At 36.9% G+C, this 576,716-nt stretch overlaps 1 protein-coding gene and 1 long non-coding RNA gene across 3 annotated transcripts; one reads left to right on the forward strand and one right to left on the reverse strand.

The window, feature by feature from the left end:
• Positions 1-4,513: 4,513 nt before the first annotated feature.
• On the reverse strand, positions 4,514-411,549 carry DOK6 (docking protein 6). Of its 2 annotated transcripts, XM_044774853.2 has the most exons (8): positions 411,000-411,549; positions 280,744-280,851; positions 251,334-251,448; positions 181,633-181,752; positions 160,323-160,512; positions 104,985-105,123; positions 90,865-90,982; positions 4,514-11,681 (listed from the first exon to the last, which is right to left on the reverse strand). In XM_044774853.2, the coding sequence occupies exons 1-8, from the start codon at positions 411,063-411,065 to the stop codon at positions 11,542-11,544; spliced, it is 996 nt and encodes a 331-aa protein (XP_044630788.1). In that variant the 5' UTR covers positions 411,066-411,549; the 3' UTR covers positions 4,514-11,541. The 2 variants fall into 2 exon arrangements, with proteins under 2 accessions (XP_044630788.1, XP_044630793.1); XM_044774858.2 differs by lacking the exons at positions 280,744-280,851; positions 411,000-411,549 and adding an exon at positions 182,453-182,637 and having other exon boundaries at positions 251,334-251,419.
• On the forward strand, positions 195,393-199,430 carry LOC139045758 (uncharacterized). The gene is made up of 3 exons (XR_011504845.1): positions 195,393-195,744; positions 196,002-196,142; positions 198,771-199,430. It is a non-coding gene; the product is annotated as an uncharacterized lncRNA (long non-coding RNA).
• Positions 411,550-576,716: the final 165,167 nt, after the last annotated feature.

Here is a 576,716-nt window from a genome sequence, read left to right on the forward strand (position 1 = left end):
AAGAGGTGTATGTCTACACCTGGGAACTGAACCCAGGCTGCTCAAGTGGAGTGCGCAGAACTTAACATTAGGCCACTGGCACTGGCCCCACCATGTATTTTTAATACATATGTTTTTGTTGTCTTGGTTGCTGACCTGTCTCTTTGTCTTGTCCTTGTGATGCTTTACTATGGTGGCCTGACACAGGACTCTGATCTGTCTGAGTTTCTCTGCTCCATGGCCCATTTTCAGGAACCAGTGATCCACCTGACAAAATATTTACGGTATATGAAAATTGGGCACAAATATACAGAATACAATCTGAAGATCAGTATGTGATCACACTGGGTTTCCCCGACTATGCTCAGATCAATGTCAGGCCTCAGAAAATTTTTACTCCAAAAAGAAGCAAAGATAGTAAAGAGACATTCCATCTCAAGCCACAAGAAGACAGTGATGGCTCAAGTCTACTCAGTCAGCAAGAACTAGGGAAGAGGAAGTGTCAGTAACACTCTCTTATCAGAGAACTCAGTCTGAGGCACCAGATTTAATGATTTTTTGGGGGGGATTCTGCTAAAATGCAATGAAATATGAGTTACAGGAAAGTGTTTCTCTGGTCACACATATTCAATATTAATTTATTTTAATGTTTACTTGCACAAAAGGTAAATGAGAATTAGAAGAATCCATAGGTGAAGGAGCCCAAGGAAGTAACAGCACGATCAAGAAAACTGTGTGTGTAATAAATATTGGGCTTCTACAGAAGAAAACACATGATGGAAAGAAAGATAAACAAAAATAAGAGGCGACTTGAGAAAGCAAGTCTACACATCCTGTGGCCCATTACACAATGCTTGTTAGTGGAATGCTTTTATGAATGTGTGAAAGAGAGACCCAAGTCAGAGCTGCCCACAGTTTCTTCACTATGTTATGGCCATAAACCAAAATACTGCAAAGCTTTTATAAATAGATCATTTAACAACTTCTTCTCAAGCTCTACCCTCTTTTTCTTTACACGTTAGTGGAAGTAGTGTTGAAGCTGAACATGTCTATTAATTGAGACTAGAAACAAACAAACAACACACTGCTGCCCAAGACCTGTTGCCCTCTCTTCCAGGTCAGGAAAAAGCATTAAAAATAACCACCAGTTATTATTGTAAGAATCATGCCATTTAAGCTTCAGGGAGAAGACAGTGTCTAGATAGGAACAAAAAAAAGACAAATGTGATCTCTTTTATTCAAGAGTCATCAGCAATGACCTGAGCTATTTGAGAGATGATAATGTTCTGTATATTAAAAATAATGCTCCAAACAACACTCATAAACCCAACTGAAACATGCAGTTAAATATAGCATATAAATGTCATTGTTTAAAATATCAAACACCATGATATGACACCTCTTTGGGGGTATAGTGTCTCTTAGATACCTATACATTTTACATCTCTATTGAAGAGCTGAGAAGGACACTTGTCACATAAGGGATGGAATTACATTTTGTTCAAGAATGTAGTAAACATTTTGCACTATAAGCAATGTTGATTTTACCTGATATATCTGATGTCACCCCAAGTCAGTGTAAGTTGTGCACAATGTTCATGGTAGCAGTGGGCATTCTTTCCCATCTAATGCCTCGTCGTCCTATTTACAGATTCTAAATTTACAATGATTCGTTTCAGTTGCATTTCTTTGTCAGAGCTCTCAGTGGTCCATGCAATTCAGAATTTAGAATGCGATACCCTCTCATTATTGAGAAAGAGGCTCAGATGCGGTGTGGAAGGAGGGCTAAGGGAGGGGACCTGAGTAGAATATTAGCAACAAATTCCATGCAGTGTTTTCCCTGCATCTTATACTGCTGAGAGCGAGGTGACTGTAGTTAGAGTGAGGGAAGTGGGTTGTTCCTAAATAGTGGCTTTAATATTGATTTTTTTTAATATCAAGCTCTAGTTGTACATTTACCTTTCTGAAATATAATTGTTAAAAACTATAAACTCCAAAAACAGAAGACTACCTAAAACATATTTTAAAATAGATATTGGAACAAGAAAGGGATTTGCTAAATCAAGGGACATTGGCTGAATAGCACTAGACCGAACACACCTGCTTCGTTTTGTGATTTGAAATGCACCCTTCTTTCCTAAATGGTGAGCTCCTTAAAGGAGAGACCAAATCTTACTCACTTTTGAATTCCCAGCTCTTAGAAGATTCAATTAACGGTTTTTAAATTGAATTTTGAAATAGTATTTTTTTCCTTTAGGCTATTTTATAGGTAAAATTTGCAAATATTCAGAAGAGCATAAGGTAGAACAGACCTCTCTAGTTCACACACACAGAAGGTGAGGGTGAGTGCATATTTGTCTTATGTGCAAGTTTGTGTCAACAGAGGAACAGGGGCTTTTAGAATAAGAAGTTTTTAAAAAAAGTATACAATTCAAATAGCAAGAGACAATTTTGGAGTTATATTAGACTATGCTGTGTAATAGTTTCCTGTGACTGAAAAAAGCAGGGTCTAACCATTCAGAAAGCGAGAGCATGAGAATGAAGAGGGAGTGGCAGGGACGGAAATTCAGACGCAGCTTTGAGAAAGGGACTCAGGAAGCAGAGGAGGATGGCATCCCTGGCCTTCTCTTCCTCCCTTAAATCTAGGCCTCTCATGTCTGCTCCTATGGAAAGCAACGCACCTGCTTGCTGTCAGAGCTCCCTCCCCACATTGACGTGTATCAAAAGGAATTAAAAGAGGCAACAACCGGGAGCCGGGAGCTATTGCATGCCCTGTCTCATGTTTTGTAGGTAGTAAGCACTCTATAAGTGTTTAGTGATTGGCTGGTCTTTGAGATCATATAAATCAGCAGCCTGATTTCTTAAAACACCCAGATATTAGGATAATTCATATTTTCATGAAAGTTTAGATATTCTATCCAGTTCTTGCTCAAACATTTATTTTAATAGTTCTCCATATAGATATCAAAATTATGTAAATTTGTCTAATATATTTCTTGACTAACTTGGAATTTAGAATAGCAGTTTTGCCATTTTGGGGAGTTAATTGGTTTTGTTTCTGTACATTATAAAAACAGATTAATTGCTATTGGGCTGTGCCCTGTGACATGAACATGTTAAATATCTTCTTTGATGTCAGCTCTAAACTTATACAAACTTTACACTCTTCCTAAAGACACTTTCTCCAGGAAATGTAGTCCCCATGATTTTAATAGTGACAAAATGGGAAAGAAAAATCTATCGTTTATGTTACCATTTGTTATGAAAGTGGTACAAAGAATTCTTATCCAGAATAAGCTGTATTTCATTCAGCATTTAGAAAGAATGGGTTTTTCTTCATTATTGCCACTCCTGAGCATTTTTTAAACTTCTACTGGCTGCATAGAACTGAAAACTCTCATGCATTTTTCATTGCTTAGTTCAAATTCCTGGTTTTGGCCAGCCCTGCCCGTAGGACATTTTAGCACTGTTGACCACTGAATCCAGGCTCCCTCACCCACTGGGAGTTCTCTGATATCATGGAAGATTCACAGTCTCTTTAAAGGCATGGCTCTAAAAGGCTCCAAATTAACCCAATAAACCAACCAGAAATGCCCAGCTAATATTTTAAAATTGTCAGAAACAGATTCTGTAAGCTTATTTCCAGACAGATCTAAATTCAGGTGACAAAGGCCTCTATATGATGGGATGGGAAATAATAAAGGAAGTCATTGATAGCTAGAGCAGACATGATGGCATGTGTTTCACTTTCGATGTTAAATATTTGCCTATCAAATGTTCATTTTCAGTAATTTTCTTTGGTTATTAGAGGGTGAGTATGGTGTTGGAGGAAAAGCTGTTTTCTAGCTGTGTGACACTGTGAAAGCCACTTAAAAACCCTGGATGTCACTTCACTAGAAAAAAGAGTGTTGAACTCCAGTGTCATTTTCAACATTAATATACTATGATTCCACCAAACCAGAGTCAATCCAATAAAAATTGTATTCTAACACAGGGTTAGGAAAACACTGGAAATGCATAATAAATTGTCAGTAAAATTACATTTAATAAAGGGCCTTCTTTTACTTTATTGGGAAAATAGCAAGCCAATGAGTAAGGAATAAGAGACATTTTAAAGGTTAGTAGAATAGGATTGTCAGAATTCTGTTTAATTACATAGTTACAGGTCATCACAGGATAACAAAAATGTAAGGAAATCATATAATATTACAGTGCTAACAATATTAAATAACTCGTGGGCAAAAACCATCATTTTAGATGTTCAAAATCTCAATCATGCAAAGTTGTGGTGTAAAGTGGCATTTTTGAGCTGCTTTGCGTTTTTTTAAGTGATAGAGGAAATTTTAATATTGCACAACTAGAAATTAACCTCCTTGCAGCAATATCACTTGTAAATTTCTTAGATTACAAGTAAAACATTAACAACAATAGTTTAGTACTGAGATGTAGAAACTACGAATTCAGAAAAACATCATTCTTGAGGTATTTCGTGTATTTTTACCAAGGGGAAAAATCACACAGACAGATTTAAAAATAATTTAATTTCCTAATTTTATTATTGCCTCATTATTATAATATTTTCTGTTCGGTCAGAAATTCACATTTAGGTTCCAGGGACAGTTATCCCTTTGCATTCCATTCCAAAAGGTGGCTCAACTAGTATTTAAGTACAGATGTCCCCAAACTATTATTTATCTGGAATAGATTGTGATTAAAAATAAAATATGTCAACTCATTTATTTTCTAATAGAAGCAAATTTGTAATGGGTATTTTATTTCTGAACAAGGGCCTAGTGTCCAAAGTTATTTTTATCAAAGTGATCATAAACATTATATTTAATCAACAAATGACATCCCTTTATAATGTACAGTATAAGATTTCACAAAGTATATATAAGTTAATTTAAAAGAATTTACAGAAAGCAAACATATAACACATAATTTAATATATTTTGAAGATTCATTGGGATAAGGACTTTACAAGATGGGATAATTCTGTGTGGCCCTAAGAAAATGATAACTATAACATATAAACTAGGTCAAAAGTCAAAAATGTGTGTGTGTGTGTGTGTGCACGCGTGTGTTAGGGTTTGTGTGGAGAGGGTACGAGGGAGCCTCTGCAGGTCCTGGGAGGTCTCTTGTCCTCTGTAGTAAAGATGATGCTGGTGCTCATGCTCATTCTTTGAATAGAGTAGACTGATTGGTTGCTGTGATTTATATATTGCCTGCTATAGCTAAAATAATAGAAACTGTCAACACTGGAAAGAATCTCTATTCTCTATTTCAGGTCTTCACAAAAATTTGGAGCTCCATTCCCCCTACTCCACCCATTGATATATATATATATATACTTTTGATAAGAATAAGCATTGTTCCTTGAATTATGCAATAGATATGCAAATATGAATGTGAGTAATCAAATTATTTCATATTGACCTACATCATGTTAATTTTTGATTCATATTTAGTATCAAGATACTCCTATCATTTTATTCTTTATTTTCCTTGACTTTCAGCCCATCTGTCAAATAGCTAATGAGACTGGAACACCATAAAACCCTCTCATGATGTTTTTGAGTGAAATCCTGTAGTGACTTTTAAAAAAAATTTAAATCATCTCAATCTTTTTCTTTTCCTGAATTTGGGCTTTTAAAGTTTGGATTTCTGAAAGTAAGCACCTCTTATGAGGCTGTGGGTCTCTTGAGTGAATTAAGATAGCAATAAGAATCCAACATAAACACAATTACCATTTTAGGGTAGATACCCTGCTCCATTCGATGCACAATTCTGTGTCTACAAAAAGGGTTGATTTTATGCTCTATTTAAGTCTAAAATCATCCTAAAACCAGGGAACAGGTTGAGGAAGTTAAGTGTATTAACTACTAAAACTAGCCCAAAATAACTCTTAGAAAATTTAAATCCATTCATTCTTCTTAAAACCAGAATATGCAATATGGACTAGGGTAGCAGGCATAGAAGATGAGGTAAAAGAAAAACTTATTAAACAGAATTATTAGAAGGAAGTTGATGTTTCTATCACAATTGCATTTTTCCTCTCTTTTAACTGTTTACAAGATATTAAAATCTCAAACTAGGGAAAAGTGTATGAAAATCACAAGTAAAATGTAGTTTTCTGTTATTTCGTAATTTTAAATTATTTCTTATTTATATAAACTTCAGTTAATTTAAATAATTGACTTGATGTGTAAGATATTTTAATGCAAAAAAACTCATTCCCCATATTTCAATTGAAAATGGAAGCTTTGTGAAGTTCACATGAAAAAATGTAGTCCTGATGTTGTTCATGATCTAACGAAGTTGTGACAAACGCCATAAGTGATTAAACAAAGTGCTACAGAATCCCCCAAATAATAATCTCAATTACAATATGGTGAATTATGGAATACAAAACACGTACACCTATTTATTTATTTATTTTTAGTTTGACTATCACTTTAGGATAAATATGTCTGAATTTCCAACAAAGAACTGGATGACAATGTAAGAGTAATAAAACTTATCCCAATCATTCATGACCTACAACAAGTCTAAAGAATTGACCCACGAAGCCTCTCTATTTATACGTTGGTGATGAGTCCAGGAAGAGTAGGAGACTCTGAAAAACATGGGAAACACTGAAATGCTCAAGAGCCTATTTACTCACAGGCCATGTGGCATTCTCAACTCCCACTACACCTCACTGGGAGACCAGATGAGCCAAGGAAACATCCCTGAACCAGGAGCCTGGAACTAGGCCAAACTATTCCTAACCATTTCTTTGCCTTTGAATAAACTACAGCATCCATGGGTTTTGGTTTTCTCCTGGGTGGAACATAAAGTGGGACCTTTATCCTACATGACCTTTAAGATTGCATCCAGAGCTAGCAAGCATTCTTCCTATCTAAAAAATGTGCCCAACATCTCATAACACTTCCACAAGAGTCTATAAACTATCTAATGCCTTATCTACTTGTCACAACTGTAGAAATGATACAACAAAGATTCACATTCTAGAATAAGAAAGTAGAGATTTGTGGTAGTTTCAGGGAGAAAAAGGTGGATTACTCTTTCAAATACATTTCTAGAGAATGCACATATGGGGCTGTTGATCTCTTCTGACATATTTAGCCTCCAGCCAGTTTCACTGATAACATATCTTCATGTTGAAACTCACATGAGGTTGACCATACAAAAATGATCCTCATGTTACTGGAGAGGGGATTTTGTTACAGATTGTTTTGTATTCAGTAATTTTCACTAAATCCAGGAATTCATACTTGTTGGTTATGTGTTGTTATGTGTTGTCTTTCTGTGGTAACTTCAAAACATGATACAACTGATGTCTTCTTTCAATTGCATACCTAGCACTAAGTGAAACTCCATGGGAAATTGCACTCCATAAATTTCACAGGCTAGAAATTCATTTGGGTGGCATACGACCTATTATTATAATTTTAATGAATAGCTAGTAGCAAATTTTTATCTATTTTGAGGTCAAGTTCAGGGGATTACAAAGTATCAATAATGATTGGTAAAGTAATTTGAAATTGCAAGATATTGATAGACATTGCTAATGAAATTGGAGAAAAATGGGTAATTTTCACTTTGAGCAGTTTGTAGTATAATATTTATTATAAAACATGAAGTGTTAAAGGCTTAAAGCTTGGCCTCATTGAATATATATAGTCTGTTTATTGTGCTGTAGTATAATAATCAAAACTGGACTATAATTTTTTATAAGAATATTATTTGTTTAGCTAGTTTTCACTGTAGCATTATTGGTCGATTTTAGTAAGTGGCTCCAATAATCTAGGCAGTAAGGTACTCATGCTTTTTTACAAAGTTCTCTGAGATACGGGCCAAAGAATGAGGGGTGGACATCAGTTTTTATGATTTTTTAAAAATATTTATGTTAAAGATACCACATGCAATAAATTGGATTTGTAGAAACTAATAATAGTGTAAAATTGTTAGTCTACTGTTTCTATATTGGACAGAAAGTGTAAGTGGTTGGCCATATTACAGGTGGCAAAGGTTTCTCGAACATAAAATTGCCCAATGAAGACAGAGAAAAATTGTACAAGATACTAGGACTGGTACTCTAGTTACCATTTGGTGAAAATGTGAGGTTTACTTTTAATAAATATGTTTCACTTTATATCACATGCTTTATCAAACAGCATCTTTCCTAATACATAAGTAAATATATACTTCTTATTTCATTAAGTTCAAATTGTGGCAGTGGTCAGAACCTATTGACTCATAAATATTTGCAACCTGCATAAATAAATTAGTTGTGAGTGTCTATTATTCATTCAATTAATAAGCGAAAGACGTGTTTTCTTTTTTCCTCCACCAGAATAGTAAACTATTGGTCAAAGTTACTTTGTACTTTTCTGCATTTTAAATATAATATTATGTGTTGGTCATGTATATAGCAGCTAATATCATCAGAAGAAAAGATTGGGGACATAAGATATAAATGCCCTCATATAATGGATCTGTGAAATGTGTACATCCTCCAAGCTTCTCTGTCCTCAGAACAGCCTCTATTATTTGTGTTGAGCTCCTTCATCATTGCTCTCTTCCAAACCAATATGGAAACTGTGACCATCTTCATTCACCTGTCTAAAAATCGGGATGGAACCCCAACTGAGTCACTTTCAGAAGGAGCCAAAAGATGTCTTTGGTTCACAGCAATCCCTCCCTCACAATGAAAAAGTCACCTGTATATTAAAGTATAAAAATTTCTGAAGGGAGAAAAATGACTTGCAAAGTGTAGAGGCATCTTCAGTCAAAAACCTACGCGCTCCCGTGAGTTGAATACATGTCCATGACCACTCTAATTGCTCTCCTGGAAGGAATTTTATGACGTTCCAGGAGACTGGTACAGTAACTTTTTGTCTTTGGTTTTTGTAGAAGATATGTCTGCTTGTCATTTTTATTACAATACGTGCTGCCTATGTCAAGTTTATTAGGTTAATATAAATTCTCCTATTTGTTCATTTAGCAATTTGAGTTAACTACAATTTTAACTATAGTTGGAGGAGTATGCTGGAATAAATCTTCAAAATGTACCATTAGATATTTTATAGCATCATTCTCATTGTGATGAGCTTGGGCCAAAGACTTGGGAAGGAAATTACTCTCTCACACACTCCTTTTATGACATCATTTTCAGAATGAACTGGCCCAAGGTTATGCCTGATTTCTGGTATCCCCTCAGTTATGCCCACTGGTAATGATCACAAGCAAATGGTGTTCTCGAAGCAACTTCATGCAGGGATTGTGTCTCCCACCAAATAGACACAAGAGCACACTCATCTAATTAGCAGAATCCCCCCTGGACTCGCTGTCTGTGCTTCTGGCACGTTAAAAAAGCTGAGAAATGAACCAGGACCCTTGAGGACTTTTCCCCATAAGTCCCTTGTAGAAACTTGTGGTCTCTAAGCAACAGCTCGACTGAGTGAGACAGGAGAGGCTTGCTCTGAATGCTGCATCACTAGGAGCTGTGCTCAAATGGTCTCAGCTGGGAGTTGCTCTGGTGTGTTTTACTAACGGCATTTCAAAAGCAAATGCCATGCACTAAAGTGATTCAGAGGTGTTTAACCCTGAAAACCGGGATTTCAGGGAGGGCTGTATCATTGCCAGGAACCAGTCATCTGCTCTTCCGCAGTGTCAGCAAAATTCACAGTGCAGAGAGTTTGAGTAATTTTCTTTTTATCCCTGAAAGCCTAGGATAATTATTTTTCACAGCCACATTAACTCTTATGATTAGCATCTTGATGGGGTTTTCACACTTATCTGAGATTCAGAGAGTCTAGGTAGTTGCTATAAGTGCAAATTTATCAAGGAGGGATCTAGAACCATTTTTATTCAGTAGTTGTTCTCTGAAATGAATTGTCAATCTGCATTCAAGCTATGGATAGGGATGAAAAAAATACTTATCACAGATCAGCAAAACTGGTACCTTTTCAACAGACTATCTTTGATAGTATAAAAAATTTTGCTATTAAAATAAGTCAGGCTTTCATCTTACATGACTTGGCTCACTGGTCTTGAAATCACCATGGAGTAGTTGATGGCTATCCATCTTAGGCATGTGACATCAGATAACTCAGGCAGAATAATCTTTATTTTTACTCAAGTGAACTCCAAAATTAAGGACAGAAATATCTTTGTTGAGCGAAATTAGCCAAACTTCCTCAGTTCACATGGAAATCACCACTTCCCTTTAAACCTTGTAGGTTTGTCATTAATGTCAGAGATGAAAAAAAATTATATTTGATCCATTTTGTTTTATAATCCCTGCCAACTCATGTCCAGTAAAAGGAAGGTAAAGCCCAGCAAATTCTGGTTACACAGTAAACAAGCCCCTGATGACTTTCTGAGAACAGCATCCACGAAATCTTAAATAATTGATATCTACAATCCTGTGCCTATTGTTCTTCTCCTGACTGCAAAATAGCTGAGTTGTTTTTAAATGTATTTTTATCTCTTTCTTAAACAGGTTCTCATTTAGAGTTCACTTTTTCTCTAGGTTAAATGGAAGCTGATCGGTGATAACACCCAATCTTCCCCGCGTAGCTCAGAGGGATGGCCAAAGGGAGAAACGTTGGGACAACAAGGGATACTAATCAGAAAGACAGCACGGTGACATGACGTGTATGACACTAGACCAGTTCCTTTGCTTCCAAAGCATTCCCTCCTTTCACATTTTCACTTGCACTTGTCATAGGAGCAGACTGGACTACATAAATACTGTTACTAATAAGAAGCCTTTTTTTACAGCACTATTTTAAAAATAGCTATTCAACATAACAATCTTAATTGTAATGCACCAAATGACAGTTTTCAACAATTTAAGTGAGCATATCCTGTCACCCTCAGCACACATTTGATATATACTTGTTGGATATAGATGGATATGGCAATATCCATATCTATATTTGTCTACAGACACACACACATACACACACACACACATACACACACACAGTAGAGCTACAAGGCCCTGCTTAATAGTGTGTTCTAAATGTTGTGTTCCCTTAATTGTCACTGGGCTTATTTATATGGAGAGTTATGATGTCATTTATAGAGTTTACTGGCTTTGTCCCTGTCAAAACCTTCCAAGCCACGTAGCTTGTGGTGGGTCAGCATTATGTCCAAGGACATACCTCCTGTCATCAGATGGGAGAGCTGAGCCGTGAGGGCAGGGTACCACCCACCACCCAGGTTCAACCCAGTATAGGCAACTTCTTTCAGTGCCCAGGCTTCTGCCACTGTCAGACCCAAAGAATTTTATTTAAATAACTGTTCATACGATTTGGATTCTATTTTTGTAAAACACAGATTCCCCCCAGAAATTCAATAAATAAAGGACTTAGCCACAGAATCAAGGGAGCAGAACTCCAGTTTTTAACCTTCCACTGGGATCGGGGCTTGAGCCAACCCATTTCAATTTTTTACTGCAAGTGGTCTTCCAGGAGGCAGAGGGTGCAATGACCCTACAAGCAGGTCCGGGACAGACAGTCTCTCTGATCAGCAGTGGCTCTCTGTGTGTCATTGAATGAGGCTGGAGCTGTAGCTGAATCCATAGCTGCTCGACCGAGATAAGGACTGCTGTGTCTCTTCGTTCTGCTCTGAGGTGTAGCTGGGAAAGGTCTGTGCGCGCGACATCTTTGATGAACCAAACCCGTGACCTAGAGGGAGAGAAAGGAAGGAGAGCTGTACTAGCAAACAGATTCAGAAAAGCAAAAGGATATATTAAACCAACCAATAAGCCAACAAACAGAGCAGAAGCCCTCAAATCCTCAATGTTGAGATCTGGGTAAGTAGGTAAAAATGGAGAAACTTGGTCCTTGTTCCTTGATGAGTTACGAATGTTGTATTCAGGGCTTCATATTTTCCTCACATGTTTCATCAAAAATTACGGATGCCAGAGAGCTAGGTAAATTTTCCAGGGATCTCAAACTTCATCCTTCAACTTTTGGAACAAAAGCAGAAAAAGCTTTTGCAAAAAACCACTGGTTTTAATAGAGAGCCTATAAACTGCTTTCTTTTCCTTTATGCTCACTTTCAGCATACAAAAGCAAATTACACACTTTCTTAAAACCTTTTTGAGCAGGTAAACTACACTTTATCCTAGCAAGTAACCATCAATTATGAGGAAAAAGTTTTCGCAAAGATAGCATTCAAAGCCCTCACTTATCCTAGCAGGTTTGTGACTAACTGAACCCACTTCATGATATGGTTAATGGTAACGAAAAACTTTTATGGTTACTGAAACGGCCTAAAAGTCGAAACTCACGTGAAATATATTCAATGAAAATTTTATCTATGTTTTTTGTAGTTCAGAAGGACCCCTGCAATGAGAAATTTCTCTAATACTCAAAACAGAAAAGTGATTACTGGAAAACTTGTCAGAATGCTAACACTGTATGGAGAAAGTATGCACTCTAAGGCTTGGGACAAACTTTCCAGGGGTCTCTCCATCTGTTTTCTTAATCAGTAATTAATTATTCTTCATACTTGAGAGTTTTGATAAGTATCTAGTGGATGAGTTTTGTGGAGAGAGCAGTAAAATAGATTTGGTGTGCTGTGCCCTTTCAGAGTGTATATTTTACCCAAAGGAAGAGAGGTACTTAGTTTGATTTGTAATGTTTCAGGTCTCTGTGGCGAGGAACCCAGGGAAGACAATCTGTTAACACAGAAACATCGAGCATCCCGTCAGGCTCCTCAGGTGGTACTGTCCTTTGCAAGGTCATGCACTTTAAGCCAGTTTCATTGTCAGATGTGTTCGATGACTCGGAAAATATCCTTGCAGTGTCTGAAGCTTGGGATCCAGGAAGGCAATGCAAATGAATTGGCTAATAAAAAGCTAATTAAACTGGTAGAACCTCTTCATGTTAAAAAATTGTGAGAGCAAAATCTTGCTTTCTAGATAAAAATAATTTTAGATTCACTGTGTGTTTGATTCTCTTATTGATTAACATGCTCTCATGTTGATCCACACAAGCAGATGAAGGGACGAGAGATGTGGGCATTTCTTCCTCTCACCCTGCGGCTGCTCCTGTGGTTCTGCTGCCCAGCTTCCTTGTGAGCTTCCAGACCTTTCTGCTCCCTTCCCTCCCTCTCCCAGGGTCCCCTAACCACATTTCCTCTCTTTGCCCCTTCAGGCCTGCGGGTGGTAACGCTTCCTGCTGTTGCTCATCCTTCACAATTCCTTGATGTTTCCCTAACTTTACCCACAGCTCTTTCAATAGTCTCTTTGTTAAATTCTCTTAAACATCTCAGCTGAGTATGTCTTCTCTTTCTTGTAGGACTGTGAAGCTGCAATGAGGAAAAATGAAGCTGGGAATAGGCAGAAGAGTGGAGAAGTTAGAGGGGAGGTTAAGGGGACGTTGAGGTGGAACTTAGAGCTGAAACTCCAGATATACATAGTGCTTCTGCTACTTACTAGTCACAATGTTGCCTCCTTCTCTTACCATTGACTCACTGGATGATAGTTCACAGTTCCTGTAAGTGGAGACACTGGCATTCATGAGCATAAACCAGCTGGAAATTCTAATATTAAGACCATGTTCCTGGCCTTGGTTTTATCTTGTTATTTAAAAAAATTTTTAGACCTATCTGAAAGAGACCATGGGCACACCCTTAATTCTCAGTACTTGGGGGCTAAAAGCTAAAGCTTAAGTTATGAATTCAGAATAGCCTTTGCCTTTGCCCACACAGTTTTTTACCCCAGAATCTTGGGTGTAAAAATTCAGTAATGCAAGTAATATTTGCCAGACATCTGCTAAAACAGTTTAAGACTCCACAGGGAAGACAGGTAATGGCAGTACGGTCCCTGACTTTGCAGGGTTCATAAGCTGCTTCGGGAATGATCAGACAAGGACAGACAATTATAAACACCAGAGCTGTACAGGATCAGAACAGGATAGCAATGGAGCTTAGAAGAGCTTTGTTATAGAACTGTGTATGTCAGTTCAACAATCACAAATAACTTCTCTCTGGTGTGTGCAAACACCGCCACCACCATGGACTTCTGAAACAGACAGACTTGAGCTCAAAGTCCAGTTCTGCCATCCCTTCTTGTGCCTCATTTTCCTGCATGGAGAGAACACACTTTCCCCAAGGTGTTTTGAGGATTAAACAAAACAACATATAGGAAGGAAGATACCTAGGATGGTAGGTACCCAATAGATGTTAGTTTTCTCCCTTCTTTCTACACTATATTTGTTGTTAGTGCCATTGAGCTGATTCTGACTCCTAGCGACCCTGTGGACAGCAGAGCAGAACCCTGCCTGGTGTTTTTGCACCATCCTTACCCCTTCTAGTACTGTATCAGACAATGCTCTGCTGCCATTTACAGGGTTTTCATGGCTAATTTTTTCAGAAGTGGGTGGCCAGCTCATTCTTATTCCATGCTGAATGGGACCATATTCTCATCGGTCTTCTTGTTCAATATCTATACTTTCCCCACCATCTCAGTGTGCTGTCCCTCATTATGACAGATTTTGAATATTATTCTCTTTCAAGGTCAACATTGTTTTCTTCATCTCCTCTATGAACAATTTCTAGTGTAATTGGAAATTATGATTTATTTTACCTCAATCATTTCTTTACAGACAATTCACAAATGATGCTATTTAATATTTATCACAAACATAACATGCCTCAATCAAAATTGTACATATGAAGGCTTAACGAATGCTGTTTGATTTTGGGAACGAATATGAACACAAAAGAGAGAGATAATTAAGCATTTTCTCAACATTCATTTGAATGATGCCCTTAGGCACTGTTGATGAAAACAAAACAAAACAGAAATCAACTTTGTGGCTTAAATTAAAAACTTACTGGAAAGAACCTGTTCACTCCACTAAACACAGACCCTATTAAATGCTTCCTAACTTTCCCTCCAGCTCACCCACTAAAGACAAGTAGGACTAATATGTACCTTGGGGATGTGGGGGATATTATAATTTAAAAGCAACAAATTTGTTAACTATTAGTCTATCTTAATCTATCTTTTGAATTTTGGTTTCTACTTCATTGTAAATTCATGTTTATTTGAGTAAAAAGTAACATTTTCTACCCACATTTTCAGGTAACATTGACAATCTGGGAAAAAACATCTCTATATCCCTGGCAGTTTGAAGTATACTCTGAAATGACGCTTCATAGCATCCTCCTGTGCCCTTCTACCATGGTATGGATACAAGCCCCAGACTGAGAAACATACTTCCATTCCATAAAGAAGGAAATATATTGGATATAAAGAAATTTAAAACACTTGCTTTATTCTAAATTCTAAAATTATGACTTGTCCAAATTCCAGAAACTTAAAAGTACCACATGACAAGAAAGGCGACATCACTCTAGCCATAAAGAGAAATCTTCTCTGCTGCATCATAAAAGATTCAAACCAGTAATAAACTAGAAGGAACACAGTGCCATAGAAAATAACAACCAAATTGGAGCGCAAGACCAGAGATTCACATCACATTTAGAAGAAAAAAATGGAAAATGACAGCACTGTATAAATAGCCTGTTCTTCCTGAGGAATTAAGAAGTACGTTGCGGCCAGTAGTTACCACTGCTCATTCCTTTTCTGCTGGCCTCTAGGTTTCTATACTTACTAACACTGATTGCTTACTTTACATAAAATAAAAAGGAAATTGCTTTTTAGGAAATCAGAAGGATCCCAAAGCATAAAACTGGTGGTTATTAATGGGTAGGAAGCAATGGCCTCGTAAAGCTACTTGATTTGAATTTATGTGTTTTATTAGTTTATTACAATCTGGGGGAGAGGAAGGAGTGTTGTCCCTTTAAATAATAAAACAAACAGAAAGAAACCAAAGCAGAAAAAACCTCCAAATAAGACAGTTGCCTCATGAGAAGGGAGCAGAGCAGAGTAAGGGCATTGATAACAATCGGGCCTAGACAGACACAGAGGAGATGCTGTCCTCCTTCAACAAGGGGTTTCTAGCCACTAGGAAGGAAAAGGAGAGGGCAGATGGCAGCTCAGGCCTGGACGCTGGAGGAGGGAATGGAAGAATGACTTGTGGTGCAAAGCAGAGGTCTGTAAGGCCTCTCACTGCAGTGAATTGGGGGCCAGAAGGCTTTTATGGGGTGTTTAATGCTTATCCTGCAGCTGGGTAGAAGTCCACACAAGACTAGAGGTAGACGCGAACCAGGGCTGCCTACAGTGTCTTAGTAACAACCTACCATGTAGTAGTTACGCTTAGAAATGCCAAGGACTCATTGTCAGCATCTCTTCTGTTAGCTGTATTTGAATTTCACTCAATTCATTTTGCCTCCAGTTCAAACCCCAGGTTTGATCTTTGTGCTCTCCAGGGGGGTACTTCTGAAATTCATGTGGAGATTCCAGAATTCCAGAAGCTTCATGACCCTTGAACAGATTTGCTGGGGTTATCAAGGCTCAGGTTCCACACATTTGAGCCAATGAGGAATAAAGGTCATGGGTTTCAAGCCATAAAGAAAGGGATTTGGAGAAGCCATAATGTATTAATCCCTATTCAGTGGGCACATATTTCACGCAGACCCTATGCTAAGTCCTTTAGAAATATTATTTTTAAAAATCTTCATATCAATTCTATAAGGTGAGATTGCATATCCTCATTTTACATGTGAAAAAAACCAAAAGGGAAGCCTCTAGGTGTTTAACGACTTGCCGCACCGACAAGTGGTAGAGGCTCAGATCTGGGTCTGCTGGAAGCTGAAGCCAAAGTACGGCCCTTAACATTTGCTTCACTGCCTCACAGAATTCTTGTTCTTTTTTTCCATTTGGTATCTTATTGTCTTGTTTTATTTTACTCTTTATTTAGACACACAGGTTTTACTGTTTTTATTATTTTTCTTACCTTTTATTTTTTTTTTAAAAATTGAGGTATAATACGGAATGATTGACAAATATAATTGTATATATTTAAAGTTTACAACTCTGATGTACATACACCTTGTGGAAAGACTACCAAGATCAAGATAATTAACATATCCATCACCTTACATAGTTAATTCTTTTTTTATTTGTGAGAATGTTTAAGATTTACTCTCAGCAACTTTCAAGTACACACTACTGTGTGATTAACTATAGTCACCATGCTGTACATGAGACCCTCAGAATGTAGCCTTCGTTTAACTGAAGATATATGCACTCCAACCTACATCACCCTAATCCTCCTGCTCCAGCCCCTGGCAACCACCACTTCTCTCTTCCCTCACAGAGCTGTGTGGTTTGAATTCTAGCTCCACCCCTTACTGCTGGGTGACATCTGTAACGTTATTTTATGTTTTGTCTCTCAGGTTTCTCAAGTGTATAATGGCAATCATAATAGCTTCCACCAGCAGAATCATGTACTAAATGAGCTAACCCATAATCACCTAGTCTAATAGTGTATTGTACTAGTGTTAGAATAATACAATATTAACACTAAGAGCAGGGGTACTATATTGTGGTATGCACACACACACACACACACACACCTCATTAGCTCATTTAATCTTTGCAACATCTTGCTACTGAGGTAGAAATAAAGTGTTTGCAATAGTGCCTGGCATTGATCCTTTGTCACCTGTTTTTGTCCTCTCTGAAATTTTCTGAACTTCTTTTTCTTCCTAGTGTTGTGAGCTTCATGATGGTGTGTCTTGGTGTGGTATTTCTTCAAAGCTTGAGTTTTTTTCAATCAAGGAAACAAGATGTCTCAATTCTAGGAAATATTTCTGAATTACTATTATAATTTTTGTTAATTATTTCCCTTCCACCATTTTCTCTGCTCTCTCTCTCCCACCTCTGATCTCCTTTTCTAGATCATCTGTTGTCATATGTTCAAGTGCTGTACTCATCTTTATTTTCCAATCTTTTCTATTTTCACTCTCTTTTTTACTGCTTTACTTTGTGGAAGATTTGAGATTTGGTTAACTTTATCTTCCAAGCTTACTAAGTTTAAAAAAAATTCTGCTCTAATTTTAATTTGAAAAAGCTTTTCTTCTCCCTTTTCCATTCCTTCCCTTGCTCTCCCTTCTTTAATATGCATTCATACATTTGTTGTTAGTAATAAAGGCGTCTTCACCCCCCATATTATGGACTTTTTGCTTACTTCATAAGTGGATATCTAAATATTCTTTACTCAGATCTTTAAAAATTACAAATTTTTGAAGGGGAAAAATGCACATTATTTAATTTTATGTACCCAGCCTACAGTTATAAAATGACTGGTGGTTTAGCAACAACACCTGACACTGAAACATATCAGACTTAATATAGTTTCTAATACCCAAATTTGCCTCAAAGATAGTTTAATTGGATTCATACAGAATTACATTTTTAATACTTGTGTCATAAATTGTCTAGAAGAAAAATAGTCATATCTATTATTCTGGTTGATGTAACATTCATTTATTCCTGTTGCTTGCATTTAATTTCTCTTGTATTCTAATTACCTACTAGGACATTAATTTTCTACAACTGTGGTCTCTTTGCAAAACTTAGCTGAACTCTTCACTGTTAGCAGAATTTATTTGAATAATTGTGAAGTGTATAAGCAATCTGTGGCAGCCAATAAGATGCTAATGTTAAAATGGGATAATCTAAGTTGAAAGATAATATGAGGAGAATAGAAAACACGAAATGAAAGTTCATTACTGTTGATCAGCAAGAGGAATTGGAAAATATTATATGATGAAAACTTCAGATATTTAGTTTTTGGACTATAAATATTTCATTACCTTTTTCACAGGTTCAGTTATACAATTTTGAATGTACTGTTAATAAAGACAAAATTATATATTGACATATTTTTGTTTCCATTTTCAACATAATATTTGTAGGTAGTTTTAGCAAGCAAGGAACTATTTAAGATCACGAAGGAGAGTGCTCTAGTTCAAGTAGAGCTCTCCAGAACTATAATCTGAGGTATTTTAACGAATTTACTGGAAAGTCACATTAATCTCCTACAAATCAATAACAAGAATACATATCAGTGGATTGTCCCTAAGATGCTATCTTAAGGAGAAAGTGGATGAAAATTTTATTTGCTATAATTCTTTTCTAAAAAATGTAAACTAATGCAAAGAAACTCTTCTCCATGAGAATGGGACTTCACTACTTAATATATACTTAGAGATTCGAGATATAACAGAAATATCATAGAAAAAATATTGAATGTTGCATAAGTTTACACAGGAGGAAGTTTGCAAAAAGCTTAGACTAAATATGAGGACCATTAGTGAAATTGTTTAAAATGTACTATCAGGTTTTTCTAGAATGTAGCACAGCTTTATTCTGCGATAGACACAAGGTTGACCTTGCATTTAGTCTGAGGACTTCTGAAACGAGTGTGAGGATATATGTCAAAAAATTTACTTAGCACTCTACAAGATCTGATTTTTCATCTCATTCTCAGTATAAGGTTGCCTAGAACTTTTCCTTCCATTAACTGATTAGGTTGATTTTTCAGAGATCCAGGAAACATTCCGATAATCACAAACAAAATTTTGTCTCCCTATAATTGTAAACATTTCCTTTGTTAGTATAAGATCACAATGCCCACGTGGTCATGGCTTTCAAACTCTTTATATTTCACCACTATGAATTAGGCCCTTGTGATGCCAATCATGAAATATAAAAATCCAAATGGCGCATGGTAGCAGGTGAGACTGAGAGATGGAGCGGGTACGCATCCTGGAGACTTTGCTGTACTCTGCTAGGCAGGGTGGGTATTTTTTTCTAATGGGTGACAGGAAGCTTCTGAATGATTTGAAAAAGGTGAGTGATTGAATCAGATTTTTGGGTCAAAGGCTCATTCTAAGGGAATATACAGCAGCTCTTCTCAATCCTTTTTCCACCATAATACATCTGATGGGTAAAATTTAGCCTCAGATAGAACAAATTCTCATGGAAGGCTACTGCAAAGACACAAAGAAGCCTCGGGTATTATTTGCATTTCCTGGGGTTTATTTATAATTCTTCCTCATTGTTTCCAACCAATCAGTATTCCTCCAGGTCCAATAGGAGAATTGAAAACTGCTGGTACCAATCTAGATAAGAACGAGGCCAGAACAGTTGGGTGTGGTGGAGAGTAGAGGACGTTCAATCTCACTGAGAAAGATTGACATGTATTTCTTAATATAATTGAATTCCACATTCTAAGTTCTGAGTTATATAGTCAATAAACTATGCAGCAATTTCAGAACCTGGAAAGCTGAAAGCTAGACAATTTTCTGATTAGCAGCACTTCCTAGAGAGTAAGTATTGCAATGTGTCTGTATTAGTATTGTAAACGTTTAGAAAAATAGAGAATAAGGGATCTGAGATTCATGAAAATGGAAAATGTATAGGACAAAGGAGAGATTCTGTTGACATTTCTTATGTTTTATGAGAAACTGCTGCAAAAAAACCCCCAAATTACCTCTCTAGGCAGGTTGAGAAACCCTTACGAAGCAGCATATTATCATTGTATCCAGCAGGCAGCAATAAAAGTCATCATCTTAACCCCTTGTTAGTTTTTAATTTTTAATTAATTTTATTTTACTCATTGTATAGGAAATTAAAATATATTTTCATCAATTATTTTTCATATTAAGTACTAATGTCACAAGGCTAAAAAACATCTGTTTAGAAGAATTGCCATTTTCCAACATCATGTTAGCTGTACTGATTTTACTGAGAACAGGCAGGACAAGGAAGGGATGGAGAGCACAGACTCTCAGGCCAGTCCTAGCACTCAACAGATGTCTTTAGGCCAGATATAATCATACATCAAGAAGCAGAGTGTCTGGCTAATGATAATACTGGTCGTTAAAATTTATTGAGCACTAACAATGTACCAGTTTTACTTATGCTGATTTTTAATCCACCTGCAAGCCCTAAAGGATCTGTGCTCTTTCTTTCACTCTTGGGTACACAGATGCTCATGCTGGAACCCAAGGTGCCTGGCTCAAGACTCTTTGCTGACCTCGGAGGGTTAACTTTACCCCACAGCACAATGCTAAAGGAAAAGAGCATGATTTTGCAAATAAAAACACATTTTAGGGGCAAGGGTGCAAGCAGGTCTCATAATTTTTCTTTTTTTAATTCCACACAGTTATGTTGATTTTCAAAGGAGCACACGATAATCTGAATTATTTGTATTTCATATTACTTGACCATGAGAATATAGATATTCACTACTTATCTTTTCCCAAAGGTCTATATCTCTTTATATGTCTTCAATTGCATAACTGTGAAAGTCAGAAACATTAGTTTTTATCATTTACTTTTTTTTATTTAACAATCACTTAATAGAATAGGATGCTAAATCTTAGAAAGTTATGATTGATAACCCCTCCAGATTGTTCCTGGATTATGTCCATGACAATGAGTTGGCTACTGTTACTAAATTCACTCTATGTTCACTACCGCTGTAGAACATAAGAATATTTTAATGCAAACCATTTATGTTTAAATAATTGATAAGATTGACAATGTAAATTAGTAAGTCACATAAAAATTAAATTTTTCTAAATCTTAACTAAGTCAAAGGCAGAAAAGATTCACGTTTACTTGAATCTTTATGCCTCTTTGCCTGCATATAATTCTATAAAATTAAAAAATAATTCAGATACTGGGAAATTTGGCTAGATCCTTGGGAGAAAAATATTAGTTTATATTATTATCTACACTATATATGAAAATAAATTACAGAAACCTTGAAAATTAAGTGAAAAAACAAGTATTAAAAAACACTAGAAAGAAACTCAGGAAAATAGTTTGAATTGGGAGATTTTTCTAAGTATGAAAGTAGTCATATTAAAATAAACGGTCATTTGTCATTTTTTGATATCAAATCTAAAAGAATCAAATCCTGAATTTAACTCTAAAACTTGACAGCATTCAGTTCTATGGAGCCTCAATTTTAATATGATTCTGCCAAGAAAGTGTGGTACTGATTATTTTTATTAGCTACCATTTATATTAGTTGACACTTCAGCCTGGATTGATTTTAGGGGTCATGGTGTGCTATTGGGTGGGGTTGAAGTCATCAGAAAACTATTTTTGTTAAAAATTTTAAAGGAAATTTTATTTTTACTTAAGACAGGTCTGCCCAATGTGAGTACATTTTCCATTTGCTTTGGCTGGAGTTATATATACATATATATTGCGTGGATATATATATATATACACACATACACTGTGGATATATATGTGTGTGTATATAGATGTTCAAGTTGGTAGCACTATCATCTAATGATTGCAACTTTTGATTTCAGTCATATATGTTTGACTTAAGAGGTCATTTTTTTTTTTTTTTTTTTTTGTAGACAGCTCATTGCAAACATAAAGCCAATGAAACGATAATGAAAGAACGTCTTCGTGGAGAAGGGTGTAGCAACCAAGACAAAGAACAGGCATCTTGCAGGAGCTCGCAATGTGTGGTTATAGAAGGAAGGGACCAGGAGGACTCTGATGAGAGAAAGGAGAGCACTTTTGCTTCACCATTAATTCCTACCTCTTCTTTTTATTTTCCTTTTTTCCTCTTTTTTTTTTTTCTCTCTTTCATAGCACTTTTCAAACAGATCGAGGCAAACCAACTGTTGGCTCCAAAGATGAAAAGGATTTGTTTTGCCATTATTATATTTTCAAGTTTCTGTATTCTTGTTTCTTTATTATATTTTGAAGGATATGTATAAGTTTTAAGAAAATTAAGCTGAGTTGTAAGTCACTATGAGTAGCCCGCATCAGTGGGTTTAGAGTCAGACAGGTTTAGTTCGAATGCAGACTCTGTCACTTTCTAGCTGTGTGCGCCATGTCAAGTTCCTTAGCCACTCCAAACTTCAGTTTTGTCTCCTATAAAATGAACTCAGGACACGTAGCATGTGAGCATTTAATGAGATGGTGTATTTGAAGTGTTCATCACAGGATATTCGATGGAGCAGAAACCCAATAAATAGGGTACTAGTATTCCCCGTCTATGGGCCTATGAATCTGGTACCAGTATTATATGAATTTGGCCCTATCAAATAGGCCCACCTATTTTCTTCAATCAGGAGGGAATTAGAAATGTAATTCTTCGAAAGAAAATTAAAGAAAGGAGTTTGGATGCCTAAGAAATGTATTCCTCCCAGTTGTGAAATAAATGCCTGGTAGACCAGAGATGGGACCTTGAGTTTTGTTGATACTGCCTGACTTACAGACTTCCATGACTTAAGACTTGAGTGGAGGTATAATATAGAAAATTTAAATGGTTTCAACAGGTTTAGGAACAAGACTGAGCTGGCAAAATACTATAACTTTTAGAAATTTTTAAGAGAACCTGTATGGGGAACATAGGAAAGTGTTAAAGAAATTAATTCAGGCTATGATAGACTTGAGTTTGAGTCCTGACTCTCTAACTTAAGTCTTCAGTTCTTCTTTATCTGTGAAATGAGAAAAATACTAGTAACTACTCTAGAGTTACGAAGATCAAGAGAGATAATGTAACTAAACCAATGGATGGAGAGTAAATCCCAATATACTCTATTAATATCTCCAATTTGCTTACCTTTTATGTGAGATGCATTTTAGGATAGTTTAATTTACTAAACAACTAGGTTCTGATAAATTGAAGAGATAAATTTTTTCCAAAAACGGAGGGGGTAAAGGTGAGTTGCTTTGGGGTTCTTGGTTGGGCAAGACCTATGGCTGGAAATCTGAAAGCAGCAATGTTCTCTATCCCTTATAGACAAAGAATAGGAGGCCTTTAAAATGAAGAAAACCTTTGTGCCTCTCCAACCTGGCATTCATTGATCAAATAGGAGGGCACGACCAGGAAACAAAAACTTGTCTGTCACCAAGAAGCAGTATTTCACAACTGAACCCTTCATTCTTCCCTAGCCAACTTCCCTTCCTCCTGCGCTATTTCGGTGAATGACACCTATCAATCTAACAGCCCATATTAAAGAACTGGAAGCCATTCTGGTCTCTGTCCTTTTCCATCATCCCTCCGGCCATCAATTATAGAGTCCTGTAGGTTCTACTTCCTAAATACCTCTTGAATCTATTTATTTTCTTCATGCTCACCAACTCTACCTTGAATTTCTCGCCAGGTTTACGGCTATAGCCACCCAACTGGTCTTCCTGACGACTCTGTCCACCTTCCTCTAATCTGTTTTTTGCCAAAGTAATGAACATCCGGTGATCTCTCTCCTCCACATCTGTTTAGGATAAATGAAAACTCCCTAGCATGTACTTAAGGTTCTCAGTGGTGGTGACAGGCACATGATATTGGGGTTCCTTACTTAGCTCTCATGTGCAAAATCCATCAGTTCCACACCTCTCCGGTAAAAGTCTATGTAAAAATATCGTTTTTGCTTACAAACACAGTTTCGACAAATCCTCCAGGGCTTCCTTTTGACCAGGTTGTTGCCTTTAAACTGCGTCGCATTTATATATATATGTATAAATATATTGGAACTTACCCTAAGGTCTCTTTATGATTTGAATTGTACTTACTTCTCCAGCTTCATCTTTTTCCAGTCTCTATTTCACACCCTCTGCTCTAGCAGCCCCTTTCTAAACTATACACAGTTTCCCAAGGAAGCAGGCTCTCTGAACCATGGCACAGGCTTTGTCCTCTACCCGGAATGTCCAGCCTCACACCCATTTGTATGCAACTCTTACCAGGCTAATTCTTATTTCTTATTTAAGCATTCATCTAGGAAACCTTACACGTTCCTCCCCACCATCCCATGCAGCCTGAGTTAGGAGCCACTCCACTGTGCTTTTCTTAGTACCACCTGCACACCACTATCTCTTCTCTTAACTCTTTATCTTTGTGTCTCCTCTTTGAGCTTATTTACCTTTGTGTCTTTGGAGCCTTGTAAAATGCCGGACTCACAGCAGGCACCCAATAAATATTAATGAATAAAACTATGAAAAATGCATGCAACAGCTCACTCCTCTGTGGACAGATAGAGTTGAACATAGAGAGAAGTACAGATATCTCCGAGGTTGCCTTGCACATCTTTGATGGTCAATAATTATGTATTGAATCAGAATAATTTAATTATGTGGCCAAGTCTGGCTAATGGGGAAATGAGAATCCTTTTTAAAATGAAAATTTAAATAATAATATAGAACTAAATGTGCTTGTCAAATGTATGCTATAGGTATAAGTATGAGAATAAGGAAATGATTATTTTTAGCTTCATTATAATACATTGACCCCTCAAAATGTACCGATTTAAAAGGTTTTTTAAATCTAAACAGGTGTGGGTGTAGTGAGAAAATGAAGAAAGAAGACCCATGCAATGAAAGTTTGTTGGTAGACAATCCTCTGTGAGACTCTTGCATCTTTGCATGTTTTGTGAGCAGAGGCACTGATGACCTTTGTTCTGGATTACCTTTCCAAGGATATTCGTAGAGCAAACAGCTTTGGAAAATGGAGACAGTGTCTCCTTCTGGGGCAAAGGGAGAATTCGTTTATGTCTAACTGCACTAAAGATGATGCTTCCTTTTTGGACAAAGTTCAGGCTGGATTATAGCCCATTATAATACATTGGGGTTCCCTAAACTTATGGTTCTTCTCCTGTAACACAACCTACTTGAGGTGTAGGTGTCACCTGACCCTCTTTTCATCTCTCTGGGGGAATTGGGACTCAGGAAACCAACATAAATGCTGATACTCTGGCTAATGCTATTGCCATAATAAAATGCCCTTAGTCTCTGACCCAGGAGTCTCATCTCTTCTGCCAGCATCTGTGAAACTGTGGCAGGTTGACTTGCTAGATTGCACATAAAGTAAAATCTCCCACCCTTCACAATTCTTGACAATGTTGATAAATAGTGATATTTAATGATTCCCATGCTAAAGGCAGTGACTTCAGTGAAATATTTCCTTATCTAAAATACACACCATAAAATACACATCATGTCTTAATAATTTATATGATAGTGACCAACAGAAATTGTTTCACAGAAAGAAATGAATAACTCCATGATATATGAGAAAGAAAGATGAATATGGAAAATGTTGTTTTTACTGGAGAATAGAAAATTAGTTAAGTGGCCCTCTTACTACTCAGATTCATAGTATTGAAATAATTCTTAATCAAGATTAATTTCCAGTAAAGGCAGCCCAGTCATCTGAGAAGAATTGTCCAAATTATTTCTTATAAGGCATATAGATTTTTGTTGCTTCTATTGTTTTGATGGGGAAAGGCTTTTCTTCAGACGATGTTTTTTTAACAATAGCATGCTGTCAACATAAAGATGGAATGGGAAAAAAATCAGAGAGCTCATTTGATTTTCACAGGGAAGAAAGAAACATTTATTTTAGGACAAACACAAAGCAGAGAAAATGAATGATTCCTGTGGTTTTAGAATGGAGCTTTTATCCTGTTAGAGCTTTTGTTAGAAACAGTGAATCATGTTTTAATTCTGAATATGGAAAATTGTTCTCAAAGATTTGCTGCCCCTTAAAATTGCTCTAAGAGACTATTGCTACATCACAATAGGGTACTTTAAAGATAGAAAATAAAGAGATTACAGGGGAAACAGCTTACAAGCTGTGATGGTTAACATTCAGGGGATGGTTCACTGTGAATATCTCTCTTATCAGAGTTCTTTTGTTATGATAGTTTCTTTTTGTCTCTCACGACAGACAGTTGAACTGAACAGAGAAGATGCAGTCACCGTGTATTTTAGAATATCCTGTTACAGGCTGTTAGAACATATGATGGAAAGCAGAGAAATGTGGCCCACACAGGAAGGGTGGTGCAGGGGTTTTGAGAAGCAAGTTGAGAATCAGACATGCTCTGTCTTATTAATGACTTTCAATTGCCTCACGATTCCAGACCATTTTAACCACGGTGTGTCATTTTCACAGGATGGTTGACACAGGATTCTATTGACAAAAATATGATAATGTAATAAATGAATTGTCAATGATTATGTTATTCTGATATTTACAAACTTTTAATGATTCAGCTTTTTAGTTTAACAATAGGTTCTGGTGATGTTTACATACTGCATCTGTATGTTTAAATTTAGAATTTAGCACAACTTTAAATCTCTGAATGGAAAGTGATTAAAAAAACCCTAAATTTAAGGTTAAACATCCCTCCTACTCTTCATTATCTATGCTAATCTATGCACCCTGTGGAGCTAATCCACGCACAGAGGCAGCTCGATTCTTGCTTGGTGTGCACTGAAGTGTGTATTATTGGCTCCAATTTTACCCATGGTGCCTGGCAGCCCGCTGTGGGGCTAGGGGTGAGGGGTGGAGGGAAAGCTGGCAGGCTGGGATGGTCTTTCCAAGTGTAAACCTGGCGACGCTGCAGCCCCAGTTACTCAAGCAAACACTAATCTAGGTGTTGCTCTGAGATATTTGTAGGTGTGATTAAAATTCATAAATAGGGAGAGTATCTAGATAATTTGGGAGGGCCTCATTCAATCATTCAATCTTAAACGGTGCTTAAGAGCACCGCTAAGGATTTCCTGGTGAAGAAGTTTCTGCCTGTGGATAGCAGTATCTGGTCCTGTCCTAGAGACCCAGGCTGCTCTTCTGGATGGACTGGCCTGTGGATTTTGGACTTGCCTAATGAGCCCCACAGTCACATAAGCCAATTCCTTGCAACGTGTCTTAATGTATATCTCCTACTGGCTCTGGTTCTCTGCTTGAGCCCTGACTGATACACAGGACTATCACTGCTAACAAACTTACCCATCTCAGACCACATCCCTTCCATTTCTCTCTTGCTTGAGATGTTCCAGGATACACTTGAACTTCATTGAAAATGGCTCTGCAAACTGTAGTGATCCTGGGAAAGCCACAGCTACAAAAATGGTCAGTTTATAGGCTGGGATTGCTGCATATAGTGGTGGAATCTCAAGATCCAGGAGGTTTCGAGGTCTTCACAATTCATGGGTTCTCAACTTGAAGGGTGGTCTTCAGTAGGTATTTGCAGGGGAGGAGTGTGTATGGTGTGTGTGTGATTTTGGATCCCAAAGACTCTTTCTGAGTTCTCAGTTCTCTAAAAAAGCTCCAAACCGCAGAAGTCTGATTTTGGCAGGCTTCCTTACCTTAAATATGTCTTTGCTTTAGTCTGGATTTAGAATTCGTAACTGAGGTAAGAGTACCTAGCGAGTTTCCCCAAGATGCTGATGTTGGCCCTGGACTGTTGGCAGGATGCTTGTGCTGCATCTTGCATGGGACAGTTAGGATCCTGGACTGAACTCAACTGTTACAGGACTGCTGTGGACTGAATTGTGCCCCCAAATTCCTTTGTTGAAACCCTAACCCTCAGTGTGAGTGATCGGGAGATAAGGCTTTTAGCATGTAATTAAGGTTAAATGAGGTTGTAAGGGTGAGGTCCAAAACAGATAGATTGATGGCTTTATAAGAAGAGAAAGAGAGAGGTCTCTCTCTCTCTCTCCATACACACTGAGGAAAGGTGATGTGAGCACACAACGAGAAGGCAGCTGTTTGCAAGCCCCAAAGAGAGCTCTCACCAAAACCCGATCATGCTGACACCCTGACCTCGGACTTCCAGCCTCCAGAATTGTGAAAAAAGAAATCTCTCTTTTTAAGCCACTCCATCTACGGTCTTTTGTTACTCCAGCCTGAGCTGGCTATGACAGGACCGACTGGTAAATTTTGGAGCTAATGATTTTAGGGCCAAAGACCCTTAAGGACCATTTTTATTATTGTCTTTCTTCTTAATTAAGAAGAAAAATGAAACTTTTTCACTATATAAAGATGGATCACATCTGAAATGATCAACAGTACCGGTCATCAATGAAGAGTCGGTTCAAGACACAAACGGTCACTGAATGGGTACTCGAGTTGTATAAGGTGTTTCATGAAAGAGTAAGAAAGAAATAGATGAACTGGGCTTTATACTCGAAGAACTAAAACCTACCATGCAAGAATAGCTAAATGTAACACCCTTAAAAGTATAATTTGCACATCCTTTGGTCTTTCTTGAAGCTGAGTCTACTTACTACCTCATGGACCAAAAGGCCATGTGTTGAGCATTTTGCTCTCCTCTGTGAATAAGGCACTGAAGGCAGAAGGTTTTCCCTTTGGGGGTGTCTTCAGGCTCCTACTGGTGTAACTTTTGCTGAGACCATCCTGCAGTTCTTGTGACGAACTCTGCTGTGGCTCTGGCCTCCTCTTCTCCTACCACGTCCTATTTGCCTAGCATTCAACAGTCAGGAAGAGTTCCAATACCTGCAGCTCCGAAGTTGACCTCCTCCAAAGCTGACGAGTTCTCAGATAGAGTACAGGGTTTGCATGTAGACTGATCCGGGTTTAAATCTTCTTTGACTTTAATTGGAAGTCATTTTAAGGCCCCAGGTTTTGCATTTTTCAAATGGGGTAATGACATCTACCTCATGGCTTCGGCTAAGTTGACAGTATTTTAAAAAGGGTAACCCATGTGAACTTCTTGGCATGACACTTACTCCTGTACATGTTCCATACACATTAGTTGTTTATGTCTATTACCATGGAGGAAGATACCCCAAAGTAACAAATCTACAAGCTTTCTGGTCACAAAACATAACCCATTCACTGCAAATCTGCTTTAAGGCTGTGTAGTTAATCCACAAATTTGCTTGTGGGGAATGCGTCTATTTATAATGACATGGGTAGTCACAACTTTCATTATGCACAGTTCCTATTTTTTGGAGAAGGAACACATTGCACAGGTGATATAAAAGGGTCAATTCTATTTGCAAAGAGACCTGTATGAGCAGCTGCTGTCATTTCAGTGTCCAGTACATCAGATTTGGAAAGGGGCCTAGCAATGCCATCAGCCTTTCGTGTCTGGAATTTGATTCTTCAACGATTTAAGTTAGGAGCAGTAGGATCGGGGAGGGTCTGCTAATGGATTAAGGAACTTTTTTATGTTTTAATAAATATCACTACATGGGGGATTAAGATGTTTGATCTCTTTCTAAAACTGGTATTAATATCAATATATTCGGCTTTACTCCTTTTCTTAAATCATAGTGTTTTATCTTTGGACGACATAATCATTTCCATAGAAACTAAAATTTTTCATAAATCCTAGAGGACATAAAAATGTAGGACAAAAAATACAATTGGATAAGTTTACAACTGTAAAGATTTTACATGCGAATATATTTAATCAATGAAACAGAAAATGAGACCAAAACAAAGAATTTTAACCAAATACTGAAAAACCTTGAATTACATATATATGTATGTATAAATCTATTTATCTAGATAGAAAGATATGATTGAACCCTATGAAATTGCAGTTTGTAGGTCATAAACAGTAAAATATCAGAAATTTCAGAGTGTAATCTAATAGAATAAAGAAAAATGTGATTATTATAGACGTTCCTCAGTGTCCCTGGGGGATTGGTTCCAGGGCCCCCGTGGACGCTCAAGTTCCTTAGTCGGCCCTCACTATCCCCGGGTTCCGTATCCTCCCATTCAAGCACCAGCAGATCATAAACCCGCGGGTACAGAGGCGGACTATATAAGGTTTTCCGTAAGCTGTCACTTCGTTTGCTTTTATTTAAATGATTTATTCCCGCAACCATATTGTTATGCCAAAGCACGACCTTAATATAAGAAGAGTTGCAGCACTAATCATATTAACACTGCAGATGTGTCAGACCTTATTCGCAGCCCTAGTTAATCGCATCAATGCTAATTTTAGCACTTATCTCTATCCTCTTACTGTTTTTTTAATTTAAAATTTTTTCTTTGATGGGTTTCAAATTACAGATGGAATGCATGTTTGTTGCAACGCGTGAAACAATACGGATAAAGGCGGAGCTCGTCTTCTTTCCTTGTCCCACTTTCCTTCGGTCCCACGCTAAGGTATGCCTATATCTCTACGTAGCTTCCTTTAGCGGCATCGTCTCTTACGTCTCTTACCTGATGACATGTGGCCTCCCTCGCTCCTTCGCTTGTGTTTTTATTTTCTGTAACCCCTGCCTCGCTTTCCCAGGTGCAGTGACTCCCGGGATTTCCACAGAGCACATGCCTGCTCCGGGCATAGTAAAGGCCACACAGCGGGCCAGCTCATTTCCCCCTTTCATTCTCATGGGTGTCGGACTTGACTGCAGTGATTTCAGAAGAGTTACTAGAGAAGAGGAATGAAAACCTCCCTCCGCCCCGTTTCACCTCTTTTCTCTATGTGGCCACTCTGTGAGTTGCATTCCACCTGAAGGGAATTCTGCTTCCTTTACCACAGGGCCACTGTTTGTCCCCTCCCCCACCCGCTGGTTCAGGGATAATATATTCTTAAAAATACACACTTTCGTTGCTGTTGTTGTTGAACTACATCTTCCTGATCAGGAATGTCGAATCTAGCCTACATCTTTCACTTCTCTTTCTGGTTGGTACTTGTTTCTGATTGCCTCCCCCTGTATTTTTATCAACTTTTTTATTTTTACTGCTTTTCTCAAGGTCACCAAGCTCTAGGACATGGTCAATCCCTTCCTTTCTCCCTTGGGGTCCCTCCCATCCCTCCTCTGGCTGCCAGACTTCTCCCCCAGCACCTGCTACCCTGGCCCTCTTCAGTGGTGGCTCCTCCCTCCTGGGTTACAACCCCTTGGCTGAAGGTCACACGTTTGATCAAAGCAGTGATACGTTTATATATTGCTTTCAGGCTTCACAATATTTTCACAGGTGATTACTTCATTTAACTTTGAAAACAGCATTGAGAAATAACAGGGTAGGTATTGTCTCCACTTAGCACTTGGAGTGACAACCTGGAGGAGCTGGCATGACTTTGCTGGGATTGTTTAGGTCCAAGTGAGGTCTAAAACCCCGATTGCCTAATTCCTGGTTGTGTGTTTGCTCCTTTCGCATCACACTGTAGGCATCCTTTGTGTTCTGCTTTGTGGCTTCTAGAACATCAGAAGTCTAACAACAAAGCTTTTTTTAAGTCCACCCTTCTACCATTTTACCTCCAAGATGAAGTCCAACTCTGCCATTAAAAAAGATGAAATCTTCTCTTGAAGTCCTTTAATTTCCACTTAAAGAAAATGCCCATCAAGGTTTCCAGAGGACCTTTTTTTTTTTTAATCCCTTTTAATATGTTTTGGCTTTGTCATAAACTATAATTCTATTTGGACTTCCCTGAAATCATTTTCTACTGTACTGAGAAGTATAGAAATGTCAGTGAAGCTCCCAGATGCCAACGAAGCACTGCAGGCTGAAGATCCAGCCTTCTCACAGCCTTTCATTAGTCATTATTTCTAACATCCAACCAGGACTTCAGTTCAACCTGAAACCCCACGGTAGCAGCTTTTAATTACTTACATTTATATTATTCCCTTATTATGGTCCCTCCACATTGCCACCTAAAACAATGGTTGATATGACAACCATGAACTTTGAAACTTCCCAAGTCACTTAATGTCTCCCTGGCTTCCGTTTCACCTGTGAGATAAAGAAGAGCCCTTGGTACAGGTCCAAGTGTTGAAGTCTAGACTTGAACTAGAATCGTGGTCTTGACACTGTCTGTATTGTCAGATGACTCTACCTTATCCTCTTGATCAAGTCAAATGTCCCTTCCTCTATGTTATCTTGGCATTTAACAATTTCTTTCTTTACATGTCTTTGCAAGACCAAGAATGTATGGATGCCCTGACCTAGGATTATTCATGCTTTTTATTCAAACTGGGATAGTGTTGGAGTTCAACAACGTGGCCCCTCCAGAGGCGGGTGCTGGTAAGGAGTCGTCCATCAAAGACCATCTTGTCTTTGCCTTCAGATCCTTGGGAGCTGACAGCAGCCAGCTTGATGTCAATGTCTCGATCCAACGTTGCCGTTGGCAACTGTCTGATCTAGGGTGTTTGACCATTCTTCAATCCTGCATGGTATTTTGTTCTTAAAGCTTTCTCAATAATATGGTAAATGTGATAAAATATATCATCACAAAAAAGGGTCTTCGATGGAGGGCATACAGTACAGTATCATCACTACATTCCCTATTAGTTGGGGCACACTTATTTGGTGAAAAAAATGTGCAAGGCGAGAAAAAATATTTTGTAGTTGAATTGAGTTACCCAAGGTAAAAGTTGTGAGGGAAAGTATATAACTTTGAACAACAAACACAAAATTACTTTCACAGAGAGGGCCTCTCCAGCCCCTCTTTCTAAGATTGCAGGCTCTGTAACTTTCTTTCTCTTTACTCTGCTTTATTTTTCTTATTAGCATTATCACCCTTTGACATCTATAATCTATAGGACATGTATATTTCTTCCACTTGCCTCCTCTTCTAGAAAGTATGCTTCATGAAGACAGAAACTTTGTATATAACACTGGGAACTTTGTATATCACATTGGAGATGTTCAATAAATATTTATTTTATCTTTGTGAATGGCAGTAGGATATTCTTAGGGAAGTCAGAAGATCTGAGGTTCCTTCTGACTTCACTGTCCAGTAATTGTGTTTTCTTGTCATTCACAAAATTGGGCAAAATCAGGCGGAGTTGCCTGGAATTTAGGCATTCATCGGAATCACTGAAATGGTTTGCTAAACACAGACTCCTGGGCCCCACCCCTCCAATTTTCTGATTCTGCAGGTCTGCGGTGGCCTGAGAACTTGCATTTGTAACAAGTTCCTTGGTGATGATCCTGCTAATTTGGGGACCACAGTGTAAGAACCACTGGCCTATATAATTTCTAAATTCCCTTAAGTTTTAAGCATTGTGTTTGGGAGTAACAGACAGTGGTCACTGTTGGTAAACTGCCAATATAACTACATAGCTTTGGCACTGTTGATAATGAGCAACTAAGATGGAATATGCTCATAATAAACCCACAGCACCTCCTGCCCAGGTCTGCCTAAAGCTTGATGTGGATGCAATATTGGTTCTATTTTCCATTTGAATATATAATGAACTTGAGTGGCTAGTGTTTACATTTTAGAAATTTGTAGAGACATAAAAGCCAATTTGCATGCAATCTGATTCCTGAATGAGCTTGTCACTTAACATAATAATGTTGTATAATGACTTGCCTAGTGCTGTGTGCCTCCAGTTACCTAGCCTGCCTTGTAAAATATTGATCCTTAAGGTTGATGATAATGAGACTACAGAGATGGATGAACGAGATTTAGACTGTAATTCTGGATCTCAGAAAATTAAACCAAAAAGGAATTTATTTGGGTTGTATAGCTCGTTTCTAGTCATGGCAGCAACTGCAAAATTTATGTTTATGTTCTATTATTCTGCTAGGTTCATGGGTTCTGAAGGAAATAATCCTATTTTCCTGCTTAATAAATACAGGGTAAGCTCATTAATTACACTGAGATTAATGTGGCATTTAGTACAGACATTAAAAAGTGTATTGCATTGAGTATTTGACCTTTTACATTATTAAAAGTCGGAATGGGCTAAAATTTAACATACAGCACAAATCCAAAAATAGAATTAGCACGCTCCTGAAAAGTTTTATATTTTACTCAGCTACCTCCAGTAAAAATTTATAGGCAGCAAAACCATATAAGAAAACATAAATAAAGCTAATTTTCTAAACTGTGTACCTACCATTAAAAACATTATTTATTCTACTAATTATAGTAGAATAAGTAATTCTCTTTGGCTGGGGTTTTACTCTGTTAGAGGACTAGAAAGAGCCCAGATAAGAAAGACATTTAAATGAGTATAATACAAATTTCAGTTTAAAACTTAGAAATACACCCAGGAAATCTTGAAGGAAAAGTCAACAGTAAAGCACACAACCTATTTTTTCTTTTTAGTATACACACACACACACACACACACACAAACACACACACACATACACACAACATAAACTTAGTTTCAGAAACTAAATAATTAATAATTAAGGGAAATAATATTCCTTCCCTTAGTAATAAAATGAGAAAGTTGTTTGAAAAGACAGACACAATTCAGATTACTTTTCTTAATAGTTTATTCATAAATTTGTACCCTAAGAAGTTTCAGTTAAGCCTGAAAACCTTTAGTCAAGCCTTCAAGAGACTGTGTATTTGCTTGTGAATTGACAGCTCTCAAACATTATCGTATACCTGCTTTATACTAGATCAGGATCAATTTACGAGAAGATCTGTTTGGAAATAGTATGGCTTATTTGGCTTTTTTCCCTTTGTTTCCCCACATGTGTATGAGAGGTCTCTTAACAGTGTGATGGTTTTATTGGATATTGAATGAAGACTACTGAACTGTAGAAAGAGGTTTAATCAAAATTATGGCACCATCCATTCTGCATGTGGTTATGTGGATTTAAAAATGGCGACATCTATTTTATTTTATTTTGGATTATTTCATCAATATTCTTATCTCTTGGATCATTACTTCTCATTGCTTGCTTCTTTCATGAAAACTTCTCAATGGCCTGTCCTCCCATTTCCATCCTCCATAAAAGGACAGAACAGGTGACATAAAGCCACCTGTATAAGTGGTCATGAACTTTTGTCCTCTGAGATGAAAACACTTTCTTCGGTGGTGAATTTAATGTCTCACCAGGATGTAGGTCTCCATTAGATTATAAACCACAAGTGCAGGGACTGTGTCTCTTTATGTGCTGTACCAGTTCTGACTTATTGATAGCACTTAATCATAATAATCATTACACGAGTGGGTTTCAAACCTCTCCACCCAAAGCCTCCCTTCGGGCAGCGAAAGGATATTAAAGGGAGCTTGCTCTGAAGCGCTTCCACAGTGCAAGGACTCCGCTTACTTTCTAAGCAGAGATTTATTTTGACCCTTCCCCTGTTGCTAAACTTCTCCATTCTTTATTTTTATCCAACCTTGCACATACTTCCTTTGGTAGATACTCTCACCAAAGTCAAAGTCAGAGAAAATCTATGATTCACACACAACACCAATACCAATTGGTGGTCTGTGTTAATATTTGAGACGACAGAGCAAGCATATATGTGAATATGAAAAATCTTGGCTTAAGATTTCCTGAGGAAGCTTAAGGAGTAGTTTGGCTTCCAGTCATAAAATAAATAAGTCCTGGAGACGTAGTACAGCGTGGTGACTGTAGTTAACAATACTGTATCGTATATTGGAAAGTTGCTAAGAGAGTAGATCTTAAAAGCTCTCATCACACACAAAAATTGGTGTTTAATATAAAAACAAACAAACAAAAAAACACAAACAGGAAACAATTTAAATGTTTGACAATGGGAGTTGGTTATATCAATTATGCTACAGACATACTGCCTAGAATATTATACAGCCATTATAAATGATGCTATACAAGGACATTCATGATGTGGGAGAATGCCCATGACATACTGCTGAGGAAAGGATGTTAAAAAAGGTAGTATTAAAGCGATGATTCATTGAGTAAAGAAATCAAACTAAAAACTAAGTAAAAGGGCTGGACATATCTTTATACCTAAATACTAACACAATTATCTCTGGGAGATGGATTTAAAAATTTTATTTTATGCTCATTTCTCATTTTATTCTTAGTGCTCTTTTCTTTTTCCAAATTTTCTTCAGTGGTCATATATTATTTTAATCAGAAGTATATGCACTTTAAGACAAATTTAAAATAGTAAGTGGCTTAAATAAATATTCTTGGAGAATTTATAATTTTCTAGTTATATAGTCCTAAAATATGCCAGATTTAGTTTATCGCCTAGACAACTGCCCATTTGCCCTTTTGTCCTGGTGATAGGAACCCAGGATGGAAATCTTTTGGTCTCAGGGAAGTTAGGATTCTCCCTCAGCCAAGGAGATAATGATTAGTAAGCTCATCATCGAAACTCCCTTCTTCTTTGCCAGTTTACTTACTTTCCCAGAATCCCTTGCAGACAAGGATGCCCATATGTTAAAATTATGGCCCATGAAATAGAAGAAGTCTGTATGGAAATTCTGGAAAGATTTCCTTGACTGATTAAAAAATTAATAAGCCTCACAACAGAAAAACTTTATGTGTCTTCCTCCTGCTCCGTATCTTGAAAGTGAATGTGATGCTTGGAGCTAAAACAGTCATCTTCTAAGCATGAATTACGAGCATGAAGATGGAAAGGAAATGTGCTCAGGACAGGAGAACAGAGGCACAGAAAGACCCTGGATCCCCAGGGACATCACTGAGCACCTAACCCAACAAGAGCAGCCAACTGATTAGGCTTTTTTATATGGTAAAAAAAGAAACTCCTATTGCTGTAAGTTACTGTCAGTTGGCTTTTAATTTACTTGCTGCAAAAAATATTCCTAATTATTAAATGAGGTCCACCAGCAAAATTAGATGATGAGATTGTAACTATCATTTTTTTAATACTATAAGAGCCCCCCTTATAAATGATGTTTGAAAGTGTGTTGAAAAGAGAGAATATTTTAAACAATGTATTTATTACAAAGCAGTTTGGAGTAGGTTCTGTTTCCCAATAATGGTTTCTAAAATGTTTCCCTTGAGATCAAGTAAACTTGGGCCTCACCTAGTTTTGCAAGGAGACAGAGGACAGGAAGTGGCTTCCAGCCATCCTTTGGAACCTGGTGCCAGGAGAAGCTGAATCACTACTGCTGTGGTCCAGCGAGCCTCAGTGGGCCAGGCTGGCCCCACGTGGGCACTGTCTACTTGAGGGCTCCGCTCGGCCCCCGCGCTACTTCTCCCCAGCTCGGACTGCCAATAAAATGCATACTACAAATGTCCATTGGGAAGAAATGAAAGAGAAAACTTAAGTGGACTTTCTTAAACTATGGATAAATATTTGTCTTTGATAGTTTCTTGACAATTAAAAAAATTCCCAACTATGTAGTACTTACAAAGCCATTGAACAAGAGTCCAGAATTCTCTAGCCCAGAGGTGACCCTCAGTGTGCAGTGTTCTCTATGGCTTAGGCCATCATGTAATGAAAGATTCAACAGTCAAGGAGTCAGAGATGAGGGAATAATTCTGGGAACTTCCATGTCTAGCTGGAGGGCTGTATTGGTTTCCCACTGCTGCTGTAACAAATGACCACAAACTTAGTGGCTTAAACAGCACAAATTGTCCCCGTGCAGTTCTGGAGGCCAGACTCGGAAATGAATGTCACTGGACGCTGGTCAGCAGGGTCGTGCTCCCTCCGGGGTCTCTAGGGGAGAATCAGTCTCTTTGCCCTTTCTTGCTCCTAGAGGCCGTCCTCATTCTTTGGCTCACGTCGCCTTTCCTCCCTCTGCGTCCTTAGTCACATCGTCTACTTCCTCTTCTGTAGCCAGATCCCCTTTGCCTCCCTCTTAGAACTACACTTGTGATTGCACTTAGGACCCATCTGGATAGTCCAGGATGGCCTCGCCATCTCAAGATCTTAACTTAATCACACCTGCAAAGTCCCTTTTGCCATGGAAGGTAACAGATTGGGGATCAGGATGTGACGCAGACGTCTTTGGGGAACCATTATTCAGCCTCCCACAATAGCCTTAAACGATTAAGTAAAAATAATATTGATACTAATGGAATCCATATTGCGTTCCATGCACTATTCTAAGGGCCTGAACACAGGGAAAAAAGTGAATACTTAGAAGTAAAAATATCAACTCACTCAATATTTGTATCCTTATGTAAGTACCATAATTATTCTCATTTGACAGATGACAGTAACAAAGTACAGAGAAGTCAAATAACTCACTGGAGATCACAATGCTTGTAAGCGGCAGAGCAATTATTTGATCCTAAGCCGAAACCCCTACTGTTCATCTCTGCGCCATGGGCCACACTGACCTTTTGGGGCTGCAGGTTCACGGATTGACGGGAGGGTATAGAGAACTGGGTGCCCTCTACATTTCAAGTTCTAATATATGGGGTTCTTTTGAACCCAAGGAGGTAACTATATTTTGCCCAATGAGAAAAATACCACAGGTATGTTTGTTGTGTCAACAAAATCATGAAAACAAACATTTCAAAAGTCATTTATCATGTTCTTTGGAAAGAGTATATTATACAAAAAGTCACTCATTTCTTGAAGGACAAACTTCATCAGGATATTAGTAACAAGATTTCTAAACTGGCCAGAATATCTGAACTGTTCAGAGACTGATTCCAGGAGGCCAGACCCATGATCATGAGCTGCTGTACAAAAGATGCCTGGTGTGTTTCAGAGGCCATTTTCATAAATAAAGTTTAAAAAGTTAGCATTCTGAAACTGCTATGGAACCAAAATAAAAAGAGTCAGGAGAAGAGAAAATATTCACATGTACTGTTTTTTTTTTTTCAAAATTACCAATTCTAACAAAATAAAGTAACAAAGCTTTTTGTGTTAAAGCAAGTCTATTAAGACATGTTTTCAGATAAAGTACATTGGATAAATCATGTTTAATACTAGCACTTAATATCTTTCCCAGAAACATAATGGGTAATTTCTGAAGAATAAGTGATTTCTGAAAAGAGGAACTAAACAGAGGCAAAACAAATGTAGAAATGATTGAACTTTTTCATTATAAGCAATTTGAAAATATAATGGGGATGAGCAGAAACTAATTGTAACATAGAATATATTTTTAAAATTCCATTTAATGAGAAGCCATTGGTAAGTAGGGTACCTAAAGAAAAATGTTAAAATACTCCGAAATTAGGAAAATTCATAGATTAGTGGCCTTAGATTTCATTTACTGTTTCAATGCAATAGAAAAAGGAAGCCAAATTGAACGACTCCAATTTTTATGTTTTTAGAGTGCATCCAGAAATAAAGAATAACTAAAAAAGTAAAAATAACTTCATAAAGATAAGCTGAACTGCAAATGTTTCTTTCCTGCTGATTTCAATTTGTTGCCTTAGAATCATATATGCTGAGAACCAACTCTCACCCCTTGAAAGACAGCTATTATAATTACCTTTAATTGCTTCTACATTAACGTCAAATGGCTCGGAGAATCAGGTTGTGCAGTTAAGTCTGGAGGGTTTCTCAGCAAATGACGTCTGAGAGGGAACCACTGAGGTGTGAGGTAAGTGCAATAGAAAGCTTGGTCGTGAAGGCCACCAGAGAAATGACTGACTGTCAGTATCGAACCACAGCTCAGATTTATGATGCTGTATCTTCCAATGACTGGAGCAGACTGATTACTCTAGACGTTGATTCTGCATGATAAAACCATCACATTTCAATCCCCTGGCGAAAACATGTTGTTAAAGCAGCTTCATTTACAGAGCTTGCTGGTTGGTTAGGGGCACCTCAGGATTTCAGATCCTCGTCAAGAAGATATTGGGGGGCCGGCCCAGTGGCCCAGCAGTTAAGTGCGCACATTCCACTTCGGTGGCCGGGAATTTGCCGGTTCAGATCCTGGGTGTGGACATGTCACCACTTGGCAAGCCATGCTGTGGCAGGCGTCCCACATATAAAGTGGAGGAAGCTGGGCACGGATGTTAGCTCAGGGCCAGTCTTCCTCAGCAAAAAGAGGAGGATTGGCGGCAGGTGTTAGCTCAGGGCTAATCTTCCTCGAAAAAAAAAAAAGAAGAAGATATTGGAGATATTCAAGTAGTGCCAAAGAGGTATATGTATCTTTCTTTTTATATGGAAGTTGATGGAGAAACTCTTCATACTTTTTTTTACTTTTTTCCAGAATGGAGAATTTCAGTGATTTCAGAATGATAAGTGCTTTTCAAAGTCCATTCCTTGCCTTTTGGGTCACGGGCAAGTCAGAGTTAATGGCTTCATTTATTTACAAGATGAAGTTAAGTGTTCCCGGATTCAAAATATTTCATCTCCTTTCTCAGCTAGTTTCAGCATATTGCTGCTGACAACAAACTTCTTAAAAAAACAAGAACTTCCAGTTTGGTGGTATCTTAATGGCTTTTGGAAAGACAAGTTAAAAGTGTTTAAAACGTCAAGTGAAGAAGTTTTTATTTTTGGCTCACGACTCCAATTTCTTGCTTGCAGGTGAGTATATTAGTAATAATAGTAATAATTAGTAATAATGGTAGAAAAATGAGCATAGCACTGATTATAGGTCTGTGCACTTGGATGCATGATTTTTATAATCACACGAAATTCTGTTTACAAGCCAGTGATTTGCTAAAAGCATTTTTAGTTCTCTTTGCACATCAGGAAACAGAGACAGTGCGGTAGCTAAGTTTTCTGCCCATGATTGCGTAGCTAGTACTCCAGCAGAGCCTGTGGCCTCAGAACCCATGCTGTCTCCCCTCTGCCTACGAAGAATGGCAGCAGGAATGAGTTGAAGCTAGGTAACATACATAAAGTGAAAATGCCTGTCTCTCTAACCTGAAAACTTAGAAACAGCAGTAAGCAGAAAATCTCTTTCTAAATTTTATAATATTAATAATAATATCAATATCACGATATTGTCAATATAAAAATAACATGATACTATTGTTTTAATTTATGTAAGTGATTTCAAAAGTATAGGAAGCAGAAAACAAAATGTTCCCTTTCTCCTCAAATCTGGTAAGACTAACTTATGGCATTTTAGAAAACCTAAATTTTCAGAGATTGAAAATATATTCTAACCTGCAAATGCTATATAATTAATATTGCTAATTTTTTTATTAAGACTTTTTTTAAGAGAAGTTTTAGTTTCACAGCAAAATTGAGGGGAAAGTATAGAGATTTCCCATATACGCCCCACCCTACATATACGTAGCCTCCCCCATTATCAACATAGCCCACCAGCGGGTTACATTTGTTACAATAGATTAACCTTCATTGACACATTATTATCAGCCAGTCCGTAGTTTACTTATGGTTCACTCTTGGTGTTGTACATTCTATGGGTTTGGACAAATGTATAAAGATATATGCATCATTATAGTGTCATACGGAGTAGTTTTACTGCATGAAAAATCCTCCTTGCAGGGAGGGCCATGGGGCCACGTGGTTAAAGTTCCATCTGCTCTACTTCGGTGGTCCAGGTTCGCAGGTTCAGATCCTGGGCGTGGACCTACTCCACTCATCAGCCGTGTGGTGCAGGCCCACATACAAAGTAGAGGAAGATTGGCACAGATGTTAGCTCAGGGCAATTCTTCCTCTCACATGCACACAAAAATCCTCCTTGTTCTGCCTATTTATTCCTCCCTCCCTGCTGGCAACCACTGATCTGTTTACTGTCTCCATAGTTTTGCCTTTTCCAGAATGTCATATAGTTGGAACCATAAGCAAGAGGTCTTTTCAGACTGGCTTCTTTCATTTAGTAATATGCATTTGAGGTTCTTCCATCTATTTTTACGTCTTGATAGCTCATTTCTTTTTTAGCATTGAATAATATTCCATTGTCTGGATATACCATAGTTTATTTATTCTTTTACTAACTGAAGGAGATCTTGGTTGTTTTCAAGTTTTGGCAATTATGAATAAGGCTGCTATAAACATCTATGTGCAGGTTTTTGTGTGGACATAAATTTTCAGCTCCTTTTGGTATATACCAAGGAGCATGATGGCTGGATTGTACGCTGAGTATGTTTAGTTTTGTAAGAAAGTGTAAAACTGCCTTCCAAAGTAGCTGTGCCATTTTGCATTCCCACCAGCAATAAAATGAGAGCTCCTGTTGCTCTGCATTCCCACCAGCATTTGCTGTTGTCAGTGTTCTAGATTTTGGCCATTCTAACAGGTGAGTTGTAGTATCTCATTTGTTCTTTTAATGCATTTCCCTCATGACATACGATATGGAGCATCTTTTCACATGCTTATTTGCCATCTGTATATCTTCCTTGGTGAGGTGTTTGTTAAAATCTTTGGCCAATTTTTCAATGGATTCTTTGTTTTCTTACAGTTGAGTTTTAAGAGTTATTTTTATATTTTAGATAATAGTCCTTTATAGATGTGTCTTTTGGAAATATTTTCTTCCAGTCTGTGGCTTGTCTTCTCATTCTCTTGACATTGCCTTTCAGAGAGAGGAAGTTTTTAATTTTCACAAAATCCAGCTTATCAATTATTTCCTTAATGGATCGCGGCTTTGGTGTTGTACATAAAACTCACTGCCACATCCAAGGCCACCTAGGTTCTCTCCTGTGTTATCTTCTAGGAGCTGCACAGTGTTGTGTTTTGCATTTAGGTCTGTGTTCCATTTTGAGTTAATTTTTTTTTTTTTTAAGATTGGCACCTGAGCTAACATCTGTTGCCAATCTTCTTCTTTTTTGTGTGTTTTTTCCTTCTTCTTCTCTCCAAAGCCCCCCAGTACATAGTTGTATATTCTAGTTGTAGGTCCTTCTAGTTGTAGGTTGTGCTATGTGGGATGCCACCTCAGCATGGCTTGATGAGAGGTGGCATGTCCGTGCCCAGGATCCAAACTGGCGAAACCCTGGACTGCTGAAGCAGAGTGTGTGAACTTAACCACGGGACTGGCCCCACTTTGAGTGAGTGTTTGTGAAGGGTGTAAGGTCTGTGTCTAGATTCATATATACATATATATTTTTTTCTTGCATGTGGATGTCCAGTTGTTCCAGCACCATTTGTTGAAAAGACTATCCTTGCTCCACTGTGTTGCCTTTATTCCCTTGTCAAGGTTCAGCTGACTATTTATACAGGGCTATTTCTAGGCTCTCTATTCTAGTCCATTCATCTATTTGTCTGTTCTTTTGCCAATACCAAACTGTCTTGATTACTATAGCTGTATAGTAAGTCTTGAATTTGGAGAATGTTGCTTTTCCATCTTGTTCTTTTTCTTCAATATTGTGTTATCAATTCTAGGTCTTTGCCTCTCCATATAAACTTTAGGATCAGTTCATTGATATTTACAAAATAACTTGCTGGCATTTTGATTGGGATTGCATTGAATCTATACATCAAGTTGGGAAGTGATAGCATCTTGACAATATTGAGTCTTCTTATGTATGAACATGGTCTATTTTTACATTTATTTAGTTTGTTGATTTCATTTATCAGAGTTTTGATTTCATTTATCAGAGTTTTGTAGTTTCCTCATACAGATCTTGTACATATTTTGTTAGATTTACACTTAAGTATTTCATATTTTTGGATGCTAATGTAAGCGCTATAGGGTTTTTAATTTCAAATTCCACTTGTTCGTTGCTAGTATACAGGAATGTGATTGACTTTTCTATATTAACTTGTATCCTGCAACCTTGCTGTAATTGCTTATTAATTCCAAGACGTTTTCTTTTTGTCAATTATTTTGAATTTTCTACAGATGATCATGTCATCTGTGAACAAAGACAGTTTTTATTTCTTCCTTCCCAATCTGTATGTCTTTTATTTCCTTTTCCGGTCTTATTGCATTAGCTAGTACTGCCAATATGATGTTGAAATGAAGCAGTGAGAGGAGACACTTTGTCTTGTACCTCATCTTAGTGGTGAAGCTTTTAGTGTCTCACTATTAAGTGTGATATTTGTTGTAGGTTTTTTGTAGATATTCTTTATCAAGTTGAACAAATCCCCCTCTAGTCTTGGTTTACTGAAAGTTTTTATCATACATGGGTATTGGATTTTGTCAAATGCTTTTTCTGTATCTATTGATATAATCATGTGATTTTTATTTTTTAGCCTGTTGATGTGATGGATTACACTAATTGATTTTTGAATGTTGAACCAGCCTTACATACTTAGGATAAATTTCTCTTGGTCAAATATAGCTAATTTTTAAAAGTATTTTTAACCATTTTATCTTAAAATAAAACATTGATACAGAAAACCACACAAAACATAAATATAGTTTAGTGAATTATTATAAAGAGAACACCATTATAACCATCATCGAGGTTAAGTAACATAAATTTGTCTTCCCATCCCAAACCCCTCAATTTGTCCATTCTAATCACAGTCTTCTCTCTCCCTCCAAAATAACCACTCCCCTGCATTTTATGGTAATCACTTCCTTGTATTTCTCTTAGTGTGCATCCCTAAACACTGTAGTTTATTCTTATCTATTTTAAAAAACTATATATCTTGTATGTCTTGTTCAATCTACAAGTTCTCTATAACTTTACAATTTATCTGTTAAAGATGCTGGAGTGACTGACCTGTAGGTTTGAGTTGTCCACAGACTGGATTCACTGTTGTACTTTCATGGTGCAGGTCAATATATTCTGCTCCCCTCTTTATTTGCTGAAAATTAGCAGGTGGATATAGTGACTTGATCAGATTCTGTTTTGAGCCCTTTGTCAAGGCATAGGTAGTTCTGGGTTTTTTTAATCAGGGGCACATAATGTCTGGTTTTCAATCCTTTTCTTTTATGTTAACAACTGCTAATGACAAAATGCATTAATTCATTCATGTTAGAAATTTTAAGTTTTATTTTCATCTTTTATCTTTTCATTTATTACCTCAAATACATTTATAAGGACATGCTTCCTCTCATATACTGTTTGGTTTCCTAGTGGCACAGTTCACATAGAAAAATCAGCATAATTGATTTGCTTCATTTTTAAGGTAATAAATTATTCCTGTCATCTTCTGAAAGTGACCAATTTGTTTTTTATTATAATCATAAACTTCTTGACTTAATGTATTTTATGCATTTCAATTCCCTGTAAACTTATCCTTATTATATCTCAAATTGACCAATCTTCAGCCAGTGGGAGCTTCTTCAATTGGTCCTTTGAAATGATCTTAATAATTTTTGATAGTTTCCTTGCCATTTGCTGTGTCAAGATTTCCAGGCTCATATTGTACCTAGCTGGCATTTGCTATGTTTTAAAAAATATCTCTGATTTCTTTTAATGAAAAATGAAATAAAAAGTCAGTACAGGGGCTGGGCTGGTGGCGTAGAGGTTATGTTCACACACTCTAGTTCAGCAGCCTGGAGTTCGCCAGTTCGGATCCTGGGCACGGACGTACACACCACTCATCAAGCCATGCTGAGGTGGCATCCCACATAGAAGAACTAGAAGGATGTACAACTAAGACATACCATTATGTACTGGGGGGAAAATGTCAAAAAAGTCAGTACAAATGGATATATCATCTATCTACCTATTTTAAAGAAAAATTCATTATAACTTCGTACAGATATTTCCAACTCAAATTTTGGACTCAAACCTTCTCTATATTTAATATCTGTCTCCTTTTCTCCATACTATGAATTTACGTTCTCAAGGACACAGGGTATGATAGGATTAGAACATCCCATAATTATTCATTATCCTACCTCACACATAATAACAATACTAATGCCAGCACCACTAATTTTGGTTAATGAAACTAGATATAAAAATTTATTGCATATTCTATCCTTATTTTCACCCATTAAAAATGTTTGTACTGTATTTACATCATCAAATCATGCTGCTATTATATACTAAATTTCCACCTTTTAACTCTCAGTTAGTTGTTTTTCTACAAGTAAGTAAGTATACTTTTGGTACTCACAATCAGTCATTATGTTATTGTCTTTCTGGTCATTTTGGTTGTCTAAATTTTATCCTTTAGTGGGTTCCTTAGTAAGGGCTTATAGGAACAATATTCCCTGAGTTTTTTTCATGTTGTCTGTGCCATTTATAATTGAATGTCAATTTTTCTGGGTATCAAAAAACTTGCCTTATAATATATTACTTTGAGTATCTTAAAAATGTTAATTCATTTTCTTCTGGAATAAAATGTTATTATCTAAAAGTCAAACAATCTATATTTTCTACACTTACAAGTCACATGTGTTTTTTTGCCTTGATGTATAAAGGACTTTTTTTCCTTTTTCTTTAAAGTTTAGTAATTTTAATAGAATACAGTGTTTTGGGTTGATTTCTCTTTATTATTTCAAAGTTTACTGCAAACAATAAATCAAAGAAAAAATGCATTTTTAATGTTTCAAAATATTTATTTCAATTTTTGAAGTCTTTCTATAAATTATTTTTCCTATTTCCTTCCAATGGTTACCTTTTCTAAGGATCCTATTATCCATATGCTGAATTTGCTTTGACTGTCTTCAATAGTTGACACTTTCTCTCATGTTCTTTATCTCTTTATTTCATTTTGGTTTTAATTTTTTCCTCCTTTTTTTTCCGCATTATCTGATTCATTTAGTTTCTCTTGTGTTCTGTTAGTTTTCAGTTTTAAAATTACTTATTCTTTTATTCCTAATTCTCTAGTTCTGTCACCTAATTTGTAAGTTTTCCTAATTCCAATTTAAGTTGCTCCTTCCAATCTTGCATTATGTTATTAATCTCACCTTGAACCAGAGGATTATAATTTTGCTTTTTTAATGGTAGTTTTTATGGGCTTTAGCCTTGGTACTTTTCTATTGCTTATTTTTGCGTTAATTTAGTTTTCTGAAGCTTTATAAGGAGGCTGGTTTAAATAGCTTCTTAACTCTAGAGATCACTCGTGTCATTTCTATGTAGGGTCAGAATGTGTGGTGGTTTGATTTCTAAGGTTTCTTGGCTCCAGCATTTTTCCTATTCGCCATTCCTTTACATCCAAAAGATGTTTTCTGGTCATTTCCAACAAAATGTCCTACAGGAAGGCAACATTCTTATAAGCTCCATCAAAACATGGTTCCATCAAATATATAAATATTTACCAGTATTATTTAAAAGTACAAAGGAAATTAATGTTCACTGAATGGCTATCTAGAGGTTGCCTCTGTTTCTGTGTAGTTTATTGGTTACTAACGATTGGGCAGCGGTTGTGCTCAACCACCTCAAGCCAATGAGGATTCTGTTCTTTCCCGATAAATATGAGTATGAGTAGGGAAGCACATTTAGAGTTCAGGCTGTTTTCAAGTTTGGATTTTACATTCGACGGGCTCTTTTCTGTCTCTTCTGCTTGTGGGTGGCGCTCAGAGTCAGCCAAGAGTGTGTGGATAGCTCGGGCCCTCTCCGGTCTTGCTGGGCAAATGCCCAGCCTCAGCCAGGAAAATGACTGCCTCATCCATGATTACACCCATCTCAGGCTAGTAGAACCACTGACTCTACCCACTTGCTCCCTACTGAGATGTCATGTCCAACAACGACATTGCAGGCCTTTGGTGTCCATTGCTCTGAATTGACTGGACCTCCTTCACCCATAACAGAGAAGCTGTTGGTCCTCATGGCCTGCTTGCCCTGGCAGAACCTCCACATCAACCAACTTGGCAGATAGGGCCAAATGGGAGCAGCACCAGGACAGGATGTCACGGATTCCCACTGTTCTTACACAAAGTGCAGCAGCATGTCAACATAAATGCTTCTCAGATTGTTGTATACCTTCGTCTATTTCCACAGTGCTTAAATGGTGTTGTTTTCCCCTCTCAAATTTATACAGAATTATAGTTTCTTTTTGTGGTAGAAGATTTGCTGCATGCCTCACTCAGCCATAGCTATGACTTATCAATTAATTTTTGACTAAGATGCCAAGTCAATTCAACAGGGAAAATGAAGATTTTTTAAAAAACAAATTGTGCTGGAATGACTTAGTATCTATATAGATAAAAAAAATGAGCCTCTATCCCTATTTCACTCCATATGGAAAAATCAATTTGAGGTGGATCCAAGACTTAGATGCAAAACTGAGACCCATAGAGCCTCCAGAAGAAAACACAGGAGACTATCTTTGTGTCCCGAGGTAAGCAACTTTTTCTCGGAGGGGGCGTACTAAAACACAAGCCATAAAAGAAAAAAATAGGAAATTGGAATTTTTCAAAATTAAAAATTTCTGCTCCTTCAAAGACTCCATTAAGAAAGTATAGAGGCAAACCACAGTAAGAGAAGGAATGTACAACACATATTTGACAAACAACTTGTGTCAAGAAAATATAACAACAAAAATAACAAGACCTAAAACCCAATTTTGTTTTTGAGGAAGATTAGCCCTGAGCTAACATCTGCTGCCAATCCTCGTCCTCTTTTTGCTGAGGAAGGCTGGCCCTGAACTAACATCCGTGCCATCTTCCTCTACTTTATATGTGGGACACCTGCCACAGCATGGCTTGATAAGTGGTCTGTAGGTCTGCACCCAGGACCCAAACCAGTCAACCCTGGGCCACTGAAGCAGAATTTGTGAACTTAACCATTGTGCCACTGGCTGGCCCCCAAAAACTCAATTTTGAAAAGAACAACTGGCTTGTTCAGAGACGTGGAAAATAAGATACACAATGGCCAATGAGCACGTGGAAAGACGTGCAGCATTATTATTCATTATGTCAATGCAAACGCAGAACAAACTGAGACAGAACAACACACCTACTGGAATCACTAAAAGTCCTGGAATACAAACGTTGGCCAGGATGTGAAACAACTGGAAGTATATTCCCATTTGAATGACTAAAACTGAAAAGACTGACAATATCAAATGTTGAAGAAGTAACCAGAACTTTCCTACATTGTTGGTGAGAATGTAAAATAACAAAGTTTGGGAGCTTCCTGCAAAGTTATACACACATTCAACTTATTACCTTGTGATTCCCCTTCAATTATTTACCCAAGAGAAATGAAAACATACGTCCAAAAAAAGACATATAAAATTGTTTTTAGCAGCCTTACTCATGGTAATGAAAACTAGGAAAAACCCACGTTATGATCAATAACAGAGAAGATTAACAAATTGCGGTATATTTATAGAATTGAATACTATTTAACGTTATGGAACAATATTTAACAGAAAGAAACAAAGTTCTAAAGAACACGACAAAATAAATAAACCTCAAAAGTCTGTTGAGCGAAGGAAGTCAGACACAAAATAATAGACAATGTCTGATTGCAGTTGTAGACGTCAAGGAACCAGTTAAAGAGACTCTATGGTGATAGAGACCAGGAAGTGGTTGTTCGGGGGCGGTGGAATTTCACTGGAAAGATACAAAAGTGAACTTTATGAGGTGATGGAAACGTTCTATATCTTGTAGGTGGTGGTTATATGAGTATAATTTCAAATCTCAAAGATCTGAACTTATGATCTCTGCATTGTATTGTACATAAATTATAACAATAAAAAATAAACTGCATGGGAAAACAGACAAAAATAAATAAATGAATCAAGTTGGCTTATTATGAGTCTATATAAAACTTCAGAGTATTAACTGTGATGAAAATCTGAATCAAGAATCATCATATTTAAAGAGAAGAATTGTATGGAAGCAACAATCATATTTTTACAGTTCACTATTGCCTGCTTTAATAAATATTTGATGAAAGAATGAACAAAAAGAAGAAATCAATATAAGCCAGTGATAGGTACTGTGGGGAAGTAAAAAGATACTCCACCCTAACCACTAGAGAGAATAAACTCTATGTAATCCTATTTGTAATACAAACTAGAAAATACTAAGTGTCATATAAGGAAATAAAGAAATGTTATGCTAGTTCAAAAAAGAAAGAAATTACATCCAGCTGGGGGAAGCAGTAGTAGAGAAAGTCTTTAGTAGAAGAAGCAGAAGATAACCTATTTATAGAAATTTATATTAACAATTACTTGTATCAGGTTTACTCATTCTAATATTTTTAAAAATTAGTATATTAAAAAACTTGAGCTATTTTTTCCCTAACACTAACAAAATAAGATTGTTCCCTCTTTTTTTGTTTACATTTAGCTTTAATTTAAAAGGGTATTTTTTAAAGGTTAATGTCATTTCAAGATGTTAACATGTTGAGGCAACATTCTGACAACTTTTTAGGTTTCCTGAATGCAAGTAAAAAAGATACTTTCAAGAGATAACTCAGTAAATGAGACATGAATTATATAGCATGTGGTAAACAGTTTTCAGACAAAAGGAACAAAAACATAAAAGAAAGCGAAAGTAAAGCTAGCAATGATACATACTTTCCTGGTTGTCTGTTTTATTTTGTTCACATTCAATATGAATTCAGAGGGTAGGTATTGAATTCATATTGTGAATTCAGTGATGGCGGCATTTCATTCCCATAAAGAGGATACAACTCTTTTCTCAAAGAATCTTAGAAGAATTATACCAGAGCCATGCCAACAAATAATTAATTTTTAAATCATTTGTCTTCTTTCTTTCAATTGGTGAAAAGATCTGTCGCCTGGGGTAGGGTTTGTGCAGGTGTAAATCATTGTTTTCTATTTCTTTTCTAATAACTACAGGTAATTATGTCTATCAGGAGGTAAATTAAGAATTGGAAATAATAGATTAATCTCTATGAAATTACTGAACCAACAGGTGCAATTTCTGGAACGAGTAATCACCATAGCCCAGCCGAATTAGGTTATCAAACAAGAGCTGTTTTCAAGAATTTTACTCAAAAAAAAAAATTCACAAACTCATGATGCTTTTTTTTTGTGTGTGTGTGTGAGGAAGACTGGCCCTGGGCTAACATCTGTACCAGTCTCCCTCTATTTCACGTGGGATGCTGCCACAGTGTGGCTTGATGAGCGGTGCTAGGTCTGAGCCAGGGATCCGAACCTGTGAACCCTGGGCACCGAAGCAGAACATGCAGACGTAACCACTACGCCACTGGGCTGGCCTCTCATGATCCTTTTAATCTAAACTATACTCTGCTCAGGACATCACCCTCAGGAGGAGTTATGTAATATCAAATAGCTTCGATATTCTAGGTTACTCAAACACAAGCCTATGAGAATGACAAGCCATTGCTTCCCAGAGTCTGGTAGCTGGCCTGACAGTATGGGGTCTGGCTGTGACTTCCTTTTCTGGAATCGTTTTTTTTTTTAAAGATTGGGACCTGAGCTAACACCTGTTGCCAATCTTTTTCTTTTCTTCTTCCTCTTCTCCTCCCCAAAGCCCCCCAGTACCTAGCTGTATATTCTAGTTGTAGGTCCCTTTGGTTGTCCTATGTGGGGTGCTGCCTCAGCATGGCTTGATGAGCAGTGCCACATCCATACCCAGGATCTCAACTGGTGAAACCTTGGGCCGCCGAAGTGGTGTGCGCGAACTTATCCACTCAGCCATGGGCCGGCCCCTCTGGAATAGTTTTTAGTCCCTAATTTGACATGTACTTTCTAAATTCATTCATGATAGGGAATTTCACAAGTTGCCAGTGACTTCAATCTTTCTATACTTTATTTCAGGAGCATGAATGGTCTCTTTTGAAATAGATTTGTGCCATATATGGTACATAACATACTCTACTTTTAAGGATAGGTGTGTTAATGTCTGCCGGACCCTCCCAGACTGACAAAGTTCTGTCAAAGATGGTGCAGTCTTATGTTCTTAGAAGGCTGGTATACAGGTGAAAACCAATAGACAGAAATTATTGTCGTTTCTGCCAGGTTCACGTGTTAGACTTACACATAGTAAAAGAAAGTAATTAGAACTGAGGGTAAGGGCAAGGAGGGCACTCGGCGAATATCATCAGAGATTCACAGCAATAATTTTTCATTATGGGGAATGGCAGAATTTGGGATTAGAGAAACTGTGAAGGTGGATCCCTAACACTCCTACAAAGCAAGCCAAGCTCACTTGCGCATTCCCAGGACCTTCCTCTGGAATTCTTCTCATGCCTCCCAATATACTGCTACTAGGCTCACCGCGAAGTGACAGCCATCACTGGGATCCATCTCTGCCTAATCCAGTAATTGGAGCTCTGGCCAGAGCCAGCCTTCCCTGCACTATCCACTGCCCAATAATTGCGGTGACATTTCATTTCTCTCTTCTCTGAAAGGAACACGGAGGCAGAAAGCTCATTCTTCTAGAAAGCGCCCCAGGCTCTTCATTATAGGATGATTGTGGTTCACAGTTCAGCGGCTGGCCCTTTTCCTCGGTGGTCAAGGCTGGCTTTCCACAGTTTGATTACTCAGAGGAAAAAGAAGCCTGGGCATAGACGTAGAGCTGTTTTTCTCTTCTTTCCCACTTGTGAGGTGGTGGTTAAATGCAGATAAGTCTTCTCATTAAAGATCTTTACTTTGAGTGCAACAAGACATTCTATTTATCCTGCCTGCCAAAGGGTGGAATTCCCAAACACGCTGTTGTTCTGTGAATCCGTTTGTATAATGAATGCACCTCATTATACAGAAACCTGGCACTTTGCCTAGCACACAATTGGAGCTCAGTAAACATTCGTTAAGTGAACACAAACATTAGAGAATTGGACCCCTGTTCTCATAGTAAGCAATGTTGTTTTAAGACTTTTGTCTTTATTTCTGCTTTCTCTGGCAATCAGGTCATGATCTCTTTCACTGTGTCACTATTAAGTTTTGCAAAGTGTTTGCACACACTGTTCCATAGCTCAGAATAAATAAATTCTTAGCTCTATAGAAATACCCTCACATCCTTCACCACATGTTTTAAAAGACTGAAGGATTTCTACAGCCATTGTAAAAGATATCCTGAATGAGCTAAATTGAAGGGCTAAGCATTTTAAGCTTAAATGACCCTGGCTATCACCTAGTATGTATTGTACCAGAGAACTTTACAGTCCAGAGAGGGTAATCAACTTGTCCAATGTTGCATAAGAAGTTAAGGACAGAACTGGAATGAAAACCCAAGTTTCCTGACACCGAGAATAATGCACTTCACATTGTTTCTGTCAATAGGATATGATGAATGTAGTGATGAAGAGCAAAACATTACTCAAGTTATTTGGCATATTTATTGTGAAATCCCAGAGGTAAAATCTCAGCTTGTAAAGTATGACATGTTGTGACTAATTCTATTGCCAATAATCCTAAACCAAAGTGCTCTTTCATTTAAAGAAGTGGTAACATTGGATTTTAGAGCTGAAATACAATAATGATGAGAAAAAGCATATTTTGGGGGATTTGAAAATAGGCATTCATTTTCCATATAAGGCATACCTATGATAGGGAGATAGTACTTATCCCAGAACACCAGAAAAATAGATATTTTTGCAGAAACCAAGCTGAAACATATTTGGATATTTTATAGAACTGCTTACCATTGAATAGTCCTGGCCACCTTTGGTAGGCTAGACATGAAGTTAGGACCCCATTGATATGAAAAGTGGGCAGGATCCATGTGACATGAGACTAATAACAGTCTCTTATTTGTTTTAATAGACCATACTAATTTTCAATGGAGACCATTATTTCTTGTTTTTTCTGTAATTTGCATCATTTTTGATTGTTTCCCGAAAGATTGCTTACTAAAATGGCCAAGGACAACAAAACCCGGATGAGCATGTAACACGTAATTACAAGGCTCAGCGGATTGAGCGTTCTTATTCTCAATGGGTGGGATTCTCCTGCGTACCAGGATCCGCTTCATGAAAGCAATGCAACACCAACAACCAAGATCTAACTACCTTCCACATTGATTTTCTATAGGAATATAAGACATTCTTACATAGACTGTGCTTTAACCAGTTAGCACAATCAATTATAGACACTTTCTAGATTTTATAATGTGGTTCTCCAAAACAGAGTAAATTTTTAAATTGCAGAGGTGCCTGGTGCTTCTTCAGCTGGATTAGGAGATATCCTCTCCTTTGACGGTATCCCTGATCACAATAATAGAGGACTTGGGCTCTAACCTGTTCTCTGTTCAACTCCCAAGGCATTGACCATGTTACTCTGCTGTAGTAGCAAAGGGAAGTCAGCGGTGCCTTTTCGATAGTACGCACATGAAGTTACAGGGGACGAGAAGTGTCTGCCTCTTAGAAATAGTCAGTCTCTCCTAAGACTTATCTTGCAGCCTCTCCTGATGTGCTCACACGTCGTGTATGGACCTTAATGGTAGAACATCTGCTGGATATTCAGGTTAAGAAGAAAAAGTGTTTAAAAATTTATTCTGAACATTACATTCGAATAGTACCAGCTGAAATCTTAGTGGTTAGCCATGGCTAGATTTGTAAAAAACTAGGTTTAATATATTTAATCTGGTTGAACGTGACTAGTAAATTGATACAAATTTTGTCAAAAGAAGTATTTCAAAGTATGTTTGTATAAAGTTTTCTTAAAATGTTATTTTTGCCAACTCTGACAATCCATGATAATGAATGAATGATAATGAATGACAACCCATGTGCTCAGCTGCTTACTGCTATCGCTACCACAATACAAAACAGGTGCGCAGTTAAACTTTCAGTTATGAAAGAGTAAGTTTGGGGTATCTGATGTACAGCATGGTGATTGCAGTTAAGAACACCGTATTATATACTTGAGAGTTGCTAAGAGAGTAGATCTTAAACGTTCTCACCACAAAGAGAAAGGCGATTACGTGAGGCGGTGAAGGTGTTAGCTAATGCTACAGGGGTAATCGTTTCTCAACAGAAAAATGTATCCATTCAACACACACACCTTAACTTAATGTTATAGCTCAATAAAATTGTTTTAATAAAATTAATACATGAAAACATGTACAATTAAAATTGGTGGTATCTTATCTTGTGTTGGGTTATTACAAGATATAGGGATAAGAATTTAGTCTTTGTTTTTGATTCTAGTTATGTTATACACACACACATCCGACCAAATATAATGGTCACACATCCACTCTGTTTGTTCTTTAATTTTAATTTTTTTTTGGAGGAAGATTAGCCCTGAGCTAACATCTGTCACCAATTCTCCTCTTTCTGCTGAGGAAGACTGGACCTGAGCTAACATCCATGCCTATCTTCTTCTATTTTATACGTGGGATGCCTGTCACAGCATGGCTTGACAAGCGGTGCACTGGTCTGCACCCAGGATCCCAACCGGTGAACCCCAGCTGTCAAAGTGGAACGTGTGAAATTAACTGCTGCCACCGGGCTGGCCCCACATCCGCTCTGTTTAGAGTGTAAGTGTTTTGTGAAAATTCGGGGAGCTGTACCACTGTAATGTAAGCATTTTTACTATGGAAAGGACAAAATGAAACAAAAGAAAACTATGCATCCTATAAGATAGATAGTTTACTCGTAAGACCAGATTTCATATATACATATACATCTGCATATACACACGTATATATGTATATGTAAATACTATGTATTATTTATTTGACAGATATTTAATAATTTACATATAGCCAATGGATAAGTACTAATTACTCTAGTGAAAGAAGGAATTCAGAATTAGAGGGGTGAAAGTTGTGCTGCTTTCACTTTTCACAATTGTCATATACACTTGGATTTTTATGATCATGTTTGTAAACCAAATATATGGTCTTCGTTTTTATTTGACAGAATTTTTTTAAAAAAAGAGCAAAACTATCTTTAAAGAATTGCAATAAATGTCTGTACTTTCACATTTTAGGAAATGTTTATTGGGAATGCCATCCTTGTTGGAGTCAGTCGAAGTGACGCACTCTATTGTATTATAATGAGTCACATTATTTCTGTACTTCAGTTCTCCAAAGGAAAACATTTCCATTATTTCCTGAGACAGCCTTGCTAAAAGTGAAAACACAGGGAAGCAGAACCAAAGTTTTATGTTCCTCATTTACAAATTGGAACATCTTACAGAAGTGTGTGAGAGCTATTTCTGGTCAAGTTGCCTGCCTTCATTACCTGGTAGTCATTCTGTTACTGACGTGGGTACGTTTAAGAGGCATTATGGTCACAAATTACACCTTCCGACTGCACTACTGCAGATGGTTTCATGCCAACCACTTTTGCCAGAGTTCCAAATGATCAGTTAGGGCCCCTTGGATAGCTTTACTCACTGTTTAAGTGCCAAGTTTAAATGGATCATATGTTTAACATTACTTTAATGTTGGAATCTCCACCTACTTTTTAATTTTTATTTGTTACATAATGGTGGAAATTTCCCTTTTACCCTTCTATTCCTCTACACAATGCAAATGGAACTGAGCCCTCTAATTTCCTCTCATTATCAGAAGCCCATTTGTGCTCATAAGTTGGGACTATACTCTGCAGGCATCAGTCATTACTCTGTGGTTCTGAGCTATTCAACTGTTTGAGTGGGTGGGAGAAGGGCTTAGGAGATTTCTAGATTCCTGCTGATATCGGCACACACACTAGTAGTGTGTGGTTCTGCTACCATTTGGGGTATTTAACTTCTTTGTGAAGAGGATGTCAGGGCACTCAGCTCAACCCAGGAGAGACATGATTACCCTCAGTTATTCTGAGAGCTTGCTAGCACTTTGGAGTGGAAAAAATTGAAGTGCTAGACAAAATACAGTTTTTTTGAGACTTGAGGGTTCTGAGTTTAACCCATGTTCCTCTAGTGGTTCCAGGAGGTCTATGCTACTGGAGCACTTCAAAATATCTTAGAGGTGCCCGGCAACTTAGCAGTTTCTTCAGAAATACTCTTACAGGTGTTAAGCATTCGTTAACGCATTAATAAACTAGAACAAGGGTATGGCTACCCTCAGAAGTAAGTTTAGTCTTAAGGCTGAATGTATTTAGTCTAAAATGCACATGGATAGAGGATAGATGAGAATAGTGATTAATTATAACTTTTTAAGATAAGACAAAAGATATTTGGCTCTTTTGTTGGGCTGATTTGGGTTTTCCCTTCGACCCTGTAGGGACACATATTCCCTCACTTCTACTCACATGGCCCCTTGATGCATCAACGTTTGAAAGGAGGGACTGTATCATTAGGACCACTCTTCAGTTGGAGGTTGTTTGGTGGTGTACCCCAGATTTCCACTTCTGGCTATGAATGGAGGAACTAGGAATGGGTGGGATTACTTTTTGATTATAAACAACTAAAAAACTGGACACAATACATAAAACAATTGATTTTGGACAAGAGGTGCAAGACTATTGAGGCAAGCACAAGAGTTTGACCCTGGATATCAGTAGAATCTATGAGGTGGCCCCCATGTCTTCCTCTTTACGTATTGACTCCACTTTCTCTCATATTGCCAGAGAAGCAGACCCAGGGAAATCATATGAATGGAGGCCTACATCTAATCTGTCTAAATATTTAAATGTTATAAATAAATCCAATACATCATAAAAGGAAAGATGCTTTATCCTCCTATTTCCACAAATATACATCATGACAAAAGAAAAGTCTATTAACCTGGGTGCTGGTTACACATGTATTTTCAGCTTGAGAAAATTCATCAAGTTGTACATTAGGATCTACACAGTTTTCTAATTAGGTTGAACCATATGAAATTGCTTTTGGGCTACAAAAGTGGTGATCACATCGTTCAACCTTATATACATATAGGTAAGGTTTTTGTGTGACTTAACATCTTCAAATTATTAAAGTTTACTGAATTTAATGATGGGAATCATCCCAAGTATCTTTTTTGATCACAATAGAATGGAATTAATATCAATAATGTACGGTAATTAGGAAAATTTACAAATGTGGAAATTAAACAACACACTCTTGGACAACATTGGGCTAAAGAAGAAGCTGGAAAGGATTATAAAATATCCTGAGAAAATAAAAACACAGCAAAGCAACAGTGCAGCAAAAGCAGTACTAAGAGGAAAGTTCACAGGAATAAATACTAACGCTACGAAAAAAAAGAGCTCAAATAAATAACCTAACTTCACACCTCAAGGAACTAGGAAAGAAGAACAAACTAAGCCCAAAATTAGCAGAAGGAAAGAAATAACAATTAGAGTAGAAATAAATGAAATAGAAAAACAAGAGAAAAAATGATGAAACTAAGAATTGGGTTTTTGAAGAGATAAACAAAAAAGACAAACCTTAGCTAAACTTGGTTAAAAAAAAAAAAAAAAAAAAAAAAAGATCAGCTACAGAAAACACATTGGTGGTTACCAAAAGGGAAGGAGGGAGTGGTGGCGGGGAGGGCAAAAGGGTTAAAGGTGACGGATGGGAACTAGATGGTGGTGAACATGCTGCGGTCTATACACAAGGTGAAATATAATGATGTACACTGAAACTTATATCATGTTATAAATCCAGGTTTACATATACCTCAATAAAAAAAAAGAAGATTCAAATAAATAAAGTCAGAAATGAAAGAGGAGACATTACAAGTAGTGTCACAGAATTAAAAAAGATCATAATGGATTATTATGAAGAATTATATGACAAATTGGACAACTTAGATGAAATGGATAAATTCATATAAAGATACAACCCAGTGTTTATGGAAAACCTCAGTGTTCTCATCCTATGTAGGAGAAAACCCAGTTCTTCCCTACTTTGTTTCTCTCATTTGTGTCTCCTTTACTTTCACATTACTACTACTTCACTTCTCACACGTCTGGTCACCAAATGTGTGGCGGTTACTCCCCACACCAAGCAATTCTCTGTGACACCAGCTGGGCATCCTACAATTTGACTCAATTCTGACGCTATCTACCTGGAGAGAGCATCAGATATCATGGGTAAAGGGCTGAGTTCCACAAGACTGCTTCTCCCCCGACTGCCACCACTTCAAATCCCAGTCACAAGCCCAGGTTATCACTTGTACTTCTGACCAATTGGTTATAGATTGGAGGTTCCAACAGTCCCCTCGCTGGGGTCAATTAATTTGCTAGAGTGGCTCACAGAACTCAGGGAAACACTACATTTACAAGTTTATTAAAGGATATAGTAAAGTATACAGATGAACACCCAGATGAAGAGATACACAGGGCAAGGTCTGGGAGGGTCCTAAGCATAGGAGCTTCTATCTCTGTGAAGTTGGGGTGTGTCTCCCTCCTGGTGTGGATGTGTTTGCCAGCCCAGAAGCTCTATGAAACCCATACTATTGGAATTTTATGGAGGTCTCCTTATGTAGGCATGATCAATTATCGGCTCCATTTCCAGCCCCTCTCCCCTCTCTGGAACATGTGGAGTGAGGCTGAAAATTTCAAAGTTCTAATCTTGGCTGCTCTTTCTGGTGACCAGCCTCAATCCAGGAACCATTCAGGAATCCACCCAAAGTCACCTCAATGGAACAAAAGATGCTCCTAATGCTCTTATAACTTAGGAATTGACAATGGTTTTAGAAGCCCTGTGTCAGGGATGGGGTCAAAGACGAGTATTAGAACAAGTGATGCTCCTAGTATTCTTATCACTTAGGAAATTACAAAGGTCTCAGGAGCTCTGTGTCAGTAGCTGGGGGCAGAGACCAATAAATATATTCTCTATTATCTCATCAAGATTTCACCACCAAGACTTAACCAAGAAGAAATGGAAAGCATGAACAGCCCCATAATAGTCAAGGAGATTGAATCAGTAATCAAAAATGTCCCAAGAAAGAAAAGTGCAGGATCAGATGGCTTCACAGGTGAATTCTACCAAATGTTTAAAGACGAATTAATACCAATCCTTTCTAAAGTCTTGCAAAAATTAGAAGAGGGAACACTTCTTAACTCATTTTATGAAGCTGGTTTCACTCTGATACCAAAACTGGACAAAGACACCACAAGAAAAAGAAAACTATAGGCTAATATCCCTGATAAACATAGATGCAACAGTCCTCTACAAAATATTAGCAAACTGAATTCAATAGCATATTAAAAGAATCATTCACCATGACCAAGTTGGATTCATCCCTGGGATTCAAGGATGGTTCAACATATGCAAATCAATCACACTACCTCAACAGAATGAAGGATAAAAATCACATGGTCATCTCAATAGATGCGTAAAAAGCATTTGACAAAATACAATACTCTTTCATAATAAAAACTCAACAAACTAGATACTGAAGGAACTTACGTCAAAACAATAAGGATCACATATGAAAAACCCACAGCTATCATACTTAATGGTGAAAAATTGAAATCTTTTTCTCTAAGATCAGGAACAAGGAAGGATGTCCATTCTTGCCACATGTATTCAACACAGTACTGGAAGTCATAGCCAGAGAGATTAGACAAGAAAAAGAAATAAGGGATCCAAATCAGAAAGGGAGAAGCAAAATTATCTCTGTTTGCAAATGACATGATCCTATATGTAGAAAACCCTAGAGAGTCTACAAAAAACTGTTAGAACTAATAAACGAATTCAGTAAACTTACAGGATACAAAATCTACATACAAAAGTCAGTAGCATTTCTTTGCACCAACATGAAATATCTGAAATGGAAGTCAAGAAAACAATTCTATTTATAATAGTCTCAAAAATAATAAAATTCCTAATGACAGTTTTTACAAAAATATAAAAAACAATCCTAAAATCCATATGGAACCACAAGAGACCCTGAATAACTAAAGCAATTTTGAGCAAGAAGAACAAAACTGGAAGTATCACACTTCCTGATTTCAAAGAAGTTACAAAGCTAGAGTAATCAAAACAGTATGATATTGGCATAAAAACAGACACACACCAATGGAGCAAAATAGAGAGCCCAGATATAAACCCACACATTTATTATAAACTGATCTTTGACAAAGGTGCCAAGAATACACAATGTGGAAAGATAGCCTCTTCAATAAACGATGTTGGGAAAACCAGATACCATATTGCAAAAGAATGAAATTGAACCCTTCTCTTACATCATACAAAAAATCAACTTGAGGGGCTGGCCCCGTGGCCGAGTGGTTAAGTTCGCGCACTCTGCAGCAGGCGGCCCAGTGTTTCGTTAGTTCGAATCCTGGGCGCGGACATGGCACTGCTCATCAGACCACGCTGAGGCAGCGTCCCACATGCCACAACTAGAAGAATCCACAACGAAGAATACACAACTATGTACCGGGGGGCTTTGGGGAGAAAAAGGAAAAAATAAAATCTTTAAAAAAAAAAAAATCAACTTGAAATGGATTAAAGACTTAAATGTAAGATTTGAAATCATAAAACTCCTTGAAAAAAACATAGGGAAAATGCTGCCTCACATTGGCCTTGGCAATGATCTCTTGGATGTGACACAAAACACAGGTAACAAGGGGCTGGCCCCGTGGCCGAGTGGTTAAGTTTGCGTGCTCCACTGCGGGCGGCCCAGTGTTTCGTTGGTTCGAATCCTGGGCGCGGACATGGCACTGCTCATCAAACCATGCTGAGGCAGCATCCCACATGCCACAACTAGAAGGACCCACAATGAAGAATATACAGCTATGTACCAGGGGGCTTTGGGGAGAAAAAGGAAAAAAATAAAATCTTTAAAAAAAAAAAAAAAACACAGGTGACAAACGCAAAAATAGACAAATGGGACTATATGCAACCAAAATGCTTCTGCACAGCAAAGGACACAATCAATGGAGTGAAATGGTGGCCTACGGAATGGGAGAAAATATTCTCAAATTACATATCTGATAAAGGGTTAATATACAAAATATTAAAATATTAGAGTTATACTACTTACTCTATAGCAAAAGAAAAAAAAATAACCTGATTAAAAAATAGAGAAAAGACCTGAATAGACATTTCTCCAAAGAAGATATTCAAATGGCTAACAGGTGTTTGTGCTCACTATCATAACCATCAGTGAAATGCAAAGCAAGACCACAAAGAGATATCACCTCACCTGTTAGGATGGCTATTATTATAGAAATAAAAGGTACGAAGTGTTTGCAAAGATGTAGAGAAAAGTGAACTCTTGTACACTGTTAGTGGGAATGTAAATTGGTACAACCACTATGGAAAAAAGTATGGGCATTTCTCAAAAAATTAACAGTAGACTACCATATGATCCAGCAATCCCACTTCTGAGTATATACTCAATAGAATTGAAATTAGTATCTCAAAGATGTATCTGCACTCCCATGTTCATTGCAGCATTCTTCACAATAACAGGGACTTGAAAAAACTTAGATGTTCATCAACAGATGAAAGGATAAAGAATATGTGGTATATACATATAATAGAATATTATTAATCCTTAAAAAAGATGGAAATCCTGCTATTTGCTATAACATGGATGATCTTAAAAGTTGTTACATTAAGTAAAATAAGCCAGACACAGGAGACTACATACTACATGATCAACTTTATATCAAGAATATAAAATGGTCAAATTCATAGTAACAGAGTAGAATGGTGGTTACCGTGGGCTGGTGGGAGGGGAATCGGGAGGCATTAACCAAAGGCTACATAGTTTCACTTGTGCAAGATGAATAAGCCCTAGAGATCTACCTTGCAGCACAGTGAATACAGTTAATAATTCTGAACTGTATAATTTAAAAGTGGGTAGATCTTATGCAAATATTCTTCTTAAAAAAAAGAGGGAGGGAGGAAACTTGTAGAGTAGCAATAGTTAAGTTTAGGGCATTTTATGTGGTGACAGTTTCATATGTGTATACTTTTCTTTAAATTCACCACATTGTATAGCTTTTTTGTATGTCCACCATATCTCAATTAAAAAATTAATTTTAAAAAGAAAAAGTACAATTAAATTATAGTTTATGCCAATTCATCTGTAGTCATATTAGATATAGATAGCCTCCAATATACATAAAACTTCGGTTCATTCTCAGAGGATTTTATTCTTCACATTTAAAGGAGAAAGAATTCATAAAGTTAATTTTTATGTGACCGTTTATTTTTTAGTGCAAATACTTAAAATTTGAATTGACTAAAATATGTCATACCTGCATTTAAAATTTTGCATTCTGGAATAATTTTTGTGATCACCACAGATACAAAAACAGTTAAAACATTTTAAAGGATACACAAATAATTCAATTTACTAAAAAATGTTTCTATTCCCATTTGCAAAGGAAATCATGGAACTAAAAGAATTAACTTCCAAATTCTATTTTACTATCCTGAAGATATTTTAATTTGCATTTAGAGTAGCTGAGTATATAGGACTTAATTTGAGGGTTTAACTCTGAGAAAGGATTACCCTTCTAACAGAAAGAACAAGAAGAACATTTTAATCATGTTTGCTTAACATTCATATTAAAAACTGTATACCAAGCCTCTTTCCATAAAGTATATGAGGTAACTTATGGCATTAATCACAAGGAATGAAGCAACAGAGAAATGAATAATGTCAGGAATAAGGAAAGAGAGACCAGAAATATGGCAATAATGTGCATTATAATAAAAAAAAAGGCTGTTACTGAGTTTTTAATTTGGCAACTGAGCAACAGGAGAATTCTCGAGGTTGCTAGATTTGCATACCCATGCACTAATGGCAAATCTATTCACTAAAAGAAGAGTCCCAGTAACTTATACAACCTAGGGTAAAAAAAAAAAGAAAATCTGTCTTAATGGCTTGACTTTTCAATATTTTTACTTGAATATCCTTTTCTTTGTTAAATCATAGTGTGCTTTGCTGAAGAACGAGCATTACTGAAAGTGTTATTAATTAATAAACAGAAGCCAGCCATACTCATACAGTCTACGAAAGAATTATAGTTGACTGGGCACAACAGTATCAACAGAATTTCAAATATAAAAGTACTTTTCTTGTTCCAAAATGCATAATGGCAAACTTGCATCTTGGAATTAAGTTCCAGATTTGAGGAATGAAATAATAAGACAACATACACATCGTCTTTTTAGTTTCCAGCTCCAAACACGTAACCTTATATCCTTTAGAATGTCGACAAAATATTGCTGATGTCGGGCTGTCTTACACACATAAAACTTCTGGGAAATGGAAGCACTTGCTGAGTGACATACCCTAGATGACAGCAACAATGGGAAAAGCAAGTCCCCAAAGCCTGTCATTTGCCATCCCCTCAAAAGGACATTGCATGTACTTTAATTATAATGCCTAAGATGAGATCATGTCTTTTGGTTTAAAGCTTGCCTTAGTGTTCACAGAACCAGGTTTTAAATTGCATTTTCAGCACCAGCATTGTTGATCAACAGTCTCGATGACTTTGGGATTTATAATTGTACAAAAGAAACAGTAAAGTCAATTCTACCTGCATATCTTTAAAGTCAATGATCCATGACCAAGAAAATGGAAATTGATGAATCTCCCATTAACTTTTTAAAACCTGATGTGAAAAATCTTATTTAAAGGCAAAATCATCTATTTTATGGAAATAGATCTTTTTTCCCCTATGAGATAACTATGTTGCCATATTTGATACATGTTCAGGAATATCTTTTGAGTCCAATTACATTCACGAAAGTTTTTTTTGCCCAGGAACAAACTGTAGTCCAATATAAAATGATGATTGATAGACACTTCCACTTAATCTTATGCAATTGTGTAGAAATTAATCTCAATATTACCTGCATAATAAGCTACAAGTACATCATGATATTTCACATTAAGTTAATAAAACAAAGTATGCTCTTCTGGCATTGCAGTGTTATGATAAGTATCTATTTACATATAAAAAACCCCATAAAAATGCACAATGTTTTGGCTAGGGCAAAGCTAACTATCGCAATCAAAGATAAGTCCATCTTTCATGTTTAAGAATCATTCTTACTTCATAATATGCTCACATATATTTAAGTCATTTTTTTATATCAAAAGCTAACTGGTAATCTGTTATATTGGCAATGATATTAATGAAAGGATAGAAACAGTTTTTGATATCACTTCCTGAACATTTGATATTTTAAACATAAATTTAGAAACATAACTGCACTAAAGTTTTATGCTCTTTGAAATAGTAAATAGTATTAACTGAAATAGCAATTTTAAAGGAAAATTTACCATAGCCCTTCACATTTTTCAAATAAATGTACAAATAAATCAAGTGCTTAAATACAAATCATTGTGTATTGGTTTGGCTGCTTTTGATTGGAAATAAACATAAACACAAACTGAAAGTGACTTAAAAATAAAGAAATGTCTTGATAAATGTCTCGAGAAAGTCCAGAGACCAAGTAGAATTCAAGGTTGACTGGTCAGTTGATCTGGCTGCTCAAGAACGTCATCAGCACATGGTTTGCTGTAGAGCAGTGTTGACCAACAAACACTCTATATAAACCATACACGTAATGTTAAACTTACTAGTAGCCACATTAAAAATGTAAGAAGGAAGCGGTGGAATTACTTTTGATAACATATTTTAACCCTATGTATCCAAAACATTATCAGTTCAATGAGTAATCAATATAAAAGTTATTAATGAGATATTATACATTTTTTATAGTAAGTCTTCAAATCCCATGTGTTCATCATACTTACAGTACATCTCAATTTGGACTAGTCACATCTGAAGTGTAACGACGTGTAGCTAGTGGCTACTGCAGTGGACAGCACAGCTCTAGTGTCAGCTCTAGGGTAGCCTGGCCATTCTTTTGGCAGTAGGATGGTTGCCAGGCACAGTAGAAGCTATCTGCTTTCTCAATCAAGAATGTAGGTGAGAGGAAATGGTTCTGAGCAAACGTCTGAGATGCAGGTTTATTACATTGTCTGAGTCTTATGTCTATCCCTGAATCAATTACTGATCAAACAAATACATATGCCAATTAGGTAAGCCCACCAGTGTGGACACTCCTGGAACTGGGGTGCTGTCCATTTCTCCTAAAGTACATGGGCTACATGGCACATAGGTAGCTAGTAAAATGAGCATCTTGGAACCTATAAGAAGGGGGAAAGTGCTGGGTCACACTCAGGAGACAATAGGGGGAATGAATAGAAACCTTTATTTTAAATCATTTATGACCTATTTTGATATGCTTTTTAAAAAAGGAAAGGAATGATTTAGCAAGTGATGTCAGTATCATGGCAGAGTGAGCTCTTCCCGTGGACTCTCCCCTCTAAAACACAACCAAAGGACATTCATACACCAACAGAGGACATAAACACAACACAAAAGACATCTGAGAGACCCACACAGCTATAAGTCAGAAGGTGGTGGTGGGGCTGGATCCTCTGGAGGAAGTGGAAGCTCATCTGCAGGAGCTCCACTGAGATAGAGGGCCCATAGCTGGGGGAGGGTTGTAGCTGAGGAGAGGCGCCCCGTCCCACTCAGCACTCCAGCCCCACAATCACCCGGAGTACAGTGCACAGAGAGAGGGGCTGGATGGAGCAGGTGCGCAGGTGAGGAGAGGTGCCCTGTCCTCACCTGGTGCTCCAGCCCCATGATCACCCAGAGCATGGTGCAGAGAGAAAGGGGCCAGCTGGGGAAGGTGCACAGCTGAGGAGAGTTGCCCCATCTCTGCTTGGCACTCCAGCCCCAGGATCACCCAGATCATGGTGTGGAGAGAGAAGCAGCAGCTGGTGGCACCTGGTGAGTGTCCAGAGCACCATGTGGAGAGAGAATCAGCAGTTTGGAGAGGCACAGAGATGTAAGAAAATGTCCCTTCCCCCACCTGGCACTCCAGTCGTGAAACCTCCCAGAGCTGTGCAAAGAGAAAGAAGCAGAGGATGGGGGAAGCACAGGTGAAGGAGAGCACTCCTCCCCCTGCCCAGTGCTCCAGATCTGCCTTTGGCCAGAGCATCACACAGTGAGAAAAGCAGTCAGTGGCCAGAGCTGGGGAGCCCCTGATCATGCTGGGCCCAGAATACAAAGCACCTGATCCCCACCTAGGGGAGGCATGTGGCAGTGGTGACCAGATAATAACACCATGAGAAGGCAAAAATCCACACCATCAAGCAGTATGAGTAAAATATATTAAATTTCCAGACCAGAAGAAAAGTGACAAGTATCCAGAAACCAACCCTGAAAACACAGAAATCTGTAACCTAAAGGACAAAGATTTCAAAATAGCTATCATAAAAAAATTCAACGAGTTACAAGAAAACACAGAAAGAGAAATTAACGGATTCAGGAGCTTCTTCACAAAAGAGATTGAAACTATAAAGAAGAACCAATCAGAATTGTTCAAGATGACAAACACAATGGATGAAATAAAGAAAAATCTGGACTCCCTAAACAACAAAACTGACAATACGGAAGACCGAAATCGCAATTTAGAAGACAATACTATAGAAATGCTTCAGAGGAAGGAGAAGAGAGAACTAAGACCAAAAAGAAATGAGGAAGCTCTCAGAGAAATATCTGAGTTAATTAGGTTTGCAACATAAGGACTATAGGTATTACAGAGGGGGAAGAGAAGGAGAATGGAGCAGAAAACTTGTTCAAAGAAACAATAGTGGAGAATTTCTGAAACCTGGGGAAGGAGATGGAAATCCATGTGAAAAAGGCTACCACTCCCAACTATGTCAATGTAGAAAGATCTACTGCAAGGTATACAGTAGTAAAGCTGGCAAAAGTCAATGACAAAGAAAAAATGTTATAGGCAGCAAGGCAGAAGAAAATATCTTACACAGGAACCCCTATCAGGCTTTCAGTAGACTTCTCAGCAGAAACCTTACAGGCTAGGAGAGAGTGGAATGATATATTGAAAATCCTTAAAGACAAAAATTTTCAGCCAAGAATACTCTATACAGTGAAAATCTCCTTCAGATATGACAGAGAAATAAAAACTTTCCCAGATAAATAAAAGCTAAGGGAGTTTATCGGCACATGACCACCCCCCCCCCCCACAAAAAAAAAAAAATCCTCAAGAAGGCCCTCATACCTGAAAGGAAACAAGAAAAAGACAGGAAAGGGGATAGAAAGCCCTGAGCAAGAAGATAAACAGGTAGGCAATAATCCGAAAACGGCAGCTGTCTATCAGATCAGGTTGGTAAACACTTATACATCAAGGACAAAGAAAAGCAAAACACCAAAATAACAATTATCTCATCATTTTAAGCACAAAATCACAACACAAGATGGAATAAGATATGACAAAAATAACTTAGAAGGGGAAGAGGAAAGGGATGGAATCAGTATAGCCTAAGGAAATAAGAGGCAATCAGAAAATGGACTAGCTCATCTACAAGACTTTTTATATGAACCTAATGGTAAACACTAACCAAATAATTAGAACAGAGACATATACAATAACTAAGGAGAAAATGAAGAAAACCAACATAGAAAATCACCTAATCAAACCAGCAGTCCAAAATACGTGGGATGAGAAACAAAGGAAATGCAGAAAAACCAGAAAACATTCAATAAGATGGCATCATTAAGCCCTCATATGTCAACAATTGCTCTAAATGTAAATGGATTGAATTCTCCAATCAAAAGACACAGAGTGGCAGGATTGATTAAAGAGTGGGCCCAACAATATGCTGCCTCCAGGAAATACCTCTCAGCTCTAAAGACAACCATAGGCTCAGAGTGAAGGGATGGAAGACAATACTCGAGGCTAATGGCAAACAAAAGAAAGCAGGTGTTGCCATACTTATATTAGATAAAGTAGAATTCAAGATAAAACAGGTAAAGACATACATAGAGGGGCAGTAGATAATGATAAAAAGGACTCTCCACCAAAAAGACATAACACTTGTAAACATATATGCACCCAAGACAAGACCACCAGAGTACATAAAGCAACTATTAACAAACTTAAAAGGAGATATTACCAACAACATGTTAATAGTAGGGAACCTCAACACTCCACTTACATCAATGGGTAGATGATCCAGACAAAAAGTCAACAAGGAGATAGTGGAATTAAATGCAAAACTAGACCAGATGGACTTAATAGATATATAGAGAGTACTTCACCCAAAAACAGCAGAATATACATTCTTCTCAAGTGCCCATGGCACATTCTCAAGGATACACCATATATTGGGAAACAAGACAAACTTCAATAAATTTAAGAAGAGTGAAATCACATCTACCATCTTTTCCAACCATAATGCTAAGAAACTAGAAAACAACCACAATAAAAATGCTGGGAAGGGAACAAAAATGTGGAGACTAAACAAAATGCTACTGAACAATCAATGGGTTGTTGAATAAATAAAGGGAGAAATCAAAAAATATTTGGAGACAAATGAGAATGAAAACACACCATACAAACTCATATGGGATGCAGCAAAAGCTATTCTAAGAGGGCAATTTACAGGCCCACTGTAACAAACAAGAAAAAGCTCAAGTAAACAATCTTAACCTGCATGTAACAGAAATAGAAAAAGAACAAACAAAGCCCAAACTCAGCAGAAGGAAGGAAATAATAAAAATTAGAGCAGAAAAAATGAAATTGAAACAAAAGACTGTAGAAAGGATAAATGAAATAAGGAGCTGGTTCTTTGAGAAGATAAAATTGACAAACCCTTAGCTAGACTCACTAAGAAAAAAAGAGAGAAGTCTCAAATAAATAAAATTAGAAATGAAACAGGAGAAATTACAATGAATACCACAGAAATACAAAAGATAATAAGAGAATATTACAAAAAACTATATGCCAACAAACTGGACAATCTAGAAGGAATGATTAATTTCTTAGATGCTTACAACCTTGCAAAATGGAGTCAAGAAGAAATAGAGAATCTAAATAGACCAATCACAAGTAAAGGGATTGAAACAGCAATCAAAAACCTTGCCAAAAATAAAAGTCCAGGACCAGATGGTTTCTCTGGAGAATTCTATCAAAAATTCAAAGAAAATTTATTACCTATTCTTCTCAAATTATTCCAAAAAATTGAGGAAGATGGAAATATTCCTAACACATTCTCTGAGGCTAAAATCACCCTGATACCAAAGCCAGATAAGGACATCACAAAGTAGAAATTTACAGGCCAATATCACTGATGAACATAGATGCAGAAATCCTCAACAAAATATTGGCAAACTGAGTACAGCAATACATTAAAAAGGTCATACACCACGATCAAGTGGGATTCATACCAGGGACACAGGGATGGTTCAACATCTGCAAATCAATTGATGTGATACACCACATTAACAAAAAGAGGAAGAAAAACTCATGATAATCTCCATAGATGCAGAGAAAGTATTTGATAAGATCCAACATCCGTTCATGATTAAAACTCTCAATAAAATGGGTATAGAAGAAAAGTACCTCAAAATGATAAAGGCCATATATGACAAACCCACAGCCAACATAATACTCAATGGGGAAAAACTGAGAGCCATCCCTCTGAGAACAGGAAGAAGACAAGGGTGCCAACTCTCACCACTCTTATTCAACCTGGTACTAGAGGTTTTGGCCAGAGCATTTAGACAAGAAAAAGAAATAAAAGGAATCCAAATAGGCAATGAAGAAGTGAAACTCTTGCTGTTTGCAGATGACATGATTTTATATATAGAAAACCCTAAAGAATCCATTGGAAAACTATTAGAAATAATTAACAACTATGGCAAAGTTGCAGGGTACATAGTCAACTTACAAAAATCAGTAGCATTTCTATATTCTAACAATGAACTAACAGAATGGAACTCAAGAATACAATCCCATTTACAATCGCAACACAAAGAATAAAATATCTAGGAATAAATTTAACCAAGGAGGTGAAAGACCTATGCAAGGAAAACTATAAGACATTACTGAAAGAAATCGATAATGACATAAAGAAATGGAAAGATATTCCATGCACATGGATTAGAGGAATAAATAAAGTTAAAATGTCCATACTACCTAAAGCAATCTACAGATTCAATGCAATCCCAACCATAATCCCAATGACATTCTTCACAGAAAGAGAACAAACAATCTTAAAATTCACATGAGGCAACAAAAGACCCCAAATAGCCAAAGCAATCCTAAGAAACAAGAATGAAGCTGGTGGCATTGCAATCCCTGACTTCATAATATATTACAAAGCTATAGTAATCAAAACAGCACAGTACTGGTACAAGAACAGGTACACAGGTGAATGGAACAGAACTGAAAGCCCAGAAATAAAACCACACATCCATGGACAGCTAATCTTTGACAAAGGAGCCAAGAACATATAATGGAGAAAGGAAAGCCTCTTCAATAAATGGTGCTGGGAAAACTGGACAGCCACATCCAAAAGAAAGAAAGTAGTCAACTATCTTTCCCCGTACACAAAAATAGATTCAAAATGGACCAAAGACTTGAAGATAAGGCCTGAAAACATAAAACTTCTAGAAGAAAATATAAGCAGTACATTCTTAAGACATATCACAGTACACTTTTAAGACATCAGACTTAAAAGGATCTTTTTGAGTACCATGTCTACTCAGACATGGGAAAAAAAAGAAAAAATACACAACTGTGACTTCATCAGACTAAAGAGCTTCTGGAAGGCAACAGAGACTAAGATCAAAATGAAAAAATAACCCAACAAATGGGAGAAAATATTTGCAAATCATATATACGGTAAAGAGTTAATCTCCGTAATATATAAAGAACTCACATAAATGAACTACAAAAAAACCCCCAACAACACAATCAAAACATGGCCAGAAGATATGAACAGACATTTTTCAAAAGAAGATGTACAGATGGCCAACAGGCACATGAAAAGATGCTCAACATCACTAATCATCAGGGAAATGCAAATCAAAACTACACTTAGATATCATCTCATGCCTGTTAGAATGGCTACAATCACCACGACAAAAAACAAGTGTTGGAGAGGTTGCAGAGAAAAGGGAAACCTCATCCATGGCTGGTGGGAATGCAAACTGGTGCAGCCACTGTGGAAAACAGTATGGAGATTTCTCAAAAAATTAAAAATAGAAATACCATACGACCCAGCTATCCCATTACTGGGTATTTATCCAAAGAACTTGAAATCAAGAATACAAAGAAACTTATGCACCCCTATGTTCATTGCAGCATTACTCACAATAGCCAAGATGTGGAAGCAACCCAAGTGCCCAGTGACAGATGATTGGATAAAGATGATGTGGTATATAAATTCAATGGAATACTACTCAGCCATAAAAATGACAAAAATCATCCCATTTGCAACCACATGCATGGACCTTGACGACATGATGTTAAGTGAAATAAGCCAGACAAAGACAAACACTGTATGATTTCACGCATATGTGGAATATAAACAAACTTAGGGACAAAAAGAACAATTTAGTGGTTACCAGGGGGAAGAGGAATGGAGGATGGGCACAAGGGGTGAAGCGGTGCACTTAAATGGTGTATGACAAATATTAATGCACAACTATAATTTCACAATGTTATCTGCTATTATGACCCCAATAAAAAAACAATAAATAAATGGGAAAAAAGAAAGGAATGATTTAATGAAACACAATGCTCTTTCTTCCTCGTACACCTAGCTGCTAAGATAGTTTCTTCAGGAAGATGCAAGAAGCTTTAGAAAATCTTGACACACATGAAATTTCTGGATAGCTCTATATTTTAAAAATTCCCTAGCCACTGACAGAAAAAGAGGAGCTCACTTCTTCAGAATGTTCACTCTTTCTGCAGTCTCTGTCTATGTTTATTCTCTCTATAATATTTCCACTCTTTTCATAATTAAAATGCTTTGTTAACTGTGGGTGATAATAGAACTCCTATATTATTCTTTCTGATTTCTTATTTGTCCAAAGTTAATTACATATCACAAATGTGAATAATGGACTGCCCAATTCTGGAAAGAACTCTTTTTCTTTAATAAAATCTTTCTCTTTCATTAGAAAATATGTAATTTTAGTTGTTTATAACATAAAGTTTTCTTTCAAAGGTAAATACCATGTCAAGGCAGTAATTTGGATGAAAAGGTCATATTTACTTTGATAAGTTTTCTTTTGACAGAGGAGACTTCACAATTTCAGAAATTTACCTTCCAAACTATTTTATTTGTATAAATTAAGTGACATAATGATTCCAATCACATTTATCTGCAAAATTCAATTAAAATAATTATATGAAACCTCATGTAATATCGTGTTAAGTATACTTTTTAGCGTAGCTTCACCACCTGTAACAGAGACATTTATTTGTAGAATATAAAAATATCTATTCAGTTACAGTGGTAATAGAGTATTTTTCATAAATTTTACAAATTATAGTTTCACCTTCTCTGCAAAATCGTATGTTTAGGTGATTAATAAATCATAACATCACTAACTTTTATTCCTAATAACATACAACATATCTATGGTTAATGTTGATAATAAAACTAGAGCTAGTTTATTTCGAGCCCTGGATAATTTTGCACGTAAAAGTATCCTGTGAACAGACAGTGAATGATGGTTTACATAACCAAGGGTATATTTTCTTCAAGAAATCTAGGAAATGTCACAGGAGAAAACATGAAACAGTCAAGCTTACCAACTAAAAGCTCTCTGTACTTTCTACTTCTTTTGGAAAAAAACTTTTATTTTCATAGCATTAAAGAAAAAATTCTCTTATTTAAGAGTGCAAATCACTTAAGTCATGGAAAATGATCCTCTGACATCCTCCCCTGAACACTCTGAAGAGGACAAGTAGATAATCGGTTGGAATTTGGAACCTATTTTCAAAGTATTTTCTCTAGATAGCTGGAAGCGTTTGCAGGTATTGCAAAGACATAAGGTACACCACAATATTTCCAACAAACAGCCATCTGTCACTTAGTGAAGAGAGAAATCAATGGAGACCTCACTAGGCTAAAGTAAGCAATTCCATAGCTACTAAATGTGGCTCTACAGTTGACAGCCCATAAATAACCACATCTTTGTATCCACTGAAAAACAAGCAGACCAGGAACCCAGAACTTTCCCCACCCTGCACACTTCTGGAAATCTAAAACATGATCACATGGTTTTCACTTAAAATCTCAGCTCTATTTTATAATTTGCCCCTACTGTGGATTCAATTGTATAATAAATAAACTCTCATACATAGCAGAAGATATTGATGTTTAACATTCTATGCTGTATGGAAAGAGAGATTGTGTCTGCCAAAACTTCTTCTATATTACTGAAACATAATCTCAATTCCTAATTATAATTTCAGAGTTAAATATCTTCTGAAATTATAATATATATTATATATGCCTTATAGGTTCCTTGTTTTCTTCAAAGGTGAAGGTGGGTCCACAGTTTCATGTCTTATTATTTATACAATTATACAATCATTTATACAATTCAGATTAAAATAAGATATTTTGTTTTTCCAGTCATAGCACAATAAACAGGATGCCATCATTGGATTCAGATTATTTTTCAAAAAGTAAGAAAATATGAAAAATATGTCAAATCTAGATTTAAAAGACAGAAAAGGTGATTCCAGATTTAAAGGACATTGCAGGAGTTGCAGGTCCACTAATATCATTTGCCAAGAAGAAAATCAATGAAGAGCTCACTAAACATGAAATCAAATGAGCTATGGTGCAGTGATAGATTAAACACACACACACACACACACACACACACAGAACATGTCCTATTGCTAAATCAACTTTCACTTTTGAGCACTGATATATTTATTTTTACTTTACAAATCAGAGACCAAAAAACTTGGGATGCATCTTCTCTCCATGGCACAATTTCTAGACAAGGCAAGACAATTACAAGAATTTAATAAATGGCAGCATAACAACACTAAAATTTCTTGCCAGAAAAACACTAATTTTTGCATGGATAATATCAGTTCTATAAACCTTTGTAAGGCACTATGCTAGGTAGGCACTGGAGAAGGTGAAGATATTTTCTACCTTGACAAGCTAGTGAGCAGGTAGGGATCTATACGGTAGGGAGAAAAATAACATTAATTCACTTTTATCTGGACCTTGAAGTACTTGTATCAAAACCACAAGCAGATATGGAGAAAAGACATTGGGAGGAAGCAAAAGTATAAAAAGAGGGTAAAAATGAGAAAGTCCATCCCCATTTGGGAGAGGTACATCCATCAAATGAGATTTATTGAGGGAGAAATATTGAAACGACAGATGAGACCAAAATATCATAACTATTATTCAAGAAAAGTCTGGGCAAGTTTCAACATCCATTTATGATAAAAACTCTCAATAACGTGGGTATAGAAGGAAAGTACCTCAACATAATAAAGGCCATATATGGCAAACCCACAGCCAACATCATACTCAACCAAGAAAAACTAAAAGCTATTCCTCTAAGAAGGGGAACAAGATAAGGATGCCCACTGTCACCACTCTTATTCAACATAGTGTTGGAAACCCTAGCCAGAGCAAATAAGAAAGAAAAAAACCAAAAGGGATCCAAACTGGAAAGGAAGAAGTAAAACTCTCACTGTTTGTGGACAACTTGATTTTATATATAGAAAACCCTAAAGGATCCACCAAAACAAACCTATTTCTAAATAATAAATAATAAACAAATACAGTAACGTTGCAGTGTATAAAATCAATATACAAAAATTAGTGTATTTCTATACACTAACAACAAACTAGCAGAAAGAGAAAGCAAGAATACCATTCTCTTTACAGTTGCAACAAGAAGAATAAAATACCTAGGAATAAATTGAACCAAGGAGGTGAAAGACCTATACACTGAAAACTATAAGACATTATTGAAAGAAATTGAAGAAGACATAAAGAAATGGAAAGATATTCCATGCTCATGGATTGAAAGAATAAACATAGTTAACATGTCCATACTACCCAAAGCAATCTACAGATTCAATGCAATCCCAATGGCATTTTTCATGAAAATAAACAAAAATTCCTAAAATTTATAAGGAACAACAAAAGACCCTGAATAGCCAAAGCAATCCTGAGAAAAAAGAACAAGGCTGGAGGTATCACACTCCCTGAATTCAACATATACTACAAAGCTATGTAACCAAAACAGCAAGGTACTGGCAGAAAAACAGACACACAGCTCAATGGAACAGAACTGAGAACCCAGAAATAAACCCACACATCTACGGACAGCTAATTTTCTTTTTTTTTAATGTATAACATAAATATTTTATTTTAGTTAAAAATATGAAAATACACATACATTTGTTAATCTTTTGATGTGTAGCCAAGGCCACTTTTTGAGCATGCTATAGTTATTTAAACTATATAATGACAATAACAAATGCAGTAACAAATTTGAGACCAATAGTATTGACTTTTGATAACCGCTTGAGCTGAGGTTCATGGGCATACTGGAAAGTAGCTGACTAGCCTTGAGCATTGAACATAACTCAGATATCATTCAGTTGATTTTATATAGGAGACTAGAGACAGAAATTAATCCAGAGAATCAGCAAAGGAAAGTCATTTTAAGAGAGTTTCTTAGTTATTAATTATATTATTATTAATCCTGATTATTGCTAATATGGAGAATAAAACATGAAGAAATATATACCTTGGGCCATAATTAACAATGTTATTATTTCTGTGGCATATTCCTGCCTTTTATAATTTTAGAAAGTTTTGGGAAGATCCACTATCCAGACTATTAGCTTATCCTCATCTGCGTGGTTTACTTAGGTTCATGTTTAATAAATCTCCTAAGAAATGTTTTGTAACATCACAATAAGTTTACTCATCATAAGGTTTACTCATCATATATAAATTTACTAGCATCTTATATAAAACATATAACATTTAAATTTTTAAAAACAAATTAAAATATGCATATGACTTTAAAAATTAAATAGCACAGAAAGGCTAACAAGAACACAAAGCCATTCCATATGGATAGCTAGTTTTCAACAAGGGAGCCAAGAACATACAATGGAGAAAGGAAAGTCTCTTCAATAAATGGTGTTGGGAAAACTGGACAGCAACATGCAAAAGAGTGAAAGTAGACCATTATCTTGCACCATGCACAAAAATTAACTCAAAATAGATTAAAGACTTGAGTGTAAGACTTGAAACCATAAAACTCCTAGAAGGGAAAACATAGGCAGTACACTCTTCAGCATTGGTCTCAGCAGTATGTTTATGAATATGATGTCTCCTCAGGCAAGGGAAACAAAAGTAAAAATAAAAAATGGGACTACTTCTGCACAGCAAAGGAAACCATCAACAAAACAAAAAGACAACCTAACAATTGGGAGAAAAACCAACTGGGATTTGCAAACCATATAGCTGATAAGGGTTAATATCCAAAATATATAAAGAACTCTTACAACTCAACAACAAACAAATAAAAAAATGATCAAAAAACAGGCAGAGGATATGAATAGACACCTTTCCAAAAAAAGATATATAGATGGCCAAAAGGCAGATGAAAAGATGCTCAACATCGCTAATTGTAAGGGAAATGCAAATCAAAACCACAATGAGATATCACCTCACACCCGTCAGGATGGTTCTAATTAAAAAGACAAGAAATAACAAGTGTTGGAGAGGATGTGATGAGAAGGAAATTCTCATACACTGCTGATGAGAATGCAGACTGGTACAGCCACTGTGGAAAACAGTATTGAGATTCCTCAAAAAATTAAGAATAGAACCACCATATAATCCAGCTATTTCACTGCTGGGTATTTATCCAAAGAACCCAAAAACACTAATTCAAAAGGATATTTTCATCCCTATGTTCATTGCAGCATTATTCACAATAGCCAAGAGATTGAAGCAACCTAAGTGCCCATCAACAAATGAACGGATAAAGAAGATGTGGTATATACACAGTGGAATACTACTCAGCCATAAAAATAAGTGAAATCTTGCCATTTGTGACAATATGGATGGACCTTAAGGGTATTATGCCAAGTGAAATAAGTCACATGGAGAAAGACAAATACTATATGATTTCACTCATATGTGGAAGCTAAACAAACACATAGGGAGAACAGATTGACAGTTAACAGAGGGAAAGAGGGCAGGGTGACAGTGAACAGGGCAAAGGGACACGTGTACAGTGACGGACGGAAACTTTTGGTGGTGAACACGATGCAGTCTGCACAAAAGTCGAAATATAATGATGTATAAACCTGAAGTTTATATAATGTTATAAACCAATGTGACCTCAATGAAAAAAGTCTAGAGATTGTTTTGAAAGCAGGGAGCATCTAGTGCTTTTTTTCTTTTGAATTTTATATTTTAAAATTGCTTTTTTAATTACAAATGATCGATGATTTTTGTAAAACATTCAAATAGAGCAGAAATGAGCCAGTAAGATTCTTCTATCTACTCTGCTCTCCCCAGTTCCACTCACCTGAAGATGGGATTCGAAGTTGCCCATCTAAAACAAAGGAAACCAACAAATGAGGAAACCATAACAATAATGGCAGCACTGTGCTGTATCCCCAAGGGGAAACCGTCACAGTTCTTTAGGCTGCTTCTTCTGATATTTCCCTCCATAATCCTAAATAAATACTTTTTTAAAAACGCTGGTATTTGTTGATTTTTCATTTTTGGACATCACAGATTTTCTTCCTAACACGGAATATGAAGATTTGGCTTTCTTAAGCATCCCCTCCCTTCCTCAATACACGCTTCCCCGCTATTCACTCTCTCAGAACGCTTATTTACGTTTTGAAAGCAGTATTTGATGTTTGCATTAGTGTCGCCGATCCAATGATTATTTACGTCAGCCAGGTGATTTACAGTGACTTCATGTCTGTTCTTCTCAAACCTCTGACGTGGAATTCATTCCCTTGTTTGTGAGTTTGCTTATTGCGATGGTTTTATTATGCTTTCTGCACTGTCTCTGTTTCTTCCACACTCCTTTTTTGAAGTCTATTTCCTAAGACTTCTGTTTTTTATTTCATGTTTTCTTCAAATATCCGGTGATTGCCAACTAGTTAACTCATATACATCTCAACCCATCTTGGCATCCACTTCTCAGAGGACCTGAGCTAAGAACCAGGTCTTCCTTTATGTCAGCCAAGAATTTTACATATACCTTGTCTTTATTTTCTATTTCAGGAAGACCTGCCTGTTTTATTTCTGTATTTGGCATATATAAATGTAGAACAATAAATGTTGATTGGAAAAAATAAATCAATCAATTCCACTTCTAGAAATGTTTTTGTACTCAAAGATTATATGCATACGTGTTTATTGAAGCATTGTTTATAATAGCAAAAAGCAGAGGACAATGTACATGCTGAACAAGACAGCAATGATTACATAAATTAGGGTCTTCAATGGAATATTATGCAGCCCTTAAATGTCAAGTAATTAGACTTTCTTTTCAGTATAACACAACTTAAAAACATAAATGACTTCATATAAAGTATTATATTAATTTTTTAAATATATATGCAAATTTTATCTCAATATCTATTTTTATCTCTATGTCCAAAACTTAACAATATATGGTAGCATTAGTGGTGATTTTTACCTTATTATCCACACATTTCTTCATGTCTTGAGTTTTTTTCAATGAGGGTGTATTCATTTTGCAATTAAAATTTTTGAATAATATCAGTTAAATTTCAAGTATTTATTCTTCGGAATTTTGGCAGGTTTTTAGAAATAATACTACCTTAAGTTAAAAAAATCACTTTTCAATGGAAGATACAAAAATTGTTTATTTAGGAGAAATAAAGCTTGATTAAGAAGACATGTAGAGGCTGGCCCACTGGTGTAGGGGTTACGTTTGTGTGCTCTGCTTTGGCAGCCCACGGTTCGTGGGTTCAGATCCTGGGGGCAGACATACACACCTCTCATCAAGCCATCCTGTGGCGATGACCCACATACAAAAAATAGAGGAAGATTGGCACTGACATTAGCTCAGCCACAATCTTCCTCAAGCAAAAAGAGGAAGATTGGCACAGATGTTAGCTCAGGGCCAATCTTCCTCACAAAAAAAAAGGAAGAAGAAGACATCTACATTTTTGTAATGGAAGCCATATGAATTAACACAACAGGGCAGCTCTACATGTCAGCATTAATGCTTAAAGAAAAGAGAAAAAGGACCAGCCAGCCCTGGTTGCCTAGTGGTTAAGTTTGGCATGCTTCACTTTGGTGGCCTGGGTTTGGCTCCCGGGTACAGACCTATACCACTTGTCTGTCAGTGGTGATTCTGTGGTGCCACTCACATACAAAAAGAGGAAGATTGGTGACAGATGTTATCTCAGGGCGAATCTTCCTCAATAAAAAAAAAGAAAAAAGAAAAGAGAAGAAAATATTCAGTGGGGAGGAAAGTGCATGAAATAAAAGGGATTTGCTACTGGGAAAGTGATGTTGAAATCTCCAAAATAAGACACTTGTAAAGAAACTGGAACTGAGGGAGACACATTGAACTTAGTCAGAAAGCTTGAAAAGTAATAATGAAAAGTAGTAGCACCTCTCAAGAGTTAAACAACTAATTTACATATACAATGTGCTTTAAATTGTTCCACAAAAGGAGCAAAGCTGTTAGATGAAATTTTTAAAAGCAATGCCCACGCCATATAGAACCTGGCTTTGAATACTGTAGATTTTCCACAAATTGCTAAAATGGTGTCCATCAGGGTTGTCTCATATAGAGCATATTTGAGAATAGCTACAGCCTTCTTTTTACAGGAATAATTCTTGAAACCTTGATTTTGGTTCAAAGAGAATGTATCCGGGCAGAAGGGTGGAGTTTATGAATGTTTTATTCCTTTTGCTTTAAACTCTCACCCTGGGGCAGTTACACTAACTTCCCTATCCTGGCAGCAATCTAGCTAGAAAATTAAAACCCTGTGGGTTGATAATCCTACCCTTGGTCTTTAGGCAAGTTATTTTTGCATTTGAGATTCCTTATTTGTAAAATGGGACGATAATAGTACCTCCCTCAGGCAGTGGTTGGGAAGATCAAATATCACAACATGGTGTGAAGTGCTCAATAGTTATGAGCGAAGTTGGCAATGATACCACCTTTTCTCCATCCATCAACACTGCAGCCATCACAATCCCATCCATCAACACTCATCCATCACAATCTACCTTCTCAGGAGTTTGTGCAGTTGATAAGAGATTCTATTTGCCATATTGCTTAGCATAATATCTTGTGCATAGTATATTGTGCAATAAAATACACCTCTCCTTCCTATAAGAATTTTCAAACACGTTACACTTCTTCAGCTGCTCTGCAGACCATGCATTTCTCTGTTGGCACCAGGTAGTGGTCCACTCCTACCATTTTATTGGCTGGGGAGGTTACATGTGGTTAAACAAAATCGGTGACTGTTAAATTACTCATCTAGGACGAAATCTCTGATATCCTGACTCTTGGTGTCTCATTGCCTCAAGGGATGGATTCAGTGCCGAGACCCAGGAAACAGGTACTAAATTCTGAAATGAATAGAATATTCTGATTTTCATTTTTATATACTTTGATTTATTTCATGTGCTCCTAAAGAAAGTGAAACATTAATGTAGAGACATGCTTGAATAATAAAACTGACCACACTCTATAATTTGCTTCATTTGTTTTTTGGAAAAAAATGTGAGTTTTTTTGTGTGAGAATTTAAGAACATTGCTAAATTTTACTAACAAAAACTTAGATAACTTTGTTTTTTTAAAAAAATCAGGAATCATAAATTATGCTCAAAAGTTTCAACGAATCAGGATGTGCTTATTAAAGTTATAGATACAAGCACAGGATGTTTCTAAGCTAACATCTTTTTTTGAGCACATACAGAATTCTAAAATGGATATGCCAGGGCGATAGACAACGGCTATTCCTCAAATGTACACCAGAGAGGCAAGTTCCCAAATTTATTTGGAAGAATGGGATTTTCTGATGAATGAAAGAATAAGAAGCACAATTTGTGTCATAGAGTTGTGTTGTCAGTAAGAAAATTTTGTTCTAATATCACATCTTTTATCTTTGTACATATACGTAAAAGACATATGTCACCAAGTTTGGCGTTGAACTTCTTTTTTGTATTATGAATATTAAAACAAAAACAAAATGAAGGTTTTAAATCCCTACCAAACCAATCTAATATAGCATGACAACCCAAAACTTCTAAGAGCATGCCCAAACTATACTATTCTTTCTGCGTTAAATACAGGCATTAACACTTACGCACATGGCTTCAATTCTTAATATGTTTCCCTTACATAAACTTTTATAACCATGCTCCTAAGTTTTAAAATATTGGATGTTTCAAGTTTGAAGCAGCAAGCTTTCAATTAGCATCTAGTATTTAGAGGGCAGTGGGGTAAGGTGCTGGAACTGCATTGACGACCACATCCAGCTTAAATCTACATCAACTCTGCAGTTTATTCCCTGGCGGGTAGAATTTTAGCAATGCTAATTTCCGGATGTTCCTCATCTTTTCGTATTCTCCAATCACCATCAAGTCTCCAGACGCCATGTTCTCTGTTTGGCAGATAAAGCAAAATAAAGGGGAAAATGTGCAAAATACAATTATTAAGCCTATGACTAGGGATAGGGAACATTTAGTTGAAGGGCCAGGGATAGAGATGAGGTTAAAAAAACAGAAGGGGAAACAGAGGTCAGGGAGAAAAATATAACTGAACATTTGTTTCCCTCAAGGTTCTTCTAGGTCATTCACAGCTTGTGAAGCATAGCCTAATAGGTACATTTTTGAGGGCAGTGTCATATGTTGCCACAGCAATGATCTAAATGGTTCTGTGTGCACACGTGCGTGCACCTACATATATATACATGACAAAGACAGCTGAGCTTCTACCCTAGTTGTGTTAACCTTTCCCTGAACTAATATTATGGACCACATCTATTTCCTACTGAGTAAAATGGACTGTATATTTTTTCCTTAAAAGTTTGATTCATATAGAACTTAATATGTTACGTATGATATTTTAGGAGGAAGCTTGATGGAGAAAAAGCAAGCATAAAGACCAGGTTTCAGGTTGAAATTTCAACTTCAGGTTTGAATTAAAGAGTGAAGAAATTTATGTTAATAAGACCATGGGTAGATTATACCAATTCAATATAACATTTGGAAACTCTGAGTCTTTTATCTTTTAGTAACTACTTGGTACACATCTGGTAAACAATGATTAAATGACTGATTTGTTACATGCCACACTGTGAATTACCTTCAGATTTTGCATTATGCTATGTCAGGAGAACTTCATTAATCTAAATCTTGCCTTTCACCTCTGGTCCAGCCAGTAGAATGCATCCCATAAGAGAATAAATTTAGTAATAACTGGCTCAAGTGAAGCTACTCTATGGTAGGAGAGAGGCTGATGCCGAGTAGAGAAGAAAGTTCTTCGACAGCCTTCTTAGCAGTCAGGGTGAGCTGATCAGTGAGCATCCATCTTGGGTGGGAGGTTGGGGTAAGGGAGTGGGGTGGGGTGAGGGAATCTCCTCTGCGCTGAGCTGAACACAGTCCCTCCAGGAGTTTTGTAACTCCCTGGTCTGAAAAACAGGGTCCAGTTTCCCTTGGGCTACCTGGATAGAGCGATGTAAGGCTTGGGAGAAAGCGTTCATCTGTTCAAAGGGCAATGTCTTGTTTACATTCACACATGGGAAAAGAAAAAATAACTGAAGACTTGAGCCTGACTTTTTTTTCTTCTGTTGGCACCCGGGGTGGGCCACTCCAAAATATCCCACCATAGCATATTGATTATTTTAAACTAAAGTTACTTGAGAAGCACAAAGGGCTTTCTGACTCTCCTGTCTCTGTTCTCCTGAAAGCAGGAAATCTCTCTCCCATATTACAGGTGCTCTCCCTGCATCCTTCTCACCAGAGCTGGGGATTCAGGCCCGAGAAGCTGCGTAAATAAACGTTGTTAATTTCCTACCTCAGCCTAAACCCTGTTTAAATTTCTCACTAAATACGTACCCCAAACCTAAGTTTCGTTGTCCTGTCACTTCTTCACAATTTCTTGTTTCTTTGTGTTTAAGATAGATATACTGCCTACTTTGTTCCCTCTCGAGCATCATTTCTTTATGGTCTCCAATACGTATGTATTAAACTGGGTTTTTCTCCTGTTAATCTGGTCTTGTGTCAATTTTACTATCAATCCAGCCACAAGAACACAAGAAGGGAAGAAAGGGGATTTTCCTCCACCCTGACACGTGCACGAAAAACTTAGAGTTAGATTTAGTTTTTCTGGAACTTTAGAAACTAGCAACCATTTATTAAAGCTAGATTTTTGATGAAGTTCTCAGAACAAAGCAAAATTCCTCATGCAGAGCAGAAACTTCATAATAATATTTTAAAGTAAATACTAAAATAAGTTGGAGTAGGATAGCATACTTCCTTTTGTCAGAGAAAGAAATTCCTTAGTGGAAATTTAATTTACTTCAGTCTATTGACGATGGCTAATAATTATCGAATGTTCATACCTTATGGGGATAATCTCGTTTAAGCGCTCTGAGAGGTACTATTACCCTCATTTTAGAGATGAAGAAAATGAGGCTTCGAAAGGACAAGTAAATTGCCCAAAGTCAAACAACTCAGCCGTGATAAAGTTAATATTAAAACTCAGGTTTATTGAACTCCAAAACTCAAGATTTTAACTTCTACAGATAGTGCCTTTTCACAGACTGAGCCCCCAAATTTGGCTGAGCCATGGAGATAACAAAAATCATTCAAAGTTGCTACCTCACAAGCTAGTGGAAGAAGCAAGTTTATAAACAAGCACATGGATAGATTAAAGTTATACATGAAAGTCTGGGAGCATGGAAGAGGGAGTGACTAATTATGACTGCAGAAGATGAAGAATGTTTCACAGCGAGACTATTCTGAGCATTTTTATGGTGTCTATTTTGAGGAGCAATGGATTCATTTATCTCTAAAAGCTGATATCCAGGGAGGCACTTGCTGCCTTCGACCTGCCCTCCTTAAGGTGAGGCTCCGCAGTAAATGTTCATAAAGAAGGTTTAATAGACAGAAGACATCGATTCTAAAAAATGGCTCCTGTTTGGAAGGGCTGTTGCTAAATCGCCCTCAGCAGGCTTGGCCTCATGGAGAACGTGTGATGGATTTGGCTGCTGCCGGCTGCCGGGACCAAGGCACCTGACAGCCTATGGATGGAACGCTGGGAAGATGGGAGCTCGAACATATGCGGGTTCCTTTTTACTTATGGTGCAATTTTCTGGTTTTTTTTTTTTTTTTTACTTGCTACAGGAGGCTTTTATTAACTTTGCAATTTGGGAAACATCATATAATGAAAATTTAAACAGAAGATCTCAATGGAAGCAATTTACGAACAATGCAAACTTGAAGCTGAATGGGCAGTAAAGAAGGACAGAGGGTCACAGTTGAGTCAAGAGTAAGTAAATCCTTTGATTTACCTCCATAATCTATGTTAGAACTCTATTTACTGTTTCCTGAAGGTTATCTGTGATTCTAATCGCCTGTTTGCATCCCGTCCTTCTGAGAAATTGGAGCCACAGACGCCCTTTCTGTGAACATAAACTGCCTTCTGTGTAATCAGGTACGCTGCTGTGCTGACACCGGAGGTCTGTAGCTTAATAACACACGTACAGAGCACGGACGGAGGTAGACAATTCAGACCTGACATTTGGATAGTAATCAGTGTTAATGAAAGCAGAACTCCAGAAACTACCACCTTTACAAACAGCACCCCCAATCATCCTTGATTCAAAGAGTGAAGTTGTTCAAGCTATTCAAAAATAAGTCACAGTATAGCCCATATAATTTTGTGTAAAAATAAGTAATTAAACATATCAGGGGAAGTTTAAGGATAGCACACAGTCCCGAAGCCTGCTCAGGGTGACCATTTTCAGCTCACATTCTCGGCTCGCCTTTTCATCAGGATAGCTTGCAGCAGAACTCTTCCAGAGGGAAAGTGGCAGGTAGAGAGAGACAGCAGTCCAGCTATTAGATTAAGGGGACGCATCTACAGCATCTCACAGCGCTCCCTGCGCTTACCACAGTAAAGACCAGCAGTAGCAAGTGCCCGTGTTGAGTAAAATTGATCCCAAAGCAAGAAGCAGACAAGCCAGCCAAGACATGAGCATGAGCAAGCAGAAGGAGATGGGCTTCCCAGGAGAGGCTGCAAGTCCACCCAGACATGACTCCTTTTGCAACACTAGTTGAGAATTTTTCCCAGGGAGGAGCCGTGCAGCAATGCCATCCCTTCCGTATATCCTATATAAGGCATTTTCTAATTCAACAAAGGCTTAGTGAGTGCCTGCAGGGAGCCTCGTACCATCAATGGTTTTGCGAAAAAAGAGACAACAGCCCAAAATGGAGTCACTTGTGCTAAGCCCACAATCACCAAACTAAGACTTAGTTGTCTAACTTAATTACAGTTTTAACCTTCTCCAGCAGTGGAATCTTAAACCAGTCAGTCTGGAATTACCTCATCAGCACTAGTGAGGTAATCTGCCTGAGAGACCCCTGCCATCCCACAAAGGAAGGTGACCTTGTCACCCACCATCCACTCTTTACTAGTAACTTCCTTGTCCCACCTTTTTCTGCCTATAAGGTTTTTCATTTTGCACAGCTCTTTGGAGCTCCTTTCTATTGGACGGGATGCTGCCCGAGTCATGAATCATTGCGCAAAGTCAGTAAGATTTTAAAAATTTACTCAATTGAATTTTGTTTTTTAACAGTTTTTACTAGTTAGATTTGTCATCTTCAATAAGTGCTTTATTCATCTTCACAAATCCTGACTTAAAGACCCTGCTATGCAGTCTGTCACATAAATATGTAGAATGGTGAATATGAGCCAAGGTGAGAGTCTTAAAATCACAGAAACACTGACCTCCGTACGGCATTTCTTTCTTTCTCTTTCTTTTTGTTCTCCTCCCTCCTCCTCTTTCCTTTTGTTTTATGAGTGTTCCTCATGCTCGCAACACATTTTCTGCTGAAGGCCGTAGCATTCAAATCACAATGCTACCATTATTTTTAAAAAAACGTATTTTTTAAGCATTTGCTTTTGAGTCAAGAGTTCAAAATGATGTTTCCTTTCCTCTAAAGGTTTAGGTTTCCCTAAGTCTAGAGAAAACATCTCTAGAATGTGTTGTGGCATGAACACTTCTGACAAATGCAGAAGTTAGAGAAATATAAATAGAAAACTACCTCCTAATACAAATCAATCATCTTTATTATCCGGCAAAACTCGAGAAAAGAACAAGCATTTACCACTTTTGCAAGGACAGGTGACAAAACTAGCCCACCGCGAGCCTTTCAGGGGTAGAGATTTAAAGAGCAGCCGCCTAGGACTTAGCTAATGTGTACTTGTTAAGCTCATTATTCTGTTTCTCAGTCTTTTGACTACAGAGAGCGAGAGTACACCAGGGACACCCTAAGAACACACTTCCTGAGCACGTTCTGTGAGTAGTATGGAGACATTTGGCAGATTATATGGCACTTCTTTTCCAAACATTAAAGTAAAAAGCCGGACATCAGGATCGACATGTGGGTCTTTCAGAGGGTATCTTGCTTCTATAGTGATAGAACAGATGACAGAAATGAAGACAATAAAACCCAGCCAAGTGCAGTTTTAAGGGTGACAGGCAATCGAAGTCCAAGGTAAGTCTTAATGGAGAATGGATTTGTTTTCACACCGTGATTTTTTTTGTCAGTTCTAGTACATGTGCTGCTTATTAATGAATCCCAATCTATTCAACTATAAATATATAAAACTTTTTCCCCCTTTACCTTCTGAATGAAAGCCTGCTGACTTTAATTCATATTGATCTCAGCTTCACAGTTAAAATGTAAAAAATGGGATGAAAAACTTCTAAAGACGTATTTTTATTCCTCAGTGCTTCCTGCGGTTCACTTGATGACATAACACCCGCCACTGCCAGACGGCCCCTCTGTCTCTGGAAGATCAATGAGGATCGTTGCCTGACTAAGTCTCCCCTTTGTAAAGAAGAGGTGATGCCACTTCAAGGAGCACAAGCGAGAGTGAGACGCAGAATAACCACACTTTGACACGCATTTAGTGAAAAAAAAGGTAAATGTGCATGAAGGGCTGCTGAGGTTCAGTGTTTCTGTTTTTCTTTCTTTCTTGTTTCAGCAGCTGGATTCTGCCCTGATTCCATTGGGGCGTAATCTGGGAAGGTTGCACCCCAATAAAAAACATGGTCAAAAGGCTCTTGTCTGCTTATCTTGGCTGCCTCAACAGAACAAGAGAATAAAATATACCACTAACAACTTTATATCAAATCCTATTTATCTATATGTTATCTACCTATGATCTATCTATCAATCTAGATATTTATCTCTCTCTATATATGATATAACCATAAAACAACAAATATATAAAATGGTAAAAAGTATTGCTCTAAAAAGCGTATAATCAAAAATAAACCCATGGTATGGGGCCGGCTTGGTGGTGTAGTGGTTAAATTCACACGCTCCGCTTTGGTGGCCCAGGGTTTGTTGGTTCAGATCCTGGGTGTGGATTTACACACCACTCATCAAGCCACGCTGTGGCTGCATCCCATATACAAAACAGAGGAAGACTGGCACAGACGTTAGCTCAGGGACGATCTTCCTCAAGCAAAAAGAGGAGGATTGGCAACAGATGTTAGCTCAGGGCTGATCTTCCTCACCAAAAAATTAATAAATAAATAAAAAATAAACCACTGTATAGTGACATGTAATTTACATCGATGACATTCTATATTTATTTGACTTGAGTAATTACCCTAGTTAATGCATATTTTTATTCCACAAAAACAACAACAAGCAATCAAAGAAGAATGTGATAATGAGACAATGTAAGCAAATTTTTCATTATCATTGATAAGGCATTTCAAGCCCTTAATTCTGCTGGAAATTAATCTTAGTGAGATAAATCCTAGAGTATTCTAGTCAGTTATTGATTCTATTCTGTTATGTAAATCAACATTGTCCTCCAATAAGTCTCTGCAATATTTGAAGAAATTTCAATGTATTGTTTTTTTTCCTTTTTTTCTGTTTTTGGTGAGGAAGATTGGCTCTGAGCTAACATCTGTTGCCAATCTTCCTTTTTTTGCTTGAGGAATATTGTTGCTGAGCTAACATCTGTGCCAATCTTCCTCCATTTTTTGTTTGTGGGACACTGTCTCAGTATGGCTTGATGAGCAATGTGTAGGTCCATGCCCAGGATCCGAACCTGAGAACCCTGGGCTGCCAAAATGGAGCACATGAACTTAACCACTATGCCACCACACTGGCCCCCATTCTGGTATTTTTTGCTAGATGCATATGAAATTATTTCTGAAGATGTGTATCTGTCTAAATCTCAGCCCTCCCTTCAAAGAAAATTTCCCAAAACTACCAAGAAAACAACAGTCTTTTATTTGGTGGAATTACAGACCAAACCCTTGTAAAAACCCAAAGTTACCATTATGTCGCTTCCAAACTACTTCCAACTTATTTATATTAACATCTCACTTTCTTTTTGCTTCGAAATTTGATCATTTTTATTTTCTCATTCAAATATTTCATAGGTTTAGTATTCTTCTAGCAAATACCAATATTTACATATATATGTTTATGTTTAAATAAAAATAGCCTTATATCAAAAGCATATGTTCTAACTATTTATAGTGACAGGAACAAGCAAGATTAGTTTTACAAGGTCATGACTCCACCAATTTTACTGTGTGGCTACCAGCATTTATGGAGGGAAGCAAAGAATGAGAAGTACGTCTCTCCTCTTTCTGATTTGTGAAATCGTCAAACTACTCCCACTTCCACTTCTTCATCCTCTAATTTTCATCTGAGCAAAGATTTTCTCATCCAAATAAATAATACAAAAAGATAATAACTGCCTGTTACATACAGGTAGTCAAGTTGGCCATCGAGGGTCCATTTAAAATATAAAATGCAATTACCTTCAATAAGTGACTGAAATTGTTCTGACTGCTCGTCCTTGCAGAATGTATCTTTAGTCATTAACTCCCACTGATCAAATTCCATTAGTGGACGTTTGAAACCATGGCAAGGAAATATTGCTTTAAAAATACGCTATTTCAGTTTGCTTGTAACAGAAAATTTTGTCACTGTGGTTGAAACATTTAGGGATGTTAATATGAGTAAAAGCCAAAGCATGAAAGGAAAAAATATCCTGAGTCTTAACTATGCTGAAGGTCACAATGGTCACCGGTTAACAATGAGTGCATATTACATTCAAACCTATGGTGCTCAAAAATTGTTTGTTGGATGAGTGTTTTCAGCTGTGTTTTGTTAGCCTTATTTTTCCTAGTCCTTGCTTCTTCCACTCGTGGTCAGCTGTTAGTCAATTGTTTGTGGCCAAATATTTTATCTAAAAAAATGTGATTTTTAATTTTAGGACAAAAGGGCAGGACAGGAATAGAACGGTCAAAGCTGGGGTGTCTGATGGGGTCAAACACTTGCTGTCTATTAATTAATTCATCTGGCAAGCCACGTCCATGCTGCTTAATCAACCATTTTCACTATTAGGAAAAACACAGAAGCAAAGTATTCACACTTGTCTCCTTCTGGTCAAAGCTTTGGCTAAACCTTAAAACTTCTGTGAGTAGGTTTATGTAGCATTTTATTAGAGTCTGAAGTCAGCCTCCGGAATAGATATTCAATCGTATTGTGGAAAAAAGATGCTAAGAAAGAAAACCTTTGTAAAACAGCATAAAACAGACCCTGGTATTAGCTACTTTTAGCTTCAGATAACGTGCTTTGTATAGTGTTTTAATAAAGTTCTTGTGCCAAATCAGGTCCTCAGCCCTCGGTGATTTTTGGAATAATTTTTACCCTGAGTCTATGAAATGATAGCCTTAGAAATGTCACTGTAAATCTCAGAGCTCCCAGTGTGGCCAGTGACAGCTGATAAATGGAAATGGAAGAAAAGGAAGCAACGCAAACACAAAGAAATTTGCAAGACTCCTGTGCACCTGCAGGAAGTTAATGGCAGCCCTGCTTTATTATTTAAAGTTACTTGCCTTGCAAACTGTAGATTTCTCCCACGCTGTTCTGACGAGTGATGTGGTGCCAGTATGCACTACGAGGAAGAGAGATTGATTTGGATAATGTCATCGGTTCAGTCAAGCTTGTCTGAAGCTAAAAGAAAAAGAGAATGTGTCTTAGGCTTTATTTAAAATACTACACTGAAATCTGTTCTTCTAAAAGTTGAGGGTTAAATGTGGGTGGCATATGATAGAATCTGTAATAGATACTTGTATAATCTGCTGTTTAAGGACAACGTTTTTTAAAAAAGTAAAATCATGACTCAAAAACCTATGAAGTGAAAAATTGTAAACAATTTAATCTCACTCATTAATTAAGAAGGGAACAAAAAGATGGTTCACTGATTCCAAGGAGAATTCAGAGGGCTTACAGCCAACCAGGGATGCTGGTGAACAGCCAGAGCAATAATCAATTGTATTTCACCAGACAAGTTTATTTGCATTTCTTTGAACAAGGATTATCTGCATTACTATTAGCTTCCTACAATTTATCGATTGTAAGATAATTCAAAAAATGGAGGTGTAAGCCTCTTCCCAAACAGATACCCCAGAATGGCGCCAAACACAGGATACTGTTTCTTTTTTCCCCATTTCAGTGTCTTATGATTTTTCCTGACACCTGCTCCCACCCTTACCCAATGGCTCCTTTCTCGAATAGATCTTTTTCCTTGCTCCTCTGACAGGATCTTGTACATATCAAAGAAGCGTTTTCCCTGAGAAGCTCTGAGATAAAAATGTGGCATATTTTCTTGTTTGAAACATAAATTTTAAGGTTAGCTACAGAGATCCCTACAATATCGAATCATGTGCTCAGGCATATGATTAGTTCAAAGAACAATACTTTATGTCGTGTTTTCCAGAAAGAAATTTATTTTTATTGATTCACACCAGGTTTTTAAAAAACATCCAGAAATGGTTTCATTTGGTCTTAGTGCACATTTCTCTGATGCAATCTGGGGAAACATTCACTTTCTGACGGATCACAGGCAATCCTCTAACTGATAAAATCTCACATTCCCCCTTGATGAGTACCTGACTCTTGGTAAAACTGAGAGCTGTAAAGACCCTCTCGTTCAAATGTAGCCTTGGGGCCCTAAGGGTCTGCCCACTGTGGAGGTACCCTGTGCTCCGTCTGCCCCATTCTCCCCATCCTGTGGATCCAGTGTCACCACCCTTCACAGAAGATGCTGTCAGGAAAGCATCTGCTACGACACACGGGCCCTTTAAAGCCATATGAAACCAAAATGTTTTTACATTATAATTGAAGATGAAGCCAAAAGGCTTAAACATATTTACTTGATTTTTACTTTTTTAGTAGTGAGGCATTTCCGGAACTGCTATGTCTTGCCACAAAAGCGCTCAATTCAGTGTATTTAACAGTCTGGTCCTGTTGAAGTATCTCTTTTTTTTTTAAGGATGGCTCCAAACAGCAACTAGTTTTTATATTTTTCAAAATTTGCTATATTTCAAAGTTTTCCTCCTTATCATGAAAATAGGTTCTACTAACCACAGCTGTATCCGGCGGTTGGTAGGTAGGGGGTCGGGGAGCCAAATTTCTGGATTACAATAGGTTGCTGCTTTTCACAATCTTTGGGATGCTTTTTAACCATGCACATTTCCAGTTTTACCCCAGACCTAATAGTTGGAGATTCTCTGTGGGTGGGGCTATGCATGTTAAGAGGACACAAAACATCCTCACACACACTAACACCCATCACCCACTCCTGTAAGGGACAGAGGAAGGTTCATTTATGAAATTGTCACTGGGACAAATGGCCTTTCACCTTTAAAGCCAATTTTTCATGTGAGGTGTAAGCTTAATAAAACACATATATCTTTAGTTAGTGTCAGCAATGCCCATTAATAACATCAATTAATACATAAAATGAATCTCCTATTAATCACACTTCTGTTCACTCTTTATTCTTTTTTCTAATGTATTATAATTTGTGTATTACTTAGCATACGATATAGATCGTCAGTGGTAAGTTAATCTTCCCCAAATTTGATGAAAGTGCTTTCCTTATTTTTATTATATTCTGGGAAACATGTTTCTTCCCAAATGGTCAGTCTTAAATATCACAGAAACACAGTAAACACATTTTGTTTACTGGAAACAAATCACTGGAAGCCACTTTAGAATAGTTTCCCCCATAAAACTTTCCTCTGAATCATCCCACGCTGTTTTTCACCTCATTTCTTTATCTCTTGCTCTTCACTGTTTTCTAGTTCTAGGAGACCTTTCACGATATTCTATTTCTTCACTTGTTTCTTTGGTACCTCTTTATTCTACTTCAATATTTAATTGCAGAAAAATAGAAAATTTGTATTTGAAAAGTTGAATGTGGATATTCTCGGGATCTTGGCAAAGGTACAAATCTTGTCTGCTACATCCCAGATGTTGAAGCCTTCTCCTAGACATCAGAGAATCCCCTCCTCATTCGTCATTGAAAACTATGTATTCAGTGCAGCTATGGACCGAATTGCGTCCCCTCCAAATCCATGTTTGTGAAAAACTGACATAACTGGAGCCATTTTAAAACAGAGCTGGAGCAGCCATTCCAGAGGAACTGCCTTGCTCGCCTCGTTCCTTGAACCTTGAACGGGGCCAAATCTTCGGACTGGGCCAAAACGCAACTGTTTTATGAGTAACTCTTTGAGAAGTCAGCAGGAGAACGGACATGCTGACCACAAAAACTGATGATTATGGACTTTCTGAAGAGAGACTCAAGTCAATCAATGTTTACCCAAAATTAGTTCTCTGCCTCCAACTCCAATTAAAATTCTTTGTAATGTAAACCTCTGGATTCTTTGCTTTTAAAAGCCCCTGACTTTAATTCCTAGTGGTGCACTATTTGGGTTTCTACCTGAATCTGTGCTCCCCGAATTGCAATTCTTTGATCCCAGATAAACACGTGTCTGCCTTTCATTGGGGCTCTTTATTTTTAGGTTAACATGTCGAAGCCCTAACCCCTAATGGGACTGTATTTGGAGATAGGGCCTTCAAAGAGGTTAATTACAGAAAAATGATGTCATAAGGCTGAGGCCCTAATCCAATATGACTGCTTTCCTTATAAAAGAGAAAGAGACACCAGGAATGTGCCTGCACAGGAATGTGACGACACAGCGACAAGGTGGCCATCTGCCTGCCAAGGAGAGAGGCCTCAGGAGAAACCAACCCTCCTGGCACCTTGATCTCAGACTTCTCAGCCTCCAGACCTGTGAGAAGACACACTGTCTGTTGTTTAAGGCACTCAGTCTGTGGTATTTTCTTGTGGCAGCCCTAGCAAACTAATGCAAGTATTTGTGCCACTGGCCACCTGTCAGATGATGTAGAATCCATCTGATTTATCCAGCAACTTTTAAAGTCTAAGCAATGTAGTATAAACTGGGCTTTTTGATGTGCAAAATAACAAAGACAATATGGCAGTATTTCAAGCCTTTTTACTAGAGAATTTTGTTAGTTTTAATTTTAAACTCCCGAAAAAACTTCTCTTGGTAAGAGGGTTCAACAAAATGACATAAAAATCATCCATAAATTTTCATATTATAATAATGTGTCAATTAAAAGCATTAAGAAAAAAGTAGAGTTTAAAACGTTATAGTAATTTTGGAATTAAAAGAACAATGCATCAATTTGACCCAGAGGATTTTTAGGATCATAAGAGTGTGTATATCACAAAACATATAGGACAATTTATATGTATATTGCTAATAAATATCTATGTTTACTTATACAAAGAAGAAAATGATACCATGAGATCATTTCTAAGCAATTACTATATTTTAAGAAATCAAACAAGATGGATCCATGTCCTCGAAGTTCTCTGTGAGGCTCTGCCCTGATGATTCTTTCAGTTGCCTCAGTCAGTGAGAAATTCCTGAAGAAATGGTACAAAATTCTGCAACCCACCCTGCCATAGCTCCCTCAATATGTAACCATGGACTCTTTTCTGCAGACAATAGTCAACCCTTTCTTTCGCACAGGGTCAGGATTCGGAAAGCATGCTTCAGCTTAGAGGCAGAAACCAACTACATCTGGAAGCAGCTGCCATAACTTTTTGCCATTTTTGGCTTTAACTCTCTGTCACTTTCATTTTTTTTGAAACAGCAGTCAATTCACTGGGATACCGAGCAATGAATCAAAAGTTGCTTATTTAGCATCTGGAAAGGGTAGAGGTCACAGCTCACCAGGTCTGGATAGTAGGTAAAACATTTGTATTCTATATGAAGGTTGCAGCTTCACATCTCACAAAGCCCACAGCCTAAAAGAAAGATTTTGGTCCAAAGTTTGTCACATGGAGATTCAGTAAATACCTTTATTTGAGCATCATTCAGATGGGAGTTATGCTGTCCTCCAGTGGATGAGAAAGAAAAACCAAAAGCAAAGAACCTTACATTTAGAAGACTTTCATAAAGATATAGACAAGGGTTGGCTGCTTCTACTCACTCCTGTTTAGGCAATATATAAATAAACAAATTCACTTTGTATTTGTCAACATCTGAGATTAGTGTATGATATCACAGAGAGAGCCCAATATCATTTCCTGCTGCAACCCTCTTTCGTCCCCTCCCCTAAACTTCAGGAAACTCTTCTGAATACATTTGGCTGAAATAGTAGCTGTGAGGAAATAATTCTTTCGGGGTCACTCACGGCTCTGCATTTCTCATGACAAATTTTGTTACGTACTATCATTCCAAGTATGTTTGCACAGCGACCAGTCTTGGAAGGGGGAGTGTCTTTCTCCAGGACAGAGGGCAGATTTGTTTCCTGACCAGGATAACACAGATAATGTCTTCTTCCAGGGCAAAGGTTGGGCAGGTTTGCTAGCAGCCACTTTATAGGATTAGGAGTTTCTAAGTACAGATTTCTCAGCTGTGACAACATGCAGCATCCACCTGGCTGCTCCACATCACCCCATGGGACTTGGGGACCAGGGGAGCTGATGCGAACAAGGAACCCATGCTCCCTGCTGTGCCATGAGTAACAAAGTCCTTTTCTCTGACCCAGGAGTCTTGTGTTTTCTGCGGCATCCATGAAACTGTGGCAGGCCAGGGAGGCGGGGGTGGTGGCATCTCTCCAGCTTGCGCTAGTGTCTGGGTTGTCTCTGCTCTTCCTACGCCTTAAATCTAAAGGACCTCATTAAATTCCCTCTACTGAACCACCTAGCACAGGCCCTATTTGCTTCAGTGGACCCTGACTAACACAAAGGACTATCCTATTATGCCCCCAATTTATTCAATATATCCACATTGAAAGCTTTCAAATTGTTTCTGTTCTTTTGATGCTAAAACCAACAAATCCCAATACTAAAGGATTTTGAGAAACTTTTTCGAAAAACATTTGAGTCAGTATTCCATTGAAGGGAATTGGTTTATGTATATACAAATAGAATTAGGACCATTGTTTCCCACAGAGTCATCAATTCTCCTAACATTATTTGGCATTCACTATTTAAAAAAAAGCAATAAATTCTCTTTGAGTTTAAAAAGAATTTTGTCCTGGTTTTCTAAGTCCTTTCATATCTCCAATTTATATATTTTGTTTTTACTTTGGATAATATTTTCTGTATTTAAAATTTTGTCTTTTAGAGGGATTTGGGTTTTTCAATTTACTTAAAGAATTTATATTTTTTGGTTTTTCTTATATAGTTTATTTTGTTCTTATCCTAGTTAATTTCCAGCTTCTGTTTTTCTTAAGCTGTTTTCTTGGTCTTTTCTATCCTTTCAAGTTGCATATTTGCATTTAAATTATTATTTGTTTATTACTAAAAGCTTTTGCTTCTGAATGCCACTTTGTCCACATCCCAATGAATTAATAAGTAGAGTAAAAATCATTCTTTCCTAAGTTAGATAATTGTGGCTTTATTTCCTCTTTTATACAGGAGATTGCTTGTGTACATTTTGTTGAGATATTTCTTTTTGCGCATATTTTATTTATTTTCCTTTAGTAACGTGGCCTCGGTAGTTTCTATATACTGAAATTTATTTTTCATTTTTATTCAATGTATATTAAGTAAACAATTTCTGTACGTGTTTCATAGGTATTTGAAAAGATACACAATCAATGTAAAGTCTCTATCTCCACACACACACACATTATTCTCTCTGTATTTCCTGCTCTGCATATTTGTTTGATTTTTAAATCTGCCTTATCAAATTTGAAGGCAAGTTAATTTCAAATCTCTAATTAACATATTTCTGCCCATTTCCTCATATATTTAAGTACTATTTTATTTTACACACAAAGCTTCCTGTTTCACGGTTCCATAACTAATTTTCCCAATCTTTAGCTATATTTTAAAACTCTACTTTTGAAAGTTCTCCTTGCCCCAGGGTTCAACCTCACGTCCATCTTTCAGCCCTCACTCTTCCAAATAAATAGGTTAATAATCTCTACTTCCCCAGAAAGTCTGGGCTTCTTTTTCAAGAAATGATGTTCACCATCCATTGATCTCTTCTTTGTTTCATCTGCACTTGGTCTAGCAGAAATTCCTAGGCATTTACAACGTACAGATAATACCTTCTCCTTATTTCAGCTGAATTAAAAATTTCTATATTCTTATATTCTTTTAGTCATTTCACCTGGCATTGACCCAGAAATCATTTACATTATCCAGTTAAATCCTCATAAAATTCCCGGGAGAGAGGAAAGGGATGAAGTATCCCTCTTTAAAATGAGAGAGCACTGGGGCTTTGAGATACGAATTGCCTTTTCTAAGGCCAGGCATCCTGTGGAAGCATGGAGAATAGAGGGCACGCTTCTGCTCTGCCCTTCTGGGCTTTCTTTGCCCATCAAGGGATTCTGTGTAATGTCTTTCAAATTAAGTTGTATCATAAGTAACACTACATATTGCATTATTTTTGTGGATGATAGAAGATGGCTGCAAATTCTGGAAAAGCCTGCATTTAGAAATAAGACATCTAGGTTCCATCCTCTTAAATCTGGGCTAGCTGGTGATTGCTTTGCTTTGATAATAATACACAGTAGCTATCACATCGTGTCTGTTTTGGGCATGCCCTTTAAGACCTTTAAGGTAGCTGCTGCTGCTTTTTTTTTTTTGGAATATTGGCCCCGAGCTAACATCTGTTGCTGACCTTGCTCTTTCACCCCACCCCTACCCCCCAAACCCCCAGTACATAGCTGTGCATCTAGTAAGTCATTCTATTTCCTCTATGTGGGATGCTGCTAGAGCGTGGCTTGGTAAGACGCGTGTAGGTCCACGCCCAGGATCTGAACGGGTGAACCCCTGGCTGACGAAGCGGAGTGCATGAACTTAACTGCTCTGCCACAGCACCAGCCCCAAGGCAGCTTCTTCCCTCAACAGGTTCTGAATCCCCATGTAAATCCAACTGCTCTGAGGCTGCCATAGTATGAAGAAGCCCAAGACAACTATGTGCACAGGCCATGGAATTCAAGGTTGAATCCTCTTTAGAGAATCTAGCAGGTCTCATCTTGCAGATGGAAAATCAAAATCCAGAAAAATTCAGGGATTTGCCCAAGGTAAAATCCCAACCAGAGAACCTCTAGTAGAAAAGAGTTCTCTTAACTTCCGAGTCTGATGCTCTTTAGACGCTGACGCTGATCTCTCTTGGGAAAAATGAGCTTCCCCAGCATATTACTGTATGTGACAATACAGCCTTGTCCTTTGAGAGGACCTAAGCTGCCAGGAAGCAGTAGGTAGGGCCTGACAACTGGTGTGATTTTTGTGAAGCAACTGGCTCTCAGCACCTCTTCCTGCTTTTACCAAAAGTTGATTCAGATTGCCTTATTGTGTTTTGCTATTTCCCTCCCTCCCTTTTTGAGACTCTGCTTCCCCCTGTGATAAACATTAACGCTAATTTGTGTTTACCTAACGTGAAATTCATGTACATTAAAAAATTGTTAAATTAATTTTCCTTTTGCTCTGTATCTTCCTAATTATTGCCTAGATATTTAACATCATATTAGTACTAGAGACACAAATCTGTGCAATTGGGAAAGGAGAAATTTAGCATTAATGAATTAGCATTTATGAGTCATTCTTTATGTGCCTGGCAATGTGCAAACCTATATGTGTTATCCCATTTAATATCCACATAAATTGCCAGCAAATATGCCATCTGAACTTTACAGACAAGGAAGATGAGACTCTGAGGGATAATATAAATTGTACATGGTGATACAGCCAGTGAGTGATGTCTCCGAGGCTTCAGAGACCAGGATGTTATTCCCTCTTCACGGCAACTCACTGTAAAATAAAGTATTGGAGCCCTCTTCTTCAGGGAGCGGTAAGGTGAGGATTACACCAATTGGGGCCATTCTACTGGCCCATGGCAGGAACACGAGTGCCTCCTTCCCCTGTTCAGAGTAGAACACCACCATACATGGGGCAGAATCCGGAGGTTCTTGAGCACAGGAGCTTTGCTATCAGCCGCCTGTTATCAAATGTCAACTCCACAGCTGCCTACTCATTTGACCTCAGGCAAGGTACTCAAACTTTTTTTTTTAAGATTCAATTTTTCCTTATCTCTAAATTGGAGTTAATATAAAGCACCTTCAGTGTTGTTACAAATATTTTATAAGATGATGCTTTTAGAATGACAATGTTTGTCACATCTAAGGTGCTCGGTAAAGACTGCTGTGTCATTATTGCTACTACTGCATAGGAGAAGTGGCTTAGACCAGAGGCGCCTATGTATGTATATGGTCAAGACATGGAAATTTGTCCAAAATGAGCTATCAAAGGAATGACAATGAAGGCAGAGGCATATACTACTTGGATCTAAGTCTAAGAGCTTAACGGAAGTACAGAACCCAAGAAATATGAAAATAAGGAGCAGATGGTCAGCATGGGCAGGTCGGAGAGGGGGGTGACAGATGGGAGAAAGGTGAGCAAGGCTGGCAGTGGGGGGTGTGTGTGTGTGTTTGTGCACACGCACAATATAACCTGGGAAAGGATAGTCGAAGCTTTTTCTGTATGATGAAGAGAGTTAAGAAATGCCTCATGTAGGGTGGCTACGTCAACAGGTTTCCTGATATGTCTGAGACAAGAGGGATGGGGTAGGGACAAATAATGCAGAGGAGAAGCACTACAGAAATATAACTGGTTAGCTACTGTGACATGTGAAATGTGTGTCTGTAAGAAAAAACATGTCTTCTGCTTAATAAGGAGATGCTGCAGACAAGCGCAGTCTCAGCGGAGAACATTGAGTTTTTACTTGTTCTTGGGAAAAACCTCATGAAACTTGAAAACTATATAGAAACAGAAACCCCGGGACCTTTCCAGTCAAGCGCGGCACTGTTTGGATTCATTCAAACAGTCCTCTGAAGTTTGAAGGTTTATGGGCAATCGGTTCCTCACGGACTTGACTTAATTTTCAATAGGGGACACCTCACACTTAATCTTCCATTTTACCCAAGATAAATGGAAAGGAATTAGAAGATACCTCACTGAGTTTGTACCAGACAAACAAATAAAATGTAGTTTATACATTTAGTGTAGTTTACACATTTAATGGAAGTTGTTAGATGTCATTTAAAATTGCACTTTGTGGAATATTATTTTCATTAAACTTGAAACAAAATGGATGTTATTATCATATAGTTAAACCATGTAATGACCAAAATACTTTCATGGAGTGTGAAAAAATCTGGGCTTTAGAATAATATCAGAAATTATTACAAATATCTACATAAATACTTTGAACACCATTCTTACCTGTAATCAGTAATGCTTTTAAGAATATATGTACTATTAATCAATCTATTTACCTATATCTATCTATAAGTAGATGTATTTACAGAGCTGTGCTTTATATTTTGATGAATACATGTTAAAACATTAAATTTCATAGGTGTTTAAAAACTTTTTTGCTGTCTTTTGACTTTGAAATATGTAGATACTTAGAGGCTCTTGTAAGGTTTGTATAATTAATTTCCAATGTCTGCACATAAGGAAAGCTGGGATGAACTTTAATGGTGGTTATAAAATTTTACCCATTTAAAAATAAAACAAAACTAAGTTTTTTATTTTGCCAGCCATTTTATGAATTAGCTAATATTTATTGAGCTTTTACTAAATGTCAGGTGATATTCTAACACTCTGAATAGATATTATTGCTGCTTGTTTCCCTTAAAAAGGCACAGAAAAGGTAAGTGACTTGCACAAGGTCACAAAACCCTGTTAGTCTTTCTCTAACATCTACCTGCTTAGTCACTATGGTGCGCTGCTTCCACATAATGCATATGCATTCATTGAATGCATCCCAGGATCTGACAACTATGCTTACGTCCTTTGAAAGTAGGCTTAATTATCTTCCCACGGCATTCTTACATCAATTTCTTAGAATTTACTTTGCCCAGTAGTGGCCTACATTTTTTTCCTATTTTGCAGCACTGTCCAAAGGGAAGACAGTCTGATTCTTTGCATTGTATGTGTGGACGTCATTATATGTCCATGTGCTGAGTCATCCTGATGGACCTTAGCAATCTATTGTTCTCCTTTAAGGAAATCATTCTTGTACTTGCCATGAGCAGATTTACGCCCCTGAATAAATAAGGATAGCATTGTTTAAAAAGAAAAAGGAAGTCATTCTTGTAGACTTTCCTTATTATTTTTCTATTCTAGCAATACAAATAAAAGAAACAAATTAATTCTTTCATCATCTTTCTCAGGAAGGAAATCAAAATATCCACTTTTAACAGCTTTATCAATTTAGTTATTCTTTTTTATCCACTACTCTACAGTTCAAATGCACTGTTTTATTCACAATGCTGGGAACTTTTTCTAGCTATCAGATTCTTCAAGCAAGATAGAAACACCATCTAACTTAGATTATGGAGATACATAAAAACATGTTTATTCTTGTGTTGCCCAAGAAGGAAGGTAATAAACTAGGGTAAAACAAAGTCTTACACACATGTGATGTCAAAAGATTATATAGAATTCTTTCTCTTATAGTTAAGAAATGGTTGTTGAGACATTATTTCTCATTCAAGTTTGTTTATCTATAAGGCCAGTCACACTCTTAAATCATGTCTCTTTAAAAGGATGAGTAGGAGCTGGCCCCATGGCCCAGTGGTTAAAGTTCCTCACACTCCACTTCAGTGGCCAGGGTTCACGGGTTTGGATCCTGGGTGCAGAACTACTCCACTCATCAGCCATGCTGTGGAGGCATCCCATACATAAAAATAGAGGAGTATTGGCACAGATGTTAGCTCAGGGCTAATCTTCCTCAAGCAGAAAAAAAAGGATGAGTAAATGCTTCAGTTGCTTGAACAACTATATTTGGGGCATTCGTTGCTTATTAGCTCCTCAGTAATTTAATCTTATAAAATCTGTTTAATTATCCTAAAAATATGTAAACATCTTCTATCTGATCAATCTCACATGGCGCAGTTTTATAACTGGAAAGCCAATGAACAGTGCCATCTTATTTTGTAGTAGACACATAATAAATGAAGTACGTTTTTGTATCTTAAATAGTTTTTTTGATATCTTTCCAACTCCAAAGTTATATTTTTGACTAGTTTATAGCACAGGCATTCATTTTATTTTAAAGAGCTAATGAAGCGTTAGATGGAGGGTATTTAAGTATTATTTCATACTTGTTGGAACTTCTTTTTTAAGAGAATTTTATGTATGTAGAGGAGGTCTCAGAATAAAAAGAAAAAGTTGTGTCTGGATACCTGGAAACCTTTGCAAATGGTCCTAGAATTTGGGGAATTGGGACAGTTTTCATGTTATAGTAGCATGCGCTAGGAAAAGCATCATTAGCTCAGCTTATTCTAAACAATAGACTAGATATAGATTAGTTTTATTAGTATTAACTTTCAGAGAAAAGCATAGCGGTGCAATCCTTTCAAAAATTAAACCAAATGCTCCATTTACATGCATGCCCCAAGTTGATGGAATCTCTGATTTTGTGATTTCTAGTTGTTGAGTGGTACTGAGCTTGCTGTTTAAACATTTGCCCCACTTTCCCTTCCATCTCGAGCACCAGATCCATGGTGTACCCCTCCAGCTTGAGATTGCCTGAGATCTTGGTAAGTGGTAAGCGGATCTTGGTAGGCCATCTCCAACTCCCTCACAGCAATTGCTTCGCTCCTCTCCCGGACTTGCCTCTCAGTGGCACAGGACATGATGAACACACAACAGCATCAACGGCAAATGTGAATTAAATTTCATTTTGCAAGTTTTTTGGCACGAGATTGTTAGACATACTTGAAAGGAATTCAAAGATATTATTTAGCTACACCTGGGAAAAACAATTTAGTGTCTTCACAAACGTTGCAAGTCTTATAATTATTCAAAAATACTCCTATAGATGGATTACCATCATAATAATGAACATTTCGTGGTATGTCTAGGTGCTAGGTCTGTTCTCAGCACTTCATATATATTAATGTGTAAATACTTCATAACAACCAAGTAAGTAGAACTATCATAGTCCCATTTTACAAATAATGGAAAATGGACATTTAGAGGTTAAATAATTTGCCCAAGATTACAAAGCCAATAAGTAGTGAAATTGGGATGTGAACCCAGGACACAAACTGAGTGCTCTCCTTTATGGCAGATAATTAAACAGTTGCATGAAAGAGCTTTTGGAATTTCCGTCATGAAAATATAATTTAAAATGACTCTACTTATGAGCATTTTGCCTGTTCAGAACAACTATAACTAAAGAAGAACTCCAATTGTTAACTAATAGCAAGTGATATCACGAGTGTTAACTCTGGTTGCAAAGGAGCATCAGCAGATTGCAAATATGGGCTGAAATGAATGTTCAAGATTCTGAAATAATTTGAAATTTTATAGTTATATTTTTTCACTTGATTTAAGCCACTAGAAAAATGTCACATTGATTAGATAAGTGTTATAATGGTTTAAATTTAACCCAAATCTTTCAAGAAGACTAAGTCATATCAACCTCTTATTGGTGGTTCTTCATTTAATCCCAGAGTCATATTAATAAACCCACTAATGTTCAAGCTACTCCTTCCTCCCCATGGAAGGCCAAATGTCCTATAAGCCTGATTTGCATTTGTCACCCTTAGGAATTAGGAAGGCTCATTAAACCATACCTTAGATAGAGAGATAAAAATGTGTATGTAATATTGAGAACATTAGAAATGCATTAAGAATAATAAAAGATCATTTGTTAAACTACATCTTCTTTGTTTTCTTATATTTAAAAGATAATTTTCTTTTATACTTCAAAATATTATGTAATTGAGCATTTAAAAAATCAAAACCAATATAATACTACATATAGAACTCTGTAGTCTTTAAACTGGAATAGAATCATGGGTGTTTTTCTGGTGAATGATCCACCTACTTCCCTGTCCTCCACCTGTCCTCTCACAGATGAAATCTGACGCCTCTCTATAAAACCCGAAGGAAGAGAGAAAATTCACCTCTGAAGATTATTGCCAATAATCCTTCCATTGTTTGCTTTTGAAGGAAGTTAGTAGTAAGGCTTACAATTTTTTGTTTTCAGCTACTTGTAAAATTTACTAATTCAGATTCTTTACTAAATTATTTCTTGCCTTGATCCTGAAACTGCAGTATAGATCCAGGACAGGATAATAGACAAATCATTCTGTTGGTAATCAGTATAAGCACCTTCTGCAAACATTTTATTATTGGCTCTGAAACATGTACAGAAAAAGCTAGAAGTTTCAGAGACTCCAGAATAAATATAAAGACAAAAAGGAAAGTGGAATCCTTTCTGGTAGTAACTTAATTTTCCTAGTTATTTTGGACCCACATTTGAATCTCTGATCGTCCATTTCTATGTGGAGAGATGCAGAAAGTATTGCTTCTTGTTTCATTCTCTATGCATTCCACCCCTTTTTGGGTAACCAGGCAACAAGTCATAAGTAGACACATTGAGTGCAGAGTTCTCTCTTAGTGGCCACAGATAACATCTTTTGTCATATGCTAAAAAGGGTATTAGAGAGATGAGATTCAGTAAACGGGACGAGCTCTTGGGCCAGGATAGGGGTAGACACCAAGGTGCTACATAAATGGACCCACATATACACGATGTGCATCAGACCTCGTGACATTCATTTCCAAGCTATTAGGTTACCAAGGAAGGAGCCTTACCCGGGCCTTCTGCTCCATTTCTAGCATTAATCTTTCATGTTGCTCAGCTATGGCCAGTGTCGCAGAATGGACCTTCTGATAGATCATTTCTCCTTCCCTTGTTTGAAAAGTGAATAGTCCTTCTCCTGTGTCACACATTCTGTGAGAATAGAGATAGGGAAAGAGATGGGTCTTCATGTGTTCAAGTGCGTAACAGTTCTCCATGTAAAAGATGCCTTTTCCCTGTGCTACCCTCCTCTGTGACTCTCATAGCAGTTAGTGAAGCAGATTTGTCCTAAACCAAACCACCCAACCCAAAAGTGAGTCTTTAAATGATACTCGAGAACAAAACTAAGGGTGAAAATCCATGTATTTTTGGGTTTTTAAAGATGAAGCATTCACAACAGTGTAAAGGAACAGATAAAAGTGGTTTAGATTATTGCAATGCACGTCTTACCGGTACTTAAAGAGTACAAACAAATGGTCATTTTCTTTAAGGATTTTCACATTTGTGACATCACAGCACTATCTCCTATGACTTGATACTGCTTGACATTTAAGAACTCAAGAAAAATATGCAATTTTATGCTTATTGCAGTAGGACCAAGGAGGAGACTATACATTTCCTAGTTTATGAATTTGCATACATAGGCCGAAGCTTTTATTTAAACTGAGTAATCCTCACGTAAATCTTGGTACAACCTAGAAAACAACATGGCGTAAAGGAGACTCTATTTGCATATTAGAACATTTGGTTTGAATTTTGGCTCTGCCACTTACCAGCAGTGTGACTTTGGGCAGGTTGAATAACTTGCCTGAGTCCCCTTATACACCTCTAATGTACGAAAAATAATAGTACCATCTCATAAGATCCTTATGACAGTTAAAAGACTTGACATACAAAATATTTATAGTGCTGTTTAGCACATATTAAGTGCTCAAAAGTGTTAGCTATTACTATTTTCAACATAGATAAAGTATGGAAGTAACCTCAAATCCACTGTGGAGAAATGGTTGGCTTAATTTTAGTATTTTTATCTGGACTATTATACAGCTATTACTATGACATTTCTGCCAGCATAAATTAATATTAAAAATTCTTATAAAGTAAATTCAAGAGGAAAAAATCAGAAAACAAATTATTTTTCAATTATTTAATTATAACTACTTTTTCAAATGTAATTTTTATTGGAATGAAACCATGGACAATTTCTTAGGCAACAGGATTACAGGTCAGTTTTCTTAACAAAGACAAATAGTTTAAATTAATATTTTAAGCTAGCTTTTAAAAATAATCGGAGGCTTTTGGAAAGACCCAATCAATATCAATATGATGTTCCTACTCAGATATTGGACGCTAACTGGATTGCTGTGCTGTTGGTTTTTCAGGTTATAACAGTGTAACCACAGGCCTTCAGGACCAGTTCAACTGACCTCATCTCTTATCAACAGAGTAATTAAGAATTGCCTTTCAGAAAATGTGCCAAGTCGCATGGCCAGAGCACGCACAGAAGAGGAAATCTAGACCTGAAATAACCACGGAACCAAAGATCCTCCTTCCTACGGAACCCAAGGACCAGGACATGACTAGAACTTGAAAGTCGGACTCTTATCGGAAGTGAGAAGTTCCTCATTCAGGAAGATATGGTATTAAACTTCCTTCCCCATTTCATCAAAAATGTTCAGAACCCTATCATAAAAGTTTAGGGGCCGGCCCTGTGGCCGAGCGGTTAAGTTTGCGTGCTCTGCTTCGGCGACCTAGGGTTTCGCCAGTTCGGATCCGGGTGCAGACATGGCACTGCTCATCAGGCCATGTTGAGGCGGCATCCCACATACCACAACTAGAAGGACCCACAACTAGAATGTACAACTATGTACTTGGGAGATGTGGGGAGAAAAAGCAGAAAAAAAAAAAAAGGGGGATTGGCAGTAGATGTTAGCTCAGGTACCAATCTTTAAAAAAAAAAAAAAGTTTAGAACCTCATCATGCATGTTTAGAACCCTGTCATAAATGTCTAAAACCTTACCATAATTGCTTGAAGGCCACTAATCAAAACCTGTCCCACCAGCATGTCCATGTGCCAGCCTGTTTTCCCTAACCTCTTAAATTTTACCCCAAATCCTGAATTGGGGAGACACAGCTGAGGGCACATGCCCCTTGCCTCCCTGCAGGGCGATCTCACAGAACCAAGCTGATCTCTTTTCCCAAAGGCTGATGTTGTAGTTAATTGGCCATTTATGCACATGAGGAAAGAGAACCCCAATTTTGTGCGGTAACAACATCAAAAGATTTGCACAAAAAGTTCATGACGCCAAACTACATCTTCCAGTACCAAAAAGATTTTAGATTCTTCTCTATGATTCTCCAAGGAGTTTCAGTAGAAAAGAAATGTCTCAAGAGGATTCAGACATTACAGAGGCTGTGAATGCCATCCGTTAAGGCCCCACAGAGCCAGCACTTAGCTTCTGTGAAAGAGATCTCAATAAAATTCACACAGCGTGAAATGGAAAGTCTGGGGGAAAAATGAAGGGTTTTCACAAAGTAAAACAAATGAGCTTTCTTTGTTGATTCAGAGGAGTAAAGCAATCCAACAGCAGGAGCATGAAAACCATTGATAAGTAGTGAGCGTTTCTTGTTTGAGGTTGAGTTTTGTTCATTGTCATCTGAAAAACACTGCTTATTTGCCTTGGGAAACGAGATAATGAAGACACAAATTGTTATTTCATACTCAGTCGTTGAGAGGTAAAAGGTCCAACACTTATCCACTTCCTGGAACTTAACTCTTCCCAGGGAGGGAGATTGAAAGCTGACAGTAAGGGTTTTCTAGCCTCTAAAATAAAAACCTAAGTTAACTTCATTCTTTGATCAAGAAACAAGGAATAAAAACAAGCTAGCATAAAAAAACAAAGCCATTTTAGTTAGAAGGTACCTAAAACCAAGCGGAAGTAAAAACTCTTCAGTAAAATTGGCTTGTATTTATGACTTTTGTCAGTGGTGTTGGGATGAACAGTTTAGGTTTCCCAGGTTTTTGTTTGAAACATGTTCTTTTGGGGGTGGTAAGGAACAGATATGGAGATTTTTTTCTTATATGTCTAAACAGTTTTGTGATAGCAAGCCAGTACTAGAGAAGATGATAAGGGGACAGATAAAATGATCTTGATAGCTACTGCCTTGGTAGTGGACTAGCACACCTGCATCATTGGAGCCTGTCCAGAGGACTGAATTGGAATCTGCATTTCAACACTATCTCCAGGTGATTCACATGCACATGATAGTTTGAGAAGAACTGGCCAGTAGAACTCTTTCCACGGGTTACTATTTCATTAAAAGGGAGTGGGACCCAAATGAGGATAAATTAGAAGCCATATTTGCGCAGCCTAAGACTGTGACACATGAAGCAGAGGCTTAGAAAGGAAGAAAACGACAAAAAGAACTAAAAAACTAAAAGAATCTTTGTCTTAACTTGGGAAGACCTAAGATAGAGGTGCTAGTTGCATTTGAATATCCTAACCCCCTTGTCACCAAAATGCACATTCCTCAATTGCATTTATTCAGAGAAAAAGTGAGTATATGGAAATGAATATGTGTCCTGACTCCAAGCTGGAATTCTATTGAAGGTATTTGCATAAAATTAATACTTTTTCTTATTTAAAATAAAATGTTAAAGAATATAATCTCTAAGGTCCCTTTCAGCTTTAAAGAATAGTCTACAGGGCTTCATAACAATTCTAACAGGTAAGTAGGACTGACACTCTTATTTCCAGGTGTTTTCTTTTTTTCTTTGACATGATGATATAAAGGACATTATAATACTATAGGACCTGGAGACTAACGGGAAAATTTCAACCATGATGTCATGGCCTGTCATATTGATTTATCGCATATTTATCAAGAACTATAAGCCAGGTGCTGTCTTAAGCCTGGGGATGAAAAAGAGGGAAAAATATACAAGGGTCTTTGCCTCCGAGGCTTTTCAAGTAGTGGGGAAGGCCGCTACATTGTTCAAAGGCCAACACTTTCAATTGGTAAGTGCTGCCAGGAGAGGAATGGGGCCAAGGGGAAGTCAGCAGGGGATTGACCTGCGCAAGTTACTTTATCTCCTTACCCCTCGTCTATAAAATGGGGACAACAAGACTTTGTCACAAGATAGTTTTTTTCCTTTTAATTAAACGAACTAACGTGACAGTGGGCAGGAAAGGATTAATTTAGCAGGTATGGGTCGCTCAAACCCTGCACATTACAAAGAAAGTCCTTTTTTCCAAATGGCTCCTTGGCTGGCTTATAGAATGTAACCTCCAGCTTTTGGAATATTCAGCCTGATAAGAGTTTGCATGTGCCTGAGGCCTTGGCCACACTGTACCAGTTTGACCAAATGAGTGCATCCTAACAATGTGACTTGTGGTGAATGCCTGTTTTGCCTTTGGTGGAGACTGGAGTCTGAGTTGTCGAGCTCAGTCCTGTGGACACTGCACAGCTGTGTGACTGACCGTCAATAAAAATCTTGGATGCCAAGGCTTGGGGGAGCTTCCTTGGTTGACAACACCTCACATGTGTTATAACACGTCATTCTGGGAGAATTGAGTATGTCCCCATAGACTGTACTCGGGGACCCTGCAAGCTTGCTTCTGGTCTCTCCTGGTCTTCATCCCTGTGCTTTTCCCTTGGCTGGTTTGAATTGGCACCTTTCACTGCAGGAACCATAACCGTCAGTATAATGGCTTTTCCTGAGTCTTGTGAGTCTTTCTAGAGAATTGCTGAGCCTGAGAGTGGTCTTGGGGACCCTTCCACCCAAGGCAGTCAGCATGTTGTATATCTTGACATAATAATTTTTTTTAGTCTTTTCCCTAAATGGCTCTTTTTCAAATTCCACTCCTCTAGGGATCTAAGAGAGTACTCTCTCTTTCTTATCCCATCTCACCACTCAATTCCAGAATCACTTGAAATAAAGTACTGTCCATCTTCTCTCTGCTGTGTTCTAATAAGGAAGGAATAGTAGAGTTCAGGTGAATGTATGTCTTCATAGGACACTGAACTCCCAGTGAGGCACTCCACTACGCATGGTTCTCATAGACGCCTTCAAGGGGACAAGCGGCCCTAAAATATGGTGCCCTGGAGGCAATTCCACTTGAGAAAAAGCCCCTACCAGGTAACCATTAGACCACTGTCCTCTGTTTCCTGGCTTTAAGTCTCTAACTTAGCTCTTTATGAGTAGATGGCTTAATAATTCCAGGCTTCCTTCCAAATAACAAGCAAAAGAAATTTACCAAATCAAAAGTTATAAGAATACTTTACTTTTAAAAAGTGAAAATGGAGACTTTAAAATAACTCTCTGCAGGTCTTCAGATAAAATTTTGCTACAGATGAACTTGTAGATCTCTGGTGATTTTGTCTGTCTTCACAGCTGTATAATTTCATTCTCATTGTAAGTTTTGCAATACTGTATACATATTTAATGACGAAATATTTATCCTCCATGCACACAGACATTTTAGCAATGGAGAAGAACAGAAGCAATGGAGAAGACAGGAAGTTCTTGCCTGAAAACCCACTGGTGTTTCTAGTCAGTATTTAAAATTTAATGTTTAATTATAGAAAGTAATGAAATTCTTAAAAGCACAGCTTTTCTGCAGAGCAGTTAAAACCAATTAGCACTTTTATTCCGTTAACAGTTTAATCTTTATTGTCATTTAACAATGCTAGCATTTTACTTTTTTGTAGCAGCTATGAAAAGGCTGATGTTTCTCTCTCTGAGCTCCAGAGTCAGACTTTGATCTGTGGTAAGGAACTACAAGCAAAATGTACATACAGACAAAAGCAAGAGTAGAGAAAGTCCACAAATAGTCCCAATTTTCTAGGAGAGTTAAATATGTGATGAAAGTATAATCTCAAATCTGTGAGAGAAAGCTGGACTCTTCAATCAACTGTGTTTGGACACTAGTCATTTTGAAAAATATTTGGATCCATGTCTCTACCTCCACTGATATAAATTCCAAAGAAAGAAAATGAAAAAAAGTACTAGAAGAAAATAGGGAAGAATTCCTACATAAACTCCGAAAGAGGAAGGGGTTTCAAGTTATGATCCAAGGCAAAAAGTGACAAAAGAACAAATGGATAAATCTGCCTGTGAAAAAATCTTTTTACAAAATAAGAAAGAAACCATAAAATATCAAAAGAAAAATAAAAACTAGGAAAAATATTTGAAGCTCGCAACACAGATAACTTCTCATATATAAAATAGGTACAATGTCAGTATTTTTTTCAGAGGATTTTTTCCTATGAATAGTGAATTAATATATGTAAATCTCAAAACTGTGTTGGTAACTTATTACTCATTAAATACTACTATTATTACTACTGGTACTGAAATGGTCAGATATCTAAAACATATTGCTAAATAAAAAAACAAAGTGAAAATAATATGTATAGTGTATTAACATTTTTGTTACAAAAAATATGTGTGGAGAGAATTTGTACACATCTTTGCTCATAGGTACATTAAATTCTGCAAGAAGGCACAAGAAACTAGTCATTGTGTTAGGTATTGGGGGCGAAGTGAAGAGGACAGACATAGAAGTATGGTTGGGACACTTTTCACTGATACTTCTTTATGTAAATAATCACAGATAAAGGAATCTTATTGATTTATTAACTGAATTTAATTCATTAAAATTAAATTAACATTAATTTTTAAAGCAAGGGTCAGAGGATTCTCACAAGTTTTTTTTTTTTTTTTGTGAAGATGTGGTGTTTAGAATATGCTTAGCTCAGTCTCTGTCACTTAGCAAATGCACTTTTACTGTTAAACTTACAAAATACTGAACTGATCATTAAGGGCCTCCCTTCCAATTTAAATTGGAACCCACACACATACTTTATATACATTTTTATATACATTTAATCTCTTTCCAGTGTAGCACAAACATCTGATGCAATTTTTAAGAGGACCAGGTTTGCAGAGAGCTCTGGTTTGTAATGTATTGAAATAACAAGAACAATCATAGCAATGATGAGAATGATAATAGCCAGCCTCCATGGAGCACCAACTTGCGCCAGGCACAGAGATAAATGCAGTATGTGCATTACCTCATTGGGCCTCATCACACCTGACAAGGCCCTCACTGCCTCCCATTTTACAGAAAACACCATCCTAAGGAGGTGAAGGAATTTGCCCAGTCATTAAAATTTAAGTAGCTGAGCTGTGATCTGAACCTAGCCACGGGATTTTGGAGGGTAAGTTCATTATCATTATGCAAGCTTGCTTCCGTTCAAGATGAAAAGCAGAAAAACATGCGTAATTCTTCAATTATGAAGATTTTTGTAGTGGAGAGAGCTCAGGACAGGGCTTAGGATAAAACATTTTGAAGGCTCTCTCCCTCTTTGCCACTGTTCCTCTTCTGTCAATTCAGCTTCCTAAGACATATATCTCAATGGATGTACCAGTAAAATGCACATTAAGGTCAATCAATCAATCAACCAAACTGTTGAGTTGGAATCAAACCCTCCCTGCACTCCCAACTTCATGTCAAGTCCTCCGCAAGGAGGAAGGTACAGCAGAACATTTGCCCCGCTCTCTGCCTCTTGACTGGGTTTCTGTATGGCCCCACAGTTAATGCATATGGTAACTGTTCTGGGTTGAACTCACTGTCAGTGCCTTACGGCTACTATGATTCCCCTCAAACAAGCTGAGAAACTCAGGCTTACAAAGCAATCTTGATTTTAGTCCAGCTCTGCTGCAAATTAGCTTTGTGAAAAGCTGTTTTCATTCCTTATAAAATTAAGTTTTTTAATGAAAGAGTTGATCTAAGTGATCTCCAAGGTACAAATTTGTTCCAAAATTCTACAATTCCTCCATCTGTGTACTCACTGAGGGCCGAATGACAATCACATTAATTACAATAGCTCCATATTTTCAAAGTTTTAATTTTCTTCTATTCTATTTACTTTTTCTTACTTCCAAATTTTCTCTTTTGATTTTTCAACTCAATGGAAAAGCCAATTGAGTCTCCCTGAAAGAGTCTGAAATTTTGGCTTTAGCAAATCCTTGAAAAAATATAAATGAAAGATGCTCTTCTACTGACTTTTCTTTCTGCCTCAAAAATTGAGAACTGAAAAGTCCACTGTGTGAAGATGTAAAACAAGTCATAAGACTTTAATTGCTATTTAATTATCTCAATACATGATCACAAATTATTACCATTATCATTATCATACAGTTGCATTTTATGTTTATGAAAGTTTAGTGAAAAAAAATTTAAAAAGGTTCACAGCTAATTTTCTATTCATCCTATATATATCTCTCCCTGTGGCTTTATCGTAAAAATGTTGGATACTCTTTGAGGATTATGAGTTTTAACATCCTTAACCCCCAGCGTCGATTACAACAGGCACCCAACGAACTCCATCTATGTTTGGGACCAAAATGACTTGAAAATTATCAATAAGATGGCTACCTGATCAATATTGATTTGATAGTTCCTGATAGGAAAAACAAAGCAAATTAAAATGTAAAAGAGAGTAACATTTTTTTTTTGAAGCATGATCCTATGGTGTTAGTGCATTCTTCTGAATGGAGGAGACCAAACAGTCAAAAGGGAAACAGAGAACTGATCCAGTGTTATGTTGCCAACTGATGTACGCTGGGTCATTTTAAAATTGCTTGAGAGAGGCTGTGTGTGTATCATATGAAACAGCTACCAATATATACTCAAACCTGTTTTTCTACGGAAGAGAAAAGAATAAAGCAAGTCAAATGAAAGTTTACATTCTATCATTTAGAAATGATACTCCCTTTTAAGCTGAATTTGACTGCCAAGTTATGGTTTGGAAATTTTTACAGTTTAACATGCAAGTTAGTAATATTTAGTCACTGAATTAGAGGTTATGCTTCTCCTCATCATTTTGAGGGGAACCTCACAATGAGATCATTATATTCCCTCAGAGCAAAAGAGCATGTAATTAAGGTTTAAAAATTACATTTTTATTCTTTTTGCTCTAAATATAGTTAATTAAGGTAATATTTTAATTACGTGAAAGATACTTTCAGTGTCTCAAGTGACTATAGATGAAATTACAGCCAAAATAGAAAAGAAATTGAAGATTATACCTGATTTTATATTGATCAAGGCTTATCTTTTCTCCTTAGGTTTTATTTGTTCACTCATTAACATTCTTTTGAACACCAGCTAACCAGGGGTCAGGCAGTGTATTAACTTCTTGACAATCTTTTAAAACATCATATTAAAAAAAGATATAAGTAAACGAACATTAACTCATGAATTGCATTTGCTCTCATTATATGTAAAATGTATTTATCTCATTATATACATATATACATGTATTTATCATTTCATTTAAAAACTTGTGAGTAGATGATTGTATGAAATATATAATATAATACCCCCTTTAGAGATTGAGAATTATTAAATTGGTTATCCTTATCATGTTAAAATTTTCTTTAGAGCTTTTTAGTTGACGGATCACTGATAGAGTACAACTTTTAGCCTTTTACTGCCATTATCAAAATGAGCCACCCAGTAAAATGGCACAACACAAATCATTCTAAGATATGGAGGGCAAATACTGATTGGTATTATGAAAGATGTGGGCGTATGTTTAACCTACAGCTTTTTCATTTATTTTGAAATAGAAATTCAAATTTAGTGCCATGGTGAAAAAATGAATCTACTTAAATTTTAAAAATTAAAGAATTTTAAATGCAATTACCTAGATTTTTTTTTTTTATAATCTCAAATGTCATTCATTCCAGGTTAGTAAATTTGAAACCTTAATTTTTTAACTTCATTTAAACTTTACATTGTATTTCTTTAAAAAGTCTGAATGGAAAATATGGTGAACAGATAATTTGAATCATCTTCAAAGTAGAAGCTAAGAAATGGAATCTGTATTTCCCCATGAAAAGTATCAATCATTGTATATTAGCCCTGGATATCTCTGACCTATACAATTTTATACATTTTACAATTTTACAATTTTAGTGCTCATTGAGGTTCACAGTCATGTATCTTAGTTTAAGAATTGACCGATCTTCTCTGTTTCCCCTGATGAATCAGGTATAAACCTGGAATATAGCACTTCTAACATCTCATCTCCTTGATTTTTACATGATTTCTTCCCAAGTAGACTCTTAAAACAAGAAATGAAATGAAAGAAAATCACATTGACTCAAAAATCTCCCTAAAAATATAGAGACAAAGAAGAAACAATTCAGTATTTCTTATGGTACTGACTCCTGGGAATACAACTCCTTTTCATATCTGAATCTATTCTCCACCTCTACCCCTGATCCACCTTCACCTCCAATCCACCTCAAATAAAGTGTCTAGATTCCCACACACATCAAATGATGGAACAAATAAATGACAAAGGAGACCCTGATATTGAAAACTTTAAAAAAGAGGTTAAATGGAAGTTGTATAAATGAAAAAAATATTACTTATCCTATCCTTAGCATTTTTGAGTGTCAGTATTTCTGTTTTTAAAGTAAGAAGGTTCGGCTACATGATTCATAAGGTCTCTTTCAAATATAGAAGTTCATAACTAAGCTTTGACTTACAGTTCCATTTAAGGGGTTAGTCTGCTCTAAACGCCATCAATTTATACTTGTATTTTAAAAGACAGCTAATGTCATTAAAACATGATTTACTATGTTGTGCTTCTCCAGTCTCATCTTGGGTACTTTACTTTTCCTGCTTAGTAATGTCCGTGTAAGGGAAAAGAGAACGGAGTTAATTGGAGTCATCTTGCTGCTCAGGAATTCATGACACAGGAATGTATAGAACTTCAGCATGATGTGTAGTTCATAACAAGGTTCATTACATCCACCTCAGATCAGTGCAACCTATCATTTATCGGACTTCAACAGTCACATGACTGCTATTGGAAATTCTCATTCAAATTCTCTGCCTCATGTCCTGATATCGCCTCTGCTGAGTCAACAGCCCACTCTTTACGGCAGGTGTGATGGATAATTTTATGTATCAACTTGACTAGGCCACCTGGTGCCCAGACATCTAGTTAAACATTATTCTAGACGTATGCTGTGTGTGAGGGTGTTTCTGGATAAGATTAACACTTGAATCAATAGACCGAATGGAGTAGACTGTCTTCCCCCATGTGAGTGAACCCTATCCAATCCGTTGGAGGCCCTGGAGAGAACGAAAGGCGGGATAAGGAAGAATTCACCCTCTCTGCCAAACTATTCTCCAGCTGGGACATCAGTCTTCTCTTGCACTTGGACTAAAAATTTACACCACCAGCTCTCCTGGGTCTCTAGCTTGCTGACTACAGATAGCGAGACTTCTTTGCTTCCATAATCGTGTGAGCCAATTCCTTATAATAAAAGTCTTTCTCTCTATATCCTATTAGCCTGTGTCTCTAAAGAACCCTGACTAATACAGCAGCCGTATCTTTTGCCTTCTAACGTCGCCAGCCCTCCTCTAAGCCAGTGGAAATCTGATATCCTGATTCTGGGGCGTTTGAGGGTGGAGAGTGGGATCCACACACTTGTCCTTGATGTCACAAAAACCATGTGGGTGGTTGAGAGAGCAAAGAATGGAGAAAGATCTATTTTAAAAGAGGAATTTCTTTCTGCTTTCATTTTTGCTTCACTATGGACATCACTCTTCAAGTTCTCTTTCTGTTGAGATCCACATGGACTTTTGCCTTGAGTCAGTTTGTAGTGAGAAAAATAAGAAAAATACTGCCCAGTAGATCCAAGAGTCATTTTCTCTTCCCCAAACACAGCAAGACCTGGATAACAGCGGCAGGAGAAGACTACTAGTCTAATTGATAACACATTTAGAGAGGATGTGAGGACTCTAAGAAAATTTCTAGGATCAGTGGTTTCAGTGGAAAGTGCCAGCATATTCCCCCAAAGGACCAAATGGGTTCAGTTACACTTCAGCAGATGCCAGTCTGGGTCAGACCAGACCAGCTGGTGCCAGATCTGAGGTTCCTTTACTACATAAGGTCGTGTAACACTCTCATTATGTTCCAACACAAAACTACATAAAACTGAGAAGAAGAGGGAAGACACCAGTGTACCACCAAGATGAGTCATCTGAAAACGACAATTTAAAGTGGCAAGTTACAATTATCTCTTTCTCATTGGGAGGGGGTTCTGGAGAAATATTAGACAAAAAATAAAGAATCTGCATTTTCCTTGCTCAACTGAGTTGTATGAAATTCTTTCCTCGCTCAACTGAGTTGTATTAAATTCTTGAGCCGGCTACAGTTGTAAAGTATTTGCAGCTTCAAACAGTAATACCCTCACTCCCGTGTCTGTGAAAATTAATTGGCAAAAGTTTTCATATGCTGTGATCTCACATTTATATAGTCCTCAGGTCAGATCTGTAGTCTCTCCATGAATCTGTGGGGAAAATAGTTTTTCTAAGTTTCTGCGCACACTTCTCTCCAATCCCTTCACCATGTTGTTCCCAGCGTCTACAATCACTTGAGGGTTTGGAGTGAATTGGATGTATTTTATTTGGATTGATATTGTTGCTAAAGAGCCTGTTGTCATTGTCAGAAAACCACAGAAAGAGCCAAAGCCAAAAATGTACTATTAGATGTTGAGCATATAAGATACTTGTGCTCAGACAGGCTCCAGTGACCTAGGTTTCAGCCAGTCCAGAGGAGTCCACCTGAAGAAAGGGTCACTGGGGCAGGCATATCCTAGGACCAGAATCCTTTCTGCTCTGACCATTCACACCTGGAATCGGGAGAGTACGAATTGGTTAACTAAAAGCAATCTCTTGGGTGAGATTAATGCTCGCTAAGAGACTGGAGAAACAGTATGGGGCGAGAGAGAGCCGCAGCAAATAAAGAAAAAGTTAAAGAAAACAAAGATGCTCGGGAAAGGTCAGTGAGTCAAATGGTGATAAAAATCAACACAGAGTGAGTCGAGAAAATGATTATTTAAACAAGAGCATCTTTCAGTGAACAAACTGGCTATAACCTGAGAACAGAAAAGGTCCCAGGAGCCAGAAAGGAGGGAGTCAAGACCAGAACAAGCAGAGAAAACAGAGTCACCTTTAAAATGTAAAAAATATTTTCAGAGTCCCATCATCAGAGAATATTCTAGATGTACCTCTCCTTGCTCACCCTGCCCACAGCCCGGCTGAATGTACTGACTGCAATCCCTGATAACTTCAGCTGCAGGCGTGTGAGACAATCCAATTCTCCCCATTCAGTGACTTAAGCTTTGGGACGCGGGGGTAATAATATCAGTGTTGGATGCTCAGCTGTGGAAGGAGAGGCACAGGAGAGGGTGAACAGATCTCAGCGAGGGTGTGCAGGCTCTTCCTGAAGTTTTAGGTCTCTGTTCCATTTTGCCTGATGCCAGGTACACTTTATTTCATGTGTTTGGATTCTGTAAGATTTCAGATAATGGAGACTGAACCCATATTTTAACTAAACACTCTAGATGATGCTTCTGCACATTTAAGTTTGAAAACTAGTGCTCTTATAGCAAGCCCAGGATGGTTTCCTGCTCCATAGAATGTAGGGGACAACTAAGGCCCACAGAGAGCCTTCCTACAGGACCAAATCCTCATTTGCTTGTTTAGTCATTCAACAAAATTTATTTGTCATTCACTGTATCCAGGGCACTTTGCCTGGCCCAGTATATGGCTGCACGGACACAGAAAATCCCAAGTAACATTCCCTATAATTTTGGCAAGATCTGGGTAGGGCACCTGACGCAGCTAATTTGACAACTGGACCCCTTCTAGGCTCTTCAGCTTCTCTCCCTAAGTGGCCAGGCAGAAAGAGGGAGATGACAGATGAGCTGGCCTCCCAGCACCCTGTGTGGCTGCTGTCCCTGCTCAGGATGAAATACCGTAGAAGCATAAAAAGGTGGGAATTCCCTGGCATCTTTTCTACCATTCTCAGCCCAGCACCAACTGTTGTCAAGAATGGAATAAAAACGCCATAAGAAAAGTAGTGGAGAGAAATTTACTCTTACCTTTGAGATCTAATGGAAATTCACGTAGGATACATTTTATTTTATCTTTCTTAATGGTCACAGCCTTTGGCTGCATATTGTAAATACTTATCACGGATCAAAGCAATCTTTGTGAAAAACATTCCTTTCAGCTTTGCTAGCTGTTAAACTGCCGCGAAGTGCTCATTTTAGATGCTGTCTTCTCTGTGAACGAACGATTGCGTGCAGCTAAGTAATATCTATATGATTTCACTTTTCTTATTGCATGTAAGGATGTCAGAGAATCTCAATTATATAACGTTTTGTGTTGCTCTATGGTCTACAATTCTAAACGGTTGAGCTGTAAAGTTATCTTATGTTTATATAATTCATGCTATTTTTTTCCATCTAGGGACTGATTCCTCATTTCAATCCCCCATGATTACTTCTCTTGCCATTTTCATTAGGTTTTCCTAGAGATTGAAGGAGAGAAGGAATTAGCAAGGTAGAAAAAGCAAGAGAAAATGGGAAAGCAAATCTCCTCTGTTTCTGTTCAATTAGTGTTTACGTGAAAGGAAGTGGGGGAGGTTATGAGACCAGGTGAATAGACTGAGCAGCCCCAGGCTGCAATACAGTGGAAGGAGAAGCTGCAAGGACGAGGCGCTACCCGGGAAAGGCAGGTTGCATCCTGGGGAGACGCACGATGAGGAGCCAGAGGTGTTGGGCTCAGTGGGGATGCCTCGTAAAAGGCACCGGACATCCAAGTCTTTGGCTGCTCATCTGTAACACTATTTGCTTTACACATCTTTTAGGATTGCTGTGAAGATCAAAAATGTGAGAGCATTCTGAACACTCCCAAGCACCGGGAAATGAAAGATACTAGTGTGGTTAGGAGAGATGGTTTCCCCAGAGCACTGCTGCACTTGGAGAGCTAAGATGTCCTCCTGGGCAAACGTCTTCTGGCTGCACTTTTGAACATCACCAGCCTCTGCCATGTCTCCGATGAGGTGGTATTTTCCGTTTGGTGATGGCATTCTCTGTTCTCAAACTCTGGCCTTCCCACCCACACCCTAGCGTGCGCTCTGTCAAACGAGCAATTGTCCCTGTCAGAGAATTTGCCTGTGAAAAACTGCTTCCCCTGGTAAAGTGGCAGTTTTCCACAGGGGGAATCTGCCTTCTGCTTCACCAACACAGACAATATTTGAGAAGGGAACAAAAAATACTTTGCGATTTCACCAGCTCATGTAAAGGTCATTTTTCAACCTGTTTCTCCTGCAGTGGAAGGTTCTGATTGTTTAGCTCTAGCAATGTTGCCTTTTTTGAAATTCATTTCTGTTCTCAGGGGCTGTGCTCTCTCTCCCTATACGGAGTTTCATTATATTTAGTGCAGCAGAGCATGCAGACGATGGCGTTCAAATTGCAGGCAAAATAACCCATAACTATACCTGTTGTCAGCTTTCTGTATATTTAACAGAAATGCAGTAGGTAAGAAATACTTATAAATGATCAAGAGTGGAATAAATATCAAGGCTTAGTTTCTGATTTTGGACTTGGGTGACCATGTATTTTTCTCTGGGGTTCTATTTAAAACATGGCCATTTACCTTGGCACAAAGAGTAATAAAACAGACTTTCTTGTAGTGAAAATTCCCTGTTTCTTCAGAGTTTCTACGTTATTGTGGGGTTCACTTTGAACCAGTTTTAATAGTTAATAGAGCAATGATATATATTTTCTCAGGATCCTCTGCTGTCCTTTTAGATTTTGGTGCTGAATATATGTTATTAATTCTTTAAATTAACATAAATGTGATTGAATTTAACTTTAAAGGTATGAAGTATTTTGCTGTTAATGCAAACACATGTCAAAGAAAAGAATCTAATAATTTACCACTTAAATCTTCTAGTTGAAAAAAGCTCTGGATTCAGGCTCTATAGACAGGGGTTTCTTTTCTGCATGTGTTAAGAATGACTTATGTGACCTTGAAGGTATTGATTGCTCTCTGTTTGTACCCTGCTATCTATTCTCTACCCTTTTCTGATGTGTTTGCCTGGCGCTGTGCTCTAGGGAAGCTGATTTCTATAGGCCTGGGCTTGCGTGCCTTCTGCTTTGCACAAAGAGGGGCATTGACAGAAGAGAGGAGAGTGGGAGGGAGCAGCCCAGGTATTTTTCCCCTCCCTGTCCTTCCTGTTTCTGCCCTGTGGTTTTGGCAGTGTTTCATCCCCCAAGGGTCCAAGTTCTTTCTGGGTTCTGGTTTCCTTGTTCCGTCAGGCCTGGGGGGAGGCAGTGTAAGCTTCTCTCCGTGGCTAGTCTCGGGGCGCTCCATCACCATGTTTGTTTCCTAGTCACGCCCACACCTCTTTAAATAGTTCCCACACTGAATCTTCCTCAAACTCGGAGTAGATCATTTCTTTATTGCTGGGCCTAAACTTAATTTATAACAAGTTATTTAATCTCTCTAAGCCTCAGTTTTCTCATTTATAAAGTAAGGAAAATAATATATACATCTAGCACATCTCAGAAGATTGCTACGATGAGCAATAATAAGGATGATGCTAATGATAAAAATAATTATACTTAGCGTGCATTATGTACCTACTTCAAAGCTTACCCTCTATCTATAATGCCGTTTCTTGTGGAATGCAAAAGTGGTCACAAACTACTTCTCATCCTGTATTCATGCCCTTGCAACCTGCCTTTGATGCTCCTCCCATCAAAGGTGGCATGTTTCTACATCTTTTCATTCTGTGCCAGGCTTGTGGCTTGCTTTGGCCAATGGGAACACAGAAAATGAGACATGGTTGGCAACTTAGAAAGCACATGTGCATTCCGGCTTCCTCATTTGCTGCTTTGGAACCCACCACTGTGTGAACAAGCCCGGTAGCCTGCTGGATGACGAGAGACACATGTCCTGCTAATGCTAAACTAGTAGTAGACAGCCTTTTCAATCACCCAGTTTCCAGCCAAGCTGCTAAGTGACTGCAGGAGAATGATCAACCCAGCAAGAACGAGTGGAACCTGGCCCAGCTGAGCAGAACTGATGACCTATAGACTCATGAACACAAATGGTTGTTGGTTAAGCCATTAAATTTTGGGTGACTTGTTACACAGCAACAGATAGCTGATGGAAACATTCTTTGCAAATAAGAAAAACAGGAAAGTTATTTAAAAATATTATGTTATACAAATAAATGATTTGTATCATACATTATTATTATCAAAATGTCCCGATGGTAGAAAAAAATGCTTCAAGAAGGTCTCAGGAAGATGTGCTTCCTGGAGTCTCCAGCACAGCTGGAGTAATTTTGCTCAGAGCACAATACTTGAAAGGTTGGAAGCTAAGCAGTGGGAAATTTTTAAACATATGAGTTTCCAAAGAAATGTTGGCCACGTATGTCAACACGTAATTTTGCATGTTGCACATTAGTTAAAGGTAGAAATGTGAAAACATTATATAATAAGAGCCAAAAAAGAGAAGATTAGATAGCATAAGAGAAATAAGCTTTGTGGACTATAGTCTTAAGAAAGAGATAGAGGGCCAGCCTGGTGGCGCAGCAGTTAAGTTCACACATTCTGCTTCAGCAGCCTGGGATTTGCTGGTTTGGATCCTGGGTGGGGATATGGCACCGCTTGGCACACCATGCTGAGGAAGGTGTCCCACGTATAAAGCAGAGGAAGATGGGCACGGATGTTAGCTCAGGGCCAGTCTTCCTCATGAAAAAGAGAAGGATTGGCAGCAGATGTTAGCTCAGGGCTGATCTTCCTCAAAAAAAAAAAAAAAAAGAAAAGAAAGAGAGAGAGAGAACAGAATTTAAACACACCAGGCCCTTGGCTCAGAGGATTTCTCAAGGTAGGTCAAAGAGTATGTCTAGATGGAAGCTAATGCCATGTAATCTTGGGTTTGGGACAGGAGGGCTTGCCCATAGCTGAATCAAACGGAATGTGACAATAAATGTCACCCAAATATTTTTCCATCCTGAGCTATGACTATCTAGGCAGAACGAGCTCACAATGTGTAGTCCTTAAGGATTCTCCAGAAAACTGTGATAACAACTAGGCTGAGACATTCCAGCGGTGCTTTTTTGTTTATTGGATGTTTGGTGCATCAGAAATATCATGCTGGTCCAGTCCACGTTAAGTCTTTGGAAGAAATACCAAGGAGAGGGGCGTTTTGGAGAGAAGACCTCAGAGCTGTCTTTAAAGCTTGCTCACTAATGTCCTCCTAGCTTTAGATCAAAGGCAAAGCACGCCCAGCCTGAGGCTTCAGGCTTACACTCAGCGCTGACGTCCTCTACGTCAAGGAGGAGTTGCTAGGCTGTGTGAAGGCACTCACTTGAAGATAAGAGTAATAACTTACCTGGATAATACCCTTTTTTATAAATATGAACCCAAAGTTCAAAGGTGGAAGTGTAAATAGTGTAAAGCATCATTTTCTTCCTTGAAGAAAGAACTAAGAGTATCAAAGCTCTTCAACAGTGACCCAAAGGGACACACAGACCCAAACATACAATTTCACTTTATAATGTGGAATTAAATTAAGATCCCCACTGAAAAGAGGTGAGAAACAACACCATATCTTTTTTGAGGAAGCTTTCAATTTCCTCTAAATCCATACGTACCCTTGAACTGACCCTTTCCAGTATAAGAATTGCCTCATAAATTAAGCTTCTTTGTTTAAAGACAGATCAAACTGGTTTTATCCAGTATATTCATAGTTCTCACTACAGAGAATCAACTTTCAATGATTCTGTAACTTGATTCTATTTGAAAAGATAGCGCTATTTACATTATTTATTTATTTATTTTTAGGTTGTCTTTTGTAACCGCAAGAAAAATAAGTTTCTGGTGGTTACTTTCTCTATTTTTTTTGTTCTCATCAATAAATGCATGAAATACATACCTTAAGTAAATTCACAATAATGCTTCTACTGCATTTTAAAAATTTCTTCCAAGGGAGCCAGCTTAGGAAATAACTAATATAATTAGCATTTTTTGATGGATGACTAGTGTCAAGACAGAGAGATGAAAATGCTTATTGCAGTTAGAAAACAGACCTGAACGTGTACTGCATGCAACAGCACAATGTGATTAGAGAAAGTAAATTACACTTACTTTTTTATTTTAGATAACCAAAGAATTATTTTTCTAATTTATATTGTCATAAACATATTTTTATGGGAAATCTAATGTTTATTTCTATTTTAAGTTTGGGCCAGATCTATAGCTAGCTGTCTTGGAACCTCTGTTGAGTACTTCATCAAGCCCCTGCCGTTGGAAGAGAAGGTAAGTCAAAAAAAAAAAACCAAAAAGAAGAAATTCTCACTCTTCAAGTAAATATTTGACTTAGGCTACAAACATCTCCAAATAATTAAGCAAATACTTTTGGGTGTCCTATGCCCAAAATATGCCAGGAAGACACATGCTGTTGAAGAAAAGACCTTTCAGAGGAGGGCTTTAGGTGTATATGATTTAGATGTCATTCTCTGATGATAACACGGGAGGGAACATTTTAATCTAAACGCTTGTACAGTGCCCTAGGTACGTGAGGATAGGCTCTTCCTATTTATGGCCCGATAAAGGCAAGCTTTGGAATTTATGTGCAATCTTTACGCTAGTGAACACCAGCAACATTAAGGACAAATATTATTAAAATGTCAAGGTTGAATCTACAAATACATTTTGGGGGCAGGCTCTATACAGGGCATTTTTAAGAATAAAGAAAAATCCCTCCTTTCTGGTTGTTTTTAGTCCTTTCTATAGGAATTCACATAGTCTACCTCTTTAGATTTTAAAGTATGTTCATTTGATTAAAATTGCCACTCTTATGAACGGCCTCACGGGAAATCTTCTGAAGCTTTGATGTGGATTTCAAGAAACAGGCTTTTAAGGGAAACATGATCTAAAACCATCATGCTGAAGTTACTTCAAAATCTGGAACTCAACAACTGTGAAATTTTGTGATCGTATGAAGAAACAAATAAATTGACTGAATATTATGTTCACGTAAATTATGGTGAAAGATGGATGGCAGACTTTCAACTGTGTGAACTCATACCTGCCTAACCTTGAGGAAATCAACCAACTTTCATACTCTGCGCCAATGGTAACTTAGACTTAAATGATCTGCGTTTTGTACCAAGATAGTCTATTTTTCACCTTAGCGACTCTTTCCTCATTATCTTAAGCACACACAGTTAAATTTAGAATTAACATATAGGATTAAAAGGAAAATGCTAACGTCATACTGTTCCCCACTTAACCACTTGTCATAATCGTATTACCCAGGAAATGTTCCTTTCAGTTCAGAAGTTGGGAGGTAAAGGTAATGAGTTCAAAGTTGGCCTAATATTACAATAGCGCAATATTTTAACAGATACACACTGTAGGATTATCATGCTTCACAATGTGTTCTTTCAGTATCCTGAAATAGGTCTCAAAATTTTGATGTCTAAAAATAACAAATTTCTTAAAAATATAATTTTAATATTTTCTTATTAAGTTTTTAGATCTGAGAAACATGTATAGAGAAAATGAGATAAAACATAAATGAAGAGCTCAATGACATATCAGAAATCAAACACCAGTATAACTACCACTTAGTCAAAACTTAGAACATAGCATCCAAGATGTTGTGCTCCCCCATTCCTACCACCTCCCTTCTACACTCTAATTTAACTAGACATTTATGGCAATAGCTTCCTGGGTTTTCTTTAGTTTTTTATCTAATTATGCATCCATAAACACTGTAATTTAGTCTTGCTGATTTTCCAATTTCATTCTTTCATGTTTGGCTTCTTTTGCTCACTCAAAGTGGTATGTTTATGCATGCAGTTGCATACATTCATTGTTTTTGAAGTATTCTATTGGTTGATTATGCTAAATTATTTTTCCATTCTTCCACTGAAGCAAATCCGGGTTATTCTCAAACTGAGGCTCTTACCAAATGAATAAATACTTGAGTACATGTCGCTTGGTGGATATGTGCAGCATTTCTATTAGGCATCTAACTGGAAGTGGAATTGTTTGGTTATGGAGTATATGTATGTTCCAACTAGGTAACGACAAACTATTGATTATACAAATTTCCACTCTTACTATGATGGGTGAGAGTTCCAATTGCTCCACATCCTCATCAACACTTGGTATTATCAGTCTTTTTTAATTGTAGCCATTATTGAGTGAGGATAGTCTTATCTCACCAGAACTTGAATTTGTAATTTCCTGAGTAATAACGAGACTGAATGACATTATTATTTTTATTGACTGTTGGGATATTCTTTCTCCAGGAATGTTCAAGTAACTTGTCCATTTTTCCCCTAGGTTGTCTTTTCCTTCTTGCTTCTTTTCAGGAGTTCATTATATGGTTTGGATATGAGCCCTTCATCAATCATATATGTTGCAAATATTTTCATTCACACTATGTTGAATTTTCACACCCTCCATGGTCTTTTTTTTTTTTTTTTTCCTTTTTCTCCCCAAAGCCCCCCGGTACATAGTTGTGTATTCTTCGTTGTGGGTTATTCTAGTTGTGGCATGTGGGACGCTGCCTCAGCATGGTCTGATGAGCAGTGCCATGTCCGCGCCCAGGATTCGAACTAACGAAACACTGGGCCGCCTGCAGCGGAGCGCGCGAACTTAACCACTCAGCCACGGGGCCAGCCCCTCCCTCCATGGTCTTTTGATGAACAGAATTTCTTAATATTCTTAATTTTAATGTGGTCCAATCTATGGATTATTTTACCAGTGTTTTAGGAATTCTACTTTAAAAGTATTTTTCATTTGAGTTTGTGAAGATATTCTCCTCTGTTTGATTCCAAAAAGTATATTATTTTTCTCTCACATTTTAAATCTATAACCTATCTGTAGTTAATATTACTAGTGCTTATATATTCGAGGTTGGGTCAATTTACATTTTGTTCCCTAAGATTATCTAGTTGACTTAGCACTATTTGTTAAAGAGACTGACTATTCTCCAGTGCTCTCCAGTACCATCTTTGCTGTAAAACAAATATCTGTAAGAGTGTGTATATTTCTTTCAATGGCCAAGGATCTAATCCTGTGCTAATGCTACACTGTCTTAAATAGTTTAGCTTTATAATATGTCTAAATATCTAGTAAGGCATGTCTTTTTAGCTTGTTCTCCAAGAATGAATTGGCTAATTCATATGAGTTTTTCTGTTTTCATTTCCATATAACTTTCAGAATCAGCTTTTTCAGTTTCATATCTTTACTCTTTTCATTTATCTTTATTCAATACTGCATTTCTAATCTTCTATCTGGGAACAGTTTCCTTTTGCATGAAGTATATTTTTGACTATGTCTGTATTTCCCCTGGTGAAGACCTGCTTTCCAATTTGGTTTATATAAAATATTTTTATTTTGCATTAACTCTTGAAGAATATTTTCACTAAGAATAGAATTTTAAGTAGACAATTATTTCCACTGGTACTTTAAATGTATTATTCTATTTTTTTCTGGCTTTCATAATTTCTGTTGAGCTATTAGCTGTAACTTACACCGTAACCTCTGAAAATAACCTGTTTCTTTCTAAGTGCAGTCTTCTTTTTTATTTCTCCTTCTTAGGTTTAGTAGAAATTCTTGACTCTATGGTATGATGTCTTTTATTATTTTTGAAAGTTCTCAGCCCTTATATCTTCAAATTTTGCATCTGTTCAATTTTCTCTCCTCACTTCTTCTGAGACTCCAATTAAACATAAGAATCCTCTATGTTCTCATCCAGGCTTTTGTCTATGTTTTTTTTCCCTGAATATTTTCTTCTGACCTTTTTCCCATTAATTAATTATTTTTTCAGGTATGTCTAATCTGCAGTTATTCACATCTAATTAGACAATAATGTTTGTAGTCTAATGTGCTGCGTGGGCCTACAATTTTTGGACACTGCGTCTATCAAAAGGAGGATTCTTATTCTCCTATCGAATTTGAGGTTGCCTTAGTGATTCACTTCTAGTGAATAGAATGCAATAGAAGTGACACTGTATGACCTCTGATTCTGGGTCATGAAAGCCAGCTTCCACCTGACCCCCTCTTTCTTGAGACGCTTGCTCTTGGAACCCAGTTATCATGCTTTGAGGAAGCACAGGCCACATTGAGGAGGCTACATATAAGTGTCCAGCTTACTTCCCAGGGCAGATCTAGATAAGATGACATCAACTTCCAGAGATGCGAATAGGGAAGCTTTTGAGCCAATTCCATCCCCAGCCTCCATTTGACTGCAAACACATGAGAGAACTGAAGGAGCAAGAGCTGCTTAGCTGAAGCCAGTCAACTCTGCACATTTTGAGAGATGGTGATGATGATAGCAATATTAAGAATACTGATAATGATTTTCATTGTTTTACGCCACTGTTTCAGATAGTAGAAAGGTTACTGGAACATTGTATTTATAGGCTCTGAAATTCTCTCATTTTAAAAAATAGTTTCCAGTTTTTTGACTAAATTCTCAATCTTGTCATTTATCTCTTTAAATACTGAGTGCATTTACCTTGAAGTCTGTATATAACTCCAGGATTTGGTGTCTCTTTGACTTTGTTTTTATTGTCTCTTGTTTCTTCTAGTTCTTCTTGTTGTCTTATCTCGCTGTGTTCTGATTATTTTTTATTGTGCAATAGACTTTTTATTAAAATAATTTGAGGCCTAAAATGCATATTATCTTCCTTCTGAGACAATTTATGTTTGCCTTCTTCAAGATCCTGCCTTTGTAAATTCTGCACTTTGAATTAGAATTGCTGACAGAATGACTCAGGAGCTGAAGGACATCTTGGTAAATTATAGCATCAAAACTTTAACTTCAGGCTAAAATAAAGACGGTTACTTCAATCTTTTGAGAAATAAATGTAATATAAATTAAGATTTAATTATTTGCAATTAAAAATCATAGTACTTTGAAAATCCATTAGTCCTATATTTAATTTATATGTACATATAACTGATTCTGAGACAAATGAGTTACAGCAACAGCTTTCCAGGGCTTCGTTAGTAGGAGAGGCAATAAATAAATAAGTAAAAGTAAAAAACAATCTAAGATAATAAGCACTGTAATAGAAGTAGTATGCTGTGCAGGGAGAGTGCTGGAATGTGCTAGAGAAGGCTTGGGTCACAAGACTGGGTTGACTATTGAAGGGGTCACCTGTATAAAGGTGGGGGTAAGGGAAAAACAAAGAGCACATCTAGAGCAATCTGTCTATCGAGATCACCATAACACTATAACATCTTGGGAAACCACTAGCAATTATTGTGCTTAATAATATAAGTCAGGTAATAAAATATATATAAACACCATCAACCCAAATTAAATCATGGTTCCATGCTTAATCTCTAAAGCCTGTTTTGTGGATGAGAATTAATGCTAATGTAAACCACTCGTCAACCACATGGGATCTAGGACTTTTAGGTATTGCTTACTTTTTGCTTTCAATAATTTAATTGTATTCTTCCCTCTTCTAAGATTCTAGAATCATTAAGATCAAGAATATATTAAACCATGATTTTGGACTCCCAATGTCTTAGCCATTTAGATTTTGAGAAGACTCCAGTTTTCTTTTTTTCTCAGAGTCTAATATATTTATATATCAATTTGGATGGTCCTCCTGGTTCTCTTTTCCAGTACTCATCCAGGTCAATGCTGTCTTCGGTACCATTAAAAAATTAGGGGCAAATAGAGAATTAGCAGACTGGATATGAAGTAGATATTTATAGTGAATAATATTGGGCTCATCTGAATAGTAGAATTCATGACTAGTAGAAAAACTCCAGGCAAGTTCTCCTCTATTTATGAAAAGTAAAGCTATTAACACAACAGAAAGTGATTACTCACTCTTTTGATGGGTGTGGCATAAAACATGCTTCCTTTTGAAAACTATATAGAGGCCTCATCTTAATTTCTCTAACAATTTTACTACCTTGTTATTTCCAAACCTTGCCTCATAGTTCCTTTCTTGATAAAATGTGCTCTATTGTTACTTCCAACTCACACAAGAGTTTCTGCTTTCTGGATGGAGGATTGAACGACTTGATGCTTCTTCTTGCTGCATGGAAACTGCCTGTTTCCCTCAGCTTTCAATCAGCCCCTGCGTGCTCCTACTCCAACTCTTTCCTCCCATCCCCCTCAAAAGAACTTCAAATGCACAAAGAGGCAAATCTACTCTTCAGTGTCTCCAAGCCTCAAGGTGGACACCGCAGATTCCTCTACCCTAATTCCCACCGGCTGTGATGAGGAATTCTGTCTGCCACATGAGGCTAGACAAGGCAACTTTCTATTGATTTTAAAGAGCATTGAAAGCGTTACATTTTTTAAAGGAGTACACTTATAAAACATATTATTGTATTAACTGTATCTTTTATTTTCTGTGTTCTGATGCTTTGACATCTAGGGCTTTCTTGACCTAGAGGGACTGCCCCTCCCAGGGTTAGCTGATTCCTAGAAGCAGTAAACAACTCACCTGCAAGCATGCTTTTCAAATGCAAAGCAACCAATCCAGAGCTCAGTGACCTCCTCTGGGTGACTAATCACCCCAGGACCAGATACCAGATAATGAGGGACAGCCCCATGCCCCAGAGCCTGCTGAGGCTATTCAAACCAGCCAGCCCTATCATTCCTCCTCACCAGTTCCACAGTAAAGGCTCTTGCCCACAGTTCCTCCCTCTGCCTCCTGACCCACTCCGTGCTCCCCCTCTTCGCCCCCTCCATGCTATGGCATGCCCCCTGCTCGTGGGAACTGTAACAACTATCTCTTCAATCATCTCCTGCTCTGATGGCCTTATCATACCTTAATAATAAAACCTATTAAAACAATTACCCATGTGCTTTAAGTAATTTTTGTTATTTATAAGCACTTATTATGTGCAACATGAAATATACTTCCCATTTTATCTATTGCTTTCACAAAATACTTTTTATTCTCAAAGCTTAAGTTTTACTCACAGACAACTATCTTTTGAAATGGGGCTTAAGGAATACTTTTACATATTAATCTTTGTATCACAAAAGTTTTTTGTCATGCGATATTACATTGTATAGAGATTACTATTCAAAAATATGTCTACACTGGATTCCAGATATTTATGGGACAAAATGAGTCAGTCTGTCTGTGGTACAGAAAGAGTGAGAGAGAATTTTCCTTAAAACCAGAACTCAAGAGTTTATGGAAAGCAAGAAACTAAAATATGTTTAAAATTCTCAGCTGGTGAGCGGATAAAGGAGCTGTAGTATATTCATACCACAATAAAAAGAAATGAACTCCTATAAATGAAACACCATGGAAGAATCTAAGAGGCATTATGCTAAGTGAAAGTAGCCAGACATGCATTTAAATGACATTCTGGAAAAAAGCAAAACGATACAGATAGGATAGAAATCAGGATCAATGTTCCCCAGGGGCTGGGGGTGGGGTGGATGGTTTTGCTCACTTGGTATCCATTTGGAAATTAGAAACAATTCACAAATTATTGTTAGCAAAATATAGCAGAATTTAAAACACCATTCTAGGGCAGGAGTTATAAGTAACCAGAGGAAGACATTTTTGCCAATTTTGCAGAGATTCTGCTATCTAAAGCAACTTTGAGCAACTGAAGGCACAGTCTGAGAATTTTCTTTAAATGGCAATAAGGGTCCTTAGCAACACAGAGACATTTTAAGGTAGACAAGTATAGGAAAAGAAGAGTGTGGATGTAGTTTAGACTCAGCAGAACCTGTACCAATAAAGACAGAAGACAAAATAAAACCTTAGTTATTTTGGAGTAAGGTTTTCACCATTTCCATTGTGAGGAAGAAATAGAAACACCCATATTAGAACGTCATTGTGACACATTTATAGTTTATAATTTATAAGTATAATTAAAGTTAGTTGCATAGGAAAATGCCCCATAGTTCTCATCATATAGTGCCATCTCAGCTAAATGTTTCTAGTTAACTCCTCAAAGTGGGGCTTAATAGAATAATATGGATTAAGTGGGCTTCAAGCAACGAATTCCCTCAAGATCCTGGTGGGTAGGAAAGAAGGCTTCCTCACGGAGGCACAGCTTCATCCAGGTGGGGTCTCGGTTACACTCTGCCTCCCCGGGAGAGAGAAATTCCTTTTCAGCCTGCTAAGCAAGGTTGCAAGAAACAGAATGAATCCCTTTGAATAGAGCTGGGATTTGGCTGCTGCAATGATGTTTCTAAAGCATTTCTTTCTTTTTCTTTTGATTAGACTTTATATTTACGAATAAATTAGTTAATTCCAGCAGAATTACTAATGGTTTTGTTTTCCAGCTCTCTGCTGAATGAACCAGTTTCTGCCAATTGTCTTAAGAGTCATACAATGAATGCGAACCAAGTAGCCTCAGAAATCACTGTGCACAGCAGAATAGGTTCAGGGTGGTAAGAGGAAGCACGTGGAAAGTCAATGGGGACTTTCAATGCCTCCACGGCCAATTCAGACCGTGATTTGACTTGTTTCAAATACAACCTCTTTCTAGAGCAACGGAGCATGAGTCTTTCAAATGTAACTTTAGAGAGAGCCCTTTATTGCAAAGACTGTAAAGTTGCAAGAATTCATTCATCTGCAAAGCCAAATGTCAAAAGTGGTGTTTCCCATCCCTCCTCAGGCCTGTGGTTAACAATGCACTTGACTGACAGTTCTGCCACCCAGAACCGGGCTGGAGAGGTCGGGGAACTGATGCTTCAGTTTGAAAAGTTGTCAGGTCATGCGCTACCTTGTTTAGCATGTGCGTGTAACACCCTGGCACCTGATTTCTAATTTCTCTTTTAAAATAGAAAATGCTGGTATCCTTTAAGTTCAGATACTGCCTTAAAATTTTAAAAAAGACATTGATGGGCCTGATTAATAATAAGGGCAGCTCCCATTTACCCTGCTCACTGCAAGTCAAGCACTGTGAAAATTTCTTTCTATGTGTATCATCTCGTTTCATTCTAAAAACAACCCCCCGGCTTAGGCAAAATTAATCTCCAGTTTTCAGATGAGGAAACTGAAGTTCAAAGGGGTTAAATATCCTGTACAAGGGAATTTTAGCCCAGAATTGATCGCCTGCAATTTCATATACCAGTCTAAACCACTTCATTACATGACCTTAATGTGAGGTCATGTATAATGTCAGCGTGTCAAATTTGGTGAGATATAGAGGCTTTTTCATTCTAATCCTTTTTCCTAGGCAATGGGTTTTCTAAATTATATTTATGGCAATGGAAATAGCAAATAAAAATAAATATACAAAATGAGTTTCTAAGGCATGATTTGATTTATGCACTTACATATTATTCACATCAAATCCTTCTTGATTCATGTACTCTTGGAGTAATTCTGTGAGCCAATGAAAGCATAATTCAACTTACCTAAGTTCTTCATATATTGACAAATACACTCATCACATTTTGGAGAATGTCGCTGCATACATAAAATATTTATCATATAAAAATATTGTTAAATATTTAATGATCAAGATGAATTGCCCTACAAAATTTCCTTCTCAGGTCTTTATTATCCAACTAAGGTAGTATATTGGTATTAATAAATATCTATTTGAAATATCCATTTTATTTACTATTTTTTCATCTGACCCAGATATATTAGTAAAATTTATTTATATTTAGGGATTGCTCATTTATAAGGAACATTAAGGGACCATAATTTCTGTTCTGAATTTATTTCACTTCTTCCCTGTCAGCCATTTTTTATCAATTTGGGGGTGAGCCAACCCAAAGGATCAGATAGTCAGGAGGTTTTACTAAGTTATCAAATTTTACCACAATCAACAGGCACATCCAAGGCAGGAAGAGGTCTGGGACATCCAAGGAAGCTCCTCGGGACCTTCCTTCTGGCATTGGATGTGGACTTTCCATCCCAGGTACATTAGGTTTCCAAGTGAAGCATGTACACCCAGCAGGGAGCTCTGAGTTAGGAAATATCTTTACTTTATATCCCAACTATTAGGGAACTCTGCCTCATAAGTCCATAGGTTGTAGCTTTTTTCACCATAGGCAACCGTAAACTAGGAGCATCCCAAGAGCATTCCACAGTTAGGGAATCTCTCCCAGCAAATACCATTAGTCTATTTACCAGGAGGTCACTCAGCATGTTTACAAGATTAGACTGGATCACCTGCTTTCCTTCTCTCCTCCCGGAGGTCCCTTTAGGGTTACCCAGGAGAGAAATGGATCACAGACCAGTTTCTTTAACTCTCTCCTCCACAGTGGGATACATTGTTGAGTCTATAACTTATTTTTGTCGCTTTGCAGGGAGCACTGATAAAGTTTAGGGCCAAGATCGGGAGTTTAACTCCCATGTGATCCAGGTAGCAATGTTTCATGGAGAGGTCCCGTGACACCAATGCAGGCCACCATCCTGGGAGTGAGTTTTACTGAATCCATATAGAAAGGTGGAGGAGAGGAAAAAGTAGATACATTTATACAAATGCAGCACCCCTATTGGGGAAATAATTCAACAGATACAAGAATGAGTAGGAATAGATACAGGTTATTGTGGGGCCCAAAACTTATAACATTGTGGAGGCCCTTTTACTTTAAGAAGAAGAGTAGAAAAATATTTTATATGTACAAGATGACAAAAATATCGATCACATATGTGAACAGGTTGCAAGGGCCCCTCTCGTACCATAGCTCATTAGCATCTCAGTAAAATCTGCCTAAAGGTGAACATGACACTTGTCCCAAAAGAATTGCATTCAATAATATGAAGCTCTGGAAAACACATAAAACAAGTAGAAGAAATAATTATACCTTAAAAGATTTTTAGTCAGAAGTAAAACAGAAATGAAAATATACAAAAAATGCAGGAAATAAAATCAAACAAATTTGCATAGGATCTACTGCTGGCTGCTAATTATTAAACATCGTATCACTTATCTGGAGTTTTTAAATTGTCACAATAATACAAAAGTAAATATTATAACCTCTATCTTAAAAATATAGGAATTTAGGCATAAAACAGTTAGTAATTTGCCCCTAAGTTCCACATCTAGTAAGTGATGGCACAAAATTTTAGCTCATGTCCATCTTACTCCAATTCCCACGCCCAACCTACAGGCCCTGCTGCCTCCCCCAGTGTTAGCTTTCTTATTGTGTTCTAATGATGGCAGAAATAAACAATTTTTCTGACTTTTTATCTACCTATCTTCACAATTCTAAACCTTTTCTTCCTTGACTAAGCAAAAATATCTATGAATTTTGGATCCTATTATATTATAGACACAACAAGTTCTGTTTTTTATTTTTTTGTCATTCTTCCCCTAAACCAGGTTAATCATGTTAGAGATTGACTGTGATCTGGGCATCCTGAATATTCCCCAAATAGTAAGGACTCAGTGACCATTTGTGAAAGAGTACCTGTACATTTTACTTTAGGTAACCTGGCAGGCACAGTGTTTCCAAATTTCTAAATTATAGTTTTAATTTCAAGGTGAATCTGGTGTATTTTGAAAGCAATAGTTTTAAACATCTTTTCAATTTATGTAATTGAATCAGGGAAAGTACAATGCTATACTCAGCACTTCATTTATTGTGGATTTCTGGAGATGTGAGTTTCCTCTGCACATTTTTAGAAAGGTAATTGGCATGCTCAAGATTTTGGTAGAAAATATATACGTTTTTCTTCCCTTTACCTAGAAAAAACATTTTTTTAAATTTTGAATGAAGAGTTAAAAATTAGTCCCTTCCTGTTATGTTCTGAGTTGCAACTTGCATTCCTTCAAAATAAACGCAATAATATTCATTGTCTTTTTTTAAAAAAGTGTTCCTACACTGATTTTTCTTCTTTTTTTTTGCTGAGGAAGATTTTCCCTGAGCTAACATGTGTGTCAATCTTTCCTCTCTTTTATATGTGAGTCATTGCCACAGCATGGCTGACAAGTGGTGTAGGTCCATGCCTGGGATCCAAACCCCTGAACTCGGCCACCAAAGCCAAACATGTTGAATTTAACCACTACCCTGTGGGGCTGGTTCCTGAATTGATTCTTTTACATAAATATGATTTGGAAATTATATTTTTACAGAATATGATATGTAATCATTTACATATAAAATACATGTTATAATTGTTGGTTATTTTGAGTTTTTCAGGATAACTTTAAAAAAAGTATCTAAAACTAACAGAAAACAGTCTACAGTATTAACAAAGGATTAAAAGTCAAGAAAACTGCTGCTTCTAGTACTTCTGACATGAAGTGATAGTCTATCTTTTCTACTTGACTTGAGATCAACCTTTACAAAATAGAATAAAATTGATATTTGGCAATATTGATGGATGATTAAAACACATCAAGTAATGGATGTGAAAGTAAACGTGATGCCTTAAGGAGTACTCTGACAAACGTCAAACGAAAATGGATTGTTCAGAATTTCAAGGAACAAATATATTTTTTTATTAAAGAATAGTGTAGGGGCCAGCCCCATTGCTGAGCAGCTAAAGTTCTGCATGCTCTGCTTTAGCAGACTGGGTTTGGGGGTTTGGATCTCAGGCATGGACCTGCTCCACTCATCAGCCATGCTGTGGAGGCATCCCACATACAGAATAAAGGAAGAGTGGCAGAGATGTTAGCTCAGGGCTAATCTTCCTCAGGGGGGAAAAAAATACAGAGGAAGATTGGTAATGGATGTTAGCTCAGGGTGAATCTTCCTCACCAAAAGAAAAAAAAAGAAAAAGTATAGTCTAACAATAGAATATTCTCCATATCCAAAATTTGTAATCCAAATTGAGACTCTTTCTCAAAAAAAAAAAAAAAAAGATTCAGAGGATATACAAGCCCATTGATTAGTTTTTAATCAATATGAAAAAGAAAATATAGTAAAAATGTTTTCTCATTGCAACAAAAAAATGTAACTATGTGAATTGATGGGTGCTAACTAAATTTATTGTGATAATCATTTCACAATATATACATATATCAAATCATTATGTTGTAACCTTAAACCAATACAATGTTATATGTCAATTATATCTCAATAAAAATGGAAAAAAAAATCTTAACAAAAGGCTAGCAAACTGAATTCAATAGCACACTAAAAGGATCAGACAACATAACCAAGTTGGATACATTCCTGGGATGCAAGAATAGTTCAACATACCCAAATCAATAAATGTGACACATTACGGTAATAGAATAAAGGATAAAAATCACATAATCATCTAAATAGATGCATAAAAAGCATTTGACAAAACGTAACATCGTTTCATGATCAAGGCTCTCAGAAAATTAGATATAGAAGGAATGCATCTCAACATAATAAAGACCAGATATGACAAGTCCACAGCCAGCATCATTTTCCACAGTGAAAAGCAGAAAATTTTTCCTTTAAGATCAGGAATAAGACAACAGTGCCCACTCTCATCACTTCTATTTAACAGTTCTGGAAGTACTAGCCAGAATAATTAGGCAAGAAAAATAATAAAAGGCATACAATAGACAATCCGAATAGGCCTATATCTATTAAAGCAATTGAATAACAAATAAATAAGCTTCCAAAACAGAAAGCATCAGGCCAAGACAGATTCATGAATGGATTCGAACAAATATTTAAAGAAAAAATTATACCAATTTTCTACAATCTCTTCCAGAGGATAGAAGCAGGGGGATATTTCCTAGATCATTATATAACACCAGCAGTACCCTAGAACTAAAACCAGACAGATATTTCAAGATAAGAAAATTACAGACTAATATCTTTCATAAACATAGATGTAAAAATCCTCTACAGAATATTAGTAAATCAAATCCAACAATTTATTAAAAGAATTATATGCCACATCCAACTGGGATTTATCCTAGCCAGGTAAGGCTGGGTCAATATTCAAAAATCAATTAATGTAATCTATCACGAAATCAGGCTAAAAAGGAAAAATCACATGATAATATCAATAGACGCAGAAAAAGCATTTGATAAAACCCAACACTCTTTCATGGTAAAAACTCTCAGTAAAGTAGGAATAGAGGGGAACTTCCTCAACTTGATACAGAATATCTATAAACAACCTACAGCTAGTGGTGAAAAACTCGAAGCTTTCTCACTGACATTAGGAACAATGCACTGGTTTGGTTCATACATCATACTGGAATTGCTAGCTAATGCAATAAGACATGAAAAGGAAATAAAGGGTATACATAGTGTTAAGTAAGGAAAGAATGAAACTATTTTTGTTTGTAGATGAAATGACTATTCATGTAGAAAATCCAAAAGAACCAGACAAAAAAACCCTCCTGTAACTAATAAGCAATTATAGAAAGTTTTCAGGATACGAGATTAATGCACAAAAGTCAATTGCTTTCCTATATACCAGCAATAAATAAGTGGAATTTGAAATTAAAACACAATGCCATTTACATTAGCACCCAAAAATATTATATACTTAGGTATAAATCTAACAAAATATGTGTAAGATTTATATGAGGAAAAGTACAAAACTCTGATGAACAAAATCAAAGAATTAAATAAATGAAGAGCTATTCTATGTTCTTTGATAGCAAGACTCTATGTGTCAAGATGTCAGTTTTCAACTTGAATTATAGCTTCAATGCAATCTCAATCAAAATAGCAAGTTTTTTTTGTGGATATCAACATCCATTATTATTATTTTTTTTGTGTGAGGAAGATGGGCCTTGAGCTAACATCTGTTGCCAATCTTTCTCTTTTTGCTTGAGGAAGATTGTTGCTGAGCTAACATATGTGCCAATCTTCCTCTGTTTTATGTAGGAAGCCACCACAATGTGGCTTGACAAATAGTGCTAGGTGCACGCCCGGGATCCAAACCTGTGAACCCCAGGCCATCGAAGCGGAGGATGTGAACTTAACCACTATGCCACCAGGCTGGCCCCCTCAACAAACTAATTTTAAATTTTATATGGAGAGGAAAAAGATTCAGACTAGCCTACACAATACTGAATGAGAAGAACAAAGTTGGAGGACAGATGTTACCTGATTTCAAGACTTATTATAAAGGTATAGTAATCAATATAGTGTAGTACTAGTGAGAGAATCAACAAATCAATGGAACAGAATAGACAGCCCAGAAATAGACCCATATAAATATAATCAACTGAACTTTGACAAATCAGGAAAGGCAATACAATGGAGCAAAAATAGTCTTTTCAACTAATTGTGCTGGAACAATTGGGCATCCTTATATAAAAAAGTGACTCTAGAGATAGACCTTACACCTCCCACAAAAATTAAATAAAAAGTGTATCACAGACCTAAATGTAAAATGCAATGCAAAACTCTAAAATGCATAGAAGATAACATAGAAAAATATCTAGAAGACTTTGGGTATGGGGATGGTTATTTAGACACACACCAAAAGTATGACTCATGAAAGAAATCATTGATGAGCGCTCTTCATTGAAATTAAAAAACTTCTGGTCTGTGAAATAGAATGTCAAGGAAATGAGCAGACAAGCCACAGACTGGGAAAACATATTTGTAAAAGATACATCTGATAAAGGACTGTTATCTAAGATATCCAAAGAACTCGTAAAACTCAACAAAAAGAAAACAAAAACCTAATTAAAAATGGGCCAAGGGGCCGGCCTGGTAGTGTAGTGGTTAAGTTTGTGTGCTCTACTTTTGTGGCCCGTGGTCTGCAGGTTTGGATCCTGGGCATGGACCTACTCATCACTCATCCAGCCATGCTATGGTGGTGTCCCACGTACAAAATAGAGGAAGATTGGCACAGATGTTAGCTCAGCAACAATTTTCCTTAAGCAAAAAGAGGAAGATTAGCAACAGATGTTAGCTCATGGCTGATCTTTCTCAGGAAAAAAAGAAAGAAAGAAAGAAAGAAAGAAAAATGAGTCAATAACTTTAACAGACACCTCAGCAAAGAAGATATAAAAACGTTAAATAAGCATATAAAAAGATGAGGTCATATGTCATCAGGGAAATGCAAATTAAAACAATGAGATACCACTAAACACCTGTTAAAATGGCCAAAACCTGGAACACTGACAAGAGCAAATGCTGACGAGGATGTGGAACAACAGGAACTCTCATTCATTACTCGTGGAAATGCAAAATGGTACAGCCACTTTTAAAGACAGTTTGGTCATTTCTTACAAAACTAAACTGCTCTTACCATATGACCCTGCAATCATGCTCCTTGGTATATATCCAAAGTAAGTGAAAAATTATGTCCTGCCCATGAATGTTTATAGCAGCTTTATTCATAATTGTCAAAATTTGGAAGCAACCAAGATGTCCTTCAGTATGTGAATGGATAAATATATTGGGTTTATTGACACAATGGAATATTATCAATATTAAAAAGAAATGAGCTACCAAGACATAAAAAGATAGAGAGGAACCTTAAATGCATAATACTAAGTGATAGAAACCAATCCGAAAAGACTACTTACTGTATATTTCCAACCATATGATATTCTGGACAAGGCAGAACTATGGAAACAGTAGAAAGTTCAATGGTTTCTGGAGGGGGTTAGAATGAATAGGCTCAGCATAGATGATTTTAAGGGCAATGAACATACTCTGAATGATACCATAATGATGGACACATGTTACACATTTGTCCAAACTCATAGTATATACAACACTAAGAGAGCACCTTAGTGTAAACTATGGACTTTGGATGATTATGACCTGTCAAAGTAGATTCGTCAGTTGTCACAAATGTACCACTCTGGTTGGGGATATTGCTAACGGGGGAGGATAAGTATGAGTTAGGGCAGGGGACACATGGGAAATCTCTGTACCTCCCCTTCAGGTTTGCTATGAACCTAAAATTGCTCTAAAAAACCAGTATCTTTAACAAATAAATAGTTAAGATTGTAAATTTTCTTTTATGTGTACTGTACTACAATAAAAAATAACTGGAAAAAAAGGAAAAGGAATCTTTTTCTGAAAGTTTCTTTTCTTAGAGTTTTTTTCTTTAGAGAATTAAATTTAAATATAGGGCTCTGTGGGTTCCTATTTAAATGACGTCATAAACTCTGCTGTAGCGTTCTAAGAGACTAGATTTTTAAGGAGATCGCTTTACATGAAATTTTAAGAAGTTTTAGAAGGAAAGCTTGGAGAAAGTTTGACATTTTGGAGGGACTGGATTAGCATTTGTCAGGTAGAGAGGAAACAAAGAAAGCAAGAGAGATACCAAAGTAAATGATATTTAGTAAAAAGAAGGAATGGGAGGGGGAGGAATAGGAGGGGAGGGGAGGGGGTGTGAAGGGGGAGGGGAGAGAAGGGAAGGGAGATATGCAAAAGTAACATTCTCTAAACACAGAAAAGTGTCGGCATAATCTCACACAGCGTAAAATGCAATTATGAAAAGATGACACTAGGAGAATGTTTCATTTCTGCCAAATTCACTCTCACTTTAGGAAACAGGCACATGTTTTGACTGTACCCAGAGACTAACACAGTTGTTTTTTAAATCATAGGCACTTTAGACAAAAAAGAAATGAAGTAATATGATGTCCTCATCTTTGTTAACTTTTCTTGTGATTTGCTATGCTGCTTTGTTCCCAGATTTTGTTGTAATATCATTCTGAACTGAGCTCTTTCATTACTATTAAGTGAAGAAAATACTTGACAGTGAAAATAATATCTGAGGTTTTTGTTCTCACTTCTCTGCCTCAAAAAGTGGCATAATTGCAGGTATTACCTACGCTCTCTCATTAGAGTAGAAACAGCGTGACTAAGAGATTTATTATTATTTTTTCTGCCTAACCTGTGTGATAAAGAGAATCTCAGAACTGGAGTCATGCTTCTGATCTTCCACACAACCCTGCTTGGCTTCCTCCAGAGGCGGGAGTCTGCTCCCCTTGGTGGTCACGCTCTACCTCATTCTGTGTCCTTTCACTCATCTCACAGACTCATAGCACACACCAGGCATGTAGCTGGAAAAACTTCTCCTCTTAAAGGATCCTAGGGCAGCGTGGACTATACTGGAGTGTGTTGGGCTTTGCAATCAGTGTACTCAGTGCTACAGTATAGAGATGATATGTAAGTCAGTAAAGGAGCGCTGTCGAGGAGCACCTAAGTTAAGGATGCCTGAACAATTGTGCGTTTGTCTGTGTGTGTGTGATGTGAGTAGTGGGGTGCAGCAGGGGAGTCTTCCAGGTAGACAAGATGGCATGGACAGGAATGAAAATAAGGATCAAAAATATAAAATGACTGGAGGCAAGAAGGTACGTTAAGGCTTGGAGGAGACTTTAGAAATGCTCAGATATTTGGGGGACCTGAGAACACTGTAAATAGGAGCACACTAGAGAGAGGCTGCAGCCTTCTAGGAGAACTCTCACAATCCCCACATCCAGCCACTCTGAGTGTGGACCAGGAAAAGTAGAACTGGTGGGTGTTTGAAATGGGCAACGACATGAGCCTGAGCATTGCCTGGTCCACTCGTAGGATGCAGGGAGGCCCTGAGCCCTGTTGATTAGACACAGAAGATCTAAAGAGCAGACGCCTGGGGTAGTTTGGATGTAGCCTCGGGTGATGAATCGAAAAGCAGAGGAAAATGGATACGGCCACAGGTTCCGCTGATGGGTATGAGAGAACCCTGCTTTGGTGAGAACTGGCCACCTTACTCTATTTCCCTGGTAGACATACTCACTTTCTTACACAACCATATCATACCTTCTCTTGCATCAAATATTGAACATCTTTTTCCTCTAGCCTCATGTCAGTTACTTCACTTCCTATTTTACCAAGAAAAGAGAAGCTAACAGAAGACAACCTTCACATGCCTCTAACACGACCTCCAAATGCCCACCTCCATTTATATGTCATTATACCTTCCATTATACTTTCTTCTTTTTTGTAATCTAGCCTGTCAACTTGTTCACTAATCCCATTTCCTCTCATCAACTCAAGGATATTGATTTAGGATGTTTCCCTCTTTCTTCTGCTTTATCATTTTTTCTCTGTATAGTATGACTCCTATCAGCATGCAAATGTTTTTTAATATCTCATCTTTTTTTAAAAACACTTTAACCTCATATTCTCTTCCAGCTACTTCTCTATTTCTCTGTTATCTTCACAACAAAATTTCTTGAGTCATCTGTCTTTGCTGACTCCAATTTCTCTCCTCCCAGTCTCTCTTGAACCCATTCCAATCTTTTGTCCTCACTACTCCACTGAAACAGCTCTTTTCAAGGCCATGAGTGACCTCTGATTTGCAAAGTCAACATGTCATTTCTCAAGCTTCATCTTACCCATTCTCTCTGTGGCATTTTTTATTGAAGAATAGTTGACATACAACATTATATTAATTTCAAGTGTACACATAGTGATTTGACATTTATGTATATTATGAAATGATCACAGCAAGTCTAGTTACCATGTCACCATACAAAGTTATTACATTTTATTGACTATGTTCTCTATGCTGTACATTACATCCCTGTGATCTATTTATTTTATAACTGTTTGTACCTCTCAATCCCCTTCACCTATTTTGCCCATACCCCCACCCTGTCCCCTCTGGCAACCACCAGTTTGTTCTTTGTTTCTATGAGTTTGTTTCTGTTTGGTTTTGTTTCTTTGTTTTGTTTTTCAAATTCCACACATAAGTAAAATCATACGGTATTTGTCTTTCTCTCTCTGATTTACATCACTTAGCATAATACTCTCTAGGTCCATCCATGTTGTCAAAATGGCAAGATTTCATTCTTTTTCATGGCTGAGAAATATTCGATTGGATATATATACCACATTTTCTTTATCCAAACATCTATCAAAGGACACTTGGGTTGCTTCCATCTCTTGGTTATTGTAAATAATGCTGCAATGAACATAGTGAAGCACATAGCTCTTCAAACTAATATTTGCATTTTCTTCAGGTAAATACCCAGAAATGGAATTGCTGGATTGTATGGTAATTCTATTTTTAATTTTTTGAGGAATTTCCATACTATTTGCCATAGCAGTTGCACCAATTTACATTGCCAACAGTGGTATACAAGGGTTCCCTTTTCTCCACATCATCCCCAACACTTGTTATTTGTTGTCTTTTTGATAATAGTCATTCTGATGGGTGTGATTCTGACGGGTGTAAAGTGATATCTCATTGTGGCTTTGATATGCACTTCCGTGATGATTAAGTGACATTGAGCATCTTTTCACATGTCTGTTGGCCATGTGTATGTCTTCTTTGGAAAAATGTCTACCAGATCCTCTGCCAATTTTTTAATTGGATTTTTTTTTTGATATTGTGTTGTATGACTCTCTGCAGCATTTAACATGGTTAACATTATTTACTTTGTGAAGCGCTTTTGCTGCAGGGGTAAGTAACGGATACTTGTATCTCATGTTCTCTATCGTAGGCACTCCAGAAGTGAGGCATCCAGGTACATGACTTTAAATGCAATCTAGATGATAGTGATTCTCAAATTTATATCTGTAATCCAAACTTCTGCTCCAATATCCAGATACATATATCTAGCCACCTTCTGAAATTCCACTTGGATGTCTATGAGGTATCTCAAACTTACCACATCAAAAAAAATTTCCTGATTTTCAACCCAGTCTTTCACCCTTTCAGTGTTCTATGTCATAACAAATATTTTTTCTGGTTGCTTGGTCCGATTCTTGAAGTTATATTTTATTCATATAGTTTTCTCACATTCTGCAACTATTCAGACTCTAACTATAAATCTGGAAGTTTCTCCTCCTCTCCCCTACTAAACTTTTTTTTGGTGAGGAAGATTGGCCCTGAGCTAACATCTGTGCCCATTTTCCTGCATTTTATATGTGGGATGCTTGCTATAGCATGACCTAATAAGCAGTGCATAGGTCTGCATCTGGGATCCAAAGCTGCACACCCGGGGCTGCCAAAGCAGAGGACGTGAAATTAACCATGACACCACCAGGTTGGCCCCCTACCCTGCTAAACTTTTGATCTATCATCTCTTGCCTGGATTCCTGTAAGAGAATTCTTACTGCTCTCCTTGCTTTCATCCTTTCCTCCCTACAGTCTGGTTTCCATACAACATCTGGAGTAATCTCTTTTATAGTATAATTGAGACTGCTTCATGCTTGACCTAAATACCCTAATGGCTTCCCAATCCATTCAAAGTAAAACCCAAAATTCTTAATATGACCCCAAAGATGCTACTTAGCATCTTTGCTAAGTGTGTGGCCCACAGCACTTATCTGATGTCCCCTTCTAAATCTCCCTCCCTCACTCTCCTCTGGCCATACTTTCTGTCCCTTAACCATGCAAATGCACTACTGCCCCTGGCCGGGCTTTTAGACCTGACACTCCCTCTGCCAAGAATGTTATTTCTCAAGTAACCACCTACAAAACTTCTTCCTTACTTCCTTTAGGTATCTACTGGAATATCACCTTATATAAGAGGCCCTGTTTGAACACTCCATCATATAGCACCCATCTACAGCATACCTATCCATTTACTATGTTATGCTTTTTTCCTCCATAACACTCAATGCCTGACGTATTATGTATGTTTATACTACTGTGCTTGTTTTGTTACTGTCGTCCCTAAATGGTCTATAAGCATCATGAAGGCAGGGACCTTTGTTCTCTGAGTTATCCCAAGCACTTAGAATAATGCCTGGCAAATAATACAAACTCAATAACTACTATATTTTGTCAAATATAAAACACCAAAGATTATAAGACTTACTTGATTTTATGTACTATAAGAAACATGCACCAGTTATGCTATCATACAAGGGTTCTTTTTAATCACTTAAAAATTTTTGTATATAATGAAGGACTCAGGCTCACTTGTCATGGATTATTGTATGTTACTCTTATACATGCATAAAAAGAAAATATAAGTAAAGAAAGTTAGCTAAGGAATTGCTAAAACTTTTGGACATACAGAGTCCAGCTCTTCTGAATCAACCCAGAGTTATCAATGACATTTTTCTTTTTTCACAAAATACTATTTCATTTGCCATCAGGAGTGTTAGTGGCATACATTTCTTCATTAAAGAGTATGCTGCTTTCCACTTTAAGATTTTCTTCTAAACCACTGACACCTATTCTAAAGATTTATGCTGGTTGGTGCATACTTTACCTACCAGAAGGTGTTTATAACAAATCTTTCTTTTCAAATGGTCCTTAACGGTTTCTTGACTAAAACAGTGAAGAGTTGCAATTAAACTGAAATAGAATTAAACTCAAGAAGTGAAGCACTAACCACACAGAATTCCAATTGAAGTGATGAAAACAAGAGCATCCATGACCAAGGCTGTGTGCTTGCAGGCAATGGCAACTGCGTCCCCACCACCAGCTGGCAGCAGCTATTGGACAATGCTATTCAATATACAATGTCATAATAGTAACGAAATATATCCCAGTTCCAGAAATGTGACAATATGTACATCTTTTGAATAAATGAATCAGTAATTAATAAATGAATGGTTCAGTTGTTCTAACAAAGCCAGCCTGGAGTAGTCTCCTGTGAGATGTGAGTCACATTGGCTCACCGGTGGAGGTGGTGATCTGCCACCAGTCTGAGGAGCAGATCAAACCAGAACTTCACAAGTCTCCACCGATTTTTATCCCCTTGATTCCAGCAATCATTCCTTGATTTAATGACTATTACTAAAGTTTAGGAACTTTCTGAAAGAGAATTTAAAAACCTAAAATGAAGGCCAAAACTGTCATTGAGATCCCTATAGACCAGTTAAATGAAAAGCAATTCATGCTAAAGTATGTGTGGGTTCAATAAAAGTGTATTGAACTTTAAAGTTAATGGAGCAAAAATTAAGATCAGAGCCTCCATTTCTTGATAAGAACAGTTTCCTAAGTCATTTAATTAATGCTTTATCCTAGGGGAAAAAATTAGTCCCAGTATTATAGTAGCAAGAGATTTACCAAACTAGATGTAGGAAAAAAAGGCTCTAAATTCCTAAAAGGCTTTGGATTAGCAATGCTTCTTGGGAATTAAAGGAACAGTCTATATAGACACATGATTTTTGAAGATTAATCTATTCCTGATGGAAATTTTCAAGGAGGGCCTTCCCTATTCCCTATACCACGTAATTAAAACTCAACTGAACATTAAGATTTAAATCTTTTTGTGACATCAAAAACTCGATTTAGTCTCTGGGACACTTTCAATCATTTATCAAATACTGTGGTAAGAACTAGAGAAATAGAGATGGCTAAAACATAATCCATGCCCTTAATGAGCTCACAGAGTACTTAGAGGGACAGACAGAGCAATGATTACAATACACTGCAGGAATTGCAGCAAAAGAGATTTAGCGAGTGAGTACTGAAACCACAGAAGGGTTGCATACTAGGAAAATAGGATACGTTATACTGTGTAATTTAAAAAATAATAATAATGTGAACCTCAAATCTCAATGGCTTTGTCACTGAGGACTAGTTTCCCCACGGAACTCAAGTGTGGGTTTGGAAGTATGTAATTGTTTTTCTAAATTCTTTTTTTTCCCTTTTGTTTTGTTAAGGAGATGCAATCATCAACCACCCTGAACCAGACCAGGCCTCACCAGAGAGCTACACCTATGTCCCTTGCCTTGCTTTTAATGCTAAGATCTCTCCAGCAGAAGCTTAGGCCTTATTACCATCACCTGCATGCTCATGTGGAAGCATGTTTTCCAACGGAACCTGAACAAGCGAATACCCTTCTCTCCTTTTGAATATTCATACCCCATCCAAAATAAATGTTTCTGCTTCCCTTTGTTTGGAGATGCTATGACTTTGGAAATGACTTCTTACAGTCTCCTATTTGCTACAAATGTACCTTACTTTGTGAGACCACTTACTCCTGGTGGAGAGTTTGATTTAACTCACCAGGAGGCGAACCCACTTTGGTTTTGATAACAGCTTAATACAGCAAAGGTTATTTCTCACTCAAGCTATGACTGATGTGGGTCTGGATTTAGAAACCTATGCTGCTGCAATCTTGCGGTTCAGACATCTCAACATTAGACCACTTCAGTCTCCACAGTAGGTGAAAGTCCTGGAAAATTCTCCAGTAGGCATGCTCTAGACTGAATTGTGTCCCCCCAAATTCATATGTTGAAGTCTCAACAACCAATGTGGCTGTGTTTGGACACAGGGCTTTACCAGAGGTAATTAAGATTAGTTGAGGTCATAAGGGTGGGCCTCTGATCCAATAGGAGTAGTGTCCTTATAAAAAGGGACACCAGAGAACTTGCTTCCTCTCTCTCCCTTCCACCACGTGAAGACACAGCGAGAAGGTGGCAGTCTGGAAGCCAGGAAGGAACTGATGAGCTGGTACCTTGATCTTCGATTTTTCAGCTTCTAGGACTGGGAGAAATAAGTCTCTGTGGTTTAAGCCACAGTCTGTGATATTTTGGTATGACAATCCAAGTTGGCTAATACAAGACATTTAAATATTTTGGCACATGCAAAGTGTGTTACTTTCATTAGTGGTCCATTGTCCAAACACTGTCTCAAGTGACCCCACCTTACTGCAGGAGTACAGGTAAATATAGGGGAGTAAGTGAAATATGTGGTAAGCAAGACTGTCTCTGCCACAACCTTCTCTTCTGGTCAGCAAGGATCCTGTTTCTCCCGTCTTCTCACATACTCAGTCTTTCCCTAAGGGAGACAAACCAAAAAGCAATCCCTCTGGCCACTGACTCTAGTTCAGTCCAGAATCTGTGGGTGATGAGCAGCTGTGTCTACCTCAGCTTCAGATACGACTTCTCTTTGTTCCAAAAGAATGATCTAAACAGAATTTTTCTGCCTCTATCCACCCCAACCCAATAAGCAGTGGTTCAAGAGGAACTGGAAGCCTGCTGAAGCAAACACTCCCCTTCAAACAGAGAAGGAACAGCAGACACACTGCAGGCAGGACTGGCCCTGGTAATTCTGAAATGCTGCTTGCAGGGCAACAGTGACCCTTGACCCTCATTCTGCTCTTTGAGAGAAGCTGGCTTATCCTTCCTTCTCCTTGGCTCTGTCTTCTGCCCCCTTGGAGGATTTTCCTTTACCGTTATCCTCCTTGGCCATATGTGAATGGGACATTGGGAAAATATTCCCTCTGAGGCTCTGCACATTTCTCAGCTGACTTTCAGCCCTCCAAAGTTTATGTGAGAGATCTGATTATTAGCAAGTGACAAATAAAAATGGCAAGCAATAGGATATATTGGAGAATATGAGGAAGGCATTTGGTATAAACCTAATTCGGCCTGACCTTGTCTTTCCAAAAGGGCCTGACCTTGGCTGTTGAGCATTCACTGTATATCTGCTTTAGATATTCCCTATGGCAAGAACAAAGGCCCTTGAGATAAAGGTGCAACTTCCCTCCCCCTCCCAACATTGGCGTCTCCTTAAGGATTAAGCATCTTTCCTTAGGCTAGAAACTGATTGCTGCGCTCACCTGTGACCGCCCAGCTCAAGACAACAGACTTGCCTCCTGCTACACCCTCCGAGATAGCAGACCCACTACCTGCTGTGTCCATCAAGTGCTGTGCCTACAGGGCAATCTTGTGACTATTGTGGGAGGGACATTTCAATCATATGTGGAACACCCTGTTTGGGGGTATATAACCACTCTGTGCACCCCACTTCTTCGGTGCCCTTTCTTCCTTTGGGAAGAAAGGCCCCGGGCCATGGTCCTCAGATTTCAGCTCAGAATAAACTCACCCAAATTTTCATTTATAGATTGATTATGGATTATTTTCGTTGACACAAGTCTTAAAAAATAAACATTTTTGGCTTAGGGTTTTTTTTTACCCCTGTAAAAGTTTGTCAAAACATTACTAGGTTGCTTGTATATTTAATTTCAGTTGATCATACGTAGCAAAGGCAATATCCACCATTTTTGGAGTGCTTTTTAAGACATACTTCTTGAATTTGCTATATTTTGTTTCCTCTTCCCCAAAACTATCTCTTTTGATTTAAAGATGCTACTTTGACTTCATCAAGTTCTGTAAGAGCACCACTCACCGAATCAATTCTTTACGCTCGGCCATTTTTATCTAATTAAAAGATTATACTAGATACCATACACTAAAGCAGCTTTTTACCTTGACACACTTTAATCAACTGAGAGGTTTTGGCAAAAGTGTGGAGAAACACACTCAATATGATCTTTTTCCTGAGCTGTTTTAACTTGCTTTTCTCACTTAAAGACTTTCTTAATTTTATCTCCTATTCTTTGGTGACTCAACATAATTATCTTTTCCAATTTTGCAAGGTTTTGAATTTTTCAAATCCCTTTCGTTTTTGCTCGTAAGTTCTCAATTTTTTCCTGAGACCCTGTCTTTGTAGTACCTTGCCAGCCAACAAACACTATTAACGTTTTGTTTTCTAACTTCTTCCTCTAGACGTTGTTAGGAAATACAATTTAAAACAAAATCTTCTCCCAATCCAAAAATCCTCTCTGCAAAGGTAGGAAAGAAAGAAAACACTCATTATTTTATACATTTTAAACCAGAATGCGATACACATCACAGGCAATCCATTAAGACATTGCAAAGAGAGAAAGACATCTCATCCTTTTTATAGTCAAGCAGATATAACCCAATGCCTCTCAAGATAAACAATAACTAGTCTCAAATAAGAGGATCTGGATTCACCTGGTAATTGGAGTGACCATCTCTGTTAGCTAATTTGCTTTATCCAGAGGAAAAGCAACCTTCTCATATCTTTATGACAGGAGGTAGTTTTGCAGTTTGGAGCAGTGTCCAGCGCAGTTGGCGCCTATCCTCCCACAGTAACTGGAAGTCAGCAGTGCTCTCTCCTTTGATGTTTACATTTCAAAGAGGTGGTTCCTGACTCCTTGAGAAAGGCATTCCTGGTTCTTAAAGCTGACAAAAGATCTGTTTAGTTTTCAAAAGTATTTATATACATTTCAGAGAGGGGAAAGTACTTACAATTTTAAGTTTTCTAAAGTAAATGTTCTAAGAAAAAGGGAGGGGAAAGCAATCTTTGCCCCATTTTCAAAAGAGAGAATTAAGCCTCTTAATTTTAATTTGTATTTGTACTTCATTCTAGAAGTTCATGACACATGCCATTGGCCTACCAAGTTATCATAAGTTCTACCCAGAGGCAAGAGTTTCACCAACATCTCACACTGCACATCATTTCCCAGCTTCCTTATCACTTTTCTGTATTCTGTGGGGGGTCAGAGTTTGCTGCCCCAAAATGTGTCTCTTTAGCTTGATTATTTTGAAGAACAAAAGACTCAGAAAAAAACTTTGACCTTCCCCTTAACTGCCTAAATGAATTTAAGATAGAAGGCCTGTCCTAGGAAGGAACTATCACCATAGATAACTCTAGGTGTGGTAGACAGGAAGGCACCTAGCAAGGCCCATTTTATCAAAGTTCTCTCTCAGGTCATGTTGTCTATAGATGGCCCAGAAAGCATTTGTTTACCAAACATTTGCTATTCCATCTCCATCTGAATTGCCTTCCTCCCCTCTGAAGTCCCAAACCACTACTCCTAACATCCTCCATTGTCTTTAGCTGAAGATTAAGGTGGTGGCTTTGTCATTTTGGCGAGTTACTCAGTTTTCCTCAGTTTCTCCCATGTATACATGTCATTAAATTTGTTTGATTTTCTCCTGTTATTCTGTCTCATGTCAATTTAATAAACCAGCCAGAAGAACCTAGAGGGTAGATGAATAATTTTTCTTCCCCTACAATCCTTTGTCTAACCACTACTTCAGTGCTACATATTTTAGGGCCATTTATTTATTACTGCAGCATTCCTGCTATCAATTTCTATCAGGATCAAATAGACTTATTCTTAAATAATAAACAAAATCTCAGTGGTTTAATGAAATAGGAATTTCTCACTCATGCTAGTTCACTTTGGTTCTGGGCAAGTATCCTGAGCAACCAGGACAACACTTGCATAAAAATAAATGCATTAGCTCAGGCATACATCACTTCTGTTCATAGCCCTTTGCTGGAACTAGTCAGATGGTTCCCCAGACTGCACTGGGTGTTGGGAAATGTCAGGGAGCATGAGATATTTGGAAAGCAGCACTGTGTAGGCAAAAGGGCATTAAATCCAATTTTAGGGACTTAGGAAAGATTTACTGAAGGAAATGGTCTGCAAGCGGAATCATAAAAGATGAGTTGGGATTATTCAAGCTAAAGTGGGAGGGTGGGGGGAGGTGGCAGGACATTCAGGATGGATGGACAGCATGGGCAAAGCGTAGATGTTCTTTATTAGTTGCTTTTGCTGCTGAAGTTGAGAGTGAGAAGCAGGAAGTAGGCAGAGAGTTTGCTGGAAAGGCAGATAAAACTCAGAACCAGAAGCGCTTTTTAGGCCATGCCAAAAAACTTGGTCTTTGTCTTACAGGCAGTAGGGAGTTGCTTTTAATGTAGAAAAGTAAACATAGATTTAAATTTTAGATATATCTATCTAGTGACGTTGTGGGATATCTCATAATGGATCCTTTAACTAGGTTAAGAATTTCAAATAAATAGAGTAGCCAGATGTCTTAGTCCATTTGGGCCGCTATAACAAAATGCCGCAGACTGGTGGCTTATAAACAACAGAAATTTATTTCTCACCGTTCTAGAGGCGAGGAAGTGCAAGATCATGGCTCTGGCAGATCTGGTGTCTGCTGAGAGTTTCCGGGGTCACAGATGCCATCTTGTTGCGTGTGTTTTCACATAATAGAAGGGGCTAGGGAGCTCTCTGGTGTCTCTTTTATAAGGGCATTAATTTCATTTATGAGAGCTCCAGGCTCATGACCTAATCACCTCCCAATTGTCCCACCAACTAATATCATCACCTTGGGGGTTAGGATTCAACATATGAATTTTGGGGGGGCACAAACATTCAGATCACAGCACTAGGTCATTCTTTCCTGAGCAATCATGGTGTGAAAAGACCTGGAAGAATGAACCAGACAACTCAGACTTGACTTCTGCATTTGCCAGTCACTTACTTTCCAAGTGACCTCAGTTACACCTTATTAAACTTTGTGAGGATTTTCTCATCCATGAAAACTTGATAAAAATGTTTTCTGTGATGACCACCTTCAGTGCTGACATAAGGATAAAATGAAATAATGTGCTTTGAAAGTTATCAGATGTAACATATATATAAGAGATGGTTAATTCAGCAAACATCTATTTTTACATGCACAGCACTGTACGAGGCAACATAGGGAATCTAAAAGGATCCCTTGCTTTGAAGAAATCAACATTCTTCCACGAAAAGAGCTAAAACACCCAGGCATGATTTTGAAGTATCAGCTGCAGAATGTAATTACAAAATGGAGACTGTATTTTAACAAATATGCTGAGTGTAAACAAAGGGACCTTTTCTGGGGAAGTGGTCATCTGTGGAGGCGACATACACATCAGTGTTTTGTCACAATTTTAGACTGATTTATGAAACCTTTAAGAGGAATTTTCAAAGCGAGTTAATGTGCCACTCAAGATCAGTCTTATGACTTTGGGGTCATTTCGTTTAATTGTGGTGATAACCACACACATAAGCCTCATAACACTATGACGCTAGAAATCCACCCACGAACACTAAGGAATGAGGGGCGAAAATTAAATAGGCAGAGTCCTGTCAAAATCCCACACAAATAAAAATATTTTAGTCCCTAGTCAAATGGGTAAACTTACCACTGACTCAAATGTTGATTTTTTTGCATTTTTTTTGCAATAGTTTGCTATTTTAAGAAAATGTACACTCAAGTCTTCTACTTTTGTTAGACAAATGTTAAATCTCCCACAACAAAAATCTAGCAAGAGAAAAGTAGCATTACAGCTGCTTTTGCATTTGCAAGATTAGTTTTTTCCTGGTATTGAATCAATTCTAGATAAAAATTATGAATTCACCTTACCTTTAGCTGTCACAGACACACAGTATATTATATACATGTGGTCATGCTAGTAATTAATTCATGATGTGCATTTTAAGCTAGAACGATAATTTCACTAAACCTAAAAAATTTAGAATTATCTAAGTATTTTTAAGCAACAGCAAAACGGTAGAGAAAAAAATACTTTCCATGTGGTGAAGAAAATTGAAATTTTCAAAATCAGCCATTTCAAAACATTTTTTTGGGACTTCCCTTTAATTTGTTATTTGCTGTGATTTTTACCATCTTATTATAGCCTCTTGATCATTTTTTTTAAATTATAAATTTAATAAATTAAATAATTTCAATTATCATAAATAAAACAAGTCAAAAGAGGTTTAAAAAGGGTTAAAAGGGACAAAAAGCTAATATTTTTTATGCACTGAATACATTCCAAACATTTGCCTAATTCTCACATACATCACAAAAGGCATTTTGTCACAAAATACATATTTTGGTCCTTATTTTCACAAACGAAGGACATAAGACACAAGAATGAAAATCAATTTGGCCAAACACATAGAAGAAAACCAGTATTTCAATCCAAGTCTAATAAGTGCGGCAAAAACACATGTCCTTCCATTATAACATAACTCAGCTAACACATCTTAGGCTTCATGTTGCAAGTCGAAAAATAAATATTTGTGTGGTGGAGGGAAATTGTTTCAGCAGCAATTACTAATAAGTGATAGAAATTTATCATATCATTTGGCACAAGGTATTAGAGTATGAGAAACAATATGACTATAAAATGTAGGTCAAAAATATATTCCAACACTTCTAGACACTAGATTTCTTTTATTCCCCAGTTTTATTGAGGTGTAATAGACAAGTTCAAATTGTATACATTTAAGGTATTCAGTGTAACTTTTTTTTATTAAGACCATTTTTTAGTAGTTTTTAGTTTCTCAGAGAAATGGCAGGAAAGGTACAGAGATTTCCCAGCTACTCCGCTCCCCTACCCAGAACAGTCTCCTGCATTATAACATCCCCACCAGAGTGGCCCATTTGTTGCCTTATTCCATTCTTTCAGATGTATACCCATAAGGAGAATTGCTGGATCATACGGGAATCTTATTTTAGTATTTTTGAAGAACTACCATACTGTTTTCCACAGGGGCTCTACAATTTTACATTCCCATCAACAGGGCAAAAAAGTTCCAGTTTCTCCACATCCTCGCCAACATTTATTATTTTGTGTTTTTTTGATAGTAGCTCTCCTGATGCATGTGAGGTGGCATCTCATTGTAGCTTTGATTTGCATTTCTTTAAAAATGAGTGATGTTAAGCATGCTATCATGTGCTTATTGGACATTGTATATCTTCTTTGGAGAAATGTCTACTTGAGTCCTTTGCTCATTTTTTAATTGGGTTTGTTTGTTGTTAATTTTTCAAAGTTCTCTATACATCTGGATATTAATCCCTTATCAGATATATGATTTGTAAACATTTTCTTCCACTCTGTGAGTTACCTTTTCACTCTGTTGATACTGTCTTTTATGCACAAATTCTTTAAGTTTTCAGTAAGTCCAGTTTGTCTATTTTTTTCTTTTGTTGCCTGTGCCTTTCGTGTCATAGTCAAGAAATCATTGCTAAATCCAAAATTGTGAAGCTTTTGCCCTATCTTTTTTCTGAATTTTATAGCTTTAGGTGTTCCATTTAGGTCTTTGATCCATTATGAGTTGATCTTTGTGCTATATAGTGACAGGTAAGGGGAGGACTTCATTCTTTTGCATGTGGAGAAACAGTCTTCCTAGCACCATTTGTTGAAAAGACTGTCCTTTCTCCACTGTACAGTCTTGGCACCTCTGTCAACAATCATTTGACTATATATGCAAAACTCTTTCCTTTTTTTTTTTTGGTGATTCGCCCTGAGCTAATATGCGTTGTCAATTCTCCTTTTTTTCTTTTTTGGCTTGAGGAAGATTAGCCCTGAGCTAACATCTGTGCTATTCTTCCTCTATTTTGTATGTGGGATGCCTCCACCACAAGGCTGATGAGTGGAGTAGGTCTGTGCTAGGGATCTGAACCCATGAACCAGGGATGCCAAGGTGGAGCACACAGAACTCCAACCACTCAGCCATGGGGCTGGCCCCAACATTTTACTTTTTTTAAATTTAAAATTTTCCATATGGCAGCATTCACTCTTTGTACTATACAGTTCTCTGGGTTTGGCAACTGTATAGAATTGCATATCCACCACCACAAGCAAGATAAAGAACAGTTCCATCATCCCCAAAAGTTCCTTTATGTTGTTACTTTGTAGTCAATCCCTCTCCACACCCTACCCTCTGTCAATCACTGGTCTCTTTTCTATCTTTTGTTCATATAAATGATATCATAGAGCATGTTGCCTTGAATCTGGCTTCTCTCACTTAGAACAATGCACTCGTGATATATCGTTTTGTGTGTATCAGCTGTTGGCTCCTTTTATCGCTGAGTAGCACTCTATGGATTTATCAGTTTCTTTATCCATTCAGTGAAGGACATTTGGTTTGTCCAGTTTTTGGCAAAGATAAATAAAATGGCTATTAAAATTCATGTACAGATTTTGATACGAATATATATTTTTATTTGTCATGAGGAAATATCTGTAAGCTCGATTGCTTGGTCATATGTTAAGTGTATGTTTAAGTTTATTTTAAAAAATGCCAAAATTACTGTCCAAAATGGCTATACTATTTTGAATTCTCACCAACATTATATGAGAGTTTCATTTGCTGTGCATCCCTGTCAGCACTTGGTATTGTCAGATTTTTCTCTTTGATTTTAGCCATTATAATAGATATAGAGTTGTACCTCATTTTGGCTTTAATTTGCATTTCTATAATGACTGACATCATTTGATGTGATTATCAGTCAATCAAATATCTTTTTTGGTGAAGTGCCTGCTCAAATCTTTTGCCTGTTTTTCAAATTGGGTTGTATTTTTTCTTATTGTTGAGTTTTAAGGTTCTTTATATATTTTGGATACAACTGCTTTGTGAAAAATGTTACTTCCAAATATTTTCTCCAGATCTATGTCTTGTCTTTTTATTCCCTAAAAGTCTCTTTTGCAGAGGTAAGTTTTTAATTTTGATACAATCCAATTAATTTTGGGGGTATCGTGCTTTGGTATTACATTTAAGAACTCTCTGCCTTACCTTTGCTTTTAACTAATTGGTCATGCATTAAAAAGAGGAAGGATTTCTCTCTGCATTATTGATCAAAAAAGCTTCAGGGATAAATTAAGCCTACCTATGACAACACAGAAGCCTTGATTATAGCACATATAGCATTTGCTTCCATTAACCATCTTCCCAGAGGAACTGTATTGCAATATTTACATATTGTTTAATTGTTAAACAATTGTTAATAATCTATAACCAGATTTTTATCAGGCTTCTAAATGGAGACAATATTATCACAGTTAATAAGACATATGTTTTAGCACCAATTTTCTTATATTAAGCATTGTGCTGAATAAAGAGATTATATTTTGAACAATAATTTTATAAAAAAAGGATTTGGGGTTCACTTGAATTTTGTTGTGCAGGCACTTGCACTCATTCTGATTTTTGCTTACAATATTTATGTGCTTACATGAAGTGAAAATGCCACATCAGCAGTTAAAAAAGTAGTTTTGTCTTTCATAGAATAAAATTGCACATAATCACGAATCCTATGACAGCCCCTACAGGTCTGGATATCTTTTTTGACTTTTTGATAAAATGAGATTGCATAGCAAATTGGGTGTTTTTTACTCTTAAAGTTGTTATGGTAAAAATGCAATTGCTCTAAGCTGGCATGAGACTATGAATTCAACTCAACACCACGCCCACTGAGGACGATTCTCACTCAAGCTTCCTGGTCAGTTTTCTCCATCCATCCTCACACTCCGCATGAGCTCCTTGAGGCTTATGGAGCATGCTTATAATTCTAAGGATGTACGAGGTATGTTCCTCCAGAAAAGATCATCTAGATCCATTCGTATTGTTTGTTTCTATATTTTATTGGTACAGTAGAATTTAACAATGCATTTTGAAAAAAGCCTGTCAGCAAAAAAAAGAGTATTTCAACATATGCAATTTATTACTTTCTAGTATATGTAGTAATATAAATAAATGACTAAAAATTGCTACCAAATGATATGACCTGTGCAAAGAGTGACTCAAATAAAACCCAGAAAATGTAGATCTTCAGCTCAATGTTTGCTAGTTTGACTAGCCAGGCGTCACCTGCCAATTTGTCCTTTAAATTGTCCCTTATCTCATCAGCCATGCCCTCCCCCTCCCCTGAACTCCCTCTCCCCTTCCCCAGTCCTGACCCACATAACACAATGTCCTGCTTTTAGTACTCTGGATCAAGCATGGACAAAACCTTCTGCCCTTGGCTCCCTTTAACAAGAGTGAGATCATCAGGAATTTACAAATAGATGCACAGAAAAATGGTCAATATCCCAATTATTAAAGGGCAAAGAGTATCCAAAATTCAGAGAAGGAAACAAATAAAAATAAACAGTATGCACAAGGCCAAACCTTCAATCACAAAGATAAAGAAACAAATGGAAGAGAAAGAAAAAAATAAGATATCCACTCCTCTCTCAAAATAGAAACATCTTAAATCATCATTTTAATGCTTGTGGTTATGAGGTCAAGAAGAGCACTCTCCTTGCATCATTAGAGCGTGTATGAATTGATATTACTTTCCTTGAAAGCAATTTGCTATATTGTGAAGAACCTTGAAGATGTTCACATCCTTTGACCCAGTAATTCTTCTTTAAAAAGGCTCCGTTAAGAAAATAATCAGAGGCTTGCACATCTTTTCACAGATGGTCAGTGTGGCTTTATTTATAAAAGCTCATTTTGGAAACATCTTAATGCTAAATTAACGATGACATAGCCATATGTTCAGATACCACATAACCATTAGAATCTTGTTTTTAAAGGACTCAGATTACTTCTCAATATAATATTAAGTGAAAATATATTGGAATAAAGTACAGCAAAATATTAAAAATCTTGATTTTTCTCAAGATGGAGAAATTACGAGTGACTTTAAGCTTTTCTTTGCAACTTCTCCCTCAAAAGTTTGTGTTAACTTTTCAATCAGACAATATAAGGTATTAAAAATCTCAATATTAAGGAAAAATGGAGATTTACAAAGAAAATGTAAAAAGTACAAATCCTGCCCAGGTTATGAAAATAGATTTCTGACCTTATTGTACTCATCTAGGAATAAAGGCCTGGATGTAGCCTGCAGTTTCAAGACGCCCTATCTAGAGAATGCTTGGGGCTCTCTCTGCCTCCTTGGCTCCATTCCTTCCAGAGGAAGTGTTTTATTGTAAAGTTAACAAATGCTCATTGCCAAACATCCCAACAGTATGAAAGTGCATAAAATAAGAATAAAAATCCCCTTCTACTTTCTTTCCCCACATTTTTTTTTCACATTAAAAACATTAGGGTATAATTTGGATACAGTAATACCCCACAATATTTAGTAAAGAGTTCCATGGTTTTTGACAAATGTCAAAAAATAGAACATTTTTATCAACCCCCAAGTTCCTTTGTGCCCCTTTGAGGTTCATTCTTTACCAATCCCTAACCCCAAGGAACCATTGATTTGCTTTCTGTCACTATAGATTAGTTTTGCCTGTTGTAGAGTTTTCTACAAATGGAATCATACATATTGCTTAGAATAATGTTTCTGAGATTCAGCCATGTGTGTGTCATTGGTAGGTAGTATTGTTGTACAACTATATCATAATTTGCCTATCCAGTCACGTAGTGACTTCACCACAATTACCTTATAATGCCACAGATTCATTTTGAGCATGTGATAAATCACGACCCCAGTGTGAAGACTGATGCATTAAATATCTCTTATATGGAATTTCCAAACCTAAGTCTTGTCTTGGATGCATGAACAATATCACAAAGGGGTCATAGCATAATGACATTTATTTAGTTGGTTGAAGCTCATGTCTAAACCCATGTCTGTGAATAATGGCTATGAAGCAAGCATTCATTTCAGACATTTATGGATTCCAACCATACGCTGTGATCAAGAAACCAATGCATTTGCCCTGACAGACTAAGTTTAAAATCTGAGTTACACATTTCATAATTTATGAATTTGCCAACATTTCTTCAGTCATTCTGAATTAATATTTATACTTAGCTAATGTTATTAATATAAACATCTGGATAACTTCTCAAGCCTAAAAAGTAATATTTAAACAATTTTATGGAAAACTCCTTTCAATATTGTTTGCTTATAAAATAGTCACAAAAATAATGCCAGCAAGGACATGATGAATTTTATGGGAATCCTATTGCACCAAAAATATAGTAAGATACACCAAAAATACAGTACTGTAATAATATTGCAAAATATATTGCAGGATTAAAATAATTATAAAACTAGTTTGATGCCAGTGTAAGACACGGGAATTATTTTGAATGGGGTAATTAACCTGCCATAGCATTAACACAGTTTTATTCAGATTATCAACAAGAATTTGAAGAAATTATGTATTTTGTGATTCCTACCCTTTATAAAAACAATGGTCACCCTGGGCACCAGGGGACAGAAATTTTCCTTCAGGAGTCTGTCCCTCACCTCCCACCCCTGGTTGCTGCCCTTCGAGCTTACCTTCCTGACTCAAACGTGAACCACGTTGAGTCCCGCCCATATCTCCTCAGTGAGCTGAGAGGCCACATCACCAGTTTGACCTTGGCATTGTGGATATCCCAGAGATAGATATTCTCATGAGTGATCTGCATTGTGCATTCGCCATAAATATCCAGATTTGGTGTAGGCATCAGATACACATTGAATCGCTCTGTAAAGAAACAAAGAATGGAGAAAATTAAGTGAAAAGAGGTGTGACTCTTTATGGCAGCATTGTAATTTATTTGTATACCTTTCTATAGCCTTCAGAAAGCATTATCATGTCCCTTGGTGACATCAATATACACTGCAAAATGCTATCTTTTTCCATTTGGTGTATGAAATATTAATGAAAACATTTTCAATCATTAATTCATCCACTCATTCTACAACTTTTTGTTGCAAGCATTCTCTGTGATGGGATGAAATGGTTAAATTGCACAGTGGAACCATCAGGGTGAAAAGCTAAGTGGGGTCTCTGCCCAAATGGTGCTCACTGTCTGCTCCTTTACACAATCTAAAGTGGATATCAGAGATACAATTCCTGAATGTCTTACTGAATTTAAGCAAGAATTTACTCAATCTGACCTTTGTGGTGTGCAGCATTCAACGCACACTGAGACTGACTCTTAAAACACACTATATTCATGGTCAAATTCAGCATGATAATTGCAGATCTTCACTACCGCCTTCTGCAGAACTTCAGACATTGTTTTGGTAAGCGAAACAAAAATATATAACTGCTTTCATCCCTGGATATTTTATTGTTGAAAATCTGACTATTAGGCAAGCATTCCAAACCTCTCTTTATAACGTCTGTGCATCTCAAAGGCTACCACAAAATTCTGCAGCCCTCGATCCCCATGTAAATCTATTACATGCACTTTGTTTTGAAAAGAAAGTTAGCTCATAAGTTCCAGAAAGTAAAGAATTTTGTATGACCTATAAAGCGTCCTATAAAATATCACTACTTCCCATCACCATATTTTGATTTATAGGAAGTGATCGATAAATATTGGTTAACTGTATGAATGAAATAAATATATCCCCTGATGAATAAGGCCTGCGAGAACAGAAGAATTACAAAATAAATGAGTCCTGATAACTAAAAGTTTAAGAATTACTGGCAGATATATTTTTGTGAGTTTGAATTTAATTGTGAATAGTGCTTTAAAGGCAGTTGAATTAATTATTTTGGGGGCCATATTGGTATAGCTGCTGTTGGAAAAGGATTGATATATTTAGAAATGTGTTATCATCCACCATAATGCCATGATCTTAAACACTGTATGTTTGCGGGTACTGAGCTGGAATTGTCTGTATAATAAAAAGAATCTTTCCTATGACAGGTATTTTGTAAAGTACAGATATGCTGATGACAAAAAAGCCAATATTCAGATTCCAAATGGGTTAAATTTAACTTAAGCACGACAGCTTGAAATTTAGTAACTATGTGGACAATATTTATATTCAACTGTCTAGATATTTTTGGACCAAAATTAACATAATGATTCAATTTTCTACTTGCATTATAGACCCATGAAACTGATACATATATAGATTTCACATTCATTTTCTAAAGAAAAAAAGCAAAATGAGATAAATTCTATGAAGAAAGAACATTGCCCCATTAACTGTCTGCGATAAAAAAGCCCATATCTATATCTGTTTCTATATCTACCTATCTATACACATATTCCATAAACCTAAAACTCCATTGTGCAGGCAAGTAAAGTATCAAGTTTTAGCATTAAATTCATCACTCATATTCCCATCACAATTCCCACTCCAATGGGATTACAAGTAGTAAATTAAAGGGACATGATCTCATAGAAAAATACAAATGAAGCTCGTACCCAACAGAGTGACTCAGAAATATAGATAACACCTGAATAGCAATCTTCTTTTCTTTGATCAAGACCCTTTTGATGAAGTTCAGCTTTTACATTTGCAACTAATAATACGTCAGTGGCATCTGTTGTGCAGAGGGAAAATATTATCATGATAAAAGTGGAAAGGAAAACACTTCTCTAAATTCTTTCCTTTCCATCAATTCCAGAGTCTGAAGATAGTAACTCAAGAGTAATTGCCAAAATGCCAAGAAATAACACTTCTTCCAAAACCCTGAAATTAATAAACATCATTAACCAATCTTACTGTTGCTTAAGGCTACATCGACCCTTGAAATTCACATCCATAGTTAGATATTTGGGAAAAAGAACATGTAAAAAACGAATCCTGACATTGAGTATCCTTCAAATGAATGGTACATGAAACATTACATATAACCTACAGAGTACTACAGAAGACCCAGAAGAACCATTCCATTTTCACTGAAATGTCTGTGTGCTCTAATGGTAGCAGATAAAACCTGGTAATAATAAATAAGAAAGAATGATCATCTCAGTAGATGCAGAGAAAGCATTTGACAAGATATAGCATGCATTTATAATAAAAACTCTGAATAAAATGGGTATAGAAGGAAAGTGCCTCAACATAATAAAGGCCATATATGACAAACCCACAGCTAATATTATACTCAATGATGAAAACTAAAAGCTATCCTTTTAAGAACAGGAAGAAGACAAACATGCTCACTTTCTCCACTCTTATTTAACAGAGTATTGGAAGTCCTAGCCAGAGCAATCAGGCAAGAAAAATAAATAGAAGGGATCCAAATTGGAAAGGAAGAAGTAAAACTCACTGTTTGTGGATGACATGATTCTATACATAGAAAACCCTAAAGAATTCACTAAGAAACTATTAGAAATAATAAATGAATACAGTAAAGTTGCAGGATAAAAGAAATCAACATAGGGGCCAGCCTAGTGGCACAGTGGTTAAGTTCACACGTTCCACTTCAGTGGCCCGGGGTGTGCCGGTTCAGAACCTGGGTGTGGACATGTCACCACTTGGCAAGTCATACTGTGGTAGGCGTCCCACATATAAAGTAGAGGAAGATGGGCACAGATGTTAGCTAGGGCCAGTCTTCCTCAGCAAAAAGAGAAGGATTGGCAGGAGTTAGCTCAGGGCTAATCTTCCTTAAAAAGAAAAAAAAACAACATAAAAACTTAGTTGCATTTCTGTACACTAACAACAAAATAGCGGAAGGAGAAATTAAGAATACAATCTCATTTACAATAATGACAAAAAGAATAAAATACCTTGGAATAAATTTAACCAAAAAGGTGAAAGACCTGTTCACTGAAAACTATAAAACGTTGTTGAAAGAAATCAAAGAAGACACAAAGAAATGGAAAGATATGCTGCGCTCTTGGATTGGAAGAATTAACATAGTTAAAACGTCCATATTTCCTAAAGCAATCTACAGATTCAGTGCAATCCCTATGAAAGTCCCAATGACATTTTCACAGAAATAGAACAAAGAATCCTAAAATTTGTATGGAACAACAAAAGACCCCAAATAGCCAAAGGAATACTGAGAAAAAAGAACAAAGCTGGAGGTATCACACTCCCTGATTTAAAAATATACTACAAAGTTATGGTAATCAAAACAGCATGGTACTGGCACAAAAACAGACATATAGATCAATGGAACAGAATCAAGAGCCCAGAAATAAATCCACACATCTACGGACAGCTAATTTTCCACAAGGGAGCCAAGAACATACAATAGAGAAAGGAGAGTCTCTTCAGTAAATGGTGTTGGGAGGACTGGACAGCAAAAGAATGAAAGTAGAATAGCATCTTACAACATATACAAAAATTAACCCCAAAAGAATTAAAGACTTGAATGAAAGACCTGAAACCATAAAACTTCTAGAAGAAAACGTAAGCAGTATGCTCTCTGACATTGGTCTTAGCAGCATGTTTTCGAATACCATGTCTCACCAGGCAAGCAAAACAAAATAAATAATAAACAAATAGGACTATATCAAATTAAAAAGCTTCAGCACAGCAAAGGAAACTATGAACAAAATGAAGACAACCTAACAATTGGGAGAAGATATTTTCAAACCATATATCTGATAAGGAGTCAATTTACAAAATATATAATGAACTCATACAACTCAACAACAAAAAAACACAACCCAATCAAAAAATGGGCAGAGGATATGAACAGACATTTTTCCCAAGAAGATATACAGATGGCGAAGAGGCACATGACAAGATGTTCAACATCACTAATTATTAGGGAATGCAAATCAAAACTACAATGAAATCTCACCTCATACCCATAAGAATAGCTATTATTAAAAAGACAAGAAATAAGTGCTGGAGAAGATGGAGAGAAAAGGGAACTGTCATATACTGCTGGTGGGAATGTAAACTGGTGGAGCCACTATGGAAAACAGTATGGAGATTCCTCAAAAAATTAAGAATAGAACTACCATATGATCCAGCTATTCCACTGATGGGTATTTATCTAAAGAATACAAAAACATGAATGCAAAAAGATATTTGCACCCCTAAGTTCATTGCAGCATTATTCACAATAGCTAAGGCTTGGAAACAACCTCAGTGCCCATCAATGGATGAGTGGATAAAGAAGATGTGGTATACGTACACACTGGGATAATACTTCAGCTATAAAAAAAGATGAAAATTTGCCATTTGACCTCAAGGGTATTACACTAAGCGAAATAGAAATAAGTCAGCCAGATAAAGTCAAATACAGTACGATTTCACTGATAAGCAGAAGATAAAAACAATGACAGCAACAACAAACAAACAAACACACAGATACAGAGATTAGATTGGTGGTTAGCAGAGGGAAGGGGGGAGGGAGGATGGTAATTGTCTTTTGGTGTGAACGTGATGTAGTCTGTACAGAAGTAAAAATACAATTATGTACACTTGAAATTTATATAATGTTATAAACAAATGTTACCTCAATTGAAAAAAATTAAGAAAAAAAGCGCATCAAGATAGAAATGAGCATGGCATTGTTCAGAGAACAGTCTTGGCAGATGGACTTCCAGTATAGAACCTCTCACACAGTTTTGCACTTGTTTGTCTTAATAAGCAATACATTTCTTATTACAAAATAAAAAAAGAAAGAGTACAATCGTCACAATGGACATTGGAGAAAGCAGGGAAATCATGAATAAGTGAATTTCCTAAGATTCACATGATATAGAGTGATTGGATAATTTGTCCCAAAGGAGTCCTTCCAGGGCCAGCTCCAGGCAATAAAAAGCAGGGGACATAGTCTGTGATGTCCCTTCCCTCCTGCTTGCCTTCTACTGTCCCAGTCTTCACAACTTCGTTACCTAGCAACTCAAGTCAACCCTTTCTTGTTTTGGTTTAGAAGGCTCCCATCTTCCTTTTCATGCTATTTCTTGCATCTTATGAAAAGAATTATCCTAAGAAAATTTATTTTCAATTTTTAAATATTCAAAATCTAACTTCATCTATGGTTAATTTCCAGGGATTTGAGATTCAATTAAAATGTACACTTATTTAACCCAGCAGGAAACTAGGCACATAGAGATGAGGGCAGCAAGTCAGGTTATACAGTAAGTTACACTTCTTTGAATCCTATTATAATGGAAGGAAGATTTTTGAATTTGCTATGCATAAATTATTTTATGCCCTTAGTAATATAAAACACGTTAGTTTACTAAAATTTGTTATGGTTTCCACTGGAAAGACCATTTCAATATGGCATAGTTAAAATTGGCTCCACTAAAAGGACTTTTTAAAATGTTACCTTTGTGACATCAGGTAGGCATTTTAAATCACTCTCTAATCACATTGCTTTCTTATTTAAGAAACATTTGGGTTTTACTGCCTAGGGATCTGGTTTTCAAGCTTTAGCGAGTATTGAAATGACCTGGAAGGCTTGTTTCAACACCGATTGCTGGGCATCCTCTACCCTTATCCTTTCTGACACAGAAGGTCTGTGCTGGAGCCGGGTAATTTAAATTTCTGGTTGTTCCCAGGGAATGTTGGTGCTTCTGCTCTGGGGACCACATTTTGAAAGAACTGTTGATTTGTGAAACTCATTTTAGAATATTGCCAAGGAAGTCATGGCATTAGAGAAACCACGAGGAATGCTTTTGAAAAGTGATGCTATGTTCCAGTAGAACAAACCAGCACAATTTATTCAAAAGCGTTCTCTCATCTCTGCTCAAATAAATTAATCCCATCTCAATTGATTCATGACTGATTTTGCAAGAGACAGTTTTCACGCCAGATGGAACAAAAGAAGGGAGAGAAGCATGGAAAGAAAGGAAATGTCTGAAAGATAGTTTACAATTCACCAAGATATGTCCATTCCAACTATTCTCTTTTAAGATAATCAACAATAACAATAAAAATTATTAAGTAGCACTAAACAATACATTTCCAAAAGGACTGAAAAGAATTAGAAAAGAAACTAGTTGTCGAAACAATGATAATAATACCCTGAAACATGAATACAAATTCTACTAATATGAAGTCTTGTGAAGAAATACCTTGTTTAAAATATTATGTAAAAACTATATTAGATTAAAATGTATTCACACATATAAACTATAGAATTCTGGAGTGAAAAAGAATCCTAAACACACTGCCTATGAAATCATATTTTGGCAAAATTTAGATTTGAGGAAGGGCTGATATATGAGAAAACAATTTTATTTTAAATGGCCAAAAGCAATAACGAGGTGGAATATTTATTAAAGTAATTGTTCCATCCAGCAAAGATACTTATTATTATTGAATCTGCATTTACAAGGGCATTTTACTTGAGTGCTGGATTAAGAAGTCCAAAGGAACAGACCATGCCCCAAAAGGCCTGGGACACAGGGTTTAGGTCCCAACCACAAAAACAGTCTCCAGGGGCTACAAAACAAGGTTTTGGTCAAATTGGACTGGACAAGGTCTGGTGAGAAAGGGTAGTTACACTCGGGAGAAATGGTCCTGAGGGATAGGGAGACCCCAGGCGATGTGCAGGAGATTGAACGGGTCATCATCCCTGAGAAGGACAGAAACGTTCCTTTCTCAGCCAGGGAGGTTTTAAATAGATCTAGTTGAGGGAAGAAGCTAATCCAAGTATAGCAATTAGCTTGAGCCTGGCAGGTGGAGGTAGGTGGAGCATGTAGCTGCAGCAGGAAGCAGAGGATCAGAGATGAGGTTTCTGACATGAAGCAGAACAACATCTAGTGAGTAGAAGAAAATAAACAGAAAACAAAAGGATGATGAGCTCTCCAACCAGTTCATTGCTAATTTCCATCTTGTAATAAGACAGATGGAAAACTGGTTTTAAGGGAGAACCAGGCTGAAAAACAGACATATCTGCTCAGCTAAGTTTCCCTTATAACAAATCAAAATTTTTCTTTGAACAGGCTTTTGGAATTTATGTATTAAATAATTTTGTGCATCTAGAACATAGTGAACATTCAGTGCATTGTGATTGCATAATATAAAATGCATCTTTTGTATATTAGTTGCTTAGTTAGAAGAAATTTGAGAAACGTCTATTGGACGTCAACTCCTTTTTTCAAGGAAGAGTTCTTGTAAGTTTTAGTTGCTAGCTGATTGCTGAACACACTTAATCCCCTCTATCCATCCCACTACTTTAGAAGTTATGGGTTTGAAGGTTGGGTCAAAAGAAAGAAGGGAACATGGAACTAAGTATTACCCTTGAATATTTGGAAACAAGGAGATTCATAAATATTACAATCCATCAGGCTTTTCATGGGGAAAGGTTAAATTTTATAGTATCTCCAGCTAAGTGGGCAGGTGTGAACTACACTTTTACCTTCTCTTCCTCTTAAAATACAACTATGACTCAAGAGGAGAAGCCCCACCAAAAGGAAGGTGTTTGTTAGCTCTTTGGTGATATCCCCAATTTTCTTAATTTCAATCCCAGGGTCTTCCAGAGAGTAGAGACTTAAATATTTGTTAAAGTTCATTAATTAAAATGTTTGGGTATTACTAACTTAAATAACAAAGAAAATTAATAATTACAAACATTTATATATCATATATAAACTAGTTATGTAATGATTAATAATAGCTGTGAATAACTGGACAATTTATTTATAATTTCAAATCTCTTAGCTGTTCCCATCAACCAGTGATTCCACAAAGTAAAACTCACTCTATGTATAATTTACTGGTCAAAATAACTTTAAAGATTTAACTGAGATTATCTTATGGCAAGAGAATTCATTTTTTTTCCCTTAAAATGTCAAGTGATCAGAAAACCCAATATTTATGGAAGACTGTTTAACTTAAATTTATTATTGCAGCTAGTTCATTAAAAGACTCAAACTTAGTTGTCCCATCAAATGTGGAACATATCTTGTCCCGTTGGTGACCTTTATCTCCTTATTTGGCAATCATGAACAGCTGCAGCCCGCATCCTGCATCCTGCCCTCAGATTCATTGGAGTGAGAATGGAGACCACTACACCTGCAAACTCGGGTTATCCCCAGGACTCCCTGGCGCACTGCACTGGTGCCAGTCTGGGCAAGACTACGTGACTCGACAGATCCACAAGCAGGGGTGAGTCCAGAGGTCAGTCTCCCAATCTGGCAAACAATCCAAATCCTGAGTGGTGCTCCAGCCTCTCCCCTCTCATCCTGCTTAGAGGGGGTGTGCCCCCTCCTTTCTGCCCTTCTCCTGTGAAAGACCTTCAAAGAATTCTCTTCAAAGAATCTTCCAGCCTGGTCTTTAGAATGTCTTGGTGCTTTTCACCCATTATCCACCTGTCTGGGCTGCAGCGCATTTCTGAGACCACAAGAAAGTCCCATTCTAGGCTCTATATTTAACAATTGCTACATCCCAATTCAAAACATGAAATCTTAATATTAATACTAAATTAATAAAGAGTTTACTAAATGTTATTTAGTCAGAAGGCCAGAGTCACTGGTCTAATACGAAGCATTAAGGAATAAGTCCATAAGAATCTGATATTTGAAAAACCGAACACCTGCTTGGGAGTGTTGGAATTTATTACTGAGTATTCATCTCAATTTGGAATCTAGGTTCATCTCATTGTTTGATACAATGTGTTTTGTTTTTAACAGTTATATGAAGTGCTCAAAAAAGTTAAATAGAACCAGATATTACTCAGAAAATAATATATTTCAAGATCATTCTGAACTTTATATTCTTATCTACAAACTTCCATAATATTGGGATATTGCAGTGGTCAGCCTTCAATTTCAGCAGCTGTAGAAATGGAACCACATTGAGAAAGCCGATATTTGCACATTTAGACACCTCCTGAGATCTGTATAATCCAATTACCAGCAATGAAACAAGCATGATTTATGCTTGTTGACATTTGTGGAACTCTTCAGAAATTGTGACTCCATTTCCATCATAGTACTGAAATCTGTCAAAATTTATTTTATTATAATGTGGCAAGAGCAATAAATTCAGTTGCCAGGTGCCATCTGCTCAATGGCCACTGTGAATTGGAACTCTTTTATTTCTTGAGTCAATTGGCAGCACTTAAAAAAAAACATAGAAATACTTTTTAATTCCCCAGCAATTTCTTTGTTTCTTTCTTTCTTTTTTAAATGACTGTTGACAGCATTTTATCTGCATTTCCAAGTAACTCATGTTCATTGTAGTAAATACAGAAAGTCATTTAAAAAATAAATTCCACTGCTATTATACCTTACAGAGATAGTCTCCGTGAAAGTAATACTGTATCTTAAGATACAAACATATTCATATATAATTATTATTATACTAAATATAAAGTATTAAACCTTTTGTATTGTACTTCTTATAGTATAAGAATTTTCAGATGCTATTAAATATTCCTTGGGGATATAATTTTTAATAAATGCATAATATTTCACTGTATAGCCAGACCATATTTTATATAATAATTATCTATTCAGTGAATATTGAAGTTAAGCCAACTTTTGTCTAACATAAATTAGGGTGTAATAAAATAACCAACTTTCAGCTCAATTTGATGAATAATTCACTCATTTGATATTGAGTTATAGGGCTTACTTTATTCTTGTATTTAAATTTTGGATCATTTTAATATCCTTGATTATTAACTTACATTGGGCACTAAAATCTGAATCATTGGGTTAGATGCCATAAACTCTTTTAAGAATCACACACTGCCAAATTGCTTTTCAGAAATTCCTTACCAATATAAATTCCAAATAAAAATATACTTTATATATTCATTTATATAAATGCCAGTATATAAAATCTGGCAAAAATTTTCTATAAAAATCTGGCAAAAATCCTTTGCCAGATTTTTTAAAAACAGGCTTTCTGCTTCTCTTCTTGACTGTGAGACTCCTATATACTAGGCATTTTTCCTACTATGTTAATGACAAGTATTTCAACTCAGATTTATCATTAATTTTGCTTACAGTATGTATTTAAGTCCAGAAGGTGGAAAATAGTTTTCTTTAATTTTTCTAATGAGTCTTTTGTTATCGAAAGAAGGTTAAATATTATCCTACACTTCTCATAGCAGTTTTAGCATTTTACTTTTCACGTTAACTGGTATATTGAACTATACTGAAACATAATGAAATGTTCATATCTTACTTATAACATTCTTTCAGTTTTGACAAATGCACATCAAGACATACAATTTTTCTGTCAGCTCAGAAAGTTCCCTTATCCCGTTTTCCAGCTGCACATGCCCCTAAAAGCAACCACTGATCCAGTTTCTAACACGGTAGGTTATTTTTGCCTCTGGTAGTAGGCTCTTGTAAGCTGGTAACATCCAGCTTCCACACATCACTCATTTATTCCCAGTTTGTGGCATTCTGTTTTTATTTTTTATTTCCTTTGTAACTTTTTGATGGTGCTTTTTTAATGAGCATAGGCTTGAATTTTGATGATGCCTAGATTATTTCTATTGATAGTTTGCTTTCAGTGTTTTATACAAAAAATTTTAGTGATCCCAAAATTGTATCCATCTTAAAGTGATGTTCGAATGTGGCGTGAGGTAGGGGTTGACGTTCATTGTTTCGTGCATTGATATCCAGTTACTCTAAAACTGTTTATTAAAGAAACTTTTAGTTTCTTATTAAAATGACCAATAAGCTTATGAAAAAGGGGTTTGGTGCCCATGTCAAAAATTATTTATCTGTGTATATGTAGATCATTTTCTTTCAATTCTATTTCATTGAACTCTTCATCTATCCTCTATTTGGATGGCTGTGTCACTTATAATTATTTAATCAATCTAGAAATTAGGAAGGTTACCCATTCCAACTTGCTTCTTCCTTTTCAAGATACTTGGGCTAGTCTTGGTCCTTTGCCTTCCAAATGCATTTTAAAATTACCTTGTCAAGTTCTAGAAAAAAAGTCTAGCTTCTAGGATTTTTATTGGGATAGTGTTGAATCTATAGGTTAATTTAAGGAGAACTGACATCTTAACAATACTGAATATTATAATCATAAACATGGATTACTATTTAATTTATTTAGATATCTTCTAATTTCTCTCAGCAATATCTAGTTTTCAGCATAGATGTCTGGTTATACAGTTTGCCAAATTTATCCCTTAGTATGTGAAGTTTTTTGATGGTATTGTAAATGATATTTTTATATTTCATTTTGTAATTGTTCATTGCTAATATATATGTGTGTGTAAATATTATTTAGATTAAAATAGATAATTACATATATATGTAATTTTTTGCATATTAACTTTTTATCCTGCAACATCATTGAATTCACTTAGTTGTAGTTGCCTTCTTATAGATTCCTTAGTGTTTTCTAGGTACACAATCCTAGCTTCTTATCTTTTTATTGATTTTTATGATTTTACTATCTTTTCTTGTCATATTACACAAATTAGGACTGTAAGTAGAATATTGATTAGAAGTGGTGAGAGAGGATATCTTTGTTTTATTCCCAATTTATGAGGAAAGCATTCAATATTTTACTTTCAAGAATGATATTTTCTGAAGGTTTTTCATTGATGTCCTTCGTCAGTTTGAGAAAGTCCCCTTCCATCCCTAGGTTTTTGGGAGTTCTTTTCATAAATGCATATTGTATTTAATGCTTTTTATGAATCAATTGTAATTATTATACAATTTTATCCCTTAATCTATTAATAAAGTGAAACATATTGATTGATTTCTGGGATTGTTTGCATTTCCAGGACATACCAATATTCATCAGAGTGTATTCTCTTTTTAATGTAATACTTTAGTATTCCACTTTCTAATTTTTAAAAGGATTTTGTACTTATATGCATGAAACATATTAGTCTGCAGTTTTCTTTTCTTGTACTGACTTTGTCTGGTTTTATTACCTGGATTGTAGTGGGCTCATAAAATGAAGTAAGGAATAATCCCTCCTCCTATGTTTTCTGAAAAAGTTTGCACAGGATTGGTATTATTCCTTCTTTAAATGCTTCACAGAATTCAAGTAGTGCAACTACATGGGACTGGAGTTTGTGTATGAGAAGTTGTGTAGTAATAATTTTAATTTCTTCAGTGGATTTTCTATTTTTTCTTGAGTCAGTTTGGGTAATTTGAATATCCATTAAGGGGTATAAATTAGATTATTTTTTAATCCAATCTGGGAAAAGCTATGTCTTAATAAAAATTGATTTGTTCGAATTTAGTATTCATTGTCAAATTATTAACACCTTATTTATATTGCCTTGTTTTATTTTGTATGATTCCTAACCATTTCCTTTATTATATTTTAAATATTTTTATCCAGTAAGCTTCAGAGACTTAAATTATATATTAGATTTTTATTTACAAAGGCTATAATCAGATATAATATTTTGATTTTTGTCCCTTATGGCAGATGGAAATTAAAAACATTATCCCCCACACTTTTTCCTCCAATTTTAACATTTATTATATAATAATCTGAGCTGTGGGGATGATATTGTTACTATTAGGATTTTAAACTGTGCTCAAAGAAATACGTAGACCTTTACAAAATGTATTAGTAAAGTGAAAGACTAAAAATTAATGATCTAAACATCCATCTCAAGAAATTTGAAAAAGAACCTGAAATTAAACCCCAAACTGTGGAGCAACTAATGAGTGATTAGTAACAATGAATGAGAGCTGAAATTAACACAATTTAAAACATACTGAAAAGAAGTCTAACAAATTGGTAATCTCTGATGATGCTGATTAAGAAAAAAAGGCACAAATAACCTATAGGAAGTAAAAAAGGGGATATCTACAGTGTAAACAGGTATTAAGAAGATGATACAAGGATGTTGTGATTAAATTTATGTCAATAGTTTTGAAACTTGCAAGAAATGAACAAATTCTTAAATTCACTGGTAGACTTTTTGAAGTTAATTATAATTGACAGTTTGTTACTCAGTTTTCAAATCTTAGTGCATGTTACAGTCACTGAGGTTCGTAACATACAGAGACACATGGCCCCACATCCCAGAGATGTTTACTTTGTAGGTGTGGGTGGGGGTCCAGAATTTTCTCACGTAACATGCACCTGATGTGAATGTGATGGAGATGTTCGTCAAATTCCCAGAGAAATACTGACTTTCCTGTTAGGCATTGTGCTACTTGCTTTCCGTGCTGTATTTTACTTAATCCTCACAACAACCTTATGAGACATATGCTATCATTATCATCCTCAAGAGTAGCAAGCCGAAATGTAGAGAATTTCAGTAACTTGACCATGGCCCCACAGCTTATAAGAAGTGGAATAGAACTTGATGAGGTGCAAAATTTGTTTGGCAACTGTCGTTCATCAGGCTCCACGTTTGACTTTCATGCTCTATAATACAGTTTGTTTTACTGTAGCAGGAAAGAAAACCAGATCATTAAAACTTGAGTATACCAAATGAAATGAGATTCAATTCATTGAATTCAGTTAAGGTTTTCTTTTCTTTATTTGTGTGTGTATGTTTCTGTTTGCTTTCCTGTCAAACTAGGACTCATTTAACTCAGTTTCTGAACAAAATTCAGTCTCTGAGATTCCTCCCCCTTTCCTCTAGGCTGAACTGAAAGCTGGCAGAACTGATATAGTCACAGGTGTCAGCAGAGGAAACGAGAGACGTCTTATCTGGTTTATATGTACTCACGTCATAATGAAGTTACTTCACTCTGCTTTCCTGTGATATGGCAACTTCTGCTCCCTGTTTGTATCTGGGGTCCAGTCTGAGCCTACGGGAACCTTGGGCATGCCCTCTATACCACACTCAGTTTTGAGACAACTAAAGCTCTTTACCTTCTTATGCCTCACTTGGCTCTACTGACATCTCTCCACTATTCTTCCTAGGCTTGTCATCAAACCCAATATGGGGAATGAAATTCTAGCCTTTGCTCTTGAAGTAACCTTTATTTACATGAGGAGATATAACCCCTGTGCTTCTGTCTACCTGAACTCCCATGGAAAGGGAAAGGGCAAAGTATTTACTTCTTACTTTGCATAAATCTCTTGTTTTCCAAGTCCCGCTTCTTGCCTGCAGCTGGGAGGCACCAGTAGTTCTGGACTCAGCATTCTCCTCCAAAGCTTTCTCTTTCACATAACTATGAATGCTTTTGAAATCTGCATCTTTGTTCTCACTGTGTTTGTATAGGGAATGCTTCCAGGGCAAAGGAAACAAAACAGGTTCTTTGGAGTTTCAAGGTATTTCTTCCAGTATGCATCTCACTCTGTAACGTTATGGTTAGAGTCAGACAAATGGATCATTTAGAGTTGTCAGAGTGGTAAGAGAAGTGCTACAAAACATCTTTGATTTCCCTGAAGCAACTATCACAAAGACAGGCAGAAATATATAAGGCAATGATCTTTATTCCATTGTAGTGCATACCGGAGACGAAATGGGGAAAGCAGTGATTTTAACCTGGTTTGTTAATTATATGCAGGGTCCATATGAATCAAATAGTGAAAATAAAGCTCCTCAACACAAGGCTAGGCAAACAGCTGTGGCCCATTCAAGACTCTGTGTTGCACCCATAAATGTCACCTCATTCCCGCCAGGGTGGCTGTTCCCATCACCATCACCTTTCAGCTTTCCCTGTAGATTATCACCTCTGTTGGTGATACCAGCATTTTCAAATATGTATTCATGGAACATAAGTTCCACAGGATATGAATAGGTGTTATGTGTAGAAAGAAACATATAGGCAAAGCAAGTTTTGGAAAGGTTGCCTTATACAAAGTTAAACAAGATCTTTACTATAGGACTTCTCAATAGCTTTATTCTGCTAATGCATATTGTGACATCATGTAGTGTTGGTATCAGTTTCCTAGGGCTGCTGTAACAAAGTACCAAAAACTGGATGGCTCAAAACAACAGAAATTTATCATCTCACAGTTCTGGATGCCAGAAGTCTGAAATCAGGGTACTGGCAGGGCCATGCTCTCTCTGGCGGCTCTAGGGGAGGACCCTTCCTTGCCTCCTCCAGTGCCTGGTGTTTGCTGGCAATCCTTGTCCTCCTTGGCTGCTAGATGCGTCCCTCCAGTCACGTGGCTGTCTTCTCTCTGTGTGTCTGCACAGCACCTTCCCTCTGTGCGTGTCTGTCTCTGTGCCCAAATTTCCCCTCTTTATAAGGACCTGTTGTATGTCATATTGGATTAGGGCTCATTCTAATGACTTCATTTAAATTTGGTATCTCTGTAAAGACCCTATTTCCAATAAGGTCACATTCTAGGTACTGAGGGTTAAGATTTGACCAATCTTTTTTTGGGGGGAACACAAGTGAACCCAAAACAGTGTTATATAGTATTAAAGTCACTCCACTGATTCCCTCACTTCAGAGAACATGTTGTAGTATTTCCTGGAACTCACTTTGGGAAACATGAGAGTATGTGGATGGCATTTTAGAAGCTCAAACATAGGTAAGCATAGGCTCTTTTCCCCATGCCAAAGTTGGTTTTGCTCAGTGTTATTCTGTGGAAAACTCTTTTATTACTGGTTATAAAGAACGTGTAGGAGTGAATACGGTTTACCCCAGATCATTTTTGAAAAACTGGAGAAAAGATCTTCAAAATAGAGAGAGGTTTATTCTTATTATTGTCATTGTTTGGTCATTAACTGGTCATTTGCCACATAAGTAAAGTCCTGCTAATATTGGCTTTAACCATTGAGGGACATTAAGAACATCAGAGTTGACTGAGTGAGAAAGTTTATTTGTGGGAATAATTTTAGGAAAAGAAGAGGGTAGGCTGCTCTGATTAGAATTGATCATACCTATACCACAGTGCTTTCCTTTTATTTTTATTTTAGCCCGTGGCTTATTATACCTCAGATGTTTTTCTCAATTCTTCCCTTCCTCTCCATCTGAGATCACATGTTCTTACCAGTGTCACGGCCTCAAAGATGGAGTGGACTTCTGCGCCCTCTGACTTTGCGACGGCCACAGCCTTTGCCTTGGCCAGGGGAATGTCAGTGGACATGCTGCATGCAGAGACTTAAATCATGTTGCAAGTTTGGGCTTGCTCTCTTGCTCTACTGGTTTTTGTTTGATAACATGCCCTGGGTAGCCATTAGTGTAAGGAGGATGAGAGACACCATCTGCAGCTTGGAGCCCATCTCAGCAGCACCCGACCTCAGTCAGCTGAACCCTAGCCAACCCACCTATGATGAACGATAAGGACATACTTCCAGGTCTGTGCTCTTGAGATTTTGTGGTGACCCATAACACAGCATTATTTTTAAAGACAGTGATAGGTACACCTTGCTTATAGGTTTGTCTCCCCTACTACTCTGTGAGCTTTTTAAAAGTCATGAGCATATTTTGCATAATTCTACATTTCCTCAGCTTAGTTCCTGCGTATCATAGCCTCAAAATGTTTGATGGGTGAATAATGAATGAGTGAACAACATATGAGGGTGTCTGAGTGGAATGCAGGGAGCATGGTTACTATAGCAACCAGGTAAATAAGTTAGAAACAACACTGGAATACTGCTTTGGTTCTAGATAAAGGTTATACACATTCTTAGGCTAAAAGTAGGAATTAATGCCAATTCTAGTCCATTCATAAGCAGGGACACTAGGGCCTGGACAAAAGCAAACCCTCAGATCTGACTCTGCATTAACCAGATGGCACTATCTGAGGTTATGTTTCCATTTTGTTCCAGATGGCCATCTCTTGCATCAATAGAAAATTGGACATATCCTCTTAATCCACTTCCAACTGCAAGTGCAGGAATTTCCTACAAGTGAGTTGCTTCTTGGTTATGGTGCCTACTTCTGCTATTAATGATTAATGCATAACATTTGTCTTCTAGAATTGCTATTATGTATTTTGAATCCTTTATAAATAACTATGATTCTAACACCATACATTAGCATTTTCTAAGGTCAGCGTAGGCTATCTTAAATACTACTGAAAGATGTGAAGATTCAGGAAGTTGTAAGAATTTAAAGTTCAAAATGTGTACTTAATATGCACTTCCTGTGGCAGTGTTATCTGCAGCGTAAGAATAAGAGTGTGTGTGTGTGTGTGTGTGTGTGTGTGTGTGCGTTTGCTTACCTCCCCCTACACCATGTGGGACTCTGAGTCGATATGAAAGCAACTGACAGCACTAGATAAAGATGATTATGGCAAAGAATTTAATCAATAGGCCCTTTTATCTCAGCAACACACATTACATCTTTAAAAATTATTTGCACAAATGTTTATTCTTAGCTAGTCTCAGAGTAAATCAGACAAAGCTGTCTGAAGAGTCAGAAAAACACTAGAGGAGAAACAGAAATATTTCAAAACAAATGCTGTGGTCAAGACTGGCAGTGTGTGCCTCCTCGATGACAGGATACCACAAGCCACAATAATGTAATCAGTGACATCAATTCTGCATGCATATGTCTCTCATCTCATAGGAGAAATTTCAAACTAAATTCAAGCATATCATTGATAAACAGCAAAATAATGTTTCTGATGAAGAATAAATTATATAATTAAAAAAAACCCCTGAATCTGTAATGACAAAGATTTCATAAAGAGTTTATCCCAATTTGTATATATTAACAACTTCAAACATGTATTAGGAAGTTAAGGATTTTATTTAAGAGATGTCATACTTGGAGAGACTGGAATAGTGATGCAAAGCCATGAAAGGACTGCTGTAAAAGAGAACATTGTTTTTAGAAGGCTTTAATTAGCGAGTTAGAACAACAAATACTTTCCCTACACATAGTCAAATGAATGGGTATACTGTCTAAGGAAGATGTGTGTCACTAAAGCAATCGTGGGGCCCAAGGGAGAGGGTTCAAGTTGGCTAAATGGCATTCGTAGTCTTTACCATGAGATTTTACAGACTAGTGGTAGTTATTTCAGGGGGGACCCTAGAATGGAATGATCATATTTACAGGAGAAGTCTGTTGATAGGAAGTGAGAAAGTCAGGGTATGAAAGTAACAAATTGCGCCTGTGAGGGGGTGTGTGTGTGTGTGTGAGTGTGTTTCTCTCCCAGGCAGCATGTACACATATATATAGCGGAATTTTTGAGTTAGCAATAGCAGAGTCTGCAATCTTGACCTTCTGTTGAGATTTATTCTTTTTGTGTTCTCCTATGGTATGAATGACTATTTAAAAATCTTTTAGCTAGCCCTCAATGAGCCAAGAGGAACAGAGGAAAGGGGTTATTATCTGGACTGGAGGAAGCACTTTAAAGAAAGTGTCTGCAGACTCCAAGAGCCCAGAGTAACGGCTATGTCCATGACCTTGGTACTCAGAGAGAGATTCACCCAAGTTGGAGATGATTCCTGGAGAAAGGAAATACTTCCATCCAAGAATTTTCCTTTTAATGCTCAACACTAAAGAGTCTTAGTGATCACGAGTGTGTGCACGTGTGTGTTTAAGTAAGACTGCTGATTTCCTTCCAGTGTACCATGTACTTCTAAGAGATCATCAAATGAACCAAATGCTACCCTCTCTAACTAAATAATTACTCATAAACTTTTAAAATATATTTTTAAAAGCACATTTACCCCGTTCTAAGAAGACAGGATTATTAAACAAAATAAACCTAAGAAAAGAATTTATGGCATTGGATGTTGTTATACTTTCAGGTCTTCTCTAAAATATATGCAGGAATTATTTTTTGATTTTTCTCTTTTTACTTGTGCTTAACAAAAAACTTGTACTTTTTTAAAAAAAATTGAGCTAAGCACGAGAGTTACTCTTTATTTTATATGATCTCATTTAACCATCATGACAGCACCATGAGTAGGTATGAGTTCATTTTCATACATTAGGAAACTGAAATCAGAAGAGAGTTAGTGACTGGTTAATTAAGGGGAGCTAATTAAGGGGAGTAGCCTGCACTCAAATCGTGGCCTGAAAAGTTTACTTGGCAGGCTGTCTCCACTTGTTCTTTTTATGTAGCTCTGGCATTTAATTCTATGTTTGTTCTATCCTAAAAAATTTATATTACAAATTTCTCTTTACATTCTAGGCAAATTTCTTTGACACTATTATCAAATTAGAAATAAAAATTACAATAAACCAAAGGAGTACATTATCCACTTGGATGGAAACCATATGCAATCTCAAATTTTTAAAGTAAAAGCATACAATTCACACTAAATGAGCTGCACAATGATACAATGATGCTTCCACCCACAGGCCTAGTTTCTTCGCTTTCTTCATATTGCTTTATGTAGTACTTGACGAAGGCTTATCAGTAAGAGGTTTTTCCTTCTTTTCTTAAACTGTGAAAGAGCAGCATACTTTAAGCAGCATGATTATGGACATTCTGTACTTAGCACAGCTCTCAGAAAAAAATCAGAGATGACATCTGAGAGAGTGTGGGAGAGGAGCTGAAATAGAAAAAAGAAGCTAGAAAAATTGCCACAGAAACGCCTTTGTGACTTTCTGGAAACTGTCAATACGGGCAATATTTTGTGCTCATATATGTTCATGATCAATGAATGGGGAAAACTTGTTTTTTCAGTTTAGCAATAAACAAAAAACCATGTTTTTAAATGGGCTGCGAGACAGTGATGGTTGTTAGAAGATTCTTAGTAATAACAACGTCATTATCCTCAAGTGCTATCCTGGTGCACTTGCACCTGTGCTGTCTAATTTATAAACCACAGGTAATTCCAGAATTTCTTTTTAATAATTTGTGTCAAGCTTCACCAATATTCTTCAACCTTTCCAAAAAGAATAGCCATCAAAAATTGGCAAAACTAGGGGGCTGGCCCCGTGGCCGAGTGGTTAAGTTCGCACGCTCCGCTGCAGGCAGCCCAGTGTTTCGTTGGTTCGAATCCTGTGCGCGGACATGGCACTGCTCATCAAACCACGCTGAGGCAGCGTCCCACATGCCACAACTAGAAGGACCCACAATGAAGAATATACAACTATGCACTGGGGGGCTTTGAGGAGAAAAAGGAAAAAAAATAAAGTAAAAAAAAAATTGGCAAAACTGAAAAGTTTCTATGTTCATATTACTGTATCATCTGTCGATGATGATAATTATTTTAAAAAATGAGAAAAAGGAGCTCACTACATTACTTTGATTTCATTATTTAGAGGTGCTGCTGAAGAACATGCAGCATAAATTCTCAAGAAACATCAGAAATGCCTGTCAAATTAGAGAACGGTGTAATAAGTAAATAGTGTGTCACATAAAGCTCAATTTTGTTATAATCTGAGATTTGAAACACTGCACTTTCTGGTTTATAGTATGCTTTGGACTGAATTGGGTTCCCCCTAAAATTCACATGTTGGAGCCCCAACCCCCAAAGTGATAGTATTTAGAGATGGAGTCTTTGGGAGTAATTAAGTTTAGATGAAGTCATGAGGCCGTGTCCCTCATAATGGGATTAATGTCCTTATAAGTCGTGGGAGACCTTGCTCTTTCTTCCTCTCTCAGCCTTGAGGGGACACGGCAAGAAGGCAGCTGTCTGCAAGCCAAAAAGAGGGTCCCACACAACATCGGCCCTGCTGATACCTTAATCTTGGACTTCCAGCCCCCAGAACTGTGAGAAATTAATTCCTGTTGTTCAAGCCACTCAGTCTATGGTATTTTATTATGACAGCCTGAGCGAACACATACCATTAGCCAAACTCCCTAAAATCTATTGATAAATAACATGATAAATCAAATTTAATTTAGACTCTAAGTCAGTAACAGATCTCAAAGAAGAAAATGTATGCATGTTGTACCTTCAAAACCTTACATATAATGAGTCAACTCATCAGTTACTTATTTAAATAAGGGGCAATGTCACAGAGGGAAACATCAGGAGACCTGGGTTGTACTGTAGTATTTTCTCTAGTTGCTACGCAATCTTGGGAAAGTCTCTTCACAACTGATCAGATTGGTCAGTTTGCTTTCCTTTAAAAATGATTGGGCTGAAACATTTCTGAGGGCCTTTCCGATTTCAAAGTTCTACAATGATGAGTGCACTTTAGAACGAAGGAAGGCAAAGCATACGTACCATTCTGTTCCCGCTGCACTCCTGCCGCCAGGAGATCCGGCTCCCCAAGGCTGATGTCGTTCAGTCTGGTCCCCAGACACTCCATGCAGAGATGTTTGCACCACTCCTCAGCCTCCAGCTCTGAAAAGGAGCACACAGCATCCACGTCAAGCCATGCTGCCCAGGAATGATGGAGGAGGGGTGCTTCCTGAACCTTTTTCCCAGGTAAGTGGTAAGAGTTAAACATATACTTCAAAACAAAAAAACTATATTCAAGAGGTAAAAAAAAAAATCCCCACAATTATTTCCCATGGCTTGACTTTAGAACATTATATTTAAAGTGATTTAAAGTTATTCCAAAGTACTTTACTTTATCTTATTTACAAACAATAGTCTGAGAATATTTGTTTACTACCTAGTATATTTTAGATTGATTTAATTTTTGAAGGGAAATTACTTAGAAAAATTAATTAAATATAAAATAAAAATATACAAACAAATAGTTGAAAAACGTCAGACTATATTGAATAAATGAATGTTTTCCTCAAGGTGACTTAGACGTGTGTGGGTCGAAAGTCTGATCCCCAAGTCATTCTGAATTGCAGTGAAGCATAAATTACCATGAGAATGTGATAGCTTTTCTTTTGTAAACATCAAAAGTGGGCTACTCTTACTTTACAAAAAAATTAGAGATAAGATATTAAAAGTAATATCCTTTCCCCTTTAGAAACTCCAATTATCTAAGAAATTGATTAGATCATTTTCTTTTTACTTTCATTACCTCCCAACTTCCTTATAGTCACAAGGTTTCTTTTGCTTGAAACATTAGAACATCTCACACCTGTACAGAATCTTGTAGTATCTACTGCTTTCACGAACATGAATGAATTTGATTCTAATATAATCAAATGGTTGATTATATGGTGAGGTGAGGTGGCCAAGGGTGAGGGTCCCATGTCACATCATTGGTCAGCACCAAGACCGAAGTGGAACCCAGGTCTTCCAGCGATTTTAACATGCAGAGATCTGAAAAAGAGTATGAGGTTGAAAATTTGGGGCCAAGCTGCTCCAAAATTGCTGCAGGGAAGGTGGAATAAGAACCTTCTATTGACACCTGCCCAGAGAAATGTCTGACTTTTCCATGTAGCATAAATCTGTACTAGAACTGTTTAACATAGATTTCCCTCAAATTTGTTGTTTCTCTCTGTGGATGACATTCTAATCTTTGCTTTGACATTTAAGCTCTCCATAAAAATTATCTGTGACAGGCTTTCTTGACTCCAGGGATCTGAATACCAAGTGCTCTGCCCAACGGTCAACACCATCAAACCCGGATAACGTTTCCTTCCTGCATTAGTCACACGGCCTAAGCAACAAAAATAGGTTTGATCAATGAGATGTCAAGCCAAATTTGTCATTTATCTTCAGTTTTATCTAGACCACAAAATATTGTTAGAAAATAAAGAAAAAGAGCATGCAGTTTCCTACAGGCTACTATTCTAATGAAAATAATAGTTCCCAGGAATAGTAATCAGGAAAGGTATTTTCCTTGCAAAAGGTTGTTATTGTTAGTGCCTCAGTGGAGTCCCACTCCTCGTGACCCTGTACAGCAGAGTGGAAGCCTGCCTGGTCTTTTCGCACCATCCTCTCCCTTTCAGGCGCTGTATCAGACAATGCTCTGCTGCTATTTGCAGGATTTTCCTGGCCAATATTTTCGGAAGTGGGTGGCCAGGTCTTTCTTCCTAGTCTGTCTAGGCTGGAAGCTCCACCGACATTTCTCCACCACAGGTGACCCTGCTAGTATTTGAAATACCGGTGGCATTGCTTTCAGCATCACAGCAACATGCAGCCACTACAGATGACAACCAACAGACAGATAGTGTGGTTCCCTGATGCGGAAAGAAACCCGGGTGAGAGCACCAGACCACCAGGGCTGGCTTTACTAAAGCTTCAGTTTTCCTGTTTCAGGGACCATCCTCTCAGTAGTACGAGACACACCATCTATGTAAGTCAAGGAGAAAGTAGACTCTCACATGAGCCTGGCTGCTTGCTCAGGTGCAGTCAGAGGCTGGGTCTGGCTGCTCAGGCATTTCCTCAGGAAACTAGAAAATCATCCTCTCTAGTCACATGGCCACTAATATAATAAAGGGGCACTTGCCAAGGCTCACAGATCTCTAAAAAAACCCTTTTTTCTTCTAGGGAAGGAGTGCCAGCCTTCACAGAAAAATTTTACAGGACCAACAACAGCATACATTGAAAATAACTGTCATTAGATATATGAGTTTTGATGTATAAAATTTATAAAAGTTTTGAAAGCTTTTCTAACAACAAATCAAAATCGTAAGCCAATTTCCATGCTGTGTCTCTAGAAATCCTTGACATTTCTGTTGACACAATATATTTTTCTGTTTTAAATTTTAATGTTTCAAATATTTCTCAAGACTCTACAACTTAAAATTATCAGTAAAAGCACATACAATTAACATCTCATTGGCACGACTCCACCTGAGAGTATTTCCAGTTCTCCATGCATGGAGATGAGAATAGCTAATATGCTGTTTCAAGTAAAAATAAGAATGTTAAATATGACAAAACACTTTTGTGTCAACGTTCCCTTTAAATACCAAGTCAGTGCATTCCCCGAGGTTAAAGAGATATGTCACTCACTCTTTCTAGTAACTCTTGTCCTAGGATTTAATGAGACAAAAAAAACAACTATGCAGGAAAGGGCTTCTAGGAAGCTAGAGCCGACCCCTTCAAGTAGAATTCAACGTGGCCTTTCTTAAAGGCCAGAGCCAGGGAGGTCTCCCATCACAGCAAGGAGAGGTGTTCATGGGCGTCCACCAGCAGGTAAAGATGTCTTTTGCAGCCAGTCCTGAGCATCGCAATGCTTCAGCATTTTAACAGTGCAGTAGCATATAGGAACAGAAATAGCAAGAGTAAGAAAAATAGAGTAGATATAGTCACACTAAAGACTGAACTGTGAACTATTTCAGAAAGAAAGAAGGAGGGAGAAAAGGGCAGGGAGGAGGAGAGAAACATCCCTGTAATTCGGGTTTCATCAAGGGTTCATTTCTATTTTAATAAACATTTACTGTGAACTCACTGTAAGCCAGGGACTATGCTAGGAAGTTATATGAAAAACACAGTTTCTGTTCTCAATTATCTTTTAGAGTCCAGTGGGCTGGGCAGTGAGTTTGGTCTGTGGTACCTGGAGGGCTGCCGGATGAGCCTGTAGGAACTGGGAGCCATGGCACAGGCAGCGCAGCATGGAAGGAACCTGATTAGGGACCCACAAGACAAGCAGGAAGAAGGGGAGGGCGTGTGTGTGTATCAGTGTGTGTTTGTGTGTGAGTGTGAGAATGGGAATCTGTGTGTGTGTGTGACAGTGTATGTGTCTATTAGTGTGAGAGTGTCTACGAGTGAATGTCAGTGTGTATCAGTGTACACGAATGTATGACAGTATGTATATGTGAGTGTGTGAAGTTATTTGTGAGTGTGTGACTGTACAAGTGTGTCAGTGTATGAGTGAGTGTGTCTGCGTGTGTGGGGTGTGTGTCAGTGTGTACGAGTGTGTTAAGGTATTCTGAGAGTATGTGTGTGTGCCTGTTTGAGTTTGTTGGAGGACCAGGCTGGGCTGAGGAGGGTGGCCAGGGACTGAGATGGAAGGGCACAGTGAGGGCAGTGACAGTGACATCCTGTGCACAGCTACTGATGGCCCTGAGTTCATGTAAGGAAATCAGAGACACAGTCAGCACTCTCTGCATTCTCTTCCCGGTTTTGCAGGATTCAGTTCCATTAGATCAGCCCCAAACCTTCATCTCAGAAGCATTAACCTTTGTTATCTGCAAACTTGATCTAACAGTTTTGCTGCAGACAAGCTGAATTTGTTTGAGTATTAGACAAGGCTTTGTTTGTTTTAAATCTGTTTTTGATAGTCACCTTTCAAATAACTATAGCTATGCTTTTTATTTGTTCTTTCTTAGGCAAACTCTATGTATTGAAGTCCTTTAATCTTTTACTGCATGCTAATTTATTTCATCCCATCATTATTTAACTAGTGTCTTCCTCTGAATTATCTCCCATCTTTCACCTTTCCATATTTTACTTTTACAGAACTGAGGAGATTAAACACAAATGCAAAAATCTGAGCCGTTGCATTTTTAAATATTTATTTTCCCATAGACTCAGCGCCTTTTTGTCTTTTATCTTTCAAACTTCTACCCTAGTCTACACAGAGTGTGCAAATAATTAAAGTTCTTTATGGAGGAATAAAGGCATAAAAATGTTCTACAACGTTTTCTGTTTTCCTCTTCATGGTGTAAGTGCTTTTTCATTAAGATGTCTTTTTCGGATAACTTGCAGCTATGCTTAAATCATTAATTCAGGTAAATAACTTTTTCTCTAGAACAGACACCCAAATAATGTTTTCATTCTGTATAGGATTTAGCTAAATGAAGAAATTCGGTTAACTTCCAAAAGAAAAATTGAAATGTGTTTGAGAATAACAAGACAAATGGAGAAGAGAGACTAAACTAAATGAGTGAATGATGAGACAAATGGGTTTATTGATTGTAGGGAAAGTGACGACCAGGGAGAGTCCAGGATGGGTGGCTCCTCCCTGAGTTCCCTTCCGTCCTTTCTTTACAGAATTCTGGGGAGAGAATGGCTATATTTCTTGGAATCATAAGAGGTCTTTACACAGCAGACCCTTAATAAATGCCAACTGAATAAGTGATTAAATTCAAGCTTTATTACTTTGACTAAATTTAGATCTTAAGATAATGACATAAAAGTCAAGTGATACAAAATGAGCTATATTTGAAAGAGTGAAAAAATTTTCATCACATACACAGAAAATAGGCTATCAGCCAAAATCATACAGCAGAATGAAAAATAGCAGTGAATCATTTTCATGTAATTTATTGTAAGATGCAGGCAAGAGTAGTTTTGTGTGGAAATAATAAATTATTGTATTCAGTCCTCACTGGATCTGGTTTTTTAAAATAATCTTAGGAAAGTGTGGATAAATTAATCCTGCTTTGTCTTCAGCAAAATAAGTAATTTTTAAGTATATTTTATTCTTTCTTACGTTCTGTGCTGATTTGCTATGATTTGGTGACAAATATTGTTTTCATATTTATTGAAGTCTTCTTAAACACATGCTTTGCTGGAAAGGAAGAAAAATGTCTCCCCATGCAAACTATTGCTTAGAGGATACAAAGATCTCTCATTGCCATTTGAAATTTATAGAGCTATTTAAATACACATTTTGACAATGCTTTCATTCTTGAGAACTGGGTACCTCCTTGTTGGCCTCGTTGATATTTTATGGACTTTTCTTTTTCTCTTACATTCTCTGTAATAGGAAGACAAGAAGCCAGTTAAAACCTAAACATTTGCATCAGCAAAGGTGGAAAGAATGTGTCTGTTTAGCTGTTGAAGTCAGATTGGTAAGATTGACAGTTTCCAGACAGGTAACTTCTAGTTTTCTTGTATAAGTAGGAATTATGTTTATTTCCTTTCCCTGAAGTGCCCTCACTTGCTCCCGTCCACATTCTCTCGCATCTGATACTCCTTTAAAACTTGTTTCAAATATACCTTCTCAGTTTAGCAACTTCAGACCTATGTTTGGATTTGACATCTTTCCTCTATGTTTCTGCAGCACCCTGTGTATTTATCATAGTTCCTATATATCACTGAGTGATTTGTCTGCCCTTCCCAACCAATATATTTAAGATATTGGAGTGTGGGAGACACTGATTTAGTCACTGCAGAGCCTAGCACAGCACTTGGATATGGAAATATGGGACAGGTAAGTAGCTGTGATTTGCAGTTAATTCCCAGAAACTTAAGACACATTCTAGAAGCAAATGCAGATAATTTGGGGAGCCGTGACTTGCTAGATGTTTTGAAGTCTCTATTCATCCCCGTTTAAGTTTTGATATTTGAGATGATAACTTTTGCTATTCACAGCTGGCTTATCTAGATATAGGAGATCTTTGGCTAGGAATGGGAAGGGAGAAATATTAATATGGTTCTCTGCTGAACTTCAGTAATTCTAAAATATCTCCCATTCAAAAGCTTTCTTATTTTTATTAAGCTGTCTTTTTCTTTTAACCTCATTAGTGGTATTTGTGCCAAAATGGAAGTCGTGTATAAATTCCCTTTGCTTCTATGTGTGATAAACACTTGATCAGATTTTTATTTTCTATAGAGATATGGCAATAGAATCTTAGAAAAGGTCAATTTAGGGCCAGGGAAATGAGTTACTACCTAACTTTCTTCCATCTTTTATACACATAATCATAATTATTTTCCTTAATTTAACAGAAGGCCAATACATTTGGATTCAAACTAGAATACCTTATTCTGCTACTTCTCTCCTTTTGTGAATTGCAGGCATAAGGTTAGGCTTTCAGACGTGGCCAAAGAGAAAATTGCTCCTGCCTATTGTCCAAAGTAACAAATGACAAATAGCAGCAAATGACAGAACCATCAAATGTGCTGCTCTTTAGTCTGATGAGAATTTGTTGCAAAATTCTTTAACATGGAGGTTAGTAAATGACGCCAGAGCTTAAAACAATTCAGAGAAAATCAGAAAAAATGCAAATCAACACTTATAAATAGTTTGAAAACGATGGCATGATGTGTGTGTTGCGGAGATGGAAACAGGATGTTAAAAGATTACAAGAAAGCAAGATTAAAAACGATCCTTTGCAACTACCCTGAAGCCCAGCTGGAGAATAAGTGCATTTCTGTGATGGAAAGGTAGCCTCAGGATGGACTACTGTCCAATCTGTGGAATTCTGAATAGATACCAACAGAATACTTGAAGCACACCTTGTAAGCATCACACAAAGACAAGTATGAAACAGGGAACTTATTGAGGAAGAGGTGGTGTCAAGAGCTTTCACCTTTGTCATGTTCTCTTAAGGCCTAAAAGCACTTCCTTTCGATGCGACAATCATAAGGTGCTTGGGAGTGGGAAGGGGACCGTGAAAGAGGAGGGCTATTTGTTGGAATATGAAAATATTGCCAGTGCTGTGGTTATCTAAGACTGAGTCTAAAATCATATGGAGCTCTACACTGTTTCTCTACATGTAGGCAGATTTATTACACAAACATTTTGACAATAGCTCCTACTGAGTGTGGGATTGAATTTGGCCAACAACCCCAACAAGCCCAGAAGTGCATTCATCCCTGGTTTCCAGAAACGAATGCAGCCTTGTCAACACCTTAACTTTTGTCTGGTGAGACTGGTGTTGGACTTCTGTCCTTCAGAACTGTAAGGTAATAAATTTGTGCTGTTTTAAGCTGCTGTGTGTGGTAATTTGTTAGGTCAGCAACTGAACACCAACACTAATACAAAGGCCAAACGGTCTATTCCTCTCTACTAGGAAAACCTCCAAGTAAGCAAATAATTTAATGGGATGTTATCCATGAAAAAATTAAGAATATATATAAGGAACATAATGTGATTAAACCTGCTTGATGCTTGAGAAATTAAATAATCAGGAAGGATTTCCTGATTGTTAACATTGGGGTGGGAAAGTCTTAAGACAGAGGTACCATCAGGATGCAGAAACTGTAAGAGCTAACCAAGAAAAACAGCAGGGGAGACAGGAGGGATGTTGGCTATGGGGAGAGGGAGAGTTGGGGCAATCACCTTGAATCTTAAAATACGAACAAAGGACTGGGTAGATGGGTACAAGTTCCACTGAGAAGTGATGTAAAAGGATGCATGATATAAACAACCAGGTATCATATAAAGGGCAACTGTGATTTAAGGGGACACTTTGGATTTAGAAGGGTAAGAATGACTTTCAGGGACAGTCTTCCAGTTTCGTAGCTTCTGAGAGAGAGGAAAAGGCAAAAAGGAAGAAGTGCCCTTCAGCAACTGGGTAATGGAGGAAAAAATAAGAAAAAGCAGAAAATTCAGGGTCCTGTAAGATTGAAGGATGCCACAATATCAGAGAAGTCCCAATCCGCTCCCCATCACTGAAATAAACAAACAAAACCCTTGCTATACTCCCTGAACCTTGTTAAACTGACAGAAAAGGGTAGAAATAAACTAAGACTCTTAAAAACACCCCAAACATAAGAATCAGCAAAGGAAATAAAAGTTCCTAGAGAGCTATTGCAGAAATTCAAGACATGAAAATTCATGCAAATTCAAATCAATTTAAGAAAATCACCTCTTATCTCACCTACTCCCCCAAAATGATAACATAAAACAGAAGAAAACTGTTAAGTGTACACTCCAGAAATAATGGAATATATCCAAACAAGCATTTGTGGATACAAAAAATCAGCTTGAATTAGAAATTCAAAAACTAACAATAGAAATGAACCAAAAAAATGAGAGACATGAAGAGGGGAATGAAACTAGAAAAGAAGTGGAAGAAAAAGACACAATTAACTCAGAAATGAGAAATAAATTAGAAGGTGCTGTTGGGGGAGGTCATCAAGAAGATGTGACCGCCAGTTGACCTTCCAGCTGGACCTGGGCAATTGGAGGCTCCTCCCACCCCTCTGTCCTTGGAATGTTCATTCTTCTTGCCTTCCCTGTACCCAGAAGCTGCTCCAAGGATACAGCCTTGAGATAGCAATGTGATTATGAGAATATGTGGACTGGGCACGTGACTGAAGCCAGTTAAGGCCTCTACATAAACTTTTAAGATTCTGGTGGGTGGGTGCGGAGATCTGCTTGTCTTCAGCCACCCAAGACAAGCCTCTATGTAAGTTACTTTGCTTATTAACCTTGCCACCTACCAGTCTGGAGTGGGCTGCCTCTTTCTTCCATCTCTCCCTGCTCTCCATATAACGGGGCTAGTCTCAGATTACATCTGCGTAACTCCTGGGGAGGCTGCATAGCAACAAGTGTTTAAGGAAGAATAGACTCAAATGAAAATGTGACCAAGTTTTCAACAACACAAATAAAGCACTGACCAAAGAAAATAAAAATGTCATGAAAAAGAAGTCGAAAGGGTCAAAGAGGAGTAGTGGAAATGGATAAGAGGCAGAGGGGTAATAGTAGCTTGAACCAACGCACGAGGGAGTGGACATGGTGGTGATGAGCACCGTTTCGATTTAGGATACATTCATGAGAACCTATGATATTTGCAAGTTTGCACTATTTGCAATATCCGGAGTATGAGGGAAAGAAAGAAATTAAGATGAATATAAAGTTTTTTGCCTGTGCAACTGGGAGAATGGAATTGTCTTAAGTGAAATGGTGAAGACTATGGGAGAAGCAGATTTGGAAGAAAATAAGAGCTCACTTTTAGATTAAGTTTTAGATGCTCATAGACAGAAGTGGACAGATGAGTAGGCAGTTGGATATATGAGCCAGGTGTTCAGAACAGAGGTTCAGGTTGAACTGATAAATGTGGGGTCAATAGCATACAGATATCATTTAAAGCCATGTGTCCGTGTGAGATCACCAATTTGTTTAAGCAGATAGAAAAGAGAAGACATTTAAGGGCTAAGACCTGGGACTCTCCCACATTGGAGATCTGGACGACAAGGAGGAAAGGAGGCTTAGAAGTAACAGACATTCGAGGAAGAAGAAAGCAAAAAGAGCACAATATGCTGGAAGCCAAGGACAAAAGAGTTTCAAGGAGGAGAGCATGACTTTTATATTATTAGGGGTTTTTTTTTCCAGCTTTATTGAGGTATAATTGAGAAAAAAATTATAATATACATAAAGTAAACAACATGATGATTTATGTATACATTGTGAAAGGATCCCCTAATCAAGTTAATTAACACACCCATAATCATACATATTTAACCTTTTCTTGTACAGTGAGAACACAAGTTCTATTCTGTTAGCAAATTTCAATTACACAATACGGTATTATCAACTATAGTCACCATGCTGTACATTAGATCCTCAGACATTATTCATTTCACAACTAGAAGTTTGTACTCTTTTACCAAGCTCATTTCTCCTATATCCTTGCCCCTGGCAACCACCATTCTACTCTGTTTTTATGAGTTTGACATTTTTTTTAATTCCACATGTAAGTATTTTTCTTTCTCTGTCTGGCTTATTTCATTTGGCATAATGCCCTCAGGGTCCATCCATGTTGTCACAGATGGCAGGAGTTCCTTCTTTCATAAGGCTGAATAATATTCCATTGTATATATACATATATATATATATATATATATATATATATATATATATATACACCACATTTTCTTAATCCATTCATCTGTCAATAGACACCTAGGTATTTTCCATACCTTGGCTATTGTGATTAATGCTGCAATGAACATGGGAGTACAGACAGCTCTTTAAGATAACGATATCTATTTCTTTAGATATACAACCAGAAGTGGGATTGCTGGATCATATGGTAGTTATGTTTTTAATTTCTTAAGGAACTCAAGAAATGCTGTTTTCCACAGTGGTTGTACCAGTTTACATTCCCATCAGCAGTACACAAGGGTTCACTTTTCTATACATCCTGGCAAGCACTTGTTATCTCTATTGCATATATGGTCAATTAATTTTCTACAAGGATGCCGAAAATAAGCAATGGGAAAAAGGTAGTCTTTTCAATAAATGGTGTTGGGAAAATTAGATATCCACATGCAAAAGAATGAAACTGGACCACTATCTTACACTGTACACAAAAATCAACCCAAAATGGGTTAAAGATTTGAGTGTAAGAACTGAAACCACAAAATTCCTAGAAGAAAACAGAGAGAGTAAGCTTCTTGACACTGGTCCTGGCAATGATTTTTTTGATTCAACACCAAAAGCACAGGCAACAAAATAAAAAATGAACAAATGGAATTACATCAAATTAAAACACCTCTGCACAGCTAAGGAAACCATCGACAAAATGAAAAGGCAACCTATGGAATGGGAGGAAATATTTGCAAACCATATATCTGATAAAGGATGAATATACAAAATATACAAGGAACTCATACAATTCAATAGTAAAAAACCAAATAAGCTGCTTAAAAAAAGGGCAAAGGGGTGCCAGCCTCATGGCCTAGTGGTCAAGTTCAGCACACTCTGCTTCAGCAGTCTGGGTTCAGTTCTTAGGCATGTATCTACCCCACTCATCAGTGGCTATGCTGTGGTGGCAACCCACATACAAAATAGAGGAAGACTGGAACAGATATTAGCCCAGGGAAAATCTTCCTCAAGCAAAAATGAGACAACAGATGCTAGCTCAGGGTAAATCTTCCTCAGTGGAAAAAAAAAAAAAAAACGGGCAAAGGCCCTGAATAGATACTTTTCCAAAGAAGACATACAAATGTCCTTGGGTACATGAAAAACCATTACACATCACTAATCAAGAGGGAAATTCAAATCAAAACCAAAATGAGACATCACATGACCAACTGTTTTAAATACTAGCCTAGCTCAAGTAAAATGAGGTAAAAGATTGACTACAAGATTTACTAACATGGAGGGTAATAGTTATCTAAATAAGGAGAGTTTAGACTGGTAGAAACAAAAGACTGATTGAAGAGGTGCAAGGAAAACTGGGAGGGAAGAGACTGAAATTGGCATCAGAATATAAGTAAATATAGACAACTCTATTCAGAAGTGTTTTGTTTGTCTTTTATAAAGGGAAGACGAGAGACGGCACGACTGCCGGAGGGGGAAGTGAGGTCAAGAATTTTGTTGGAAAATTAGTTCTAGTGGCATAACGAGAGGGGATCAGGACTGGCGCGCAGTGTGACAGGAGTTAGCAGCGCCATATACAGAGCTCCATGGGGATTAGATGCTGGAGATGAGAGACGACCAAGACATATGAGCTTCTCATAGTAAGTGACGTGACAGAGATAAAGGACATGTTGAAATTAGTCCTGATGGCCTCTTGCTGATAGCACGACAATAGAATGAGTGCTGAAGGGAGAGAGAGATGGGAGGTCTTTCTGGGAGCACATGGTGTTCTGGGGCTTCCTGGTGGCTCCTGCTGATGAAGGTGGAGCCTGCAGATGCGCACACTTATTCCCAAGGCAGTGAGATATCTCCTCATTACTGCAGACCAAGGTCTCATGCTGGGTGCGCAGACAGTCTGCTAATCCCCACTGACAGCAGACTGCAGAGGATGGCTTCCTCTTGAAGGAGACTCAGGGCCATCAGCAGCCAGTTATTTCTTAATCAACCTAGCAAACCTTGGGGTCTTCTTTGACTTCTGTCATCTAACTCATTCCATACCTTCCAGCTCATATCATCCAATCCAATCAAGCAATAATTTTTGATCCCCTTACTTGCAAAGCACAATTAAATGTCCTGGGGACAGACAAAGTCCATCTTTCTTGCTTACATTCTAATGTAAATAGGCAATGAAGCAGCAGAAAATATTAATTTAGATAGTGATAGAGTCAAGCATTTGTGGTGGCTCTTAGTGTGGTCAAGGAAGTCTTATCTATAGAAAATAGCATTCTAACATGTTTTTTTGTCTCCAGTTGCTCCCTCTATAATAGTCATTGGTGCTATTCCCCAAATTTTTTAGTTCTTTTCCTTTATGGCTTATAGTATGATGGCACTCCCCTGCACCATTAACATGTGGTTTAGTTATAATAGGTTTGACCAGTGAATTATGAGCAGAAATTCCTATGACATGTCTGTGTGAAAGTTGTAAGAGCGAGGTGTACAATTCTTTATGCTCCCTTCCTATTCATGCTGTGATATAAAGCAAATAACAAAATAGTGCTTGCACAGTCTGGATTCCTGACGTCCATGATTAACAGAGCCGTTCTACAGGTTCATGGCATTAAGTGAGAAAATGTTTGTCGGGTGAAAGCACTGAGGTTTCGGGGTTGTTTGTTATGGCTACGTACCAAGTGTTTCCTAATTTTAAAAAAGATGGAAGAAAAAAATGGGGTGATACTGTCACAAAAAACTTAAAGTATGTGTCATTGTCTGGGTGGTCAGTCAGCAATGGATAAGGCAACTGTCACGGGACACTGGGAAGATGCTGATCCATATGCAGTGGTGAAATATTTGGTTAAAATGTCACCCGCAATTACTTGGTGAAAGAGTTAGAAAACAGCATGAGTAGAGAAAGGAGTTGGAAAACAGAATGTTAGCAGCAAGTGTTTGTTGCTGGAGGCTGCATCTGACAAGGTAGTAAGGAAAAGGATTGGTCGGTTTGCACATCAAAGGATTACAAGGAAATAGAGTGTATCCAAAGAATCGGACACTCTCAAGGAGGAAAAAGGCAACTGCTTCTCAACTCCAAGCCAACTCCAATAAAAATGATAAGGCTTTGAGCTACATATTCTTTCTTGAAACCTCCGAATGGCTGAAAGTTTCTTGGAGCAAAGGTCCAGCCAAGGATGTGCTGCCCAGTGTATCTGTTCATCTGGAGAAATGGCTCAGGGAGAAGATACCACGGGGGTGCTGCTCCCACCAAATCTGACCACTCAAGGTCTGAAAGAAACAGCAGCAGGCCTAGAATTCAAAAGAAGTATTTCTAGGAAAGAAATGTGTGCATAACTGTTGGCACAGAACTACGTAAAATCAAATAGATTAAAAAACTGCTCCATTTTTAAAAAGAGTCATACTACCAAAGAAATATGAAACTGCTCTAAAAAAAAAAGTCAGTGCTTTCTGGAGCTTGTATACCACCCTCAAGCTTCTAGGGCAGAAAGCTGTTTGAGAGTTTCCCAGCTCCTAAAGAAGGTTTATAGTCCCATGTTCCCTTCAGGTGTCAAGTCCAGGCAGATAAGAGAAAACCAGGAAATTCCCAGAACGTGAGATCATGGGTTTCAGGAAACAATTGACTGGCGACCGCCTCCCAGGAAGCAAACTTGGTACCTAAACTAGCAGAAGGTCCCATTTCACCTAGCAGGGGGCCTCTGCCCCACCGCTTATCCTGTCTCATGCCACAGTGTGCACTGGTGTAGGGGAGCCGTGGGTTTCTGCCACGAAGAACCACATCCGGACGTGGCTGTAGGGACAACTGTGCAACCAACTGGATGTTGAGATTGGATGGGATATTAGAGTGTGTCCTGTGGGGAGGAGTGAATTTGTTTTGTGTTTAGGAAGAAACCTGAGCGGGTGTTGGTGACCAGAAGTGTGGATAGTGGGAGTCCTCCGTGCAGCTTACTGGGTCAGCTGGATCTGGAGCTTCTTCCTTTAGGCTCATGGTAAGCTGGCATTTTCTTCCATTTGGGGTTAGGTGTCTGGCACACTGTATATTTGTTGAGTGAATGAGAAAGTGCTAAGATATTTTCCATAATGTTCCCTTTAAATACACACAGTTTGAGCCACTCTGAGAGCATACAGGGTGAGCATTGCCTATAATTAGAAGATGGCATGGATATGATAAGTATCTTTGTTTATCTCTAAGAACACACTAGTGGTTTTGACCATTACATAACCTGGACTTCTTCTTTCATTCTAGTTGTACATTCATCAAGGAGGAAAGCATGAGGACCACTGATCTTGAAATACAAATAATTAATGAGGAGCATAAAAATGACAATTATTCTGATAATTTGCAGCAGGATGATCATTAAGATTTATATGTTCTAGTCATATGATCGTAAGTATTCTGCAGTTCATAAAAATGGCTTTTGAAAAGCCAGTATAAAAATGAGAGTACATAATAAATAGTATGTTCAGGTTAATTTTCCATTCATGGACATAAAGGTAATATATTATCTGCAGAAAAGTATTTAAGTCTGAAAAATTATTTGTCAGTAATAATTTGAGAAGAAAATACAGGAATTATTAAAAAAACCCAATTGATTATTTTGAAGTTAAAAAAAACTACAAGAAATTACGTAGTATACCTTTTTGATGTATAGTACATTTTAAATTTCAGTTTTTATTTTATATCACCTTTGTGCCCCAACCCAAACATTATATAATAATTTTTTAAAAAACGTATTTGTTGGGTTGGTCCTGTGGCTTAGTGGTTAAGTTCAGCACAATCCACTTTGTTGGCCCAGGTTTGGTTCCTGGGTGCAGACCTACACTACTTGTCAGTGGCCATGCTGTGGCGGCAACCCACATACAAAATAGAGGAAGACTGGCAGAGAAATTAGCTCAGGGCAAATCTTTCTCAGCAAAAAATAAATTAAAAAAATTTATTTTTGGAACTTTCATCTTTTAAATTAATGCATTATGAAATGAGATAAATTGGAAACGTATTTTCATATATTTCAGAAAAAATTTTATTAAAGTAACTATAACATAGTTGAATGGATGTATCCTCTTGTGTTTGGATCAGCTAAAGCTACCACCTGAAAATCACTAAATCTCCCTACATTCTAAAAACCTTCTAAAGAGAGCTCCCATATTAATTCACAGAGTAGCTAAAATTGGAGGTGTGAGAACAGGCTAGTTGCTGTCACTTGTTGCAATTCATTCCCATATACACACTGACGTAAACGACAAAAAGCACAAAAATTGAAGGCAATTATCTGAGCACAGGTTGGCAGCCTAGGAGAGCAGCACAGCAATTCCCCTCTCTACTTTCAAAAGAGAAGGCACGAAACACCCTCTCCATCCTTCAAGCCAAGAGAGGGTGTGTTTAGGTGCATCTCAGCGTGAGGTGTGTGTTGGTGGGAGAGGGAAGTAGTAAGTAAATGTCTCCAGAAGACTAGGAGTATCTCTAGGACACACAAGAAGTGGAGATTGCTATTTTCACTCCAAGGCTGGAAAGCTGCTTGTGCAGTAGACTTGCTGTTCTGCATTCCTGTCCATTTGATGAAGGTGTGGGGGAGAGCTGGAAAGAGATCAAAAGGTGGCATTGGTGCAGAGGCCTGCATCCCCACGATTTAGATGGCAAAAAATAAAAGAAGTGATTGTGCCCCAAGTGGACCCTGCTGAAGCCCAAGAGGGCTGCCGGCTGGGTGAGGGCTCAAGAGGAGACTCTAGCAATAGAAAGTTCTGAAGAGACTATGATGGTGGATGCTGGGCAGAGGTCAGTAGAGATGAGCATAGGTTGAGTACTTGAAGCTCATCTGTACTCATACCAGGGTCTGCGCAGTGAGGAGGCCATCTTCTGGACTTCCCAAAGAGCTCACAGATCCAATCCAAAGAGAACCTGCCACACAGAGACCACAGGCATCCAAGAGAAAATGGCAACCAAGAGGTGCTGGTGTCTTTTCCTCTATCGTTTTCTCAGGACTCAATACAACAGTGAAGCCAGAATTTTGGAGGTGAGGAGACCATAGAAAGATTATCCCCGATTTTCCCTGAGGCCTGAGCTAGAGAGAGGGAAGAACTACCAACTGGATCTGAGATACAGGTCTAAGTTTGACAGGCTGAGATGTTATTTATTTATTTTAGTGAGGAAGATTGGCCCTGAGCTAACATCTGTTGCTGATCTTCCTCTTTTTGCTTGAGGAAGATTGTTGCTCTGCTAACATCTGTGCCAGTCTTCCTCTGTTTCATGTAGGATGCTGCCACAGCATGGCTTGAGAGCGGTGCTAGGTCTGTGCCTGGGATCTGAACCTGTGAACCCCAGTCCACCAAAGCGGAGGACGAGAACTTGACCAGTATGCCACTGGGCCAGCTCATGACAGGTTGGGATTTTAAGACCAGAAAGTGAACAAGGAATCATGATTTGGTTAAGGAGCAGGAAGGGGCAATTGACAAGGCCCAGCTGAAGGCAACAATTGGAGAGAAAATACCAAACCCCTAAAATACAGACTCTTCCTAATTCTGGTTCCATTGTCTTTAACACACTCTGATAAAAAAATGAAATTATCTTTGCTTAAGAGAATTTCGTTAACACATAGCATGCAAATATGATCAAAAACACGTTTTAAAATTACTAAGAGGTTTTAGGAGATTGTACATAGGAACAAAAGGGGTTTACCAGGCAAAATTGTGAGGGAAATATTGTCAATATTAAGGTATGAATTTATTAAAAATTCCACTGCAGTCAATGCAAAACACACTGCTGTTCCTGGGGAAAAAAAATAGTAACAAAATTCCCCAATTCGTTTTAGAACTACACAGCTCCAGAATTTCTTAGTTAATTTTTTTCCAGTGAGCAGCTCTCCACAACGTGTTTGTGCTATCATAATCAACCTGAGGATTACACGCGGACCATCTGATTACTATCTCTCATTGGGACCGTTTTCATACTTCAGGTGGATTTTCGGCTGAAGGGACCTCCTATGTTCAAGTGACTTGTGATTTCTAATTTCTCTTGCAGGATCTTAAAATAAATCCGCAGAAATCATGGACCTGGAGCAGAGCAGAACTTGCAGGATGAAGTGAATGGAAAACTGCTTCAGAGGACAGCGTGGTTTAGGGATTTCCCTGGGACCAAAGGGATCAGCCATTCCATTCCAGTTCTTAACTGTGTCTCTAAGAGCGACACACTGTCCTGCAGAATTCGCAGGTAGAAGCTGACTTTCACCTCCTCATTTTTGTTAATAACTGCACTATCTTTTAAGGGACTTGAGAACAGAAACACTGTTCCAAAGAGATAGCATGAAATAATTTCTGAAAGGCTTAGGGACGGTTCCAACAAAGCATCCTTTGGTTTTCTTCATTGGCTTTGGAGCTAAGATGAAAAATGCCACCCTGAAGGCTGGATCCATCCTGTTGTTTAAATTCATGTCTTCCTAGTAAGTATTTCTATGAAAGCAGCTAGTTTAACTCGGCTTCAAGATCAGTTTTGCAGTAATAAGTTTAGTACGGCTGTTTGATCACTGTAGAGTTGGCAATAGGACCCTGTTGCACTGGCATGGCACAAGAGATTAATCTTCAAATCATTACCATTTTGCTTATTTATGGATCACAGTTGATTTTCTTCTAAAGTACAGATTTTCAAACTGACTATAAAAAGTCTCATTGGAAATCTATTGCCACATACTCATGCAAATTTTGGTTTGATTAAAGTGGATCAATGTGAAACTGTTCAAATATTTTCTGTTATCTTACAACAAAGACAGTAAGATAAAAGACTCAAATAAACAAGAGAGAAAGAGCCTAGAATTTGGAGAATATAGTTAGGGTAGGAGAAAAACACTTTCAAGGAAAGATTCCTCATTACGAGAAATGAGGTAAAGAAAGCAGTAATTTACATCAGGAGGAAGCATTCTAAAGGTATCTAAGATAAATGAGCATCCTGATTAAAATGTGAGAGTCCCAAGACAGAATTTTGGGAGAAACAAGAGAGGAGAGATAGAAGAAAATGAAGATTAGCTCCTGGAGTCTGGAATCAAAATACTGTTGGGGAGATTAAATTCTGGAATTATTTAGAAGAACTAATGTGAAAAAAGGTTAGCTGCCCCTCTTTGATCACTACTTGTTTCTGCGCTAAGTCCAGAAGTACAGTTTTTCGGGGTAGGTATAAGAGGGGCATAATTTATACTTCTGATTTGGGCAAACAAGTTAGAACACGTTTATAATGTGTTCTTACAGCTGGGGTGGCTGGTGACTGTCCACGTCACATATTTTATGTAAGCATTTTATTCTCCCTTTACATTGTATCTGTGCTGGTATTTACTTAAAAAAATTATTTCAGTGAATTAAAATTATAATTTAATAAACAATTATTTTAGGTAGGAAAAACAAAATTAACTAAATGATCATTAATCATGTTACATTTTGATATTCTCTAATAAAAATGGGCTAAATTTTAGAATCATTATCCCAACAACTGCACACAGGAAGCTTGAGTTGTCCCGCAGATGGTCGGGAGGGGGCGCCACTATTTTACACAGGTGGTCCTGAGCAAGTTGCTTACGATTTCTGAACTTCAATTTCTTATTTCAGAGATGCGAACAGTTTCTTTCTTTTGCTCTTTAATTAAGTGCTTATGCATATGATTGGATAAATTTTGAAGTGCCATTCCTTCCTCTTAAAACTTCTGCATCTGCTTTCTCCTCAGTTGAATTTGCAACTCAAGCATGAGAAATATCAAGTACAGATTAATAAGATGCCTCCAGAATAAAGAGGAGAAAGAACATACTGCTCTTCAGGATCAGTGTGACAACTCCAAAATTTTCTCAATTTAGGTAACAGAGGGATCTTTCACAAAATTTTAGTCCTGATGAGTGTTATCATTTTAGAGAGACACATGAAATTATTTTAGTGATTGTGTTAAGATCAATCTGAAAAAAAATGTCAATATCCTACATCAGCACACACCATCGTATCACAAACAATGAGAGAAAGTGGTCAGCTTCTTTGAGATTTGTATATTAGAGTCAAAAGTTACAAGTTAGTGTAAATTTTACATTTATTAATTTGTATTTGAATAAATCTCCAAGGAGACACTTGCTTTCTACTCCTCTTCATATAAAACATAACACATTTAGCAAATGATGAAAGTCTGTGTCCCCAAATATGAACAGTTTATGCACACCGCAGGCCTCCAGGCCACCACACACAGCATTTGCTTCAGAAGCACAGAAACGACGTGGAAAAGAGTGAACAGTGGCCCTCAGAGAGGAAGCTGGGGCCCTGTCAGCCAGCCCTGTGTTTGTTTGTTTCTGACATGCATCTGTCTTCCAAACAGACCCGATGGATGATGCACTTAAAGGGAAACAGATGGCACAGCAGAGGTGCCTCCTCTCCTTGCAAAGCGATGACACACCCAAATCATTTGCATCAGTAAATTTAGCAATTCCATGGTTCACTGCTTATAATGAAACACCAGGATTTCTGATTCTTCATCTAACAATATTTGAAATCTCACATTTATTCAGTGTTCAGAGAGATAATGTCCTAGCAAATAATTACAGGTCCATTCAGGTCAAGGTCTTTTATAGCCATTTTCGGAGACACTCCAAAACGCATTATGGCTGTAAAACACTAGTCACTGCGAGTTATCGCTGTCCTTATCCTCGCATCCCAGTCATCACACTTAATGATCTGCTTGCTCATATCCCTGGTGCCCTTGACTTTCTCTCAGGCTGCTTAATTGACAAAATTCCGTTGGTAAATGTGAGCAATGTGCAATTTCTCAGAGAATTACTTCCTAAATAAAAACACAAAGAAACACATCATGCAAAGCACATAATATATTATTATGTGGTTATCTTCTTTTGTAAAATGACAGCTGGTAGCCTTCTTTTCAATGCTTTTGTGGTCACTTTCTTTCTTTCTTACGGACACTATTTTTTTTTTAAGGTTTTGACTGTGCCTCCTTTCAAAGATCACATGTGCATGTGGATATGGATAGTGTTCACTCTTAAAAAATCACCTTATGTAACAGGAAAGACTGGGATGCTGTTATTTCTTCTGAAGGAGCAGAGGGCAGCGACAGCGCCCGTGGACCAAGGAGGTTAGAAGCTGGTGCAGCAGGAGCTCAGGCTGACTGACGCCCCTTCCACCCCAGGATTCAGTGGCAGCAGAATCAGATCCAGTGATTAAATGTTTACGTGTTCTCCCATTCGACTGCAGACTGTGGAGAAAGTTTTCAAACTTTGTGTATTTAGCTTTAATATGTTTTCAAATGTTCAGAGCAGAAAAAATAATCCCCTTAAGGGAACTAGACAAAACTCTGTTGTAACTCTTAAGGGCCAGTCTTCACCATCTACAGTCTGCTAAAGGAGAGTGTTTAAATATTATATGCAGGCTTGTTTTTATAGCTGCTCTAGGTGTCAACCAGGAATATTGAGAAGTGAATTACTGGAAACCAAGTTGCCAATTAATATTTTCCTTTATTGCAAAAAAAAAGTTATATATGTGAAATTAAGAATTTTAAATTTATATATTAGCTTGTGGTGTATTTTGGAATATTGAAAAAAAGACACCAGAAAAAGATTTGTTTCCATTTGTGAAAGAAATGGAGGAATACAGAGCGCTGCCACTGGGAGATCTGAATAGTGGAGCCCAGGAAGCACAGGGGGTCCTTCGCTTCTGATCAGGAAAATTAGCAAAGAAAAGGCAACTCTTGACTCCATTGTTTTTTCCACGTTGTTCTGGAATGAAATGAGCTTGTCCTGTAATAATAATAGCAATAGAAACAGTAGTAATTGCTATGATTTTAAACATTAAAATAGCTGTTATTTGTAAAATATTAACTGTGTGCCCGATCTTGTCCTAGGAAGTATGTGTCAACTCATGTGAGCAGCCCACCAGCGCTTTGAGCGGGTCACTATTAGTTTCCCAATTGTACAGATGACGTAACTGAGACCCAAGAGTTTAAAGAAACACCCGGCTCACACATCTAGCCTGGGAAGCCCAGGAGTCCAACCACAGTCCATGCTCTTGTCCACAATAAGAGAGTCTGGTTAACTTTTATCTGAGGGATTTTATCTGATAGGATTCCAGACCTATTTCCAGAATTCTAAGAGATGAGGCAAAAATCTCCCACCATGTTGGTGGGTTTATTATTTCTCTAATATATTGGGTCAATTTCTCTCTTGTAATATTATCCACATATGGCTTCTGTTTTGAGAGTATTTTGTTAGGTGTGTAAAGGCTGAGAGCTATTAAACTCTATTTCTAATAAATATTTTAACTTCAAAAATGTCGTTACAGTACACCAGCTTTCTTTGGTTTGCATTCTTCTGTTTTATTTTCCTGTATTAACCAACTTTTGCTTAGATTATGCTGTGGTAAGAAATAGTCCCACAACGGCAGGGGATTTCTGTAACAGAAATGCCGTTTTCTTGCTCCTGACCTTGGTGGATGCGGGTCAGCTTCAGCTCTGCTCTGGATTTTCTCCTTCTGGGACCAGGCTGAAGGGGCAGCCTGTATCCCAGTCTCAAGGTAAAGGGGATAAAAGTGAACACAGAACCATGCAATGCTGTCAAAACTCAGAGGTGGCACGTGTCACTGCTCCCGTGTTCCGTTGACAAAAGCAAGTCAATGGAGAAGAGGTTTAATATTCTAACAGAGAAAGGCAGGCAATAATTGGAAACTGTAACACGATCTACCACCTGTGATTCCTCTCTGCTCATCTCTTGACTTTCTATCACTCTGGGTCCTTACTTTTTTGTGCATTTATCTTGTAAGAAGACTATAACCAGATTTTTTAATCCGTTTTGAGATCTCCTAATAAAAACAGCTAGGTATGTATATTTATTTGTATTTTTATGGACGATTTCATGTTTTCCATTTGTCATAACTTTTTTCCCCACCTCCTTCTTTGTTATCTTCTCCACCAGAGGTTATCAGACTTCCTTGTGCCTTAGAATCACCTGGCGAGATTTCTAGAGTGGACTCCTGGACGCCATCCCCAGAGTTTCTGATCCAACAGGCCTGAGGTAGGGCCTGGGAATTTGCATTTCTGACAAGTTCCCAAATACGCTGATGCTGATGCCCCGGAGACCACACTGTTCTATAGTATTAATTGCAATTCTTTATTTTCTCCCTTCTTTACATGCAAGAAAAAAATCCAGTGATCTTAAAATACTCCAATAATTTCCTCTCATTTTTGTACCATATTATTTTCCAATATTCTACTTGTAACTTAAGTCTATTATTTTTAAAGTCTTAAAATAGTTATTATTCTTAGCATTTTCACCAGTATTACTTCACATTTAGTGATTTATTTACTTATATTTTTAGTCACCATTTATTAAACTTATACTATGTGCCAGGGCTTTGCAAGTATTGACTTGTTGACCTCACATGACATACCTCTGCTGCAAGTACTATTATTATTTTTACTTTCATTTTACAGGTGGAAACTGAGGCACAGTGTGGTGAAGTAATTTACTCCTAGTTACACAGCGTAGCTGACTCCAGCACCCACATCCCTAACTGGTGTACTCAACTGCCTCATCATTTTGATTTCTATCCCCCTCCTTTCTGTTTTTAGTTTCCATCTTCCTAAAGAATATGTTTTTAGTACTTCTTTCTGTGAAAGTTAACAAATTTCCTTAGTTTCTGTATTTCTGAAAACGTCTTTCTACCTTCACTCTTGAATGATAATTTATCTTGACAGTTATTTTTCTCTAGCATTTTGAAAATATTTTTCTCGTGCCTTCTGCCTATTGTTGCTAATATTGAGTCATCTATTCATCTGTCATTTCTTTCTAAAAGTAGTCTGATTTTCTTTGGGGTTGCTATTAAGATTTTTTGCTTTATATTTAATTTTTCACATTCACCATAATGTGTCTACTTGTTGGCTTAATGTGACTCTTGAAGACGCAGGTCTTTCTTCATTTCTGGGATTTTGGTCAACTATTAGCATTTTTTTTTTGAGGAAGATTAGCCCTGAGCTAACATCTGCTGCCAATTCTCCTCTTTATTCTAAGGAAGACTGGCCCTGAGCTAACATCCGTGCCCATCTTCCTCTACTTTATATGTGGGATGCCTACCACAGCATGGTGTGCCATGCGGTGCCATGTCTGCACCTGGGATCCGAACCAGCGAACCCCAGGCCACCGAGAATCGGAATGTGTGCACTTAACCTCTGCACCACTGGGCCGGCCCCAACTATGAGCATTTTGAGTTTTGCCTCTCATCTATTCACTCTTGTTTCCTACCTTGGAAATTCTGTCAGGTATATGCTGGGCAACCGCTGGACATTCTCATTCTATCTTTCATATCTTAGTATCATATCTTAATATTTTTATCTCTTCATATTTCATGTTGTATTCTTTTTTTTAAATTTTTTCCAATTTTTTTTTGAGGAAGAAGATTAGTCCTGAGCTAACTTCTTCCACCAATCCTCTTCTTTTTGCTGAGGAAGACGGGCACTGAGCTAACATATGTGACTATCTTCCTCTACTTTATATGTGGGACGCCTGCCACAACTTGGCTTGATAAGTGGTGCATAAGTCCACACCCAGGATCTAAACCGGTGAATCCCAGGCCACCAAAGGGGAACGTGCAAACTTAACCACTGCACCGCGGGGCCGGCCCGTCATGTTGCTTTCTTGAGTTCTCCAGATTCATCTTCTAATTAGCTGGTAATCTCCTCAGATCATCTAATTTTATTCAATCCTTTCCATTCCAATGAGTTTCTAAAAAAAAATACCAAGAAGTTCTAGTGGTTTATTTTGCATATATTCTGGTTTTTATATTATTATGCCTTTCTAACATGAAGTCTATTTCTTTCTTATCATATTTATTTATTTTAAATACAATTATTTTAGATATTTTTAAAGCTTGTCCTATTATTGGCAGTTCTGCGGTTGCCCGTTTGCCTTTTTTTACCAGCTAACTTTGTCTCATTGTGATTTATTCACATGGTTTGCACTATTTTCTTCCAAGCTTATCTCCAGAAAGTTTTCCTCTCCTCTGGAAATCTCATAAGCCTGAGGTTCTTAAATCCTCCCTACAAAACTGTTTCAACTTTGCCTCCTTCAAAGCCCTACAGCAGTGAATGATTCTGGGTGAGCTTGAAGTTTAATCTCAGCTTAGGATTCTTTCCTTATGCAAGTAGTTTATACCAGTACATTATATTCATGAGCCTTCGTTCGGATGACTATTCTGCACTCTACTTCTGAGACAGATGTCAGCTCTCTCATTACTTCCTCAGGGCATCAAGTCAGGCTGTGCTATTCCTTTCTTCAAGGAGAGAGCACGTGAAGAGCCAGCTTCTGTGCAAGGAATTCAAGTCCACTGCCCCCACTTCATGTTGGTGCAACGTCAGTGTCCTATTTCCTGCCCTGGTGATGTTTATAGTTGTGTGTGTGTGTGTACCTGGTTCAGTACATAACAACTCTTGAATTTGTGCCTGGAAGTCTTTTGTCAGATTCGGAAAATTCTCAGTCATTTTCTCTTTGAATATCTTTTGCACATTTTTTTTTTTTCTCACTTCAATTTCTGGAATTCCAGTTGCATGCATGTTAAGTTTTTTCTCTATTTTATCCATATTTTACTCTTATTTCTATTTTTTTATTGTTTTCCTCTGTGTTTAGTCTGTAAATTGCCAGTGATCTACTTTTCATTTTACTAGTATACACTTTGGCTATTTTTAATAGATATTAAATCTATTTATTAAATCTTAATTTCATTTGTAATGTGTTCCAGAATTTCCATTTGATTACTGTTTTTAGGTTCCAGTTCTCTGCTGAAGTTCTCCACTGTGTCATTCATATTTTGAGCATATTAATCGCAGTTATTTTAACTCCCATGTTGGTATACTGGTTAACTCCAATATTGGATTAATTTACAGTCCTGCTTCTATTGACTATTTTTTCTCTTGGCTCCTTTTCTTAGTATGATTGGTGATACTTGATTCAATGTTGGAATGCATATATGAAATATTGTAGAGATAATCTGAGGATTTGAATGATGTTATCTTTGTCCAGAGAGGGTTTAGTTCAGCTTTTTGCAAGTGGTTAGAGATATCAACTTTATCCAGTGTGGAATTCAACTGATTCAGATCTGGGTTTCTGTCTTTGTCAAGACTGGTTTATATTCAGTTTGTCCTTATTCCTGGGGTATAGCACTTCAGGATCCCACCAGAATCTGGGATGTTTACAATGGTCCCTCTTCCTTGGTGGCCCTTGAAATCCAAATTTGACTCTCAGTGTCATGAGGCTACTGAAAGCTCCTCTAGGCACCATTTTCAGCTTGGCTTCGCAGCCCCGTAGTGGTTACTTACCCATCAGTAAACACCTTGTGAAGCAAAGCAGGGTCCAATGTCAGGCTCTCTTCTCTGTGCTTCCTTCTCTCCAGGATTGTATTCCTTGAAGTCCTGGTTGTCTTTGTAGCTATCTAAACTCTAATCTTCTCTCTTCCCAGTCCCACGAGACTGCCTTAAAGCTCTTCTCAGCTATCTGCTCATAGCCTCTCCTTTCTGCCTAGGTCTCAGCTTTTGAGACCTATGCTACTTATGAATTAGCAAAAGCCTCAAGAGTAAATGTAGTCTCAAAGGCTGGGTTCACCTAAATGCATTTGCTTTCTTGGATTTTGGCTTCTCCAAATCCAGTTGCCAGGATTATTTCTTAGATATCTTCCAACAGATAATTAAAAAAAATATATTATCCATTATTTATATGTATTATTAACAGGAGTGTGGATGTGATCCAAGATAGTCTCACATAGCCAGAAGTACAATTCTCTAGTAAATCTTTAAATATACAGACACCACTCCTTACGCAATACATGAGTCTGAAAATACCACGGATTGTCACATAGCTGCTATTCTTACTATTCAAAATAGATGTAAAAAAAACACTCTGGCAGCTAGAGTAATATCTCTGCTTCCTTCGAGCTTTACCACATAGTAAAGAATTTTGTTATACGTTATGCACTAACATGCACTTGTAAAGAGAAGGGGGCCTGGGTGAGTCAACATCTCCAATTTATATGGAATGTTCATTTTTCAAACCAAGAGTTAAGCATAAAAAAATTGATTCTAGATTTTATGATATTTGCTTTTTATATTATTTTTAGTGTTTGTGTAAAAAACAATTCCTTTAAAACTATTTAAGAATTCACGTGTCATCCTAATCCTCTCTGTTTTATGGATTGGACTGAAAGTAAAATTACTTATCCAGGTGTTCCTTGGTGGAGAAACACTTTCAGTTTTGCATGCCGTGTGTGTGAGCAGGCACACTGGCTCACTACCTGTGGATGCCAACACACGGCGGGGTTGGAGCAGAGAGAGCCCCACGGACACTGATGGTGATCAGAGGCCATTGCCCCCTTGCTCTTTTTGTTATTAAGTCAGTTGCTTTTTAAAGCTAACTTCAATTCATTCCTTTTTCTTACATCGTATCAAATGCATTCCGAATAATAAAATGATTGAAAAATACTAATTTTATTTAACAAATGCGGGTCAGAGAGATATTTTTAGTCTTTGAGAGGAAACAGGACAGAAACAAATTGGAGGGGACAGATGACTCAGTTTGGAGTGTGGGGGTGGGATTGGGTCCTCTAAGGGGGAACCAAGAAGTTTGGTTGTGAAGGTGGAAAGGAAGAGAAAGACTATTCAAAGGGGGAGTCTGGGGGGAAGTTCTGGGAAAAAGTGCACAAAATTTGACCATATCTAAAATTTTATGGGAAGGATCCAGTTTTGAGGGAGTAGTTGGGTTATACATGGGATAAAAGACATAAAAGGTAGAAAAGAATTCTTGGTGTTGCAAGGACATAGTATGAATAAAACCACAAGGAGAGGTGTTGACCTTATCTTGGCTCCTCTATTATAACAGGAAGCATGGTGGAGAGGATGCGTACAGATGTTTGTACACCGTGTATGGGGTCTATACTGTAACGATGACTTCTACTTTGTGAAGTAGGAGAGAGAATCTTTCTTTACCAACAATATGTTTTTACATCTTTCCACACAGACTCTAGAACTATCTTTGCTTTTCTGAATGTGTATGGCTAGAGAGTTCTCCATATTAGGAGTGTACCTGAATTTAACCACTCCTTTGTGCACGTCATTTAGATGCTGCAATGAATAAAATACGGACAGGATGTTAACCTAAATAAGAGAACCTGAAAAGTGAATCGTTGCTTCCTATTGTATTAAAAGTACAATAACAGCAGCGGTAGGAAAAACTAATGAAGGGGTTGGAAAGACAAAATTGAGAATATCAATATTTTATAGAAAGTAAAACAAATAAACCAAGAGGTAAAAAATAGAAGATGAAAACATAATTAGACTCTTTATCTTGGCAGTCCAATACACAATTAACAGAAGTTCCAAAATCAGTGAACTGAGAAAAATAACAGGAAATTATCAAATAAACAATATTAAAAACTTCCAATAATGAAGGGCAGAAATCAAGCGCCCTTTAAGAATACTGAAAATAAAGTGATGATTCTGAAATCTTTCAGTGAGAGAAAAATCTACGCCATATACAAGGATCACCTATCAAAAACAGCCTTATACACCTCAGCTGCAACATGAGAAGCAAGAATGCAACGGAGAAATGTCTGTAAAATGATAAGGTCAAAAAAGATTTTTGTAACAATATATGGTGACAAATAACTAGACTTATTGTGGTGATCATTTCACAATAGATACAAATACCGAGTCATTATGTTGTACTCCTGAAACTAATATAATGTTATATGTCAATTATACCTCAATTAAAAAAATAAAAGAAGAGAAAAAAAGAAATATCTTGTTATATATAGTTTCTCCTTTATATAGACACATGTATTTGCTGGATGTCTTTTAAAAAGATAACAAAACAGCCAAACTCTCATTTTACAAGTTAAAATATGTGCATATAATATATCTGTAAAATATATATATATATAGTAAATTATTGTCAATCTACAATTCTATGCCTAAATAAGTTATGGATTGATATTTAAGGGAGAATCCACAGATTTTCCTAATATACATCATCAACAAAGTTCCCAAATATTCATGAATCTTTTACGGACTTTTCATTCTCTGTCACTGGTCTATTTATTTACTCTGGTGTTCTCAGAGCATAGTTTTAATAATCATGGTTTTATAGTATGTTTTGATATCTAATGGGGCAAGTCTCCCCTTCTCTCTCATTCTTTTTCAAACTTTTCTTGTTTACTCTTGTATCTCTCTCTCTTTTCCACTTTCCCTCCCTCTGTCTCTCTCTCCCTCTCTAAATGTGGTATCTCTTAACATGAGATCTACTGTCTTAATTTTTTAAGTGCACAACACAGTATCGTTAACTATAGGTACAATGTTGTACAGAAGATCTCTAGAACTTATTCATCTTATATAACTGAAACTTTATACTCACAGAACAGCAAGGGACACTTCTCTTCATTGGATGTGATCATTTTTGATCCATTTTTACCAAAATGTCACTGAAAATTTGAGAAGCCAGGAGACTTAAATTTGTGAACAGCTTTTCAGTTTTCTCTTATTCCTCATTAAAAGCATATCAAGCAGTAGCCAGGCATTTCCTGCGTTATTCCTTCCTCTTTAGGACCCCAGGTCTGACATGGCTCACCCTGTGATGGGGGAGATGACTTGGGTGTCGCCCACTCTGTGTGGCAGATCCTGTATAAACAGAACCTGATGCCCATGCTCAGGGCAGGAGCCATCCTGATGCTTTTTATCACTTCTCCTAACTCATAGATTGAAACTCTCATATATAAGTATATTAAGGTCTTCGGCCCACCCAGAAGTAGTATTCCCTGTATCTTCTTTACAGATACATAAAACCAACCAACTGTGGGGATATTTTTGGTGAGGAAGATTGGCTCTGAGCTAACACCTGTTGCCAATCTTCCTCTTTTTGCTTGAAGAAGATTGTCCCTGAGCTAACATATGTGCCAATCTTCCTCTATTTTGTACATGGGAGGCTGCCACAGCATGGCTTGATGAGCAGTGCTAGGTTCACACCCAGGATCTGAACCAGCGGACCCCAGGCCACTGAAGCGGAGCTCGTGAACTTCACCACTACACCACCAGGCTGGCACCCCAACTGTGTTTTTTTAATAAGAAGAGAATTTTCAGAAATTGTTGTCTGACACGCTGCCTGTCACATTGACCTACTTTAGAACAATAGTTAATAGGCACAGAGTGTTAATCCTGGGTACCTTTTCTAGGAAAGGAACTTCATTACATAGTGCTTTCTGGGCATCTAAGCTTCATGTAGGGGACTCTCTAAAGGGGTGTCCCATGATAGATCTATTTTAGGGGTAGTGATCAAGTTTAATTTTTAAAAAATTCCAATTTGGGGGATTACATTGCACAAATAGACAAATATAGGAAGATTTGACATCTTTTCTAGTCTCTAAGGATTTATATATCTTTTATTTAGGTCTTTGACATTTCTCAGATTGTCTACTCTTAGGAATTTTACAGGAACTTTTCTCACTGGAAATAGAGTAATGTGTTTCCATTACCTTTTTTAGATATGTATTGCTTCTTTGTATGTCCTTAATTTCTGTATATTGATCTTTTATCAAGCTGCTTTGCTACACATTAATTCAAATCCATTTTCAATTGATTTTTTTGCATTTTCTAATTATACAATCATAGAGTTTGCTGTGACTCAACTGTTTTTTAAAAAAAAAAAACAATTAGGAAGAAAAATTTCCTCACAGCAATATAAATTAATTGCCAAGCTCTGATAACATCTATTGAGGCTGATAACTTAAGTCTCTTGATCCTAAAAGAAGTGGGCAAATGTATGGCAGTGAAAGGAATGCATCTGCAAGACACATCCCAAACTAACAGACTCCTTTTCTCATTTGCACCATGGATTCCTGGAAGTTCAGTTCATACAATGAAGAGCATCGTGTTTTAGACCTCCGACAAGGAGACTTGGTTTATATAGTCACGAATTATTTCTCTTAGTTAGGAATTTTCACTGTAGCAAACAATGGCTTTGAGAAAAGCCTTGTAATTATTTTTAAAACGAACATAGATTTATTATTTTTCTTTTCCACAATTAGACGAGCCTTTTAAATTGTATGAGTGATAGGTGTTGGAAAAAACACTAGTGTCCCTCTCATGCCTGGGGTTTGCATGTGTTCTTAGAGAGGCACATAGTCAGACTCTTCAAATGGGACGTTGTGTGGATGGTAAGAGAAGGCAGAGAAACTTCCTTGCCAGGAAATGGTTAGGACTCAAGAACATGCCGTCTGGATGCCATGCTCTAATAATATCACATCCACTGGGATTATGTGCTTAATAGTACAAACCATGTCTCTCTCTTTTTTTTGGTAAGATTCAGCTCATGTTCTCTCCCTTAATTTATAGATTTTCTTTTTCAATGTACATCTGAAATTGGCCAGGGATTTGACCTTCTGCATAGGAACCAAGAAATAAAAAAGCATTTACTACTGTTCCCAGTGGCATCAACAGCCCTTTTACTGCAGATGGGAACAGGGGCTATTCTCGCGGTTTTCTACAAACCCCACCTGGGCACAAGCAGAACCTGTACTGGCACCTAGCCCAAGACCACCTGCGTTCTCAGGACCGCTCAGTCCCCGCCATTGACGTTCTAGCCAATGGCTAATAGGGGAGATTCAGTGCACACATCTTCATCCCCTTACATTTTCTAATTCTAGTCTTCATTCTACAAAGATTAATAAGCCATTTCTTGCAATTTTTAATTTCTTGCTGAAGGATCATTTACATAAACTTTCAATAGTGGATGGTAAATACATCCTTTCAATTCTTCAATGGAAAAGAGAAAGGAAATGTACCTTGTTCGTTTTGTTTTGTCAGGAGCAAATACTTTGTACCCTTGGTTTGCACCTAACTTACAGATATTCTGAAATTCAGCACTGTAATATTTTGAATTTATTTCTTTTTTAATAGTCATCTCAACTGTTACAGTAAATAACTAGGGAACTAAAATGTTTACAAAGACGTGAATGGGACAAGTTTCCCTTTCTAGGTGTGTGGAGTAAAAGGTAAAAGGTAAATTTTGAAAGTGCTTTTCAACAAGAAAAAGAGAAAAAAAGGAGACGCTGAGCTTCATGAAGATTCTAAACCTAAGCAAGTATTTGATAGCCTCTAGTCACTGTAAACAGGTCCTAAAATAAAGCTGTAGATAAACAAATGAATAAAGATGAATTCATTCTGATTCCCCCTGGGAGGTTCAAAGTGCAGCCTTCACTGGCAGGGTCCTACTTGCCACGCCGCTGCCTGCAGTCAGAGAGGGACTTTCTCTGGCGCTCTCACCCACTTTGCTACCTCAGCATTTCTACTGTTGTCTGTTCTCACCCTAACGGCATGGAGTTGATATATGGGGACTCCAATGGTCAGAAGAGTCTTTAAACAAGTAGGAGACATAAGTTTTCATATCACTGAGGATTCGCTAATGCTTTTCCCTCCTCCTTTCCATATACACTGCCCTAGGGTCTACAGGAGCACAGTGAGAGGGAAGTACTGGACAGAGTGGGGAGAAGAGTGCTGAAGAACCACGGGCATAGCATGTCACACACGCAGTCCCCCCTTTAAAGTCTGAGGTGACTTATTCAGCCTGGTGGCATTCATCTACTTTCAAATCTCATGGCTCTGACTGCTTGCATTTTCATATAATTATGTAGTCACCTCCTAGAAGTGATGTCCTTGGAACTAGCAGCTTCGGGACAGGTGAATCTGGCAGCTTTGGGACTTCCAGTTTCCTATAGGGTAATGATGGCTGCCTTATTTCTCCACATATCCTGCAATGTCATACCTCTCAACCAAGACAGCAATAAAACCACATGCCTACAACATTATCAGGAAACAACAGATTCCATAAACTTCACTTTACAAGTACATAAGAAAACACGGAAAAACATCTGTAAGTAGAAGAGCAGTTGTGCAGTCCACAAATAGAGAGAGGAGCAGATAGAGACTGTGCAGAAAAGGGAGAGAGTGGAGCATGCTTAGAAATGTGAAGCATGGGTTAATTCACTCCCGGAAAGAGAGGAACCCCACACTGAGAGAAAGACAGATAGCTGTGTTAGCCACTTACTAGACAGAGCCCTGGTTACAGGGGAATCACAAGGAAAGGGCTTGAGAGAGTGCAGACTGGAGCGGCCAGTCCCCTGAAAACCCTGCCCCTGGGGAGAGGGGAGCATCCCTCAGAGGTTTGGTAATAAAGAGAAAATAGTAAGCTGTGGTGGAAAGTACTGTTCCTGAAGAAGCAGAGAGAGTTAAAATCAGCGGACATCCAGCCACCAGCCCTCCCTCACTGAACGGCCTCTCACAGAAGGATGAAGGCAAGCCAGGCAATCCCCTTAGCCCTGATTTCACTTGTGAGTTTCTGGAAAATCCGGTATTAAAAAGAACAAAAAGCAAGGCGACATCCATACAGAGCTACTAAAGGAAGAAATCAGAAAAAGAGACAAAACCTATTAGCTGGTGACCATTATTTTCTTAAAAAATAACCAGAAAGCAGAGGAAAATGGTGACACAATATCCATTTCTGAGGGACATACCCTCAAACAGGTGATTGCAAACATGAGAAAAACAACTAATGTCAGAATGTCAAATCTTGGAACAAAGACAGAAAAAATACACATATATAGGTACAAACAGGGCAAATAATTAAAATATGCACAATTGGTATTCCTGAAGAAGCAAAACAGAACAATGGGATAGGACGAATATTTAAGAAAACTTGCTCAAAATTAAGGAAACCAGAATCTACTTTGAAAGGGTCCATTGTGTACTGGGGGAATTTGAAAAAATGATCAATTCCTAGATATACTTTATTAAAACTATGGACTTTAAGAATAAACAGAAATTTCTTTCAGCTGTCAGGTAGTAAGACTAGGTCACTTATTAAAAAAAAGTTGGCTTGGAATCAGATTTCTTCACTACAAAATAGAAAAAAGACAATGAAGGACATTCCGAGAAGAACCAAGGAAAAAAGTGTTAAGGGGTCTTTAATCTCTAAAGGCCATAGAAATACATTTTAAACATGAAATTTAAAAAAATTTTTAAAAAACCCTCAGGAAATACTGTCCTTAGGAATCTCCTAGAGGAGAAGCTTTATCCAATAAAGATAAATATTAACAAAGGAATGATTTTGAGTATTGAGTATATTTAAATGTATATTACAACTATAACACAAATTCAAATTTTTCTAATTAGTCCCAAAAAAACACTCCCTCCGTCCAAAAAAAGAAACAAAAAGAAGAGAAAAGGAATGATACAGAGAAAAAAACATGGTCAATATAATGCACACAGTGAACAAAATGTAAAAAATATGACAAAGTAGAGACCAATTGTAGCAGACATAGCAATGATTTTAAAGGATTTATTTCTTACATTAAAAGAAAAAATTTCAGATTGGTTTACAAAGCACAATACATGCTGGTGGGAATGTAAAATTATATAGATACTCTGGAAAACAGTCTGACAGTTTCTTAGTTTTAAAAAACCAAACCCACGCTTATCATGTGACCCAGAAATGGTACTCCTGAGCCTTAATCCCAGAAAAATGAAAATCTAAGTCCACAGAAAACCTGTACGTAATTGCTCTCAGCAGCTTTAACTGTAACAGCCCGGAATTAGAAGCAACTAAATCGTCCCTCCATGGGTGAATGGTTACACAAACTCAGGTACATCCACGCCATAGAATCCTCCTCAGCAATAAAAAGGAACGAACTAGTGATACACACAACTTGAAGGAATATCCAGAGAGCTAACTTTTGATACACGTGACAGTTTGGATGTGAAAACATAGAGAATTGTGCTGAATGAAAAAGCTACTTTCGAAAGGTCACATGACTCCATTTACATAACATTCTTGAAATGACACAATTGTAGAGCTAGAAAACAGATCACTGGCTGCCAGCGGTTGGAGATGGTCAGGGGTGGGTGCTGAGTGTGACTATCAAGGAGTAGCATAGGGAGGGCTTGTCGTGACGTGCAGTTCTGTATCTAGATTGCGGGCTGACTACACAAATCTACACGTGATAAAATGACACAGAATTACACACACACATGGTACTGACTGTTCCTATGCAAAATGTAACTAACCATTGGGGAAACCGGTTGAAGTGTACACAGGAGCTCTCTGTACAATGTTTGCAACTTCCTTTAAACCTGTAATCACTTCTAAATAAAAAGTTTAAAACACTATTTTAACATTGGTCCTTTCAAAGCATTCATTTCATATTTTCTAAAAAAAGGAAATATGTGTCAAAAATCATGCAGGAGCCGAGATTTTGCTTTATTAGAAGCTAGCAATTCCACTTGTTATTCTTACATGGATCCTGGCAGATGACAAGAGACTCCTGGTTCAGAGAAAAAGGACTTTATTATTCAAGACACAGCAATAAGCATGAGTATCAGCAGGTTTTGAATGGCTGAAATAATCTTGACAAAGAATAATATAGTGGGAGGAACCACACTACACAATATTGAGGCTTATGATATAGCTTCAGTAATCAATGGTGGGCTTGGCAGGGGGTAGATACATAGATCAAGGCAACAGAAGACAGAATCCAGAAGTAGGTGCACACAAATCTGCTCAAATGATCTTTGAGAAACATGCCCAAGCAATTCAATAGAAGAAGGATAACCTTTTCATTAAACAGATGGCCAACAGGCATATGAAAAGCTGCTCAACATCATTAGCTATCAGGGAAATGCAAATCAAAACTACAACAAGGTATCACCTCACTCTGGTCAGAATGGCTATAATTAACAAGACAAGAAATAACAAATGTTGGAGAGGACGTGCAGAGAAGGGAACCCTTGTTCACTGCTGGTGGGAGTACAAAGTGGTGCAGCTACTATGGAAAGCAGTATGGAGTATCCTCAGAAAATTAAGGATAAATCTACCATATGATCCAGCCATCCCACTGCTGGGTATTTATCCAAAGAACTTGAAAACGCAAAGGCACAAAGATACATGCACCCCTATGTTCATTGCAGCATTATACACAATAGTTAAGACTTGGAAGCAAGCCAGGTGCCCAACAAGGGACTAATGGATAAAGAAAATGTGGTATTTATACACAATGGAATACTACTCAGCCATAAGAAGTGATGAAATCTGACCATTTGACACAACATGGATGGTCCTTGAGGGTATTATGCTGAGTGAAATTAGTCAGAGGGAGAAAGTCAAATACTGTATGATTTCACTCATAAGTAGAAGATATAAATGACAAACAAACACATAGCAATGGAGATTGGATTGGTGGTTACCATAGGGGAAGGGGGGAGGACAAAAGGGGTGATTAGGCTCACATGTGAGGGGATAGACTATAATTAGTTTTTGGGTGGTGAACATGATGCAATCTACACAGAATTTGAAATATATTACAATGTACATCCAAAGGCTATGTAATGTTATAATCCAATGTTACTGCAATTAAAAAAAATTTTTAAAAAAATGGTGCTGGAGCAACTGGACATCCATTGGCAAGAAAACTTCAACTTAAGCCTCATACTTCATAGAGAAGTTAGCTCAACATGGATCACGGACTTAAGTGTAAAAAGTGAAAGTATAAAACGTATTAAAAAGTAGGAGAAAAATCTTGAGGAATGAAGACTAGGCAAAGAATTCTTAGACTTGAAGCCAAAAGCATGACTCATAAAAGGAAAAATTGATAAATTGGACATCATCAAAATTAAAAACTTCTGCTGTGTAAAAGTCCATGTAAAGAGGATGAAAACACAAACTATTGGCTGGGAGAAAATATCTGCAAATCACATATCTGAGAAGGGAATAATATCTAGAATATATAAAGAACTCTCGTAACTCAATAGTAAAAAGATAAAGTTTTTAATTAGAAAATGAGCAAAAGACATGAACAGACATTTCAGATATTATAAACACATAAAAATATGTTCAACATCACTTGCCATTAAGGAAACATAAATTAAGACAACAATGAGATATCACTACACATTTATGAGAATGGCTAAAATAAAAATATAATGACAACAGTAAGTGACAGGATGTGACAAAACTTTACTTAACAAATTGCTGGTGGGAATATGAAATGGTACAGGCACTCTGGAAAATATTTTGGTAGTTTCTTATAAAACTAAATAAGTATCTACCATATGAATGAGCAATTGACCTCTTGAGCATTTATCCACGATAAGTGAAAATTTATGTCCACATAAAAACCCGTACATGAATATCTATAGCAGCTTTCTTTGGAAAGTCCTCAAACTGGAAACAAACCAAACAAACATCCTTCAATGAGTGGATGCCTAAACATCCTATGATAAAGCCACACCACAGAATACTCAGTAATAACAATAACAACAAAAAAAAAACTACTGATACACGCATGGATGTATCATTCTATCTGTTACATGAAGGTATCAAGAAACATTCAAGGGGCCACCCCAGTGTCCCAGCGGTTAAGTTCGCACGTTCTGCTTTGGCGGGCAGGGTTTCACTGGTTCAGATCCCAGGTGTGGACCTACGCACTGCTTGTGAAGCCATGCTGTGGTAGGCATTCCACATATAAAGTAGAGGAAAATGGGCATGAATGTTAGTTCAGGGCCAATCTTCCCCAGCAAAAAGAGGAGGATTGGCAGCAGATGTTAGCTTGGAACTAATCATCCAAAAAAAAAAAAGGAAACATTCAAGGGAATTATGTTGAGTGAAAAAAGACAATCGCAAAAGATTGCATACTGTATGATTCCATTTATGTGATACTTTGAAAAGGCAAAATTTTTGAAGTGGAGGACAGAGGCCAAGGGTTAGGGACAGGAGTGGGGCGGGGGGTGGAGTTGGGTGTGGTTATAAAAGTGCAACAGGAGAAAATCTTGTGGTGTTGGAGCTGTTCAGTGTCTTGACTGTGGTGGTGCACGCACATACACAACCCCACCAGGTAATAAAGTGTATAGAACTAAACACACATACACAAATGAGTGAAAGCAAGATTGGGAAAATCTGAAGATTGGTGAATTGTAACAATATCAATATCCTGGTGGCGATATTATAACATCTTTTTGCAAAATGTTACTACTGAGATGTTTCTGTTATTTCTTACAACTGCATGTGAATGTAAAATGACTTCAATAAAAACTTCAGTTACAAAAAAGCAAAAGAACAGCAATGGTTTATGAGACATTGAGTATAAAAAGAATCTATTAAATTGATACTAAAATCAGAAAACAATCCATCAAAGAAAAAACACCTACATAGTGAGCAACGCTCTACTTTACATACCAAAGCCAAAAAAAAATAGAAGTAATGATAGAATCTCTGTTTTGCAATTATCAATGTGATATTTGATTCAGGCAATGACTGTCAGTGGATCCTTATCCTATTGGGTTAATGTTTGTGAGAAGAATGTTAATTACAAACAGAAGCAGTTGCTTTTACAATAGGGAAATCTGGCAAAATCTAGCATATCCAAATGACTAAAATGATCAACACCCTTAAGGGTGACAAACTGATATTGTGCACCTTCTGATGTCAGGCTCTGAGAAATACACTTACGCAGTTATTCTGGGAAAAATGTTTAACTTGAGGAAAAAGTATGACAAATCCAGGTTGGAAGATATTGTAAAAGACAAGTTTCTGCACTTTTCCAAAATGTCAATATCTTGGAAGACAAAAAAAGGAAAAATGAAAAAAGGCAGGCAGATTAATCTAAACTAAAGGATGCTAAACAAGACAAAAAAAGCAATGAGTGATTCGTGAGTAAAATCCAGAGCAAAAGACAAAAACAGCTGGGGGAGAAGGAAATGTGGACTACGGACTGTATTATTTTATCAGGACTAAATGTCTTGGATGTGATGATGCATTGTATTTACGTAAAAGATGGCTCTTTAATTAGGAGACAAATACTGAAACATATAGGGTAGGTATCACGATGTCTGCAACTTACTTTCAAAAATTTAGTTAAAAAGTACAGAGAGGTAAATAGAGACAGGGAGAGGGAAAGAGAAATAAGGTAAATATTGCAAAATATTCATCTCCGAACTCAAGTGTAAACGGGTCTTCCTATTTCTGTTCCTTCAACTCCTCTGAAGTTTGTAATTCTTCAAAATAAAAAATTTTAGGGGTTATTAAATGCCCCTAAAGAAATTAAAAATACACTGGCATCTTTGCCCTCGACAGTTGACGTGTGGGTGGCTGGAGGGGGGAGAAAAGAACACGCGGTTTCACATCTCAGATGACTCTTCTGCAGGACGCCTCTCAGGTCCCCACGCTGTCACTTGCGCACAGCAAGATGGCTGTGGTGGCAGTTGGCTGTTGGGGATTTCGAATCCTGTCATCCAATGCTGTTATCTTTATGGAGCTAGTTGAAAATTCAAGTCGAGAAACCGCATTTTAAAATAACAGTCATTTTGGGGCTGTGATTTCACTGCAAAGATTCTCAAGCAATACAATTAGTACGGGAAGCCAAAATCTAGCTCACCAGTCAGATAATGATTATGTTAGGTGTGAAAAACACAATAATAAAAAGCTTGAATCATTGTCACGATTTAAGCATCCGCTCCTTTGAAAATGTAAAGTCCTAGGCCTTGCTCCAGACTTAATGAGTTAAAAACTGGAGGTGGCTCCAGACTCTAAATTTTTATCTAATTCTTCCAATAACATTAATCAGCTAGTTTGCGAACAACCGGCATAAGGTGTTATTGCTATTGTTCAATTTAAAAATAAATGCAATTAAATTTTCCCATTAAATATTTTCATAATCAGTTTAGTCAATGATTAAGTGGAAATTATTTGTGGAACAGCCTTCGTACTACTTCCTATTTATTTGGTCATTAAGGTTGAGTTCAGGTTTTTATGAAGATAAGCAGAAAAATTTAAAGATATTTTACAGTAAGTGGCTAGCACACACTTATCCTAATTTGTTACTGAGATGCTGGCATTGTCAAAATAAGGTGACGAGTACACTGTTAAGAAAGAAAGAATAATGAAAAGCATTCTGAAAGAGACGTCTGATTGCTAAATGGTTATATCTATACATTCTTGGGATAAGGAAATGTTTTAGTGTCTTGTTAGCCTTAACATCAAATAAAGATACTGTGCCATTTCCTTTAACAAAATTAAATGTTATGATTCTACAAAAGAAGAGGCCCATCTATGATTCAACTGCCCCTTCCCTCGCACTCCGGGGTCCCTGCCTCTCTCTGCCGCCACAGTTGGATGCTACATCTTCCATCACTCAGCAAACAGGTGGTCACGCTTCTGCTACAAGCAGGGCAGTTGTTCACTTGCTGCTGGCCACAAAAAAATGAACTAAGACATTGCTGTCAGAAATTACTTTGCAGATTTAGAAACAGACACTCCGAATGACGAGGGCACTTGTCCAATGGTGTTGAGCTGAAGGTGGCAGAGTCCACATCTTTCTGACTCCAAAGTGCTCTTCTTACACAATTGTGCCTCTCATGAGATAAGGAGGAGATAAAAATTGCTTAACAGGAAAACACAGACCGATAAGGAAGCTAAAGGACAGTAAGATTCTCTTTAAGATAGCACTTGAGAACCCATTTTGAAAAATAGACAACTGACAAGGAAAAGGCTGGGAATACCAGATTGAGGCAATATTTGGGGCAAGTTTGTGAACAGCAATTTCTCAGGCGTTTGGCAATAAGGGAATAGCACTGGGTAAGCCTAGAGAGCGTGTCTAGCTGAAGTATTCAGATTTTATTAGGCAATATGGAGACATAAAGGTTTCTGTTGATGTGTTTATTAAAACTAGATTACTCCAGCATTTGCCTATGCAACAAATTGAGCAGAGAGGCTGGAGTCAGGGGAAGCAGTTAAAATGGTGACTAAAAATGATCTTTTGCTCAAGGTGCTCATAGTTACCTGGGAAACAGGCAATTGACCTTCCTCATTAACTAACAGGGCCATGATTCAGCTGAGAACATCAGAAGAGGACAAGGGATTTTGGAGGAGACAATTTTACTTTCACTGAGTTTAGGGACAGGAAAGAAATAGAAATATAATGAGTACAGATACTCAATTAGATATTTCTTGGCCAATTAATAATACTGATATGTCTCTTATGCCCTGGTGACACTGACCTTTTTTCTCTCTCTTTCTCTCACTCCTTCTCCTCTCTCTCTCCCTCCTCTCTTTCTTCCTCCTTTCTTGCATTCATTCGTCACTACCACACATTAGATGCTACGCTTGGTTAGTCTCTAATTGGTAGGGAATAAAACAATAAATAAGACATCTCATTAGGATCCTGTAGCATGTTGTAAGAGGGCAATATAAGAAAGGTGTTATAGGACAAGTGAGCACAAGGACTGAAAGGAGAGTTGCTCAGGTTGTCAGAAAGCTGTGAAAAGGACAGCCGGGAAAGACTACAGGGGAGACGGGTGAGGAGCCAGGTCAGCTGAGTCCTCAGGGATCCCTTTCTTCCTAATTGGCCACTTCTCCTCTCTCTCAAACCCCTCCCACATCTCCATCAAGTGAGGGCTCTTGACCTTGGTTTCTCAAACTGCAGAAAGGGTCCTCCACTGCTGTAAGGAGTTTGCTCTAAGAAAATCATAGGATTGGAAGATATTTAGAGACATTTTTGCAAACTTGGTTTCTTGATTCCCAGGACAGTGGAGAAGCGGCTTTTAAGAGGCTCGGATTTCCTTCTACTCACACAGTGTTGGAGAAACAGACACTGTGATAAAATGTTTTTTCCTGGTTCATGGATTTTTCTAGTTTTTATTATCCTTCTTTTACTCCTACCTCTTCAATTGTAGGAAAAAGGGCACAGAATTAGACATTTAAAAAGTCTTGAATTTATCTCCCAAATCCACTTACCAGCTCAGTTTCTTCAGCTACAGAATGAGGACAAAAGACTAACTTCCTGGGATTATAAATATCAAATGAGAATAATGTACCTTGTCAATTGTGCAGTATCACATTAATGTTGATTATTTTTTATTGCTTTATAAAACCCCATTTCTAGATAGCCATCATCTTTCTTGTGATATCTATCTATCTATCAATCTATCTCACATATATATCAAATACACATATATTTTTTACATTTTCCTAAGCAGCTATCTGATCCTTTAGAGGATGATTCTGGATGCTTCTTTGAACTACTCTGATTGAAGAACCACAAAACAACCAGGAATAAATCATTTAAGAGTTCATATATGGGCCAGGAACATAAACTAAACCACAAATCAATGATCTGAGTCAAATTAATCTGCTAAACCAGACCAAAGCCAAATATTAAGGTTCTTTTGATTCAACCTTGACCTGATACAAGTTGGAAAAGTTATCATTAATCAGTTAAAACTGGAAATAAACATCTGTAGTTTTCTAATATTACAAAGCAAAGGATAACTGTACCTTAGATCAATGATTCCCAAACTTGTCCCTTGGAAAAAAGTCACCTGACACGTTTGGAAAGAATACAGTTTCCTGGGCCTCGTTCTAAATCAGAATTACAAGAGAGACACTGGAATTTGTATTTTACCCCAAAGGCCAGGTGACTCTTAGAACGAGGTGAGTGTTTGAGAGCGTGCACTAGAACAGGCGTCAGCAAACGACGGCTCTCGGACCAAATCCAGCCTGTCACCTGTGTTTGTAAATAAAGTTTATCGGAACGCAGTCATCGCCATTCGTTTAGGTATCGTCTGCTACTGCTTTCAAACAACCAACAGTTTAGCTGAGTAGTTTCAACAGAGACACCACGACCTGCAAAGCCTAAAATATTTACTATCTGGCTCTTTACAGAAAAAGTTTGCCAATCTCTGCTCTAGAGAAACATCAAAGGCAACAGAGAGATTACTGATCATGAAACTAGAAGCTCTGAGTGATAGCCCCTGTTCTACTAAACAGCAGTAGGCCTCGGGCAGGACATTCAGCCTTTCTGAAACCAAAGCACGTTATCAGGAAGTGACCGAGCACGGGCAAAACATAAATCCCTCATCCTCAGGAGATCAGGGAAATGAGAAGTCACTTTTTTTTTCTAAGAACTTAAAAGTTTGCCAACTAAAATATCAAGATCCTTTGATATTTTGCTGACAGTATTATTAACCCACCAAAACAAAGATGTAACAAGTTAATCAAAGGCTTTGAGGCAGCTAGATAACCCTTTGCTGAATAAAAAAGGAGAAATCATTATCATTGACTAAGTGATTGGTAGAACACTTCTGTCAAAACGTGAGTATCAGGGGAGAAGTTCAAGTCAAATGTTTTTCTTGTGATAAAATGTTTGTGCGGCACTAGATTATTCTCTAAGGTCTCCCTGAATTCTAAAATTCTGTGAACACAAACGTACCACACGGATACTTCAAAGTTATTACGATCACTGCTCTTTTCCTCCCTCCCTGAACGATGAGAGGCGGCGAAACATTTGTGGGGGGAGCGAGTGGTTAAAACAAAGATAAAATGGAGTTATGTAGGCCCATAAGTTTGGTAATTGCTGAATTAAATAAGGATAAAAGTGTCTTTTTATTGCTTTTTACTCTCTTTTTAAAGCCTTTAATATGTAAATGTGCCTGATGAATTTTCAAAAGAGGAGATATATTGTATTTCCCAAACTCATATGACCATGAAAATTCATTTTCCTGAACATCTCTTGTGACCTCTTTTCTACAGAAAACTCTGCTTTCAATAACGGTGATCAATGGGCTGTTAGGTAGATTGATGATGGAATAGAAGCGAACGGCCAGAGTCCTCTGACTGTAAGCCGGAGCAAGAGGGTCCGTGGAGGGGCATGTTTGCGCTGCTCGCCCTGCAGCCTGGAGGTTGTGGCTCTGGTGCCGGGCAGCGGAGGCGGGGTTTGGAGGTGAGTGCGGAGGGCGGCCCTGGCATTCGGCATTGAAAACAAACAGGTTTTCAAGGTGCGCTTGCACACGCGCACACACGCAGCGCACACACGCACGCGCACGCACACGCACACGCACGCACACGCACACAGTCCTCCTAGAGCCGGATCTACGACACCAAAGTCAAGTCACTTCATCGACTTACACCCTCACTTTCCGGGCTGTGTTTTTGACTTTCTAACCTTTTTTGGCCTTTAAGATGACTTTGAACTTCATTTAACCAGACTTCATTTGCGTCAGTGTATGTGTTTGGCAGTACTGGGACACAAAATGTGACTTCTAAGTAGAGTACCTCTGGCAGCCCTGATCATAGGTTTAGGAAAATACCGACAGTTGCAGAGAGGGATTAAGTCACTTTAAGATGCAGCAGTCAGCAGAAGGGATGGCGAAGACATACAGACCTTTGCAGGCGGCAAGGCAGCGTCTCAGCCTGTGCTACCCCACAAAGCAGAGCCGAGGCAAACAAGTGTGGTCACTGAGAAGACTTTCTTATCTTTTCTTGCCCTTCAGGGACACCCATGAGTGAAGCTGTCATGTGGCAGAAGTCCACCTCTGGTGAGCACAGACATAGCTTGCTAAGGAATCTGTGAACTGCACCTGGATAATCTTCTCTTGTAGTTGGCCGTGGGGAGTCCTCCATAAGGCCACAGGTATGGGATGAAAGAAAGGTGCCAGGGCCAGAAAGATACATGATGTGGGAGTCTGTGCCACCTTCTTCTTGGGATGTCTTGTGTCGTCTGTACCTGTTAGGATGTGATCCCGAATATTTCCATTGTAAAGTGTAAAGCTGCTGTGTCCACCTCACCTTAAGATCTGGTAGGTTTACTAATCTCCAGCTCAGAGAAGGTGGCTCCTGTCACATAGGTACTTGGTGCCCCATAGTCCCATAACTATTCCCCGCTAAGGCTGGGACCATGCTAGGAGCAATTTTAAAACTGGAGAGCAGTTCTCCATAAAGGGCGTGAAGTTGTTCCAGATCATTAGGTCTCTGAGCTGCAGAAATCCTGCTGGGGCTTGCCAGAGACCCCAGTCAGGATTCTTTTGCTTTTTTTCTTTTTTGGAGGAAGATTAGTCCTGAGCTAACATCTGCTGTCAATCCGCCTCTTTTTACTGAGGAAGACTGGCTCTGAGCTAACATGTGGGATGCCTGCCACAGCATGGCTTAACAAACAGTGCATAGGTCCGCACCCAGGATGCGAACCTGTGAACCCCGGGCCTTCAAAGTGGAACATGTGAATTTAACTGCTGCGCCACTGGGATGGCCCCCCCAGTCAGCATTCTTACCACCACAGACACCGGCAGCATGATCAGATCCACTGGGTCACACAGTTCCAGAGACAGGAACGCCTGCAACATAGCCAGGACACGCTGAAGAGTCCTTTCTTGCTCTGGACTCCACTGAAAACTGTGAACCTTCCACAGAAATCAAGAAATGACTTGAAAAAATATTCTGAAATATGATATATATTGTTTCTAAAATCCAAAGAAGGCCCCCAAGCACTGAACCCCTTTCTTTGTGGCTGGAGATGCTAAGTGTACCATCGTGTTCTCTCTCTGGGCGGGAAGTCTAGACATGCCGCCACTGCAAATCCCAAGGCCTCTACTTCCCCCTGCACCTCATCCTAGTTAATCACAAGTGAAAGTCTTGGTAACTGTGACACTACCGTGTGCCAAGATCACTATGTGTTTCTAACCAGAAATCTGATCCTCACTGCTGTCATTCAGGGGAGTAACCCAATCCCAAAACCTATCCTGAGGGTGTGCTGTCTAAAGCCATTCCTGGTTCTGTGGCAGCATGAGTAGTTTGAGAAAGCAAGGACTGAAGCAAAGGCATATGTGGTGCTACTTTATTGGAAAGTACAGTCACCAAAGGAGCAGTGAGGGACGAGGGAAAAAAGGGAGAGCCAATACAAAGATGTGCTGTTGAGCTGGCCACCTCCATGTGCAAATACATTCTCAGTCTGGCAGAGTTGTCTTCTGAAATGCCCCACAACCTGTGTCTGAAGCCAATCCACATGAGGAGAAAGAGAGCAAGACACTTAACCCCTGGCACCCCTCCCACTGGGGAAAGGGTTATTTCACCAGGGGCTTGCAGCACCCCCCTACACTTCCTAGTTGCCCACAGATGAGTGTCAATCAGGATCCTACAGTATGTGGGAGCCACACAGGGTGTGCACTGTAAGTCTGCAAGCAAGTGATATTAACGGGAGCCCACTCAGGGCTGGCAGCTACAGTAGTAACTATAACTAGAACAAAAGTCAGGTGTGCCTGAGCTGTCAGACAGGAAGAAGCCAGTGAACACGGAGAAGCAGAGGGGATAACTGAGGGATTAAATTAAGCACATAGGTGGAGGGAGGTTACTTAGAAGGGAAGAAATTTTAAGGAAAGAAAACATTAATGAAAGGTATTTAATTGTATCAGTAATCTATTGGGTGATGTAATCTGCTAAGAATTGAGCAAGGATGGTTAAGTATTAAGAGCATTTCAGCTTTGGAACAATTGATATGGGGAGGGTGCTAGGAAATCAATACAAAAAGAATCAAAAGAATGCAAAATAGCAATAAGGATGTGGTTGAAGTTAAAGTCACTTTACGCGACTCTTTGCCCTTCCCAGCATCATGGCCTTAGAAGAGAACAGGTAAAGTTGTTGCTGTGAGAAAGTTAGATTTTCTTTCCAGCATGCACTGTGGAAGGCCAACAGGATGAGGGAGACAAGAAAGCTTCCATCTTTAACCACGGTGGTTAGATAAGACCACAAAAAGCCAAGCAATTTTGAAAAAAACAATGTTGGAGGGCTTGAAGTACCTGATTTCAAGACTTAATATAAATAATGTAATGAAGACAAAGTGGTTTTCACATAAAGATAGACATACAGATCAAGAAGACAGAATCGAGTCCATAAAGGGACCCACACATGGATGACTGATTGATTTTTTTAAAAGCACTAATACATTTCAAAGACTAGGATAGTCTATTTAAAACATAGCTGTGGAACACCTGCATATCTATATGGAAGAAGTGAATCTCGACTTCTTCCTCGTTCTGTACACAAAAGTTGACCGTAAATGAATCACAGATATACAAATGAAAGCCCTCTGTCCACACCTCCACCTACTCTTCCCTCCCTCACTCCGCTCTAGCCACCCGGGCTATCTTGCTGCCTTTGCACGTGTAGCTGCCTCTGCCTGGAATCCCTAGCTCTTTCCATGCTTACTCCCTTGTGTAATTCAGTTCTCTGCTCAACTTCACCATCTGAGGCAGGTCTTCCCTGAAGACCTCATTGAAAAATATCTCTGTACCTTCAGTCAGGTTCCAAACTCTTACCCTGACATTTTTGTTCATTACACTTTTTACTATCTGAAATTACAGAATCATTAGCTCACTTGTTTGTTGTCTGCCTCCACATCTAGAATGTTCTCTCAGAGTCTGGGCTTTATCTGTCTTGATCATTTCTCTATCCCCAAGCAAAGAGTAGGCAGCTGATAAATACTTATTGAACGAACAAATACCAACAAATAAATTAGTGATGGTGAATAAAATTTTCTCCCTCTCATTACATAATATTTAATTCATAGAAAAGGAATATATATTGGTGATCACCTTATCTAATTCACTTATTTATAGAAGAGAAAACCAGAAAACTTCACTGACATGCTAGTTACAACTTAGATTGTGAAAGATCTGGGACTAAAATCCAAGTATGTTGACAACCACTCCACCAGATTTCCTTACACGTGGCAAAAAGCATGAACAGTTTTCCACTTTTTTTGAGAGTGAACCTGTAACTTTAAAACAGTACACAAAAGTACATTAAAATTTTAGAGTGTCCTAGAGTTGTCAAAAGAGAAAATTTCACTTGATCTTTATGACCACCATGATATATAGGTGAAAGAGGCTTTTTATTCCCCATTTAGAGACAAGCCTAAATGCCTAACTGGCTCACCCAAGACTACTAGTATTTTGAGCTGGACACAGTAATGAATTCAAGTCATCTAACTCCATTTTCAGAGATTTTTTTGTTTGGACTTATTTTTCAAGGAGAGAGGCTATGGAACCATATTGTAAATTTTTGGCTGAGCTATAACTTTCTTAGATTCCTCTAGTTATGATTTGATCAAAGTCACTGCTAAACTAATAATCTATTTTTTCCTGTCTTCTCATGCAAGACTTTCAATATTACTTTCTCATATTTATTCTTCTCTTATTCTTCTAAACTCTAAAAGCCAATGATAGCCACTTTAAATAACCATCTCCCTATTCAATATTCAGTGCAGGACTTTTTTGTTTTGTTTTGAGTTAAATATTTGTTAAATGGTCTCTCAATCATCTCTCCAATATGAACTACTTATTGTGACATGTCTCCACTTAGCATATATTTTGCCCGAATTCAAGGATGAAAATGGCACCCTGGATATCACTGAATGATTAGTTAGATGGTTTTCTCTAACCCAGTAAGTAAATGGCTGTGTTTTATTAGTTAAAATATATTTACATAGGTTCTGCTTAATTTAAAATAGCTTTGAAAGAAAAAAAATTGGAAAATTTTTAATTTTACTAAATTTAAGATCCCCCTTCAATAAAAATTTGGCATGTGATTCTAAATTTGTGGCCAAAATAACTCACCAGCTAGAACTTGGTTACAGGTTCTGTAATCTGGAAGAAGATAGATGGAAACCCAAAGGGAAGAATATACTCGGCAAGATTAAACAATCTATATTTTCAGAAGTTTAGCTTCATGGTTAAGAGTACAGGCTTTCCATAGTAGTTTTTGGGTTTAAATTCTAGCTCTGCCACTTACTAGATGTATGAGCTTGGGCAATTTCTTAAACTCCCTTACCACCATTTCCTCATTTATAAAATGGGAGTGTTCACGGCATATGATTAGTGTGAGAAAAAATAAGTGAATTCAAGCCAAAACCTTACAGGCATATTGACAAATAGCACGTGCTTAACAGTCCTTCGCTATTATTATCCTTGGGAGGATGTTAACACCCACACCAGGAAGGAAACCATGAATTAAAACAACGGTTCTGAACAAATTGATGAAAGGCATAGAAACATGAACCAGAAAAAAGGTCAGGGGATTCACGGATTCTCTAAAGTTCACACATGGACCTTACATGGAGAATCTCTGACTTAAAGCATAAGTTTAGTAACTGCTGTTGAATGAAGGACAGACATGGCTGAAATCAGTGTAAATCGTGATGCTCCCAGAACATCCAAAGTGGGGACCTGGTGGTGGCCACAGAGGATGGTATCTGATCAGAACAGTTTCCATGGCTAATTATGTCTTATAAGTAGTACTAGAAGAAAAAAATACTAGATTACCATTGCTTCTTGAATTAGTTGGATTCTAATAGTTACTTTGTTTTGCTCCAAGTGATGCTTCTTCTAATTTTATTGTACAGGAATTTGTAGAATTTGTGTAGTTACAAATTTATCAGCAAATGTTTATAAATAAAATACTAAAATGTGGCTTACTGAAACTGTACATTTCTAAATATTGAGAAACATGTCTAGGCAGATCTTACCTTTGAATACCTTGCTACCAAGTAAGAGATTGACACCTTTTCCTGATAAAATCATTTTAGTTGTCAGAGGCTATCAGGTGACTTTAATATTAAAAATTTATACCTATGAGAGGATGTGATCCCAGGTTCCATCCTATATACAGTATTCTGATACAAGGGTCTTTCAACAAGACAACAGAATACTCTGATTCTAGAATTTATAAGATTATTTTGATAATATTTGAATGGGAAAAATTGAACACAAGACTTTTGGAAATTTTAAAATAATCACATTTATAGGTCTAAAATGGAAAATTCAGAATACAGGAGAGAGATACATATATTAAAAGACTAGAAAATACATGAAAGTATTCTCAACCCCACACACCAAGACCCTAAAAGTTGATTACATTATACGTTATGCTTAGTTCCCCACTGTCAAAGGTTGTACAATTTTTAATACTTTATTGCAAGGTCATCAAAGGGAGTGCAAACACATTTATTAAATTACCAAATAATAGTAAATATTTCATTAACTTCAAGGATAAATATTTAGGGTTGTGGACAATCCCATTTAATTAATAGTCATATAGTCAAGAAAACATTAATATTTGAATGCTGAAGACATCAAATGAATCAAAGTTTAGTCATGCAACCAACACAATGATTTTCAAATTGAGTGAATATTAGTGAATTGTAATAAAAAGGATTAGAGGTAAAAATGAGTGAGTTTATATACACAAGAGTATTTTCAGGAAAGAAGTATGTGAAATCTAGAGGATGATGCTTTGGTTTTTGGACAATTTGTCTATACAATGTTACACTTACATTTGTTAGCAGTAGTTTTCAAGTCAGATGGTTGGATGAACCATTCTTTTTTTGTGTGAGTGTAGTAATAGTATCAAACCTCTAATGCTGTAGAGGAGTGCATCTGAATACTCTGCGATGTTGTAGCTACACTGACACGTGTCCACACTGACACGTGTCCACACTGACTAGTGAATTGGCAGAGTGAGTTCTTCACTCAGTGATGATTAGAGAGCCTGGGGGGTGGGATGAAGGGTGGGGTGGTCAAAGTGGTTAGTCTGTATGCAAGTCGAGGTAGCGCACATGACCTCAGCGGCCCAATTAAGGCTGAGCAGTGACAGAAGATGATGAAAGCTGGTGTTTCAAGTTAGGTGCAGTAAATTACCATGTTATTCTCTGAAGGTCTCCTGGGCTCGGCCAGTCATACATTATCTGTCAACGTCTCACATTCTACTTACAAATTATTATCAGGATCTTGTTGGCTGGTAATTCTCAAGGGAATCCAGCAGCCTCAGAAGATGCTGGGGTTATATATTAACAATTATATCGTTTCCAAACTCCTAGTGATCAAATTTCCTCATGCAAAGAGACAATTAACAAACATGTTTTTCAGATACTCTTTGTTTTGTGTATAATTTCTTAGTTGGTGCTTGGTCCAGGAAGGACACTGTGAAATGTGCTTAAATGCAAAGATGAGAGTTGTTTTTTCAAAGTAGGCTTGACTAGAGATACCTTATTAGAACAGGAATAATTTCATAGCAAAGAAATGCATCCTAACTCAACAATGAACAGAACATCTTGAATGTCGATTATTTAGCAATCTGAGTTAACTCCTTCAGGTTGCCAAGCTACCCTCAGTTACTTGCATTTCTAAATGTTGAAAATTACTTGGGGGTATCTACCTTTTATAGCTTTAGGAAACTATCTTAAGAAAAGGCCTATAAATTTATATTTTTCCAAATAACGCAAAAAGTGTTCAGCAATACCCAAAGTATTTTACAGAAGCATTTCATGGGAATTCAGTAAAGATTTGTAATGTTCAGTGCAATACATGCACTCAATGTCTAATCTGACCATTCAAGAGAGAACAAAGAAATCCAAAATAATGCCTGGAGCTTTGAAAATAGAAATGAATATAATGATTAATGCTTTGTGAAACTTGGGGGACATTTCCTCAGGAAGAACTATATTTTCACCCCCCATTATTATGATTTCAATTTTTTATAGCACTTTACATGGTAACAGCAAGCCTCTTAGTCTAAATTCAGCCCTTTGGCTATATTCTGACAGTCTATTTGTGTTCTGATTTCGTGAATAATAAATGACTAAATGTGAAGAAGCATATAGCTTTCTTCACTCATGCAAAAAGATTTCAATACATTTTCACATAAATGTTACTAAATGTTTTTAAAAAATCCAAAGGAACTAAAATTAGACAAGGTGGACCATTCCTTTTTTTTTTCCTTTTAGTTCCAAAGAAGGATGATAATAATAAAAGAAGCAAAGGAGTCAAGAAACCAAGGATCCATTTTGGAAACACCTCCTTTAAAATGATCAGGATGCTGTTAGGTCTTCAGGCCTTTCCTGAATACCCACCATTTGTATGTAGTCATATGCCAGGTAGACGTATGTGCAGGGTAAATTTGCATTATCTAATAGGCTTTCATTAGGAATTAAGAAATTGTTAAAAATTACCATCAAATGCAGAGTCAACTGTATATTCTAGTTTCTCCTGGAAGGTGCAGAGGAGCTGAATGTATATTGAAGATCCAGTGCTGAAGGCAGGCATGAGTTGGGATGCAGAGTCCTGAGGATGGGCATACCATCCTGGGATCAGTCAGTCCTTCAAGATGGAAATGATGGACACAAAGTCCTAACTTTACAGGGACAGGATATCAACAACCTCCTTTTAAATGCATCACTTTCTCTTCTTACTGCCATGTTGACATGACTTATCTAGTTCATAGTGATTCTCAATTCCAGTTCCCCAGATGATGGGAAGAATGCTGTCACTACTGGGCCATCCAAAATGGAAACTCACATGGAACAGTGGGTTGTGGTTGATAATATAAAAGAAAAATATTAACTAGTTCCTCGATGTCAAGTCCTGATGATGTTTCTTATTCTACTTCTAAATAAATTAATATTAAAATAAATTTATATTTAAAATTCTTCTTTCAAAAAGAATGACAGATGCAGGAAGCAAGAAAGATGTAGGAAAAGGGCCTGTCAGACAGCCACTCTTAATTAGGTACAGTGTGTTGGATGTGAAATATGTAAGTAACAAGTTTGATATGGCCATCTGGTATGATAGAAAAGGGTAAGCAATGATCATTTTTGATGTCTTATTCTAAACCTCAGCAAACCTCCATCTGAGCTGTTATACACTGAGAAAATTACAGAAATATTGCCACTTGCTGTGTCTCTAAAGACCACAACAATCTTTTGTATTGCTCCAGGGGAGCCAGGTTATAAAGACCATAAAAATGAAACTACTGCATGGATTTGGAGCTGGCTGAAGACTCTCAGAACAGCTGCCAGGTTAATTTGGCAGGAACCATGATCCTCAAACTGGCAGGGCCCCAACACTACCTCTGACTGCCTAGGAGATCTTAGAACACTTCAGCCTTTGTGAATAAGTTGGAGCAGTTTTTACTACAACAGGATCATCCAGCCAGCCAGGGACTAGGTGCCCCCTGGCATCTTGGATAAGCAGTTAACCTTGATGTGTTTGGCATATTGCTCCACCACCAGCCCAGTTACCTCAGTTGTCAGTTAACTCATGAGTGCATGTAAGTTCTGCTTCAAGCCTCTTCAGAGACTTTTCTACATGAGTGTGAATTACTCTCACACTTAGACCAATGTCTAAGACATTCTCCAACCAATAAATGTAATAAATGTTTCTATATATCTCCACAGACCTCCAGATCAGAGACATAGTCAAAGGTTTAAAAAAAAGGGAGTCCATAGTCAAAAATATGTGTAGGAAAGTTTCATTCCACATCCCTTTCTTAAAGGGGCATAAATCACCATAACATATGACATGTGCTGAGGAGTTCTAAAGCAAATGGAATTGTTCAACTTTGCCAAATCCAGAATTCCTCAAACATTTAATCACTCAATCATCCTCTCTTCATTTAATTATTAACTTCACAAAAAAAATTAACAGTCTACAGAAGACAATTTTGGAAAACACTAATGTGAAACAAATTTATTCAAGTATTATTTATAAAGGAATGAAAGTTAAACCTGATTCTATAGGAATCATCATAGAAAATCAATCTTTTTTGTGCATTATACATAAAGTTCATTTAAAGGGGCAAAATGAGCATCTTAAGTTTTTCTATTTTATGCAGTTTTATGAAGTGGCAGCTCTAGATTTTACATACAATATAAGTGGTGGATAATCACACTGAAGAAAGAGTGCTGTTCTCAGAAGAAAGTCCAGTAATTTACGAGCATTGCTACTCTGGCTAGGTCTCTTCATCCTCATACTTGACTGACTGGACACCCAGAATGTTTGTGCTTGAAGACCACTAAGAGTTTGGGAATCTTAGTTACTTACGAAACATCACACAGGTGTCTCCCTGGGCAGGAGAAAACTCTCTCTAATGCACCACGCATATTGTTCCAACTTCTGGTTTAAATGTGTCTGCAGACATTTGTTTGTGTCTCTATCTGCTCCTTTGGGCTGTCAGCAGAGGCTGTATCCTTTTGTAGTCTTTGGCTTGTTGTCAACAAGTGAGGTTTCCTCCCTTGTCTGTCAACACCACCACAGCTCTCCCCTACTTTGACTTCAGTTTGTCTCACTCCTTCTCCTCTGCCTCCCTTTTTGCTCCTGTGTCCTGCTCTTCTCAATTGTGGAGATGTGAATCAGATCATGACACTGTGGGGCTCCATGCCCACCAATGCCCATCTTACCAAGCCAAAGTCTTTGCCCAGGTCTATAAGGCGACCAAGAGTCTTAACGTCCCCCTCAGCTTGACTCTAGGCCTCTGACCTCACGCTCACACCTGCCCTTATTACAGGATCCAGATAGCCTCACTAGAGATCCCTGCACTCTGTTTTCTTGGAGCATTTACTTTGCCCCTTTTTAAGAATAAATCTTTTTAAGAGCCCCATTGCCAGTTTGACCACACAAGAGTAACCTGGGAGCCATCCCTTTGAAAGGTAACCATCAAGGAAGATAGCGTCCCGTCTCCCAGTCTCCCAGTCCCCGTGGGCGGGCAGAACCTAATTTCCATGGATGCCTTGCTCCAAGTTGTAAAACTACCTCCTATCATGAAGATAGGAGCAAGGTGACTTTTCCTTTGGATAAAGCCAATTTTCCCTGCTTCTGCTGATTTTCTTGGTAGGACATATTACCAAATTACTAAACATTTTAGTTATTTGTTGTGCTTATTGGTAGTCTCTTCCTACTAGATTACAAACTCTTTGGACATGGGTTTTTCTCCACTAGTTCACAGCTCTATCCTTAACATCTTGAACCAAGCCTTTACATGGTTGACATTAATAAATATTTTTTGACTCAATGAACAGAGGAAGGAGGAAATGCAGAAAGGTGAATATATTCTTCTATCTGGTAATCATCATGAACAGAAGTAAACATGGATGGATTGAGTAGGGGGTTAAAGTGATAAGGGTGGAGAGAAAAGGTCATGAGTGACAATAAAATGTCTTCCTACTCAGGAGTGAGCAGTGGAATCAGGTACTATCTGAAGTCAAGTACATGAGACGCATCTTTGACGTGAATCTTAACATAGGGTTGATCTTCCCATTGTCCAGGAATGTAGGAATGGGACCGCATTTCCCTACTCCATATCTCAGAATTCACTTGGTTCAACCCATGAAAACACCGACTTATCATCTGCCCTGTTCGTGACTTTATTTTCATAGAGATAATATTTAGGAATTAAAGTTTTCAAACAAAAATTCAGCAGCTTTCCAAATCACTGAGCCTGAATCTAGAAAGATTTTCTCATAGAGTTTGAATATTGTATGTGAATCCTGGGCCTAGCCCAAAGAAAGCATACAATAAATGCTAATAATGGGACTGCTTCTGCTGCATTCAGAGGAAATAGCTAACTGATTTGCATCTCTCTGAAGCAATTAAGATACTTTCTTAAAAAAATATACTTCAGAAGCCTTGAATACTTTTTTCTACCTACAGGATTTGAACTACAGAAGAGAGCAAGCCCATTTGATCTAATACATATAAAGCAAAGATAAATATTTATTATCAGTGACAGATGTAATGAGTCTGACTGCAGGGTTGGCTGGGTATCAGTGGGCCCTCATTATGTGTCCTGGTTACTGTGAAATTTATTTTTAAAAGCAGAATTCTCAATCCAAGCAATTTAAGGTGAGTCACCCTTCTGAGATGCACTACCTGAGAACTTGATCAAATCACAGATTTTATTTCCCTGACAAATTACAAAACAAACTTACTCCCTGGCCATAAAACATGCTCCTTTTAGGATTTTGACTCATGAAAATATAATAAAATGATTCCAACTCGTGACCTCAAAATGAATTCTAATTTGGTCTTGACACTAATAAAGAGTTTACTGAATTCTTAGGTCACCTACTACACTATTTTATTGCCTTTTAAATGGCATTTTCAGCATTTACCTATGTGATAAGGACACAGAAAATGCTGGAAGAAATTTTAAATCTTCTCTAGAGTTGTCTAGTCAAGTTGTCCTAGAATGTATTACAGTCTTCAGTATATTTTAATCAGGTCTGTGATAGCAGAAATTTAAACATAAAAATTTCTAGGTGACATCCAGTAGAGTGGGATGTATAAAAGCTTTAAAATAGCGTTAATCTTCAAAAATGGTCAGAAAAGAAGATGAGGTTTAAAAAGACCATATTTAATTAGATTAGGTATAATCTCTGCAACATAAAGTAAAAGAATGCACAAAACCAGTATTTTGTACACGCAAATTGGGAAGAGACTGGCTTCTAGTATGTATGATAAAGTGATTCATAAGCCAGATTCATTATAAATTGAATGGCAAATAAAAATGGCATTGTTAAGGGAATAAACATACTTAGGAATCAGTTAATTAATTAAAAAATATGGCCCCTAAAAGGAATCAGAAAGTAATTCTCTCATGAAATTCATCCCTGGCTAAGCTTTTGTTTGGTTAATTGTATGTGGTTTAGAGAACTAAGGGGATGTCCAAAGATTAAAGGGAGAGATTCTGTATTCATGAAAAGTGACACCAAACATCTTTCTGTAAAGAGATTATGATTACTTTTACATTCTCTCTGATTGCAGAAAAGCGCTGGATTTCTATCTGGTTTTAGATTACAAAGGGACAACACTTGAAATGCAATCCTGCTGCTAGCACTCGTTTTAAAAGTGGCTACAAGAGCTTGCTATATTTTAAAACTATGCATAGGCAGTTGTCTTTCTCAACTGATAGGAGACGGAAGTAAAAATTATTATGATTTACTACATCTTTTGGCACCATGAGAAGATGAGGATGATTGACAATAGTGATGGTGATGGTGAAATATCTTTAAATTAACCTCTTTAACTATGGACAGGCTCAGGAAAGGGAAGAGAATTTCAGGGGCCAATAAATAAATTCACTTCTGAACACTTTTCAGATTGTTTAAACATTAGAACTCCCCAAATAGTGAAATGGTATTGGTCCTTATTCTACATCAAGAATTGATGAAAGAGCCAAAAAGTGATGGTAGTTACATTCACTATGGGTTTACTATATGCCAGATGCTTTATACCTATCATGTCTAATTATTGACAGCACTATGAATTATCCATTTTCGCAGACAAAAACCCTAAGGCTAACATAATGTACTATAGCAGCTAGGAGTGGAGGTTCCGGATTCACATCCTGTCTCTGGCACTTACTAATTATGGGCATCGTGACTTCTCTGTGTCTTCATTTCATCATCTCTAAAATGGGAATAATAACTTTCTATGAGTTTTGCGAGAATTCTTTGGAAATTTGAGTGACTTCACAGTGTAGAGCACAGTACAGGGAACACAATATTATTTGATAAATATTAGTACCCATCATTAGAGGGATTTAGTATTTTTCCTAGAGTCACAGAGCTAACAACTGGCTGAATTGGATTCATGTGTTTCCATGCTCTATACAGTTTTACTTTCTTAGAATACAAAGAACTTTTCTCAGAAATATTATTATGCACATTGAGCCAATATCAACTAGACAACACAGATGTTCAATAAATTATTTAGACTTAAGTTGAATTTTACTCTCCTAGTTATGTTTTAGGTAGATTTTTATCACCTTTTCCATACACTGGAAAATTTCCTTGAATATAATGTGTGGAGTGTCCACCATAATTATCACAGTGTATAAATAAAGTGTTGTGAAAATAGGGAAATGGCAATTCCAACTCAAATGGGTTTATTCTACTTTCGTATGCTTCAGGAGTGGTAGTGGTGCACACGAGTAATTATTTTTTCTCTTCCCAGTCAGGTATACTCCTACAAATTTTTATCCTCCTGAAATTCCTAAGTGGGAACTGGTCTCAAGGTCAATACTTTTCTTTTTTAGTTTTTACATTTGTATCCCTTTAACAATAATAAAACTTTTTGTGCCTACCAGTTGTTCAGATCTCTGAATCTCAATTTTCTTTGCGTCATTCTGCAATTTCCATTCAATGCCTGCAAGCTCTTTATTATGGAGGCCACGGTGACCTGCATTAAATCTAATTTGCTGCTGACATCTGCCTCACTATTTATAAACAAATTGAGTACAATTTAGTGAACCATAGCTATGTTGTTAGAAGTAGTACATTTAAAGACAGGAAAATAAAGCTTGAAGCAAATGGCAATAGGGTACTTAAACACAACATCCTATTGCTTATTTCATAGCATTTCTAGTGACACACTAAAGAAAAATGCTTTTGGCTGCAGACATTAAACGGCAGCTTTGTGATATATTCTGGCCAAGAAATTATAGTTATCAAAACAAATATATCTTGAGATGTCAGTGTGACATGCTTCCATAATACAAAGCTTGAATTCACAGGAGGCAAAGGTTATCAAACTGTGGACTTAAATATAATTCTCTAGTCTCTATTTTCTCTCCTTACAGAGCTGAAGAAAGTCATAAAAATAAGGCATTGGGTTTATAAGCTAATAAGAATGTGCGTGTCTGGAAAACACAATAGACAGAAAGGACTTGTTTTGAAAATTAAACGGGATTTCCTGTGTGATCTGCACTGTATCACGTACAGAGGGTGTTACATGTTTCTGGCATCTAAATCTGCTGAAATTGAAAAATTCAAAAGGGAAATTAACACAAAATCTTTTAATGTAATTAGAGTATTTACAAGTCATAAAATTAAATTAATATATTTCTTTGTAAAAATTAAATCTTCCCAAGTCACCAGCACAAGAAGTATATTAGGATGAACTTTTAATTAGATTATTTTACACATACTTTCAGGTCATTTTCTCTCTTTCAAAGCACATGATTTGCAACAACTTATATTTTGTGTGACTGTTCTGTATGCAAGGCAGCATCTTTTATTATCGAGGAATTAGCTATTTCCCATAAAGAAAATTCCCAAACAAAGTTCATATCTTCCACTAAAACTATTTTCACACATTCCAACCTCAGATCAGCACCTCTTATCTTTCCAGTTTATTCCACTGACATCTCAGTTCCAACACTCTTTGAACTCCATCAAGACTGCCAAGGCACTGTTGATCCTGCCATATTTTCAAACTCAATTACCCCCTTGATGTCCTCACTCCTGTCCTTACCCAGCTCAAACTCTACAGTCAACCATTCTAATCACTCCCGGGCACACCAGGTCAGCCCTTGACTCCCCTCCTTGCTTCCTCATATTCAGTTGCCAAAATCTTCACAAAACAAGACAGGAAAATATATACATTCCTAAATAATCTAAATAGTTTAAAAAGAAAATGAGAAAGACAGACAAGTACATAATACTAGCAATGAGAAGAGAATAGATGTACAAATGAAAGGAAATTAGAATAGTAAGTTATACAGTAATAATATCTAACACTGACAATCACTCAGGAAGCCCCAGTCACCTTGCTAAGTGAATAACAATTTTAGTACTTTCTATAATTAACCTTTTAAGGATGTCAAGGAAGAAGATCTTTTTATAGAAGGAAAAGTCATCACTTCTTTAAAGATATCAAGGACCTTTCTATGGAAGGAAAGTCACTTTCTTGCAAACACATCACTAGAAAGTGGGGAGCCAGCATTTGAACTCAGGCAGTCAATACCAGGGGCTGTGGTCTTACCTGGTCAGACACAAAGGAATCTGAAAATCAGGATAAAAGGGATGGTGCGCCAGGAAAATCAAATTACCAGATTGCATTCAGATAGGTGTAGAAAGCCTGCAGGAAGTTTGTAAACAAAGGTACCCTCAAAAATGTGCTAGGCGAAGATGGTTTCAAAAGCAACATGGAAATAATATTTCATTTGTTATTTAAACTGCTCTAGAGTTTAAAAGCAGGAACACTCAAGACGTTCTTTTTATGAACACTGACAATATCCTGATGTCAAACCTTGTCTAGGAAAGTACAAGCAATTCACAAACCTGTTTCAATTATGAATGTTGTTATGAAAATCCTGTCATAGAAATTGAATTTAAAAGTCTATTAAGAATAATGCTCCAATATGCCCAATAGGGATTGACTGTTGAAAATAAAGATGATAATATTAACTATCATTTGTCAAATGCTTAATAAGTTCCAGGCATTGTTTTTTTGATATTCAATCTTTGTTACAGATCTGTGAGGTGAAATTGTTATTGGCCCCATTTACAGAGAAGGAATCATGGCACAGGGAGGAGCTGAGCTCAGACAGTCTGGCTCCAGAGTATGCTCTTGACCATGACTTTGCAGGAAATATGTTAAAATAATTAATCCTATTAATTGTTTAAAGGAAAAGAACAATGTAGATATACTGATAGATGCCAACTTTGAGTGAGTGGACATATTTTAAGAATATAACTTAGCTATCAGACCTACAGCATGCTATAACCCTGAAATGATATAAAATGAATGAACTAAGGCCATATTTATCAAAGTGGAAGAAGTTCACAAATAAGGCAATGAGGAAAAACAGCAACTTGCCAAAGAATGGAGTATGGTATATATTTATATAAGTTTCAAAAATACGTTAAAAAAAAACCCCATGGTTTCTAGAAATAAATGCGAATATAATAAAAGTATAAATCATAAATGTTTACTACATAAAGCATGCAAAGCATGAGAATACAATTTTAGGGACTGATATAATTGTAACAGAAGCACACATCACATATTCATACTGCATTCGATTTACGTACTTCTTAAGGTGGTTGGTAGGTTCACAGGTTTTTGTAATACTATTATTCATATTGTTATCTATGTAGAATATTTTAATAGTATATAAAATAATAAACCAGTGGATACTAAAAACAACTCTTAGACTATAAAGATCTAAAGGAAATATCACTAATATTTGCTCACCAAGGCAAAGTCCTTGATGTGAATTTTCAGTACATTATGTTTTATGACATACAGATGCATTTGTGTGTATCTGTGTGCATGTCTGTGTGTTTAGACACATGTTCAAAATATTGGGATCTTTATGGTATATTTTATAAACTTAATTTTTCATTTAATATATGATCTGCATCTTTTCAAGTCAACAAATACAAATTTACATCATCTGTTTTAACTGCTGTGAATTATTTTGTTTTTAAAATCAATGACAAACTGATAGACAATTAGCTCATTAATTGTTTTATTTTATAAAAAGCACTGTAGTGGTCATCCTTGCACATAAATTTGTCCATTTTCTAGCTTTTACCCATGGTGCTTGTTTGCTTATGATTTTGGTCATCTTGGCTGGTAAATTCCTATTTTATTCTATTTTATTTTATTTATTTATTTTTTTGAGGAAGATTAGCCCTGAGCTAACTGCTGCCAATCCTCCTCTTTTTGCTGAGGAAGACTGGCTCTGAGCTAACATCCATGACCATCTTCCTCTACTTTATACGTGGGATGCCTACCACGGCATGGCTTGCCAAGTGGTGCCCTGTCTGCACCTGGGATCCGAACCGGCGACTCCCGGGCCGCCGGGAAGCAGGAATGTGCGAACTTAACTGCTACGCCACCGGGCCAGACCCTAAATTTCTATTTTAGAGGGTGCATGTGGGAATCCCAAGAGGCATGGGTGGCTGAAGAAGAATTACCAATCCTGGGTCATTTTAGATAAATTCCTGGGCTTGTGGCACCTAGGATCATGAAGGTGGAATAACAGGACAAAAATGCCAGCCAGGGCAGGCAGATGATTGAAATTTTCACCGAAGCCTGGCCTAGAAGAGGAAGTCTCCTAGTCATTCTCCTTTGTTGGTATTTGAATGTTTTTCTTTACTCACTTCTGACTGACAGCTCTCAATTCTGTTTCCCCAGCTTGTGGAAGCCAAGGCACCGCCTCTTGTCCTGTGGCCACAGCTGTGAAGAGCCATGCACGTTCCATGTCCACTGCAGAGATGAACCAAGGTCCAATTTACTCCTCTTGAAAATGTTCTCTTCTTTTTAGCTTTTCATGGAAGCCCCTTTTGGTAAGCTGAACTATGCACTTAAATGCTTGGTATATCTTACTTAGTACTTGTTTTACTTAGTTATATTTTACTTAGTAATTATTTCTAAATATTCTCAGTACATAAAGTCAGCCTTATTTCTGAGGACACAAAGCTTGTATTGCTTCAGTAACCAGAAAGAAAAATAATTTGTAGTTTAAAAAGAAGGAACTTTAATTTGCCCCATTTGTGTTCAAAACAAAGTCCAAAATCGTGATCCCCTCTTAGCTTTTTCCACTCTTCTGCTCCTGCTCCCAAGACTACTTTAAAAACACAAGGCATTTCATCATTTCTTGTTTGTATTTATACACGGAATTCCATTTTCTCTCCATCTGCCTGTGGAAATCCATTCAAAGTCCTCTGCGAATAACATGTACATATATTTTTAAACCTGATTCTGAAGAGCTCTGTGTTAGTACTAGGACTGTCATAATAAGTGATCACAAACTGAGTGGTTTGAAACAACAGAAATTTATCCTCTCACAGGTCTACAGGATGGAAGACCGAAATGAAGATGTCAGCAGAGTTGGTTTCTTCTCAAGGCTCTGAGGGACCATCTGTTTCATGCCCCTCTCCTGGTTTCTGGTGGCTGTTGACAATGCTTGGCATTCCTGGGTTGTAGCTGCATCTTTCCAATCTCTGCCTACATCTTCACATGACCTTCTCTCTCTGTTTCCTCAGTGTCTCTGTACCCAAATCTCCCTCTCCTTTCTCATATAAAGATACTGTCATTGGATGCAGGGCCGACCCTAATCAACTATGACCTCATCTTGACTTCATTGCATCTGCAAACACCTTATTTCCAAATAAAGTAACAAGGATTTGGAATTGAACATACCTTTTTGGGGGTTACCCATTACAACTCATTACAAACTCTGCTTACAGTATTGCTTTATTTTGTGCTACTGGAGGATTGTGCAGTAAGACCTTTTCCTAATCTGTTTATAGTGAATCTGTTACAAATGGATGGATACATGGGGACAAGGTAGCAAAAAACAAATTCAGTCTTGAGGCCTACTGCACTATTGAACATTAATTGTTTAAAATATTTGCTAGAAATTTTAAAGAAAAATGTCTTACTTTTTTTTTTTTTTTTAAAGATTGGCACCTGGGCTAACAACTGTTGCCAATCTTTTTTCTTTTTTTTTTTTCTGCTTTATCTCCCCAAACCACCCCCCCTCCCTGCCCCGTACACAGTTGTATATCCTAGTTGCATGTTCTTCTAGTTGTGGGATGTGGGACGCCGTCTCACCGTGGCCTGATGAGCGGTGCCACGTCCTCGCCCAGGATTCGAACCCTGGGCCACCGCAGTGGAGCCCGCGAACTTAACCACTCAGCCACAGAGCCAGCCCCACATATTTTTAACGTAGTTTACTGAGATGAGTTGCCACTTGAAGAAACATACTCAATTTTTAAGTCCTTGTTCCACACTTCAAATGAAAGTTTTTTCCCCATAAAAACATTCAAAACATTTTTCTGCTCCAAAGATTTAAAAAAATCTGGCACCCAATTATAGATGGCTTGATTTCTTAGAAAAGCACAGTTCTGTATAGCAAAGGAGCATATGGTACAATTTTAGAGTGACACATCCAAGGTAATATTCTTTGTGTAAATTCCAAAAATAAAGCAAAAGTACATTTTCTTAATGTACAGAATAAGGAATGACAATGATGTCCCCCTATCTGATCATTTTCCAGCTGGAACTCCATTAATTGTTCATAAAACTTGAAAAATATTTTGTAAATTCTTGCACATACAGCTGTTAATTCTAAAAATGCTTTCTGGAGCTTGGTGGACTTTGGGGGAAATTGATCTGGTTGGCTCAGAGAAAGGGCACAAGAGTTAGCTGGTGCTTCATTGTGTGAAATGATGGGCAGAAAACCACACAGGGGCAGCCCAGCAGGAAGGGCAGTGTGCTGGAGGTGAGGATGGGGTGGCTGGATGGTACAGAGTGCTGACACAGCAGATGACCAATAAGCTGCAGCTCCTTCTACTGTTTGCAAAGTTCAAAGGCTGAGAACCAAGGCAGGACCAGTGTGAAACTGAAAAGTGAACCACTGGAACAGGGGCATAAGGAAAGATTCTCAGGATCTGTACTAGATGTGAAACTCTAGAAATTGATGGCTGGAGAATATCAGTCTGCAGTGAGTGATTAAACTAGAACACAGTATTATATGTATTACACTTAACTGTAGATGCTTAAATTAATTGTTAATCAGTTTATACATTTTCCTCTCACGGTGAACTAATTCCTCTTTCTTTCTAATGTCCTAAATCAAAGAATGTCTTCCAGGAATGATGCATTAGCCACCTTCATTCTAAGTGGCGTCAACTCACCTCAGTCATGATTTTGGTGCCTAAGAAGGGATATTCTTGACTGAATCTACCAGACCATTTCACTTACCTGTTACACATTAGCACCTGGACACTATGAGGTAGTTAAGCCTTATAAAATTTGCTCAAATCAGTTCTGTCTCTGATTTGTTTATCATGCCAACCTTCTAAATCATGCCCATATATTACCAAAATAATTCAATCTCCTTGTAAGAGGGTGCAACTTAAGGTTTGGTATTTTTATTCAATGTGAGTCTGAGAAGAGCATTAAAAATTCAAAGTCTCAATACACTACCACTGCTACACAGCATTTCACTTTCTCTAAAGAATTAACTTTAAAATTTCAACATATTTCAGATCACATAAGGCCACTAGATCCTGTTTTTTAATCATTTTTTTCCAAGTCTCTTAGCAGGATAGCTAACAACCAGATGGTTATAAACCAGCAATTTTATTCCACAGTGACTGAGTCAGCTGGAAATATAAGTTGTTACAACTTCATTCAATGTCTTTTGTATTGAACAATCAGTAAACAGAAATGTCTCCCATTATCCCCAAAGTAAATGGACCGCTCATAACAGTGCTGCACTGACATCACCTGAAACTGAAGCGGTCCATTTATCCACAGACCATGTAACTCTGAGAGCAGCACTGAATATTTTTTCTAATGTCACACCTTAATTTGACTTCTTAAATGAAATAAAATAGATTTCCTCCTTTGTACTGGATATATACCAGCTGTCATTTTGAGTTATATAACTATATTTTAACAATTTAAAGTCATATTTGACTATATAACTGAACAATCATTAAAATCTATAAGTTATTTCACTGTCTTTATTAAATTAGCCTTATTACCACACACATGAAAAGTTCTGTAATCTGGGCGTGTATCTGAAGTGCAGAGCTTTCAAGAGGGAACTTTCCCTCACTCTTAAGCGGAAGCTGAGCCCTTCCAATATTAATAATCCACATAGTTCAAAGGATTTCCTAATCAGGAAATAGGAATTCTTTGTGGAAAATCAAATAAAAAATACTTTTGGTGAAAGAATGCATACACACATATATATTATTGATTATAATATTAATGAATAGTAATTGCACTTTATAGTAGGTTCCATTCACCTAAGTCCAAGAACAGATTCTTTGTCTTGTATCTAAAGCTTTAACAGATGCAGAACAAGTTCATTTCCACCGTTTACAGGTTCTATACCACAGATGGGAGGCAGCACAGGTTTTGTAATTGCATATATAAGAAAAATGCTAACTGAAATAAAGGCTTAACTGCATGCCTATTGCCTTTCATTTTCAATTCAAGAATGATTTTTTTACTGCATCTTCTTTGGACTTTTTTGCCGTAGGAAAGATTAAATGAATCCTGGAGAAGAAGAAAACCATAGAGAATCCTCTGAAAATAATGCTTTCTTAAAACAATCAGGAATAAAATATAAGATACAAATACATCTTAATGACTAATACAAACAATCATGGGGGAAAGAAGTTATTTTACAAAACAAAGTTCTCTCAGAAACAAAGATATAGAATTTGGGAAATACAACGTGAATAAACTGAAACGTGATTAACTGATATCCAGGTATTTCAAGTACAAAATAGTTCTTACGTGAAAATTTTTAAAAATTTAATGATAAATCTGTGGCTATATTGGGATTTGGGTTTTACCTAAATATTTTTCATTTTTTTTTAATGTGGGAAATTTATTCAATTCATGAATATTCTATTACAGAATTTGGATGGAAGAAACTATAAAAAGAACTTCATTACATTACAGAATTAAGTTCAGTGCTTCAAATAATTATTTAGGAAATTCACCAGGTTGTTCACACTTTAAATACTACTTGCCCTAAATTACTTGGAGATAAGTTTTCAGGCTTCATATGCTGACAAAGACAGTTCTTTTCCTGTTTTCCTTTCCCTAATGAAGATAACCAGAATCTCGTACCCAAACTCTGGGTTTCCAACATCTAAGCCATCTGCTCCTTCATTTACTAGGCATTGATATGAGATTGAACATTAAAAAAAAATAAAGGCTCTCTTTTCAAAGAACAGTCAAAATGCAGAAATTTTCATTTGTATTCAACAATTTTAACTCAATAAAATTATTACAGCAGACCTGGTGGGCCGTGGCAATTTACACACACCCCCCCCCACACACACGTGTGTGCACACAGCACACTGGTCCTCCATCACAAACACAGAGCAATCTGTTATTTGGCAATTTAAATAATTTTTTCCCATGAAGATGCCAAATTACTCTTTAAAACTTGTTTTGAAAAACAACCATCTCTTTGAAAAAGGAGAATGATAAATATGTCATTATAACAAAAAAATACAAATTTTATTCGTTCATTAATTCATTAATTTAACAAATTTTTATTAGCACTGTGGTGCTGGGAATTCCAGGGTGAGAAAGACAACATGGTCGTGGCTTCACTGAGCTTAAAATCTGAGAGACTAGAGAAATTTTGAACAGGGCATGTAAAGTTCAAGTTCAGGGTGCTGTGGGAGCGTAGAGCAGGGGCAGTAAGTAAGAGGAAGGGGCAGGAAGCATGAATACCTATGCTGAAATGGAAGGAAATGTAGACGCTTGGGTGAAGAGTGTGTGAGGGGGACACAGTAGGTTGAGGAGGAGCCCATGGAAGGGCTCCATGTTAGGAAGGAGCAAGACACACATGTACGTACTTGTGGACACATTTCTTTCTGGTCATAGAACATACACGAGCTACACAGGCACACATTTAGGATTCCTTCTATTGTTTGTCGTTACTGTTGTCAGTTTCTTTTTACCATATTAGAATGTGCCAAACACTTTTTTTGTTAAGTTACATGCTTTTTAACTACAAAATATGTCATAGATAACTTTCAGATGATAAAGATCCTATTTTTTTACTGTAAATTTTATTGAGATAATTATAAATTCACATGTAGTAATAAAAAATACTACAGAGAGATCCTGTGTGCATTTTGCCCACTTTACCTCAATGGTAACATTTTGCAAAATTATAGTATAATATCATAACCAGGATATTGACACTGAGAGTTCACTGATCTGAATCAGATTTCATCAGTTTTATTTGTACTCATTTGTGTGTGTGTAAGATCTACACAATTTATCACCTGTGTAGGTTTGTGTGTGCACCACTACAATCAATAAAACTGCTCAATTCCAATAAAAGTTCATGTCACCCTTTTACGACCATACATCCCCCCCTCCCCACAACCCCAACCCTGTACCTAATAACCTCTGGCAACCAATCTGTTCTCCATTTCTAAAATTTGTCATTACACAGATGTCATATAAATCGAATCAAAGTATATAATTTTTTGGGACTGGTGTTTTTTCACTTGGCATAATTCACTAGAGATTCATCCAAGTTGCTGCATATAACAACACATCGCTCCTTTGTATTGCTGAGGAATGTTTCAGGGTGTGAGTGTACCGTGGTTTGGTGAAGGATATCTGGGTTCTGCTCAGTTTTTGACTGTTATGAACAAAGCTACAATGAAAATTTCTGTACAGGTGTGTGTGTGTGTGCGCGTGTGTGTGTGTGAATCTAAGTTTTCATCTTTTTCTGAGATAAATGCCCAATAGCGCATGGCTGGACCGTGTGATAATTACATGTTTGATTTTATTTGAAACTGCCAATCACTTTCCAGACCGGCTGTAGCATTTTCCACTCCCATCAGCAATGTATGCATGATCCAGTTTCTCCGCAACCTCACAAGCCTTTAGTGGTGTCACTATTTCTTTAATTTTAGCCATTCTGATAGGTACATAATGATATCTTATTGTGGTTTTAATTTGCATTTGCCTGATGACCAACTTGCTTTAAAAAAAATTGGATATGTTCATGTGCACATTCACATATGAATAATTTCACATAAATGGGATAGTTTAAATGCTGGGCATTGTCTTCTGTTCATTTTATTTTCTTACTTTTCCTTTTTTGCTTGCCTTTTTTCTCTGTCTTCATTTCCCATCCAACTCATCATCATCTCCCCACAACCCAGGTAACACATGTTAAAACACCTTCTCTTTCTCTCATAGATTCTTTTATAAAATGTGATTATTCAGTATATACCCCTCTGTGGTTGTCTTGCTTGAACAACTAAACTTTACAGAAATGTCTCCAGGTTAATTGGTTTAATTACGACTCTTTCTAGTGATTGCACAGTATTTCACAATAAGGATATGCCATAATTTGTTCAACTATTCTCTTGATAGCCATTCGTTTCCAATTTTGTTGCCATTACATATAACGTGCTTAAACCTACATCCTCAAGTACTGGTGCGTATGTTTATATGGGAATTGTTTCCAAAGAGGTTCACTGAGTCAAGGATATGTATAATTATATAATAGCAGTTGTCAGTTTTCTTGAAAAAAATAATTGAAACAATTCACATTCCCACTAGCCATTATGTGAATATACTTTACCTGCATTTTCCTTAGAAATAGAAGAGTTTTTTTTTTATAATCTTGGATTTAATCTTATTGCTATTTTGATTTTCACATCCCTGACTGCTTTACAGTTTGAGTCTTTTTTCCATATAATTTTGTCATTTCATCAACAGATATAGACTACTGCATCTTAATATCCATCTAAAAAACATAATTTGCAAGAAAAAGTACTCAAGCTCCTTGTTTGTATCTTTCAAGTACTTTCTTTTTTTCCACTGGCATGTGCCATGAGGTTAAGACAATTTTTAAAAATCCTGCGGTTGTTTGCTAACCACTTTTAGTCCTAGCTTCAAGCAGACTGTTATATCCAGACATAAAAAGTGATTTAAAAAAAAACAAATACTAGTTTCAAACAAGTCATAATTTAAAGTAGTTGAAAAGTTTTTGCTAGAAATTCCAATAAAAGCATTCCTCCATTTTTACGTTTGAATCTGGCTTCACCCTCACTGTCAGGAAATTCTTCTGCTAGAAATAAAGGCCATTTTCTTTTCATGAACAGCCCTTCATTTCTCAGAAATCTTACATGAACCAAGAAATCCCCACCACCAAACACACAAACAAAACCTTCCAATTTCAGACTTGCGGGTTACAACTGTGAGTTTGAATTTCGTCATTCTGTAGAAGAATTGTGTAGAAACATAATTCGACATCATTCTTATCTGAAATAACAGACTCCAGTATTGTCCATGTATCCACAATATGGCTCAGTACAATCTCAAAAATATAAAAGGGTAGTGAAAACTGAAACTTGAAACGTACAAAGAATAGTGAAAACTATCTTTCATCTATTTTGGAAAACTAATTTTCAGGCTATTAGTTTTAATATGAGACATTATTTAAGAGCTCAGAGAAAAGTGAAGTGGTTAGACAGTGAACAAGAAGGTACAAACGTTTTTGGATATTAATATATGATACCAGCAAGTGTGGGACAGGTTCTATTACAAAATAGGGATTTATATTACCAGTTAACAGATTTCTATGTAACTCCAAAAAGTCAATTTTAAACAATGAAATGAGGTCAGATGACAAGTAAAGAAAGTATAGCAAAAGGGATAAAGGCATTCAAGGAAAGAGGAACACTTTGATAAATTCTAATTCAACATAGCAAAACTAAGATAAGTGTAGGTAAGGAGGTGTGAGCAATTCTCTTTAGGCAAAGTTACATTATCAGTTTTAGAATAATATAACCTGATATTAATTATATCCATAAACTTTATAAATCCAGAAGCTGAATTTCCTTTTAAAAAATACTCAATAAAGCTTCTCCTAAAGCCTTCACTATCATTTTAAAGTTACATCTTGTGAACCCGCAGTGCTTATTGCTTCCATCCATTATCAAATGAATGTACCACTTCATTGAGCAAAATCTTTAAAAAGCTATCATAAGCCAACTAATATATTACATTGCACAGGGATTCCAAAGTGAAAAATCATGCAAGTTCAAACTATAAACTGCCTTATGTCTCAATAATGTCAGAGCGCTTTATGAACTGGGATTCTAAAATCGAATCTGAAATGTAGTTACTGGTAGTACTGAAAATCCATGAAAGCCACCAATTGCTCAAAGTTCTGTTTGGAGATGTCTGGGGACGTAGGCTGTGCCTTGCCCCGCTTTGCCATGGCAGTATCATGTTGGCCCACCACATGCCTACAGCTACACTCAGCAAGAACCAGAAAGTCACGTCACAAGCTTGCCCTAACAACATCTCGCAGGCTTTGTTGACTTAATTCTCCAAGCTTGAATGGAAACCTCAAGAGTCCTCCAACCACCTGGGAGCAAAATCCAGACACAGACGGATAATGAACAAGCACTGAAAACATCTGCTGAAATCAATTTGTTGAGCGGCTTATTAAAGTCTTCTACGGCACATTCTCATCACAATCAGCCGTCCTATTCGGCGGTGTATCTTAATCCATCTGGGCTATAGTCTCAGAAGCACCTCAAATGCCTCACACTACATGTAGACGGGGCTATCAGTGCTTACCTGACTCACAGGCAAAGGTCTTTGACGTTTCATCGTGAAAGATAATTGCCACCGCGTGCTTCTTTGTCTCTCGAGGCAGTCTCGTTATATTTTTGATGTTGTGCAGTTCAGTTACCTTGAAAGAAAAATACGTCTAACTGAGTGTACAGTAGACACTATATACCAGAGGATTAAACAGAACGATCAGTTATTACTGCCTTTAGCACCTTGCCAAAGGATATTGGTACTCATTTCTAACTAAGTGCTGCCAAAAACAATACAGAGAACAATACAGACAAAACATCTTCCATTATGCCCTCAATTTTGGTCATTGTTTGCTGAAATTTGAAATAGTCTAAAAACTATGGAGAAGAACAGCTCAATGAAAGCAAGGAATCTATGTTTTTATTAAAATTTTATCTTCTGCACACAATAGCAGGTGTGGCACAGAGAAGACTTTCAATAAATTTTTGTTAAATATTGATTGGATTTAATATCTTACCTCTCTCCTGACTCACCCATCATGCAAGTTCCTGAAAGGACTATTGTCCTGATGCCACTGACACCTGTTGACTGGCAAACGACTAAATGTTTGGAATCATTCAATATAAGCAAAGAACCTGTTTCGTAGAAAAATGGACACAGTGTTTCCAGACTCACATCCCCTACTCGCTCACCAAGGCCCATCCGTGATTTACGGGCCCAGGTTAACAACTCTTTATTCATTGGGCAATTAATAAATACTTAATAAACTTATGTACTTTAGCTGCCAAGTCTTGATGGGTACAGGGTCTTCTGCTACCCCTTGTGTATCTTTTATTTTTCTCCACAATCCACAGAAATGGCCAAATGTCTATTTCCTCAACTACTCTGCAAACACACCACTGCAATAATAATGCTGGATGAGTTAATTTTTAAAATTCACTTCTCAGCATGCTGAATGCCATTATTTCTTCTAATACAAAAGATTGGACAGGTTCATTTTCATTTTCATTTAGTTCAAATATTTAAAAATTTCTCTTGAAGTTTCTTCTTTGATGAACGTGTTATTTAGAAGTATATTGTTTAATCTCCACATATTGTGGGATTTTCCAGCTGTCTTTCCACTCTTGATTTCTAGCTTAATTCCACTGTGGTGTAAGGGCAGGTATTGTGTGATTTGTATTCTTTCAGATTTGTTAAGGTGTGTTTTATGGCCCAGATTATGGTGTATCTTGCATGTTCCATGTGAGCTGAGAAGAATGTGTTCTGCTGTTGTTTGATGACATAGTCTGGAGATGCCCATTATATCCAGTTGATTGATGGTGCCGTTGAGTTGAACTCTGTCCTTACTGATTTTCTCCTTGCTGAATCTGCCCATTTTTGAGCAAAAGATGATGAACACTCCAACTATGATAGTGGATGCATCCATTCCTCCTTGCAGTCTCATTAGTGTTTGCCTCACATTGTTTAACACTCTGTTGTTACGTGCATACATATTAAAGATTACGTCTTCTTGTAGGATTGACCAGTTCATCAACATGTAATGCCTTTCTTTATCGCTGATAACCTTCCTTGCTTTGAAGTCTTCTTTGTCTGAAATTAATATGCTACTCTTGCTTTCTTTTGATTAGTGTTAGCATGATGTATTTTTCTCCATCCATTTAATCTATATGTGTCTTTATATTGAAGGTGGGTTTCTTTTTGATAACATATCATTGGATGTTGTTTTTTCACCCACTCTGACAATCTCTGTCTTTTAATTGGTGCATTTAGACTATGTTCAAAGTGATTATTGATATGGTTGTATTAATATCTACTATATTTGTTAGTTTTCTGTTTGTTGCCTTTGTTCTTTATTCCTATTTGTCTTCCACTCTTTTTCTGCCATTTGTGCTTTTAATTGTGCATTTTACATGACTCCATTCTTTCCTCCTTTCTTAGCATATCAATTATAATTCTTTATTACTTTTTTAGTCATTGCCCTAGAGTTTGAAATACACACTCACAAATATACATTTAGATTATGCTTTTCTTTTCTTTATACAGATCCAAGTGTCTGACGTATATTATTTCCCTTCTCTCCAAAGAACTTCTTTTAACATTTCTCGCAAGTCAGGCCTACTACAAAAAATTCTCTCAGCTTTGTTTGTCTGACAAAGTCTTAATTTCTGCTTCACCTTTGAAGGATAATTTTTCAGGGTGGGTGGTTTTAGGTTGGTGGATTTTTTGCTCTCAACACATTAAATATTCCACTCAACTCTCTTCTTGCTTGGATGGTTTCTGAGGTGAACACAGATGTGGTTCTTATCTTTGTTCTCTATAGGTAAGGTGTTTTTATCCCTCGACTTCTTTCAGAATTTTTTTCTTTACTTTTGATTTTCTATAGTTTGAAAATGGTATGCCTAGGTTTAGTTTTCTGGGTTTTTTTTTGCATTTATCCTGCTTGGGGTTCACTGAGCTTCCTGGATCTGTATTTCTGTATGTGACATTATTTAGGGGAAACTGTCAGTCATTATCGTTTCAAGTATTTCTTCTGCTACTTTCTATTTTCCTGTCGGTATTCCTATTATGCATTTATTACAACTCTTGTAGCTATCCCATAGGCCTTGGATATTAATTTTCTTTTCCGGTCTTTCTTTTTGCTTTCCAGTTTGGGAGGTTTCTATCAAGATATCCTCAAACCCATAGATTCTTTCCTCAGCCGTGCCCAGTGTACTTGCAAGTTCATCAAAGGCATTCTTCATTTCTGTTAATGTTTTTGACCTATTTTTCTTTTCCATTCTTTCTTAGGATTTTCATCTCTCTTCTTACATTGCATATCTGTTCTTGTGTACTGTCTACTTTATCCATTAGAGCCCTTAGCATATTAATCTTAACTGTCTTAAGTTCTGAGTCTGATAATTCCAACATCTGTGCCACATTAGGTTCTGATGTTTCTTTTGCCCCTTCTAATTGTGTTTTTTGCCATTTGGTGTGCCTTGTAATCTTTTCTTGATAGCCAGATATGATGTAACGGGTAAAAGGAATCGTTGTAAATAGGCCTTTAGTAAGTGGTGGGGAGGTGTGGGGGGAGGGGAAGCATTCTATAGTCCTGTGATTAGGTCTCAGTCTTTAGTGAGCCTTGCCTCTGGACTAGGAACTTAAGTGTTTCTCGGTCCTCCCCACCTGAGGTGAGAGAAGATGGCTAGAGTTCACAGGAATTGTATATTTCCCTTGTCTTTGACAAGGGTACCACTTTTGACTTGCTTGATCAATGTTCAATGCTTTTCACTTTATCAAGCATGCTTAAACTACACATGAAGGATTCTGATGAGCGGAAAAGAGTCAATTCCATTCATGACTCACAATGCCATCCTAGAAGCACTATCCATCACTAACTAGTGTTATAATTGGGAAGAAACGTACAGATATATTTCATATATTTTTAAAACTTTGGTCCTCCATTTTCAAAGACAATACCTCTGATGTTGATTAGGATATAATAGTACAGAAATAGTTAAAATTATGAATTCATGACCAAAAATTGTACCCATGTCATGTAAAGTAATATCTGTAAAATAAAAGTATGTGACTACATTTTTAAGAGCTTGGTGTTGTCACATTTCCCTCTAAAGTCCGTAGTCACCTAGACTTCTTGTCTCCTAAAATAACAAGCTCAATGTTCAGGGTTTCTGTGTAGGCTACTTAGAGGAGACCTTTTATTCTCTGTCACAATGAATTTACAGTTCTGTCACATTGCTGGAAAATTAATCTTAATATATCCTCTTTTCATATTTGTTTTTCTCTCTACTTGTAATTATCTCATTTAAGATTAACATGCAATATTAAAATGGGTAAGACAAGTGATTTTAAGTTAAATAAACTAACTTAAAAACTTTGCTTCACATAATGAATATATACAAATACATATATGTGTGTATTTATACATATACTACTTACATATATTATATAAATATTTCATATCTATCCATCTATTTGAAAATACCCATTTTCTCTTTCAGGAAAAAAAATTAGACACCAATATCTTACAGTGTCTGAGGATTAATATCCTGGGGAGAAAGATGAGAATGCTTTTTTTGGAACAATGATTCACATATTATATTTAAAATACATTAAAGCATGTTCTCAAATAAAGTTAATTTTTAAATGATTTAATAATTGATTCAAGTAATATTTAAGCCAAACTTGATGCTAACATAGTAAATAGAAGTTATATTTGAAAGAGAGATATTATTTTCAACTGTAATTAATTTTAAACAAAAGATCTTACCAAAATTAAGTAGAATCTAAAAGCAATGAAGATTGTGTTGCTTAAGAATTCATGAAACTTATGTCATGTGAGCATGAAAGTGATATGTTGCTATATAAGATATATATGATGTCTAGGTGCAGAAAATAATATCATAAAAAATTTATTATTCTGCTCCAGGGCCTTACTCAAATGTTTTTATTTAGAAATATAAAAGAATATTGGAACAGATATTGTGGATTTCAGATTTTTTGTCTTCTCATAGCAAAAATCAAGAAAATAGATTAATGGCTAGCCTAGCAAAATGCAGCCAGCACCAGGGATTTCTGACTTCTGTGCCTTAGGCAATCTGACAGATGATGTAGTTCAAACAAAGTGCTTGCTCTTCTATAAAGTGTGCATTTGGAAATGCAGACTACCTCTTCCAGCGGACACTAGTGCACGGCTTTCCAGAACAGTGCGAGGCTGTTTGTTGTTGATCAATAGAGTGATGCCACCCACTTCAGTGTGTGCCCTAGACATTAAACAGATGCCAGGAAAGCAAAATAGTCATGAGAAGTATAAAATTCTACTCAGATCGTCTCAGTTAAGAAGTTCAAGTGTTATACTAGATTATAAAATGTGACAAAATCATACCCGAGGGTTTTCTGAGGAGTTAGTGTATCTTTCAAATTGTTCCTCTTTAATTAAAAATATGTTTTAAAAAATATTTTGAATTGTAACAATTTAGGTCAAGATACAATATATTTGAAACTCTTAGCCTCACTTTTCACGCTTGGTACTTTATGGATTTACCATCCAGTAGAAAACTGTATTTTCTTAGCTAAGAACAACTTTTAAAATAAACATTTTAAATGTTTCAAAATAAAAATGTTTTTATTAGTCTAAAACCTGTCAATGTGACATAAAAGTAATTATCAATATTTATTAAGATTGTGAAATCCTAGAGCATTTCAGTTAATATATATCAATAAATTATTGGATCATTTAACAATTCAATATATATTTCTGAAATACTGGTTTTTCACATGGCTATAAAAGCATAAAATATTAAACTTTAATAAAAGCATTAAAGTAATTATTTTAAATAAATATGAAATTAGAATTTAATTGAAGGAAAACTTACTTGAAAATGACTCAGACTGTTCAGGTCTAAGTCAATAAATGCCATGGTGAACAATTGGAAATCTTGAGGTCTAATAAGTGATACAATTAAAACTCAGATATAAACATACCTAAATGATGACTACTAACTGGTGCTGTCTAATTTTTATTTCAAGGAGCAATCCTTAAGGAACTCATGGTGATAAAGTTAGAGAGTTCAAAGGTGAAACACCACCTTTTTCTGTAGGACTTCATAATTCAGTTGGAGTGATCAGATTACAAATAACAGTAATAAATCCTATGACATAATTAAAAACAGAGCTAAAGCTGCATAGAGGAAGAAGATCTGTATTTCTACAACCAGTTTGTGGACATGGCACCTCGATTTTAAAGCACAAATAAAAAAGTATATAGACAACTTCCAAACCTTACTCTCCTGCCCTACTTTGTTCATGTGGATTATATCTATTAATGATTACTATAAGAAATATTAGAACTTATAAATTATTCTATGTTTATTTATTTGTGTTTAAAAATAATAATAAACTCATTTTATCATAACACAAATAATATTTTAAAACTAAAAAATTCCCCAAATAGGAGAACAGTGGCAATGCTTTTTTTTTTGCACAACTCTTAACATCTGTCTTAAGAAATGATAGCTTGGAACTCATTATCTTCTTCAGAATTCACCACGTGGAAATATATTGATTAAGTATATACAGAAAATAAGGCCTTACACAGACGTGAAGTTGTAAAAGGGAAGAATAATTTCAGAGCAGTTTCAGCCAACTGTGGATATTCTTCTTTGATTCTATCTCCAAACTTGACAAATGTTTTCTTAAAGATTATTGCCATGGAGACTCTGATATCATGTCAAATATATTTTACATTCTGTTGCATTAAAATCCATAGGACTATTTTCAACTTTGACTGGTCACTGAGAAAATATTAGTTGACTGAGTTATAAAGATCTTATAAATGTTGCCATAGTTTATTATCAATATAAAAATATTCACTAATATCAGCCTTGATTTCCACAGTAAAAGCTGTAGATTTTGAGAAGTTGTCAAACTCAAGAATGCAGACACAAGATTCCCAAATTTTAATTTTCACTTGAAAACTTAAATTTTAACATTGTTAAAAATACTGTCAGTTTTCCTTTAAGACAGGTCCATTTAGTTCATTTTTGAGAAAATGTCTCACAAATCCCCAAGTCTGAAGAACTGTAGTTTGTCATCACTCTTTCATTAAAACAGGTGTTCTCTGAAACATTTCTGTACAGTGAAGGAAACAATCAACTAAATGAACAGGCAACCTACAGATTGAGAGAAAATATTTGCAAACCATATATCTGATAAGAGATTAATATCCAAAACCTAAGGAACTCATGTAACTCAATAGCAAAGGAAACTCCAAATAACCTAATTAAAACCTGGGCAAAGGAACTGAATAGACATTTTTCTGAAGAAGACATAAAAATGGCCAACAGACATATGAAAAAAAGTGCCCGACATCACTAATCATCAGGGAAATGCAAATGAAAAGCATAATGAAATATCACCTCACATCTGTTAGGATGGCAATTATCAAAAAGATAAAAGATAGCAAGTGTTGACAAGGGTGTGGAGAAAGGGAACCCTGGTACACTGTTGGTGGTTATGTAAACTGGTACAGCCACTATGGATAACAGTATGGAGGTTCCTCAAAAAAAAAGAGACATTTGATCCAGCAATCCCTCTTCTGGGTACATACTCAAAGGAAATTGAAGCAGTACATCAAAGAGATATCTGCAGGGGCCTGCCCTGTGGCATCGTAGTTAAGTTTGCGCACTCGACTTTCGTGGCCCGGGGTTCATGAGTTCGGATTCAAGGTGTGGGCCTACGCCCCACTGTCAAGCCATACTGTGCCAGGCATCCCACATATAAAGTAGAGGAAGATGGGCACGGATGTTAGCCCAGGACCAATCTTCCTCAGCAAAAAAGAGGAGGATTGGTGGTGGATGTCAGTTCAGGGCTAATCTTCCTAAAAAAAAATAAAAATTAAAAAAAGAGAGATGTCTGCAGTCCCACGTTCATTGCAGTATTATTCACAATAGCCAAGATATGGAAGCAACCCAACCGTCTGTCAGTGGATGAATGGATACAGAAATTGTGGTATATGTACACAATGGAATACTATATAGCTTAAAAAAAAAGGTCTTGCCATTTGTGACAACATGGATGAACCTGGAGGACATTATGATAAGTGAAACAAGCTGGACACAGAAAGCAAAATACTGCATGATCTCATTTACATGTGGAATCTAAAAACGCTGAATACATAGAAGTAGAGAGTAGAACATTAATTACTGGAGTGGGAAGTGGGGCAAATGCAGATATTGGTGAAAGGAAACAAAGTTGCAGTTATGTTGGATGAATGAGTCTAGAGAGCTAATGTACAGAATGGTGACCATAGTTAATAATACTATATTGTGTCCTAGAACTTTGCTAGGAAAGTAGATTTCAGGCGCTCTCATCTCTCTCTCTCTCTCTCACGCACACACACACACACACACACACGGTGACTATGTGAAGAGATGGATATATTAATTAGCTTGACTCTAGTAATAATTTCACTATGCATAGGCATACCAAAACATCATGTTGCACACCTTAAATATAGACAAATTTTATTTTTAAAAAAGAATACGATAACTACTATTATTGTTTAGAGCCATGCCTTGATTCATGCTGCAGTTTCACCTACTATTGCTTTTGCATCAAAACCAAGTAAAAATTAACATGAGTGAAAATAATAAGTAACATATTAGTATTATGATGGAAAGAGTGTCATCTTCATGGACCACTCTAAGATCCACTGTTCCGGATACAGCACTCTCCCGGGCCCACAATCTCTGTTCTGTTGTAAAGTTTTGTCAATTCTATTTCATGAACCTTCCTCTTACTCATTCCTTGCTCTCCACAACTTCACCACTGGTTCAGATTCTCACTCTTTCTCATCTTAAATATTCCTATTATTTTCCCATCAGCCTACACACTCCCCTGTCTTCCGTTATCTTGTTCACACTGATTCTAGACTAATATTTTTAATGTAAAGACTTGATCATGACCCTCATGTCCTTAAAACCATTTAATAACATCTTAAAAATTAAGTTCTCACTCCTTAGCAAGGACTTGAAGACTTTCAATGATTCACTTCCTACTTGTACATCTAATCTCATTTTTCTCCACATCAACCTTGAACACAAATTAAGTTCCAGCCATAAACAAAATCTTTCATTTTTCCTGAATAAGAAGCACGCTATTTAGAGGTTAGGAAGTCTTTTACAGAATAATCTTCTTGGAGCACCCTGCTCCTTCATCTTCCTGTCAAGCGCACAATCATTCATCAAGACCAATGGGCAAGTCTTCCCTTAGTTTTTCTGGAGTGACTCATGCACAGTTAATAATTTGTTCCTGGGGTGGGGGTGGGGGGTTCTCAAGACTTTGACATTTTGATCTGAATTCAGATGACTTCCTGACTCATTATGAAACCACTGCGTTCTTACACTGGATTCAGAAAGTAAAGATTGTTCTTCTTTCATTAATTCATGTTAGTTTTTAAATCAATTCTTTACATAACTAGACTTCAATATAGGATTTTTTTTGTTCTAAGCTTTCGTAATAATAATTTACATATTGGTATTACCCTCTACATTGTACGCTCCAATATTTGGGTGATAATATTTGCATAGAAATTTTACAATTGCTTCTGTCCAATAAAATTTCCATCAATTTTCCAGTAGTTGCTTCCTTATACTTGCCTCCTGTCGCTGAAAAATATGAATGTGTACCATTGGAAAAGTTAATATAATTCATTCCTTCAGCTCCCTGTGACAGATATTATGTGCTTTGATACAGCCTTCCCGTGTTTACTATTTGACTATCCCAACATGTTCAATAATTACAAGCTTAGTCTTCTTTATCTTGGAAAGATTTAAGATCTCTCAAATATTAAATTGCCTTATGAAATGCATCATCTAGAAAAGACTAATTATGAATAAAATTATATTAGAATTGGAATTAACTATAATAGTCACTCTAGGCTGTCTACTCAGCCTCCAGTTCCAGCCCCTTCATTCTTATCAGAACCTGATTTTGTTCAGTTATCCACCCCTACATCATGTAGCCCAAGTGCGCTGGTGGAAATCTCTCACCCCTAGTATCCGGGTAGAACTCTTTACTCCTAGGGTAACAGTCTCCTTGTTTGTGGTTAGTTTAGGAAAGGCAATACGCGCTAAATAGGACCAAGGAGATGTGAACAGAAGTCTTCCGGTGGCTTCTGATCAATATTTTCTGATTTGAGGGCAGCCCTCTTCTCAGTAGATGCTGTCCTGTCTTGATGTCACGATTCAGAAATGCCACAGATATTATTCTACTAGATTGAAGATGAAGGCAACCTTACAGTGGCAGAGTAGAGATTCGAACAAAAAGATGGAAAACCCAAGTCCTCAGTTTTCATTCTTAAGCAAGAGTTACTGAATCAACCAACCCAGAAGCCAGTTTCTGTTTCTGGACATGCTGTAATATGGGATAATGCTTTTCTGCAAGTCGTTTGAGTTGGGGTTTCTGGTATTTGCCCCCTAAACATTCTAACTGATAAAGCAAACACAGAGCTGAGCTTTGCTCATTTAACAACGGGAAATGGCTGTCTCTATCTGGGTGGCTGTCACACAGTTACTTAAAGTGATGACCAGAATAAAGGTCACACTTCCTGTTTCTCAAACTAGCGCTCTTTCCACCAATTCGTGCAGTAACTATTGCTCTGAAATTCCTGCAATTTATTAATGGCAAATAACAGCTAATCAAGAAGTTATTATAAGAAGGAGAATTCAACTGCAAAAGAGACTCAAATTGTAGGGATGATGGAAGAAATCCCAGGAAAACTCATTACCTTATTGCTCCTAAATTATTTTGACGTTGTCTATTATAAAACAGAAAGCTAATCTATTTTCAAGTCTAAGAAATGCAGAAAATTAATATGCACTAAAATAGGAAATCTATATACTTCTTTCTCTCCTTTCCCCCCTCCTTCTCTCTCTTGCTCCCCATGTGTAAATTTAGCATGTCTAATAATATGTTTCACTGACTCTACGAACAAAAAGGATGAAACGGCTCAGTCAGCTATACCATCGTTCTTACTTTAAGAGCTACAGCTTCACTACACAGATATTAACAGAGACTACACAGATACAATGACTTAGTAGATGTACAAAGTTAAATCTTTTTATTACTGTAATGGTTGAATAGTGGCCCCCAAAAAGATATGCCCAAGTCCTAACCCCCAGAACCTGTGAATGTGACCTTAATGGGAAAAGGGTCTTTGCAGGTGTAATTAAATTAAGGATCTTGAGAGGAAATCATCCTGGGCTTAATGTGGGCTCTACATCCATTGACAAGTGTCCTTACATGAAGAGAGCTGAGGGGGGTTTGAGACGAGGACACAGTGGAGATGGCCATGCGAAGGCAGAGGCAGAAATTGGAGTGATATTGCCACAAGCCAAGGAACATTTGGAGCCACTAGAGGCTGGAAAAGACAAGCAAGAATCCTCCCCCTGAGGCTTTGCAGGAGTGTGGCCCAGCCAACACCTCGAGTTCCAAATTCTAGTACCCAGAGCTGCGAGAGAGTAAATTTCTATGATTTTAAGCTACCAAGTTTGTGATAGTTAGGCCAGCCCCAGGAAACTAATAAGATTATAGAGGAATATTTGAAGATAAGCAGCCCAATTTGTGTTTTAAAGTTAGCAGTCTTGAATGAAGGTAAAATGACAGAAATAAAATCATGAAAATTTTGTATATAGCCCAAATTTCTCTAATATTAGTTTCTAAACAGCAAGGAATATATCTCTATTTATTTTGAGTCACCTGAAGTCATTAAATATGTTTTTTCCTTTTTTAAATTTTTGATTAATCAAAAAGTTCACACAGCTTTATAATGCGGTTCCCCAGAGGCTGAGGAGATGGTTAATGGACGGCCACCTGGGAGGTGGGCATCCACTCAGGCAAGTGCTCCCTGCCAATGAACTCTGTCAGTGTTGGGGTCCCAGGGCAAACGCAGTAATAAGGTAACAAAGCATGAAGACTCTTTCTGGAAAACTGACTTATTGACATTTATTGGGGACCACCAGCAAGGCCAACCCGATACTGAGCTGGTAAGCTCTTCAGCTGCGGGGTTTTTAGCTCCTCTCAATTAGGGAATCAGGGGCCAGGCATGGAGGCAATCCAAGCCAAGATAAGGTAATGAAAAGGTCCAGATGAGAAGTTCTGAACACTCCAAAGGCTTTGCCCTCATTCTGTCCCCTGCCTTGCTTATACCTAGATGTGGCCAATAATAAGTTGTCTTTATTTGTTTGGGCACACTAACAGGGAACAGAAGAGTGGCACTTTAGGGAACCTGCAATCAGTCTGAAACGTCAGGGTAAAGAACATTGGAGAACACTGTTGGCGGTATGCACTCTCTTTCCCATAGCAGAATTATGAGGAGTCTCCTGTCTGACCTCCTCAAACAGACCAAACATCTTGCAAAAACTTCTTCTGTGGTCTATAATCATAGATTTGTTGGTGATTTTCACCAGCGTCAGAAAATTCTTGGTTAGTATTTAAGCAAGTCATTACACTAATTGTGCTTTTTGTAGCTCTGCTTCTTGGCATTTCTGGAATCAAAACATAGGAATAGGTACCTGTTGAATAAAGAAGTACAATGTTAACTGGATATGCCTGACAGCTGGGAAGAATTACTATGAGTTGACCAGGATAGCTGATCTATCATTATATGAGGTGGAAAATAGTACGGAAAGGAGAGCAAGTACTGGTGGCATGAAAAAAAAAAAAAAAGACAACAGTTCTAGGGACTTTTGCTGTAAAAATGCTGTTGTAGCTGTTCAAGAGACACAAGGCTATGATTAGGGACAAACTATGCTGACATATATCAACCTTTAAAAGTGTCACAAGCTGGGTTCCAAATGGAAACAAGAAAAGGAAAAGTCTGAAAGAAAGTGCTTGCAGGTTAAGACCTTTATAAATGGTACCCGAGTTCAAATCATGGCCGCACAGACAGCTCCTCAAACTTGGTTCTCAGGCAAGATTGCCTGCTTGCCAAAAGTGAGGCAGTGCCTTCCTACCCTCGTCCTAAGTGGTTCTGGAAACACACTGACCCTTGCCCAGTAAATTATATAATCAATAGAAAAAAGGAACAAATTATAATCCAATCACAGGTGACAAAACTATCTGACAGTTCACAAGGAAGTTAATAAATCTGTCCCACTCATAAGCAAAGATATGGAAGTTCTGCAAAATAGAATTAACAGAGTCAAGTTATTTTCTATTATCTGTACAGACCTACACACTCATATCTACTGTCAACAACAAACCAAGTAGACACTTTTTTCTAGCACATTTGGATTATTTATAAAAATCGAACAGCTATAGGATGATAAAAAAAGTCTTCATAAATTCAAAAGAATCAAATTTCAAAATTACGTTCTATGCCCATAATATGATATAATTAAAAATTTATAATAAATGGATAAGTAAATATTCCATAAGTATAAAAAGTAAATATTATATTTCTAAGGAACATATAAGTTTAAAAGGAAACTGTAAGTAACTATAAAATATTTACATTTTAATGAAAATGAAAATAATAAATAAAAAATACATGGCTTTAAAAATATTTTTCATGAATGAGAAAGGTTGAAAACAAAGAACTCAGGCATTCAGGTGAAGAAGTTAAAAAAAAACCAACAGAGCATTTCCATAAATAAAGGCATAATAAAGACAAGAGCAGAAATCAATGAAAGGAAGAAGAAAATGAGAAGTTTAAAAAACCAAAAGGTCTATTTGAAAGGTAAAAGAGATTTCTGGCAAGTTTGATGAGAGAAAACAGAGAGAAGGTAGAACTAAATCAAGTACAAGATGAGAAGGGAAAAACGGAACAAACAAAAAATCTAAATATTAATAGGAAGTTTGTAAACAACTGAATACTAATTAATGTGAAAACATAGATGAAAAGATATATATCTAGAAAAATATAAAATGCAAGGCAAAACTATAATGCTAATCGAATAAAATGTAAGATAATATCTTTGTGATGCATGGAGTGGGGGAGTATTTCCTAAAGAAAGCTACTGAAGCCCAGCTCAGGACAAACTGGAAGGCATTCAAATTTGCTGATTTCTGTTCAGTGCAGGACTCCATAAAGTTGACAGACAGATGATAGAGGTGAGAAATTATTTACAACATCTAAAACTGAAGTAAGACTAGTGTTTAGAATAGATAAGAGAACCTTGCAAAACAGCAAGAAAAAAATACAGGAACTCTGGCAGGAAAACAGACAAATGATATAATCAGTCAATTCCTGGGAGAATAAAGCCTGAAAGCAAACACGCATAGGAAGAATTTCTCAAATTCACTGAGTGTAGAAAAACACGTGTTAAAACACAATTGATTATCATTTTATACCCATCAGATCTGGAAAAGTTAATGAACGATGGAAGGCATCAATGAGAATGTGTGAATATAAAACCCACATGCATCCAGAAGATGTGTAGAATGAGGCTGCAGTCTGGAAAGGCATCTGGTAGTACATATTCAAATTAAGTTTTCACCTATCTTTAACACAATGATCCCATTCGTTTTATATATCCCAGAAAATTTCTCACATTGGATCATAAAGACAGTACAAAAATCTTAATTACAATATTGTTTGAGGTAATGAGAAGTTGCTAGCAATCTAGTTTCTATCACAAGGAGAATGGAAAAGTAAAATATAATGGGTGCAAACTATGGGATATCATATAGAAATTAGAAGCAAATGGCAAAATGGACACAAAGAAATGCAAATAGGTCTTAAAAGCCATAATGCATGATGAATAAAAATAAGAAACACAATACGTTATGACACAATGGTACTCGAATTAACAACGCAGTACATGTTCAAGAAACCAACAGTACACATTTATAAGAATCACACAAAGCTTTCCATCAAACATTATAGTAATTTTCTATGAAGGAGGAGAGATGAATGAGATCAAGTTATGAAAATAAAATAGATTAATCCATGTTATAGAAACCAATGATGATAGCATTCATTAATTGAGTAACACGATTAAATCAACCTGTGCAGCTAAGTTCTACCACACCAGGAAAAGAAAAAGGAAGGAAGCAAGGAAGGGAGGGAGGGAGGGAGGGAGGGAGGAACGGAGAGATAGGAAGTAAGGAAAATCCACTTTCCAAAGAAAAGTCAACCAAATGATGTGTCAACCACTATTACTTCTATGCTCATTACAACTTACCAATGCTCTGAATTAGTCTTCAGCTCAGCTGTCTATGGCTTGGTATATGATACCTTTTAACATAACTAATTGGCATAATTATGTTCTTCTAATAAAGACACAGAATATAAAAGAGTATTGGTATGATCATTAATATATATCAATTCCAAAGAGTACAAAAAAGATAAAAGACTATAATTATTTTCCTAAGCTTATGAGACCAACTCTAGGTGTGATCCATGGGTTAAGTGTCAATCATGTTTAATGTTTACCTATATACTTATAGCATCCAGACATTATATCAGAATTACTTACACATTTGTATTTAGTTAAGTATATATATTTAGGTATATATAACTTCAAGTAATAGAAAACCCAATTATCAGTGACTGAAATTTGGGGTAGGCAAACTGTAGTCTGGGGGCCAAATTTGGTTTACCATCTGTTTTTGTAAATAAAGATTTATCAGAACACAGCCACAACCATTTGTTTACATATCGTCTATGGCTACTTAATATACAAGTGCAGAGTTGAAGAGTGGCAACAGAGACTATATAATATGCAAAGCCTAAAATTTTTACTATCCGATCTTTTACAGAGAAAACTTTGCTGCCCACTGATTTAAACAAACAGAACTTTATTTTTCTCACATAAGAACTCTACAGTAGGCAATTATTGCTGTCGGTTCAGCAGTTTGATGATATTAGAGGCAGCATCGCAGGCCCAAATATCTGTCCTTCTCTTGGCATTTATCTTTTGCTCACTCCTCATGGACACAAAATGGGTTACAACTGGGTGTCGAGTCAGCAATTATTTAAATAAACCTCCAGGCCTGAATTGTCAAAGTTGTAGCATATTTCCCTTCAAATACAATGTCTATAATGTACATACCTCCTATAGGCCACGAGGGAAGGGTGGCTCTCTCACTTTTGCCAGCCTAAAAGAATTCTTTCCCAAATGAAAGATAAAACAAAAATGTAAATGGTTCACCACTAGAGTTAGATCGCAATGCAGAGATCCCTGCGGCGCAACTGACCTACTCATGGGAGCTTTTTTAAAAGCAGAGCATTTTCTCCAGCCGGACAGAGAAGAGAAAGTCAGATTCCAAGCTTGAGAAGGCTTTGATGTGCCATTGGGGTCTCAGTGAGGGAAAGAACCAAATATGTCAAGGATTGTGGGCAGCCTCTGGTTGATGAGAGCAGCCCCTTTTGGAGACCAGCAAGGAAACAGGAACCTCAGCCCCATAGCCCTGAGTGGCTGAATTAGCCATCTACAGAAGGAGTTTGGAAGCAGATGTTTCTCTAGAGCCCTCAGACAACTCAGTCTGATGGACATCTTGACTTCAGCCTTGTGAATCTCTCAGCAGAGGACCCAGGCACGCTGCACCTTTGACCTTTAGAACAGTGAGCTTATCAATGGGGGTTTTTTTGAACCCCTGAGTTTGTGGTAATTTGTTATACAACAATAGAAAATAAAAACTCTAGTCCAATTATTTTTAATGATAGAAGTGCATAAAAGATCCAGCCTTTGGGGACAATGTTGGGTCTGACCACATCAGTTTACGTGCAAGATGAAACTAGACTAAAAGATAGGAAAGTTGACTTTTTGGCCCCCTATCAGAGAGTTGGCTATACCAGCCCTAAGACTAGGTCATATCATGGTAGCCCCAGCTCAGGAGTACAATTTCCCCTATAACGAGATAAACTTTTCATAAAGGATAAAAAGACATAAAAAGATTTCCAGGCTACTGAAAATCAGGTTAAAATTTAACTTTATAGTACTGTACACTAGATATTTAAATGTGATTAACTAGATTCAAAGATATAGAAAAGAAGAACTAGGGGGAAATCATTGCATTTTTAAGCAAACATTTACAATCTCTCTGTTTCTCTTTTTGTCTCCAAAACCAACCAACCAACCAAGCAACCCACCTCATTTCCCCGAATATTATATAGTAGGAATTCAACCATTTCTTCAGGAAATCAAACTATGTGACAATAATTCTGAGCAGAACAAATTTAACAGTTATCATCAAAACAACTAATTTTACTGAGACTCAAGACCCATCTTTCCCTAAATTAAGAACCTGTCCTCTAATCAATAAAATCAGTTTATTGGCTGCTATTGGTTCATAACCTAGGATTGTTAATGTTCAATTGAAATTTTACCTTTTTTTAATAGAAGCATTGAATGTAAAAAGCTTTAGAATTTTTAAAATATCATACAAATTTTAAACAAATATGAAACAGCATTGTTATTTATAAAATAAAAGTTGCTAGATAGATATTTATAGCGAGGTACAAAGTACTAAATCAAGAACGAATTCACATTGGAATATTTTTCAAATTGTTAGTTGTAAATGAATATACATTCATTACTTGAGGTACATATATAACTTTCTGTTAATGGCAGAGAAACAATTTATCCTCGGTAAACATTATGCAATAAGCATTTCTCCTCTTGTATCTGTCAGATATTGAACAATTAGGCAGACTGTTAATGGGTGAAAAAGAGATTTTTAAAAAAGAGAAATGCATTGATGATATTCTGAGATAATAATTAAGGGCATTGTATCTAAATCCATGAAATAAACGTAAAAATGCTTCAGAAAGGATGGAAATAATGTCATAACAGAATTGAGCTACCGAATATTCTTTCTCAAATTGCTATCTGATTTACCATATACAATGACTTCTTTGGAATTACAAGCTACTTTATCATGCAAATTGGTCTCAAAATTTTTCTAAAGTTGGTACGAATTGTTTCTCTGGTTTCAAAGATGCAAAATCTGAAGCAGAAATGACTTGTGCCATCATAGTTGTCTTACATTTTACATATTCTCTTAAATGAAATTATCATCTCATGCGAGCTATGATATTATTTTCACTTTACAGATAAGAAAGTGAAAGAAAGATGTTGTTTAAATCATACTATTTTTTTGTGATGTAGTACCATTATGGATCAGTGCCTCACACAAACACACAAATGGATAGTTTTAAAAAGCAGAATAAAGACAGTAATGTTGTTAACATAAATCATATCGCTATATACTCTAGTCAAGCCCAGATTAATCACACAGATATTTTCTAAGAGTCTGATTCCATATTTCTCAGTGAACAGATATTTGTTAGAGATCGACAGATTATAAACAAAAATCCTGATTGCTGGTGATCTATTTTCCATGGCATCCTTAAGCCACACAGAATGATGTTTATCGGAGATATCTTAGATGATATAAAATTTTAATTGACTTTGATTCAAATATTACAAAGATCAAGTTTAGCTTTGGGAGTTCTCTATTATTTTCAGATCACAACTTTGCCATTCCCTCCATCCGCAGTTCTTAAACTTGGTCTCTTCTGCTAATTTCTGGCTTTAGAGTTGCCCATTCACAACCCATCCATCTCTGTGAGAGACGGGGCATCAAGCCGTGGGCATTCTCACACCTTCTTTCCATCCTACATAAAAACCAACTTTTCCTATTCCATTTCTTTGAGTCTTCCCTGAGTGACCAGCATGTGACCAAATGATATGAGTAAAGCAATCAATAAATGATCATAGATTAACATGCGACTGTCCCAGAAACCAATGTGTGTGTTAATAGGAGCGTATGTTCAAGAAACTGAGACCTCTTCAAGCTAAGAGATCACAGATGGATGAATAAATGAGTGAGTGAATAAACAAATGAATAAGATGTCTTAACCCAAATAAACAATTATCACTCCGGGAACTTCTGGCAGGTTTTTCAAGAGACACCAAGCCTTTGAATATTCCACATCACACCAAGTGTGTGCCCATCCAAGAATATAGCCATTGGAATGAAAATGAAAATGTTCAACACAACATATTGTACACATGTGCGTTTCCACTCTGACCAATAATTTTGCTTCTAGCTTTAATGACATGCTATATTTATAGGTGGCTATTTTTCACCAGTACGTCTTCATCTTTTCCCCAACTCTCTCAGACGTCTGCTTTACATAAAGATAAATACTGACAACTCTAAATAGGAGTAAACCAGATAAAATAAAATGATGTTTTCAATGTCAGGTTGCAGGGGACTTAGAAAGAAGATTGGTCCCAACACAGGCATCACTTTTCTGGCATCACATAATTTGCACCACTGGAAGTTCACAAAGTTCTATCTTTATTCATCCTTCTAAGAGATTTTATTTATGTTTTCCTCTCTACGGACAGCACTCATGTTTATATTACTAAAATTTCTATAAACTGTTTCTTTTGCATCTGCCTAGAAAATTAAGGAAAATTTATTAGCTGATTCTATGTAAATTGCTGTAGTTCAGTTTTCATTGAGGATAAATTTGTTTTGAATATCTGTTATGACAATTATATAAAGCTAAATTTTCAATCCTAATGCATTTTTAATAACTTCCTTCAGTAGCTAGTGATTTGAATTTCAAATTTCTTTCTACCAAGAAGTAAAAGAAAAAGTATATACAATTTTATAGCAGTTTTATATAAAAATTGATTTATGCAGCAAGATCTCTCTCATTGTAAACATATCAAATGTCTAATTGAGATCATTAATACTCATAAGCTTTATAATATGTATATTTCAGATAGAACCTGCCAACTTTAACTTTGGTAAAGAAGTAATTGTGTCCTTAGCTTATTTTTCAGAAGTCTGTCACTTAGGTTGGAAACATTTCATTCATTTGATTGATTACTTCAGTTTATTGCTATTGAGCACTACAGCAGATTTTAAGGCATATCAAAATAATGGACTAATCACAAGTTTAAAGTATTTAAACACTAACAAATAGAAAAAATTGGGAAATGCACACTAGTCTATTTCTTTAAGCCACCTTGAAAATGAAAAAAATTTTTTTTTCTTTTTGTAATTCACAAGATCCAGTATTTGGACTGACCGTTAGTTGTCCAAGGGAAAACAAAGATTTTAAATATGCCAGCCTTTTTCATACGGAGATCTTTATTTACCTGACCATCAGAGGGAACTATGAGAAATTTACAGCTTCAACAATGTTCACATCTGAAACAAAGATTCATAATTCTACAAACGGAAGAAGCCATAGGAAGTGATGGTTCAGTCTTTGATGCTGCAGGAGCAAGATCATATTTCAAGATAAAATTACAAAGATTTGGGATTGCTTTTTTTGCTTTGATGGCTGATTGTCCAGGGCTTGGACAAATTAACACCATCCAACCCCTATGGTGGCCTTCTCTGTACCGCCAACACCCACTCACCCTCTCAGACGGAGGGGCAGCCCCAGGGAAGAGCAGGACACACGGCCTCTGATGTTCTGTCTTCTCTCTTCTTCCCCTTTGCAAATGTCAATATTTTTAATAATTTTCTTTTTGGTAAAATAAAAAATTCTCTCTTTAGAATTATTAAATTTTTCAGTTAGGAGTATATTTAAAGAGTCTTGATAATTAATATAAATTTTACTCTTTAGTATTTTAACATTTATTCTATTAGCAGTTCCTCATTTAAGTGGCAGTTTTCATAATTTTCTATCATTTTTTGAATTAGCTATTGTGTTCAATAAAGTGTCAACTTTTTTTATTTGTAACTCTCCATAAACTTAGAATTGAAATATGTGGATGTCACCATAAGGCTGGTACCAAAGTCCATGTCTTTTAGAGAAAAAAGTTTTATTTTGCACTGATCAGACTTTCACAGAGAGGTATCACTATACCACCACCTTAACATTTATTCTATTCAATAGATTTCCTCGGCAATTTCCACTACAATCTGGCTGTATTTCTGTTTGTTTAATGAAAGTATCTACCTGAATATACCATAAACACCTCAAATCTAACATGCCAAGCTTTCTTCACCACTGACAACTGCTCCTCCTCACACAGTCCCTGCCTCCATCCAGCATGACCACTCATCTGTCACCCACTCTTGCAAAGATATTAACTCTTACTCCTCTCTTCCATTTCCCCTATATCCGATCAGTTACTAAGTCATTTTAATTCTCCTTGACTGTATCTGGAAAATATCAGCAAAATACATCTCCTTTCCATTCACTTTATCTTTCTCCATTCAGCACTTTGTTTATTTTGGGGCAGTGGGAATATTATATTATAATATTCTACTAACTCATTTCTCTGTATATAATCTATTACCCTATTCATTTGATGTGATTTCATATAAATTACTTTTTTCTAAATACTTATTTGAAGATATGAAAAGCCATTTAAAACCCTTCACAATGTCTCTATTGCTTAAAGGATGAAGACTAAACTCATGAGTGAAGGATTTGTGATCCTTCATACGCCCCCTCCATTGCTTTGGGGCTCAGCTTCCCCCACTGTAGCCCTCCTTTCAGAGTTTGTCGACACTAGATTACTTAAATTTTCTTCAATTCCCCATGCAATGTAACTTTTCAGTACTTGTAATCATGCTTTTTCTTCCTCGTATAATGCATTCCTCTCCATTACTTTATTTGTCAAGACAAAGTAGTCTTAAGAAGCCCCTTTGCCCTCACCTAATTTCCAAAGGCAGAATGAACTGTTCCTTTATACTTTTATAACTGCACTTTGCACTTCATCATACTTCATTATAGTTAGCTATTTATAAACCTTACTTCATGGGACTGCAAAATTTTAATTATTGACTGCCCCAAACACTCTTTCTAGAAGTTCCTAAGTGGTATCTTATTCACTCTTCATGACAGTCCTGGAGGAGCCGGGCAATTATTGTCCACATTGTACAAATAAGAAGAGTACTTTCATCTTCTGAGCTTCAGTGTCTGTCTTGTCACTAAACACAGTCGTCTTACAAAAATATATATTACATTAATCATAGTATTTTACTTATTATATGGCATTGGGTTTACTAGTAGTTTCCCAATAGACAGGGCAGGTCTCTTTTCCTTTGTAGCATAATGCCGATCACCCTTAGAGACAGGACATACCTGTATTTACTTATCCAACCCAATGAAAGAAAATATTTATGTTGTAAGTTTTTACTTTCATTTGAGCAATTTTAGAGTTGCTTAATGGGAATACAATTGTGATGGCAGGGAAGATCATATCTGAGTGAGTAAGAGTGGCATTATAGAACGACAGAAGACACGATAAAAGAGAATTTGAATAACACTAGATGTACATCTAAGAAAAAAGGAAGCAAACATCAGTGCCTTGGTGCTGGTTAAGACGACAGGCAGAAGAAAAGGAGTGAGACTGACACAGTACTTTGGTTTGAATGCCTAACAGACACTTCAAATTTAATATATACAAAGTGAAAGCTTGTGATTTTTACCCAAAGCCTATAATAAGACAGCCAGTTAGAAGCATTAGGCAAAACTTGCTAAAATAGAATCAAAATAAGAGAACATTTACATACTTTCTTGAAAACAACTCTCAAGATTTCTTATTACTGATGAATCATGCCCAAATTTTTCTTCCATACCAGGAGTGGGCTAACTTCACCATTTTAATTCAAAATCACTGAAGAAAAAAATAAGATAAAAATTCCTGAAAGGAAATTTAAATCACTATGAAACTGAGTTAGCCTCCCAAATGCTATGAAGAATAAGTTGGAATAATAAAAACTTTAATCTTCATAACATTGCCACGAGAAAGGTAAATTTTAGCTGTCACATGCACTGAATCTAGGTATTTAAGTACTGTAGGGAGCTTCAAGCTACAGTCAATGGCATCTGTTTAGTTATTTAATAAAAGATTAACTGTTCCTTTTCTCAATGTGCTCCTACTGATCTCGTGCTGCTGATTTCTCACAGACTGGAGAGAGAAAGCTCACACACATAAAGTATGTATGTTTTTGAAATGTTAGTCATAGTTTTCTAGTATTAATTTTTATCCAATCTACTTATATCTGCATTCATATTCTATTCTTTTTTTTTTTTTTTTGGTGAAAATGAATGATCCCTGGTTCTGTGAAAAACCAAATCATGTAATTATACACAGGAACTTTCTAATCATCACATTTTTGATCATTCCCATTGGCATACAGGTGTGGTACAATATATGTCATATTTAAAAAATATATCTGCTACATACCTTGGCTCAATTTTACAGCAAAATTTCTTGAAAAAAATTGTCTGAGTAGCTGCCTCTTCCTCACCTCTTATTCTCCTATAAGCCACTCCAAGTGAAATTAGTCCCCATATTTCACTGCAATAGCTCTTGGTAAAGCCACCAAAGACCTCCATGTTGTAAATCCAATAGTCCCTTTCCTGTCATCATTCTCATTCTCTCAAACTAGACACAGACGACTGTTTGGTCAATTTTTTTAGCACAGTTTTCTCTTGGTTCCCAGTGGTTTACTCTTAATGCTATTGCTCTCATCTTACTCCCTGCTTTTCTCAGATTTCTCCTCCACCTCTGCTAATTCTCTAAGTGTCGCAGTGTTAATTATGTCCTTTTTCTTCATTCTCTTCCAAGAGACATTTCATCCAATGCTACACAGTAAAATACTATCAATATGCCAATGGCAGCCAAATGAATAAGATTATCAATGACACCCCACCCCAGCCCACATTTGTTTAACTGATTACTTGACATTTTAGCTTTAATGCCTAAAAGACATTTCAAATTTAACGTGTACAAAGTGAAAGCCTGTGATTTTTACTCAAAGCCTGCTCTTCTAGCCTTCCCCCACTTCATGAATTGCACCATCCTCGTCTCTGTTGCTCAAGCCCAAATTCTTGAATCACCCATGATCGTAACTTCCACTGATGCCCAACATCTAATCCATAAGTACATCCTGTCCATTTTACAAACCATATCCAAAATTTGTCCTTTGACCTTCAACTTCAATACTAACATCTTCAGTCAAGCCACCATCACATCTAACTAACCTAAACTAACAATGGCCAATATTTGTACAACTTACCATATGCCAAGTAAGTAATTATATGCTTAGCTATAAAATATCATTTGTTAGTAACATCTAGTTATATTGAATCTCATTATATGTCTGTGAACCATTTATTCATTACAATAACTCTCTTTGGTAGACACCATTATAATCTTAATGTCAGAGAGAAAAATTGGGTACATAGAAGTTTAAATAGCTTATTCAAGTCCACACAGCTGTTAAATATGGAGGCCAGATTCCAGAGCCTACAATATTATCCACTCTGCAACGTAGTTAAGATTCTTTTTTCTTCCAGCATTATTATTGGGATATAATTGACATATAACATTGTGTAAGTTTAAGGTGTACAATGTGATGTTTTGGTACACATATGTATTGTGAAATGACCACCACAATAAGGTCAGTTAACATCTCCATCATCATTGGTCACAGGGTAAGACAAATAAGTTCTGGGGAGCTAATGTACAGCATGGTGACTACAGTTAACCAACTCTATTATATACTTGAAGTTTGACAAGAGGTAGATCTTAAATGTTCTAAACACACAGACACACACACACACACACACAAGTGGTTAAGATTCTTGATCTTTTTCAACAATCTGTTTTCCAGAATGATCTCTTTCCTTGTTGACTTTGTTGAGGAATAATTTATACGTGATAAGTTGCATCCATTTAAAGTAAACAATTGAATGAGTTTTGATAGTTGTATGCATTTTTTTTAAACTACCACCACAATAAAGATAAAGAATGCTTCCATCACGCCCTAAAACTGCCTTATGTCCATTTGGAGTCCATCCCTCCATCAATTCCTCCCTCAAACTAGGCAACCAAGCTATGATTTTTGTTACTACAAGTAAGTATGAAATCAGACAATATGTATTATTTTGGGTCTGAAGTCTTTCAATCAGCATAATGATTCTGACACGATTCATCTGTTATTATGTGTATCAGTAGATCTTTCCTATCTATTGTTCAGCATATTCCATTGATGGATAAACCACAATTGGTTTATTCATTCTCCCGTTTAGGCTGTTTCCACTTTTCAGCTATTTTGAATAAAGCTGCTATGTACATTTTTGCACATGTCTGTATTTGGACATGGCTATTCATTTTGGGGAGGTAAATTCTTAGAAGTGGAATAGTTGGACAGATATATGTTTAACTTTTTAAAGAAACTACCCATTTCCATGAAAAATGTCATTGGGAATTTGATAGGTTGCATTGAATCTATAGATTGCTTTAGGTAATATGAACATTTTAACTATGTTAATTCTTCCAATCCATGAGCATGGAATATCTTTTCATTTCTTTATATCTTCGTCAATTTCTTTCAACAATGTTTTATACTTTTCAGTGTACAGGTCTTTCACCTTTTTGGTAAATTTATTTCCAGGTATTTTATGCTTTTGGTTGTGATTATAAATGAGATTGTTTTCTTGATTTCTCTTTCTAATAGTTCATTATTAGTGTACAGAAATACAACAGATTTTTGTATGTTGATTTTGTACCTGGCAACTTTACCATATTCATTTAACAAAGAATCCTAAAATTTATATAAAACAACAAAAGGTCCTGAATAGCCAAAGCAATTCTGAGAAAAAAGAACGAAGCTTGAGGTATCACACTCCCTGATTTCAAAGCATACTACAAAGCTGTAGTAATCAAGACAACATGGGATTAGCAGAAAAACAGACACACAGATCAATGAAACAGAACTGAAAGGCCAGAAATAAACCCACATATCCATGGGCAGCTAATTTTCAACAGGGAAACAAGAACACAAAACGGAGAAAGCAAAGTCCCTTCAATAAATGGTGTAGGGAAAACTGGACAGCCACATGCAAAAGAATGAAAGTAGACCCTTATCTTACACCATACACAAAAATTAACTCAAAATGGATTGAAGACTTGATCATATGACCTGGAACCATAAAACTCCTAGAAGAAAATATAGGCAGTATGCTCACTGACATCAGTCTTGGCAATAATTTTTTGAATCTGACACCAAAAGTAAAGCAATAAAAAAGCAAAAATAAACAAATGGGACTACATCAAACTAAAAAGCTTCTGCACAGCAAAGAAAACCATTAACAAACCAAGAAGACAACCTACCAAATGGGAGAAGATGTTTGTAAATCAAACATCCAATGAGTTAATATCCAAAAAAAACCCATCATATAACTTAACAACAAAAAGCCAAACAACCCAATTAAAAAATGGGCAGACGATCTGAACATGTTTTCAAAAAAGATATACAGATAACCAACAGGCACATGAAAACATGTTCAACATCACTAATTATTAGAGAAATGCAAATTAAAACCACAGTAAGATATCACCTCAAGCCCATCAGCATGACTATTATTAAAAAGACAAAAAATAACAAGTATTGGAGAGGATGTAGAGAAAAGGGAACCCTCATACACTGCTGGTGGGAATGTAAACTGGTGCAGCCACTATGGAAAACAGTATGGAGGTTCCTCAAAAGATTAAAAATAGAAGTACCATATGATCCAGCTATTCTACTTCTGACTATTTATCCAAAGAACACGAAAACGGTAATTTGAGAAGATATATGCACCCCTATGTTCATTGCAGCATTATTCACAATAGCCAAGAAGTGGAAACAACCTATGTGCCCATTGACAAATGAATGGATAAAGAAGATGTGGTGTGTGTGTGTGTTTGTATATGTACATATTCATATAGTGGTATATGTGTGTATATATAGTATATACATACAGTATATATATACTATATACATAGGGTATACACATATATATATGGTATATGTATATATATAGTGGTATATATGTGGTGTGTGGTATAAGATGTGGTATATACATATATACATACACACACAGTGGTATATCTGTGGTGTATATATACTAAGTGAAGCTAGTGTAAGCTAAATAAGTGAAATAAATCAGATAAAGACAGACAAATACTGTGTGATTTCACTCATATGTGGAAGACAGAAAAAAACAAACACATAGATACAGAGAACAGATTGGTGGTTACCAGAGGGGAAGGGGGATGGGAGGAGGGTGAAAGAGGTAAAAGGGGACACTTGTACAGTGATGGATAGAAACTAGACTTTTGGTGGTGAATATGATGTAGTCTATACAGATGCCAAAATATAATGATGTACACCTGAAATTTATATAACGTTATACACCAATGCTACCTCAATAATAAAAAAAAGAAAATGCCCAAGAGTTTGACAAAGTGCTTGTACAATTTTCCATTTCAGCAATATATGAGTTCTAGTGTCTCCACATTTTCAACTCCAGTTAGTTTGTCTTTACAATTTCAGCCATTCGAATGGGTGGACAGTGATATCTTATTTTGGTTTGAATCTAAATGTTAAAGATAACTAATGATGTTGAGCATCTTTGCATGTTCTTATTTGCTGTTTATATAACTTATTTGGGAAAATGTTCACATCTTTTGTCTATTTTTAAATATTGAGCTATCTTCTTATTATTGAGTTATAAGAATTAAGTATTTTGAATACTAGTTCTTTGTCAGATATATATTTGCATAATTTTTTCCAGACTTACTTGCCTTTTTACCTTGTTAACTGGAAGAGAAAAAGTTTAAATTTCCATATAACTCAATTTACCAAGTGATTTTTTTTCTTATGGTTCATACTTTTTGTGCCCTGAGAAATATTTCTTATCACAAGGTGGAAAAAGTTTTCTACTATATTTACTACTGGGAGTTTTATACTTTTGGCTTTAAATTTAGACTGATGATCTGTTTTGAGTTTATTGTATGTATGGTGTGAGGTAAGATCAATGTTCATTTATTTACATAGAGACATCCAGTTGTTCTGGCACCATTTATTGGAAAGAGTTTTCTTTCCTTTTGACTTGTCTTCACACATTTGTCAAAATGCAATTGAGCATACATGTGAGTTTATTTCTAACCTCTCTATTCCCTTCCATTGAGCTATATAGATATCCTCCTGCTAAAGTCACATTATGCTGATTTCTGTAAGTTTATATTAAGTAAGTCTTGATATCTTGTAGTGTAACACTTACAACTGTTTTTCTTTATTAAAACTGCTTTGGCTAATATAGGTTATACAGACATACATACATACAGAGATCATCAATATCTACAAAAAAAGACTCCTGGAATGCTGTATATCAATTTAGGGAGAACTGACATCGTAACAATATTAAATCAACCAATCAAAGAATATTTTATATCTCACCATTTATTTGTATCCTTCTTTCTTTAATTTTCTCAATTATGTTCCATAATTTTCAGTGTAGAGGTTTTACATGTGCTTTGATAAACTTATTCAAAATTAGTTGCTGGCATTATTGTAAATTGAGTTCTTTTTTTAAAAAATTAATTTACCAAGTATTAACTGCTATTATTAAAAATACAATTGACTATAAACATACCATTAACTAAATTTATTCATTAGTTCTGGTACTTGTTTTGAAGATGAGCAAGCATTTTCAAGAAACAATTATGTCACTGAGAATAAAAACAGTTTTCCTTTCTCTTTTCTGTGGGTTTTTGTTAGATGCTCTTTTTTTGATCAAGGAAGTTCACTCTATTCTTAAGTTTCTGAGAGTTTAAATCATAAATGGATGTTGAATTTTGTCAAATGCCTTTTCTGTATGAATTTAAATGATCCTATGATATGTTCTCTTTTATTCTACATCATTCTATTGATTGATTTTCAAATGTTAAAATAACCTTGCATTTCTATCATAAATCTTATTTGATCATATGTTATCATTTTAATGTATTGTTTAATTAGATTTGCTAATATTTGGTTAACAAATTTTGGTTTGTAGGAACATTGATTAGTCACTTTCTTCCACTGTCTTTGTCTAGTTTTGGTTTTCGGATAATGCTGGTCTGATAAAGCGAATTGGAAAGGGTTTCCTCCTTTTTTATTTTTCTTAAGTACTTATTTAGATTCTTTTTTCCCCTTACATATGTTTCAGTAGTCACAAGTGAAGTGATACAGACCCGAAGTTTTTTTGGTGAGAAGGTTTTTAACCATACGTTCAGTATAGTGTCAATTATCAGTAGTATCATAAAGAGTAGTTTCACTGTCCTAAAAATCCTCTGCGCTCTGCCTAGTTATCCCTCCCACCCCCTCAACCCCTGGCAAGCACTCTATTTTTAATAAAAGGAGAAATTAGAACTATATATCACATACAATAAATTCTACAAATTCATGACATTAGCCAGTGTAACTTGCTCTCTATTACCACCAATAAAGAAGCAGAATCTTTACTGAGGCTATTTATGCCTTCCACCAACACGCAACACTGTGTCACAATCCTGAGTTCTGATCATGAGTCTTCCACATTAGTATAAAATACTTAACTGTGTTTTGATGTTTTCATCAAAGATAACTTTAGGCAGCACATTTAGCATCATTCTAAGATTATGTTTTACAGACTTTTAATTCCTATGAAATTGGTATTTCATTCATAGAATTTATGCCACATCTCTATACATCAACATACTTGATCACTTTCTTGTTAAGGCTGTAAACAGCAAATGCCACGTACATTAACAGTGTCATTAACACTGCTAGTGTCAGCCTCAAAAGTTTTATCTCCTAAATATGGACCACAGTTTAAATCAAAGTAACAAATGCACAATTAACCTGAACAGAGGAACATGCCTACTCAGCACATTGGAAAATGATCTAGTTGAGTTATGAGTCATCTCATATTGCAAAGTAGCAATAAAAATGAGTCTTTCATTTTGCAGAGGTACCACTGGCATTTACAGCAGATGATTAAAATAAAGGAGAAAAATAACTTTTGCATTCTATCAGACCCGGGACATTTTACCCTGGCTCTGCATTTTTTCCTCTGCAGATTTCATCTATCAAAAGAAATATCTCCTCCAGTTGTTGCCAAGGGTCCAGTTATTCCCCAGTGATTCCAAGGACTGTGACTTACCTTATGAAAGTTTCTGAAATATGCTGCCTTTTCATCTGGAAATTTTTCTAGCCTTCTGGGTCCTTTACTAGAAGCCTTCTTGAAAACTAACCAGCATCGTCTGAAAATCTGAAAGCAAATTAAAGAATCCTATTATCCATCTTTTTTACATGAGTTTTGCAGCATCAGGAATTTGTCTATTCAACGAATCCATTGGGAATACATTTTTTAAAATGCTTCTACAGAGAACAACTTTGTTTTGAATTATAAGCACGTTATTCATTCAAATTACAGCAAACTTTAAAAGCTCAACATTTAATATAAAAATGAAATTTGTGAAAAGATTTTATGAGTTTTTCAAGATGCTAGCTTCAATCATCTTTAACTAAATTATCTGGATGTCAGTGTCAGGAAAGATTTATTCTCACCATCCTAGCAACAGATAATTCTCTGTTGTCCATGATAATGCAGTTATGATTTACTAAGATTAAGCACTTTCATAATGCTCAATTTTCTGCCTTTGAAAAAACATCACATTTAAAGATTAAATTGTAGGATTAACTTTTTTAAAAAACAATTGCTCATATATTAATTTAGAAAACAAAAGGATATATGTTTTTATAATAGACACATCTCTCACCCCTTTATACTTTTACTGTAACTAGTATTTATTAAATGCTTATTCTGCATAATACATTCTAAAATTTATATACACACTTAATCCTCATATCTACTATATGAGGTGGTTTATCTCCATTTCAGGATAAAGATAGTGATAATGTCAGGATTTGAACACACATCTGTCGGGCTCTTCACCTTTGCAAAAAAGCAAAACTACCAGTTACTCAAGCACAAACCATCATTTCAGAACTCTGCCTTTATTTTATAGGACAAATTAATAACAGACCTTTAGACTGTCTGTCACCTGATGCCCACCTTACCATACTAATTGTTCTGGATGTAGAACACAGATATCCTTAAGGCAGAGTAATAAAATGAGTCTCCTTTCCAGTAATTGAAGGGGTGTAGAAATGCAAATTGGCCACAACTTTTAAATTTCAACATTTAGCATATTTTTGTTGGCATATACATTCTCTACAGTCATAAAGAAATTCATAGAAGGAAACTTCAGAAACTTAGATCACTGTATTTCTCTTCTATTTATTTATTTAAACTGCAACGCTGCTATACTATGTTTTTTCACTAATAGAGGCCAGATAATAGAAATCCTTTGCAGTATACATTGTTGATTATTCACTAGAAGACAGTGTTTCCCATGTTAAAATGCACTCTTAGCACAATTACAGAGACCTCTCATTATAAAAGCAGAATACATAGAACAACAACGCAGACACACACTCTCACTGTACTCCAGCTGCCTTTCTTAGCTCCTTCCCAGTAACTTCAAAAAGCATATGAAGGACAACCCTCAACTTCCAGCACACAGCAGTGGGTCTCTCCTTCTCTACCTGCACTGAGATGCACCGCCTCTGTCACATGATTCCTAACCAAAGACCTGGAGATAAGGAGTGAAAGTCCTCCCTCAGGGCTCCCAGTGTTCTTCCTACATGCTTGTATTTAGCATGCTGTGTTGTAGCTAATTTATTTGTTGGCCCCTTGTGGATCTCCACCCACAAAGTAAACCAACAGTAAAAACATATAGTGTAAATATTGTTTTTATAGTAGGATGTCAGCATACGGTTTGTTTAGCTTTAACTCCACTCTATATAGGTTTATTTAGTGTTGTAGAATTCGGCTTTTTAAACCTAAAAAAGGTATTTATATTTTAAGTGGTAATACATTTATAAAATGCAAAATAAGAAAAGATAGTTTGGTATAATGGAAAATTAATCAAACTTTTGTTAGTTTGAAACCTTGGGAGTTCCTGGGTGAAATCTAAAAGTGGGCCCCGTACTTGGGGAGCAAAGAGAAACCAAAGAAAGCAGCAGACAACTCCAGATTGGCAGGTGAAAGGCTTAATAATTGATGGAATTTACACAGAGGCTTGGGCAGTCATGAAATGAGGAGATCTTCACACCCGCCCATCAGAATCTTAAAAGTTTAGATGGAGGCCCTAACTGAGTTCACTCACTATACCACCCAGATGGTCTCAACAACACATTACTCTCTCAAGGCTGCATGCTTGAAAAGGGCTCCTAGTGCAAGAACAGTGGGCGGGTTGTACTGCCCAAGGACAGGGGAGCGGGTGAGGAGTCTCCAGTTGACTGGGTCCAACTCAAGGGTCAACCAGGGTTCACGTCCTCTTGATGACCTCCTCCTACACTCTGGAATCATACAGACTTGGGTTTACATCATGGCTATGCCAGTTTAGCTGTGCAAACTTAGACAAATTATTTAATGTCTCGAGTAAAGAAAGGTACCCCATAGGACAGAGGGAGGAGCTAACAGTGCACAGAAGGTTCTTAACAAGGATCATCTCATATCTCAGGTCCCTTTCACTTACAGAGTGGGTGCAGTCTGAGGCACATGACAGAGTCATACGTAGGAACATGTTTTTACTAATGACACATAATTCTAATGGAATTCAGATCCAAATATTCTACATCCAGAACAATTAGAGCACTATATAAGAACTTTTAAAAAATAAGTAGAAATATATCAATGATCTCCCAAACATGTACTGTGGAACTAGAAAAGACTGAACTTGGAATTCCAGCTCAGCCCCTTGTGAGGGCCATGTCTGGGCAAGTCATACAACCCTCCAAGCTTGAATCCTTATCTCAGCTTGGGGAAAACAATGTCTATATCATAGAATTATTGTGACGGTGAAAAGAAATAAGTATACAAAGCTTATGCCACAGAGATTGACAGAGGAGTCACTAAATTACAGAGGGTAGTACAATACAAAACAGATGAAATGCTCTTAGCAGCAGACTTTGTTCAGCACGTCCATAACCATTATGAATATTTACATATACTGTCAAAGTCATTGCTTATTCCAATATATTTTTAAAGGTTTCAAATAATCCCAAAAATTACGGGAATTATGTTATGTATAATATCAATAAACAAAACTATTTTGTTGAATACAAATATGAGTTCTTGCCAATTTCATAATGGTTTGGATACTGTTAATCATTTAGCTATTTATATTTATCAACACACAGCTGAGAAAAAAGTAAAGCTCTTGTATCAAATTTACTCTCTTCCTAAAATTACCCTCTCTGCAAGATAATGTGAAGTAATTTTGCAAAGGATAGATTATTTCACTCAGTCTTAAATCATACGTGTGTATTAGGATTTAGGGTATTATGTTGTAAAGTCTCAGAATATAATTTTTTAATCAGAACAATTTGATTCTCAGTGCAGGTTCTGCTATTTATTGAATGCCTTGTCTGGCAGAAGTTATTTTAACCTAAGACCTAACCTCCTCATCTATAACGTAAAGTCAATATACCTCATGAAGTTATTTGAAGATTTAATAAGACAGCCTGCAGAAAGCATCCAGCACATGTGTTTGAAGCGTAGTCCACACACCTTATTTGAATCTCTCGGGATTTGGATATTGCTATGGACTCCCTTGTGTTCCCAGCAAATTTGTATGTTGAATTCCTCAGCCCTAATGTGATGGTATTTGGAGATGGGACCCTTGGGAGGTACGTAGCATTAGAGGAGATCGCAAGAGTGGGCCCTCAGGACAAGATTAGTGCCCTTATAAGAAGAGACACCAGAGAGCTTGCTCTCTCTCCCTGTAATTTCACAAAAAAGAGGTCACGGCCAGACAGTAGTCATCTGCAAGCTTGGAAGAGGGCTTTTCCCAGAACCTGACCATGCTGGCACCTTGATCTTGGACTTCTAACCTCCAGAACTGTGAGAAAATAAATGTCTGTTGCTCAAGACACTCAGTCTATGTTGTTTTGTTATGGCAGCCCAAGCTAAGACAGAGATTTTTAAATTTTATTTTTCTTAGCAGAGATGGTAGTGGTTGGTAGCGGAGATAGAGGTAGTGGCAATAATATTGTGGACGTGGCAAACAGTTACACGAATGTGAATCGAACTCTGAGAGATCAGAGGAAGATAAATAAAAATATCATTTGTGAAGTGGGATGCATATAGATTATCAGTATTTATCTCCTGGTTATTTTTTAATGGATTTAGAATCCTAGTTGATGTAGGAAGACTCTCTTTGAATGGGACTGAGACCTAAATTCCCGGTGATACGGTTTCTGTTCTTTCTCACAGAGGAATGCTTTTCCCTGTACCCTTTGCACTTTCTTGCTCATAGCTCAGGAAGCATGATGATGTCAAATGAAGCCTTATAACATTCATGGAAATACACAAACACATATACTTAGTGACTGCAATGCCCCATCTTGTGTGGCTATAGTTATTTTCTATTAAAGAGTGAGTTAAACATGAGTCAGAAAGCATAAGTGTTTTCATTTAGGCACTCAATATTGCTACAGAAAAAACGTGATAACAGATAATAAGGAAAAATAGATTTGGTATTTTCGATAATATCTTATCTCTTTGCTATTACATTAACAGAGGCAATCACATACAGATAAAATTGATTGTTGAAGACGATGTAATAGACTGCTTACCAAGCTGAGGGTCTTAAGTTATTATTTTCTTATTTTAGAAAAGTTTTAGATTTATAAAACAGCTGTGGAAATGGTGTCGTATAGACTTTATCCAGCTTCCCCTAATATTAACATCCTAAATAACCACGAGTGTTAAAAATTAAGAAACTAACATTGGTAAAAGACTATTAACTAGACCACAGATTCTATTCAGAAATCACTAGCTGTTTCTACTGATGTCCTACTCTGTTTTGGGAACCAATCCAGGATACCACACCACATTTACCTGTCCTGTTTCCTTAGTCTCCTCTAATCTTTGATAGTTTCTCAGTCTTTATTTGCTTTTCATGACCTTGACAATTTTGAAGACTACCTGGTCAGGCATTTTGTACAATGTTCCTCAATTTCTGTTTGTCTCAGTTATTTTTGATATTTCAAAGGTCTAATGAAAATCTCACAATAAACTGATTAAAACAAATAATTTGTTGGGAAAAATAATATGAATTCATCATGGCTATGGACTAGTTATATTCTGAGCAGCTGTCTACTTGAATTTTTAAACTTAAAGTAGGAAAAGAATCATTTAATAAATGCTGATTTTTTGGGGGGACATAGTTTTTCAAAATATTTTCCTTTGTGATAGGAGTAAAATAATAAAGAAAGGCCTGGTGCAGAGAATTTGGAAGTATCATTCTGTGTCAATGGGAAGTCAAATTCAGCATGAGTCAGCACTCTAAAATCAACCTTCATACCAGCATAAAACAAGCAGATGCATGAGGAGATCATCTTTTTGTTACTCTTCATCAAACAGGATTTTAATAGTATACTATGTTCTGCTTTAGCCCTAGAACTGACAGCTTACATGAGGATGTTGGAGAGATTCCAGAGATGAGCAGCAAAAATGACTGCTTGAGACAAGGAAATCACTCCTCTGAGAAAAACAAAATAAAGGGATAGGTTTTATTTCACTCATAAATGAAAGATACGAATTCTTTGAGTACATGAAAGAAAACCACACAAATGATATTTGGTATCTTATTTTTATTTTCGTCCCATAAGAATGAGACATAAATAAATGCCCTTCATCAGCAGTATGTGGGAGGAGGTGGTACTATCTCTTCAGATGCTGTGTGGCTCTTCAAGGGCATCTAAAGACGCAGAGTCCATTTGGCTGGTTAGCAATAGGACTTACTGCTTGCACGAAGAGTCACTTTCTCCTGTGTTTTGTCTCTTAGCAGATGGCACTCCTGCCTCTCCCATTACTGTTCAGGATGTTGCTTCGTTATATCCTGTGAGATTAACTGATTTCACTTTCTCATTCAGAGTTATCTCCTAAACATGTCAATCATCTCACCAAACAGTCTCCTGGGTAGCCTTTAGCCTTCAGATTTCCTTCTAGAAAATTCCATGTTGTTGACAGGAATTCAGGAATCCCCAGCTGCTCCATGGGCCTCGGTTTTCCACTGCATTGGCCAGCCAGCCATCTTCCCATAATTAAATACCCTCTCAATTCCTTTCCTTCTGATGAAAATCCTTTTAGGTCACAGCAATCCCCTTTCCTTAGTGCTTTTGTCACTGACTAGTGGCACCAAGGAACTCAAGGCTGGGTTGGAAGCTTTTAACTGGTTTTCCAAATTGGTTTTTTCCCTTTTGTTATGTTAAGGAGATGCAATCACCAACCACCCTGACCCAGACCAAGCTTCACCAGAAGAGCTATGCCTAGGACCTCTGCCTTGTTTTAATGCTAAGGTCTCTCCAGGAGGAGCTTAGGCCTTATCAACATCACCTACAGTGTATGTGGAAGCACGTTTTCCAACTAAGCCTGTGCAAGCGAACACCTGCCTCTTCCTTTTTGAGTATTCACCCCACATCCGAAATAAAAGGTCCCTGTTCCCCTTTGTTCAGGGACGCCATGACTCTAGAAATGATTTCTCATGTCACCTATTTGCTGCAAATATACCTTACTTTCTGAGACAACTACTTCTGGTGGAGAGTCTGATTTAACTCGCCAGGAGGGAACCCACTTTGGTTTCAGTAATACTTTCCCCTTTTCAAGGTGATTTTAGACTGAGTACATCCTTTTTTCCACTTAAGACTCACTGTGAAGTCATGGTGATTTTTGGCTTTAGTTCATAGCCATAATTACATTACTTAGCCAGGACTCATTCACACGCTTTACCTTAACCAAAAGTCAGATTTAATGGGCCTGTTCCATCACATGATGCTGACCTAATGAAGCCTGCACTTCAACAGGATTTTGGTTACAAACTTGGAAGAATTTCTGACTACAGGAGTTGTCAAACCCAAGGGTCCATTGCACTAAAGGAAGTCACAGAAACTTCATCTCTAGAGATTTCAAAGGATATAGAAAAGAGTGGCATATCTGGAGAAGCTTATATCTGTGCTCCCTTCTAAAAGCAAGATACAATATAAATGATAACTTGGGGCATAGGATTCAAATGTTTACTTATAACTGTGTATCAGGTGAACGTATCAAAGCAACAAATTAAACAAATAAGCCAAGCTGATCCAGGAATAGTTACTGCAGGTTTATGCTATGAGTAATTTCAATTACTCAGTCCTGGGTCTTTGTCTTCTCACAAACTGGGTATGGTACTATTGAAAGACATGCTTTGTTTTTGCAAAAAGTAACTCATACACGGGATTAAGCTTATTGCACTGATGAGTTTAGCTTTAGCTATCATTTCTATAGATAGGAACTTTAGTATCTTTCAATAGTGGCTTATATTTAATTGCTGTTAAATATATACCAATAGCAGAATCCCTCTCATTCGTTCACTCAAAAAATATTTGAGAGCTCTATGCTCTGTGGATATAGCAGTAAAAAATTAAACTCACTAAAATAATAACAATTAAAAAAACAAGTTTCTGCCCTATGGAAACAAAGTTCCTGCCTCATGGAACTTCCATTTCAGTGGGGTAGACAGGTGATAGCAGATAACTAAGTGCATTGGCAAACAGTATTTTTATCTGTGCTAAGAGTTATGGAGAGAATTAGAGCACAATGATGGCGAGGGAAGGCTCTCCCACAAGGGGATATTTCAGCATTAGAGGAAGTGAGAGAAGGAGCGATGCACACAGCCGGGGAAAGTGTGTTTTAGTTAGAGAGAACTGCAAGCGCAAACACCCTGATCTGGGAGCTTGCCTGAGCTACTGCAAGAACTGCAAGGAGGCCAGTGTGGAGGGCAGTGAACCAGAGTAAAAGCGGTGGGAGGTCAGAGAAGAAAGACATGGGACAGCCAGGCCAGGGGAGGGTCTTGGCTTTGAGAATTAAATCAGATTCAGAACTCCAAGTAGCATCAACTCTTTCTGCTTGTTAAGGTGGATATTCTTAAATAAACTGAAACCTAAGCAATTTAGGATTCTTAGATTAAACGAAAGTTACAAATGACATCAAATTTTACAAACAGCCATATAAGGCCAGGAATACAACAGATCAATTGGGTGACTGGGTATTTCAGGTTGACTTCTATTAAACGCCTAGGTTTTTCAAGCTACATGACTTTTCTAAATTCTAAGACTTGCAGCTGTCAATGGCAATATCTACAGTTCTGTGGTTTATGGATGCCCAAACTGAGAGTGTAGAATGCTAGAATTAAATATATCCATTGTGGGTCCTCCTTTGTCCCCACTTACAACTCTGGGTATAGTTCACAGCCACTGAGTTCTCTGAAATAAATGCAGTAGCTCTCTGATAAATGCAAAACCCAAGGAGAAATGTCCTTCTCCACTTCTGAATTTATTAGACATACTTAAGAATACAAGAACAATGGAGAAAGATGAGCCAAAGGTAACTCTAAAGGTGTTAAAAGGGGCACCAAGCAGTCCACAGTAAAAAAAAAGCAAAGAATATGTCTCTGAGGATGTGGGATGTAAACGCATTTTCTCAAATATCCACAAGTCTGTATACATTTATTTTTATCTAGTAACTTAATTTAGCAAAAAATTAACTAGTATCTCATAAGATATAAGAATTCATATCATTAATTCAGGGACCGTTTTTATTTAAGTGTTTTAAAAATATTTTTACTGGCCATTTCTGTTTTAGGTTATGTAATCTGTGACTGAAAAAACTAGAGGTAGAAATTGAGACATTAAGGATGAAAGGAAGCAGAGGCACGCTATCATTTTATGTATAGGTGGCTATCCATTTATATACACAAACATATGTCCTTATCTCTCTTTGCTTTTTAAAATTTCAATTTACGTATCTATATAAATAATATAAATACATATGCATCTATCCCTCTATAAACACCCACCTATTTGAATATAAATCACAGGACCAAAAAACTAAAAACTTCTTTCTCCTTGGAGCATAATTTAATTAAAGTTTGTTTTTATAAGAAGAAGTTCTCACAAAATTTCATAACTCAAGAGCTTTGCATCATTCACCAATGTCTAGTGCAAAATATAAACATTGCTGGAAAAATGCTCAAAGAGCAATATGTATATCTCATTTTTTTTCTCATTTCATGTAGGTGGAAAGACCAAAACGAATACGTTGTTTTTTTCTGTTTCTATTATCTCACCTTCTCTTTCTTTTCATTATCCAGAAAAACAACTGTGAAATTCATAAGAGGCAAACAATGATTCCCAAATTCTCACCAGTGGCAGTTTTTGAGGAGGCCAAGTGTTTTTGTTTTTCAGCTGAGTATATACAGTTCTCTCTACTGCTTTTGGCTACCAGGCCATCAATGAAATACTGGGAGAGAATACACACACGGTTTAGAGTCACAGCCAGAAATGAAATGCTTCACAGCAGCAGCAAGTTTTAGGTTCAAAGTGTCAAATTGTCATCATTATCATGAGAATGAAAACTAGTTGTAGGGTAGACCTGCTGAGCAGTGGCCCAAGCAGGTGGCAATTTTTAGAAACAATCACAGCACTGAAAGGATACTTAAATTTACACCCTTCCAGCTCCCGACTTTCCGATAGCCCAACGCTGACATGATATCGAACAAAAAAAATCCTTTCTCTTTGTCAAGATCTCCAGAAAAGAACCACGTCTTCTGGGTTTTAGCTTCTCTAAAGTCAGAATATTCTTTGGCTCTCTATTGATTTACGCTTTTTGAAATTGGTGGTGTTTTATTTTCATCAGTCACTTGTAGAGGTGGAACTCAATAATCGGTGAAAACTGTATTTCCATGTACAACCAGCGTGTCTCTATTTTATGGACCCAGTTAATTTAGGGCTCAATCACGCCAAGACCCTATTCCCAAAGAGTTGGCAAGATCACAGTTTCAAAGTGACATTTTGACCAGTAAGCAAAAGTCAAATGTCCAAATCAAAGCTCAAAATATCTCCTCTTCGGTTCACTTCTCCTTCTGGGTTTTTTATTTCTTCCATTTGTTAACCATATTTTTAGTCACACAATCTTCAAATCTTGGTGTTGTCAATAATTTTTCCCTTCTTTACCTATACCACCCCCAAATCTTTGGAAAAAATCCAAAGTGAGATGCCCCTGTGTAGTGAGAATGACTTGAATTGAGAAAAAAAAACAACAAAAAAAACCACACACCTAGGAAAGAAATGAAGAATAAAAATTAAAATGTTAGAGGCCTTTAGAAATCAAAGAGAGTTTTCATTTGATGCAGCAGAAAATGGAAGTCAATGATCAGTGTTATTAAGGGAGTGAAGCTATTAGAAGCAGGGTTAACAATAACTATGAAAATAGAAAAGTTTCATTAGGTAATTAGTACATTCATACCAGAGAAGGAGATTACAACTCAGCCAGTGTTGAAGACAGCGGAGAGAGAGAAGATGAACCAAAGATGAGAAACATTACAGAAACAATTTAGAACTTCACAATGAGGAGTTTAGTTTGATCAAATTGAGTTTGATATGACAATTAAAAATCTGCACTACCAAAACTGCTCTTAACAAAGTTATGAACTGCAGCCTTCCTATAAAATAGATGCTTTCCAGTCTATCTCAGAATAATTTATCACTATTAACTATATCCTCCTTGTGAAAACATTATCTGACTTCAGTTTCTTGATATAAACTTACAGACCCTTCCAATGTTGATTCCTTCCCCGATACTCAACATTTAATGCTTTTTGATTCCTCTTTAAAACTATAAAGTTCAATATATTTAAAATATCAAATCAGCAAATACGTTCCCATTACTCTGTTTCAAATTAGTATATCAACTTGGCTTAAGTCCACATACCTTCCGAACTGTCCTGAATGAAATGTTTACACCTAAAAGAATTATTCAGTGCCTCTAATAATCCACTCCTCTTTAAATGTAATGATACTCAGATGTTGGTTTCAAATGAGGGACTTATACTATGGTTTCAACTGATCTGAGTTTTCTGGTAATAAATTTGATTATAACTGAAGTTAGTGGTTTTATTTGAATTGGCCATCGACAGCTGCTAGATTTGGTAAGGAATTTAAAGAATTCCTACAATGTCAATTGTAAGTAAAGTTTTATAATGATCTTAAAGAAATTCCAGAGCTTGTAGGGTCAGTAGTCACTAATAAATTAACTCTCTTTTTTATATATGTGCTGCATACCACATAGTATCTTAAAATTGATATGCATCCTTACAAACACTTTAATATATCTACTATATTTTTATACCTTCATAAGAAATATTTATTAGTTTTCGTATTTTAAATTTTGCATAGTGTAAATATCATGTATAAAATATTATAAAACCTAACTTTCACTTCTAATTATTATGATTGAGCTTTATCGATGTTGACGTATGTTATATATATATTTTTTCTTTTTCGACTGTTGATTTGTAGAAATTTTTAAATATATTTTAGTTTTAAATCCTTTAGCAGGTAAATGTGTTGGAAATACCTTTCCCTATTTAGTAGCGTGACATTCACTTTTTGATAATTTCACTTTCCGTGGAGAAGTTTTTAATCTTTTTTAAAGATTGGCACCTGAGCTAACAAATGTTGCTAATCTTTCTCTTTTTTTTCCTTCTTCTTCTCCCCAAAGCCCCCCAGTACACAGTTGTATATTCTAGTTGTGAGTGCCTCTGGTTCTGCTATGTGGGATGCCACCTTAGCATGGCTTGATGAGCGGTGCCATGTCCGCACCCAGGATCCGAACCGGGAAAACCTTGGGTCACCGAAGTGGAGCGTGCGAACTTAACCACTCGGCCACCGGGCCGGCCCCAGAGAAGTTTTTAATTTTGAGATATTCAAATTTATCAATTATTTTCTTTATGGTTGTAGTTTATGACTTCTGTTTATTAAGAGAAATGCATAACTATTTACATTTATGTGGTCACTGGTATATTTGAACTTTTAGCCATCTCATTTTTTGCTTTATTCTCTTATTTTACTCTTTTCCTATTTTACGAGGGATTAATAAAATTTCTTACATTGCTTCCCTTTTTCCCTCGGCAGCCTTTGAAACTTTTGTCATCACATTTCATAAAAATATCCATTTAGTTGACAAATACATTTAATCACAGATACAAAACATCTCTCACTTCCTTTCCGTTTTCACTACTAAAATCAAATGGCATCTCACTTTAAGGAATACTGTTATCCTAACTTCCCGGCTGCCTTCACGTTTGTTTTACTCCAACCCAACTCAGTAACTATTGCCACAGTAAACGTCCTGAAGCACAGCTCTGGTCATGTATCTCTTTGGACCAAAAAACAAATGAACAAACAGAAAACATTTCAATGCCTCACCAGTGCTCACTGCCTATAAAAGAAATTTCGAATTCTGAAGCTTGCCACTTAAGAACCTTCATGAACTAATCTGAAAGCCTTGTCAAACATGTGTCACTTCTCCCATTAAAACTTCTGAAATTGTGTTGGTTTACTCATCATTACCCCCTTGAACATATTTGTTTTCATTTCTTTGTGTCATATTCTTTACCTGAAATTCCCTTATTTTTCAATACACGATCTTCAGAATCCTAGCTACCTTCTGAATCCTATCTCAAGTCTTACTTCTCTCATGGAGCTTTCCTAGATCAAACCAGTCAAAAGACTTCTCTTTACTCTGTTTTCCTTTATCTTTTGTTCTTTGATGTCTTTTGATAATTAATTTCCCCTATTAGATTATAATCTCCTTCAGAGAAGGAGCCAGGCCTTCTACAGCACATCATTGCATTCCTCCCCATGCCTAGACTCACTCAGAGCAAAGTGATCACTTAAACACTGTTGAATGAGTCAACCAATACTTCACAGGTATATACTCTTTTATAATTGCCAAGGTGAGCGCTTACTCCAGGCCACACGTTGGTCTAAATACTTAAAATGTATTAACTCATCTCATCCACAAAACACTGTTAGGCTACATTATTATCATTGTGTTATCCATGGTGAAACTGAGGCACAGAAATGTTTAAGAAGAAAAGACAGTAACTGAGATAGAGCAATAAGCCCTGACAATCTAGCTTCAGGGCTTGTGTTGGTAATTATTGCAATTCCTCCTCATGCATTTTGTCCTTTGAGTCTTAAACAAGCAAGGCATTAATGTATTGATTTTAAAGATACGAAAATTTACGCCATGATAAGAAGACAGGTTGACTTTCTCCAAGGATGAAGCCTGGGCCCGGGGGAGAAAAGGAGGCTAAAAACAAAGAAATGGGGCTGGAATGAGAGATGCTATACTTTTGTCTGTTTCCATTTTTTTGAAGTCACCTATGTGTAGGAAAAGCCTCTTTCTCTCTTTCCCCTCAAACGTACGCCTTCTCATTTGTCCTCTGTCCACCTAAATCTCAGAGAAATGTATTCTAAATATCTAGAAGAAAGTCCTTATTCTCAAGAATTAGAAATGAGCCAGTGAAGAAGAATCACCCAGTTATTCTGATACACTGAAAATTTCAACGTGGTTGCGACATTTCACGTCAGAAAATCCAAGAGACAGGAAAGACTGAAAAAGAGGGCTGAAAAGAAGAGAGTGGAGAGAGAAAAGGTTTGAAACTTTCCTCCTTCTAAAATCTGGGAGCCAAAGGCCAATACTGTGTTTGTTTATGATTAAACCAATGAAGCACTCTTTAATCCACATGCTTAGTGATAAATAAATTCTTGCCTCTAAACAGACTGTTTTGAAAATATCCTTTTGGACAAGCTTTGTATCCTTTCATTTTTCAGAACACAAATCTTGTGCAGTAATAAGTGATTTCTTAAAAAAAAAATCAAGAGTAAAAGAAAATGTCAAGATCTGAACTAAGTGGTCTTTGAGGCATGGGCACCTTGAAGCCATAGGCACTAATCCATACTCAGGAGCCGAACAGAAGCTTCTTACCTCATAGCATGAAAAAGACATGAAAGCTCCAGGAGCTGGAAAGCCCAGGGAAGAAACGGCTTAAAGGGTGACTGATTTCAAATGTATAAAGCTCCCTTGAAATGAAATATCTTAAGCAGGAGTTACTACCCAGAAAGTTAGCTTCTTTGCAAAAAGTACACAGTATTTCTTATTTACTTTACATTTTTATTTCTATCATTTTCCCTAATTTCTTTTGGTTGCTATTTAAAAATGGTCCTGGATTTCTGTTTAAAGCTACATAATTAGATTTGGGAGCTCTATAATTGTTTTGGTATTATTTTAATTTTATGGTTTAACCTGCCTTTTTCTCTGGGGTTAACACTTTGGGCCTCACTTCCATCAGGTAGCAGCAGCGATCTTGACTTTCAATATTAATAACTGGAATCTTAAGTTCTTATTATGTTTCCCACTGTTTTAAGGGATTTACAAATATCAGCATAGTTTAAATGAGACCAAAACCCAATGAGGTAGGCAATGTAATTATTCCTGCTTACAGAATGGGACACTCAGGCAGAAAAGCTAAGTAACTTACTCAAAGTTTGGCACAATACTAAATTATTGCTACAATTTGCTAATTTGGCTTCCTACCTCTGCTTTCTCCCTCCAAACTAGTCTTTCACTGCCATCAAAACAGTCATACTAAAGTTTTCTCAATTCCTTGACACATGTGATGGTTTCTGTTTGTATCTCAGGTAATTCTAACTGCATAAAGCTAGCACATGAAGCCTTCCACACCGCCCCTGTACTAGCTTCTCTGCTCATCTCCCGCTTCTTTTCATTCAAACAAAGCCCTCCAGGGACTCACAACTACTTGCCAACATTGTTTTTTCAAAAAAATCAGATTTACTGAGGTACAATTGAAAATAAAAAGTGTATACATTTAGGGTGTACAATTTGATGTTTCGATACGCATAGACATTGTGAAATGATCACCATAATCCAGCTAATTAATATTTCCATCATCTCGGGGGCTGGCCCCGTGGCCGAGTGGTTAAGTTCGCGCGCTCCGCTGCAGGCGGCCCAGTGTTTCGTTGGTTCGAATCCTGGGCGCGGACATGGCACTGCTCATCAGACCACGCTGAGGCAGCGTCCCACATGCCACAACTAGAAGTACCCACAACGAAGAATATACAACTATGTACTGGGGGGCGTTGGGGAGAAAAAGAAAAAAATAAAATCTTTAAAAAAAAAAAAATTCTTCATGTTTAAAAAAAAAAAAAATATTTCCATCATCTCATACAGTTATCATTTCCTTCTTCTTTTCTGTTGTGAGAATACTTAAGATCTACCCTCTTAACAAATTTCATGTATACAGCGCAGTATTATAAACTATAGTCAACATACTATACATTCAACACTTTCTTTGTGCTTTCCAGATGTCCTGACATCTGGTCAACTCGGTAAGTTTTTCTATCAGTGTAATATTTAGTTTTCAAGGAAGGAAACTTTGGGAACACCAAGCCTGCCTGCTTATCATAGCCCCTCCAGTCTCGACTTTCCTACAGTCTATATGCCACAAATGTGATAATTATTTTACCCATTTCTCCTGTCAGAGTACATGCTTGTTAAAAGCACAACTTTATATAGTAAACAGCTTCTTGCACAATATAGTCCCATAAGGGCTCAATATACGTTGGCGGAGAGCATAAATTCATGCCTTAGTTTTATAAAGAACCAGTACAATTATTACAAACTTAAGACGTGCAATTACAAACTTTAATAACACCTTAATACTTACTAACAACAAAATGTCTTTCACAAATGATTGGAAATGGTTGTTATTTAATTTTTAAATATAACAATGTTTTCAATCCTTGTGGATAATATACATTATTTATGCACAAGTCTCACCCACTGCCACTCTTTGACCCAAGTCATCTTATTCAGTCATCAAGAAGGCTGTCAATTCCTCCGTCAGATGCAGGTAAATATTTCTACTTAGGAATTATTCCAGAGCATGAGAGCAAATTACAGGAGGCTGCAGTTTTAGAAGCTTAACTTATTATTCAAATTACACAATAAATGAATGCTGACAATGTGTAAAACATCATGCTTATACAGGAAAGAACAAAACTCATACTTGTTTTCAAGGGGCAAACAGTCTGGGGAAACAGAAACACAAATAAACACAACATTAGGTGAGTTAAGAAAAGGGTAATGGTATATACGCACTAACAGGATAAAATACAAACTCTTCCCTCTGCCCTCTCCCCATCACTCAAATGAACCCAAGAACCAGCATTATACTTAAAGGAAAAACACATTAGACCATTTTTACCTGTCAGGATTACAATGAAGATGACTTTTAGCAGCACTCCAATTTACATCGTAGCAGAAATACTAACCAGTGCAATCATAAAAGCAAACGAAATTAGAGATAGAAATATTAGAAAGCAACAGCTAAAACAATTTGTAGATGAAATAGCAACATACTGGGAAACTTAGTAGAATCAACTGAAATCTATTAAAGAGCATAAGAGAATTCATTTCACTAAGGTAAAAGTTTACAAAATTTTCAGAAGTCCAAAATCCTAAAGATAACAAGCAACAATCATTTAGAAAGTACGATGAAAGAGAAAACTCCATTTGTAATGGTCCCATAAATGTCAAAAAATCTAGAAGTACACTTAAAAGAAATGCTAAGACCCACAAAAGGAACCTTAAAAAACATTTCTGGGAGACAGAAACTATGATTTAACACAAAGACACCCCGTGATTGTGGTAGAAGATAAATTCTTCTATATTAGTATGTTTAATGCAATAAACTTTACTCTTTCAGAACTAGACATGTTAACTTACAGTAAAATAGGGAACAGCAAAAAAACTCAGAAAAATAATAACAACAGCAGAGGGGACCTAACAGGTATTAAAACATACTACTATGCCCCAATAATTAAAGCAGTGTGATAATGGCACCTGAATAATCAGACCAATAAAACAGAATAGAAATTCTAGAAAGAGTATATGATGAGAAAAGCAGCATCTCAAGTCAATGCAGGAAGGATAATGAATACTTTAAATTTGAAAAAAAGTATTAAAATTACATACATATGACTTTGATTCATTTCCATATTCTAAAATTTACACCATAGATACATCTGCATTCATAACAATGTTATTTGCAAAAGTTATGTGTTGCAGGTTTGTTGATAACAGCAAAATTTTGGAAATAACACCAACACCCATTGATAAGGAACTTGTTAAATAAACTATGGCACATCTACACAATGTTATGAATAAGAAAGCTTTCTATGTACTGATATGCAATATTTCTAGCATAGGTTTATGTGCGAATAAACACATATGTCTTCTACATGACAAAGAAAAAAAATTAAAAATATACAGCCATATTTTCTTGGATCTCCATAAAGAAACACTAGAACTATAAAAAAGAATTTAAAAATTGGTTTCCACTACAGGATTGAGGGGTAGGGTCTACCAAGACGAGAGCAGGAGAGAAACTTCTCAATTTATTAATTATGCGCTAGTAATATTCCTTTCCTGTTTGGTAAGAAATATTGAAATGTGATCAACAAGTGTTTAACATTTCACAGAGATATTCTGGCTTTTAAAAGAAAATTCACCTGGACAGCCATTGTAGACTCCACAGTCACATAACTATTTCAGAATGGTTCACTTGGGCGGTGGGGTGCAGAGTGGTTTGATGAGGAAAAGCCAGTGGCAGAGAGATCTCTTAGTTCACTTTACTTTTACTACTACTATTATTTTAGTGAGGTCATATTGGTTTACAACATTGTGTAAACATCAGGCGTACATCATTATATTTCAGCTTCCGTATAGACTGCATTGTGTTTATCACCAAAAGTCTAGTTTCCATCTGTAACCATACATATGTGCCCCTTTCCTCCTTTCGCCCTCTCCCCACCCCCTCCTTCTCTGGTAACCACCAATCTGTTCTCCGTATCTATGTGTTTGCTTCTTTGTTTATCTCCCACATATGAGTAAAATCATACAGTATTTGTCTTTACTTCTAATAACAGCTGATACTCATTAAACAACCTTGATATGTCAAGACTTTCTCACTTAATCCTCACACCAATACTGTGTGGCAGCTACTCATTATTTCTATTTTAGATGAAGCAACTGAGGCTCAAAGAAACTGTCTGCTAGCCTAGGAAGACCAAGAAAGGCATTTGGCATGGGAGAGGGAGGGGGGAGGGAGGAGGGGAAGGTGGACATTTAAAGGGAAACGGAGAGAAGGGATTCTGAGGAGACACTCAGAAAGGTGACAGGAGTAACTAGAGTGAAGTGTCCCGTGATCGAGAGGGTAGGAACATAAAGGATGGTGGAGGAAGAGAGAAATGAATCACCCCAGGTGCCTATTTTAACTTTTCTTAGCGGGGAAAGTAAAAGGCAATGTGTAGCCTGCTTAAAAGAAAGGACTCTGAAAATGAGACACTAGGTCCTTCGCATCTCTGCTGTAATCTAAATGCTACAGGACTCGCTATAAGACTTATCTTCCGCCACACTCTTTTCATATTTCTCTTCCATGTAGGTTCTCATATATCAAAATAACACTTCCATTCTCAAAATGCATTTTTCCAACCAGGAAGATACATGAGAAAAGAGCCTATTTACCTAGTATTTCAATAAAATAATGATAGCCTTGTAACTTTACAGTATTTTTCATATGTCACAATCATAAAATATCAAATTGAACATGACAGTGTTATTTGAAAATCTCTGCCTAGGTACAAGTCCTTTTTCAAAATCCTTCAATCATGCCTTTAGAAAAAACAACAATACAGAAAGCTTTCTAAGGAGCTTATTTCTACTAGAAGCCATATTTTGATACATCTTGGATACATTGGACTATACTGTCAATACATTTTTAAGACATATTGTTATAAAAATCATATAAAAGCAGAGAGAATTCCCTCTGCAAAAGAGATTTTATTTGGATCTTGCCTAGGTAACATTGATGATATCTTTGAAATGTATTTGCCAGACAGAGGTCATAAATTATTCCTTGTTCAAAAACATAAAATCAGAACAGGAGCACAAGTTTGCATATTTGCATAAAATTCACACACTCTTCTAGACATAAAGGAATGATCCAGCTCTTATCAATATGTCTTACTCATAGTAAGAGCTCCATAATTAGTTGAGTACATAGATTCCTAAATACAGTTCAATCAGCTGAACATATATTCACAAAGCACGTAATATTTGCCACTGTGCTAGGCACTGGGGATACGATACTGAATGGATCCTGACTTAAGGAATGTGCAGTCTGGTGGGGCAGACCAGCATGCAAAAAATAATTTCAAGTTACTAAAGAAAGTGCCATGACAGTGATATTCTCCAGGTGGACTGAGATGAAGACGGATACCTGACAGCCTGGGGAGGCAAGGGTGAAAGGTGGAGAGCTGACTGGAGTAAGACTGAGTAAGCCAGGCAATATCAGAGGCAGAAAGCAGAGGGAAGTCCAACGTTCAAGTTCAAGTCTTTTATAATATCAAAGTGGAATCATTCTCATGAATCATTTTATCTGACATTACCTGAATAGGATTTAAATACTTCCTTCTTGTAGGTCAATGTGCTTATTCCTTTGTCTGCATAATTTTGATTAATGAATTCAAGATATGTTAAATTGATCCCTCATTCATTCAATCACTAATCAGCTAAGTGCTACTAGACAGCTTTCTGAACCACTTGGCCTTTCTTATTCTCTCCTTTAAAATGAGACAGTTGAACCAAATCACTAATAAGAGTCCTTTTCAACCAAAAAATATCGTACTGTATTGTGGATGTATTAATACATGTAAATATATAGGCTGTATCTCTACCTTTTATTGTTTAAATTCAAGGATAATACAGAATAATGATGTGATAATTTTTTTAAGAATAATGACGTCTACACTAATCACAAAAATTTCAAACACTAGGGGCCGGCCTCGTGGCCAAGTGGTTAAGTTTACGAGCTCCGCTGCGGTGGCCCAGGGTTTCACCAGTTTGGATCCTGGGCATGGACATGGCACCGCTCGCCAGGCCGTGTTGAGACAGCATCCCACATGCCACAACTAGAAGGACCTGCAACTAAGATATACAACTATGTACCAGGGGGATTTGGGGAGATAAAGCAGAAAAAGAAAAAAAAAGATTGGCAACAGTTGTTAGCTCAGGTGCAAATGTTTAAAAAAAAAAAATTTCAAACACTATAAAAGTGTAGAGACAGAAAGGCTTCGACCAAATGGAATTAACTATAATTATTAAAATAATCAGCATTCTATATAGATCCTTTCTTCACGTACATGGATAAATGAGTGGATAAAGTTGATTTTATAAAAATGAGATATATTTAATAAAACTATATTTAATAAGAGCAAACATACATTTTACTTTTCTGTTTTAGCAACATATATATTCAGCAATTTGTATTTCATTAGTCATATTTTTACATATCAAATTCTCTGGCACTTAATTTGCATCCTGCTCATAATTGACTAAATTATCTAAAGATCAATGGAGTCAATGCTGACCAAGTCGTCTTGCCCTAGATTCTCTATTCCTAATGTAACTATACCCACACATCTTTCAGTGGACCTGATTTTCCTGCTAAGAGTTTTGCTCTAAGAAGGGTTTGTAGGTGTATTCTTCAAGTTCTTACATCCTTGAATATGGCCACCTGTCTTTATACTCTTTGACTGTTTGGCTGGATTATATTTCTCGGTAAATGCTTGATTCTGTGAGACCTTGTAGACACTGTGCTAACTACGCAGATATTGAGTCTGGTGCTGGTCCCTTCCCTATGTCATCTCCATTTATTTTTTGACAGGACTTTGCATTTCACTAACATTTTTCAAGAATTCTTTCTAGGTGTTATAATTCCTAAGATCTTTCATGTCTAAGAAGGCGTGTCTGTTACAGTGACACTTGGCTAATAATTTGGCTAAGTACAGGATTTTTTGTGTAACATTTCCTACCACTCAGAACTTTGTAGATATTGATATATCATTTTCTGGAATCCAAAGTTTCATAAGGAGATTTGAGGGTCATCTGAATGACCCCATTCTAAGTCATTTTCTTTTCTGTTTGGAAATCTGAAGAATTCTAAATTTGTAATTTATATTATTTATTATTTTAATTAATTAATATTTAATTTTAATATTGCCTAAGAAAAAGTAGAAACACTACATTTAATAACAAAACAGAGAAGTAATACCCTTAAAACCAGGAGCATGATGAGAATGTCCATTATCATATCATAATTCCTAGCAAACTCATCAAGAAAAAAATAAAAACTATATAAGGGTTAGAAAGATATAAAGAAACCAAAACTGCCATTAAACTGTCATTATTTATGGAAATTACATTGACTAAATTAAGTAAATCCATATCGACCTATTAAAATGATAGAGATTTCAGCAGGTCAGCCAGCGCTAAGATCGATATACAGTAATCAACTCCTCTCCAATTCATCAGCAACAAAGGATGTAGAAAATATAAGAGGAAAACACGTTTTACAATGGCACTGAAAACGCAAAACAGGAATAAATCTAAGAAAAGTGATTAAGACTATTACGGAGAAAATATCTATTTTTTTTGAAAGACATTCAAGTCCCAAGGACATGAAGAGATATATGAGCAATATAGTGATTCACACTGATTCTTCTCATACGGATCTATAAATGTAATTTCAACCAAAACCCCTACATAGCATCTTGTGCAACTTTGCAAATCTAAAATTGTGGCTGATGCTAAAGAAGAAAGAGGTAAAGCTTTTTCTCTTTCTGATATGAAGGCTATAATGAAGGTAAAGTAACTAAGACACAGAGATAGATAAAGGGAGAAGGGGGAACTATTATGGAGCTTATAAACCGGCAGACACACATACAGACTACTGATGCATGACGGAGCTGGAATTTAAAACAGTGGAGTAAAAGACTACTCAATGAATGGTCCTGGGAAAACTATTCACATGGGAAAAAACAAAAAACAAGTTTCACTGCAACCTCTCACTGTGTCCAAAGTCGGTTCCTGTGGATAAACACTGTGAATGTAAAAAGCAATGTTTTAAAACTGCTAGAAGTAAATATAGAATAATAAACTTATGACAGTGGGCTTGAGAAGGATTTCTCAGAGTATACATCAAATACACAGGACACAAGGGTATAAAGATTGATAAACATAACTATATCGAAATGCAAAATGCTATTTGTCAAAACATATCATTGAGGTATTTTTAAAAAAATCCTGGAGATGATATTTGAATCAGTAAGAGACGATGATATGTATATAACTTATCATGCAGACCTGTATATTTTGAGTGCAAGCCAGTAGTAAACTAGGACGTCATGAAGGAATACACAAAGGGTATTTAACTGTGTAGATAAATCTTTTTCCTTAGGCTTCCAGGAGAATACATAAGTATTAATTTTATTATTCTTTGAATCTTTGAGCAGTTTAAATATTGCATAAATATAAAGAAAGACTTTAAGAGAGGAAATTTTAAATTTATTGATTTCACATCAGTACATTTCATCATTCTAATTCTTGCTATCTCCCAAGATTGGGAAAACAAACCATTACTGCTTACAAGTATATGACAGTTTCTCTTTCTCTCATAAGAACTAGAAAGAGCCATGACGTTGTGAGAATTTATTGTTCTAATGAGATTGCTCTCATGCACCACAGATTAGCTGACTAGTTGAGGGAACATTCAAGGCATTCGATTCAAAATTTACAGCATGTAGCCAAGGCAGAGCAAAGAGTCATTGCTAGAGAGAATTAGAGCCTGGATTAAAGCATATACAGAGAATAAGGACTGCACTCTGGAAAACAGAAGAGAGGAATGCAGTTACTAAAGCAAAATGGGGAAGAGCAGAAGTTGAATATAACAGACGTTACAGAAGTAGTGTGCAGAACCATAAACACAGATTGGCAGTGGAGAGGTCAGTGTTCAAAATTCTTTCGTATCCAGTGGGCATCTCATCTTTCATTTACATATTGGCAATTTTACATCATATTTATCTAATTCTCCACATGTTGTGGCACCCACAACAATTGCTTTAGGTAGACAATAATTTAGAGCATGGCCTTACCAGTCCCACGTTATGGACTGACCAGAAAACATCACGTTCACACACTCAAACTCTGACTCTTCAGGAAATACATATTAATAGTAGATTCATTTTGAATATACTTTTGTATTAATTGCATCAAAATTCTTAAAAAGACAATTTTGAGCATTCTTATTCATTAGGATGAAAGTATCAGATATTTATCTGTAAACACATATATGATGAGATCATCTAAATGATCATAGTTTGAATTTCATAGATGAGAAAATGGAGACCAAATAATTTCTCTTAAATCACTGCCATTTCTTAATTGAACATTTAGGATTAGAGCTCAGCCCTGCTAACCCTGATCTAGTATTTTTCCCATTATTCCATACTTCTTCCCATTAAAAACTGAGACAGTTACACCATGCTTCATACAAGGGGCATTTTTGATTAATTAGTTTAATTTTTAAGTAAGATGTCACACAAATGATGAACATTTAATAACAACCATGAAGAAAAGAAAAATGTAAGGGCCAGCCCAGTGGTACAGCAGTTAAGTTTGCGCATTCCACTTCGGCAGCCCAGGGTTTGCTAGTTCAGATTCCATGTGCGGTCCTACACACCAATGTCAAGCCATGCTGTGGCAGGTGTCCCATATATAAAGTAGAGGAAAATGGGCACGGATGTTAGCTCAGGGCCAGTCTTCCTCAGCAAAAAAAAAAAAAAAAAAAAAAAAGGAGGATTGGCAGCAGATGTTAGCTCAGGGCTAATCTTCCTCAGAAAAAAAGAAAAGAAAAATGTATGTATTTAAAACATACAACAATATATACAAGTTACATAGGTCATATACCTATATAATAAAGACATATACAATTCAACTTGAAGATTAAAAATTGTATTTTAATCATATTGACATATTGGAACAAATAAACAGAATTATGCAATTTTTCCTGCATAGTTCAGAAGACTATGGGAGTCATAGTCTACTAATTATCTACTATGTCAAATCTATTTGATGCCCAGCCTACTGCTAGAACTGAGGAAAGATAAAGGAGCTTCAGCGGAGAAGGAAATATTACAATTCATAAGAAGCTCACTTCTTTAACACTGTCTCTAAAGCATAATAAAAAGCTCACTTCTTTAACACTGTCTCTAAAGCATAATAAAACATCCCATCCATTTTGGAGCTGTTTTGGTTCCTTTATTTATAAAAAAACAATTTACTGATTCAAAACACACACAATTAGCCTTTGGACAGTGGGATTTCTCAATGGTAAGAGCAGAAATGAAGAAATACAGCCTTCAAGATCTTTAGGTTAAAAGTTTTAAGTATGTTAGATAAGTTCTGTGGTAATCATTAGTGGAAAATTAGGAATTTTCAGTTAAAAACAATTATTGGCATGTTTAATATATTCTGGAACGCAAGGTGCTTTAACATTTACAAAAGAGCAAAAGGATGAGCTGTCTTCCTCGAGCTAAGTCTCTCCCCCAGCCTGCCCAGGACCGAGGGCAGACGAGGGTGACATGACACTGCCACTTTCAGATCGTGCTGCTGGTCACTACACACCAGCCTAGCTGAGGAGCATCGGCACTTGGAGAAGCCGTCAGCATCTGAAAGATCCAATTAGCCCTTTTCTGTAACTGCAATCTGATAAGTGAACTTGTGCATAGGCTTAAGCACCCTGTTTTCTTTTAGTTACAGAGAAGCGTAATTTTGGAGACGAGAGACAGCCATCGCATCATCAAAGAGACCAGCATTAGAGTTGCCACTAAGAGCAGTAGGACTTGTAGGTTAGTGACTTCCTCTTACTAACTCTCAGTTTTGCTAAATTCGGGTGCAAGAGAAGGATGTGTCCCCTCCCCACAGTCAGGAGAAGTTCTCTAGCCTGGACAGGGAGGCAAAGAAGTAAGCAGAAGGTGTACGAATTGGAAAGGGAGAAGAAAAACTGTCTTTATTTTCAGATAGCATAATTTCCTATTTTGAAATTGCCAATTTATTTAGCAGCAAATATGGCAGGAACTGCTGACCCATTTGTGTGTTGCTTGGAGAGCTAGGCTTTTACAGTTACTTCACCTGAGCCTAATGGTTAAGGCACATGTGCACTATTTGTATCACAGACTTGCTTTCTTGGCTTTATAAATATGCTACTGACAATAGGAATTGCAACTGTCACCTTTGGGAGCAGCGGAGCTTCTCAGCTGGCCAGGCGGGAGATACTCTAAGGTACGCAGCCCTCCCTGGAGGAGTGAGGTCTGGAGCAGGGGCCGGTACTGCTATAAGCATCCTTTGGACTCAGCACAACTGAGATGAGGGTCTTATTATCTGGCTTCGCTGGCTATTAACTGCAGCGGGGATACCCCCAGAAAAGCTACTGGGCTGAAAGAAAGCCAAAAAGACCTGGATCTTAAAGGGCCCACGTGCAAACTCACCCATCTCAGCAACGTAAAATCAACAGAGAGAAGGCTGACAGTCCTTTGGTGAAACAAGACTTGCCTGGTGGGTTCTGGTGGCTTCTCAGTGAGAGGTGAGACCTCTCTGGAGACTGAGACATTGGTGGGGGCCTTTGTTCTGACCTGGTCCAGGCATGCTGACACAGACCCCAGCAGATGCCATTGAGGTTCTTCCCCTGGCCTGTTAGCCCAGGGGTCTGCCAAACTCACTAGAGTGGAGATTTAATCCAGTTCAGCCAGGGAAGGCAGCTCCCCTAGGGACTGGCCCTGCCCAACAGCAAACCCTCAGGCTACTTGTCGGCCTGCATTGACTGGGTGCCTTGATCCTCTACAGGTAGGCGAGTGTGTCTGCCTCTGTGGGGCAGGGCCTGTGTGAGGACCAGGTAAACTGTGGGGGACATTGGTGGAGAGGTGGGAGCCTCTGCAGTGGGGCACTGGGGTATGCTCCAGGGGGCTGGGAAGTGTGCATGGACCAGGACTGTGTTGATGATCTGTGTGGTCCTGTGGGGGGGGGGGGGGGGGGTTGGGGGTTGAGGCTTAGCAGCAGCAGAAGACCTGTGCTTCACAAACAGCCATAAAAAGGATCAGCCACACCTTCCAAAGCCTGAAACAATTGAGTTCCCCTGTGCCTAGGGCCAGCCCCACTCAGCTGCAGTCCTGAGAGAACTGATAACAGCCTTGTAGGCCTGAGGCCTAGAGCAACTGTAAGCCCCTGAGCCTAGGAACCAGCTACACTGGGTACCTACCCAATTAACAGGAAAACTGCAACAGGACTGTGCTGTTAGACTTGTAGTCAACGGTGCTGAGGCTCTCCAAACCAGATTTACAAAGAGCTGGCCAAGTAAAGAAAGACTAGACTCCCCGGGAACCTGCATTAAGCACCCTGCCATAGCAGAAGGACACAGGTAGCCCACAAAGGGGTCACTCGTGGATCTCTTGGACTGCTGACTAGAGGGAAGCACACTGCTGGGCCTCAAAAGGCATCTCTTACATAAGGCCACTTCTCCAAGATCAGGAGACATAGCCAACTCACTTACTACATAGAAATAAGCACAGAGAAAGAGGCATAATGAGGAGACAAAGGAACACATCCCAAGCAAGAGAACAGGGCAAAACACCAGAAAAAGGACTAAATGAAACAGAAGTAAGTGACCTACCTGAGAAAGAGTTCAAACAAAATCTCATAAGGATGATCACAGACATTAGGAGAAGACTGGATGAATACAGTGAGCTCATCAACAAAGAACCAGAAAAAATAAAAAGGAACCAATCAGAAATGAAGAATACAATACTGGAAATTAAAAATTCACTAGAGAGACTCAATAGCAGAGTAGAGGATATGGAAGAAGGGATCAGCGAGCTAGACGAAAGACCAGAGGAAATGACCCAACCAGAACAGAAAAAAGAATTATACAGAATGAGAACAGTCTAAGGAACTCTGGGACAATATCAAGTGAACTAACATTCATATTATAGGTGTCTCAGAAGGAGAAGAGAGAGACAAAGGGGCAGAAGATTTATCTGAAGAAATAATACATGATAATTTTCCTAATCTAAGGAAGGAAACAGAGATTCAAATACAGGAAGCACAGAGAGCTCCAAACAAGATAAGCCAAAAGAGGCAGACACCAAGACACATTATAATTAAAATGTCCAAAATTAAAGATAAGACAAAATCCTAAAAGTGGCAAGAGAAAGGCAACAGTGACATACAAAGGAAAGACCATAAGGCTATCAGTGCACTTCTCAGCCAAAATTCTGCAGGCGAAAAGAGAATGGCATGATGTATTTAAAGTGCTAAATGGAAAAAACCTATAGCCAAGAAAACACTATCCATCAAGGCTGTCATTCAGAATGGAAGGAGAGATAAAGAGCTTCCCACACAAGCAAAAATTAAAGGAGTTTATCACCAAGAAACCAGTTCTACAAGAAATGCTTAACAGATTTATTTAAGTGGGAAAGCAATGACCACAAATAGGAATAAAAAAAAGTGATCAAGAAACGCTCCCCCCCCCAGAAACACCCAGGCAATAAAATCACTAGTAAAGGTAAAAATATAGGAAAGGTAACAGATCAACCACCTGTGAAGATAAGATGAGGGTTAAAACACAAAAGTACTAAAACTACCTATTTCAATGATAAGAGGGTAATGGATAGACACACACAAAACAAGAGATTACATATGATTTCAAAAACATAAAATGTGGGAGGAGGGGAGTGAAAAAGTAGAGCTTTTGGAAAGATGTCAAGCTAAAGAGTCTATCAACTCAATATAGACTGTTATATACATAGAATATTATATAGAATCCTCATGGTATTCACAAATCAGAAACCTATAATAAGTAAGCAAATAAGTAAGACAAAAGAAATCAAACATATTACTAAAGATAGCCATCAAACCACAAGGGAAGAGAGCAAGAGAAAAAGAAAGGAACAGAGAAGAACCACTAAAACACCCAGAATAAAAAAAGTAATGAAATGGCAACAAATACATGTATCAATAGCTACTTTAAATGTCAATGGGCTAAATGCTCCAATCAAGAGGCGTAGGGTGGTCAATTGGATAAAAAAACAAGACCCATACATATGCTGCATGCAAGAGACACATTTCAGACCTAAAGACACTCACAAATTGAAAGTGAAAGGATGGAAAAAGATATTCCATGCAAATGGCAAAGAAAAGAAAGCAAGAGTAGCAATACTTATATCACACAAAATAGACTTTAAAACAAAAACTGTAACAAGAGACAAAGATGAGCACCACATAATGATAAAGGGAACAGTCCAACAAGAAGATATAACACTTGTAGGTATCTATGCCCCCAACATAGAAGCACCTAAATATATAAAGCAATTATTAACAGACATGAAAGGAGAAATAGTAACACAATAATAGTAGGGGACTTTAATACTATACTTGTGCCGATGGATAGATCATCCAAACAGAAGATCAATAAGAAAACACTGGCCTTAAATAACACATTTGACCAGATGGACTTAGTGGATATATATAGAACATTTCATCCAAAAATCACAGAATACACAGTCTTTTCAAATGCACATGGAACATTCTCCAGGATTGATCACATATTAGGCCACAAAACAAGTCTCAATAAATTTAAGAAGATCGAAATAATACTATGCATCTTTTCTGATCACAAAGGTATGAAACTAGAAATCAACTACAGGAAGAAAACAAGAAAAGCCACAAAAATGTGGAGAGTAAACAAAATGCTACTGAACAACGATTGGGTCAATGAAGAAATCAAAGAAGAAATCAAAAAATTCCTGGAAACAAATGAAAATGAAAATACGACATGCCAAAATCTATGGGATACAGCAAAAGTGGTTCTAAGAGGGAAGTTTACAGCAATTCAGGCCTACCTCAACAAAGAAGAAAAATTCCAAGTAAACAATCTAACAGCACATCTAAGGGTACTGGAAAAAGAACAAACAAATCCCAAAATCAGCAGAAGGAAGGAAATAATAAAAATGGAGCAGAAATAAATGAAATAGAGACTAATAAAACAATAGAAAAAACTAATGAAACCAAGAGCTGGTTCTTTGAAAAGATAAACAAAATTGACAAACCCTTAACTAGACTCACCAAGAAAAAAAGAGGGAAGGCTCGTATAAATAAAATCAGAAATGAAAGAGGAGAGAATACAAGGGACACCTCAGAAATACAAAAGATAATAAGAGAATACTAGATAAGAAGTTATATGCCAACAAATTAGATAATCTAGAAGAAATGGATAAATTCTTAGAAACATACAACCTTCCAAAACTGGATCAAGAAGACAAAGAGAATTTGAATAGACCAAACACCAGTAAGGAGATCGAATGAGCAATCAAAAACCTCCCAAAAAATAAAAGTCCAGGACCAGATGGCTTACCTGGTGAATTCTACCCAACATTCAAAGAAGACTTAATACCTATCCTTCTCAAAGTCTTCCAAAAAGTGAAGAGTAGGGGAGGCTTCCTAACTCCTTCTGCAAAGCCAGCATTATCCTGATACCAAAATTAGACAAGGACAACACAAAAAAAGAAAATTACAGGCCAATATCACTAATGAACATTGATGCAAAAATCCTCAACAAAATACTAGCAAATCGAATACAACAATACATTAAAAAGATCATACATCATGATCAAATCGGTTTCATTCCAGGGATGCAGGGATGGTTCAACATCCACAAATCTATCAACATGATACACCACATTAACAAAATGAATGAAAATCACATGATCATCTCAATAGATGCAGAGAAATCATTTGACAAGATACAGCATCCATTTATGATAAAAACTCTGAATAAAATGGGTATAGAAGGAAAATACTTCAACATAATAAAGGCCATATATGACAAACCTACAGCAAATATCATTCTCAACACAGAAAACCTGAAAGCTATCCCTCTCATAACAGGAACCAGACAAGAATGCCCACTGTCACCACTCTTATTTAACAAAGTATTGTAAGTCCAAGCCAGAGCAATCAGGCAAGAAAAAGAAATAAAAGGGATCCATATTGGAAAAGAAGAAGCAAAATTGTCATGCTTTGCAGACGACATGATTTTATATATAGAAAACCCTGAAGAATCCATTAAAACACTTTTAGAAATAATAAATGAATACAGTCAAGTCACAGGATACAAAATCAACATACAAAAATCAGTTGCGTTTCTATACACTAACAAAAAAGTAGCAGAAAGAGAAATTAAGAATACAATCCCATTTACAATTGCAACAAAAAGAATAAAATATCTAGGAATAAACTTAACCAAAGAGGTGAAAGATCTGTACACTGAAAACTATAAAACATTGTTGAAAGAAATTGAAGAAGACACAAAGAAATGGAAAGATATTCCGTGCTCTTGGACTGGAAGAATTAACATAGTTAAAATGTCCATACTTCCTGAAGCAATCTACAGATTCAATGCAATCCCTATCAAAGTTCCAACAACATTTTTCACAGAAATAGAACAAAGAATCTTAAAATTTATGTGGAACAACAAAAGACCCTGAATAGCCAAAGGATTCCTGAGAAAAAAGAACAAAGCTGGAGGTATCACAGTCCCTGATTTCAAAATATACAACAAAGCCATAGTAACCAAAACAGCATGGTACTGACACAAAAACAGACACACAGATCAATGGAACAGAATTGAGAGCCCAGAAGTAAACCCACACATTTATGGACAGCTAATATTCAACAAGGGAGCCAAGAGCATATGATGGAGAAAGGAGACCCTCTTCAATAATTGCTTTTGGGAAAACTGGACAGCCACATGCAAAAGAATGAAAGTAGACCATTCCCTTACACTATGCACAAAACATCAACTCAAAAAGGATTAAAGACTTGAATGTAAGACCCAAAAGCATGAAACTTTTAGAAGAAAACATAGGCAGTGCGCTCTTTGAAATTGGTCTGAGAAGCGTATTTTCAAGTGCCATGTCCGACCCGGCAAGGGAAACAAAAGAAAAAATGAATAAATGGGACTACATCAAACTAAAAACTTCTGCACAGCAAAGGAAACCATCAACAAAACAAAAAGACAACCTAACAATTGGGAGAAGATATGTGCAAATCATATATCAGATAAGGGGTTAATATCCAAAATATACAAAGAACTCATACATCTCAACAACAAAAAAACCAACAACCCAATTAAAAAATGGGCAAAAAATCTGAAAAGGTATTTCTCCTAAGAAGATACATGGATGGCCAACAGGCATATGAAAAAATGCTCAACATCATTCGCTATCAGGGAAATGCAAATCAACACTACAATGAGGTAACACCTCACTCTGGTCAGAATGGCTACAATTAACAAGACAGGAACAAGAAAACAACAAGTATTGGAGAGGATGTGGAGAGAAGGGAACCCTCGCACACTGCTGATGGCAGTGCAAACTGGTGCAGCCACTATGGAAAGTAGTATGGAGTATCCTCAGAAAATTAAGAATAGATCTACCATATGATCCACCTATCCCACTGCTGGGTATTTATCCAAAGAACTTGAAAACACAAACACATAAAGATACACACACACCCCTATGTTCATTGCAGCATTATTCACAATAGCCAAGACTTGGAAGCAACCTAGGTGCCCATCAAGGGATGAACAGATAAAAATGTGGTATATACACACAATGGAATACTATTCAGCCATAAGAAATTATTAAATCTGGCCATTTGTGACAACATGGATGGACCTTGAGGTTATTATGTGAAGTGAAATAAGTCAGAGGGAGAAAGTCAAATATTGTATGATTTCACTCATAAGTAGAAGATAAAAACAATGACAAACAAACACAGAGCAAGGAGATTGGATTAGTGGTTACCATAGGGGAAGGGGGGAGGGGAGAGGGCAAAAGGGGTGATCAGGCTCACGTGTGTTGTGATGGAGTATATTTAGTTTTCGGGTGGTGAACATGATGTAGTCTACACAGAATTTGAAATAGACATACATCTGAAAGCTATATAATGTTATAATTCAATGTTACTCCAGTAAAATAAAAAAAAAAAAGGAAGAGCGAGCAGTGGGCTTCACCACCTCCATCTCCCTAAAAAACAAGAATGAAGATCTTAACTGATGTCTTTCTTTACAATAATATATCACATTTGCTATATCCACAAGTCATATCAAAAGCTGACTCCTCTTATCTTAGAAAACGTAAAAGAATATATCTAAACAAGGCTGACCTGATAGGATGAGTGTGTATTCAAACTCTTGCTGTTTTAAAATAGACACACACACACACAAATATACACAAAAAGGGATTTCTGGTGGTTGCCCCCATCAACCAGTCTCCAAGCATCTGCTGGTAATCAAACATTCCTATCAAAGTGTAAAAACCAATAATTTAGGAATTATAAAAAGGAAGATAATTTCCTTAATTTTCAAGCCAAGGAAAAAATAACTAAAAGAGGAAAATAAATCAGTTTACTTTATAAGGATCTAAACATAAAATTTAGAATTCATTATATTATAACTTAAATTTAAGTACTTTATTTTTCTATTAGGTATTGAAAACAAAATAATGATTTTGTCCATATGGGATGTATTCTAATATGCATTTCTTATGTTAGTCATTCAAACAAAACAATTACTGAAGTTCCTTTCCTGTAGTTGTTTGGTTAATGATTATATTTGCATAATATGAGTCTGTTCCATTTTTCGACTTTTCTGTGAGATAATGCCTAGTACCTTATTTTTATTCAATTTGACTGAATAGAAAACTCTGTTGGCATAAAGTTAGACATGCCTTATTCCGTATTATAGAAGACATGAGAAGCTACACTAAGAATAATTTTTTTAAAGGATAATGAGGACACAATTGAAATGGTTGAAAAAGAAAGAAAATTGTCACAACTAATTTTGAGTTAATATTGGAATTATCTTAGTAATGAGCAATATTATATGTAAGTTCATTTAAACATACATAGTTTACCATTTAAAAGCAGTTTCCACATAACGTAGAGGACTGAGTGTTTTGTTTCAGTAATTAATCATTTTTTTTCTGGAGGAGGATAAAATATTGGGTTAACATAACTAAACATGTGGTATCCTTTTATAAAGAACATACTTGTACTGTGATTTCTCTTTATTTCTTTTAGAGTATCACAGATATCACTTTTCAAAATGACTGCATTCATTTAGGCCCAAAAGAGCAGACATTGAAATTGATGGTTCCTCATAAGGCTGTTTACTGAAAATACAATGCATACTTTTATGAATAGATAACCACTGAAATTTGATTTTTAAAGCAATTTTATTTCCAAAAACATCTTAAAGCTATTGACAGTGAATACTCATTTTAAAAAATATATTACCTAATCTGTTAAGAAAACTGTTATCTTAATTAGAATTTTGAATGGTTAAATACATTCTACCCAGAATGGACAAGAAAAACTTTTATTTTCACTGTTTTAGAAATGAGAAAATACCCCTTCTTTGGTTAACAGATATTGTTTCACACAGAATCATAAAAGTATTGCTTGGTAAACTGAACATGGTATCGAGGACTCTGCCAATAAATCTTGATAATTGCTCTTTTTCCCAAGGGAGTTGACTGTAAAACTAGGAGACGGGACCAGAGCTCTTTGTTCAAACAGAAAAGAGAGCTCTCAAGTGTTACCAAATTTTAATGAACTCTATAAGATGACCTGTCAAAAGGAACACCTAAATGTTTTCAACATAATGGCAATGTCTTATTGAGAATGAAGATACTATGGCCTGAGCGAAGAAGAGGGAAAGGAAAAAAAAAGGGATACAGATGGGTAAAATCCAGGGGCTTAAATTATGAAATGGTGGAGGGATCTCATGAGAACAAAAGGAGCGAGAACGACATTGGGAAGAGGGGGGCCAGACTGAGAACTAAAATGATCTGTGTGTGTTGGACTTGACGGGGTGGATTTGGCATTGAAAACATACTTGATAGAAGCAGCAATATAGGAAGTGAGAGAAATACTACTCATTATCTTGATGAGAAATTACTTTCTCTTCTACTAATGAGGAAAGTGACTAGAATAAGTAGAGACAAAATAAAATTCTATAATACTCTCCATTTCTATTTTATCATAAACAAAATCTCTGAATTGGAAATGACCATATGGATTGATCTCAAATCATCTAAGATAAATTTCCATGCAATTTCTATTGACTAAATGTACTTATAAATGCTATTAACAGTCTAACTCGTTTAAGTCAGGAACAAAGAGTAGAGCCTGGATAAAAATCACAGAGAAAATTAACATTTTCATATGTTTATGTATCAAACAATGACAAAAAATACTTTGTTTCCTTACCAGATTATGGTAGGAACAAAAGTTTTGAGCTCATTAGCGATCAACAAAGAAACTAAATTTGGTGTACATTTCAAAAGGCTCAGTTTAAATTAATATTAAACTATGAAATCAGCAGATTATTCCTGATGAGCATCATTAGCCTACAAATGTACTGCTTGATGAAACTTGGCTCCCCAATGAAAAATTCATTTATAAAATTCAAACATCCTTAAGAAATAAAAGGTTACACTTATTAGTGGCTCTTAATGGCTGGCAATGTCCTTCATTCAAGAAATTCTCAAATAGGAAAATTAATCAATGGACTTATACATTTACTTGTAAAATACTTGTTGGTAATGAACATACCTTTGCTCTGTAAAGACTAGCCAATTAAAATTCCTTAAATAAAAAAAGAAAAAAGAAATGCGATTGTATTTTTTCAGAAATTTCACTGTATAGTACAATATTAATGTTTTGCTTAGTCAAAATAAAGATGAAAATGTTATTAAGATGCTAACATGCATGCATAAATTGTTTTCATCAATTAGAGCAATACACAAGAATTCATAAAAACCAAGTCATAATGTTTTTATTATTTCCTGTCATTATCTTCCATTGAAAACATTCTGCATGTACCTGAACACTTAATTTTCTCATTAACTTTGAACAACTAGTGTAAGGTCTTAATAGCCTCTCTGAGATCCCTCACAATGAGGGTAAGCTATGAACCAGCTATCATCACACAACCTTCTGGGTCAGTGGTTCTCAGAGCGTGGTGCACAGACCAGCAGCTTCAGTATTACCTGTGAAAAAATGATGAATCCAAATCTCTGGAGGGTGGAGTCCAGCAACAAATGCTTCAACAAGCCCTCCAGGTGATCCTGATGCACATGGAAAGCACTATTTCAGGATGTATTTTGTTTGGTATAATAACTCGAGCAAAGATTTAAAGGAAGAAAACACAAAGGGTATTTGGAAAAGAGAGTGTCCTTATGTTGTGGAGTACTCATGATGATATCTTACAACTAGGCTTTAAATAGCAGGAGCTGCGACTCAGCAAATATTTGTACTCCTTTCCAAGTCAATGTCACAATGCCTTAAATAAATGTTAGCTGCATAAATAAGTGAAGATTGTAGAGGCTGCAAACAGGGAACTTTCTTTGGAGAACACAGTTTGGAGTTCATTGAAAAATAAAACCAAGTTCTGAGATGAAGGTATAAAATGATGCTGACTATGGGAATTTAAAAGAAGTAGCCAGTACAAAAAGTCATAAAGCAATGAAAAGAATTATAGGTTAGTTGGATAGGGGAGTGAAGGAGAAAGAAATCAAAAAGGAATTCCAATCATTAAATAAAGACTGGAATGAAATTTACGAAGCTTTCAATAATGCCTGGTGTATTACTACGATTTGCTTTAGGCAGGAAGCAATCTAATTTACTATACAATTTCCTTTCACTGGATTTCCTCCTGGATATGCACAAGTGTGTGCAAGAGAGAGAAAGAAAGGGAGTGAGATGAAAAATAAGAGTTCTAAACCAACACACCACACTCATTGCAAGGTCTGACTATAAAAACGGACAAAGACCCAGAAATGCAGGTGATTTCTGTCTGGTGATTTATGTGGTTCCTGATCCCTTTTACACCACTAGATCCATACTATTTTGCACTTTGGACCTGTCAGGGCAACCAAAATTCATGTTTGTTTTCTCTTTTCCTGGAAAGAGATCATAGTGGATAACATGATGTAAGCACTGCCAGTTGTTCTGAAGTGATGCTGTTTTCATAGTTTCCAACCAGGAGAGATGTTGAGTAATGCTACAAACGTCATGATTGTGCTAAAGATTAATTAATGAGGTCCAGGGAGAACTACAGCATGAATGATGGATACTAAGATAACGGAGATCCAGTTTTAGTAAACCTTACATTTAAATAGAAAGTCTAAACAAATAAATGCTGGAATGGAGGACGATTTAGAGTTCCTTAGCATTGTAAAAATTGGCAAGATTAGAGCTTTCCTCAGGAGAAATAGTCTCACCAGAAGCGAGTCAGGCCATACTTCAGGGAAGCTCCTGCATAAATGCCAAACACAGAAATCAAAGCTCTCCTTGCACTAATTCACCTTGATTCAGAATATTAGGAATTGCTAATAAAACCTATTGAGGACTTAAGTATTTATTTCACAGTTACTTTCCCCTTTATACTAACTCTAAGTCTCTGAGGAAAGTTAAAATCCTGAAACGAATATGATTAGAAAATATTGTTATGTACATGACAATAATTGTATCTAAGAGAACATAGAAAGAACGGTGAAAAGAACACTCTTCCTAGAGTAATCCCTGCTAATCGGGCTCCGTCTTTAATTTACTGTGATGCTAACAATTTACATATTTCAGTCTTAGTTTATGCATCTGTAAGATGAAGCACGTGTGCTGGAAGAGAGCTTTATGATTATTCTTATAACCAAGTTTTAGGTTCACTGAGGTGGCTGTTCTTTAGGTATATAACACAGTCAGAATCTCTAGTTTTTATGAGCATGAAGTCAAATCAACAAAAGCTCAGCATTTGCCTTTTTAAAGTAGGCTCCCTTTTCATACAATGTGAGTAGCCAAATGATTTTTAGTCAAAAGTATGTATATCCAAGATGGAATGCAGATTGTGACTCAATAATCTAGCTGTATTACAAATGCGTGAAACAGGCCTTCTGAATGGATGAGGGAATAGGTGCTGAATTAAGTAACTTTGGAAATGAGTGGAGACTGTTAAACTAAGGGCAAAGATAACTATCCATATGCATTGAATTTCATTGGTAAAACAGTTTCCCACAAGAGTACAGGTTAACAATTCTGAACCCACTAAGCATGTATACTGGAATTAAACAAGCAAGAGATGGCGGATCGTGGTTGGTGGGAGACAGATTTCTCCCTGTTGGCCTGGGAGGTTACAGATAAGCAAGGGGAAGAGGCTAGAATGATCCATGTGATGATGAATGAGATACAGGTGATGATGAATGAGATAGAGAGACATCAGCAGGAACTCACATTTAGCTTAACATAGAGATAACTTGTTACATATGGAAATATTTATAGATATGCATATGTATGTGGGTCAATATACACTCATACATACCCTTGCTCTCTCAGCAACTTAATGTACAAAATACATTCTTCTCAAGTGCACATGGAACACTATCCAGGAGAGACCATATGCTGAGCCATAAAACAAACCTCAATAAATTTAAAAAGACTGAAATCATACAAAGTACGTTATAGTCTTACAATGGAATGCAATTAGAAACCCCTAAAAAAAGAAATTTGACAAATTTTTATATGACTCGGCAATTCCACTCTTAATAATACACCCAAGAGAAATGAAAACATATGGCCACATAAAAACCTGCACATGAATGTTATTGTAGAATTATTCATCATAGACAAAAGAGTGAGAACAACCCAAAGGCCCATCACATGATGAATGGATAATTAAAATGTGGGATATCCATGCAGTGAAATATTATTCAGCAATATAAAGAAATGAAGTATTGATACATGCTACAACATTAATGAACCTTGAAAACATTATGCTAAGTGAAAGGTCACTCACAAAAGACCACATATTATACGGTTCTATTTGTATGAAATGTCCAGAATAAGCAAATCAATAGAAATCATTAATCAGTAGTTGCCTGGGGCTGGGGAGAAAATGGGTAGTGACTGTTAATGGTTATGGGATTTCTTTTTATGCTGATGAAAATGTTCTAAAATTGATTATGGTGATGCATGCACAATTCTGTAGTGAATTGTACACATTAAATGGGTGAATTGTATGATATGTTAATTACATCTCAAAAAAGCTGTTATACAAATTTAGTAAGAAAAGTAGGAGTACGTATGTTTATTATGAAATGACATATTTCTATAAATATGATTAATGAATAAATTTTAATTTGTGTAGATCAGTGCTTCTCAAACTTTGTTGCGTGTGTACTGTGGCTCATACCAAAAATAGGCCACAGGCCAGATTTATGCATGACTCAAGAACTACAAATGATTTTTAAGATTTTTAAATTGTTGAAAAAATGAAAAAAGAATGTCTTACGATAGCAGAAAATTACATTAAATTCAAATTTCAGTGTCCATAAAACTGCATTGAAACCCAGCCATGCTCATTCATTTGTACATTGTCTATGGTGGCACTGTGAGTAGTTGTGACAAAGACTTCATGTCCACAAAGTCTAAAATATTTACTGTCTGGCCTTTCGCAAAGAAAACAAAACAAAACAAAGTAGCCAAATTTCTCAATCATGATGAGTAGCCCAGAGCAGGAAAATACATAGCCAAGTGCAGCAGTGTGTGTCTGAACTAAAGCAAACGCAGCAAAGATGAAAAGGAGACACTGGATTCAAGTTAAATAGAACAGAATAATTACTCACTGATCTTTCTTCACTCCCCAGTCCTCACCACACCCAGAATCATCTTTCTATAACAATTATCTCCTTAAATTTCTTTAGTGATTATCTAAACTTTCAATATGAAATAGAAACCCCCGGAAACAGGATAAATCATTCATGATATACTTAAAATAATTTTTACATAAATTTTAAGGTTAAAATTTTAAAATATAAAGAAAAATACAAGTTAAATTAAAAAACCTAAATTTTTAGAAGGGAGTAATGTGGCATTGCCATTTGCGGATAATACTAACCATTAGATAAATTTCATTTAATTATGCATAATAAAGATTCTAAAATATTATGTATTTCCTCTTCAAAGCTAGAAACAAATATTAGTTTGCAAAAACAAATGTTTTCCATTTCTATATAGTTTTAAAGAGGTTTCAAAATTTAGTCATTTCTTCTTATCCATCCACCTAAAAAGAATTGTAAAATACAGCATGAGACTTACTCATTCTAATTCAGATAATTTTTATACTAGTATACATGAAATATATACTATGAGAATTAAGGTTTCCTTTTCCACTAAATAGCCACCTTTAATATCAATTTATTCAAAACTGTATTCTCCTCTCTCTAGTGAATTTGCAAGCATAGCAATCAAAGTTGACTGATCTAATAATCGCAAGGAATACATGACTGGGAAGAGAAGAAAAGATTAAGTAATACTAATTGATACAGAAAAAACTTCCAATTTTTTTAAATAAACTAATTAAAATAATTGAATTAATTTCAGTTCTCAATACTTCGCTTAACAGTTTCAGACTACTGGATGAGTACTTGCCTGATTAAAAAAATTTAAGTGGAAATTCTTCATAATTCACATAATAAGACCATCATGTCTGCTGCTTCAAAATGAATCATTCTTCATTGTATTTTCTATTTCAAATGGATATTTTCAGTTGTTTACAAAATAAAATTTTAAAAACACTAAAGTTGCTGAATAGCTCTGATCTCATAGATTTAGTTAGTATATTTATGATTATAATTGTCTAAAGAGTATTTAGAATCTATGTCGATAACTGGAAGAGCCCTCATGCCATTGTCCACACTGTCCAGTTTATTAAGCCACTGCACATTCCATCTACTTAGGGAGCACGGGTACAATGGAAGTGACACTCTAGTTTCATAACAGACTCAGATGTGTTATTAACAAAGCTTTAAATTGCATAAAACATCACATGAAAGTAGGGGAATGTTTAATAAAACACACTTTCTGCTAAGGGGTTATAACACCCAAAACATTTGGAAAGTATCGTTTCATTTTTTATGTTTAGGTTGCTTAATCTAATAGAATTATCAAGTTCTCAATTTTCAATAATTAGTTCACTCTATAACTTCAATTCTTAAGCAGAATTGCCCAATTTGACTAAAAGAGTAAGAAAATCACAAAATTAATGTGTTTCTCAAACACAAAAGAAACACAAAGCATCTCATATGTTCCAGGATACAAAAGGCACCGCACAGGGCACACAGGCGTGGATAAAACCTCTTGCAGTAGAACTAGACTTCTGCGCCTGTACATCTAAGGCGTCTTCTCTTCATCATCCCAGCTGCCAAAGAAGTGGGATGGATGTTGGAAAAACATTTGGGAATGTAGATGTATGAACTGGGCGTGCCTTTAAATCAAATCCAACTCAGTATTCAACTTTTAGATCATGTTCACCTAATGCATTTGCAGATGATCGGCATACATTTTCTGTAGGTCAGATGACTGTAACGGATACCGTAAGGAAAAGAGGTTTCATGGCGTTAGCAGCAGTACAAACACTGCTGGCGCTGACAGAGCAGTATTTTCTTGGCTCAGTTACAAAAGCACATAAATAAAAAAAATAAAACCAAAGAGATGAGGGAAAAAAAAAAAAACCTTTATCTAGAGAAAAAAATGTTTTTCCTTGGTGGCAGATCAATATCTCCAGTGTCTGAAAAAATCGTTAAAGTGAAAATATTTTTAACCATCGAATAAAACATTTGTCTTGAAATCAAAATAGAAAAGCTTGGATAAACCCAATAGATCATTTCTATGACATATTTTATACTAAACCAAACTTAGAGAGTTTAAATTAAGACTTGTTTCTTTGGATGATAAAAAAGGCAATACATTATTTTTCAGATGAGGTATATGTCATGCTTATTGTTTTATTTTCTAAAAGATAACCGGGAACCATTAGTGGAACATAAATGTTAAAATATGTTAACATAAAAATTGCAATAAATATTTCAGTTTATCATGACTTTGTCTCATTCGTGATCCACATTTCATAAAATAATTAATTATTTTAGATCAAGATGGTGGCTTTCTCTGGCCACTGCTTCTGCTGTTCACCCTTTGTCATCCATGGAAGGTGCAGAACTTTATTGAATCAATACTCAGAAATATGGGCTTCACTGAAAAATGTGTGGGAAACAGAAAGGCTTTGCATCACATACCACAAAATAAACAACTCAGTAACAAATTTAAGTTATACATTTCTGATCACATCAAAGTCCCATTTTTTCTCTCTCTTGACCCTTTGCCTCCTCACAAAGCCTCTAAATTCTGCTTTGCTCCTGCCCCGCCTCATAGATCGTCCTTCCCGGCTTTTCTTCCCTTTCTCTCTCTCTTCAAGGGCAATCATCCCTGTCTTTATGCCTCCACTCTTACAGATCTAACCCACAACCTGCCTCAGAAAACAAGACAAGCTCCTGTTGCCATGCTTTACCCTCCTCGGAAAGCAGAAAGGGGATTGAAAAGAGTAGATTTATTTTCCTCTGCCACATTTTAGAACTGTAATTCACTAAGTTTTGAAAAGCTAGAAGAGAGTTCAATAATGTGGAACAATACTATATATCTCAGAGGAGGATATCATAAAAGCTAGATAGAATAATATCTATAAATTTGTACATGACAACTATTACTTTTACCCAAACCAAGTCAGTTACAGAGATAACAATGTTTATATTACAACAAATTATTTTAAATAATGAACCCAGAATGTAGACAAATAATTAATAGTTCTATTTCTCTTAGAATTATTTAGTTTTCCAAGTCTCTACTTATTTTTCTATAGGAAGAACTAATAAACAAATGTTAAATCTAAACTCTTCTTTCCTAGAAAATTTTGAGCCTCAGTATTTTCGTCTCATTCTCTATTAAAAATATGCCTGAAACACCACGTGCTACTTAAACAAATAAAACGCCCTTTCTTAAAGGTTTTTGCAAAGATGGAAGTAAACATTAATTCACAAGTTAAAGAAATGACTGTAAATTTCAAGATATTGGATACAGCATACTTTTCTAAAAGAACTCAGAACTCTGCCAAAATACAGCATGTGATTTGCTTTGTTCTTTATCTCATCTGACTTTTAAGATACAGGAACTTGATGATAGAGAATGTAAATCATATATATTGCCTAACATAGTGTGAGAGAGAAATGTATATTATTCAAAACATACGACAGTAAAATAAAATCTCAGATTCATGATACACAATGTATTTATATAGATTCTAGATGTTTAAGTGGAATTCTATAACATGTATAAATATCTGTCAAGTTTAAAAATCTGGAATATCATTTTTCAACTACAGTGATAGCTCATGTATACAATAGATATCTTACCAGAATGATCTGTTAAAGACTAAGTATTTATGCACTGATGTCTTTAAGCAATCAATGTGTTTACTGTTATTATCATCACATTTTCCATGTTTCATTAATTGCTTTTACATTCCACTTGTAAAAACACAAACAATGGAGTAAAGGACCTTGTCTTTTTAATCATTATATCCTAAACGCTTAAAGTAGGGTCTAGCATATTTCATAGTGGTGGATTGAACTGAATTGAATTGAATTCAAAGAAAATTTCCAGGCAGATTCCACCCTATTAGGTAATATTCTAAAAGAGAAGCAGAAAAAATCTGAAACTATCAGTGAGTCAAAGAAATAGAGATTTAAAAATATGGAATCTATTGATATATATACTATTCAAGTATATTTAAAATTACACAAAGAGGATGACATGGTTTAATTACTTTAGCTTATAATTATAATGCCCTACCAAAATCCAATAGAGTAATATCTATTTTTAATCAAGTCATTAGTAATTGTGTTTTAAATAAGTAAATATACTTTCTTTAAAATGCATTCATTTTTAAAGAGTCTTCAGAAACATGACTGAGGGTAACTAAAATCGTAGCTATCAAAAGCATAAATCATCCTTAATGTAATAAACATTAAGGTTTTTATATAGAGGGAACTGAGATTAGAATTCAATGTATTCAAAGTTATTTAATCTGCACAGAAGGAAACAGAGTTTTATTTATTTTAAGATTATAATTTTAAATCACGCTGCTCAGGCTAACAGTGTCCTAGACACTTTTAGGAAGTACTGTTTTATACCAATAAATAATCATAAGCAATAAAACTTCCTTGTAAAATTGGAAATTAGAAAATAAAAAATACTACCTATTCAATTATCTACCTTTTCTGTTGAAGGGTCTATTGACAATGTCAACATAGTAGTTTATAACTGTTACTATTAATACCATTATTTTTCTTTATAATCATGTTCTTATGCCATGTCATAACACAGGATTTATTACAATATTATCTCAAACACTTTTGAGAAAACCATTTTTAGTTCTAAAAGTAATATAATGTCATTAACAAAAATTCAAAAAAGTGTTATTTACAAAATAACACTTTTTAATCTCTACTCCAAAAGTAGCCTCTTTTAATATTGGTATAGTTTTCCAGATTGTCTATATTTACATTTTTCTAATAATTGTGGAGCCCTTTTTTAATTGGCCTTTTACATCTAGCATTTTAATCAACATCTCCCTAAGTATGTAAATAGTCTCCAAATTTCCATTCTTAAAGACACTGTAAAAATCCAATGTATGGATTTAATTTATTTAAATTTTCCTTGTATTTGTAACTTTTTGGTTATTTTCTTTTTGTATGTACAAATAATGAAAATTAAGCATTCTCATATTTGAATTATTTTCTTCTGCTTCTTTATTCTAATTGTATTATTTTGACTAACTAGTAAGTGACAAAGTGTAACTTGGCTGTTGAAAGCTTTTTTTGGGATTGACTATGAAATATTAAATTATCCTCCTGAAGTCTGCACCAATATACATCTGTCTTCACAATTTCTAATTATGTTCAATACAATTTCATATTCTAAATAATCATAGCATAAATATTTGCGCAATAGTTGTCTTTGGTGCCCAATATAAAATCTGTGAAGTTGAACCTAAAAATGAGTAATTCTTCCACTCAAATTTTTTAATCCTATTTTTAGTATTTCCTCAAGAAAATTTCTGAAAGTCAACTACAATATACCATGGTAAATTTCTGCATTTTCTTTTCCAATTGATACGGCTGACAGCCAGTAGAAGGAAGAAGTTCCATAATTTCCATTATCAAATACAGGGCAGCAAATACAAATGTGACCAGGGAAAGATAACTTTATGTATCCGATAATTTTTTAAACTACTGTCAGGTTTATCAATGGTAAGTTTACCTTCCACTATATATTCCATTACATCCAATGAAGTCCAAATACACAATTTTCAGAGATTACACTGAGTTGATGTCTTCCATAGGGTTCATCCTATCATACATTCCTTTCTACAAAACATATCCCACTTTTTATTTTTCAAGACATTTTCTGTTCTCTTTAGCCAAAAAGACAATGCTCTGAAAAGATTATCTACATATTACCTTGTCAAATATTTATCAACTTTCTGCTGTGAGCTCCTCATTTCATTTTGATATAAAATTTTCAAATTCAGTCATATACCTGGACTGCACTAATCCGGAAGACGACCTTGGACCAAATGAACAATATAGTAAAATACCTAAAACACAATGAAATATTTTATAAATAACTAACGTATTTTCACATAAGTGACCACAAAAAGGAAGCTGCCTAAGAAGTGAAACTAGAATAATAAGTAGAGAGGCAGACAAGAGAGAGAAGGTCAACCCACCCTGGGGACACAGCACATTGAAAAAAGGCAAAGGAAAGGAGGAGAGCTGCAGAGGGGACACATCATTCTCTTTTCAGGCATTTCTGTGTTCAGGTCTTCATCTTTTTACTGGCAGATTCCTCCAAAATTTTAATACTATGGAACAAGCTCTCAACTTATCAGATCAGCAATGCTTTCCCCAAATACAGGAGTGCTGATAAGCATCTTTTCTGTCTCAGTAATTCTTCTAATGTTTATGACAGGTAATAATCATAGTCTGAACTATTAAGATACTCACTGGAATGTACAAATGGAAACTAAGCTGCCAGTGGCTAGCAGGCAGGGCCACCAAGGCCAAGTTAAAAGCCACGTCTTGGCAGCTGAAGTATGGAAGATGTAATCTGGCCTAGGAGAGGCAGGTCCAGTGTACTAACATCTAATGTGTGCAAGTTGGTGTTAGAGGAAATCTAGCCCGCAACATGAAGGGCACCTTCAGCAGTTAAATCAGGACAGAGGACAGCCCAGGCCCATATAATCAACACAATTTCATGTGATACCTGCACATTCATGTTATTTACTCCTCAGAATACAGTACCTCTAACAAAAGGCTACGGGAGATTAAAAAAATAAAGATCCAAGCCACATAACCCAACTCTCAAATCTGGCTGTATTCAATTCAGAGGCATCTAAAATGAGGTATCCTAAGAATTAGGGACAGAGTCATTAAACAGTTAAAATTGAAAATAAAAAAATTTAAAACAATACATAAATACAAAACGACTCAACTTCTAGCTACAATCCATTCATCCATCCATCCATCCCCACATACACGCATCATAAAAATGGCTCATCCTGAGACACATTGCAAGACAGGCCCCATGGGTTCAACCATTCATAGAGATTCTCAAACTTCTCAAGTTTAATGAACATAGTCAAGGATATTCCTCAGAAGTCATAAAAAATGATGCAAATTGAAGAGCTAATAGTATGACTATATATATACATATATATATATATATATATTCATATACTTCACCTGGAGAAGTAACAATTTTTCCTTTAAGAGTCAGTTTAGGAGGTTAGTGTCAAGATGGCAGCATAGGAGGACTCTGAACTCAACTCCTCCCATGGACACAACCAAATTACAACTATTCTGGGAACAATTACCCCTGAGAGAGAACTGAACACTGAATGAAAAGAACCCCCACAACATGGGACAGTCCTGACTGAGGTGGAAGAGGCAGAAATTCCTTTCTGGGGAGAAAAAAAGCCACCTTCGCAAGACACAGTGCTTCATGGCCAGCTGGGAGCAATCCTAAAGCACACAGCCTTCCCTGGAGGAGTGGGGGACCTGGCGGGGAAGCTTTACCCACACAAGCTTCTTTTGGACTCAGTACAACTGAGATGACTGTCATAATATCTGGCTTTGCTGCCTACTAAGAACAATGGGGAACACCCACAGAAACGCTATAGGACATAACAGAAAAAAAGCCAGCTCTTGAAGAGTCCACACACAAATTCACCTATTTCAGAAAGCAATGTGAAATCACAAGAAAGAAAAGTGCACAGTCCTTTGGTAAAAAGAGACTCACCTGGTAGGTTCTGGGTGTATGCTGGGAGAGGTGAGACCTCTCCAGGGACTGAGACATTGGCGGCATCCATTATTGTGACCTAGTACAGGAGTGCTGATACAGACACTGGCGGACACCATTGGAGCTCTTCCCCTTGCCTGTTAGCCCAGGGTCTGCCACACCCACTAGAGTGCTGATTTAATCCAGCTCAACCTGGGCAGGCAGCCTGACCTAGGGATTGGCCCCACTCAACAGGAAGCCCTCTGGGACCTTGTGGGCCTGCATAGGCTGGTGACTGGATCCGCAGCCCAGCAAGTAGGTCCACTACTGAGGAGCAGGGCATACCCAAGGAGCAGGTGGAGTGTGTGGGGCATTGGTGGAGTGTGTGGGGCCTCTGCAGGAGGGAAACTGGGTCCATTTCAGGGGGTTGGGGCACACACACAGGGCAGGACTGTTTGATGGTATGTGTGGCCCTGTCAGCAGTGGGGCCTGTCAGCAGCAGAAGACTTGTGTTTCTCAAACAGCTATGTAGAGGATTGACCCCACCTTCCAAAGCCTGAAACAACTGGGTGCTCCTGTGCCTGGGGCCAGCTGCACTCAGATGCAACTCTAAAAGCTGACGACAGCCTTGCAGGCTGGAGGTGTACAGCAATTGTAAGCCTCTGAGTCTAGCAACCAGCCATGCTGGGGGCCTACTCACTTAACAGAAAAACTGCAATAGGAATGAGCTATTAGACCTTGTAGCCAGCTGTGCTGGGGCTCCACCACACCTGATAAAGTGACTACAGGGGCCGTCGAAGTCACACGCAGCTGAGCATTACAACCAGAGGGACAGCCTAGCCTCTCTGGGCACTGCAGTAAAAGCAACCCTGACAGAAAAGAAGGACACACATGGCCCACTTAGGGGACGCATCTGGAACATTTGGAACTGGTGACGAGAGGCAAGTACACTGGTTCGGCCTCATAAGCAATGTCTTACATAAGGCCACTTCTCCAAAACCAACGTGATAAACCACATTAACAAAATGAAGGATAAAAATCATATGATCATCTGAGTAGATGCAGAGAAAGCACTTGACAAGATACGGCTTCCATTTATGATAAAAACCCTGAATAAAATGGGTATAGAAGGAAAGTACCTCATCACAGTAAAGGCCATATATGACAAACCTACAGCTACGATCATTCTCAATGGAGAAAAACTGAAAGCCATCCTCTAAGAACAGGAACCAGACAAGGATGCCCACTTCCACCACTCATGTAATATAGTGTTGGAAGTCCTAGCCAGAGCAATCAGACAAGAAAAAGAAATAAAAGGTATCCAAATTCGATAAGAAGACGTGAACCTGTCACTGTTTTCAGATGATATGACTTTATATAAAGAAAACCCTAAAGAATCCACTAAAACACTTTTTGAAATAATAAAAGAATATGGTAAAGTTGCAAGATACAAAATCAACATACAAAAATCAGTTGCATTTCTATACACTAACAAAAAAGAAAGAGAAATTAAGAATACAATCCCATTTACAATTGTAACAAAAAGAATAAAATATCTGGGAATAAACTTAACCAAAGAGGTGAAAGATCTGTACACTGAAACTATAAAACGTTGAAACCAATTGAAGACACAAAGAAATGGAAAGATATTCCATGCTCTTGGATTGGAAGAATTAACGTAGTTAAAATGTCCATACTTCCTAAAGCTACTTAGAGATTCAATGCAATCCTTATCAAAGTTCCGACAACATTTTTCACCAAAATAGAACAAAGAATCTTAAAATTTATATGGCACAGCAAAAGACCCCAAATAGCCAAAAGAATCCTGAGGAAAAAAGAACAAATCTGGAGGTATCACTCTCCCTGATTTCAAAATATACTACCAAGATCTTGTAATCAAAACAGCATGGTACTGGCACAAAAACAGACACACAGATCAATGGAACATAATCGAGAGCCCAGAAATAAACACATACATCTACATAGAGCTAATTTTCGACAAGGGAGTCAAGAACATACAATGGAGAAAGGAAAATCTCTTCAATAAATGGTGCTGGGAAAACTGGACAGCCAAATGCTAAAGAATGAATGTAGACCATTATCTTACACCATACACAAAAATCAACTCAAAATGGATTAAAGATTTGAACGTAAGGCCTGAAACCATGAAACATCTAGAAGAAAACATAGCCAGTATGCTCTTTGACATTGGTCTTAGCACCATATTTTCAAACACCATGTCTGACTGGGCAAGGGAAACAATGGAAAAAATAAACAAATGGTATTACATCAAACTAAAAACCTTCTGCACAGCAAAGGAAACCATCAACAAAACGAAAAGACAACCTAATAATTGGGAGAAGATATTTGTAAGCCATCTGATAAGGGATTAATATCCAAAATATACAAAGAACTCATGCATCTCAACAACAAAAAAACTAACAACCCAATTAAAAAATGGGCAAAAGATCTGAACAGATATTTCTCCAAAGAAGATATACAGATGGCCAATAGGCACATGAAAAGATGTTCAACATCATTAACCATCAGGGAAATGCAAATCAAAACTACAATGAGATATCACCTCATTCTCATCAGAATGGCTATAATTAACAAGATAGGAAGCAAGTGTTGGAGAGAATGTGGAGAGAAGGGAACTCTCATACACTGCTGGTAGCAATGCAAACTGGTACAGCCACTATAGAAAACACTATGGATATTACTCAAAAAATCAAGAATGTAACTACCATATGATCCAGCCACTCCACTGCTGGGTATTTATTCAAAGAACATGAAAACAAGAATGCATAAAGGCACATGCACCTATGTTCACTGCAGCATTATTCACAGTAGCCAAGACTTGAAAGCAACCTAGATGCCCATCAAGGGACAAATGGACTACGAAGATGTGGTATATATACACACAATGCAGTACTGCTCAGCCATAAGAAACGATGAAATATGGCCATTTGTGACAACATGGATGGACCTTGAGGGTATTACGCTATGCGAAATAAGTCAGAGGGAGAAAGTCAAATACAGTATGATGTCAATCATAAGTAGAAGACAAAAACAACTACAATCACATAGAGACAGACATTGGATTGGTGGTTACCAGAGGGGAAGAGGAAAGGGGGGAGAGCTAAAGGGGTGATTAGTCATATGTGTGCTGATGGTTGTAATTAGTCTTTGGGTGGTGAACATGAAGTAATCAACACAGAAATCGAAATATATTGATGTACACCTGAAATTTATATAATGTTATAAACCAATGTCACCACAATAAAAAATAATTAATAAATAAAAATTTTTTTTAAGCAAGTGGGTTTAGTTGCCATCTGTACAAACCTCCCCAGTTCCCTCAGGCAGAGTTGGTTGCTATCCTGTTTGATCGAATAGGATTTTATTTGTATCTATGCCACTAGTTTTTTATATAACAGTTATGCGTTTGTATTTCTGCCATTCTGATTAGACCAAGTCTTATTTTAAATTCAGAAAAGGTAACATCTTAATCCCTAGCAGGTTGTACAGACTCTAGAATGTACAGCTTTCTTATGAAGCACAGTTTGTAAAACATTATGGACACACCAAGACGTGCAAGACATAGTCCCTGTTCTCAGTACATTAGTAAGTTTCTTGTAAAGTTCTCTGGAATAGAAGCTTCAATTGTGTTGGGAATTACAAAGCTACAGAAAAGTAAGAATTGGTCAGAATTTTCTAAATAATGAAACCAAAACAGTATATGCTAAAGTGAGTATTGGTGAAAATTAATCTGTGGTCTAAAGAGTTTAGAAATTCACAACCATAAATCTGTTTGAGAACTTTATAATTCATATTAGCATACTGAAAACTCTGAAAAGCTCTACAATAATGAAATGCTCCCTTAATTATAAGACTTCCCAAACTTAACTTGATCATAGATTGAGAAAGAGAGAGAAAGACGGAGAGAGAAAGAGATGGAGCCTATTGGTATTAACTGGAAGTTAGTCTTACACAAAAGGTTTTTTTTTCCCCAAGAAATGTTGACAAAAAGTAGTTACTCAACCAGGGTAAGTAAGAGTGAAAAGATTAATAACCGGATATTTCTCACTTCCAAGATATTTCTCCATAAACTTCTGTGATTTTTCTCCCTTTGTCTCTTTTCAGACATGTGTTTGTTTTTTCAAATCCATTCTATTTTTGTTTCATCTAAGCTGTAGCAGAAACAAAGAAAATTAAAAATAGCTTTTATGTTTTTTAGCTCATGCCTGGATCCCTCATTTATTCAGTATGTCACTGGCTTTGTGGTAATGACACCTTTAGATAGCTCAAAAACAAAGGGAAACAAGACAAATGATTGACCCAGCAAAAACAAAAAAAGAAGTTATCTAGTGAATATCAGAAAACATTGAAGTTGACAGGCTGCTGAATTTATACCAGGTGCACCTTAGAATCAGAAAACAATGTTTGTTATTTCTTTTATATGCATTAGGAAGGTTATCTGACCACAAACATATGGGAAATTTCTCTTTAATTACACATATTTACACAACGCTTCCTTTGCTTCCCTGACACTATAGTCTAAAGGAAGTCTAGGAAGAAATGATAGACACAATAAATTGTACATGATTAAGCACACTGGATAAAACAATTTTGATGTAAAAACAACATGTCTCATTCCATATGTTTTAAGTATTATAGTGAAAATGGATTAAGCACTTCAAAAAAATGGAAGACTGACATCATTCTAACCTTAACAAGAGCATCCCACGAGAAAACAGCTGATCTGAAGTCGTTAAAGATTCACTGTAAATCATTTTAACAATTTCTCACCATGTCATCCCATTAAAACTGAGCAGAGCTTCTAATTAGTCTGAGATTATGGACAGAAGACAAAGCTGAGTGTCACATTGAATGGTGCTGCCTATAAAACCCAAACACGTGCATCGATGACCTGTGTCTTCCAAGTAAACAGGGAACTCTAGCCATGAGTGGTTTACAGAGTGGGAAGGAACATATTGCATTATTGCATGGGGGCCTCTGGCTTTCCTCTGGCAAGGATGATAATCTGATTTTGAAGTAAAAATGGATTCCAAAAAAAGAAAAAACATCTTAATATTTTAAGATGAAAGATGTGTGATAAACTAATATACTTGCTGGTCATATGACATCCATCATGATTTTGTTCACAATCTAAATTAATGAATCAACCCCCTACTTGTATATTATCATCAAAAGCATCTATATGAGTTACATGGCCTATATTTTCATTTTAAAGTTTCTGAATATATTACATGGTTTATTCATTACGTTTCAGGATTCACTCAACTAACTTATCTAGTAAACAATTTTACAACACAATGTCCTATTAAAATTTCCAGAAATGCACTTCCTCCCATCTTGGAAATTTAGCATGTAGAGATGTGAAAACAGATACAGAACATAGGAAATTCTTACTGTTAAATTTTCACAATGGTGGCAAAGGAAAAAATTTTTTTTAAATATTTCCTCCTTTCCTCTTCTCTTCCTTCTATTTCTTCCTTGTTTTTTCACTTATTTATATTCTTTTCATATATTTGAATCAATATTCTGATCTCGAAGTGATCAGTAAAAAAGTACATGGATAAGTCAATAGTGGAATAATACATACATACTTAATTCAAGTATTTACAAGAGAAAATCTAATAATTGCAAGAAGACTTCAAGGGACAACTCTAAATGAAAAAGGACCTTATTATGCTTCATCCTTTTTGCATACGTTGACTCCTGAATGATTGTTATACATACTATCTTAAATATACATTCAATAAGTTATAGGTATTGACAAAGAGTTAAATAAAACCCAACCAAAGATAATATGTATTTTAAATCCTAAAATGGACTTAGCATTTATTACATTTTAATCTGTCAAACATTAAAGTGAAATGACAAATATATTTTATCAAAGGGAGCTTAGTTTTTAGGAGGTAACCCAATAATATTTTAATTATACATTGTATTTTCTCTGCTTTAGCTTTTTTGATAAAATTATAATACTGCAGCTTTATAATACCAAGAAATATATTGATCCCTTCTCAAGTAAGAATTACTATTTTTTAAAAATATTATTATTTTGGTGAGGAAGATTGGCTCTGAGCTAATATCTGTTGCCAATCTTCCTCATTTGTTTTTCTTTTCTTCCCAAGGCCCCAGCACATAGCTGTAGATCCTAGTTGTAAGTCATTCTAGTTCTTCTATGTGGGATGCTGCCACTGCATTGGCTTGATGAGAGGTACGTAGGTCTGCGCCCAGGATCCGAACCAGCCAAGCCCGGGCCGCCAAAGCAGAGAGCGTGAACTTTACCATTCAGTCACAGGGCTGGCCCCAAGTAAGAATTATTTATTCACTGCTAAGCAATTTAGCCCAACTAAAATCTTATTATAATGAACTCTACACTACCTCTCCATTGCTTTGCTGCACTAGAATTTTACCATAACACATAAATTCTTCAAAAATCTCTCCTGTTAATGCAAGATTTTCAAATGACAGAAAGGTTGCTATGTATTTTACCAGAGAGGGAAATGCAGTTTTGAACTCAAGAGGAAACACCATTCATCACCAATGTCAGGTTGGTTTAAAAAAAAAGGATTTTCTTTTTCTTTGGAGACTGTTTTTTTGCTGGAAATCCTCTTTATCTGGGAGTAACTGAAACTTTCCATAAGCACAATACGGCATTATATAATAGGGTAGATTGTACCTAGAGGGTAAGTGTGTGTGTGTGTGTGCACACGTGCACATGTGTATGCAAGCGTATATGTCTGACAGAGCTAAACACACGCAGTCAGCCTGGGAACTTAGCTTAAGCTTTTAATGGAGGGATAAAAATATTATAGCTGCTGTGTAAAACATGGCAACAATCAGAAAATCTTAAGAGCTTATTTCTCTTCTTTCCTTTACACAAGACCAAAAATATTTTCTGCCATATTTTCAATACAAACCAGTGAACAGAAAAGAGTACATCTATTGTCCAAATATAAAATATTTAAACTAAAATATACATCAAATTTTGAAGAGCTTGTATTGCTGTATTTTAATTATAGTTATAAAAATGGAAAAACATCTCAGAGTTAAATTCAATAATACTACACTACTGTACTTCACATACTTAACAAAATCAGTTATTTGTGATGGATGATGAAAATAAGGTTAAAAATTTACCTAGCATTTATCTCCTGTGATACATATTTGCACTAGAAAATAATAAGATATGGAAGACATAGAAAACATGAGATGCAGCTAAAGGAAATTCGACAGTTGGGATGCATATACCAGTTCTTTTTTTAAAGACATAGCTATTTTTAAGGAATAATCACCACAGAAAGCATTGATTTAGGCGAAATTCTCAATTTCCTAGACGGGGAACCGAGTCACAGATCGATTTGTTGGCTGATCAAAGATAACGTCCCTCACTAATACTATAGAAAGGGCTCAGATTAAAACTCACTACATTACAGTTTTCTTTTTCCTCCAACTATCAAAATAAATTCTTCTTTGTGGCTTAAGCAGCAAAGTCCAAGGGGAGACTCTAACAGACTTGGCTTGGCCTCAGAGCTCACGCCGGAACAAAATACTACATGGAAGATGTGGACGGGAAGGCTTGAGTGGCACGTTCACGGCTTTGTTTGCAGGTGAGCTTGGGGAGCAATGAGTCAAAGCAGACCTATCTGAAAATATGGAATATAAACAGAAGGATTTTTAAACCAAAAGACTGTGAGCATATAGGGGGAGCATGCAGAGGGTGAACAGAAAAAAACACCAACATCCACTATAAGTAGCATTACTGTGATTGTCAAGATTAACTCAAATATCTGCCCAAGCATAACCCAACCCATCTTACCAGAGGAATCTCTCTTCCATTCTACATCCATAGCATACCAGCCCAGCGTATTTCTCAGGTTTATCTAACATTCTAGTACATGTTATTATAGGTGTAGTAATTTTTCTTTTTTTTTGGTCGAGGAAGATTAGCCCTGAGCTAACATCCACTGTCAATCCTCCTCTTTTTGCTGAGGAAGACTGGCCCTGAGCTCACATCCGTGCCCATCTTCCTCTACTTTATATGTGGGACGCCTGCCACAGCACGGCTTGATAAGCAGTGCATAGGTCCACACCAGGCATCTGAACCGGCAAACCCCAGGTTGCCAAAGTGGAACGTGCAAACTTAACAGCTGCGCCACTGTGCTGGCCCCAATAGGTGCAATAAGTTTACTCTACTGGATGCTTCATTTGGAAATAAAGTTAAATGAACCACATTCTAGAAGAGCTTTAGTGAAAGAGCTATAGATTCAATGATGATATTAAGGCACGTATATTTTATAATTAATAGGGAAAATTGTTTAATATTTTGCAAGATATATTACTAACTGTAATGTTAAATGTGGGATGAGATTGGTCTGTGGTAACCATGAATGGCATCAATAAATGAAAAATGTTTAATATGTCAATAAGATTACCACTTGTCTTATCCACCTATTGCTATTTACTGTGCTATAAAGTAACAATAATTGGAAAAACGACAATGTGCCTACATATATAATACTCCATCTCCCTTAAGGAGTATCTGCACAGGAATGATATATTTGAAGCAAGATTCTGCGGATTTTGAAGATCTCTTTCTCCTCCTATTACCTGAGCCCTTTGAGTGTTTGTCCTTATTTCCTAGGCAAGTAGTAATCAGATCTTAACTCCCAATGAAATTAAGGTTGAGATAAAGGGAACTGAAAAGAAATAGTCCCACAATCACAATATTATAGAGCTGTACCTTGTTCTTCATTTGACACAATGCATTCCAAAAGAAAGGAATATCACAATGTGTGAGAGCAGTGTGCCAGGACACAAACAACAGATGATATGGGAGAAAGATGGTTCAAGGTCATGAAGAGTCATGTGGCTGTGCGCCGATAATGCTGCAATAATAGGGTGTGGAAGACATGAGGGAAGAAAATTTTAATATACAGGAAGTGACAGGGATGGAGTCATCTGTTCAAATCATCTTTCTCTTCAAAATTAATGTCCTGTGCTAACGAGTTTTAATTTTATATTTTTTTAAATAAGACAGTTTTGCCAGAACTATTTGTACTCTTCCTCAAGTCGCCCACTTAATTTCATTTATGATTTGACAACAATCATAACTTTGTCCAAATACAAAATAATTTAGCCACAGAGAAAGAGAAAGGAGGAGAGAGAAAAGATGAAGATGAAGAACAAGAAGGAGGGGAGACGGAGAAGAAAAAGCAAAAATAAATAAATTAAAACTAGAATTATTTTTAAAATTACTAAAATAATGTAACCTCTTGAGTTAGAATTAGTTGTTAAATAAGTTTTTCTAAAATGATTGACCAAATTGACTAAATCGAATCTGGTTTCCTTTCCCTTTTCTATCAATTTAGAATGATAATACTTTTTAAATGTTGCAGTAAAGATCATTTGAAACAGGCTAACACCTTGTATTGTGGCCAATATACAGATATATCAATCATTTTGGATAGAATATAAATTAGTGACATTCACTTCGGTAATTTCCATTCAGAAAACCATAGAAAATTTTAAAAATAATTGGCTCAGTCTTTGGTATTTAAATGTAATAAGCTAAACAACAAAACTCCAACTCATTTCTTTCATTAAAAAAATATTTGGCATGAACGTTTTAAAAGCAATCAGTGAAGTAGTTAACATACAAACAGGAATCCATGTTCACAAGAGCAAAATTGATGGTATGATAAATGAAAGAAAAGGTATCTCGTCAAGCGACTGAAGATGTTTTCATTATTTAATGGTTGATGTTACCTAAAAGCAATATTGTACGATTCCAATAGCACCAAAAAGAAATAAACAAGTAAAAAACAATTACACAGACAATACCCAGCAGCTCCAATTCAGTGTAATAAATTTACATTTTATTGCTTTCTGTGCTTAAATAAGAATTCTGGGATTCATTGGTTTCAAAGAATTTTCAAATTTAGCCAAAGTGATTCTAAAATAATACTAAGTTCATGAAACACAAATTAGTGTATTAATCTCCTAGAAGAGTAATCATAGGGTAAAATTTACACAGAATCACCACTCTTCCATCAAACTTCTGCGCTGCAACGTTGATTTCATAGAACTACCACAGAGACAGAGCAGTTCCATCAAGTCGAACATTACTAGCAAGAACACTGCTGCTGCTGCTGCTTCTGTTACGAAGACGGGAAATAACAACAGCGTTTCACATCCATGGGCTGCCGCATAAATACACGGCACCCTGAGAATCTCAAAAACGGCATAATTGCAATTTGGTTGTGTTCACCCAAGAATAAAATTCTGTGGGGACTGTTTTATTTCAATATGAGCAGTCATATTTTATTTAAATATGAGCTTATATATTAAAAGAGCAATTTGGGAATGTGTTATTAAGGTAAGGAGAATTCAAATATGCATTAGTCAAGCATTTCTATGTGAAAAATATGAAAACATTTAGTTTCAGTCTATTATGCAATTTCACATTCAAAGTCTTCAACCTTTTCTTCTAATAAAATTGAGATATTGGTGGAAAATTGAGGAAAACATTTCAATATTTCTCATGTGGAATCTCAAAAGCCCTAGATCCCAAGATTTATAAATAACCTTTAAAATTTCTCTTAATTACTCTTGTGTCTTGATAGGATATGGAAGGTTTAAACCGTCAAAAAGTGATATTTCATGTATTAAACGTTTGTAGAAAAAGTCACTTTTATTTAAGAAAGAAAAATATATATTTCTTCTTGAGTAGACTACTAAAGAACATGCACTTTCAACTGTACAAATACATTTTTGTATTTGGATATTATTCATTATATGTCCTCTTTCCATTTACAACATTCTTTTGAGGAAAGATATTTACTAGTGTGTCTAATAAATCCCTTGCTCAATGTATAGAAATATGAGAGCAAACATTAAAATAACCACTAACCAGAGGCTAGTCAGATAAAAATCAAGCACATGGTTCAACATTAAACTACTTACATACTTTCTATTCTCTTGTTAAGTCCATGAAAAATTGTGTTTGTGAGGAGAGTTGGTGTATTTCTTTTAAGCGATTGTGATGTCATCTCCTTGCTCATGGTTTGTTAGATAGAATGGGGTAGTTTGAATAGTTCCAATTAAGACTTAGAGATTTCAACTTAACAGGTCTTTTTGACCTCACATATTTCCAAAAGGTTTTTTGAGGGAGTACCTACTCATCTAGCTACCTAGACGAATTGACAGTCTCTGTATTAAACTTACCTCAACTCTCAGAGCAGACAGGTGACTATCACCTAGATTGGCAATTAGCTTAATATTTGACATGGAGACCTATTGTATTATAATTTTCCAATGTGAATTCATGTGGAGGATATGACTAACGATGTTATTACAAAAAATTATGAGTGACTGAGGACCCTCAGTAGTTCTTTAGTTTTCAAAAGGTCTTTCTCTTGAAACAATGTTTTAGACATATGAACATAACATTTCTTCTATTGTTCAGGAAGAATAATGACTCTACTCGTTTTTTCTGTCTTCGAATAAAAAAAATTGGTTAAAAATGTTATTCACTACAAAATGACAGGTTGTTCAAATTATAATTTAAAATTTTTTTGTAGTTGAAATTAAAATTTCATATTCTTTGTTAAGGTGACGACATTTCTATTTGGACAGAAATATATTAGCCAGAAGGAAATTAATTCTCAGTTTTAAAGGTACCACATATATTGAACTGAAAAACAAACATTTGTGCTATTTTAAGACATACTTTAACAGTTTTTCATTTCAAAGTTTATGATTTTCAATATTTTTGCCTTTCTAAACCTTATAATGAAGGAAAATTCAACTATACTTATTGTTTATCAAAAGAGAATACACTAGGCAATGAGAATAGGGACTTTTTCACTTTAGGTGTGTTCAGCATTTTCTGACTTATCATTTTCTACGCAGTCTATTGCAAGTAGATTTAAGCTTCCACAAAAACACCGAAACTTTCTTGGCACAGATCAACAACAGCCTCCATAGTGAAAATTCCAGTGGTTAATTTTCTCCTCAGCTCTCTGGGTTTCCACTGAAAATTGGGAAGCCTTTTGATTATGTACAACTCTTAGTTTCTTTAACATTCAAGCTTCCTAGAACATGCTTTCATTAAATAAAAGAATATCTCAGATCAAAATCTAGTCAGCAACTCACACAGATCAGATCACTAACCAGTTAAATCAGTAGAGTCGTTAGTATGAAATAACTATTTTTCAAAATCATTTGATAGTGATAAATTGAAGATTCTCAAACTCTACTATAAAAGAGTTCCAAAAAACAGAGACACAAGTGTCTAAAGTACTGTTTAGTTCGGTTGCTAGTGAAAACGACATTTTGGACATTATATCGGAGTGTTAACCACCACAATTATCTCAACTTCTTTTTCTGTGTCTTGGTTGAATATTCCAATTTTTAGGGCTTTTTTTCACCCTTGAGAATCCTTTTCATAAAAAGTACAGGGAACGCAACTCTCTAACACACTTACACACACCCCCCTAAACCAAAAGTTTGTTGGCATTTCAAATTTTACCAACTAATTCCGAAGTACATGCATTAAAATAATCACACCCCTGTCTTGAAGGTGATTGGTAGATTTATGAAAAAGGTGGCTTCACATTATACAAACTTTAAGTAGTAAATATTTCATTACACTTATCAAACTATATTGACTAAAATTACTTTACATTCCAGGGTGATACAAGATTTACATATTATTAATAAAAGCGAACACATCTATCTACATCTGTCTTAAAAATTAATTGATACTAATTATCCATTAACATAATTTAATGTTTAGTTAAATTATTGAACTCTCAGCAATTTATTCATTCCATAAATATGTATTGAATTACCTTCTATATATCAGACACTGTCTCTGGTGCTGGAGTAAAAGGCAATAAACACAAGAGACAGAGTCCTCGCCCTCATGTAGATGATATTCTAGAGGAGGTGTTCATCAGGTAGTGATTCTGGCCATTAAGACAAAAAAGGCAGCGTCAGGAAGCTGAGAGCAAATAGAATGATCTATCTATCTACAAATGTGACAAAACTGATCATTATTATCTGGTTGCTGCTCAGATTTCAACCATTATCCTTAGCTGCTTTGTTTAGTACAGTAGCTCTTAAATTTTAGCATGCATTAAAATCACCTAGAGTGCTTATTAATAAACAAATTTTAGTGTTCCACTCCCAGAGTTTCTGACTCAGTAGGTCTAGGTGGGACTGAAAATTTGCATTTCTACCAAGTTCCCATGTGATGCTAATGCTGCTGTTCCAGGACCAGCATCATTATTGTTCTTGGCTATTTAAGGAAGTGACATGTCTAACACTATTTTCCATTTGGTATGATACCCATAAGGTTAAAATCAGTAATTGCATGTCACCATACTCTCATGTAAACAATATTGTGATTTTTATAGTTTCTATTGTGCACTTTCAATAAAGGAAATACGTTATTCTTCCTACATGCCGTATTTCTCTCTAAATAAGATAATTTGAATTATAGATACACACCACTCCTTTCTTCAATTTTCTATCTGCTGCAGGCATATGATTGTGCAAAAAAGACAGATTTGCACATAAACACTTTCTAACAAATAGAGACATAATAAACCTCTCTGAGTTCTCAATTTGGAGATGTCCATACTTAATATTCCTTTGATTCTCTGCACATTGATTGCCATTTACTGGTAATGTCTAGCCAGTTGGCAAAAAAAAAAAAAAAGGATGATTTATATACTTAGATAGCATTGTTAAATTTCTGAAACACGACTGGGCAACCTACTCTACACAAATCCAAACTCAACAGATACAATAAACAACCTCTAAAACCAAAGTATTATGCAAAATAATAGCCTGCTAAATGATTACTGCACTTTAGAAAATCCTCAGTCACGGCTGGAATTAACAATCAGCACAGATTCTTAGTTCTTCCTTAGGAAATGTACAGATAACAAACTAAACATTTTGCCAATTTATGATCATAATTATATCATACAAAGGACAAATAACATAAGAATGTGATCAATGAAATGACATTTCAGAATCTCAAATTTGGCCCCATGCAGTTTTACTGAATTTTTAGGAAACACTCTTTCTACACCTAGAGCTACTTTCCCAAGAAGAATTCAACACATAAAAACCCTATGATATTACATACGCAAAACATGTATCCATTGTCAGAAAATGGCGGGCAACGTAATTCTTCACTAGCTAGCTTTCTTTCGGCTATGAAGGGCTTTTGAGCCAGTCAAGATAGTAAAGTGTAAAAATTATGTATTTCTTCTAGAATTGAGTCAAGAGAAGTATTTAGTAATGATCTAACTAAGCTCAGTACATGTTCTGCACTGATAATTTCCATTTCATTGTGTTTATCATTACTATGACTAGCTAACATTTACTGAGTGCTTAGTGTATGCCATGCCTTTTGTGAGCATAATTTATGTCAACCAATTAAACGGTATTTACTATTGGAGATGAGGAAATAGAAGTCAGGTAGTGACAAATAACTTTTTAAAAAATATTATATAGCTAGTAGCTGCAGAGATATTATTTGAACCTGTTCTTTAAACACTATACCATATCATCTGTCTCATACTTAAATAATTAGCCTTAATGAGGCAATAACTATCCGAGGAAGCATGATCAACAAAGAATACGTTACGTATATTTCCCTGTCATTTGAATGTCCAAACATACTGAATATCTTCTCTTTGAGTCAAAAAATAATATATAACCCATGTGTGACCATTGCATATTTCAACAAACTTTATTTCAAAAAAAGTAGAGAAATGTATAGGTAGTTTTAGGCCCTTGTTATACAAGTTATTTTGAAAGGCTTCTCTAAACTTACACAATCACTAATAATGCATAAACGTATGAAATTTTGCACATGCCTTTCAACATTAGAAATTGTGTATACAATTTTTCTTACCTTCAGGTGTATGTTCTCATATATTTTGTGGAAGGAGAAAATTCTTAGATAATCTGTTCATATTGTTTGATAAAATAGCTAACCTATATTCCTGAATATCTTATTTTAATTAGCATATACACTTATGAGCAATTTTGTGAGTAACCCCAAAGGCAACATTTTAAAAAAGAAATCTGTTTAAAATATTGAATGTAATTAAACTACTGCAATACTGAAAGTTATAAATACATAGTGCTGAATATATTATCTAGATATATGACAGGCTAACTTTTTTCCACTAAATTAGATATCTAAGAAATTTTTAGAGAGTCATGTTTGCCATTTGTTCAAAAAGTAAATACAAAGTAGAGAGGTAATTTTTTCAAAGACAGGAATTTTGTTGATTTTTATTTTCTTTAGTATATTCCTATTGTATTTCTCAGATTTTTTTACAGATAGGATATATATATATATATATATAATTTATAGTCAGAAAACACTTAGGTGCTCAATGTATATTCACTGGAATCACTGAGCTGGAGGTGATCTAGTGAACATCTGGTCAGTGATTTTCAATCTTTTTTGCAATAATTTATTTTTTTTCAAATAAAGCCTTTCTTGGAACTCAAAATGAATAAAAGTAATGAACAGACACCTCTGTCACTGTAGATTTCTATGGTTTGTGAAAAACACTTCCTTGCTTGCAGAACCCATGAAGCATCTCTGCCATGGGACAAGTCAGTGGGCTTGCCCTGCAGGCATGCACTCCAGCCCTCCTGTTCCTAGGCCAGGCTACTCTCCCAGCCATTCAATATGAGAAGGCATCATACTCTAAACTCAGAAATGAAAGAAGAGTAGTTTTACTTTATATAACATATTTTGTCTCCTCCAAGTAAAACGTAATGTGTTCGAGGCCAGGTGTGAAGAAGGACCATAAGCTCTCTGAGGAGTGGAAGGCAGTGAAGGTGATCTCTGACCGCCCTTCACCGCTTCCAGTGGGGCAAGGGCCATGAGGCTTTCCCACGCTCTTCACGCGAGACGAGAGCTACTCTTGTAAAATTCATCACAACAACACGCACCTGCACGTATTACCCATATGCAAAATGAACCTGCTCGGAAACCAGTGGATGGAATTTGCTCAAGTTGAATATAAAGCCTAATACAAGACGTTAAATAATCAAAAATGATTCATGACTTTATTACTTTAGATTTATCTCAAAAATATTTTTATTTAAGTAAGCAAAAAAAAATAATTTAAGTAGAGCTAATTGTCTTTTTTTTCTTGTTTTAATTGCACGAGATGAAGGTAATGTCAGACACTAGAGAAAGCATTATGTTAGTATGTAGCTGGTCATAGTTTTAGTCTTTGCTCTCAAGATTTTGTTTTTTTAAGTGAAGACTTTGTCTTAAATGATCCAAAAGGTATTTTTTAGCTTAAGGATATGCTAACAGCATATATTAATAAATCTGATTTCTCTAAAATATATCATTAAAAGAACTCATAACAACTACTTCTTAACTGGAAACATTTTTCACCTTATATTTCCACAGTCCACTGTAGAAGTTTTTTTCTTTCTTTCTGAATTTTGCATATTCTATCAAACTCATATATTTATATAACGATTCAAGTTTAGTGAAATTGCTCTTTGCCTTTGCGGGGTATCCAGTTTGCAGATAAAAACACTGTGGAACACAGCAGCCCCCGAGGCCCCCGTGAGATGCAACTACTATCTAAGGACATGGCTGTGGGAACCGTGCCTCATCCCTTAGAGCAAGTCAAGGTGGGTGCAAGCGGAGAGACTGCCCTTTGGAGGAAGAAATCTATGTTGTTTTAGAAGTTTTTAGGCCCTTAAAATAGAAAATATATGATCACACGAGACAATTCTTTTTCAAAATTTGATTCTCCAGCAATCTGAGCTTCTAAACTAATTAGCAAGTTCTGTGAATATTTAAAACTATGAAAAGCAGCCGATAATACCGCATTAGATATGCAAAAAATTTGCCTACAAATCTGTTTATGTAGAGATAGGATTTCCAGAATTTTTTTTTCAAAATATACGCACAACCTCAAAATTGTCCCTCCCAAAGTATTTTAGGGGACTTGTATGGCAAAAAGAATAAAGTACTGCTCTTTTCTCCTTTTACTTGTAAAGGCACATTAACTTGTACAACAAAACAACTCAGACTTTGTAAATCACGAATTAGCAAAATATCTACTTGAGATATGCCAAAACATACACAACCAAAAATATGAAATGCATGAAAATCTGAACAAGGCTTTTTGCATACATTAGGAACAGAACGATAAGGAAAATCCGACAAATGTCTGCTTTGTTCTGTAATGAAAAGGAGAAGAAAAGAAACCTGAGTGGAATAAAATGGGGATGGGAACAGGAATGGTGAAGCTGGGCCAATCTCTGGGGACATGGGAAGAAAATAAATGGGGTGATCAAGGAGGCGATATGTGACCAATATTTTTTAGAGAAGGCACTGGCCTCACCTCTCAATCTCTCAGAAAAATCCTCTGCCCTTTTTGCTGCCAGTTTCCTGAAACTTTGTGGCTGTAATGCCCCTATGACCATTCCTGCTTCTTAGTAACAGAGGTATCGCTTCAGGTGTGTGGTTGGGATAGGAATGGCAATAGTTAAGGAGAAAGGCAACTCTGCAAGGGCTACCTTCGGAATGAAGAATACAGAATACTGTCATTGAATACTGTCAAACATCAATTACCTCATACTACGTGCCAGGCACTTCACATTATTAACTTTTCACATGTAATTCTCACAGTAACTCCATGAGATACAGACTCTTGGTATGTTACACATGAGGAATCTGATGCAAAGTGACAGTCACTTGATAAGGCCATTGAGTACGGAGACAGGATTTGAACCCAAGCCTGTTGGCCCCAGAGCACATACCTTATCCAACAGCACACACCACCTACATCATTCCATGAAGAGGTATATTCTCAGCTGACAAATGGTTGTCTGAAGAGGGGACGGGTTGGTAATGGAATGTGGGGCAGGGGAAAACTAGGAAATGCAAAAAACACATACCACTGAGTTTATCGTAACAGAAGTCAGAAAAATGGAGCAAAGAATACATACCAGAGATCAAGATATGACATGGACATTATCTACACAATTACATTTCATTCTGCTTTCCTTATATGTTAAAATCTAATTTTTTCTCTGAAGTATTTCCAGATTCTTGTACTTACGCATATTAAAACAAACAAATAGGTCCTTATGGGTTGATGGGGAATCTGATCTATGATTTACATTTTTATGGTTCTTAGTTCCCAAATACCATTCAATCATACACTTTAAAAATGCATATATAACCTGTTTGTCTATAAAAGGCTGCTACTTTCTACATATGAATGCAAATGTGCAATGTATTAAAAAAGAGGTATGACACACGTGATGTCAAAGTGACAGAAAACTGCTCTATTTTTAGAGTCGTTCAACATGAATCATGTTAATGAATGATTAGACTAATTCATTAGAATCATTAGACTCAATGTATACTCATAACATATTTTATTGAAGTAAGATACTTCCCTGAAAAGAAAAGCCAAGTGTGGAATATCCACCTTTTTCCAGTTTTACTAGAATTTTAAGATTCATTTCGGTAAAGCAAAAAACCATAACTTTCAATTTGATGCTGTTTTTAAAATATTTTTCCAAGAGATTTTATATTATATAGAGGTAGCATTTTGCAATAACAAAGTATTACAATTATGGAAAACATATTTTATTCCTTAAAATGAGTGCACTTTATTAAATAGGTAGTCACGTAATAACTATAAACTTCCTGTGTCTTAAAGCATTTGTCTTTCATCCTCATTGCTTGTCAGACTTCCACAATCACCTCTCATTCACAAATCAAGAAAGGGCAATGCTGTCACACTAGAGGGAATAATTTATGAGTTTTTAAGTGTGTAGGACTTATTAATTTGTTTTCTAAATACTAAAATATTATTTTTTAGTAAATTCTTGCTGTATATGTTCTTTCTCACTAAATGGTAAACTCTTCACTGGCCTTTGGAGACTCCTAAAATTTTCACTTACATCCACTGAGGTATCTCATAAGCATCTAAACTCATAAATCAATTGTGAGGGTAAAGTGAAGAAAGACTCGGGGAGCAGGTTGTTGGGGAGGCAGTCAGGAAAAGGGTCCTTGAGTACTTTCAAGACTACAGGGGTGTGCACTGAGTGAGAAAGCATTAGGGCATTCCCAGTGGAGACATGGATGAAGGAGAGAATTTATGTAAATGCCAAACAGAAATGAGCATGAAATGCAAGGAGAAGGCGGCAAGAAAGCATGCAGAATTTCAGACTTAGGAAGTCGGGGGAAGGAGAGATAAAAATGACTTAACACAACAGTGTGGCATTATAAAAACTGATCAGCATTGTGTGTATACTGTAAGCTACGCACTTCAAGGTGGAAAGGCTTTGTCTAAGGATAGAAATGAATAAAAATGAATACCAAAAATGACCAGCCTTCACTTAACACTTGGGACCCACAACAGGAATAGATTTCTTTTGCAGGCTTCATTCCTTTTACTTCTCTTACTTCCTAGTTGTTTTTTTCCATCAAACCATTCCCAACTTTCTTCAAGACCCCCAATGTCTGGATCCCCTTCACTCATATCAGAAATGTTGACAATAAATTAAGGATATTAAGCTCTCAAACCCATATTCACTTCCAAAACTCTTCGAACCACTCATTTCCCCCAACTTCCCACCATCACTCCACTTCTGTCTTGAAGGAGAAATATTTAGTCTTCTTGCCAAGAATGTTCACCCCAGATTTTGTTCATCTAACTTTCTAGAATCGTCAGCCACATTTTCTATGACTGTTTCCAGTATGTCTATAGAACACAAGTTTCTCATCCCTCCTTAAAACTATCTTCTGATTCTCTTTCACCTTCAGATTTCCATCCTATCTCATTTTTAATGTTGCTAAATTTCTGGAAAAACTAATGTACCCCAGCTGTTTCCACTTACTCTATACTAACTCTCATTAGCCATTCCTAATCCCCACCATCCTGACCATTTTACTTGCCAACATGTACAATCATCTCATCATTTCCGAATTCTGTAGTCCTGATGCTCCTCAGAATCTTTCAAAACCTGGCACTATATACAAATGATCTCTCCTTCTTGATTCTTGTTAGTGGCCATTAGTGAATTAAAGTTTTGTATTTTACAAAAGAAAAGTTTAGTGAGTTTTGTCACAGATAGGCCTTGGCATAAGTTTATTCTTAATCATCAACAGTTAAGAATAGCCAGGGGGTTGGGGCTGGCCCCGTGGCCGAGTGGTTGGGTTCGCGCACTCCACTGCAGGAGGCCCAGTGTTTCGTTGGTTCGAATCCTGGGCGCGGACATGGCGCTGCTCATCGGACCACGCTGGGGCGGCGTCCCACGTGCCACAGCTGGAAGAACCCACAACGAAGAACAACGAAGAATACACAACTATGTACCGGGGGGGGGCTTTGGGGAGAAGAAGGAAAAAATAAAATCTTTAAAAAAAAAAAAAAAAGAATAGCCAGGGGGCTGGCCTCGTTGCATAGCAGTTAAGTTTGCACGTTCTACTTTGGCAGCCCGACATTCACTGGTTTGGATCCTGGGTGTGGACCTACACACCACTTATCAAGCCACGCTGTATAGGGTTCCCACATATAAAGTAGAGGAGTACGGGCACGGATGTTAGCTCAGGGCCAGTCTTCCTCAGCAAAAAGAGGAAGATTGGTGGCAGATGGTAGCTCAGGACTAATCTTCCTCAAAAAAAAAAAAATAGCCAGTTAATTATAAACTAAAGAAAAATATGAAATGTGCTGACTACATTTTCAGTGACATTAATTTTTGTAGTTGTTTCTATGCCACAAGCCTAAACATAAATCCCCTAGCTTCAGATACATCCAAATATCTGCTTATTACATAAATGATTACAGCCAAGAAAACTGCATTCTAAATCGGACTTTTCCTAGTCATCAGTTGAGGAAAACAGAAGTGGTATGTTGCAACCAAGTGATACTGGATGGTGAGAGTTGACTGTTAAGTTTCTACGAATTTTGTGAGCTGTTGTGTAAATACTGATAGCTTGAAATCAGTCATGCTAAGAGGATCGGTGTCTTGGCTTGCTGCCAAAAATAAAAGCCCAGATTCATAGCATTTTCCAGTTTTTGTGGTGTAAACACTTCCACCACCATGGCTGATTTCTAGCTTTTACTGTGAAGTCACTGACAGTACAGAACACTGTGGAACGAGGTGGGGCTGATCCTCCTCCCCCTGCCCACAGCCAGGTTAGCAGCACGGCATCGGAAGCGAACCACCTACACCTTATGTGAGCAAAATGGAGAGGGAGCTGACGGAGCTTGAATATTTGTATTGACTGATTTATACAGAGTTTGAAAGCTTTCTGGAAAGGACTTTGAAAAATTGGGCTTCAGAACTATGTAAGTATTTAATCTGGACAGAGTGGGTGGGGCACTAACATGCCACCAAATAACAAAAGGCATTGGGATTATTTCACAGACAATCAAATCAAATGAACTGAGGTCAGTGGTGGTTCGTTTCTGAACCACATTCCACGCACTCACCTTAGCACTCTGTGTTCTATGCAATAGAAAAGTTTTACGTATAAGAAACTTGAAAAGCTGTAGCACCTTGGACGGCACGGACCACATCAATAAGGGCTGATCAAAGAGCCAGGCCCATTTCTCTACTACTTTTGCTATAGATCCATGAACTGCAGTTTGACTCTGGTGTAGTAGGACAGGCAGCAGAGACACTGGCCTTAGGGAGGTGACACAAAGAGAAGAGCACAACTGAATCACAATAAGGACTGTTAAGCCAGCAACACTGTGGATTAAGGGAGGAGGGGGCACTGGTGGTGAGGTTGGTGACCTCAATAGAGCATTATGGACTGAATGTTTGTGTCCCCCAAAACTGGTACATGGAAACCCTAACTCGCAATGTGGCGGTATTTGGAGATGAGACTTTTGGTAGGTCATTAGGGTTAGATGAGGTCGTGAGGGTGGGGCCCTCATGATGGGATTAGTGCCCTTATGAGAAGAGACACCAGAGAGCTTGCTCCCTCACTCTCCCACATGCACACAAAGAGGTCATGTGAACACATGGTAAGATGGTGGCCTCCTACAAGCCAATGCCAAAGGCCTCAGAATGAGACCTCCCTTGCTGGCACCTTCATCTTGGGCCTCACAGCCTCCGCAGCTGTGAGAAATAAATTTCTGTTTATGAAGCCACCCAGTGTGTGGTATTTTCTTATGGCAGCCCGAGCTGACTGAGACACGTGGGCCCTACACAAGTGGAACGCAAGGTTGTTTTCGGCCCTAAGGGAGCAAAGGGTGTGCCTCAACCAGGGGGAGATTTGGTGAAAGCATCTGGGGAGTAGCTTAAGGGAGTGAGAAGGAGCAGTCAGGAGGTTCCACTGAGGCAGCCCAATTAGAGCGAGGCCAAAGCAATACACAGGCACCAGGCCCCCGAGGTGAGTTAAGGCAATGCCCTGGCCAGTGACTCCAGAACAGACTGGACTGATTTATAAATACAGTGAAATGCTTCCTGACACTGTATTAAAGTTGCCCAGCAGGGCGGAGACCCTCACAGTAGGGAGAGGCTGAAATCTCCCAGCTCTGGAATAGGTGAAGGTCTGGCGGCGCAGGGACATTCTAGCTAGGAGACCCTGCTCCCGGCTTCTCTCTGCCTCTTTCTTGACTCCACCCCTCATTCCTCCCGTCTCGCATAATTCCTGCAAACATTCATTGAGGTTCCCCAGCACAAGAGGTAAAGCTCTAAAATTAGTACAAGTCAGGAACAAGAAATATCCCACACTCTGCAAAAGAGTCTACTAATCGGAATTCAAATCTTCTTTATACTTATGAGACCTCCTATTTTCTCTGCTTCACATTTGTTTTTCATTCAAGACCTGACATTTAAAGACCAACAGAGGATGAGTAAATAATATTTATAGATGAGGCATATTTTAATATAGAGAACATATATTAATAAGGAAAACAAATAGGTTTAGGTGATATTCATATATTTACATGAGATTAAAATGTTGAAGTCTGCAATGAGACAGATAACTATATCCAAAATGGTTTGACTGAGTTTCTTTCTTTTTAGAGAGGGCTATCTGTGCTAACGGATATGGCTCTGTTAACATTCTTCCTAGAAGATCTGTTCTCACGGTTTCCTCCCAATGTGTATTTCATTCTAGAGTCTATTAGACATAAGTATCATCTCTCCTTAAACTGAGATGCATATTTGAATGTTTTATTCCTGTTTTCTAATCTTAAATTGAAGCTTATTTCTAGAATTTCTGTGTTTCTAATGAGAAGCACACATTTCTTCAAGGACATGTTACATTGAAAAATGCCTATGTTAGCTACTCAGTAGTTTCATTAAATGGTATCAATATGGTTAATCACTTCTTTGATTCTCAACAGATTATTATTTGACACATCATCCTGGAGAATTTCAACTTCTAAAAGATTTATTTTTTTTGATTAAGAATTTCAGAGGCCAGCCCCATGGCACCGCAGTTAAGTTTGCACGATCCATGTCAGCAGCCCGGGGTCTGCCAGTTTGGATCCCAGGTGTGGACCTACGCACCACTTATCAAGCCATGCTGTGGCAGGCGTCCCACATATAAAGTAGAGGAAGATGGGTATAGATGTTAGTTCAGGGCCAGTCTTCCTCGGCAAAAAGAGGAGGATTGGCAGCAGATGTTAGCTCAGGGCTAATCTTCCTTAAAAAAGAAAAAAAGAATTTCAGCAGATTTTATTTTACAAAGTTGGCCACAATAACATCTCCCATCCCATGTGTTCTGCAGTGTAAACTTGCTGCTCTCCCGTTAAGGGAAGGAGTCCATTTCTCCACCTCCTTGAATGTGGGTGGACCCTCTGACTGCTTTGACCAATAGCATATGATGGAATGAAGTGGTCCCAGATACAGCAATCAACTGGACTAAGAACTTCTGCTCCTTCCTCTTGAACGCCAGCTGTCATATGACGGTGTGGCTGTGCTAGGAAAACCGAGCTTGAGGAGCCTAAGCCCCAGAGAGAGGCCCTGGAGATGGAGCCTGCATAAGGAGACGGCGAGGGATCAAGGAGCGGTGAGGAACCAGACCTGAGAGCGAGGAAACCAAACATCTTGGAACCAGATCCCCAGCCTCAGGCACTCACGCTGACATCACAATGACCAGCGACAAGGCCCCCAGCAAAGCCCTTGCCAATCTGGGCAAAATTTGAATAAAATAAAATGACTGTTTCTAGTCTCTAAGTCATGGAGTAATTTATGTCATAGCAACAGAAATCAAAACAAACATTAAAGTTTCTGTCTTTATTTCTAATGATTTTATGTTATTTGAGGCTACCATAATTTTTAGAGGCTTGACTTGTCCAGGCAAAAACAGTTCCATAGTGGTTAATTTTCCAAGGTACATGGCCTGACAGCTCTATGCCTCTTTCCTAGTTGCCAAAAATATTGTCCTCGGCTTAAAGGAGCTTGTTAGGGAAAGACAAGGCATTGGGGAATTGCTTATTAGTCAACGTGAAGAAGAAAAAAGTTTAAAAATCTGAATATTTATCTGGTTGCCAAAATTGTTAATTCTACCCTCTTACACACAATTTCTATTTACAATAATATACACTGGGTTTATTTCTAAATACTTTTGTGGTTCAAAATATGTGGTTAAATGTATACTTGAGAAAAATTCGAGAATTCTAATAGACACCAAATAAAAAAGTATTTTTACTATATTTAAGTATTTAAGTCGTATATTTTATTATATTAAAGTATAAAAGTATTTTTATCAAAGACCAGAAGCGGTTTTATTTATTTATCAATTGATTTTCATCCATCTTTAGACTTGTAAAAGGTGCATTATATCTTAAATATTAAACAATAGAAACAAACGTGTGTTCACAAGGGAAATAAATGTCAAAGGCTCAAAGAGCATTACAGCAATTTCTGTGAATGACTTAGACTTCACTGTCAAGTATTTACATAACATAGTTTAAATGAAAGTAAAAACCATGCATTTAGTATGAATAAAGTGGCATTTTTCCAAAGGGTAATTCTCTTTAAGAGCCTGTTCAAAACCTATTATAGATGCTTAATAAGATTTCATAACTCCAACTCTTTTGATCCATGCTACTATAAGGAATTTCTACATTTTTACACTTCCTTTATTAACTATGATATTTTATCTTTATGTAAAATTTTCTGTATTCAATATAATATATATTACTATGAAATTATTAAACTAACAATTTATGCTTTCAGTGATCAAGATTTTTGTTTGTTACGATTTATTTCTTTAAGAAAAAGGCAATTCTCATGTATATATAAATCTATGACATTATAAATTAGCAAATTCATTTTAAGAGTAGAATTAGATGATTAAAATACTCAAATATCAAGTAAATGAGCAGATATTTATCATAAGTGGATTCAATTGCAAAGAACAGCCCTTCAAATATATACGTTCTTATATTCTGTTGAAATTTCAAAGAGGCTAGTTGTCAAGATCCTCAAATTTCATGTTTATACTGTACATCTTAAAAGCAATTCAGTGATACATATGAAGTGGTTTTCTATAAAATATCATTGGTTTTCAAATAATTCTTCAGTAGCAGAAACTTTCTTTTCCTTTTTTGTAACAAAAACATCCTCACAATTGCAATGAATGAAACAGATGAACATATCTCTTTTCTACAGGATTGAGGCTGAAGATGGGCCGTATTCCTGCCCAGCTGATCTCTCCCTTTTCTTTCCTGCTCATATTGCTCCTGCAGCACTTCTGTAGATGTTTAGGGTTCTAAGCACACTATTTGAAAACCACTGGACTACATCAGTTAGTATCACTGATGAAAATCAATGTATTTTATGAAGAGCATGATGGGTTTAAACAAAAATGCATCCATACTTTCCTGCTGCCCACAAGCAAGTCACAGGGGCATGCACTGACCTAAGTTCCAGCTGCAAAACATTTCAGGTTACAGACAGTGTCCACTCCCATCACTACTCTTTTGTCATGGGAGAGACGATTCAGGAAGCATTCTAACTGCTCTCCATATTTGCTGGGCCCTTGCACTTAAAGGGCCACATCAGAGCTAATCTGTAGCAACAATTTACGTCACCTTCAGCTCAGTTAGTGAAAAACACATGCAAGATCCTGCAGTCTCTCAGTCTTCTGTGATGGCAACCAAGGAGACGAGCTGTTTCCAACAGTGCATCTACAACATGGCACTTTCAATAGCTGGCTCCCAGCTGAACATAGGGAGCAGGGCCCCTAACCACTCAAGATGTTTATGTTACATACTTTCAAATAGAGAGGTGATCTTCTCTCCTAATCACACACTCCCGTTCTTTAACTACTTTTTGACAACGTGACACACAGATTCATGATTAGCCATCTATCTAGTAGAATGTTTCAAGAATGGGCCTGACCTAATCATTGATTGGACTCATTTTATCTTCTCCTCCAAGTGCTGCACAAATTCTCTATTTTTCAATATTCATATATTTATGTATATTTATCTATCGACTATAATCCTTGAAAGAAATTGATTTTTTTAATTTAAAAAGCAGCTTAGAAGAATCAGTGATTAACAAAATAATTCACCAAGTATATATTGAATAATTTCTAAAACATGGAAGGTAGTCATTAAATGCTTGTTGGAAGTAAATTAGTAACAGTGTTATTGAGATGATCTTGGGCTTATAAATATATATTCATAAGAATAGTCATTATGAGTACTACACAATGTATACACATAAGAATTTTTGTAATTATTTCACTCTAGAGGGAAAGAAAAAGAGCTAGCCTGAGACTGTTCATGGGAATATTTCCCAAAATTACTTTACTAAAATTCTTTTTCTTTTGTGGTAGAAGAGAAAAATATAATGGATGCCATCCTATGTTTAGCACAAGATATGTAGTATGTTTGGGTTTAAAATGCTCAGTAGAATCAGACAATATTTTGTCTGATCACTTAAACCAGCCCAGACAAATGTTTTCATTCCTGGAGCATTATCGTTCTGTCTTCCTAAGAAGGATAAAGCAGATGGGCAGGTAGTCACTTAGGCCTTTCTTCATTCCTCTGAAGGATCTTAGTACAAAATGATGCCAAAAAAGTGAAGCCCTCACTTCCAGGCACAGACTTGGGGAGAGGAACCACAAGGCACAGATGGACGATGAGGGAATTAGACTACAGGACATCTGCCGCCCTCTTTGCTCCATATTCTGGACCCGTGAGCCTGGGCTGAACATGCACCTGAAGCCATGCTTCCCCAACTGTGTGGGGGAAAGAATCAGTTTTTGCCTTTTCTTTTTTATCCCCTATGCATTAAGAAACTTTATAAGGTACACTAAAAATGAATTTCTTAAAAAAATAATGAACATATATACAATATACAAACCTATGTTTTTAAATATAATTAGATTCAACAGATCTAAAATCACTACATCAAATCTCTACAAGGCCTTCAAGCCTGGCTTCTCACTTTTGGCCAGAGCTCATTTGGACTGGGAATCTGAGTAGCCCCTCTGGGACATCGTGTACCGAACGGTTGATTCAAGGAGTCCCAAATCAAATCTCAAAGGAGGTGTAAAGTATACACTGTGAACTACCGTGGATCCTCATTATTCGTGGAGTCTACGTTTGTGAATTCATGTACTCATTAGTACTCTTTATAACCCCAACATCAATTTGGGTCAACGGATGCCCGCACGTTCCCAGCTGAGGCCGTCTACAAGGCAGTGTTCTGCCACCTTTGTTTCAGCTCTCTTAACTGTAAACAAGTGTCTTTTTTCAAGGTCCATTTATTTGCCACGATTTTCACATTTTTGTGCTTTTTGTTGGCGGTTTCACTGGTTAGAATGGCCCCAAGCCCCGGACTGAAGCGCTGCCTAATAGTCCTCAGCACAAGAAGGTTGCGATGGGCTTACGGAGAAAATACGTGGGCTAGACAAGCTTAGCTCAAGCACGAGTTACAACGCTGTTGGTCTTGAGTTCAACGTTAGTGAGTCAACACTATGTATTAAATAAAATGTCTTTAAATAGAAACACACTTAAAACAAACTTATATATTGATTGGTTGACAAAAATGCTGTGACTAGAGGCTGGCAGGACCAAACTCTGTATTTCTCCCAGGAGCGATGGTTCAGTAACAGCCAATTCAATGTTCTTGATGACTTTACACAACATAACTACCATGAATAATGAGAATTAACTGTATATACAATTCTTTCCTCACATGAGTGTGGTAGAGCCATTTTCTTCAAGTAACCCTGGAAACTGTTTAAAAACGTATTTTAAAAATACACTTCTTACATATTTAGCATTTTGTGGGTCAGTAAGAAACAAAAATGTGTTCAAATATATTATGTGATGATGGACAAAGCTTAAAATCCTTTTAGATTTTGCTATATTAATTCTTTAATTCATTGAATAAATACAAAAACTGAAAATGTCTGGAAGTATTTTAGGACTGTACTGTAAAAGAAAGATAGCTTCTAAATTTAGGCTTTGTTCCTGTCACCAAAAATAAATCAACTGAGTTTCTCTATGCATACTTATGAAGCTGAGACATTTATTTGGATTCGTTCTATAAAATAAATATTTCAGTTGCTTACACCATAGAGACTGATTCTTTTTAAAACCATACATACATTACATAGAAATCAGTTCATCAAAGCATTTTTCAAGAAAAATATTTCAGTCAGTCTTGATTTTTGGAGACGCATTGGACATTTAATTTACCTTTCGAAGTAAGGCTCAGGACTTTAGGTTTATAAATTAAGCAAATAGCAATTCAATATACAGTTATGTGTCATTTAATGACAGGGACATGTTCTGAGAAATGTGTCATTAGGTGATTTCATCTTTGTGGGAACATCACAGAGTGTACTTATACAAACTTATACAAAACTAGACACCTACACTATATGGTACTAATCTTATGGGACCACAGTCATTTACATGGTCCATCGTTGACTGAAGCATTATGCCGCACGTGACTGACTGTATGTTAAGGCTATACAATGTCAGCAAAGAGCAGATAGCCCTCAACCTGTTGGTTTCTGATATCACAGATAAAGAAAACACGAGGATAATTCATAAGCAGTTAAATATGCTAGTTTATTTGGAAAATTGAAAAGAATGTGAATACTTAAATTAACCAAATGAACAAACCCAATTTGGCAACCAGATTATTGGACAGAAAAATTATTTTAATCATTAAAGGAAAGCAATTAACTTAAAAGAGGAGGCTCTACAACAAGTATGAATAAAACACAAAGCCCAGTGTCTTTCCAACGTCTTTCTTTTCTAAATTTTGTAAAGTCAAGGGTGAGGAAAGCCGACAGTCCTGCGAAGACATTATTTTCATTATGCAAGTCTATCTTGCACAATTTATTATTGCAATCTGGAGGGAAGAGTTTCCTGAGGTTAGAATGTCACCTGCAGTTACTGAAGAGCAAGGAGCTGCAAGGACTCTCATGTTACAAAGGTTCAGAAGACAAGAGGAGCCAATAGAAGCCAAGATCAGGAGAAGGAATCAGCAGGAAAGTGACTACTCCATTGTGTATTAAAATTCTGTGGAAAGATAGAGGCTCATTCCTCCCAAGCAACCTGAGATCTCTTCCAAGAGAGAGAGTGGCCTTCTAGGATTCCACTTGTAAATAAAATGGGTCTGCTAAAATAGAGGAGGCCTCAGGACCACTTGACTGCATTGCATCGCTAAAGGACAGCAATTAGTAAATAGATATTTAGAGGTTCTTATTCCTATTTCTTACACAACTGTTAGATTTCATCCTTTTTTATAAATTTCCTCATCTTCTAGAATAATTTTTAAAACAGAAATATCCTAGTTAGCAGAGATACGCAAACGCTAAGCAAAGCAAAACTTTTTAAATGGATTCTTTTCCTACTGCTATGAAATATTAATCTGTTTTGTTGTTTCCACTACTGTATATCCCTTTTTGGGGATTTTTTTAACTCCGGCAGCAGGTCAGCCCAAGAATGGAATCATTCCTTCCATCATATTATGTAACGAGTGTGTTGAATGTTCTAAATTCCATGGCATACAAACATAAATGAATTTAATTTTTCTTCAATCTCTTCCCGCAAATGCGCTATATTAAAATTTTCATGTCCCATTCTACTTATAACACTTGAGTGGAGCACCAGATTTTGGATAATTTCAGTTGTAGAGAGTTGATCCAGCACAGTTTAAAGTCCCCATCTCACAGGTGATTGCCATCTCACCTCCTCCTCACTCTCAAGCAGAAGCCTTGAGGGATGTGAATGAAGAGACGTTGGTCACCTCCTTTCTTGTCTTTCAGGAAGCTGGTGGGGGAAGGCACATGCTCTGGTGTAGGTTGGGTACACCCCTTGACATCCCAAGTCTCACTCCTCTGGTGCTGAATATCAGGAGGGGATGGAGGCGAGGAAGGGCAAATATCTTCCCTTCACTTCCCACTTTGGAAGTAAAGAAGTTGTGCTTCTCTGGCTGAGGCTGACCAGCCATGCAACCATCGCAGGCCCATGTGTGAGTTCTTCCAAGGGTCCTCCAGGACCTTCTCCACACACAGTACCCTTTCATAGGACCGCCTCCACCCAACTCTCCTGCCTGAAAATTAAAAACCTGCCCTAACCTATATCACATACCTAGATTATTATTGTCCCTTAGTCTATAATCCTGTGCCTATTTTAAAATCCCCACATGGTACCATGACCTCAGTTACATCAAAGTCCTATCTCCTTCACATATAAGACATTTCTTACCACAACAAGCAGCTTTCAAACAGTGCAATCAAAGGCACTGTCCAATCCAATGCCAACATATTCAGGGCAGACATCCAAAAGAATTACAGGCATTTGTTACCTAGGAAGTGGTTTATTGAGCTCTTCCCCTACCTTGACGCTGTTTGCCTGTTTACAAGCACCAATAATTTACATCTCAGATTTTAAGGCCTTTGAAATTAAAGATCATATCTATTTACTTTGATATGTGTACCTAGTAGCAGGCATTGGCAAAGAAAACTGATGAATATATCTTAATTAACTCAAACAGATTAGATATGTTACTAGCTTTAGTTTGAAGATACAAACTCAGAGAATTATATTAATTATAGATGAGGCCCCAGAAATATTTCAGATGAGCTACCTCATTTCCATAAAATAATTTAGTCAAGGATTATAACTAACAAATGAAAAATGTGCTAGGTTCTTGTCACTATTGTAGTCTACTAATATTCATATCTTTGACACTCATTTTACTGTCTCAAAGATTAGATAAAATTTGGGAACAAAAGAAACAGTTTTCCACGTATATCATTTATTAGCTTTAACCCTATAAACTGAACATCAATGGGTATATTTAAAGTGATACTATAGTCCATAAACTATTATTTAAAAACTGAAATTTCGAATTTATTTCAAAATTATTTTGAGGTAAGTTATGACTACTATTAAAATATATTTATTTTATCATTTCTAGTGCTGCATATTTGATTAATAGCAATGCATTCAGCTATATTAATATGTCAACAAATAGACCGTAACATCTCATTAGTTTAGATGCTGAAGAATTAAATGAGTTTTGAGTGTGCCAATTTATTAATAACTCTTGCAATTGACCTGCTCCCTCTTGATTTATGCCTAAATTTATTAGTGGTTTTGATAATTAAATTAAAATCAGGTCACTACCACATAGTCACAAGAGACTGAACAGATGCAAAAGAAATGTTTAATCAAGTTAGTGTCATCTTTCATTCAAAACTTTATGAATTATAAGTATTTCCTTAAATTATTTTTATATCTCAACTTAAGAGCATTAAATACTTTTTTCTCCTCACGGGAATAAATTATAATTCCATTCTAACTAAGACCATAGGTGACAGAAGATATTTCCTGTCTTGTAAAAATGTGCCAAAGTTAATGAATAAGTTACCTGGAAAATAAGATCTTAACTTACACATATTAGCTTGTGTTAATGGACTGGTTTCATTCCAAAGAGCTCACAGTTAAATCTCTAAAAATTTATTATAATGACCACATTGCAGAAAACATATATGCAGCAAAATATAAGAGGAGAAAAAGATTGCACTCCTATAATCCCAGAACCTTTCTAAATTTACTGTCATCTATCAATTGGCTCAATGTCCCTATATAGTGAGAGTTAGGTGCGGGAGTCACAGTCCACGCTTACTTCAGCTGATTGTGTTAAATGTACTACATGTTGCTAGATTGCATATCAATTGTATTACCCCATCCTCTCTGGGGTACTCCAGAACTCTTTACTGAATTTCATTTTCCCGTTTTTAAGTTTTAACTGGAACCCTTCAGAACCAAAGTGATCCAGATAAAAAGGAAGATAAAATATAAAGCTTTAGATCTAGAAGAAACTTAAGGACCGTTAAGCCTATTGCATTTTTAAGACATCACCTCTATGTTCTTCACCCCTTGATAAGGTCTACTGGCACTAGGATCCCCTAAAAAATGAAAGTTCTTCTAAACTTTATTTGAAACTTTAAATTCATATTTCAAACAGCATTGTCACCATAGGGTTATCATGCACTCTGTGAGACACATAGCAATACACAGAGTCATCACTACACCAAACCCATCTTTAAAAATAATATTATTCCCATGCTACAAGTAGCCTATTTACGAAGACTACTATGCAAATAAAATCAGTGATGGGGTCATTAATGGAATCATGTACTCATGACCCCAACTGACTAATCCAAGTAATCTTTCATTGTGTTCATATAAATGGGAATGATGTTGTATGTTCCACTGGCCCCTCCAGATTCTCCCACTCTCACTGTTCTCTGGCCTGCTCCATGTCCCAGAGCTGATTTGTATGGACTGCAGAGCAAGTCCCTGTGCAACCAGCTGAGCTCCAGTTGGGTTCTGACATACGAAAGTTCCAGCAAGAGATGGAAGGGAGCAAGGAGTGGGGCTGCATCACTTGCTCCCTCCCTCCCTCGCTCAGGCCTCAGCAGGCACTACTACTCCTCTCCTCAAGGCCGACTCCATTGGGTGGTCCTTCTGTCAATTCAACTCCAATGCTGGTTATCACTCCCCTCTCTTGTCCTTAGGCCCGGGGGTGGCAGAGGCTGACTCTTGCTTTCTCCTGTCTCTCATTGGTTTCCTTTAGCCCATCCATTAACTGCCTTGTCCACAGTAAGATTTCTCTAATCACTCCATTTGAGACTGCCATCTGTTTCCTCCAGGAACTCTGACTGACAAAGTGACAATTATGTGTGTCTTCCAAGAATCCCTGACAGCAGTTCCACTCTTGAGGAAATCAAAACCAAAAACTTGAGTTCTCAGGTACTTGTATTCATTATGAGACAAAGAGGTTAGCAATACCTAGAACATTTCTTGCTCCTATATATGTTCCTCACATATAAAAAATTCATATATGTGCATATATCTAGGAAAACAACCTATTCATATGTGCTAAAGAAAAATAGTTCAAAAGATAACTCTCCTTTACAACTGACAAATGGATCAAATCAAAAATACCAGTCAAAAAAACTGCCTGTGGAGACTGCATTTAAAATGTTAGCTACCTAAGATAAGTAGCTTATATTGTTTAACATTTGTTTAGTAGAACCAGAAGACCAGCATTCATTAGACAAAACAGAGAAAAATAAAGTTTTTCAAGTGGAAAGCAAGACAGGAATAGCTGTTACTTATTTCCTAGAGGAGCTCATACATCCAAGGGAAACAACTGATGTTCAAGCAGATACACAGCTCGGGACAATGCCAGTAAGAATCAAGCTTCTTTATTTTCAGGAACACAATTTCAGAAAAGCTGGGACAATTCAAATGTGGGCTCACTTAGAAAAGTCTCAAAGGTAATGTTTAGCAGCATGAAAAATGCTGAATTTCTCTCTTCAAAATAGACAACTATTTGCCAATTCTGTGATAAATGTTTCCTGATTTTTTTCCTTTGTTTTCTATCTCCAATTTCAAAGTGCTTTATTTTTTACTATCTCATTATGGGCAAATTACAAAATACTAAGTAGGTGTTTGTAATCAACACGAGTGCATTTCCACAGGGCCTAATCTCGATGCTTAGTTTTACTTCATGCCTTGTAAACTACTTACTCTTGGTAAGATCGATATTTTTGTTTTTCCAACTTTCCCAGTGAAAATAAGATTCCGATATTATCTTCTACTTAAACAGTTTCTCTCTTTCTTCTAAAATGCTCGAATACGTTATTTGAATACTTTTTCTGTTGTGCTAAAGCAGATTAAAACACTGAGGTATACGATTGCTATCTACTAACTACATTATTTCTCAGGAGTGATTTATGGAACTTTTCCTTAGTATGCACAAATCAATACAAATGTGCCACCTGGAATTCAAAAGTGAATCATCTATCTAGGTCAAGTTTTACTTGGGGACTTTCATAATATTTAAACTTTACCCAAGATAAACACTTTTTAAAGAATATCTGAATGGATACATTGGTATTTAATAAAACACTACATTCTGTCACACCTTTTGATTTGGCTCAAGCTTTTACTTATAGATAATTAATATCGTTAGCTGTAGTATTTCTGAAGAGATTATTTTAGTTTCTTATTGACACGAATTACAAGACAAGATTAGTTTTTGTTTTTGACAAAAATTACCCCAGCTCTGAAACACTGATTGTAAAACACTGCACTGGGAAACCTCTGGAAACTACTTTAGTTACGTTATGACTGAAGATTTTCTTGCTAAAGAAGGCACAGGCAGTTCCCCAGGGAGTTGTATATAAGTTGGTGCAAAAATGAAAAATGGCATTAAAAAGAGTTTGACACATTTTCTAATGAATAGGCCCTTGGAATATATTAAATCTTACAGGAGCCATATCAACAGTCAAATTCAAATTCCTTGTAGGTAAATTTATTTTAAAGATCCAAGCACATATTTTCTGAGTGAGTCTTAAGAAAATGAACGTTTCTTATTCATATTAGAATAAAGCAGCTTAGAGGTAGTCTTATAACTCAAAATTCAGCATCAGGGTTGTTCAACCTTTCAGACAATTTTCTGTTTCTCCAGTATTTAGGGGGGCATGTTGCTTGTATTGCTATGTACACATGATTATACGGTTTCAAAAACAGAAGAAAGAAGAGAGAAGAGAATGCAAGTGTGTGCTCATGAGAGAGAGAAAGTAGGGAGGGAGGAAGGAAGAACACTCCCCCCCACACACATACGCACACATAACACAGGCTGCATTATGGGGGGCTTTAAAAATTACTTTGCAATATATTTTCAATTCCTGAAAAATCCTATTATAATGAAGCTTTTTCCATGGTTTTCATCCCTTCAACAAGAAGGATAATACTACCTGAAATAAAGGGGTCACTGAGTCTGCAAGCTGGCTTTCTTGAATCTTTACTGGGTCTAAAAAGCCCAGGTATGTTGAGATGGAAAAAATATTTCTCATTTTTAAAAATCCATTTTACACTCAAGAGCAAAGCAGTAAGCCATTCTTAGAGGAGAGGGAGGCTAAAATGCAAAGGCCATTACTGCTGATAGGAGGCTGCCCTCTGCATTGGGAGGAAGACAGAGGAAGCAGAGAAAGAAAAATACGGGCAAGATTCCAGAAGTCCACGGCCTTGTTTCCCCTAAACCTCCATTAGTTCAAGTGGGTGGTGATAGAAAAACCTGGAAAGGGTGAACCGGCCACTAAAGCAAGAAGGATGGGCACATCTTCTGCTTCTATTTGTAACTGGAGGAGGCAGTGCCCCTGCAGAGGACTCCACGGCAAGCCACATGGCCACGGCAATTTAAAATACTTCCAGGGAGTATTTAAGTCAAGGAAGGCCACAGAACAGTGGTCTTGAGTCTCTCTCCCTTAGCAGGCTCATGACAGGAAAGGGACTCTAAATCCCTGCGTATTACGCAGCAAGGACAAGGGAGGATCTGCCACAGAGCCACCAGGGCGAGGGTGTAGTTGACCTTTTGCGGAGAATCACAGTGGTGGGTCCAGGACAGAGGCCACATGCAAAACAGAGTGATATGCAGAGATCTTCCACAGTGGCAGGAACTCAGGTGAGTCTGTGTTAACAGGGGCCACCAGGATGTGACCATGACCGGAATCAGTCTACCCACTGGGACTCTATCACGGAACATCATTTCATTATTGTAATTAAGTGGCAAGTTTGAACTTTTTCTCAAACTTGGGAAGCATGATGATATTAGTTACATAAAATAAAGAATATTAATTTTTTCCACCCGAGTCTGTACTTGTTAAATTTTCATTCTACTATATGAGATAAGCATAAAATGAGCTTTTCCCTCTGATTTATACGTTAACGTGGCTGTGAAACAAAAGAAGCAAAAGCCAGCAGTTATCTTTGAAGAGGCTTCAAATAGTAGGAGATTCCTCAACATGGATAAGAACAGGGCAGAAAACAACACGATATGAGTAACCAATGCTTGAAATTCTTTGTTTCTTATGAAGGAGTTCTTGAATTGGATAATTTGTCTGCCTCTAGGACAGACTTTGTGACTGAGGACAAATGGAAAGGAAAAAGAACTTCTCTGAAGAAATAATGGGGTCAGACATGTGTGTTTTTTCCCAAATATATCTCTTGTTGAGAAAATGGGAAAGAAGATGAAGGGAAAAGGTTCTAGAAATAAGTGAAGGATCTTCTCACTCCTGGGCCTGAGTGAGCACTAGGGGTGAGTAGTCCCGGAAACATGGGAGCGGGCCAGAAGGACCAGGAGCCAACAACCAACAACTGCAGAATCGAAGGCCGTGCAGCGGATGGAGCCCAGGGAGTGGACTGCTCCACGGAGACCTGAGACCCAAGGCAGGAAGATGATCCGCCATCTTCCCTCCTAAGGACTCTGAGTCCCTGGGGATATTGTCAGTATGGGGGCACTCAGGAGAGGCAGAACCACAAGAGGGCCGAGGGAGCAGCATCCTGTGAGCAGGGTCGCTTCCCTGGATGGAGTGTCACGCTCAGAATCTGGCCGCCAGAGGCAGGGGGGCCCCTCCTGTCTCTCCTGTGTCTTCTCAGCCTCAAGTGAAGGGCATTCTAAGTGGCTTTCTGAAACTGATTTCTGGCTTTTCCTAAAGAGGAATTAGAGAGACCATTTCTTAGGTGAGGTTATGCTTCTGTTTACTTATATGTAAAATGGAGACATTTATGTGACCTAACCGGGTCGTTTGGGAAAATTATAAGAGAGAATGCATGTAAAACACTGAACACAATCCCTGCTCTATAAATAAATGTCAACTAGTACACTAAGAACTATTATTATTATCATCCCATAATCAACATTGTAAGGTTAGTACTGTAACAAAATGGAGGCAACCCGGGGATAAGAAACCAGGTTGCATGAAACTTGTCATGAAAAGTGGGGTAAAACAGAATTTATCAGGAGGAGCAGAGGCACATTTCCTCAAGTGCTTCCAGAGTTTCTCTATATCTCCTGCTCAACCAGGAACTATTCTCTCTCTGAGCCACCAGAAGCAAAAGACCATCCAGTCATTCCCTCAATAGTTACCGATTAGAATTTTCTTTCGGATAGGACAATATTGCAATAGCATCTTAAATGGTCTCCCTGATTCCTTTCTCTTCTCTCCCCTCAATCCCCCATCCACTTTTAACACAGCAACCAGAGTGATGCTTAAAATATATATATCCAGGTAAGGACAGATCTCTGCTTAAAACTGACCCGTATCTTTTCAGAGAACTTCAGACGAAATCCTATCAGCGTGCCATGGCTCACAAGCCCGACTTGACTAACTTCCTGCCAATCTTTCCTATTACCAACCATGCTGGCTTTATTTTTGTTTCTCAAATATATCAAGTCTGTTCACTAAGTTCAGAATGCCGTTCCTGCATCCCCTATTGTATCACACCTAAAAAAACTTCTCATGTAGCACTTATCTTCATCTATTTCTTTGTTTATTTAAATATTTATTTATAGTCTCCATCCTCCAAAACGAAACCTCCATGAGAACAGAAGGCAAATGTTCTAGCCCCAGTACCTAAGCCAAAATCAATAATTATTAGTTGAATGAATGAACAATTTCTTATCCTTTGCTTTCTACTCCTTTACTAACATCTTTCCCTGGCAACCGTCTGAAGTAGTTCATAAATTATATGTATTTTCAAAAAAACACTCCTCCCAAGTTAAATTACCATTTCTACTAATTTCTTAATTATCTTTCCCCATCCTTCAAAGCAAACACACGAAATTAAAATGATTTTAATTTAAAATACTATATTATTTAAACTAAGGATGAGGACAAAATGCTTTATTATTTTGACTTATATAAAACTAAGAATTAAATAAGCAAACTAATAAGAAGGCAAATAAAGTGAAAACTACTTGCTCTAGGAAACTGTCACTACACAGCAGACACTGGAGATTTATAATCTGTATTTCTAGTTCTGACTCACTGGGCTCTTGTTCCACCATTTCCAGGTGCTGTTACATACCGTTTTTCCTTTTTCAGTTGATGTCAGTATAAATGGTACCAAACTCATTAAGTCCCTACACAAACCCATGTTTCCTTCAGTAGCATCATGATCATCCTCAGCTATATCAGATATAAAAGATATCATCTTAAAAACCACTCCTCACCCACTCTCCTTTGTCACAAATATCCAAGTAGTTACAAAATCCTGATGTAGCTTACACTGAAGTATGTCATAGACTCTTCCTTTGCTTTGTTTTTTTAAAAAAAAAAAACCCTATTTTTATTGAGAGCTGTACTTGTCTCATTGTTCTTCAGCGGGTCTCCATGCTCCAAGTTCTCTCTGGTCCCTCGTTCAGGACCTGTTCCGGGAAGTGCTCCAGTCCACCTTATATGCAGTAGCGATTAAGTCATTCAAATCTATGAGTATCTCATACCATTAACTAAGTCTGAAACCTAAAATGGCCCCAGATCTTATCGTGTCTCAGATTATACATGAAACATTCAATGTCTCTCAGCTTCTATTTCTCTATTCAGCCTTATCTCTGCCTCTCAGATCTCAGGAAATGGAAGACACAGAAGCTGACAGAAATATGTGGACATTGTGTTCATTTATGAGACGTTCAGTGAGGTGCGGCCACAAGAGGAGACAGGGGAGAGGCCCAGGGGAACAAAGTTGCTTACACTCACAGGTACAGTAGGCAGGAAACATGGCAGATACAGGGCCACGTGGGGAGGCACCAGGGAGGTGGGGAGCAGAAGTTAGGAGTGAGGGGAAAACACCAAGTCAGAGCCTTCACTGGGGCTTTGGCAGAAAAGGCAAGGCCAGGCAGGGTGAGTAGTTTAGGACTGGCTAGTAGGAATAATTTTGGTGAGCTCTGAGCTAGAAGGGCAGTCGCTAGCAGGCTGGGACCTAGCCCTGGGATGATGACAGCTCAGAAACAGTCCTCCCTGGGGTGCAGAGGTCAGACAGAGGAGGTAGGGCATGCTCCGGGCTGGGTCCTTTGCTATCTCTAAAAATTGGTTAGCTGGGGAGGGGCAGTCCCTTCCCAGCCGAAAGGTTTTTGTAGGTCTTTTTGGTCTTGTTTTGTTTTTTGGTGAGGAAGATTGGCCCTCAGCTAACATCTGTGACAGTCTTCCTCTATTTTGTGTATAGGATGCCACCACAGCATGGCTTAATGAGCAGTGTGTAGGTCCATACCTGGGATCTGAACCCGTGAACCCTGGGCGGCTGAAGCAGAGTGCATGAATTTAACCACTATGGCACCAGGCCAGCCCCCAGAAAGGTTTTTTTAAAATGTCAAAACAACATAGTATAGAGAAAAAAAAAATACGTGTATGTACATACACATACACAATATGTAATTATAATATACACAAAATAATATACAATATACAATATATACACTATATATTTAGTTTCTGCTGCATTTTGTGTGTGTATGCTTACAGTAGAATGCAGTAGAAACCCCATTTATTAAGCCGTACAGTTTTCAAGAGTACAGACACTGTCTGTCACCTCTCGCAGAACCTGGTGCATACTAGGCGATCAAATTTATTGTGGGTGTTATTAACGTGTTGAGCTTAAGTGAGTTTCAAATTCTACGTGAAGCAGAATTTAATGGGAGAATCTGCCCAGTGACATGTTTCTATTTGTTAAATAAGTATTCATAATTTGCCTCCTGAAATACAGAAGCCTCCTTTACTGTATACAAGGAAAGTAATTCCACTGTAATGAGAAATATCAAATTGCCACCATTATATAATGGCGACTGCGTATATAACACAAGGCAGGAAACGACACATGAATCACAATAATCACCTAAGGAGGATGAATTATAAATTTATAATGAGGCATACAGTAAGAAACAAGGGGAATTCTCATTTCACTTGAAAATGTAATAAAATAACTTCAAAATTAAATCATTGCCTATTGCACAGCATAGTGCTTTTCAGAACCACAGGCCGTGTTTCCACGTTATTACTCACAGTACAATTAGGGAGCTGGCATGCTCTCTTTAAATCCTGTTGGTAACTATGTTTCCCATCACTTTTAATACACATATCACCACAATAATAAGAATTGTAAAAATCAACACTAACAGTTCATGTTTACCTCATAAAAATAGTTAACACAAATGACACAGGAAACTGCATATTTACACAGACATTTTGGGTAATTCTGGTATACTAAGTGTTTGATTATCCGGTGGCTTATAAAAGGATATGTTTGTTTAAAGCACCAATTTTTCATTATGTAAGAGGTACAAGAAATTAACTGACTTGATAATATCTAGATAGCTTTATAGAAAACACAGCTAAATTATTAATTTATGCAATATTGTGATTCAAATACAGATTTGTCGAATATAGACTAGGAAAGAAAATCCTGCATTTCCTTGAAAAATTATGAAATAGTGTTTGAAACCATTCATGTTTTAACGTATTTGACTTCCGATAGAACAGGATCACTCACAATCCTGAGTCAAAACAAATTCTTACTTGGTTCATCACCAATTTTTTATTCATGTTACAGTAAACACTTGCTTTTTTATTACACTCACATACGTCTTTTAAAAAGTGTCCTCTGGTCTTTATGCATGAATTATCAATCACCTTAGGAATTACTGTGATTGCCATACGACCACTTCTCTTTTAGCAGCTATAATAGAACATGGTATAACTTTATCATTCTTTCAAGTATTTATTAATCTCATCCTCCTGTTTACAACACTGTTCAATAAGATAATGGGCTGACTAACACGTTCCCTGTATTGTAGCATACAGACAGGATGGGTCCTTGACAAAAAAAATCCGGTAAGGTTAAAATTGGCCATGGCCTCTTTGATGTTGTTACCTCTCCTAGGCACTGTCTTCGTGGTCTTTCCTCCTTCCTACTTTTAAAGAAAAGAAAAGAAAAGAAAATCTTAATTTCCCCTGGTATCAATAAAAAAGTAACTTGGATCAACACCTTATTCATCAGAAAAGGATATTTCATTATGGAAAGAAGAGAAAGTGCTTGCCTTCCTCCTCCCTCACCTCTCACTCCCTCTCTTTCTTCCTCCCTCCCTCCACCCTCTCCCTGCCTTTCTTCTCGTCCTCCTCCTTCCTCTCCTTTCTTTCTCTCTCTCTGTCTCTCTCAGATCTTTGGAATCCTTGTCCACTTGAGGTTGCACTACATTCTTCCTTTTCCATCCTTCTTCAACCTTCATCCTGCTTTCTTTTCGGTTTGTTTGTTTTTGAAAACCTTTCAAAGGCATGAAAATACGCACAATTTTACATTAAATTTAAGAGGCAATACAACAATGCTATTAGGAACTTTGCTTATTCTTTTACAGTTATAGCAAAAAATACAAAAATTAAATTCAATTTCTTCTGTCTTAAATGAAGGTATAAATCCATCCATATCTACTTTCCATTATTTTAGTACTATTAGAAAACTAAGTGTCTTCCAATCCAGGATAGAAATCAAACACGCCACACGATAAAATCCGTGAACTGGTTTCCAGTTGTACGTGCAGGTGTGTGTGTGTGTGAGCACATGTGTGTTTATAATATTTTTTCCCATATTTGGGTTCAACAAATTTTAGACTTCAATAACGTGGAGTTGAATTGAATGAAGTAAACTTTAACTTCCTTGTGAACAAAACTATTTAACAGCCAATTAAGTTATATGAAGATGCTACAAGGAAACGAATAATTTGAAATAAAGGTTCACTTGAAGCACATTTGAAGAGCATCTACTTTAACAACTATGATTTGAAATTTAAAAATTGAGGTTATTTTTGTTGTTGTTCTTGAAAGCAGATCCCTCAGGCCCCGATTAATTTTATGCGATAAGATTATACATTTCTAAAGACATTCTGTAGTTTACATTGTTTATTAATTCAGACTGGTTCTGCTTACACTTAGCCCAAATTGCAAAAATTTTGACAAATATAAGACATCGGCAGTGTTTCAGCTACAGAATTTCATAGATTATGTATCTATAATATAGATAATTTTCCTTCATTAACTGGTCATAGCAAAATTTTTCACTGAAATAAAAACATCACTGTTTTAGCTTCAGGTTCTCATGACCTCATATTAAGCCCTACTAAAAAAACCAAACCATTGTCATCAAACTGTCACTCTATCTGAAGATGAAGACGTAGACAACTCTGGGAATAGATTTCTCCTTAAAGAGTAGGAAAGCGGACCATAATCACTAAAATTTAAATAGCAAAAATCAACAAACCCCCACTGCCGTGATTCACATCTTCCTTACAATCTCCTGAGACAAGCCTTCAACTAAAGAGGTTTTTAGAAAATGTCAATCCCACATCAGGGTATGTAACAAATTACTGGAATTCACAGTGATTAGACCATTTCTTTTTGGATGCAAGTCTATCATTATGCAAACATGTTTATGAAAACAACACTCATGCTGTTAGGTTATTATATTCATTAAGTGTGCTACAATTTACAATTACGTTTGAAGCACAGGACTCACTGTGCACTTTAAAAATTGTCAAATCTTTAGATGGCCCAGATCTTTATGTTTTTCTGTCCAAAGTTCAGAATGCTAGAAACAGAGGAGTAATCAATTCAAGCAATAAAATATTGACAAAAGTCTATAAAAATCATTATTTTCAAACAAAAGCAGCAGCAATGACAATTACAGTTTAAGCTTTATTTGGCATCAATAGGATGCTAAGTGCTATCCTGATCATATAGACACAGGAGTATGAAATCTAATTAAGAGAGAGAACACTATTAAGATTAAAACACACTGGGGCCAGCAGTCGTGTAGTGGTTAAGCTCATGCGCTCCACTTCAGCAGCCCAGGGTTTGCATATTCTGATCCTGGGCACAGACCTACACACTGCTCATCAAGCCATGCTGCAGCAGCTTCCCATATAAAGTAGAGGAAGACTGGCATGGATGTTAGCTCAGAGACCATCTCCCTCAGTAAAAAGAGGAGGATTGGCAACAGATGTTAGCTCAGAGCCAATCTTCCTCACCAAAAAAAACACACACAGAAAGAAAAGACTAAAATACACACATGACAAGAGACAGTGAAAGGCAAATCACTTGTAGCACATAGAACTCGGAAGGGCTCTGTGGACTTCTTTATCAAGCGCCCTATTCAGGAATAAGTTAAATGTTTCAGTTCGTTTGATGACAAAACCTTAGTGTTTCATCTAACAGAACACATTTCTAAGAAGGGGAGGGAGTGGGAGAGGCCAAGAATAAGCAGCAATACCACAAATGCTACTGTCCATCTCCAAATGCTGAGTGCTGAGGACGTCTCGCGAGGCGAGGGAAAGCAAAGCAAGAGTGGGTGCGGCGATAAGGATTCCATATAGCTTAGCCACAGACCAACTCCTAAGTCACAGGCTGAAAAGAATCACTGATGAAGGTAATGAAAAACAGGCCAAGCTGCCAGTCATCCCTCCTGGCTCAGAGAATTTAAAAGGCAGGACATTCTTAATGGTTCTAGTTACTTGGGCATAGAGTTAAAATAATTGCTTGAGCTCCCAAGAGAAACCACCTTTCCAATGCTTAAACGCTATTAATCTGGATTTGCTGAATTCTGCACAGATTTGAGGGTTTTGTAATCTTCTAGCAGAAGGATTAATCAGTTAATACCCTACACGAATGCTCTATAAAAACATTTTTTAAAGCCAAAGCAATTCTCTGAAGCTTTTAATAAAAATAAAGACCAAAAATATAGCACAAATAGGACAAGGTCCTTCTATCATTTACAAGAATGTGTTGAGTAAATATACCTTTAAATACCCATGACATTTAGAATTTCTAATACCAAAATGGAAAGAAGCAATAATGTAGTCAAAATATTCATAGAAAGCTGATCTCTGAGGATTTATTTTGTAAATATCCTTAACTGTCATTTTCCAAGGGGAGCTTGGAGGACACACGCACACACACACACAAATACACACAACAGTCTATGCAAAAAGACTAATAGCATTTCATTTTATAAATGGTTCATGAATGAGCTCTATCTGCCAGGACCTGTGCTAGATCTTAAGAATACATGGCTAAAAAATACACAGGATGCTTGCTTTCATAAACCTTATCAAAAATAAATAGACATTATAATATAATATGATCAGTGATACGGGAACAGAGAGAAGAGACGTAACACACTTTGGAAGGTCAAGGGAGATATCCTAGAAGAGGTAATCCTACCTACATGAAAACGATCAGCAGGAAAAACATGATTAGCAGCAAACCAGACAAGAGAAGGAGAGGGTGCAGGGAAAAATTTCCTAGACAGAAGGCAGAGCAGGTGTAGGCGTCTAGAGGTGAGAGAGAGCAAGCAGCAAGCAACTGGGGAACCAAAGTGAGTTCACTATGGCTAGAACACGGCCACGTGGGAGGCAGATCAGAAAAGACAGCACAAGCTCACAGGAAGGATTAAGGCTTTGGGGCTGTTCCTGAAGGGTGGAGAGGGAAGGCAGACCCTGTTTTAAAGGATGCCTTAGTCTGCAAGATGGAAGACGGCTGGAGAGGACTAAAGGAATGATGAATTGCTTGGCCATTTCCATTTCAAATTTTTGGAACATACATATATACACACACAGAAAAATGTGAAATCTTTTGAAAAATTTGCTTATAGGGAAAAGACAAGGCTACCACTGGAGGGGAATATGAGATCAAAATGTTTTTCATTTTGTTTTAGAGTTTTGAAAAGATGTTTATACCAGTGGGAATGCAAGTTGGGAGAGAGAGGCAATTTAAAGTTTGGAGGGAAAACAATTGTGGGAAAGCACAATAATGGATTAAATCGGGTCCCCAAGAGTAGACGCTGTTCAGAGAAAAGCTGGAAACAATCGAGACCAGAGTAGGGGCACGTGCTCATTGTAATCGAAGGGGATGAGTCAAGGGGTATTTAGATATCAGTAAGATTGTCAGGCACTTATGAGGAAGCTGAGAAACCCCTGAGAGGTGTTCTCATGGTGGATTAGCAGGTGAGGTTATTTTCTCCGAGTGACGAGGAAGATGGCAGGCGAGAAGAATAGGAAAAAGAGGATTGAAAATAAGAGAAAACAAACAAGTAAAATATGAAAGTTCTGAAGGGCATTTCTGCGTCAAAGGAGTTTGAAAAGTTTTCCAATAAAATAGTGTGTGTGTATGTGTGTGTGCATGTGTGTGTGAGACAGACTCTGAAGCATGCTGATTCATTAAAGCCAAGAAAGTTCGTGATTACAATACCATACTACTATTACTAGTAATAATAAGAAGAATGACACCAATGCTACTCCACAAATACTCAGTACTTTCTATGAGCAAAGCCATGAGGAGATGCAAATCAGTTTAAGGCTTTTCCTTGCTTTCCTCACACATAATCCTTTTTTTTTGTACACACACGCACACACACACACACACACACACCAAATGAAGGCAGGTTAAAAGGACCAAATGAGAAGCAGACAGCGGTGCTGCTCGGGGAATTCGAAAGTGAGCACGGTCTGGCTCGAGATGAGACTTCAGGAAAGACAGAGGTGGGTTTTTAAAACCATTTTATGAAACATGGAAAGAAGACAATACATTTCTTTAGGATAGATGCCACTATGTTACCAGTTCTGTACAACTTAAAAAATGATAAATTCAATGGCTTAGTTGGAAAGTAATAAATTCATGAAACCGTCAGTTAATATAAATTTCTCATGCCAATGAGTTTCCCACAATTTCTTCACTGTCCATGAAAAGGTATGAATGACTTCATATTTAATTAGTTTTAGCATATGTAGTATGTATGTGGAAACATTAGCATATTTATGTACAAATACATAGATCGAGTCCATCCAGTACTTTTATATTAAGCAAAAATGTATATTTAGTTTTACTTGCATAAAAACTTATTGCAATATTTCTTGTTGTTATATATAATATATAAATATATCAATATATGTATATTTTATTGATATTATTTTATTGATATATTATTATTGACATATACTTCTCCTTGCTATTGCATCATATCAGCATACAATAACATCATTTGACCTATTATTAGTGATGTTAAGATTTATTGTTTAAGGTTGTGAATTCCTAACTGTTTTCACTCAATGACTGGTGATGCATGAGTGATTTGATTATTACTTTAATCATTATAAAATAATTTTTTTTCTATTTCTATTACTCATTTTGCATTTTTGTTGGTCATTCTTTGGTGAAGAAGAGTTTTCTCCTCTCCCCAACACCCTTTACATATCGTGCCAGAAAGAGAGTGCTTAAGAGCTGATGGAGAAATGTCAAGAAGACCCACAGAAACTAGCTAGAAGACGCTCTCATTAGCCACATTTGGGACAATTTAAATATCAAAATGAATAATGAGAAGCAATGATTATAAATTGGATTTTTTTTAAAAAGAGTCCAAAAGTGATGTTAAAGAAATGAGAAAAATTCATTTTTAAACACAAATAGCATACTAATAGGAAAGTAGCTTCTTTATTTAGTGACTTTTACCCATAGATACAACACCAAAATTGTGTTAGATTCTTCAGTAAAATTTATCTGAAATGTATATCTTTATATCAATTATTTATATTTAAGCCAAGTACTGGATATAATGAGTATATTGCTTTCATATTTCTTTTGAGATTTTTTTCCTGAATGTGAATTATGACATTGTGCTCGGTGACAAGAGCCTTCTAACTACAGTGGCAGAAACTTAGTCCTGGAGAATATAGAGACACCGAAGACAGGACTCGGCAATCGTCCCCATCAAAAGCAGGACGTCGAACCTGGGCACAGGTGTTGGAGACAAGGCTGAGCGGGCTTCAGTCTTGTTTTCAATTTGCTAGTCACTCATCAGACGCCTGACTTTCCTCAAATATAAGAAGAGATGAGTATTCAGTTATTTAAAAAATAAAATGCTGAGCATATTACACATTTTAAGTATTCGATAAAGGTTTGCCATGTATTATTGGTGTTATCAACTCAATAACATGAGGACCAACAAGGTGGGCAAGAAGAAACTGGGGGAGGAGATTTAAAAAGGGAAAAAGTACAAATCATTCAGAAAAACTCACGAGGCCCAGAAAGTACGAAAGGCGTTTTTTAGTTGTTGCTAAAGTTTAATTTATTAAGTTTGGGATAAAATAAATTAAATGGTACTTTGACAAAAGAATTTATGTTCAAAATGTATTCCTGAATAAAAATGTTTCAGTATCATTTTTTTAAAGCACATTTAGATGTGGTAGATGTGGTTCTTGACTGTAATATTTGAACGACAATCGTTTTTATATGGTAGAAACAAATTTCAAATCTTGTGTCTCCTCTATTTCAAACACATTTAAAGTCCATAATCCCTCCTTTAAATTCTGGTTTTTAATCTGGACACACAAGAGTCAGGGAAATCTCTTTAGAGAATTGGCATGTGAAACTAATTGTTCATTCTTTTGGGAAAAAAAAGATTAATGTTGTCATTGTTTGCATGGATTTTAAAAAGATAAATGAGTTCAAATTGCTCATAATTTAGCTTTTTGAATATAAATGACAAGTCATTTGCCAATACAGCTGCAGGTAATTTTACTGAAAGAGAAGGATTGCCAATATTTTACATTTTATGCTGCGGCATTTACCCCCAAAACGTTCTATACTTCTCATCTGCTGTTAGTTAAAATCCTGAGTCTCTATGGGTCTTACCTCACATTCCTATGTAAAAGCAGACCGCCATATTGACCAAAGCAACTCCCAACACACAACTGTGACTCCACAAATTCTAACGCACAGGCCACGTATAGCAAAGAAGAGAAAGCACTTGGAAAAGAATTCACAGTATGAATTATACATATATATGAATAATATAGGAATATATAAAATATATATATACTATATATATGTAGTATATATAATACATGAATATATGTATTTCTATTAGAAATCATTCAAGCCATGTTCATTTTATATATTAAAACACACAAACACATAAAATTAATTTATAGACCCTCAGTGTAGCAAAGGTTTTCTGCTGACTTAAGAGATAAAGCAGATCAAGTGAGTTTTAACTCAGCAAGAATGAGTTCAGGGCTCTGTTGGGATCCTGTGAAGCATTACAATTATTGTTAGAAGCACACATACTAGTTTCCACAACACCATTTGTGGAAGAGACTATCCTATCTCCTTTGTGTATTCCTGGCAACCTTCTTGAAGATGAAGTGACCACAGATGTGTGGATTTACTTCTGGGCTCTCTATTCTGTTCCATTGGCAATATGATGGTACTGTTTTGATTACTGTAGCTTCCTAACGTATTTCGGAATCAAGAAGTATTAGGCCTCCAGCTTTGTTGTTCTTTCTCAGGACTGATTTGTTATTTGTGGTCTTTTTGTGATTCCATATGAATTGCAGAGTTGTTTTTTCTAATTCTGTAAAAACTATCTTTGAGATTTCAATAGAGATTGCACTGAATCTGTAGATTGCTTGTGGTAGCACGAACATTTTAACAATCCATGAACACAAGGTGTCTGGATATTCACACGTGAAAGAATGAAATTAGACCCTTATGTTACACCATACACAAAAATTTACTGAAAATGAATTAAAGGCTAAGAAAAAAAGCTCTTAATTCCTCACTATGAATATTAAATTACATTTTTTAGTGATGCAAAGGTTTCTAATGAAATATCTGCCATAAATTTGATTATTCCTAAATGAAAATGGAAAATACTATTCATAGTTGTATTACATTAAAAGCAGACTTAGCCTTACTCAACTCTTTAGCAACAAGCTCTTTGCACAGCTACATAAGAATAACAAAAACTAGTAATGAAAGATAACAGGTCAAGTTTATCAATCACTACAGAGAGTGAAAGACTGCACTAGGGTCATCATACGTAGTGGATAGTCAAATACAGTCAGGTTAAACGTTAATCCTCAGTTCCTGACTGGTTAGCTCTTCTTTTTACTTTCAAAGGGTCCAAGTTTGGGAGAGAAATTGTTTGATCACTCTATATATAAGTTTGTATTTTGCTATATTCTACTTTTTAAAAATAAATTTCCTTATTATTCAGTACACAAAAATATATTTTAATAATCTCCCATGAAGAACCAAGCATGGGGTAATCAACTATTAAGAACCAATATGGAGTGACATCACTGAAATGGCAGTGTAGGGAACTCCAGGGCTCTCTCCATCTTTACACAAAAGCAACTAAAACTGCAGCAAATCTGTCAGAGTTAACTTTTCACAGAGCTCTGGCATCAAGCCAAAACCCCACAACAACCAAGGGAAAGCTCATCGAAGAAAGACGCTGCTGCCTTGCCATAATGGAGAGCTGTGGCATTTTTAATGCCTTCCTCCTGCAGGCTGCTAGTGCCAGGGGGAACACCATGGACGCTATTCGCAAAGAACCGTGGTTGTGTTTTTTGACCCGACAGCTCCGTGAACCACCAGCGTGAAGGCTTACAGTGAATTCATCTGAATCAGAGCACTCCCAGGGCGCGGACAGCATTTGCCAAAGGCATTTAAAGGCAAGTCTTCGCCACAGAAGCCTGGGGCAAGGGCTAACAGTCAGGACAAGCAATAGACCAAAAAGCCAGGGAAAAAGAGGTTGAGAAAAGAGATCTGCAAGAAAAAAGAGCTGCTACAAGACTTGTGGATACTGGGCAAGTGCAAAGACCGGGCACATGCCCAGGACTGTACACCTCTCTGAAAAGAGCTGAGGATACCCTAAGCATTCACCTCTCTCACCTTCCGACTCTGTGCAAGCCCAAAGCAAAGGCAAGGCAGAGTTGTAAATGGCCTGGCCAAGTATTGATGTAGTGCAGAAGGGAGGAAATTACAAAGATTAGAGCAGAGATAAATGAAATAGAGAACAGAAAAACAACAGAGAACATCAAAAAAACCTGAAGTTGATTCTTTGAAAAAGAGATGAATAAAATTGATAAACCTTCAGCTAGACCGATCAAGAAAAGAGGGGCCGGCCCGGTGGAAGAGCGGTTAAGTGGCCACGTTCCGCTTCGGCGGCCTGGGGTTCGCCGGTTTGGATCCCTGGTGCGGACATGGCACCGCTTGACAAGCCATGCTGTGGTAGGCGTCCCACATATAAAGTAGAGGAAGATGGGCATGGATGTTAGCTCAGAGATAATCTTCCTCGAAAAAAAAAAAAAGAGAAGACAAAATATTAAAATCAGAAATGAAAGTGGGAACATTATAGAACATTATACGTGCAGATCTTATAGAAATAATGATTATAAGAGATACTATGAACTACTGTACGCTAAAAAATTTTAAAACGTAGATGAAATAGACAAACTCCTAGAAACATAAACTACCAAAACTGACTGAAGAAGAAACAGAAAATGTAGACAGATTTATGACAGTTTAAGAGATTGAATCAGTAATCAATCTCCACCCCAAAGGAAAGCCCAGAATCAGATGGCTTCACTGGTGAATTATGCAAAATTTTCAAACAAGAATTAACACCAGTCCTTTTCCAACTCTGGCAAATAACAGAAAAGGAGGAAAGAACACTGCTAACTCATTATATTAGGAAAGAATTACCTTAATATCAAAGCCAAATAAAGACATCATAAGAAAACTGTATACCAATACTCCTTATGAAAACAGATGCAAAAATCATCAACAAAATACTAGCAAACTGAATCCAGCAGCATATTAAAAAATTACACACCATGACCAAGTGGGATTTATGCCAAGAATGCAAATGTGGTTCAACATATGAAAATTGATCAAAGTATTACATCACAATAGACTGAAGGGAAAAAATCATGTCACATGATCATCTCAGTTGATGCAGAAAACACATTAGACAAAATTCAAAACCCTCCCATGATAAAAACATTCCATAAACCAGGATTAAAAGGGAACTTCCTCAACCTAATAAAGGGCATGTATGAAAAACCCATAGCTGACATTATACTCAATGGTGAAAGACTGACAGCTTTCACTCTAAGATCAGGAGCAAGACAAGGATGAAGACTTTGGTGACTGACATTCATCAATGTACCAGGAGGTCTAGCCAGACCTAGGAGGCAATAACAAGAAACCAAAGGCATATCAACTGGAAAAAAGAAGTAAAAGTCTCTCTCTTTGCGGAAGACCTATGTTTTTATATAGAAAATCCTAAAAAGTCCATACACACACACACAAAACAGAGCTAATAAACAAATTCAGCGAAGTGGCAGAATACAAGATCAACACACAGTTGTATTTCTGTGTGATAAAAAACAGTTATATTCTGTACAATAGCAATGAACAATCTGAAAACTAAATTAAGAAAACAATTCCATTTACAATAGCATCAAAAATATAATACTTAGGAATAAATTTAACCAAGAAGGAACAAAACTTGTACACTGAAACCACAAAACAGTGACAAAATGAATTAAAGAAGCCCTAAATAAGTGGAAAGACACCCCATGTTCATCAGTTAGAAGACATAATAGTGTTAAAAAGGCAATACCCCACCATCTGCAAGCAGTCTACATAATCAATGCAATTCCTATCAAAACCCCATTGGCCTTTTGCAAAAATTCATATGACTCAAAATTCATATGGATTTGTAAGTAACCCTAAATAGCTAAAACAATCATGATAAAGAAGAACAAAGCAGGAGCACTCCTTTCCCAATTTTAAAATGTACTATAAAGCTACAATAATTATAACAGTGTAGTGCTATAATAAGGAGAGATATATGGATCAATGGAATAGAACAAAGAGTCTAGAAACAAACCCACACATCTGTGGTCAACTGATTTTCAACAAGGGTGCCAAGACCATTCAATGGGGAAAGAGTAGTCTCTTCAATAAATGGTGCTGTGACAACTGGAAAGCCAAGCGGAAAAGAATGAAGTGGAACCTCTACCCCGCACCATATGAAAAAGTTAAATTAAAATGAATCAAAGACCTAAATATAAGAGTTAAAACTATAAAACTATTAAAAGAAAACATAGGAGTAAATCTACCTAATGTTGTACTTGGCAATGGATTCTTGGATATGACACTAAGCACACAGGCAACAAAAGAAAAAAGAGATAAAATTGGACTTCATCAAAATTAAATTTTTTTGTGCATCAAAGCAGATTATCAAGAAAATGAAAAGACAAACATACAGAATAGCAGAAAAAACTACAGTCATATATCTGATAAGGGTCTAGTTTCCAGAATATATAAAGAAACTTTACAATTCAACAACAAAAAAAACACAAAAATCGACCTCCCCCAAAATGGGCATAGGCCTTGAGTAGGCATTTCTCCAAAGGTAAACAAATTATCAACAAGCCCATGAAATAACGTTCAACATATTAGGCATTAGATAAATGCAAATGAAAACCACAATGAGATACCTCTTTTACCCACTAGGAAGGCCATAATCAGAATCAGAATCAGAACAACAAAGAAAGTATCAAGTGTTGACAAGCATACAGATAAATCAGAATCTTCATACATAGCTGGTGGAATGTAAAATGGAGCAGACACTGTGCAAATCCGTTTGGAGTTTCCTCAAGAAATGAAATGGGAATTACCATATAAGACAGCAATTCCACTCATACATATGTATTCAAGAATTTTAAAAGGTTATTACCAAAAACTTGCACACAAATGTTCATAGAAGCAATATTTGCAATCACTAAAAGGCATAAACAACCCAAACGTCCATCAACTAGTGAATGGGTAAAGAAAATGTGATATATTCATACAACATATTGTATGATTCCACTTGTATATCCAGAGTAGGTAAATCCATAGAGAAAGAAAAAAGACTGGTGATGGCCAGGGGCTAGGGGAGAGTGAAATGGGTAGTGACTGGGCGCGGGATAGGGTTTCCCTTTGGGTGATGAAAATATTTTGGAACTAGACAGACGTGATGGTTGCACAACACTGTGAATGTACTAAATTCTGCTGAAGGAATGACACACTTGAAAATGGTTAATTTTATACTATATGGATTTTCCTCAATAAAATATAGACACATATGTGTGTACGTATATATGTGTGTGTGTATGTGTGTCTGTGTGTGTATATATATACATTTTTTTGGAAAAAAGAACCAATATGGAATTCAGCACTGAGGAGACAGCAATAAAGATGACAAATTCTTCCTTCTGAGGTTTTTAATCAAGTAAACCTCAGAGAAACAATCACAAAACAGGCATAGCTCATGTGTGAGGTTGGGTAGTTGGGAAATGCATTTTTGGAAAATAACCACAAATTACATCAACTCTATATGGTGCCCTTTTTGCACAGTCACTAAGGCAATGAGTTCCTGGTATCACATATTCACAACTGCGCTTTGTTTCTCTTCAGTTATCCAGCCATCACAAGATATCTCCAAGGATCACTTCTTGAGATACTATTCACATATTGAAGAGAATTGGCGCCGACTGCAGTGATGAGCGCGATGTCCTCCGAAACATCAAAGGTCTTAAAAATTCCAAATTGCCTGCTGAACCTCATCCTCTGTTAGTTCGGCCATTAGTCTGAAGTCACTTAAAACCATCTTAAAACTTACCTTTCCAATATCCTGCATGATCTCCTTTTCTGTTTACATTGCAAGTAGAGAGAGATTGTGTATATATAATTTATTTATACACATGTATGTGATGTATAAAGTCTGCATATGTGTGCATATAGGTACGTATATATGTGTTTATTGTGTGTACGTGTATATATGTTAATGTGTACATACATGTATGTTTTCGTGTTGTGTGTGCATGTGTGTGTGGAGAGGGAAGGAAGTAAGAGAGAGAGGGAGAGACGAAGCAAGCATGCCACGCTGTACGGAGCTGTATAAAGCAAGACTGCATGTGGAATATGCTAAGTGCAAACACAGGAGGTTACAGGAACACCCACACCTGACCTCAACACTGGACGTGGGATCACCACCTCTAGAGAAGGTGACATCTGAGGACTTAAACGGGCAAAATGCCGTGGGAAGAATGCTGCAGGCCTATGTCTAGAGAGCAACAGCAGCAACTCCTTGAAGCAAGAGTCAACAGCAGGTAATTCTGTGTGGCTAGAACACATGGTACAAGGGTAGAAGTAGGAGAGGAAAATGCTGGAGAGGCAAGATCCTTAGACAGTATCTCGATCACTCAAGTCAGATAACAGAATTTGGAAAGAAATGGGACAAATATTGCATTCCCTTAGTTATTCTCTTGCAGGTTACAAGAAACAGAATGGATTCAGGCATGTCCAGCTTAGAAAGAGTAACCCCTGTCCTAACCAGCTGTGGCCAGAAGACTGGGGTCCCCTGGTACCTATAATAATATAATAATTACACACACTTTTATGGCACTTTACTTGTATCACTTTCTTAAATGATTTACATGATTTAACGCATTTAACCACCACCCCAACACCACGTTGCAAAGGAAAAAAGTAGAGAACAAAGAGGAGATAAATTTCCCGGGGGCCACATTGCCAGTAAGTGCGGGAGCTGAGTTTCCACCTGAGAGAGTCTTGCTCTGGAATCCACACCCTTAACCACTAAGCTACGTACTCTCACAAGGTCTCTTAAAGGCTCATGTCTCTAGCTGATTGCTGAGAGAGGGGCAGTCAGCAGGTACTCAAATTTCATGTTCAGACATTAGAAACATTAGAATCTTCCTATAAATAAAGAGATCTTTTAAAATCAATATGAGAATGACTCTATAGCTCCCATATAAATATAATTATTTACTTTGAAAGAAACTAATTCAAGTCCTGAATCTACTGATGCCTTCGCTGTGAGGCAGATTACCCTTTACGTATCCACATTGTACCAAATGGAAAACCAAGAGTCATCTTCATTATTTTTAATAAAACGAATGTAAAGTAACATTCTTTTTTTCCCTCATTTATTTGTGCATTAACTCAACAGGTATTTACCAAGCACTTGCAATGGGTCAGCCTTGTGCTATGGGAATGTAGTGAGCAATAATGAAAGTGGTCCCTAACCTCATGGAATTCACAGATAGAGGGAGAGAGAAACACTAATAAAATATTCACAAAGATATATAAATAAAGATTGTGATATCTGTTATGAGGGGAAAATGCAAGTGGCTTCAAGGCAATAATCAGTATGTAAAAAAGTATCAAGCAGAAATTAAATTTCCATTGCTGAAAAATAACTTGCAACCATATTAAGAATCCTTAAAGACACTTAAAAATAAAAAGCACATGAAAGATATTTCCAAATAATTTTGTTAATACTCGTTAGATGAGCAAATTCACCCTACTTTAAGGAAAGAGAATAAGACAAGTCAAAAATAACATTAATGGTGAAATTTTAAAAAAAATAAAACACAAGGTAAAAGAAAGACTGATTAATGATGCAGGTTTTCTACACAATTTAGGGTTTTCCAAATCCTAAGAATCCTTTATTTTGTTTTCCTACCCAATCTCTGCGTATCCCAGGGTAACCATATTTTAATTTCCAGCCTAAATGTTATCTCCTTTCTAAAGTATCTTTCTGAACTCTGCCCTCCTTCCAGCCAGAACAATTTGCTCTTTTCTCTCAAGATCCAGATACTTTATTGCATCTTTCTTAAGGCACTCAAAACATTCGGGGCTGTGTTATGCATATGGATGTTTTACTTCTACCCGAGCCATCTCTTTCTATCACAGAACATTGGTAGTGCTTTTCACATGCAACAGCTATTGAATGAACAATTATTCTGTACATCCCCTGGCTATGGATATTTCTATTATAAAAAAGCATAAAATACTTGTATCTATATTTATTGGTACATTGTCCAATGCATGTTCTGGTGGGCCAAAGAATATAATTATCTGACTCAGAAATAACTCATAAACTTAACTTTTCTATGCTAGCCATGTGTGAATGAGTCATTGGGGGTAGGTTTGGAAAGCCTCTGAAAATTCTTCTCTATAAGAAATCTAGCTCAAAACAAGTAATTCATATTAAAGTTGTGCAATGGGGCCTGCCCCGTGGCCGAGTGGTTAACATCCGGCAGACTTCACTTCGGTGGCCCAGGTTTGCGGGTTCAATCCCGGACGTGGACCCGCTTCACTCATTTGCCATGCTGTGGTGGCATCCCACATACAAAGTAGAGGAAGACTGGCATAGATGTTAGCTCAGGGCTAATCTTCCTCAAGCAAAAGAGGAAGACTGGCAACAGGTGTTAGCTCAGGGCCAGTTTTCCTCAAGCGAAAAAGAGGAAGATTCCTCACACAAAAAAGTTGTGCAATAGACGTTTTGTACAAAGACGTCCTATTGAATTTATTTTCTCTTGTTTTCTAATGTTTTCAATTGCAAAAACGTTTCAAAAAGCATGAACGGAATGATAGCCTGAAAAGATCTCCTACCTACTACAAAATAGTAAGATGGACAGTAAAGGAAAATGTAATTATTGAATTTCAAAAATTAAGCACTGTTACAGTAGAATATTGGTCATATTTTTATACTATTTTTGACAGTCACAGCCTTATAATAATAAGTGCAATGAAATGTTACTTTAACTTCATCTGGTACTGATATAAGGATTTTTTTGTCAGATATTAGGACTGATAAATATGAATTAAAAAAACACTCATACACTTTACCAAGAATGAGGTATAAAGAATTCATTTGAAAAGTTTAATTTTATTGTTTTTCTTTCTTCTATTGTAATTTCAAAAGAAACATAGAGAATATGAGGTGCAAAAGTACATAAGAATACATATGACAAAATTCCAAAAGTGAAATTCTTGTGGTTCTTTCCATATTTGTGTTCTCCCTAGTTATTTTAATGTCATAGTCACTTCTATGACTTTGCAATAACCAAAACCATTAAAGCAAGCAAATCACTGCATTCTGAGGTCAAGGAGACATGTCCACAGCCTTAAAGACTTGATTTAATAGCACTTATTTGGCCAGAAAATATATTGCACACTCATTTTATCTTTAATTATGAAATCCTAGGGAGCTACTCTTTAGCTTAATTAATTCATTAAATTTGTTTCGAGCACAACACAAATGTGTTTCTTACTTAATGAAATATTTTTAATTGTATTAATTTATGTTTCAAATAAAATTATATTTTCATCCATTAATAACTTTTCTTTCTTTTCTTTTCATTTTCTCTCTTTTTTGGGAGGGAGAGGAGAGTTTAGACTTATAAACCTTAAACACTAATTTCCAGGCATTAACACCAACAAATGTATTACTGTTGCCAGTGGTCAGTATTTAATTAGCTAAACTGTGAATATGACCAAATTTACATATTGAAACCCTGTTGAAATACAGAAATATGTGTATCTGTTCCTTCTCTTTTCTGAAAATAGTATTGTGTAGGAACAATCAGCTTAAAGTAGTTTTCACTATTTACCTATAGGTTTGGTATCTTTTAACTCATTTTAGAAGAATTGCAATGATAAACTTGTTTAGTTTAATAATTTTTAGAGAAAATTTTCACTAATCGTAAACTGTATTATGGAATATCTGTTTAATTGCAATATGTTTTCAAGTTCTCTTTTTTGTTTTCTTTTCTTTGATTATTATGATTTATAGAGGCTCCTATAGTTAAATGGCTGTGGTTCTAAAGAAACATAATATTTAATGTAGGATGCTATTTTTAATACATGTATTAAAGCAAAAAAACTAAGATAGAGAATTATTCTATGCTATGTAATTTATTAACATAAGAGAAAGCCAGATGAAGGGTATACAGAATTCTCTGCACTACTTTTGGAACTTTTATGCAAGCCTTTTAGGTGAAATTCAGATTTAAAAGTTAACAAAATATATAACTTTGACCCAACAATTCCACTTCTAAGACATTATCTAAAGGGTGAGGGGAGTCCAACAGTAGGGGATTCATGAAACAAAGTTACAACATGCGTAAATCATACCCATTAAAAATTGTGGGCCCCTCTATTTATTGTGAGAAAATAAAAATTACCTTGGAGTGTAAATACTGATCCTGGCATTCACTGGGCTGGCACAAAAGTCTGCTCTATATTTTATAATCTATATTCCTTTCTGTATATAAGCTGCATTCTCCATATTTTATATAAGCTAATCATCAGTATAACACAAAGTCGCCTAGCTAAGGCTCATGAAGAATTCTAAACAGAGTGAAAACAGGTTTAAAAGTAGGGTAAATAGATTGGAAGGGATTAGGAAAGCCTAGATTCAGAAAAGGGCATTAAATAGAATGTGAAACGTATCATAATCTACAAAGTGAATACATTGGTATAAATGTTTATTAAAATCATAATATTTGACATTTTTTAACAATTCATTATATTGACAGCATATTTACTTTTCATAGATTTTCTTGTATTCTCCATTTTATTATTTTTTAATGGAATAGTCATGATCTACAGTGTCTAGCAACATGGTCCAAATTTCAGTTATGTACATCTTCCTAAAGAAGTTTAGACTCAAAATGGTTTTTATAGGTGACCTGAATTTACTCCTTTGGGTTCCCGTTTTCCACATTTGTAATTTTTTTTTCTTTTTCTCCCCAAAGCCCCCCAGTACATAGTTGTATATTCTTCGTTGTGGGACACATTTGTAATTTTAAGTTGAACCGCATAATGTCTAAAACTTATTTATAATTGTGTTTCTAAGTTAAAAAGTCAATGGACTTAGTACAAAAATCTCAGCAAAGTTACTGTTGCAACTTAACAACAGATCCTGAAATGCAAATCACAAAAGAAAGGATTAAAAATCCTAGACATCTTTGCAGAGGAAGGATAAAGCGGTTGGGGGTGGGGAGGACATCAAGGCTCCTGCAGCTGCACAAAGGAGCAAGTGGGAGAGAACAGAGAGCCCAGGTACAACCCGCACCTATAGAGAAATTGGGTCTGTGAAAAGCAGCACTGAACGTGAGTAGACAAGGACAGGGTATTTAACAAATAGTGATGAGAAAAAGGCTAAACATATAGAAAAGTAAATCTGATCATTATCTCACACTAACCGACAATTATTCCAGGTGAACTGAAATCCTAAATATGGAAATTAAAATTTGAAACTATTAGAATAAAATGCAGGAGAATATTTTTATGACATTAGGTCTGAGAAGAATTTCTCCAGAAATTAAAAAAACACAAATAGGTATGTCTAGCAATGGTATGCTAAAGTTAAAATGATGTTAAAGATAGTCTTGCCCAATTCCTTAATATAGAGAGAAATAAAGTCAAGGGGGATAGACAATCAAAAAATTAAGTATATGTTTAAGAGTTCATGTGATGTCTTTAATTTTAAAGCAGAAACAGCTTTTCAATATTTTAAATCAGAATCACTTTGATTTAAAACTGCAAATATCTGATTAGACATTACTTGAAGAACTGCATTTTAAAAACTATTGGTCTTCAAAAAGAAAAAATTGCATTAACGATGATGCAATAAATCAAATACCGTAAAATAAATTCAAATTTTAAGTTAATAGATTTTAGTGAGATCTTACAAAATAAATGTGATTGTGGAAAAATTGAGAAAAATTAGTTTGATGAGCCAATAAATAAATGAGAAGCAGGAAAAACAGTGCATAAAAAGTAAAAGCAAAGCCCTAGAAACAACTGAAAGAGGGAGGAGGAGAAACCACATACTGTTTAAGAATTCTAGAAAAAGCTTTGTACAAGAGGTGACTTTTTAAATGGTCTTAAATCATAGGAGGCACTGTGACAAGCCATGATAGTGGGCGCAGAATAAAAAATATTATATTATATAAAATAAGTATATATAATCAAAGGGCCAGAAGTGGGGAAACTATTCATCCATTTTTACATAATCATGCAATCCACAAAAGGCACAACTCTGAATGTGAAAGAAAAGTTATTTTCTATTTTTTTCTGCCCATGCTGACTCTTTCTTGCACATTTTGGCTTAGCCTCCATATAGCATCCATGCCTCCAATCCTGCCCATGCCAATCCAGCCCTCACATGCACAAATGTTCCTGTGTTACTCCCCTGCTTAAAACTCCTCTTCTGAAAACCCAATGACTGCACATTAAGGTTGTAACTTCCGATAACTTTAAATGTCTTCTAAAATCTGACCCTCCCCTGGCACACTTTACACACAAGTGTAACTGGGGTATTTCCGGTTCACAAACTCAGATATTCCGTGCTGCCCTGGTCCTGCCCAGGTTACTCCATTTACCCACCCAATCCTTCCTCCACACCCACCTAATGGAGTGCTGCCTCTTCCATCGGAACTAACTCAAGCACCTCCACCTTGCTGGAGCATTCCTGGTTCTCCAGGGCAGAGTTCCCTTGTGTTATTCTCACCTTCTTCCCTTGCAAAAGGCACACATAACTCTGCGTGGCAACTGTTTACTGTTTTGATCCCTTATTGTGCTCCTTGAAGGCAAGGTTCATGTTCTTTCTTTGATGTATCCTGGGCACTGACAGTGCCTGCACAGAGCAAGCTCTTAACACGGTCAACATTTGACTACCGAATCAATGTTAGATACAAGATATGCAAAAACATCAGCTTTCCGATAACCCAGTGGCAACCAATTAGGAAATCTAATTTCAAACAAAAGAATATTTCATTCAAAACAACAGCAGAAACGTTAAAGTACATAAGAGTAAGTACAACAAAATATTGGACATACATATGTGAAAATATGAAAAGTTGGATTCGTTTAACAAGTTCATGGATAAGAATATTTAATAAACAGAGGTGAAAATTTCGCTATCCATATGGAAATGAACAGATTTCAAACTTAAATCTTAAAATAAGGATTAACTACAGGCTGATTAAAGATCTGAGTGTATCTAGAAATACATGAAAACAATAGTATAAAATAGAAAATAGCAGTTTTATGTTACAGTGTGGAGTGACTTCTTAAATAAGGCACAAAAGGTAGACGCCATAAAGAAAATAAATTTGATTTCATTAAAATGTATCAGTTAGACACATGAGACCATAAGCAAATTTAAAGGCAAGTCATAACATGAGAGAAGATAGTTGTATAGTTTATAACCACAAAGGAATAGTATTTGAAATACAGATACAACTCCTATAAACCATTAAGAAAAGATTCCACATAGAAACACGGGCAGTGGAACTGAAGAGAGAATTCACAAACCAGGAAAATCAGTTGGTCAATAAACATATGAAAACATGTTCAAACTGCAGAGAAATGTAACTTTAAAACACCCATTTATCCAACTGAGGGAAAAGTCTCACCTGAAAATATCAGGTGTTGGTGAGAAAGCAGAGCAAAAGGTGCTCAAAAGCAGCGGAGAGTACATTTGGACACAGGTCTGGGAAAGCGGCAATATCTAGTAAGTATGTGCCAACCTATGCCCACCAAATCCACCTCTAAGCATATAACCTAAAAAGCAAAAAACAAAACCTCTTGCACATTTGCACTAGGAAATACAAATTGTGGAGTATTTATACAAAGGAATAGGACACAGAAGTAAAATGAATAAACTGGAACTCCATCAAAATGATTAAATCTCAAAAACAATCTTGAGCAAAAACAAGCATGTTTCAGGAAGTCACAAACTGTATGATTCTAATTATATAAAGTTGGAACTATGCAAAGCAGCAGTATATATTCTTTTAGATAAATATAAAAAGGTAATAAATGTAGAAAAACTACACATGGAATTATAAACACAAGTTTATGGTACAGCCACTATGGAAAACAGTATGGAGATTTCTCAAAAATTTAAAAATAGACCCTCGCTCTTTGCAGATGCCATGATTTTATATGTAGAAAACCCTAAAGAACCCATCGGAAAACTATGTGAAATAATCGACAACTACAGCAAAGTTGCAGGATACAAAGTCAACGTACAAAAATCAGTGGCATTTCTATACTCTAATAACAAACTAACAGAACAAGAACTCAAGAATAAAACCCCATTTACAATCACAACAAAAATAATAAAATATCTAGGAATAAGTTTAACCCAGGAGGTGAAAGACCTATACAAGGAAAACTATAGGACATTACTGAAAGAAATGGATAACGACATAAAGAAATGAAAAGCTATCCCACGTACATGAATTGGAAAAATAAACATAGTTAAAACGGCCATACTACCTAAAGCAATCTACAGATTCAATGCAATCCCAATCAGAATCCCAATGACATTCTTCACAGAAACAGAACAAAGAATCTTAAAATTCATATGGGGCAACAAAAGACCCTGAATAGCCAAAGCAAGATTGAGAACAACAACAATGCTGGTGGCATCGCAACCCCTGACTTCAAAACATATTATAAAGCCATAGTGATCAAAATGGCATGGTATTGGTACAAAAACGGGCACACACATCAATGGAACAGATTGAAAGCCCAGAAATAAAACCACACATATATGCACAACTAATCTTTGACAGAGGAGCCAAGAACATACAATGGAGAAAGGAAAGCCTCTTCAATAAATGGTGCAGGGAAAACTGGACAGCCACATGCAAAAGAATGAAAGTAGACCATTATCTTTCTCCATACATAAAAATAGACTCAAAATGGATCAAAGACTTGAAGGTAAGACCAGAAACCATAAAACTTCTCGAAGAAAATAAAGGCAGTACACTCTTTGACATCAGCCTTAAAAGGATCTTTACAAATATGATGTCCACTCAGACAAGGGAAACAAAAGAAAAAACAAACAAGTGAGACTTCATCTGACTAAAGAGATTCTGGAAGGCAACGGAAACCAAGATCAAAATGAAAAAACAACCCACCACCTGGAAGAAAATATTTGCAAATCATATATCTGATAAGGGGTTAATCTCCATAATATATAAAAAGCTCACACAACTGAACTACAAAAAAATAAACAACCCAGTCAAAAAGGGGGAAGAGGATATGAACAGACATTTTTCCAAAGAAAATATACAGATGGCCAATATGCACAGGAAAAGATGCTCAACATCACTAATCATCAGGGAGATGCATATCAAAACTACATTTAGATATCATCTTACACCCATTAGAATGGTTATAATCACCAAGACAAAAAAATAACAAATGTTGGAGAGGTTGTGGAGAAAAGGGAACCCTCATCCACTGCTGGTGGGAATGCAAACTGGTGCAGCCACTTTGGAAAACAGTATGTAGAATTCTCAAAAAATTAAAAATAGAATAACCATATGACCCAGCTATTCCACTACTGGGTATCTATCCAAAGAACTTGAAATCAACAATACAAAGAGACTTATGCACCCCTATGTTCACTGCAGCATTATTCACAATAGCCAAGACGTGGAAGCAACCCAAGTGCCCAATGAATGATGACTGGATAAAGAAGATGTGGTATATCTATACACAATGGAATACTACTCAGCCACAAAAAAGACATAATCGTCCCACTTACAACCAAATGGATGGTCCTTGAGGGCATCATGTTAAGTGAAATAAGCCAGACAGAGAAAGACAAACACTGTATGACTCCACTCATATGTGGAAGATAAACAAACGTGGACAAAGAGAATGGATTAGTGGTTACCAGGGGGAAGGGTGGAGGCAGTGGCACAAAGGGTGAAGGGGCGCACCTATAAGATGGCTGATAAATAATAACGTACAACTGAAATTTCACAGTATTGTAAACTATCATAACCTCAATAAAACAACACAAGTTTACTTCTGAAGTCACTGTGTTGGGATACACAAGGGGGTTCAACTTTATTCATTTTACTTTTTAAAAAATCTGAAGCAAAAATAGCAAAACGTTATTTTTTAAGAAAGTTTTATGCTCTCTGCTTGAAATATTTCATAACTTAAAGAAATCTGGCCATATTAATTGCTGCTGAAAATGTGATAAAAGAAGTTCTTTCATTTCATTGGTTCTGGGCTTATAAACTGGAACAATTACTTGTGAGCAATCTGAAAACATCTAGTAAAGCGAAAATGTACATGTTTTAAAAAGCAGCAAGTCCACTTCTATCCGCTTACCCTGGAGAAACTGGGACACATGGGATGAGGGAGAATTATCTAAATGTATTTGTTGAAGCATGATTTATAGGAGCAAAAACAGAAAAACCTCATAAATGCCCATTAACAGAGGAAATGTGGTTTATTTATGCAATACAGGACAATACAACCATTGAAATGAACAAACTAGATTTATGTAGTATCATAGATAAATACTGAATACAACTATTGAGCATGTTAATGTCAAGAGGTTCAAATGGGTCTTCAACTGTCAACATTTTTCTAACTTAAAAAATTTAAAGCAGAAAAAAATTTTCTGTGATAATATTGGTAAAAGAGGGGTAGTTCATATATGGTGGTTTGTAATATGACTCTATGCCATTTCCAGTACGTTTGAAATAATACATAATTAAGAAACCTAAAGGAAACAATGGAAGGCATTGTGGATAGTTTTCAATTAACAAGTTTAAGTTTAACTATTACTCTAGGTAATGAGAAACCACAGGAAAATTTAAGAGGGGGAATTATATGTTTCAAACTGAAATTTAGGAAAATGAATCTGGCAGGAGGATAAGGATAATGGAGCAGGCAGTAAAAACAACAGTTGGAAAGTCTCACCAATACTAGAGCCTAAAGTTACAGAAGCAGAATTCCAACAGGAAAGAGAGCACGGATGACACAGTTATTCCCAGGGAGCACCATAAGATATGTCATCTGGTTGTTTGTAGTGAATTAGACAAAGAGAAGAGCCAGTATTGTCTCAGGGATCTGATATTGAATCGTTTTTCAATGAGTGGCAGTTGTAATAGAAGTACCTACTTACGTATGTTTACATGTGACAAAGTGGCTGGTTTGGGAAGAAAAAATAATATGTTTAGATGCACTGGCTTGGGTGCACTATAGGTATCAAGCAGGAAGTGATTCCTAGCAATGTGGGCATGCGGATCTGCAGACTGGAAGAGATTAAAGCTTAAAATATCTACTTTAGAGACATCTTTTGAGAATAAATGTGGGGATAATCTGTAGGGCTCCGGACTAAATATGGATCCTAAGGGAAAAAGGATAAGGTTTTAGAAAACAGACCTTTGTTATACAGCATGGACTACTACTCAGCCATAAGAAATGATGAAATCCGGCCATCTGTGACAACATGGATGGACCTTGAGGGTATTATGCTGAGTGAAATAAGTCAGAGGGAGAAAGTCAAATACCATATGATCTCATTCATAAGTAGAAGATAAAAACAATGACAAACAAACACATAGCAACGGAGAATGGATTGGTGGTTACCATAGGGGAAGAGGGTGGAAGGCAAAAGGGGTGATTAGGCTCACATGTGAGGGGATGCACTATAATTAGTTTTCGGGTGGTGAACATGATGTAATCTACATAGAATTCAAAATATATTATGATGTACATCCGAAAGCTATATAATGTTATAACCCAATGTTATTGCAATTAAAAATAAATAAATAAAAAGAAAACAGAATTTTGAGAGAACTCTTGCCATGGCGGGTGCTGGGAGGGCATGAGGGGGAGGGGAAGCCAGGGAAAGAGGTAGTGGGAAGGCAGTAGGAGGCGCAGCGCAGGGGTCCTGGCCCTCCAAACTGACGGCACAGCAGGTACTAGAAGCAGAGGACGTGCATTTAGGCTGGAAATCGGTAAGGTACATATAACAGAAGGTCCAGAAGGTAAGGCTTCCTAGTAATACTCCCTGTGCTTCTGGTAGCTGACACAAATTGAAGTGATATTTTAAAAAACTGAATGACAGAGAAGAGCCAGTCAGGCAAACACCAGGAGGCCCAGATCCTCAGGTGAGGAAGCAGGCAGCCCCAGTGCAGGTGTGCCAAGGCACGATCACCGAGCAACCTGTACCTGGTTCCCGTGCATCCACCCACATCAATCCACGCGCGTCATTTTGCCAGACTAATATGTCTAATTCACCTTTAATCAAGTAGTTGCTCTGGATTAAAATCCAGCCATGCCTTCCCACATTGTATCAAATATAAAACCCAGCAAAGGGTTGTGTCCAAGGCACAGAGAGAGGCGCACTGTCCCAAAGAGGTGATAGCAAATATAAAATGCTCCAAGATGATGATACGCCTTCCTCAGGGCAAGTCAAATCAGTGTTTGTTCTTGAGAAACATCAACATCAATAGGTAAAAGGTCTACCATGTGGCAGGCACTTTGCATATTTTATCTTCTTTACAGCTTACAGTAAGCCTAAGGGATAGCTTTTGGCACTTGACAGTCATTTTACATATGAGGTACAAGCTGGAAAGTCAGTGGACTCAAGGAGAGGTTTTTCTTTCCAGAGTTTTCCTCTCCACTCTACTGTGCTCATGCTCAGAGCTTGGAACTCTTGAGGTGAGGCTTAAGTCGTGCTAACAATCTGAAATAGTGGGTTTTCCTGAGGCAGAGGTCTGTGAAGAATTGTTCAGAGATAAAAACAACGTAGTTGTTGGTAGAAGAGAGAGATCAATCAACTCCATCTAAGTCATAAAATCACATGTCATAAAAATCAACATTGAAGAGATCGAAGAAAACCTATTTTGGAATTATATTTTTGCACATAGGGCTATTTTTGTGAAGGTTTTTCACGTTTAAAATTAAAGACAACTAAGAAAATTTCTTAACTCTCAAATCCATTTAAAGTGACGCATGTATCTCATGGTTTCAAAGCTGGCAGGTCACACACATCACAGGAAAAGCGATAAAGAGATCTGAGGAACCACTGGTGACATTACCTTTGAAAGAAGGAATTGAGACAGCCAGCAGAGGCTGAGCATTGGAACAGAGATATTATATGGTTCCGAACTATACTGGGGTAAAATCTATGTAAGATAGGAGCTTCATAATTATTATAGGTTATTAAGAAAATGTATACCATGTTCTAGTCAATGGTGCCATGTCAGATGGCACTCTCAGAGATATGCCAACCTCTACTGGGGAGGAAGTGGAACACACTGTCACAAAAATGTGTGCAGGCATTAGGACAAGTATTCTGAGAAGCCCCTAGAAATCAGCGCAAAAGGACTGAGACTTCCGACTCAGAGTGTATCTCAGAACTCCCTTAATATCACAGTTTTCCCAGATAAAATGAAGACACTATATGTCCTGCCCGGTGAAGAGCGGCCCATTTTAAAGGGGAACTATATGTTTTAAACTGTAAAATAATATAAAAATACAAGTTGTTGGTATGATTCTTAATGGAAAATTCTTCTTGTTAGAAAACAGTTATCACAGCTTCTAATCCTATACTATTTAAGATTTCACAATCAATATTAAAAATGAATATATACATAAAGAATAGTCTAAATAGTAACTGAAACAAAATGTCACAATATGCAAAATATATCTAAAGATAATGCTATAGAGCTTAATTTTTTTTTTTTAATTTAGGCAGCCTTTAAACCAAAACTTATTCCCTCCAAAAAAACTAAAAGCACTTTTGGGTTTTTTGTTGTTGCATGGTGTGTTCTTAAGGAAGCTAAATTTTAGCGCTTTCTCAAAGAATTTTCAGAAAATGTTTTTAGGTAAAGTTAAAAAATATATTGTGCAAAAATGAAGCACTGAATAGCATCTTTTAGGTAAGATGTAAGACATTTTCTGGCTGATATATTTCCAATTACAGCCTTTGTATTGCAATTCAATTGATACTGCTGAAGCTAACAGTGAAGGGGAAATGACAGAGTGTCTCCAGGAAGGTAGTGCCCATACTGCTGTACATGTCAATCAAAACCATGGTGGCACAGTTCTGAATATAAACTTATTTAACAATTTAGCAAAGATGTATTGACCACCTCTTTTCTGCCAGGCTGGACTTGTCTGGCACTGGGTCCTGCTCATCACTGTATCCCTCTGTGCAGGGCACATACTGGACTCACAGGTATTAATGCCAATTTTTCTCGTGCTTCTTTTTACTGCTTATCTTTGATATATTTCATGTTACTATATCCTTAGTTAAAATATTATATATTAATATACCCTTGATTTTTTAATTGAAAAAATATATCAAATACGTTACAGATTCTAAGTTCATAGCAAAACAATTATTTCCTTCGGCATTGATTCTGCACCCTAGACCATGACGGATGTCCAAATGCTTCAGGTGTTGTGATGCTGGTTTTTTTGTTTTGTTTTTTGTTGTTTTGTATTTTTGTGAGGAAGACTGGCCCTGAGCTAACATCTGTGCCACTCTTCCCCTACTTGGTATGCGGGATGCCTCCACAGCATGGCTGATGAGCAGGGTAGGTCCGCACCCAGGATCAGAACCCATGAAGGTGGAGCATGTGGAACTTTAACCACTTGGCCCCTGGGCCAGCTCCTGTGATCCTGTTTTGTTTTAAAGTAATTTTATCATTCCCCCTTCACTTTCTATTCAGGTACTGAAATTAACCTGTCGGCAGAGAGCATAATAACTGAAACTTCTTAGATGCTTTATTTGGGACTTTATTTTGTATGCTGGGCAGGTTTATTATCATTTAAAATGGAGCTGTAACTAGGTATCACCTTGAGTATTAAAATGGCTAATGACACTTTTTGGATGGGAATGTAGCCAAGTGATCTTTTACTGGAGATACAAGACGAAATTTCATTGAAGTGCTGTTGAACTTTATCTTCTTCTAAGTAATGACGTTTTCTAGCATTTGGACAAGGTGGCTCATTTAGAGCTCAAGATCAAAGGCAGAAAAATTTTGCACTGCTGTTTGTTTCTGGAGTCAATGGAGTGTTCAAGCCACTTGGCTCCTGGTAATAAAGGTGTCTTGTGGGCAATGTAGCTTATATAAACCTCATTTCACAGAGAACACTAAATTGCAACTGCAAAATGATCAACTATATTTTTCACAATTCAAAGAGAGAGGAAGACTACTTCAAACTAAAAAGCTTCCGCACAGCAAAGGAAACCATCAATAAAATGAAAGGGCAACCTACGAAATGGGAGAAAATATTTGCAAAACATGTATCTGATAAGGGGTTAATATCCAAAATACATAAAGAACTCATACAACTCCACAGCAGAAAACATAACAACACAATTAAAAAATGGGCAGAAGAGGGCTGGCCCCGTGGCCGAGTGGTTAAGTTTGCGCGCTCCCCTGCAGGCGGCCCAGTGTTTTGTCAGTTCGAATCCTGGGCGCGGACATGGCACTGCTCATCAAACCACGCTGAGGCAGCGTCCCACATGCCACAACTAGAAGGACCCACAACTAAGAACATGCCATTATGTACCGGGGGGCTTTGGGGAGAAAAAGGAAAACAAATAAAATCTTTAAAAAAAAAAAAAAATGGGCAGAGGACTTAGACTGTTTTCCAAAGAAGACATACAAATGGCCAACAGATACATGAAAAAGTGCTCAACATCACCAATCATCAGGGAAACGCAAATCAAAACCACAATGAGATGTCATCTCACACCTGTTAGAATGGCCATCATCAAAAAGACAAGAGATAACAAATGTTGGAGAGAGTGTGGAGAAAAGGGAACCCACATACACTGTTGGTGGGAATGTAAATTGGTGCAGCCACTATGGAAAACAGTATGGAGGTTCCTGAAAAAATTAAAAATAGAACTAGCATATGATCCAGTGATCCCATTTCTAGGTATTTATCTAAAGGAATTAAAATCAGGATCTCATAGAAATATCTGCACTCCCATGTTCACCACGGCATTACTCACAATAGGCTTTCTTTGCTCCTGGCAGCCCAGTTCACATCTGCAAAGATGTGTGTTCGTTTTTAATGGGCTGTCCCAGGAAGCTTGCAGTTTCTGTCAACAAGCTCTATCTTTCGAGAGTTTTGAGCCTCATAGACCAAGCACTGTTTGAGATCTTGTAGAAGATATTCACTTAATGTTAACAAAACATAATGAGGTCAGTATTCTGATCCCTGTTTTACAAATAAGAAAAGTGAGGCTCTGGGATATTTGAAATTTCCCATACCTTACACAATTATAATTGGCAGAGTAACCAATTAAATTGGGCTGACTGATTCTAGATTGTGCTCTTTCCATTTTTCTAAACCACTCCTACTATAACTGTGCCTCAAAAGATCACTTATATGTTTGTAAAATGCGGCTACATTTTGATGCCTCTCATATTGTTTAATTAAACCTTTGTATTTTGAGATAACTGTAGTTCCACATGCCACTGTAAGAAATAACACAGAGGGACCCTGCATACTCTTCATTTGGTTTTCCCCTGTGGGAACATCTAATAAAATATAATCCAATATTACAACCAGGCCATCAACATTAATACAGTCAAGAGACAGAACATTTCCTTCACCCCAAGGATCCCTCGTATTGTCCCTTTCTCGCCACAACCACACACTGACTCCACTCACTCTTCCCTGCCCATAGCCTCTGGCTACTACTAATCTACTCTTCACTTACATAATTTTGTATCTCAAGAATGTTATACAAATAAAATCACACTTTATAACCTGTGGGGATTGGTTTTTTCACTCACTCAGCATAATTCTCTTGCAATTCATCCTTGTGTGTTTGTCAGCAGTTCAGTCTTTCTACTGCTAAGCAGTCTTACATGATATAGATTCACTACAGTGTGTTATACCATTTACCCAATGATGGACATCTGGTTTGTTTTCCATTTGGGAATATTTCAAATGAAGCTGCTATGAAGATTCATGTATAGGTCTGTGTGTGAACATAAGTTTTCATTTCTCTGGGATAAAAGCTCAGGAGTGAATCTGATGGGTCACATGGCAGTTGCATAATTAGTTCATTTAAGAAACTGCCAAATTGTCTTCAAGAGCGTCTGAACCATTTCACATTCCCAACAGCAATGTATGAGTGATCCAGGTTTTCTGCCTTCTTGCCAGCATTTGGTGGTGTCACTGTTTTTTATTTTAGCCTTTCCAATAGGTGTGTAGTGAGATCTCATGGTGGTTTTAATTTGCATCTCCCTAATGACTAATAATATTGAACATCTGTTCATGTGATTATCTGCCATCTGCAGATCAACCTTTGTGAAGTGTCGGTTCATGTCTTTTGCCCATTTTCTAATTGAATTGTTGTTGTTTTTTAATTTTACTGTAGAATTTTAAGTTTTTTTTATTAGTCCTTTGTGAGAGATACGTAGGTTGTAAACATTTTCTCTCAGTCTAGAGCCATTTTTTTATCCTCTCACCAGCTTCTTTCACAGAGCAAAAGCTTTTAATTTTGATGAGGTTAATTTGTCAGTTTTTCCTTTTATAGATAATACTTTTGATGTCAAGTTTAAGAATCCTCTGCCTAGTCCTAGTTCCCAAAAATTTTTCTTACATGTTTTGTTAGAAATTTTATAGTTTTACTTTTTACATTTAAATCTATTTTCTATTTTGAGTTACAAAGTGTGAGATTTACGTTGAGTTTCATTTATTTTGCCTATGGATGTTCCAGCAACATTTGTCGAAAAGGCAGCCTTTCTTCATTGAATTGTTTTTGCACCTTTATCAGAAACTCATTGGGAATATTTATGTGGGCCCTTCTTTTAAAATAAATGTTTTCTTAATTTTATGGTCTGAATGTTTGCTTCCATCAAAGCTCCTACACTTCTCCATGAGTGAACAGAATAATTCACTAATGATGCTATCAATGTCCAAGCTAGGTGTGACTACAATAGAAAATGAATTCTAGTGCCTACATATTATTAAGGATGACTATTTAATATTCATTACTCTAAAAATTATTTTAGTATATTACTTCTAAAATTTAGTTGGATCACTTCCAATAATGCCATTTTATCCATCAGATGTATTAGTTGCTATTAGTTTTAATAGAAGCTGAGACTGGCTGATTTAGACAGAAAGAAATTTATTAAATTTTTCATTACTTCAAATTAGAAATAGAGGGCTGGGGATCTAGGTTCAAGACTAAGCGACCATAGGTGATCCCTGAAATATTAAAGTTTCTTGACGAGGCCATTGCCTTTGGACAGTAGGTACAACAGTTTGCATTGCTTCTATGTGTGCATCAATAAATTGATCGAGTAGAAAAGACTACCCTGTCATCTCCTATGAAGATCCCTCCAGTGGGTTGCCTCTTTTGTCACTAACTCAAATTCTGGCTATGTAATTGGTAATGCCCAGCTCATTTCTCATGCCCTAGAAGCAAGGAAGATGAGGAAAGAATACTTTTGGCATTTCATCTTCTATGATGTGAGGCATTATTTGATATCTTCAGCATTCATAATATCAATAATGTGGGAGTACTCTCCAAACATTTAGAAGGAGATTCAAATGTTGGGTGAAAAAATAAATGACGCATATCTGAGTCATATTGTTAGTTTGTTCAGCTACTTATGGAGGCACATTATAACCTATTCATCCTAGTTCAGGAGGTAATATGTAGTCACAACCTACTTTGAAATTTTTTCTGATGAAAACTACTTCAGTTATTCTAGAATAACTTGCATAGATTAAAACCAAAAAACAAGCAATTCTATTGTCCAGAGATCAACTACATAAGAATCTCTGGGAAGGGATCTTGTCATTGCTATTTACCAAAACAAACAAAACAACCAGAAAAACTCAAAAACCCTCCCCTTTGATGGTAACGTGCTCCAAGACCATTGCTTTTAGGAATAGAACCATTTGGCCTTGTTCATTAAGTCAAAAGCTAGAGTAGGCTTATAACTGATTCTTGCCTCATTTCCCCCATTTTTATACAAAGGAAGGTAAGACCCACACACACTACTTGCAACACTTGTGCTTAGTCCTATGGCTCAGATACCTTCATTTTTCTTCAACTTCATTATCACAAACCCTAGTTCTACTATGGAGGTAGATAACCTGTTTGAAAGCATTCTAAGACAAAGACTACTACAAGAGGGTTCTCACAGCTAGGGAGGAGCTACAGCTAACCCTCTTGGTTCTCAGTGCGGTTCTGGAGGACCACACAGCCTCCAGCTCCCCACAAGGAAATCACTATAAAATTCAACTAGCTGAGAATGTTCCATTCCTCTTAGTGGTACACCACGTAATTCAGGACAGCCTACATGCTGATGATTAGAAATGCTTGGCAAATACAAAAATCATCTGTTTGAAGGCATTGAAGCCTACCAAACACAAAAATGAGAATTTATTTTTTTAGGAAATTCTAATATATAGTATCAGATGAAAATTCTAGACCTGGAAAAGAAAATTGATAACAATGAATCGGTTTAACAGTAGATCATTCATAGCTGAATAGGAGATTAGTGAACTGGAAGGAATGTCAGAAGAAAATATCCATCCTGAATCTGTGAAAGAGAAAAAGATGGAGGGGAGAAAAAGCATAGAGACACAGGAAATATGGTAGAAATTATCTAACTCATGAGTAAGGAAGAGGGAAAGAATGGACAGAAGCAGTAATAGTAGCTAATTTTTCAGAACTGAAGAAAGATATCAAGCCATAGAATCAAGATGCACTATAGACCCAAGAATAATTAATGGAATGAAAATTAATTTACACGTATCATAGCAAAACTGCCAAAAACCAGAAAAGAGAACATTAAAAGCAGCCAGAGGAAAGAAGCCTAATTATTTTCAAAAGGCAACAATAAGCCTGACAGCTGACTTCTCAATGCAAATAATAGGTAGAAGACTTGTTTCTTCCCAGTGCTGGGAAAAAATCATTCTACGCCAGTGATTCTCAATCACGGCGAGCCGCTAGAATTCCCCGGTGCCTTTCCGGGATATTAAAACCCACCACTAGTTGGTCTCCTTTTCAAGAGTCCTACTTCATTACAATCCATTCTACAAACCCAAGATTCAGGGATATTGCTAATTTGAGAATGAACATTTAATTCTTGTAAAATGTATAAGTGACTTCCTGGGTTCTTAGAACACTACAAACCCCTTTATTCTGGGTCTTCAACTCAACACTCTACACCCATCCAGACATACATTATTATTTAGGTTTGCTATTTCTTCTGCATGGAAATCTTAGCAAAGCCTTCTTTATTCATGATTTCTCAGCTTGGTGGTCACTTTCTATGTAAACCACAACAGTTCATACTATCTACGTAGACTCAATAAGTACTTGCCATATGTTGCCTCAATTCTCTCTCCCCTCACCCATCCATCCATGCCCTATCTCCTGAAGTAAGAAACAAAGAACAAAAGAACCCTCTTAGACACCAGGAATGAGGTGTTGCACTGTAGCAACTGCCTGGCATAGCCGTAAACCCAGACCTTTGAAGAACACAAAATAGACTCTCAGCCACAGATTTTTCTTCTTTAATAAAGTCTGAAGCATTAAATCTCCAATAATGAAAACCATTACAGCATCATTCAGAACTTACTGAGTCTTAAATTAAGTACAATTTAAACAGCCATGGTATTCTACTTACTTAGATTAGAATACACAAATTAGAAGAAGGAAGTCTTTCAGGAGTGGCCATATTGCTGGTAGAAGTACCAGCCGGGTGTCAAGAGAGCCAACAGAAAGAATAATCCAGAGTCATTAGGAAAGTTACATTCATCACATTTAAAAGTAAATTTCTGTCCTCAAAGAAATTTTTACTTTATTCTTTCTGTGTTCACATTATAAACCATTATAGATTATCAGCAAATTAGTGTTATATGACTGATTTATTACAAAACTAACTTTATATTTCAGGAATGCCAATTCAGAAGTCTTAGCACTAACAAAAGTATTTTTAGTAGGTTACAGTAGTCTAACATGTCACATATTTTCTTTATTTCCCCCCAAATCCTAATGGTATGGCAACAATTATCAACCCTGGCATCACATTTAAAAACCCTTGGGATCTTTAAAAGCATATCCATGCTCAAAATGCAGCCAGACCAGTTCAGTGAGGAAAAGGCCAAGCTCTGTGGGGGATGCCAATATGCAGTCATGGTTGAGAACCATTTTTTTAAATAGAAGGCTAAGTAACGTAGACAATTACGCAAAGTTTCAGGAAGCAACAGTATGTGTATTAAGTAGCCTTCAGAATTTTAAACAGGTGTCATGTTTTAAATGTATGCAAGCGCATATTTCATACTTACACATGAATTGGGTATCTTACAGTTAACTCAACATGATGATTTCGCACTAGATGCACTTTCGATTGGAAGACTTACATAGCTAATACTTAAAGATTCCAAAGTCTCCACAAGCATCAGTAAAATGACATGGATACTTTCTACAGCAAAGCTCCACGGCCCTTAGAGCATTTAGGAAACGTAGTCCTATCTATTTCCCTTAAGTTAAATGAAAGGGTAGATGTTTCAAAACAAGTGCAAATATATTAAAAATATGCTTTAATCTTTTTCTTGAATAGTGAGAAATTTTACTAGAGTTATGTAAACAGAGATAAAATATAGAATTCTAATTGGTTGCCACCCTTTAAAAGTTACAGTTTTTGAAAGATACACTAAATTTCAATTTTAGACTAATATCAAATACGTTTTCCAAATTAAGAATAATGTGAACATGTAACAATTTATACAATAAAAACTTTGCTTGCATGCCATTAAGAGATTTTTACAAACATTTTCTTCTCCTAAGGGGTAAGGTGGTCCTATTATATGGTTAGGAAGCACAACAATTCAGTGCATGTGAATACTAAAATGCCATTTGGAAATGCATGCATAGTACATTTAATGTATAACATACATATCATATTATACATGTCTGCATGCACACATGTATATGTATATATACACACACAGACTTTGAGGAAGAGTGAGTGGTCAGAGAAAAGCAATTTAATATTTACAAAGAAAAAAATCATGAGGAGAAAAGCAACTTCACATGTTTACACATGTAATATATCTTACATAAAAATTTATGTATAAATAAGAGAGTGGCATATAGCCAATTTAAAAAAATAAGAGAACTAAGAAAAAAAAAGAACAGCATTTAAGTACATATATTTCAATTCCTGCCCCATAAAAGCATCAAGCAACACAACAAATAAACAAACAAGCCAGTCTCTCAGGCAGAGGTCATGGTATAGTTCAGCACTGCCCAGTGTCCAGGCCTCTGGGTAACACTGTCACACATCTTCTGCATGACGATATCACCACACACCACCTTTTGATCTGTCAGGTCCTAGTAAATACGTACTATTTTTCACCGTGTTTTTCTTTAAATGAACTCACTTTGCATTAAGTTAATTCAAACATAATCTTTTCTATAACCACCTTAAATCAAAGGTGATTTTTCATAAATAAAGCTAATGCTAAAATAAAGAGATTTAAATATTTCCAAAATGTTTTAAATTCTACCTAGACACTGTCTGATGAATTTTCAAGCTGTTCTCCTTTCTTAAAAGGCGAGATTCTCTGGGTTTTAGATGGTACAATGAAAATGAAATCATGTCCATTCAAAGTGACCTGGAGAAATATCTGTATCATACCTCCTTATTGTGGCATAACTCCTTTCACTAAATAGTACTTTTGTCCAGCTTTATTGAAATATAGCTGGCATATCACATTGTATAAGTATTAGGAGTACAACATAATGACTTGATATATGTATATATTGAGAAATGATTACCACAGTAAGTTAAAATCCATCACCCCACAGTAACATTTTTCTTCTTGCGATGAGAACTTTTAATATCTACTCTCTTAGCAACTTTCAAATATACAATACACTATTGTTCACTATAGTCACCATGCTGTACATAAAACCCCCAGAACTTAGTTATCTTATAACTGGAAGTTTGTACCTTCTGACCACCATCACCCATTTTCCTATCTCCCACTGGCCAACAGCACTTTTATCTGCAATATGAATGGCTTAGAGTTGAGTGAAGTGAACGATAATATTAGCTTTCCACTACGTTGCCAATTAAAGAAAACACATTTACTTTGAATAGCACACATAGCTGTGTGTGTATGTATATGTATATATAGTATATGTATATATATACAATAGCTACCTGACTATACACTGCAAGGTAGAAGCCGTTGCATAGTAGGTATAACACTGAACTTGAAGTTATAAAACCTAGATTTCAGTATACACAGTCATATATGCAAACCCCATCTTTGTTTCTATAACCATGGCTGATCCATTTTACTTCTTTCGTATTTTAGTTTACGTATAAAATAGGGGTAAAATTAAATATACTTTCAAAAGCATGCTGGGAGAATTACATAAGAAAATATATGTGAAAATTCTTTATAAGCTGTAAAACTCATGGCACACCACAATGCAACGTGATTAAGTTACTATTATGAAGTCCCAAATTAAATTTCAATGTGTTTGCCCTCCCAGTCATTTTACTTTAAGCCAAAAGATTAGCCAAGATTTCTACAATGAATTCAGTCAAGTATCAGGATAAATATTTTCCATATGTTCAAAGATTACAACCACCATTAATTTCAAACGAAAACAATAGTTTTCTTTATTAAATGAATTTCTGTTCTCTTCTAATAACAAAATATCATTTCATATTCCATCCAATGTGACTGAGAGGTGCAATATTCTCACTAAGGAATTTTGTTACAATATAAAAATGAATTACTCATAGGATAATCCTGCTCTGTATCTTAAAATAAAGCTAATGGAGATTTATGCAGAAAGTTAATGAAAATGTTCTCTACCCAGAATTCTTGGGCTCTCTGGACAAAGTTACCAGAGCTTGAAGGAAAAAGAAAATACTGTGAGGAAAGTGAGGCAAAAGCAATAAAACTAAGGGTAAAGAAATTATAGTATCCTCTCTTTTAATTAGTCTCATTTGACAAAAATCACTTTTTCTGTAAAACAAGCACTTCGAAATTTACAAAGTCTAGAGATCATCTGTAGATGATGGGAAAACAGGTAATTTTTATTTTGTTTGTATTGCTTGCTTTTTATCTTCCACGGTTTCTAAAATGAAGTGGATGTAAATAGAGACAGACCAAAGATACAAATGCCTAGCAGTCCACTCAACAGTGTTCACAAAACTTATTACGATCCAAACAGAACAACACACTACAAGAAAAATACCTCCAAAATGACAATTTCAAATCTACAGACTTCATATTAAACTATTTCCTTCATGTTGTTTTAGACTTATCCACAATATCAACTATCACTGAGCACTTTTGAAAGACATTTAAGGAAATTGGGAACATAAACCTTACAGAGATATTTAACCACTGTATCATTACCCTACTCACAATTTATTTCAGTCATTTGAAAAATTTCCCTAAATACTAGTACAATCTTTCTTATCTGAGGGAACGCCATCTTTTAAGGTTCACCTTGCCAGCAGTCATGTGTAAATCTATCAAGATAAAAAGTGAGATGTGAACTATTCTTTCTCACCCCGGATTTATCTGCTTCCCCCAGGTATTGCAAAGGCATAATCATTTAATATCAAAATCCAGCAAAATGTCTGGGTTTGGCTTTTACAGTTAGGCTTACTTTTATTTTCTTTGTTTTTGGCTTTAAGTTCTGAAAAATTCAAAGAACATCAGGCATGCCCATATGCACACATAGGGATTTTTAAAAAAGGGAAAAAAATCCCACTTATGTAGATAATAGAGGTTCTAAGAATACCTGAAATGTCATACGCACAACCATACAGTTGCAAATAAATTAATAGATAGAGATTGGATAGAAGGTATAAATGACCTTTTTCTAAAATGGCAAGAACCAGTAATTTTTGTAGATATAGAGAGATAAGTATAGATACAGAAATAAGTGGCATGTACACAATGTTATCATACATAATAGTCACCATGAATAAAAATCTAAAATAAAAATAGCTCAAATAATTAGAATTTGCATACATTCTAAATCCATTTTTAATGAGAAAGAGATAAATGATAAATAACCATGGATATAACGGCTCCATTTCAGAAACCAATGCCCAGGATACACAATATTCTAGAATGAGTAAAGATATGAGCACACCCAATACAACTTCCACATGTTCAATCTATAGATTGAGAATTCCTATCTAAAGTAGTAATCCTGAAAGAAATTCTTTTGAACTTCTGAATCATCAAAATTATTAAGTTACTTATACATTTTATCTTAAACATATTTATTGCATCTAATTCTTGCCAAACTGCTAACGCATGTCATACAAAATATAATCTCTCTTCACAAAATAATTTCTAGAGATTTGGGAGACCAGAGAAATTTTAAAATACTCTAATCTACCAAAAAATATGCAATTGCACACACAGAATTCCCAATTATATTAATGAATGAGCTTCTATAAAGGGGTAAATTTTCATGAACATCTCTCATGAAAAACTATTCGCTTTCATCATCAGAGGAAAGCTGTTTGAGAAAGAAGAGAAAAACTTAGAGTTTATAGGAAGGAGATCAATAATTATCAAGCCAGGAATGGAGGTGTCTTGAGGTTTTAATCAAGGAGGGAGGGAGGACAAGAGGTAGATGAAGCAACAACATGTTGCTAAAACAAATAGAGACTATGCAAAAGAGGAACTCCTGAACAGATGTTCAGCTCATAAAGTTGGTGCTCATCAAATACTCCAAATGTCTTCCTCTACGATGCCCTGCTTCCCTTACAGCCAGGTTGGGGCAAAGTGACTATTACTGGCCTAATTTACTATGAGTACATTAGGTGATGTAGGAAGTATTTACTGTTAATAACCCTGAATTAATACAACACGACTCTGGAATATTCACGCACCCGCACACACACACACACACACACACACAGTGTGTACCATGTGATAAACAGTAGATGTTCCATGTTCATTTTGTCATTTGTTGAATGGGTAATACCAGCCTATCCTGAGACATTTCTTTGATACCCACACATACAACTACCTGACATTGAGTAAGAAATAGAAAAAAATTATGTAAAATACCATTTGTCTGTGTACTATGTGTCTGTGAATATTCACACTGATGTATTTGAACAGAATTCCTTGAAAACAATGATGTGAGGGTTGAGTCTAGAATTAGCCAAACTGTGGCAATCTGGAATTTGTACAATGATGGTGATGATGATGACGTATCACTCCATAATGCTATATTTACTTTTGCTACATTACTGAGTCAATAAGCCAGGTATAAAGTTATTAATGGTCTCGGTGACTGAGTTCTTAGTTTATCTGCAAACCAAGAATAGGCTGGACATTTTGCAATATATGCCTTGCTGACTAAATTTAACTCATCAGAGGTAAGAAAACAGGTGCTCAAAGCTAAGAGATAATATTGACCAACATGCATTTGCTTTATTTTTATTAGTATTTTTAAGTGACTTTTTCTTTAAACAAAATACTAGCCACCATGGTACCTTGTGAATTATAATACCAATCATGCAACAGATAAGATGGTTAGAGGAACTAAATTATTGTAAGAGCTTTTAAATCCTACAAAAGGAAAATAATATAGAAACAGTGGTATATTATAAAGTTAATACAGAATTTAAAGAAATGACTCTTTATAAGAGTCATGTCAATATACTTTTAATAATACCTTTAAAAACATAATGATTTAATAAACATATTTTTAAAGGACATGAGTAAAATTCAGCAAAATGGTTCCATTTTTTCTCAAAATTATTTTCCTAAATAGAAGAAAAACTGACTAAGTCGTCAAGATAAATTCCAAAGCATACATTCAAAAAAATGTGTAACACTTACTACTTGCCCTGAATAGTTGGCTAAGGAACTAACCTCAACAGGTAGCACTAGAGGCGGTGGGGAGGCACAGGGCCAGGGCCCTTTCAACCACTCCCCTCAGGAAGCTCTTCTGGAAGGGCTGCCCCACAGCCTAGAGGGCAAGAAATGCTTTTCTGCCCTCATTCAGCGTAATAATAAGCACTAATGTGTGAGGAGTAAAGGGGACATTAGAACATTTCATCTCAAAAGACATTTTCACGTCATAATAATCTCTGATACAGCCAGCCTCATACCTACAGCTTTTTTTCTCCCCTTAGAATATTATAAAATTTGGTTTTTGAAAGCATGAGTTCTGTCCATAATAAATCCAATATCGGTGGATATTTTTAATTATAACTATTTTTATTTTGAAATTTAGTTTTGAACATAAACCATAAAAGAACCATTATGTATCCTCTGAGTTAAAAATATTATTTTTTGGGAAAAGTTCATAGTTCTGAGTCCATAATATTAGGAATATGGTTATTAACTATGAAAAAGAAATATTAATGTTTAGATAATTCCTATTTCTATGATTTTGGGTATAACGATACATTTCTGTTTTTAAGCCACACAATATTTGCTTAGAGTTCCACTATCTTAGGGGACCCACTTAACTTAGTAAGCTTCACAGAACCACGTGTGTAAAGTTTCACCATTCGAAGTCACCGTTCTGAATACTAGAATATTCTGAATAGAAAAGTCTCTAAAGTTCTTTTAAATAAACAATATTCTCCAAAATAGTCAAGGTTAATTCAGTTTAATATTTTGATTTAAAATTAAAACAAAGTGGGGGCTGGCCCCGTGGCCGAGTGGTTAAGTTCGCGCGCTCTGCTGCAGGCGCCCCAGTGTTTCGTTGGTTCGAATCCTGGGTGCGGACATGGCACTGCTCGTCAGACCACGCTGAGGCAGCGTCCCACATGCCACAACTAGAAGAACCCACAACGAAGAATACACAACTATGTACCAGGGGGCTTCGGGGAGAAAAAGGAAAAAATAAAATCTTTAAAAAAAAAATAAAATAAAATTAAATTAAATTAAATTAAAACAAAGCAAAATTATTTCAATACTCCGAAGTTCACATTTCTCAAATAGAAATGGAAGACAAAAGCAATTAATCTGTATAGAAACACGCTTATACTGTTTCCTAGGAAGGCTGTCCTTTACGAAGGCACAGCTGTAAACAGGGAGTACAGAAAGGGACTTTGGAAATGTAATTACACACTTGCACACATCTTGAGGGGGAATGGCGTTCTAAGAGGACAGTTCAAAGGCCATTAATGCCATAGCTACCTAAGAAGCATTCACTGCTCTTTCCTGGGATCCTATCTTATAATTAGGTTGCATATTCAGTTTTTATTGTATGCAATCCTGGAAAGCTCGGATGGGGAGGAATCCCATAGCCTCCAGGGCCAAGTGGGCAAGGGGTGGGTGTTTCAGTGTTAGATTCCTTATCTGATTTTCACATTCACGATGGCTCTGTGGAAGCAGACACATACCTCCCCCGGGGACTGAAATCATCCATTAGCTTATACTGTCTGAGATGTAAGACACAATTGAGATTTCAAGAAGACGGAAGACCGAGAACGATGAAGATGAGCAAGCACCCTGTGGGAGAGCAAGGGGCTTCAAAGGTCAAGTTCCTGAAATGGTTCTCCCCTCCAGCTCCAGCTCCGCACCTCCTTTCTCGGCAGATGACTGTGCGGGTGACAGATTTGAGCACTGCGTCCCGGCTGCGAGAAGCCATCAGCTTCCTGGACAATTGCAGCTTTTCACGTGGATTCTTCCTTATCTCCCTGGAAAAGAATGAGGCGCATTCTTCCACCCAAGAGCAGCTCCTGCAACCTGGAGGAGGGTCTGCACCCGGGGCCCGCTCCCTCTTGCCCGGGTGGGGCGCGCAGCAGCGAACCGAGGCGCCAGACTGGGGGGAGGGGAGTTTGATGCCACCCAGTTCTGTACTCCCCGCTTTTACAGATCTGCCGAAGTTCCAGAACGGGCCCCTTGCGTCCCTGGGGTACAGCCTGCGTCTTGAACGTGAAACCCAGCAGAGGCAGCACAAAAAGGCAAGTCTGCCTCTTGCCCCCAACACGCGTCCACCAACTCCTTCCTAAGCGACTCGGCGCATGGTGATCCCTCCTCTTTAGGGGCTGCGCCCTACCTTAGTTCAATTTTCTAACAATATATTTAGCACTTAATTTCTTTCTGTTTCTTTCTTTTCCAAAATGAGAAAATTAACGAAGTTCTCCCTTCTTCTCTTCCCCTCTCCAAGTTGTGGTATTCATCCATTCAGCAGGGAATGTTCTTGTTCGAGGCCGCTTTGCCCCCAGGATTCTGGAGCTTCGCAGAACTGGAACTTTGAGAACAGCGAGGTAGAGAAACATCCAGGGAATCCAAACAACGGGCACTTTCGCCCTCACATCAAGTTTTCTTCCTGCTCTGGACCGGCCCGCCCTGGTCAGTCTGGGTGCCCACCTCCCATCGCGTGCTCCCCGGTGACCTCCTGCCCGTCACTCTGACGGTCCCCCCACGTAAGCCAAGTCTGGGCAGCTGTCGGCCCAGGTGCCCGCCCCTCCTCTCCTGCCCTCTCCTGTCCACATCCCAGGTCCTCTACGACAGTCAACGCGCCCCTCTTACCTCCTCCTCTGGTCACTGGAGAAGTTTTGAACCCCTGGGGGTCTACACTGTTTGCCAAGTCAGGCAGAGCATCTTTCAAGAAAGAACTATGAAAAGGTCTCCATAAACTTTGTTGTTGCGAACGCTCCCGTGTCAGCGGCCCTGAACACACACCTGCCTGCACACGGGCGCAGGTACACCTGTCCCGGCGTACCCAGGGCCAAGGAGCCTGTCAGGGGGCAACTCTTCCGGGAGCATTAAACTCACTGGCCGTCGCCGGCGGGGATGTGCGGCGCTGGTTGGGCATCCAGAGAGAATTTCGAAATGGGCTTGGGAAGCGGGGACCAGAAAATGGTGATTCTAAACACACACACAAGAGCGTCTGCACACAGAGCAGTTCTCCCCAAAAGGCGCACACTTTAGAGAACAGACCATTGTGGGCTGCACTGTATAGAGACCCCCCCGCCGGGGCACATTCATCTTGGAACTGACAATCCGTTTCGTCTCCAGGACTTCTCAGTCTGGGTCCAAACCAGCACCGCGCATATGAGGATGGGGACCGAGGCGCTCCCGGAGCCCTCAGCCCGGTCTGCAGAGCCCCCCGAGGCAGGTGCGGGCTCCCAGCCCAGCCAAGCAACAAGCGGGCTGTCTGCGGGAGGGCCGGGTCCCTCTTCGCCCCTGTCCCCGCGCGGTCACCTCTCCCCGCCCCCCATCCCCAACAGCCAGCCGCGCCAAACGGGCGCAGGGGAAGGAGAAAGCCGAGCGAGCAACTCACCCCCAGCTTCCTGCTGCGGATTTTCACGTAGCCCTGCTTGACTATGTCGTTAAAGTTGGAGGCCATGGCCGGAGCGTTCGGCTTCCCCGAGTCGAGAGCCGCCGTCCGCCGCCGGGTCCGCGCAGGTCTCGCATCCAGCCAGCCGCCGCCAGCAGCCGCGCCGCCGCCCGGTGCCCCCGAGCTCCCGCCGGCGGGGACGCGGGCTGGGTGGCAGGGCGGCCGCGGACGAGGAACGCGGCCCGGCGCCGCGAGCAGCGCCCGCCCTCCGCGTTCCGGTCCTCACCTTCGCCCCCAGCCGCGAGCTAGCGCCGCGGCCAGCGCCGCCGCCAGCTGCGGGCGCCCCCTCCGCGCCGCCGCCCCCGGCAGCACCCACGGGCTGGCGCCTCACTCGCGGCGCACAGCTGGCCGGAGCGCACCGGCGCGGCTCCCAGCGCGGGGGAGGGGCGCGCGGGGGGGCGGGCCGAGTCGCCCGCCCGGCTCCCTCCCCCCGGCCCACGGGGTGGTTGGGCTCGAAGATGCTCGCAAGACGCGCTCCATCTCACTCGCGACTCGGGCGGGGAGCTCCTCCCGCCCCCCGCGCCCTGGGTCCAGCTCCCACCCGGCTCCCTCTGCCCGCAACGCTTCCCAGGGTGCGGGATTGCTGAGGACACGGCTCCTCATTCTGGGGCTCTTAATCTCCACTCCCAAACTGGACACCGGGGAAAGGGCGCTGGGGATGCTCCAAGGAAGAAGGCAAACGGGGGCGAGACAATTGTTTATTTCAATGGCCCTGTTTACAGTGCATTTTTATTCCTAAGCACACGTTCGCGTTCCAGGTCTTTGCCCCGTTAGGAAGTGTAAATCGACGCCAAGCCCTTCCTGGTGCACACAAAGAGACCAATCGTGCGCATGTGTCTAATCCCTCTGCTGCTGAAGAGACTGGAGCAATCAGGCGAGGCAGCCGGTCGCCGACGTCCTCGCCGGTAGCAGCAGCGAGGACCAGAGTGGACTGATTTATACATGCGTTTTAGTTAACTATAGCTAAAAGTGGCTCGTGGCTTTTAATCTTCTAGGGGAAGTGGAGACCATAGCTATTACTGGTGGATGCAAATGATTTATTGAAATGTTCAACTTATAAAACAAAACAATGAAGAACTTTGTCCCCTAATGTAGGAACGCATGACATTTAAAAGTAGGGTATTCTCTATTGTAAAAAAAATTTTTAATTTAAAAATTATTTTTGTAAGGTTCAGAGAAAAATACGGAGTTTTAAATTTTGGTTAGAGGCACTATATAGATTTTTGCTATAGGCAAGAATATTTTGTACCTAGTAACTAGGGATGTTTCTAACTAAAAAACATATAAAAATATTGAAATTTTTCTGTGACTCCTTTATTTACAGTCTATATTTAATAAAAGTATAAAAGATGGTGTTTATTTCTGCTTATTTTAGTGAGTAGTCTTTTTCCGTGTTATCAGTTAAAATTTCTTTGGGAACGTAATAGTATTGAGAGAAAGGAAACTACTTGATTGGGGGGAAAAAACTATAAAAACTTGAAGGACTAAGTAGCATGCCCCTCACATTAACTAAATGGACACGCCAAGGATGACTTTCGTCCCATCATTAGCAAGAGTCTCCATCTAGAACCTGTATAACCCAATGGAAACTCTAACTTGCCTTAGCAGCACACTACTCCTATTCATTCACTTATGTGGCAAACATTTGTTTGGACGATCAACCATACAGAGTACCTGATGCTAGGGCATCACATGGCGAGAAACTTAGGCTGTCACTCCAGAAGGACCTCAAGCTCTGACCTTACCAGGAAACTTACATAAACTCCCTATTAACTTGGTGTGGTTCCCCTCCTCCAAACACCTGGGGCGTGCTGTCCATTCCTTTCATTTGTTACTAGTTCATTCACTATATGGCTGTTATTTCTTTTCTTTATGTGAAGACTCTTTTAGCTTTGCAGAAGCTTTAAATACACTATTTCATTCAGTCTTCTTTGCACCATATGTTAAGTGAAGGATACTTGCCATTTACTAGATGAGGAAACTGTGGTTCAAAGACATTCAATTTCAAAGCCACAATTTCAAGATTGGTTTTGTGTCTACAATAATTTCCATGACCACTAACTTCCACCATCATTTATATAATAATTTGTTTCCACAAATCAATTCTAAGGTGTATGAAGTCAGGGATTAAGTTTGTCTCAGCAACAATCTCAGTGCTAACCTATGGATCAGGGATGGTTGGTAACTCTGGCTTTAAATGATTACAGAATGATTATGCCTTTGCTCATATGCCTAGGTAGGTCTCTATAATGCCGTAATATGATTTAAATATTCCCCTATAGTTACTTTTGACTCTTAAATTTGTGATATAGGAATTTGGGTGTGTGTCTATAGCAAGTATGCTCTCCCTTTTTTTATACTGTTTATTTGTTTACTGCTTGAAAACACTAGGTTGTCATGTAAATTTTCCCAGTTCTGGATTTCGTTGATTGTATCCTTGTGCATCATTTTGTTACCTAAACCTCAAACTTCCTATTAACTGGTAATGTGACTTAGAAATGTGAGCACATTTTTTTCAAGAATAATTGATGTGAGGTGCTGTGTATATCCTACTGAATCACACCAAAAGGAACAAAATGTCTGACTGTCTCACTGACTAGAGGGATGGAGTGTTGTCAGCCCAACATACATTATAAAATCCTCCAGCAATATTCCACTTAATGGTTTTTGCAGCCACCAACGATCCTTGCATAGATATACTGTTTCATTAGGTATTGCAAAGTTGTGATTTTCAAATTTGATTTTATCTCTGAATTTATAGGCTATTTCCTTACAAAACAAAACAAAACTTTCCTTTGCCAACTACAGGATTGCCCTGAAATAAATTCCTTATAAGAAAGGCAGGAAATATGTTTGATTCTTCTTCATCAACCATTTTCAGAAATATTGAATGGGTTCTTGCAAACACAAAAGGACACCCTACTTCCTTTGGAATATCATCAAAAATGGAGGTTTGTATATGTGATGTATTTCAAACCATCAAAGTCATTATTCTCTTTGGTGTGTGAATTTCCACATCCTTCACCAGAAGTTGCTGCTTCAGTTGACATTTTTCTGTGTTTTTATCAGGTACCCATGGACCTTAACAGCTTTGTTGTGATCAATCACAAGATATCCCAGGCTCATCTTACACATTTCCAACTCCAGACCTGGAGCCATTATTTCTCTTAGGAACCTTTGTTAGTTTTAATGAGAAATGAAATTCAGGTCCCATAATCTGGTTACTAGGGTGTTATTTTTGCTACTGGTTCTAAGCTTTTCAGTTACAGAGAAATGAAATACTTATTTTAGAAATATATTTTAAAAGAGAAAAGTTCTCAGTTTTTACAAATATTTCCAAGTCAAATTAATGTTGACAAATTCCATATTTAAGGATTTCTTCTTTTCTTTTAAGGTTTTCATTATGTTAAATATTTACAAGTTTCCAAAGTCAAACCTATCAAACAAGGCACATTGAAGGCTATATCTCTGGTTTCTGTCCCTTCCTCTCTGTTTTCTACCTCCTTTTTAGGAAATAACTTTTATTGGATTTGATTCAATCCTTCCATTGTTGCTTTATGACATAAGGAAAGACATACATGTGCTCCTATTTATGTTTTTCTAACGCACTAAAAAACTGCATACTATTCACACTTTTATCACCATGGTAGACACTCTCTAAACTGGGCCACGAAGATCCCCACCTCTTGGTATGATGTCCCACATACTTCCTCCTTCTGAGTGTGGGCTGCACTTTTTGACTGACTTCTAGTGAATAGAATGGTAAAAGGGAAGGAGTGTGCTTCCCAGATTAGGTTACAAAAAGACTGTGGCTTTTATCTCGGGTGATCTCTATTGGATTGCTTGCTCTGGGTGAAGCCAGCTGCCACAATATGAAGCAATCCTGTGGAGAGGCCCATGTAAGTGAGCTCAGAGGTAGATGTTCTGAGGTTTCCCAATAGCCATGTAAGTAAACTCAGAAATGGATCCTCCCCAGTCAAGCCTTTAGATGACTACACCCTGTCTAATACTTTGAGAGAGATCATGAGCCAGAACCAGCCATCTTAGCTACTACTAGTTGTTCCTAAATAACAGAAGCTGTAAGGTAACAAAGGTTTGTTGTTTCCATCTGCTAACTTTTGGGGTAATGTGTTATGAATAACTAAAATAGATTTTGATATGTGGAAGTAAAGTGCTGCCTTAACAAAAACCAAAAATTTGGGAATGGCTTTGGAATCCATCAGCGGCCTTGAGTAGAGTGTTAGTGAAAGCTTAGAGTTACTTGCACACACTGTTTGCAAAATTTTGGAGATTGAGAACACTATGAGTGAGATCTTAAAGTGATGAAAATATTATTGGAAATTGGAGGAAGGAGTGTTCAGGTTATGCCATGGCAGGGAACTTAGCAATACTGTTTCCTGAAGCTGTGTAGAAACTAGGAAAAGTGCTTAAAAAACCATGTCATCTAGATAAGAAGATTTCCAGGCAAAGTGTTGGTGGTGCAGCCTATCTCTTCTTACTACTAGTAAAATGAGAGAGGAAAGAGATAAATTGAGGGAAGAACCATTAAACCTTTTAAAAAGTAGCCAAGAACTGATGGTTTTGAATATTCTCAGCCTCTTCAAACCACAATAATGCCAAAATTAAGAAATGGCTTCTGAACAAAGATCTTGTCTTGGGCACTGCTATGAAAATTTGATCTAAAGATAAAGCCAAATGTTTTTTGTACAATCACACACTTCACTGTATCTTTATCTAATAGAGTAAAGAGATTCATGGGAAACTCACAAAGTTCATCAAAGAGGTATATAGGCAGAAGCAGTATCAGATAAAGACAATCCAGAATGAGGAGAGGCACTGGGACTCCCAATATTCTATTGGCAGGAAGCAGGCTGAGAGAACAGCTCAGCTACAAAAGAAAAAACATGCTAGCTTTCATGAAAAAGTAAAGAGATCTTAGAGAGAGGACCCAAAAGCCTAGAGGGAAGAGCCAAGAATCAAGGAGACATATTCCTTGACTTTGAAAACTAATCCAGGAACTTCCAACATTTTCCCATTTGCATTTCATGATTATGGATCCTTGATTCTATATGACTTTATGGGTTTTTTTGAAAAGGAACATGTATAGTGGTTGTACTGTGCTTGTCTCACCATTGCATGTTGGAATTGTGGGAGGCAGGTTACTTGTGTCTTTAGATTCCAAGGTCTACAGTTTGAGAACAAGATCCACAATGGAAAAACTATGCCTAAGGTACTACACTTGAAGATCCTCACTGACACCAGCACCTGTTTTGTACACAACATTCTGTTCTTTGAGCTCACACTGTAATGGGATGAGAATTTGAGACATTTGGGGATGGGGTAAACATATTTGGTATGTAAGAGACATGAACCATTGGGATCCAGAGGGCAGACTGTTGTAGGTAGTTTCTAAAATGGGTCGTGAAGATCCCCACCACCTTGTAATCCCCTCTTCTTGAGTGTGGGCTGGATTTATTGACTGAGTTCCAACAAATACAGTATGAAAGAAGAGATGGGATGTCACTACCAAGATTAAGTTATCAAAAGAATGTGGATATTTTCCCTAGTTCTCTCAGGAATCGCTCCCTCTTTTCTTTCATATGCGAAATTTGAACATACCTCTTTCTCACAGGTGCCATCTCAAAATATTATCCAGTCCATGTATCAAACTTAAAATAGTGGAAATACAAAATAGACTGCAGTCCTTTTTCTCATTTTTAACGAATTGGATTTTCCCTTATTTTAGGGATGTTTCATTCATCAGAGGAGAGGCTGAGTTAGGATATCCCTGGCCTTCTTCTCTTGAACCATAAAGTAGTCAAAGATGTGGCTTCTCAGTGTACCCACCTTAAGACATTCTGCAATTTACCCAATCAGGTCTCCTCATTCCCTAACATCTGAGTCATCTTCCCCTATTCCAGAATTCCTGGTTCATTTTTATTGTTTTTATTTTCAGGGTGGAGCTTTACCTTTCAAAGAGGTAAGGCCAAGGCCACGGCCACTTATTCCACTTGTACCACTACCTAAGTCACTCCTACACTCACCTGAAATTTGGGACATCTGAAGCTCCGACTTTTTAATCTATTGTTTCTTCAGCTCTTCTCAGATTGGTCTACCTAGCTCTCTACTCCGAGTGAGGACCCTTCCTCTCGAAGGTGTTATTTTGGTGCATTTTGGTTTTTTGATTCTAAGGTAGAGTTCTTTCTTTTCTTCTTGTTTCTCTTACACAACCACTCTTCCACTGAGACTCTTGTCACTGTTGGTGATTAAGCATACCCTCTCTTCTTGTAGATTCTGTCATCTAGTTACATTAGGGAAACTGTGTGTAGATCTTTTTCCTTTTCTATCCCAGTGGCCATCTTTGTTTACATGAGAGGATTGGGATATTCAAATTATGTTGCTTGCCCACACCAATACCATGTTACAGACATCTGCCTCTACCTATACAAAACATTTATGATTGAAGATATTTATATTTAAATATTCAATCCACTTATTTAGATTTATTGAAGGGAATGCTGATATGACCACTTTTATTCTGATGTTTAATTACACTTATTGAATTTGAATTGCCCACATATTATATACTAAAAAGCAATATACATCCACTTTTGTTTTTGTACCTCCTATTCAGCTGAACAGAATAGTTTATTTATTATTTTAGAACCACAAGATTTTATTCATTGTGTTTTTAATGTGGATTAACATCTGATAGTGCAAGTCCATTTCCCACCCCAATGCATGTGTTATTTTCTTTTTCAAAATTTGTGAAATTGAAATGTTATTCTCCTACAAATTTCCCCACCAAATTTCCCAATAGACTTGCTTGGAATTATATGAATGTTTTTCAGTGAAAATTGAGTGAATGCATATATTTAAAATATTGAATTTTTCCATTTAGAAACATGATGTTGTTTTCTCTTTCCATAAATGATACACACTGCTAAAATTTTACAGTTTTCTTCATAAGCACCATGTTTATATATTTCAAGTTAAATTCTTTGGTGCTTTTTTATTGTCACAAATAATATTTCTTTTATTAAATTTTATAAGTGACGATTATATTAGATTATTAGAAATGCTCTTATAGAAACATCATTGAAAGATTTTATTATTTACAATTCATTATAGGTTTATTCTTTGCATTTCTTCTTCAAAAAAATAATGTTAGAGGCCAGCCCTGTGGCATGGTAAAGTTTGGCATTTTCTGTTTCGGCACCTGGTTTGCATGTTCAGATCCCAGGTGCAGACCTACAACACTTGTCAGCCATGCTGTGCTGGCGACCCACATACAAAATAGAGGAAGATTGGCACAGATGTTAGCTCAGGGCTAATCTTCCTCAGCAAAAAAAAAAGAAAAAAAGAAAAAACATTTTATCTCCTGTTTAATATTTTTACTACAATATTTTTCTTTTTTTATTGCAATGGATGTTACTTCTGGAACAATGTTAAATGATAGAAGCTAAAGCAGTCACTTAATATTTTTGATCTAAATGAGAATTTTATTTTTAGTAAGTGGTTGCTCCATTATGTCATGTAATAATATAAGTGACACGCTTATATTACTGTTTCTTGATTTCTCAACTCTAGAATTTAACTGGTATTGATTTTCTTTAATGATAAACAATTGGTTCAGTTATATCACACACTGAGCACCTCTCTCCTACCTTCTCCAAATATGAATACTTCTTTCACTTTTTTTATTTCCACTGTTGTTTATTTATGTGTTATGGGCTGAATTGTGTCTCCTAAAATTCAGACATTGAAGTCCTAAATCCCCTGTACCTCAGAATGTGACTGTACTTAGAGATGGTATCTTTAAAAAGTTAAATAAGTTAAAATGAGGTCCTTAGGGTGGGCCCTAAACCAATATGGCTGGTATCCTTGTAAGAAGAGGAAATTTGGACATGTACAGAGGGAAGATGGTGTGGAGACACAAGGAGGAGGTGGCCATCTGCAAGCCATGTAGACAAGCCTCAGAAGGAACCCACTCTGCCAACACCTTAATCTCAGATCTCTAGCCTCCAGAATTAGAGAAAATACATTTTTATCGTTTAAACCACTCAGTCTGTGGTACTTTGTTATTGCATCCCCAGCAAACTAATACCCTATGTTATCTCAAATGTTGATAGCTTTCATTGTACAGGTCTTCACATATTTCTTTAAATTTATTCCTTGATATTTGATGGTTTTAATGCCAATAGAAGTGGTGTTTTTTGAAATTTAATTTTCAATTTGTTTTGATTTTAGGATATAAAACTACAGTCAGTTTTTTAATACTTACCTAGCTAGATTCACTTATTAGATATAGCAGTATATTTGAAAATTATTTTGGATTTTCTAGTATACAATATGCCCTCTCTGAATAAAAATAGTTTTATTTCTTCCTTTCTATTCTTACAACTTTTTCCCTCCCCCTCCTCTCATTCTTATTCTTGCTCTGGTTAAGGCCTATTCAACAACGTTTAATAGAATTGATGAGATTGGACATCTCGCCTGATTCTTTGCTATGGGGAAGTCTTTAATATTACAATATTAACTATGATGTTAACTTCATAAGTAGGCTTTGTTAAGGAGATACTTCCATTGCGGTTTTTCTGTTTGATTTTATGAAGAACGAGTTTTCAATTTTATCAAATGGCAAATGTTTTGAGCAAGAGCCAGTGTTTGAAACGCCTGAAAATCTCCAACTGGTTACTTAAGCACCTTATAATTCCAACAATTTCACTTGGTTTCTCATTTCCACAGCACTGCCCCACTGCTGGGAGCAAAGAAAAATTCTCAGGCTCCAGATGAGTGCCCTTAGGGAAGAAATAGCTGCTTCCACATTCTCTATTGCTTTACACACTCACTTGTCTCTGGTGTTTTCAAAGACCTGATGGGTCTACAACTCCTGAAAACCAGTGAGATTTTGAGGAAGGTGCATGCTAGTTGTTAGAAGTTTTTGGCTTCACCCTTTAAATCACACTGCATAACTTCAGAATTCAGGACATTCCTTTAGGGGGGGTGCTGGTTCACAAACTAGCCCTCGTACACGGAGGGCAGGGAGAGATGGAAGACAGAGGCGGCCCACTCCAGATTTGTAGGTGGCAGGTTTAATAAGCAAGGGAACTTACGCAGAGGCTTGTCTTGGGCAGTCTCAGGATGGGTAGATCTCTGTACTGGCCTGCTACATCCTAAAGTTTATAGAGAGGCCTTAACTGGGTTCAGTCATATACGCAGTCTAGGCCATCTCAATAACATTACTCTTTCAAGGCTACATCCTTGAAATGGTTCGTACATTCCAAGGACAGGGGAGGGGGTGAGGAGCCTTCATTGCCTGGGTCCAGCTCAAGGGTCAACTGGAGGGCACATCCTCTGGATGACCTCCTCCAACAGGGGGAAATTGACATGTATCTGAGGCTCTTCAAATCTCCAATTCTGTCAGTAGCCAGGTTTTTTTCCCCCGATAATTCAGCCTATGGTTTTTCCCACACATTGTTGTAGGAAAGACTCCTTCTTTTATTACTTTCTAGTGATGTGGTAATTTTTTTCTAATTTTACCTACAGTACATTAATTTGTAAATGCGTAAGTTTATTCACCTATAATGTGAAAATGTAGCCAATAAAAATCTCTATTTTTAAATATTTGATAAGCTTTTCATTTGTGACCAAGTACTTATGGGGTGAAAGTTCAATGATTATCAACTAAACTGAGTATATGTTTTCCTCATGTCTGTATAATTCTAAGTTATAAGGAGTTTCTTTCATTATAATTTCTTTTCTATTTGCTCATTTTCTTTGTATTTTAGTATATTTTCTTTATGTATTTAGCTGCTCTGTTTGTTGCATTCAGGTTTATGAATAGTATAGCTTCATCATATATTATGCCTTTTAAAATCACTTAATGTTCTTTATGATTTTTGGTGCTTTACTCAAAGCATACCTGTTAAAAATATTACTCTTTATGCTCTTTTGTTGTTGCTTTTGCTATATGTCTCTTTTCCAAATCTTTTATTTTCACCCTTTTAATTTCTTTAAATGTGCTTTTTAAAAACAGAATGTAGAAGAGTTTTACATTTTGACTCAGCTTGACATTCTTAGACTTATTTCAAAACAATTCATTTAATTCACATTTGGGTTGGCCATGCTAGATTTTATTCCTTTTATATTATTTGTTACACATTTTCTTACTTTCCCTGTATTTCCTGCTTTGACCTGTTTTTTATTTATTCAATTTTCCTCTATTCATTTAGAAATCCTAATATATTTTTCCATTACAGCAATGGGCACTTTTCCTTTTCTTGTCTCTAAGGCAAACATATATGATTAATCTACTGGAAATAACACACTAATTATTTCCCCCATCAAAACCAACATTTCCCTCACCCAGATATGCTATTTTTCCTTAAGCCCCAATGAAATGATAATTTTAGGATAATTTACTTCTGTCTTCTTATAGTCTTTTTCCTACTCCCGTTAGATATTTAGAATGCTTTTATTTCTCTTATCTCCTTCTCCCCTCCAACTACAGTGTTTTTTTTCTGAGATAGTTGAATACTTATTAAAAGTTCTTTATAATTTGTCCCTGAATTAACATCTATATGGCATATTCCTAAACACATTTCATATATATATATGTATAAAATATGAAAAACAAAATGCTCAGTATTCTTTTCTTTTTTATCTTCCCTCATGCCTACGTGTTTAGCTATTTCTCCATCTCTTGTCCCTGTTTTTGGATGGAGTCTATTCTTAAATATTTTCCTGAAATAGGTACATGGCTAACACACTCGGTATTGATCATAGTATGGATTCCTGGATTTCAGTCCTATATCTTTGCAATCTGTATGTGTTATTCCATGGTCCTCAGTTTACATTGTGCAGATAAGAAACGTAATGCCAATTTGGCATTTTCTTAGTGTGGAACTTTTTCTTTCTGCCTGAAGCTTGTAGAACGTTCTTTTCATCCTTGAATTTCAGGAACATACTAGCTTTGTGCCTTTTGTGTCTTGTTAAGATGACCTAGAATTTGTTAACACTGTTATTTTATTATTAATACACTAGAGATATTTTCTGTTATTACATCTATTATTTGTTTAATTTTTGCTACTTAAATGTTATCTTATTTCTCCTTCTAGAATTTCTATTATATCCTCGACCTAGGCTCTGCTTCTTTATTTTTTCTCTTATTTTTTCCATTTCTTCATTTTTTTGGCTCTCTCCTCTGAAACATTCCTTACACTTGATCTTTCAAACCATAAACTCACATATCATTAGTAATTTTGTTCTTCTTAAGTCATCTTCTAAATATTTAATTGGGAAATCATGTTTCTATTTTATTTTAATCCAGATATTTTTCAATAATGGAATGATATTTTAAAGTATAGGTAAAGTATAAAGATCTGAGTTAACCTAAATTAGAGAAAGCTATTTTTCAAACAGGAAGTAGGATGCACACAATCTCTTAGAATGGAAAACATGGACAGGAACAAAATATAGGGAAGCTTCTATGCTGATGCCCCACTACTCTTGAGGCTGACTTCCCATTAGGACTTTGGAGACACTATTTGCACATCTGTCTTGCCCATGATAAATGTTTTAACACTCCTGTTCTGACTCATAGCTTCTTTAAGAATCTTTGGTGCTAACTCTTACATATGATGTTCAGCTTCTTCTCTTTTTCAAAAACATCATTAATCTCTGCCACTCACATTTCATCTCTGAAACCTTATTTGTTGTAGAAAGAGCATGAGCATCAGAGCAAGACAGAATATACCTTCCATGAGCCTGTTTTTCTCAATCTACAAAGGTGAATATCAATAATTTAGAGATGTCTATTAATAGTAAATGATATGACACCCTTGACACAGTGTCTATCACATGGTTAAATAGGATGGATAACAATTGTCTTCTTCTGTCTTAAAGAATTGTTTTGGTATAAGAGTTTATCTTCTCCATATTTCTAGAAACATTATATCTCAATTCACAAACAGTCACTGTCATCTACATGTATCAAAGCTATCATCATTATTTTTCAACCCAGAGAAACAGATAAACTGTTTTATTTAAGTAGCTTATTTTGTTCAATCTAATGACCAATCCCAATATATACATTATTGAATAGGCAAGGTGTATAACTTACTAATTGCAGTCAAATCTTTTTCTAGATGTTTCATAAATATTGTATACTCAGGTCTTTTAATATTGTATATACAGTATTTGCCAACATTAGTATAATAAATAAAACTTTTAATAGCATAGTTCATTATAGAGCTACCTTATGCTTAAAATGACAATGTATCCAACAGAGAGGCAACTTGAAATTGAACAAAGACTGTAAGATTTGAAGGCACATGCTATCATTTAAGGTCTTATATCTGCAACCTATAAGCTCTGTGCACTGGGGAAGTTTGGACAATCATTTATCTTTTCTTATCTTAAGTTTCTTTGGTGAAATTAAAATGGGTATCCAATACAAACAAAATCTTCCAAATAATTAGTATGATGATCAAATGACAGGTGAATGAAAGCAGTGTAACCTTAGAGCACATTATAAATGTAAATTGTGTTATCTAGAACTTCACTTATTACAAATCACTTCAAAAATATTTAGAGGATAGAGGAAAAAGAACCTTTATTTCACGAAAGACTGCATTTAACTCTCTAATACCAGACTTAGATCAATATCATAGATATCTTCTTGTTCACAGTGGGGGAAAACATCGCTATATCTAGTATGGGTCCCTGAACATAGATAGCCATCATAAGAACAGAAATAATTACTGAATTAAAGTATGCAAAAGTGACTTATAGAGGGTACTTACAACACATTTTTTAAATGAAGAGAATATTGATTCTAAATAAAGAGAAGATCTGCTGTACAAAAATAGAGCTGGGTAAATTAAGGAAAGAATGTAAGAAAAAGATGGAAGCTTAAAACCTCCATCTGCAAGAATAAAAGTCAATATCATCAAAAAGGAAACTGAAATCAGTGATAAGAAGTTTATACTTGAGGAACATTCAAAGAATGAATAGGAAAAACACAATGATAGGATTTTTTTTCCCTCTAAGGCTGTCCCAACATACACTCAGCCTGAATGACAGGCTATCTGGCTTAATGAGTCATAGGAGGTTTTATAGACCACACCACGGGACCAGACAAGGCTCTGGGTCGGTCATGACTCAGAGAGGCAATTTCTTACCAAGGTTTCACAAACCCCAATGATTCATCAGTGTCTTCCTTCTTCAATCCCTTCTCATTACCACGGCAATTCATACAACTAAAAGAGAATCAGAAAACGTGGCAAAGCTGATCTTACTCCTCTTCCCTGTATTTTTAATATGAGTTGAAGCGGGTTTCTGTCAGAACACAGGTAAGTATCAGGGGCATTATATAACATTTAATTTAGGCAACAGAAAGGAAAACAGGATAACTGGAAAACGTCTAACGAACTAGGCGACCATTCAAAAATATTCTGGATTTATGCCAAAGTATCAGATCCTTGGCAGATAATTAGGGAAAGAACAAATTCAAAGTTTTCTGCTTTCTTGAGTTCACTTCAGTGTTATTTGAATATTAGATCTCCTTAAGGTTAATTTTGGGTCTTCATCAGATCTGTTCTCTGAAAATGATAGGAAGTTAAAAATAGTCTATACAGCAAAGATAGCAGATAAAATAAAAGGCAAAGGGTCACAAAAAGGGGAATCATTTTTAAAAGATAAAAATAATTAGTGGCCAAAATGATGGCTTTGAAAGTGAAACTTTGGACTGTTTCATGAAAAATATGCCATATTTTATATATTATAAACCCACAATATATCCATGAGACGTTTATAATTTGAATGTGATTATATTCTAGGTAATGTTAAATGTCTCAGTAAATTCAAAAAAGCAAAAATATATAATATTACATGACATGAAACTATCACATTTCAACAAACCTGCAAGAAGCAGAGAAAAATAAATAACGTTTTATAATAAGTAGTAACAAAACTACACATTAATAGTAAAATATTAAACAAATTCAAATCACTTCTTTTTTTTTGACAACTACACTACTCAAAGACTGTTTTGGTCAAAGAAGCAATTAAATACCAATAGATTCTTTAAAATATATAATGAAGGGACACTATATAAAAATATTGTGGGCCATATATTCAAAGCTTTACTGAGCTATAAATCTGTGGCTGTAAGTGATATCGTTATTGGATATGACTTACATATCCAATATAATAACTGAGCACTGCATTAGAATAATGACAACGTCTAATTTGCCTTTTCAGGCATACAGTTTAGTATAGAATATGATAAATGCTCAATAAAAGTTTATAGAATGAATCAACGTAGTAACAAACTTTATAGTCAAGGAATAAGTGATAAAAAGAAATATCAAATATGACTATGAAATCTTGATAAGAACCAAAAAGTATTGAGGCTAAATATTGGTCTTTAATTTCTTGTTTTCATGTGAACTTGAGTTTTGATAAGGTTTCAAATATAAAGAGACAACAGGATTTGGCTTTCTGGTACCTAGTTTAGTATGGAAAACATGGGTTCTGTTCTAAGGCCAGATGACTCTTGTGAAGATTTTTTTAAAAGATGTATTTTCCTTGAGTTTTATCGATTTCATGACAAGGAATTTAAGCTCAAAAGGAGGGGGAGAAAAAAGAGTCTGAGATATCTGTAATATTGGTAAGATGCAGGAAATCTTGTCCGTCGAGGGATAAAGAAAATCAATAGCAGGAAGTCTCAGCAGTTCCTGGGAGGAATTATTGTAGAGTGTATCAGAAATCATGGTCATGACTTTGGATGGCACAACACATGGGTCAGAGATAACAAGAACTTGAGGTTTAAATCTAAGTAGAAAAACACAATCACACATGTATCACTAAGTCTGGAGATCGAAAATACGGACATGTAGAAATGTACATTGTACAAACGAACATGTCTGACTGAAAATGTGTCAGTTATTGATTGCCATGTGTAGAAAGGCATCTAACTATGCACACATTCATATACCTAAGAATATAAGCAAGCAGAGTACCTGTGAATGAAGAGTCAAGTGAAGAAATGAGGAGTCAGAAAGAGGTAGAGAGAGGCACAGAAAAAGAGAGAGAAAGAGAGATTGAGACTAAAGCTATTCCAGTCAGACGGAAAAGAATAGACGGTGTGAACAGATGATCTGTCTGCAATAACAGATTGTGGCATGGAAGGCTATATTTTAACAGATATGGTTGGATGTGTTCCTCTACTAAAGGAAGACTTACAAGTTTCCTCAAGTAAGTATTTGGAGTGAGTGTTTGAAAAAGAGATTGGAATTTGTGTGGTCTTAGAGGATAAAACTGAGAAAGAGAGATGGAAGATAGAAGAAGAGATTTTTTTTCTCCATTTACTACAGTCATTTACAGTTTGTGCTATTGCAAAGCAGCCACGAGACAATATTTTCCTACCACTAGAAGTTTCAAGCGGAAACTGACTCTTTTTCCTGAACGTTGATGAAGAAACATATACTTTTACCAGGAGATTGTTTTAAATGCTTCTAAGATCATTTACAGCTCGTGAATTTATGAAACACCTTAATAAAATTAAAGACATTTCACATGGGTTTCCCAAATCTCCATGATTATCTTGCATCTTCTTTCATCTCATCTGTCATGTATTCCCCCTGAGCAAAGGTCCCTTCTGCTTATCAGAGGTTTCTTCTCCACCTGTAGTCTTCATTTATTCTCTTTATCCCCCTGGGTAGTCCTCAACCTATCCCTATCAACTTCTACTTCATCTAAAAATATACTGGCTGCCACTGCCTTTTAAATATTCTCTGAGATGGGTCACTGTCACAAACTGGCTTGTCATTTCTCTCCCACTTCACCAACTACCTTCACTTCCTCCCAAATCCATACCCCTCACTTACTCTAACTCTTTGCAGTTTGGTTTCTGTCTCAAAAGTTCAGTGAAATCTGTTTTCATGTCACAAAGAATCTATAAATTTCAGGTTTTATCTCCTGCTGGTTAGGATGTGACAGGGAAGAAGATTCCATATAATATTTAGAAGAGATTTTGAAAAATTAGATAAATCCAGACAGAATTGGTCGCATCATAAGAGAGTGGTTTTCCAATCAGTGGTGTTTCTGGTAAAGTACACAAGCTCCCTTTCCTAATTTATCTGCTTCTGGTACGAGTTCTCCTCACTGTGCCTTCTGGTTGATGCATCGGATGAGGTGTCCTGAAGGCAAGCAGTATGAACTCTTTCTTGCTAACCCAAGAATAATATAATTTGTTGGAAAGATCTTGAGGGCTCATGGAATTCTGGGAGTCCTGCTAATATTTGGGGGCCAAGGTGATTAGGGAACATGAAGCACAGCGTTGTTCTAGTAAGCACAGGGTCCTCAGACCCTGCTCTTCAGATTAATACCTTTCCTTTGGTTTTAGCAGCACTATTTCAAAGTGTAATGTTTTGCCAGACACAGAGACAGCACACAGCTGGACTCTTTTCCTTTCCCAGTTTTCAGGCCCCTTCAGTTTCTTTCTTTTCTTTTCTTTTTTTTTTTAGGAGGATTAGCCCTGACCTAACTACTGCCAATCCTCCACTTTTTGCTGAGGAACACTGGCCCAGAGCTAACATCCATGCCCATCTTCCTCTACTTTATACGTGGGATGCCTACCACAGCATGGCATGCCCAGCAGTGCCATGTCCGCACCCGGGATCTGAACCGGTGAGCCCCAGGCCCCTGAAGTGGACGTGCAAACTTAACCGCTGCGCCACTGACCCCTTCAGTTTCTATAGAGGAGGAGAAGCACTTGGATTTGCATATAATAAGAGAGAATTTTAAAAAGCCACAAAAAACCTGGCTTGCTATTACAAAAGGGGAATGAATAGGGAGCAGGAAAAACTGACAAATAGCTACTTCAGAAACAAAAAAGGTATCTTGTAATCTTTTTCCCAGTTAAAACCCGACCTGAGGAAAGGCAGTGTCACAAAAATGGTTTTTAAATGATTTCTAATCACCTAGGGTCTCTTTGTAAGCATCATTAGACAGGTCAAAGATTGAAAACTCTCCTCGATCCCAAAGGTTTTGGGAACCACCACATCTGTCCTTTTGAAGAAAGCTCACCACAAATAACATTTATGGCTGCAGTCGTAGTATGTATTACGTGGTAATGTGTATTACTGCCCACCTCTGTATGTTTCGGCTCTGTTCTCCCCCTGACACTCACTTTACGTCTTTATTAGCATGAAATTGTCACATCACTGACACTATGCCAGTTTTGTCACAGCCCCAGGTACTACTGACACTGCTAATTCTCAGTGATGTCACACATTTCTAATCCATAGTGTGTTGCCTTGTGGTTGTTGCACTAATTGCTTCTCAGCATCTTAGCTAGTACCCTTAGCTAGAGGCCGAAATATCTAACCAATGGGCTTTACTGTTGCCTCAAGCTGTCGTTTCCTATCTCAGTGTTTTCCTTCCTCTTCTTCCTTCCGTTATTTTTGCAGCCAACTCAGTTCATTTCCACAGAGCAAGGGATGGACTTAACATGACTTCCCTAAAGAAATGAGACAGGGAAAGAAACCATCAATCATTGATTTGGCTACTTTTTCCAGATGCTTCACATATGCCTTCTCATTCAATTATCCCTGAAATCTTATAAGAAACATATTATTATTCCAAACTAATTGATAAGAAACGTGAATTTAGGTGAAATAGCTTGGCCAAGGTCTCAATTTGTCTACCTTACTACACACTACCTGATTTGCTTTATATCACACTGCCTTTCTGAGCAGACTAACTCTGGGGAAAGGAGATGGTTCAATATAGTCCGCAGCTCTTCAGAGGTATGGTGTAGGAAAACTACAAAAGAACGGCTATCTTTCATTATCTTTTTTCTCTGTGATCCCTGGGATGAACCACAAAGATAATTGAATCCTCTAGACTCTGGTGCCTGTGTGAATGGCACTCCAGCGGTGAGGGACATATTAAGCACTGTTGTACTTCCCGAGACACTTTATTTCTTGTGAGAAATCATGAAGTTCATTGCCCTCTTCATAATTCTCATCGAATATGACCTCCCAGTAACACTTAAATTGCTTCAAAAAAATTTAATTTTTAATTATGAAAGTAGTATAAGCATAGCATGGATATTTGAAACCAGGCAGAAGAGAGAAAATGCATTTGCACTCGCACAACTGGAAAAACTTCAGACAAGTGGATGTGACATTAATGGTCAGGCATGAGCTCACAGGGGCAAGGTTATGTGATCAGAGTAGAGAGCAAAAAACATGGTAATTCTAGATTCTCAGCTATAAAGATTGCTGAATCCAAGATGTCGAAGTAGAGTGATAATGAGCTAGGACAATAAGTAGTGGAAAGTTTGGTGGTAGCAATGGTGGAGTGGAGTTGACATACTTTCCTCCTATAATATTTTTCATTGTCTCTTAATATCTATAAGTGAATCCTATGAATTTTAATTAGTACCTGGAATATTCTGTCACATAATAGGGATTTCATAAACATTTATTTGATTGAACCTTTATTCAATGACTAATATAGAGATATTCAACATTTAAGCATTTGTACATGGATAATTCTTATACCAGAGGCATTAAATTATAGTGGAAAAAACAGAATGCTTTAATGTTGCTAAATATTTAAGTGTGCTCAGAAGGTTGTTTCTGAAAGCCTATTACTGCTTTCTTTAAAAGAGCAGTAAATTGTGAATGCAGTTAGCCTTGTTGTTCTTGCAAATGAAAATATGATAAAAAGGAGGAAGGCATTCCATCTTTCAGTTTATGATGAAGATTAGGATTTGTCCTTTGGCTAGAGTCAATGTGGAAAATAAATTTTAAATGCCACCTTGTTTTTTAAAAAGCAAATTGTTTCCACAACTCTTGCTCGACAAGAAATGGAAGAGTCATGTTAAGATAAAGAACAATGAGATGTGTGTGAGGGGGTGGGGTGATAGAGATGGTAGGGCTATTGAACTGAGAGCTTTGGAGAGTTTCTGAAAGAAAGGTTGACTCTTTCAGATCAGGGCAAAATTGTGAAGTACATGTTTGTACTCACAATGGTATTCAAATAATATGATATTTAAAATCATATTTTTAACTGTCCCTGACTCTATGCCCTCCAATCTATCTAAAGACTCTTATATGAGAGACCCATCAGAACAAAGGCCCCACCTCTTCCCCAAAGGCCATGTAACAAAGTCAAGATATTCATCTTGGGAAAAACATTTAGGAAATTTTTCATAGTGGCCTTTAAATCATGTGTCTGGCCATATAGGATGGCAAAGATTATTCTGATAAATACTAATTTAACTCAACTTTATATATTATAAATGCATAGAAAAGTATATTCATAAGTTGGGCATATGTGTTGAATAAAAGTCCTGGGACCAAGATTCAAGAGGAAAACTGAACCAACTTTGTGTTTCATGTCACTTGGGCCTGTGAGAAGTGCTTTGTGGGGAAATCAGCAGAAAGGATATTTATCATCAAGCACATAATGTATTTTCTAGGATATGCTACTTTGCATGTTATCCAAAGAATAAAAGAGGAATTATGCCAAACTGGAGATATTTTGAATGTAAAGTACATGCAAAGACGCTATAACTGTAAATTCCTTCAATAAATAATTAATGAAAAGAGAAGGAATGTTTATTATAACATAATTTTAGTAGAAAACATTTGTAGTTATGTAAAGATGAAGATATTAGGACTAAGAAATGGAAACTAATGAATCTAAGACTTGAGGGGTCCCAGAGGAAGAGAAAAGATGTTATAAACAAGAAGAATGAGAAAGAATCTATAGTCCATGGTGGTTATCAAACACTGCTTCTTTGGTTACTCCCTCTGGCCTCCTCTCTTTTTGCTGTCTGTGGATAACTTCCTTGTGTGTTGTGTTTCTTAGACTCTGCAAGCTTCTTCCTTATCCTTGATCATCAGTGGTCTAATCTGAATTCCATGATAAAGAGATGCTTCATGGGGGCTGGCACAAGCATGGGACAGAGGGTAACTATGAGAATTAAACAATTACAGTCTTTGTAAATGTTTTAATTTCTGAGGCAATACAACTTCCTCAAGCATGGCAGGCTGCATGCCTTTTTGCTTTCAACAAGAGCTACATGAAGTTAATCACTCACGTAGTTCTGAAACGTGATGAATCTCCTCGTTTTTTTTTACTGGGGTTTGTGTTTGCATATCTCTCTCCCCCTCAATTTAATGGCAATTACCTTGAGGCCATGTGAAATAACAGATTTGGGGAGGAAGGAGACACCTTAATTAGATTGGAACAGATGGGTTGGCTCTTAGAAAATCATATCTCTTGTTTCTTGGGTTACACATACAGTTGGATTTCCAATCCCGTGAAGCTGCGAATTATTGGACTCTCGTCATTTTAAATGGCAGCCCAGAGTATAGGAGCTTCCTTTAGTAACCTTCTGTTCCCTTTCTTCTTTCTTGGTATCTGGCCAAATCTCAACTCAGCATATCTCGTGATATCTTCTTAAAAGCATCAAGAAGCAGCCAACGCATGTCAATATTGTGAACTTTTCCAACTTGTTAGCTACAGACTTATTAGGCAAAGTTTCAACTCCCAAATTCTCTATTTAGCTCTATTTATCAGAAATTCATTTGAACTCTTCCCTCACCTCATAGTCCATCATGTTCCATGTCCAACATATTTTAATTTCTAATTACTTTTCAAATGCAATAATAACTTCCTATCTCTCTATAACCATTTGGACAAACTGTTTAGAAGAATGCTGACTGGAGGCAGAAGTCATTTAGAAAATAAATTATTTTTTTGACAGACAGACTACATTCAAATAATAATCATGAAGTGACTATATATCATAAACATGTTGTCAGCTTAAAATACATCTGCATTAGTAATTTCCCAAGGCTGATATTCAACTGTATGAAATAGAAGAATTATACATTAATTTACATAAAATATATTTCTAAGTTGATAGATCCTGTAATTTCTTTTATTTAAATCCTAAACATCTCTACTAATGTCTTCCTGTCTGAGCTATGGAAATGAAGATAAATAGGTTTTACTCTTTGGTTTTTAAGATGTAAACATTAATTTGTTAATTTTACAAATATTTACTTCGGTATATTGTTTGTCCTGCATGTGCACTGTGCTACATCCTGAAAATACAGGAAAGACAGATATGGAGGCAGAGTCTGATAGAAAGATGGACTCTACCCTGATAACACAAATGAATATCTAATTACGAAGTCAAAGTGTCATTATAACCGCAAGCCCTCCAGGTCCAGTTCAAGTGACCCCAGCTCTTATCAACAGACTGATTAAGAATTGTCTTTCAGAAAAACTGCAAAGTCACTTAGCCAGTGCCTACACCCAAGAAGAAATCATGACCTGAAGTGACCTCAGAACCAAAGATCCTCCTCCACACGGAACCCAAGGACAGGGGCACAACTAGAACTTGAAAGCTGGACTCTTATCAGAAGAAAGGGCTCCCTCCTTCAGGAAGATCCGGTGTTAATGTTCCCTCTGCCCCTCATCATAAATGTTTAGAACCCTGTCATAAATGTTTAAAACCTTGCCATAAATGTTTGAAGCCCACCAATCAAAGCCTGTCCCGTGAGTGTTTCCGCATGCCAACCTGTTCTCCCTAACCTCTTAAATTTCACCCCAAATCTTGAATTAGGGAGACAGATATGAGGGCACACACACCCCATGTCCCTGTAGATCAATATCACAGAATAAAAGCTGATTTCTCCCCCAAAGGCTGATGCCATAATTAATTGGCTTGTTAATGCACATTGGGCAGTGAACTCCAATTTTGGGCCATAACATTAAGACAAAATCAAGTGTTCTGATAAAGAAGAAAACAAGATGCTTGACATGAAAGAGCATAACAGAGAGGAAGACCTATTTCAGATGGGGTTATCAGAGCACACTTCTCCAAGAAAGTGATGTTTAACCCATTTTATTTGTTTATTTATTTTAACTTAACATTCTTATATTTTATGGACATGTATTTTGGAGTCCCTTTATTAAGAACAAGCTTATGTGATGTATTCCACACAGGTTAAACAGAAGTTTTAGTGCAATTGCTTCAAATAAAAGTTTCAGAGGACTCCTGTAATATTAGGAACTCATTTCAAAATATTTTCATGATCCATATAACTGAAAAAAGTTATTATTTTTATTATATTTTTCTCTGTTTCTATCCTTGCCTTCCCAAATGTGTTCCTAACAAGTCAAATCAGTGTTTTTTGTAATATTTAAAAAATCAAGCCACTTAAAGCCCTTCAACACTTTATTTTGAACTTAGAATAAACCTAAATTTCTTCTTTTGGGCTACAAAATCACTTGTATGAATTGTGGCTGATGGTCCCACCCCACTTCCTCTCGGTCACTGCTAGAGGAAATGTGATTCACTAACACCTGGAGAAGGTGTTGCAGAAAGCAATCTGTCTGCATATGTTAAAATTAAAATTACCGAATCACTTTGATCCATCATTTCATTTATGGAAATGCAGAAATGATGAAACTGGTAATAAAGGCTATGTACATACATGTTTGATGCAAAAGTTCTTTGTTGTAGTAAAAATCAATTAACAAGACAAAAGAAACCCTGAAAACAATCTTAATGTTTATCAGCTTGTGAAAGACTCTAGAAAGTTATTCTAAGGAAACCACTGTTGCCAACTATTAAAACGCATCTGATATTGATTTTAGAATGCATTTTTCCAGGTGTCTGAGAATGAACTTGTCAGGCCAAAGATCTGATGCTGTGCGGCAGACTGGAGTCGTCACACTGGAGATGAGAAAAGGTCTCTCTGGCAGGTCCCTATCAGCTAGAAACATGGTTTTCCTCCCCCATCTCCTGAGAGCTTCCCTGGTAGTCAGCTGAGTGTGAGCTGGTGGAGACAGTGATATTCATTCAAGCTTGAGCGTGCTCTACAGTCATCATGACCAAGTAGCGCTAGTTGCTATTGAGGCCTTGAGACAACAAGGAAAAAAGAAACAAAAGAGAAGAAAAGGCATGGAGAGGAAGAAGAGAAAAGGAAGATAGAAAAAAATAACCTGAGCCACAGAAAGATCATTAATCAAGAGAGACATGATTTAAAGTAGCTTAAAGATATATTGCTTATTAAGAAACTCAAAAGGAAAGAAGAAAGTAAAATATGGCTTAAAATTATTTATGTGATAAATCATGAATAACTAAATGAAGCCAGGATTCTAGTTTAGATGAAATGTAAATGGGGCAGATTATGCACAGGTATATAGTTAGCCCAGATATTAACTATATTACCAGTAAACTTGCTCTTTTCTTCATAAATTTGAATACCTGTCACAAGGTTTCATTTGGGCATTGGGCCAACGAGTCTGGCTGAGGGCCATACAGCTTCAAATTTGATAATTTGTATAATGACAGACTACACACTGAGATTAAAATGAGCATTTGAAGGATTACCATGGCAATTCTGAAGGTAAATAAGGGGCAGGGGGATGCAAGAGCCTCATTTTTGGGGGGTTCAGCATAGCGTTTGGAAAGTCGGGTCAGAATTGTGGCTCTGACAGACTGAATTCTGCAATACAGTGCTGTCAGCTTTGTTTGGAGGCTACAAGAGTCCTCTGGAAATATCTGTCCTGACCGTTTTCTAAGGCTTCAGCTGATTTTTAAGCTGGAAAAGTCCAACTCTCTCTAGACTTTTCAAAAGTCAGCGTCGTCTCTGCTCACAGATCTGCCTCTGTATTCCACAACTGAGCTCCCAATGCACTTGGTAAGAAAACACCACTCTGCTTATGCCTGTTTTTGAGAATTTCAAGATGATGGATGACAAGTTCCTTTTTAATTGGAAATGTTGCTGAATACATTAATAGGATTTTAACACTGAATTCTATGCACATAATGAAATATCCTCATAATGATTGTGTAGCCAATTATGGCAAGTACTAACTTCCATTCTGGAACTAGCTTTTTTGACTCAGCAATTTGATTTAGGACTTACACTTCTTGAAAAAGAAATACTTAGAGGACAATTGGATTAATATGATGAAAACAAATTATCTCTGGTTGCAGATGACATGATCTTATATGTAGAAAATCTAAAAGACTCCATAAAACAAAAACAAAACCAAAACTATTAGAACTAATATATGGATTCAGTAAAGTTGCAGGATACAAAATTAATGTACAAAAATCAGTTGCATTTCTGTACACTAACAATGAACTAACTGAAAAAGGAAATTAGGAAAACAACCTCTTTTACAATAGCAAAAAAAGAACATTTAGGAATGAACTTAATCAAGGAGGTGAAAGACTTGTATACTGAAAACTATAAAACACTGATGAAAGAAACTTTTAAAAGATACAAATAAATGGAAAGATATCCTGTGTTCATGTACTGGAATAATTAATATTGTTGAAATGTCCATACTACCCAAAGTAATCTACAGACTCAATGTAATGCCTATCTAAATCTCAGGGCATTTATTACAGAAATATAAAAAATCCCCTAAAATTCACATGAAACCACAAAAGACTCTGAATGGTCAAAGCAAGTTTGAGAAAAAAGAGCAAAGCTGGAGGTATCCCACTTTCTGCTTTCAAAATATATTGCAAAGCTACAATAATTAAAATAATATCATACCGGCATAAAGACACACAGATCAATGGAATAGAATAGAGAGCCCAGAAATAAACCCATGCATATGTGTTCGATTGATTTTTAACAATGGTGCCAGGAATACACAATAGGGAAAGGATAATGTCTTCAATAACTGATGATGGGAAAACCGGACATCCATACGCAAAAGAATGAAATTGAATGTCTATCTTACACCACAACCAAAAATCAACTCAAAATGGATTAAAGACTTAAACATAAGACCTGAAACTACCAACTCCTAGAAGAAAACATAGGGAGAGAAACTTCCTATTCATTAGTCTTGGCAATGATTTCTTGGACGTGACACCAAAAGCACAGGAACCAAAAGCAAAAATAGAAAAGTGGGACTACGTTGAACTAAGAAGTTTCTATATAGCAAAGAAATCAAAAGAGTGAAAAGGCAATCTATGGAAGTGGAAAAAATGTTTGTAAACCATTTATCCGAAAAGGATTAATATCAAAAATATATAAGAAAATCCTACAACTCAATAGCAACAAAATAAAACTGACTAAAAAATAGACAAAGGACTTGAATAGACATTTCTCCAAAGAAGACATACATACGTCCAGCAAAGTACATGAAGAGGCACTCAATTTCACTAATTGTCAGGAAAATGCAAATCAAAATTGCAATAAGATATAATCTCATACCTGTTAGGATGGTTGTTATCAAAAAACAAAGGATAAGAAGTATTGGCAAGAACGTGGAGAAAAGGGAACCCATACACACTCTTGGTGGGAATGTAAAATGGTACAGCCACTATGGAAAACAGTAAAGAATTACCTCAAAAAGTTAAAAAGTAGAACTATCATATGATCCAGCAATTCCACTTCTGGGTAGCCTGAGTTTCCACTGTAGGATATCCAAAAGAACTAAAATCAGTATCTCAAAGAGCTATCTGTACCCTCATATTCCCTGAAGAATTATTCACAATAGCCAAGATGTGGAAATAACCTAAGCATCCAACTATGGATGAATGGATAAAAATAATGTGATATATACTTACAATGGAATATTATTCAGCATTAAAAACCCTAACATTTGTGGTGACATGGATGAACTTGAAGGACGTTACACCAAGTGACATAAACCAGTCTCAGAAGGAAAAATACCATATGACTCCATTTATATGAGCCAAGAGGCATATAAAATAGTAAAATTCATAGAAGCAAAGAACAGAATGATGGTTTCCAGGGGCTATGGGGAGGGGAAAATGAGGAGTTGTTCAAAAGGCATAAGTTTCAGCAAGACGAATAAATTCTAGAGATTTGCTGTACAACATTGTGCCCATAGTTAACAACATGCTATTGTGCATATTAGAAATGTTTTCAGGGGCCAGCCTGGTGGCATAGTGGTTGGGTTTGCACGCTCTGCTTTCATGGCCTGGGGTTCGCTGTTTCAAATCCCAGATGTGGACCTACACACCACTCATCAAGCCATGCTGTGGCAGAATCCTACGTAAAAAATAGACGAAGATTGGCATAGATGTTAGCTCAAGGCCAATCTTCCTCATGAAAAAAATAAATAAATAAAAAATAAAATTTTTTTCAGACAGTAGATCTCATGTTATAAGCATTCTTACCATAAAAAAAGAGGGACACAAAGTAACTCTTGGAAGAGATGGAAATGCTTATTACCTTGATTGTGGTGATCGATTCATGGGTGTTTGCGTATGTCCAATCTCATCAAACTGCATACATTAAATTTGTGCAGTTTTTTTGTATATCAGTTATACCTTAATAAGGCTACTTGGAAAAAAAGACTCAACGTCTTGGTAGGTAATTTCAAGGTGATGTGACCATTGAAGGTGGACACACAGTTTTGTCCTCAGAAAGCTGGCCAATGAAGTGCTGGAACTAATACTCTAAAGTGCGTACTAGATGAGCTGTCTTAAAGGGAGAAGGCAGGCGCTGGCAAATGGAATCCTGGCACGGATAGATGATGATGGGGAGTGATCATCTAACTCAGAGAAACAAAGGAGACAGAATTCATCTGAATGAAGGCTCACCAGCCGCACATGTTGGGAAGATCCAGAGCCATTTCACTGTGAGGAGAAAATATGAAGGACTATGTTGACACAACAAATTTCTGGGGCATAAAGAAAATATTTAAAAGAGGAAAGTTCTCAATTCTAGCAAACAAATAAATATAAAAATATTCTACATGTATTAGAGAAGGAAAGAAACCAAGTTCAAAATAACGATGAATTCTTGTGACTCCAGCTAAATCCACTTGAAAGGAATAAGGCAATGCAGAGGGAATTAAGCATGAGAGGCACATTCCATGACTGCAGAGAAAAAGCCACACAAAGTAATTTATGCTTCAATGCTTGGAACATTCAAAAAGTGAATAAAAAGACCACATATTAAAGAGAACACATAGAAGTATCAGTTCTTATTAGGTTCCTTTTGGCAGAGGTTTCAAAAGCATCAAATAGCAGCTCCTCATCATGAATCAAAAGGCGAATTTCCAACTGAAACAAATAAAGGGATGAAGACAAACCATTACTAGGAAGAAGTTTCACAGGACTTAAGTTATCCCATAATAAGAGGCAGTGAAACCAGCCGCTGTCATCCAGGAATTTGAAAGGCTGCTCAGAAAATTAGCAGATCCTGTCTCAGATAGATGTTAACCTCACTGTAACGTTGGGTCAGACGTATGCGAGTCACGGGATAAATAGCAATTACTACTTTTGGTTGTAAAAGGAAGACACCTCAGAGGTGACCTGTTGACTAGTGCCTTTTCGTTAGAATTTCTGGACTTCTAAGAAGCTAGCAACATTTCAATACCAGCGTATGAGATAAGATGTAGATGCATAAATGAGCCTTCACATTTAACCATTTTTGGCTTTGTGCCAAAAATAATGCTTTGCAGAGTTATTGCTTCAAAACAAATGTAAGTTTATGGAGCATGGATTCTTAATAACAGGAATGGACTGACTGTCCTTCTGGCCAGGGCAACTCCATGAAGATTATCTCTGCAGACCCTCTTCCATTTGGTTTCTGCTATGGATTTTGGCAACACTAGGTACTGAGTTCTGGGAATACAATTTTGCCTAAGATCACAGATATAAGGGCTAATGATTCTCTTGTTTTCCAAATTTGGGGGTGGAGACAGCAAATTGATAATACTTGGTGTTTTGTAAACCCTTTTAAAACAATAAAAGTGAAACTCTTGAGAGCTGCATTGCCTCTCCCATTTCGTAGGCCCTAAAGGAGCCACACCACCGGAATGAGAGCCAGCCTGAGCTTCCCCAGTGCAGCAAGGAACCCACCGCTAGACAGTGATCAAGAATGCCTCTGAATGAGGGGAAACTGAGCAAGAAACTTAGGAGAATGATTTTTTTAACTTAAATTTAACATAAGAATTTTGGATTTTAGATTTTTAACTTATAAAAATAAGAATTGATTTTAATTGCTTTGGACTTTAATCTTTGGATTTTAACTTAAAAAGGGCTGACATATTTGACCTTTAATTTCTTCTTGGGAATTTTATAATTGCATAGAATTAAAATCAGGGGCATATCTCAGTTGAAATTTTTAATTGAAGTTTATGCATTGTGTTTTACGCATTTCATATTACTGTTGGCTTCTAATCTCACAGTACTTTGTGGTTGGATGTGATTTTGAGTAAGAAAAGGAATAGAATGGAAACAGGATGACTGAAGAGTTGATTTAAATCACGTATTTTTCTGACCCATGTTACAGCCCAGAGAGGGCTGACCAGCAGGAGTCCCTGTGTGATATCCAAGGACCTGCACTGGGCAGGTGTGGGTGGGGCTGCCTTGACAAAAGGCTCAGCCTCCAAGTTCAGGGAGAGCCACATGCCTTTTACAACAAGAGTGATGATTAGGCACAAAGAATTCCCAGAACAAAAACTGTCTCCGATGGATGCAAACCTCAGTGTGACAGGGAGACGTCTTTTCCTGCTTTCTCTTGTTTCTATGAAGAGAGATTTCACTAGAAAACTTAGATCCACTCACTCTGTCTTGTCTTCACTCATAGGGAGGTGGGCAAACTTCGACGACGGGTGAACTAGGGAAAAATAACCAGGTGCACACAGCTCGGTTCTGCCCTCACTTTTCCTCTTGGGAATCAGTTGCTCACAATGAGGACATATTTTGTTTTGCTGGCAAATGTGTGGTGAGAGCTGATAATTCTGAGGTTTAGTTGACATCTGTCTTTTACGAAGCTGTGCACTTCAATTCACCTTCAGTAATACGTTGATTTTTGACATGCATAGTTGTAATTTATTCTCAAATTGTTTAGAGTATGGTGAAGAGGCGGGATCTGTATTGTATGATTTTCCCTGGGAGACTGAGCAGTAAGTACTGTTATGCATATTGTAAAGAAGAAGTGACAGAAGCACTGAGTTGAAATTTTGATGTATAGTCACAGAGTTAAGTAGATAAACTATGACTCAAATCCACATAATCCTACTCTAGAGACCACATTCTTCACAACGTGTTACATTGCCTGGTGAAAAGTTTAGTTTGAAAATGTAGCCAAAAACAAAAAAGAATAACGTGACAAAAGTCCAGAGTGCTCACGAGGGGCATTGCAAGACTCCGCTGTTGGCCTGACTGCGACTTCCTTCCCTCTCACTCTCAACTCCGACCTCCCTCACCATCTGGACTAACTTTGGCCAAAGCTTAGAGGTTGCCAGAAGTTGGGCTCCTTCCTGTGGGTTGCTTGGAGACAGCTGGTATTGGGGTTTTCCCTGTGTAGAATAGATATGTGCCTGGAGAGTGATATTGGATAATCTCAAAGAAGCAATAGAAGGTTATGGATCTTGGAAAGAGGTTGACCCTCAGAGATCTGTGTCTACAAGAAAGGAAGGTCAAAGTCAATCCATTGTGTGTATATCTGATCTTACTGGTCCCCAAGACACTGACAAGGATCTTATGGGAACAGAGCCTGGGAAAATACAGTGAAAGAGCCTGGGAATACGGATGTGCTTCAAAGATAGGATAGGTAGCCTGCTTTCTGATAACTCCTAGTGTGTAAACCTTGCCCCAAATCTGGACTAGCCTTCCAGAATACTGAGGAACTGCTGCCACTCAGCATGTTCTCCAGACTTCAACCTTAATAGGTCCACAAGGAACTGTGAACTGTCAGAGGCCTCCTGAGTGAGCGCATAAGGAAATCATAAATGGCAAAGTAAAGCTGTTGAAGACACATGCAATTTGAGAAAAATAATTAAACCTAGAAGGTTTAAATGGAGCCCATATACCCACAACTACTTACAAAGTAATTCCTAGAGAAAAAAGAAGAAATGATGTCCCAACTAAAAATTTTGGTTGATGAATTCAAGTATAGTCACTGTTTTTCCTATAGTAGGTGGTTGGTATATTCAATGCAAACATCATTTTAAAGCATGGAAAAAAAATATTGAAGAGATTTATATACACACGAATATGAATATATACCTATATACACATAGATATATATTTATATGTATATATATATATACAGAGGAACAAAAAAACACACAGGAAAATGTAATATAGATATTACTTTCTGGTCAAAAATAAAATGTTTTACCTCCATACAATTATTCCAACCTTTGAGGGTTTTCTTATCTCAAATCCTCTAAAAGCAGATCTGATTAAAGACACACAATAGGCAATTTGCTTGGGAGGTGATCCCAGAAAGCACACGTGTAGGAGGAGGGAGCATGAGGTGGTGAGAAGAGGGTGGGGATACGTGGAATCAACAAAGGGTGTGTTGATGAGGAGGTTACTCTCTAAAAGCTTTATGAGCAACTTGAGATCAGTCCTGAGGAACTCTCTGAAGAATGATGTAGAGTATGCCTCAGAACTGTTCTTCTCAGGGCCAAGGAATCTGGAGATACCTGTTGTCTTACTGGTAAAAGGTTGCTCCCTAGGGGACAACAACTCTCCTGAACTTCTGAGAGGCCCTGTGTGTGCTGATCAATCTGTACCAGCACCAGAGAAGCAGAAAGAATTTGTGACTGAGGTGGAAACTTGTGAGTTCACCATAGCTATCGGTGGAAAATCTAGGTGCTATGCAGCAGGACATCAACAGTGTCTGTGGCAATATTGATGGTAACATTGAAGGTACTTCACAAATTCATATTTGAGATGGAGTGCATTATCTTTTTACAATGAATGGAAATAAATCATAAAAAAAGAAGTCTGGAGGCTGGCCCGGTGGCATAGTGGTTAAGTTCACACACTCTACTTTGGCAGCCTGGGGTTCACAGGTTTGAATCCCAGGTGCAGACCTACAAAACGCTCATCAAGTCATGCTCTGGTGGCATCCCATATACAAAATGAGGAGGATTGGGATAGATGTTAGCTCAGCAACAATCTTCTTCAATCAAAAAAAGGAAGATTGGCAGCAGATGTTAACTTAGGGCCAATCTTCCTCACCCCCCACCAAAAAAAGTCTGACACTTGGGCACATGATGATGATGATGATGACAATCATGGTGATGAAATACTTACATGGCACTTTTGTTGTGCCAGGTACTCTTCTCAGCAGTTTACATGTACACTCATGTAATGTTCACAATAATCCTATGAGATAATACTTGTGTTATCCTCAATATAAATCCTCATCTACAGATGAGGAACCCAGCAGAAAGAAGGAGGGTAAGTATGTGTAAATGGCCCAAGATCACCCAATGAAAAGTGGGGAGAGTGTGATCTTGGACTTCTCACTATCTGATGGTCTGCTCCCAGAGTCCACACTGTCACCACGCTACTTAATCTGGTTGAGTCTGACTAGGACTTGCTTCAACTTGATCAATCAGTTACATGACAATTGTTTTTGGCTTCAGATGGCTTATTTACTCAAAGTCAGATCTGGCAACTTTGGTGAAATTAAATGCATAGATGTCTTTCAAACCTGAAATCCCACTACTGGGACTTTATCCCATGGAAATAATACTGCTAATCTAGAAATATATATGAATAAGGATGGTTGCACTCATCCCTAACAAGGTACCAAGTATGTGTCCATCAACCATGGAATGTTTGAACAAATTATGATACACTCGAGTATATGAAGGCACTAAAAATGATTAAAGCTAAAAAGCCAATAAGAGGCATTTCTGGGTATTATTGAGTGAGAGAAGTGAAATGGAAAGAAGTTTTGTTAATACCATTTTGTGTGAAAAATAAGATAAAACTATTAGTAAACATGTTAAATACATGCATATGTGTGTATGTTTCACGTGTACACGTGTGTATATATGTATACATATACATATATATATTAAAGCTGTTTGTTTCTGATTTTATGAGCTTTGATACAAACGTTAAAGTATGCAAGAACGTGTAACAAGGAGTAGCTTGGCTTACCTGGATGTGGAAACTGGTTTTCCCTGTATGCAGGGGTTAAAATCTGGGAGTGAAAGAAGCTAAAAGGAAAATAAAAGAAAAAAAAAAGATTATGCACCCTCCTAAGTAACATATGTATATGTGTGGTGTGATTATACTCTTGCACTTATGGCAAATAATATATGTAGACCCATACAAAACTATTATGTATCTACATAGCACAGAGGTACTTTTAACATAAAATTAACTTAAAAATTTTTTAAAAAATGCCTTGCCAAGTACTTGGCCTATAATAAGTACTTAAATTTTAATATTGTACCAGTTTTATTTACAATAAATTTCTATAAAATATGCCTTATGAAAAATGGAAAAAATACAACTCTAAGTTAAAAAACACGGGAGGAGATGGAGGGAGGAGAGCTAAGAGTAGGGAGAATGTTCTGGATCAGATGTGTGTGCCTCTGCAGGTCTATGTGCTGACTCAGCCTCATCTGTGAACACAGTTTTCTCAGACCCTCAAGAGTGAGGGCTGAGCTCCTCACAACCTCCCACCAGCCTCATGGGGGGAGCTGTGGCAGGTCCAGGGACCAGGTACCCGCTCTCTGGACTCAGAGTGTCTCTGACTTGCCCGTTGGCTGCAGGGCACTGTGACAAGGGGTAGGAGTGCAGATCTTCCCCCAGTCCCCTCTCCAGCTCTTCTGTGGTTGAGTGTTTCCACAAAGCTTCTAGAAAGATGTCCCAAATGACCAAGCAACTAACTTGCTTCTTGTGATGCTGTGTCTGGTTCTGCAACACACACTCACATACATATCTGTTTTCTATTTTGCTCTGTTTCGTTTGCTTTTTTCCTCACTGTGCTTGAGCAGGGATATCAAAAAGTGTTAGCATATATACTTTGCCCCATGGCTCTCTGTTCTATGGAATCCAAACTAAGGGAGGAGAGAAGGGCTGTACGGAACAGAGAGAGAAACTGAATTAGAGTAAAAGGGGTTTAGCGGACAATGATTTAGTTGGATAATGCATATCTAACAGAAAAATACATGAAAACCTTAATTGTTAACCATTAGAATAATTTTCTGAAACACAGAAAAAGAAGAGGATGCTTGTTAATACCACCACCATTCAACATTCTATTAAAAGGGCAGAAAAAAAATGAATTGTAAGTTCTGGAAAAGGAGGGGCAAACTGTCACTGCAGCGGTTCTCCACAAAATCTTCTGGTGCTCCTATTTCCAGACACATGGTTGAATGGCAGGTCCGTACTTCCTCCTAAGTCTGGCTTACCACGTGGTTTGCTTTGGCTGATTGTCTTAGTTTGGGTTCTCCGCAAAGCCGACCTGAAGACAAGTATTTATGTACAAGCAGTTTATCTGGAGGTGTTCCTTCAGAGCAGGTACGGAGGGTAGGAAAGCAAGATGGTGGAAGGGAAAGAAGAAAATAGGGGTGAGTATCAAGCAGGTCAGCACCATAGGCAACTAGGGCTGACTTCTGCTGGGGAGCTTGGGGATGCAGAGCAGAACCCACATCTCAGAGGTGCAGGACAGCTGACTTATTTCCTGCTCTAGACTGAATGTTTGTGTCACTCCAAAATGGAAATGTTGAATCCTGACCCCCATGGCGATGATATTTTGGTGCCGGGCCTTTGGGAGGTGAGTGGTTCCTGAGGGGGGAACCCTCAGGTGTCCTTGGAAAAGAGGCCCAAGAAAGCCTCCTGCCCACTTCTGCCACATGGGAAGGAGAAGACAGCCCTCTGTGAGGAAGCAGGCCCTCACCCGCGTTTCTGTTGTTTCTGGGGCACCCAGTGTCTGGCAGCAGCAGCCTCAGGTGACTGTCAGAGCAGCCTGAGTGCATGAAGGAACCTACTTGCCAACTTTGATCAGTTATTTTTTGAAGGCCCATCCAAGGAGCATAAATTCTTGCAATTAAACCCAAAAAATATTTTCTGAGAACCCACTATATTCCAGGAACACAAAATAATAGGAAATAGTCATAATCATAATCACAGTCTTGATGAAGTTTAAGAGTCTGTTATGGGACATTTATATTAAACACCACAAATAAATATACAAAAATTAGTGCAAATGTGCCAAGAGTGTTATTATCAAGCCACAGCAATTGGTCAATTCAGCATTTTCCTCCTGGTGGTATTTAGGTCCCAGGTGCCTTACGTTGCATTATGTCATTTGGGGAAGAGCATCTGGGATTCAGCTGGCAACCGCCCATGTGTTAGCAGCTAAGATGTACATGATATATTATCTCTGTCGGGGTTTTAGTTTTCAAAATTACTCCACGCTGGAATCCCCTAAGACGTTTGGATGAAGTATGAACTGGTAGAGTGTGTATAGATAAGAACGGGAGTACAGACTGAGATAGGCTGTTGCAGGATGGCACACTGACCTGATTTCACCAACCCTTTCTCAACACTCAGCACGCACGTTTCCTGCTTCCAACACTTATTAGATGTGTGATGTTGGGCGAGTTACTTAACCTGTCAGTGACCTCTCTGTATAAATAAGAATGAAAGTTGCACGTCTTTTTTAGGATTATTATGAGAATTAAATGAGATGTGTAAAGTTTCTAATATAAAATAAGTATTTAACAAATATAATCTATTAACAGTATTAACGACAGTAGCAGCAGTATCATCTTCATTTTACAGAAGTCATGAAATTGAGTTAGAGGTTTGAATCTCACCGACGTCCACACAGTTGTTCAGAGGTGGAGCTGGGATTCAAATCTCCTGGCTCTGGAAATCTCAGTTTTTAACCACTGCAGTATTATATTGCTTCTCTGGGACTGTTAATTTGTTCTTGCCTTTAATTTCACGAAATCAGGATCTTCATAAAGGGATGAAAGAAAGCTTATGCAACTCTATGTGAAGAATTTTTTCATGTATTTAATAGTTGTAAATTATTCATTGAGTTGTATTTATCGAGTGTAAAGGGGTGTGTGTGTGTGTGCGTGTGTATGTGTTTACTCTTCCACAAAGAAATCACTTGTGGTCCATCCTTATAACCCCAACTGATTAAATATACAGACTGCAGAGTTCTTCACAGTTCAGGTCTTAGTGATTAAATTATGAGATGAGCTTGAAAAAGGCCACATCCATCTAACCCACTACATGAGCATGGTGGAAGGAACAGTATTAAAGTTGCATTGCAAGTATCAAATAGCCATTGTAATTAATTTAAAGGAATAGAATATTTTATAAATAATATGCACTGAAAATGTCATTTTGTAAATGAAATATCCTGGTCTCACATTACAATTTTCAGAGGCAGAATATTTTTAAATAAATTCATTTTCTGAAGAGAACTTGATTATTCCATTATAATTCTAATTACAAGTGTAGAGCAAATCCTGATAGATATTTTTTGATCATTAACACACTCTTTATTACTTTGCATAGAAATTGATTAGTTTCTAAATAAATTATATCCGCTACTACCTAAATGTGGTCAAATCACTAAATTTGGCAGCATAGTAAATGCTTTTTTGTATATGCATATTTTTTCTTTTTTAGTGCATGTATCACTTGCATTTATAACACATAAAGGAAACAAATTAAAAACTGCTTTGATGTTTGAAATCAAATATCTTCATTAACAGAACAGTAATATAAAGCTGTTTTTCCCGATTGCTCCAAGAGTTTACATGAAAAAGTACACAACAATTTGTGTTTTTCCCTAACAAGTTTCTTTTATCTCTTTAATCCAGAGGAAAAAGATAAGTTATAGGCCAACATGGTCGGTGGGCATGAATAAGATAAATAAGTTGACAAAAACAAGAAAGGGATAAGAATAATAATGTTTACAATTACAAAAGAAATCACTATATGCATGGAAATTTTCTAAGGGCATTATACGATTTAAAATTAATCACCTTTACATTCTACTTACAATAGTTACAAATAATGACAAAGTATTAATTTACAGAGCCTGTTCGTTAAGACACTCTGACTCCATATCATTAGTCTACTTTCAAAGACAATTTGTAGCCAGGTCTGATGGCCAAGTGGTTGAAGTTTGGTGCTGCCACAGCTTTGGTGGCCGTTTGGTTTCCCTGTCACTGAACCACAACACCTGTCTTGTCAGTTGCCATGCTGTGGTTCTGGCTCACACAGAACTAGAAGGACTTAGAACCAGAGTACACAACCATGCACTGGGGCTTTGGAGAGGAAAACAAACAAGCAAATAAATAAATAAAAAAGATTAATGTTTTAAAAAGACAATTTGTAGTAAAAACAGTTGTGTTGACATATGAAGCAAAAAAGATTTATATGACATTATAATTCTGCATGAAAAAAAATCTTGAGAAATATTTCCACTAGTTTTGACAACACAACTGTAGTACTTGAACTCCTTAGCCAAAGTTTTCCCACTTCTGCTCCCTGTGAGAGGTACAGGTAGCAATGCCTTTCACCAGTCCCCACATTTATAAAGGCTGCTGGCAGTTCTCAGTATCTCCCATTTGGTAAAGTTCATCAAGAACATAATGACTAGTGTAATAGCTTTAATATATGAATGCACACTGACATCAGTTTAAAACAGCTAATTTAAAAGTTACTTATAAGGCTATTCTGTTATATTTGGCCAATTGCTTTGTTTTAACATTGCATTTATTTTGTAATCTAATGCCTAAAAGGACATATTACTCATTCCCAGGATCTTAAAAGGATGCGAGGTGTCATGCTTTACAAAAGCCCCAAAGTACTATCAACACTTTTTGGATCATGTTTTGGAATTACCCTGTGACAAGCTTAAAGCCTATATTTTACATTAGACATGTTTTAAGCTTCTTGAGATGAAACATAATTCTTTAAACTTGTATTTTGGCCTCTAGTTCAACATGCCTTTCTGAATATAATTGTGAATCCCTTTTTCCATAATTCCACTGAAAAATCAAAAGAAAGAAAAACAAATAAAAATAAATATGCGTGCTAGAAAGCCAGGGTAATGCCAGAAACAGATTTATAAATGAGAACATTTTGTTTCGTATAAAGCATATGGAATCAAATTGGCAGCATTTGAAATAATGTGAGTAACTCATAATCCCATACGCAGCCCATCGTGGGATAATCAAAACATGATAGTCAGTGAGGGATAAAGTAATAACCCCAAAAAAGTATAGGAATTTGTTAAAAAGCTGACAAAATTTGGCACTATGCCTCAGAACACCAATTATTTTGTTTTCCCCAAGAATATTAATGGATTGATATTTTGAGCCTTTTCTTGAGAAACAAGCTCTATAAAGGATTGAGGAGCCTCAAGTCTTCTTCCTCAGCTCCCAGTAAAGATTGCTGTAGACTTTACAGGAAATCTCTATAGAAAGCCCACTACACACCCATGGACACTTTCACTCACTCGACTTTGAGCTCCACTAAACAGACTCAGAATTCAATATGAGGGATCAGAGATTCTTACCCGAACTGAGAAATATGTCACTTATAAACACTGATCAATCTAGACCTCATCAATAGAGAGAAAGAGACAGGAAAGAACCACAAGAACTTTGAGGAACTCACATGCACAAGGGAGAGGCATTCACCTTAAAAAGAAATCGGACACGAAGAGATAGAGTTAAGTTTTAGAAAAAGGACAGAGTTTTGAAGCGAATATAATGAGGACTTTTCAAGGCAGGTAAGAGAATATGATCTTAGAGAAATGAGTACTTGCTGGAAAAAGAATCTCTACATTCTTGCCAATTAGAAGTATGATTGCTGAAATAAATTGCTCCATAAGTGGGCTAGATAGCGTAATGACTTCACCTTAACAGAATGACTGCCGGAGAGAATCTCTCAAAAACGCAGTGAAAAGGACACATTTTATTTTAAAAAATGAAAGACAAATTGAGACATGAGGGGTCTAGAAGTCCCGATATTCACCACAGATTTCTGAAGGAATAGGGTGGAGGGAGTTACATGTGTCCACGGTTAAGAGGAGGAAAGGAAAAGATTCCAGAGAGAAAATATAGGTTACCGTTTGGGAATAAGAATTAGCTAAATACCACTGTTCTTATTAGTAATACAGAATATTAGAAATAATAGAGGAAAATATTGATGTTCTAAGAGAAAATGAAGTAAAATCTAACATTCTATCACTATCCAAATAAGCATCTGATGGTGAGGGGAGATGAGTTACTCATATATGCAAAGCCAAGAATTTTTCCATCATGCATTATTTCTGGAAAAAAGTGACAGAGGATGTATTCCATTAACAGGCAAAATAAGTCCAAGAAAGAGGAAGCTATAGGATATATAAAAAAATTGGAAAACTATATCATTAAATTTACATTATTGTTGAAAAACACTTTTTAACTTAATGCAAATACAAAACAGAAGTTTTAAAAAAGAAACAAGTAATTATCTTACAATTAAATTAGAAGTCATAACTGTGCAATATTTTTGTGGGAAAACAAAAGATATTATCAACTTTGTTTAAAAATGCAAAGCAGAAAAAACATAATTCCATGTTGTTGCTTAAAGTAAGATGAGACATCTATCTATTCGTCCGTCTACCTGTCTATCTAATCTGTCCAGAGAATTTAGTACTTAAAGACCATTTTTCCTAATATCCATAAAACATTTAAAACCATTGACTGCTTACTAGACACGGAGAAAAGAAGATACAATAAAGCTACAGATGTGAGATCATACAATACTATTCTCTGAACATGAGAGAAGATTTACAAAAAATGAATAGTGCGAGCTACCCTCCAATTGCTGAATTTTTGAGTTAAAATAAAATCCTCTGAATATCTTGAATTATATTTAAAAAAATCAAATTTAGTTTTATTGCAAATAAATGTAAATGAAAGCATTAAATATCAAAACTATGAAGCCTAAAACTATAGAGGTGAATTAAAAACCTAAATATCATAATTAGAGAACGAAATAGACTGAAGATAAATAAAAACACCTTTAAATTGAGGAGTTAGGAGGAGAAAAACAAAATAATTTAAAAATAGTTATTGGGGGGGCCAGCGCAGTGGAGCAGCGGTTAATTGTGCACATTCTGCTTTGGTGGCCTGGGGTTCACCAGTTCAGATCCCGGGAGTGGACATGGCACCCCTTGGAAAGCCATGCTGTGGTAGGTGTCCCACATATAACTTAGAAGAGGATGGGCACAGATGTTAGCTCAGTGCCAGCCTTCCTCAGCAAAAAGAGGAGGATTGGTGGCAGTTAGCTCAGGGCTAATCTTCCTCAAAAAAAAAAAAAGTTAATGGGGGGAATTAATATAAAATAGAAATTTAAAAAAGTATACTTTAGCATACAACCACAAAATTGTTCTTGAAAGAATCAATTTTAGCAGGTTCGATCCAGGGGAAATACAGAAAAACATAAGCAAATCTGAGGAATAAAAAGGAGGACAAAACTCCACATAAAAATAAGACCAAAAATAATTCTAAGAGATCACTTTGAACAAATTCATACCAATTTAATTGAAATTACAAAGGGATGATTAACTAGGAAAAGTCAAGATTGGAAAACAGGTTGAAGAGAAGGCAGAAAACTCATTGGAATAATGGGAACAAAAATAAAGAAAAATTTGAAAAGATAAAGAGAGTTCTATTCTCCAAAAGGGCATCAGATCAATCATTTTAATGGGTTGAATTCTGACACGTCATCAAGAACATGATAGCTTATTTAAATAGTTGCAGAACATATTAAAAACAGAAAGCTTCCTAACTCCTTCTAGGAGGCTACTAACTTTGATAAGAAATAGGGTTATTCCTGTCCATGTTTCCTGGAGCCCTTCTCTTTCTTCCATTCCACTCTTAGAGTTCATGCTTCATGCGTATTAGCGGTCCATTCTAGAAAACTGAGACTCTCGTCTTCTATGTATTCAGCTGGCAAATCTTCAACACTGTTAACCTAAATGGCTGCTTGTTTTATTATTTTTTCTTTTTTGAGATATAATTAACATATAACATTATGTGAATTTAAGGTGTACAGCATATTGATTTGATACATTTCTGCTGCAATATGATTGCCATCGTAGTATGAGCTAACACCTCTATCCCATCACATAATTATCATTTCTTAGTAGTGGGAACAATTAAGATCCAGTGTTCTAACAAATTTACTGCTTCTAATACAGTTTTGTTGTCTATAGTCATGTGCTGTGTGTTAGATCTCCAGGACTTACTTATCTACTTAGTCGCATGTACGTTCCCTTAAACAACATTTCTCTTTGAGGCTGAACCCAGCTAGGCTGAAGTTGTACTTCTGGAGAAAACAAAACCGAAACAAACCCAGAAGGACAAGTTATGGTTTAAACAAATAATTCTAAGCCTCAACTGTCTGGAATCCCTGCTTGTTCTTCCTAAGCGGGGTTTCTGGAACCATAGTTACTTGTGCACTCTTTTATCGTTTTTCCCCAAATTAGTATATCTTGAATTTATACTTATTAATATTTTTCTTAAAATCAACTACTTCCAAAAATCAATTCAGTTAAAGAGGAAAATGTATTTCATATCATAAGTTGAAAACTAGAATTACTTGATATGTTTATGGTGATCATAAAAATAAACACAAAAAACAAAGTGATGTTGTTTGATGAGAGACTTTTCTCATTTAAGAAAAATGAAAAACTCCTGAGAGGATTTAAAAAAGTATAGTGATTTCTTTTCATGACTCCTTATCTTTGACTGCCATCTGCTACAGTTTTTCAATCCTCCATCAGCCAAGCAGTATTTTGTAGCTTTGATTTATAACTTTACTATCTCCTGCTTCGTTTCCCATTTTCAATTCCAGCAATTTATTCAACAAATATTAAGCAGTGCTATAAATGATGCACTGTCTTGTATAATGTGGAAGCTATTCAGTACAGCAATAGCACTAACAAGTGAAGAAACTCTCCAACACCGAAAACAAAAACAAAATCTGAAACCCATCCTGGGACACGGGAGGGCAGGGAGAGACTGAACAAAGAGGCAGCCCACTCCAGAAGGGTGGATGGCTGTCAATAAGCAAGGGAACTTACCTACACACAGACTTGTCCTGGGCACTTGCAAGATGAGTAGATCTTTACACTCACCTATCAGAATCTGAAAAGTTTATGATAAGGCGTTAACAGGATTCAGTCATATAGACTGTCCAGACGCTCTCAACAACACATTATTCTCTCAAGCTGACATCCTTGAAAACGGCTCCCGCCATGGGAGTGGTGGGTGGGTGGAAGGTACGGGGGAGGGACTGCCCTCTGGGTCCAGCCCCTCTCGATGACCTCCTCCAACATGAACGAGTCTCTGGTTGGTGGTAAGCACTCAAGAGACATTTTTCTGAGAGAATGAATGATCCAGTCATAGAAAAATGAGTTAATCTTACTAAAGCATGGTTCACATGTCACTCAAACTTTCCATAAGTTTTTCAGGAAATAATTAGATCTTCCTCTTAGCATTAACTACCAGGGCCACTTGAAATAAGGATAAATGTACCTATCACCTCTCTCACCAACTTAGCGACCATTACGTTGTCCCAATAGGAGGGTAGATCGTACAAAATGGAAGAAAAAATTACTGCTTCATTAAAAGCCTCATGTATGTGAGTATTCATTTCATTCACTATTTTTTAGTACAAAAGACTCAAGGGAAAGGAAGGTCAACAAATAAGCAAGTTCATTTTTATTTCAATGGTACCAGGTACTGAGTATTTCAGTGGTACCTGGTTTCATCAGTTACTGAGCTATATATCTGTATTTTCTCAGTGATGAACTTAATATTATCCAGAAACATTTCACAAGTATATGAAATTTCATGCTTCTCTTACTTAAATGGTAGTGCTTTGGGTAAGCTGGGTAGTGGAATGTGACATTTTGTTATTTCTTGCTAGTAATGCACATGCATATAAAGTGCCTCATATACTTAACAGTATTTACTGTTCACCATCTCCATGATTGTTCTTCTCTTATTTAAATTATCTTTTCCTGATAAAAGGAGAACAGGCACCAAAAAAGTAGAACAATACTAATATTCATTGAGTACTTACTATGTGCCAGGCATTGTGCTCAGCAAGTAGAATGTTTCATCTCATTACAATACAGCCCTATGTATAGAGATCCTTTATTTCCATATGACAGATGAGAAAACAGATATATATCTATGCTAATAAAGTGCCCAAATTTACACAGCTGGTGAGAAAAAAAGAGTTGAAGCAGTTGGCGTGGGATCTCTTTCTCTGCTGATTACTAAGGATTGGGGTGCTCCTGGGGAAAGAGAGAAGGCAGGTAGCTCTATCTAATTTCCTTGTGATTCCACTGAGAACAAGACCTCCTTAAGATAGACTGAAGATTTCCCCTGGGAGGAAAGCCTCTGCTTCTGTATTGCTTCTAACCGAATGGCCCCAATTTAAGTTTGCGTCTAGTATACGAAACTGTAATGTAGGGATTTACGAGGCATAGTTTCCTGGAAAACGTCACCTAAGTTAGGCATGTATCTGGGCATAAAATAAAGATGTTTGATAACCTAAGTGTGTCCTGGTCCAAGAGCTAACGTCTTTCTCAAAGTTCTCATCTCTTACTCTGGGCTAAAGATCTTGTCTCAAAAGGGAAATAAGGTCCAGGAAAAGCACCCTTGTCCCAGAGCCCTCCCTGTTTCAGCCATATCTCATGGTTATTTGTATTGTCAAATTTACTGGAGAAGTTTGACGCTGGGTAAAATTTCTCATATGTGAGTCTGATTGGACAATTTGATTTTTTGTGCTAACTTAGCTAGTAAATGGTGGAATTAGTGTCCGCATTCTTAAGGATAGCATAGCAGCATAGATGGTTCCCTCATTTTATGATATATATTTTTTGTCTTTAGTCTGGTTAATCATTTCACTATGGCACAGTAGAATTATTAGAGACCACTGTTCTAAGATGCTGAAGAGAATTCATACTTTGTTTTTGTATCTTCATAAGGATAGAATAGTCTTTATTTTACAACATTCATTACAACAGAAATTCTTGTTTCCTGGGAAGACATTCTAGAAATTGTATTTAAATATGACAAATTTTTGCCAGTAACAAAAATTTAAAATATATTCACCTTCAATAAAACGTAGGTATTTTATAGCAGATTTGCAAAATTCTCTTTTCCAGCATTCTGAAAACAAAATAATAATTAACATTTGTATGGTAGTTTATAATTTACAAACAATTTATATATAAACTGCCCCAGTGATAGCAACAAATACGGAATGAAGTTTCTGCAAGTCACTGAATAAGATTTACTGCGGATTTTATCAATTGATTTATTGTAACTTTAAAAATCTTATCTATACTTGGATTTACCTATACTATGACTTAAAATTTCCAAATTAAAGACTTATTTGATCATGCACATGAAAAGCTAGAAAATATTTTTTCTTATTTTGAACAGCTGCACATTTAAATACTGTTTTGTCCGAGGCCTATGAAGAAACTAGAAAGATGCCGACAAAGAAGTCAAGAATTTGACCCTTACTAATAATTCACATAAAGAAATAATAAAAGTGCTTTTGAAAGGTACAGGGGAAAAGACTATAGTAGAAATTTTCTGCTTACTTCAGTGAAATTTAGGAACTCTTTTACCTAGAGGGCTAATCACACGCTTTCTTTCAATGGCTCAGAAGAACTAATTGAAAAGTGTAAATGATGAATTACTTAATTCCCATGTTAAGAAGGAAACACTGAGGGTGGAGGAAGAAGGAAAATGGAGAAAGCATTTTTTGTTGCTAAGATTCTCAACTGTTATGTTAATCTGTCGCTAAAGCATGCCAAATATTCATAAAATGAGGATGAGCATAATTATACAATACATTTAAATACATTTATTTGTTTGTGGTTTTAATTATGTATAATAAAATATAAATGAAATAAAAACTGGAGAAACAGGAAGCTATGCTATGTAAGCCTTGTGAAAAGGTAGTGGATATTTCAGCCATGGTCCAACCTAGGTTGGAATGTAGTAAGAATCCTTCCTTTTTATTGCAACTGGAGGTCAGAATTCTAGCATAGCTTTTTTGGGCGACTGGTTCTACATCTGTTCTGAGACGTGTGGATTCTCCCCAGTACATGACCAAATCCTGGGGAGGATTTTGGCAATCTTAGAGTGGACTATTGCCCAGGCATTTACTGTTATGACTTGGGAAATAACAAAACTATAAGCATAAGGGGGATAGTTGGTATATAAGAAAATGGACTTTCTTGAAGTATTAATTATTTATCAATACGTAAAAAATAATTCATTTGAGCCAAGTTCATGGAGAAATGATCAGTCATTGCCAAAGTGATGGAAAAGCTAGTAAGCAAAGATCAAATTGAGAAAGGAATGCTTCTAGACACTATTGATGGGGCTGGGTGTCTTGGGAGGTTTGGGTAGAGAGATTTCTGTGTGTCAATGAACCATAAAAAGTATGGTTAGAGTTAACATCAGGCCATTCTTCTACTCAAAACTCCCCTAGGGTTCCTGATTTCACTCTGAGTAAAAGTCAAATTCCTTATTGAGGTCCACAAAGCCCTACAGGATCTGGGCCCATAGTGCCCCACTGACCTCACTCCTATTTTTTCCCCTGTCCTCACTCTGATCTAGTCACACCTTGGCCCCAGATCCACTGAATGGGCATAGAGGAGTGGGCTTGAAGCTTAGAAATAGTAACTTAATAATTGGCAGTGTACATTCTTTTAGCTATTTAGCTTCATCCACCCATCTACACACATCTGAACTTCCACAAAATAACAAAAACATCTCTATGTTTGCATCCAACAACATGAAACTATCTTTTGTACAAATTGAGATGTTCTCTCCTTGGCTGAGGAAATGTGAGGTACCAATAGTCATTCCATCTGTCTTTGGGAGAGAGTTTCATTATCTTCTGGGTTATGTTAATTACTCTTAAAATTCAGTCACAGTCCCACTGTAATGTTTGGTTACCTAAAATCTAACTTAAGTTAACCTTCAACAACAATGGTATCAAAAAGATAATAACAGGAAGGGAGAGAGAGAAGGAAATAGTCGATGCACACATATACATAACAATCATGGAGGAAAATATGCATAGCTGCTACAGTCTTCATTTCTGTAACCTGTGATGAGACAGTAGTGAATATTTTTGAGTTGTTTTTTCCTCTACACATCCATGTTTGTTTTGCCTTAATCCAGGAAATCAGGGATAGAGGGAACCAAACCTTCGTTTCAGTTCAGTTTTTTCAAACCTGTACTTTTGGGTTAAAATAGATAAGTGATACAACTTAGGCTACATAGCTATGAACTTAAGTAACAACAATACCATCCAACTAATATTTTCCCCATCACATTTGCAAATATATAAAAATTTATTTGAAGAAGGATTTCTGGGTAGCTGGGGACGATGGTGTCAGCCAGCATAGCTACATATCTCCAAAAATATCCTTCCCGAATCATAAATAAAGCCAAGAGAAAAGTAAATTTTACACAAAACTACATCCTCAGCATAGCTTGAAGACGAAGAATGCTGAAACTACAAACTACCTTTGAGTAAAAAGAAAAAAACAATCACCAAATCTCATCATGCTGTTTGCAAAACTGCCTCTACCCTGTTCGAAGAGTTTGTCGTAAACAAAGGCAAACGAAGAATAACTGTGGGGAAGACAGACGTGGGAGGCTAATTAAAAACGTTTGTGCACCGAAGGACATTGTCGAGAAATGGAAAAGACCACCTAGAGAATGAGAGACACTATTTGCACATCTTATATTTGATATGAGTCTGGTATCCAGAATGTATAAAGAACTCTTAAAAGTCAGCAACAAAAAGAGAAACAACCCAATTAAATAATAGGCAGAGTACTTGAATAGACATTTCCACAAAGAAGATATGCAAATCACCAACAAACACACGAAAGATGCTCAGCGTCATTAGTTGTTAGGGTAACGCAAGTGCCAATCACAACTTCAAAGAGTTATCACACCCTATGAGGGTAACAATAATAATGATAATAATGCCCAGAAAAAAGGAAGTGTTGGAAAGGATGTGGAACACTTAGAACACTCCTACATTGCTGGTGGGAATACAAAATTGTTTAGCCACTGCGGAAAACAGCTTGGCAGTTCCTCAAAAAGGTGAACATAGAATTGCCATATGGCCCTTTAATCCACTCTTCAAAATATACCCAAAGAAATTGAGAACAGGTACTCACACTAGTACATGCACATGCATGTTTATAGCAGCACAATTCACAATATTCAAAATACCGAAACAGCCCAAATATCCATCAACAGATGAATAAAGATATTCTGATATATACACACAATGCAATCCAACTAACCCCTGGGACAAGCAACATATTTGTGTTCTGTATATGCTTTTCTCTCTGAAACAGTAAATTAAGGATAACTAGAAATAACTGAAGGAAATATTATGACCCAATCACCGTTTCTGAGTACTTTCTGAGGACTCCTGGCCAACACAGGTCAGAAAATCGGGTATACACTTTCTCCTGCATGAAGTCTATATCCCAAATATAGGAATACACATAAAGAACGTATTAGGCTGGCACCACAGATATAGATCTGCAGGGCACATATGTTTTTCTAGCAGTGTTAGAAAATCCTGCAATTTGGAAAAAAACTAAATAATATCACACTAGTCTAGCCCAGATGGATTTTACTTTAGATGAAATTTGAGAAGGCTAGACCTAAAGAGTGATTTGCAAATACGTGATAATAAGAATGGGGTGTTTTATGTTTATTTAGCGTTAAGTAAAAAGCTACAATGGCTTTTAGTGTAGTCAGTGAGGGGCAATTGGGGAAAACTGTAGATACAGCAAAATATAAGCTGCAATAAATGCAGGACAAAAGAAAGTGAGAAATAAGCTAAGGATTCAGAAGAAAGCATTAGAATAGACTTGAAATATAAGTTAGTTTAAAATATTGGCATTTTTGATAGAATGCAAAAAAAAACCATAGCCCGTGGACACTTGAAAAAGTAGGCTAAGAGACACATAGTCTGTAAAGGCTACATGGGGAATCAAATGGCAACAGATTAATTAAAATATAGCAAAAAAGGAACTAACAGAAGTGAAATGTAAATGGACTAAACAATCCAAATGGGAGGCAGAGATTGGCAGAACTGATTAAAAAATATGTGGTCCAACGATATGCTGTGCACAAGAGATACACTTTAGATTCAAAGACACAAATAGGTTGAGAATAAAGGATGGAAAAGATATGCCATGAAAACAGCACCCAAATGAGAGCTAAAGTGGTTATACTAAGATAAACAAAAAAGACTGTAAGGCTAAAATTGTTGCTAGAGAAAATTGGTACTGGAGAAGGACATTTTATGATGCTTAAAGGGTCGGTTCATCAGGAAGAGATAAAACTTATAAGTGTATGTGCACCTAAGAATGCAGCATCGAGATACATGAAGCAAAACTGACAGAACTGAATAGACCAGTAGATGATTCAATATAATGAAGACTGCAGTACCCCCCAACCTGTCAGTGATTGACAGGATAAATAGACAGAAGAGGAACAAGGAAATATTGAATAAGTATTGAATAAGAGCATAAATCAATTAGAAATAGACTTCTGTAGAACATTCCAACCAAATATTTATATCCATAAATAGAAGGGGTATTTTGGGTGAATTAGAAATTTTTATAAATTCTGTTTTTTTGTGGGGAAGATTGGCCCTGAGCTAACATCCATTGGCTTTCTTCCTCTTTTTGCTTGAAGAAGATTATTGCTCAGCTAACATCTGTGCCAATCTCCTTCTATTTTAGGTGGGATGCTGCCAAAGGGTGACTTGACAAGCTGTGCCAGGTCTGCTCCTGGGATCTGAACCTGCGAACCCCATGCCACCCAAGCAGACCGTGCGAACTTAACCACTATGCCACTGGGCTGGCCCCAGACAATTTTCCTTTTGGTCAAAGCAAAGTCAACAGATGACAGGAGTAAAACACCAATTTGTTCTTAATTCCCATACTCAAATGGAGGAGAGTATACAGGGCAGGTATACCACGGTACAGGAACCTTGGAGACCATCTTAGAATTCTGCTACAACAAATTCCAATTGCAAAAGAAGGCAATGACAACAGAACTGGGGGTCTAGGGACAACCAATAGAGTCATAAACTGAAGGATTGCAGCAAAAAGTGCCTGGGTATTTGTCTAATGTGTGCGTATTTGCATGTTTATTCCTTAATTCACCCCTAAGATGAAGTGTCCATTGAGTTTTTCTCCTGAGTATCAACTTGTTTGTGTAATAATAATTGACTTCTCCATTCCAATTGATTTGAAATGACTTATATTTAATATATGAAATTATCCTGTTTGTTTGTGTTTTATGATATTTTATAATATCTGCTAGATCTAACCGTACCACATACCCCAATTATATATTTTTCCTAATTGTTTTTGCTTTTTTTTTTGTCCTCTTATTCTTCCAGATAAACTTTAAAACAAAGACAATTTGTTGCCCAGTTTTCTCCAAAAGTGACATTGGTTTTGTTTGTATTTATGTGAAACTTACATAAATACTTGATGAACTTCAATACTTCAGTGAACTTGAAAAGCTCTGATACATTTATAATCCAAATATTCACCTTCTTATGTCTATTTTTGTCTTCTTTTAAAATTTATTTTCACATATCTCCATGGATATTTTATTACTGATTCTGGTTATTATTATAACTTGCACATGCACCCCACCCCCACCCCCACCAAATGCCGCTCAGCCATGACAGACTAGAATGCATTAGAGCAACCATACACTACTATTTTTGCCACTTCCTGGTCCTCAGTAGGGCTAGGGAAAGAGAATATATTCCAGTTCTGACCTGTCTTCCATCTCAAGATGGTTGGTTGAACTTCCTGTCGTGTCATCCACACTTGATTATTTATTTAAACTACAATGCCAATTGGACTAATTAGAAGTTATTTATAATGTATTGATAACTCTTAAAAATATCTGCTGAAATTAACTTCATATATAAAATTCATAACCTAATTTTTGCATTTATTTTTCTGCAGGCTAAAGAGTACCACCTTTCTAATTGACCGAAGCATCAGATACGTTAAAATTGTTTTGATAAATGCATATTTCCTAGCTTATCTCTTGTTAATGGTACTAAATTTAGAAGCTGGCGTTAAAGACTAGGTACACAAGAGACATTGAAATGAAGAATTAATTTGGAAGGATTTGTCATCAAATTTTGGTCGTATTAGTGATTGTATACCATATTTTTCCATCATCTATTGAGTCTAATAAAAGCTTGAAAAATAACTAACATTGTTTGAAAATCATGAGGCTTAATAAAACTCTTAATGCGACATTTTATCACAACTAAAAGGTATCCTATACTATTAATAAAAGAGCACTATCATTGACCTGCTTAATTGGCACTAACAAATTTATTTTGATTGAGATTAATAATTACTAATGTCAAAATTTATGAATAGGTTAAATTTCAATGTTAATGCAATTAAAAATTCTTTCATTAGTGATATGGAAATTCATACTGTCACATTTGGATTCTAATAAAATGGTAGTAAATGAGATGGCTGAATATTTCTAAGTTTATTGAAATAATTATTAATAAATATTTTAACAATAATTTATTTTAGCTTTATCTGTAAAATGAGCATTAAAAAGTGATTTCAAGGTGATTTTGAATTGGTATGCATATTCAGTAGTTTCCTGTTAGATTGTTGTATGTTTTACAATTCGTAGAGTTTTATTTTCAATTTCAAGACTTTTAAATCTATATTAGATAAGAAGAAAGTATACTATAAATACACATTATGGACAACTGAGTCAATTTTTAAATAAAGTCTTTTAAATTTCTTAAAGTTCTAGAGAAATTTGGTAACAACATTTTCATTATTCTTTCTTGTCCTGCAAATCCATTCAGTTTATTAGAATATGAAAAACCTTTTTAATCCCGATCCTCAGTTAGTAGATCCACAACTCACACCAAAGAAAAAATGGGGAATGTCTTGCCATGATATTTTTCCTTGAGGTAAATTTTACAAACGGTAAAATGAACAGATCATAAACATACAATTCAATGAGATCTTACAAATATCTACATTTGCATAACAACTACCTATTCAAGATATAGAATATTTATTTATATATATAATGTAATGTGAGGTCTTTTACATCTTTGTTCTTTCACTCAACATAGTGTTTCGACATTTATCAACATTGTGTTTACCAGTATTCATTCTTTATATGTACATTATTGTATGCATATACCAGCATTTGTTTATATATTTCTATGTTAATGGACATTTTGGTCATTTACAGACTTGGAGTATAATGTACAAGTGTTTTCTGTGAAGTTACAGAAGTGTGTGTTAAAATTTATAAGTGGTTAATCTTTTTATACTCCCATGAGGAATAAATAAATCTTCCAGTTGCTTGCCTCACCAATACTTGATGTCGTCAAGCTTTCTAAACACTCTAATCGTTATGAAGTAGTATCTTATTTTTATTTTAATTTGCATTTCCTTAAATTCTGATGATCTTAAGTAACATTTTATGTGCTTACTGGCCATTCATGTATCTTATTTTGTGAATTATCTATTCATATATTTCCTCTTTTGTTGTTTTATGCTTTTCGTTTATTTGAAAAAGAAAACTTTACATATTCTAGATACATGTCTTCTGTCATATATCTGTATTTTAGATATTTCCTTCCAGTCTCTGGATCGTGTTTTCATTTCCTTAAGGGTCTTTTGATGAGCATTGTGTTAAATTCTAAAGAAATCTAAATTGTTATTTTATTATTTTTTGTGTCCTCTAAGATAACCTTTTGCCTCCCCCTATTTGATGAAGATGTTAGTTCTGTGCTGTCTTCTGCAAGCTTTATAGATCTACCTTTTATGTTTAGGTTTATGCTTTATCTGTAATTGCTTTGTTATATGGTGTGAGGAATGGGTCCAGACTCTTTTTTATTTTTTTGCTTATTAGTCCAGATGAGATACACTTCAGTGTATACTACCCAGCTTCCCTGTTTTATTTATTTATTTATTTTTTGGCACTTGAGCTAACATCTGTTGCCAATCTTTTTTTTTCTTCTTCATCTTCCTCTTCTTCTCCCCAAAGCCCCCCAGTACATAGTTGTATACTCTAGTTGTAGATCCTTCTAGTTGTGGCATGTGGGACACCGCCTCAGCAGGGCCTGATGAGCGATACCACAGTCCACACCCAGGATCTGAACCAATGAAACCCTGGGCCGCCAAAGTGAAGAGTACAAATTTAACCCTTAGGCTACCAGGCCGGCCCCCCTAGATTCAGTTTTTACCACGTGTTTATCCAGTTGTTCCAGCCACACTTGTAGAAATGTTGTCTTTTCCCACATTGAATTGTCTTGATTCCATGATCAAAAATTAATTGACTGTATATGTGGGGGTCTGTTTTTGAACTTTCTACCATGATACATTGAACCATACATCTATGTGCAAACCCAACAAACCTCCTTTAATGTAGCTATATGTAAGGCCTTAAAATCACATAATGTAAGTTCTTCAACTTTGTTCTAACATTTAGAGATTACTCTGGTTATTTTAGGTCTTTTGTTACAATCAGCTTATAGAGTTCTACCAAAAAGAAAAAAAAGCCTCCTCAGTTATTGATTGGAATTTAGATGAATTTATAGATCATTTTGAGGAAAAGAGACATCTTAAAATTAACATCTTCCAATTTATTAACATGTTATATATCTCCACCTACATTAAATTTTCTTTAATTTCACTCATCAGTGACTTTTAACTTTCAATGCAGTATCATTTTCTGTATAATTTTTCAGTCACGCATCTTTTGTTAAATTTATTTATCAACATTGTATGTGTTTTGATACTATTGTAAATAGCATGGATTTTTAAATTATTTTTCAATTGTTTGCTGATAGTATATAAAAATATAAGTGATTTTTGTATACTTGTTACTGACCTTGTATTTCTAGAATGCAGCAAAAAGAGAGAGAGTGAAAGGCCAGAGGAGGGAGTTGCTCCCGATTGTTCACAATATATTGACTTGTGGGGACTCTTTGTGATTCTTAATTTTAAGGATAAACTGTTTTATACAATATTTTGTCTCTAAGTTATGGAAGTTAACCTCCAAATAATAGATCAGTTGTACTTCTATTTCCCAATTCTTGTCCTTTGTGATATTTTTTCATACATTTTATTTCGTTATATTTTATAAACTCCATAATATATTGATATCATTTTTGAACAATTACTCAATGGCCTTTAAAGTGATTTAAAAAAGAAAAAGCCATCATATATATTTACCCACATATTATTCTTTTTGTTGCTCTTCATTTCTTCCTTAGAAGCAAGTTTCCATATAATATTTTCTGTCTATCTAAAGAAATTCCTTTATCATTACATAAAGTTGAAGTATTCTGGTGATAAATTTCCTCAACTATTGTTTTTTATGAAAAAGAGTCATTATTTTGCCATTAATTTTTGAAAGATATTTTCACAGAATATAGTATTCTGTGTTGACAATTGCGTGTGTGTGTATTTACATTACTTCGTGTATATTTCTCCAGTGTCTTCCAGCCTGAAAAGGCTTTGTATATCTGAAAAATTATTTCATCTATGTATTTGAAAGATATATCCTCCAGGTAAAGAATTCTGAGTTGACAATTTCAGCTTTCTCCTAGTAGCTTAAAGATGTTTCCTATTTACATGAATCTAAGTTACCGCAGTTTAGTTAGATAACACCAGTATCTCAACAACACAGTTAAAATTTCAGTTACCACAGTATATTAACTATTAGTAATTTCATAAAGTGCAAATATTGCTTCTAGCTCTTTAGCCCACATATCACCATGCAAATAACAGACACATATCATGATTGGTGTCCAAACAAGTCACTTCTCAAATCTGCTGATGACTGATCACAGTGCATCTGTTATTCAGTTCACACAGAGACAGCAAAATAAAAAGTGTGCATTTGTGCTCCCAGTGCCTCCCAGTGAAAAACCTCTTCGATATTTTACAGCAATGGATTATCCAAAGATGAAATTGGCCAAGAAAGATGAAGAGCAGCAAAGAAATGAAAAGTGATAACATTGGAAGTAAAATTCAAATGGAACATAGATTGAGTGAAGGAAGAAGTAGTTGATTGTGGGGATGTTGACGCTGCTGGTATTTAAGAAACTATAGATATGAAGCCAGAGGAATTCAGTGAAAGCTAATTTATTGATGTAATGCAGGAAGTGTTTTTGACAAAAAGGATGAAGATGCCCTACAGGAAATGATGTCAGCACAGCCTTCTGTTTGTTTCATTCTTATCTGTAGTGGGTTCTAAATAAATATGTTATAATTTTAATCGAAACTTTATCATTCTGTCACTGACTAGAATATAATTACTCTTATTTATTTCCCGAAAATGGTCATCTAAAAGAAACTAATTTCCATACATCAAATCAGACAGAAAAGTTTTGGTGTGGACTATGATGCATTTTATATGCATAAAGTAATCTTTCTACCATTAAAACAATTTTTCTATGACCCTTTAAACAGAAACAGCTACCTTTTCTCCTTTATGGTTGTTTTAGTAAATGCCATGCTTCACCCGTAAATCTTTTGTTATAATAATGGCTTAGCAATCCGTTGTTTACCTCTGCTTGTTAAATATATCCTTGTTAGTCAGGAGCTCTGATTTTAAATTATCAAATTGTCTTTGATTTCATCTTTTCTGAATGCTCTCTGTGCAAAATCCATTTTTTTTCCTGGATTTTACTATGTTATATTTTGGTTTGTTAATTTTGCTTAGAATTAAGCATTACCAAAATGCTTGTTTGTGTGCATGTTTCGTTAGTACTAGAAGCATAAAAAAAGTAAATATGTTATTCCTTTTTTCACAGAATCTTCTGAAAGAAAAATTTATATAATTTCCTTTTTTAAGGAAATTCTTATTTATATAGGATAGAGGTAAAGACATGTTAATTAGAAGACACGCAAATTATAAATTGAGAGTCATAGTTAAAAGACATATTTTAGTAAGAAAATTTTTTGTAAGCTATAAATTCTATAGAAATTCTGGTTTTGTCACATATTTTTAGAGAGGAAGTCAATTATTATTTCTCTTGTATTCATGTGAAATTTACATTTTTTCATTATACCTCTTATTGAATATTTTTTGTGTCCAGAAATCTTTATCTTTAAAGTGATTCTAGAGGGGATGGGGAACCAGCTACATAGTGCTGAAAGTTACCTTCAAGGGCTTTTAGTGCAAACTTAGTAAGAGATACTGTAGTTGAACATATTAATGATAGTGTCATTTCAGATGACTTAGTTTAATCAAACCTAAGAAAAGCCAAATCATATACAGCAATAGGGAAAGCTGTACCTAACTACAGAGTATGAAATAAAACATAATAATTTCCAGTGTGCTTGCCTTGAAGATTGATGACTAAAAAGTTATAGCAAAATTTTCCAACATTTGTTTATTTAGCTTATTCTGTTTACAGTGCTAGCCGATGGAGAATATATACAGAAAAACAGATGGATTCTAGTCTCAACAAAGGTTTTGATTGTATTATGGTGCAAGGTGTAAAGTAATAAGTTTTGTGAAAGGGATATTAATAAAATACTATGGAAATTTGGAAAAAAGGGAAGGCTGATGGTGAGTAAATAAGGAAGGCTTTAGAGAGAAATGTTTGAACTTCTTCAAAATGGTAAAAAGGAAGTACACTAAGATGTAGAAACCCAATCCAAGACTAACGTGGAAATGGGGAAAATAGAAAATACACCAAGGTATGTGTACAGGTGCTCGACAATAATAACTTTGACCTTCCTTCCCCCCAAAAAACAAGCATTAAAGAGAATAAATAGTGTAACTCTGAAAACTTAGGTAGGAACCAGATTGTGGAAGAAGTTGGTCTTCTAGATTTCCTAGGGGCTTGGACTTGGTTCAAGAAGGCATCGAGGATGAGCTAGTTCTTGAGCTGGGGAGCTCTATAATCAGAACTATGGTTTGGAAAACTGAATCGAAACCATTGTATAGGGTACAGTTTAAAAGTCGACAACTGGGTAGACCATGTCACATACGTCTACATTGCCCTTACACTGTCACTCATTTTCTAACTTTTTTATGTTAATTGGTTCAAACTCCATTAGAATATAACTTGGCAGTTCATAATTAAACTGCTAGTTTTTTTCTTACATATTTATTTGATTAAAGAAGACAAATGAAATCCAGAACTATAGGGCTGCTTTATTACTCTGATAGGAGAGTAAATCACATGTAAGAGACAAAGAAGCTCCAAAGGGTTCCCCTCACCCACACCGCCGTGGCCTTTGAACACAGTAGAGCTCTACATTAACGGCAACCAGTTCTTTAAGAACATCGTGGTAGGAGAGGAAAGAGATGAGAACGTGAACCCCATAATCACAGCAGACACATTTCATGTCCATTCCAGTCACTTGGAATACTTCTGTCCAGTTCCAGCTGGCCAGAAGACTATTCTTGCTGTCAAGATGATAAATGAACCTCGATGTTCCACATATTTATCATATGTAGACTCAGCCATTATAATGTGCTTTATCTGAATGGTAACACAGCAGGCAAATAAAACTGCAGGAAGCACAAAATGCATCGGCTCACCCAGTGGTAGGAGCAAATCCCTCATGAACATAAAGGCACACATCCACCTCCATCACCACCACATATACTCAGGGGGCCTGGATGGTTCTTTCTTGAGCGAGTAGTGCCCTCAAGTTCATAACCTTTCTTCTCATAATGAGTCAGATTTTATCAAGTGCAGGATCATTTACCTAAAAGAATTCTTTTTTTTTTTTGAGGAAGATTAGCCCTGAGCTAACTTCTGTCAATCCTCCTCTCTTTACTGAGGAAGACTGGCCCTGAGCTAACATCCATGCCCATCTTCCCCTACTTTATATGTGGGACGCCTACCACAGCATGGCGTGCCAAGCGGTGCCATGTCTGCACCCAGGATCCCAACTGGCAAAGCTGGGGCCGCTGAGAAGCGGAACGTGCGAACTTAACTGCTCTGCCACCGGGCCGGCCCCTACCCCAAAACCATTCTTAATTAGACTGTACGTGAAGTAGTGATACTCCTAGAAAAGAAGTCATTTCAACCTTATACAAATTGGTACATGGCAAGTTAAGTTAAACAATCTGACAGTAATTTCCCCATCCTTTCATAAAATCCTCAGTCTAAACTATTCCTGTTTTGTTATTTGCACCGTTTAAAAATGTTCTTTTAAAACTGAACCGTACTTCTTCCGTATTGTAAATCACGCACATGGGCTCTAGGAGTCAAATTTCTCCATGAATACTGCTGTTTGCCAACCTGTACATCAAAACAGGCTTTTTTTTTTTTTTTCTGGGCAAAATTACATTGACTTGCACAGATTAGAAATTAGGGTTCACCAAAGTCTTCAATGGGGTTTGCCTAACTATTTAAAACTATACTTTAACTTTTCAAATCTCCTTCTCTCTGGTAAGAGAGCAGGTTATCATACATCTCATGTTTTTTTGTGGTTTGTGTCCGTATATATTAGAAGGCTGGGTGGGAATGACATTTGGTATACGAGAAACTGTGGTAAGGGAAAGCCATAGCTGACCTTCTAGGAAATTCAGTAGCACATTCTCACACCACAAATTACCTGAGAGACATGAGGAAATTTTTAAATTTTATACTGTCTTGTGCAATTCTGAGAAGTAAGAATATGAACTAATATCTAGTGAAATTTGAGTATGGACTCAGTCTTGAGTAGAATCAAAGTGAGACTTTTTCTTAATAGTGAAGAAAACAATGCAATGCTTCATTAAGTACTATGTTAACAAATATGTTATTAAATATATGTTCCCTAGTATATAATAAATATTTTAAAATATGAGTTAGGATTTTTGTGGAATATCTTTGTACAAAAATACCCTCCATCTATTGATACCTACAGAATATTTATGCCATTCTTAACAATTTCATAGTACAAATATTTTCCATGAGAATGTGTAAATTATTCATATTTTAATGATATTATAAAACACAAATATAAGGCTTTCACAAACATCTCACTGGGTAATAATCACAGAGCCAGATATAGCATGCATTTTCTGACTCAAAATGAAATAGTGCAAAATAACATTGTTTTTTATATTTTTTCTTAAATAAGAAATACATTCATAAGCAGCCTATCCAATTTTGGTAATATTTGATTGAAGTTTTTTAAAGTTTGTGAAGCTTATCTCTCAATATCCTACAATATAGTGTTTGGCAAAAATTGATTTTACTCGCACTTCTGGCCATAATGGACTCAGAGACATGACAAACTATCTCACCATGAGCAACTAAAAACTGGACAAAATAAATCAAACAGCCGTTTTTTTTTTTTTTTCCAGATACTGGGTAACAAACTATTCAGCACCGTAATCGCTGAGAAATGGGAGCTGCAACAGGATTGGCTTGTGGTTGCCTCGGCTTCTGCCAGGAGGGGTGACTTTACACACATACGTACACTGAAATGTATTTATATGTATTTACAATGGGGATATTTTTATACTTTACATTTTATTATTTATTTTACAACAAAACTCTATTTGTCAAATACCACCTTACGTGAAAGCTTAGTATATAAAAGAAATTTAAAAATCAAATTGCTTTCATTGAAGAGGGAAGGGAGCCTACGTCTGTTTTTACCTTCAATATACTCTATATGGCAGCTGGTAACAGAACTCCATAAAACAGTTGGAAGATCCTAAGAGGGTAAATTTGTCCTAGTGTACTTAGCCAGATTGTAAAATCTTGGTAGCAGGCATTGTTTATGTATTCTTTCTATAGATTATTCCAAGTTAACTTGTGAAATTTAATTATGTAATATCAAATTGAAACGTACATATATATTATATGATCTAGGCTCTGTCCATCTTATCATGGGGATTTGAATAAGTCTTAATATTTGATTGACTTTGGTCAATCTGTTTTAGCAAAGTTAGCCCAGCTGTTGGAGCAACATGATTTATCCTTCGAATGCACGTGCTTTGCTCTGAATATGGTTACCCTGATAAACTAGGTTTACCACTTTGGGGTGAAGGGTACTTTCCACACCTAATTTGTGTTGTCCTGCAAATGCAGCTCTCATTGTTGATGTTTATTTTTACCCTGAATTATCATAATAAATTATGATCACTTGAGCATTTAGATTTAAGTAGATGATTAATGTAGAATCTATTTAAAATGATGGATTAGGGTTCTCTATAATGATAGTCTTTTATCACCATGATTTATCAGGTCTTTCCACTACTATATTCAACCTTCTAAAAGTTTATAACTTTTGGAAAAAGGTGTACGTTTTTATCATTTTCAAAGGAGAAAGTATCATTTTAAAATTAAGTACACATTTTAATATATTAATATTATTATTAATTATATTATATATGTTTATTATATTATATATTATATTAATTATTATTATACTTAATTATAATTAATATTAATAATATAATAAATAATAGTGAATTTTCTAATGATTTAACATTTTAAAAAACATTTTTAACTTATGTGAACTGTATCCGATATTCTCTCTGGATGTCCTTGATAGGAGAAAAGGAAAAACTTAAATTTGAAAATAGTCTGAGCTGCATTCACTCCAGAACCCATACCTCTTCTGAATTTTAATTCTATTTATTGGGAAGCATTTCATATCTTCTTGGGATATTGGTGCAGTCTTTATTAATATGAATCTCAAAGTGCCTAACTTTCTGAAAAAAGACATATTAAACCTCAATTGACTGGACATTAGCTTAACATCTTGGATATATTAACATTTCTCTCATAAAACTAACTTATTTATGTGGCTAGACTTGAGGAGGAGGATAAAATGGCATAGTCAAAAATGTCTTGGTGACTTTACTTTCCAGCCATGATGAAGTAACTGACATTCCACTTACCTTCCCATCAGAAACAATTTAAAAATGGGACAAAATATATAGTGGAGTGTTTTCAGGTAATGAGCAATAGTATAGAGCTATCATTTTGACAGTAGGAAAACACACACAGTGAGCCCCACATGACCCCAGATTTTGCTTAGTGGGCTCTTTCTCCAAAAGGACATGGAAAGGTAGAGCCAAATGAGAGCACAGAAATCTCACTGAAATTAGGAGAGAGAGTTTAAGTTAAAAGACAATAAGGCAGTTGGGGTTTGCGGGAAAGAATAACAAAGAGAAAAGACATGCCCACAGAAGAATTTTTAGAAGTCTGCATAGAGTCCCTATAAGTCTTTGACAGACTACTAAGCTATGCATATTCAGGGCAAGACTCTACAAAGCCTGGTACAGAGCAGCTTTTTTAGGGAGTTATGAGCTGCAAAGAGATGTTGGAGGTAATACAATGATTAAAAAAATAGGAGTTTCAACAGGCTAGTTCACAGTTGTTCCAACAACTCAGAAAGATAAAACCTGGGATAATGAAACTCTAGACCTGCCTTAAAAGTTTAAAAAAAACTTGAATGAATTAACCTGCTTCACCAGTAAACTAACTACCTGCCAGAACAAAACCGAATACCGTCTAAAGGAAGACAACAAAATCAAATTCCCAAAAATGTGATGTTTACAATGCCCAGCATACAATAAAAATTACTAGACTTGTAAAGAAACACAACTGGGAGGATGGAAGATTAATAGAAACCACCAGCAAGATGATCTAGATATTAGAATTTCAGTAAAAGATTAGATTTTATTGTAAATAGTTTCAAGGACATAAAGGAAAGTATGAACATAATAAATGAAGAAAGGGAAATTTCAGCAGAGGAATGAAAACTACAAAAAAGATAGAAATGGAAAATTACAATATCTAAAATGCAAATTTTACTAGTTGGCTTAAGCAGAAGATTAGGGATGGAAAACAAAGGGGTCGGTGCATTTAAAATAGATGTTAGTATTACCTAATCTGAAGGATAGAAAAAAGAAAACAAAAAGATGAATGGAGACTCAGAAACTGAGTTAGAGAATAACTAACTATATTATATATTTGTTATATATATTTAACAAAGACGTATAAATCAAGGCCTATGAGAAGGAGAGAGAGAATGGGGATGGAAAAATGTATATGAATAAGTACTGTCTGAAAATTTCCCAAATTTGGTGAAAAACATAAATTGGTAGGTTCAAGAATCTTAGTAACTGCCAAACTGGATAAATACAAAGAGAATTTCAAAAAGGCACAACATAGTTAAAGTGCTGAAAATCATAGGTGAAGAAAAAAAATCTTGAGAACAGCCAGGGGAGGAGAAGTATGTTATATACAGGGAAGCAATGATACAAAGTCACTACCTTATTATCTGAAACAATTAAGACCAAAAGAAAATGAATCAACACCTTTAAAATGAATTTATCATTTACTTCAACGCATTCCTGGTTTGCCAATTACTGTCTTTGGCTTTGATCAAATCTTTTACCTTTCCTGGGTGTAGTTGCTTCGCCTGTGAATGGAAGAGACAGTAGTTCTTATTGGAGTTTTATGAAGATTAAACATAAAGGGTATAGAAAAAGCCTAGAATGGAATACTATGGCATAGAAGTCTTAAAAGACAGAGAATTTTTATTTTCAGCCCATGGCCCTGTCCTCCACCCTGAGCACAGTGCCTGGCACAAAGTATGAATATATTTATATTTACCTGGCCATTTGTTGTTTCTTTCATACACAAGTAATTCAGAATTGTGTTTCTTACATCAAATTTCCAAACATAAACGTGTTTTTCCCCAAGGTATCTTTTTGCTATTGATTGTTAACTTAATTGCGTTGTGGTCATATTTGTACTCTCTGATTTTAAATACTTCCAAATTTGTTGATTATTTTTGGCCCATTTTAGCATACAAGTTTTGACTTTTTAAATTTCACATGTAGTTGTTCATTCTTTATAGATTTTGATTCATGCCCATATTTTAAGTCTGGCAGTTTATTTCTTTTGTATATTGAGTACAGTTTTTTATAATGTGTCTGGTAATGCTACAATATGGAAATATTTGTTTTTACTCATATAATCACATATGCAAATACATATAAATAGGCATTTATGAGATTTTCTTATCATTGTTTTTGCTCTAAAATAGAATTATATTATACACACTGCTTTATATCTATTTTACTCATTGAATAATACCCCCAGGAATCCATTTCAAGTCCACTACAAAACTATGTATCATTCTTTTTCACCAGCTTCATAATATTCCACAATGTTGTTATACCAAATTAGAACAATAACTGCCTCATTGTTTCCAGATTTTGCCACCACAGACAATGTTCAGTGTTGCATTATATGTCATTATATGCATATGCATGTGTATATAATGATATATACAAAATAATATATATATATCAGTTATTATTCTAATAATAAACCAGTGTAATATATTATTATATATAACATAATATAATACATATATTTGTCATAAATATATCATATTATCTAATTTTTTTCATTGTGAAACAAATTTACAAGGAGTATAATTTGTGGGTTAAAGAATTAAGTACATATATTTTCAGTATTAATAGAAGCTCTGTGAATTTCTTATTCATACCCTTTGTTCACAATTTTATTAGGGTATCAGTATTTTAAAATAAATTTTACCAAGTACTATGTAAATAATAACCACACTTTTTACTCATGTGAATTGAAAATAAATTTTCTTTATAATTTTTTTCAATTGATTTTTTGCAGTGATATATAGAAAACTCAAACTGTCTTTTCCTATATGATTTATGAGTCTTGAGTCTTGATAAAGAGAATCTCCACACCTAGACTGCTCATGTATATTTTGAGATTTTCTTACAATATTATATTTTCTTACTTTTATAGGTAAATCTTTAAACTATCAGGAATTTATTTTTAACAATATATGTGAGAGGGATTCAATTTATACTAAACCAAATGGATATCTAATCGTGCCAATACATTTTATTCAGTGTATCATGCTTTTCACATTTGTGGTATCACATTTATCATACACTTTCTTTTTTTTTATTTTTTTGAGGAAGATTAGCCCTGAGTTAACATTTGCTGCCAATCCTCTTTTTGCTGAGGAAGACTGGCCCTGAGCTAACATCCATGCCCATCTTCCTCTACTTTATATGTAGGATGCCTACCACAGCCTGGCTTACCAAGCGGTGCCATGTCCACACCCAGGATCCGAACCCATGCACCCGGGCCGCCAAAGCAGAACATGCTCACTCAACTGCTGCTCCAGCAGGCAGCCCCTATTGTACATTTTCATAGTAAGAATTATTTCTGTATTATCATCCATTGGTCTAACGGCATGCCAGTATAATGTGTATTTTATTGTATTAATTTTTTAGTAAGTTCTGACATGTAGTTCAGTAAAAATGTCCCCTCGACGTTCTTTGAATTCATTTTTTCCTAAGTATTTCTTGATTTTCATACCTCTAAATAGACAATATTTAATGCCTCAGTTGATGACAACAAACGAGCAAACACATAAAATCAGCCCTGACCTCTGTATTTTGTCAACGAATGTATAGTCCATAAACTAAGACTGCTGGCTTTACCCTCAAAATATTTCCTCAATCAAACTAGCTTCCGCTGCTCCCCGCATAGCACTGTTGTACAAGCCGAAACCATCTCTGGCCTGAATTGCTCAAGGCCCCTCTCGTTGTTTCTCTGCTTTCACCTTTGTACTCCTACTGTCATTCCCCAGACAACTTCTAGACTTGGCTTAATATGTACATCAGATCACATCAGTCCCTTGCCCTCAATTGTCAAATTCTTCTCCATCACAGGTAGAGTAAAAGTCACACTCCTCATTTCATACAAGAGCTTAGAAGTCTGGCATCCAGCTCTGACTTGGACCCCAGTTCCTGCCATCCTCTCCCCGACTCATTCTGCTTTAGACACCATGACTGCCTGCTGTTCTTAAAACGGGCGAATTTTTTACCGTGGACATTGGCACTAAGTGCTTATAATTCCTTTCCTCCATGTATTTACAAAGCTTATTAACTCTACACAATTCAACCATATCTTGATTTAGATGTCATTTCCTCAGAGTGGTGTCTTCTGACCACTGAGTAAAAATAAAATCTCTAACTTTTTTAGCACCTTTTCATATTTTTTCCTCATAGCACTTATCCCCATCTGACATTATGTTATGTGGTTTTAAAATGAATGTCTCCTCTCTTATAGAACAAACCCCTTGAGGGCAGAGACTGTATCTGTTTTGTTTCCTCTGTGTGTTTAAAGACAAGAGAAATGCCAGGAGCTGGTTCATGGCTGAGTGCTTAAGTTCACAAGCTCCATTTCTGTGGCCTGGGTTCACTGGTTCTGATCCTGGGCATGGACATAGGCATTGCTCATCAAGCCATGCTGTGGCAGCATCCCACACGGAAGAACTAGAATGACCTACACCTGGGATGTAAAACTATGTACTAGGGCTTTGAGGAGTAAAAAAAAAGATGGATGATTGGCAACAGATATTAGCTTGAGGTCAATCTTCCTCACCAAAAGAGCAAAAACAACAAAAAAAAGACACTGGGAAAAATGTGGATGGACTAGAAGCAGTACTTCCTCAAAAAAAAAAAAAAAGAGTCACACTAGGCATGGCACGTATTTTCAACAAATACTGTGGAATCAGTGAACATTTTTTTCCTATTCAGAAAGACGCCGTCAGGATTTTATTTGAAATTGTATTGAATTTAAGTATTGAGTTTTGGAATAGTTTACATTATATGATTTTAAGTTCTCACATTCACAGGATATTTTTCCATTTGTTCATATCTTTTTTTTGATAGTACTTTTTACTTTTATACAGGTCCAGGATTCTGTAAATTTATTCCTGAGTACATCATAATTTATATTGTCAGTGTAATGGAGCATTTTTTCTCATTTCTATTTTGTTTCCAGTCATTTTAACAAAATTAAAAATCTAATAAATTCTAATTACCTTGTGCATTTCTAAGTATAAAATCATCACGTTAGAAAAAATTATCATCTATTTAATGTTTTTAAATGTTATTTTATTTTACCTTATTACTTTTTTTACAATCTCCCAGATAATTTTTAATAATAATAGTAATCCAGTCTTGCTTATCTGTTTCCAAGTGTTTTAATTTCTTCTTCTATTGTGTCTTTAAAATTTTGTTCTATGGCTTGAGGCATTTTTTCCACTTACTATTCTAAGCCTAAGTTTTGGGTTTTTCTGTTACCCTCCTATACTGCAAAATACCTAGTGGAGTTTTAAAAATGTGTGATTTTTTTTAATTTCAAAAGTCAAATTATTTTATTCCAGGTGCTTCTTCCTTCTTCCTTCATCTCTGTCTTGTTAGGGACCTGATAGAAGTGGTCATCTTGCATTCTCTTCTGGTGGGCCTACGGATGGGTTATTTTCCTTTGTTTGCTCCTTGGACTGAGGTCCACCTGCCAGGACACCTCTTGTGGAGTCAGGCCCATGAGTTGAGCTAGGATTAGCAGATGGCAGGTTGTAGTGACCCTTGGATGCCTCTCTGCTGATCAGGATCAGGAATACTTGAGAGGCAAGATTTGACCCCCATCAGTAGACAGAGGTCAGGAAACCAGTCTATGCCAGATTCTTCCTAGGAGTGGTGGTGGTCACGGCATCTACCTATGGGTCTCTGGGGCCAATCTCACCAAGCTTCTCATTCTATTTCTTTCCTCAAATGCTGCTTCCTAGATCCTTATCCAATCTAAAGATCTACAACTGCCCTTTCAGAGGTAACCAGAGTTTTCTTTATTTAGCTCTGTTCAAGAACTGAACTTGAGAATGGCAGGTGGATCCCAGATTCTCTTGTAAAGGCAGTCTTTTCTCTATTATTATTTTAAAATATATGAAATCATGTAACATTTTAAAGCTTGTATAAAATTAAAAATAAGACATTAGCTTTAAGTTCATTTATAATTACATTACTTGACAGATGATAATACTGTAATATTCCAAATGCCCTTATTTGCATCTTAAAAGTACAATTTCCTTTTAAGTTTAAACTCAATAGTGATTTAATAAATGTTATATGCAGTACTTATAATAATTGATATCAGGAAAACCAGCTAAATTACCATTTTCATATGGGAACAATTGATTTATATTTTAATTTTTAAAGATGAAAAAACTATATTTATATTCCTCAGGTATTGAATTATCAGAATATTGAAAAAACTTCAGAAATTAGCCAGTCCCAAGTAAGTTTTAAGATGTAGCTATAACCAGGCTACCAGATGGCACGATTACAAGAAGTAATCACAATTTTACGAGCATGTAGTTGGAACTTTAGGAGCTGTTCTGCTGCTATAACGGTGCTGGAGATTTTAGTGAACTGTTAATTATGGTTTTGAAAATAAATTAATTTTAGAGAATCATAGAATTTATCCCCGAGGGTTAGAGCTTAATCTCATAGTAGAGTATAACTTTAAAATATCATTCTGTATGATATCAATAATGTCTTTATTTAAGAAAAAGGAGTAATATAAAGAATTTACTGCCTCCATATGAATTAAGAAATCCTCTCTCTTTGAAATGGTGCTCTGGTCCCTAGATGCTTGTTGTATCATGATATATGATGGTCTCTGTTAATTAGCAAGGCATTTAAAGGATATGGGACTAGAGAAATGAGTCATGCCTTGCGTGCGGACTCACTGTCCCCGGGCTGTCCTTTCCTCCGCTGGAGCCTGATTATTTTACCGAGTTCTATGCACGGCCTCAGGCAGTTCGGCAGATGCTGAGCTTACAGTCAAGGTGAAACATCTTCACTTGTGCCCCGCAGCTACCGTCAGCTGACCTGAGCAACCCAATTACTTAATTTTATACTTGTTTACTGCCTCGTTTTGGAATAAAGTCCATATATGTAATTTAATTAAAGCAAAATCTTCTCTGTCTTTAACAAATTCGTTCATCAGACTAAAGGCCTGACATCAACATAATGACTCATGGGACTACTATCCTTTTTATGTTAGTATATTCACTAAAAGTTTTCTATTGTATCATTTCTCTAACTATTCTTATTGCAAAACACCTCCATTAAGGTTAACACGGGAACTCACTGGGAACCAAATTCTAAAGACCACTTTTCAAGTAAGATAGATGTTAACAACTCAATTTTGAGAATGTTTCAACTTTTGTGTTAAACCTTCTTTTCTCCTTAGAAATTATAAAAACAATGAGACAAAGAAAGACAGAAAGAAAAAAGGAAGGAAGGATGGGGCTGGCCCCGTGGCCGAGTGGTTAAGTTCGCGCGCTCCACTGCAGGCGGCCCAGTGTTTCGTTGGTTCGAATCCTGGGCGCGGACACGGCACTGCTCATTAAACCACGCTGAGGCAGCATCCCACATGCCACAACTAGAAGCACCCACAACGAAATATACAACTATGTACCGGGGGGCTTTGGGGAGAAAAAGGAGAAAAATAAAAAAAAAATCTTAAAAAAAAAAAGGAAGGAAGGAAAGAGGAAGGAAAGAGAGAAAATGCTTACACAGACACGTGTGCACAAACACACAGAAACGTAAACCCAGCTTCTCCGTTTCTTTACTTTAAACTTTTCTTTTTTGTTTTTAAGTTTTTTTAAACTTTTTATTTCAAGATAATTATAAATTCAAGGGTAGTGAATAGCAAGTACAGGGAAATCCCACTGGAAGTCTCCAGTGGTTACATATTACATAATTATAGTATAATACCAGTAACAGGAATCTGATTTTGGTACAGTGCATGTGCATAGTTCAATGTCATTTTTATCATATGTTTAGAGCCCTGTAATCACCATTGCAATCAAGATACAGAACTGTTCTATCACCATAAACATCTCCTTTTGGCCACTCCTTGATAACCACACCACACCCTCCCCCTCTCACTATCCCTAACCCCTAGCAACCACTAATTTGTTTCTTTTTTTCTTTTGCCACCATCTTTTTTTTTTTCCAGTGTACATCATAATATATTTCAAATTCTGGTAGATTACATGATGTTCACCACCCAAAAACTAATTATAGTCCATTCCAAACTTCTGACCACATTTTCTCTTTCCAGCTTTACCACCTACTCCCAAGGTCAGATCTTTGCTTTTAAAATCTTTAATAATTAAACCTTTTCTATTTTTTTGTTTGTTTTGATTATTCCATCGTCTGACTCTATTTTCCTGATCACTTATCCTGGAACTGACCCATGATGACTAAATACTCTGTGTCAACTTGAGCGGGCTATGGGCTGCCCAGGTTAAACATTGTATCTGGGTGTGTCTGTGAGGGTGTTTCAGGACGAGAGTAGCGTTGGAATCAGCGGACTCGGTAAAGGACGTGCCCTCCACAGTGGCGGTGGGCATCATCCAGTCTACCGAGGGCCTGAGGCGAACAGAAACAAGGAGGGAGGAGGCATTCACCCCTTTTTTCCCGCTTCACTGACTGAGCTAGGACGGACATCTCATCTCATCTTCTCCTGCCCTGAGGTTGGGATTTAAACCATCAGTTTCCCTGGCGCGCAGGCCTTCAGACTCAGACGGAATTACGCCGTGTGCTTTCCGGTGTCTCCAGCGAGCAGACAGCGGACGGCAAGACTTCTCAGCCTCCGTGATTGTGTGAGCCAATTCCTCATAACAAATCTACATCTGTATCAATATCTACATATAGATAGGTATAGATATATTTGTCTCCCACTGGTTCTGTTTCTATATATGTACAATATATAAGATACAAAAGATATACAAATATATAAATGGATATAAAATAAATTACATATATATCCTATTGGTTATGTTTCTCTGGAGAACCCTGACCAATAATATATGACCACTTCAAAGATCCTTCAACCACATTAGAGCCTCTTTTCCACCACGTCAGTGACCATTGATTCCCCATATAGTCTCATTTCTTTTTTGCCCAGCTGAAGTATAATTGTCTCTGGTGGTAAACACTCTCTTGTATAAATCCTCAGGTAACTTGTTTTTCATCTTGCTCACTTGGTTAACCCAGATATGCACATACCTAATACAAACATGTGAAATCCAATGGGGAAAATACACAGCTATATTGAATAGTCTCATCTTAAATTTATCATCCCAAACCTCAGGTGACTTGTAAAAAAATACTACTAACACTAATCTAGTCAAATCACTCTCCCATTTGCTAAAGTACTATTTAATAAAGTTCTTTAAATTGTCAACATTCCTTCTTCCTGATCACTTTCAGCTAAGTGAGCCATAATTCGATGACAAATTACCAGCAGTAAGCTAAGAATTACTTCATTTCCTAACTACTGAATAATAAATATCCTAAATATGTTTGTTCTGTCTTCCTTCCTGTTATAATAGGTAAATATGGAAGGCACAGTAATGGCCCCTAAAGCTGTCCACGTCCTAGTCCCTGGGACCTGTGGATATGCTACCTTACCTGGCAAAACGGATTCTGCAGAGGTGAGTAAATTGGGGACCTTGAGATGTGGAGATTATCCTGGATTATCTCAGTAGGCTTAATCACAAGGTTCTTGGAAAGTGGAGCAGGGAGGCAGAAGAGAGTCAGAGGGAGATGTGGCTATGGGAGACTGTGGAAGAACAGTCAGAGCGATGTGGTGTGTTGCTGGCTTTGAAGAGGGAGAAAGGGCCCCAGAAGCCAAGGAATGTGGGTGACTTCTAAGAGCTATAAAGACAAGGATGGAGTCCCCCCCGCCCCACCGCCCCCGGCCTCCAGAAAGGAAAACAGCCCAGGTGACACCTTGATTTTAACCTGGTGAGACTGGTTTCAGACTTTTGACCAAGAGAACTGTAAGATAATAAATTTGTGTTGTTCTAAGCCACTAAATTGGTGGCAATGTGTTAAAAGAGCAATAGAGAATGAACACAATAAACTTTATCTGTTCTCATCTAAGATCAAATCCTTCACTATATCTTCTCTCCTGTTGCTCTTAAAATTTCCCCTATTTTCTCCTATATCCTCAACTTATCTATTTATTATCTCTCTCTCTCTCTCTCATCTATCTAGATATGCAAAGATATAGGTATAGATATATCAAGCTATATATTATACTATAACTCTCTATTTTTTTGAAGAGGAGAAAATCAAAATCAAAACTGTGTAGACATCATCCCCACCCCACCCCCAACTAACTACCCTCTCTTTTCTTCTTCATAACAAAACTCAGAACAGTTGTGGTTACTTGGTACATTAATTGCACATCTCACATTCTTTTCTAAAACTACTCTCTTTCCTGTTTTTTCACTGAAACTGTACTTGCAAAAGGCATCAGAACCTCCGTATAGTCAGAACCACAGCGTTTCTTAGTGTCATATTTCCTGACTTCCCAGCAGCGTTGAGTACAGCTGAAATCTTTTCCACTCTGCTACTGCTGCCTCACTAGATGCTCCTTCTTCATCTGTTTCCCTTGCTGCTTTTCTTCTTCCTGACTTTTAAAGGATGGGCTGGAGCAAGGACCAATCCTTGTAACTTTCCTCTTCTCTATTTACACACATTTTCTAAATTATTTCATCCAATTCTATTCCTTTAAATATTGCTTAGAAGCTGTTGACTCCCAAGTAGATATCTAAGTTCTTATCTTTTCTCCATAAAGATGTTATTTAATATTTGACCCTCATGGAGACATTGAGATGTATTCAGGCCAAAATATTACCATGCAGTTTTAGATCAAAAGAGAAAGAGTGAGAGTTCCGAGTTATAGGCCTATTCCAAACAGCTAATAAGTGAAGGAAACGAATCCAAAGTCCAGGTCTTGTGACTGCTGGGTAGTTATGTTATACTACCTATTTTGTTCACACCTTGGTACTGTTTAAATAAATATTTTGAAAATTTTTCAAGTACCACTGAATATTGTATACTGAATTAGGATATGTGAAATTCATAAATGTATATAACTATTTTCTTCCCTCCACATTTAGCAAAATTCAGATAATGAAGATACCATTTATAAAACTAAGTAAGATTTGTAATGTGATTAAAGAAATCAAGGCCATCCATGTTCAGGAGATGATCCGTGCTCTTGTGTTGCACTCTTTACTAGAACGCTTTTTACAACTATGACGGCGGCACTAGAATCAGACAGGGGTGTTGCTGGGTAGAATATGAAGATAATCTCCTTTAAAGTGTCACAGATAAGGGGATCCCAATTCACTTCTCCTGACTTCTCTCCATTTCTTCCGGTTACCCTACTAAAGTGCATTTGCTATCTTCTATCTTTGATACATATCCTTACTCAGCGTTGGTCTCACAACTTGCTGGAAAACGTGTGGCAATTACTCAAATGGTGTCAGTTTGTCAGGAAGGAAGCCAATGAGCAATGCGTTTTCCATGACAAGAGCAGATGTGATTCTGAGAATACATCTATTGATAAAAGCGGTAGGAAAATGAAGAAATAATAGCTAAGGTTCCTCTCACCTGCTCTTCAGAAATTAGGAAATCCTAGCAATTTCAGACAAACTTAAAAAAATGTTAGCAGAGGAGAGATTTCAGAGCATATTTCCCCCACAAATGTCAAAGAATAAAACATGTCTTAATAACACATCCATCTCAAGAGGGAATATTGCTACTCCTATCTAAAAGGCTAAGTGATTGCAAAAATAATTAACCTTTTTCTTTCAGAATAGCTTTAGATTTCCAGAAATGTTGTAAAGATATTACGAGAGTCCCTGTGTACCCCTCACTCAGTGGGCCTTACTGTTAATGCATTCTATTACTACAGTACATTTTTCGCAACTAGGAAACCAACATTGATACATTGTTATTAACTATACTCCATACTGTATTCAAATTTCCTTAGTTTGTGCCCAAAGTCATTTTTCTGTTCCAGGATCCCATCCAGGATATCTCATTTCATTTAGTTGTCATGTCTCCTGAAGCTTCCTCTGGTCTGTGAGTTTCTTGGTGTTTCCTTACTTTTGATGGCCTTGGCAATTTTGAGTACTCCTCTCAGGTATTTTGTAGAATGCCCTCAGTTTGGCTTTGTCTGAAGTTTTCCTCATGATCAGACCGGGGTTACGTGTTTTCGGGAGGAAGATGCAAGAGGTAAAGTGCCATTCTCGCTACATGATATCAAGGGCTCACACTATCAACACGGCTTATCACTGTTGACGTTAGCCTTGATTACCTGGCTGCGGCAGTATTTGTCGGGTATCGCCACTGCAAAGTTCCTTTTTTTTTCTACTTTCCTATTCTACTCTTTGGAAGCAGAGAGACTGTTTTTTAAAATTATCTTCAATACATTAATTAAAGATGCAAAAGTATCACAGGGTACAAGGGCCACCCACATGAACACAGTAGACTAAGATTCCACTGTGTCGAATATAGCTGAGACAGCTTCCCTGGCTGTCCCTGTCATGGTCAACCTCCAGAGTGGTAAATTGCACTCATTTCTCCTGGACTGAGTCGCTTCTAATACCTATGGTCAAAACTGTCCTTTATTGCAAAGGAGATAGCTCTTCCACTGAAATAACTGGGAAATTTCCTCAATTTTCTCCCTATAATTTGCACAAAAAATATTCTATTTTCTATATTTGCTTGTCTTTGTTAGGCTCTTTAGAAGAGCTCTGTTCCAGACTGTTATCATGGAACACTGAACTGCAAGAAGCAGGTATTCCATGAGAAAAATAGTTTCATGTTGACATACATTTGGGAAGGGCTTGGGTTAGAAGGTAAAAGAAGATTCTTTACTACAGACTTTTCTCATTTTTTACTGTAGTGATATGTATTGTTAATATGCAATGGTGTTACATTACGTAGTATTTTCCAAACTTATTTTTAAAACATTAAAGCTTTTATAAAGTACCACCTCTAGAAAGCACACTTTGGGAATTTTTTTGTGAAGATAAATTGAATAACTCAAAGAACTAAAAATATTTTGAAACAACAATGCAGTTCAGCTTGAAGATATGTAACATATACACACCTAAGAATCTGAATGCTCTGTAGATAATTTCTTTCCAACTCTATCGTTGAAATGTATGAATTGGATTTCTTTATACATCTGGCCATCCTTCACTGCATTTTTTAAAAAATAGACTTTTTTTTAATAGATTTTAGTTTTTAGAGCTGCTGGTTCCCAGCAAAATTCAGCAGAAAGTACAGGGTTCCCATTAACCTCTGCCCACCCCCCCGACACAGGCTTCCCCACTATTAACATCTCACACCAGAGTGATAAATTTGCCACAGCAGCTGAACCTCCATTGTCACGTCGTTATAACCCCAAATCCATAGTTTATATTATGGTTCATTCTTGCGTCTACAGTCTGTGGGCTTTGACTAATGTATACTGTCATGTATCCACCTAATTGTAGTATCAGACAGAATGAGGTTTCAGCTGCCCTAGAAATCTTCTGTGCTCCACTCATTCATCCCTCCCTTCCCCAACCCATGACAACCACTAGTTTGTTTTTTTACTTTCTCTATAGAGCTGCCTTTTCAAAAATGTCATAAACTTGGGGGGTTGACCTGGTGGCATAGTGGTGAAGTTCACACATTCTGTTTTGGTGGCCTGGGGGTTCACGCGTTTGGATCCTGGGAACAGGCCTATACATCACCCATCAAGCAAAGATCTAAGTACCTTCTTCCTTTGTTTTGTAATTCTGAGAACTTTAACTTACTGACACTATAACATTTTCTACAGCAATTTATCTGGAATAACTTTTGCCCAACTTTCCTTACATGCCTTCTTCCAGCAGTAGCAGTGGTGTCTGATGTGCAAGAATATGGTAGACAGATGGAGCTGTGTTTCTGATTTCATGATTTTGACTAAAAGAAAACTAGAGTTTTACTAATTGAGAAAGAAATATACGCACACACAGAATCAATAGTGCTGCTGGTTCTTGGTCCAGATGAATTCCTTCTGAATTCATGAAGGCACTGAAATCCTGTTTTTGTTTTTCCTTTCGTGTATAGAGGCCAAAGTCAGTATTCGCAATACTCATGGCCTTGTGTGTTATGAAAGTAGTATTCATGTTTGTTTCCCATTAATTTTTGGCTTTAATACAGCTTTCAAACTTTCTCTCAATTAAATATGGAAGAAATATTTATTAATTCATTTCATGTCCTCAGTGTTTCAGTTCAGAGATTTCAGCTTATTACATTTCAAAGTTGAAAATGTTAACATAATTGATTATAAAAACTGATATTAAATTTTCTTTTCATTCTTTTCCCTCTCAAAAAATAAACCCTACGATTTTGAATATCTGTTATAAGATGCTTGAATATCTTAAGTTTAGCTGTTGCAGAAGACTCAGTTCTATAAACATAACAAATTGTTATATTAACTTGCAAAACATGTTTGGGGAAGTGAGAGGATGAAGAACTCATTTCAGAGTATAGGACTTCTCTTCTTGAGCCTCAGAGATATTTCAAGGGTTTTTCATTTTAAGGATAGCTGGCAGAGAAGAAACTCAACTCATTTCTCAGGATTAAAGCCAAATGAATAATTTAATGAGGGAAATGAGGACATGACATAATTGCAGAAATGTGCATTTATGAGTAGATATCTCCACTTTATCATTTAGAGGGATGGTCCTAAAACACAAATCTGGTAGAGACCAACTTTCTGAAATGCTGCTTAATCATCCTTAACAAGTATCCTACAATTCAAACATGCCAACTTCTAACACCACCATCCAAACAGCTCCCAATACCATAGGCATGTATGGCCACTGTTACAAGTACAATAAATGTCTTGAGAGCCTATTGTTACTAGACACTGCACTATTTTTTTCACATTTTTCTTTATTAGTTATCATTTCAATGATCAATTATCAATAATTACCAATTCACATCTCCATTTTACAAGCAATAAAAACTGTTTCAAAGAGTCAAAATAACCAACCCCAAATAACGCTCAATGTCTTTGCAAAGTCAGCTGATGCTCCCTTATTTATGCCACCAGATTGTGATATGCTGTATGCCTTTGTGTGTGATTTTTTACCCTCAATGACGTGGTTTCTTTTCTCTTATCTATCTGCTGAATTCATATAATTTAAGATTCACTCCAAACATCTCACTTGGCTCAAATACTTTCTCCTTAGTAAAGTCCTACTGCATTAAATGCTTCATCCTCGCCTCTTATCTATTGGGCAACGGTATATTTCATAGTAGCTTTGACATATCTGAACCTCATGAAAAAACAAGATTATAAAATCCTTCAGAGCTAGTGTTATGTATTACTTGTCTTGATTTACATAGCATCTAGTGTGGGCTGGACACACACATACTAGTTGCACAACAAGAATTTTTAAATTGAAGTGATTATCTATGATGTCTGGGTATTAAAAGGGAAAAATATGAAGGAAAAATTCCACATGTGCATTTAAAAGATATTTTCAGTGTTATGTGAATAGGATTGTGCATTCAAACAAAAGTTATAATAGAGTAAATGAAAGAGACGTGCAGAAAGAATCAACACAGCATAAGAGGAACCAGTTTTAAACAAGTCACCCTATGATACTAGCCCATAAAAAGCTCCCTTAGAAACCTCTGACATCCTCTGGGTCAAATGTGTGTTCAAAAATAAATGGGGGGCTGGCCCCGTGGCATAGTGGTTGAGTTTGGCAGGCTCTGCTTTGGCAGCCTGGGTTTGGGGGTTCAGATCCTGGGTGTGGACTGGTCAGCCACACTGTGGCGGTGACCCACATACAAAATAGAGGAAGATGGGCACAGATGTGAGCTCGGGGATAATCTTCCTCACACACACACACAAAAAGAAAGATATCATAAACGACTATTGCAGCTGAAGCATAAGATGTATGGAGTGTATGCCAGGTGCTTAAAAATTTAAAGGAGGACATTCTGGGGCTGGTTCTGCGATTCTCGATAACCCACGTCTGACGTACTCATGCCCTGCTGATTTGAGAGCACAGATAAAGAGTACCATAATATACTCCGGTTCTTCAATTGTCAGAGCTGACTCAAAACAAGAGTTTTATTAACTTAAAATTGTTTTTTCTAGATGAGTTTTAGGAGCTGGATTTCATTACTCTGGAGTAATCTCTGATAAGTATGAAAACTCATGTACACAAAAGCCCCTTGAAGTAAGGCAAATATTTTATTTCACGTCTCTTCAAAATAATGAGGATTTCATGAGAGCAGATGATTTGCATTCCTCTTAATACTGCTGCTACATTTTAAATCAGGGTATTATAGGAGATTTTCAACTTTTTTTTTTTCACTTTTATTGGTCTCTGAACAAAGAATCCTCCTTGTAATGGATTCCTTAAAGATGGTTTAAGTGACAGGAACCCCAAATGCTTAGCTGCTAATGTGAATCTCATTTTGTCTAAATGATTAATCCTTTTATGCTATATTGGAGATACACTTACTGAGCATGTTTGTCTTACGTTGTGCGGGATGCAGACATGTGTGTATCATAATGATTTCTTCTTTACAGAGCTCAAAATATAACAGTTCATAGCTGTAAACAAAGGAATTACCATATTTCCTCCAAAGAGATATATAGAAAGAACCCATAATGTGTTAAACACCATTGAAAATATTTCGAAGAAAAGTGAAAATTTTATTTATTTAAAATGGTCTACTCTGCTATTTAAAATGGGCAAATTATTGACTGAAACATTTTTAGTCACAGAGTTATGCTAATTATTAAGTTCCTTTGCCCATTTCTTTGAGAATACATAATCAACATTGTCACAGATTCTTCATGGTTTTAAAGAACTTTATAATTTTTAGCAGGAAAAGTAATGATTCTCAATGAGGAAAGAGGAAGAATAAAGTTTAATTTGATTAATTTAGAGAAGAAAGATGCAAGAAAGCTTGAACAATAGAAGAGGGTTTCTATTCAAAATACTGGTGAATTTTATTCCTTATGAGATCACAGCATGAAGAAACAAGCTTAAGTTCTAAAATGAGAATTTAAGAAAAATATTCTAATAATTGCAGCATACTAATATGACAAAGGCAAAAAACCAAGTAATAGAATCCATACAAAGATTTTCCGGCAGTAGGGTGCACTTGAAATTTTCAGCCCTCAAATACTTCCACACAGTTGACCCACATTCATCATATAGCTTAGGTTTGGAATTGGGAAGAAAAGAACACAGATTGCAAATTTCAAGTCATTTTGTCATTCACGTAACACATTCCTGAGCAATTTCACTTGCTAGCTACTATGTTAGGTTTCGGAACATAAATCTTTTCTTTTTTTTTTGAGGAAGATTTGCCCTGAGCTAACATCTGTCACAAATCCTTTTCTTTTTGCTGAGGGAGAATGGTCCCGAGCTAACATCTGTGCTCATCTTCTTCTATTTTATATGTAGGATGCCCACCAAAGCATGGCTTGATGAGCAGTGCTAGGTCCACACCTGGGATCCGAACTGGGGAACCCCAGGCTGCCAAAGCAGAACGTGTGAACTTAACCACTATGCCACCAGGACAGCCCCTGGAACATAAAAGTTTTAAAACTCTTCCATCAGAGAATTTATAATCCCCAAAGGCAGAAAAACAGGTAAGTGAACAGTCTATAATAATCCGATAAATGCTGCAATAGTAGTAATGGCAGAATGCTACTGTGGCAGGGACGATCACAGGTGGTCTCAGGAGAGAGTCAGGGAACACTCCATGGAAAGGGTGATCCTTAGGGAAATTTAGAATGGCACAGAGGAGTCAGACGAGGGCCAGAAGACACTGGGAGAAAAGGGATTGAGACCAAGATGTGGAAAAGTTTGTCACATTCTTGAAACAGAAAATTGTTGAGCCTGTCTAGAATAGCATAAGGATTGAGTACTCTTTCTAGAAGAGCCTTCACGTCATGCTAAGAAGCTTGAGTTTTATCATGAACAAATGACTAGTCATTAAAGCAAGCAAGTAGTCTGAAAGCATTTTACAGAAACACTGACGCAAAGTGCAGAGACTAGAAACAGGGAGACGTATACATAGCTGTGGAATAATTTTGTCAATACAGAATGAAAGCCTTAATTCCAATGCAGCTGGAAAGGGAGACAAGGAAGACATTGGGTGGATGTCCATTTGTATTTATACGCACATATGCAAATACATATACATACACCAACCTCAGCCTGGTAGAACCCTGGTAGACAAAATTAAAGCAGGATATTGTTTTTTCCTCAATTAAAACTCACAGCCACCTGAAAATAACAAAAAAAGCGTAAATTAAATGGATGTTCTCACAAAATCATATACCCTCATCGCTGTATCTGGCTACAGAATTAAGTTCATAAATACTTTTCAAAATTTTTTCAATACTGTCCTAGTCTCATTAGTCTTTCTGAAGCACAGAGACACAGTGATCTCTTATTTCTTTTATGAAATTTACAATAAAGTCTTGCCTATTCTTATGGTACTTTCCACATGTATATTAAAACTATGGGGCTAAGGAGCCTCTGATGAAATAACAGAAGCTAGAGTCACTTTGGGGCCATATTAGCACACCTGAGGTAGTGCTGTGTTGTCAGCGAGCAGGGTCCGAACAGTAGAGGCAGTACCTGTTGTCCCTGGCAGGTCACTGGAAGCCACCTGTGAGGGACTGTGATGAGAGGTGACACTAAAATTGGACCAGCAGTAGAAATGGGATGAAAATAAGTGTGAGTGGTGGTTCAGTGACAGCACCCACCACCAGTGAATGGGTCTGTGGCCACCCACGGGCGTCCCACAATTATATGGCGAATGCGTGCATGTGTCAGTGGGCGGGAAGGCAGGGACTTGTTGCAGGGGGTGGGGTGCAAATCTACGGGGCTGTAACTTTGGGTCAGTGAGATCTTAAGCACCAGGAGCCGGTTAGCCTAGATAAATTAGTCTAACTTCTTTCATAAGGAAATCATTCTCTCTGTTCTTTTGGTTTTTATCTTTATAATCTTTTTCAAAGATCATATTGTGTCTACTCTTTAGTTTGGAAGTCGTACACTGGCCTTTGTTCAAAACCAATAGAATTCTTACTTGCCTAAGAATTGTTAAACACTGGAATAGGTCACTGAGAAACCCTGAGCAACCTCTTTGGAAGGGAACTTTTAATTTTCTCTGAGTCTTTTGACAAAATTAAGTGAAGTCCTGGTCATTCCTATTTGAAAGTAAGGGAACAGACTAAATGTCCTGTTCAATTTGCTCTCTAACTTATTTAATGTAAAACCGTATAATGCTGAATAAGTCTTAAATTTCATTGAAAAAAATAATTCCTTTTAATCAGTCTTCTCAGCTATTAGATCTTGGCCTTGACTCAGGCTGTTAAGAGAGTCAAGATTTTGGCAGATAGATACACACTGTTGTATTGTCACTGGCTTTTCTGTTCTACTTTGCTGCCATTGTTTTGGTTGATCATTTGCAAGGGGACTGACAGCAAGGACAGATGTGCCGTTTTATCAAATTGGTGCCAGAGATTTACAAGGTGGGTTTTCTCTCCCTCAATTTGCTTGTGTGTTTAATAAACCATTCCTGAAAATTTCATTTTATTTCAACAAGTACATGACTCAGAAAAAGCAATTTAACGTTGTACTTTTTTAATGCTAGGCTTGCAATTGTGAAAAGGACACAAGGACTACAGAAATCAAGCCCTTTTCATATACTTGGAACTCACTTCAGGCCAGCGTGCTTGTTCCATGAATTTGAAGGTGAACATTAAGTCTGTAGAATTGTCAGCATGAAATATCCATCACGAAATGGGCCCACTTGCAGAATTTCTGTGCAGTCTAAAGTTGGAGAAAAGGTCTGAAATCACCTTACAGATGGAAACTGGCTAAAGTAATTAAGCATTGAGAATTCAATCCTTCTTTACACAGCTGCACAGAATGTTCAATCAGACATTTGACCAACGAGAACATGCAAAGAGAGAAAAGCACGTTTGCTCAAAATAATCTATATATTGAACATATTCAAAGTACCCTTGAAATAGGATGTGGACCCTGGATATCACCTTGGTAAGAGTAATGTTATTTTACCCTATTTGAATCCTGCAAAATATGCCTGCAGGGAATTTTGAGTCCTAAAAGCAATTATTCTGTTATTATTTGTTCTCAGTATCTTACATTTTAGTTCAAATATGAAGAACACTTCTCTAGTTAAATCCACTTAGTCAATTCAACTGTCAAATAATAAAGGACATGGGAAGAAATAGGCTTGTTATTATTCAAAGAGGCGGCCCTGAATAAAATATTCTATTTATGCTATTTTTTGGGAAACACATTTCTCTATGGTTTTAAAATAGTAAATTTGTAATCATAAATACCATAATTATGGCTAAGGAAGGATTTTCACACCCAGAATATCTAATCTGATTTATCTCATTAAAATAATTTTATACAACATTTGATTATAACAGATGTAGCCTTTGTATTGCATTATTACTGTTAATTAAAACACTTTAGGTAGCATTATCTTCTAATAAAAATTCTTATTTGAACATTTTTTGGCGCAAAAAAATAAGTAAGTAGTATTGGATTATAACCCAAAGTATAAGAATACATATCCACGATTCCATACTGATATAAGTAAATGATTGAATACATAAATCAGTGGGGGAGGGTACAGATCTCACATGCAGAAGAATTTCAAATAATTTGTGTAGATGCCCTGCCCTTGAGGAGGGGAAGCATAACTCCCTACTTCTCAAATGGGGGCTGCACATGGTGACTTCCTCCCAAAGACAGCACGGCAGGACGGGGAAGAGTAACTTCACAGTGGAGAATCTGACCAATACTTCCTCCACCAGGTGCTCAAGGTCAACTTCAGCAGTGAGAAGTCATGTCGATAGTATGTATCCTTGATATGGTGTGATGGAAACGGCACTTTACCTCTGTGGTCTTCCTCCCAAAACAGATAACCCTGGTCTGATCATGAGAAAAACATCAGACAAATTCCCATAAAAAGGCATACTTACAAAATATCTGACCCGTGCTCCTCGTAACTGTCAAGATCATCAAAAACAAGAGAAGTCTGACAAACTGTCACAGCCAAGAGCCTAAGGCGGTACAATGACTAAAAGTAACATGGTGTCTTGGAAAAGATACTGGAGCAGGAAATGGATGTTAGGTAAAAATCAAGGAAATTTGAATAACATATGGACTCCGGATAGTAGTAATGTGTCCATATTGATTCGTTAATTGTAACAAACATACCACAATGACACAAGATGTTAATAATAGGGAAACTGGGTATAGGATGTGTGCATTATTTACTCAGTTTTTCTGTAAATCTAAAACTGTTCTAAAAAATAAAGGCTATTTAAAATAATATTTTAAAGCATTATAGATAAGTATATATGTATGTATAATATATATTTATAATTTTAAAAATTCATTTGAACACATGACCTAGTATGACCAATAAGATTTCAACAGAAAAATAATTAATAAGTCTCTAGCCAAAACTTTCAGTGTTACCTGTTTTCCAATTGATAACAATTGGGAACTTCCCAATTTTGAAGGGATTAAAACATGAATTCAAATACATAAAATACAAAATGAAGCGTTCAATTTTATCTGCTGACAAGTTGCTAAGAAACATCCCTGAGATTCTCAAATTTCTGTGAGCGTTAGGTGTTTCTTGCTCAATTTAAATGTTTGTTAAAGGCAGAGGAATTTATCTTCGGATTATTTTCTAGCTTTCTCGTTGGGATGTGGGCAACATTTTCCGCTTTGCACAGCCTTTGAGAGTTGAAGGAGTGCGGGTCGATTTACTTCCAGGGAGGGCTTGTCAGCTGCAATCCACTCCTGTTTCATCACGTCAACAACGTTAATCCTTCCCTCCTCAGAACTCCCACAGCACTTTGTTCCTAATCATATTTCTGGAGTAATCATTGTGGATCTTTTCATAAGCACTTCTTTCTTCTCCACTTCCTGTCTTGCACCTGTGGTAGGCAGAAAAATGGTCCCCCAAAGATGTTCATGTCCTAATCTCCAGAAGGTAGAAAAATGTCAGGTTACATGGGAAAAGGGAATTAAGTTTGCAGATGGAACTAAATTGCTAACTCCAACCTTAAAATAGAGATATTATCCTATATTACCTGAGTGGACTCAAGGTAATGGCAAAGGTCCTTAAAAATGGAAGAGGAAGGCAAAAGAGGAAAGTCAGAGGGAGATGCGATTAGGAAGCAAGGTCAGAGAGATGCGATGTTGCTGGCATTAAAGATGAGGGAAAGGGGTCATGAGGGAAGGGAAATTGCCAGCATCTAGAAATTGGAAAAGGAAAGAAAATGGATTCTCGCCTTGAGCCTATGGAGAGGAATGCACCCTGCTGATGTCTTGGTTTTAGCCAGTGAGACCCATTTGGGACTTCTGAACTACAGAACGGATAGGTAATAAATTTGTGTTTTTTTTTTTTTTGGAGAAGATTAGTCCTGAGTTAACATCTGCTGCCAATCCTTCTCTTTTTGCTGAGGAAGACTGGCCCTGAGCTAACATCCGTGCCCATCTTCCTCTACTTTATATGTGGGACGTCTACCACAGCATGGCTTGCCAAGCCACGCCATGTCAGCACCTGGAATCTGAACCGGTGAAGCCCAGGCCACCAAAATGGAACGTGTGAACTTAACTGTTGCACCACCTGGCCGATCCTTAAATTTGTGTTGTTTTAAGACACTAAGTTTGTAGTGATTTGTTATAGCAGCTGTATAAAACTAATATAGTGGCCCAAGTATAAGTTATGTTGTGCATACATTTACTAGAGAATGCCTTCATACTATCATCTTTTCCCCAAGGATCGTGAATCCTAACAAGCCAGGGCTTTTTATTATTTGTAATTATTAGTTAGCAATATCATACCTTGGGCCACATTTGGTGCTCTGTAAATAATGACTGACCAAGTGGATACTGTTCTTCTAGCACATAAGACAAATGGCCTGGACTTTAGGACAGAAGAAAATCTTTGCTTCTCTGACTTTCAGTTTCCTCATTTACAAAATAAAAATTGTGTTCTTTGTGGTTATGAATTTGAGTATTACAGTGTAATTGAATATTAAACTGAAAGCCTTATGCAGATATAGAGTTTTATAATTATTTAGCTTTAAATGGCAGGTGTCTGCTTGCCATAGCCCTTTTCCCACCTCGTCTGGAAATGCTTGAAAGTAAAGACCTGTTCTACCTCATTCATCTTCCTTTCTTCTGCAGCACGTATCATATAGATTTTTTATTGTTCAAAAAATAGCTTCTTATTTAAATCAGTTTAATTAAATCTAGTAAGCTTGGGTTTAGGCAAAGGAGATGTAATGAATTAAGGTGAGAATAGAAGTTTTATTGTCATCCTAAGTGCCACTTCTTTTATTCCCATCTCTGAGATTATTCTAAAAATGTGGTCCCTTTCTTATTCTTAGTACCTGCGATATCATTCATGGTACCTTCTAAAAGATAGGTAAATGCTGGATGGTGACAATGACATGATAGAATCATATGATTTATTCAACTCCTACAAGTCAGAAAATAAGTTTGTGCTTGGATTATTCATATCCATAATTTCCACTGATAAACTATATGCTCCAAAGGTCCATTTCTATATTGTGCTTTAGCCAAGTTCCTATTAAGCATCCTTTGGTCAAGGTTATGGCAACAGAAGGTAGAGTTCAAATGCAAATATGCAAAATGTTCAAGATAGAGACCTTCTATGAGTACCCAGGGTCTCTTTCTGAATTCCTTTCTTTTACCATGAAAACTCCATCTTCCGTCAAGGTATCTAAAATTCTCCTGTTTTCACTGATTTCCTCCAGTGCTGAAATCCAGACCAAGGAAAACATCATTCCTTTAAGCCTGCAAGGTTACTTGCAGTTTAAAATTTTCAATTAACTCTGTGATGAAAGGATTTGGCTATGTTGGAAAGAATTCAGCCATCACTGAGCAAGTTAGGAAGGCATATTTTGGAATCAGGGATCTAATTTTCTAAAATCTCATCACCTAGGCAGCAGCATATTCTCTGCCCTTCCGATACCAGCTCTGCTGTTTGTATTACTCAGCACATCAGTTTCAGGACCTGAAACATCCTTGACCCTGGGAAGATAAACAAGTTCCAACGCACCGTATCTCTGCAAAAATGAAGTTTATAATGAAATTCCTTCTTATGGTGCTTAACTATCAGAGTTGTTGTAAGATTAATCAGTGCATTTTTAAAGCATGTCAAGATCTTTTAAGGATGACAGTTAACCAATAAAAACTGTTTTCTGTTAATGGTCATCTTCTATCATATTATACACTAGAGAAATATACCTTTTGATATTTGAAAGGAAGAATTATGTGTGGGGGGTTTGCTAAATACTTTATGCTAGAACAATGCAGATATATGAAATTAATTCATGAATGCAAGCAGTTTTACAATGCAGGTCATAAAAACCATACTTGATGAACAGTAGTTGTTCAGAATTAATGTTCACATTTTCTCAAATTTGTGTCTGTCATTGAGATTGAAGTGATTTCACTCTAGATTTGCGAGTTCACTTAACCTCATGATTCTCTTCAATAATGTTTTGTCATTTGTCAAATTTTCAATTTCTATACTGTTCTTTCGCAGTAATGATTCACTGCTTAGGAAAAGTGCTGGAATAAGTTATATTATGTCATGAGCAAAATCTTCAAATAACTGAAGATTTTCCCTGGTCATTTTACATTACCTAGAAACCACAGTACAAACTTTATATTTTGAGTCATTTCTAAATTTAACTGTTAAATTAGAAGCTATGCCTATTTACTATTAATTGTATCTTCCAATATGTGAAAAATAATCTATAGGCTAGTTGAAGTAAACTTGCTAAAACTGATTCCAAAAGCCAAATTAGTCATTTGTAGTCATGGGACTGAAAAAGGAGAAGGAAATAGAGTTGTTTATAAGCTCGCTATGTTTAAATATTTCACTAATTATGGTTGGCTAGTGTGTGAGTCACAGTGACCAAACACTCCGTCATCATTTTAAGACACACAAAAATAGAAAAATCTTATAATGCTTGTCTTTATGAGCTACTATATTTTCATACTGAGTTTTGATGCTGGGTCAGTTTTTTCCCAATTAGTTACCAAATTTCAATAATCAGTACATAGTCTCTTTCTTTCAATTCCTTAATTTCAGCATACATGAGTGCTCAACAAACACATAGTCAAGAGAAAAAACTCCTTAATATATACCTTAAATAAATACATTTTTCCCTAAATAGCATTTTATGCTGAAGCTAGTTTGGTCTTCAGTTTCTGCTGAAACCTAGAAATATAGATTGTACATTTCAAAGGGGGAATCAAGATCTCTTTGTATTTCTTGCAAAGACTGTTTCCACAAATATCATCAGTCAACCAAAGAGGATGGAAGCAATGAGAGAAGAGTTGGAGATTAAGAAAAGATTAATTTAAAAAGTTGTTACTATACTGGGTATTCCTTCTTTGAACCCAAAGCCCAGAAGAAGGGGCTTCAATGCAATGACCTAGATAGTTTGATATTTGTCTCCTAGAGTTTCAAAGACATAGTAAACCAACGTTCAATTCATGCCTGAGAAGCAAACACAAAAGAAGTTGGCTGTCTGACTTGTGATCTCAGGAAAAGAGGAGCTATTAGAGGTGTGCACTTTGACTGTGAGGTCAAAAGCCTTGTAAGTACTTCCCATGGGTCACGAGTGATAAAAAATCAGCATCGAGTTGCCATAGAGCCTGTCTAGAATGGCATTCTTGAGACCAGTGGGAACTACAATAAGAAGGAGAAACAGAAAGGGAGGAGGAGGACAAGCAGCAGCAGCAGCAGCAGCTAAAAACGTACTACTAGATGCTCAGATCCTCTACGTAGAGGGGTTATGGAAGGAGCTTTTTAATCACCAAGTAACCCCAATAAAGTGCCTCCGTGGACAAAGTGACGGCTGTAAAGAACTGCCAAGTGCAAGACCAGAATATGCGAGTGTGCCTCTCGTTCTCCTTAGCAACTGACATCTAAAGGGCGCGGAAATCAGGGTCAGCCAGGCAGAGTGGAAGCACCAGGTGGAGGAAGAGCAAAAGTAACCACCTCAGTCCCTTTCACCATTGGCTTTGGGCAGGCCAAAGCGGGGGCGGGGTTCACTTTGAATGCAGTGCCAAGATTTATTCATAACCGGAATCAGAAATATTATTCATCTGAGACTGTTTTGTGGCCGCAAAGAACTGAAAGCCTTTCGACGAACTGAAAATAGCTAGAGGTGTCCTGGGCAATAATTTTATTTGTTGTTTAGTAGAGCAGGAAAGAATTTGCTACCTAACATGAGTTGCCATGGACCATGGGGGAGGGGGAGAAAAAATAAGGTGAGTTTTAAATTCTTCCCTATGAGGCCTTCTTTTTAAACCTAACAGAGCACACTTAGGAGTAAAAGCGAATGGATAAGTGAATGAATAAAGAGGTAAAACAAACAAAAACAACTAATAAGCACTTTTTCTGAATCCAGTTGCTTCTACTGCTAGACTCTCCTAGCTCTTTATTTTTACCTCTGAGTTATAGCCTGTTTTTTGGAAATATTACTTTTTGTGTCTTTCTACTGGAAATTTCTTGAGGCGAGGGACTGTTTCATTCATTTTTTAAAAATTATTTGTTTATATAGTATCAAATTATTCAGAGGAAACACAAAAATCAAAATTTCTCGTTTAATGGGCTTTCCTATATTCATGCACCCATTCTCAAATTTATTTATAAATTTCTAATGGCACTGGCATGTATGCTTTTAAGCTTTTCTTATTATGAGACATATAAACTATTTAAAGTCATAGATGAAATTTAAGAGACACTAACTTCTGTGAGAAATACCATTTTATTACATTAAAAACCATTTGAATATTATTATCTGATTATATTACCTAAATTTATATATACTTTATATTACTTTAAATTTATAAAATGCATCCATATAGACAAATTAGTATTTAGCTAAATTACGAATGTCATGTTCATACAAATAAATAAAATATATGTGAAATAAAAATTATAACTGCACTAGCCAGATAATCCTGGGAAATCAGTCATATGTTACACACATTTTTCATTGGTATTGCCAGTTGTCTTTCACTTTCTTTCTAGAATATTTTTCTATAATACCATATTTTTGAGTTTTCTGTTTTTAATAATCACCACAGCATGCACATTAGGCTTGGTTAATTTAATCATTATTTCAATAATAGCAGTCATCATAATTTTGGTAAACATTAAGATATAGAAATGTATTTCAGTTTCCACGTGCATTTCTACTACACACTTTAATTCTGTTAATACTTTTACTTTATGGGATATTAACATTTATACTTTGAATTTGAGAATTATAGTGCAAGTTGTGTTTGAGTATGAGAAATAAAGGTTAAATTGTTTACAATAGGGAGCTGAGAGAATGAACACTTTAGTCTACAAATTCTGTAAAATAACAAAAAGGATATACAATATAAAAAATATAGAGACTGTATCTCAACAAGAAACAATATAGCAAACAACAATTAGAAAGTCGAAAATGTAAGCAATTCCTAAATATAGAAAGCACAAAGGAACAAATATAGATAAATACAACTAGAATAAAAATAAAACAAACTACATGCAGTGGAAACATGCAGCAGAAACAGGAGCATTTCTAAGACATCCATACGCATATATAAAAGACATAAGGGGCTGTGGGACTTTGTCATTTATCTTTCAAGGTTTCTTTGTTATGAGACATATAAAATATTTCAAGTAAAGATGCAATTTAAGTGACACTAAATTCTATGAGAAAATTAATTGGGGAGCAGTATCCTGCGCTTAGGCTGATTATGGACATCAATGGTGCTCACCCCACCCTCTCCCTCCATTCACACTGTCAAAGGCAGTGCCGGGGTTTGAGGCAAGCCTCCGCCCTAGACACCAATTGATTATCCAGGAGTTATTTCTTCTAGACACTTTAGCACACAGAACTAGAAAATATATGAATGTGTATGTGCTAACCCATGCACATACATATGTCTGTCTATTTGTCTATCTATCATCTATAGATCTCTACCTATCTATCTATATCTCTCTATTGTGAGTTCACACTGATACCTCTGATTTCAACGAAACACAGAGAGTTCTTTTATGTCTTCCCTTTTAGCTTATTTGTAGTTTCTTTCTACCACAGATAAATTATTTTTTCATATATACACAAAACAGATTTACTAACTAGATTAGTGGATCTTGTTTTTAGTCTAACAGTATCCAAAGTACTTAAAAAAATTACTTATGTCAGTTCTTTTCTTGTCCACCACTTTCAGCATAATTATGTTTTAAATCTGTAATGTTAGGTTAAGTTTACTTGTCAGTGTCTGTATCCCTTTTTTTGGGTTCCTGCCAAATCCTGCTTGGTTTCCATTTTTCTTTATATGCATTTTAAATTAAATGCCCGTTGCCTCTCAGGCTTACAGTGTCTCACATACAATTTCTTCATTGTTATTATGAAAAGACTGTAGTATGAGTTTTTTATTTAAGTTGCTCATCCAAGCAAAATTGATTCAGGTGTTGCAAATGGTCAAAATGATGTGTTTAGCTGTCTGGTTAACCTGCCGCATAGACCTTGAATAAGCACCATGATTGAAAATGTATGTTTAAAATAAAGTTGCCCAACAGTAGTGATCCCCAGTTATTAGACGGTAACTAAGAGAAACTTAATAGATGAATGGATCAATATTTTACCTTGGCTTGTAAAGCTTTCTTATATCATGAATATTTGATTTCTGTACATTCGTTACTTTCAGACGAGGTTGCTTTCTGTTATGGACTGCACTTTTGTGCCCTCACCCCCAAATTCATATGTTGAAACCATAACCTCCAATTGGATGGTATTTGGAGGTGAAGCCTGTGGCAGGTAATTAGGAGTCCTTTGAGAGGGTTCCACCCTCATGACACATGGAAGAAGAGACAGAAGAGAGCTTGCTTTTTCTCTCTGCTCACTATCATGTGAAGTAACAACGAGAAGATGGTCATCTGTAAACCAGGAAGAGGGCACTTACCCAGAACCCAATCATGCTGGCACCTGGATCTCAGACTTCAACCTCCAGAACTGTGAGAAATAAAAGTTTGCTATGTAAGCCACCAAGTTTATGGTATTTTTGTTATAGCAGCCTGGACTGACTCAGAAACTTTCTCTAATTTTGTCATTGCAGATCATCATTGGGAAATCCATCCATGCAGTCATCCTCTGAAGAAGTGCTGGAGATGAGAAACACACAAAACTGAGGACATAGATTCTAGCCAAACTGCTTTGGAAGACTTAAGAGAGAGTTTGGAATTGCTGCATTCTAGAGAATGATAGAGCGCCAAAGATGTTTGGCATGATATAGAGAGGTCAGGTCTGTCAGTCATCAAGGAAATAGTAAAGAAGAGAGTGAGAAAACAACCTAAAGGACATTTTAATAAAGGCCAATCACAGAAACTTCAGGCTGCATAGGGGTCAAGCTTAACCAGCCTGATGGAAGACTTTGAAGATATTACTGTCATGATCAATAAGGAAAATTCAAGTGATGGAGCTGTACTTTGATTTTTCTAAAATGAGTTTAACTGTGTTCCATATTAGAGAGTTTAACAGTTGAAGTGAGGTGCCACTGGATAGGGAGGGGCATGGAAGGTAGAAAAATAGGTTCCTAATCTAGCGACAAGAAATTCACAAACGGTATGGTGTGTTCTTTACTCTCAGAAATGGTTTGAAGATTTTTGCTGGGAAGAGTACTAGATTTGTGAGTGTGTGTTGTTTTTATACGGGGAAAGGTTGTCCAAGTGTGATAAGGCTGTGGAGTAGCTCAGCAGCTTCTTTCAGTGTCGACGCGTTGAGGGCGTTCTTTCATACAGAGTGGTTCATTGCAAGTACGTTCAAGGTGACAGCCCTCCGTTCATTTTAATGTCTGGAAAAATGATTAAGTAGAGAAACCACCATTTATTTTTATGAGAAATTTTATCTAAAGGTAGGAAAACAATCTAAATATCAGATTATATATAATAAATTGAAGAGGTACCTATCATATGAAATTATAGAGAACGACTTGCTAAATTTCACTGCAATGTCAGTGTTATAAGAGAGGAAAATCTTTTCTTCTGCACCTACAACAGCACCAGGCCTATAAAAGGCACGTACACACAAAATATTTGTTGAAAACATATACATAAGGCATATAAATTATTTCCAAAAGTAATTTCTTTTTTATTTCCCACATGTCCTTCTGTCTCTCCCCATTCCCCAAGGGAATAAGTCGTTGAAGGTATGGGCAACTAAAAGTTGAAATTTGAAACCAAAATATACACTTTTAATGTTCAGGAGAAAAAAACGCCACATAAATTTAAAAATAAACGTTTGCTCTTCTCCCAGTGAATTGGTGGAAGAAGGCTTTAGTCAACCAAACGTCACAATCCCTTTCCCTCAAAAGGAATGGAGGCATTTCTAGGCTAGGAGATCTGAGCAGAAGGAAGGCAGTGGTCAATAGCACATCCATCATCTCATTCCTATCTGAGTTTGGTAGAGTCAGTGTTTTGAGGTTAATTTGATTCCAGTGGAGATGTATCTAGGGCAAACCGTTCCTTCATCTACAGTCTTTGATAGTCACTTGTAATTTATATTACTGTATATGATTCATCTCTCTGATTTGGGGCACTTCTTGAGAATCAGGTATTGCTTAATTTAGGGGTTACATATAATATTTTGGAATACAATACTTTGGAAATTAAATATGGAATGAATTGTCCTTTTACTAATAACATTTTTGTAAGTATGTGCCACATTTTCTTTATCAGTTCATCCATTGCTGGACGTTCGGGTTGCTTCCATATCTTGGTTATTGTGAATAATGCTGCACTGAACATGGGAGTACAGATATCTCTTCAAGACTCTGATTTCAATACTTTTGGATGTACACCCAGAAGCGGGATTGCTGGATCAAATGGTAGTTCTATTTTTAGCTTTCTGAGGAACTTGCATACTGTTTTTCATACAGTGGCTGCACCATTCCCACTGTTAGTGTAAGAGTTCAGCTTCTCCACACCCTCACTAATACTTTTTTTTTTAATAATAGCCTCCCTAACAGGTGTGAAGTGATATCTTATGATTTAGATAGGCATTTCCCTGATGATTAGTGATGCTGAGCATCTTTTCATACATCTGTTGGCTATTTACGTGTCTTCTTTGGAGAGATTTCAATTCTAGTCCTTTGACCATTTTTTAGGCGGTTGTTTGTTTTTTTGCTATTGACTTGTAGGAGTTCCTTATATATTTTGGATATTGACCCCTTATCAGATATATGATTTGAAAATATTTTCTCCTATTCCATAGGTTGACTTTTCACTTTGTTGACTTTTTCTATTGCCGTGCAGAAAGCTTTTTATTTTGATGTAGTCCTCCTTGTTTATTTTAGCTTTTGTTGCTTGTTTTTTTTGGTGTCAGATCCAAAAAATTATTGCCTAGACCAGTGTCATGAAGTTTTCCCCATATTTTTTTCTTCAAGAAGTTTTCCAGTTTTAGTTCTTACATTGATATCTTTAAAATTCAGTCATAAAAAAGATGTAAATCCTTACATTTGTAATGACATTGATGAAGCTGGAGGACATTATTATTATTATTATTTTTTGAGGAAGATTAGCCCTGAGCTAACTTCTGACAATCCTGTGTTTTGTGCTGAGGAAGACTGGCCCTGAGCTAACATCCATGCCCATCTTCCTCTACTTTATATGTGGGATGCCTACCGCAGCATGGTGTGCCAAGTGGTGCCATGTCTGCACTCGGGATCCGAATCAGTGAACCCCGGGCCACCGAAGCGGAATGTGTGCACTTAACTGCTGCGCCACTGGGCTGGCCCCAAGGAGGATATTACTGTAAGTGAAATAAGCCAGTCACAAAAGGACAGATACTGCATAATTCCACTTACATGAGTTATCTAAAATAGTCAAATCCAAAGAAACAACAGAATGGTGATTTCCAGGGCCTGGGGAGAAAGCGAATTAGGAAATTGTTGTTCAGCATGCATAAAGTTTCAGTTATGCAAGATGAGTAAGTTCTACAGATCTGCTGTACAACACTGCAACTGTAGTTAACAGTATAGTTAACAGTGCATTGTACACTTAAAATTTTGTTAAGAGGGTGGGTCTCATGTTAAGTGTACTTACCATAATAAAAATAAATAAAATAAAAATATTTTGTCTGATGGTTTTCATATTCTATGTAGTTAGGAAAAGAATATCTTAAATGGGACAAGTTTGTTAAAGTTGTCACTACTTCTATTTACATTAAACTAATCTGAAGATAAGGTTGTCTTTTTAGGTAGGTGACAAACTCTACAATTAAACCTGGAAGTGGGCAAGGTATAGTATGGATCAAGAATTGTATAATAGGAGAGAAAATATTATTGTGTTTACTGTGTTTTAAAATGTTAATGCCACACAGCATTAAGCCTTCATATATCAGTAATCACTCTAAATGTAAATAGATTGAATTCTCTAATCAAAAGATACAGAGTGACAGGATGAATTAAAAAACAAGACCTAATAATATGCTGCCTCCAGGAAACAAATCTCAACTCTAAAGACAATCACAGGCTCAAAGTGAAGGGATGGAAGACAATACTCCAAGCTAATAGTGAACAAAAGAAAGCAGGTGTTCCCATACTTATATCAGACTAATTAGATTTCAAGATAAAATAGGCAATGAGAGACAGAGTGACATTATATAATGATAAAAGAGACACTCCACCAAGAAGTCTTAACATTTATAAATATCTATGCACCAACACAGAAGCACCAAAGTACACAAGGCAACTATCAACAAATCTAAAATGAGATATTAACAACAGAATAATAGTTGGGGATCTTAACACCCCACTTACATCAATAGATAGATAGTCCAGACAGAAAGTCAACAAGGAAATAGTGGATTTAAATGAAAAACAAGACTAGATGGACTTAACAGATATAATAGCACACTCCATGCAAAAACAGTAGAATACACATTCTTCTCAAGTGCACATGAAAGATTCTCAAGATAGACCATATATTGGGAAACAACGCAAGCCTCAATAAATTTAAGAAGATTTAAATCACATCAAGCATTTTTTTTTTTTACCATAATGCTATGAAACTAGAAATAAACTACAAGAAAAAAGCTGGGAAAGGAACACAGACGTGGATACTAAACAACATGTTAATGAACAACCAATGGATCATTGAAGGAATTAAAGGATACATCAAAAAATATCTGGAGACAAATGAAAATGAACTCATATGGGATGCAGCAAAAGTGGTCCTAAGAGGGCAATTTATAGCAATAACAACCAGCTTAACAACAAACAAATGTCTCAAATAATCCATTCTAAACTATACCTAACAGAATTAGCAAAACAAGGAAAAACAAAGCCCAAAGTCAGCAGAAGGAAGAAAATGATAAAAATCAGAGCAGAAATCAATGAAATTGAAACCAAGAAAACAATAGAAAGGATCAATGAAACGAAGAGCTACTTTTGTGAGAAGATAAATAAAATTGACAAACCCGTAGCCAGACTCACTAAGAAAAAAAGAGAAGCCTCAAATAAACAAAATTAGAATGAAATAGGAGAAATTACAACAGAGATCACAGAAATAAAAGGATTATAAGAGAATACTATGAAAAACCATATGCCAACAAATTGGACAATCTATAAGAAATGGATAAATTCTTAGACGTGTATAACCTCCCAAAACTGAATCAAGAAGAAATACATAATGTGAATGGACCAATCACAAGTAAAAAGATTGAAACCGTAATGAAAACCTCCCCAAAAATAAAAGCTCAAGACCAGATGGCTTCTCTGGAGAATTCTAGTCAACATTCAAAAAAGATTTAATACCTATCCTTCTCAAACTATTCCAAAATTTGAAGAAGATGGACCACTTCCTAACAGGTTTTATAAAGCCAACATCACCCTCATCCCAAAGCCAGACAACAACAACATAAAGAAGGAAAATTGCAGGCCAATACTGCTGAGGAACATAGATGGAAAAATCCTCCACAAAATATTGGCAAACCGAATACAGCAATACATTAAAAGGATCATAGACCACGATCAGGTGAGATTTATACCGGGGATGCAGGGATGGTTCAATATCTGCAAATCAGTCAATGTCAGACACCACATTAACAAAATGAGGAATAAAAACCACATGATGATCTCAATAGGTGCAGAGAAAGCATTTGACAAGATCCAACATCCATTTATGACAAAAACTCTCAATAAAATGGGTATAAAAGGAAAGTACCTCAACACAATAGAGGTCATATACGACAAACCCACAGCCAACATAATACTCAACAGGGAAAAACTGAAAGTCATCCCTCTGAGAACAGGAAGAAGACAAGTGTGTCCACTCTCATCACTCTTATTCAACACAGTACCGGATGTTGTGGCCAGAACAATTAGGCAAGAAAAAGAAATAAAAGGTATCCAAATTGGCAGTGAAGAAGTGAAACTCTTGCTGTTTGCAGATGACATGATTTCATATATAGAAAACCCTAAAGAATCCATCAGAAAACTATTAGCTATAATCAACAGCTATAGCAAAGTTGCAGGGTACAAAATCAACTTACAAAAGCCAGTTGCATTTCTATCCTCTAATAATGAACTAACAGAATGATAACTCAAGAATACCAGCCCATTTACAATCACAACAAAAACAATAAAATATCTAGGAATAAATGTAAACAAGGAGGTGAAAGATCTGTACAATGAAAACTGTAAGACATTATTGAAAGGAATCAATGATGGCCTAAAGAAATGGAAAGATATTCTGCATGTGGATTGGAAGAATAAATACAGTTAAAATGGCCATATTACCTAAAGCAATCTACAGATTCAATGTAATCCCAATCAGAATCCCAATGACAATCGTCACAGAAATAGAACAAAGAATCCTAAAATTCATATGGAGGAGCAAAAGACTCCAAATAGCTAAAGCAATCCTGAGAAAAAGAACAAAGCTGAAGGCATAGCAATCCCTGACACGAAAATATATGACAAAGCTACAGTAATCAAAACAGCATGGTACTGGTACGAAAACAGACATGCAGATCAATGGGACAGAATTGAAAGCCCAGAAATAGGACCACACATCTATAAACAGCTAATCTTCGACAAAGGAGCTAAGAACACACAATGGAGAAGGAAGTTCTTTTCAATAAATGACGTTGGGAAACTGGACAGTCACATGCAGAAGAATGAAAGTAAACCATTATCTTTTGCCGTACAGAAGAATTAACTCAAAATTGATAAAGACTTGAAGGTAAGACCTGAAACCATAAAACTCCTAGAAGAAAATATAGGCAGTACACTCTTTGACATCAGCCTTAGAAGGAGCTTTTCAAATACCATGTCTACTCGGGCAAGGGAAACAAAAGGAAAAATAAACAAACGGGACTTCATCAGACTAAAGAACTTCTGCAAAGCAAATAAAACCAGGAACAAAACAAAAAGCAAACTCATCAACTGGGAGAAAACATTTTCAAATCATATATCTGACAAGGGGTTAATCTTCAAAATATATAAAGAACTGACACAACTCAACAAGAAAAAACCAATCAAAAAACAGGCAGAGGATATGAAGAGATATTTTCCAAAGGAGATATACAGATGGCCAACAGACACATGAAAACATGTTGGACATCACTAATCATAAGGGAAGTGCAAATCAAAACTACAATGAGATATCACCCTACACCCGTTAGAATGGCTATAATCACCCAGACAAAAAATAACAAATGTTGGTGAGGATGTGGAGAAAAGGGAACCCTCAAATGCTGCTGGTAGGAATGTAAACTGGTGCAGCCACTGTGGAAAACTGTATGGAGATTTTTCAAAAATTAAAAATAGAAATACCACATGACCCAGGTATCCTACTGCTAGTTATTTATGCAAAGAACTTAAAATCAAGAATTCAAAGAGACTTATGCACCCCTATGTTCATAGCAGCATTATTTACAATACCATGACATGGAAGCAACCCTAGTGCTTGACGGTTGATGAATGGATAAAGAAGATGTGGTATATGTATATAATGGAATATTACTCAACCATAAAAAAGACAAAATTGACCCATTTGCAACAAAATGGATGGACCTTGAGGGTATTATGTTAAGTGAAATAAGCCAGACAGAGAAAGACAAACACCGTATGATTTCATTCATATGTAGAAGATAAACTAACACATGGACAAAGAGAAAAGATTAGTGCTTACCAGAGGAGAAGGGCGTTGGGGGGTGGGCATAAGGGATAAAGCAGGACATTTATACGGTGACTGACAGGGGACAGCTCAGTAGCATAGAAGTTAAGTTTGTGTGCTCTGCTTCAGCCACCAAGGGTTTGCCGGTTCGGATCCTGGGCACAGACCTATGCACCACTTATCAAGCCATGCTGTGGCAGGCATCCCACCTATAGAGAAAGATGGCATGGATGTTAGCTCAGTGCCAACCTTCCTCAGCAAAAAGAGGGGGACTGGCAGCAGATGCTAGCTCAGGGCTAATCTTCCTCAAAAAAAAAAATATATATATATATATATGGTGACTGACAAATAAAAATGTACAACTGAAATTTCACAATGTTATAAACTATTATGACCTCAATGAAATTAAAAAAAAGTTAATGCCACAAAGCATTTAGAAGGTACCAAATGAATGGCAAAGTTTTTCATGTTTAACTTATTACATTTAATTTGTTAGTTCACGAGGAATTTATTTTGCTCTATCAGGTGAAGTTAGACTAACTTGATTATGTTTTTCCAGAAGTATAGGCAATTTTATCTGTACTATTTTTTACTAATCCATCTCTTTCCCATTGGTTTCTAGGCTACATTTAACATATGTTATGTTATATTAACTTCAGGAAGGGAAATATCCCAGTAATTATATGGAGGAACTCTTTCTCAATATTACAGTTACTTTTCTAATTATCTCTCAATTCCACTACAACCTCTCACCATAAATGCCATTGAAACAGAAGAGTAACAGGCTTTCTAGCAGATACGTTTGAGGAGGATGGTTGATTATTTGCTTTTTATTTGAAATACCTTTGAAAATTCACCTTCTCAGAAATCTCTGGCTCCATGTTATTTTAAGAGAGGAAAATTCAGACTAACTGAAAAATCTTCTGACATTCAACTCCTGAACAACCTTTCAATCTCTGTCGTAAACTCACCTCAATAAGCAACACAATTAAAGACATGCAAAATGCAAACAGGGAATTTCTCTGAATTCTTCACTCAGTTTCCTACCTTGGTTTTTGAAGGATGTCTACATGTGACCCCAAACCTAGTCAAGAGCAGCTCCACATACCGCTACTAATCCAAATGTTACCTTGTGGTTGGAACATACGCCCCTGGTGCTCGGTATAGGACTATTGATAGAGTGAAGCCATTTCTTTTCTGTTATTTTTCACACGAATGACCAAAAGTGTTTCATCTTTCCCCAAAATAACAGCAATACACTTCTAGGATTCTGCCTCAAGGTCATGTAAAGTTCCTAGTCCTGTACTCCAAAGTTGTCCACCGGCAACTTGATGGATTTACTCTCTCCCAGGACATTGTCCTTGTCTGTTAAATTTATACCATCAAGTATGAAGTGACAAGTCTTTTACGCATGGAAGAGGAAGGGACCTAATCCTTATAAAAATCCATGACATTTCTAAAGCTTCTGTGCATCAGTGACTTAGGGCACAAGGGGATAGCCTCAGTACTGTGAAGAGCAAGGAGGGGAATCTTGAACATCACACCACTGGGAAGGTGGTAGAAGAGCAGCCTAACTTTTTGTGTTTTAAAGGCATATATCCCCCAAATGAGTGACCTTCTCTGACTCTTTTATCATATGACCTGAAGAGCTGTTTACTCCAAGAAAGGGAAATGGTCGCAGGTTCAACAGTGCTTGAAGTGTCTAAAGCAGGCAGGATGCAACTTGAGGCCTGTGACCGGATTAATGGGAGAATTATAAGAAAGATCTCTCAGGAACGTGGAGCAAAGCTATATTTTTAAAATGTGTATGAATAATTCTCATTTTGGAAAAGAGAATTTGACTTACTGGAGGATTCTTGTAGAGTTTAACTACCTGACCGTGGTCACTAGGTAACTTTGCAACTCTAGCTCCACGTGAAACTGGCAGATAATTTACGTGTCTGGCAACAAAGTTGATGTACCCCCTCAAAGTGATATATATCCTCAAAGCATCTCCTTATTACATGGGAGCAATATAAAGACATTGGATGCCTAAGGTTACTGAAAACTCAAGGTCCTTAAATTAGCAAATTCCTGAAACACCTCGTATAATATACCTGTGGTTCTAAAAATCTGAGTCCATCAAATAGACACATTGTGGGCTTTCAAAGAAAATCCCTTATGGTTGTTAAGATCAGACATAAAATACCAATACTTTACTCTTGTTCATAGGCAGCTCAAAGAAAGACTTCAGTATATTGTACATTCACAGGAGTGACTTCAGAAAAGACACCATGGACATAAATTTGGGCAGAATATTGATTGTCCCTTCTGCCTGGAAGGTGAGTTGGCATGCAGTCATGACATATACCAAGCACTGGGAAGGTCCATAAAGGTGGCTGAGGAGAGCTGGATGGAAGAGCAAGAGGCACAGTGTTTGGCAGACAGTAGATGCCTGCCTCCTGCAATGACATAATTACTGGGTCTCTCAGTTATTGGTGAGCTAAAACATAACCCAGTCCCGGGAGACTTATAAACAGTCAGCTGGTATGAAAGGCAGTTTTTTCCTAATTGTTCATGGAAAAGACACCTTCCCAATGACAGTGCTTGGTTATTCTAGTCAGCACTTTTTGTTTGGCCTGTGAATTTTGGAGGTCATGAGATACTTCTATGTCATACTTTTTAGAGTATCCTTGTAATACTGTAGCTTCCCTGTAATAATCCTGTAAATAAGCTTTACTGTGTGCCTAACCCCTTGAGTTGAGGCTTGAGATGAAGAGACACAGTAATGAGAACCTTGAAGTCCTGAGGAATCAGAAAGTAGCAGAAATAGTTCTGTATGTCTCACAGTGTGTGTAAACGATGGTAGACAGGTTTCAGAGAGAAAGCTCCCACTCGACGATGATGATGCAGTATAGAATAGGAGTGTCAGCGTGGCGTCTTCAGTGCATTATCCCAGATGGACGGAGGCCGCTAATGGCTGTAGAATAAATAGATATGCTAGAAATTAGAGAAGGTCGAATGGTTTTGGCCTTCCACCACAGAGCTCTGGAGCACAGGGCCTTGGAGAGAGTCCAGAGAATTAAGGTCAATGGCAAAGTCTATGCAACACGATGTTTAGCAAAAATGCATGCCATGGAGTAAGAATTAAAAGTAGATTCTGGGGGGCTGGCCTGGTGGCATAGTGGTTATGCTCATGTGCTCCACTTTGGTGGCCTGAGGTTTGCAGGTTTGGATCCCAGGCGTGAATCTGTGCACTCCTCATCAAGCCACGCTGTAGTGGTGTTCCATGTATAAAATAGAGGAAGGCTGGCAACTGATTTTAGCTCAGGGCCCATCTTCCTCATCAAAATAACAACAACGACAACAAAAGTAGATTCGGAGAAGAATCAAGCTTTTCCCCAGACCTGAAACAAAAGTCACCTCCACTTACACCGCTTCCTTACTGGGATATTACATTGAGCCACAGAAATGGGATGCTATACAGCTTCCCTCTTTTATGGTCTTGAATGTTTCACCTTGCTCAAACATTAATGGTGAATATAGCATTACCTTTGATTATTAGATATCTTCATTCATTTATTCGCATATTAACATTAACTAAGCACCTAATATGTTCAAAGTGTCAGTGAATAGACTATATTAAATTATAAAAATAAATAAAACCAGTGGAGGTACCAATAGTCCTAGAAGAGCTGAGGAAAAAAAAAGAAATTAGTTCTGATATGGAATATGGAAATTACGGATGATGGAATTTCATTTGAGTGCTGTAAGCTTTGGATAATTGTAGATAAGGTAAAATGTATTCCAAGCATTTAAGAATGAAGGAATAGTTTAAGTCAAGTTATAGAAAATGGAAAGTATATGGTGCACTCAGAATGAAATGTAGTTGGGTAAGACTAGAATGTAAAGTATATTGTTGGGATGAAGAACTGGGTGAAAGGTTGGCAGACATAGTTTGGGAACTTCGTAAAGAATTAGTATTTTATTGTGTTTGCAATGGTGAGTAACTATTTTTTAACAATGGATCAACATTATCCAAGTTGGTAACATGTTCAATGAAAAGGCTGTTGCTATATTGCCGCACATTCGTAGAATGTGGTCCACAGGCCATTTTTCTGAGTTACAATATTGCCTTAACATCTCTCTGGTTCCTTCATGGAACATAGAAGCCTTATCGAACTGTAGGCATGAGGTTAAACGACCATTTGTATGAGAACATCTAATACTGGTATCCAGAATTTTCCAAAGAAGGGCTCGATGGTTTTGAAGAAGAGTTGGAGACTAGATAAGAATTCCAGAGATTGTTAATATCTGTCAACCAAATTTATACTGCGGATTGTTAAATATGTACATTTTCTGTAGCGGAACATCGAAATGTTTAGGTACACAATAACTACGTGTGTAAGGAGAAGCAGCTAGGTTCTCAGTGGGCCATATCTAGACCTGCTAGAAAGGATGTGTAAAATGTCAGGTGAAGAATGTCTGGGATCGGCGTGTGTCTAACGTGTAATCTAAGAGGGACTAGTTCGAGGGTAGAGCAAAGAGGGGTGTCTACTGGAACAGACCCTCTCCTTCTGCACACTCGTTTCCCCTCTATACAGACTTTATCTATCCAAGTCACTCAGGGTTACGAATTTTAAGAAAGAATAAAAGAGACTGTATCACAGAGTTACCCTCAATCTTGATCTGAATTTGTCATACCACAACCCTGTTCCATCATAAAATCTAGTGTTAGCCATACTCTTTAAGAAACTATAAAATGAGTGAATTTGTCTAAGCGTATGAGTATTGTATCTAACCTTTCTCTTCTCTGCAACATTTTATCAGCAGTGACAATAAAAGTAAATCTAACTGTATTAGCTCAAATACTTTATTGAATTTTGATTGATTTTTAATTTTCATTTTTTGCAATCATGGGGTGATGTGCATTCCACGTTTGGATGCAGGCTATGAATATACTTTGACACCAAGTACTATATAACATTAGTAGAAGATTGTTTACTTCTTGTTTTGTAGATAATCACAAAGAAATAGAATATTATGCTTCCTTTTCCTGTGTTTTTATTTACAGAGCAGGCAAAACAAAATGAGTGCTATTGGAACATACAACATCTCAGGTAAAACTGAAACATTTAATGAGGAGAAATTAGCACCATCTCAGAGCCTAGGGTAGCCAGGCTCCAATGAACCACACTTCCTGGTATTCATACTTTCATACAGTTCCCTCCCACTCTGAATCCCGGCTAGCTAGATATCACCCATGAAATGTGGCAGAAATCATGCTGTTTGACTGTATGACACACTGTGTGAGGAGCTTCATGAGCAGATGCTAGTGGAGAAGAACCCGTGTCCAGGCATATTGCGCCTGTGCAGCCATTCTCTTCAGTTTTTTGTGCAACCCCAGACCAGACAGTATACAGCAGAAGTAATCAGTGCCTACTGTGTCCTGCCCAAACTTCTGACCCAGAGAATCATGAGTATAACAAAAAGATTGCTTTATGTGCCACCAAGCTTTAGAGTTATTGGTCACGCAGCAATGAATAACTGGAGAAGTTCCTAAATTAATTATTTAGATTAACTTTGGAAGTATTTGGAGAAGAGGATAATGGGAATTTTAATTAGCAAAGGAAATTGAGAATGTAGATAATCTCATGTAAGTATTCTGATTAAGTCCAGGTCACACTCCGCTAGATAAAGGCAGCTCTCTTAAAGCGTTAATTGTGAAGAGTTAAGTTTTGGAAAAGAGAGTTTAAAGAATTAAAGGGATGTGTACAACTACTTTCAATTAAGCAATACTTTTTAAAGAATACTTTTAAAACTGTTATTAAAATACTTAAGTTTAAATTAAATACAATTACCATTCATTGTGTATAATTATTGATTTACTAATTTTAAACAAAGAGTAATTATAAATTCATAAATAACTTCCACTTTGAAAGGTTTTTATTATTCCAAGGGAAGAAGATAAAACAAGCTTCTACATTTAAATATTTTATACGTGGTTGGGGTTACAAAATTTCAAATTATGAGTCAATAAGCCTGTACTCACCTGCCTGATAGGACAAAAGATACCACCCTACTTATCATATTTATCTCTGTCCATAATCATATGCATGTGGATGATGGGCTGCTTCCGACCTCTATTCAAAGGGCACTGCTTCTGTTGTGAGACTTGATGGATTTCGTTGTTGTGGAAGGAAGAGAACTTGTACGTCTTTCCAGTCCATAAAGATGGCTAGGGCCAAGTTGGAGGGGGGACTCAGACACAGGAGATTGAGAAGCTGTCTACAGTCAGGATTCTTTTGCCCTCTTGTGGGGTGAGTCCTGAGAAAATGAAGGAGAGAAACAAGACATGAGGTCCCACAAAGTCTGGGATCTTTTAGGGGTTAGAGAAAAATTGAGGTCTTTCTAGGAACTCACAGCGACCCTGGTTTTCCTGCTAACCTGCCATGGCAAGGAATGGATCCTCTAGATTTTATACGGGTCCCCGAAAAAGAAAAGAAATAGTTGGGAAATTAACCTGAGAGCCCAAGTGCACCTTGTGGAGCTCCTGCAAGAATCAGATATCAGAGATCATTGGTCACACCTGCCATGTGTTGAATTAGAACCAAATATGCCATAGGCCCAGAAGCAAACAACTATGAAGACAGGAGTAGCTGAGACCAGGCGATTAAGAGGAAAAAAACATTTAGAAAGTGGACACCAAATCTGGGGCCCCCACCCCTATTTCCAAATGAAGTTGTTAATTTTCCTCTGGCAAAAGGACCAGTGTTGTGGGATTGGGGTAATGTGTGAGCAGAAGCATGGAGAAAGAAGCTGAGAATTTAGCAAATTGGTCATTTTGAACTTGATCAAAAAATAACCAAGAATTGGACTAAACTTACCAGACGTATTTCTATGAAGTTAATTGCAATGAGGTAGGCAGAGACTTCACACTTGAAAATAACATCAGTTAAAGAAATACAAACATTGCATTTGGTTTTTTTTCAGGAAGATTAGCCCTGAACTAACATCTGCTGCCAATTCTCCTCTTTTTGGTGAGGAAATCTGGCCCTGAGCTAACATCCATGCCTGTCTTCCTCTGCTTTATGTGTGGGGTGCCTGTCACACCATGGCTTGACAAGCAACAGTGCGTAAGTCCACACCGGGGATCCAAACTGGTGAACCCTGGGACCCTGAAGTGCAACATGCTAACTTAATCACAATGCCCCCGGGCCAGCCCACAACATTGCATTTTTTAAAACCAATTTTATGACTGTTAGAAACCTATGCAAAGGTGTCTTATTAAGTTTTTGTGGTCAATGCTCTATGTCATCTTCCTATAAGTGGTAAATCAGATAAACTACTACTAACTGTAGAAGGCAGAATGATCCCCATGAGTTGTCTACATTCTAATCATCAAACCCCACAAATACGTTGCTTGGCAAAGGGACTTTGCAGGTCTAACTAAATTGAGGGCTTGAAAAGAGGAGATTAGACTAGATTATCAGGGTAGGTGTGATAATCATCACCTGAATCCTTAAAAGCAGAGAACCTCCTCAGGCTGGAGTCAGACGAGCAAAGTAGAAGAGATGTGACAACTCGGGAAGTCTCTGCTAGGAAATGGCGTCGGCCTCTGGAAGTAGAGATTAATTCTGGCCAACAGCCAGCAAGAGCATAGGGCCCTCAGTCCCACAGCTGTGGGGGATTGAATTCTACCAAATGCTGGGAGGAGCCTGGAAGCAGATTCTCTGGAGCTTCCAGAGTGGAGCCCAGGCCAGCTGACACTGGGATTTGGGCCTAGAAAGGCCTGGAGGAGAGAAACCAGCTGAGCTCTCCAGATTTACGAACTACAGATGTGTGAGATCATTGTTCTGTTGTTTTTCAAGCTTCCAAAAGTGTGGAAATTTGTTACAGCAGCAATAGAAAACTAATATACTCACCAACAAAATATATTTTTGATAAAACACGTTTTGAATAAGTAAAGTATGTTTCACCTGAATCGTGGAGATAGGCAGCACAAATAAATGCTCCATAGATTAGTGGTTGCCTAGGACTGAGGAGGGGATGGGGAGTACCTGCTAATGGCTACGTGGTCTTATTCAGGGATGAGAAAATCGTTCTAAAATTAGATTATGATGACTGTTGCACAACTCTGTGAATATGCTAAAAATAATTGAATTGCACACTTTAAAAGACTGAACTTTAGGGTGTATAAATAACACTTCAATAAAGTTATGTAAAAATACAAACAAATAAAAACCTTAATGATGATCTGCAGTTTGGTAAAGACCAACATAAAAAACCCAGTGGTTTTACACACACAGACACACACACACACACACATACACACATACACAGTTGATAATTAAAGGTCTCCCAACTGCAGAATGAGTTCTATTATTCTATTAATAAAAATGACTAAATGAGTAAAAAACACTAGTCCTTGAGTACAAATGTGTGTTTGCAATTACTACTTTCACCAGTGGAAAAAGCATCCTTGTCCTTATGGGGACAATTAAATGAGAGAAATTACAAATTATTCTCTGTGAGTGCCATCATGGGCCAAATTCTAAATAAGGTAGAAGCTTCAGAAAATAATAATTCCATCAGGGAGCTGGAGAATGACAGCCTTTTATGTTTTCATCATTTTTTAATTCCTGAACTAGAAAGAAAAATTCAATGTTATAGTTCTTCTCATGTCATAGATAACTCCATACTAATTAAAACCTTTGACCTACTTTAGAAGTTTGTGTACCAGAAGGCTAAGAACGTTGATGACTGCTATTCATAAAGTTTTGCCTTAAAGAAACCTCAGTATGTATGAACACATTGAATTGGCCCACGAGACTTGTGTTACTAAAAGCTAAGAATGCGAAGTTTCCTATGAAACTCTTTGTCTTACTATTTAAAAAATCAGGAACACATTAATACCTGTTTTCTGACAGATTTTTAAAGTTATCACAGAATATGCATAAGCATCATTTAAAAAATTGTGCTATCAAAGAAAAAGGATAATGTTAGATTCTGGGGTGCTTAATGTTAAATGAATGATTTTAATATTTATTTAATTTTGCCTTTTATGCCAAAAGGGAAGCTAAAAGGATTGAGGATAACACCACGTAATACGATTAATTTTAAGTCCTTCTTTTTTCAGTCGTTGTTTCTCTTTCGAAAACAGTATTAATAAGTTACATTTCTTCTAAAAAGAAACGCAGAGATTACATATACTTTTTTCTTCCCCCTGGCATTTAAAATCTCTGTTTTTATTTGTTTGGGCTTGTTCTATTTTCTTTCTTTCTGTATCATCTATAATGCAAAGCCTGTCATAATGGCATTGAATGCACTTCTTACAAGATAAACCATTTTAGAAATATCTTTGTAGCCAAAGATAAAATGAAGCATAAAAAGCATGTAAATTGATTTAACATTTCCCCAAAAAATAAGAGCATTTTAAATTCCTGAATCTACTATTGTGTATGCTTTATGCTTAGAGGATTTAAGAAGTAAAAGAGAAAATCCCATTGCTCAAATTTGTTCTTCACTTTTTTCATACATTTTTGGAAAATGTGGTTGTTCTCATTGTGAATAAAGGACTTTAAACAGGAAGATCTTTTTAGAATTAAACATATTTGGACAAATTCTGTCTTCATCTTAAAAAGGAAGAAATGAAAAAGAGAAATAGAATTTTACCAAAATTTTATACTTAGATACATAATCGTGCTAGGATTAAATAAAAACAATAATGAATATATGAGAGAAAAGATCTGAGAACATATCTGAAATTTTGAGTTAGTTCATGATCAAGGTGGAATTGAGATTTGTTTGACGACAGACATTTTCTGTTATTTTCAAGCAGATTTTACCGTGAAGACATCTATGACATAAGGGCTTTTGCTGTAATAAGTTGTTATCAAATTCACATGTGAACCAAATTTTGCTCAAAAGTTAGCTCAATTAAGATGAAGTTTGGAATATAGTATTGAGACAGCAAATGTGCTAAAGTGGCACTAATTTGATTTTGAATTCACACTAGAACTGCAGGCATGCTCTGACTGAGGCCTGTGTCTGCATTGGGCTGAGTTGGCAATGAGATGAACTAAGCGTTTATTGTAAACCAAAGCTCTGGATACTGAAAAAAGTCAATTGCAAGGTATTTATTAGGGGAAAGAACAAGTTGAAGGCAACTACTATTAATAAATTCCTAAACAAAAGCAAATCAAAATCCAGGTCTATTCAAGCCGGAAATGAAGACTAATTAATGCAAGTCAAAACAGCAACAGGGAAGCCCCAATGCAGTATTAGAAAGCTTTAACTCATTTAGTGGATGCTTATTTAGTGCCTACTAGTATTTTGCTAGGTAACTAGAAGAACAGAATTGATCAAGAGAAATACAGTCCATTTTTTCATGAATTTTTCTCCTTCAGGAGAAAGAAATCCATCATGTTGAACATGGAGCATCAGAAAAGAAGCACTATTTACCTCTAAAGAGCTTGAAAAATCAAGTCAGCAGCTTTTCAGGTGAGGAAGGAGGAATAATCTAAATGTCTAACTACTGGTAGGTTGCTGGAAAAAGTGAGGCTATGAAGTCTATGAAAGTCTATATAATGAAAAATGTGGTCATTAAATGAGGAAACTGTTGAGGATTCTGTTTATGCATCCTGCTAATAACAATAGTGATAATAAAGACTGTAGAAAGAGATTGAGTCTACAAATATGCATTAAGTGGATTAGAGGCAAAGTATGAAGCTGGTATGACAATGTAGATGACAAAAACAAAGTTTGTATTGACATGTATGCAGACAATAAGGATGAACGAATGAATTAAGAAACTAACAAGTATTGATTAAGTATCTGCCATATGATAAATAACATCTTAGGCACTACTGAATCCTTATTCTAGAGAAGGTGAGATGACAAACATAAAAGCAGCAATAGGGACCAGCCCAGTGGTGCAGTCGCTAGGTTCGCACATTACACTTTGGCAGCCTGGGGGTCGCTGGTTTGGATCCTGGGCATGGACCTACACACCATTCATCAAACCATGCTGTGGCAGCATCCCTCATACAAGATAAAGGAAGATTGGCAACAGATGTTAGCTAAGGGCCAATCTTTCTCACCAAAAAATAAAAAAGCAATAAAGTAGTATAAAGTACAATGTTAAGTGTTTAATGTGTGATACAGACAAAAATAGACATATTCAGAAAGAGAGAGTAGTATTTTATGGAATATGAGGGAAGGACTTAATGGATACCTATAGAAATTGCAACAGGAGGGTTTTCTTACACTGGAAGCATTTGAATAAGTTAGACTTGAGAAAAAAGGGTGGAGGGAAGGAACCATATGAGCTAAAGACTGAAAGTGTATGCAATGCTATTAAAAATAGCTTAGATCAATTAGAAATCAGATTTGGAGCTGTATACAGTAAATAGGAAGTTGAGTAAGGGACCATGGGGCATGGTGAGCCTCAAATGGTGGGATGAAGGGTCTGGATTTGTTTTATAATGAAAAATAGAAAGAACGGAAGTAAATTAGAGACTTGGAACAAATGAAACAAAAAAGATTAGTCTGAAAGTAGACAAGTTTGGGAGAAGATCTAGACAAAGTAAGAGTTGCAGATCTTTACTTAAAATAAGCAAGGAAGATCTAAAAAAAACCTTGGAAATAAAATTCAAATCAGTGTTTATTATTATAACAGTATACAGATTTAGGTCAAAAAGACCCACCACTAGTATATTTCACATGAATATGCTGGTATCAATGCAGGAAGTGAACCCAAATAGATATAAAACAACTTCCAATGTAAACAGGGACCTGTTTTCTTAAGAAACACATTAAATTAAGTTTTCTAAATCTTTAACCAATGAATGGAAGTTGGAGATGTTGATGTCTTTCTAAAATCTGGGCTGTTGCTATTAGAATATTTAAAACTGACTCTTGAAAAAATAAAGACCTTTTAGCCTCGTAGTAGTTAATCCTTTTATCACTTTCTTGGCTTGCAGCCTGCTCTTATCACCCCATTAGTTAAATTTCTTTCTAAATGTAAGACTGTGCTTTTAAAAAGAAACAGCATTTTTAGTTTGAGTTCAATCCCTATAGTTTTTAGCTTCATAAAAATGATTCACAGCCATTCTGTCTTTTTCGCTAGAAACACATACATTTAAGCAAAGAACATAAACACTTGTCTTCATATTTTTACCAACAGAATGTCTTGTTTTCCATTTTTAAAAACTGTGTTTTTGGGAGCAGCTGTGCTGGTATCTTCAGTTTGGCATTCCGCATCCATTCCGTCCTTCTTCACCTTGTCTGGCCCCAGGAAGCTGACTTATATGAGCTCCATCAACAGGGATCCTCTCACTTCCTATTGGCGGATGGAAACCCAAGCAGATGGTCAGAGAAGGGAGGAGAGTGAGATGAGGGCTTTTATTTCCCCTAATGGCTTTAAAGTCACCTCAGGTTAGAAGCATCCCTTAAGATCTTCTCTCCACGATGCTCTCCTTCTTTGTTCTGGTAACCGCTCTCTGGAGCAGCTCCACCACAACTCGTTCCTGGTTCCTGCAATATTCCTATGATTCCCCTACACTCTGATCATAACTTTGTAAATTCCACCTTTATTAAACCCTCCCTGAAGTGTTCTAATTTGATTGCGGCCCCACTATCTGTTAAGTCAATGACAGTTCCAGGAGTCTTTCCAAAGATTCCTTCTTGAAACCTGAGCTCACCGAATTATTATTTTTTTTAATTCAATAAACTTATGTTTGTATGAATCACAATACTTTTATGTTCTTTTTAGAAGCAATAAATCCTTAATATATATCATAAAAGAGCACTTCAGATATTAAAACAATTTTGCTTATAGTTGTAAGTCTTTTAGGTTGTTTTTTACTGAATGTTTCTTGATAAGGACATATTATTTCAAATACAATCTCTTTACCCTTTGATCCTAATCAGTCTAGGCTTTTTTTAAAGGAAAGTTTCTCCATTTTTGCTACTTCCAAGTTCTCAAATTTAAGGTTCAATATTTAAGCAGCTAATTTAAAATAGCTTTGTTCTTGGGAAGAATCTCTAGTTTTTTAAATTAGGATGGGTGGCTTTCTTTGGATATAGAACTTTTATTTGGTGAGTTTTAGAGAATTTAAGGTTTTTTTTTCTTGTGGCCTGTCTCCTACTGGTTTGAGAACTTTCATTATAAAGCCTCCAGGGCTTAATCTTATACTGAGATAATATGATAAAATTCCTGATGGTCAGAGGATGGGAAACTGAGTGAGGTTATTTTAGATGATCTTGGGGCAGAGGAGGAGTTAGAAGTCAGTTATTTAAAAAAGATCATTGGTCTCGCCATTGCTGGGTGGAGAAGGTACACTGTCGGTCTTGTTTCATGTTTAGAAGCAACATATGGGGTTCATGCTCTTTGAGTTCTCTCAATTTTTAAAAATTATTAATATTATTATTATTTCTATGTGTTCATTGCCTGTAGTTGGCAGTAGAGGGTGGAACCCACACTTCTAAGTTGTGAAGGTTTAGTCTTTTTGCCTTTGTAAGTTATTATTTTTATTTAGCAAATAAATTTATTTTGTAAGACTCTCCGCGGAAGCCGTAAGACAGTAACAGTGGAGCTAAAACTTACCATGTATCAGAGAAAACTTACCATGTATCTTACATTTTAACACATTTTCTAATATACTCAGCCCTCATCATATGTGTAAAAAGCAGATGCTGTTATTTTCCATGCCTTTTCATCTTTGAAACCCAAAATAACTTGTTCAAGGTTTGAACTGAGGCACTCTTGGCTACAGAGTCTGTTACGCTGCTCTCTCTCCTGGTTATTTCAGGATATTAGATTCCAAAATACATCATGGACAACTGAAATTTCTGGTCACTTCTGGCATTTCAATTTTGGATTTTATAGACTGTGGGGGACTGGAATTGCCCACCCCAAGATAAGTCTCTTTGGCATGAGGATTATTTTGGGCTGGTTACTTTTAAAAACTGCAGACATGAGAGAAACTCTGAAAAGTAGAATTTACTTACCCTGTGTTAAGACACATTTACATTTGTTAGGGGAATCTCCATCTGTAAAGGTGTCTCCCTCTCTGTACCAGGAAGAAGGGGGATGACCTTATCTCTAGAAACTCTTAACAAAGCAGAAGGTAAGGACTTAAATCTGCATAATAACCTTATTCTTGTTTACTGTGGTTTTCTGGTAATCTCCCATAACTGTCTCCCCCCACCCCCAACAACCTCCTTTGTCTTTAGCTGAGGAGCGTATTTAAGATGACAACCTCTGCCATTTTGGGGAGTTACTCAGTTTTTCTGGGTCTCTCCCATGTATACATGTTATAAAGCTTTGTTTAATTTTCTCCTGTTATTCTGTCTCATGTGAATTTAATTCATTGTCTGGCCAGAAGCACCCAGAGTAGGAAGAGGAAATGTCTTCCTCCCTTACAACACTATGACCATAAAGGTCTAATCCGATTTGAGTAGATATGGATTCCCTCTTGACTCAAGGACTGGGCACTACTCACAGTTTATCAGAGCAGCCTAGGGAACTGCAGATATTTTTATGAGGCCATAGAGAAAATATGAAGGGTTTGGGAAGAAGTAGCAGGGAAACAGACATACTGGCAGGCAAATAGTCTTAATCCTTAATTTCTACTAAAAATGGACAGAGTTTTCTTAGTATAAAAGAACGTCAGGGAGGGAGGCTTTCTTTGATATATCAGCTCAACCTAAGTCCACTGTGCTTGACAGAGGAAGGAGCATATTGTGACATTCAGGTGAGGAGACACCTGTGATAGTGAAGGAAAGGGTGTGGAGATTCTATGGTCATCGAAAGTTCAAAATGCCGTTTTAATTGATATTAAGAGCATAAATTTGAAAAGGGTTAAGATGTTTAAAGATCTTTAATTATATGGAGACTCCGACTTTCTGTGTTTAACCTTCAGGCTATATACGATGAGTGATTTCCTTTCTTTCAGGATGTGGTTTCTTCATCTGAGCACAGAGCATGAGCAGCACCTTGCTCTTCTGGAGAAGGGGAAACTCAAGAGGGGCTTCCCTGGAGATGTCTCATGTAGGATGCTGTGCTGATGTAAGCTGGGTCTGGGGAGAAGCTCAGACATCAGGTCACCAGTCTGCCAAGAATTACTGATACTGAGGCTCTCCTAGCCTTTAATGCTATCTTCAAGTCTATTCCTTGAGGAGAGAAGTTGATCTTTGTGGATGATTTTCATGTGACCTTTGTAAAAGGTGATGTTAATGATGGAATAGAGGAGTATTTTTATTGTTACATTCTTAAAAATACTTTTTTTAAAGGAGACTGTAGATGTCAGAGCAGATTCTCCCAAGAGTATCGGTAATTCAAGACCAGAAACCAGTATCGTAAAAAGTTGGCAAGGTTTGGGAAAATGTGTGAATTGCCCACATCTGGAGATTTATAGATAAACAAAAACTCACAGCTGAGATAAACTCAGACTGTAACCAGCTCTGTAGTCTGAAGAGAGGAATGAAAAAGACTCTTCTAAGAGATGCAATGGGAGGGGGCACCTAGTCATTAATTTAAAAAGCTCCTCTTTTGTCACACGAATGAACGGAGATCTCCGCTCAGATCTGTGACCTTCTGCTGGGAAGTTACAGAGTTACTCTCCTACTTGGAAAGCAACAAGCTGCAAATCCTCTTTAAATGAAAATAAAGTCTTGGAATACTCAAGGATTGAATAATATGATTTTACTGTATTATCTAAGTAGTATATGAAAACGCAAATCTAGGAAAGAATGTTTCACGGATATGGCTTATATAAAAAAATTATAAATTTAATTACAAATTAAATAGGAATAAAATCGCAAAGTAATTAAAATTGAAATTTAAGATATTATTTTAATACCTTGATGAATGATGTTTAGCTGAAATTAAATCACCATTGTCAGGTTTATATTATACTGCTGTCAACTGGTTCTCTAGAATTCACCACACTCATTCTCCCACGTGGGAGGGGTGATGTAATTCTCAACCCAATTGTTTTGTTTCATTGAAATTTCTTTCAAATCTTCACTTGTATGTTCTTTTGCCACAGATGCTTTATTTTGCCTGTGTTTGTGCATTTTTTTTCCTCCATGGTTTGTAAGAATTAAAGTAGAACTACTTGGGGGCTGGCCCCGTGGCCGAGTGGTTAAGTTCGCGCGCTCCGCTGCAGGCGGCCCAGTGTTTCGTCGGTTCGAATCCTGGGCGCGGACATGGCACTGCTCGTCAGACCACGCTGAGGCAGCGTCCCACATGCCACAACTAGAGGAACCCACAACGAAGAATACACAACTATGTACCGGGGGGCTTTGGGGAGAAGAAGGAAAAAAAAAAAAATCTTTAAAAAAAAAATAAATAAATAAAGTAGAACTACTTGGAGATTTTTGTTATTTTCATCAAAATTCTACCTGCAGCTGCTGAGATTACATGTCAGTGCTTGGGTATAAGGTGGTCATCAGAATGATCCCAAATGTGTAATCAAAACCACAGCTATAAATTACATATGTGAAACTTCCCAAGATCCCTAATAATATATGTCCTCAGACATCATCTTGATAAATGCTTGCATAGATTATTATTACTGCCTCCTACATAGCAACATCCAGTGTTGTTCCTCTGAAATTCATTCCCCATAATGAAGTCTACCCTTTACTGCTTACAACTTTGACTTTCATATTTTAAGTAAATGCCAATTTACCTAAAATGCTTCAGTCACAGTAGATTTTGTGCTATCTCCAGGTCTTTATTTCTGATGTGTTCTCTGTTTGGAATGCTTTTCTCAGGTTTATGAAACTGGTAATTCTTACTTATGCTTCAAGTATCAGATTAGGTATTATTTTCTCCCTCAAACTTTTCCTGGTTAGGCCATATTTGTTTTTTCTCCACATACGTTTTTTTCCATGTTTTTAACACTTTGTCTTTTTTAGAGCAGTTGGAGCTTCACAGCAAAATTGAGGAGAAAGTAAAGAAATTTCCCACATAAATCCCGCCCTCGCCAATGCATAGCCTTCCCCATTATCAGCATCACCCAGCAGAATGGTACATTGGTTACAACTGATGAACCTACGTGAACACATTATAGTCACTCAAAATCAGTTGTTTACATTGTTGTTCTCTCTTGGTGCTGTATGTTCTATGGATTTGGACAAACATGTAATGACGTGTATCCATCTTTATGGTATCAGGCAGAGTCTTTTAACTGGCCTAAAATAATTCTCTGAGCTCTGCCTATTCATTCCTCCCTCACCCCTAAAACCATTGATCTTTTCACTGTCTCCATTGCTTTGCCTTTTCCAGAATGCCACATACTTAGAAGCCTACAGTATGTAGCCTTTTCACATTGGCTTCTTTCACTTAGTATGCATTTAAGCTATCTCTTCATGGCTTAATAGCTCCTTTCCTTTTAGCACTGAACGATATTTCATTGTCTCAGTATACCATAGGTTATTTATTCATTCACCTCTTAAAGGGTACTTAGTTGCTTCTAAGTTTTGGCAATTAATAATGAATAATGAATAAAATAAAATAATAAAAATAATAACATAAATAAATTAATAAATTAAAATTTATTACTTCATAATAAAATTATTAAAAGTAAAAATAAGAAATTAAGAAATAAATTAACAATAATAATAAATAACTAAATAAAAATAAAGCTGCCATAGACATCTGTGTGCAAGTTTTTGTATAGATGTAAGTTTACAAATCCTTGGAGTAAATACCAAGGAGCATAATTGCTGGATCATATGGAAACAATATGTTTAGTTTTGTAAGAAACCATCAAACTGTCTTCCAAAGTGGCTGTACTATTTTGCGTTTCCACCAGCAAAGAAGAGCTCCTTTTACTCCACTGTCTCTCTGGTATTTGCTATTGTCTGTGTTCCAGTTTTGGTCATTGTAAGAGGTGTGCAGTAGTATCTCATTGTTGTTTTCATTTGCATTTCCCTGATGACATATGATGAGAAGCACCTTTGCATATGCTTATTTGCCATCTGTATATCGTCTTTGGTGAGGTGTCTGTTAGGGCCTTTAGGCCAAATTTTAATAAGGTTTTTAATTTTCTTATTGAGTTTTAAGTTCTTTTATCTTTTGGATAATAGTCCTTTATCAGATGTGCCCTTTGCAAACATTTTCTCCCACTTTGTCTAGCGTGTCTTCTCGTTTTCTCGAAGTTACCTTTCACACAGCAGAATTTTTAATTTTAATCAAGTGCAGCTTATCAATTATTTCTTTCACAGATCACGCCTTTGGTGTTATATCTAAAAAGTCATCGTGTACCCACAGTCATCAAGATTTTCTTCTGGGTTATCTTCCAGGAGTTTTATAGTTTTGCATTTTATGTTTAGGGTTATGCTCTGTTTCGAGTTAGTTTGTGTGAAGGGTGTAAGCTCTGTGTCTAGATTCATTTTTTTTTCATGTAGAGGTCCATTTGTTCCAGCACCATTTGTTGAAAAGTCTATCTTTTCTCCATTTTATTGCCTTTTCTCCTTTGTCAAAGATGAAGTGACTGTGTTTATGTGGGTCTGTTTCTTGGCTCTCTATTCTGTTCCATTGTTCTATTTGTCTATTCTTTTGCCAATAACACCCTGTCTGGTTTCCTGTAACTTTATAGTAAGTCTTGAAGTCAGGATGCATCAGTCCTTCAAATGTATTCTTCAATATCATGTTGGCTATTCTGGTTCTTTTGCGTCTCCATATAAATTTTAGAATCAGTTTGGCAGTATCCATATAATAACTTGCTGGAATATTTTTAGGATTGCACTGACTCTATAGATCAATTTGGGAAGAATTGACATCTTAAAAATATTGAGTCTTCCTATGCATGACATGGAATATCTCTCCATGTATTTAGTTCTTCTTTTATTTCATTCATCAGATTTGCAATTATCCTCAAATAGATCTTGTAGTTATTTTCTTAGATGTATACTCAAGTGTTTCATTTTTTGGGGTGCCAATGTAAATGATATAGTATTTGTAATTTCAAATTCCATTTGTTCATTGCTTGTATACAGAAAATCAATTGACTTTTGTATATTAGCATTGTATCCTGCAACCTTGCTATAATAACTTATTAGTTCCAAGACGTATTTTTTTGCCAATTCTCTCAGATTTTCTACATAGATTGATACTGAACCTGAAGTGAGTTCTCTCACCCGTTGCCCAGCAAGCCAATCTCTGACACCCGGTATGGTGGAAGAAAGTAGGAATTTTATTTTTGCACAGCGCTGAGCAGGGAGAGATGGCAGCTAACATTGAAATCCCAAACTCCCCAAAAAGCTAAAAGGAAGGGTTTTTATTTGGGGTTTTAAGTAGGGGAGGGGGAGGATATGGCCTTGCTAGTTGGAGCTTTCCCACCAGCCTGTCTTTGGCCTTGAGACTACTTGCAGAGAGGAGGGAGCCTGTGACCTTGCTGGCCAGCAGCTTTCCCACCAGCCTGTATCTCTTTGCGGGGAGGAAATAATCCAGGTGCTTGTCCTTGGTGATGTCTGTCTCCATGGAGGATAGTGGATTCTGGAGCCAGGAAGCCAGAGAGTAAGCAGGGAATGAGTGTTTTGGTTTTAACCCCATATATGCTGGGTTTAATGTGGGGAAACTGATATCAGGGTCGATATCAAGATGATCACGTCAACAGTGAACAAAGCCAGTTTTATACCTTCCTTTCCAATATGGATACTTCATTTCCTTTTCTTGCCTTATTGCATTAGTTAGAACTTCTATTATGATGTTGAAAAAGAGTGGTGAGAGAAGACATCCTTCTCTTGTTCCTGATATTAGTGGGAAAGCTTTGAGTTTCTCACCTTTAAGTATGACATTAGCTGTAGATTTTTTAAAGATATTTTTTGTCAAGTTGAGAAAGTTTTCCTCTATTCGTAATTTACTGACAGTTTTTATCATCAATGGGTGTCGGATATGTCAAAAAGTTTTTCTGCATCTATTGATATGATCATGTGACTTTTCTTTTTTAGTCTGCTGATATGATGGATTATCTTAATTGATTTTTGACTGTTGAATCAGCCTTACATTCCTGGGATGACTCTTCCTCAGTTATCATGTATAATTCTTTTTATATACTATTGGATTTGATTTGTCAATATTTTTTGAGGTTTTTCTGCATCTATCTTCATGAGAGATGTTGGTTTGGTGTTTGCTTTTCTTGTAATGTGACAGTCTGGTTTTAGGGTTCAGGCAATGCTGACCTCATAGAATGAGCCAGGAAGTATCCCTATAGCTTATATACTCTGAAAGAGATGGTACAGAATTGGTATAATTTCTTCCCTAACTGTTTTGTAGCATTCACCGTTAAACACTTCTGAGGCTGGTGTTCCTGAAGGTTATTAATTACATTATATATTATTATTTAATAGATATAGGCCTATACGAAGTGTCTGTTTCTTCTTGTGTAAGTTTTGACAGATTGTGTCTTTCAAAGAATTGGCTTATTTTATCTCAGTTATCAAATTTGTGGGCATAGAGTTGTTCATAGTATTCTTTTATTATCTGTTTGATGTTCATAGGATCTGTAGCTATGTCCCCTCTTTCGTTTTTGACATTAGTAATTTGTGTTTTCTTTCTTTTTTTTAGTTAACTTGACTAGACACTTATTGATTTTACCAATCTTTACCAAGAACTACCTTTAGGTTTCATTGATTTTCTCTATTGGTTTACTGTTTATAATTTCATTGATTTCTGTTCTAATTTTTTCATTTCTTTTCTTCTGCTTACTTTCGATTTAATTTGCTGTTCTTATTCTATTTTCCTAAGGTGGAAACTTAGGTTACTGACTTTAGATCTTTCTTCTTTTGTCTTATATACCTTCATCCTATAAATTTTCCTCTAAGCACTGCTTTTGCTGCATCCCACAAATTTTGATAAGCTGTGTTTGTATTTTCAGTAGGTTCAAGATATTTTAAAATTTCTCTTGAGATTTCTTTTTGACTCATGTTTTATTTAGAAGTGTTTTGTTTAATCTCCACATATTTTGGGATTTTCCAACTATCTTTCTGTTATTGATTTCTAGCTTAATTTCATTGTGGTCTGAGAGCAGATATTATATGATTTCTATTTTTAAAAATTTGTTAAAGTGTGTTTTATGGTTCAGAATGTTGTCTATCTTGGTGAACGTTCCATGTGATCTTGAGAAGAATGAGTTATCTGCTTTTGTTGAATGAAGTAGTCTGTAGGTATCAATTATATCCAGTTGATTGATGGTGTGAATTCATCTATGTCCTTACTGATTTTCTGCCTGCTGGAATTGTTTATGTCAGATAAAATGGTGTTGAAGTCTGTGATAGTGGATGCCTGTATTTCTCCATGAATTAATTTTAGTTTTTGCCTCATGTAGTTTCATGCTCTATTGTTAGGCATATACACTTTAAGGATTGTTATGTCTTCTTGGAGAATTGATCCCCTTATCATTATATAATACCTTTCTTTATCCCTGATAACTTTCATTGCTTTGAAGTCTGCTCTATCCAAAATTAACAGAACTACTCTTGTTTTCTTTTGATTAGTGTTAGCATCATATATTTTCTTCCATTCATTACTTTTAATCTATATGCGTCTTTATATTTAAAGTGGGTTTCTTATAGATAACATACAGTTGGGTTGTATTTTTTGATCCACTCTGACAATCTCTACCTATATTTGGTGAATTTAGGCCACTGATATTCAAAGTAATTATTGATATCGTTGGATTAATATAATGATATTTGTTACTGTTTTCTACCTATTGCCACTGCTTCCTATTTATTGCCATTGTTTTTTGTTCCTGTTTTTGTCTTCCACTCTCTTTTGCCTTTTGTGTTTAATTAAGCACTTTATATGATTCAATTTCTCTCCTTTCTTACCATATCAATTATACTTCTGTTTTACTATTTTCAGTGGGCAGCCATAGAGTTTGCAACATACTCTTACAACTAATCGGAGTTCAATTTCAAATAACACTATACCACTACACCACTTAACAGGTAGTGTGAGTACCTTATAATAACAAAATAATCCTAATTCCTCCCTACCATCCCTTGTATTATTGTTGTCATTCATTTTCTTTTTATATAAATATTCATATTTATGTATATGTTTATGATAAGACATCAGCATACATAATAAAATACATTTTTGGTATTTTATTTCAAAAACTATCAGATGAATTAAGAATAAGAAAAATAAAGTTTTTATTTACTTTCACTTATTCCTTTTTTCAACGTTCTTCTTTTCTTTATGTAGATCCAAGTTTCTGACCTATATTATTTTCCTCCTCTCTAAAGAGTTTCTTTTAACATTTCTTTCAAGGCTGGTCTATCAGCAATAAATTCTCTCAATTTTTGTTGGTCTGAGAAAGTCTTTATTTCTCATTCCCTTCTGAAAGATAATTTTGAAGGGTACAGAATTCTAGGTCGGTGTTTTTTTTTTTTCCTCTCAACACTTTAAATATTTCACTCTACTCTCTTCTTGCTTACATGGTTTCTGAAGAGAAGTCAGATTTATTTCTGGGTTTCTCTATAGGTAATATTCTTTTTCCTCTGGCTTCTATTAGGATTTTTCTTCAGTCTTTGATTTTCTGCTGTTTGAAATGATATGCCTAGGTGAAGTTTCTTTTTTGTATTTATCTTGCTTCATGTTCTTTAAGCTTCCTGGATTTGTGGTTTGGTGTCTGACATTAATTTGGGGGAAATTCTCAATTATTATTGTTTCAAATATTTCTTCTGTTCCTTTATCTCTTTCTTCTCCTTCTGGTATTCCCATTACTTATATGTTACAACTTTTGTAGTTGTCCCACAGTCCTTGGATATTGTGTTCCATTTTTTCAGGCTTTATTCTCTTTGCTTTTCAATTTTCAAGGATTCTATTGACATATCCTCTAGCTTAGCGATTCTTCCCATAGCTATGTCTAGTCTCTAGCCCTTCAAAGGTATTCTTCATTCTGTTATACTGTTTTTATCTCTACCATTTCTTTTTGTTTCTTTCTTAGTAGTCCCATCTGCTTAAATTGTCCACCTGTCCTTGCAAGCCACCTACTTTATTCATTAGAGCTCTTAGCATATTAACCTTAATTGTTTTATTCCCAATCTGAATATTCCAACATCCCTGTCATGTCTGGTTTTGATTCTTCTCTGTCTCTTCAAATTGTGTTTTTTGCCTTTTGGTATGCCTTGTACTTTTCTCGTTGATTGCCAGACATGATGTACTGGGTAAAAGGAACTGCTATAAATAGGCTTCAGTAATGTGGTGGTGAGGTATGGGGCAGGGGATGCATTCTATAGTCCTGTGATTAGGTCTCAGTCTTCAAGGGAGACTATGCCTCTGGACTATACACTTCACAAGGGTTTTTAATGATTTTCTCCTCCTTATGTGAGAGAGGATGGCTAGAGTGGGCTGGAGTTGGGTATTTATCCTCCCCCAGGTGAGTCAGGCTCTAAAAATACTCCAGCAGGTCAGGCTGCAGTTAACTAGTTTCCCCTGCTGGCAGGCCTTTTTAAGGAGAACGGAGTGCTCTGGAATATTTCACAATGGCTCCTTTCCCCTACCCCTAAAGTTAGCAGGAGAGGGTTTTCCTCAGATATTTACTGTGAGAACCTGGTCTGGATCCTGGAGGTAAATCTCAAAAAATTGTGGGAGCCCTTCTATGACTGTGTCCCCTTGGAATTTTTAACTCATAGAGTTGTGCACACTGAGTATCCAGCAATTCATTAATTATAGTTCTGGTTTTCCTATTCTGGTGCTGATTCCTGTAGCAGTTTTTGCTTGTCAGTCTCTCCTTGGGTAAGTTGTTATATTCTGTATTTGCCTGTTGGTCTCTTGGATCTTTGGGAGAGCAGTTTGCCCTGTGTCCTTACTTCTCTTACAGATCTTAGAAGAATTATTGATTTTTCAGTCTGATTGGCTTTTTACTTGTTACTAATACTGAATAGGAGCTTTCACGCTCTTTACATACAGAAATGGAAACTGGAAACCCCCCCTTATTTACTTTTAAATTATTTTATTGTTGCTTTGGTTAAATAGGTAGCTAGTTAGTTTCTCAATAACCCATGATCCTATCTTAAAGAGTTGTTCAAATATTCTTATGTCTTTGATTATTATTATTATTTTTTGGTGAGGAAGATTGGCTCTGAGCTAACATCTGTTGCCAATCTTTCTCTATTTTGTATGTGGGACACCATCACAGCATGGCTTGATGAGCAGTGTGTAGGTCCGCACAAGGGATCAGAATCTGCAAACCCCAGACCACTGAAGCAGAGCATGCAAGCTTAACCACTACACCACCAGACTGCTCCCTACATATTTTCTGTTTTACCCACCCCCAAATATAATCCTCCAGAGGATATCTTTTGCAACTAAAACTATCTTGAAGGTTCCCTGGGAAATCACAAAGGATTTGTTCTTTCACATTGTAAAAAGAGAGGTAATAGAAATAGGTTTATTTGATATGATACTGTTATGACTTGCATGGGAAATGCCATGTCAAAAAAGATGCTAACACTCTTTACGTTAAATTGATATAGGTAAAATATTATTAATGTAAATATTTTGGAAATTGTAGGCTGTATGGAAAGATCTAGAGAATTGTCAAAGCCCTTACTGTCCATAATTTGTTTCTATTTGTCAGAATCCTGATTCTGCTTTGCTTGAAATTAGGTAGTAGTATAGTGCCATCAGTCATAAATTCAGTTATTTTTTGAACTGTTAACTTGGTTGCAGCTTTTCTTCTTTATTTTGAATCTAGCATCTCTTAGGCCAATGGTTTTCAGTTGGGGATATACATCACTTACCTACAAAGTTTTATTAATATACAGATATTTAAGACCTATGCAGATATATAGCAAATTTTTATTTGATTTTCTTAATATATTAATTGTATATTCTAGCTATTTGGGTTATTAATGGTATGTTAAATTAGGATAATGTATCTTAAGATTTTTTTTGGCTATATAAAAATTATATTCAGGGGCCAGCCCGGTGGTGCAGTGGTTAAGTGCCCACGTTCCACTTCGGTGGCCCAGGGCTCCCTGGTTCAGATCCCGAGTGCAGACATGGCACTGCATGGCGGGCCATGCTGTGGTAGGCATCCCACATATAAAGCAGAGGAAGATGGGCATGGATGTTAGGTCAGGGCCAGTCTTCCTCAGCAAAAAGAGGAGGATTGGCAGATGTTAGCTCAGGGCTAATCTTCCTTGGAAAAAAAATTATATTCACCCATTTCTGTAAATTATATATGATATCCACTCTTCTTAGGAAATGGGAGAGAAAATATTTTTGGAGTTGACTTTATTCTGTTTTGGACACTTCAGAAATAACCAAATTTTCCTGTCTGTTGCATTACTTTTTTTCTTAATGAATTCACATCAGCTTTTTCACTTTTGAAAATTATCAGTAAAAGATAAGCACAGTTATTTTAAGATATTTATTATCTATAGAGAATTTTCAATTTATTCTGATGCTTTTCTGAAAGCTCTTGCAATCAACCCCTGGCCTGAATTCTTCATCTTCAAAAACGACTGTCTCAGAGCCCTGTGGAAAAAGACTATGTCAGGTACTCTGAGGCATAGGTTTATGATGGCATCGTTTAAACAACTTTGAAACGATACCCTGGACTTAGTCAGGATTTATAGAACTCTAGTTGAGAGGCAGATGGATTCATGAGACCACTAAGTTAAGATCAAGGAGAACAAGAATATAGAGGGCTGAATGAAGTGATGAGGGATGATTGTAGTTTTTGTTTGGAATACCGTTGGTGTTGCAATATTGTATTTTCTGAGTATAAGAAACCCTTTCCTCTTACGCTATCTAGATCTGATAATATTTTTGTAGACTATACTTCTATAAATTGAAATGTAGCATTTGTAAACAATATCATAATATTCCTGCTTGCCCACTCCAGAATCTAGAAACTCTTACTAAGTATTCTTACTTTAATGGAAATATCATTGGTTGCATAGGTTCAAAAGAATCTATACTCCTTTGTTATCAAGGTGTAATTGGCAAAATTGTGTATGCAACCAAGGCTTTCTTGGGAAGGCCATATTTGAGATTGATGCTTATTTAATCTAATATGAGCAGACAACAAAAAGTTGATTTGTGGAGCCAATGCTTACAAAGCCATGGAGAAAAATGGGCCAGTATCTGATTTACAAGAATCTGAGCCCCACAGGTATGGAAGAGAGATCACTTACTAGTTTTGTTTTTATTTCACACAAATGGAGACCTTTGAATTTATAGCCCATAGGGATTGCCTTTTCTTGTTTTTACCATGAATTTCTGTTTGAAAATTTTGTTAATATTGCATCTAATGATCTGTTTGGAGCAGAAGAAGAGGAATTCATTATGCATTCATTATACCTTCTTGACCTGCAAGTCCATTCCCCTGGATTCTCTGGATTCAGAAGGCCAGTCTGCTAAAATATTTTTTTATAGACCATATTACCCCTTCTTTGCATAATAAAGAACTTAGAATTGGGATTTTATTACTGATGAGTAGTGGGTTTGTATTTTTCTTAACATTGGGCAACACTCTTTTGGAGTGTTTTCGTAGTTGCAACACCAGTAGAGGTGCTGTCATTCATAGGGTGCCTCTGTTTTATTTCTCAGAACTTCTGTAATCCCTCAGTCATGCCAGTTGTAAGGAAGCCAGTTCAAACATCAATTTTAAGACTTCATTCTCAGTTAAAATGTCATAAGTCAAGTGTTTGATACAAAGAGGTCAGACTATACAGGGTAGGCTTTCAAAAATTATTAGGGGAAAATTTTGTCAATAAATTTCAAGTAATTAGACACTTGGCAAAAAGGGCAAATTTCTTTTTTGAACAGAGACTTCTTCCCTCATACAGGGAACAAACCGCCCAAGCAATTCAGGTAAATGGCATGTGGATGAACACAGTCTTTTTCCAATTATGAAAAGGGAGAAATGCAGGTTTGAAGAGAAAGTACCAACCTCAGGAGGTTATTTCAGTAGCTCAGGGAGAGAAATGTTAAGAAAAGACTCATAAGTGACTTAACTCATAGTTTTGAAACAAGACAATTGATCTTTAATTTCTATTGACATAGAACCAATCCTGAGATGAATCTAGGGCTTTCAAAGTGGTGGTGAGAGAGGGGACTCTGAAGAAATTCTGTCCTGTTATGTCCTCAGACTGGGAAGATGTTTTACTTGGTCTCCAATTGCTTGCACCACCTCACACCCTCAGTTTTCTGTACCTCCTTTCTTTGTGTTCAATTCTATCACTAGCTGGACACCACCATCATCAAGGTGAGCTGCTGGTCTCTAAAGACGAGAGGTCTCTCCCTTGCCGAATCTTCCTCTTGTATTTGATATTGTCATACATTTTTTTTGTGATACAATCTTCTACTTGGCTGCCTTGACATCAGCCTTTTCTCCTTTGCAATATTCTCTCATTGTCTTCTTAAATTCTTCTCCTTGTAATTACCACATGAATGTTGATGTGTCTAAAGTCCTATTCCCTACTTTTTCCTAGATAATCACACTCAGATTCAAGTCTTCAATTCTTACCACTGTGTACTGATAATTTCTGCAACTCTAGGCTCAACTATCTATTTGACTTCTGTAATTGGTTGTTCCACAGGCACCTCACATTCATCTCATTTCAGGATCTCTTTGCACAGAAATGTGCTATTTTGTCGGAACCCTTGCACCCTGAAAGCAGCACCATTCATCCCCTTAACCAGAACAGAAAACGAGGACTCTCTAATCTCTTTTATCTTTTTGATCAATGTTGTCTGGTCATTTTCTAAGTTATGTTACATCCAATTTTTGATTCACTAAAACACATCTTCTCCATTCACAAAGCCACTGTCTCTGTTAAGCTGTGCATCATTTCTATTTGTATTAGTGTAAGATTCTTCTATACAGTATGAAAGCAAAAACTGAGCCAGACAAAGTTAAACAGTCAGGGAAGACATTTTTCAAAGCTATTGAAATAGAGAAGAGGGACCAGAAGTCAGTCAGAGCTCTAGCTGGAGAGTTTTTAAGGGCTGGAGTGCAGGGAGATCATAGGCCATCTGTGTTTACTACTGGCTGTACCCAAAGGAAAGGTAAACTTGATCTCCTCTTCATGAGACCTTGGAGCAAGGTTCCTATAGAAATTAGGCTCCTACCCTCCCATCCAGACTGGGAGATGGGGGATCTTTCTTCTTTGATAATTACATTTCAAATCCCAGGTCCTGGAGAAAGAAAGTCCAAGGTTGTAAACCGGCAAGAAGCTTTTAAAAAGATTTACATCTCAAAGGGGCAGAGACAGTTTTCTAAAGTAAATGCTCTAAGTAAAGGGAAGTCAGGGGTCTAGAGTCAGAAAGAAGCTCGTCTGAAGTTTACTCCAGCTGAGGGGGACTTACGTCCGTTTTGGTCAACAGCCTGGCACTTACAGTCTTGCCCTTGATATTGATCCTATAACTGATGTTAGAGTGATATTTCCAACTATAAATCTAATTATGGCATTGGTGGCTAAAATGCCTTCACAGGCTGTCCACAACCTCCAGTATGCACAGCATGCCTCCTGGTATCCGGTGTGCCCCATAATCCCACGTGAATGCTCCTCCAACTATAATGAACTACTTACAGTTATCAAATGCTCCTTTTTATTTCCCCTTGGTGCTTTTGTTCATTTCAATTTTTCTTCCAGGAACATTTATTTTCATTGCAGTCTTCCCAGTTAAATTGTGAAAATCTCACAGGGCACTTTACTTGGGTCTTCTCACTAATAAACATCCCATGTCCTTTCTCAAGTTCATGTAAATTCCCCAGATTCTCCTTTCTTCTTTGACTCGGGAAGACTGAATGCTGCTCCTGAACAGGAAGTGTGAGCACCTGCTGCTGAGAACTGTGTTAGGCACTGACTGGGCCAGAGATGAACAAAATAATGCCCCACCATTGGGTCACTTTGGATTAGGGAGAAATACACACCAACAGTCCACTTAATCAAAAATGTATGATATGACACCAATGGCAAGATTCATGGAAGAAATAATTGATAAGCTGGACTTCATTAAAGTTAAAAGCATCTGCTCTGCAAAAGACCATGTCAAGAGAATGAGTAGACAAACTGCACACACTGGGAGAATATATTTTGTACAACACATCTGATAAAGGACTGTTACCCAAAATATACAAAGAACTCTTAAAGCTCAACAATAAGAACACAAACAACTGGATTAAAAAATGGGCCAAAGACCTAAACAGATAGAAGATTTACAGACGACAAATAAGCATGTGAAAAGATGCTCCACGTCATATGTCATCAGGGAAATGCAAATTAAAAAAACAACGAGATACCACTACACACCTATTGGAATGGCCAAAATCTGGAACACTGACACCACCAAGTGCTGGTGAGGATGTGGAGCAACAGGAACTCTCACTCATTGCTGGGAATGCAAAATGGTACAGCCACTTTGGAAGAGTTTGGCAGTTTCTTACAAAGCTAAACATAATCTTACCATATAATCCAGTAATTGTAATACACACTTTATTATTCCAAGTGTATTACATTTTGGAAATGCAAACCTACGGAGAGAATTAAAAGATCAGTGGTTGCTGGGGGACAGCCAGCAATAAATAAAGCACAGAAGATTTTTACATATAATATCACATAGGAAAATACTCTGTATGGTATCATAATGATGGATACATCCATTATACATTTGTTTAAACCCATAGAATATATAACACCAAGAATGAACCCCAAGATAAACTAAGGACTTTGGGTGATTACGATGTGTCAGTGTAGATTCACCAATAAAATTTTTGTAAAAAAGAATATTTTTGTAATGGGAAGAAAAAATTATCTAATAGATGTGCTTAATTTTTAAAAAGTGAACATAGAAGTTAATATGATTTCTAAGAACCTCAGTTCTTTCATGTGTGAGGAAATTTTGCTTTCTTAAATAGCCAGGAACTTGAAAAAGTAAAGATAAAGTATAGGAAATAATTCTGATAATTTACAGAATATTTGTCTTCTAGGCAGATTACTCACTACATACAGAAACATTTTACAGTATTTTATTCAGAGTAGACCAATAAAAGAAGAAACTTTCATAAGATTAACAAAGGGAAAACTGAATCCTAGTTTTGCATTGGTATAGTCGCTAATACTAAAGCTATTTTTGAAAATAAAGCTAGTTTTGAAAATTTTATAAATCAATTAGTCAAACCTTAGCCAGCTTTGAACATGACCAATTAAATTAGATTTCTAATTATCTTCTACAACTTTCTATATCCATTCAGGTTCTGTCCTGCACTTCTCTCTTTCTCATTCTGGAATAACCAGTCAATTTACTTTAGGACAAAACTGCTCTTTTTCTCCAGCAAAATCTCACCCAGCATACCTGTGTAAAAAGTTTTACCTCTGCAATTATTGCTCCGTGTAGGACTCATTCATTCATGATGATTTTTCACTACAATAACTGCTATTTCACAGAGAAGGCTAGAAGGTGGATAATTGGGAAATTTCCATCATACACCAGCATTTCGGAGCAGATTAGCAGAGCTTATGAATACAGATCTCACAACTCTGTTAAGTGAGGATAAGTGAACGTAACTCATGGAGTTGGGGGCATTCAGAAACATAACACCTGTAACGCACTTCAAATTGTTGGAACATAGTTACAAAAAAATATGTCAGATGGACTCTCTAAGTCATAAGCTGATAGCCATCTTCTTCTTCACCCTTGATAGTTGGACGTCAACTTTTTTCTTGTATTTGGGGTGGCAATGAACAACTCCCAAGTCACTAATTATGATTGGGAAAACCAATATGATTACTGTTTGGTGGTAAATGATTTAAGGTGACTATGGACCGAGTTCTGGAGGATAAAATAGTAAGTATGCTCTTGGGCTGCTGGTAAAGATTTTTCCTGTGTTAAAGGTAGGCCCATGAGGAAAACTTGCCTTCTGTCTGCCTTTGTATGAATTCTGTGAGACTATGGTGGCAAAATTGTTTGGAATCCTAATGGGAACAAGTTTCAGGACAAGAACTAGGATTCTGGAGTTTGAAGAAAAACGAGAAGCACCTAGGTAAAGGACGAACTTATGGAGGCTCCTGAAACTACTTTGTCAGTGGAATTTTTAATTGAGATAATAAGCGTTCTTATTGTTTTAACCAATTATTTTGTTCCTGTGGCCAAAAGTCCCCATGCGTACAGAACTTGGCATACAGTGAAGCCGTAGAGATAACCGCTGGAATCACTACTGGAATGTGCGATCAATGGTCCACCCATACTGCAGACAGTCATGCAGAGCAGTCCCCTGGGCTTTACTCTGGAGCTTCATGTTTCAACTAGTGTAAATCTTGGGGACTTGCTTCTGCCTTACACTCATAATTTGGAAGAGTAGACTTTATCTATGCCAACTTCAGAGGAGACTGGATATGAAGCAGTGATATATTGACCAACAAGTGAAACAATTATTTGACTTCTTTTACTAACCGATTATTAATTAGAACAATAGAGAACACCTAGTTTAGTTCTCTAGAACTTCAGGCTTCGCCCAGCAGGAGTGAGTAGGTAAGGAATACTCCATCAGTGAGGGGCAACCCATCATTTCCTGAAATTTCACCTTTGGCAATTCATCACTTGGTATCTTGAAGGTTTTCCCGTTTTCAAGTTCCTCCGACAAAAGCTTAGCTCTGAAGGAAGCAATAACTTAAAGTAGAGAAAGATCACTAACAGCTCTGTGAGACCAAGATAGACAGGGTCCGTGAAAGTAGAGAGGAAACTTTGGTGGGCTACTGAGAATAAAAGTTACCTTTCTTACCAAATTCAAATTTTGCTTGGGTTCTGATCCTTTTGCTGGAAAGGGGGATGTTTAATTGAGTTACAGAATTATATTATCATGGCATTTGAATTCTTGAAGGGACCTTATATATGAGTTAGTTCAATCTCTTTATTTTAAAAATGAGGAAACAGTTCCATAAACTCAAATATATTGCAATCTGATCTACAGGAAACAATCCTTCTGTGTTTATTACTGCTCAAGCATAGCCAAAAACGCTCCTTAGAAAGTTAATGTGATCTAAGTAGTGACCCAAATCACTTTTTACGGAGCGGCAACTGGGGACCAGAGTAAAACTGAAAATCTGTCCTTTCAGTAAAATGGCATTTCCCTTATTAGGATAGCAGTTTTTGACAGTACAGAGAGATTGGATTTGATTGATTCACAGGACAGAAATATTAGCTGTATGATATGCATGCTTTAGGATTTAATTATTCAATCAACTTTCTTAAAAAGGAATAATGCAACACTTTCTCTTTGGGAATTGAACTTGAGATGAAAGAGAGAAAGAAAATAACTTTAGCTCTTATAATTTAGCAATGTTTTATCCTACTTATTTATTTTATACTTAAACTCCTGGCTTTCTGTGTATTGAGAGAAATAAGGCAGCATTATCAGAACTTCAAAGGGCCATCAAAGGGTATGCCATCAACTGTGGGCAGTCAGGATGACAAAGAAGATGCAGCACTTTGGACTCAGCTACGATTTCCTGAGTGACATAAAATTTTACAAAATAAGCTTGGAGCTCATATTCAACAAGTGGAATCTGCTAATCCATTAGAAACAGTTATACCTGCCACTGAGTACTTCATGATAGCACTCAGCAATCAGCAAGTAGTGCACTAAAAATGGTAGACAAAGTCACATGGCATATACACAGATCTAGCAAAGCTGCAGAACCTTTAAAGGCAATGTAGCTAGAAAATATATGATGATCAAAATTAACTTGGTATGTAGATGATTTCACCACTAAATACCCTTCATAAATACAGCAACCTTGCAGAGTTTAATTGAGTTAAGCTGACAAACATGTAAATGATAAAGTGAAATCCACTGGACCTATTTTATGGTAACTTCCCTTGACTGCTGTGTCCATTCACCCATAGTCACTTCCACCCGTACTGCCATGATACATCCAACATGGTGCACTCCTGATTCAAAGGCTGTAACCAATGACTTCTGGCCTCTGTAAAAAGGATAGCTTAGGCCAATGTAATACTCTTTGGGGAGTTAGAATTTGGAAAACTGAGAAATTGACTCTTTGGTGGTGGTCAATTTAACTCATAACCATCTGCAAGCTTTGGTGATGATGTCTTGATATGGAAAAATAATGGAGTCAATATGCAGAAAGAAGCGGTATCATCATGAAGGAGAGAGATTTTTCAGCCTTTAAGAGTATAGAGTTTTTGCCAGATTTCCAATTCGTAGATTTAGATACATGAAGTATGCCAATACGGGATTCCTGTTCTTGAATTTCCTTCTGACTCACTTCCTCACTTGAATCCTTGCCAAAATTCCCCATTTCTTCCTATGTAGTTCAAATACAAGGGGAAACAACATCATAAAAAGAGGGAGACAAATCGCAAAAGCTCATGATTTCATTAACTATATCTGATGCCTTTCAATTTTACTGGATGGTTTCATTCTCCAATACTTTCCTTCTATTGTTGACTTTTTTTTCAGAAACCTTTTCAATTTTTCTGTTTTCCTTTGTAGTCATAGAATTCTAGACCAGTACTGGATCAAATATGCTTTAGTAGTTAATAAAGTTGCCTTAAGGTAAACAATATGAGAAATAAAGGGAAGTCATAGTGAACTTCCAAATTTAAAAAAATCTCTTTAAGAGCAGCCTACTCTCAACATCTTACTAAATCTGCTGCAACACAGATAATAAATAAAGATAGATATTTTGGAGTGGAAAGAAAGATCTCTATTGTATCATCTTCCTAGGTCCATACCTAGAAATCTTACAGTTTCAGGTTACCTAGAGGGATGATTAGGCCTTTTGCTTGTAGACAGAATTACTGTGTATTAAAAAGTACTGAGTCTGAATTTTTCTCTATTTTCTGTTCCCTGTGGCCTCCATCAGGGGTGATCAGGAAGCAGGGTTGAGTTCTTGTAAGATCAGTCATCTTGGACTTCTCTTTTTTTCACCCTTAATTTATTTTTGTTAATTTATTTTTAATAATAAAAAGCTTAATTATTTTCGTCATCACTTAGATCCTCTATTCCATGCAGCCTGTTGGGATTGGGTTTGGACTTACATGAAGTGGAGAACGTAATAGGGCTATACACTAAATTGTGTACTTCAACCCCGTTAGACCAGAACTCTGGATGGTCAATATCATAACTCGGGGTAACCTAAAAGAGCTTTAGGAAGCCCCACTGGCTTCCTCATGAACCTTGCATTGGAGGGGTACTGAGTTACAACCAAATTCAGACATTCCTGAGTTCCCAGTAAATACCTTCTAACAGTGTCCTAGTCCCACCATGACCTTCAACAGATGCTCATTCTATTAGTTCATTTAAAAGTTGTTTACTGGATACAGTACAGTCACAATTGACATTAGTTAGATTCCACAAGTGATTCAGAGTGAAGAATGTGTAAACATTTCCCTTGAACAATCTCTCAGGAAATCTCCACATTGGAGTCTGACATATTATTTCTCACTAAGCTTAACAGTCACTTTTCTCTCCAGTATTAAATGGATCACTGTTCTTAGGTGAGCACCCAATGAATTAGTTACCTTGCATTCAAGGGACATGCTGCAAGAAAACTGCATACCTTTGAATCCGTAGAATCACATGAGGAAGCCAAACACGGATGGAGTAAACACAGATTCAGATGCCCTCTCATATTCACTCTAGGTAGGTGTTCATGGACTAGAAGGTGGGCAAAACCTTCATTATTTAAATTCCCACTCTCTTTTCTCTCTTGCACACACCCTACATTTACCTAAGTTGAATGTGCATATGTTATAATTTCACTGTATAAACAACATAGATGCACTATTTTAAAGTGAGTGGAAAAATAAAGAAATGTAAGATGTAGTCTTTGTTCTTTGGAGAGAAAATACATATAAACACAAATAAGTAACCAGGATTGCAAAAGACCTTATAATTAATTTATACAAAGATAAATAATACAGCAAATAGAATCAACACAGCTTCAGAAGCAGATGTTGTGGGATGGTGAGGAAAATCCTGGAAGACATATTCTTCCTTCGCTTTGAAGAGGCTACAAAAAAAGATGGGTCATACCTTGGCCATACTTGCTTATTAAGTTTTATTCTCTGCTAATATCTAGGCCAATGTGTTTGGCTACATTTTTTATGACCAATTTTCTTTGGCATGTGGACTAGCTGTTTTCATCATGTCCACCTCCTTCCAACCTGTGAGAGTCATATGCAATCCTGGGAATTGCTAGCTCCAGAGAGTTTCTCAATCCCTACTCCATACTTCATCTACCAGCTCCATGCTAAGTTAGTTACTTACCAGGTAGAAACAGTCACAATCTTGAGTGACAGCAGGGCATGGTTTGGTAAGAGAGTCTAGAGACAGATTACCCAGGCTTGAATCCAACCACTAACACATATTAGATATGGAACTGAACTTAATTGCCAAATTATTTAGAATCTCTATCCCTTACTTGCATTAGCTGTACAATAAGCATTATAATAACATTACCTTATAGGGCTAATATGAGATTTAATGAGGCATTATTTGTAGAGCACTCAAATATTTTGGTACTCACTTTTAAATGTTGACTCTGATTTATGTTATTCTCTAAGTAACTAGAATATTATTACACATTCTCATTACTGAACACTTGAAAATGATAAAAATCTGCTAAGGTAGATGATACATACAGAGGTAATTTACATACTGAAATAATTTTGTTTACTGGTTGGTATGCCATTTATTTGTTTCATTAAGCTTTCCTTGCTAAAGGGCATGCTTATCTATTTATTAATTTTTCCCTTGATTCTTTGTTTTTATAAATACAACACTCAATTAGTTTCCTCAACTGACATAACCCTCCTCCTTCCTGAAGAACATATATCAGGCAACCTCTCTTTCAAAAAGCCTTTCCTGACATCTTTCAGGCTTGGCAAAGTATTCTATTCTCCTCCAATACTTTCCTGGATAAATTTTATCATGCCACTCAACACATTGCTGAAATGATCTGTCTGCTAGGTTGTAAGCAGGCTGAGAGAATCTCCAGGGAAGGGTGATTTGTTTCCTCATTTGTATCCTCAACACCTTTTATAGTGCCTAACATGTAAGGGACTCTTAATTAATGCTTGCTGAATTGAACTTGACCTTTGTTATGACTGAAAAAACTACAAAGGGTATTAAGAGAACTTGCAAGATCAAGGTCGGCACACACAAAGGCATATTTGTTACCACAGAGAATTCTTTCTAAAGAAATCAATGAGCAGGTCCAGTGAAAGAATGGAACTAGGCAGAAAATAATTTTGTTTTTATTTCTTAGTGTAAAATTACATTCCACCTAAAAAGAGGGAGATCAAATTTTCTCTAAAATTGCTCATGGGATATTCAGCCCTCCTTTACAAACTATTCTGCAAAGGAACTTACATCTTTTCAGGAATGCTTGTTTCTCTACTTAAAGGAAATTACATCTTTTCTTTAGTGTTAATTATGACATAAAATAACTCCCTTGCAAAACCACATCATAAAATGTTCAATCTTCTGTTCAGGTAATTAGTTATGCTCATCATAGTCATTAGGATTGAAAATGTTGAGGAAAAATATACACAAAAGATAACATCTGAACATCTTAATAATATGTGTTAAACATTAGATAAAGTTAATAAGAACATTAAAAGATGTGCTTAACAATGTAATTATGACAAGAACATTTTAATTGTCTTCAAGAAAGTACAGATCTTTTCTTACAGTAGCTTGGAGCACATGTCAAAAGGCAGAAAAAGAAGAACAAGTTAATGAAGGCATACTTTAAATCCACTTTAAGGAATCAATCAAAAGATCATTGGGGTTGGCCTGGTGGCATAGTGGTTAGGTTCATGCACTCTGCTTTCATGGCCTGGGGTTCACATGTTCGGATCCCAGGAGTGGACCTACACAATGTTCATCAAGCCATGCTGTGGTGGCATCCCACATACAAAAAATGGTGGAAGTTTGGCAAGGATGTTAGCTCAGCAACAATCTTCCTCAAGCAAAAAGAGGAAGGTTGGCAACAGATATTAGCTCAGGGCCAATCTTCCTCACCAAAAAAAAAAAAACCCAAAACAAAAAAGACTATCTGCAAACTTCAAGTCACCGGAATGTTCAGGTTAGATATGAAAGCAGGGATGAGATTTACTATCTAAAAACTTTCAACAAAGCAGAATTACTCAGGCAAAAAATGACTTATGGTCACTCAAAAATACATTCGTCTGGATTATAAATTACCAATCTGACATAAAATCTTATGTTAAATTTTATGATATCTCAAAGATCTTACTTTTCCAAGTAAATTAGTTTTACCCAATTTGTCATAAGAATTCCCTATAACCTGTACAGTTGTTATTTTTATAATCATGCTTGATAAATAGTTATATTTAAAAAAGAATATGGTTATAATTATATTTAACTTTTAAAAATTTGTGGTAGCTTTAGTTTATTAAGATTGATACATTTTATGTGCAATTTTCATAAAAGCTTTCAATAATTGGAATGTCCCAGTGTTTATAAAGTGAGAATAACCGAAAGGGAACTACAAATTAAGACATTTTTATTACCTGCTAGTACACATTCAGTTTTGAAGCCAGACTAAATTGGTCTTTATAAAAATTTCGGGTTCTGGCTACGGAGTTACATGGGAATTTGATTCATCAGATTAAAAATTTGCTTAGTTTTAATTTTATTTATTGTTAGTTTATTGAATTTCCTCAGGGTAATTGTATCAGACCAAGGTGAGTAAATCATACACCCTAAATGGTGCTTGGTTTTCTGGTTTTCTGACTCTTCAGAGGGACTGAGACATTCCTGGGGAGATGTCAGCCAGAGGGCTGAGAAGGTCTGGACAGACACTGGAGCCCGTATTCCAGAGGAGTGCTCAATTGTGGGGATTTTGCTTCAACAGCTAATGGGGGTTCTAATCTGTCCAAAGCTTCAGAAGTATTTTGAATAATAAATCATCAACACAGCCTGGGTGTTGGGGTCGAGAGCACCCATCTTGGGTCACACACAGTTCCCCAGGTGAGAACGACTTCACTAAGCACTACTGTGCCGCTCGGTTATGAACCCCAGTGGCTCAGGTAGAAAGAGGCCAGCATTGGAAAGCTGCGAGTCGAGTATAATTTAGTTTGCCTCATTTAGCTCCACCCCCCTCGGAGTGTGTCCTGATTCATCTCGCCTGGCTGAGAGGGAGTGTTCCGCATGATACACCGGGAGATGGCAGGCATATGAGGAGCCTTTTGTCTCTTTCCTGCTACCCAGTTTCTCATCTGTCATGCGACCATTTGGGAGGCTGTAGACTAATATAACATTTATTATAGTCAGCAAAACAGGAGTGGGAAGATTTCTGTCCTGCTGGCCAAGGAGCTGTCTCTTTGAGAACAGCATGTCTTTTTTTTTCCTCTTTGGTCAAACTGAAAGCCAGATGTCACACTGACATAACTTGCTGACTCTGAGAGTGTTCTAGAAAACCTAAATGCCTCCAAAACTTTCAAAACAAACCTTTTCACGTGTAAAGGTCTATTTTTTTTGTAGTGTGGCCATGTTGAGCGTTCAGCCACTGGAAGGATAGGGTTTGATTTGCTCCCTGGCACTGAGACACGGACTTGCAGGAGGTTTTGTGGATGGGACATTAAAGACACTACAGGAATTGCTGTTCCCCACACAGCTGTCTCCAAGTTGTACTCTCATCAGTCAGTAGTTGTTGGGAAGAAACCAGCCTTCAAGGATAAAAGGACATGTAGCCCCAATCTGTGAGTGGTTCCTAACGCCTCCCAAAGCTTGCGTATCACATAGACTGCAGACACCCTTCTGAAGGGGCTGAATCTGCGCAGTGCATGGAGGTGGACACAGTAAGAAATACCTCTGTCCACCAGTTCCTCCTGGAGACAGACCTGGTGCCCCCAAATTGAGCTAAATCCGTGTTCAATAATTCTTGGTGAAAACACATCATCTCCAAAACAAGTTAATGACTTGTGTGGCTTAATCTCAGATTAGAAGCCTGGAGGTTGCTGTGTTAAATAGCAATGGAGAATCTTAAAATTTATTAAGAAAGAGTTGATAAACTCAGTACTTTGACTTCCTGGAAGTGAGGATTGCAGTGAAATGTCAGCAGGCACAGATGGTGAAAGAGGAATATTAAAAACAAAAAAATAAATAAAAGAGAAAGAGAGGGGAATAAAAAGAGTCCTGATGAGATGATCCATGGCAAGGAAAGTGAGACGAGAGGCTTCGAGTTGGACACCACTGTTAGCAGAACCTCAGACAGAAAGGGGAGAGAAAACTGGCCAAGAAGCAGACAGAACCTAAACAAGCTGGCTATTTATATCATTGGCCAGAAAGAACATTTAGTGTTAAAGCAAGAGAATTAAATTATATGAATGCAATGAGGATTAGAAATAGTTCAATGCAGAGACAGGCCATGGAATTGTGGTGGGCGGCCCAGAGGGAACACAAACTCATATTCTCCCGACCGCTGCGAAAGGGTGGCTCTGTCTCACAGAACACCTGCTCTTGCGGCGTACCGCAGGGGGCAGCGTCGTGATGAATTTGCAAACCCCTGAGCTGCTGCAAATGGGGGGCAGGCAGGTGATAATGCTGTGATATAGGAAGTGTCCAGCTGGCCACATTTCTGTGTAATGAGGAAATCTGTTTTTAGATTGTACTGTAAATAAGATGCCACCCTTCCCCCAACCTAATTCCACCCCAGCCTGCCAAAGAAGCAGAATGTAAATCTCCCCACATCTGCAGCCGAGAAGACTGCCAGCTAAGTATGTATAAATAGGTCCAGAGGGAAGACAGTGGAGGCATTCCTCAGGAGTAAGTGCAGAAGGCAGGCAGTGGTTAGTGCGGCTTGCTTCAGGAGAGCTTCCTTAGCTACGCTGCGATCAGATCGACACTGGGGGGCAAGCACAAAAGCAGAATTTAAGGATAAGCGAACTAAAAGAAGTGGGTGTCAGCCTGTCCCAGGGAAGAAAGCAGAGCAGCCAAACCTTGATTTTGCTTGCCATATGCAGAGGGGGACACTTTGTGACTTCTTAAAGATAAATGAGTCTTCTCTCCTCCCACTTCTGCCCTGCATTTGACCATCACCGCTACCCACAGAGCCAGGCTGCCATGTGACTGACCACAAATCCTGGTATGTTGTGGACTTTGCAGTTTTACTGATATGACACAGAGGCCAAATCTCAGTAGAACTGTAAGCTAAGGATATTCTTAGAAAGGTCAGTCTTGAAGGACCTACTCTCAACTCCTTACTCGTTCAAACCAACACAGAATTGCAGGATATTTTTGAGATAGAAGAGTACATTAGAAGTAATATAATGTAGCATTTTGTATCCATTGAAGTAATCTCTTCCTCAATATCTAAGACAATTGATCATTAAGCCTCTCCTTAAATATGTGTAATAATATTCTGCTTCACTCTAATGAATATATCTATATCTATACAAACATATGTGTGTGTGTATATATATATATTAATATCAGAATATTTTCATGCATGAATTGAAGTCTACCTTTCAATAATTTAAAATCATATGATATGAAATACAAAAGATTTTGAAAGAATATTATGAAAAACTGTATGCCAACAAACTGGACAATCTAGAAGAAATGGATAAATTCTTAGACTCTTATAACCTCCCAAAACTAAATCAAGAAGAAATAGAGAAACTGAATAGACAAATCACAAGTAAAGAGATTGAAACGGTAATTAAAAAACTCCCCCAAAATAAACGCAAGACCAGACGGCTTCTCAGGAGAATTCTACCAAACATTCAAACACAATTTATTACCTATTCTTCTCAAACTATTCCAAAAAATTGAGAAATACAGAAATATTTCTAACATTCTATGAGGCCAATAACACCCTGATACCAAAACCAGACAAGGACACAAAGAAGGAAAATTACAGGCCAATATTGCTGATGAACACAGATGCAAAAATTCTCAACAAAATATTGGCAAACCAAATACAGCGATACATTAAAAAGATCATACACTATGATCAAGTGGGATTCATACCAGGGATACAGGGATGGATCAACATTCATAAATCAGTCAATGTGATACACCACATTAACAAAAGAAGGAACAAAACCCATGTGATCATCTCCATAGATGCAGAGAAAGCATTTAATAAGATCCAACATGCATTCATGATAAAAACTCTCAATAAAATGGGTATAGAGGAAAAACACCTCAACATAATAAAGGCCATATATGACAAACCCACCGCCAACATGATACTCAATAGGGAAAAACTGAAAGCCATCCCGCTGAGAACAGAGACAAGACAAGGGTGCCCACTCTCAACATAGTACTAGAGATTTTGACCAGAGCAACTAGGAGGGAAAAATAAATAAAAGGAATCCAAATAGGCAATGAAGAAGTGAAACTCTTGCTCTTTGCAGATGACATGATTTTATGTATAGAAAACCCTAAAGAATCCATTGGAAAACTATTAGAAATAATTGACAACTAAAGCAAAGTTGCAGGGTACAAAGTCAACGTACAAAAATCAGTGGCATTTCTATACTCTAATAACAAACTAACAGAGCAAGAACTGAAGAATACAGCCCCATTTACAATTTCAACAAATAGAATAAAATATCCAGGAATAAATTTAACCAAGGAGATGAAAGACCTATACAAGGAAAACTATAAGACATTACTGAAAGAAATCAATAATGACATAAAGAAATGGAAAGATATTCCGTGCACATGGACTAGAAGAATAAACATAGTTAAAATGGCCATACTACCTAAAGCAATCTACAGATTCAATGCAATCCCAATCAGAATCCCAATGACATTCTTCACAGAAATAGAACAAAGAATCTTAAAATTCATATGTGACAACAAAAGACTCCAAATAGCCAAAGCAATCCTGAGAAACAAGAACAAAGCTGGTGGCATTGCAATCCTGGACTTCAAAACATATTACAAAGCTATAGTGATCAAAATGGCATGGTACCGGTACAGAAACAGGCACACAGATCAATGGAACAAAACTGAAAGCCCAGAAGTAAAACCACACATATACGCACAACTAATCTTTGACAACGGAGCCAAGAACATACAATGGAGAAAGGAAAGCCTCTTCAATAAATGGGGCCGGAAAAACTGGACAGCCACATGCAAAAGAATGAAAGTAGACAAATATCTTTCTCCATACACAAAAATAGACTCAAAATAGATCAAAGACTTGAAAGTAAGACCAGAAACCATAAAACTTCTGGAAGAAAATAAAGGCAGTACACTCTTTGGCAACAGCCTTAAAAGGATCTTTACAAATAAAATGTCCACTCAGACAAGGGAAACAAAAGAAAAAATAAACAAGTGGGACTTCATCAGACTAAAGAGCTTCTGGAAGGCAATGGAAACCAAGATCAACATGAAAAACCAACCCACCACCTGGGAGAAAATATTTGCAAATCATATATCTGATAAGGGGTTGATCTCCATAATATATAAAGAGCTCACACAACTGAACTACAAAAAAATAAACAACCCAATCAAAAAGTGGGCAGAGGATATGAACAGACATTTTTCCAAAGAAGAAATACAGATGGCCAATAGGCACATGAAAACATGCTCAACATCACTAATTGTCAGGGAGATGCAAATCAAAACTACACTTAAATATCATCTTACACTCGTTAGAATGGCTATAATCACCAAGACAAAAAATAGCAAATGTTGGAGAGGTTGTGGAGAAAAGGGAACCCTCATCCACTGCTGGTGGGAATGCAAACTGGTGCAGCCACCATGGAAAACAGTATGGAGAATTCTCAAAGAACTAAAAATAGAATAACCATATGACCCATCTATGCCACTACTGGGTATTTATGCAAAGAACTTGAAATCACCAATACAAAGAGACTTATGCACCCCTATGTTCATTGCAGCATTACTCACAATAGCCAAGATGTGGAAGCAACTCAAGTGCCCAAGAACTGATGAATAGATACAGAAGATATAGTGTGTGTGTATATATATATATATACACACACACACACACACACACACACACAGTGGAATACTATTCTGCCATAAAAAAGACATAATCATCCCATTTGCAACCACATGGATGGAACTTGAGGGCATCATGTTAAGTGAAATAAGCCAGACAGGGAAAGATAAACACCATATGATTTCACTCATATGTGGAATATAAACAAACTTACTTAGAACAATTTAGTTCTAGGCACAAGGGCTGCAGGGGCACATTTATATGGTGCTTGACAAATATTAACGTACAACTGAAGTTTCACAATGCAGACAGATGCATAAACAAACTAACTTGATTACAATGTGAGACAGACTGTGGTAAAAGAAGGGCAGGTTGTAACAAGTCCACAGACTAGGAACACCATCCTGCCTGAGTAATTGTGGAAGGCTTCCTGAAGAAGTCATGTGAAGAAGCAAGGCTTCTTGTGAGTCATAAAGGAGTCAGCCTGAGCTGGCTGGGGATGAGCTGTAGAGAATGAGGAATGTGAAGGATGCACAGGAGCAAAGGCTCAGGCAGATAACAAGCCCTCTGACGAAAACAGGCATTTCAGTGTTGCTGCAACTTAAAGTCAGAGATAAACACTTTGCCCTCAGGCTTCGATCTCTTACAGCCAACATTTCCTGCCTCATGGACACATAGTGGTCCTACAGTGCTGCAGACCCTAGCAGAAGGCATTGCCGTCCCTGAGGTTGCTCTGTATTTCCGTCTTAATTGGTGACACCACCATCATGATGAAAGCACGGGCTGGAGAGTCAGATAGATGGGTCAGCCACTTCTATTTGACTGATTATGGATGGGTTATTTAACCCCTCTGAGCTTTAAAAGCTTACTTGCAAAAGGGGTATAAGTAAAAGTACCCACCTGAATTACTGAGGTACGAATTAACCCACTGAATTACTACAAATATGAAATGAGCATTGTGTGAATAGGGTAGCACAGTGCCCTGCCAATAATGAGTTCAATAACGAAGCTATCGGTATCATTTATACTAATGATAATAATATTAATATGAACACAAATTTTTAATATTAGTACCATCATTATCAAACCATTCATTCTAGTAAAAAGCCAGGGCATAAGCAGAAACTCTTCTCTCTCCTTCATTAACTTCCTGTCCCCAACAGGCACGTGTCAGTGTGCAAATGCTCCCACTCCTGAAATCTCTCAGCCCTTTATTATAATGATGCATCCTTCTCTAATATACATACACATAATCCTGTACTGTTGACCAGTATGGGATCTTTAGACATATTTCCCTTAACAACACACCACAACAGGAGTATGCAATGATTGATTAATGTTTCATAAGCTCTTTCCAGTTTAGGCTTACATTTAAGACATCCTCATGATCCCACAGATTAAAATGGCACCAATACTAGAAACAAATCCCACAAGGGTTAAGGCACCCCTGGGAAGGTGACTATTCCTTAAGGTAAAGCTTTCCCTTGAAGAAAGCTTTTAACAAAGTTTTTAAAGTCAACATAACCAACACTCTGTCTTCTTTGAATGCTTCTTTGCATTATATCTCATTTCAAAGCATGTTCTCTTGGGCGTGGTCAACCTTAGATGCAAATCTGACTTGTTACATTCTGCTTAAACCATGGTCATGGGCTCCTCAGTGCCTGTTAGATGGAGTGGAAGTCCTAGGGCACAGCGTTAATGTATTTCATGGCTTCTCAACCAGGCCCCTCTTGCATTTCCAGCCCTGTTTGCTGACATTTTAGGCTTCACTTGACACTTTTGGTTTCCTGACCTGCTCACAGCACTCAGCACATATCCTGTGCTCGCCCATCTCCAAGCCTGCTCCCCCTGCGTGTGGTGAGGTGGCCTTCAACCTTTTCACTGGTTAACCGCTGCTCATCCGACAAGACTCCGGGGAGGACGTTACGTGGGTGTGTTTTTCTCCAAACACGTTAAATCTGCTTTCTTAACATTTCACAGTGCATCTGCTCTGACGTCTCTCTCCTGCTGTGTTATGGAGGTAACTGCTGCACTGATTTTGTCACACTGTCCCTACAGTTTCCATTTCAGCAAACAGTTCTTTTTCTAATTTAGTCATAGGCCCTTTTGTTAAACAAAATTTAACACTTTTGTCCCTGTCGATATTCCAACCAGGTCTAAGAAGCTTCTCTTGAATAGACCCAGAAAATAGACATCGCATGCCTTTCGTGTTAGCCCTCTTAGGCAGAGTTAGCCTTTTCATTTTCTTAGCAGTTCTATCATTTTGCAGATAATTCATTTACATTATTGGTTTAAAATTGTCTGTTTCAATGTCCATTATTCCCTCTAGAATGTAAGGCTATGAAGGGCAAAGGCCCTTTTATTTGTCTTTATCCCTCCAACCCCTAGTTCGCTGCTTAGCTGAATGAATGTTAGTTGAGATTACAGACACAACAATAATAATGAAGAGGGATATCACTTGCATGTGTAGCCACATTTTTATTGAGCACTTCACTCAGAAAGGGGAACTTAGCTCCAGCCCTTCAGGTCCATGTAACAATTCCACGCGTGACCAAACCCCCTTGGAATCAAGATGAACTACAAATGCTCATATTTCCTACTGGAAACTGCCTTATATTTAAATCTAGCCTAAAATCTATGTGCCTAAAGCTAAGCTTCTCCAAATGCCACTACCATGAGATAAATATTCTGTTATCCTTAAACTATGCTTAAAAATCTGGATGAAAGAATGCTGACTATTGACGAAAACATACATAATTAAAGTTCTGCTCAGCAAATAGAAAATCTAATTTAAGAAAACCACTATCATTTTTCCCCAGAAATCATTCCCTTGGTTTAACAAGTAATTCTTTTCCGTTCCCACTAAAGTAAATGTGTTATTGCTCTATCTTACATGATTTAACGCTAAATAAACAATCACTGCATGCAGGGTAAAGAGCCAGATGTAATTCTTCTAGAAGGTAATTTCCCCTTTGATGCTCTGGGTTAGGAAAAATGATTAAGCTCTATGTGCTCAAGGAGTGTTGGCCTTTATGCTCTTAGAACGGATGGATCCAGGGCTCAAGACCCTCCCCTTCCTACCTGCACCTCCTTGGCTTGGCTCTGCCCGTCTCCGCAGCTGCAGGCTTAGGGAAGTCCAGCAGCAGTGGGCAATGCAGCTTTCCTTTGCCACATACAGGTGACCTTTGTAAAACAGTGTGGGTATGGTGGACAGAAGGAGAGTGCAGAGAGGGTTTAGGGTTTCCCCACTTTGAGCTTGTGTAAAATCTTCTTCCTTCTTCCAAGAAGTATAGGCTCTTTTAAAAAGCGTGCAAAGCCCTAATTTGTTGCTAGATGACCCACACACCTATCCCTGTCCACAAAGTCCAGCTCTCCTTCTCCCATAAATACTTCTTATCTTACTTTCTTGCCTAAACTTTCCCCTAGTTAGAAACTAGAACATTTACTCTGTCTGATAAAGTTTAGTACTCTTGGAAATTTTTTATCCTATTCTATCACCTAAACTCTCTTATTTTTTATCTTATTTCTGCAAGGTTCTTCTGCAGGTAGCAATATAATTGGATAAACCAATCTCAGCTAATTTGGTATAAAATTCATTATCCTTTGAAACTTAAATAATGTCTTAAGCTAGCTAAAAGGCGCTTAAGGGCACTAAAAGAGCTAATGGTGTTGGAATTTGTGAAAACAAAGCAGGATTTTGATAGTTATTTTTGGTCAAGAGGACCTTTTGACCCCATCACCTTGTGCCATGTTGACAGCAGCTGTCTGTTCCTATTCATAACAAGGTCAGGGGAGGAGAATCCAGTTTGTGCCCCTCTCAGTTATTTCAGAACAACGTCTGCTCTGGTCCTGCTGCACCTCCCAGGACTGCGTGTCTGGGATGACCCAGAGGTTAAATGGTTTTGGGCAGATCACTCTGAAGGCTTGCGCCTCTAATGGAGTAAATTTTCCTTTCTCACATAAATCAGAGAGGCTCCCACAGAGTTTATAACATTCTATTTTACCCCTGTGTGAGAGAGAAGTGCCAGGGTGATTAATCCTTTCCTGTCTAAAGATTTTAAGATAAGACAAATGCAAGGGTCTCACACGGGATCTTTATAGATAAATACATGGAGGCAGGGTTTGGAATTGTATTCTTAGTTTTAGCATGAACATCAGAATCCTTTGAAACACTGCAGACATTCCTTGATATTAACCCTTTATTTCATTTCAAGGAGGAGAGAGAAGAGGGAAATACCTGCTTTTGTAGGACCCTGCCAGGAGCTAGGAAAAGGAAAATGAACAGGTAGCATTCTCTGCTCTCTTGGGGTCTACATTCCACTGGATGTGAATTCCTGAACATTTATCAGATGTTTGATACTATAGGAACTTTGTGTGTTTGTAAAGAAGATGAGGTTATGAAAATAATTGAACAGCAGTGACACCTTTAAAATTATTAAACAGCAAGAAGGAAGAAAATGAAAGGTATTAGAGTACTGTAATAGAAAACCCTTGTTCATTCAAACCCTCAAAATAATAAAGGAAGTAAAAAATGTATTTGCATCACCTACATGAACTTGAAATATCAACATTGTAAAATGACAAAAGCAAAATTACGACTTTTTAAATACCTCTCATAATGCAAACTTTAACATATTTGGGGCTGAAAATAAGTGGATCCCCAAATTTTTCCTGTGAAAAATGAAAAAAAATATATACCTATCTATTTTCAACTTAAATTTAATTATTTTCCTTCATTTGATTTGCATTCCTATACTCTCCAATTTACTGAATCTGTTTCAAGTTTTTAAAAAGATTTCACTGTATTGGAAAATATCAGTTTGGTTACCAGTAACACTGCTTTGCTATATGAGTTCTTGAGTTAAACTTTGTCAACACTGATAGACTAGGTCTTATACTATTTCTAAGTATGACTGTCCTCATTCTTTCTCAACCCACAGATTTTTCTATATTTTTACTCTTTTCCTGATTTTCAGCAGTGCATGCATTGGCCAGGTAAGAAAGACTTCTATTTATCTGCAAATTGTCAAGATACTAGATGAGCTTTGCCGTCTGCTTAGCTGAGAAAGGTTTCTGGTTGAGCACATTGGAAGGGCACCTCTCACTTTGATGACAGCAGCTGCCAGTCCAAAAGAAAGGAGAATCCTGGACACCTGTCTGATCTCCTTAGCCCTGATAGGATGGGCTCAAACCCAGGCCTGCCATTCGAATCTCTAACAGGCTTAAGAAGATGTAGCAACTAATGGTCCATTCCCTTACTGAAGAGTATTTTGCAGAATTATGAAGGCAGGAAAAACTTTAGATTTAAAGATGTCATCTTCATGTTTTTCTTTTGTATGGATAAAATCTGAGCAAAAAAAATAAAAGGTTCAGGCAAAAAATACCTCTTCGCTCCAAGCGATAGTGTCAAACTCTAACCCACCTTGGCTTCCTTTATTCCACCTATAACATTCTCATTTGCTACATGGCTTTTAGGCAAGTGTTTGAAGCCCTCCGCGTGGAGTCATCATTTTCATCCCCCCCAACATCTAACTCCTTATCTTGCACGTAAATTCGTAGGTGTTTGATAAACATAAATACCTGATGAACAGATACAGAAGAGTGCAGGAGGTTGGCTATGTTAACAGACTAGAAAAAGGTGAATATGTAGTATGCACATATTCGGATAAGAAGAAAGATGATTTAAAGAAATAAAGTGAATATGTTGTGTGTGGAGCGGGGGCACTCCTCCCTCTGTGAAGATTAATCTGTATATAGAAACGTTGCTTTCTGGATGGCTTTAATTACTTTATATATGAGTATAAAAATACATTTATATACTCACACACATATACTAAAAGACTTTATTTCTTAGAAAAAGATGTTTCGATTATTTATCAAGTGCTGAAACTACATGAATGAGTATCAATGTCACAAAAGTTGTAAAAAGTTGTAAAAATATAGATTTAGAATTTTTTCTTACATCAGGGAAATAAAAATCAAGAGAGTATTTTATATTATTGCACTAAATCAATTTAAACTCTTCCTCAATCTAAGCCACAATTACCCTGGATGAGATGCTAGAAGAGAAAGCTATCTCTGTTTTCAGATTGCTTTATTATTTTAGACTGTCTTTTATGTTGTCATTTAGATTTCTTTGCTACAGCATCTGGTTGAAAAGCCTCTCATCCTACTCGTGCTGGTTTAGAACTGTGCTGCGAATATTTCTGCTTCTCCTTGTTCGACTGACAGGCTGTGGTCCTTAGGCATCAACGTCTTTCTCATCTCTTCCACTCAAACCATAGCATGCAGCGCTATGTGTCTCTTTGCTTCTTTTGGTCCTCATGAGATATTGCCCAGACTTTTAAGATGATATTTGTGGATTGCACTATATAGTTTTTCTTTTCTTCTCACTAAGACTGAAATATGCCCCAAAGCAAGAGTTTAGTGGTTTTCATGCCTATGTCCCCATTGCCTCCAGAGTGCCTGACATATAACGGATATAGTCATTTGGAAGCTAAATGAAATCATAAAATCATTCATTATCCTATGATCCTTGAATAGACTATTTTGGTTTATCACTTCTACATAAAATTTCAATATGCTAAATCAGCATAAAGTGCATTTGATTTACAAGGTTGTAACTTACAGAATATGAAATTTGAAAACCCATGATGTTGAAGCCCTCCAGAGATCAAATTGACCTGCTGATGAATTAGATTTACTCATGGATGTTGGATATGATAAGGGAAAAAATTATATAGTAGATAATATTTGGCATGATATAAACAGATGTGTAAATTAATGCGTTCATTCTCAAGAGATAATGCAAATGGTATTAAGAATTTCCACTTGTTAGATGTCTTTTATGACTTAAACACACAGTGCCAGGTGTATTTATCCCTTATCATTAGTCTCACAACAAGCAAGCCAGGTGGTTTTACTGCATTTTCTAGGTGAAGAGACTGAGATTTAGATGTTTTATTAAACTTATGTAGCAACATTAGAATTTGAAACTATCACTCACTTTCTCTGATCCTAAGATTTTCTCCCTAAATCTCTCAGTCATAACTAAATCATTCGAGGATGAAGTACTTTACAAGAAGAAAATAGATATGAGTATTTTGGGTCCCTCTTTTGTTACAGAACACGTTGTTCCTACCTTAGATGGTAGTGATTTCATCATTCTAACTAACTTAAACTCTAGATAAAAGGCAAGTAGAAACTAATAATAACCAATATTTTATACTGCTTTATAGTTTAAAATATTATTACATGTATTCCAGTTAAGTTTATTTGGGTTTTTGTTTTGTTTTTAAGATATTTCAAGGAGGAATGCTGCTTAAATTAAGATCTAGAAAAGAATGAAATATTTTTCTGTAGGTTCTGAAATCTCACCAAATTAGTTTGATTTTCCTATGCCAAGTCCACCTAGAATGCATACTCATATACACACACTATTTGTCTACCTGAAATTTTATGCAGATTGATACATCTATAGATAGATCTATACCTCTATAGACACAGATGTATACGTATGTATTACATATGTTAGTAATATTATGTTTCAATTTAACAGAAAATCATTTTATAGAATTAATCATCTCTTTTTGAAATCTTTTATGGGGAATATGGCCAAAAGTTTTCTTGAACAGTTCACTGGGACATAACATAGGTGCCCAGTTTCCTAAGAGACAATCTCATGAATATTGCATTTTCAGATAACATGGAAAAGATAAACCACTCTTCCTATAAGTAATGACCCTGAAGTCTAGGTAAGGAAATACACACTTAAGTATTGTTGGAACAATAAAGCCATTCACCTAAATTTAGATCCAGCAATTAAGTAACAAAGTTTTACTACATAAGCATTATATCAGAGTGGCAGATAGAAGACAGTTTTAGACATGGATCCTCAGTTCTAGGACATACAGTCAGGTAAATAACATCTAGTTCAAACAATAACAAACAGAAAAACAAATGTCTAAATGGGTGGTAGAGAAAAAAAGAGATGGATTTAAAGAAGAAAGATTGTTGGAGGAGAAATAGCCTGGAAAATGCTTTATCAAAGAGAAATGGTTTGAACTAGGTTTAAAGGGATGCACAATCTTTGGAAGAGACGAGAGAGCCTTCTGGGTCTAAAAAAACGCGTAGATGGGAAACCATAGGAATATGATAAGAATGGGGACTAGCCTAATTGGACCATAACTGAGGACTGGAAATGTTGAATAACTAAAGAGACAGTTTAAGAACAAGTTTTTAAGCCATGCTTCTATCTTAATTGGCTGACCATGGAACAGTACTTTTAGTAACAGAGCAATTTTTGGTTCCAAGTATCTAGGAGGTAAATGTAAGGCAGAGTGAGGACTTTAGAAAAGTGTTCTCAAAAGGCAGAGTGGGCATTTTTTCTCTAAATTCTGAAATTTAAAATCACCCTCATAAATTAAAACATACGATTTCAGATTTAAAAAAATATAGACAACAGATCCAAGAAAAGTTCCCTATTCAAGTTTCCGTAATTGATTCATTTAAAATGAGAAATCCTAAAATCATGAAAATATAAAATTATAATTTTGTTCTTTTGAAAGTAAACATTTTCATATGCCATTAAAACATTTTCGATTTATTTTGTAAATGCTGTTCACGATCCCTTTCTCAAGCATACATGAATTACCTGTGACTTCAGTGTATAAAAGCAAATTTCTTCCTATAGTGTGCAGATATTAAGGATCCAGAGTTCTTTCAAAATATAATTTTGTGAAAAACTGAACATTTTTTCAAATATTTAAGAGGATAAAACAAAGAAAACCATCTATTTTGCTATTAACCAATATATTTGTCCTCCATGGCCAAAGGTAATTTTTAAAGAAATTCATAGAGTCATAGCATATGGGCAGAAAATGTTGAATTTTACAAATTTTATGAAGTGGGGCATGGTTTTGTTACCAAACCAGGTTCACTTTTGCCCTCCGCCCAGAAAGCCAAACACCCAGACGACGAGATTGTAGCAGAGAGAGTTTTCTCACAAGGCAGCCTCATGAGGAAGTGATGTTTATGGGGTAGGAGCAAGGTGGTCGGAAATGTGGAGAGAGGTGATTGGAGGTGAGGAGAGGTGAGGTAATTGATGATCTGTGCAAGCGTCATCAGACTTCGTGTCTCTTCATAGGACCCATGTTCACAAAATGGCAGTGTTAGCATGATCTGAGGGTGGAGTTTTTAGCCTTTTGATGTCAAAAGGTCGCCTATCAGACATCTGCACCCGCCCATTTGATGGGTTGGTGGTCTCAACTGGCCTGAAGTGGACAAGGAGCTCTAATTCCTGAAAAACAGCTCACACACCCATTACCATGGTGACCCAGGCTCCAGGGAGATGTTATCTATAGGAACCCAGTGGGAGTCAGATAGTATGTTACCTAAACAGCACAGTTAACAATGGGTAGGTTAAACAGCTAAAGGCTATAATCAGTATTGCAAAAAAGAAAAAAAACTTTAGTTTCTAGCTACTTAATCATCAATAGCTAAGTCTCTGCCAGTTTCAATCTCTTACTGAAATAATTGTAACTAAAAAGAAATGATGAGTTAACAGAGGTACATCTATCAAACGAGTATTTCCTTTCATCCAAAATTCAACTGTATTTGTAAGTACTGGAAAGAGAATATGCATTAATAGCGTAAAAATTCTGTTTTACATGTTCCATTAATATATATCTCCCTTGTTGTCAAATGCAAGTTTTCGTTGTTGTTTGTTGAATGAATGTTGTATGTTTATGTAGAGGATGTGGGACAATCCCCTCCCCAACTTTCCCTTCGGGTTCTTATGGCTGGTCAGATAATTAAAAAAGCAAGTTAGCAAGAGAAAATCAAACAAAGTTTAATAACATGTATACATGGGAGAAACTCAGGAAAAACTGAGTAACTCATCCATCTGGCTGAGGCTGCCTGTTTAAATATCTTTAGCTACAGACAAGGAGGATGCTGGGGGTAGTGATTTGGGATTTCAGATGGGAGGAAGACAATTTCCATGGAGATAGAATGCAAATATTTGTCAAATGGGTTTTGCTGGGCCAAAAAATAGGTTTGTTGGTCTCTTTCTATCACACCTATTTTACGTAGCTATCATATGGTATGAGCTCCTTCCTGGAACAGACCTTCTATGTTAAATTCTTTTAGGTAGTTTGTAGAGGAGAAGATCAAAAGTTCTTCCTGAGTATTCTGAGCCTTTATTGTCTTCAGCTCGAAATAATCCACATACCAGAGTGGCGCATCTTGGAGTGGCCTGCCCTGAACCCCATCATTACATTGTAATGGCATATGCTGGAATATAGGACTTCCTTTCTTTTCTTGCTTCATATGTTTGTATAGTCTACCCTCATAAGATTATTCCATCTTATCATTCACATAACATACACACTAATTTATTAGGCAAAACAAAATATATTAGGTGAAGTCAATGATATCTTATTAAAATACTAATATTGAAAAACAAAGCAGTTAGTAGAAGGATAGGAGTTATGAAACATGCAAATTCAGTAAAATGGAGATTAAGGAGGATGAAGATATTTGAAGCAGTTTTTGGCAAGCATTGCAATATTTAGCTGAACATTTTTATATGTAATTAGATTATGAAATAAAGCCAGCTGGCTTTGTAAAGTTTTAAATACTCTGTGAACACAAAGGCATATGGTCTTTTGACTGTGTCAGCTGATTTCAATCTAGGTAGTATACTTCCATGTTCCCAATAGTTTAAAATGTTTGAAGCAATTTTCCATTGGCTAAAAATCATAATTAAAATAATTAATATTTATCTGACCTATGCTAATCACTCAGTCCCTTCTGTATATGGGTCAAATATGGCAAAAATGCCCCCTCAGGTACTTTTGTCATACATCTAATAAATTAATAGATGGCATTTGTTTTAAGCTTTTTGAATGGTTAAGAATAATTCTGAAATTAGAACTTGCCAAGAAAGTATCTTTAATTTTGGAAGATATGTTAAAACAAACATGATTTAGCTTCAGATTTAATAAAGGTTCTTGCTGTTGGAACCTATCATTTTAATTGATTTCCTTCTCAAACTTCACAAATTTCTGTTTTCAGAAACATGTATCTGCTAATATCTGTCAAGGCTTTTTCCCTTCAAAATTAATAGGCAAATAAATTAATTATAAGAAAATTGAAGATAAAATATTATTTAATAATGATGGTTTTATATTTACTTGAGATTGAACATATTCTCTTAAATTGAGGAATCATAATATGTTACAGTTAATTTAACATAATTTTAGCCTTTAAATTACTGAAAATGTTTCTAGTTTCCCAATATCTTAATTGGAATAAGGTAATTACAGAAGCATGAATCTGCTCAGGCTGCACAAACTTCTTTTGCTTATTAGTTTTGCATTTGAAAAAATACAGGTTTAAAGTTTGCTGTTTATAAATAAGTGACATTGATTTGTACAGTACTCCTCCTTACATTCAAGCACCCTACACTTCCCTTATATTTTCTGTTACCTTTGTAGGTGAGGAAGACATTTCCTATACCCACTCTAGGTCCTTCTGGATGGACACTGAATTAAATTCACATGAGACAGAACAATAGGAGAAAATTAAACAAAACTTTATAACATGTATACAAGGGAGACACTCAGGAAAACTGAGCAACTCAAAACCATGGAAGCTCTTATCTTAAATACCGTCTTCAGCTACAAAGGAGGATGTTGGGGGTGGGGAGAGTCAGTTATGGGAGATTACCAGAAAAGAACAGTAAACAAGGGTAAGATTATTATGTAGATTTAAGTACTGGCCTTCTGCATTGATAAGAGTTTCCGGAGACAAGGTCATCCTGGCTTCTTCCTGGTACAGAGAGGGAGACGCCTTTACAGATGGAAATTCCCCTTACAAATGTAAATGTCTCTTACAAAGGGTAACTTCTACTTTTGAGTGTTTCTCTCTTGTCTGCAGTTTTTAAAAGTAACCGTCCCAAAATAATCCTCATGCCAAAGAGACATATCTTGGGGTGCATAATTTTAATCCCCCACATCTTCAATATAAAGTATGTAGTCATATTTTCAAAGGGAAAATCTTTGAAAACTATATGACCACTTATCTTTGGAATCTCCTTCCACATAACTATTCCTGAACAGGCCTCTTCTATTCTGGTCTTCCCCCAACTTCAACCCATTTTATACTCTACTGCTAATAATACCCTACTACTGAATATTCTCACTTGAAAATTTCTTCAAGCATCCACAATTTTGTTTTTTTAAATAAAGTACAAAGCTTTTGACCTAGTAGTTAGTCTAACATTCCATACTTTGTCTTGAATGTTCACGTTCTCAACTTCAACTTTATAATCTATCATTCCTCTTTAATAATCATCTATTTTAGGCAAAGGCAAGCCCTGGTGGTCTGGTGGTTAAGATTCAGCACTGCCTGTTGGTTGTCAGACTGTAGTGGCTGCCTGTTGCTGTGATGCTGAAAGCTATACCACTGGGATTTCAAATACCAGCAGGGTCATCCATGATGCGGGGTCGGTGAGCCGAGGAGTCGAAAGAAAGATTTCTTAGACTCTCAAGATCTGGCAGTAGTGCTCTTTTATTTAGAGAATAGTATAGAATAGCATGGGGACAGGACCCATGGGCAGTCAGAGCTTCTGCTGCCGCTGCTTCTGTTGACCCTGCTGGCATGGGGACAGGACCCACGGGCAGGCAGAGCCACTGCTGCTGCCCCCGCTGGGGACAGGACCCATGGGCAGGCAGAGCTGGTGTGTGGGGACAAGACCCACGGGCAGTCAGAGCTCCTGCTGCTGCCCTGAGTTGAGGGTTAGGGCTAAATTTAAGGCATAGCTATACGATTCATCTCTTTACAAGACAAAGGAAAGAACATGAAAAAAAAGTTAAAATGGTATCAGTGCAGGTGGGATCTGGTCATTGGGTGATCCCATGACTTTTAGACAAGAATCAAATCGGATTAAGTGAAGGTTAGAAAGGTTAGACGCCACCACCCTAAACCAGTTACATGAGATTGTCAGACAGCAAGCAACTTAAGTTCTTGCCTTCCCCATTAAGACTTTCTAGGGACAAGGTCATCTCTCCTCTTCTTCCTGGTACAGAGAGGGAGGCACCTTTTACAGATAGAGATTTACCTTACAAATGTAAATATGTCCCAACAAGGGCAAGTTCCATTCCTCAGAGCCTCCTTCCCTGTCCCAGTTTATCAAAAGCAATCAGCCCAAAACAATCCTGATGCCAAAGAGACATATCCTGGGGTGGCCAATTTCGGGTCCCTACAAGGTCACCCCCCCTTCCTTCACAAACGCAAATGTCTCTCAGAGGGCAAGCAAAATTTTAGTCCTCGGAGCCTGCTTCTCATCTGTAGTTTTAAAAGTAATCAGCCTAAAATCCTCATCAATCCATGGTAGACAGGTTTCAGTGGAGCTTCCAGCCTAGACAGAGTAGGAAGAAGGACCTGGCCACCAACTTCTGAAAAGATTGGCTGTGAAAACCCTACAAATAGCAGGGGAGCGTTGTGCGATGGAGCACTGGGGAGTGAGAGGATGGCACAGAAAGACCTGGCAGGTTCTGCTCTGCTTACGCAGGGCTGCTGGGAGTCAGAATAGACTTAAAGGCACTACTGATGTGGGGCCGGTGAGCCGAGGAGTCGAAAGAAAGATTTCTTAGACTCTCAAGATCTGGCGGTAGTGCTCTTTTATTTAGAGAATAGTATAGAATAGCATGGGGACAGGACCCATGGGCAGTCAGAGCTTCTGCTGCTGCCCCCGCTGGCATGGGGACAGGACCCATGGGCAGGCAGAGCTTCTGCTGCTGCCCCCGCTGGCATGGGGACAGGACCCATGGGCAGGCAGAGCTTCTGCTGCCGCCCCCGCTGGCATGGGGACAGGACCCATGGGCAGGCAGAGCTGGTGCGTGGGGACAGGGCCCACGGGCAGTCAGAGCTCCCGCTGCTGCCGCTTCTGCTGCAAAGTTGGGTGGAGAGTAAGGCTAAATTTAAGGCATAGGTATGTGAGTTATCTCTTTACAAGACAAAAAAAAAAGTTATAATGGTACCAGTGCCAGTAGGGTCTGGCCATTGGGCGGTCCCACAACTTTTAGATAAGAATCAAACCGGATTGAGTAAATGGCAGAAGTCACCGCTTAAATATTATCCTCAGCTAAACACAAAAGAGGATTTTGGCGGTGGGGGGGGGGGGGGGGGTCAGTTACATGAGGTTGCCAGACAGTAAACAACTTAAGTTCTTGCCTTCCCCATTAAGAGTTTTCATAGATAAGGCCATCCCCCATTCCTCCTGGCGCAGAGAGGGAGGCATGGAGATCTCCTTCACAAATGCAACTGTCTCTCATCAAAGGGCGAGCAAATTCCACTCCTAGGAGGCTGCATCTCATCTGCGGTTTTAAAGTTAACCAGCCTAAAATCCTCATCACTACCAACAACAAATCTTAGTCAAATTGTACAGCTTGCTGTTTTACAACACTCCTCTGTTGTTACTCCTCGGGGCCCATCTAGCGTGGTTCCATCGGCTTCTCCTATTTTTGCATACCAGTTATTTCCTCATTCAAGGCCATTTTACACCGGACTCCTCTGTGAGCCCTCTCTGCTCTCCGGCTCATATAGCGCCCTGTTCTCCCCATCAGGGCACTTCATAGCCATTACTTAACTTATTCATTTATAGTTATGTTTGTCCGATTGTGTCTATAGATTGTTTTTATTGGATTAGAAATTTCTTGAAAACACTTCCTTTCTCATCCCTTTGGACATATCTACTACTCAATATTTCTGATAAATCATTTTTACCCTTGTCATGTTTCTTGTCATGTATTCCAGGCACCAAAGCCCAGAAGCAAAAGAAACCACATTCTAGGTGGTTGACTCGTATGTTTCAGCAGCATTTGAGAATCATAAATAACTACTCCATTAGTGTTGAAATCTATAAATAAGAGAAATATACATTTATTTTCTAATTCACAAGAAGATTTTAGTTTAAGATATAAAACCAAGTATTTTCTCTCAGTTTTTATTCAGTAAAGCACATTTGGTGCTAAACTTTATCTAGAGGATGCCTATAATAACCTTCTTGACTCTTTTCGCATTTGAGACTTTAAATCATCTTGATTTTTTCCTTTCTATTATGTATTGGATATTTGCTTTTTTATCAACAGGCTTGCATATGAGAGTTTCAGCATTAATTCCCACTTTCATATAGCTATGTTATCTCTTAGGAAAAGTTATCTACTCTCTTATCAGCGGATATTAATATGAAGTTGAAGGTGCAAAATAAACATTCTATCTTCTCTAACACATTACTGAGTATAGAAATCGCCCAAATTGCTGTTTGTATGAAATCAATAAAATATATGAAATCGCCATAGAAAAATTGCTCTAAATTGTTTAAGCTATTTCAGTGAAGTCCACTTTATTAAAATCAAAATAAAATCTTTGCAGCCTCTTTTTTTAAAAAAGGAATGGTCTATGGAAATAAGATCATCTTATTTTAAGAATAGCAATTTACCTTGGAGAACTCTTTTTAACCTTTTTCACACACCAAACATTAGCACCATCAGATCTAGCCACACACAGTGCTTCTGAGGAAAAGAATTAAAAATAAAATGACAGGGGTGGTTCTTAAATTAATTTAAAAGTGTCAGCCAACATTTGCAAAAGTAACATTAGAGAGTCTGTAATTATAAGTATGAAGAAAGAGAGTTCAAGTTGCATGGGTTGACAAATGGAAATATTCTTATAGAGCAAAACAGTAACAAAAATTCAAGAAAAAGCATAAAGAAAACTACTTTTTTTCCAGATCATCATTTCTGCATGGACTGAACTTAATGGCTTTTATTCTAGACCTTGGAGATAGCCATTGTGACCTAATTCCTTGATGTATTCAGAGAAGACAAATATGAAACTCCTTCTGAGATTCTTCAGGCAAATACATAGTCAAAGAATTGAATACAGGAGCTCTCCTCCCTAGTGGTCCATAAAAGCAGAAAGAAAGACAATACCAGTGAAGTTAAATATGTGAGAACAATTAACAGAGGAAGAATGAATACGGGAACTATTTGGAGGGCTCTAGAGTGAAATCCTTTATAAATACTGATAAAAACATGAATTTTATGTCTTTTTTTGAAGTTTTTATAAATATCTGTTAATGATTCAAGGGAGGAATCTGATTCTCTTTCTCTGAATCCATAGATACACTGCTCTTGTTCATGATATCAAGCATGAACTTGGAATACATAATCTAATTCCAGAATTTAACATTTTGGTTTACTCACAATTAAGACCTTTCTTTAATCTCTATGGTATGTTACCAAAGTATCTAGATAATAGTGCTCCAAGAATTCAGCTGCCAGAGGAAAGTTTCACTGCTACCAGACTGTAAGTGTGCTGGGGGCAGGGGTTTTGCCCTTTCTTTATTGTTGTGTCCTCAGGGTATGGAACAGGGGGTGGTTTCCAGTGGGCACCTAGCAGGAGTGAAGGCATTGTCATCCAGAGGCGGGAATATGGAACAGTCCCAACAAAATACCTGATTTTCAGTGTCAATTCACTGAGGAAAAATGCCTGTTTCTGTGAAGAAAGCAAATTCCATAAACTCTCCCCATCATTATGCACAAGAGAAAGCAGCACTCAGCAACAGAGAAAGACACAACAGAGAACACAGGCACAGTTTTGTTAAAAAACCTATTTTTATTAAAAAATCAATAGTGAGGGGCTGGCCCCATGGCCGAGTGGTTAAGTTTGCATGCTCCGCTGCAGGCTGCCCAGTGTTTCGTTGGTTCGAATCCTGGGCGCAGACATGGCACTGCTCATCAAACCACGCTGAGGCAGCGTCCCACATGCCACGACTAGAAGGACCCACAAGGAAGAATATACAACTATGTACTGGGGGGCTTTGGGGAGAAAAAGGAAAAAATAAAATCTTTGAAAAAAAATCAATAGTGAACATTAGGTGGAGTAGTTTGGAGGGAAGGAACTCCTTCAGTAGAAAACAGAAGATACAGTATTAATAATTGTATATTGAATAAGTCTATTAGCATACAATGAAAATATTATGCGACTAATAATAAAGGACCTGAAGCAAGAGAAACATTTCAGTGCAAAACATATTAGGGGCGAGCAGACCAGAAAACACTGAACAGTCCAGCCATGACTATGAAACAATAATTATCTTGATCACAATAAATAATAGTAGCAGCAGCTCTGTAGGGGTGATTAATTGGAAATGTTTATCAGAATTCTTCTGCTATAGTATTAATTATATTTAGGCTTAATGCAATATGAATTAAGTTGTACATAGAACTTTTTCCACCAAAATTTGGCTTCAATGACTGGAAAGTCATTTTATTGTAGTCATGTTACAGTCACAGGTTAATTAAATCCTACCTCTGTAATTTTGAACCTGGGCATGAAGGTGAGATAGAGGTAGAATTAATTTTAACATTATGGCCAAGTTTCCCATGTCCAGCATGAATAAGAACAGGCAAGTGGTGCACTTTACAGAATACTGTCTAAATAAAAATAAATTCTGGCTAGGTGTACTATCCGTTACACTTCTATTATCCAGCCTTTAACTCATTATTCTTCTTTGATGCAATACAAACTTAGCATGAGGATTGGTCTAACATTTCATATAATTTTAATTTAAATGTTGTGAAATCATGTTAGCTATTGTAGGGGAGGAGGACATTTCCTCTTCCCAATTGGGGGTTCATCTGGCCTGAGAACGAATTAAATTCACATGAGACAGAATAGCAAGAGAAAATTAAACAAAGCTTTATGAGGAACCATGGCCTGGGGCCTCTCTTCCTGAAGGAAGAAAGGGCACCGAAGAAGTGGGGTGCACAGAGTGGTTATATACCCCCAAACAGGGTGTTTCACATGTGATTGAAATGTCCCTCCCACAATAGTCACAAGATTGCCCTTCGGCACATTGCTTGATGGACACAGCAGGTAGTGGTCTGCTATCTCGGTGGGCGTAGCCAGAGGCAAGTCTATTGTCTGGAGCTGGGCGGTCACAGGTGAGTGCAGCAATCAGTTCCTAGCCTAAGGAAAGATGCTTAATCCTTAAAGAAATGCCAGCGTTGGGAGGGGAAGGGAAGTCAGTTACAGGAGGTTACCAGACAAGCACAATAAAATGCAGATTTTAAGTCCTTGCCTTTGGTATTGATTAAGAGTTTCTAGAGAGAAGGTCATCTCCTTTCTTCTTCCTGGTACAGAGAGGGAGGCACCTTTTACAGATAGAGATTTACCTTACAAATGTAAACGTGTCCTAACAAAGGGCAAGTTCCATTCCTCAGAGCCTCCTTCCCTGTCCCAGTTTATCAAAAGCAATCAGCCTCAAATAATCCTGATGCCAAAGAGACATATCTTGGGGTGGCCAATTCCAGGTCCCCACACTATCTATACCTAATACTTTTTAAAGAATGGTTTAAAGACTCCCACAATGTAGAATATGTGAATGTAAACTCATTGCCAAGGGCATTCACACTGTGGGGACCTTATCACCTGCCCCACATCAAGACTCGATGAATAGCTGTGTAAGATCTTAGCTAATTAGTTCACCAGCAGAAATAGGAGGGAATTGCAGGTAGCGATACCATAAAACAGCTAGGACTTGGGTATACTGGTATATTTACTTGTTGGTTTGTTTGGAACCTTTGCTGAAAATATTTTGGACTAATGAATGACACTCTTACTTCCACAATCACCTAATGATAAAAATTTAAATTTGGCTGTCTTGGGAATTTAATGGCTTCTAAATCAATCTTTTAAATTATAGTTTCAGGGCACTTTAAATTTAATTAGTAAATCTTCCTGTGTGAGCCGAAGCTGTATCATTTTAACAGCTGTCTTAAGCTCACTAAGTTTTCTCTTTAAATCTTTAAAATCCAAAGGAAGTTACTTATTTTCCAAACAACCTCTCAGCTCACCATCTCTGTCTTTCATTGAGGAGCAAATGCCTTAATTGTTACCCAAGCAAACTGTAATTATGATGTAGACCACCAAAATCGCAGTGCCTGTATGAGAATGGAAAAATAGAGCATTATGGAAGAGAAAACAGATTCCAGAATGAGAAGTCATTCTGATGGGGATTTTTAGGCTGCTTAATTTTAAAACGGTTTATGATGAGGATTTTTAGGCTGGTTACTTTTAAAACTACAGATAAGAAGCAGGCTCCAAGGAGTGGAATTTGTTTGCCCTTTGATCAGAGACAATTGCATTTGTAAAGGAAATCTTCATGCCTCCCTCTCTGGAATTTGTTTGCCCCTTGTTGGGAAAACATTTACATTTCTAAGGGAAACCTCTATCTGTGAAGATGCCTCCCTCTCTGAGCCAGGAGGAAGGGGGGATGGCCTTATCTTTGGAAACTGTCTGGCAACCTCATGTAACTGACCCCCCACCCCAAAATCCTCCTTTGTCTTTAGCCGAGGATAATATTTGAGCGGTGACTTCTGCCATTTACTCAATCCGGTTTGATTCTTATCTAACAGTTGTGGGACCGCCAAATGGCCAGACCAAACGGGCACTAATAAAGAGATAACTCACACACCTATGCCTTAAATATTGGCCCCAACCCTCAGTTCGGGGCAGCGGCAGCAGCAGAAGCTCCGACTGCCCATGGGTCCTGTCCCCATGCTATTCCACACTATTCTCTAAATAAAAGAGCACTACTGCCAGATCTTGAGAGTCTAAGAAATCTTTCTTTCGACTCCTCGGCTCACCGATCCCGCATCAATTCCAAATCATTAAGGAAAGAGGAACTATTCGCTAAATGGGGGCAATTGGATATGCAAATGGAAAATGATAAATTTAGAACCTATCTCTTATCTTACATTAAAAAATGCAAGCAAATGATTTAAGGAGCTGACATGAAAAACAATACCTTAAGCGACTGGGGAAGAAAGTGTAGGGACTATTTTTTTATATTAGGCATGCGGACTACCCAAAACTGAGTGGAAAATGTAGGGAGGGAGAGGAAGTTGGCGGTTGATCCTGGTTCACTGTTGCAGTACCTCAGGTGATGGTGATGGAGAAGCATTCCTTGGATTCGGGGAGTGGTGCTGGAAATGGAGAGAAACAGGGAGATTTGGGAATCGTTTGGAAGGTAAAGTTGAGACAGCATGGTCATGGATTAGCCAGGAGGAGTAAGGGAGAGGGGCTGTAGATGAAGCCTAATTTTCTGACTTGTGAACTCTTACTATATTTTAGTCAACTCTTATTGTTCATTTTTATGTTTTTACATATTTATTTTGGAATTTAAAATTTTTGTTGTTTTTCTGAAAGCACACATTTTTAAAGCATCCGGTTGCTTGTTGCAGGTATGAAAGGACACACTGATGATTTGCTCCTCTTATCTTGACATACCACTTTAATCTTATTAATTCTTGTAGTTTGTTAATTAATTATTTGAGCCTAAGTGGTACTAAGCAAGGGCCCACTGCCTGATGCACACAGAAGCCAATATTATAGCACCAGCTTTTGAGCGAGAAAAACCTTCGTTGCGAGGTCAGCTGGCAAGGAGCTAGGCTCTCAAGTCTGTCTCTCTGATCCAAGGTTAGAGTGCAATTTAAGAAGTTGGAGGCTGTTTAGCTACAGCTGGGCCCATGGAAGCTGATTGACTAATCTCGGATCAGTCCATATATGGTAATCAAGCTGCTGGCAGCCAGAGTTTCTTTGCTGAAGGATTTCTAGCTTCTAAAGGGCTCAGGTGGAAGATTCTTTGTTCCAGGGTCATCCTGGGACTATGGGTTCCCACCTAGCTCATGCGCAGTGCTGTCTCTGTTATTGAACAAGGTTTGATTGTTCAACTACCTGTTTAAGGAAGCAAAACTAAGCTGGTAAATGTTTTCTGTGCTGTTTCATAAGTAGACAATCACATTGTCTGAAGATAACGAATTTTAGCAGTTCTTCCAAGAGTTATAGTTTTTTTATATTATTCCATTAAATAGAAATTGCAGCTTGTATTTTTTTCTCTCATCAGTAAAAAGTATATTCTCTCTATTGTGATTAAGAATAATGTTTGAGGTGGTTACTTTTTATCAAAATAGGAAAATATCTTTTAGTGCCTTCCGTATTGAGACGTTTATATGCATCTAGTTGTCTGGTCCTTAATCAAAGAAGTATTACATTTTTAGTTACTTTTTAAAGTATTGGCCCAGATTAGATTTTTTACATTTTAAAGTAATGAAATACTTTACAAATTATAAGACCTTGAAATTTCTTGACATTCCTCAGACAAAATAAACTTGAGTAACAGGTTTCATTGTGTTAATACACTGCTGGACAATTGCTAACATTTTATTTAGGACATCTACTTATATGTTTACAAATTAATATAATCTCTTGTTTTTATTTTGCCTGTGGGTAATCTTTGGGTGATTTCTTTCTCAGGGTTTTGTTCATCTCATAGGTTGAGTCAAGGATCTTTCCTTTCTTTATAAAAAAGTGTTTATTTTACCTTTACTTGTATCTGCTCTGATGGTCTTCCTTCCTTTGTGTAGATCCAACATCCTAACCTGCATCTCTTTCCTTCTCTCTAAAGAACTTCTTTTAATATTTCTTGCAAGGCAGGTCTACTTGTGATAAATCTTATCAATTTTGTTTTTAATCTGAGAATGTCTTAATTTCTTTCTCACTTTTGAAGGATAATTTCACAGGGTTCAGAATTTTTGGTGGTGTTTTTCTCTCAACGCTTTAAGTATTTCCCTCCGATCTATTCCTGCTGTCAGTGTTTCTGAGAAGTCAGATCTAATTCTTCTCTATGCTTTTGTAGGTCAGCTGTTTTTATTCTCTGGCTTCCATCAGGATTTTTTCTTTATTTTCGATTTTCTGTAGTTTGAAAATAATATGCCTAGATATAGTTTGGCATTTATTCTGCTTGGTGTTTTCTGAACTTCCTGGATCTATGTTTTGGTGTCTAACATTACTTTGGGGGAATCCTCAGACATTATAGTTTCAAATATTTCTTCGATTCTTTAATTTTTTCTTTTCCTTCTGGTATATTCATTACTCACATGTTACGTCTTTTGTAGTTGTTTCATGGTTTTTGGATATTCTGGCTCTGTTTGTTTCAGTCCTGTTTTTTCTCTTTGCCTTTTAATTTTCGAGGATTCTTTGAGATATCCTCAAGCTCAGAGATTCTTTCTTCAGCTATGTCCAGACTGTGAATAAGCCATTAAAGGCAGCCTTCATTTCTGTGACAGTGATTTTGATGTCCAGTAGTCCATTTTGTTTCTTCCTTAGGATTTTCTCCTCTCTCCTTACATTACTCATCACTTCTTGCGTGCTGTCTACTTTATCCATTAGAGCCCTGACTGTATTAATCATAGTTGTTTTAAATTCCTGATATGATGATTCCAACTTCTCTGCTACATCTGAGTCTGGTTCTGATGTGTGCTATGATTCTTCAAACTGTTTTTCTTTTCCTTTTAGTATGTCTTATAATTTTCTCTTCATAGCTGGACGTGATGTACTCTGTAAAAGGAACTGCATACATAGGCCTTTAGTGATGTGGTGGTATGGGGGAGGGAAGTGTTCCACAGTCCTGTGATTAAGTCTCTGTCTTTAGACTGGGAAATTCACACATGCTTCTCATCACCCCTCCTCCCCTCCCCCTCCCCATCTTAGGTGGGATAGGATGGCTAGAGTGGGCGGGAGATGAGTATTTTCCCACCTAGGTCAGTTAGGCTCTGGTTAACTAGTTTCTTCTGTGGATAGGCTTTAAGAACTGAGAACTCTGGCATATTTCAGAATGGTTCATTTCGGCCTCCCATTGCCAGAAGCACAAGGGGATTTTTCTCCAATATATATTGTGAGAACCAGATAGACCTCCAGGAGGTAACACTCACAAAACTGGGGGGATCCCCTATTCATTGGGTCCCCCTAGAGCTTTTAACTCACATTTGTCCACATTGAGCCTCATTACTTGCATCAATTCCTCAGTTCCAGTTCAGATTTTGCTATTCTGACGTTGGTTCCCACAGCAGTTTCTGCGCTGCTGTGTTGTGTTTCTCTCTGTCTGCCTGTCTGCGTGTCCAATTTTAGGGTCAGCTGTTTGTCCTGTGACCTCACTTGTCTTATGGATCTAAAACGCTTTGTCGATTTCTCAGTTGGTCCAGCTTTTTCACTTGTTAGGATAGAAGGGCAACTTCTAAGCTTCCTTCCTTTTTTTTTTTTTTAAATAGTTTAGAAAATCCTAATAACATTGGAATTGCCCATTTTTTAACTGTTTATTTGAATCTGTTTCGAAGCTGAAGCTGGTTTTTTTTTGGAGGGAGGAATGGCACTACGTTTTTGCTGACTTTCCCATTTTTGCTATGGGTATTAGTCTACATAGTTTTCTACTGCCTTTTGAAACAATTTGGGTAGTGGACATTTTTACAAAAAACCCTATCCATATAATTTTATGCATAATTACCTTTTAATATTTAAATTCTATTCCCTATTTTTAAACATCACAGTTTTCACCTCTAATGCTGTTTATGTCAGTCTTCTCTCCTTTTCTTGTTATCAGGCTTTGCAAAGACTTTGTTGTCTTTTCCAGGAACCAGTTTTCAGTTTTCCACATGTTTTGTGTTTCATTGTTTTCTCCTTTTATCTGTATTGAGGGCTTGAAAATTTTAGGGTATTATTTAATTATGTTTCTTGATTCTTGGGTTGTATTCATCTTTCGTTCATTTTAAATATTTATTATGTTCCCATAAAGGCGTTACTTGCAAGAAATTTTCCTTTAGTTATTTTTTTCATGTTCTACAGGTTTTAAATACAACTTCGTTTTGTTCATTTATAAGTAACTGCAATGTTAGTTTTGATTCCTTAGTTAACAAAGAAGATGTTCAAAGAATTCTAGCACTTATGTGATTTCAAATAAAGATGGAGATTTCTTTAGGGGGGTGGGTCAAGATAGGAAAGACAAGGTATTTGTGTCTATTTTTGTTTCATTTCAGGGCAAGAGAGCGGCCTGTTTGATTCCTTTTTTTTTGTTTTTAAAGAAAGGGTTTAGACCCATCTCTCTTTCCCCCATTTTTTTTTTTTTTGGTGAGGAAGATTGGCCCTGAGCTAACATCTGTTGCCAATCTTCCTCTTTTTTTTCTCCCCAGTGCCCCAGCATGTAGTTGTATATCTTAGTTGCAAGTGACTCTAGTTCCTCCACGTGGGATACTGCCTCAGCGTGGCTTGATGAGTGGTGCATAGGTCTGTGCCCAGGATCTGAACCGGCAAACCCTGGGCTGCGGAAGTAGAGCACGCAAACTTAACCATTCAGCCACAGGGCCAGCCCTTGACTCCTTCTTTGTGTAATTATGTGTCTTTGCTTTATGGCCTAATACGTGTCCATTTTTGGAAATGTTCCATGAGTGCTTGAAAACAATGAATATTCTTTGTAAATTGATGACAGCATGTGCTGTTTTTGATTATTCAAATCTTCCTAAATCCTTAGTTATTGTTAGTTTATTTGGGTACATCTGAGGGAGGTGTTATAAATTTTGCCAGCATCATTGAATTGTTTCCTTTATTTATAGAAGTTTTTACTTTATATCTTTCCACCTGTGCTAGGTATACAAAGAAAGGTTAATTTTCTGTCTTTTCACATTGATTTACCTCTTCTTAAAGTACAAAAGAATTTTCCTTTAACCTTTAAAATTATAAAAGGATTTATCTTTTTATCATTATAAAGTATTCCACTGTGTCTTTAATACTTTTGACTATAAATTTCATGTTATCTGATACAAACATTGCTGTTATCCTTTGTTTTGACATTTGTTTCATATATTCTTGCTTGCCCCTTATAGTCAGCTTCTTAGAAATTATATTTAGGCATAATTCTTGTTTAAAGGATGTGGCCATATTTTATTTTTAAAACCTTTAAATGTCTACACTTTAATAAAATTTCAACTCAGTCACACTTTATAACTTATACTTTTTATTTTATTCCAATACTGTTTGTGTTTCTTATTTAATGTGCTCTCTTGTGTTTCCTCTTTTGCCATTCCTTATTTAACAAAATTATTCAAGAGCCTAAACATATTTTATCTTACCTGAATGATTCGGAGAGTCTGCCGGCCAAGAGCTTGACTGTAGCCTCTCAGGAGAGGCTCACAGAACCGTCCAATTACTCTGCTGCTCAACTGCTGACCCACAGAAAGTGTGAGGTCATGAGGCTCATTGTTTTGGTCTGCAGAGTTTAGAGCTAATTTTTTATGTGCAGATGGATAACGATAACAGTGAGTCTAACAAAATTTATTTGTCGATTTTCTTGTTTGACTTTCTGTTATTCCTAAGTTTTAGAATTACAAAAATATTTCAATGAATGATAGTCTGTTTGGCTCTTTGATATTCCATATGCGTTTAAAAATTATCATTAAAGTAAAAGTTAAAATTTAATACCTTGTTAGCAATTCAATGAGGATTACTTTAAATTTGTATAATCAGTTGGGGAGAAATGATATCTGTATGATTTTGCATCTGACTCATGAATATGGTATATTCCTCTTTAATAGAGACTGAGCAGTAAAGGGGATAAAGAGATTGTTTTAGGCCACTTGCTCTCAATTGTAGACATACATTAAAATCACCTGGGGAGTTTTAATATAGACCTATGCCTCAACCACACATCTAGAGAGGCTGGTTTAATTGGTCTGGATTGAGAAGCCATCATTGCTTTGCTTAAAATCTCTGCAGGTGATTTTACTGTTGTAGCCAAGTTTAGGAACTAGCAACATGAGACAATGATGTGATTAGAAACAGGTGACTTTCCAGCAATAAATCTTATTGTCATTCAAAAATACTGCATTTTGGCAAAACTGAATATCTAGCAAATTAAAATGTATCAAAGTTACAATTGTTTAATAGTCATTACTTTGTCTCTATTATAGTCTGTTCTTATTTTAATCAAAAAGAAAAACATGATATAAAAAAATTAACCCAACTCACAGAATGTACAACACTAAGAGTGAACCCTAGTGTAAACTAGGGTCTTTGGGTGATTATTATGTGCCAATGTAGGTTCATCAGTTGTAACAAAGGCACCACTGTGGTGAGTGAAGTTGATAATGGGGAGGCCATACATATTTGGGGACAAGGGTTATATGGGACATCTCTGTACCTCTCTCTCAATTTTGCTGAGAACCTAAAATGAAAATGAAAAAAATTAACCCATAAAGTTCATTAATCTATTTGTGATATATTTATTTAGCAGCTTTTATATCCCCACTACTATTTCAGTCACTGTGGCAATAGCTATAAAAACCATATCCTTGACTTCATGGAGCTTATGTTCCAGGGGTGGGAGCTTGTATTTTAGTTTATTAAGACATAAATGTATATATTTAAAGTTATATTAAATATGAACCACTCTTCTCTCCTGTGACCCATGATTAGAGCTGGGAGTGGGCCTTGCATGCTTCCTTGCCCTTTGGCTTGCTGGGTTCCCTTGCCAGGGGCCCGGCACTGATGGCCACCTGAGGAAAGTCAATGGCCATGGTCGCTGTCAGGAGGATTGCTGGGAAGACGGCAGCGTAGAGAACTCTGAACTCACCTCCTCGCATGGATAAAAGAAATTTAAAACTACCATTGGAACAACAACCCCTGAGAGAGAACCAGAAACAGGATAAAAAGAACCCCCACAACAAGGGACAGTACTGAGTGAGGTAATGCCTTTCTGGAGAGGAAAAAAGCCACATTCTAGCCATAGCACTTCACAGCTGGGAGCAATCTTAAGCCATATAGGGGATTTGCCCCAACTTCCAATGCCTGAGAAATTGTGTGCTGCCATGCTTGTGGCTGGCCCCACAAAGTGCACTACAGAGAGAGCTGACAACAGCCTCACAGGCCAGAGGCCTACAGCAATTGTGAGCCCTTGAGCCTAGTGACCAGCTATGCTTGTGGCCTACTCATTTAACAGAAAAAATGCCACAGGAATATTCTATTAGACCTAGCAATCAACTGTGTAATAAAGCAGTAAACCACCCAGTAAAGTGACTGAAGGGACTGTAGCAGCTGCATGAACCTGAACCTCACAACCAGTGGGCCATGGGGCAGTCTAGCCTTCCTGTGCACCTGAAGTAAGAACAACTGTGCAACAACAGAAGGACACACATGGCCCTTACAGGGGATGCTCCTGGAACATTTGGAACTGGTGTTGAGAGGGAAGCGCATTGCTGGGCCTCATGAGGCATCTCTTACATAAGACCACTTCTCTAAGATCAAGAGACATAGCTGATCTACTTAAAACATAGATATAAGCACAGAGAAATAGGCAAAATGAGGAGACAAAGGTGTATGTTCCAAATAAGGGAATAGGACAAATCCTCAGAAAAAGAAATAAACAAAACAGAGATAATCTACCTGATAAAGAGTTATAAGGATGCTCACTGTTCTTGGGAGAAGAACAGATGAATAGAGTGAGAACTTCCACCAAGAATTGGAAAATATGCAAAAGACCCAATAAGAACTGAAGAATACAATAATGGAAATGAAAAACTCACTAGAGGGAATCAATAGTAGAGTAGATGATAGAGAAGAACAGATCAGTGAGCTGGTCAAAAGACTAGAGGAAATCACCCAAGCTGAGCAGAAAAAAGAAAAAAGAATTAAAAAGAATGGGAACAGTCTAAGGGACCCCTGGGACAACATCAAGCACACTAACATCCATATTATAGGTGTCCCAGAAGGAGAAAGAGACACACAAAGGGGCAGAGAATCTATCTGAAGAAACAATTGCTGAAAACTTTCCTAATCTAAAGAACAAAACAGATATGCAGGTATGGGAAGCAG

The sequence above is a fragment of the Equus asinus genome, chromosome 7, assembly GCF_041296235.1.
Source record: "Equus asinus isolate D_3611 breed Donkey chromosome 7, EquAss-T2T_v2, whole genome shotgun sequence".
In the NCBI taxonomy this organism is placed as follows: Eukaryota; Metazoa; Chordata; class Mammalia; order Perissodactyla; family Equidae; genus Equus; species Equus asinus.

What these genes read in the sequence shown, in the direction of transcription:
- DOK6 (XM_044774853.2), bottom strand. Translation starts at nt 411,065, where the DNA reads ATGGCCTCCAACTTTAACGACATAGTCAAGCAGGGCTACGTGAAAATC. An exon ending in TCCGCAGCAGGAAGCTGGGG is followed by an intron (nt 280,852 to 410,999) that starts GTGAGTTGCTCG and finishes ATTTGCTTTCAG; the next exon opens with ATTTTCAGACGATGCTGGTT. An exon ending in AGTGCAGCGGGAACAGAATG is followed by an intron (nt 160,513 to 181,632) that starts GTACGTATGCTT and finishes GTTTCTTTACAG; the next exon opens with AGCGATTCAATGTGTATCTG.